Below are 571,166 nucleotides of genomic sequence, written 5' to 3'. Positions count from 1 at the left end.
GTATAGATCTGTTGTGCAGGCTGCCGTCACACTCTCAGTATTTGATCAGTATTTCAAATCAGTATTGGTATGCCAAAACCTGGAGAGGAACTATGTGAGGGAAAGTATTCAAAGAACACGTACCCCACTGCTGCATCTATCAATCAATCAAGGTTTCGGATTACAAATACTGATGGGAAATAATGACCAGCAACAAATTGCATTATACACCATTTTTTTTTTCTTTTTTAACCAATATACTTACGTTCTTCGTGCAAGGACTGGTCTCAAAAACGCAAGGATGCGGTGGTACTTGTATTTGCGTATCCTTGCTGCAGAACCACTTGGAAGCCGGCTCTCTTGGCGCAGGTCCTTGTTGAAGCGGTCCTTCATCGATCTCCAACGTGTTTTCACTTTTGACACTGTTGGCAAAACAAAACATAATAGTTAGGACAATGGTCTTTTGACCATGGTCACACAACTGTATGTGCTGTGAAAAAGTAATGACTTTCTGACATCATACACAGTTGTGTGAGCATGGCCAAGGTATTGACTACATCACACTGCATTGCGATACTTACCAAATGCAGAACGGACCCGAGCCGGGGCATTGGCCCAGCCATCCCACAACGCTGCGGCCACCTCATTCCAAAGCCTCCGGATCGTCACATTGTTGGCGTGCAGTGGATCCCGGGTGTCCCACAATGCGACTCGCTCGTGAACCAGGGAGATGAGGTGTTCATTCTCAATTAGGTCCTCATCCTCCTCTGGAACCTAACAACAAAAAGTACATTAATATAGGAGGCGTTCACATACGGAAGACAGAAAACAGAATCAGAGGAATGGCATGAATATTGAAGTAAAAAAAAACACTGGTGCTGAAGCAAAAGGGAAAGAAAGAGAGAAGTAGAAAGAAATGAAGATTCAAGAATTAGAAAGTGAGGATACAATACACATTCAGCCAGCTATACTTACACGATGCCGCCGTCTTGCCCGGCCATGACTACGCTGCTCCTGCCCAGTCTCCTGCCCAGTCTCTTCCGCTGTAGAAGAAGTGGTCTGAAAAAGGGAAAATATACATTGTCATATGTGTAGATGTGACAGTGAATACAATCTGAGGAGGTGAATACTCACTTCGCTGACATGTTCCCCTTGTGCAGGCCCAGGCGTTTCCTCATCAGAAGAAGAAGACATTCTGATGTGTGCAGAAAGAAAGGAATGACAGAAATTAGGGCACATAGACACAGATTATAGAAAAGAAATGCATTGGATAGGATATACTCACATAGTTCTGAGGCTTGTTTGCTGATCCAAGGGGCTGTGGGGCGTCTCGTCTGCAAGGCAGTCTGCTGACTAGTGACCTGCAAATGTCCACTACCTCCCTTTATCACCTTGTATGTGGGGGGTGGCTTATCAGTGTCTAGACATGTTTTTCTCAATTGAGACGCATGCGTCGGTAAACGCAAGCAAACGCATGTACTGAAAAACGCATGCGTTTACATAGACTACAATGCGTTTTTTGGGCGCAAACCTTGCGCAATCAGCCGCATACGTTTCCAGGCGGCAAATTGACGCCTCTAAAAATTACTACATGTTGCATTTCCGCGCCAAGACGCAGACGGCTAGACGACGCATGCGTCGTCAAACGCGGCAAAACGCGAACATAGAAAAACGCATGCGTCGTTAATGTTAAAGATAGGAATACACAACGCATGCAGATATTTGCGGAAGAAACGCTGCGGACACAACCGCAAATGTGAAAGCGGCCTAATAGTGGTGTGAGATCAGTGGCCAAGGTCATTTAACCCCTTAAAATTCAGTTACTTATTCAAATCATTAAAATCAATGCCAACTTTGATGCCAATTCTCACGGCCAGAACCCATTTGGGAAAAGCTAAAGTGACATGAATTTCATGCAGGGCATCAAAATGCATGTAATAATGGTGTCAGATCAGTGGCCCAAAGTCATTTAACCTCTTAAAAAATCACTTACTTATTCAAATATGTGAAAATGGGCTGTTTGCCCACTTTGATGCCAGTTCTGATGCCCAGTACCCATTTGGGCCAGGCTAAAGGGACCTGAGTTTGATGCAGGGCATCACTATCTGTGAATTGTAATCGTCAGATCAGTGGCCCAAAGTCATTTAACCCCTTGAAAACACCAGTTGCTTATTCAAATCTGTGAAAATGGGCTGTTTGCCGACTTTGATGCCAATTCTGGTGCCCAAAACCCATTTGGGCCATGCTGAAGGGACCTGGGTTTGATGCAGGGCATCACTTTCTGTGTATCTTAAGTGTCAGATCAGGGGCCTAAAGGCATTTAACCCCTTAAAAACATCAGTTACTTATTCAAATCTGCGAGAATGGGCTGTTTGCCCACTTTGATGCCAATTCTGGTGCCCAGAACGCATTTGGGCCAGGCTGGAGGAACCTTGGTTTGATGCAGGGCATCACTGTCTGTGTATTTTAAGTGTTGTATCAGTGGCCCAAAGGCATTTAACCCCTTAAAAACACCAGTTACTTATTCAAATCCGTGAAAATGGGCTGTTTACCCACTTTGATGCCAGTTCTGATGCCCAGAACCCATTTGGGCCAGGCTGAAGAGACCTGTTTTTGATGTGGGGCTCCCTGTTTTATATGTATGCACTGTGGTATCAGTGGCCCAAAGGCATTTAACCCCTTAAAAACATCAGTTACTTATTCAAATCTGCGAAAATGGGCTGTTTGCCTAAATTGATGCCAGTTCTGATGCCCAGAAAACATTTGGGCCAGGCTGAAGGGACCTGGGATTGATGCAGGGCATCACTTTCTGTGTATTTTAAGTGTCAGATCAGTGGCCCAAAGGCAATTAACCCCTTAAAAACATCAGTTACTTATTCAAATCTGTGAAAATGGGAGATTTGCCCACTTTGATGCCAGTTTTGATGCCCAGAACCCATTTGTGCCAGGCTGGAGTGACATGGATTTCATGTGGGGCATCAGTAAATATGTAAATCAGGTGTTAAATCAGTGGCACAAAGGCATTTAACCCCTTAAAAATAGCTGTTACTTTTTCAAATCTGTGAAAATGTGCAATTTGCCCACTTTGATGCCAGTTTTGATGCCCAGAACCCATTTGTGCCAGGCTGGAGTGACATGGATTTCATGTGGGGCATCAGTAGGTATGTAAATCAGGTGTTATATCAGTGGCACAAAGGCATTTAACCCCTCAAAAATAGCTGTTACTTATTCAAATCTATGAAAATTGGTGATTTGAGTACTTTGATGCCAGTTTTGATGCCCAGAACCCATTTGTGCCAGGCTGTATTGACATGCATTTCATGTGGGGCATCATTAGGTATGTTAATCAGGTGTTAAATCAGTGGCACAAAGGCATTTAACCTCTTAAAATAGCTGTTACTTATTCAAATCTGTGAAAATGGGTGATTTGTCCATTTTGATGCCAGTTTTGATGCCCAGAACCCATTTGTGCCAGGCTGGAGTGACATGGATTTCATGTGGGGCATCAGTAGGTATGTAAATCACGTGTTAGATCAGTGGCACAAAGGCATTTAACCCCTTAAAAATAGCTGTTACTTATTCAAATCTGTGAAAATGTGCAATTTGCCCACTTTGATGCCAGTTCTGATGCCCAGAACCCATTTGTGCCAGGCTGGAGTGACATGGATTTCATGTGGGGCATCAGTAGGTATGTAAATAAGATGTTATATCAGTGGCACAAAGGCATTTAACCCCTTAAAAATAGCTGTTACTTATTCAAATCTGTGAAAATGGGCGATTTGCCCAATTTGATGCCAGTTTTGATGCCCAGAACCCAATTGTGCCAGGCTTGAGTGACATGGATTTCATGTGGGGCATCAGTAGGTATGTAAATCAGGTGTTAGATCAGTGGCACAAAGGCATTTAACCCCTTAAAAATAGCTGTTACTTATTCAAATCTGTGAAAATGTGCAATTTGCCCACTTTGATGCCAGTTCTGATGCCCAGAACCCATTTGTGCCAGGCTGGAGTGACTTGGATTTCATGTGGGGTACCAGTAGGTATGTAAATCAGGTGTTAGATTAGTGGCACAAAGGCATTTAACCCCTTAAAAATAGCTGTTACTTATTCAAATCTGTGAAAATGGGTGATTTGCCCACTTTGATGCCAGTTCTGATGCCCAGAACCCATTTGTGCCAGGCTGCAGTGACTTGGATTTCATGTGGGGCATCAGTAGGTATGTAAATCAGGTGTTAGATTAGTGGCACAAAGGCATTTAACCCCTTAAAAATAGCTGTTACTTATTCAAATCTGTGAAAATGTGCAATTTACCCACTTTGATGCCAGTTCTGATGCCCAGAACCCATTTGTGCCAGGCTGAAGTGACATGGATTTCATGTGGGGCATCACTAGGTATGTTAATCAGGTGTTAGATTAGTGGCACAAAGGCATTTAACCCCTCAAAAATAGCTGTTACTTATTCAAATCTATGAAAATTGGTGATTTGCTCACTTTGATGCCAGTTCTGATGCCCAGAACCCATTTGTGCCAGGCTGGAGTGACATGGATTTCATGTGGGGCATCAGTAAATATGTAAATCAGGTGTGGGGCATCACTAGGTATGTAAATCAGGTGTTAGATTAGTGGCACAAAGGCATTTAACCCCTCAAAAATAGCTGTTACTTATTCAAATCTGTGAAAATGGGTGATTTGCCCACTTTGATGCCAGTTCTGATGCCCAGAACCCATTTGTGCCAGACTGGAGTGACATGGATTTCATGTGGGGCATCAGTAGGTATGTAAATAAGGTGTTAGATTAGTGGCACAAAGGCATTTAACACCTTAAAAATAGCTGTTAATTATTCAAATCTGTGAAAATGTGCAATGTTCCCACTTTGATGCCAGTTCTGATGCCCAGAACCCATTTGTGCCAGGCTGCAGTGACATGGATTTCATGTGGGGTACCAGTAGGTATGTAAATCAGGTGTTAGATTAGTGGCACAAAGGCCTTTAACCCCTTAAAAGTAGCTGTTACTTATTCAAATCTGTGAAAATGGGTGATTTGCCCACTTTGATGCCAGTTCTGATGCCCAGAACCCATTTGTGCCAGGCTGGAGTGACATGGATTCCATGTGGGGCATCAGTAGGTATGTAAATCAGGTGTTAGATTAGTGGCACAAAGGCCTTTAACCCCTTAAAAGTAGCTGTTACTTATTCAAATCTATGAAAATTGGTGATTTGCTCACTTTGATGCCAATTTTGATGCCCAGAACCCATTTGTGCCAGGCTGGAGTGACATGGATTTCATGTGGGGCATCAGTAAATATGTAAATCAGGTGTTAAATCAGTGGCACAAAGGCATTTAACCCCTTCAATACCATACCTCAGTGCACACTTTGATGCCCATTTTTGTGCCAGCCTTCTAAATGTTGTATCTGTTTTTAAGTGTATTCACAAGAGGGCACATGACCGTATAATATTATATACTTAGAATGGTTTATTTTTATACAAAAACCTGAAAAAAACAGAAAATAAAAAATAGCCGAATAAGAAACTGAACGAATAAGAAACCAACTTCAGCATCGTGTGTGAGGAGAGGACCGTGGAGCTGCAGCATGGAGCCAGTGTGAGGAGAGGACTGAGGGGCTGCAGCATGGAGCCGTGTGAGGAGAGGACCGAGGGGCTGCAGCATGGAGCCGTGTGAGGAGAGGACCGAGGGGCTGCAGCATGGAGCCAGTGTGAGGAGAGGACCGAGGAGCTGCAGCATGGAGCCGTGTGAGGAGAGGACCGAGGAGCCGCAGCATGGAGCCGTGTGAGGAGAGGACCGAGGAGCTGCACCGTGGTGCCGTGTGAGGAGAGGACCGAGGGGCTGCACCGTGGAGCCGTGTGAGGAGAGGACCGAGGGGCTGTAGCATGGAGCCGTGTGAGGAGAGGACCGAGGAGCCGCACCATGGAGCCAGTGTGAGGAGAGGACTGAGGGGCCGCACCGTGGTGCCGTGGGAGGAGAGGACCGAGGGGCTGCAGCATGGAGCCGTGTGAGGAGAGGACTGAGGGGCTGTAGCATGGAGCCAGTGTGAGGAGAGGACTGAGGGGCTGTAGCATGGAGCCGTGTGAGGAGAGGACCGAGGAGCCGCAGCATGGAGCCAGTGTCAGGAGAGGACCGAGGGGCCGCAGCATGGAGCAGTGTGAGGAGAGGACCGAGGAGCCGCAGCATGGAGCCAGTGTGAGGAGAGGACCGAGGAGCTGCAGCATGGAGCCGTGTGAGGAGAGGACCGAGGAGCCGCAGCATGGAGCCAGTGTGAGGAGAGGACCGAGGGGCTGCAGCATGGAGCCAGTGTGAGGAGAGGACCGAGGGGCCGCAGCATGGAGCAGTGTGAGGAGAGGACCGAGGAGCCGCACCATGGAGCCAGTGTGAGGAGAGGACTGAGGGGCCGCACCGTGGTGCCGTGTGAGGAGAGGACCGAGGGGCTGCAGCATGGAGCCGTGTGAGGAAAGGACCGAGGGGCTGCAGCATGGAGCCAGTGTGAGGAGAGGACTGAGGGGCTGTAGCATGGAGCCGTGTGAGGAGAGGACCGAGGAGCCGCAGCATGGAGCCAGTGTGAGGAGAGGACCGAGGGGCCGCAGCATGGAGCAGTGTGAGGAGAGGACCGAGGAGCCGCAGCATGGAGCCAGTGTGAGGAGAGGACCGAGGAGCTGCAGCATGGAGCCGTGTGAGGAGAGGACCGAGGAGCCGCAGCATGGAGCCAATGTGAGGAGAGGACCGAGGAGCTGCACCGTGGTGCCGTGTGAGGAGAGGACCGAGGGGCTGCAGCATGGAGCCAGTGTGAGGAGAGGACCGAGGAGCTGCACCGTGGAGCCGTGTGAGGAGAGGACCGAGGGGCTGTAGCATGGAGCCGTGTGAGGAGAGGACCGAGGAGCCGCAGCATGGAGCCGTGTGAGGAGAGGACAGAGTGGCTGCACCGTGGAGCCAGTGTGAGGAGAGGACTGAGGGGCCGCACCATGGAGCCAGTTTGAGGAGAGGACCGAGGGGCTGCAGCATGGAGCCAGTGTGAGGAGAGGACCGAGGGGCCGCAGCATGGAGCAGTGTGAGGAGAGGACCGAGGAGCCGCACCATGGAGCCAGTGTGAGGAGAGGACTGAGGGGCCGCACCGTGGTGCCAGTGTGAGGAGAGGACCGAGGGGCTGCAGCATGGAGCCCTGTGAGGAGAGGACCGAGGGGCTGCAGCATGGAGCCAGTGTGAGGAGAGGACTGAGGGGCTGTAGCATGAAGCCGTGTGAGGAGAGGACCGAGGGGCCGCAGCATGGAGCAGTGTGAGGAGAGGACCGAGGAGCCGCAGCATGGAGACAGTGTGAGGAGAGGACCGAGGGGCCGCAGCATGGAGCAGTGTGAGGAGAGGACCGAGGAGCCGCAGCATGGAGCCAGTGTGAGGAGCGGACCGAGGAGCTGCACCGTGGTGCCGTGTGAGGAGAGGACCGAGGAGCTGCACCGTGGAGCCGTGTGAGGAGAGGACCGAGGGGCTGTAGCATGGAGCCGTGTGAGGAGAGGACCGAGGAGCCGCAGCATGGAGCTGTGTGAGGAGAGGACAGAGGGGCTGCACCGTGGAGCCAGTGTGAGGAGAGGACTGAGGGGCCGTGCCGTGTGAGGAGAGGACCGAGGGGCTGCAGCATGGAGCCGTGTGAGGAGAGGACCGAGGGGCTGCACCGTGGAGCCGTGTGAGGAGAGGACCGAGGGGCTGCACCGTGGAGCCAGTGTGAGGAGAGGACTGAGGGGCCGCACCATGGAGCCAGTGTGAGGAGAGGACTGAGGGGCCGCACCGTGGTGTCGTGTGAGGAGAGGACCGAGGGGCTGCAGCATGGAGCTGTGTGAGGAGAGGACCGAGGGGCTGTAGCATGGAGCCGTGTGAGGAGAGGACCGAGGGGCTGTAGCATGGAGCCGTGTGAGGAGAGGACCAAGAAGCCGCAGAATGGAGCCGTATGAGGAGAGGACCGAGGGGCTGCAGCATGGAGCCAGTGTGAGGAGAGGACCGAGGGGCTGTAGCATGGAGCCGTGTGAGGAGAGGACCGAGGGGCTGCACCGTGGAGCCAGTGCGAGGAGAGGACTGAGGGGCCGCACCATGGAGCTGTGTGAGGAGAGGACAGAGGGGCTGTAGCATGGAGCCGTGTGAGGAGAGGACCGAGGGGCTGCACCATGGAGCCGTGTGAGGAGAGGACCGAGGGGCTGTAGCATGGAGCCGTGTGAGGAGAGGACCGAGGAGCCGCAGCATGGAGCCAGTGTGAGGAGAGGACCGAGGGGCTGTAGCATGGAGCCGTGTGAGGAGAGGACCGAGGAGCCGCAGCATGGAGCCAGTGTGAGGAGAGGACCGAGGGGCTGCAGCATGGAGCCAGTGTGAGGAGAGGACCGAGGGGCTGTAGCATGGAGCCGTGTGAGGAGAGGACCGAGGAGCTGCAGCATGGAGCCAGTGTGAGGAGAGGACCGAGGGGCTGCAGCATGGAGCCAGTGTGAGGAGAGGACCGAGGGGCTGTAGCATGGAGCCGTGTGAGGAGAGGACCGAGGAGCCGCAGCATGGAGCCGTGTGAGGAGAGGACCGAGGAGATGTAGCATGGAGCCGTGTGAGGAGAGGACCGAGGAGCTGCAGCATGGAGCCGTGTGAGGAGATGACCGAGGAGCCGCAGCATGGAGCCGTGTGAGGAGAGGACCGAGGGGCTGCAGCATGGAGCCGTGTGAGGAGAGGACCGAGGGGCTGTAGCATGGAGCCGTGTGAGGAGAGGACCGAGGGGCTGTAGCATGGAGCCGTGTGAGGAGAGGACCAAGGAGCCGCAGCATGGAGCCGTATGAGGAGAGGACCGAGGGGCTGCAGCATGGAGCCAGTGTGAGGAGAGGACCGAGGGGCTGTAGCATGGAGCCGTGTGAGGAGAGGACCGAGGGGCTGCACCGTGGAGCCAGTGTGAGGAGAGGACTGAGGGGCCGCACCATGGAGCTGTGTGAGGAGAGGACAGAGGGGCTGTAGCATGGAGCCGTGTGAGGAGAGGACCGAGGAGCCGCAGCATGGAGCCGTGTGAGGAGAGGACCGAGGAGCCGCAGCATGGAGCCGTGTGTGGAGAGGACCGAGGGGCTGCAGCATGGAGCCGTGTGAGGAGAGGACCGAGGTGCTGTTGCATGGAGCCGTGTGAGGAGAGGACCGAGGAGCCGCAGCATGGAGCCGTGTGAGGAGAGGACCGAGGAGATGTAGCATGGAGCCGTGTGAGGAGAGGACAGAGGGGCTGCACCGTGGAGCCAGTGTGAGGAGAGGACTGAGGGGCCGTGCTGTGTGAGGAGAGGACCGAGGGGCTGCAGCATGGAGCCGTGTGAGGAGAGGACCGAGGGGCTGCACCGTGGAGCCGTGTGAGGAGAGGACCGAGGGGCTGCACCGTGGAGCCAGTGTGAGGAGAGGACTGAGGGGCTGCACCATGGAGCCAGTGTGAGGAGAGGACTGAGGGGCCGCACCGTGGTGTCGTGTGAGGAGAGGACCGAGGGGCTGCAGCATGGAGCCGTGTGAGGAGAGGACCGAGGGGCTGTAGCATGGAGCCGTGTGAGGAGAGGACCTAGGGGCTGTAGCATGGAGCCATGTGAGGAGAGGACCAAGGAGCCGCAGCATGGAGCCGTATGAGGAGAGGACCGAGGGGCTGCAGCATGGAGCCAGTGTGAGGAGAGGACCGAGGGGCTGTAGCATGGAGCCGTGTGAGGAGAGGACCGAGGGGCTGCACCGTGGAGCCAGTGTGAGGAGAGGACTGAGGGGCCGCACCATGGAGCTGTGTGAGGAGAGGACAGAGGGGCTGTAGCATGGAGCCGTGTGAGGAGAGGACCGAGGGGCTGCACCATGGAGCCGTGTGAGGAGAGGACCGAGGGGCTGTAGCATGGAGCCGTGTGAGGAGAGGACCGAGGAGCCGCAGCATGGAGCCAGTGTGAGGAGAGGACCGAGGGGCTGTAGTATGGAGCCGTGTGAGGAGAAGACCGAGGAGCCGCAGCATGGAGCCAGTGTGAGGAGAGGACCGAGGGGCTGCAGCATGGAGCCAGTGTGAGGAGAGGACCGAGGGGCTGTAGCATGGAGCCGTGTGAGGAGAGGACCGAGGAGCTGCAGCATGGAGCCAGTGTGAGGAGAGGACCGAGGGGCTGCAGCATGGAGCCAGTGTGAGGAGAGGACCGAGGGGCTGTAGCATGGAGCCGTGTGAGGAGAGGACCGAGGAGCCGCAGCATGGAGCCGTGTGAGGAGAGGACCGAGGAGCTGTAGCATGGAGCCGTGTGAGGAGAGGACCGAGGAGCTGCAGCATGGAGCCGTGTGAGGAGAGGACCGAGGAGCCGCAGCATGGAGCCGTGTGAGGAGAGGACCGAGGGGCTGCAGCATGGAGCCGTGTGAGGAGAGGACCGAGGGGCTGTAGCATGGAGCCGTGTGAGGAGAGGACCGAGGGGCTGTAGCATGGAGCCGTGTGAGGAGAGGACCAAGGAGCCGCAGCATGGAGCCGTATGAGGAGAGGACCGAGGGGCTGCAGCATGGAGCCAGTGTGAGGAGAGGACCGAGGGGCTGTAGCATGGAGCCGTGTGAGGAGAGGACCGAGGGGCTGCACCGTGGAGCCAGTGTGAGGAGAGGACTGAGGGGCCGCACCATGGAGCTGTGTGAGGAGAGGACCGAGGGGCTGTAGCATGGAGCCGTGTGAGGAGAGGACCGAGGGGCTGTAGCATGGAGCCGTGTGAGGAGAGGACCAAGGAGCCGCAGCATGGAGCCGTGTGAGGAGAGGACCGAGGAGCCGCAGCATGGAGCCGTGTGAGGAGAGGACCGAGGAGCTGCAGCATGGAGCCAGTGTGAGGAGAGGACCGAGGGGCTGCAGCATGGAGCCAGTGTGAGGAGAGGACTGAGGGGCCGTACCATGGAGCTAGTGTGAGGAGAGGACCGAGGAGCTGCAGCATGGAGCCAGTGTGAGGAGAGGACTGAGGGGCTACAGCATGGAGCTAGTGTGAGGAGAGGACCGAGGAGCTGCAGCATGGAGCCAGTGTGAGAAGAGGACCTAGGGGCTGCAGCATGGAGCCAGTATGAAGAGAGGACCGAGGGGCTGCAGCATGGAGCCGTGTGAGGAGAGGACCAAGGGGCTGCAGCATGGAGCCGTGTAAGGAGAGGAACGAGGAGCTGCAGCATGGAGCCGTGTGAGGAGAGGACCGGGGGGGCTGCAGCATGGAGCCGTGTGAGGAGAGGACCAAGGAGCTGTAGCATGGAGCCGTGTGAGGAGAGGACCGAGGGGCTGCAGCATGGAGCCGTGTGAGGAGAGGACCGAGGAGCTGTACAAGGGAATGAGGACACAGGGCTCAGTGTGACTGCTCTGAGGTTGTAATTTGCTGTGAGAGGACATGGGGTATGTAGCGGGGCATCCAGGGTGCCTTGTGTCTGTTGTGAGGTGGCATGGGGTATGTAGCGGGGCATCCAGGGTGCCTTGTGACTGTTGTGAGGAGGCATGGAGTATGTACAGGGTCATCCAGGGTGCCTTGTGGCTGTTGTGAGGAGGCATGGGGTATGTAGAGGGGCATCCAGGGTGCCTTGTGTCTGCTGTGAGGAGGCATGGGGTATGTAGAGGGGCATCCAGGGGGCTGTGTTTCATAGTGTGAGGGGGCTGGTGTGAGGGGGGCATCCACGGTGCATTGTGGCTGTTGTGAGGAGGCATGGGGTATGTAGCGGGGCATCCAGGGTGCCTTTTGGCTGTTGTGAGGAGGAATGGGGTATGTAGCGGGGCATCCAGGGTGCCTTGTGACTGTTGTGAGGTGGCATGGGGTATGTAGCGGGGCATCCAGGGTGCTTTGTGGCTGTTGTGAGGAGGCATGGGGTATGTAGCGGGGCATCCAGGGTGCCTTGTGGCTGTTGTGAAGAGGCATTGGGTATGTAGCGGGGTATCCAGGGTGCCTTGTGACTGTTGTGAGGAGGCATGGGGTATGTAGCGGGGCATCCAGGGTGCTTTGTGGCTGTTGTGAAGAGGCATTGGGTATGTAGCGGGGTATCCAGGGTGCCTTGTGGCTGTTGTGAGTAGGCATGGGGTATGTAGCGGGGCATCCAGGGTGCATTGTGGCTGTTGTGAGGAGGCATGGGGTATGTAGTGGGGCATCCAGGGTGCCTTGTGTCTGTTGTGAGGAGGCATGGAGTATGTACAGGGTCATCCAGGGTGCCTTGTGGCTGTTGTGAGGAGGCATGGGGTATGTAGAGGGGCATCCAGGGTGCCTTGTGTCTGTTGTGAGGAGGCATGGGGTATGTAGCGGAGCATCCAGGGTGCCTTGTGGCTGTTGTGAGGAGGCAATGGGGTATGTAGCGGGGCATCCAGGGTGCCTTGTGACTGTTGTTAGGAGGCATGAGGTATGTAGCGTGGCATCCAGGGTGCCTTGTGGCTGTTGTGAGGAGGCATTGGGTATGTAGCGTTCATCCAGGGTGTTGTGTGGATGGTGTGAGGGGGTATGTAGCGGAGCATCCAGGGTGCTTTGTGGCTGTTGTGAGGAGGCATGGGATATGTAGAGGGGCATCCAGGGTGCCTTGTGGCTGTTGTGAGGAGGCATGGGGTATGTAGCGGGGCATCCAGGGTGCCTTGTGACTGTTGTGAGGTGGCATGGGGTATGTAGCGGGGTATCCAGGGTGCCTTGTGACTGTTGTGAGGAGGCATGGGGTATGTAGCCGGGCATCCAAGGTGCCTTGTGTCTGTTGTGAGGAGGCATGGGGTATGTAGCGGGCATCCAGGGTGCTGTGTGGATGGTGTGAGGTGGCATGGGGTATGTAGCGGAGCATCCAGGGTGCATTGTGGCTGTTGTGAGGAGGCATGGGGTATGTAGTGGGGCATCCAGGGTGCCTTGTGTCTGTTGTGAGGAGGCATGGGGTATGTAGCGGGGCATCCAGGGTGCCTTGTGAATATTGTGAGGAGGCATGGGGTATGTAGCAGGGCATCCAGGGTGCCTTGTGGATGTTGTGAGGAGGCATGGGGTATGTAGCCGGGCATCCAGGGTGCCTTGTGACTGTTGTGAGGAGGCATGGGGTATGTAGCCGGACATCCAGGGTGCCTTGTGTCTGTTGTGAGGAGGCATGGGGTATGTAGCGGGGCATCCAGGGTGCCTTGTGGCTGTTGTGAAGAGGCATGGGGTATGTAGCCGGGCATCCAGGGTGCCTTGTGTCTGTTTTGAGGAGGCATGGGGTATGTTGCGGGGCATCCAGGGTGCCATGTGGCTGTTGTGAGGAGGCATGGGGTATGTAGCGGGGCATCCAGGGTGCTTTGTGGCTGTTGTGAAGAGGCATTGGGTATGTAGCGGGGTATCCAGGGTGCCTTGTGGCTGTTGTGAGTAGGCATGGGGTATGTAGCGGGGCATCCAGGGTGCATTGTGGCTGTTGTGAGGAGGCATGGGGTATGTAGTGGGGCATCCAGGGTGCCTTGTGTCTGTTGTGAGGAGGCATGGAGTATGTACAGGGTCATCCAGGGTGCCTTGTGGCTGTTGTGAGGAGGCATGGGGTATGTAGAGGGGCATCCAGGGTGCCTTGTGTCTGTTGTGAGGAGGCATGGGGTATGTAGCGGAGCATCCAGGGTGCCTTGTGGCTGTTGTGAGGAGGCAATGGGGTATGTAGCGGGGCATCCAGGGTGCCTTGTGACTGTTGTTAGGAGGCATGAGGTATGTAGCGTGGCATCCAGGGTGCCTTGTGGCTGTTGTGAGGAGGCATTGGGTATGTAGCGTTCATCCAGGGTGTTGTGTGGATGGTGTGAGGGGGTATGTAGCGGAGCATCCAGGGTGCTTTGTGGCTGTTGTGAGGAGGCATGGGATATGTAGAGGGGCATCCAGGGTGCCTTGTGGCTGTTGTGAGGAGGCATGGGGTATGTAGCGGGGCATCCAGGGTGCCTTGTGACTGTTGTGAGGTGGCATGGGGTATGTAGCGGGGTATCCAGGGTGCCTTGTGACTGTTGTGAGGAGGCATGGGGTATGTAGCCGGGCATCCAAGGTGCCTTGTGTCTGTTGTGAGGAGGCATGGGGTATGTAGCGGGCATCCAGGGTGCTGTGTGGATGGTGTGAGGTGGCATGGGGTATGTAGCGGAGCATCCAGGGTGCATTGTGGCTGTTGTGAGGAGGCATGGGGTATGTAGTGGGGCATCCAGGGTGCCTTGTGTCTGTTGTGAGGAGGCATGGGGTATGTAGCGGGGCATCCAGGGTGCCTTGTGAATATTGTGAGGAGGCATGGGGTATGTAGCAGGGCATCCAGGGTGCCTTGTGGATGTTGTGAGGAGGCATGGGGTATGTAGCCGGGCATCCAGGGTGCCTTGTGACTGTTGTGAGGAGGCATGGGGTATGTAGCCGGACATCCAGGGTGCCTTGTGTCTGTTGTGAGGAGGCATGGGGTATGTAGCGGGGCATCCAGGGTGCCTTGTGGCTGTTGTGAAGAGGCATGGGGTATGTAGCCGGGCATCCAGGGTGCCTTGTGTCTGTTTTGAGGAGGCATGGGGTATGTTGCGGGGCATCCAGGGTGCCATGTGGCTGTTGTGAGGAGGCATGGGGTATGTAGCCGGACATACAGGGTGCCTTGTAGCTGTTGTGAGGAGGCATGGGGTATGTAGCGGGGCATCCATGGTGCCTTGTGACTATTGTGAGGAGGCATGGGGTATGTAGCAGGGCATCCAGGGTGCCTTGTGGCTGTTGTGAGGAGGCATGGGGTATGTAGCGGGGCATCCAGGGTGCCTTGTGACTATTGTGAGGAGGCATGGGGTATGTAGCAGGGCATCCAGGGTGCCTTGTGGCTGTTGTGAGGAGGCATGGGGTATGTAGCCGGGCATCCAGGGTGCCTTGTGTCTTGTCAGGAGGCATGGGGTATGTAGCGGGGCATCCAGGGTGCCTTGTGACTGTTGTGAGGAGGCATGGGGTATGTAGCCGGGCATCCAGGGTGCCTTGTGGCTGCTGTGAGGAGGCATGGGGTATGTAGCGGGGCATCCAGGGTGCCTTGTGGCTGTTGTGAAGAGGCATGGGGTATGTAGAGGGGCATCCAGGGTGCCTTGTGTCTGTTGTGAGGAGGCATGGGGTATGTAGAGGGGCATCCAGGGGGCTGTGTTTCATAGTGTGAGGGGGCTGGTGTGAGGGGGGCATCCACGGTGCATTGTGGCTGTTGTGAGGAGGCATGGGGTATGTAGCGGGGCATCCAGGGTGCCTTTTGGCTGTTGTGAGGAGGAATGGGGTATGTAGTGGGGCATCCAGGGTGCCATGTGACTGTTGTGAGGTGGCATGGGGTATGTATCGGGGCATCCAGGGTGCTTTGAGGCTGTTGTGAGGAGTCATGGGGTATGTAGCGGGGCATCCAGGGTGCCTTGTGGCTGTTGTGAAGAGGCATTGGGTATGTAGCGGGGTATCCAGGGTGCCTTGTGACTGTTGTGAGGAGGCATGGGGTATGTAGCGGGGCATCCAGGGTGCTTTGTGGCTGTTGTGAAGAGGCATTGGGTATGTAGCGGGGTATCCAGGGTGCCTTGTGGCTGTTGTGAGTAGGCATGGGGTATGTAGCGGGGCATCCAGGGTGCTTTGTGTCTGTTGTGAGGAGGCATGGGGTATGTAGTGGGGCATCCAGGGTGCCTTGTGTCTGTTGTGAGGAGGCATGGAGTATGTACAGGGTCATCCAGGGTGCCTTGTGTCTGTTGTGAGGAGGCATGGGTTATGTAGCGGAGCATCCAGGGTGCCTTGTGGCTGTTGTGAGGAGGCAATGGGGTATGTAGCGGGGCATCCAGGGTGCCTTGTGACTGTTGTTAGGAGGCATGGGGTATGTAGCGTGGCATCCAGGGTGCCTTGTGGCTGTTGTGAGGAGGCATTGGGTATGTAGCGTTCATCCAGGGTGCTGTGTGGATGGTGTGAGGGGGTATGTAGCGGAGCATCCAGGGTGCTTTGTGGCTGTTGTGAGGTGGCATGGGGTATGTAGCGGGGTATCCAGGGTGCCTTGTGACTGTTGTGAGGAGGCATGGGGTATGTAGCCGGGCATCCAGGGTGCCTTGTGTCTGTTGTGAGGAGGCATGGGGTATGTAGCGGGCATCCAGGGTGCTGTGTGGATGGTGTGAGGTGGCATGGGGTATGTAGCGGAGCATCCAGGGTGCATTGTGGCTGTTGTGAGGAGGCATGGGGTATGTAGTGGGGCATCCAGGGTGCCTTGTGTCTGTTGTGAGGAGGCATGGGGTATGTAGCGGGGCATCCAGGGTGCCTTGTGAATATTGTGAGGAGGCATGGGGTATGTAGCAGGGCATCCAGGGTGCCTTGTGGATGTTGTGAGGAGGCATGGGGTATGTAGCCGGGCATCCTGGGTGCCTTGTGACTGTTGTGAGGAGGCATGGGGTATGTAGCCGGATATCCAGGGTGCCTTGTGTCTGTTGTGAGGAGGCATGGGGTATGTAGCGGGGCATCCAGGGTGCCTTGTGGCTGTTGTGAAGAGGCATGGGGTATGTAGCCGGGCATCCAGGGTGCCTTGTGTCTGTTTTGAGGAGGCATGGGGTATGTTGCGGGACATCCAGGGTGCCATGTGGCTGTTGTGAGGAGGCATGGGGTATGTTGCCGGACATACAGGGTGCCTTGTAGCTGTTGTGAGGAGGCATGGGGTATGTAGCGGGGCATCCAGGGTGCCTTTTGACTATTGTGAGGAGGCATGGGGTATGTAGCAGGGCATCCAGGGTGCCTTGTGGCTGTTGTGAGGAGGCATGGGGTATGTAGCGGGGCATCCAGGGTGCCTTGTGACTATTGTGAGGAGGCATGGGGTATGTAGCAGGGCATCCAGGGTGCCTTGTGGCTGTTGTGAGGAGGCATGGGGTATGTAGCGGGGCATCCAGGGTGCCTTGTGTCTTGTCAGGAGGCATGGGGTATGTAGCGGGGCATCCAGGGTGCCTTGTGACTGTTGTGAGGAGGCATGGGGTATGTAGCCGGGCATCCAGGGTGCCTTGTGGCTGTTGTGAGGAGGCATGGGGTATGTAGCGGGGTATCCAGGGTGCCTTGTGGCTGTTGTGAGGAGGCATGGGGTATGCAGCGGGGCATCCACGGTGCCTTGTGACTGTTGTTAGGTGGCATAGGGTATGTAGCGGGGCATCCAGGGTGCCTTGTGACTGTTGTGAGGCATGGAGTATGTACAGGGTCATCCACGGTGCCTTGTGGCTGTTGTGAGGAGGCATGGGGTATGTAGAGGGGCATCCAGGGTGCCTTGTGTCTGTTGTGAGAAGGCATGGGGTATGTTGCGGAGCATCCAGGGTGCCTTGTGGCTGTTGTGAGGAGGCATGGGGTATGTAGCCGGGCATCCAGGGTGCCTTGTGTCTTGTCAGGAGGCATGGGGTATGTAGCGGGGCATCCAGGGTGCCTTGTGACTGTTGTGAGGAGGCATGGGGTATGTAGCCGGGCATCCAGGGTGCCTTGTGGCTGTTGTGAGGAGGCATGGGGTATGTAGCGGGGCATCCAGGGTGCCTTGTGACTGTTGTTAGGAGGCATGGGGTATGTAGCGGGGCATCCAGGGTGCCTTGTGGCTGTTGTGAGGAGGCATGGGGTATGTAGCGGGGCATCCAGGGTGCCTTGTGACTGTTGTGAGGTGGCATGGGGTATGTAGCGGGGCATCCAGGGTGCCTTGTGACTGTTGTGAGGTGGCATGGGGTATGTAGCGGGGCATCCAGGGTGCCTTGTGACTGTTGTGAGGTGGCATGGGGTATGTAGCGGTGCATCCAGGGTGCTTTGTGGCTGTTGTGAGGAGGCATGGGGTATGTAGAGGGGGCATGGGGCATCCAGGGGGCTGGTGTGAGGGGGTATGTAGATGGGCATCCAGGGGACTGTGTTGCATAGTGTGAGGGGGGCAGGGGGTATGTAGAGGGCATCCAGGGGGCTGGTGTGAGGGGGCATGCATCACAGCTCCACCACTGCAACCCCCTCAGTAAGTTTTTTTTTATTTTAAAGGTTCAGATTATAAGATGCACCCTGTTTTCGCACCAATTTGGGGGGGGAAGTTTGCGTTAGGGTATGTGCACACACGTTGCAGATATGCTTGTGGAATTTTCTGTGCTGATTCTGCATCTCTTGACAGAAAAATCCGTGCAGATTTGATGCTGATTTTCATGCGGCTTTGTGTGCGTTTTTATAAGCTAAATAAAGATCTATTATTTAGCCAAATAAAAAGATTTGTGATGTCATTTCTTGCTCAACCTTCTCTTTTATATACTCCATTGAAGAATAATGTTTACAGACACATAGATTATAGATAGATATATAGATAATACCAAGCCCGATGTTTAGTAATGAACATAATAAAATGGTACATAGAGAGTTAATCTGACCTGTGATGCCTATGTGGCGTCATCGCAGGATCGCGTTCCTGCAGATCGGGTGAAAGGGTTAACTGAAAATTGGTGAAATATTACAATCCAGCCATGGCCGATGCTGCAATATCATCGGCCACGGCTGGAGACCCCGATCTGCCCCCTCCACCGACTGACAGCGGTGATCTGCCGCCATCAGTCTTCTCTCCACCCGCTGCCTATCGCAGCTGACATCCGGCACTATGTGCCAGGAGCGGTCACGGACCGCCTCCGGCACATTAACCCCCGGCACACCGCGATCAAACATGATCGCGGTGTGCCGGCGGTACAGGGAAGCATCGCGCAGGGAGGGGGCTCCCTGCGGGCCTCCCTGAGACCCCCGGAGCAACGCGATGTGATCGCGTTGCTGCGAGGGTCTCCTACCTCCTATTCCTTCAGGCCCCGGATCCAAAATGGCCGCAGGGCTCCATCCGGGTCCTGCAGGGATTACTTCCGGGTGCCGTGCAGGCTGCAGATGAAAGCTGCAGCCTGCACGGCTGTAAGTGAGATCGGTGATCTGACAGAGTGCTATGCACACTGTCAGATCACCGATCTGTAATGTCCCCCCCTGGGACAAAGTAAAAAAGTTTAAAAAAAAATTCCCACATGTGTAAAAAGAAAAAAAAAATCCTAAAATAAAGAAAAAAAAAAATTATTCCCATAAATACATTCCTTTATCTAAATAAAAAAAAATCAAACAATAAAAGTACACATATTTAGTATCGCCGCGTCCATAACGACCCCACCTATAAAACTATATCACTAGTTAACCCCTTCAGTGAACACCGTAAAAAAAACAAAACGAGGCTAAAAACAACGCTTTATTCTCATACCGCCAAACAAAAAGTAGAATAACACGCGATCAAAAAGACAGATATAAATAAACATGGTACCGCTGCAAACGTCATCTTGTCCCGCAAAAAACGAGCTGCCATATAGCATCATCAGCGAAAAAATAAAAAAGTTATAGTCCTCAGAATAAAGCGATGCCAAAATAATTATTTTTTCTATAAAATAGTTTTTATCGTATAAAAGCGCCAAAACATAAAAAAATGATAGAAATGAGGTGTCGCTGTAATCATACTGACCCGAAGAATAAAACTGCTTTATCAATTTTACCAAACGCGGAACAGTATAAACGCCTCCCCCAAAAGAAATTCATGAATAGCTGGTTTTTGGTCATTCTGCCTCACAAAAATCGGAATAAAAAGCGATCAAAAAATATCCCGTGCCCGAGCATGTCACCAATAAAAACGACAACTCGTTCCGCAAAAAACAAGACCTCACATGACTCTGTGGACTCAAATATGGAAAAATTATAGCTCTCAAAATGTGGTAACGAAAAAAATATTTTTTGCAATAAAAAGCTTCTTTCAGTGTGTGACAGCTGCCAATCATAAAAATCCGCTAAAAAACCCGCTATAAAGGTGAATCAAACCCCCCTTCATCACCCCCTTAGTTAGGGAAAAATAAAAAAAAATAAAAAATGTATTTATTTCCATTTTACCATTAGGGTTAGGGTTGGGGTTAGGGTTAAGGCTACAGTTAGGCTTGGGGCTAAAGTTAGGGTTAGGGTTTGGATTACATCTACGGTTGGGATTAGGGTTAGGGGTGTGTCTGGGTTAGAGGTGTGGTTAGGGTTACCGTTGGGATTAGGGTTAGGGGTGTGTTTGGATTAGGGTTTCAGTTATAATTTGGGGGTTTCCACTGTTTAGGCACATCAGGGGCTCTCCAAACACGACATGGCGTCCGATCTCAATTTCAGCCAATTCTGCTTTGAAAAAGTAAAACAGTGCTCCTTCCCTTCCGAGCTCTCCCGTGCGCCCAAACAGGGGTTTACCCCAACATATGGGGTATCAGCGTACTCGGAACACATTGGAGAACAACTTCTGGGGTCCAATTTCTCCTGTTACCCTTGGGAAAATACAAAACTGGGGGCTAAAAAATAATTTTTGTCGAAAAAAAAATATTTTTTATTTGCATGGCTCTGCGTTATAAACTGTAGTGAAACAATTGGGGGTTCAAAGCTCTCACAACACATCTAGATGAGTTCCATAGGGGGTCTACTTTCCAAAATGGTGTCACTTGTGGCGGGTTTCTACTGTTTAGGTACATTAGGGCCTCTGCAAACGCAATGTGACGCCTGCAGACCATTCCATCTAAGTCTGCATTCCAAATGGCGCTCCTTCCCTTCCGAGCCCTCCCATGCGCCCAAACGGTGGTTCCCCTCCACATATGGGGTATCAGCGTACTCAGGACAAATTGGACAACAACTTTTGGGGTCCAATTTCTCCTGTTACCCTCGGGAAAATACAAAATTGGGGGCTAAAAAATAATTTTTGTGGGAAAAAAATGTTTGTTTTATTTTTACGGCTCTGCATTATAAACTTCTGTGAAGCAGTTGGTGGGTCAAAGTGCTCACTACACCTCTAGATAAGTTCCTTAGGGGGTCTACTTTCCAAAATAGTGTCACTTGAGGGGGAGTTTCAATGTTTAGGCACATCAGTGGCTCTCCAAACGCAACATGGGGTCCCATCTCAATTCCTGTCAATTTTGCAGTGAAAAGTCAAACGGCGCTCCTTCCCTTCCGAGCTCTCCCATGCGCCCAAACAGTGGTTTACCCCCACATATGGAGTATCAGCGTACTCAGGACAAATTGTACAACAACTTTTGGGGTCCAATTTCTTCTCTTACCCTTGGGAAAATAAAAAGTTGGGGGTGAAAAGAATTGTGAAAAAATATGATTTTTTATTTTCTGCATTATAAACTTCTGTGAAGCACTTGGTGGGTCAAAGTGCTCACCACACCTCTAGATAAGTTCCTTAGGGGGTCTACTTTCCAAAATGGTGTCACTTGTGGGGGGTTTCAATGTTTAGGCACATTAGTGGCTCTCCAAATGCAACAAGGCGTCCCACCTCAATTCCTGTCAATTTTGCATTGAAAAGTCAAACGGCGCTCCTTCCCTTCCGAGCTCTCCCATGAGCCCAAACAGTGGTTTACCCCCACATATGGGGTATCAGCGTACTCTGGACAAATTGTACAACAACTTTTGGGGTCCAATTTCTTCTCTTACCCTTGGGAAAATAAAAAATTGGGGCGAAAAGATCATTTTTGTGAAAAAATATGATTTTTTATTTTTACGGTTCTGCATTATAAACTTCTGTGAAGCACTTGGTGAGTCAAAGTGCTCACCACAACTCTAGATAAGCTCCTTAGGGGGTCTACTTTCCAAAATGTTGTCACTTGTGGGGGGTTTCAATGTTTAGGCATATCGGGGCTCTCCAAACGCAACATGGCGTCCCATCTCAATTCCAGTCAATTTTGCATTGAAAAGTCAAATGTCACTCCTTCCCTTCCGAGCTCTGTCATGCGCCCAAACAGTGGTTTACCCCCACATATGGGGTATCGGCGTACTCAGGACAAATTGTACAACATCTTTTGGGGTCCATTTTCTCCTGTTACCCTTGGTAAAATGAAACAAATTGGAGCTGAAGTAAATTTTGTGTGAAAAAAAAGTTAAATGCTCATTTTTATTTAAACATTCCAAAAATTCCTGTGAAACACCTTAAGGGTTAATAAACTTCTTGAATGTGGTTTTGAGCACCTTGAGGGGTGCAGTTTTTAGAATAGTGTCACACTTGGGTATTTTCTATCATATAGAACCCTCAAAATGACTTCAAATGGGATGTGGTCCCTAAAAAAAAATGGTGTTGTGAAAATGAGAAATTGCTGGTCAAATTTTAACCCTTATAACTCCCTAACAAAAAAAAATTTTGGTTCCAAAATTGTGCTGATGTAAAGTAGACATGTGGGAAATGTTACTTATTAAGTATTTTGTGTGACATATCACTGTGATTTAATTGCATAAAAATTCAAAGTTGGAAAATTGCAAAATTTTTAAAATTTTCGCCAAATTTCCGTTTTTTTTCACAAATAAACGCATGTAATATCAAAGAAATTTTACCACTATCATGAAGTACAATATGTCATGAGAAAACAGTGTCAGAATCCCCGGGATCCGTTGAAGCGTTCCAGAGTTATAACCTCATAAAGGGACAGTGGTCAGAATTGTAAAAATTGGCCCGGTCCATAACGTGCAAACCACCCTTGGGGGTGAAGGGGTTAATCAACGACCAGCGATATCACAGCAGGATCCTGATCGCTGCTGCGTGTCAAACACAACAATATCGCTAGCCAGGACGCTGCAACGTCACGGATCGCTAGCGATATCGTTTAGTGTGACGGTACCTTAAGGCGTTAATTAAACAGTTTGAGAAAAGCTTGTTGGGGCATTAATGACAGGTTACTGACTGTTTGATCTCTATCAAGGTGTGTAAATGTTTTCTTGCAAAATCTTTAAAAAAATCCAGAAGTAATTACACAAATAGGCACAATAATAGGTCTGCAATAATGTAGATCTTTTTCCTCCTACAGACTATTTTATTAGGTCACAGCTGTGTTTCTATGGAAATTTTGGGGCATCCTACATCATTCCCTATAGTCCAAACAGCTAATAAAGAATTTCTATTAACCCCTGCTCTTTCATATCCCAACAATAATGTTGATTACAGTAGCGCTATAATACCCCCAATGCTAAACAGCACAACGTTACCGATCATGGCCAGTAACCCACCCCTGGCTGCCGATTCAATTACCCCAACATACCCCATAGCCACAGCGGACGCAGGCATAGACACCACACGTCTTCCCAATCATTAATAATTCCCGCCAACATTTCTCCTACCCCTCTAAAAGTCATTCCTCCCTATACCACCACAGACGCAGCTCACATACGAGCCGTCGCAGATCTCGGCCTCTGGATGGCTCTCCACATTCTCTTCAGAAGGGTCCGACGCGTCGCAAAGTCCTGATAGGCAAAATCAGGCACACAACAAATGGCAAAAGTCGCATGCTCCTTCAGAGGTTATCAGCCGGTCTAGCTCCACCCACTCCAGAAATGTCGGAGCTGGGACTGGTTGGAATACAGTAAAAGTCAAATTCGGGCAAAACTGAACAATCAGTGCTGTGTGTAATTATTTTTTTTACAAAAAGTGACAATACATACATGCATACATTTATAATTCCTATGCCACTAGATTGGAATCTAGGAGGAGCTCCTGGAATTAACTCCATTCTGGAAGTTTCAGTCATGAGTAGTGTTGAGCGATACCGTCCGATACTTGAAAGTATCGGTATCGGAAAGTATCGGCCGATACCGGCAAAGTATCGGATCTAATCCGATACCGATACCCGATACCAATACAAGTCAATGGGACTCATGTATCGGACGGTATTCCTGATGGTTCCCAGGGTCTGAAGGAGATTTTTAAAATGCGCGCATCTCCTGCCTCCCGTGACGTCACGGCTTGTGATTGGTCGCGTCGCCCATGTGACCGCGACGCGACCAATCACAAAGCCGGAACGTAATTTTAAAATACTGAAGGACCTAAAATTACGTCACGGCTTGCTGTGATTGGTCGCGTTCCGGCCACATGGGCGGCGCGCGACCAATCACAAGCCGGTTCTTCACGTAAGGAAGTTAAAGCGCGAATTTTAAGCAAACAACGCTGCCGGTTCCCTCGGTAAGGTGCAGGCTGCGTCGGAGAGGTGAGTATAGCAATATTTTTTATTTTAATTCTTTCTTTTACACATTAATGTTGTTTCGATACCGATACCCGATACCACAAAAGTATCGGATCTCGGTATCGGAATTCCGATACCCGCAAGTATCGGCCGATACCCTATACTTGCGGTATCGGAATGCTCAACACTAGTCATGAGCCGTCTAGATTAGATTTGATTCTATGAGGACATCACTCCAGCAACTCCATTCTAGTCATGTCAGCAATGAACTGTACAGAATAGAGGCTACAAGGAAAAACTCCGCTCACTGTCTGAAAAACTCAATTACAGTCACCTCAGCACCAAACTACAGAAATAGAGGCCAGTCTAGACAGTTCATCATGTCCTATCCTGCTCCCACCTTCTAATGCTCTTTCTGCTACTCCTCGTTGCTGGCGACGTATCCCCAAATCCTGGCCCTCCTCAACATATCCCCACACTCATTTCGAACACCCTACCACAATCCTCTACATGTTTTCTCAAAGATAATAACCTCATACCCACTCATCCAGCCCCCGGTCCCCTTAGCTGGCGCTCTATGGAACGCATGCTCTGTCTGCAACAAACTGCCGTTTATCCATGATCTCTTTATCACCAACAAACTCTCCTTCCTTGACATCACTGAAACCTGGCTCACTACCTCTGACTCAGCCTCTCCAGCTGCACTTTCCTATGGCGGATTCCACCTCTCACACCCCTCGCCCCAGTAACAAACGCAGTGGAGGAGTTGGCTTGCTTTTGTCCGATACCTGCTCCTTTACCCTAATTCCTCTACCACCCTCCGCAACTCTTCCCTCGTTGGAGGTGCACTCCGTCCGCATCTACTCCCCCTCCAACCTCCAGCTGGCCTTCATCTGCTGTTATGAACTGGTGGTTTAGGAGCAACATGGGACGTGCTCTGGAGGAGGTGGTACCTGTACTGACCGCAGTTCCTGAGCTTAACACAACACTAGAAGTAGCCGTGGGATGTTCCTGTCACTCCCTAGACACCTCGTCACAGCCGGAGAACTAACTACCCCTAAAGATAGAAACAGGAAAGCTATCTTGCCTCAGAGAAAATTCCCAAAGGACAGACAGCCCCCCACAAATATTGACTGTGAGTGGAGAGGGAAATGACATACACAGAATGAAACTAGGATGTAGCAAAGGAGGCCAATCTAGCTAGATAGATAGAACAGGACAGAATACTGTGCGGTCAGTATTTAAAACTAGAAAAATCCACCATAGAGTTTACAAAAATCTCCACACCTGACTAAAGGTGCAGAGGGTAAATCTGCTTCCCAGAGCTTCCAGCTTAACTGAATAAATCCATACTGACAAGCTGGACTAGAAAAAACATAGAATGTGCTGAACGATTAAGTCCACAAAAAGTGGAAAGCAAAAGAACAAAGCAAGGACTTATCTTTGCTGAACTGGTCAGGATATCAGGGAAATCCAAGAGAGATGTGAATCCAAGCAGGAACCATTGACAACTGGCACTGGCTGAAGGATAGAGCCAGGATAAATAGCCGAGCCAGAATAGACGATCAGTGGAAGCAGCTGCTGACTGCTAAATCCAAGGAGCAGCAGTTCCACTTAAATCCACCGGAGGGAGCCCAAGAGCAGAACTCACAAAAGTACCACTTACAACCACCGGAGGGAGCCCAAGAGCGGAATTCACAACAATCTGCCACCCCACAGAACTAGCCATCTCCACCTTTCTCGACCACTTCACGACCTGGCTATTTCATTTCCTTTCTGCTGACATCCTCACTATCATCATGGTCTACTTCAACATCCCCATTGATGCTTCCACCCCAGCTGCCTCTAAACTTCTATCACTCACTGCCTCCTTTGTCCTCACTCAATGGTCCTCCGCGGCCACTCACAAAGATGCTGGACCTTATCTCCACCCGCATCTGTTCCCTTACTAATCTCACTAACCCCTCCCCCTGTCTGTCTACAACCTACTGACATTCTCTTCTCTCTCCTAGTTTGCAACCCCAACTCCAGAAACTCACTCACCCTCGCAGAAATCTAAAACCTCAATTTACAATCACTCTGAGTCCCTTCTCCCTCTAACAGACATAGCTTCCCTTCATGACAGATACTGCTGCCACTTTTTAGAACACCACAATGACAGCAACACTTGACTCGACTGCCCCCTCACGCATAGCAAAACTCGTACAATCAACAGGCAGCCCTGGCTGCCCAGCCTGACCACAGAACTGAGGCGGGCTTCCAGGGTCACTGAGCAGATATGGAAGCGATTCCACTCTGCCGAGCACTTCATCGCATACAAGCAGTCCCTTGCCAGCTTTAAGTCCACGCTCACGCAAACTTCATCTCATATTCTCCCTGTCCCACAACCCTAAACAGCTTTTCAACACTTTCAATTCTCTACTACGTCCCCCAGGACCTCCCCCCCTCTCCTCTCATTTCTGCTGAAGACTTTGCCTCTTTAAGCAGAAGATTGATACGATCAAGAGAAAGCTTTGGCCCGCAGCCCCCAATACCCCTCTTAGCTGCTCAACACTGTTCCTCCAAAACCAGCTTCTCCTCCATGACAGAAGATGTGCTCTCCACCCTCCTGTCAAGATCGCATCTCACCACTTGCACGCTTGACCCGCTCCCGTCCCACCTCATCCCTAACCTCGCCACAGTCGTCATCCCAATCCTAACACACCTCTTCAATCTCTCAATTAAATTCCCCTCATCCTTCAAGCATGCCTCAATCACACCCATCCTCAAAAAGCCCTCCCTTAACCCATCCTCTGTGTATAGATATCACCCAATATTTCTTCTCCCTTATGCTTCAAAACTACTTGAACTGCATGTCCATCTTGAACTGCCCTCCTTCCTCTCCTGCTCCCTCTTTGTCCGGTTACAATCTGGCTTCCGACCGCATCACTCATCTGATACTGCCCTAACTAAAGTCACCAATGACCTACTAACTGCCAAGAGCAAGCGACTCTGTGCTCCTGTGTTCTGCCTTCGATACTGTCGACCATTCCCTCCTGCTACAGATTCTTTCATCTCTTGGCATCACAGACTTGACTCTATCCTGGATCTCGTCATACTGTATCTAACAGACCGAACATTCAGTGTCTCCCTCTCCCACACCACCTCCTCACCTCACCCCCTGTCTGTCAGTGTTCCCCAAGGCTCAGTCCTAGGGCCCCTGCTCTTCTCCATCTACACCTTCGGCCTGGGACAGCTCATAGAATCCCACAGTTTGCAGTATCTCTACGCCGATGACACGCAGATCTACCGATCTGGACCCGACCTCACATCCTTAACAAAATCCTACAATGTCTATTTCTGCTTTCTTTTCTGCTTGCTTTCAAAAACTGAACATGGACAAAACAGAATTCATCATCTTTCCCCATCTCAATCTGCCGCTCCACGAGACCTATCTATCAATGTCAATGGCTGCTCACTTTCCCCAGTCCCGCATGCTCTGTGCCTCGGGGTGATCCTCGACTCTGCCCTCTCTTTCAAGCCTCATATCCAAGCCCTTGCCTCCTCCTTTTGACTTAATCTTAGTAATATTTCCTGGATCTGTGCATTCCTTGATCATGAAACCACAAAAACGCTAGTGCACACCCTTATAATCTCCCGCCTTGATTACTGCAACCTCCTACTCTCTGGCCTCCCCTCTAGGACTCTGGCACCTTTCCATATCCATCCTACACTCTGCTGCTGGACTAATCCAACTGTCTCCCCATTATTCCCCATTCTCTCCTGTCTGCCAAGCCCTTCACTGGCTTCCTATTGTCCAGAGGCTCCAGTTCAAAACCCTAACTATGACATACAAAGCCATCCACAACCTGTCTCCTCCATACATCTGTGACATGGTCTCCCGGTACTTACCCACACACAACCTTCGATCCTCTCAAGATCTCCTTCTCTACTCCCCTATTATCTCTTCTTCCCACAACTGCATACAAGACTTCTCCTATGCCTCCCCATACTCTGGAACTCTCTACCCCAACACATCAGACTCTCGCCTACCATGGAAACCTTCAAAAAGAACCTAAAGATCCACTTCTTCTGACGAGCCTACAACCTGCAGTGATCCTTAGTCTGCTGAACCGCCGCACGACCAGCTCTACCCTCTCCTACTGTATCCTCACTCATCCCCTGTGGACTGTGAGCCCTCGCGGGCAGGGTCCTCCTTCTGTACTTGTGTGTGCCTTGTTTTGCTCATGCTTATTGTGCTTGTCTATATCTGCCCCTTTCACATGTAAAGCACTGTGAAATAAATGGCGTTATAAAAATGTATTATAATCTACTATATAACTGTCTAAGGGTCACTTCCGTCTTTCTGTCACAGAAATCCCAAGTCGCTGATTGGTTGCAGCCAAACAGCAGCGAAATGGCCGCTCCTTACTCCCCTGCAGTCAGTGCCCCCTCCATACTCCCCTCCAGTCAGCGCTCACACAGGGTTAATGGGAGCGTTAACGGACCGCATTATGCCGCGGTGTAACGCATTCCGTTAACGCTGCTATTAACCCTGTGTGACCAACTTTTTACTATTGATGCTGCCTATGCACCATCAATAGTAAAAAGATCTAATGTTAAAAATAATTTAAAAAATAAACAATCATTATATTCTCACCTTCCAGGGCCTTTCCCGCGCCTCGCGATGCTCCGGTCCATGCATTGCGGTCTTGCGAGATGATGACATAGCGGTCTCGCGAGACCGCAATGCATTCTTGGGACCAGAGGGTCGCGAGGAGAATCGCTGAACGCCTGGGCTGTATCCGGGGGCCGTCGGAGGGTGAGTATATAATGATTTTTTATTTTAATTATTTTTTTTAACAGTGATATGGTGCCCACATTGCTATATACTACGTGGGCTGTGTTATATACTACGTCGGCTGTGCAATATACTGCGTGGCTGTGCAATATACTACGTGGGCTGTGCAATATACTACGTGGGCTGTGCAATATACTATGTGGGCTGTGCAATATACTACATGGCTGTGCAATATACTACGTGGCTGTGCAACATACTACGTGGCTGTGCAACAAACTGCGTGGCTGTGCAATATACTACGTGGCTGTGCAATATATTACGTGGCTGTGCAATATACTCCATGGACTGTGTTATATACGACGTGGGCTGTGCTATATACTACATGGGCTGTGTTATATGCTACGTGAGCTGTTAATTGCTACGTGGGCTGTTATATACTACGTGGCTGTGCTATATACTACGTCGCCGGCCGCAAACAATCAACGACAGGCGCAGTCCGGCTGCAAATTGGCATGGGTTTGAACCACGCTTTGCTAATTGGTCGCTCCCGGCCTGCCGAATCTAAATCAGCTAGAATTGAGTTGCTAAAAGGAGGTCCTCAAAAAATCCACTACGATCCAATGATGTAAATAACAAGGACTCTGTTGCTTCGCTCTGTTATGTTTCTTCCTGTGAAGCTCCGTTCACTCTTTGAGAAACTCGATTCCAGTCACCTCAGCACCAAACTGTCACGATTGTAGGCTACAGGGAGGTCCTCAAAAAATCCACTACGATCTAGACGGTTCACTAATGAATCAGCTAGAATGGAGTTGCTAAAATGAGGTCCTCAAAAAATCCACTCCGATCTAGACGGCTCAATGGTGAATCAGCTAGAATGGAGTTGCTAAAATGAGGTCCTCAAAAAATCCACTCCGATTTAGATGGCTCAATGGTGAATCAGCTAGAATGGAGTTGCTAAAATGAGGTCCTCAAAAATCCACTACGAAGTAATATTGTAAATTATGAGGACTCTGTTGCTATGCTATGTTATGTTTCTCCCTGCCAAGCTCCACTCACTCTTTGAAAAACTCGATTCCAGTCACCTCAGCACCAAACTGTCACGATTGTAGGCTCCAAGGAGGTCCTCAAAAAATCCACTCCGATCTACAGTCATGGACAAAAATTTTGAGAATGAGACAAATATTAATTTTTCCAAAGTCTACTGCTTCATTTTTTCTAATGGCAATTTGCATATACTCCTGAATGTCAGAGTGATCAGCTTAACAGCAATTACTGTACTTGCAAAGTCAATATTTGCCCAGAAAATGAACTTTAACCCCAAAACACATTTCAACATCATTGCAGTCCTGCCTTAAAAAGAGCAGCTAACATCGTTTTAGTGATTGATCCATTAACACAGGTGTGGGTGTTGATGAGGACCAGGCTGGCGATCAATCAGTCATGATTAAGTAAGAATGACATCACTGGACACTTTAAAAGGAGGCTGGTGCTTGGTATCATTGTTTCTCTTCAGTTAACCATGGTTAGAAACACGTGCAGCCATCATTGCACTGCACAAAAATGGCCTAACAGGGAAGAGTATCGCAGCTACAAAGATTGCACCTCAGTCAACAATCTCTCGCATCATCAAGAACTTCAAGGAGAGAGCTTCCATTGTTGTCAAAAAGGCTCCAGGGCGCCCAAGAAAGACCAGCAAGCGCCAGGACCATGTCTTAAAACTGTTTCAGCTGCGGGATCGGACTACCAGCAGTGCTAGCTTGCTCAGGAATGGCAGCAGGCTGGTGTGAGTGCTTCTGCACGCACTGTGAGGCGGAGACACTTTGAGCAAGGCCTGGTTTCAAGGAGGGCAGCAAAGAAGCCACTTCTCTCCAGAAAAAAACATCAGGGACCGACTGATATTCTGCAAAAGGTACAGGGAGTGGACTGCTGAGGACTGGGGCAAAGTCATTTTCTCTGATGAATCCCCTTTTCGATTGTTTGGGACATCTGGAAAACAGCTTATTCGGAGAAGAAGAGGTGAGCGCTACCACCAGTCTTGTCTCATGCCAACTGTAAAGCATCCTGAAACCATTCATGTGTGGGGTTGCTTCTCAGCCAAGGGAATCTGCTCACTCACAGTCTTGCCTAAAAACACAGCCATGAATAAAGAATGGTACCAGAATGTCCTCCAAGAGCAACTTCTCCCAACCGTCCAAGAGCAGTTTGGCGCCCAACAATGCCTTTTCCAGCATGATGGAGCACCTTGCCATAAAGCAAAGGTGATAACTAAATGGCTCATGGGACAAAACATAGAGATTTTGGGTCCATGGCCTGGAAACTCCCCAGATCTTAATCCCATTGAGAACTTGTGGTCAATCATCAAGAGACGGGTGGACAAACAAAACCCAACAAATTCTGGCAAAATGCAAGCATTGATTATGCAAGAATGGACCGCTATCAGTCAGGATTTGGTCCAGAAGTTGATTGAGAGCATGCCAGGGAGAATTGCAGAGGTCTTGAAGAAGAAGGGTCAACACTGCAAATATTGACTTGCTGCATTAACTCATTCTAACTGTCAATATAACCTATTGGTACTCATAATATGATTGCAATTATATTTCTGTATGTGATATAAACATCAGACAAACACTAATAAAAACCAGAGGGCAGCAGATCATGTGAAAATATAATTTTGGTGTCATTCTCAAAACTTTTGGCCATGACTGTAGTCACCTCACCAGTGAACCGGCTAGAGTGGAGTGGCTGGAATGAGGACCACAAAATATCCACTCCGATCTAGTCACCTCAGTAGTGAGCCGTCTAGAGTGGAGTTGATAAAATGAGGCCTCAAAAAATCAACTCCGATCTAGACGGCTCACTAGTGAATCAGCTAGAATGGAGTTGATTTTTTGAGGACCACAAAAAATCAACTCCGAACTAGACGCAACCGTCCCATCATGTATTGCAGAAAAAAAGGAAGCAGCGGAAACACATGGACAGCGGTAAGGTGCCTGACACTGGCAATGTAACTGTCACCAGGGCCCAACCACAGCAATGTCATCCATGATGTGCTGGGAGGAAGTATTGGCTGGAGAAATACAAGTGCTCGGACTATGCTGCCATAACTCTGCCGCTAGTAATGAGGACTCCAATTATCTCAACAATGTCACTAATGCCGGGAATATGAAGAACTGATCCCCTGCAGCTGTAGGAAGAGCCGTAAGTGAGGAGTTGGGGCGCTTTCAAATATAAACCTAAAATCCTGTGATGGAGGACTGGATCAGGCTGTGTATATGCAGGTGAGAGATCCCCCCCATGCCGCTGCCTGGATTATCGGTCACAGCCTGAGACTTGTCTCACTTCCGACACACACTGGGGCCCTGACTGCTCCCCTCTGATTTTTTATTTATAAAGAACCTTCCTGGCAGAGGAGGGGGCAGCAGAGCATAAGGAAGATGTCGCCGATGACAGTGGTTGCCATGGCAGTCGGGGGTCTAGGAAACTCCCCGTGTCCTCACTGTGTATTTGCTTGTTTTTTTTTATATCAGTGGAATTCATTTTTTTTCTCTACTTGATGAAAAATGCAGTAATTGTAAAAAAATGGAAACATAATTCCATATATAAAAGTACAATCACATAGACAGGCGGAACCAGGACAATACACGGATAGGGCGCAGACAGAACACGGCCTCTGGTGTCATCTGTTGCTTCTGCTTAAACAATGAAACCCACAGCACAGGGAAAAGCGCACCATAATGGGGTACACATCACTATATAGGGGTCATACATACGGCACAGTGCTTGTATCACCGACAAAGCCCCTTCTCAGAGCCGCCCACCCCGTCATTACATGAGCTGCTCCCCCGCTGCCTCCTGCGGATCCGTGTCCTCTCAGAGCGCTGGGTCCACATTATTGTTCTTCTGGTAAGCGGCGGACATGAGCTGTTAACTCTTTCGTTGCTCACTGACTTTTCCAGCCGTTCATCCTTGTGATCGGGGCTCTCTGCGTTTTGTCGCCGATTTTCCACCATTTTCTCCTTCAGAGCTCCTGTCGGATGTTCAGGAGACGGTTGGTTACAGTTCATTGTGCTGTATCGGAGCCTTCAAACATCAGCGAACACTAAAAGGGTCATCCTGAAGTGTTCCGGGTAGCGGATTTCTAGATTAATGATATGACGTTCCCACACGTCGCGCTGTTTTGTCTTCTCACAAAGCGGTGTCAGATCGAGCGATCTGCTAGTGTTCAGTGATCAGCGACCGATTTCCACCCCAACAGGGGTCTGATTCCCCGGAGCAGTATACTCTCTCTATAATATAATACAAGCTCCGGATATATTTAGTATACATATATATGTGAGTTATAAAAACAAAATCGGACAACAAATCTTCATAAAATAGAGACGGGTATAACGAGCAGTGACTGAAGGCAGCGGTCTGTGGAGGAAAGTTAATTAAAACTATCAGAAAGGAAGAGATCAAGCTGAAAATGCAGCAGAGCAATGAAAGCGTCAACAGCCTATCTGCCTCCAACAGCAGAACACAGGAATCAGGCGGCACTAGGACCCAGTGCGTGAGGGATGTGGCGGACAATCATCCATCAGTAGTTACACCAGTATACCCCGATATAGCGCTGCATACCGTCAGTGAATATTCTCCATAGCGCCGAATACACTTCGGACTTACATAGTAAACGTGACAGAGCCAGTGACCGAGAGCAGATTGAGGCTTCCGCATGTTCTGCTGCAAATCCAAAGTCCGATCACATTAATGCTTCTATTCCAGGAGCAGGTATTGGAGTCTTTCATGCAAGATGTGGGCGGCTTTGATAAGAGCCTTTGGGGTGTCGGGATAAAGAAGAGAACACAGTTAACCTCCGAAGCCGTAGAGAGTGCGGCCCTGGCGCTTGAGCGCGTACACCACGTCCATGGCGGTGACGGTCTTCCTCTTGGCGTGCTCGGTGTAGGTGACGGCGTCACGGATCACGTTTTCCAGGAAGACTTTCAGGACTCCCCGAGTCTCTTCATAGATGAGGCCGGAGATGCGCTTGACGCCTCCTCTGCGGGCGAGACGGCGGATGGCAGGCTTGGTGATGCCCTGGATGTTATCACGGAGCACCTTCCTGTGCCGCTTGGCGCCGCCCTTCCCGAGACCTTTCCCTCCTTTACCGCGACCAGACATCTTGCACGCAGTCAGCAGAAAACGATGACAGATCAGTACAGAGTCCTTCCTTTATGTAGAGAGTGAGCGGACCAGAGCGAGAACAGCAGAGAAGACGCACTTCCGGGGCGTGATTTCTAGTATTTAGCTCCTCCCTTTTGTCCCTGATTGGTTGAACACAGAACGGTTGCAGATTTTGAATTTCCCGCTTATTGTTCTGCTTTTTTTTTTTTCTGTCCCGCGTCTCTATTCTTCTACTCATCGGCGCCGCTGCTAGATCTGTTGCTATTTTGATTTTTCCTTTCATTGTAGTCTCCTGTTGGTATTTTTCAGCTTCTGCCAAATGTTTGAAAGTTGAATAAAATATATATTTTAGGGGCAATGATCTCCAGAAAACTCATCTGCTCCCGGGCAGTCACTCATCAGTACACGACTGGCGGCCATTACCGGTCACTACAGAGCAGTGAGCTGCATGTAGCCAGTCCCCGGGCGGCGCCAACCCAGAAGAACATGGGGATACTCAAATATACCATAATTACATAACGATCCACCCACCACAAATGTGATCTGTAGCACCACAGCAGCGCTCTGGGAGGGATCTGCTCCGATCAATGTCAGGCAGAATAGATTCACATAAGGCGCCATCAGTAGTGTTGAGCATTCCGATACCGCAAGTATCGGGTATCGGCCGATACTTAGCGGTATCGGAATTCCGATACCGAGATCCGATACTTGCCGCGTATCGGATACCGGAATCGGAAGTTCCCAGGATTCAAACTGCACAACTTTGTACGAAATCAGCCAATGAGACTGATTCCAAGTGTGGGCACATCCTGTTCAGCATGGAGGGCCTGAAACTACTGGCAAGGCTGTGATTGGCTGCTGAAATGATGTCATGATGCAGTTTAAAAGTCGCTGGCGCCATTTTGCGCTCACTCTGCTGTGAATTCAGTTAGTGACAGGACGCTGTTTGCTGACTGAGGGCCAGTTTAGAGATAGCGATTTGCTTCTTTGTGCTTTTCAAAGGCTAATTTAGCAACCGCTGTGTTCACCTACTAATCACCTTGCTTTTGCCTTGTAGCGCTGTTTTCACAGCGATCTGCAAGGTCTGTGTGTGTGTGTGTGTGTGAGTGCAGCCCACTCTCTAGTCTGAGTGCAGCCATAGGCCATCCATAGCTGGTTGTATTCAGTTCAGGGAGGGTGGTTCATTGCCTCATACTGTTCTTTTTTTTTCCAAGTAGTGTAGTCTGCTGCTAATTTTTTCCAAAAAATCCTATTAGTGTCTTTCCACCCGTCTCCAGCTAACTTGTGGAAAAACACTACATAGGAATAACGTAGAGAAGGGTTTTTGGGCCTTGCAGCGCCGTTTACGGCTGTCTGCACGGTCTCCGTGTGACTGCAGCTCGCCCTGTAGTCTGTGAGCAGCCATAGCCTGGTTGTCTCCAGCTCAGGGTTCTTCACTGCGTCATACCGTAAAATCAATTTTCCTTTTTTTTTAAGTAGTGCAGGCTGCTGCACATTTTTTTAAAAAATTCCTATTAGTGTCTTTCCACCCGTCTCCAGCTAACTTGTGAAAAAACACTACATAGGATAACGTAGAGGAGGGTTTTTGGGCCTTGCAGCGCCGTTTACGGCTGTGTGCACGGTCTCCGTGTGACTGCAGCTCTCTCTGTTGTCAGTTCAGCCCCCCAAAAAATAAATAAATAATAAAGTTCAACAAACACACCAGTGACACCACTTTACATTTGTGTAGGCCACATTAGCTCATATTAAAGTCTAGTCCACACTTTAGAAAATTAGTTTTTCTTATACCTGTTAGGAGTTGTTCAGGAATAAGCACACAAAGCCATTAGTACTTTTCTGCTTATCTTTATCAGTCAACCAAGATGAAGAAGGCAGTGAGTAAGGCACGTGGGCGTGGGCGCGGAGCAGGGAGAGGACGTGGGGATTCTGTGCCTGCTGCGGGCACCGGTGACTCATCAGCACCCACTTTCACCAGGGAACAGTCCTTCATGCGCAGCTTTGTCGCAGAGCGCCGTACACCGCTGCTGCGTGAAGACCAAATTGAAGCCGTTGTTGGATGGATGGCAGCTAATGCATCAACTTCAATTAGTGCAACATCCTCTCAGACAAAGAGCACTGGAGAGCAGCCATCTGTCTCTTCACCACCTGCCAAATTGCCCAGGACAGGAGCCATCTCTACTTCTGTTCTCTGAATCTCTTGGCTTGGAAACAGGGGGCCAGCCAAGCAGCATTGGAGAAATGGAAGAAGAGGCAGGGTGCAGTGATGCCCAACAGCTTTTTCTCTCTTCCTCTGAAGAGGCGGGTGGGCCAGTGCCTCCGGTCACCACATCGCAGGCCGCATCCGCTGATATGAGCAAGCTGGGTACTTATTCCAATAGAGGTAATATGATAAATAGCAATTGGATAAAACTTAACCTTTAATAGGTTTGTATAAAATACTCAAACATAAATCACACCACAATGACGAATGAAAAGAGAACCCTTGTGTTTAAGTGAACCCTACCAAAACACAGAATGAAAAAAAAGGACAATTTTAAAAACAAAAACAAACACATCTGACAGTACCAAGGAGTTCCTTTAGGCCATGCGTGTAGTGGAGACAATGGTTCCCTAAATCTCCTTCCTTCAGTGCTCCATACAGGATACACTCAAATATATAATGTATACTGGGCTATGTCCCAATTCTCCATAAAACAGGCCTATATGTATGAGGCTCTACTGGAGATATTTGTTAGGAACAGGTAGTGGATTTCAACCACGTTTGTCGCCAGTTATATCTTATTTAACAATCCACATTTGTGGCAACAAATCATGTGATCATGTATAGTGAACAAAAAACCAACTGTCACTTAATGTCACCTAAAATGAAACTGACATGTTCAGTCATGGACAAAAACAAAAGCCTCATATATTCCCATTATATGATAGGTACTGTCAGAAATTTGTAGCAGCATGAGAGAGGCTATGTAAACATTATGTGGCTAAAACACAAATCACTGTTTGGTCAATATTCAGGGACCATACTGCCCCATGTAAACTTAGCATAGGCGTCCCTATTAGTTACCACAGTGCAGCCACCATTCTTATGTTTCAGGCGCTATTAGCCCCGGGCATCAATATGTGTATATCTCACACCATAGAGCCCTGTATAAACTGTTAGATCTCACCCACTGTTGGAGAGAGTTAGCGTATCTCTCAAGAGGATGAGCTTGCCCCTCGTGTAATTAAAGCGTCTCCCTATTTTATACAAACCTACTAAAGGTTAAGTTTTATCCAATTGCTATTTATCGCATCCGCTGATGATGACACTCAGGTGCCACTTTCTGGTGCGTGCTCTGAGACTACCCAGGAGGAGCAGTTGGGGGCAGAGGGTAGTGTAGATGATGAGGTCCTTGACCCATCTTGGCGTGAGGGACAGGAGGTGGTGGGAGCAGCTCTGAGGAAGAGATTCCCCGTACGGCCCAAAGAGGGAGAGGGAGGGGGAAGACTGCGGATCCTGCAGCCTCCGCTTTGGCACCCGTTAGGAGCATGTCTCTTCCAAAAGCCAAAAAGGACACTCCCAAGACTTGCAGTGTCTGGCCCTTTTTTGACACAGTTGCAGATGACATTTGCTATGTCAAATGCAAGGTGTGTCATCACAAAGTCAAAAGAGGTCGAAATGTCAGCAACCTCAATACCTCCAACATGTGGAAACATGTGCGCACCAGGCACGCGGCGGAGTTAGAAAAACACACTGAAGAGCTAGGCCAACCAACAGCGGCAGCTACCACCTCTTCAGCTCGTGTTGCCTCTTCCTCCAGCTCACACGCAGCTGGTTCGGCTTCCTCCCAGGATCGCCGTGGAAGAACCTCTGGCCTTGTTGTCCAGAGACCCGCTGTAATTCCACCCGCAGCACCACTTTCCCAGTCATCCACACACTCCCAGCCCAGTCTACAGCCATCGGTAGTACAGGCATGGGAGAAAAGGCGGCCTTTCTCGTCAAACCACCCACGAGCACAGGCTCTGACTGCAGGCATTGCCAAACGTCTGTCACTGGAAATGCTGTCATTCAGGCTGGTGGAGACTGACAGCTTCCGTGACTTGATGTCATTGGCAGTCCCACAGTACAATGTGCCCAGCCGCTGTTACTTCAGCAGGCAAGCCATCCCTGCCCTGCACAAGCATGTGGAGGGACACATAAAACACGCGCTACTGAATGCCGTCAGTAGCAAGGTCCACCTCACCACCGATGCGTGGACCAGTCAACATGGACAGGGGCGACACCTCTCCCTCACTGCCCATTGGGTTAATGTCGTTGAGCCGGGTACAGACCGTGCGAGTGGCGCAGGACGTGTCCTGCCCACTCCAAGGATTGCAGGAATCCATTCTGTACGCATTGACTCCTCCTCTTACACCAGTTCCTCAGAATCATCGCTGCAGGAGCCGTCACAGTCCACCTCCACATGGACCCGTGATGAACGTTTACCTGTTACGACCGACATGAGCACAGCCGTGGCCAAACGTCAACAGGCCGTCTTGAAATTAATTTCTTTGGGGAATCGAAGCCACACAGCGCAGGAGCTCTGGAATGCCATCAAGCAGGAGAGCGATGTGTGGTTTGTGCCAGCGAATCTCCAGCCAGGCATGGTAGTGTGTGATAATGGCCGAAATCTGGTGGCAGCTCTGGGCCTCGGCAACCTCACTCACATCCCATGTCTGGCACATGTGCTCAATTTGGTCGTGCAGAGTTTTTTGAGGGACTATCCGGATCATGATGCACTGCTGCACAAGGTCCGCCTAGAGTGTGCTCACTTGCGGCGTTCCAGCACGGCAAAAGCGCGCATTGCGGCTCTGCAGCGCCGACACCACCTGCCGGAACATCGCGTCATATGTGACCTACCTACCAGGTGGAATTCCACGTTACATATGTTGGAGCGGTTGTGTGAGCAGCAGCAAGCTGTAATGGAGTACCAGCTGCATCAGGCGCAAAGAAGTCGCACTCCGCGCCGTTCAGACTTCACAACCACAGAGTGGGCCACTATGAAGGACGTCTGCCAGGTTTTGCGTCCCTTCGATTATTCCACCCGGATGGCGAGTGCAGATGATGCACTAGTCAGCATGACTGTCCCCCTTATCTGCCTGCTTGAAAAATCACTGCAAGCGCTAAGGGATGATGTTGTGGAAGAGGTGGAGGATGAGGATTCACCATTTCCATCATCTTCTGGACAGTCAGTGCCACGTGGTTCCTCACAAACGCATAGGCAGGGGACAGTTTGTGAGGAGGATGAGGAGGAGTCAATGGAGGAGGAAGACATCCGTCCAGAGGAGGGAGTTACACAATTGTCCAGTACTCAGTGTGTACAGCGAGGGTGGGGTGATGACGAGCGGGCAGATATCACGCCTCCAGCAGGGGACAGCGTTTCTTGGGCAGTTGGCAGTCTGCAGCACATGGTGGATTACATGCTGCAGTGTCTGAGAAACGACCGCCGCATCGCCCACATTCTCAACATGTCTGATTATTGGGTGTTCACCCTCCTCGATCCTCGCTACCGGGACAACGTAGAAAGCCTCATCACACCGTTGAACCGGGAGCGAAAAATGCGGGAGTACCAAGACACACTGGTGAATTCCATCATCTTCTCCATTCCAAGTGAGAGAAGTGCTGCTAGTGCATTACAAAGCAGCTCAGTGCGTCCAGGCAGTGGTGGAGGCTCTGCACAAAGAGGGAGCAGAAGCAGTGCCTCTGCCCAAGGCAAGACCAGTATGGCCCAACTGTGGCACAGTTTTCTGTGCCCGCCACAAATGTCTACACCATCACAGACGGCTCCAGTCAGCAGGAGGCAACGGTTCCGTCAGATGGTGACAGACTACATGTCTTGCCCTCTTGCTGTACTCCCAGACGGCTCTTCACCTTTCAAGTTTTGGGTCTCAAAGCTGGATACATGGCCAGAGCTAAGCCAGTATGCATTGGAGGTGCTGGCTTGCCCTGCGGCTAGTGTATTATCGGAACGTGTCTTTAGTGCTGCAGGTGGTGTACTAACTGACCGTCGCATGCGACTATCCTCCGATAACGTTGACCGGCTTACTTTCCTGAAAATGAACAAGGCCTGGATCTCGCAGGAATTTGCCACTCCTCTTCCTGATTAAATAATTAGGTCACTGTCTATGTTATCCAGGTCTCCTGTTGTGTTCATCTTTCTACCACCTGAAATTAATTTCCTGGGCTCCAACACCGCCAGTTGAGGCTCAGAAGTGCCGTCTGCACAGTCAAAACATATGACCCAGTGTTATTGGGTTTCAGTAACGTCAGCTGATCCCCAGCTGTGTAGCCGGCAATGTGTCCTGCGACCGCCACGCTGACACAACAACTGAAATGTAAGGGAACCTGTCCCCCCCCCCCAAGGCGTTTGTTACTGAAAGAGCCACCTTGTGCAGCAATAATGCTGCACAAGGAAAAGGTAGCTATTTTTGTTTAGCTCCTTGCACACGCAGAACTTAACACTTATAAAATGTGTCCACTGATACCGTAAAACCGTCCCGGAGGTGGGACTTTCCTTCGTAATATGACGCAGCACAGCCGTCATTCCTACCCCCTTGGCGCCGTGCCCCGGCTCCTCAGTGTTGTTTGATTCCGTCCCGGATCCTGCGCTGTTATGTTATCCCTTGGCCAGGCACACTTAGCGCTGCCCATCTTCTGACATCATTTGTGTCAGGCTGGCTGCGCCTGTGCGGCCCCGCTGGCCGAGAGCCCGCCTCGCAGTGTCTTCTGATTTAATCCCACTGGGGGCCTGAGATCCATGGACATGCGCAGTGCATATCTGAACCTCCACCTCTCACTCATCTCCCTACGGCTTCTTCAGACTGTGCGGTGTCAGCTGGTCCCTAATAGCATGCCGTGGCCGTGACACCGCACAGTCTGAAGAAGCCGTAGGGAGGGGAGTGAGAGGCGAGGATATGCACTGCGCATGGCCATGGATCCCAGGCCCGCGGTGGGATTACATTAGACAACACTGCGAGGCGGGCTCTCGGCCAGCGCGGCCGCACAGGCGTAGCCAGCCTGACACCAAATGATGTCAGAAGATGGGCAGCGCTAAGTGTGCCGGGCCAAGGGATAACATAACAGCGCAGGCTCCGGGAAGGAATCAAACAACGCTGAGGAGCCGGGGCACGGCGCCAAGGGGGTAGGAATGACGGCTGTGCTGCGTCATATTATGAAGGAAAGTCCCACCTCCGGGACGGTCTCACGGTATCAGGGGACACATTTTATAAGTGTTCAGTTCTGTGTTTGCAAGGAGCATAATGAAAAGAGACACCTTTTCCTTTTGCATACTTTGTGCTGCACAAGCTGGCTCTTTCAGCTACAAACGCCTTGGGGGGGGGTAAAGATTCCCTTTAGACTTTCTCCAATCAGGCTTCGGCCTACACTGTGTTCCTCTGCTCCTCCTGCTGTCCCTGGGCTCCAACACGGCTAGTTGTTGTCCAGAAGTGCTGTACGCACAGTCAACAGTCGCTCCTCTGTTATTGGGGTTCAGTAACGTCAGCTGTTCCCCAGCTGTGTGTGTGGCAATCCCTCCTATCTCCTCCACCTCCTCCTCCTCCTGTCCCTGGGCTCCAACACCGCTAGTTGTTGCCTGGTAGTGCTGTCCGCACAGTCCCAACAGTCCCTCCTCTGTTATTGGGGTTCAGTAACGTCAGCTGTTCCCCAGCTGTGTGTGTGGCAATCCCTCCTATCTCCTCCACCTCCTCCTCCTCCTGTCCCTGGGCTCCAACACGGCTAGTTGTTGTCCAGAAGTGCTGTACGCACAGTCAACAGTCGCTCCTCTGTTATTGGGGTTCAGTAACGTCAGCTGTTCCCCAGCTGTGTGTGTGGCAATCCCTCCTATCTCCTCCACCTCCTCCTCCTCCTGTCCCTGGGCTCCAACACGGCTAGTTGTTGTCCAGAAGTGCTGTACGCACAGTCAACAGTCGCTCCTCTGTTATTGGGGTTCAGTAACGTCAGCTGTTCCCCAGCTGTGTGTGTGGCAATCCCTCCTATCTCCTCCACCTCCTCCTCCTCCTGTCCCTGGGCTCCAACACCGCTAGTTGTTGCCTGGTAGTGCTGTCCGCACAGTCCCAACAGTCCCTCCTCTGTTATTGGGGTTCAGTAACGTCAGCTGTTCCCCAGCTGTGTGTGTGGCAATCCCTCCTATCTCCTCCACCTCCTCCTCCTCCTCCTGTCCCTGGGCTCCAACACCGCTAGTTGTTGTCCAGAAGTGCTGTACGCACAGTCAACAGTCGCTCCTCTGTTATTGGGGTTCAGTAATGTCAGCTGTTCCCCAGCTGTGTGTGTGGCAATCCCTCCTATCTCCTCCACCACCTCCTCCTCCTCCTGTCCCTGGGCTCCAACACCGCAAGTTGTTGCCTGGTAGTGCTGTACGCACAGTCCCAACAGTCCCTCCTCTGTTATTGGGGTTCAGTAACGTCAGCTGTTCCCCAGCTGTGTGTGTGGCAATCCCTCCTATCTCCTCCACCTCCTCCTCCTCCTGTCCCTGGGCTCCAACACCGCTAGTTGTTGTCCAGAAGTGCTGTATGCACAGTCAACAGTCGCTCCTCTGTTATTGGGGTTCAGTAACGTCAGCTGTTCCCCAGCTGTGTGTGTGGCAATCCCTCCTATCTCCTCCACCTCCTCCTCCTCCTCCTGTCCCTGGGCTCCAACACTGCTAGTTGTTGTCCAGAAGTGCTGTACGCACAGTCAACAGTCGCTCCTCTGTTATTGGGGTTCAGTAACGTCAGCTGTTCCCCAGCTGTGTGTGTGGCAATCCCTCCTATCTCCTCCACCACCTCCTCCTCCTCCTGTCCCTGGGCTCCAACACCGCTAGTTGTTGCCTGGTAGTGCTGTACGCACAGTCCCAACAGTCCCTCCTCTGTTATTGGGGTTCAGTAACGTCAGCTGTTCCCCAGCTGTGTGTGTGGCAATCCCTCCTATCTCCTCCACCACCTCCTCCTCCTCCTGTCCCTGGGCTCCAACACCGCTAGTTGCTGTGCAGAAGTGCTGTCCGCACAGAGCCAAACACCTCGCCAATGTGTCAGTGGGGTTCAGCACCGCCAGCTGTTCCCCTGCTGTGTATACGGCAACGTGTACTGCGACCGCCACGCAGACACAACAAGTTAAATTTAAGGGAACCTGCCCCCCCCCCCAGGCGTTTGTTACTGAAGGAGCCACCTTGTGCAGCAGTAATGATGCAAAGGGAAAAAGTGCCTCTTTTCGTGGTGCTCCTTGCACATGCTGAACCTAACACTTATGAAATGTGTCCCCTCCCACCGTGATACCGTCCGGTAGGTGGAACTTTCCTTTGTCATGTGGCGCAGCACAGCCGTCATTCTTACCCCCTTGGCGCCGTGCGCCGCCTCCTCAGCGTTGTTTGAATCAGTCCCGGAGCCTGCGCTGTTAGGTTAGCCCTTGGCCATGCACACATTTTGCGCTGCCCGTCTTCTGACATCATTTGGTGTCAGGCTGGCTGCGCCTGTGCGGCCGCGCTGCCCAAGATCCCGCCTCGCAGTGTCTTCTGATTTAATCCCACTGCGGACCTGTGATCTATGGACATGCGCAGTGCATATCTGAACCTCCAACTCTCACTCATCTCCCTACGGCTTCTTCAGACTGTGCGGTGTCAGCTGATCCCTAATAGCATGCCACGGCCGTGACACCGCACAGTCTGAAGAAGCCGTAGGGAGGGGAGTGAGAGGTGAGGATATGCACTGCGCATGGCCACGGATCCCAGGCCCGCGGTGGGATTACATTAGACGACACTGCGAGGCGGGATCTCGGCCAGCGCAGCCGCACAGGCGCAGCCAGTCTGATACCAAATGATGTCAGAAGACGGGCAGCGCAAAATGTGTGCATGGCCAAGGGCTAACCTAACAGCGCAGGCTCCGGGACTGATTCAAACAATGCTGAGGAGGCGGCGCACGGCGCCAAGGGGGTAAGAATGACAGATGTGCTGCGTCACATGACAAAGGAAAGTTCCACCAACCGGACGGTATCACGGTAGGAGGGGACACATTTCATAAGTGTTAGGTTCAGCATGTGCAAGGACCATAATTAAAAGAGCTAAGTTTACCTTTTCCAGCATTAGTGCTGTACACGATGGCTCTTTCAGCTACAAACACCTGGGGGGGGGGGGGGGTTAAAGGTTCCCTTTCAACTTGCTCCAGTGCAGGCTTCGGCCTACACTCTGCTCCCTCTCCTCCTCCTGCTGACCCTGGGCTCTAACAACGCCAGTTGGGGCCCAGATGTGCTGGCTGCACAGAGCAGTTAAAGGTTCCCTTTCAACTTTCCCTTTAAACTTGCTCCAGTGCAGGCTTCGGCCTACACTCTGCTCCCTCTCCTCCTCCTGCTGACCCTGGGCTCTAACAACGCCAGTTGGGGCCCAGATGTGCTGGCTGCACAGAGCCAAACACCTCGCCAATGTGTCAGTGGGGTTCAGCACCGCCAGCTGTTCCCCTGCTGTGTAGCCGGCAACGTGTCCTGCAACAGCCACGCAGACACAAAAACTGAAATTGAAGGAAACCTGTCCCCCCTCCCCCAGGTGTTTCTATGTTTTACAGCCACCTTGTACGGCAGTAATGCTGCATGTGTGCAAGGTGGCTCAAAAACTTATTCCCCTTGCCCATGTTGAACTGAACACGTCTAAAATGAGTCCTCTGCGACCATTAAAACGTCCCTCAGGTGTGATTTTCCTTTGTATTGACACGCAACAAGCTCCTTGGTAGCGCTGCCCGTCTTCTGGCATCATTGTTTGGCTGCCTGCGCCTCTGCGGCCGCCTTGACCCACACAACGCCCCTCGGTGTCTTATTTATTTGGACTGCGAGGGTGTGATTGACGGGCATGAACGGTGCATTTCTTCGCCTGTCCCTCATCTCCTTCCGCCTTCTTCGGACTGTGCGTCTTCATGGCCGTGGCATGCGATAAGGGATCAGCTGACGCCGCATAGTCTGAAGCGGGTGTAAGAACCCAAGCGAGAGGCGAACATATGTACTGCGCCAGGCCATGAATCCCAGCCCCGCAGTGTTTTAACAATGTTAAGACACTGCGAGGCTGGGATTCATGGTCATCGCAAACCGCACCGGCCGACATGAAATGATGTCAGAGGACGGGCAGCGCTAACAGCGCAAGGCCAAGGGATAACACGACAGCGCAGTCTCCTGTGCAACAAATAACGATGCTCAGGAGGCCTAGCAAAGCACCAAGGTGGCATTTTTGCCAGCTGTACTGCGTCTCTTTACGAAGGGAACTCACGCCTCAAAATCAGTTTGACTGTGTAAGGGCCTAAATGTTATACGTGTTCCTTTCAGCGTGTGCAAGGAGCAAAATTAAAAGAGCAACCTTTGACTTGTGCAGCATTACTGCTGCATAAGCTGTGGCTCTTCTAGTTTGTAACACCTGAGGGGGGGGTTAAAGGTTACCTTTGAAATTGGTTCAATTAGGCTTCAGCCTACACTCCGCTCCCTCTCCTCCTCCTGCTGACCCTGGGCTCTAACACCGCCAGTTGGGGCCCAGATCTGCTGGCTGCACAGAGCCAAACACCTCGCCAATGTGTCAGTGGGGTTCAGCACCGCCAGCTGTTCCACTGCTGTGTAGCCGGCAACGTGTCCTGCAACTGCCACGCAGACACAACAGACCCAAAGCTGCCGCCAGTGCAGGCTTCGGCCTACACTCCGCTCCCCCTGCTGACCCTTTGCTCCAACACTGCTAGTTGGGGCTCTAGGAAGACAAGCTTGAATAGGTCCCCATCCTGGTTCCAGCACCATCAGCTGGTTACGGGCAGAGCCTTTGGCTTAGGTGCCTCCTTCTGGGTATCCGAGTTCCACCAACGTCAGGTGGTCCTTGGTAGTGCTTTCAGGCACGGGTACCTCCTGCTTAGTAACCGGGTTCCAGTAACGTCAGCTGGTCCTCGGTAGTTCCATTGGCTCTTGGACCTTCGGCTACCCATCCGGGTTCCAGTACCGTCAGCTGGTTCTCGGCAGTGTCTTTTGCTCTTGTACCTTCTGCTCCCCATCCTGGTTCCAGTACCGTCAGCTGGTTCCGGGCAGAGCCTTTGGCTTAGGTGCCTCCCTCTGGGTATCTGAGTTCCACCAATGTCAGGTGGTCCTTGGTAGTGCTTTCAGGCACGGGTACCTCCTGCTTAGTAACCGGGTTCCAGTAACGTCAGCTGGTCCTCGGTAGTTCCATTGGCTCTTGGACCTTCAGCTACCCATCCGGGTTCCAGCACCGTCAGCTGGTTCTCGGCAGTGTCTTTTGCTCTTGTACCTTCTGCTCCCCATCCTGGTTCCAGTACCGTCAGCTGGTTCCGGGCAGAGCCTTTGGCTTAGGTGCCTCCCTCTGGGTATCCGAGTTCCACCAACGTCAGGTGGTCCTTGGTAGTGCTTTCAGGCACGGGTACCTCCTGCTTAGTAACCGGGTTCCAGTAACGTCAGCTGGTCCTCGGTAGTTCTATTGGCTCTTGGACCTTCGGGTAGCCATCCGAGTTCCAGTTCCATCAGCTGTTTCTCGGCATTTTCTCAGCCTTCTTGTACCTTCTGCTACATTTCCAAGTTCAAGACCCTAAAGACGATGACCCGGAAGACCACCCCTAAGATGATGACGACACCAGAGACGACAACCACCGAGATGACGACGACCCTGGAGACGATGACCCTGAAGACGACCCCGATGACGACGACCCCGGAGACGACGACCATGGAGACGACGACGACCTGGAAGACCGAGAAGCAGAAGAACAAGAGGCTGCAGAACAAAGAGCAGAAGAACATTAAGCATAAGACTAAATATCAGAGCAAAATATATTATCTAAATTATAAGCAGAAGAAGACTAAGCAGTGTATGGGGGTGAGTCCGTTCCTCCTCGTGGTGCCCCTGGATAAAGCCTGATGCTGCAGGCCAAACTGAACGCGGACAAATGTAACTCTTTTGTGACAGGCAGAACGGAAGGTGTAATCTTCAAACTTTTATAGATAACAACTACGGGAATGCCTGTCACAAATAAGAATATGATGAAGAATTTGAATACGAAGAAGATAATAGTTAAATAAAAAGAATATGAACAATGTAAGAAAAAAAATAATAGGTAGAAGATGAAGAAGAAGATGAATAAGGTGAAGAAGTTGATGTCAAAGAAGCTGATGATGAGGATAATGAAGAAGAAAGTGTGGGAGAAGTAAAAAAGAAGGTGAAGGGCGTGGAAGTAGTGAAACATCAATATCTGGCAAAATAAATAAAAAATTGACATAGTAAAAATCTTTCTAACGCCGAACGTCATAAAAAAATATAAAAATCCTGCTATTCTATTTGATTGGGCTAAACCTCTGTGCCTTTAATGTCTCCGCCACCTCCCCCAATACATCCTACATTACTCTTAGTTGTTTTCCTTCATGTAGAATTAACCTACAAGGAAAGAAAGGGTTTATTTTAATTCCGATATTTTCGTCCCATTGACTTGCATTGGGATCGGGTATCGGTATCGGATTAGATCCGATACTTTGACGGTATCGGCCGATACTTTCCGATACCGATACTTTCCGATATCGGAAGGTATCGCTCAACACTACTGGCTACTAAAATAGGGGGACACCCAAAAAAATGACGTGGGGTCCAGCTGCGGGCTGACATTCATAGCCTAGAGAGGGATATGCCCCCCCCCCCCCAGGCTACAAATACCAGTCCGCAGCAGCCCCGGAAATGTCACTTAGCTCCTCTCTTCCCACTCCCATGTAGCAGTGGGATATGGGGTAATAAGGGGTTAATGTCACCTTGCTATTGTAAGGTGACATTAAGCCGGGTTAATAACAGAGAGGCATCAATAAGACGCCTATCCATTATTAATCCAATACTAGTCAATTTTCATTTAACCACACTTACCATACTTCAGCGCATGCAAACAACATAAAATAATAAACCGCATACTACCTGTCCGCCGTAGTCCAATTAATAACGAGTTTCCCACGACGATCTCCCCTTTAGAACAGTGACATCGGGTGATGTCACTGCTCTATAGGACCCTCATTGACACACTGACAGGAGACAATGGTTCCTGCAGTGCATCACTGAATTATAGTAACCTCTGAGTCTCACTTTCTGGCAATTGCTGTGTGGGAAAACTTCTCACACAGCAATGGCATAAAGTGAGACTAGGGACTATTTTTTTTACAGCGGAGGAGAAATACAATGCGGAAGGATACCTTACTCCTGTCATTGTGTTCCTGGTGCCCCTGCAGAGCGGTCGCATCAGCTGATGCTGCCGTTCTCCACAGGAGATCGTCGTGGGACACTCGTGGATTTCTGCTTACAGGAAGTATATTGGTTGTTTGTTATTGTAATTTTTTTACAGATGACACTGGCTTCGGGGAACAAAGTGACAAGTAATGGTGAGTATGTAATCTATGTTTAAAAACCCCTTCATGACCTTGGGATTTTTCGTTTTTCCGTGTTCGTTTTTCACTCCACTTATTCCCAGAGCCATAACTTTTTTTATTTTTCCATCAATTTGGCCATGTGAGGGCTTATTTTTTGCGGGACGAGTTGTACTTTTGAACGACATCATTGGTTTTACCATGTCATGTACTAGAAAACGGGAAAAAAATTCCAAGTGCGGTGAAATTGCAAAAAAGTGCAATCCCACACTTGTTTTTGCTTGGCTTTTTTGTTAGGTTCACTAAATGCTAAAACTGACCAGTCACTATGATTCTCCAGGTCACTACGAGTACATAGACACCCAACATGACTAGGTTTGATTTTTTTTTATTGATTTATTTTGATTGGGGCGAAAGGGGGGTGATTTAAACTTTTATATTTTTTTTATTTTTTTCACATTTTTTTTAAACTTTTTTTTAAACTCTTGCCATGCTTCAATAGCCTCCTTGGGAGGCTAGAAGCAGGCACAGCACGTTCGTCTCTGCTACATAGCAGCAATCTGCTGTTCGCTGCTATGCAGCAGAAAATCAGGTGTGCTGTGAGCGCCGACCACAGCTGCCGGGGATCTGTAACCATAGAGGTCTCAAGGACCTCTATGGTTACAATGGAGAAGCATCGCCGACCTCCGATCATGTGACGGGGGTCGGCGATGCGCTCATATCCGGCCTCCCGGCCGGATGCGGTAGTTAAATGCCGCTGTCTGCATTTGATAGCGGCATTTAACTAGTTAATAGCGGCGGTAAATCACGATTTCACCGGCCGCTATTGCGGGCACATGCCAGCTGTTCAAAACAGCTGACATGTCCCGTCTTTGATGAGTGCTCACCGCGGAGCCCTGCATCAAAGTGTAAGGAGTTAAAAGTACAAGAAGAGTCTGGGGGCGGTTACCTTCTCGGCTTTGTGCCCGGAACCTTTGAGCTGTGCCGCAGGTTCCCTAGGGGAGAGACTTGTAGACTGGGACAGCAGGGAAGCAGCCAGAGAGCGGGAAAGGGACGCATGCAGGAGAGAGAGCAGCTTGCAGAGCAGCGTGCAGAGCCGGGTGCAGCTGCGCTCCAGAAGAGAGAGAGAAAGAGACTGCCCAGAAACACTGCATCTTGTAGAGACTGCCCAGAAAGACTGCATCTTGTAGAGACTGCCCAGAAAGACTGCATCCAGTGAGTACTTAAAGCGGACTCTGCTGTGACTTTGGGGGGGCGCTTTGAGACCCGTTGAGAGACTACTACACCCTGGCCCCTGACTCCTGGTACAGAGACTTAACAGTGCAGAGCCCCTGTTTTCCTGGTACAGAGACTTAACAGTGCAGAGCCCCTTGTTTTCCTGGTACAGAGACAACCATGCGGAGCCCTGATTTTCTGGCTGTGCTATAAGGGTATGTTTCCACGGTACGTAAACGCTGCTTGTTTGACGCTGCAGCGTCAAACAAGCAGCGTCCAGATGTTCCAGCATAGTGGAGGGGATTTTATGAAATCCCGTCTCCACTATGCGTGGAAACCCGCACGCGGCGGCCCTGCGACTCCGGACATGCTGCGCGTCTTTTCAGAACGCAGCATGTCAGTACACCTTGCGGGGACGCAGCGTCCCCGTAAGGCATATCACAGGGCCCTATGGCGAGGGGTGCGATGATCCCGGATGTGTACTGTACACATCCGGCATCATCGCGTCCCAGAAAGGGGGCGGGGCTTAGCGCCGAGCGGCTTCGCCGCTCCGGCGATACCGTCGGCTGCCCGCAACGTGGAAACATACCCTTGAAGTTAAAGACTCAGAGCCTGTGCATACCACATTAACTCCCGAAACCCCAGGCAGCGGGCTCTCAGAGACTACTCTGCTCACGGACCACAGAGGGACAAGTGCCGCTGATTCTCGGCGCCTACGTTGGAGAAGACGACCCTCCAAGCAAGTCCTCATGAGACTGATAAGTGTTCTTTTCTCAAGAAATCCTGCTTAATTCTGTTTTATTGTTTAACTCCCGTATTTTTGCATTGTTTTATTGCTAGTTATTTTCCATTGCTTCCTCCCTGCGAGGAGAACCTAATTCCTGTTATTAAACCCCTCAACTGTTGGTCTGTCTGTTCCGTGGTGACATACTCAGTACCTGCACGTTATTACAAAAGCAGGGGAGCTGACCTCAGACGTACTATCCCGTCCGAGGTCAGTAAGGGGTTAATGTACTGCATGTCTATGTGTAAGTATTGTATGTAAGGTATGAATGTATTGTATGTAGTATGTGCAGAGCCCCAGAGTCCTGGTCATTGCAGTAATGTCGTTCTTCCACCAGGGGAGTGATATTACATCTGATGGCAATAAAGGAGATCTTCCTACCAGGTATCACAAATAGTGTTGAGCATTCCGATACCGCAAGTATCGGGTATCGGCCGATACTTGCGGGTATCGGAATTCCGATACCGAGATCCAATACTTTTGTGGTATCGGGTATCGGTATCGAAACAACATTAATGTGTAAAATAAAGAATTAAAATAAAAAATATTGCTATACTCACCTCTCCGACGCAGCCTGGACCTCACCGAGGGAACCGGCAGCGTTCTTTGCTTAAAATGTGCGTGTTTACTTCCTTCCGTGACGTCACGGCTTGTGATTGGTCGCGTGCCGCCCATGTGGCCGCGACGCGACCAATCACAGCAAGCCGTGACGTAATTTTCAGGTCCTCAATGCCTAATTCTAGGCATTCAGGATTTTAAAATTATGTTCCGGCTTGTGATTGGTCGCGTCGCGGTCACATGGGCGATGCGACCAATCACAAGCCGTGACGTCACGGGAGGCAGGAAACGCGCGCATTTTAAAATTACGTCACGGCTTGTGATTGGTTGCGTGCAGCCCATGTGACCGCGGCGCGACCAATCACAGCAAGCCGTGACTAGTGTTGAGCATTCCGATACCGCAAGTATCGGGTATCGGCCGATACTTGCGGGTATCGGAATTCCGATACCGAGATCCGATACTTTTGTGGTATCGGGTATCGGTATCGAAACAACATTAATGTAAAAATGTGTAAAAGAGAGAATTAAAATAAAAAAATATTGCTATACTCACCTCTCCGACGCAGCCTGGACCTCAGCGAGGGAACCGGCAGCGTTGTTTGCTTAAAATTTGCGCTTTTCCTTCCTTACGTGAAGTCCCGGCTTGTGATTGGTCGCGTGCCGCCCATGTGGCCGCGACGCGACCAATCACAGCAAGCCGTGACGTAATTTTAGGTCCTTCAGGATTTTAAAATTACGTTCTGGCTTGTGATTGGTCGCGTCGCGGTCACATGGGCGACGCGACCAATCACAAGCCGGGACGTCACGGGAGGCTGGACACGCGCGCATTTTAAAATGCGCGCTTGTCCTGCCTCCCGTGACGTCACGGCTTGTGATTGGTCGCGTCGCCCATGTGGCCGCGACGCGACCAATCACAGCAAGCCGTGACGTAATTTTAGGTCCTTCAGGATTTTAAAATTACGTTCCGGCTTTGTGATTGGTCGCGTCGCGGTCACATGGGCGACGCGACCAATCACAAGCCGTGACGTCACGGGAGGCAGGACAAGCGCGCATTTTAAAATGCGCGCGTGTCCAGCCTCCCGTGATGTCACGGCTTGTGATTGGTCGCGTCGCCCATGTGACCGCGACGCGACCAATCACAAAGCCGGAATGTAATTTTAAAATCCTGAAGGACCTGAAATTACATCACGGCTTGCTGTGATTGGTCGCGTCGCGGCCACATGGGCGGCACGCGACCAATCACAAGCCGGGACTTCACGTAAGGAAGGAAACGCGGGAATTTTAAGCAAACAACGCTGCCGGTTCCCTCGGTAAGGTGCAGGCTGCGTCGGAGAGGTGAGTATAGCAATATTTTTTATTTTAATTCTTTCTTTTACACATTAATATGGATCCCAGGGCCTGAAGGAGAGTTTCCTCTCCTTCAGACCCTGGGAACCATCAGGGATACCGTCCGATACTTGAGTCCCATTGACCTGTATTGGTATCGGGTATTGGTATCGGGTATCGGTATCGGATTAAATCCGATACTTTGCCGGTATCGGCCGATACTTTCCGATACCGATACTTTCAAGTATCGGACGGTATCGCTCAACACTAATCACAAACCATACACCACACTTCACACTCTAGACCACCAGGGGGAGCCTTGCTCCTACCTACTAGGACACTCCTCACAGTTGGGTAAAACTGGTGGGCTGGATAGAAAGTTAGAGAGAAGCTGGCTGGGTTTTGCCCAGGCAACACCTGTCAGGCAGACAGGGGGAGGAGGAACATCAGAGCTGCAGACAGAGGGTCCCTAACAGGGGTGGGATCCTGTCAGGGGCCTAGATAGAAGGCTACGGAGCTGCGCCTGCCCCACGTGTGGCAGCATCCTAAGAAAGGACACGAAGAGAATTGTATTGTAGAGGGTGAGAAACGAAGTCATAGCACAAGGAGATAACACCAGAAAGAGTTCTGCCCTGTAATAGGCTGCCTCCTTCTGAGGCGCAGAAGCCGGTGGCCGGAACACCGAGGGAGCAACCGTCTCCAAGCCTTGCTCCAGAGACCAAGCAAAAAAGGCAGCACACTGCAGCGCTAACACATGCAAAAATGAAACACAGAAATTGAACTGCATTACTGCACTAAAAATATGAAAAATGAGAGCGTTTAGCGCATAAAAAAGGCCAATTTTATGTGTACCTGGTAGCCACTTTACGGCATCTCTCTTATACCAGGTCCTGCGCTATCCTTCCTCGCTGAGAATAAACGTCTCCATGTGAATGGGCACCTGTGAAAACCTCTCATGAGACTAACAATCTCTTTCTCTGTGGAGGGGTACTGGACCTGATGCAATTAAGACACTTGTGACTAGGAGGCGGAGTGCTCGGTCAGAAGGCTAGACAATACAGCGAGGAAGGATAGCGCAGGACCTGGTATAAGAGAGATGCCGTAAAGTGGCTACCAGGTACACATAAAATTGGCCTTTTGTATGCGCTAAACGCTCTCATTTTTCATATTTTTAGTGCAGTAATGCAGTTCAATTTCTGTGTTTCATTTTTGCATGTGTTAGCGCTGCAGTGTGCTGCCTTTTTTGCTTGACTGTATGGGAGTTGGTGACTCTAAGGTTTAGCACCTGTTCACACTTGATCTATGTTTGGATGTGACGGTCAGTTTTTTCAAATGTATTGTCTAGCCTTCTGACCGAGCACTCCGCCTCCTAGTCACAAGTGTCTTAATTGCATCAGGTCCAGTACCCCTCCACAGAGAAAGAGAATGTTAGTCTCATGAGTAGTGTTGAGCATTCCGATACCGCAAGTGTCGGGTATCGGCCGATACTTGTGGTATCGGAATTCCGATACCGGGATTCCGATACTTGCCGCGTATCGGATACCGGAATCGGAAGTTCCCAGATTCAAAATGCACAAATTCAGCCAATGAGAATGATTCCAAGTGTGGGCACATCCTGTTTAGCATGGAGGGCATGAAACTACTGGCAAGGCTGTGATTGGCTGCTGAAATGATGTCATGATGCAGTTTAAAAGTCGCTGGCGCCATTTTGCGATCACTCTGCTGTGAATTCAGTTAGTGACAGGACGCTGTTTGCTGACTGAGGGCCAGTTTAGAGATAGCGATTTGCTTCTTTGTGCTTTCCAAAGGCTAATTTAGCAACCGCTGTGTTCACCTACTATTCACCTTGCTTTTGCCTTGTAGCGCTGTTTTCACAGCGATCTGCAAGGTCTGTGTGTGTGTGTGTGTGTGTGTGTGTGTGAGTGCAGCCCACTCTCTAGTCTGAGTGCAGCCACATAGGCCATCCATAGCTGGTTGTATTCAGTTCAGGGAGGGTGGTTCATTGCCTCATACTGTTCTTTTTTTTTTTTTCCAAGTAGTGTAGTCTGCTGCTAATTTATTTAAAAAAATCCTATTAGTGTCTTTCCACCCGTCTCCAGCTAATTTGTGGAAAAACACTACATAGGATAACGTAGAGGAGGCTTTTTGGGCCTTGCAGCGCCGTTTACGGCTGTCTGCACGGTCTCCGTGTGACTGCAGCTCGCCCTGTAGTCTGTGAGCAGCCATAGCCTGGTTGTCTCCAGCTCAGGGTTGTTCACTGCGTCATACCGCCAAATCAATTTTCATTTTGTTTTAAGTAGTGCAGGCTGCTGCACATTTTTTCAAAAAATTCCTATTAGTGTCTTTCCACCCGTCTCCAGCTAACTTGTGGAAAAACACTACATAGGGTAACGTAGAGGAGGGTTTTTGGGCCTTGCAGCGCCGTTTACGGCTGTCTGCACGGTCTCCGTGTGACTGCAGCTCTATCTATTGTCAGTTCAGCCCCCAAAAAATAAATAAATAATAAAGTTCACCAAACACACCAGTTACACCACTTTAATATGAGCTAATGTGGCCTACACAAATGTAAAGTCTAGTCCACACTTTAGAAAATTAGTGTTTCTTATACCTGTTAGGAGGAGTTGTTCAGGAATAAGCACACAAAGCCGTTAGTACTTTTCTGCTTATCTTTATCAGTCAACCAAGATGAAGAAGGCAGTGAGTAAGGCACGTGGGCGTGGGCATGGGCGCGGAGCAGGGAGGGGACGTGGGGATTCTGTGCCTGCTGCGGGCACCGGTGACTCATCAGCACCCACTTTCACCAGGCAACAGTCATTCATGCGCAGCTTTGTGTCAGAGCGCCGTACACCGCTGCTGCGTGAAGAACAAATTGAAGCCGTTGTCGGATGGATGGCAGCTAATGCATCAACTTCAATTAGTGCCACATCCTCTCAGACACAGAGCACTGGAGAGCAGCCATATGTCTCTTCACCACCTGCCAAATTGCCCAGGCAGACAGAGAGCCCAGGACAGGAGCCGTCTCTACTTCTGTTCTCTGAATCTCTTGGCTTGGAAACAGGGGGCCAGCCAAGCAGCATTGGAGAAATGGAAGAAGAGGCAGGGTGCAGTGATGCCCAACAGCTTTTTCTCTCTTCCTCTGAAGAGGCGGGTGGGCCAGTGGCTCCGGTCACCACATCACAGGCCGCATCAGCTGATGATGACACTCAGGTGCCACTTACTGGTGCGTGCTCTGCTGCTGAGACTACCCAGGAGGAGCAGTTGGGGGCAGAGGGTAGTGTAGATGATGAGGTCCTTGACCCATCTTGGCGTGAGGGACAGGAAGGTGGTGGGAGCAGCTCTGAGGAAGAGATTCCCCGTACGGCCCAAAGAGGGAGAGGGAGGGGGAAGACTGCGGATCCTGCAGCCTCCGCTTTGGCACCCGTTAGGAGCATGTCTCTTCCAAAAGCCAAAAAGGGCGCTCCCAAGACTTGCAGTGCCTGGTCCTTTTTTGACACAGTTGCAGATGACATTTGCTATGTCAGATGCAAGGTGTGTCATCAAAAAGTCAAAAGAGGGAAAAATGTCAGCAACCTCAATACCTCCAACATGTGGAAACATGTGCGCACCAGGCACCCGGCGGAGTTAGAAAAACACACTGAAGAGCTAGGCCAACCAACAGCGGCAGCTACCACCTCTTCAGCTCGTGTTGCCTCTTCCTCCAGCTCACACGCAGCTGGTTCGGCTTCCTCCCAGGATCGCCGTGGAAGAACCTCTGGCCCTGTTGTCCAGAGACCCGCTGTAATTCCACCCGCAGCACCACTTTCCCAGTCATCCACACACTCCCAGCCCAGTCTACAGCCATCGGTAGTACAGGCATGGGAGAAAAGGCGGCCTTTCTCATCAAACTACCCACGAGCACAGGCTCTGACTGCAGGCATTGCCAAACTTCTGTCACTGGAAATGCTGTCATTCAGGCTGGTGGAGACTGACAGCTTCCGTGACTTGATGTCATTGGCAGTCCCACAGTACAATGTGCCCAGCCGCTTTTACTTCAGCAGGCAAGCCATCCCTGCCCTGCACAAGCATGTGGAGGAACACATAAAACACGTGCTACTGAACGCCGTCAGTAGCAAGGTCCACCTCACCACCGATGCGTGGACCAGTCAACATGGACAGGGGCAATACCTTTCCCTCACTGCCCATTGGGTTAATGTCGTTGAGCCAGGTACAGACTGTGCGAGTGGCGCAGGACGTGTCCTGCCCACTCCAAGGATTGCAGGAATCCATTCTGTACGCATTGACTCCTCCTCTTACACCAGTTCCTCAGAATCATCGCTGCAGGAGCCGTCACAGTCCACCTCCACATGGACCCGTGATGAACGTGTACCTGTTACGACCGACATGAGCACAGCCGTGGCCAAACGTCAACAGGCCGTCTTGAAATTAATTTTTTTGGGGAATCGTAGCCACACAGCGCAGGAGCTCTGGAATGCCATCAAGCAGGAGAGCGATGTGTGGTTTGTGCCAGCGAATCTCCAGCCAGGCATGGTAGTGTGTGATAATGGCCGAAATCTGGTGGCAGCTCTGGGCCTCGGCAACCTCACTCACATCCCATGTCTGGCACATGTGCTCAATTTGGTCGTGCAGAGCTTTTTGAGGGACTATCCGGATCTTGATGCACTGCTGCACAAGGTCCGCCTAGAGTGTGCTCACTTGCGGCGTTCCAGCACGGCAAAAGCGCGCATTGCGGCTCTGCAGCGCCGACACCGCCTGCCGGAACATCGCATCATATGTGACCTACCTACCAGGTGGAATTCCACGTTACATATGTTGGAGCGGTTGTGTGAGCAGCAGCAAGCTGTAATGGAGTACCAGCTGCTTCAGGCGCAAAGAAGTCGCAGTCAGCGCCGTACAGACTTCACAACCACAGAGTGGGCCACTATGAATGACATCTGCCAGGTTTTGCGTCCCTTTGATTATTCCACGTGGATGGCGAGTGCAGATGATGCACTAGTCAGCATGACTGTCCCCCTTATCTGCCTGCTTGAAAAATCACTGCAAGCGCTAAGGGATGATGTTGTGGAAGAGGTGGAGGATGAGGATTCACCATTTCTATCATCTTCTGGACAGTCAGCGCCACGTGGTTCCTCACAAACGCGTAGGCAGGGGACAGTTTGTGAGGAGGATGAGGAGGAGTCAATGGAGGAGGAAGACATCCGTCCAGAGGAGGGAGTTACACAATTGTCCAGTACTCAGTGTGTACAGCGAGGGTGGGGTGATGACGAGCGGGCAGAGATCACGCCTCCAGCAGGGGACAGCGTTTCTTGGGCAGTTGGCAGTCTGCAGCACATGGTGGATTACATGCTGCAGTGCCTGAGAAACGACCGCCGCATCGCCCACATTCTCAACATGTCTGATTATTGGGTGTTCACCCTCCTCGATCCTCGCTACCGGGACAACGTAGAAAGCCTCATCACACCGTTGAACCGGGAGCGAAAAATGCTTGAGTACCAAGACACACTGGTCAATTCCATCATCTTCTCCATTCCAACTGAGAGAAGTGCTGCTAGTGCATTCCAAAGCAGCTCAGTGCGTCCAGGCAGTGGTGGAGGCTCTGCACAAAGAGGGAGCAGAAGCAGTGCCTCTGCCCAAGGCAAGACCAGTATGGCCCAACTGTGGCACAGTTTTCTGTGCCCCCCACAAAAGTCTACACCATCACAGACGGCTCCAGTCAGCAGGAGGCAATGGTTCCGTCAGATGGTGACAGACTACATGTCTTGCCCTCTTGCTGTACTCCCAGACGGCTCTTCCCCTTTCAAGTTTTGGGTCTCAAAGCTGGATACATGGCCAGAGCTAAGGCAGTATGCATTGGAGGTGCTGTCTTGTCCTGCGGCCAGTGTATTATCGGAACGTGTCTTTAGTGCTGCAGGTGGTGTACTAACTGACCGTCGCATGCGACTATCCTCCGATAACGTTGACCGGCTTACTTTCCTGAAAATGAACAAGGCCTGGATCTCGCAGGAACTTGCCACTCCTCTTCCTGATTAAATAATTAGGTCACTGTATACGTTATCCAGGTCTCCTGTTGTGTTCATCTTTCTACCACCTGAACTTAAATTCCTGGCTCCAACACCGCCAGTTGAGGCTCAGAAGTGCCGTCTGCACAGTCAAAACATACGACCCAGTGTTATTGGGTTTCAGTAACGTCAGCTGATCCCCAGCTGTGTAGCCGGCAATGTGTCCTGCGACCGCCACGCTGACACAACAACAGAAATGTAAGGGAATCTGTCCCCCCCCCCAAGGCGTTTGTTACTGAAAGAGCCACCTTGTGCAGCAGTAATGCTGCACAAGGAAAAGGTAGCTATTTTTGTTTAGCTCCTTGCACACGCAGAACTTAACACTTATAAAATGTGTCCACTGATACCGTAAAACCGTCCCGGAGGTGGGACTTTCCTTCGTAATATGACGCAGCACAGCCGTCATTCCTACCCCCCCGGCGCCGTGCCCCTGCTCCTCAGCGTTGTTTGATTCCGTCCCGGAGCCTGCGCTGTTATGTTATTCCGTGGCCAGGCACACTTAGCGCTGCCCGTCTTCTTGCATCATTTGGTGTCAGGCTGGCTGCGCCTGTGCGGCCGCGCTGGCCGAGAGCCCGCCTCGCAGTGTCTTCTGATTTAATCCCACTGGGGGCCTGGGATCCATGGACATGCGCAGTGCATATCTGAACCTCCACCTCTCACTCATCTCCCTATGGCTTCTTCAGACTGTTCGGTGTCAGCTGGTCCCTAATAGCATGCCACGGCCGTGACACCACACAGTCTTAAGAAGCCGTAGGGAGGGGAGTGAGAGGCGAGGATATGCACTGCGCATGGCCATGGATCCCAGGCCCCCAGTGGGATTAAATCAGAAGACACTGCGAGGCGGGCTCTCGGCCAGCGCGGCCACACAGGCGCAGCCAGCCTGACACCAAATGATGTCAGAAGATGGGCAGCGCTAAGTGTGCCTGGCCACGGGATAACATAACAGCGCAGGCTCCGGGACGGAATCAAACAACGCTGAGGAGCCGGGGCACGGCGCCGGGGGGGTAGGAATGACGGCTGTGCTGCGTCATATTACGAAGGAAAGTCCCACCTCCGGGACGGTTTCACGGTTTCAGGGGACACATTTTATAAGTGTTTAGTTCTGTGTTTGCAAGGAGCATGATGAAAAGAGCCACCTTTTCCTTTTGCATCTTTTGTGCTGCACAAGCTGGCTCTTTCAGCTACAAATGCCTTGGGGGGGGTTAAAGGTTCCCTTTCGACTTTCTCAGGCTTCGGCCTACATTGTGTTCCTCTGCTTTTCCACCTGTCCCTGGGCTCCAACACCGCTAGTTGCCGTCCAGAAGTGCTGTCCGCACAGTCCCAACAGTCGCTCCTCTGTTATTGGGGTTCAGTAACGTCAGCTGTTCCCCAGCTGTGTGTGTGGCAATCCCTCCTACCTCCTCCACCTCCTCCTCCTCCACCTGTCCCTGAGCTCCAACACCGCTAGTTGCCGTCCAGTAGTGCTGTACGCACAGTCAACAGTCCCTCCTCTGTTATTGGGGTTCAGTAACATCAGCTGTTCCCCAGCTGTGTGTGTGGCAATCCCTCCTACCTCCTCCACCTCCTCCTCCTCCACCTGTCCCTGGGCTCCAACACCGCTAGTTGCCGTCCAGTAGTGCTGTACGCACAGTCAACAGTCCCTCCTCTGTTATTGGGGTTCAGTAACGTCAGCTGCTCCCCAGCTGTGTGTGTGGCAATCCCTCCTACCTCCTCCACCTCCTCCTCCTCCTCCACCTGTCCCTGGGCTCCAACACCGCCTGTTGCCGTCCAGAAGTGCTGTACGCACAGTCAACAGTCCCTCCTCTGTTATTGGGGTTCAGTAACGTCAGCTGTTCCCCTGCTGTGTGTGTGGCAATCCCTCCTACCTCCTCCACCTCCTCCTCCACCTGTCCCTGGGCTCCAACACCGCTAGTTGCCGTCCAGTAGTGCTGTACGCACAGTCAACAGTCCCTCCTCTGTTATTGGGGTTCAGTAACGTCAGCTGTTCCCCTGCTGTGTGTGTGGCAATCCCTCCTACCTCCTCCACCTCCTCCTCCTCCACCTGTCCCTGGGCTCCAACACCGCTAGTTGCCGTCCAGTAGTGCTGTACGCACAGTCAACAGTCCCTCCTCTGTTATTGGGGTTCAGTAACGTCAGCTGTTCCCCAGCTGTGTGTGTGGCAATCCCTCCTACCTCCTCCACCTCCTCCTCCTCCACCTGTCCCTGGGCTCCAACACCGCTAGTTGCCGTCCAGAAGTGCTGTACGCACAGTCAACAGTCCCTCCTCTGTTATTGGGGTTCAGTAACGTCAGCTGTTCCCCTGCTGTGTGTGTGGCAATCCCTCCTACCTCCTCCACCTCCTCCTCCACCTGTCCCTGGGCTCCAACACCGCTAGTTGCCGTCCAGAAGTGCTGTACGCACAGTCAACAGTCCCTCCTCTGTTATTGGGGTTCAGTAACGTCAGCTGTTCCCCAGCTGTGTGTGTGGCAATCCCTCCTACCTCCTCCACCTCCTCCTCCTCCACCTGTCCCTGGGCTCCAACACCGCTAGTTGCCGTCCAGAAGTGCTGTCCGCACAGTCCCAACAGTCGCTCCTCTGTTATTGGGGTTCAGTAACGTCAGCTGTTCCCCAGCTGTGTGTGTGGCAATCCCTCCTACCTCCTCCACCTCCTCCTCCTCCACCTGTCCCTGGGCTCCAACACCGCTAGTTGCCGTCCAGAAGTGCTGTATGCACAGAGCCAAACACCTCGCCAATGTGTTAGTGGGGTTCAGCACCGCCAGCTGTTCCCCTGCTGTGTATACGGCAACGTGTACTGCGACCGCCACGCAGGCACAACAAGTTAAATTTAAGGGAACCTGTCCCCCCCCCCCAGGCGTTTGTTACTGAAGGAGCCACCTTGTGCAGCAGTAATGATGCAAAGGGAAAAAGTGCCTCTTTTCGTGGTGCTCCTTGCACATGCTGAACCTAACACTTATGAAATGTGTCCCCACACACCGTTAAACCGTCCGGTAGGTGGAACTTTCCTTTGTCGTGTGACGCAGCACAGCCATCATTTTTACCCCCTTGGCGCCGTGCGCCGCCTCCTCAGCGTTGTTTGAATCTGTCCCGGAGCCTGCGCTGTTAGGTTAGCCCTTGGCCATGCACACATGTTGCGCTGCCCGTCTTCTGACATCATTTGGTGTCAGGCTGGCTGCGCCTGTGCGGGTGCGCTGGCCGAGATCCCGCCTCGCAGTGTCGTCTAATGTAATCCCACCGCGGGCCTGGGATCCGTGGCCATGCGCAGTGCATATCCTCGCCTCTCACTCCCCTCCCTACGGCTTCTTCAGACTGTGCGGTGTCAGCTGATCCCTAATAGCATGCCACGGCCGTGACACCGCACAGTCTGAAGAAGCCGTAGGGAGGGGAGTGAGAGGCGAGGATATGCACTGAGCATGGCCACGGATCCCAGGCCCGCGGTGGGATTACATTAGACGACACTGCGAGGCGGGATCTCGGCCAGCGCACCCGCACAGGCGCAGCCAGCCTGACACCAAATGATGTCAGAAGACGGGCAGCGCAACATGTGTGCATGGCCAAGGGCTAACCTAACAGCGGAGGCTCCGGGACAGATTCAAACAACGCTGAGGAGGCGGCGCACGGCGCCAAGGGGGTAAAAATGATGGCTGTGCTGCGTCACACGACAAAGGAAAGTTCCACCTACCGGACGGTTTAACGGTGTGTGGGGACACATTTCATAAGTGTTAGGTTCAGCATGTGCAAGGACCATAATTAAAAGAGCTAAGTTTACCTTTTCCAGCATTAGTGCTGTACACAATGGCTCTTTCAGCTACAAACGCCTGGGGGGGGGGGGGGGTTAAAGGTTTCCTTTCAACTTGCTCCAGTGCAGCCTTCGGCCTACACTCCGCTCCCCCTGCTCCTCCTGCTGACCCTGGGCTCTAACACCGCCAGTTTTGGCCCAGATGTGCTAGCTGCACAGAGAAAAACACCAGCCAATGTGTCAGTGGGGTTCAGCACCGCCAGCTGTTCCCCTGCTGTGTAGCCGGCAACGTGTCCTGCGACCGCCACGCAGACACAAGAACTGAAATTGAAGGGAACCTGTCCCCCCCTCCCCCAGGTGTTTCTATGTTTTACAGCCACCTTGTACAGCAGTAATGCTGCATGTGTGCAAGGTGGCTCAGAAACTTATTCTCCTTGCACTCGTGGAACTGAACACGTCTAAAATGTGTCCTCTGTGACCATTAAAACGTCCCTCAGGTGTGATTTTCCTTTGTATTGACACGCAACAAGCTCCTTGGTAACGCTGCCCGTCTTCTGGCATCATTGTTTGGCTGGGTGCGCCTCTGCGGCCGCCTTGCCCCACACGACGCCCCTTGGTGTCTTATTTATTTTGACTGCGAGGGTGTGATTGACGGGCATGAACGGTGCATTTCTTCGCCTGTCCCTCATCTCCTTCCGCCTTCTTCGGACTGTGCGGCTTCATGGCCGTGGCATGCGATAAGGGATCAGCTGACGCCGCATAGTCTGAAGCAGGTGTAAGGACCCGAGGGTGAGAGGCGAACATATGTGCTGCGCCAGGCCATGAATCCCAGCCCCGCAGTGTTTTAACAATGTTAAGACACTGCGGGGCTGGGATTCATGGTCATCGCGAACCGCACCGGCCGACATTAAATGATGTCAGAAGATGGGCAGCGCTAACAGCGCTAGGCCAGGGGATAACACAACAGCGCAGACTCCTGTACAGCAAATAACAACGCTCAGGAGGCTGCACCCAGCACCAAGGTGGGATTCTTGACATCTGTGCTGCGTCTCATTACAAAGGGAACTCGCGCCTCCAACACAGTTTGACTGTATAAAGGGCTAAATGTTATACGTGTTTCATTCAGCGTGTGCAAGGAGAAAAATTAAAAGAGCAACCTTTGACTTGTGCAGCACTACTGCTGCATAAGCTGTGGCTCTTCTACTTTGTAACCCCTGAGGGGGGGTTAAAGGTTACCTTTGAAATTGGTTCAATTAGGCTTCGGCCTACACTCTGCTCCCCCTGCAGAGCCCGGGCTCCAACACCGCCAGTTGGGGCCCGATACTGCTAGCTGCACAGAGAAAAACACCAGCCAATGTGTCAGTGGGGTTCAGCACCGCCAGCTGTTCCCCTGCTGTGCAGCCGGCAACGTGTCCTGCAACTGCCACGCAGGCACAACAGACCCAAAGCTGCCGCCAGTGCAGGCTTCGGCCTACACTCTGCTCCCTCTCCTCCTCCTGCTGACCCCGGGCTCTAACACCGCCAGTTGGGGCCCGGTACTGCTAGCTGCACAGAGAAAAACACCAGCCAATGTGTCAGTGGGGTTCAGCACCGCCAGCTGTTCCCCTGCTGTGCAGCCGGCATCGTGTCCTGCAAAAGCCACGCAGACACTTGCTCTTGTACCTTCTGCTCCCCATCCTGGTTCCAGTACCGTCAGCTGGTTCCGGGCAGAGCCTTTGGCTTAGGTGCCTCCCTCTAGGTATCCGAGTTCCACCAACGTCAGGTGGTCCTTGGTAGTGCTTTCAGGCACGGGTACCTCCTGCTTAGTAACCGGGTTCCAGTAACGTCAGCTGGTCCTCGGTAGTTCCATTGGCTCTTGGACCTTCGGCTACCCATCCGGGTTCCAGCACCGTCAGCTGGTTCTCGGCAGTGTCTTTTGCTGTTGTACCTTCTGCTCCCCATCCTGGTTCCAGTACCGTCAGCTGGTTCCGGGCAGAGCCTTTGGCTTAGGTGCCTCCCTCTGGGTATCCGAGTTCCACCAACGTCAGGTGGTCCTTGGTAGTGCTTTCAGGCACGGGTACCTCCTGCTTAGTAACCGGGTTCCAGTAACGTCAGCTGGTCCTCGGTAGTTCCATTGGCTCTTGGACCTTCGGGTAGCCATCCGAGTTCCAGTTCCATCAGCTGGTTCTCGGCATTTTCTCAGCCTTCTTGTACCTTCTGCTACATTTCCAAGTTCAAGAGACTAAACACGATGACCCGGAAGACCACCGCTAAGATGACGACGACACCAGAGACGACAACCACCGTGATGACGACGACCCTGGAGACGATGACCCTGAAGACCACCCCGATGACGACGACCCCGGAGACAACGACCCTGAAGACCACCCCGATGACGACGACCCCGGAGACGACGACCCTGGAGACGACGACGACCTGGAAGACCGAGAAGCAGAAGAACAAGAGGCTGCAGAACAAAGAGCAGAAGAACATTAAGCATAACACTAAATATCAGAGCAAAAAATATTATCTAAATTATAAGCAGAAGAAGACTAAGCAGTGTATGGGGGTGAGTCCGTTCCTCCTCGTGGTGCCCCTGGATAAAGCCTGATGCAGGCCAAACTGAACGCGGACAAATGTAACTGTTTTGTGACAGGCAGAACGGAAGGTGTAATCTTCAAACTTTTATAGATAACAACTACGGGAATGCCTGTCACAAATAAGAATATGATGAAGAAGTAGAATATGATGAAGATAATAGTAAAATAAAAAGAATATGAACAATGTAACCAAAAAAACAATAGGTAGAAGATGAAGAAGAAGATGAATAAGGTGAAGAAGTTGATGTCAAAGAAGCTGATGATGAGGATAATGAAGAAGAAAGTGTGGGAGAAGTAAAAAAGAAGGTGAAGGGCATGGAAGTAGTGAAACATCAATATCTGACAAAAAAAAAAAAAAATTAACATAGTCAAAATCTTTCTACCGCCGAACGTCATAAAAAAAAACAAAATCCTGCTATTCTATTACATTGGGCTAAACCTCTGTGCCTTTAATGTCTCCGCCACGTCCCACAATACATCCTACATCATTCTTAGTTGTTTTCCTTCATGTAGAATGAACCTACAAGTTTATAAAGGGTTTATTTTAATTCCGATATTTTCGTCCCATTGACTTGCATTGGGATCGGATATCGGTATCGGATTAGATCCGATATTTTGACGGTATCGGCCGATACTTTCCGATACCGATACTTTCCGATATCGGAAGGTATCGCTCAACACTACTCATGAGAGGTTTTCATAGGTGCCCATTCACATGGAGACGTTTATTCTCAGCGAGGAAGGATAGCGCAGGACCTGGTATAAGAGAGATGCCGTAAAGTGGCTACCAGGTACACATAAAATTGGCCTTTTTTATACGCTAAACGCTCTCATTTTTCATATTTTTAGTGCAGTAATGCAGTTCAATTTATGTGTTTCATTTTTGCATGTGTTAGCGCTGCAGTGTGCTGCCTTTTTTGCTTGACTGTATGGGAGTTGGTGACTCTAAGGTTCAGCACCTGTTCTGTTGTGAAATTGGATTCTGGGCTCCCCCGGTGGCCACTTGTGGAATTGTACTTGTGTGCATCATCCCCTCTGTTCACCTGCTCCTATCAGGATGTGGGAGTCGCTATATAACCTTGCTCCTCTGTCAGTTTCATGCCGGTCAACAATGTAATCAGAAGCCTTTCTGTGCATGTTCCTGCTACTAGACAACTCCCAGCTAAGTTGGACTTTTGTCCTTGTGTGTTTTTGCATTTTGTTCCTGTTCACAGCTGCTGTTTCGTTACTGTGTCTGGAAAGCTCTTGTGAGCGGAAATTGCCACTCTGGTGTTATGAGTTAATGCTAGAGTCTTAAAGTAATTTCTGGATGGTGTTTTGATAGGGTTTTCTGCTGACCATGAAAGTGCCCTTTCTGTCTTCTTTCTATCTAGTAAGCGGACCTCGATTTTTGCTAAACCTATTTTCATACTACGTTTGTCATTTCATCTAAAGTCACCGCCAATATATGTGGGGGCCTCTGTCTGCCTTTTGGGAAAATTTCTCTAGAGGTGAGCCAGGACTGTCTTTTCCTCTGCTAGGATTAGGTAGTTCTCCGGCTGGCGCTGGGCATCTAGGGATAAAAAAACGTAGGCATGCTACCCGGCCACTTCTAGTTGTGCGGCAGGTTTAGTTCATGGTCAGTATAGTTTCCATCTTCCAAGAGCTAGTTCTCATATATGCTGGGCTATGTTCTCTCGCCATTGAGAATCATGACAGTTTGACCGGCCCAAAAAAAAAGGGTTAAATTACTGGCTGAGAAAGGAGAGAAAAAAGAAGTCTGCTACAATTTTTTTTTTTTTTTTTTTTTTTTCCTCTAGTTCTGAGTGTGCTCTTAATTGAATCACTTGCTAGTCTGCCTATACTGCAGCCTTCCTCTCTTTCTCTCCTTCTTATCCTTGAATGGCTCTGTGTTCACCTGTTTCAAATGGATCTTCAGAGTGTAGCTACAGGTTTGAATAATCTCGCCACAAAGGTACAAAATTTGCAAGATTTCGTTGTTCATGCACCTATGTCTGAGCCTAGAATTCCTTTGCCTGAATTCTTCTCGGGGAATAGATCTCACTTTCAAAATTTTAAAAATAATTGCAAATTGTTTTTGTCCCTGAAGTCTCGCTCTGCCGGAGACCCTGCACAGCAGGTCAGGATTGTAATTTCCTTGCTCCGGGGCGACCCTCAAGACTGGGCTTTTGCATTGGCACCAGGGGATCCTGCGTTGCTCAATGTGGATGCGTTTTTTCTGGCCTTGGGGTTGCTTTATGAGGAACCTCATTTAGAGCTTCAGGCGGAAAAGGCCTTGATGTCCTTGTCTCAGGGGCAAGATGAAGCTGAAATATACTGCCAAAAATTCCGCAAATGGTCTGTGCTTACTCAGTGGAATGAGTGCGCCCTGGCGGCGATTTTCAGAGAAGGTCTCTCTGATGCCATTAAGGATGTTATGGTGGGGTTCCCTGTGCCTGCGAGTCTGAATGAGTCCATGACGATGGCTATTCAGATCGATAGGCGTCTGCGGGAGCGCAAACCTGTGCACCATTTGGCGGTGTCTACTGAGAAAACGCCAGAAAATATGCAATGTGATAGAATTCTGTCCAGAAGCGAGCGGCAGAATTTTAGACGAAAAAATGGGTTGTGCTTCTATTGTGGTGATTCAACTCATGTTATATCAGCATGCTTTAAGCGTACTAAGAAGCCTGACAAGTCTGTTTCAATTAGCACTTTACAGTCTAAGTTTATTCTATCTGTGACCCTGATTTGTTCTTTGTCATCTATTACCGCGGACGCCTATGTCGACTCTGGCGCTGCTTTGAGTCTTATGGATTGGTCCTTTGCCAAACGCTGTGGGTATGATTTGGAGCCATTGGAGGCTCCGATACCTCTGAAAGGGATTGACTCCACCCCATTGGCTAGTAATAAACCACAATACTGGACACAAGTGACTATGCGTGTTAATCCGGATCACCAGGAGGTTATTCGCTTTCTGGTGCTGTATAATCTACATGATGTTTTGGTGCTGGGATTGCCATGGCTGCAATCTCATAACCCAGTCCTCGACTGGAGAGCTATGTCTGTGTTAAGCTGGGGATGTAAAGGAACTCATGGGGACGTACCTTTGGTTTCCATTTCATCATCTATTCCCTCTGAGATTCCTGAATTCTTGTCTGACTTTCGTGACGTTTTTGAAGAACCCAAGGTTGGTTCACTACCTCCGCACCGGGAGTGCGATTGTGCCATAGACTTGATCCCGGGTAGTAAATACCCTAAGGGTCGTTTATTTAATCTGTCTGTGCCTGAACACGCGGCTATGCGAGAATATATAAAGGAGTCCTTGGAAAAGGGACATATTCGTCCTTCGTCATCTCCCTTAGGAGCCGTTTTTTTCTTTGTGTCTAAGAAAGACGGCTCTTTGAGGCCGTGTATTGATTATCGACTTTTGAATAAAATCACGGTTAAATATCAATATCCGTTACCACTGCTTACTGATTTGTTTGCTCGTATAAAGGGGGCCAAGTGGTTCTCTAAGATTGATCTCCGTGGGGCATATAATTTGGTGCGAATCAAGCAGGGGGATGAGTGGAAAACCGCATTTAATACGCCCGAGGGCCATTTTGAGTATTTGGTGATGCCTTTTGGTCTTTCAAATGCCCCTTCAGTCTTCCAGTCCTTTATGCATGACATTTTCCGCGATTATTTGGACAAATTTATGATTGTGTATCTGGATGATATTCTGATTTTTTCGGATGACTGGGACTCTCATGTCCAGCAGGTCAGGAGGGTTTTTCAGGTTTTGCGGTCTAATTCCTTGTGTGTGAAGGGTTCTAAGTGTGTTTTTGGGGTTCAAAAGATTTCCTTCTTGGGATACATTTTTTCCCCCTCTTCCATCGAGATGGATCCTGTCAAGGTTCAGGCTATTGGTGATTGGACGCAACCCTCTTCTCTTAAGAGTCTTCAGAAATTTTTGGGCTTTGCTAACTTTTATCGTCGATTTATTGCTGGTTTTTCTGATGTTGTAAAACCATTGACTGATTTGACTAAGAAGGGTGCTGATGTTGCTGATTGGTCCCCTGATGCTGTGGAGGCCTTTCGGGAGCTCAAGCGCCGCTTTTCTTCCGCCCCAGTGTTGCGTCAGCCTGATGTTGCTCTTCCTTTTCAGGTTGAGGTCGACGCTTCTGAAATCGGAGCTGGGGCGGTGTTGTCGCAGAGAAGTTCCGACTGCTCCGTGATGAGACCTTGTGCCTTTTTTTCCCGTAAATTTTCGCCCGCCGAGCGGAATTATGATATTGGGAATCGGGAGCTTTTGGCCATGAAGTGGGCTTTTGAGGAGTGGCGTCACTGGCTTGAGGGGGCCAGACATCAGGTGGTGGTATTGACTGACCACAAAAATTTAATTTACCTTGAGTCTGCCAGGCGCCTGAATCCTAGACAGGCGCGCTGGTCGTTGTTTTTCTCTCGGTTTAATTTTGTGGTGTCTTACCTACCGGGTTCTAAGAATGTTAAGGCGGATGCCCTTTCTAGGAGTTTTGAGCCTGACTCCCCTGGTAATTCTGAGCCCACAGGTATCCTTAAAGATGGAGTGATATTGTCTGCCGTTTCTCCAGACCTGCGGCGGGCCTTGCAGGAGTTTCAGGCGGATAGACCTGATCGTTGCCCACCTGGTAGACTGTTTGTTCCTGATGATTGGACCAGTAGAGTCATCTCTGAGGTTCATTCTTCTGCGTTGGCAGGTCATCCTGGAATCTTTGGTACCAGGGATTTGGTGGCAAGGTCCTTCTGGTGGCCTTCCCTGTCACGAGATGTGCGAGGCTTTGTGCAGTCTTGTGACGTTTGTGCTCGGGCCAAGCCTTGTTGTTCTCGGGCTAGTGGATTGTTGTTACCCTTGCCTATCCCGAAGAGGCCTTGGACGCACATCTCGATGGATTTTATTTCGGATCTGCCTGTTTCTCATAAGATGTCTGTCATCTGGGTGGTGTGTGACCGTTTCTCTAAGATGGTCCATCTGGTTCCCTTGCCTAAGTTGCCTTCTTCTTCCGAGTTGGTTCCTCTGTTTTTTCAAAATGTTGTTCGTTTGCATGGTATTCCGGAGAATATCGTTTCTGACAGAGGGACCCAATTCGTGTCTAGATTTTGGCGGGCATTCTGTGCTAGGATGGGCATAGATTTGTCTTTTTCGTCTGCTTTCCATCCTCAGACTAATGGCCAGACCGAGCGGACTAATCAGACCTTGGAGACATATTTGAGGTGTTTTGTGTCTGCGGATCAGGATGATTGGGTTGCTTTTTTGCCTTTGGCGGAGTTCGCCCTCAATAATCGGGCCAGCTCTGCCACCTTGGTGTCCCCGTTTTTCTGTAATTCGGGGTTTCATCCTCGATTTTCCTCCGGTCAAGTGGAATCTTCGGATTGTCCTGGAGTGGATGCTGTGGTGGAGAGGTTGCATCAGATTTGGGGGCAGGTGGTGGACAATTTGAAGTTGTCCCAGGAGAAGACTCAGCTTTTTGCCAACCGCCGTCGTCGTGTTGGTCCTCGGCTTTGTGTTGGGGACTTGGTGTGGTTGTCTTCTCGTTTTGTCCCTATGAGGGTTTCTTCTCCTAAGTTTAAGCCTCGGTTCATCGGCCCGTACAAGATATTGGAGATTCTTAACCCTGTGTCCTTCCGTTTGGACCTCCCTGCATCCTTTTCGATTCATAATGTTTTTCATCGGTCATTGTTGCGCAGGTATGAGGTACCGGCTGTGCCTTCCGTTGAGCCTCCTGCTCCGGTGTTGGTTGAGGGTGAGTTGGAGTACGTTGTGGAAAAGATCTTGGACTCTCGTGTTTCCAGACGGAAACTCCAGTATCTGGTCAAATGGAAGGGATACGGTCAGGAGGATAATTCTTGGGTCACTGCCTCTGATGTTCATGCCTCCGATCTTGTCCGTGCCTTTCATAGGGCTCATCCTGATCGCCCTGGTGGTTCTGGTGAGGGTTCGGTGCCCCCTCCTTGAGGGGGGGGTACTGTTGTGAAATTGGATTCTGGGCTCCCCCGGTGGCCACTTGTGGAATTGTACTTGTGTGCATCATCCCCTCTGTTCACCTGCTCCTATCAGGATGTGGGAGTCGCTATATAACCTTGCTCCTCTGTCAGTTTCATGCCGGTCAACAATGTAATCAGAAGCCTTTCTGTGCATGTTCCTGCTACTAGACAACTCCCAGCTAAGTTGGACTTTTGTCCTTGTGTGTTTTTGCATTTTGTTCCTGTTCACAGCTGCTGTTTCGTTACTGTGTCTGGAAAGCTCTTGTGAGCGGAAATTGCCACTCTGGTGTTATGAGTTAATGCTAGAGTCTTAAAGTAATTTCTGGATGGTGTTTTGATAGGGTTTTCTGCTGACCATGAAAGTGCCCTTTCTGTCTTCTTTCTATCTAGTAAGCGGACATCGATTTTTGCTAAACCTATTTTCATACTACGTTTGTCATTTCATCTAAAGTCACCGCCAATATATGTGGGGGCCTCTGTCTGCCTTTTGGGAAAATTTCTCTAGAGGTGAGCCAGGACTGTCTTTTCCTCTGCTAGGATTAGGTAGTTCTCCGGCTGGCGCTGGGCATCTAGGGATAAAAAAACGTAGGCATGCTACCCGGCCACTTCTAGTTGTGCGGCAGGTTTAGTTCATGGTCAGTATAGTTTCCATCTTCCAAGAGCTAGTTCTCATATATGCTGGGCTATGTTCTCTCGCCATTGAGAATCATGACACTGTTCACACTTGATCTATGTTTGGATGTGACGGTCAGTTTTTTCAAATGTATTGCTCCAGAGACCGTCAGGACAGTCAATTCCAAGTTGGCTGCCCGACCTTAACACCTAGGAGACACGGTGGCAACTTGTGGGGGTCGGGGCATCTCTAGGGTCCCTGTAAAAAGCCTCAGGCCATCAGTCATACGGGTTTGTCCTATCCATACCATCTGGGGGACAGAGAGGAAGAAATAACATCTAGAACATCTACAACAGTTGTGAGGACCTTACCGTGAAGCTCAGCAGGGAGGTACTACAACACACAGGCGCTAGTGGAAGGCTACTGATTTCCCCCTGGATAAGGGGACTCTGGATTTGCCTTTAGACCGGCTGGACTCTGCCTACCCTGTGGTCTGTACCCTGGACTGCGGATGCTGAAGCCTCCAGTAAACGTAAAGAGAGTGCAACCTTGTGTCCTCGTTCTTCACTGCGCCTTACATCATCTACGATCACCATCTACACTTCTGGGAAGCCCTGGGGTACACTTCACCTGTGGGAAGGTATACCATCTTGGTGCCATAACATCAACCCAGCGGACCTTTAAGCAGCGTCGGTCACCCTGACCGAATACCACAGGTGGCGTCATGAACTACCCCTTTAAAGACCTTTCCCAAAGCCATAAAAACTATTCCTTTTATTGGACGTCCCTTGTTGTGAATTCTGTTCTCAAACTCCCTCCTGTGGTCATGAATGGTACTTCGGCGAGTTCTGTCCATGGACTCCCTCTGGTAGCTGTGAGTGGAGCTGCTGGTTCTGAGGTTCCTTCCTCAGCTGACCTCGTTTAGTCCTAGGCTGGCTGTTCTATTTAACTCCACTCAGATCGTTACTTGATGCCAGCTGTCAATGTCCTAGTACTGGTTCAGATCTATCTTGGATCTTTCAGATGACCTGTCTACTCCAGCAGAAGCTAAGTCCCTGCTCGTTTATTTGTTTATCACTGTTTTCTTGTCCAGCTTGCTATCATGATTTTGCCTTGCTAGCTGGAAGCTCTGGGATGCAGAGTGGCACCTCCGCACCGTGAGTCGGTGCGGGGGTCTCTTTTGCACACTCTGCGTGGTTTTGAGTAGTTTTTTGTGCTGACCGCAAAGATACCTTTTCTATCCTCAGTCTGTTTAGTTAAGTCTGGCCTCCTTTGCTGAAACCTGTTTCATTCCTGTGTTTGTGACTTCCATCTTAACTCACAGTCAATATGTGTGGGGGCTGCCTTTCTCTTTTGGGAAATTTCTCTGAGGCAAGGTAGGCTTATTTTCTATCTTTATTGGTAGTTAGCTCTTAGGCTGTGAAGAGGCGTCTAGGCAGAGTCAGGTACGCTCCACGGCTATTTCTAGTGTGTTGTGATAGGATTAGGGGTTGCGGTCAGCAGAGCTCCCACTTCCCAGAGCTTGTCCTGTATTACTAGTTTGCTCATCCGGTCATTCCGGGTGCTCCTAACCACCAGGTCATCATAACAGTCCCTCAAAGGGCCACGGACCGGGTCGGGCCACCGTGACATCCCCCGAACCGAAGGACCCGGTGCCGAGTACCCCATTGCCTTAACGTGGGGGCGCTTCAAATCTTGGCGTCACGAACAGGATCTACTTAAGCCTGAAAATCGGCTCGTGTGCGCCTAAGAACTGTGCCTGAACTGTATTTGAACTGTGATTTGCTTAAAGACTGTGTGTTGCAATTTACCACCAAAATTCCCGCCAAAACTGCAGCCATTACAGCGCCATGAGGAGCGCAGGAGAATAAGAAGGGTGTGGAGTTGTGGGAGTGAACGAACTGAGAAGCGCGAAGAATAATGGCCGCCCAGTCTAAATATCTTTGTACCTCGAGGACGTGTTCGTCAGCAGCTAAGATCTGCCTCCTGATCCTCAATGGCGGGCGGAGACAACAAAAACGAAACCGCTCTCCATGAGAGGAAGGAATGGAGTTGGAGATCGGTGGGGACCCACAAAAGAGAATGGCCCCGCTCAGGCCCCCGTCACCGGAGGATTACACAGGCATGCCACCATTGGAGAGCGTGGATCCCTGGAAGCTGTTCACAGGGGCTCCACTGTCTGTACCATCGTTGGTCCTGGCACCTTCCCCGGAGGAGAGGAGTGGCACCGGAAGAACCACATTGCGTGCAGGTACTCAATGCCGCAGCATTCCAGGGGTCTGCCCTTCCCCCGAACTTGCTCCTTACACCGCCGTGGCTGCTGGAACCCCGGCGTCCCCGCCACCAGGCTCCAGACCATGAGGGCATGACCTTGGGCCCTTCCCCTGGGGAGAATACCGGCGGCATCTGATCGCGGAGTATAAGGGGGAAGTGGAACAGGAGGCCCGAGGTGAATCGCTGGACGACTCTCCACCGAAGTGGGGTGTTGTTGTGTTATTCCAACCCCAAAAGAACAAAGGCTTCATCCAGGAAATCGGGTTGCCGGTGAGGGTCCATGTTGCCCGGGATGAGGTGGAGTCCTGCCTCCACGGAGACAACGCGGATCCAGCCTTGAACCCCGGGGATGTCGTGACTTATCTTCGGTACCGGAAAGGAAACAGCTGATGGGCCCGGGATGTGCAGAGGTGCACAGCCCTCTTGGCGGTATCCAGAACCCAGGAGGATGAACTCACCGTCGATGCAGCTGTGGCGGTCCCCGCTGTAACCGGCGCTCACCATCAAGCCACTCAAACTTTTATTGCTGCGCACGACCTGACTGTGCATGAAAAATGGGCTAACGGTGTATACCAGGCAACATGAGTAATTTTGGACTTGACTTACCCTAGACTACAAAGGGCTACATGTCAGGTAAAGCCCTGGTGGAAACCGCCAGAATAAACCTCGAAACACTGGAATGTAAATAGTTAACTGTTTCTTTGCTGCTTGAACCCGTCCAGGGTTAACTCTTAAAGGGATCCCCTGTTAAAAGTGATCCTATGTTTTTGCACAAGTTTCCTTGCTGTTACTAAGAACTGCAGAATCATGGACGGTGCATGATCACAAACTGCTTGTACATAGTTTGCACCTTCTTAAAGGTGTTTTCTACTGGTTTTACATAGGAGGCTTTAACAGAGACTGCCTCTTAACAGAAACTGCTGTTAATTATGCTGTAAAAATAACTTTGCTTTCAGACCTGAAGAAAAACCAGTTGGTGTGGCAGAATTCCGGGTCAGGATTACACGTCTTGTAGCTCACCCAAGGCCAACGTTCGGGGGTTCGTAACGGGTCCCTCATATCATATCACGTCATATTGCTTTTACACAAACTTGGAACCTAATGATGTGATTACTTTGCACTACGTCTGAAAAGACTTGGGTTTCCTCTTAAAGGGAATGTTAGTTTGTTGCACTTTGCCCAAGAGTGATAATGTTGTCTTAGATAGATAGTAATAATGTTTATACATAGCTAGTGTTGAGCGATAGCTTCCGATATCGGAAAGTATCGGTATCGGAAAGTATCGGCCGATACTGGCAAAATATCGGATCTCGCCGATACCGATACCCGATACCAATGCAAGTCAATGGGACGAAAATATTGGAATTAAAATAAACCCTTTATTTCCTTGTAGGTTCATTCTACATGAAGGAAAACAGCTAAGAATAATGTAGGATGTATTGGGGGAGGTGGCGGAGACATTAAAGGCATAGAGGTTTAGCCCAATCACATAGAATAGCAGGATTTTTTTTTTTTTTTTTTAAGATGTTCGGAGTTACAAAGATATTGACTATGTTAAGATTTTTTTTATTTTGTCAGATATTGATGTTTCACTACTTCCACGCCCTTCACCTTTCTTTTTACTTCTCCCACACTTTCTTCTTCATCATCATCAGCATCTTTGACATCAACTTCTTCTTCACCTTATTCATCTTCTTCATCTTCTACCTATAATTTTTTTTTTGTTACATTCTTCATATTCTTTTTTTTCAACTATTATTCTTCTTCATATTCTACTTCTTCATCATATTCTTATTTGTGACAGACATTCCTGTAGTTGTTATCTATAAAAGTTTGAAGATTACACCTTACGTTCTGCCTGTCACAAAATAGTTACATTTGTCCGCTTTCAGTTTGGCCTGCCGCATCAGGCTTTATCCAGGGGCACCACGAGGAGGAATGGACTCACCCCCATACACTGCTTAGTCTTCTTCTGCTTATAATTTACATAATATCTTTTGCTCTGATATTTAGTATTATGCTTAATGTTCTTCTGCTCTTTGTTCTGCAGCCTCTTGTTCTTCTGCTTCTCGGTCTTCCATGTCGTCGTCTCCAGGGTCGTCGTCTCCGGGGTCGTCGTCGTCATCGGGGTGGTCTTCAGGGTCATCGTCTCCAGGGTTGTCGTCATCTCAGTGGTTGTCGTCTCTGGTGTCGTCGTCTTTAGGGTCTTGAACTTGGAAATGTAGCAGAAGGTACAAGAAGGCTGAGAAAATGGCGAGAACCAGCTGATGGAACTGGAACTCGGATGGCTACCCGAAGGTCCAAGAGCCAATGGAACTACTGAGGACCAGCAGACGTTACTGGAACCCGGTTACTAAGCAGGAGGTACCCGTGCCAGAAAGCACTACCAAGGACCACCTGATGTTGGTGGAACTCGGATACCCAGAAGGAGGCACCTATGCCATAGGCTCTACCCGGAACCAGCTGACAGTACTGGAACCAGGATGAGAACCTATTCAAGATTGTCTTCCTAGAGCCCCAACTAGCAGTGTTGGAGCAAAGGGTCAGCAGGGGGAGCAGAGTGTAGGCCGAAGCCTGCACCGGAGGCATTTGGAGGTCTGTTGTGTCTGCGTGGTGCTTGCAGGACACGATGTCGGCTACACAGCGGGGGAACAGCTGGCGTTGCTGAACCCCACTGACACATTGGTGGGTGTTTTTCTCTGTGCAGCCAGCACTTCTGGGCACCAACTGGCGTGTTAGAGCCCAGGGTCTGCAGGAGGAGCAGAGTGTAGGCCGAAGCCTAATTGAACCAATTTTAAAGGTAACCTTTAACCCCCCCTCAGGTGTTACAAACTAGAAGAGCCACCTTGCGCAGCAGTAATGCTGCACAAGTCAAAGGTTGCTCTTTTAATTTTGTTCCTTGCACACGCTGAATGAAACACGTATAAAATTTAGCCCCTTATACAGTCAAAACTGTCTTGGAGGCGTGAGTTCCCTTCTTAATGAGATGCAGCACAGCTGTCAAATAAACCACCTTGGTGCTTGGCGCGGCCTCCTCAGCTTCGCATTTTGCTGTACAGGAGTCTGTGCTGTTGTGTTATCCCTTGGCTTTGCACTGTTAGCGCTGCCCCTCTTCTGACATCATTTCATGTCGTCCGGTGCGGTTCGCAATGCCCATGAATCCCAGCCCCGCAGTGTCTTTTCATTAATTTACACTGCGGGGCTGGGATTCATGGCCTTGCGCAGTAAATATGTTGGCCTCTCACTCATGTCCTTACACCTGCTTCAGACTGTGCGACGTCAGCTGATCCCTTATCGCATGCCACGGCCATGAAGCCGCACACTCTGAAGAAGGTGGAAGGAGACAAGTGACAGGCGAACATATGCACTGCTCATGCCCATCAATCACACCCTCACAGTGAAAATAAATAAGACACCGAGGGGCGTTGTGTCGGGCAGGGCGGCCGCAGAGGCACAGCCAGCCAACCAATGATGTCAGAAGACGGGCAGCGCTACCATGGGAGTTGCTGTGTGTCATTACAAAGGAAAGTCCCACCTCAGGGACGGTTTAATGGTCTCAGGGGACACATTTTAGACGTGTTAAATTTGACGTGTGCAAGGAGAATAACTGAATGAGCCACCTTGTACAAATGCAGCATTACTGCTGTACAAGGTGGCTGTTATACATACAAACGCCTGGGGGGGGGGACAGGTTCCCTTCAATTTCAGTTGTTGTGTCTGCGTGGCGTTTGCAGGACACAATGCCGGCTACACAGCAGGGGAACAGCTGGCGTTGCTGAACCCCACTGACACATTGGCTGGTGTTTTTCTCTGTGCAGCCAGCAGTTCCGGGCACCAACTGGCGGTGTTAGAGCCCTGGGACAGCAGGAGGAGAGGGAGCAGAGTGTAGGCCGAAGCCTGCACTGGAGGCAGTTTTAGGTCTGTTGTGTCTGCGTGGCGTTTGCAGGACACGTTGCCGGCTACACAGCGGGGGAACAGCTGGCGTTGCTGAACTCCGCTGACACAGGGGCGAGTGTTTTTCTCTGTGCAGCTAGCACTTCCGGGCACCAACTGGCGGTGTTAGAGCCCAGGGACAGCAGGAGGAGCAGAGTGTAGGCCGAAGCCTGCACTGGAGCAAGTTGAAAGGGAACCTTTAACCCCCCCTCCAGGCGTTTGGTGCTGAAAGAGCCATCTTGTACAGCACTAATGCTGCAAAAGGAAAAGGTGGCTCTTTTAATTATGCTCCTTGCAAACGCTGAACTAGACACTTATGAAATGTGTCCCCTCACACCGTAAAACTGTCCCTGAGGTGGGACTTTCCTTCGAAATGGGACGCAGCACAGCCGTCATTCCTACCCCCTTGGTGCCGTGTGCCGCTTCCTCAGCGTTGTTTGATTCTGTCCTGGAGCCTGCGCTGTTATGTTATCCCTTGGCCAGGCGCACTTAGCGCTGCCCGTCTTCTGACATCATTTGCTGTCAGGCTGGCTGCGCCTGTTCAGATGCACTGCCCGAGATCCCGCCTAGCAGTGTCGTCTAATGTAATCCCACTGCGGGCCTGGGATCCATGGGCATGCACAGTGCACGTTCCGATAATACACTAGCCGCAGGGCAAGCCAGCACCTCCAATGCATACTGGCTTAGCTCTGGCCATGTATCCAGCTTAGAGACCCAAAACTTGAAAGGGGAAGAGCCGTCTGGGAGTACAGCAAGAGGGCAAGACATGTAGTCTGTCACCATCTGACGGAACCGTTGCCTCCTGCTGACTGGAGCCGCCTGTGATGGTGTAGACGTTTGTGGTGGGCACACAAAACTGTTCCACAGTTGGGCCATACTGGTCTTGCCTTGGGCAGAGGCACTGCTTCTGCTCCCTCTTTGTGCAGAGCCTCCTCCACTGCCTGGACGCACTGAGCTGCTTTGTAAAGCACTAGCAGCACTTCTATCAGTAGGACTGGAGAAGATGATGGAATTCACCAGCGTGTCTTGGTACTCCCGCATTTTACGCTCCCGGTTCAACGGTGTGATGAGGCTTTGTACGTTGTCCCGGTAGCGAGGATCGAGGAGGGTGTACACTCAATAATCAGCCATGTTGAGAATGTGGGCGATGTGGCGGTCGTTTCTCAGGCACTGCAGCATGAAATCAACCATGTGCTGCAGACTGCCAACTGTCCAAGAAACGCTGTCCCCTGCTTGAGGCGTGATCTCTGCCCGCGCGTCATCACCCCACCCTCGCTGTACACACTGACTACTGGACAATTGTGTAACTCCCTCCTCTGGACGGATGTCTTCCTCCTCCATTGACTCCTCATCATCCCCTACGCATTTGTGAGGAAGTAGAAGTAGAGACGGCTCCTGTCCTGGGCTCTCTGACTGCCTGGGCAATTTGGCAGGTGGTGAAGAGACAGATGGGTGCTCTCCAGTGCTCTGTGCCTGAGAGGATGTGGCACTAATTGAAGTCGATACGTTAGCTGCCATCCATCCGACAACGGCTTCAATTTGGTCTTCACGCAGCAGCGGTGTACGGCGCTCTCCGACAAAGCTGCGCATGAAGGACTGTTCCCTCCTGAAACTGGGTGATGATGAGTCACCGGTGCCCGCAGCAGGCACAGAATCCCCACGTCCTCTCCCTGCTCCACGCCCACGTGCCTTACTCCCTGCCTTCTTCATCTTGGTTGACTGATAAAGATAAGCAGAAAAGTACTAAGGGCTTAGTGTGCTTATTCCTGAACAGCTCCTAACAGGTATAAGAAACACTAATTTTCTAAAGTGTGGACTAGACTTTAATATGAGCTAATGTGGCCTACACAACTGTAAAGTGGTGTGTTTGGTGAACTTTATTATTTATTTTTATTTTTTTTGGCAGAACTGACTACAGGGCGAGCTGCACTCACACGGAGACCGTGCAGACAGCCGTAAACGGTGCCGCAAGGCCCAAAAAAACTCCTCTAGGTTATGCTATGTAGTGTTTTTCCACAATTTAGCTGGATACGGGTGGAAAGCCACTAATAGGAATTATTTGAAAAAATGTGCAGCAGCCTGCACTATTTGCAAAAAAGGACAATGTATTTTACGGTATGAGGCAGTGACGCACCCTGAGCTGGATATAACCGGCTGTGGCTGCACACAGACTACAGGGTGAGCTGCACTCACATGGAGACTGTGCAGACAGCCGTAAACGGCCCTGCAAGACCCAAAAAAACTCCTCTAGGTTATCCTATGTAGTGTTTTTCCACAATTTAGCTGGATATGGGTGGAAAGCCACTAATAGGAATTATTTGAAAAAATGGGCAGCAGCCTGCACTATTTGCAAAAAAGGACAATGTATTTTACTGTATGAGGCAGTGACGCACCCTGAGCTGGATACAACCGGCTGTGGCTGCACACAGACTACAGGGCGAGCTGCACTCACACGGAGACCGTGCAGACAGCCGTAAACGGCGCTGCAAGGCCCAAAAAACCTCCTCTACGTTATCCTATGTAGTGTTTTTCCACAATTTAGCTGGATACGGGTGGAAAGCCACTAATAGGAATTATTTGAAAAAATGTGCAGCAGCCTGCACTATTTGCAAAAAAGGAGAATGGATAGAACAGTATGAGGCAGTGAACCACCCTGAGCTGAATACAACCGGCTGTGGCTGCACACAGACTACAGAGTGGGCTGCACTCACACACACACACACACACACACACACACACACACACACACACACACACAGACCTTGCAGATCGCTGTGAAAGCAACGAACTACCAAAAAAATGGTGCAAGAGAATGTCCAAAATGTACAAAAATCTTTATTAAATACACATAAAAGATATAACAACAAGGAATGCAGAAATGGTGGATAAAAAGGGCAGATAGCATGTACCGTATGCCTGGAGACGAATAGCGCCTCACCACAAGTCCGCAGACAGGCAGAGCATAACATAATTTGCTTACTGCTACATATTTAGAATTCACTTAGTGTGCCATAAATGTGACACAGACATGTAAATCAACCAGTACATATCACATAGTGTAAATATATAATGTGAACTAAAACAGTCCTACCAGCTGCTGACCTGGGGAGAGCGCATCCACTCCAGACCCACCCCAACGCGCGTTTCGGCGATGTCCTTCCTCAGGGGACTGTTTTAGTCACACTAAGGACTAGGTGACCCGTAGAAGCGCAAAGCACAGCGCGAAACGGCCGTCGTCTCCTTCCTTCCCTGCTCACACGAGCTTCGGCTCCGACGTTCCCGGCCATGAATTTTATTCACATGTATTGCTAATAAAGACTGAATATGAAGACCGGTGAGTGCCCTCTATTTTTCTATTTTCTGGGTAAATATGTTCTTATTTGCAACGTTCAAGTGTTCTCACCTCCCATAAAAGGAAGCATTGTTATATTGTTTTATAGCATTTCAAAACTTTGCATGTCTTGTGTTAACCTGTAATTGTTGTTTTCTTTTCCCAGTCCGGGAGTACTGGATTTAACGGGGGGAGTGCAGCACCCCAGAGTCCTGGTCGTTGCAGTAATGTCGTTCTTCCACCAGGGGGAATGATATTACGTCTGATGGCAATAAATGAGATCTTCCTACCAGGTATCACAAACCATACACCACACTTCACATTCCAGACGACCATGGGGAGCCTTGCTCCTATCTACTAGGCCACTCCTCACAGTTGGGTAAAACTGGTGGGCTGGATAGAAAGCTAGAGAGATGCTGGCTGGGCTTTGCCCAGGCAACACCAGTCAGGCAGACAGGGGGAGGAGGAACATCGGAGCTGCAGACAGAGGGTCCCTGACAGGGGTGGGATCCTGTCAGAGGCCTAGATAGAAGGCTACGGAGCTGCGCCTGCCCCACTTGCGGCAGCATCCTAAGAAAGGACACAACAAGAATTGTATTGTAGAGGGTGAGAAATGAAGTCACAGCACAAGGAGATAACACCAGAAGGAATTATGCCTTGTAATAGGCTGCCTCCTTCTGAGGCGCAGAAGCCGGTGGCCGGAACACCGAGGGAGCAACCGTCTCCAAGCCTTGCTCCAGAGACCGGCAGGACAGTCAATTCCAAGTTGGCTGCCCGACCTTAACACCTAGGAGACACGGTGGCAACTTGTGGGGGTCAGGGCATCTCTAGGGTCCCTGAAAAAGCCTCAGGCCATCAGTCATATGGGTTTGTCCTATCCATACCATCTGGGGGACAGAGAGGAAGAAATAACATCTAGAACATCTACAACAGTTGTGAGGACCTTACCAAGAAGCTCAGCAGGGAGGTACTACAAAACACAGGCGCTAGTGGAAGGCTACTGATTTCCACCTGGATAAGGGGACTCTGGATTTGCCTTCAGACCGGCTGGACTCTGCCTACCCTGTGGTCTGTACCCTGGACTGTGGATGCTGAAGCCTCCAGTAAACGTAAAGAGACTGCAACCTTGTGTCCTCGTTCTTCACTGCGCCTTACATCATCTACCATCACCATCTACACTTCTGGGAAGCCGTGGGGTACACTTCACCTGTGGGAAGGTATATCATCTTGCTGCCAAAACATCACCCCAGCGGAACCCTAAGCAGCGTCGGTCACCCTGACCGAATACCACAGGTGGCGTCATGAACTACCCCTTTAAAGACCTTTCCCAAAACCATAAAAACGATTCCTTTCATTGGACGTCCCTCAAAGGGCCATGGACCGGGTCGGGCCATCGTGACATCCGCCGATCCGAAGGACCCGGTGCCGAGTACCCCATTGCCTTAACATGGGGGTGCTCCATATGTATGTAGTATGTATGTAGTATGTATGTAACGTATGTAGTATGTATGTGGTATGTATGTGGTATGTATGTAATATATGTAGTATGTAATGTATGTAGCATGTACATGGTATAAGTTGCATGGTACTGGTCAGATATAGCCTGGGTCAGATGTGTCATCATTTGAAGTGACATCTTTAAAGTGGCATCAGAAATATTGCAGAAAGATAACCCATGGTATATTCTCCTTCATGCTGTCATGCCCTGATCCATCTCCTTTCATTCACAGGTATGTGGGACCTGTCTCCTAATCTGAACTAGCCACTGCACCCTCTGAATCCCTTGTGCATCTATCCCTCTTCTAACTGCTGGTATGTGGGAACTGTCTCCTAATCTGATCTAGCCACTGCACCCTCTGAATCCCTTGTGCATCTATCCCTCTTCTAACTGCTGGTATGTGGGAACTGTCTCCTAATCTGAACTAGCCACTGCACCCTCTGAATCCCTTGTGCATCTATCCCTCTTCTAACTGCTGGTATGTTGCTGCTTTTTCCCTGACTTTAATTCCATGTTTCATACTTCAAGCTTGCTGAATGCATATTGATATGCACATGTTCCTCACACCTATCTCTATCCACCCATCTTATCCTATCCTTCACCAACCTTGATGCTAATCAAATGTACTATTAACTGCAATCTGTGAATTGCTCCCTGCTGTGACCTATCCCCCACCTCCTTTCTCCTCCCTCTTCCTCTCTTACCTGGCTTCATTTCATGGACTCTTCAAATGGTATAAGTTGCATGGTACTGGTCAGATATAGCCTGGGTCAGATGTGCCATCATTTGAAGTGACATCTTTAAAGTGGCATCAGAAATATTGCAGCAATAGTCCAGAAATCGGCCAGACGGTAAGACCAATCACTATCTTCTAAATTTACTTGACTTGCTTTTCCTTCCCTGCTCTTTAACCATGCTCACATTATCCCCACCATTTTTGCTCCACTAATCCTCATTTTCCTTCACCCACCTGTTTCCCTTCTCTCCGCTTATTCTCACTGCTGGTGACACATCCCCCAATCCTGCCCCCGCCTCATACATTACTACCCCTTACCCTATCCTTCTCACACTATGAGAAACCACCGCAACCCCTCACACTTAAAACCTGTGCAACTGCAACCCCTCACACTTAAAACCTGTGCAACTGACCCCCACCACACTGCTTCCCCTCTCTGGGGCACTTTGGAATGCCCGCTCTGTCTGCAACAAGCTCCACATGGTCCATGATCTCTTCACTTCTCGCAACCTTTTCTTCCTGGCCCTCACTGAGACTAGGCTGACGCCCCCTGACATGGCCTCGCCTGCAGCACTGAGTTACGGTGGCCTCCAATTTACCCACACTCCTCGCTCCGGCAACAGACATGGTGGAGGAGTGGGTATCCTTCTTTCTAAAAACTGCTTCAACCCTATCCAACCCCCACCCTCCCTTATCCTCCCTTCTTTCGAGGTTCACTCTGTCCGTATTTATGCTCCCACCAATCTCCAAATGGCTGTCATATACCGACCACCGGGCTCAGCCACTGCCTTCATCGACCAATTCTCCACCTGGATCCTTCACTTTCTCTCTGCCGACATCCCCACCATCATCATGGGTGACTTTAATATCCCTACTGACACCCAGCAGCCTCCAAACTACTGGCCCTTACTTCATCCTTTGGACTCACCCATTGGTCCTCCACAGCCACCCACACAGACGGACATACACTAGACCTCATCTTCACCCGCCTTTGTTCCTTATCTAATCTCACAAACTCTCCCTTCCCCCTATCTGACCACCATCTACTCACCTTCTCATCCTTGTCCTCCTCACCTGCCCCCCATGTCCAGCCATCACCACATCCTCGCAGAAACCTCGCACATCTAGACACTCACAGACTCTCAGACGCTCTCCTACCCCTGTCCTCCATATCTTCACTGCACGACACGGACAGCGCCACCGCTTTCTATAACTCGACCCTCACATCAGCCATAGACTCAGTCGCCCTTCTCACGCATGGCACAGTGCGACAAACCAATAGGCAACCTTGGCATAACAATATCACAAAAAAACTTCGACAAGCATCTAGGGTTGCGGAGCAACGTTGGAAGAAAAGACGCCTGCCAGACGACTTCACTGCCTTCAAACAAGCTACATTTGACTTCAAATCAGCCCTCACCTCAGCTAAACAGACCTATTTCACTAACCTTGTATCTTCACTATCCTACAACCCAAAACAACTGTTCAGCACATTTAACTCTCTCCTCCGCCCACCACTGCCACCTCCAACTCCCTTCATCTCTTCCGAGGACTTTGCCACCTACTTCAAAAACAAGATCGACCAAACAAGGCAAACCTTTACTTGTCCACCACCCCAACCACTCCATATACCAGACCTCTGCCCTTCCCTAATAACCTCCCTCTCCAACATCACTGAAGGAGAGCTTACTCGCCTCTTTTCAAAATCACACCTCACCACCTGTGCAGTTGACCCCATGCCTTCCCACCTGCTCCCCAACCTCACTAACACGCTTATTCCAGCCCTAACCCATCTCTTCAACCTATCGCTCTCTTCTGGTACCTTCCCCTCTGCCTTCAAACATGCCACCATCACACCCATCCTCAAAAAAACTAACCTTGACCCATCTGCTATGCCCAGCTATCGCCCCATATCACTGCTCCCGTTTGCTTCAAACCTCATTGAGCAGCATGTCCATGGTCAACTTTCCTCCCACATCTCATCTAACTCTCTCCTTGACAACCTCCAATCTGGCTTCCGCCCCCACCACTCCATCGAAACTGCCCTGACAAAAATTACTAATGACCTAGTCACAGCCAAAGCTAACAGACAGTTCTCCATCCTCCTCCTTCTTGACCTGTCCTCTGCTTTCGACAGTCGATCACTGCCTACTGCTACAGATTCTTTCTTCCCTTGGCATCAAAGACCTCGCCCTGTCCTGGATTGCCTCATACCTATCCAACCGCACATTTAGCGTTTCCCACTCCCACACTACCTCCTCATCCCGCCCTCTCTCTCTCTCTGTTGGAGTCCCTCAAGGCTCTGTCCTAGGGCCCCTACTTTTTTCCATCTATACCCTTGACCTAGGACAACTCATAAAGTCCCATGGCTTCCAGTACCACCTGTATGCAGACGACACTCAGATCTACCTCTCTGGCCCAGATGTCACCTCCCTGCTGTCCAGATTCCCGAAGTGTCTGTCAGCCATATCCTCCTTCACCTCTCGCTTCCTAACACTCAATGTAGACAAAACCGAATTCATCATCTTTCCCCCACCTCACGTATCCCCCCTACCCAATCTATCTATTATTGTGAACGGCATCACGCTCTCTCCAGCTCCTGAAATCCGCTGCCTCGGAGTAACTCTTGACTCTGCCCTGTCTTTCAAACCTCACGTCCAAGCTCTTGCCACCTCCTGTCGCCTCCAACTCAAAAATATTGCCAGAATCCGTTCCTTCCTCAGTCCACAATCTACCAAAACTCTTGTGCATGCTCTCATCATCTCCCGCCTCGATTACTGCAACACCCTCCTCTGTGGCCTCCCCGCTAACTCTCTTGCACCACTCCAGTCTGTCCTCAACTCTGCTGCCCGCCTAATCCACCTCTCTCCTCGCTACTCCCCTGCTTCTCCGCTCTGCAAATCCCTCCACTGGCTCCCAATCCCCCAACGAATCCAGTTCAAACTACTAACACTGATCTACAAAGCCATCCACAACCTTTCCCCTCCCTATATCTCTGAACTTTTCTCCCACTATCTTCCCTCACATAATCTTCGTTCATCCCAAGACCTCCTACTCTCCTCCACACTTATTCGTTCCTCACACAATCGCCTCCAAGATTTCTCCCGAATATCCCCCATCCTCTGGAATTCCATGCCTCAACACGTCTGATTATCCACCACCCTCGGATCCTTCAGACGGAACCTGAAAACCCATCTCTTCAGGAAAGCCTACAGCCTACAATAACCGAGCTGCCGCCTCACCACCGCCAGAGCCGCCGCCGCCTCACCCCTACCTTCTGTCTCTTCCCCACTATCCCATAGAATGTAAGTCCGCAAGGACAGGGTCCTCTCCCCTCTGTACCAGTGTGTCACTGTAAACCTGTTTACTGTAAATGATATCTATAGCTCTATAGATATCTATAACTCTATAAGCCCCGGCAGGCAGCACAGAGCCCTGGCAGGCCCGCACAGAGCCCCGGCAGGCCCACACAGATCCCCGGCAGCCCGCACATAGCCCCGGCAGGCAGCACAGAGCCCCGACAGGCCCGCAGAGCCCTGGCAGCCCGCACATAGCCCCGGCAGGCACGCACAGACCCCCGGAAGCCTGCACAGAGCCCCGACAGGCCCGCAGAGCCCTGGCAGCCCGCACATAGCCCCGACAGGCCCGCACAGACCCCACCCGCACACACAGACAAGCACAGTGTCCGCCCACACGCCATCCACACTCTTCCCCCTCCGGAACAGGATGTAGAAGCACAGAAAGGGCTTATTTACATTCCAATATTCGTGTCGCATTGACTTGCATAGGTATCGGGTGTCGGTATCGGCGATATCCCATATTTTTTGGATATTGACCGATCCAATCCAATACTGATACTTCTGGATATCGGAAGGTATCGCTCAACACTAGGGTTGAGCGAAACGGGTTGTTCATTTTCAAAAGTCGCCGACTTTTGGCAAAGTCGGGTTTCATGAAACCCGATCCGACCCCTGTGCGGGGTCGGCCATGCGGTACGCGACTTTCGCGCCAAAGTCGCATTTCAATGACGCGAAAAGCGCCATTTCTCAGCCAATGAAGGTGAACGCAGAGTGTGGGCAGCGTGATGACATAGGTCCTGGTCCCCACCATCTTAGAGAAGGGCATTGCAGTGATTGGCTTGCTGTCTGCGGCGTCACAGGGGCTATAAAGGGGCGTTCCCGCCGACCGCCATCTCACTGCTGCTGATCTGAGCTTAGGGAGAGGTTGCTGCCGCTTCGTCAGAAGCAGGGAGAGCGTTAGGCAGGGTCCATTAACCACCAAACCGCTTGTGCTGTAGCGATTTCCACTGTCCAACACCACCTTCGGTGTGCAGGGACAGTGGAAGCTACATTTTTTTTTTCTCTCAGCGCTGTAGCTCATTGGGCTGCCCTAGAAGGCTCCCTGATAGCTGTATTGCTGTGTGTACGCCACTGTGCAAACCAACTGCTTTTTTCAAAGCACAAATCCTCTTGTTCCTTCCTTTCTGCACAGCTATCTTTTTTGTTTGTCCACACTTTTTATTTAATTTGTGCATCAGTCCACTCCTTATTGCTGCTTGCCATACCTGGCTGAGATTACTGCAGGGAGATAGTAATTGTAGGACACTCCCTGTTTTTTTTTTTTTTGTGGGAGATTAAGATTGGCATTTCTGCTAGAGTGCCATCCCTGTGTGTGCCATCTCTCACTCAGTGGGCCATAGAAAGCCTATTTATTTTTTTGCTTGATTTGGGTTCTAAAATCTACCTTTAAAAAAATCACTACATCAATTAGTGGGAGAAAAATATTGGCCTCAGTCAGGGCTTGTGTGCCACTCCTGACTCCTGTGTGTGCCATCTCTCACTCAGTGGGCCATAGAAAGCCTTTTTTTATTATTATTATTATTTGGTTTCTAAATTGTCCCTGAAAAAATCATTTTATCTTATTTGGTTTCTAAAGTCTCCCTGAAAAAAAATAAAAAAATAAAAAAACAGTGGGAGATTAATATTGCCCTTTCTGCTTGTGTGCCAGTCTTGACTCCTGGGTGTGCCATCTCTCTCTCTCTCAAATTGTGGGCCATAGAAAGCCTATTTATTTTTTTGCTTGATTTGGGTTCTAAAATCTACCTTTAAAAAAATCACTACATCAATCAGTGGGAGAAAAATATTGGCCTCAGTCAGGGCTTGTGTGCCACTCCTGACTCCTGTGTGTGCCATCTCTCACTCAGTGGGCCATAGAAAGCCTATTTATTTTTTTGCTTGATTTGGGTTCTAAAATCTACCTGAAAAAAAAAATCACTACATCAATCAGTGGGAGAAAAATATTGGCCTCAGTCAGGGCTTGTGTGCCACTCCTGACTCCTGTGTGTGCCATCTCTCACTCAGTGGGCCATAGAAAGCCTATTTATTTTTTTGCTTGATTTGGGTTCTAAAATCTACCTGAAAAAAAATCACTACATCAATCAGTGGGAGAAAAATATTGGCCTCAGTCAGGGCTTGTGTGCCACTCCTGACTCCTGTGTGTGCCATCTCTCACTCAGTGGGCCATAGAAAGCCTATTTATTTTTTTGCTTGATTTGGGTTCTAAAATCTACCTGAAAAAAAATCACTACATCAATCAGTGGGAGAAAAATATTGGCCTCAGTCAGGGCTTGTGTGCCACTCCTGACTCCTGTGTGTGCCATCTCTCACTCAGTGGGCCATAGAAAGCCTATTTATTTTTTTGCTTGATTTGGGTTCTAAAATATACCTTTAAAAAAATCACTACATCAATCAGTGGGAGAAAAATATTGGCCTCAGTCAGGGCTTGTGTGCCACTCCTGACTCCTGTGTGTGCCATCTCTCACTCAGTGGGCCATAGAAAGCCTATTAATTTTTTTGCTTGATTTGGGTTCTAAAATCTACCTTTAAAAAAATCACTACATCAATCAGTGGGAGAAAAATATTGGCCTCAGTCAGGGCTTGTGTGCCACTCCTGACTCCTGTGTGTGCCATCTCTCACTCAGTGGGCCATAGAAAGCCTATTTATTTTTTTGCTTGATTTGGGTTCTAAAATCTACCTGAAAAAAAAATCACTACATCAATCAGTGGGAGAAAAATATTGGCCTCAGTCAGGGCTTGTGTGCCACTCCTGACTCCTGTGTGTGCCATCTCTCACTCAGTGGGCCATAGAAAGCCTATTTATTTTTTTGCTTGATTTGGGTTCTAAAATCTACCTTTAAAAAAATCACTACATCAATCAGTGGGAGAAAAATATTGGCCTCAGTCAGGGCTTGTGTGCCACTCCTGACTACTGTGTGTGCCATCTCTCACTCAGTGGGCCATAGAAAGCCTATTTATTTTTTTGCTTGATTTGGGTTCTAAAATCTACCTGAAAAAAAATCACTACATCAATCAGTGGGAGAAAAATATTGGCCTCAGTCAGGGCTTGTGTGCCACTCCTGACTCCTGTGTGTGCCATATCTCACTCAGTGGGCCATAGAAAGCCTATTTATTTTTTTGCTTGATTTGGGTTCTAAAATCTACCTGAAAAAAAATCACTACATCAATCAGTGGGAGAAAAATATTGGCCTCAGTCAGGGCTTGTGTGCCACTCCTGACTACTGTGTGTGCCATCTCTCACTCAGTGGGCCATAGAAAGCCTATTTATTTTTTTGCTTGATTTGGGTTCTAAAATCTACCTGAAAAAAAATCACTACATCAATCAGTGGGAGAAAAATATTGGCCTCAGTCAGGGCTTGTGTGCCACTCCTGACTCCTGTGTGTGCCATCTCTCACTCAGTGAGCCATAGAAAGCCTATTTATTTTTTTGCTTGATTTGGGTTCTAAAATCTACCTGAAAAAAAATCACTACATCAATCAGTGGGAGAAAAATATTGGCCTCAGTCAGGGCTTGTGTGCCACTCCTGACTCCTGTGTGTGCCATCTCTCACTCAGTGGGCCATAGCAAGCCTATTTATTTTTTTGCTTGATTTGGGTTCTAAAATCTACCTGAAAAAAAAATCACTACATCAATCAGTGGGAGAAAAATATTGGCCTCAGTCAGGGCTTGTGTGCCACTCCTGACTCCTGTGTGTGCCATCTCTCACTCAGTGGGCCATAGAAAGCCTATTTATTTTTTTGCTTGATTTGGGTTCTAAAATCTACCTGAAAAAAAATCACTACATCAATCAGTGGGAGAAAAATATTGGCCTCAGTCAGGGCTTGTGTGCCACTCCTGACTCCTGTGTGTGCCATTTCTCACTCAGTGGGCCATAGAAAGCCTATTTATTTTTTTTGCTTGATTTGGGTTCTAAAATCTACCTTTAAAAAAATCACTACATCAATCAGTGGGAGAAAAATATTGGCCTCAGTCAGGGCTTGTGTGCCACTCCTGACTCCTGTGTGTGCCATCTCTCACTCAGTGGGCCATAGAAAGCCTATTTATTTTTTTGCTTGATTTGGGTTCTAAAATATACCTTTAAAAAAATCACTACATCAATCAGTGGGAGAAAAATATTGGCCTCAGTCAGGGCTTGTGTGCCACTCCTGACTCCTGTGTGTGCCATCTCTCACTCAGTGGGCCATAGAAAGCCTATTTATTTTTTTGCTTGATTTGGGTTCTAAATTCTACCTGAAAAAAAATCACTACATCAATCAGTGGGAGAAAAATATTGGCCTCAGTCAGGGCTTGTGTGCCACTCCTGACTCCTGTGTGTGCCATCTCTCACTCAGTGGGCCATAGAAAGCCTATTAATTTTTTTGCTTGATTTGGGTTCTAAAATCTACCTTTAAAAAAATCACTACATCAATCAGTGGGAGAAAAATATTGGCCTCAGTCAGGGCTTGTGTGCCACTCCTGACTCCTGTGTGTGCCATCTCTCACTCAGTGGGCCATAGAAAGCCTATTTATTTTTTTGCTTGATTTGGGTTCTAAAATCTACCTGAAAAAAAATCACTACATCAATCAGTGGGAGAAAAATATTGGCCTCAGTCAGGGCTTGTGTGCCACTCCTGACTCCTGTGTGTGCCATCTCTCACTCAGTGGGCCATAGAAAGCCTATTTATTTTTTTGCTTGATTTGGGTTCTAAAATCTACCTTTAAAAAAATCACTACATCAATCAGTGGGAGAAAAATATTGGCCTCAGTCAGGGCTTGTGTGCCACTCCTGACTACTGTGTGTGCCATCTCTCACTCAGTGGGCCATAGAAAGCCTATTTATTTTTTTGCTTGATTTGGGTTCTAAAATCTACCTGAAAAAAAATCACTACATCAATCAGTGGGAGAAAAATATTGGCCTCAGTCAGGGCTTGTGTGCCACTCCTGACTCCTGTGTGTGCCATATCTCACTCAGTGGGCCATAGAAAGCCTATTTATTTTTTTGCTTGATTTGGGTTCTAAAATCTACCTGAAAAAAAATCACTACATCAATCAGTGGGAGAAAAATATTGGCCTCAGTCAGGGCTTGTGTGCCACTCCTGACTCCTGTGTGTGCCATCTCTCACTCAGTGAGCCATAGAAAGCCTATTTATTTTTTTGCTTGATTTGGGTTCTAAAATCTACCTGAAAAAAAATCACTACATCAATCAGTGGGAGAAAAATATTGGCCTCAGTCAGGGCTTGTGTGCCACTCCTGACTCCTGTGTGTGCCATCTCTCACTCAGTGGGCCATAGAAAGCCTATTTATTTTTTTGCTTGATTTGGGTTCTAAAATCTACCTGAAAAAAAAAATCACTACATCAATCAGTGGGAGAAAAATATTGGCCTCAGTCAGGGCTTGTGTGCCACTCCTGACTCCTGTGTGTGCCATCTCTCACTCAGTGGGCCATAGAAAGCCTATTTATTTTTTTGCTTGATTTGGGTTCTAAAATCTACCTGAAAAAAAATCACTACATCAATCAGTGGGAGAAAAATATTGGCCTCAGTCAGGGCTTGTGTGCCACTCCTGACTCCTGTGTGTGCCATTTCTCACTCAGTGGGCCATAGAAAGCCTATTTATTTTTTTTGCTTGATTTGGGTTCTAAAATCTACCTTTAAAAAAATCACTACATCAATCAGTGGGAGAAAAATATTGGCCTCAGTCAGGGCTTGTGTGCCACTCCTGACTCCTGTGTGTGCCATCTCTCACTCAGTGGGCCATAGAAAGCCTCTTTTTTTTTTTTTATTATTTGGTTTCTAAATTGTCCCTGAAAAAATCGTTTTATCTTATTTGGTTTCTAAAGTCTCCCTGAGAAAAAATAAATAAAAAAAATAGGTGGGAGATTAATATTGACATTTGTGCTTGAGTGACAGTCCTGCGTGTGTGGCATCTCTGTGATTTGGTGCCACAGAAAACAGAGTGTGTAACATTGTGCCTGATTTTCCTTGTGGTCTCACCAACCTGTTAAGGGATATTGAAATCATACTGAAGTTATAGCTCACCGTGTAAGTTGTTTGACAGCAACAAAAAGTTACTTTGGTTAAGTTTTTAAAACAATGAGGAAGTCTGGTGCAAGAGGTCGTGGCCGTGGGCGTTCATTGTCAGCTGGTAATGATGGTAGTGTGTTATGGTTCTCAATGGCAAGAGAACATAGCCTAGCATACATAGGAACTAGCTCTTGGAAGGATGGAAACTTAAACTGACCATGAACTAAACCTGCCGCACAACTAACAGTAGCCGGGTAGCGTAGCCTGTGTTTTATCCCTAGACGCCCAGCGCCGGCCGGAGGACTAACTAATCCTGGCAGAGGAAAATATAGTCCTGGCTCACCTCTAGAGAAATTTCCCCGAAAGGCAGACAGAGGCCCCCACATATATTGGCGGTGATTTAAGATGAAAATGACAAACGTAGTATGAAAATAGGTTTAGCAAAATCGAGGTCCGCTTACTAGATAGCAGGAAGACAGAAAGGGTACTTTCATGGTCAGCTGAAAACCCTATCAATACACCATCCTGAAATTACTTTAAGACTCTAGTATTAACTCATAACATCAGAGTGGCAATTTCAGATCACAAGAGCTTTCCAGACACAGAAACGAAACTGCAGCTGTGAACTGGAACAAAATGCAAAAAACAAACAAGGACAAAAGTCCGACTTAGCTGGAAGTTGTCTGGTAGCAGGAACATGCACAGAAAGGCTTCTGATTACAATGTTGACCGGCATGGAAGTGACAGAGGAGCAAGGTTAAATAGCGACTCCCACATCCTGATGGGAACAGGTGAACAGAGGGGATGATGCACACAAGTTCAATTCCACCAGTGGCCACCGGGGGAGCCCAAAATCCAATTTCACAACAGTACCCCCCCCTCAAGGAGGGGGCACCGAACCCTCACCAGAACCACCAGGGCGATCAGGATGAGCCCTATGAAAGGCACGGACCAGATCGGAGGCATGAACATCAGAGGCAGTCACCCAAGAATTATCCTCCTGACCGTATCCCTTCCATTTGACCAGATACTGGAGTTTCCGTCTGGAAACACGGGAGTCCAAGATTTTTTCCACAACGTACTCCAACTCGCCCTCAACCAACACCGGAGCAGGAGGCTCAACGGAAGGCACAACCGGTACCTCATACCTGCGCAACAATGACCGATGAAAAACATTATGAATAGAAAAAGATGCAGGGAGGTCCAAACGGAAGGACACAGGGTTAAGAATCTCCAATATCTTGTACGGGCCGATGAACCGAGGCTTAAACTAAGGAGAAGAAACCCTCATAGGGACAAAACGAGAAGACAACCACACCAAGTCCCCGACACAAAGCCGAGGACCAACCCGACGCCGGGGGTTGGCAAAAAGCTGAGTCTTCTCCTGGGACAACTTCAAATTGTCCACCACCTGCCCCCAAATCTGATGCAACCTCTCCACCACAGCATCCACTCCAGGACAATCCGAAGATTCCACCTGACCGGAGGAAAATCGAGGATGAAACCCCGAATTACAGAAAAAAGGAGACACCAAGGTGGCAGAGCTGGCCCGATTATTGAGGGCAAACTCCGCTAAAGGCAAAAAAGCAACCCAATCATCCTGATCTGCAGACACAAAACACCTCAAATATGTCTCCAAAGTCTGATTCGTCCGCTCGGTCTGGCCATTAGTCTGAGGATGGAAAGCAGACGAGAAAGACAAATCTATGCCCATCCTAGCACAGAATGCCCGCCAAAATCTAGACACGAATTGGGTTCCTCTGTCAGAAACGATATTCTCCGGAATACCATGCAAACGAACCACATTTTGAAAAAACAGAGGAACCAACTCGGAAGAAGAAGGCAACTTAGGCAGGGGAACCAAATGGACCATCTTAGAGAAACGGTCACACACCACCCAGATGACAGACATCTTCTGAGAAACAGGAAGATCCGAAATAAAATCCATCGAGATGTGCGTCCAAGGCCTCTTCGGGATAGGCAAGGGCAACAACAATCCACTAGCCCGAGAACAACAAGGCTTGGCCCGAGCACAAACGTCACAAGACTGCACAAAGCCTCGTACATCTCGTGACAGGGAAGGCCACCAGAAGGACCTTGCCACCAAATCCCTGGTACCAAAGATTCCAGGATGACCTGCCAACGCAGAAGAATGAACCTCAGAAATGACTTTACTGGTCCAATCATCAGGAACAAACAGTCTACCAGGTGGGCAACGATCAGGTCTATCCGCCTGAAAATCCTGCAAGGCCCGCCGCAGGTCTGGAGAAACGGCAGACAATATCACTCCATCCTTAAGGATACCTGTAGGTTCAGAATTACCAGGGGAGTCAGGCTCAAAACTCCTAGAAAGGGCATCCGCCTTAACATTCTTAGAACCCGGTAGGTATGACACCACAAAATGAAACCGAGAGAAAAACAACGACCAGCGCGCCTGTCTAGGATTCAGGCGTCTGGCGGACTCAAGATAAATTAAATTTTTGTGGTCGGTCAATACCACCACCTGATGTCTAGCCCCCTCAAGCCAATGACGCCACTCCTCAAAAGCCCACTTCATGGCCAAAAGCTCTCGATTCCCAATATCATAATTCCGCTCGGCGGGCGAAAAATTACGAGAAAAAAAAGCACAAGGTTTCATCACGGAGCAGTCGGAACTTCTTTGCGACAAAACCGCCCCAGCTCCGATTTCAGAAGCGTCGACCTCAACCTGAAAAGGAAGAGCAACATCAGGCTGACGCAACACAGGGGCGGAAGAAAAGCGGCGCTTAAGCTCCCGAAAGGCCTCCACAGCAGCAGGGGACCAATCAGCAACATCAGCACCCTTCTTAGTCAAATCAGTCAATGGTTTAACAACATCAGAAAAACCAGCAATAAATCGACGATAAAAGTTAGCAAAGCCCAAAAATTTCTGAAGACTCTTAAGAGAAGAGGGTTGCGTCCAATCACAAATAGCCCGAACCTTGACAGGATCCATCTCGATGGAAGAGGGGGAAAAAATGTATCCCAAGAAGGAAATCTTTTGAACCCCAAAAACGCACTTAGAACCCTTCACACACAAGGAATTAGACCGCAAAACCTGAAAAACCCTCCTGACCTGCTGGACATGAGAGTCCCAGTCATCCGAAAAAATCAGAATATCATCCAGATACACGATCATAAATTTATCCAAATAATCACGGAAAATGTCATGCATAAAGGACTGAAAGACTGAAGGGGCATTTGAAAGGCCAAAAGGCATCACCAAATACTCAAAGTGGCCCTCGGGCATATTAAATGCGGTTTTCCACTCATCCCCCTGCTTAATTCGCACCAAATTATACGCCCCACGGAGATCTATCTTAGAGAACCACTTGGCCCCCTTTATGCGAGCAAACAAATCAGTCAGCAGTGGCAACGGATATTGATATTTAACCGTGATTTTATTCAAAAGCCGATAATCAATACACGGCCTCAAAGAGCCATCTTTCTTAGACACAAAGAAAAAACCGGCTCCTAAGGGAGATGACGAAGGACGAATATGTCCCTTTTCCAAGGACTCCTTTATATATTCTCGCATAGCAGCATGTTCAGGCACAGACAGATTAAATAAACGACCCTTAGGGTATTTACTACCCGGAATCAAATCTATGGCACAATCGCACTCCCGGTGCGGAGGTAATGAACCAAGCTTAGGTTCTTCAAAAACGTCACGATAGTCAGACAAGAATTCAGGAATCTCAGAGGGAATAGATGACGAAATGGAAACCAAAGGTACGTCCCCATGCATCCCCTTACATCCCCAGCTTAACACAGACATAGCGTTCCAGTCGAGGACTGGGTTATGAGATTGCAGCCATGGCAATCCAAGCACCAACACATCATGTAGATTATACAGCACAAGAAAGCGAATAATCTCCTGATGATCCGGATTAATTCGCATAGTTACTTGTGTCCAGTATTGTGGTTTATTACTAGCCAATGGGGTGGAGTCAATCCCCTTCAGAGGTATAGGAGTTTCAAGAGGCTCTAAATCATACCCACAGCGTTTGGCAAAGGACCAATCCATAAGACTCAAAGCGGCGCCAGAGTCGACATAGGCATCCGCGGTAATAGATGATAAAGAACAAATCAGGGTCACAGATAGAATAAACTTAGACTGAAAAGTGCCAATTGAAACTGACTTATCAAGCTTCTTAGTACGCTTAGAGCATGCTGATATAACATGAGTTGAATCACCACAATAAAAGCACAACCCATTTTTTCGTCTAAAATTCTGCCGTTCGCTTCTGGACAGAATTCTATCACATTGCATATTCTCTGGCGTCTTCTCAGTAGACACCGCCAAATGGTGCACAGGTTTGCGCTCCCGCAGACGTCTATCGATCTGGATAGCCATTGTCATGGACTCATTCAGACCCGCAGGCACAGGGAACCCCACCATAACATCCTTAACGGCATCAGAGAGACCCTCTCTGAAATTCGCCGCCAGGGCGCACTCATTCCACTGAGTAAGCACAGACCATTTACGGAATTTTTGGCAGTATATTTCAACTTCATCTTGCCCCTGAGATAGGGACATCAAGGCTTTTTCCGCCTGAAGCTCTAAATGAGGTTCCTCATAAAGCAACCCCAAGGCCAGAAAAAACGCATCCACATTGAGCAACGCAGGATCCCCTGGAGCCAATGCAAAAGCCCAATCTTGAGGGTCGCCCCGGAGCAAGGAAATCACAATCCTGACCTGCTGAGCAGGATCTCCAGCAGAGCGAGATTTCAGGGACAAAAACAACTTGCAATTATTTTTGAAATTTTGAAAGCAAGATCTATTCCCCGAGAAAAATTCAGGCAAAGGAATTCTAGGTTCAGATATAGGAACATGAACAACAAAATCTTGTAAATTTTGAACTTTCGTGGTGAGATTATTCAAACCTGCAGCTAAACTCTGAATATCCATTTTAAACAGGTGAACACAGAGCCATTCCAGGATCAGAAGGAGAGAGAGAGAGGAAGGATGCAATATAGGCAGACTTGCAAGTGATTCAATTGAAAGCACACTCAGAACTGAAGAAAAAAAAAAAAACTTTTTTCTCTCCTTTCTCTGCCAATTAATTTAACCCTTTGTGGGCCGGTCAAACTGTTATGGTTCTCAATGGCAAGAGAACATAGCCCAGCATACATAGGAACTAGCTCTTGGAAGGATGGAAACTTAAACTGACCATGAACTAAACCTGCCGCACAACTAACAGTAGCCGGGTAGCGTAGCCTGCGTTTTATCCCTAGACGCCCAGCGCCGGCCGGAGGACTAACTAATCCTGGCAGAGGAAAATATAGTCCTGGCTCACCTCTAGAGAAATTTCCCCGAAAGGCAGACAGAGGCCCCCACATATATTGGCGGTGATTTAAGATGAAAATGACAAACGTAGTATGAAAATAGGTTTAGCAAAATCGAGGTCCGCTTACTAGATAGCAGGAAGACAGAAAGGGTACTTTCATGGTCAGCTGAAAACCCTATCAATACACCATCCTGAAATTACTTTAAGACTCTAGTATTAACTCATAACATCAGAGTGGCAATTTCAGATCACAAGAGCTTTCCAGACACAGAAACGAAACTGCAGCTGTGAACTGGAACAAAATGCAAAAAACAAACAAGGACAAAAGTCCGACTTAGCTGGAAGTTGTCTGGTAGCAGGAACATGCACAGAAAGGCTTCTGATTACAATGTTGACCGGCATGGAAGTGACAGAGGAGCAAGGTTAAATAGCGACTCCCACATCCTGATGGGAACAGGTGAACAGAGGGGATGATGCACACAAGTTCAATTCCACCAGTGGCCACCGGGGGAGCCCAAAATCCAATTTCACAACAGTAGTGGTAGTGGAGCATCAGGTGGTTGTGGGGATAAAAATATTCCACCTAAGTCTGGAGCTGTGGAGCCAGTTTCGTCATCTGGCTACACAAGGCCTCGAACGCTCTCTTTTCTGGGAGTAGGAAAACCGCTTTTAAAGCCGGAGCAGCAACAGCAAGTTTTGGCTTACATTGCAGACTCAGCCTCTAGCTCTTTTGCCTCCTCTTCTGAAACTGGTAAATGTAAAAGCAGCGCGTCGCTTGTGGATGTTCACGGTCAGGGACAAGTCGCTTCCTTGTCCTCTTCAGCAAAAACTACAACAAGAGAGAAGGATGCAGCAGGCGACACAACGGGTTACTCCATGGAGCTCTTTACACATACCGTCCCTGGCTTAGAAAGTGAAACAATTAACAGGCCATGCCCATTACAAGTAGATTCTGACATGGAGTGCACTGATGCACAGCCACAGCCAGAGTACTATGCTGCTCCTTTGACTCAGACCACAACATTGCCCTCTCAGGGTACTGATCCACAATCAGACCCTGATGAGACTATGTTGCCCCGCCACGAACGCTATACCACCGACCGACACAGTGACACAGACGAAGTTGCACACGAGCTCGAAGAGGAGGTAATAGATGACCCAGTTGTTGACCCCGATTGGCATCCATTGGGGGAACAGGGTGCAGGCGGCAGTAGTTCAGAAGCGGAGGTGGAGGAGGGGCCGCAGCAGGCATCAACATCGCAACAGGTTCCATCTGCCGGGCCCGTATCTGGCCCAAAACGCGTGTCAAAGCCAAAACCTGTTGGAGGACAGCGTGGCCATCCGGTTAAAGCTCAGTCTGCAATCCCTGAAAAGGGATCCGATGCTAGGAAGAGTGCAGTCTGGCATTTTTTTAAACAACATCCAATTGATCAGCGCAAAGTCATCTGTCAAAAATGTTCAACTAGCTTAAGCAGAGGTCAGAATCTGAAAAGTCTCAATACTAGTTGCATGCATAGACACTTAACCACCATGCATTTTCAAGCCTGGACTAACTACCAAACGTCCCTTAAGGTTGTAGCACCCTCGGCCAATGAAGCTAGTCAGCAACGCAACATCCCTTCCGGCACTGTAAGGCCACCATTTTCCGCACCACCGGCAGTATCTGTGCAGGTTTCTTTGCCAGCCAAAAGCAGTCAGGGTCAGGGAATCACCAGTTTTGTAGGAGGAAATATTGCATCTAGGGCACCGGCGGAAACAATACCGTCTCCAACCGTCTCTCAGTCTGCCATGTCCACCGGCACACCCGAAAGTTCCACGATCTCCAGCTCTCCAGTCCAGCTCACACTACATGAGACTCTGGTTAGAAAAAGGAAGTACTTATCCTCGCATCCGCGTAAACAGGGTTTTAACGCCCACATAGCTAGACTAATCTCGTTAGAGATGATGCCCTACCGGTTAGTTGAAAGCGAAGCTTTCAAAGCCCTGATGGAGTACGCTGAACCACGATACGAGCTACCCAGTCGACACTTTTTTTCCAGAAAAGCCATCCCAGCCCTGCACCAGCATGTTAAACAGCGCATCGTCCTTGCACTCAGGCAATCTGTGAGTACAAAGGTGCACCTGACTACAGATGCATGGACCAGTAGGCATGGCCAGGGACGTTATGTGTCCATCACGGCACACTGGGTGAATGTGGTGGATGCAGGGTCCACAGGGGACATCAATTTCGGGACAGTTGTGCCTAGCCCACGGTCTAGGAAACAGTTGGCTGTAGGCGTTCGCACCCCCTCCTCCTCCTCCTCCTCGTCCTCCTGCAGAAGCTACAGCTCTTCCACAGACTGCAGTCGGCCAACCACTCCATCGGCAGATGACACTGTTGCACACCAGTTGTCCCATTATGGGCCAGCTACTGGCAAGCGTCAGCAGGCTGTATTGGCTATGAAGTGTTTGGACGACAACAGACACACCGCGGAAGTTCTGTCCGAGTTCTTGCAACAAGAAACGCAGTCGTGGCTGGGCACAGTAGATCTTGAGGCAGGCAAGGTAGTGAGTGATAACGGAAGGAATTTCATGGCTGCCATCTCCCTTTCCCAACTGAAACACATTCCTTGCCTGGCTCACACCTTAAACCTGGTGGTGCAGTGCTTATTGAAAACTTATCCTTGGTTCTCCGACCTGCTCCTCAAAGTGCGTGGACTTTGCTCACATATCCGACGTTCGTCTGTGCACTCCAGCCGTATGCAGACCTATCAGCGGTCTTTGAACCTTCCCCAGCATCGCCTAATCATAGACGTTGCAACAAGGTGGAACTCAACACTGCACATGCTTCAGAGACTGTGCCAACAGAGGCGGGCTGTTATGTTTTTGTGGGAGGATACACATACACGGGCAGGCAGTAGGATGGCAGACATGGAGTTGTCAGGTGTGCAGTGGTCGAAGATACAAGACATGTGTCAAGTCCTTCAGTGTTTTGAGGAATGCACACGGCTGGTAAGTGCAGACAACGCCATAATAAGCATGAGCATCCCCCTAATGTGTCTGCTGATGCAAAGTTTGACGCACATAAAGGATCAGGCGTCTGCACCAGAGGAAGAGGAAAGCCTTGATGACAGTCAGCCATTGTCTGGTCAGGGCAGTGTACAGGACGAGGTAGCGGGCGAAGAGGAGGTGGAGGATGAGGAGGATGATGGGGATGAGTATAGTTTTAATGCGGAAGCTTTCCCGGGGGCACTGCAAATTGGTTGCGTGGCAAGGCCGGGTTCTGGTTTTTTGAGGGACACAAGTGACGTAGATTTGCCTGAAACTGCCCCTCAACCAATCACAACCGGAGATTTGACAACTGGAACTTTGGCCCACATGGGGAATTATGCCTTACGTATCCTAAAAAGGGACACACGCATTACGAAAATGATGAACGATGACGATTACTGGTTGGCCTGCCTCCTTGATCCACGCTATAAAGGCAAATTGCAAAATATTATGCCACATGAGAACTTGGAACTAATATTAGCAACCAAACAATCAACTCTTGTTGACCGTTTGCTTCAGGCATTCCCAGCACACAGCGCACGTGATCGTTCTCACACGAGCTCCAGGGGGCAGCAGACTAGGAGTGTTAGGGGTGCACACATCAGAAGTGGCGTTGGACAGAGGGGTTTTCTGACCAGGTTGTGGAGTGATTTTGCTATGACCGCAGACAGGACAGGTACTGCTGCATCAATTGAAAGTGACAGGAGACAACATTTGTCTAGTATGGTTACTAACTATTTTTCATCCCTTATCGATGTTCTCCCTCAACCGTCATTCCCATTTGATTACTGGGCATCAAAATTAGACACCTGGCCAGAATTGGCAGAATATGCATTGCAGGAGCTTGCTTGCCCGGCAGCAAGTGTCCTATCAGAAAGAGTATTCAGTGCTGCAGGTTCAATATTAACCGAAAAAAGGACTCGTCTGGCTACCCAAAATGTTGATGATCTAACATTCATTAAAATGAACCACAACTGGATTTCGAAATCTTTTGCCCCACCTTGCCCGGCCGACACCTAGCTTTCCTATGAAAAGCTCTTGCCTGTGGACTACTGTGAATTACTTTTCTGATGTCTAATTTGCTGCAGCTGATTGTCCAGCATACGACATGTTTACACCTCCCTAAATGGCCAAACTCCCCACACGGGGCCGTGGTATCGCGACTTGGCGCAAGCACCCGTGAGACTGCTGTTTGTCTGAAGAGCTGGGTGTGCTCGCTTTTGGTCGACGGCATTGCTACTGGGTCCCTCATAGCACAATAAAGTGTCTCTGGCAGTGGTGGTGCGCACCCAACGTCAGACACACTGTTGTAACATGAGGGGCCCTGGGCCTGTACCGCCGGCCACAAGAGAGTTCACCCACCCCCAGGTCAAACATTGCTCTACCACTTCCACAGTTATCTCTCACACTTCCATCAATGTTTAGTCTATGCGCTGACATCCTTCCATACCTGCCACTAACAATACCATTGTGTTGACATGTATGATGGTACTTAACATAGTCAGGGGCAGTGTCCTCTATTTACCTCAGTAAATACTTTGCGCTAAATTAGTAGGTCTGAAACAACGCAGAGGATCCCACCCCTGAACCTAATGATTGCACCCTTTAGTGTTTTTGTTTTGTTTTAATGCGAGACATTCACATTTATTTGTTGTTTTGGACTACTAACTGGCAGAAACTCATTACAATCGGCCTCCGTTGACCAGACCACTGCTGCCCGTGTACCCCTGGAACCTATGTTACAGTGCCTACAGCCAGCCCATTTTATTATGTTAGGCCTTCGAAGCCTGTCTGCGGTCCCTCCTTCCACTAGGCCTCCACTGACCAGACCACTGCTGCCCGTGTACCCCTGGAACCTATGTTACAGTGCCTACAGCCAGCCCATTTTATAATGTTAGGCTTTTGAATCCTGTCTGCGGTCCCTCCTTCCACTAGGCCTCCACTCACCTGACCACTGCTGCCCGTGTACCCCTGGAACCTATTTTACAGTGCCTACAGCCAGCCCATTTTATTATGTTAGGCCTTCGAAGCCTGTCTGCGGTCCCTCCTTCCACTAGGCCTCCACTCACCTGACCACTGCTGCCCGTGTACCCCTGGAACCTATGTTACAGTGCCTACAGCCAGCCCATTTTATTATGTTAGGCCTTCGAAGCCTGTCTGCGGTCCCTCCTTCCACTAGGCCTCCACTAACCTGACCACTGCTGCCCGTGTACCCCTGGAACCTATGTTACAGTGCCTACAGCCAGCCCATTTTATTATGTTAGGCCTTCGAAGCCTGTCTGCGGTCCCTCCTTCCACTAGGCCTCCACTGACCAGACCACTGCTGCCCGTGTACCCCTGGAACCTATTTTACAGTCCCTACAGCCAGCCCATTTTATTATGTTAGGCCTTCAAAGCCTGTCTGCGGTCCCTCCTTCCACTAGGCCTCCACTCACCTGACCACTGCTGCCCGTGTACCCCTGGAACCTATGTTACAGTGCCTACAGCCAGCCCATTTTATTATGTTAGGCCTTCGAAGCCTGTCTACGGTCCCTCCTTCCACTAGGCCTCCACTGACCAGACCACTGCTGCCCGTGTACCCCTGGAACCTATGTTACAGTGCCTACAGCCAGCCCATTTTATTATGTTAGGCCTTCGAAGCCTGTCTGCGGTCCCTCCTTCCACTAGGCCTCCACTGACCAGACCACTGCTGCCCGTGTACCCCTGGAACCTATGTTACAGTGCCTACAGCCAGCCCATTTTATTATGTTAGGCCTTCGAAGCCTGTCTGCGGTCCCTCCTTCCACTAGGCCTCCACTCACCTGACCACTGCTGCCTGTGTACCACTGGAACCTATGTTACAGTGCCTACAGCCAGCCCATTTTATTATGTTAGGCCTTCGAAGCCTGTCTGCGGTCCCTCCTTCCACTAGGCCTCCACTGACCAGACCACTGCTGCCCGTGTACCCCTGGAACCTATGTTACAGTGCCTACAGCCAGCCCATTTTATTATGTTAGGCCTTCGAAGCCTGTCTGCGGTCCCTCCTTCCACTAGGCCTCTACTGACCAGACCACTGCTGCCCGTGTACCCCTGGAACCTATGTTACAGTGCCTACAGCCAACCCATTTTATTATGTTAGGCCTTCGAAGCCTGTCTGCGGTCCCTCCTTCCACTAGGCCTCCACTCACCTGACCACTGCTGCCCGTGTACCCCTGGAACCTATGTTACAGTGCCTACAGCCAGCCCATTTTATTATGTTAGGCCTTCGAAGCCTGTCTGCGGTCCCTCCTTCCACTAGGCCTCCACTGACAAGACCACTGCTGCCCGTGTACCCCTAGAACCTATGTTACAGTGCCTACAGCCAGCCCATTTTATTATGTTAGGCCTTCGAAGCCTGTCTGCGGTCCCTCCTTCCACTAGGCCTCCACTGACCAGACCACTGCTGCCCGTGTACCCCTGGAACCTATGTTACAGTGCCTACAGCCAGCCCATTTTATGATGTTAGGCCTTCGAAGCCTGTCTGCGGTCCCTCCTTCCACTAGGCCTCCACTGACCAGACCACTGCTGCCCGTGTACCCCTGGAACCCATTTTACAGTGCATAGTGCCTATTTTTTTAGTTTATTTAATATTAATAAAGCCACGATGGACTACGCTGTACCACGCTATGAGCTACCCAGTTGACAATTCTTTTGCGAGAAAAGCCATCCCACCCCTCCACCAGCATGTTAAAGACCACATTGTCCTTTCATTCTGTCAATCTGTGAGTCCAAAGGTACACCTGACAACAGACACATGGAGCGGTAGGCATGGCCACGGAAGGTTACGTGTCCTTTGTGGCGCAATGGGTTAATGTATTGGATGCATGGTCCACACAGGGGACAGCCTGGTAAGTCTGTCTGCAGTCCCTAATTCAAGTTGTCCTCAACTGAATAAAGCTGAGCTTCTACCTTCTGGCTCTGATTAACTGCTGTTTTTTTAAAAATTGGTGGTTCCGGCCTACTAACGGTGTCTGCCCTTTCCTGGTGTTGTCCTCAACTGAATAAAGCTGATCTTCTACCTTCTGGCTCTGATTAACTGCTGTTTTTTTTTTAAATTGGTGGTTCCGGCCTACTAACAGTGTCTGCCCCTGCCTGGGGCACAGAGCCAAACACCTCACCAATGTGTCAGTGAGGTTCAGCACCGCCAGCTGTTCCCCTGCTGTGCAGCCGGCAACGTGTCCTGCAACTGCCACGCAGACACAACAGACCCAAAGCTGCCGCCAGTGCAGGCTTCGGCCTACACTCCGCTCCCTCTCCTCCTCCTGCTGACCCTGGGCTCTAACACCGCCAGTTGGGGCCCGGTACTGCTAGCTGCACAGAGAAAAACACCAGCCAATGTGTCAGTGGGGTTCAGCACCGCCAGCTGTTCCCCTGCTGTGCAGCCGGCAATGTGTCCTGCAACTGCCACGCAGACACAAAGCTGCCACCAGTGCAGGCTTCGGCCTACACTCTGCTCCCTCTCCTCCTCCTGCTGACCCTGGGCTCTAACACCGCCAGTTGGGGCGCGGTACTGCCAGCTGCACAGAGAAAAACACCAGCCAATGTGTCAGTGGGGTTCAGCACCGCCAGCTGTTCCCCTGCTGTGTAGCCGGCAACGTGTCCTGCAACAGCCATGCAGACACAAGAACTGAAATTGGAGGGAACCTGTCCCCCCTCCCCCAGGCGTTTGTATGTTTTACAGCCACCTTGTACGGCAGTAATGCTGCATGTGTGCAAGGTGGCTCAGAAACGTATTCTCCTCGCACATGTGGAACTGAAAACACGTCTGAAATGTGTCCTCTGTGTGACCATTTAACCGTCCCGGAGGTGTGACTTTCCTTTGTAATGACACGCTGCAACCCCCTTGGTAGCGCTGCCCGTCTTCTGGCATCATTGTTTGGCTGCCTGCGCCTCTGCGGCCGCCCTGACCCACACAACGCCCCTCGGTGTCTTATTTATTTGGACTACGAGGGTGTGATTGATGGGCATGAGCAGTGCATAAGTTCGCCTGTCCCTCATCTCCTTCCGCCTTCTTCAGACTGTGCGGCTTCATGGTCGTGGCATGCGATAAGGGATCAGCTGACGCCGCACAGTCTGAAGCGGGTGTAAGGACCCGAGTGTGAGAGGCGAACATATGTACTGCGCCAGGCCATGAATCCCAGCCCCGCAGTGTTTTAACAATGTTAAGACACTGCGGGGCTGGGATTCATGGTCATCGCGAACCGCACCGGCCGACATTAAATGATGTCAGAAGATGGTCAGTGCTAACAGCGCTAGGCCAAGGAATAACACGACAGCGCAGACTCCTGTACAGCAAATAACAACGCTCAGGAGGCTGAACCCAGCACCAAGGTGGGATTCTTGACATCTGTGCTGCATCTCATTACGAAGGGAACTCTCGCCTCCAACACAGTTTGACTGTATAAAGGGCTAAATGTTATACGTGTTTCATTTAGCGTGTGCAAGGAGAAAAATTGAAAGAGCAACCTTTGACTTGTGCAGCACTACTGCTGCATAAGTTGTGGCTATTCTACTTTGTAACACCTGAGGGGGGTTAAAGGTTACCTTTAAAATTGGTTCAATTAGGCTTCGGCCTACACTCTGCTCCCCCTGCAGAGCCTGGGCTCTAAGACCGCCAGTTGGGGCCCGGTACTGCTAGCTGCACAGAGAAAAACACCAGCCAATGTGTCAGTGGGGTTCAGCACCGCCAGCTGTTCCCCTGCTGTGCAGCCGGCAACGTGTCCTGCAATTGCCACGCAGACACAACAGACCCAAAGCTGCCGCCAGTGCAGGCTTCAGCCTACACTCTGCTCCCTCTCCTCCTCCTGCTGACCCTTTGCTCCAACACTGCTAATTGGGGCTATAGGAAGACAAGCTTGAATAGGTCCCCATCCTGGTTCCAGCACCGTCAGCTGGTTCCGGGCAGAGCCTTTGGCTTAGGTGCCTCCCTCTAGGTATCCGAGTTCCACCAACGTCAGGTGGTCCTTGGTAGTGCTTTCAGGCACGGGTACCTCCTGCTTAGTAACCGGGTTCCAGTAACGTCAGCTGGTCCTCGGTAGTTCAATTGGCTCTTGGACCTTCGGCTACCCATCCGGGTTCCAGCACCGTCAGCTGGTTCTCGGCAGTGTCTTTTGCTCTTGTACCTTCTGCTCCCCATCCTGGTTCCAGTACCGTCAGCTGGTTCCGGGCAGAGCCTTTGGCTTAGGTGCCTCCCTCTGGGTATCCGAGTTCCACCAACGTCAGGTGGTCCTTGGTAGTGCTTTCAGGCACGGGTACCTCCTGCTTAGTAACCGGGTTCCAGAAACGTCAGCTGGTCCTCGGTAGTTCCATTGGCTCTTGGACCTTTGGCTACCCATCCGGGTTCCAGCAACGTCAGCTAGTTCTCGGCAGTGTCTTTTGCTCTTGTACCTTCTGCTCCCCATCCTGGTTCCAGTACCGTCAGCTGGTTCCGGGCAGAGCCTTTGGCTTAGGTGCCTCCCTCTGGGTATCCGAGTTCCACCAACGTCAGGTGGTCCTTGGTAGTGCTTTCAGGCACGGGTACCTCCTGCTTAGTAACCGGGTTCCAGTAACGTCAGCTGGTCCTCGGTAGTTCCATTGGCTCTTGGACCTTCGGGTAGCCATCCGAGTTCCAGTTCCATCAGCTGGTTCTCGGCATTTTCTCAGCCTTCTTGTACCTTCTGCTACATTTCCAAGTTCAAGAGACTAAACACGATGACCCGGAAGACCACCCCTAAGATGACGACGACACCAGAGACGACAACCACCGTGATGACGACGACCCTGGAGACGATGACCCTGAAGACCACCCCGATGACGACGACCCCGGAGACGACGACCCTGAAGACCACCCCGATGACGACGACCCCGGAGACGACGACCCTGGAGACGACGACGACCTGGAAGACCGAGAAGCAGAAGAACAAGAGGCTGCAGAACAAAGAGCAGAAGAACATTAACCATAACTCTAAATATCAGAGCAAAAAATATTATCTAAATTATAAGCAGAAGAAGACTAAGCTGCAGGCCAAACTGAACGCGGACAAATGTAACTGTTTTGTGACAGGCAGAACGGAAGGTGTAATCTTCAAACTTTTATAGATAACAACTACGGGAATGCCTGTCACAAATAAGAATATGATGAAGAAGTAGAATATGAAGAAGATGATAGTAAAATAAAAAGAATATGAACAATGTATCAAAAAAAGTAATAGGTAGAAGATGAAGAAGAAGATGAATAAGGTGAAGAAGTTGATGCCAAAGAAGCTGATGATGAGGATAATGAAGAAGAAAGTGTGGGAGAAGTAAAAAAGAAGGTGAAGGGCGTGGAAGTAGTGAAACATCAATATCTGACAAAATAAAAAAATAAAAAATAACAGTCAAAATCTTTCTAACGCCGAACGTCATAAAAAAAAATAAAAATCCTGCTATTCTATTTGATTGGGCTAAACCTCTGTGCCTTTAATGTCTCCGCCACCTCCCCCAATACATCCTACATTATTCTTAGTTGTTTTCCTTCATGTAGAATTAACCTACAAGGAAAGAAAGGGTTTATTTTAATTCCGATATTTTCGTCCCATTGACTTGCATTGGGATCGGGTATCGGTATCGGATTAGATCCGATACTTTGACGGTATCGGCCGATACTTTCCGATACCGATACTTTCCGATATCGGAAGGTATCGCTCAACACTAGTTTTCATGCTTACCACCCTGGATTTACAATATGATATGATAGGACCCTCTCCCCGGCTACAGGACCAAGTCACAGAGTGTGTATCTGGGGAGAGAGAGAGAGAGGGAGATTTGAAAGCAGCACTAGCAAACAGTGGGTAATATCAGCTGCCAAACCCAAACATTCCAGGCATTTACCGCTCTTCAATGTAGCTGCAAAAAAATGAAAAAAAAAAGAATTTTGGTTCTCCTGGACAAAGGTTCTCAGTAGAACCGACATGTGGCTGAGCCCCAATGGGCTACTAAAACACTATTTTTTCATTTTGTCAATGGTGCGCTGCCTTATTTTTTTGCTACTATATATTTTTACATATGTATATATATATATATATATATATATATATATATATATATATATATATATATATATATATATTTATACATATGTAAAAAAAAAAAAAAAATATATATATATATATATATATATATATATATATATATATATATATATATATATATATATATATATATATATATATATATATATATATATATATATATATATATATATATACATATATATATATGCACATACAGTGTATATATACAGGGAAAGACACATTCTTGTTTGTGCTGGCCTGCAGCTGGGGTGACTTCTATCAGGGCAGTGCATGATAGTTACTATTTATGTCAGTGGCTCTATCTGAGGCATAATGAGATTTATGGCAGCTGATTTGCATTGGCAGAGTCACCTTCTGATATGTTTAACCCCTTAACGACCGCCGATACGCCTTTTAACGGCGGCCGCTAAGGGTACTTAAACCACAGCGCCGTTAATTAACAACGCTGTGGAAAAAGTGAATAGCGCCCCCCAGAGTCGGATTTTCTCTGGGGTCTCGGTTGCCGAGGGTAGCCGAGACCCCAGAGAACATGATTCGGGGGGTTTTTACCGACCCCCGAGTTGCGATCGCCGGTAATTAACCGTTTACCGGCGGTCGCAACAAAAAAAAAAAAAAAAAACGCGATTTGCCGTTTAATTTCTCTGTCCTCCGATGTGATCGCACATCGTAGGACAGAGAAATGTGGTCCCCGATGGCCCCCAATAGCCCCCCGATACTTACCTACCTCCCCCGGTGCTCCTCGTGGCTCCCGATGGGCGCCGCCATCTTTTTTCCGGGAAAAAATGGCGGGCACACGCGCAGTACGCCCGCCGTCCGGCACCCGGAAGATCTTTGGGGTCTCGGCTGCCGGGGGTAGCCGAGACCCCAAAGAACATGATCGGGGTCGGTTTGCATCGACCCCTGCTTTGCGATCGCCGGTAATTAACAGTTTACCGGCGACCGCAAAAAAAAAAAAAAAAAAAAGCGATCAGTTATTTCTCTGTCCTCTGATGTGATCGCACATCAGAGGACAGAGAAATAGGGGGATTCGGGGACCCTAACATACTCACCCGGTGTCCCTGGGTCCTCTTCTTTCTTCTCCTGCCAGCCGGCTTTTTCATCATGGCGGGCGCATGCGCAGTGCGCCCGCCATCTGCTGCCATCTGCCGGCCGGCAGGAGAAGACGAGTTGGGGCTAAAATTAGGGTTAGGGTTAGGGTTAGCGTTAGGGTTAGAGTTAGGGTTAGGGTTGGGGCTAAATTTAGGGTTAGGGTTAGGGCTAGGGTTAGGGTTAGGCTACTTTCACACTAGCGTTTTTTGGCTTCCGTCGCAATGCGTCGTTGGAGAAAAAACGCATCCTGCAAAAGTGCTTGCAGGATGCGTTTTTTCTCCATTGGCTTGCATTAGCGACGCATTGCAACGGATTGCCACATGTCGCATCCGTCGTGCGACGGATGCGTCGTGCTTTGGCGGACCGTCGACACAAAAAAAACTACATGTAACTTTTTTGTGCGACGTGTCCGCCATTTCCGACCGCGCATGCGTGGCCGGAACTCCGCCCCCGCCTCCCCACACCTCACAATGGGGCAGCGGATGCGTTGAAAAAACAGCATCCGCTGCACCCGTTGTGCGGCGCTTTCAACGCTAGCGTCGGTACGTCGGCCCGACACACTGTGATGGGCCAAGTACGACGCTAGTGTGAAAGTAGCCTTAGGCTTCTTTCACACTTGCGTTGGTACGGGGCGGTCGCAATGCGTCGGCCCGACGTACCGACGCACGTTGTGAAAATTGTGCACAACGTGGGCAGCGGATGCAGTTTTTCAACGCATCCGCTGCCCAGTCTATGTCCTGGGGAGGAGGGGGCAGAGTTACGGCCACGCATGCGCGGAAATGGCGGACGCGACGTACAAAAAAAAGGTTACATTGAACTTTTTTGTGACGACGGGGGCTAAAGTTATGGTTAGGGTTGGGGCTAAAGTTAGGGTTGGGGCTAAAGTTAGGGTTAGAGTTGGGATTAGTGTTATGTTTGGGATTAGGGTTGGGATTAGGGTTAGGGTTGGGATTAGGGTTAGGGGTGTGTTGGATTTAGGGTTTTGATTAGGGTTATGGTTAGGGTTGAGATTAGGGCTGTTTTGGGGTTAGGGTTGTGATTATCGTTAGGGTTGTGATTAGGATTATGGATCGGGTTGAGATTAGGGTTAGGGGTGTGTTGGAGTTATAATTTGGGGGTTTCCACTGTTTAGGTACATCAGGGGGTCTCCAAACACGACAGCCAATTTTGCGCTAAAAAAGTCAAATGGTACTCCCTCCCTTCTGAGCTCTGCCGTGCGCCCAAACAGTGGTTTACCCCACATATGGGGCATCAGCGTACTCGGGATAAATTGGACAACAACTTTTGGGGTCCAATTTCTCCTGTTACCCTTGTGAAAACAAAAACTTGGGGGCTAAAAATCTTTTTTGTTGGAAAAAAAAATATTTTTTTTATTTTCACTACTCTGCATTATAAACTTCTGTGAAGCACTTGAGCTTTCAAAGTTCTCACCACATATCTAGATAAGTTCCTTAGGGGGTCTAGTTTCCAAAATTTGGTCACTTGTGGGGGTTTCTACTGTTTAGGTACATCAGGGGCTCTGCAAACGCAACATAACACCCACAGACAATTCTATCAAAGTCTGAATTCCAAAATGGCGCTCCTTCCCTTCCGAGCTCTGCCGTGCGCCCAAACAGTGGTTTACCCCCACATATGGGGTACCAGCATACTCAGGACAAATTGGACAACAACTTTTGGGGTCCAATTTCTCTTGTTACCCTTGTGAAAATAAAAATTTGGGGGCTAAAAAAATCTTTTTTGTGGGAAAAAAATATTTTTTATATTCACTACTCTGCATTATAAACTTCTGTGAAGCACTTGGGCATTGAAAGTTCTCACCACATATCTAGATAAGTTCCTTGGGGGGTCTATTTTCCAAAATGGGGTCACTTGTTGGGGGTTTCTACTGTTTAGGTACATTAGGGGTCTGCAAACGCAACATAACGCCCGCAGACAATTCTATCAAAGTCTGCATTCCAAAATGGCGCTCCTTCAGTGGTTTACCCCCACATATGGGGTACCAGCATACTCAGGACAAATTAGACAACAACTTTTGGGGTCCATTTTCTCTTGTTACCCTTGTGAAAATAAAAACTTGGGGGCTAAAAAATCTTAATTGTTAAAAAATATATATTTTTTATTTTCACGACTCTGCATTATAAACTTCTGTGATGCACTTGGGCATTCAAAGTTCTCACTACACATCTAGATAAGTTCCATGGGGGGTCTAGTTTCCAAAATGGGGTCACTTTTGGGGGGTTTCTACTGTTTAGGCACATCAGGGGCTCTCCAAACGCGACATGGCGTCCGATCTCAATTCCAGTCAATTTTGCATTGAAAAGTCAAATGGCGCTCCTTTGCTTCCGAGTTCAGCCATGCGCCCAAACAGTGGTTTACCCCCACATATAGGGTGTCGGCGTACTCAAGACAAATTGTACAACAACTTCTGGGGTCCATTTTCTCCTGTTACCCTTGGTAAAATAAAAATTTGGAGGCAAAAAGATCATTTTTGTAGAAAAAATGTGTTTTTTTTATTTTCACGGCTCTACGTTATAAACTTCTGTGAAGCACCTGGGGGATTAAAGTGCTCACCACACATCTAGATAAGTTCCTTAAGGGGTCTAGTTTCTAAAATGGTGTCATATGTGGGGGGTCTATACTGTTTAGGCACATCAGCGGCTCTCCAAACGTGACATGGCGTCCGATCTCAATTCCAGCCAATTCTACATTGAAAAAGTAAAACGACACTCCTTCTCTTCCAAGCTCTGCGGTGCGCCCAAACAGTGGTTTACCCCCATATATGGGGCATCGACGTACTCAGGAGAAATTGCCCAACAACTTTTGTGGTCTAATTTCTCCTGTTACCCTTGTGAAAATAAAAATTTGGGGGCAAAAAGATCATTTTTGTAGAAAAAATGAGATTTTTTATTTTCACGGCTCTACGTTATAAACTTCTGTGAAGCACTTGGGGGTTCAAAGTGCTCACCACACATCTAGATAAGTTCCTTAAGGGGTCTAGTTTCCAAAATGGTATCACTTGTGGGGGGTTTCCACTGTTTAGGCACATCAGGGACTCTCCAAACGCGACATGGCATCCGATCTCAATTCCAGCCAATTCTGCATTGAAAAAGTCAAACGGTGCTCCTTCACTTCCAAGCTCTGCGGTGCGCCCAAACAGTGGTTTACCTCCACATATGGGGTATCGGAGTACTCAGGAAAAATTGCACAACAAAATTTGTGGTTAAATTTCTGTTTTTACACTTGTGAAAATTAAAAAAAATGGTTCTGAAGTAAAATGTTTGCAAAAAAAAGTTAAATGTTCATTTTTTTCTTCCACATTGTTTTAGTTCCTGTGAAGTACGTAAAGGGTTAATAAACTTCTTGAATGTGGTTTTGAGCAGCTTGAGGGGTGCAGTTTTTAGAATGGTGTCACACTTGGTTATTTTCTATCATATAGACCCCTCAAAATCACTTCAAAGGTGATGTGGTCCCTAAAAAAAACATGGTGTTGTAAAAATGAGAAATTGCTGGTCAACTTTTAACCCTTATAACTCCCTAACAAAAAAAAAAATTGTTTCCAAAATTGTGCTGATGTAAAGTAGACATGTGGGAAATGTTATTTATTAACTATTTTTTGTGACATATCTCTCTGATTTAAGGGCATAAAAATACAAAGTTTGAAAATTGCAAAATTTTCGCCATATTTCCATTTTTTCAGAAACAATTGCAAGTAATATCGAAGAAATGTTACCACTAACTTGAAGTACAACATGTCACGAAAAAACAATCTCAGAATCAGCGGGATCCGATAAAGCGTTCCAGAGTTATAACCTCTTAAAGTGACACTGGTCAGAATTGTAAAAATTGGCTCGGTCATTAAGTACCAAATTGGCTCTGTCACTAAGGGGTTAAAAGTTCAAGTAGACTAGCGCCATAAATCTACTGTGCCTCAGATACAACACCACAAATACAAGAAAATAAACAATCCAGGACTTGTAAGGAGGGGAGCAGCGTCCTGCCCCCTCCTCACTGCACAGACACAACCCCCCCCCCCCCCCCCCCCTGCACGAACCAGCCCAAGTTCTAAATACTCCCAGCACCACCTTGTCTTTGCTCCTCTCCAGCGGGAAGAAGAAGCCTCAAGCAAGTGCCGCGTGGTGACGTCTCTCCTGCAGTCTCTCCTGCAGACACACAGGGTGCAATGGGGGCGTGTGCTATAGAACGGACAGTATAGTGCAGGGAGATTATGTCTCCCCACACTACAGTGGAGAGAACTACATCGGCGTGCTGCGTACGCCAGCATAGTTAACAGTGGCAGTAACTCTGAGTGGGCCCCCTCAGGGCAAGGGGCCCGGGGCGACCGCACCCTCTGCCCCCCTGGTAGCTACGCTACTGGCGAGATCCGATATTTTGCCGATATCGGCCGATCCAATCCGATACCGATACTTTCCGATATCGGAAGGTATCGCTCAACACTAATAATGTTTGTATGATGGAATGCTTAAATGCCCGATGGCCAGTCCGGCCCTGAGTCCTGCTAATTAAAATCTGTGCCAAATGGGAGGAGTGCTGGTCCAAGAAAGAGACTAGAACATGCTTTGCACAAAAAGGAAAGCTGGAGAGCTGGAGGAAGGTGAGTTTCAGTGCTCCTTTTATTTTGGAGCTGGTGTGGTGGCCATTGTTTCCAAGGCTTTGTGCTGGTGGGGCGGCGCGGTCTGGAGTCATGGGGGCTCAGCCTTGTAGCATGGGTGCTGTGGGGCAGCAGACCATCTGCCCTGCTGGTGCATTGCCGCTGTGGCTGTGGTCGCCGCACGGCTCCGCTCGGGCAGTAGGACCCACTACGAGATTTGCCGTGACCTGGCAGTTGGCTTCATACAGTCTGATCAGAATGTTAAACTGAAAACCTCATGTTCAGTATATTAATTTTTGCCTAGCGGCATTAGATCAACGTATTATTTTTGGAGGTGCGGTTCATGCTCTTTTTTTTTTTTTTGTACGATGTCTCTATAGTGTAATGCACCCCCATAGGCAGCCTCTATAGTGTAATGCACCCCCATAGGCAGCCTCTACAGTGTAATGTTCCCCCATAGGCAGCCTCTATAGTGTAATGCTCCCCCATAGGCAGCCTCTATAGTGTAGTGCTCCCCTATAAGCAGCCTCTGTAGTGTAATGTAGCCCTATAAACTAAATACTCACCTCTCTACCTCTGGTTCATGTGGAGCGCCCCCACTGCCGCAGGGCCGAGGGGTACCCGGTACCGGGCCTCTGAGTCTCTGTTCTGGGGTTGTCACGGTGGCTAGACCCGGTCCGTGACCCTGCTGAGGGGCGTCCAGTGAAAGGTGGTGGTAAATGGTGGTGATATTGCGGTGCAGTGTAGGTTGTAGTAAATAACGAGGACACCAGGTTGCAGTCTCTTTACCTCTTTACTGAAGGTTTTAGAATCCTCAGTCCAGAGCGCTGTCAACAGGGCTGCTTGAGACCGGCCGGTCCAAAGGCACATCCGGAGTTCTCTTTACAGGTGGGAATCAGTGTCTACCTTCTAGCGCTGTGTGTTGTAGTCCTTCCCTGCTGAGCTCCCGGGATAGTCCTCACAACGGATTCTGTCTGTCTCTGATGTTCGTTCTCTCCGTCCCCCAGGTGATATGGTAGGACGCACCCGTATGACGGGGTAGGCCTGGAGTTCTTTCGGGACCCTAGAGTCGCCCCTCTCCCACAGCTGCCTCCGTTGTCTGCTTAGGTGATTTGTGTGAGACAGCCAACCTATAATTGGCTGTCCGGCCGTGGTTTGCAGTAGTACTTAGTGTCTCTTACTTGCTCGGCGTTCCGGCCACCGACTGTTTGCGCCTCAGAAGGATGTTGCCTCGGTCTAACAGCACGACTCCTTCTGGTCCTAATGCCTCTTTTCTGTATTCCCGTTGTTCACTGGTTAGTTCTGCTCTTAGGAGTCTGCCAGGATCCCATCCCTGACAGGTCCTCTCACTAGCTCTTCCCAGTTACTTCTCTCCCTGTCTTCCTGTCCAACCCCCAGTTTTACCAGAGTGTGAGGAGTGGCCTACTAGATAGAACCACCCCCCCTGGTGGCCGGAGTGTGAAGTGTAGTGTGAGTGTTACCTGGTCAGAGAAACTCCTTTAGTGCAATCAGACGTAACATCACTCCCCTTAGTGGCAGAGCGACATTACTGCAACGACCAGGACTCTGGGGCGCTGCACTCCCCCCCGGTTAAATCCAGTACTCCCGGACTGGGAAAACAAGAACAACAATACATGTTAACAGAAAACACACAACATTTTGAAATAGCATAAACAATTAAACATAACAGTGCTTCCCTTTATGGGAGGTGAGGACTCTTGAGCGTTGCAAAAGTTAGGTCATGCACAGTTTATGACTCTCAGTTCAATGGTTGAAACAGCGGGGACCCCGGGTAAACAAAGGGGTCCCCCTTTTGAAAGTTTTTGAGCAATTCACCGTCCATTACTCTATTGTCCATTTTAAAACCTGTAACAAAATATATGCACACAAACATTTTCAACTAAATAGCAGCCCTCGCTAATACCTCCAAGTTTTGTAGCGGAGGGGAGTTTGGTTCTGAGTGCTGCGTGTGGACCTTCGCAGCGCAGGGGTTGCTATTGGCCTAACAGGGCCCGCTATGCTTGCTACCGCTGGTGTAGTGCACTGTCTTCTAGCTACACTTCTAGTGAGTCTGGGTAGCACTGGCAGGTTGGGGCTCTCAGAGCTGCTGCTATCAACAGTGGGTACAGCAGATTCACCGATAGCAGAGGGAGGATTTGCCGGTTCAACGGTTGGCATGGCATCTTCAGGTAGGGCTTGTTGAGGTTGCGGGGACGGATGATCTGGTACCACCATCGCTTCTGGTGGGTCCGGCTGTTGAAACGTTAGAACAGGTACCACGATGGCCTGATTTATCTGAGTCCAGGACTGGGGAAAATCACCAAGGACGGTATGGATCATCTTCTCCTTTTCCACCGGCGGGGAGATTCTTGGGGCCGTGTCCCTCTCTCTCAACTTATCGGGGCAGACCTTAAGGTGATCCCTGGATACCGCTGTCGAGGTCTCCCCTCTGTCCTTGCTGATGAGACAGACCTTCGTGTTGTCGAATTCGGATGGCAGGATGGTATACGGTTCCGCTTCCCATTGGTCATCGAGCTTGTGTAGTCTCCTCTTTCGTTTAAGTACTTGCTCACCAGGTGACAGGGGAATCGCAGGAGCGTGCTGGTTGTAGTCCCTTTCTTGTTTTTGCCTAGCCTGGGCGAGACTTCTTTCCACGCACTCCTGTACTTTGCGGTACCTTCGCTGCCTTTCTGCATCCCAATCTGCATCCGGCGAGGTATCTTCGGGGACTAGGACCCCCATGTCCAGATCAACGGGTAACTGGCTAGGCCTTCCCCTCATTAGGTACGCTGGAGTACAGTTGGTCGAATTTACTGGGATGTGATTGTAGATATCCACCAAGTCAGGCAACTTTGTCGGCCACAGGTTCCGTTCCTCTACGGGCAAGGTCTTCAATAAGTCGATCACCACCTGGTTCATCTTTTCGCACATCCCATTGGTTTGAGGATGGTACGGCGTGGTTCGGATCTTCTTACACCCGTACAGTTGGCAGAACTCTTGGAACACTTCTGCTTCGAATGCTGGTCCCTGATCGGTCAGTACCTTCTCTGGGTAGCCATGGGGCCTACAAAAGTACTGCTGGAAGGCCTTGGCGGCAGTCCTGGCCGTTAGATCCTTGACAGGTACAACCACCAAAAATCTGGAGTAGTGATCTACGATGGTAAGAGTGTAGATATAGCCTGACCGGCTAGGTGTCAACTTCACATGATCCAGCGCGACTAGTTCGAGCGGCTGTTTGGTGATGATAGGCTGCAGGGGAGCCCGTTGGCTGCCACGGTCCTTCCTGCGTAGGCTACATGGACCGCACTCCCGACACCACTTCTCAATGGCTCTCTTCATGCCAATCCAATAGAACCTCCCTCGGAGTAGCCTCTCTAGCCTCCTCCATCCGAAGTGTCCGGCTCCATCGTGGTAGGCTCCCAGAACCATGGGCGCATCTCGCCTTGGCACCACTATCTGCCACACCAATTCATGAGTACGTGGGTCGATGCTCCTCCTGCACAGCTTGCCATCATGGATAAACAGTTTGCTTCTCCCCTTCCACAGCTGTTGGGTTTCCTGTGGATCATCTGGGCCGGGATGCAACCCTGCCTGCGTCAAGAGCTCTTTCACCCGACGGACCGCGGGGTCACCATCCTGGGTCTCCGCCCACCCGTGATGGGGCAGGGGATTCAGCGTGGCATCCGGTTGGTTCCTGTGCCTGTTCTTCACATGATGAGAGTTCTGAGTGGCTTTGGGGCGATGGAATGCAGGCAGCTCCACCTCTTCAAGTGCCTCCGGGTCTTCTCTCGTTTCTGGCAAATTGGGCATTCGGGACAAGGCATCGGCATTCTTGTGTCCCGCCCGGTACTTGATGGTGAAATCGTAGTTGGACAGCCGGGCCATCCACCGCTGTTCCAAGGCCCCGAGTTTGGCAGTATCCAGATGCGTTAGCGGATTGTTATCCGTGAAGACGGTGAATTTCGCGGAGGCCAGGTAGTGTTTGAACCTCTCTGTCACTGCCCAGACGATGGCAAGGAATTCCAGCTTAAAGGAACTGTAGTTGTCAGGGTTTCTTTCCGTGGGACGGAGTTTCCTGCTGGCGTAAGCGATCACCCTTTCTTTGCCTTTCTGGACCTGGGACAGCACTGCTCCTAATCCCACATTGCTGGCATCTGTGTACAGCACAAACGGTTGGTCGTATTCGGGGTAAGCCAGTACCTTTTCTCCCGTCAGTGCCGACTTCAAACAAGCGAAGGATCCCTCCAGCTCCTCGTTCCAATCAAAGGGGGTGTTCCTCCCCTTGGTCTTCTTTGGTTGGCCCACCAACAGGTTTTGCAAGGGTGCGGCCTTCTTGGTAAAGTCCTTAATGAACCTCCGGTAATAGCCTACCAGCCCGAGGAACTGCCGGACTTCGTGAAGGTCACTGGGCCTTGGCCAGTCCTTGATCACCGAGACCTTGTCGGGGTCTGGGGCCACTCCTTCAGTGCTCACCACATGGCCCAGGTACTGCACTTTAGGTTTCAGCAGATGACACTTGGACGGTTTCACCTTTAAGCCAAAGTTGGACAGGGCTTCAAACACCTCGGCCAGGTGCTTCAGATGGTCTTCATAGGTCTTAGAGAAGACAATGACATCATCCAAATACAGCAGCACGGTTTCGAAGTTCATGTGTCCCAGGCAGCACTCCATCATCCTCTGGAACGTCCCGGGAGCATTGCACAATCCGAAGGGCATGTAATTGAACTCGCAGAGACCCATTGGTGTCGTGAAGGCCGTCTTATCTTTGTCCGCCTCCGCTACAGGAACCTGCCAGTACCCACTGGTGAGATCTAAGGTAGAGAAGTAGTTAGCAGATTTTAAGGCAGCCAGAGACTCCTCTATCCTGGGCAGTGGGTATGCGTCCTTATGTGTAATGCGATTCAACTGCCTGTAATCAACACACATCCTCATTGTACCATCTTTCTTTTTAACAAGGACTAACGGAGCTGCCCAGGGGCTACAGCTGTCTCTCACCACCCCAGCCTCCTTCATTTCCCGCAACATGTCCTTGGCACACTGGTAATGAGCTGGGGGTACAGGGCAATATCTCTCTTTTATGGGTCGGTGATCTCCCGTGGGGATATGATGTTGGATCCCTTTCACCTGCCCAAAATCTAAGGGGTGTTTGCTGAATACCTGCTCGTACTCGTGTACCACCCTGTAGGCCCCCTGTTTTTGATGGGATGGGGTAGAGTCAGTGCCCACATGCAATTCCCGACACCAATCTTTCGAGTGCTCTGCAGAACCTTTGTCCTCCGCCACGTTTGACGGGACCAAGGGTTCAGGTGTCTGTATCACACTATTATTAACAGTGAATAATTTGGCGAGCGTGGCATACTTGGTGAGGTGAACCTCTTACTCCCCACAAATGAGGACACATACGGGCACTCTCCCCTGGCGAACGTCGACCACCCCCCGGGCTGTCAGAATAGTAGGCCTATTGTCTGAATATACGGGTTCTACCAAGGCCTGGTAGTCCTTTCCCCTGAGGCCTATGGCTGCCCGACACCATATTAACATTTCACTCCTGGGGGGTATCGCGATGGGGTTTGAATCACTCACAGTGACATGACCAATCTCACCACCAGTCAGCTCTACCTGCTGTCTCTGCATCAGAGCTCTGATTTCCTTCTGCAGGGCACGTTGCTCACTGTGGCCAGCGGTTTCTGCCACCTGTTGCAACAAAACAATAACTTCTGCAAGACAATTTTCTATAACATTAGTACCAAGAGTCATCATGGGATTACATTCTCGACGATCAATATCAACAATCACAATCCCTTGGGCTTTCAATTCCACCCGCCCCACCTTGATGGTGACCTCCTTATAACCCACTTGTGGCAACGGCTGACCATTACTGGCTATTATGGTGAAATCATCGTCAGGGCCACGAGTAATATCGGTGTCCTCCCAATACCGTTTATAAAACACGTAAGGTATAGTCGTCACCTGAGAACCGGTGTCGAGAACCGGTGTCCAGCAAAGCGTTCAAGGGGATTCCATCAACCACTACAGGGAGAACTGGTCGTCCTCCAATGTACTTGGTTCTCCAATGCTGCGGGCCTGACCGTCCTACTCCTGGGGGTTGGCCCTTTGCCCCAGGGGTTGCTCGTTTAAAGGACAGTACCTTGCAAGGTGGCCCACCTGGTGACAGCGGCGGCAGATGGGTCGTCCGTCCTGGTGGAAGCGATCGTCGTTCCGGCCTCTGGTCGGCGGAGTCCTCCTCTGTCGCATCCAAGGGACATCCTCTGGTCTGGAGGCCAACTGGATCTTCTCCTTGGGGGCCTCCTGTAGGGACTGCACCGTCCGGGCCAGGGCAGCAACGCTCTTGGTTAGCTCCTGCATCTGGAGACGAAGTCCTGCAGGGGAGTCGTCCTCTAGGCTCTGGGCATCGGCCTCGGCGGCGACTGGGGCATCCGACGCCACCTCCTGGTGGTAGGTGAGAGCGGGACGCCGGGGAGGTGCTGCACGGCTGGGCTGTCGCTCCTGCAATGCCTGGACAGCTTTATCTTTGAATTGCGCAAAAGTCAAGTCTGGATTTTGCATGGCCAGGAAGTGCAATTGGCCCCACTGGTGACTGCACAGGAGCCCCTCAATGAACTGCTCCTTCAGGATTTTATCCTCATCCTGCATGCTGCCGGGGTCACTCTGCTTAATGGCCCGCATCGCCTCCTGGAGATTAAGGGCATAGTCCCGTAAGCTATCCTGCGGTCTCTGTTTGCATCCATAGAAAGTCAGTTTAATTTCTGTAGCAGTGCGAGTATCGAAGGTAGCTTTAAGCTTTGCAAAAATCTGCTGTGCAGTTCCCTTATCCTCGGCGGGCCAGGACTTCAATTCTCTCAGAGCCGCCCCAAAGAGTTGGCCGGTTATCATATGAACCTTCTGCGGCTCTGTCAGAGGATAGAACTCGAGCAGGCTGCAGAGCCCTTCCTTAAAGTCAGTGAATGTATGCGACTCCCCAGAGTATCGTGGGAGCCAGGCCGCTCCGGGCAGGTACGGCATAGAGAAGGGCATTATGGCTTTTGTGTTAGCGGCATCGTCCGACTGGCTGAGGGGAACAGCGGGTTCTGCGGCAACCGGTGGTTGTATTAGGGCCGCGGCTTCGCCCGCTGCGGGTCCCGGAGGTGCCCCTGCGTCCCCGGCTGCGGCCTCTTCCTCCGCTCCTCCCGACTCGGACATGGCTGGCCCTTCCTCCACTAACCTGCTGGAGATCGGAGTTCCTCTTCCGGGATCGGCACGTTACCGTGCTTTCTCTTTCCGCGCTTCTTTTTGGCCGGTCCCGCCCACGAAGCTGAGGCTCCTCCCTCCGCACACTGCGATGGCGAATCGTGGCGGGAACTCCTGGCGGCAATTGTCAACGCACAGTCTTTGCAATAAGTTACAGTCCAAGCACAATAAATCACAGTTCCAAGGCACACATGACCTGATTCTTCAGGCTTAAGTAAATCCTGTTCGTGACGCCAAAATGGAGCGCCCCCACTGCCGCAGGGCCGAGGGGTACCCGGTACCAGGCCTCCGAGTCTCTGTTCTGGGGTTGTCACGGTGGCTAGACCCGGTCCGTGACCCTGCTGAGGGGCGTCCAGTGAAAGGTGGTGGTAAATGGTGGTGATATTGCGGTGCAGTGTAGGTCGTAGTAAATAACGAGGACACCAGGTTGCAGTCTCTTTACCTCTTTACTGAAGGTTTTAGAATCCTCAGTCCAGAGCGCTGTCAACAGGGCTGTTTGAGACCGGCCGGTCCAAAGGCACATCAGGAGTTCTCTTTACAGGTGGGAATCAGTGTCTACCTTCTAGCGCTGTGTGTTGTAGTCCTTCCCTGCTGAGCTCCCGGGATAGTCCTCACAACTGATTCTGTCTGTCTCTGATGTTCGTTCTCTCTGTCCCCCAGGTGATATGGTAGGACGCACCCATATGACGGGGTAGGCCTGGAGTTCTTCCGGGACCCTAGAGTCGCCCCTCTCCCACAGCTGCCTCCGTTGTCTGCTTAGGTGATTTGTGTGAGACAGCCAACCTATAATTGGCTGTCCGGCCGTGGTTTGCAGTAGTACTTAGTGTCTCTTACTTGCTCGGCGTTCCGGCCACCGACTGTTTGCGCCTCAGAAGGATGTTGCCTCGGTCTAACAGCACGACTCCTTCTGGTCCTAATGCCTCTTTTCTGTATTCCCGTTGTTCACTGGTTAGTTCTGCTCTTAGGAGTCTGCCAGGATCCCATCCCTGACAGGTCCTCTCACTAGCTCTTCCCAGTTACTTCTCTCCCTGTCTTCCTGTCCAACCCCCAGTTTTACTAGAGTGTGAGGAGTGGCCTACTAGATAGAACCACCCCCCCTGGTGGCCGGAGTGTGAAGTGTAGTGTGAGTGTTACCTGGTCAGAGAAACTCCTTTAGTGCAATCAGACGTAACATCACTCCCCTTAGTGGCAGAGCGACATTACTGCAACGACCAGGACTCTGGGGCGCTGCGCATGTGCTGTTCCCCCTCATCTCCGACTGCAGGCGCTGAGTACTGACATCATGGCGCCCGCTGTCAGTTACGCTGACAGGGGTTGATGGGAGCGTAAAGCTCACTCTCTCATCAATGTGGTCAGCTGTATTGGCTGGGTCGCCGCTATCATGGGGCAAGTTGAGCACTTTGCTTCAGGCGGCAGTCCTCACTGAAAGACAGGGGGCGGCGGTCAGAACACCTGGTGCTGACTCTCCATTATCCCTGACATTTGCTATCACTAGTGCGGTGCGCGCGCCGCTGCCCACAACCCACGGTGTGCAATATCAGCCGGTCATCCCTGCACCCGCAGAGCAGCACACCACATATTGGCTACTCTGTGCAAACAGGAGCTATGATGAGGTCACAGGAGGGGAGGAGTCAGGGGTCACATGATCAGGACCTCCATGGATTGAAGGACTCTGCTGTGCTGGTTGCCATGGTAAATGTGTGTATGAGGTGTATGGAGCGGAGCCATGTTGTATGAGGTGTACGGTGCGGAGCTGAATGTGTACGAGGTGTATGGAGCGGAGCCGTGTGTGTATGAGGTGTACGGAGTGGAGCCGTGTGTGTATGAGGTGTATGGAGAGGAGCTGAATGTGTACGAGGTGTACAGAGCTGAGCCACGCGTGTATGAGGTGTAGGGAGCGGAGCCGCGTGTGTATGAGGTGTACGGAGCGGAGCCGCGTGTGTATGAGGTGTACGGAGCGGAGCCACATGTGTATGAGGAGTACGGAATGGAGCCGTATGTGTATGAGGTGTACGGAGCGGAGCCAGGTGTGTATGAGGTGTACGGAGCAGAGCCGTGTGTGTATGAGGTGTACGGAGCAGGGCTGAGTGTGTATGAGGTGTACGGAGCGGAGCCGAGTGTGTATGAGGTGTATGGAGCAGAGCCGGGTGTATGCGAGGTATCTGCAGCGGAGTTGCCTGAATACGGAGTGGAGCCGTGTGTGCAAGGTGTACAGAGCGCAGCCGCGTGTGTAGGAGTAACTATGTGTGGCCATTATACAGTATGGAGCATAATGTGAGGCCATCATACAGTATGGAGCATCATGTGGGCCCATTATACAGTATGGAGCACTGTGTGACCATTATACAGTATGGAGCATCATGTGGGTCTCATTAAACTTTATGAAGCAATATATGGGGCATGTTATTCTGTATGGAGCAATATATAGGGCTCATTATTATGTATGGAGCACTGTGGTGCCCAGAATACAGTATGGATGACTATACTGTCTGATTTATGACCTATTGTAGAATTTTCAATAGTTATCACTCATGTAATGTATGGGGGGACTGTACATTAAATGGGAGTTCTATAGGGGGCTGTTCTGTACATGTTCACCTCAGGCAGCAGTGTGGCTAGGTTCACCCCTGTGTATTGGCATCCAGCCGATACAGCTGACCCTGCGATGATGGGCAGGGGGCCTACTGCTGGCACAGGGGCACCATAGCAGCCCGGCGGCAGTGCATGGAGATCAATTCTTCCTGCTCTGCTGCAGAATGCAACTGTATCAGAGTGCTGATACAGTTGCTGTAGTTTTGCTACCTCTCAGAGCGCGGGGCCCTGGGCAACCGCCCCCTCTGCGGCCCCCTAGCTTCACTACTGCACCTTTGTAGTGTTCGGTGACATAAAGCGCTACACACACTATGACACACTAGTAATGGAGTCTATAAGACACCTATCCGTTACTAATCTTATAGTTATATTGTAATAAACACAAACCCAGAATAGCCTCCTTTATTTGTAAAATGAACACACAGGACATATCACAGGATTTGGATAATGCAAATTAAGTTTCTGTATCCATGAAAGGAAACAGAAGCATGGCGGAGCCCCAGGTCTTGTATCACAGAATTTCGATACTGCTCCCCTAATCAGGAAATCTACAGGCTCCTGTATGGGCCAGAAACAACCAATAATCGCTTAACACAAGCAGATTTCCCGATATCGGTCCATCCTGAGACCACAAGTTATATGATGACAAAGAACAGGAAAAGCCACTGAGTGGGAACTGCCACCTTGTAACCAACATTAGCCCCTCCCCTGCCTCTGCTGATTGGCTGAGCACAGAACTGTTAGGGAGTTTGAATTTCCCGCTCATCGTCGTCTCCGCAGCTTCTAAATGTCAGTATGTAACTTCTTCCTCTGTAAAGAGAAGGATCCGGAATAGTCTGTAATCTCCACCGAGCACAAAGGTCTCAGGTTATTTGGAGAATCATGAACTAAACCGAATCATGTTTTACCAGATGACTGAGACCCCAGAATATCAGATCTGGGGAGCAAAGGGTTAAATAACAGACACTGATCACAGCAACTGGCTCAGAGCTGTAGAGGAGCTCAGCCCCGGATCTCACCATCACCCTCCTCAGCATTTAGCCTTCACCTCTATTGCGCCACCTGCTATTTATCCCGTCGCTAGTAGAGACCCGGGCTGTGCAGCCGCAGACACGGCGGGAAGACTGGAGAGGACACAGGTGCATGGACGTCGCTCGGTGTCGGGTCGGACGATCCCCCACTGGAGTCCCTGATTAGTGGCGCAGTATCCGCAGAAGCGGCGCTGGACATAGCGGGGAGCCGGTACACGGACTGATCGGTGGCCGCATCCTCCTCGCAGGTGATTTGGGGCTTCGGACATTCCCGCTCCGTTACTGACGGTTCTCACCAGTTGTTTCTAGCTGGGGAAATGTCGCAGCGATCAGTCCTGGGCTCTGAACAGACAATCTGGTCAGCTGAGAGAGATCCGGGAGAGGAGCACAGGGGAGAGGCCGAGATCCGATCACTGCTCCTCTGCTTCTTGCAATAGGTGGCGTCCTCCGATCACTTGCGACAGTGAGAACATCAGTGAGAGAATCGCACCGACCCGATAGCAATAAAGCAAATCCAAAAAGAAGTTAAACCGCACCCAATAAACAAACAGCCTCCATGTGCAAAATGGCGCACGTCATACACCAGGGGGTCCAACCCGGTTACAAGTCCATAGCAAAGATAGAAAAAAGACAGCGCCACAACGGACAGTGATAATAGTCTTACGTTTTAATCTGCCTCCTGCGGCGACGTTTCCGTCCAATGACCTTTATCAAGCACAGTGTACAAACTTTCCAACCACCATTATATACCTATAGTACCACCCCCTAATCAGTGAAACCACCAATAGGGATGTGGCACAATACTTAGAAAAAACATGTCCATATAAATACATATAAAACCACATTTAAAAAAATAGTAATCCTAACAGTGTCTAATCTAACAGAGATCTACTAACCCTGATCGCTCTAATAGCCAGAATCCAGTATACAGCAATATAATGAAACTCTTCACCGTGGAATTGTAAACAAACGGTGTCCTTCCAATGAATGTATAGCATACACGGTAACCAAGGCAATAACCCCCACCCCCGGAAGGTATCCATAGTAGCCGCAGTCCAATGACGCTCCCAGAAGTCCGTATCACGTGAGCGTATCTCTTCAGCACACAGCGCACATTCCTGCGCAAGTCCAGTCCACTCCTGTGTCACCCTGGGGATCATCTATACTGCGCAGGATCAAGATCTTGGATGGTATCCGCGGAGGTCCAAATTCAGAGCGGTAATGCGCAAACTCCAAATCCTCTTATATCGTCCACCCAGTAAGACATGCAAAGATGGCAATGCGCATGTCACGTATGTCCGCTCATTACAAACATTCCTGTCCCATCTGCGCATATCTCCCATGGATCGCAGATCAAATGAAGACATCCACAAATTTCTCCTACATATCCCCTTTATTCCAATTATCATGGGGGAATCCAGCAACATAAAAAATAAACCTGGGGACTTATGATAAAGAGAAACCAAGAGAGGATATTCATCAATTCATACATACATAAAATTTTTCCATTATTTAGAGATCAAATAATACAATATCCTAAATTTGAAGAATATGTCAGAAAATCACCAACAAATAAATGTAAATATACGTTCATACAGACATTGTAGCTAAAACGACCACACACTTATGTTACACTTGGTATCATATCGCACATATTTAAGCAAACTGCTCTTATTTATAAATATAGAAATTAGGGACTGAAACCAGATAATACATAATATGCAGCTAGAACACTACTAAAAATAACCGTATATCTGATGGACAACAGTTATTCAAAAAAAAGGGGGGAGGGAAGGAAAGGGGGTAACAGGGGAAGGGGGGTGGGGGGGTGGAAAGGGTTGGAAATATCCCATAACAGAAATTATCCCAACACTACACGTAGAACAAACCGTCCATCGCATACAATTCCTCAAAAATTGCTGGCTCAGCTAATATATGGGTTAGCGAACATCAATTCCACCAATTACAAAATATACAACTAAAAACAACCCCAGAAAAAAGGGGGGATACCTAAACAAAAGAAAAAAGTATATAACACAGTTAAAAACACCATACCGATAAAGAACCACAGAAACATTATCGGATGCTAAAGACAACAGCTCTGTTGGTATTCAATGTTCATTCCCCTAGGATAAAGGGTGTCAAGCTCAAATATCCATCTAAGTTCCTTTTTCTTCAAGAGGGCAACACGGTCTCCGCCCCGTCGCATAACTGGTACATCATCTATGACTCTATACCTCAATTGATTGACTAAATGTCCCTTTTCTTTGAAGTGTCTCGGTACAGGAAGCTCCAATAATTGTGTCCTGATTAGTGTTGAGCGATACTTTCCGATATCGGAAAGTATCGGTATCGGAAAGTATCGGCCGATACCGTCAAAATATCGGATCCAATCCGATACCGATACCCGATCCCAATGCAAGTCAATGGGACGAAAATATCGGAATTAAAATAAACCCTTTATACACTTGTAGGTTCATTCTACATGAAGGAAAACAACTAAGAATAATGTAGGATGTATTGGGGGACGTGGCGGAGACATTAAAGGCACAGAGGTTTAGCCCAATGTAATAGAATAGCAGGATTTTTTTTTTTTTTGATGACGTTCGGCGTTAGAAAGAATTTGACTATGTTAATTTTTTTTTTTTTTTTATGCCACATATTGATGTTTCACTACTTCAACGCCCTTCACCTTCTTTTTTTCTTCTCCCACGCTTTCTTCTTCATTATCCTCATCATCAGCTTCTTTGACATCAACTTCTTCACCTTATTCATCTTCTTCTTCATCTTCTACCTATTATTTTTTGGGTTACATTGTTCATATTCTTTTTATTTTACTATTATCTTCATCATATTCTACTTCTTCATCATATTCTTATTTGTGACAGGCATTCCTGTAGTTGTTATCTATAAAAGTTTGAAGATTACACCTTCCGTTCTGCCTGTCACAAAACAGTTACATTTGTCCGCGTTCAGTTTGGCCTGCAGCATCAGGCTTTATCCAGGGGCACCACGAGGAGGAACGGACTCACCCCCATACACTGCTTAGTCTTCTTCTGCTTATAATTTAGATAATATTTTTTGCTCTGATATTTAGTGTTATGCTTAATGTTCTTCTGCTCTTTGTTCTGCAGCCTCTTGTTCTTCTGCTTCTCGGTCTTCCAGGTCGTCGTCGTCTCCAGGGTCGTCGTCTCCAGGGTCGTCGTCTCCCGGGTCATCGTCATCGGGGTGGTCTTCAGGGTCGTCGTCTCCGGGGTCGTCGTCATCACGGTGGTCTTCAGGGTCATCGTCTCCAGGGTCGTCGTCATCACGGTGGTTGTCGTCTCTGGTGTCGTCGTCATCTTAGGGGTGTTCTTCCGGGTCATCGTGTTTAGTCTCTTGAACTTGGAAATGTAGCAGAAGGTACAAGAAGGCTCAGAAAATGCCGAGAACCAGCTGATGGAACTGGAACTCGGATGGCTACCCAAAGGTCCAAGAGCCAATGGAACTACCGAGGACCAGCTGACGTTACTGGAACCCGGTTACTAAGCAGGAGGTACCCGTGCCTGAAAGCACTACCAAGGACCACCTGACGTTGGTGGAACTCGGATACCCAGAGGGAGGCACCAAAGCCAAAGGCTCTGCCCGGAACCAGCTGACGGTACTGGAACCAGGATGGGGAGCAGAAGGTACAAGAGCAAAAGACAGTGCCGAGAACCAGCTGACGGTGCTGGAACCCGGATGGGTAGCCGAAGGTCCAAGAGCCAATGGAACTACCGAGGACCAGCTGACGTTACTGGAACCCGGTTACTAAGCAGGAGGTACCCGTGCCTGAAAGCACTACCAAGGACCACCTGACGTTGGTGGAACTCGGATACCCAGAGGGAGGCACCTAAGCCAAAGGCTCTGCCCGGAACCAGCTGACGGTACTGGAACCAGGATGGGGAGCAGAAGGTACAAGAGCAAGTGTCTGCGTGGCTTTTGCAGGACACGATGCCGGCTGCACAGCAGGGGAACAGCTGGCGGTGCTGAACCCCACTGACACATTGGCGAGGTGTTTTTCTCTGTGCAGCTAGCAGTACCGGGCCCCAACTGGCGGTGTTGGAGCCCGGGGTCAGCAGGAGGAGGAGAGGGAGCAGAGTGTAGGCCGAAGCCTGCACTGGCGGCAGCTTTGGGTCTGTTGTGCCTGCGTGGCTGTTGCAGGACACGTTGCCGGCTGCACAGCAGGGGAACAGCTGGCGGTGCTGAACCCCACTGACACATTGGCGAGGTGTTTTTCTCTGTGCAGCTAGCAGTACCGGGCCCCAACTGGCGGTGTTGGAGCCCGGGCTCTGCAGGGGGAGCAGAGTGTAGGCCGAAGCCTAATCGAACCAATTTCAAAGGTAACCTTTAACCCCCCCTCAGGGGTTACAAAGTAGAAGAGCCACAGCTTATGCAGCAGTAGTGGTGCACAAGTCAAAGGTTGCTCTTTTAATTTGGCTCCTTGCACACGCTGAATGGAACACGTATAACATTTAGCCCTTTATACAGTCAAACTGTGTTGGAGGCGCGAGTTCCCTTTGTAATGAGACGCAGCACAGATGTCAAGAATCCCACCTTGGTGCTGGGTGCAGCCTCCTGAGCGTTGTTATTTGCTGTACAGGAGTCTGCGCTGTCGTGTTATCCCCTGGCCTAGCGCTGTTAGCGCTGCCCATCTTCTGACCTCATTTAATGTTGGCTGGTGCGGTTCGCGATGCCCATGAATCACAGCCCCGCAGTGTATTGACATAGTTAAAACACTGCGGGGCTGGGATTCATGGCCTGGCGCAGTACATATGTTCGCCTCTCGCTTGGGTTCTTACACCTGCTTCAGACTATGTGGCGTCAGCTGATCCCTTATCGCATGCCACGGCCATGAAGCCACACAGTCTGAAGAAGGCGGAAGGAGATGAGGGACAGGCGAACTGATGCACTGCTCATGCCCATCAAACACACCCTCGCACTCCCAAGAAATAAGACACCGAGGGGCGTTGTGTGGGTCAGGGCGGCCGCAGAGGCGCAGGCAGCCAAACAATGATGCCAGAAGACGGGCAGCGCTACCAAGGGGGTTGCAGCGTGTCATTACAAAGGAAAGTCACACCACCGGGACGGTTAAATGGTCACACAGAGGACACATTTTAGACGTGTTTTCCGTTGCACATGTGCGAGGAGAATACGTTTATGAGCCACCTTGCACACATGCAGCATTACCGCTGTACAAGGTGGCCTTAAAAACGTACAAACGCCTGGGGGAGGGGGGACAGGTTCCCTTCAATTTCAGTTCTGGTGTCTGCGTGGCTTTTGCAGGACACGATGCCGGCTGCACAGCAGGGGAACAGCTGGCGGTGCTGAACCCCACTGACACATTGGCGAGGTGTTTTTCTCTGTGCAGCTAGCAGTACCGGGCCTCAACTGGCGGTGTTGGAGCCCGGGGTCAGCAGGAGGAGGAGAGGGAGCAGAGTGTAGGCCGAAGCCTGCACTGGCGGCAGCTTTGGGTCTGTTGTGCCTGCGTGGCTGTTGCAGGACACGTTGCCGGCTGCACAGCAGGGGAACAGCTGGCGGTGCTGAACCCCACTGACACATTGGCGAGGTGTTTTTCTCTGTGCAGCTAGCAGTACCGGGCCCCAACTGGCGGTGTTGGAGCCCGGGCTCTGCAGGGGGAGCAGAGTGTAGGCCGAAGCCTAATCAAACCAATTTCAAAGGTAACCTTTAACCCCCCCTCAGGGGTTACAAAGTAGAAGAGCCACAGCTTATGCAGCAGTAGTGGTGCACAAGTCAAAGGTTGCTCTTTTAATTTGGCTCCTTGCACACGCTGAATGGAACACGTATAACATTTAGCCCTTTATACAGTCAAACTGTGTTGGAGGCGCGAGTTCCCTTTGTAATGAGACGCAGCACAGATGTCAAGAATCCCACCTTGGTGCTGGGTGCAGCCTCCTGAGCGTTGTTATTTGCTGTACAGGAGTCTGCGCTGTCGTGTTATCCCCTGGCCTAGCGCTGTTAGCGCTGCCCATCTTCTGACCTCATTTAATGTTGGCTGGTGCGGTTCGCGATGCCCATGAATCACAGCCCCGCAGTGTATTGACATAGTTAAAACACTGCGGGGCTGGGATTCATGGCCTGGCGCAGTACATATGTTCGCCTCTCGCTTGGGTTCTTACACCTGCTTCAGACTATGTGGCGTCAGCTGATCCCTTATCGCATGCCACGGCCATGAAGCCGCACAGTCTGAAGAAGGCGGAAGGAGATGAGGGACAGGCGAACTGATGCACTGCTCATGCCCATCAAACACACCCTCGCACTCCCAAGAAATAAGACACCGAGGGGCGTTGTGTGGGTCAGGGCGGCCGCAGAGGCGCAGGCAGCCAAACAATGATGCCAGAAGACGGGCAGCGCTACCAAGGGGGTTGCAGCGTGTCATTACAAAGGAAAGTCACACCACCGGGACGGTTAAATGGTCACACAGAGGACACATTTTAGACGTGTTTTCCGTTCCACATGTGCGAGGAGAATACGTTTATGAGCCACCTTGCACACATGCAGCATTACCGCTGTACAAGGTGGCCTTAAAAACGTACAAACGCCTGGGGGAGGGGGGACAGGTTCCCTTCAATTTCAGTTCTGGTGTCTGTGTGGCTTTTGCAGGACACGATGCCGGCTGCACAGCAGGGGAACAGCTGGCGGTGCTGAACCCCACTGACACATAGGCGAGGTGTTTTTCTCTGTGCAGCTAGCAGTACCGGGCCCCAACTGGCGGTGTTGGAGCCCGGGGTCAGCAGGAGGAGGAGAGGGAGCAGAGTGTAGGCCGAAGCCTGCACTGGCGGCAGCTTTGGGTCTGTTGTGCCTGCGTGGCTGTTGCAGGACACGTTGCCGGCTGCACAGCAGGGGAACAGCTGGCGGTGCTGAACCCCACTGACACATTGGCGAGGTGTTTTTCTCTGTGCAGCTAGCAGTACCGGGCCCCAACTGGCGGTGTTGGAGCCCGGGCTCTGCAGGGGGAGCAGAGTGTAGGCCGAAGCCTAATCGAACCAATTTCAAAGGTAACCTTTAACCCCCCCTCAGGGGTTACAAAGTAGAAGAGCCACAGCTTATGCAGCAGTAGTGGTGCACAAGTCAAAGGTTGCTCTTTTAATTTGGCTCCTTGCACACGCTGAATGGAACACGTATAACATTTAGCCCTTTATACAGTCAAACTGTGTTGGAGGCGCGAGTTCCCTTTGTAATGAGACGCAGCACAGATGTCAAGAATCCCACCTTGGTGCTGGGTGCAGCCTCCTGAGCGTTGTTATTTGCTGTACAGGAGTCTGCGCTGTCGTGTTATCCCCTGGCCTAGCGCTGTTAGCGCTGCCCATCTTCTGACCTCATTTAATGTTGGCTGGTGCGGTTCGCGATGCCCATGAATCACAGCCCCGCAGTGTATTGACATAGTTAAAACACTGCGGGGCTGGGATTCATGGCCTGGCGCAGTACATATGTTCGCCTCTCGCTTGGGTTCTTACACCTGCTTCAGACTATGTGGCGTCAGCTGATCCCTTATCGCATGCCACGGCCATGAAGCCGCACAGTCTGAAGAAGGCGGAAGGAGATGAGGGACAGGCGAACTGATGCACTGCTCATGCCCATCAAACACACCCTCGCACTCCCAAGAAATAAGACACCGAGGGGCGTTGTGTGGGTCAGGGCGGCCGCAGAGGCGCAGGCAGCCAAACAATGATGCCAGAAGACGGGCAGCGCTACCAAGGGGGTTGCAGCGTGTCATTACAAAGGAAAGTCACACCACCGGGACGGTTAAATGGTCACACAGAGGACACATTTTAGACGTGTTTTCCGTTCCACATGTGCGAGGAGAATACGTTTATGAGCCACCTTGCACACATGCAGCATTACCGCTGTACAAGGTGGCCTTAAAAACGTACAAACGCCTGGGGGAGGGGGGACAGGTTCCCTTCAATTTCAGTTCTGGTGTCTGCGTGGCTTTTGCAGGACACGATGCCGGCTGCACAGCAGGGGAACAGCTGGCGGTGCTGAACCCCACTGACACATTGGCGAGGTGTTTTTCTCTGTGCAGCTAGCAGTACCGGGCCCCAACTGGCGGTGTTGGAGCCCGGGGTCAGCAGGAGGAGGAGAGGGAGCAGAGTGTAGGCCGAAGCCTGCACTGGCGGCAGCTTTGGGTCTGTTGTGCCTGCGTGGCTGTTGCAGGACACGTTGCCGGCTGCACAGCAGGGGAACAGCTGGCGGTGCTGAACCCCACTGACACATTGGCGAGGTGTTTTTCTCTGTGCAGCTAGCAGTACCGGGCCCCAACTGGCGGTGTTGGAGCCCGGGCTCTGCAGGGGGAGCAGAGTGTAGGCCGAAGCCTAATCGAACCAATTTCAAAGGTAACCTTTAACCCCCCCTCAGGGGTTACAAAGTAGAAGAGCCACAGCTTATGCAGCAGTAGTGGTGCACAAGTCAAAGGTTGCTCTTTTAATTTGGCTCCTTGCACACGCTGAATGGAACACGTATAACATTTAGCCCTTTATACAGTCAAACTGTGTTGGAGGCGCGAGTTCCCTTTGTAATGAGACGCAGCACAGATGTCAAGAATCCCACCTTGGTGCTGGGTGCAGCCTCCTGAGCGTTGTTATTTGCTGTACAGGAGTCTGCGCTGTCGTGTTATCCCCTGGCCTAGCGCTGTTAGCGCTGCCCATCTTCTGACCTCATTTAATGTTGGCTGGTGCGGTTCGCGATGCCCATGAATCACAGCCCCGCAGTGTATTGACATAGTTAAAACACTGCGGGGCTGGGATTCATGGCCTGGCGCAGTACATATGTTCGCCTCTCGCTTGGGTTCTTACACCTGCTTCAGACTATGTGGCGTCAGCTGATCCCTTATCGCATGCCACGGCCATGAAGCCGCACAGTCTGAAGAAGGCGGAAGGAGATGAGGGACAGGCGAACTGATGCACTGCTCATGCCCATCAAACACACCCTCGCACTCCCAAGAAATAAGACACCGAGGGGCGTTGTGTGGGTCAGGGCGGCCGCAGAGGCGCAGGCAGCCAAACAATGATGCCAGAAGACGGGCAGCGCTACCAAGGGGGTTGCAGCGTGTCATTACAAAGGAAAGTCACACCACCGGGACGGTTAAATGGTCACACAGAGGACACATTTTAGAAGTGTTTTCCGTTCCACATGTGCGAGGAGAATACGTTTATGAGCCACCTTGCACACATGCAGCATTACCGCTGTACAAGGTGGCCTTAAAAACGTACAAACGCCTGGGGGAGGGGGGACAGGTTCCCTTCAATTTCAGTTCTGGTGTCTGCGTGGCTTTTGCAGGACACGATGCCGGCTGCACAGCAGGGGAACAGCTGGCGGTGCTGAACCCCACTGACACATTGGCGAGGTGTTTTTCTCTGTGCAGCTAGCAGTACCGGGCCCCAACTGGCGGTGTTAGAGCCCAGGGTCAGCAGGAGGAGCAGGGGGAGCGGAGTGTAGGCCGAAGCCTGCACTGGAGCAAGTTGAAAGGAAACCTTTAACCCCCCCCCCCCCAGGCGTTTGTAGCTGGAAGAGCCATCGTGTACAGCACTAATGCTGGAAAAGGTAAACTTAGCTCTTTTAATTATGGTCCTTGCAGATGCTGAACCTAACACTTATGAAATGTGTCCCCTCACAGCGTTCAACCGTCCGGTAGGTGGAACTTTCCTTTGTCATGTGACGCAGCACAGCCGTCATTTTTACCCCCTTGTCGCCGTGCGCCGCCTCCTCAGCGTTGTTTGAATCTGTCCCGGAGCCTGCGCTGTTAGGTTACCCCTTGGCCATGCACACATTTTGCGCTGCCCGTCTTCTGACATCATTTGCTGTCAGGCTGGCTGCGCCTGTGCGGGTGCGCTGTCCGAGATTCAGCCTCGCGGTGTCGTCTAATGTAATCCCACCGCGGGCCTGGGATCCGTGTCCATGCGCAGTGCATATCCTCGCCTCTCACTCCCCTCCCTACGGCTTCTTAAGACTGTGCGGTGTCACGGCCGTGGCATGCTATTAGGGATCAGCTGACACCGAACAGTCTTTAGAAGCCGTAGGGAGGGGAGTGAGAGGCGAGGATATGCACTGCGCATGGACACGGATCCCAGGCCCGCGGTGGGATTACATTAGACGACACCGCGAGGCTGAATCTCGGACAGCGCACCCGCACAGGCGCAGCCAGCCTGACAGCAAATGATGTCAGAAGACGGGCAGCGCAAAATGTGTGCATGGCCAAGGGGTAACCTAACAGCGCAGGCTCCGGGACAGATTCAAACAACGCTGAGGAGGCGGCGCACGGCGACAAGGGGGTAAAAATGACGGCTGTGCTGCGTCACATGACAAAGGAAAGTTCCACCTACCGGACGGTTGAACGCTGTGAGGGGACACATTTCATAAGTGTTAGGTTCAGCATCTGCAAGGAGCACCACGAAAAGAGGCACTTTTTCCCTTTGCATCATTACTGCTGCACAAGGTGGCTCCTTCAGTAACAAACGCCTGGGGGGGGGGGGACAGGTTCCCTTAAATTTAACTTGTTGTGCCTGCGTGGCGGTCGCAGTACACGTTGCCGTATACACAGCAGGGGAACAGCTGGCGGTGCTGAACCCCACTAACACATTGGCGAGGTGTTTGGCTCTGTGCGTACAGCACTTCTGGACGGCAACTGGCGGTGTTGGAGCCCAGGGACAGGTGGAGGAGGAGGAGGTTGGAGGAGGTAGGAGGGATTGCCACACACACAGCAGGGGAACAGCTGACGTTACTGAACCCCAATAACAGAGGAGGGACTGTTGACTGTGCGTACAGCACTTCTGGACGGCAACTGGCGGTGTTGAAGCCCAGGGGCAGGTGGAGGAGGAGGAGGTTGGAGGAGGTAGGAGGGATTGCCACACACACAGCAGGGGAACAGCTGACGTTACTGAACCCCAATAACAGAGGAGGGACTGTTGACTGTGCGTACAGCACTTCTGGACGGCAACTGGCGGTGTTGAAGCCCAGGGGCAGGTGGAGGAGGAGGAGGTTGGAGGAGGTAGGAGGGATTGCCACACACACAGCAGGGGAACAGCTGACGTTACTGAACCCCAATAACAGAGGAGGGACTGTTGACTGTGCGTACAGCACTTCTGGACGGCAACTGGCGGTGTTGGAGCCCAGGGACAGGTGGAGGAGGAGGAGGTTGGAGGAGGTAGGAGGGATTGCCACACACACAGCAGGGGAACAGCTGACGTTACTGAACCCCAATAACAGAGGAGGGACTGTTGACTGTGCGTACAGCACTTCTGGACGGCAACTGGCGGTGTTGAAGCCCAGGGGCAGGTGGAGGAGGAGGAGGTTGGAGGAGGTAGGAGGGATTGCCACACACACAGCAGGGGAACAGCTGACGTTACTGAACCCCAATAACAGAGGAGGGACTGTTGACTGTGCGTACAGCACTTCTGGACGGCAACTGGCGGTGTTGAAGCCCAGGGGCAGGTGGAGGAGGAGGAGGTTGGAGGAGGTAGGAGGGATTGCCACACACACAGCAGGGGAACAGCTGACGTTACTGAACCCCAATAACAGAGGAGGGACTGTTGACTGTGCGTACAGCACTTCTGGACGGCAACTGGCGGTGTTGAAGCCCAGGGGCAGGTGGAGGAGGAGGAGGTTGGAGGAGGTAGGAGGGATTGCCACACACACAGCAGGGGAACAGCTGACGTTACTGAACCCCAATAACAGAGGAGGGACTGTTGACTGTGCGTACAGCACTTCTGGACGGCAACTGGCGGTGTTGAAGCCCAGGGGCAGGTGGAGGAGGAGGAGGTTGGAGGAGGTAGGAGGGATTGCCACACACACAGCAGGGGAACAGCTGACGTTACTGAACCCCAATAACAGAGGAGGGACTGTTGACTGTGCGTACAGCACTTCTGGACGGCAACTGGCGGTGTTGGAGCCCAGGGACAGGTGGAGGAGGAGGAGGTTGGAGGAGGTAGGAGGGATTGCCACACACACAGCAGGGGAACAGCTGACGTTACTGAACCCCAATAACAGAGGAGGGACTGTTGACTGTGCGTACAGCACTTCTGGACGGCAACTGGCGGTGTTGAAGCCCAGGGGCAGGTGGAGGAGGAGGAGGTTGGAGGAGGTAGGAGGGATTGCCACACACACAGCAGGGGAACAGCTGACGTTATTGAACCCCAATAACAGAGGAGGGACTGTTGACTGTGCGTACAGCACTTCTGGACGGCAACTGGCGGTGTTGGAGCCCAGGGACAGGTGGAGGAGGAGGAGGTTGGAGGAGGTAGGAGTGATTGCCACACACACAGCAGGGGAACAGCTGCCGTTACTGAACCCCAATAACAGAGGAGGGACTGTTGACTGTGCGTACAGCACTTCTGGACGGCAACTGGCGGTGTTGGAGCCCAGGGGCAGGTGGAGGAGGAGGAGGTTGGAGGAGGTAGGAGGGATTGCCACACACACAGCAGGGGAACAGCTGACGTTACTGAACCCCAATAACAGAGGAGGGACTGTTGACTGTGCGTACAGCACTTCTGGACGGCAACTGGCGGTGTTGGAGCCCAGGGACAGGTGGAGGAGGAGGAGGTTGGAGGAGGTAGGAGGGATTGCCACACACACAGCAGGGGAACAGCTGACGTTACTGAACCCCAATAACAGAGGAGGGACTGTTGACTGTGCGTACAGCACTTCTGGACGGCAACTGGCGGTGTTGGAGCCCAGGGACAGGTGGAGGAGGAGGAGGTTGGAGGAGGTAGGAGGGATTGCCACACACACAGCAGGGGAACAGCTGACGTTACTGAACCCCAATAACAGAGGAGGGACTGTTGACTGTGCGTACAGCACTTCTGGACGGCAACTGGCGGTGTTGAAGCCCAGGGGCAGGTGGAGGAGGAGGAGGTTGGAGGAGGTAGGAGGGATTGCCACACACACAGCAGGGGAACAGCTGACGTTACTGAACCCCAATAACAGAGGAGGGACTGTTGACTGTGCGTACAGCACTTCTGGACGGCAACTGGCGGTGTTGAAGCCCAGGGGCAGGTGGAGGAGGAGGAGGTTGGAGGAGGTAGGAGGGATTGCCACACACACAGCAGGGGAACAGCTGACGTTACTGAACCCCAATAACAGAGGAGGGACTGTTGACTGTGCGTACAGCACTTCTGGACGGCAACTGGCGGTGTTGGAGCCCAGGGACAGGTGGAGGAGGAGGAGGTTGGAGGAGGTAGGAGGGATTGCCACACACACAGCAGGGGAACAGCTGACGTTACTGAACCCCAATAACAGAGGAGGGACTGTTGACTGTGCGTACAGCACTTCTGGACGGCAACTGGCGGTGTTGAAGCCCAGGGGCAGGTGGAGGAGGAGGAGGTTGGAGGAGGTAGGAGGGATTGCCACACACACAGCAGGGGAACAGCTGACGTTACTGAACCCCAATAACAGAGGAGGGACTGTTGACTGTGCGTACCGCACTTCTGGACGGCAACTGGCGGTGTTGAAGCCCAGGGGCAGGTGGAGGAGGAGGAGGTTGGAGGAGGTAGGAGGGATTGCCACACACACAGCAGGGGAACAGCTGACGTTACTGAACCCCAATAACAGAGGAGGGACTGTTGACTGTGCGTACAGCACTTCTGGACGGCAACTGGCGGTGTTGGAGCCCAGGGACAGGTGGAGGAGGAGGAGGTTGGAGGAGGTAGGAGGGATTGCCACACACACAGCAGGGGAACAGCTGCCGTTACTGAACCCCAATAACAGAGGAGGGACTGTTGACTGTGCGTACAGCACTTCTGGACGGCAACTGGCGGTGTTGGAGCCCAGGGACAGGTGGAAAAGCAGAGGAACACAATGTAGGCCGAAGCCTGAGAAAGTCGAAAGGGAACCTTTAACCCCCCCCCAAGGCGTTTGTAGCTGAAAGAGCCAGCTTGTGCAGCACAAAAGATGCAAAAGGAAAAGGTGGCTCTTTTCATCATGCTCCTTGCAAACACAGAACTAAACACTTATAAAATGTGTCCCCTGCAACCGTAAAACCGTCCCGGAGGTGGGACTTTCCTTCGTAATGTGACGCAGCACAGCCGTCATTCCTACCCCCCCGGCGCCGCGCACCGGCTCCTCAGCGTTGTTTTATTCCGTCCCGGAGCCTGCGCTGTTATGTTATCCCGTGGCCAGGCACACTTAGCGCTGCCCGTCTTCTGGCATCATTTGGTGTCAGGATGGCTGCGCCTGTGCGGCCGCGCTGGCAGAGAGCCCGCCTCGCAGTGTCTTCTGATTTAATCCCACTGGGGGCCTGGGATCCATGGACATGCGCAGTGCATATCCTCGCCTCTCACTCCCCTCCCTACGGCTTCTTAAGACTGTGCGGTGTCACGGCCGTGGCATGCTATTAGGGACCAGCTGACACCGAACAGTCTGAAGAAGCCATAGGGAAATGAGTGAGAGGTGGAGGTTCAGATATGCACTGCGCATGTCCATGGATCCCAGGCCCCCAGTGGGATTAAATCAGAAGACACTGCGAGGCGGGCTCTCTGCCAGCACGGCCGCACAGGCGCAGCCATCCTGACACCAAATTGTCATGATCTCCATGGCTAGAGAACATAGCATAAGCCTATATAGGAACAAGCTCTTGGAAGATGGGAACTGTACTGACCATGAACTAAACCTACCGCACAACTAGAAGTAGCCAGGTAGCATGTCCTACTTTTTATCCCTATATGCCCAGCGCCGGCCGGAGAACTAAATAATGCTAGCAGAGGGAAATATAAGACCTGGCTCACCTCTAGAGAAATGCCCAAAAAGGAGACAGAGGCCCCCCACATATATTGGCGGTGATTTTAGAAGAAATAACAAACACAGCAGGAAAATAGTTTTAGCAAATTTGAGGTCCGCTTTCTAGATAGCAGAAGACAGAAAGAACACTTTCATGGTCAGCAGAAAACCCTAACAAAACACCATCCAGAAATTACTTTAGGACTCTGGCATTAACTCATAATACCAGAGTGGCAATTCCTGATCAACAAGAGCTTTCCAGACACAGTAACGAAACTGCAGCTGTGAACTGGAACCAAAAAGCAAAAACAAACATGGACGAAAGTCCAACTTATCTAGTAGATGTCTGGGAGCAGGAACAAGCACAGAGAGGCTTCTGATAACATTGTTGACCGGCAAGCAACTAACAGAGAAGCCAGGTTATATAGCGACACCCAGATCTGATGAGAACAGGTGAACAGGAAAGATGATGACACAAGTTCAATTCCACCAGTGGCCACCGGGGGAGCCCAAAATCCAAATTCACAACAGTACCCCCCCCTCAAGGAGGGGGCACCGAACCCTCACCAGAACCACCAGGGCGATCAGGATGGGCCCTATGAAAGGCACGAACCAGATCGGAGGCATGAACATCAGATGCAGTGACCCAAGAATTATCCTCCTGGCCGTATCCCTTCCACTTGACCAGATACTGGAGTCTCCGTCTGGAAACACGGGAGTCTAGGATTTTCTCCACAACGTACTCCAACTCACCCTCAACCAACACCGGAGCAGGAGGCTCAACGGAAGGCACAACAGGTACCTCATACCTGCGCAATAACGACCGATGAAAAACGTTATGAATGGAAAAGGATGCAGGGAGGTCTAAACGGAAGGAAACAGGGTTAAGAATCTCCAATATTTTATACGGACCGATGAACCGAGGCTTAAACTTAGGAGAAGAGACCCTCATAGGGACAAAACGAGAAGACAACCACACCAAATCTCCAACACAAAGCCGAGGACCAACACGACGGTAACGGTTGGCAAAAAGCTGAGTCTTCTCCTGGGACAACTTCAAATTGTCCATCACCTGCCCCCAAATATGATGCAATCTCTCCACCACCGCATCCACTCCAGGACAATCCGAGGACTCCACCTGACCGGAGGAAAATCGAGGATGGAACCCCGAATTACAGAAAAACGGGGACACCAAGGTGGCAGAGCTGGCCCGATTATTGAGGGCGAACTCCGCCAATGGCAAAAAAGCAACCCAATCATCCTGGTCAGCAGACACAAAACACCTCAGATATGTCTCCAGGGTCTGATTAGTCCGCTCGGTCTGGCCATTAGTCTGAGGGTGAAAAGCAGACGAAAAAGACAAATCTATGCCCATCCTAGCACAGAATGCCCGCCAAAATCTAGACACAAATTGGGTTCCCCTGTCAGAAACGATATTCTCAGGAATACCATGCAAACGAACAACATTTTGAAAAAACAGGGGAACCAACTCGGAAGAAGAAGGCAATTTGGGCAGGGGAACCAAATGGACCATCTTAGAAAAACGGTCACACACCACCCAGATGACAGACATTTTCTGGGAAACAGGCAGATCTGAAATAAAATCCATCGAGATGTGCGTCCAAGGCCTCTTAGGAATAGGCAAGGGCAACAATAATCCACTAGCCCGAGAACAACAAGGCTTGGCCCGAGCACAAACGTCACAAGACTGCACAAAGCCTCGCACATCTCGTGACAGGGAAGGCCACCAGAAGGATCTTGCCACCAAATCCCTGGTACCGAAAATTCCAGGATGACCTGCCAATGCAGAAGAATGCACCTCAGAGATGACTCTACTGGTCCAATCATCAGGAACAAACAGCCTATCAGGCGGACAACGATCCGGTCTATCCGCCTGAAACTCCTGCAAGGCCCGCCGCAGGTCTGGAGAAACGGCTGACAAAATAACTCCATCCTTAAGGATACCTGTGGGCTCAGAGTTGCCGGGTGAATCAGGCTCAAAACTCCTAGAAAGGGCATCCGCCTTAACATTCTTAGAACCCGGTAGGTATGACACCACAAAATTAAACCGAGAAAAAAATAATGACCAGCGCGCCTGTCTAGGATTCAGGCGCCTGGCGGTCTCAAGATAAATCAAATTTTTGTGGTCAGTCAATACCACCACCTGATGTCTGGACCCCTCAAGCCAATGGCGCCACTCCTCAAACGCCCACTTCATGGCCAAAAGCTCCCGATTCCCAACATCATAATTCCGCTCAGCGGGCGAAAATTTACGGGAAAAGAAGGCACAAGGCCTCATCACGGAGCAGTCAGAACTTTTCTGCGACAACACTGCCCCAGCTCCGATCTCAGAAGCGTCGACCTCAACCTGAAAAGGAAGAGCCACATCAGGCTGACGCAACACAGGGGCAGAAGAAAAACGGCGCTTAAGCTCCTGAAAAGCCTCCACAGCATCAGGGGACCAATTAGCAACATCAGCACCCTGTCTAGTCAAATCGGTCAATGGCTTAACGACATCCGAAAAACCAGCAATAAATCGACGATAAAAGTTGGCAAAGCCCAAAAATTTCTGAAGACTTTTAAGAGAAGAGGGCTGCGTCCAATCACAAATAGCTTGAACCTTGACAGGATCCATCTCAATGGAAGAGGGAGAAAAAATATATCCCAAAAAGGAAATTCTCTGAACCCCAAAAACGCACTTAGAACCCTTGACACACAGAGAATTAGACCGCAAAACCTGAAAAACCCTCTTGACTTGCTGGACATGAGAGTCCCAGTCATCCGAAAAAATCAGAATATCATCCAGATACACTATCATAAATTTATCCAAAAAATCGCGGAAAATATCATGCATAAAGGACTGGAAGACTGAAGGGGCATTAGAAAGACCAAAAGGCATCACCAAATACTCAAAGTGGCCCTCGGGCGTATTAAATGCGGTTTTCCACTCATCCCCCTGCCTGATCCGCACCAAATTATACGCCCCACGGAGATCAATCTTAGAGAACCACTTGGCCCCCTTTATGCGAGCAAACAAATCAGTCAGCAACGGCAATGGGTATTGATATTTAACCGTGATTTTATTCAAAAGCCGATAATCAATACATGGTCTCAAAGAGCCGTCTTTCTTTGACACAAAGAAAAAGCCGGCTCCTAAGGGAGATGACGATGGACGAATATGTCCCTTTTCCAAGGACTCCTTTATATATTCTCGCATAGCAGCATGTTCAGGCACAGACAGATTAAATAAACGACCCTTTGGGTATTTACTACCCGGAATTAAATCTATAGCACAATCGCACTCACGGTGCGGAGGTAGTGAACCCAGCTTGGGTTCTTCAAAGACGTCACGATAATCAGACAGGAACTCAGGGATTTCAGAGGGAATAGATGATGAAATGGAAACCAAAGGTACGTCCCCATGAGTCCCCTTACATCCCCAGCTCAACACAGACATAGCTCTCCAGTCAAGGACTGGGTTGTGAGACTGCAGCCATGGCAATCCTAGCACCAAATCATCATGTAGATTATACAGCACCAGAAAACGAATAATCTCCTGGTGATCCGGATTAATACGCATAGTTACTTGTGTCCAGTATTGTGGTTTATTATTAGCCAATGGGGTGGAGTCAATCCCCTTCAGAGGAATAAGAGTCTCCAAAGGCTCTAAATCATACCCACAACGATTGGCAAAGGACCAATCCATAAGACTCAAAGCGGCGCCAGAGTCGATATAGGCGTCCGTGGTAATAGATGACAAAGAGCAAATCAGGGTCACAGACAAAATAAACTTAGACTGTAAAGTGCCAATGGAAACAGACTTATCAAGCTTTTTAGTACGCTTAGAGCATGCTGATATAACATGAGTAGAATCCCCACAATAGAAACACAACCCATTTTTCCGTCTAAAATTCTGCCGCTCGCTTCTGGACAGAATTCTATCACACTGCATACTTTCTGGCGTCTTCTCAGTGGACACCGCCAGATGGTGCACTGGTTTGCGCTCCCGCAGACGCCTATCGATCTGAATAGCCATTGTCATGGACTCATTCAGACCCGCAGGCACAGGGAACCCCACCATAACATCCTTAATGGCATCAGAGAGACCCTCTCTGAAAGTAGCCGCCAAGGCACACTCATTCCACTGAGTAAGCACAGACCATTTACGGAATCTCTGGCAGTAAATTTCAGCTTCATCTTGCCCCTGAGATAGGGACATCAAAGTTTTTTCTGCCTGAAGTTCCAAATGAGGTTCGTCATAAAGCAACCCCAAGGCCAGAAAAAACGCATCTACATTGCGCAACGCAGGATCCCCTGGTGCCAATGAAAAAGCCCAGTCTTGAGGGTCGCCACGGAGCAGAGAAATCACAATCCGAACCTGCTGTGCAGGGTCCCCGGCAGAACGAGATTTCAGGGACAAAAATAACTTGCAATTATTTCTAAAATTCTGAAAACCAGATCTATTCCCCGAGAAAAATTCCGGCAGAGGAATTCTCGGTTCAGATACCGGAGCATGAACAACAAAATCTTGCAAATTTTGTACTTTCGTGGTGAGATTATTCAAACCTGCAGTTACACTCTGAAGATCCATAATAAACAGGTGAACACAGAGCCATTCAAAGATTAGAAGGAGAGAGAAAAAAAAGAAAGACTGCAGCATAGACAGACTAGCAAATGATCCAATTAAGAGCACAAAAAAAAAAAAACTCTCAGCAGACTTCTTATTTCACTCCTTTCTAGCCAAGGAATTAACCCTTTAGTGGGCCGGTCAAACTGTCATGATCTCCATGGCTAGAGAACATAGCATAAGCCTATATAGGAACAAGCTCTTGGAAGATGGGAACTGTACTGACCATGAACTAAACCTACCGCACAACTAGAAGTAGCCAGGTAGCATGTCCTACTTTTTATCCCTATATGCCCAGCGCCGGCCGGAGAACTAAATAATGCTAGCAGAGGGAAATATAAGACCTGGCTCACCTCTAGAGAAATGCCCAAAAAGGAGACAGAGGCCCCCCACATATATTGGCGGTGATTTTAGAAGAAATAACAAACACAGCAGGAAAATAGTTTTAGCAAATTTGAGGTCCGCTTTCTAGATAGCAGAAGACAGAAAGAACACTTTCATGGTCAGCAGAAAACCCTAACAAAACACCATCCAGAAATTACTTTAGGACTCTGGCATTAACTCATAATACCAGAGTGGCAATTCCTGATCAACAAGAGCTTTCCAGACACAGTAACGAAACTGCAGCTGTGAACTGGAACCAAAAAGCAAAAACAAACATGGACGAAAGTCCAACTTATCTAGTAGATGTCTGGGAGCAGGAACAAGCACAGAGAGGCTTCTGATAACATTGTTGACCGGCAAGCAACTAACAGAGAAGCCAGGTTATATAGCGACACCCAGATCTGATGAGAACAGGTGAACAGGAAAGATGATGACACAAGTTCAATTCCACCAGTGGCCACCGGGGGAGCCCAAAATCCAAATTCACAACACCAAATGATGCCAGAAGACGGGCAGCGCTAAGTGTGCCTGGCCACGGGATAACATAACAGCGCAGGCTCCGGGACGGAATAAAACAACGCTGAGGAGCCGGTGCGCGGCGCCGGGGGGGTAGGAATGACGGCTGTGCTGCGTCACATTACGAAGGAAAGTCCCACCTCCGGGACGGTTTTACGGTATCAGTGGACACATTTTATAAGTGTTAAGTTCTGCGTGTGCAAGGAGCTAAACAAAAATAGCTACCTTTTCCTTGTGCAGCATTACTGCTGCACAAGGTGGCTCTTTCAGTAACAAACGCCTTGGGGGGGGGGGGACAGATTCCCTTACATTTCAGTTGTGTCAGCGTGGCGGTCGCATGACACATTGCCGGCTACACAGCTGGGGATCAGCTGACGTTACTGAAACCCAATAACACTGGGTCGTATGTTTTGACTGTGCAGACGGCACTTCTGAGCCTCAACTGGCGGTGTTGGAGCACAGGAATTTAAGTTCAGGTGGTAGAAAGATGAACACAACAGGAGACCTGGATAACGTATACAGTGACCTAATTATTTAATCAGGAGGAGGAGTGGCAAATTCCTGCGAGATCCAGGCCTTGTTCATTTTCAGGAAAGTAAGCCGGTCAACGTTATCGGAGGATAGTCGCATGCGACGGTCAGTTAGTACACCACCTGCAGCACTAAAGACACGTTCCGATAATACACTGGCCGCAGGGCAAGACAGCACCTCCAATGCATACTGGCTTAGCTCTGGCCATGTATCCAGCTTTGAGACCCAAAACTTGAAAGGGGAAGAGCCGTCTGGGAGTACAGCAAGAGGGCAAGACATGTAGTCTGTCACCATCTGACGGAACCGTTGCCTCCTGCTGACTGGAGCCGTCTGTGATGGTGTAGACTTTTGTGGGGGGCACAGAAAACTGTGCCACAGTTGGGCCATACTGGTCTTGCCTTGGGCAGAGGCACTGCTTCTGCTCCCTCTTTGTGCAGAGCCTCCTCCACTGCCTGGACGCACTGAGCTGCTTTGTAATGCACTAGCAGCACTTCTCTCAGTTGGAATGGAGAAGATGATGGAATTGACCAGTGTGTCTTGGTACTCCCGCATTTTTCGCTCCCGGTTCAACGGTGTGATGAGGCTTTCTACGTTGTCCCGGTAGCGAGGATCGAGGAGGGTGAACACCCAATAATCAGACATGTTGAGAATGTGGGCGATGCGGCGGTCGTTTCTCAGGCACTGCAGCATGTAATCCACCATGTGCTGCAGACTGCCAACTGCCCAAGAAACGCTGTCCCCTGCTGGAGGCGTGATCTCTGCCTGCTCGTCATCACCCCACCCTCGCTGTACACACTGAGTACTGGACAATTCGGTAACTCCCTCCTCTGGACGGACGTCTTCCTCCTCCATTGACTCCTCCTCATCCTCCTCACAAACTGTCCCCTGCCTACGCGTTTGTGAGGAACCACGTGGCGCTGACTGTCCAGAAGATGATGGAAATGGTGAATCCTCATCCTCCACCTCTTCCACAACATCATCCCTTAGCGCTTGCAGTGATTTTTCAAGCAGGCAGATAAGGGGGACAGTCATGCTGACTAGTGCATCATCTGCACTCGCCATCCGCGTGGAATAATCAAAGGGACGCAAAACCTGGCAGACGTCATTCATAGTGGCCCACTCTGTGGTTGTGAAGTCTGTACGGCGCTGACTGCGACTTCTTTGCGCCTGAAGCAGCTGGTACTCCATTACAGCTTGCTGCTGCTCACACAACCGCTCCAACATATGTAACGTGGAATTCCACCTGGTAGGTAGGTCACATATGATGCGATGTTCCGGCAGGCGGTGTCGGCGCTGCAGAGCCGCAATGCGCGCTTTTGCCGTGCTGGAACGCCGCAAGTGAGCACACTCTAGGCGGACCTTGTGCAGCAGTGCATCAAGATCCGGATAGTCCCTCAAAAAGCTCTGCACGACCAAATTGAGCACATGTGCCAGACATGGGATGTGAGTGAGGTTGCCGAGGCCCAGAGCTGCCACCAGATTTCGACCATTATCACACACTACCATGCCTGGCTGGAGATTCGCTGGCACAAACCACACATCGCTCTCCTGCTTGATGGCATTCCAGAGCTCCTGCGCTGTGTGGCTACGATTCCCCAAAAAAAATAATTTCAAGACGGCCTGTTGACGTTTGGCCACGGCTGTGCTCATGTCGGTCGTAACAGGTACACGTTCATCACGGGTCCATGTGGAGGTGGACTGTGACGGCTCCTGCAGCGATGATTCTGAGGAACTGGTGTAAGAGGAGGAGTCAATGCGTACAGAATGGATTCCTGCAATCCTTGGAGTGGGCAGGACACGTCCTGCGCCACTCGCACGGTCTGTACCTGGCTCAACAACATTAACCCAATGGGCAGTGAGGGAAAGGTATCGCCCCTGTCCATGTTGACTGGTCCACGCATCGGTGGTGAGGTGGACCTTGCTACTGACGGCGTTCAGTAGCGCGTGTTTTATGTGTCCCTCCACATGCTTGTGCAGGGCAGGGACGGCTTGCCTGCTGAAGTAAAAGCGGCTGGGCACATTGTACTGTGGGACTGCCAATGACATCAAGTCACGGAAGCTGTCAGTCTCCACCAGCCTGAATGACAGCATTTCCAGTGACAGAAGTTTGGCAATGCCTGCAGTCAGAGCCTGTGCTCGTGGGTGGTTTGACGAGAAAGGCCGCCTTTTCTCCCATGCCTGTACTACCGATGGCTGTAGACTGGGCTGGGAGTGTGTGGATGACTGGGAAAGTGGCGCTGCGGGTGGAATTACAGCGGGTCTCTGGACAACAGGGCCAGAGGTTCTTCCACGGCGATCCTGGGAGGAAGCCGAACCAGCTGCGTGTGAGCTAGAGGAAGAGGCAACACGAGCTGAAGAGGTGGTAGCTGCCGCTGTTGGTTGGCCTACCTCTTCAGTGTGTTTTTCTAACTCCGCCGGGTGCCTGTTGCGCACATGTTTCCACATGTTGGAGGTATTGAGGTTGCTGACATTTTTCCCTCTTTTGACTTTTTGATGACACACGTTGCATCTGACATAGCAAATGTCATCTGCAACTGTGTCAAAAAAGGACCAGGCACTGCAAGTCTTGGGAGCGCCCTTTTTGGCTTTTGGAAGAGACATGCTCCTAACGGGTGCCAAAGCGGAGGCTGCAGGATCCGCAGTCTTCCCCCTCCCTCTCCCTCTTTGGGCCGTACGGGGAATCTCTTCCTCAGAGCTGCTCCCACCACCTTCCTGTCCCTCACGCCAAGATGGGTCGAGGACCTCATCATCTACACTACCCTCTGCCCCCAACTGCTCCTCCTGGGTAGTCTCAGCAGCAGAGCACGCACCAGTAAGTGGCACCTGAGTGTCATCATCAGCTGATGCGGCCTGCGATGTGGTGACCGGAGCCACTGGCCCACCCGCCTCTTCAGAGGAAGACAGAAAAAGCTGTTGGGCATCACTGCACCCTGCCTCTTCTTCCATTTCTCCAATGCTGCTTGGCTGGCCCCCTGTTTCCAAGCCAAGAGATTCAGAGAACAGAAGTAGAGACGGCTCCTGTCCTGGGCTCTCTGTCTGCCTGGGCAATTTGGCAGGTGGTGAAGAGACAGATGGCTGCTCTCCAGTGCTCTGTGTCTGAGAGGATGTGGCACTAATGGAAGTTGATGCATTAGCTGCCATCCATCCGACAACAGCTTCAATTTGGTCTTGACGCAGCAGCGGTGTACGGCGCTCTGACACAAAGCTGCGCATGAACGACTGTTGCCTGGTGAAAGTGGGTGCTGATGAGTCACCGGTGCCCGCAGCAGGCACAGAATCCCCACGTCCCCTCCCTGCTCCGCGCCCACGCCCACGCCCACGTGCCTTACTCACTGCCTTCTTCATCTTGGTTGACTGATAAAGATAAGCAGAAAAGTACTAACGGATTTGTGTGCTTATTCCTGAGCAACTCCTCCTAACAGGTATAAGAAACACTAATTTTCTAAAGTGTGGACTAGACTTTAATATGAGCTAATGTGGCCTACAGAAATGTAAAGTGGTGTAACTGGTGTGTTTGGTGAACTTTATTATTTATTTCTTTTTTGGGGGCTGAACTGACAACAGATAGAGCTGCAGTCACACAGAGACCGTGCAGACAGACGTAAACGGCGCTGCAAGGCCCAAAAACCCTCCTCTACGTTATCCTATGTAGTGTTTTTCCACAAATTAGCTGGAGACGGGTGGAAAGACACTAATAGGATTTTTTAAAATTAATTAGCAGCAGACTACACTACTTGAAAAAAAATTAAAATTGATTTGGCGGTATGACGCAGTGAACAACCCTGAGCTGGAGACAACCAGGCTACGGCTGCTCACAGACTACAGGGCGAGCTGCAGTCACACGGAGACCGTGCAGACAGCCGTAAACGGCGCTGCAAGGCCCAAAAACCCTCCTCTACTTTATCCTATGTAGTGTTTTTCCACAAATTAGCTGGAGACGGGTGGAAAGACACTAATAGGATTTTTTTAAATTAATTAGCAGCAGACTACACTACTTGAAAAAAAATTAAAATTGATTTGGCGGTATGACGCAGTGAACAACCCTGAGCTGGAGACAACCAGGCTACGGCTGCTCACAGACTACAGGGCGAGCTGCAGTCACACGGAGACCGTGCAGACAGCCGTAAACGGCGCTGCAAGGCCCAAAAACCCTCCTCTACTTTATCCTATGTAGTGTTTTTCCACAAATTAGCTGGAGACGGGTGGAAAGACACTAATAGGATTTTTTTAAATTAATTAGCAGCAGACTACACTACTTGAAAAAAAATTAAAATTGATTTGGCGGTATGACGCAGTGAACAACCCTGAGCTGGAGACAACCAGGCTACGGCTGCTCACAGACTACAGGGCGAGCTGCAGTCACACGGAGACCGTGCAGACAGCCGTAAACGGCGCTGCAAGGCCCAAAAACCCTCCTCTACTTTATCCTATGTAGTGTTTTTCCACAAATTAGCTGGAGACGGGTGGAAAGACACTAATAGGATTTTTTTAAATTAATTAGCAGCAGACTACACTACTTGAAAAAAAATTAAAATTGATTTGGCGGTATGACGCAGTGAACAACCCTGAGCTGGAGACAACCAGGCTACGGCTGCTCACAGACTACAGGGCGAGCTGCAGTCACACGGAGACCGTGCAGACAGCCGTAAACGGCGCTGCAAGGCCCAAAAACCCTCCTCTACTTTATCCTATGTAGTGTTTTTCCACAAATTAGCTGGAGACGGGTGGAAAGACACTAATAGGATTTTTTTGAATAAATTAGCAGCAGACTACACTACTTGAAAAAAAAAAAAAAAAAAGAACAGTATGAGGCAATGAACCACCCTCCCTGAACTGAATACAACCAGCTATGGATGGCCTATGTGGCTGCACTCAGACTAGAGAGTGGGCTGCACTCACACACACACACACACAGACCTTGCAGATCGCTGTGAAAACAGCGCTACAAGGCAAAAGCAAGGTGAATAGTAGGTGAACACAGCGGTTGCTAAATTAGCCTTTGGAAAGCACAAAGAAGCAAATCGCTATCTCTAAACTGTCCCTCAGTCAGCAAACAGCGTCCTGTCACTAACTGAATTCACAGCAGAGTGATCGCAAAATGGCGCCAGCGACTTTTAAACTGCATCATGACATCATTTCAGCAGCCAATCACAGCCTTGCCAGTAGTTTCATGCCCTCCATGCTAAACAGGATGTGCCCACACTTGGAATCATTCTCATTGGCTGAATTTCGGAATTTTGAATCTGGGAACTTCCGATTCCGGTATCCGATACGCGGCAAGTATCGGAATCCCGGTATCGGAATTCCGATACCGCAAGTATCGGCCGATACCCGATACTTGCGGTATCGGAATGCTCAACACTAGTCCTGATCGTACTTTTGTGCTTGCTGATCCTTGCCCTGATCTCCATCGTGGTCTCTCCCACATAGAAGAGACCACAAGGGCAGCTCAGGACATAAACCACAAAGCTGCTTCTACATGTATATCGTCTCAGGATCTCATATTTTTTACCAGTGTAAGGATGACAAAAAGAAGATCCCTTAATCATATTGTTGCAGCATGCACACCCCAAGCACGGAAAATTACCAAGACTCGGGCGGCTCAATGTAGTCTGTAGATATTTTTTAAAACTACCAATATCAGATGTACAACATGCACCAAATATGGACCTAGTCAGTGGAAAGAATAGCAGAGAAATGTTATTGATATATATATATTTTATTCAATGGTAAGAGTAGAGGTACAATATAAAAACAGTATAAAAAGTGTGAAGAAATCATATATATATATATGTATACTTTTTTAATTTTTTTCTTTTTCACGGGCACATATCAAAAAAAGGATGTTGCTTTTATAAATACATATTTTGTGTATAATACAATATATCATTGCTTAAGGGCTGGTTTATAAATATATACTGGATATCCCTATCATAAAAATAAATAGATAAATAGAGTAGGGATCACATGCACCATAAAAAGATATGTAAAAAGTTATAAAAAGTGAGAATATATAAAAAGATAATTTAAAAAAAAATATATATATAAGCAACCATGTGCTTGTAGCATATAAGGAAAAAACGGTGCAAAAGTGCAAATAGTGTCGACTAGTGCAATTACAATGTGCAAAGGCAAAATATTTCACAGAAAGGGTGCTAAATGAGCATATGATCCAATACTACTTACATATGAAGCTAGGGAATTATCTCCAGAACCGCCACAAAATTTGATAATGTGCTCCCCGACACGTGCTTCGGACCCAACAAGTTCCTTCGTCAGGGGGTGTACTATGATGTGACCGATGTGTTTATATATACTAAGGCTAATTTCCAATGTCGGCGTCCATAGAATGTACGGCGCAGGCGCCGCTCAGGTAACCCGGAAGTCCAGGAGCCGGCATCACGTGACCGGACGCACATGCTAGTTCATGGCGTTACCAAGGACACTGTGACGCCGTGCTCCCGACAACAGAGCGCTGGGCACGCCTGCGCACTTCCATAAACCCGACATGGGTAAGTGAAGCTAGGGATGTGGTATGAAGTCCGCCATGTGTCCGAAGCCATAACTATGGCAACGGAACACTGGCCTCAGGGAAAATAAGGTGCGCTTGTGCATGAATAATCTAAAGTTGCGAAAAGCGCTTCCGCACTCTGATTGAATAGAGAGGATGGAATCTCTATATAAATTCCACATGCATGATCTTATGGTGCCCAGGGCACAGTGCCATGCCGTAAAGACGACAGAACGCTGAACCCGAAGCCACTCAGAGCTCAAAGTGTATAATTATAGGGAACAACATCTGAGTGCCCAAAGGGGGAGGTACATATACAAAAAGATTTTTTTTTTGATAAATAAATAAATAAAGAAAATAATATAATACAAATTAATAAACAAAGTGCACTGCGCTATATGACATATAAGTTTCGGTAAACCATATGACAATTAAAAGCTTCAAATGCATGAAGCGCCAAATACGTCAGGGACATCACATGGCCGTAAAACAAGCCCATCCGATGTCTCCACGGACAGATATCGGGCGCGCATACATAACCAAAACGCATGAGCTATTATAAAAGGTACAAGAGTATATTATAAGATACAAAGATAAAAAACTTTAGGACAATTGCTATATATAAGAAACAATAAAACAGCAGCATTATTTCTATATAACCATATATATATATATATATATATCATATAGGTTTTTGATCCCCTGGAGCAGAGGCCCACAAGATGGGGAAGAACCCCCACAACAGAGCACCAGAGCTCCACCGAAAGTCAACACCAAGCGAGCATCCACAGGGTAAGTAGTACAATTGCCTAAACTGAAAGAAAAGATAAAATAAATAAAACGTACCAATATCGATCAATAAAATAGGAAATATACATATATATAACTATACTAAAAATATAATTATAAATATAACAATATATATAATAGGTGGAAAAATATACACTAGCATATATATATATACATATATGTATACACATATATACCTACACACATGCTATAGGAATGGAGCGAAACTCAAATTTTCGTTTAGACCATTTGGGGTAACTGTATTTAGTAGCCATATCCATTTTGTTTCAAGTTGTGCTAGGGGTATGCTGATTTTTCCCCTTCTCTCATTGGGTTCAATTTTATCAATCCCAGTTACTTTTAGGAGGGAAGCATCACAGTTGTGGTGTAGCTTAAAATGCTTGGGTATAGTTTTCAGCATTGTTATGTCCTCAGTCTCTTTTGCTGCCTGTATTCCTCGTATATGTTCACGTGTACGAACCTTTAATTGGCGGGTTGTCATTCCCACGTATATAAGAGAACAAGGACATACAGCATAATAAATCACGGCACTGGATGTGCACGTAATTGAATGTTTAATCTTATATGTCCTTGTTCCCTTGGCATCTTTAAAGGACTGAGATCTTACAATATTGGGACAGGCCACACATCTCCCACATGGTTTGCAACCCATCTGAGGTTTTATCTTTGTTAGAAAAGTGGAAGGGGTTGTCAAATTACTTGTATAATGACTCTTTACAAGGCAATCACCCAGGTTACGTGATCGCCTAAATGTAATTTCTGGGCGATTACCAATATATTTGGACAATATTGGGTCGCTTTGGAGAATTGGCCAAGATTTTGACAGGTATCAGATGTAACCAATTTGTCTTTTAAGTTCTTATTTCTCCTATACAAAAATAATGGGGGCATTTGAAATTCAACAATATTGGCATGGCCCTTGTTTAACAAAGGCCAGTGCCTCCGTATAATATCTGAAACTCTTGTACTCATACCATTATATGTCGTTACAAATGGTATTCTTTTATTCGACTCCACCCTCTTCTTAGGTACCAAAAGGTCAACACGTCTCTCAGCCAAGGCCCGCCTTTTGAATTTATCCAGGTCGATCTTGGGATAACCCCTTAACAAAAATTTTTTGCACATCTCATCTAATCTGACATCAATGAGGGTTTCACATGAAACAATCCTTCTCACCCTCAACAGTTGGCTCCATGGTAAGGACTCTACCATCCTACGAGGATGTTCACTGGAGAAATACAAAAGATTGTTTCTATCTGTTTCCTTAACAAATAGGTCCGTATGTAGAGACCCCCCCATTTTGTAAACACGAGTGTCAAGAAATTGGATCTTGTCTTGAGAACAGTCCATGGTAAATCCAAGACCAGGATAGATATTATTTAAATGATGGAAAAAAAGTTCAAGCTCATCCCTGTCACCATCCCATACCAGGAAAATGTTGTCGATGTAACGCCGCCAGCACCTAACATGGCTCCAAAAACTGGATCTGTACACGTGCTCGTCCTCCAGGACAGCCATGTAGATGTTAGCATAAGTAGGGGCCACATTGGACCCCATGGCTGTCCCGCGGCGCTGCAGGAAGTAGTCATCACCGAAGAGAAATAAATTTCTCCCCAGGATGAACTCCAGCAGCGCCAGGACGAACCGTGCACAGTCCGGAGCCATGTCGGAGCCAGCAAGCGTCACACCGACAGCGGACAATCCCCTGGTATGCTCAATGGAGGTGTACAGAGATGTCACGTCAAAAGAAACTAACCATGTGGATTCAACCACACATATATCCTCAAGGGATTTGACGAAGTCACTCGTATCCCTCACATAAGAGGGAACAGACATAGCATATTCCCTCAAAAGACGATCCAAAAAGATGGCCACTTTACTACATAAAGACCCCCTGCCCGATACAATTGGGCGGCCAGGGGGTCTCCGTAGATCCTTATGGATCTTAGGGAGGGTATATATTACAGGGACAACCGGATGTTCGACCTTCAAAAATTTAGCTAGTTTCACATCTATTAGACCACTCCCCAAGGCCCCATCAATCAATGTCTCCAGTTCCAGTTTAAACCTCTGGGTGGGGTTCACACATAACTTCTCATAAACATCAGCATCTGAGAGCTGCGACCTTATCTCACCAATGTATTGTGAGGTATCCATCACCACCAACGCTCCGCCTTTGTCGGCCGGCTTGATGGTGATGGATTTATCCTTCTTAAGCATATCAACCTCCTTACGCTCAGCAAAAGTTAAATTGGATTTACCAAATCTTACTTTATTTTGTCTTAACCTGGCTATATCAGCCTTCACAAATTTTGAAAATGTCTCTACAACCGGATCATGCTCAGGAGGAACAAAATCACTCTTGTTATAGAGACCCAATTTGCTGAGCGAAAGGCCTTCTGTTGTCCATCAGATATACGGTTATTTTTAGTAGTGTTCTAGCTGCATATTATGTATTATCTGGTTTCAGTCCCTAAATTCTATATTTATAAATAAGAGCAGTTTGCTTAAATATGTGCGATATGATACCAAGTGTAACATAAGTGTGTGGTCGTTTTAGCTACAATGTCTGTATGAACGCATATTTACATTTATTTGTTGGTGATTTTCTGACATATTCTTCAAATTTAGGATATTGTATTATTTGATCTCTAAATAATGGAAAAATTTTATGTATGTATGAATTGATGAATATCCTCTCTTGGTTTCTCTTTATTATGAGTCCCCAGGTTTATTTTTTATGTTGCTGGATTCCCCCATGATAATTGGAATAAAGGGGATATGTAGGAGAAATTTGTGGATGTCTTCATTTGATCTGCGATCCATGGGAGATATGCGCAGATGGGACAGGAATTTTTGTAATGAGCGGACATACGTGACATGCGCATTGCCATCTTTGCATGTCTTACTGGGTGGACGATATAAGAGGATTTGGAGTTTGCGCATTACCGCTCTGAATTTGGACCTCCGCGGATACCATCCAAGATCTTGATCCTGCGCAGTATAGATGATCCCCAGGGTGACACAGGAGTGGACTGGACTTGCGCAGGAATGTGCGCTGTGTGCTGAAGAGATACGCTCACGTGATACGGACTTCTGGGAGCGTCATTGGACTGCGGCTACTATGGATACCTTCCGGGGGTGGGGGTTATTGCCTTGGTTACCGTGTATGCTATACATTCATTGGAAGGACACCGTTTGTTTACAATTCCACGGTGACGAGTTTCATTATATTGCTGTATACTGGATTCTGGCTATTAGAGCGATCAGGGTTAGTAGATCTCTGTTAGATTAGACACTGTTAGGATTACTATTTTTGTAAATGTGGTTTTATATGTATTTATATGGACATGTTTTTTCTAAGTATTGTGCCACATCCCTATTGGTGCTTTCACTGATTAGGGGGTGGTACTATAGGTATATAATGGTGGTTGGAAAGTTTGTACACTGTGCTTGATAAAGGTCATTGGACGGAAACGTCGCCGCAGGAGGCAGATTAAAACGTAAGACTATTATCACTGTCCGTTGTGGCGCTGTCTTTTTTCTATCTTTCCGATAGCAATAAAGTCACAACCGGCAGCAAAGTTATCAGGTTGATCACAGGATTTACCGAGGTAAAAGCTCCGCGGAGTCCTCTGTGAGTTCTGGAAATGCGGTAAATGTGGAATATGCAGCACTATAGGGGGTAAAAACGATACGTGGGGGTTTCCAGCGTTATATGGAGGGTATGAAGTACAACATGGTGTTTAGAAAAATATTTAGAATTGAGAATCTACTGGCTGACACGGTACCAAGATATATTTCTTTCCTGTATCAACATGGTGTTTGTAGCAGTATAAGTGGAGAATAGCACATATGGGCGTAGATTTTACAGTGCTATATAGGATACATAGCATTATGTGTAAGGTGTACAGCACTATTTGAAGGTATAAACCACCATCTGGAGTTTATACAGTGCAATATGGAGTTGTAAAGCACTATATCAGGGTACACATTAGTATATGGAGCTGCACAGCACTATATGAGGGTATACATTGCTATATTGACATACACCGCACTGTTCGGGGGTACACCGCAGTAGATGGAGATTTACAGCACAGTCTGGGGGCGTGGCCCATGGGGAGGAGGTGTGTTACTGGAATAACCAATGAACTGCAGAGGGCGGAGCTTCTGTTGTCGATAATGATCACCTGATTTTCTCACCCAGCGATCTGATATCAGTGCTCATTTGCATGGGCCGGCTATAAATTCCGCTGCTCTGGGAGAGTCAGAATCATTTTCATTCTCACTTGTGACAAGAACTATTTGCGTTTATTATGGCTGATCCCAAGTCTGCTCCAGCCCCCAAGAAGGGCTCCAAGAAAGCCGTGACTAAGACCCAGAAGAAGGACGGCAAGAAGAGGAGGAAGAGCAGGAAGGAGAGCTACGCCATCTACGTGTACAAGGTGCTGAAGCAGGTCCACCCCGACACCGGCATCTCCTCCAAGGCCATGGGCATCATGAACTCCTTCGTCAACGACATCTTCGAGCGCATCGCAGGGGAAGCCTCCCGCCTGGCTCACTACAACAAGCGCTCCACCATCACCTCCCGGGAGATCCAGACCGCCGTGCGCCTGCTGCTGCCCGGAGAGCTGGCCAAGCACGCCGTGTCCGAGGGCACCAAGGCCGTCACCAAGTACACCAGCGCCAAGTGATCTGCTCCTCCCCCTGCTCCGCCATCACCCTAAAGGCTCTTCTAAGAGCCACCACCCCGCCTACATGAGAGCTGTGACTGCTGATGTGTCCCTTCTCCCCGAGGTGTCTGATCGCACCGCCCGGGGCTCTGAGTCGTGTGATGGGAAACAGCAGGTGAAGTAACAGAAGTGATTAAATGGTGGATGGAGGAGAGAGAAAACCTTGTCAGTATTAGTAATACTCTGGTTATTTCTCTGTAAGTTGCTCTGTTCAGTCGCTTCTTGTCAGATGATTTGGTTTAGTTAATGATTCTCTTCTCAAATAACAGGAGACATTTGTGGTCTGTGGAGTTGATATAGAGATTTTTCCGGATCCTTCTCTGTATAGAGGAAGTGACGTCATTACATTTAGAAGCAGCGGGAAATTCAAACCCCCTAAACCCCCTAAACCTTTATGTATTCAGCCAATCAGGAGCGGGAGGGAGGAGCTAATGTTGTCATTGGTAACACGTTCTTAGTTCCCGCTCAGTGGCTGATGCCTTGTGCTGCGGCTCCCCTCCTTTGACCGGGAACCCACAGCTTTGCTATCCAGTGAATATTGCTTCCTTATCTGGAAACCATAGGTACATTTGAGGCACTCTAGAACAAGCCATCATTGCATTTCACAGATTAGGGTAGTAGCATTATCTTTCTGAAAAAGGCCCGGGGATCATGGACTCGGTTCCATAAATAAGCGATGTAAAACATATTTTTTTAACAATTACTGCATTTTTCATCAAGTAGAGGAAAAAAAATGAATTCCACTGAAATAAAAAACAAGCAAATACACAGTGGGGACACGGGTAGTTTCCTAGACCCCCGACTGCCATGGCAATCACTGTCATCGGCGACATCTTCCTTATGCTCTGCTGCCCCCTCCTCTGCCAGGAAGGTCCTTTATAAATAAGAAATCAGGGTCTGGAGAGGACAGATGGGTCTGAGAAAGGAGGTCGTAGAGTAGGTCAGAGGCTTTTTGGGAAGAAAAGGATGGAGAGTCTAGAGGAGTAAAATATTAAGAGATCTCGTTTATTTTTTATTTTTTTTTCCGTCAGAACATTGCATCTCAATCAGCGTTATAGGCATGCGATATACTGGCCAGGGACTCGTCCTATAAGTGACATTCAGCCCGATCCCGCACTCTCCTCGATTTTCTCCCCCAGTCCCCGGCTGCTTCCGGCAGGAGGATTGTCGGATTACTGAGAGCGCAGTACCCCCGGTAACACAACTCCTCGGCAGCCGCCAGAATGTCTCCCAATATCCTATCTGCAGGGAGGTTGTAGAACAGGAAGAGTCCTGGGAAGAGCAGACAGGTGATCAGGGTAGTAGTGATGTGTAGACATGACGCTGGACATAAGGAAATAGCGATAACCTATAACAATAAATAATAATAATAATAATAACCTCCTCGTCACAGAAACTGTGCACATTTGTATAAATTCCTGCTCAGGTGCCATCATTGTTCTGAAAAGCAAAGGGTTAATATAATGGCATAAAATCACTGCGAAGTGCAGAGAGCTCCGGTCATAGATCTGACTAAGAAGATGAAGTCTCCCCGGGGACCAGTGGCCTCCGTGTTCTCAGTGGTTGGTACTGCCCGAGATGTGCCCCGTGTGTCTGACCCGGAGACGGCTGCGTTACATTTCCCGGCACTTTAGTACAATCAGTATTGTGGGCGATATACTGACAGGGAAACGTCCTAGAAGCGACATTTCGGGGCAGACTGATTCATCTACTTTACTAGTTTATTCCTGCAATCTAGGTAGAGATCACTTCCACAGCTACAGGCAGGAGGTCTGTGATAGAACATGATCCTACATTACCTCAGTAATACCCGGGCCACAAAGAAGCTGCCGCCTCCTGAGGAGCCAATGTCCGGCTGTGTGCAGGGATGTGACCGGCTTTATCCATCAGCAGCCCGGGTGTAGGGGATTGCTGAGAGGATAGTACTGCTGAGCCGGCAAGAGATAGTGAGAGTAATAGTGCGGTGAGCTGACGACCCTGGGCATTGGTGATTAGTCTGCTTCCAATCTGGGGGAACAGAGGCAGGTAATAATCCGACATCCATCTAACAGCGACTGAGCGGGAGAATCATAGCGAACAACCAATCCTTCAACTGCAAATGACCGAGAATCATCGGCCCAAAGCGCCAATCAATGCCCAATAAGTGTTTCCTCCTCCATTTAACACCTTAGTGCCCGTGTTTGTGCAGATTCCCGCTCCACATGTACACGCTTTCCCCAGCGCTGCACAGAAGCGGTGACGTCCCCCACCCCAGGATCCTATGGAATATATGAGGCTTGTCTGAGTCTGGTCGGATCGGAGCGGTTACAGCAGGGAGTCAGTATAGGATATGACGTGAGTGAGGAGCCTCCTGCACGTGCAGATGGGTTGAAGGATGCATCACTAGATGGAGTTATATATGGAAGGGACAGAGCAGTATGTGGGGAACAAAGCATTACAGGGGGACACAACACAATCCGGGCATGTACAGCGCTATATAGGGGGACATAGAGATTTACATGAAATGAACTGTTATTAGCTCCGCCCCCTGTAGCTCATTGGTGGCTCCTCAATTCTCTTCTCTATTGGCAGATTCAGATCCGTCCATTGACAGGATAGGAAGGCGGGGCATCAGCCTATAGAAACCAGCGAACACGGTCTTGTCTCCACACAATTTTCTGACATTATCGTCTCCATGTCTGGACGCGGCAAACAAGGAGGAAAGGTCCGCGCTAAGGCCAAGACCCGCTCATCCCGGGCAGGACTGCAGTTCCCAGTCGGCCGTGTGCACAGGCTTCTCCGCAAGGGCAACTACGCCGAGAGGGTGGGCGCCGGCGCTCCGGTCTATCTGGCCGCTGTGCTGGAGTATCTGACCGCTGAGATCCTGGAATTGGCCGGCAATGCTGCCCGGGACAACAAGAAGACCCGCATCATCCCCCGACACCTGCAGCTGGCGGTGCGCAATGACGAGGAGCTGAACAGGCTGCTGGGTGGGGTGACCATCGCCCAGGGGGGCGTCCTGCCCAACATCCAGGCCGTGCTGCTGCCCAAGAAGACCGAGAGCAGCAAGGCGAGCAAGAGCAAGTGAGCGCTGCTGCCCATCTCCTCTGTCCACACACCCAAAGGCTCTTCTAAGAGCCACCCACATCTTCTCACAAGAGCTGATATCGGCCGATGGTCTGCACTAGTGTCCGCTAACACATGTGCCCCCGCGGTATATAGATACAACTATACACGATCCGTGCTCCTGTACTGCGGTCACCACAGGGCAGAGGCCTAATGTTCTTCCTGCCACATGTTACTCCGGGTGACATCGCAGCAGTTGCGATTTCCACAGTATTCTATAACATATGCTGCAGAGTGTGCGGCTTACACAGGAGATGGCGGGGAACGAGGCAGCGAGCTCTTACCAGCATTAGTGGGGAAGCCGGTTTATCATATTAGTAGCCTCACTAAGGGTTCTGACCAACGAGTCTGAAGTTGTTTTGTTGTTTTCTTACTCGGCAATGTTTTTTTTTATAGGTTTAACAACAAATAAGCATCACAATAATAACATGCAATGCAGGGAGGTGCGCTGATGTGAATACACTAAAAATTGCTACAAAAAAAAGAAAGAAAAAAAAATGGCACAAATATGGGCACCAAAGAGAGTTGAAGAACCTCTTATTTTGGCGCTGGGTTCTCCTCCGAGTAGTGGATAATGGATGTCGGGGGTCGCTGTCAGCGCAGTGTAGGCATCTTCCGCAATGATCTGCATGTGTAGATTCAGCAGTGTAGGAAGCACCAGGAGGCTCCTCATTCACCCACTAAATAAATTAGATCAGCCGACATGTGCCCGAGGACACGACCTGTTATGTATACTTGTACATGGGATCTATGATTTTATCTTTAGAGGCAGCCATCCATACCAGAGTTTAGTGCCCAGGACGCGGTCATTTAGGAGTCTACATGCCGAGTCCATTTATCAATCCAACCACATTCCCTTTCACTATTCGCAGCCTTCCTACAACTCACAAATCTGAGCAGGAAAATATAAATATCAGAATCTCCTTTACTTCACATCAGGACTTGGATGTCTGCTCTGTAGTATCAGCAGCATAATAGAGGTTTCTGCACAGTCATACCCTATGTACGGCCCAGTGCGGATACATCCCCGAACACTCCGGGTAGATTTCTGTTCTCGATTAGAATGAGAACAGCATCAACTAAGTCCAGAAAACAGATTGAGCGTCTTAATACCCCAATGTACAGCGTGTGAAGCCTGCAGTGGCAGTCACACAAGCACAGTGCCCATTTGCACACAGCAGGACAATGCAGCCTTTCATGCAAAATGTGGGCGGCTCTGATAAGAGCCTTTGGGGTGTCGGGATAAAGAAGAGAACACAATTAACCTCCGAAGCCGTAGAGAGTGCGGCCCTGACGCTTCAGCGCGTACACCACGTCCATGGCGGTGACGGTCTTCCTCTTGGCGTGCTCGGTGTAGGTGACGGCGTCACGGATCACGTTCTCCAGGAAGACTTTCAGGACACCGCGAGTCTCTTCATAGATGAGGCCGGAGATGCGCTTGACGCCTCCTCTGCGGGCGAGACGGCGGATGGCAGGCTTGGTGATGCCCTGGATGTTATCACGGAGCACCTTCCTGTGCCGCTTGGCGCCGCCCTTCCCGAGTCCTTTTCCTCATTTACCGCGACCAGACATCTTGCACGCAATCAACAGAACAAGATGACTGAGCAGTGCTGCGTACTTCCTTTATATAGAGGGCGAGCAGACCGAAGTGAGAACCGCAGAGATGACGCGTTCCGGTGGAGATTTGGTTATCTGAATTTCCATTATCAGCTCCACCCCTTACTCTCTAATTGGTTGAACGCGGAACAATTGATGATTTGAATTTACCGCTCAATCAGCATTCATTTTCCCGCGTCTCTTTATTATGCTAAAAAAAAGTTAAAAAAAAAAAAAGAACTCCTCATTTCGGCGCCTCTGCTTCTTGGAGGAAGGAGACATTTTGGTCTCCATTAATGACAATGTGAGATTCATGTCTGGAAATATGTCAATCTCTATTAGTTCTTGGCACAGTGAGTACAATCCTCTATTAGTTCTTGGCACAGTGGGTACAACCCTCTATAAATGCTTGGCACAGTGAGTATAATCCTCTATTGGTCTTTGCACAGTGCGTGAAATCTATTAGTTCTTCACATAGTGGGTGCAATTGTCTATTAGTTCTTGGCAGAGTGGCTATATTCCTCTATTAGTTCTTGGCACAGTGCTTGTAATTAATTATTAGTCCTCTGCACAGTGGGTATAATCCTCTTTTACTTTTTGGCACAGTGGGTACACTTCTCTATTAGTGCTTGGCACAGTGGTTAAAATAATCTTCGTTCTTGGCACAGTGGGTATAATCCTCCATTAGTGCTTGGCACAGTGCGTGTAATTCTCTATGTGTTCCTGGCACAGTGGTTACAATCCTCTATTAATGCTTGGCATTGTGGGTATAATCCTCTTTTAGTTATTGCCACAGTGGGTGCACAACAAAGGCCACATATGCTGCATACTCCCCATTTACTCCTGAATACTTGTGTAATGCTGCATGTCTTCCACATAAACCTGTATAATCTATAAATAAGGTTGAACACCCTCAGCACCTTATACCTCCGATTAGTGATGTGTATCCTCTATATAGTCATATATATTTCCATAAATTGCAGTAAACGCTATACAGCCTCGGTATAGTGATGAATCCAACATAGTGCTGATACTTACATATACTGCTGTATACCTCCATATAGTGCTGTCTACTCTCCAGAAAGTGATGTGGGCACTCCATATAGTGCTGTAAAATCGCCCTATATTACTGTAAATGTTGTATATTTCCAAATACTCAATATTCAGCATAGCGCTGCATACAGCCAATTACCGTTCCATACACCCATTTTTTGGTGTATGCCAATCAAGTAGTACTGTACACCACTATATAGCGCTAATAACCCTCAATATAGTCTTGTATTCCTGAATATACTGCAGCATCTCCTGTATCCAGATAGTGCTCCATACCACCATACAGAGCTGTATAATCCTGATATAGTGATGTGCGCGCTCCCTAATTGCTGTATATCTCCATATAGTACTGGGTATCTCCATATACTGCACTGCACCCTCCATATGGTGATCTATACATCCCATCTAGCTATGTGGATGGCCAAAAAGTGCTATATAATCTCCACCCGGCGCCATGTAACCCTCTCTATGGCTGCATCTGCCCTCTACACTGCTGTACACGCTCAATTCAAATACTGTTGTATTTTTCGCACAAAATGTTGTATTCTGCCATAAAACACTGTATACACCCATGTAATGCTGTATACCACGCTTATAGCGCCACATACCCCCATACTGTGCTGTATCCGCCAAGATGATGCTGTGAATATCGCACAAGGCTGAATACACACCAGATACTGCAGCAAACCCGACCTCTATATAGTGCTGTATTCTGCCATATAGCTCTGATTACTCGGCAAACCCGTTTCATGCTCCATATGCTGCAGTATATAGAAAATAGCGATGTAAACACGCTGGGATTGCTGGCCGGTCTGTAATGTCCTAGCTTCAGAATGAAAGGTTCTGTTTTCTCTGTTTCCCCCATACACTGCACACACTGGATATAACAGGGCGGGAGCCGCCTCCTGGCTTCTCAGCTGCTCCAGGACTATGGGGAGATCCCGGGCCTCCTCCTGGCTCCTTTCTGCCTCCTCCGCCAGTGACAGCTATAGACATGTAGGGGAGATTTCAGGAGGAGGGGATACGGAGACAGCGCGCCCTGCTGGCCGGTAATGGGCTCTGATCCCGGGCAGGGAAACACAAAGGGAGAGCGGAGCTTCTCTTGGCTCAGACAGGAGAGGGCGGGGTCAGCGTCCAATATCATCCAATAAAAGCTCAGGGCGATGCAGCTCGTCAGCCAATCAGTGCGCAGTGTGACTGTACATATATGAGGCGCCGCCAGCTCTGGACTCAGTGATTTTTTCCTTCCAGGAGATAGTTGTGTTTCCCCCATTACTTACTACAAGATGGCCGAGACCGCGCCAGCCGCCGCTCCTCCTCCCGCAGAACCGGCCGCCAAGTCCAAGAAGCAGCCGAAGAAATCCGCCGCAGGGGGCGCCAAGCAGAGCAAGAAGCCCTCCGGTCCCAGCGTTTCCGAGCTGATCGTGAAAGCCGTGTCCGCCTCTAAGGAGCGCAGCGGGGTTTCTCTGGCCGCCCTAAAGAAGGCTCTGTCTGCCGGTGGGTACGATGTGGAGAAGAACAACAGCCGCCTGAAGCTGGCCGTCAGGGGTCTGGTCACCAAGGGCGCCCTCCTCCAGGTGAAGGGCAGCGGCGCCTCCGGGTCCTTCAAGCTGAACAAGAAGCAGCAGGAGACCAAGGAGAAGGCGGCCAAGAAGAAGCCGGCGGCTGCGGCCAAGCCCAAGAAACCAGCAGCCAAGAAAGCGGCCAAATCCCCGAAGAAGCCCAAGAAGGCCCCGACTGCGGCCAAGAAGAGCCCTAAGAAGGCAAAGAAGCCCGCAGCAGCCGCGGCCAAAAAGGCAGCCAAGAGCCCCAAGAAGCCGAAAGCAGCTCCGAAACCCAAGAAGGTGACGAAGAGTCCGGCTAAGAAGGCGGCCAAACCCAAAGCTGCCAAGAGTCCGGCTAAGAAGGCGGCTAAAGCCAAGAAGCCCGCGGCTAAGAAATAAGCTGCAGCCACTGTTATGTAACACACAAAGGCTCTTTTCAGAGCCACCAAATCCTCCCTCAAGACGAGCTCATTCCTCTCATCTGCCCAGTGATCACTTGTGCTCGGTAACATCTGGTGTCTGTACTCTGCTGCCAATGATACTGACCAGTTAGCGCCCTTATGCCAATCGGAGATCTCTGCCCTCCCGCAGTGATTTAATCACAAGTTTATTAACCCTATGATTCGCAGACTAGCGGTGGCCCCGTAACTTGTATGGACTCGATAGTTCCCTCTGTTATACAGCGAGCAATTCCCGCTTCCCCTCTTCATTCTGCGCTTGTTACATATAACAAGGAATGTGCCAAGGGCCCCTGACAGCGGAGCGGCTTGGGAAAGATCTGGCACCACATACAGCAGCAGCAGCCAGGACTCTCCTCCCTGCAGCTCCTGTACAAAAACAGCCATTCAAAACGCACAGAGGGAGGCAGGCCATTCCCACTGACACTGACTTTCATAATGACACTGGCTCTGCACAACGAGAGAAAGGGTCATCACTCATCAGCTGTCACGGTGTGTCCGGGGATGATCTGCAGCTCCTTATTGCGGGAAGCTCCGCATCACTTACCAGGCACATTCAAGTTTAGTGAATATTAACGAACCGCCGAGTACAGTCATCAGTGGGGACCACATTAATAATAAAACTGATCACTTGTCCCCACTGGGATTTTCTATTCATCAGAATTTACGATTCCGCTCTTTTCCTCCGCAGAGCTGTATGATCAGGGCCCGTATTTCTGCTGGCGCTTCTAGATGACCGTGTGGACAGGGAGCTGTTCCAGTGCGACAATGAATACGCTTCTCCCGCAATCCGCAGAGAGCTGCGCTCCGATCACACCGGTCGAGCTGACAGATGAGTGTAATTAACAGAGGGAAGGGGCCGATGTCCTACAGAAATCTAATTCTTGCCTCCTCCTAATCATTCATCAGCGCATGTAAACCGTCTGTTTAGTGAATGAGGAGGGGTGCGGTTATTACTGCGATGTGAGAATCGGAGCCTCCTGATAGAGGAGCCACGGTACAGCTCCGGGTATTGGGAATATAGAAACACAGATCTGCGGCTCCTGCTGTAGAAGACGCATGTAGACACGGTGTGACGCTGCCTGTATTCGCAGTCGGAAAAAGTGAAGAGAGATCCCCGTCCACTCTTTAAGAAGGAGGGATTACAGGGAATCAGGGTGAGTATCTTCTGAACAATGATTGGTCAATGACATCCCAGTTATTGGCTGCTCACGTTCTTCAAAATACCAATGGTGCGCAGGGGGCGTGTCCACATGGAGCGTGAATAGGAGCAGAGGAGTATAAATACCCTGCTCCCGCCGCTCCCCTCATCACTTCTGTTCTCTTCTATACAGAGCTATGGCCAGAACCAAGCAGACCGCCCGTAAATCCACCGGAGGGAAAGCTCCCCGCAAGCAGCTGGCCACTAAGGCTGCCAGGAAGAGCGCTCCCGCCACTGGCGGCGTGAAGAAGCCGCACAGATACCGGCCAGGAACAGTCGCTCTCCGTGAGATCCGCCGCTATCAGAAATCTACCGAGCTGCTGATCCGTAAGCTTCCCTTCCAGCGCCTGGTGAGAGAGATCGCCCAGGACTTCAAGACCGATCTGCGCTTCCAGAGCTCGGCCGTCATGGCCCTGCAGGAGGCCAGTGAGGCTTATCTGGTGGGGCTGTTCGAGGACACGAACCTGTGCGCTATCCACGCGAAGAGGGTCACCATCATGCCCAAAGACATCCAGCTGGCCCGCCGGATCCGTGGGGAGAGAGCTTAGATCTGTCCTCCACACCTGACTGTACCACAAAGGCTCTTTTCAGAGCCACCAAATCCTCCCTCAAGACGAGCTCATTCCTAACATCTTACTCTGCCAATTATAGGTCACTTGTCCTTACTAATGTCCGGGGCACTGGGTCCTCTGCTGTCAATGATCCTGTCAGTAATGAGTGGACGGAGAGGGGCTCCTCACCTGTCAGTGCCTTGATGCCGAAGTGCTGAGTGATCTCGTTATCTGCCACACCATGAATTGCTAAGAACGAGCAGCTTTTCCTCAGATCCGCGGTGCCAACTCCAAGAGTTAAAGAGGAGGGAGCAGCCAGGGCCCCAGTGTGTGTGGGAAGTAAGACAAGTCTCAGGCTATGATGACCGATAATCCAGGCAGCGGCATAGTGGACCTCGTACCTGCATATACACAGCCTGATCCAGTCCTCCATCACAGGATTTTAGGTTTACATTTGAAAGCGCCCCAACTCCTCACTCACGGCTCTTCCTATAGCTGCAGAGGATCAGTTCTTCATATTCCCGGCATTAGTGACATTGTTACGATAATTGGAGTCATCATTACTAGCGGCAGAGTTATGGCAGCATAGTCGTGTATTTCTCCAGCCAATACTTCCTTCCAGCACATCATGGATGACATTGCTGTGGTTGGGCCCTGGTGACAGTTACATTGCCAGTGTCAGGCACCTTACCGCTGTCCATATGTTTCCGCTGCTTCCTCTCTTTTCTGCAATACATGGTGGAACATTTCCTATCTCGGACCTCCTGCCTGTAGCTGTAGAAGTGGTCGTACTGATCATACAGCTCTGCGGAGAAAAGATGCTGGCACTGATCATGCCGCTCCGAAGTGACAATGTGATGGCCCTGATCATACACCTCTGAGGGGACAAGTACACCCATGAGGGATAAGTACAGTTTATACAGGGGACAAAGCTCCTGAAGGAAGCCGACTCCTCATAGAACACTGGGTGCGGCTACTATCGAGACATCTCACTGAGTGCACAGCTTCCAAGCTGCAGGGTTTACAGTCCTGATGGCGCCTTATGTGAATCTGCCTGACATTGATCGGAGCAGATCCCTCCCAGTGCGCTGCTGTGGTGCTACAGATCACATTTGTGGTGGGTGGATCGTTATGTAATTATAGTATATTTGAGTACCCCCATGTTCTCCAGGGTTGGCGCCGCCCGGGGACTGGCTACATGCAGCTCACTGCTCTGTAGTGACCGGTAATGGCCGCCAGTCGGGTACTGATGAGTGACTGCCCGGGAGCAGATGAGTTTTCTGGAGATCATTGCCCCTAAAATATATTTTTATTCAACTTTCAAACATGTGGCAGAAGCTGAAAAGTAGCAACAGGAAACTACAATGAAAGTAAAAATCAAAATAGCCAACAGATCTAGCAGCGGCGCAGATGAGGAGAAGAATAGAGAAGCGCGGAAAAAAAAAACAGAACAATAAGCGGGAAATTCAAAATCTGCAACCGTTCTGTGTTCAACCAATCGGGAACAAAAGGGAGGAGCTAACTACTAGAAATCACGCCCCGGAAGCGCGTCATCTCTGCTGTTCTCGCTCCGGTCCGCTCACTCTCTACATAAAGGAAGGACTCTGCACTGATCAGTCATCGTTTTCTGTTGACTGCGTGCAAGATGTCCGGTCGCGGTAAAGGAGGGAAAGGTCTCGGGAAGGGCGGCGCCAAGCGGCACAGGAAGGTGCTCCGTGATAACATCCAGGGCATCACCAAGCCTGCCATCCGCCGTCTCGCCCGCAGAGGAGGCGTCAAGCGCATCTCCGGCCTCATCTATGAAGAGACTCGCGGTGTCCTGAAAGTCTTCCTGGAGAACGTGATCCGTGACGCCGTCACCTACACCGAGCACGCCAAGAGGAAGACCGTCACCGCCATGGACGTGGTGTACGCGCTGAAGCGCCAGGGCCGCACTCTCTACGGCTTCGGAGGTTAAGTGTGTTCTCTTGTTTATCCCAACTCCCCAAAGGCTCTTATCAGAGCCGCCCACATCTTACATGAAAGGCTGCATTGTCCTGCTGTGTGCTAATGGGCACTGTGCTTGTGTGACTGCCACTGCAGGCTTCACACGCTGTACATTGGGGTATCAAGACGTTCAATCTCTGTTTTCTGGACTTAGTTGATGCTGTTCTCATTCTAATCGAGAACAGAAATCTACCCGGAGTGTTCGGGGATGTATCCGCACTGGGCCGTACATAGAGGTTTCTGCACAGTCATACCCTATTATGCTGCTGATACTACAGAGCAGACATCCAAGTCCTGATGTGAAGTAAAGGAGATTCTGATATTTATATTTTCCTGCTCAGATTCGTGAGTTGTAGGAAGGCTGCGAATAGTGAAAGGGAATGTGGTTGGATTGATAAATGGACTCGGCCTGTAGACTCCTAAATGACCGCGTCCTGGGCACTAAACTCTGGTATGGATGGCGGCCTCTAAAGATAAAATCATAGATCCCATATACAAGTATACATAACAGGTCGTGTCCGCGTGTTTTCGGGCACATGTCGGCTGATCTAATTAATTTAGTGGGTGAATGAGGAGCCTCCTGCACTGCTGAATGTACACATGCAGATCATTGCGGAAGATGCCTACACTGCGCTGACAGCGACCCCCGACATCCATTATCCACTACTCGGAGAACCCAGTGCCAAAATAAGAGGTTCTTCAACTCTCTTTGGTGCCCATATTTGTGCCAATTTTTTTTCTTTTTTTTGTAGCATTTTTTTAGTGTATTCACATCAGCGCACCTCCCTGCATTGCATGTTATTATTGTGATGCTTATTTGTTGTTAAACCTATAAAAAAAAACAAAAAAAATTGCCGCGTAAGAAAACAACAAAACATCTTCAGACTCGTTGGTCATAACCCTTAGTGAGGCTACTAATCTGATAGACCGGCTTCCCCACTAATGCTGGTAAGAGCTCGCTGCCTCGTTCCCCGCCATCTCCTGTGTAAGCCGCACACTCTGCAGCATATGTTATAGAATACTGTGGACATAGCAACCGCTGCGATGTCACCCGGAGTAACATGTGGCAGGAAGAACATTAGGCCTCTGCCCTGTGGTGACCGCAGTACAGATCGTGTATAGTTGTATCTATATACCGCGGGGGCACATGTGTTAGCGGACACTAGTGCAGACCATCGGCCGATATCAGCTCTTATGAGAACATGTGGGTGGCTCTTAGAAGAGCCTTTGGGTGTGTGGACAGGGGAGATCGGCAGCAGCGCTCACTTGCTCTTGCTCGCCTTGCTGCTCTCGGTCTTCTTGGGCAGCAGTACGGCCTGGATGTTGGGCAGGACGCCCCCCTGGGCGATGGTCACCCCACCCAGCAGCCTGTTCAGCTCCTCGTCATTGCGCACCGCCAGCTGCAGGTGTCGGGGGATGATGCGGGTCTTCTTGTTGTCCCGGGCAGCATTGCCGGCCAATTCCAGGATCTCAGCGGTCAGATACTCCAGCACAGCGGCCAGATAGACCGGAGCGCCGGCGCCCACCCTCTCGGCGTAGTTGCCCTTGCGGAGAAGCCTGTGCACACGGCCGACTGGGAACTGCAGTCCTGCCCGGGATGAGCGGGTCTTGGCCTTAGCGCGGACCTTTCCTCCTTGTTTACCGCGTCCGGACATGATGAAGATTATGAGTCAGAGAATTGTGTGGAGACAAGACCGTGTTCGCTGGTTTCTATAGGCTGATGCCCCGCCTTCCTATCCTGTCAATGGACGGATCTGAATCTGCCAATAGCGAAGAGAATTGAGGAGCCACCAATGAGCTACAGGGGGCGGAGCTAATAACAGTTCATTTCATGTAAATCTCTATGTTCCACTATATAGCGCTGTACATGCCCGGATTGTGTTGTGTCCCCCTGTAATGCTTTGTTCCCCACATACTGCTCTGTCCCTTCCATATAGAACTCCATGTAGTGATGCATCCTTCAAAATAGAGCTTTGATCACACAGCTCTGCCGGACAATGGGTGATGGCTCTAACAAGAGCCTTTGTGGTAATACAACAACCCATCTGCACGTGCAGGAGGCTCCTCACTCACGTAATATCCTATACTGACTTCCTGCTGTAACCGCTCCGATCCGACCAGACTCAGACAAGCCTCATATATTTCATAGGATCCTGGGGTGGGGGACGTCACCGCTTCTGTGCAGCGCTGGGGAAAGCGTGTACATGTGGAGCGGGAATCTGCACAAACACGGGCACTAAGGTGTTAAATGGAGGAGGAAACACTTATTGGGCATTGATTGGCGCTTTGGGCCGATGATTCTCGGTCATTTGCAGTTGAAGGATCGGTTGTTCGCTATGATTCTCCCGCTCAGTCGCTGTTAGATGGATGTCGGATTATTACCTGCCTCTGTTCCCCCAGATTGGAAGCAGACTAATCACCAATGCCCAGGGTCGTCAGCTCACTGCACTATTACTCTCACCATCCCTTGCCGGCTCAGCAGTACAACCCTCTCAGCAATCCCCTACACCCGGGCTGCTGATGGATAAAGCCGCTCACATCCCTGCACACAGCCGGACATTGGCTCCTCAGGAGGCGGCAGCTTCTTTATGGCCCGGGTATTACTGAGGTAATGTAGGATCATGTTTTCACAGACCTCCTGCCTTTAGTTGTGGAGCTCATCTTTACCTAGATTGCAGGAATAAAGTAGTACAGTAGATGAATCAGTCTGCCCCGAAATGTCGCTTCTAGGACGTTTCCCTGTCAGTATATCGCCCACAATACTGATTGTAATAAAGTGCCGGGAAATGTAATGCAGCCGTCTCCGGGTCAGACACACGGGGCACATCTCGGGCAGTACCAACCACTGAGAACACGGAGGCCACTGGTCCCCGGGGAGACTTCATCTTCTTAGTCAGATCTATGACCGGAGCTCTCTGCACTTCGCAGTGATTTTATGCCATTATATTAACCCTTTGCTTTTCAGAACAGTGATGGCACCTGAGCAGGAATTTATACAGATGTGCACAGTTTCTGTGACGAGGAGGTTATCGCTAGTTCCTTATGTCCAGCGTCATGTCTACACATCACTACTACCCTGATCACCTGTCTGCTCTTCCCAGGACTCTTCCTGTTCTACAACCTCCCTGCAGATAGGATATTGGGAGACATTCTGGCGGCTGCCGAGGAGTTGTGTTACCGGGAGTACTGCGCTCTCAGCAATCCGACAATCCTCCTGCCGGAAGCAGCCGGGGACTGGGGGAGAAGATCGAGGAGAGTGCGGGATCGGGCTAAATGTCACTTACAGGACGAGTCCCTGGCCAGTATATCGCATGCCTATAACGCTGATTGAGATGCAATGTTCTGACGGAAAAAATAAATAAAAAATAAACGAGATTTCTTAATATTTTACTCCTCTAGACTCTCCATCCTTTTCTTCCCAAAAAGCCTCTGACCTACTCTACGACCTCCTTTCTCAGACCCATCTGTCCTCTCCAGACCCTGATTTCTTATTTATAAAGGACCTTCCTGGCAGAGGAGGGGGCAGCAGAGCATAAGGAAGATGTCGCCGATGACAGTGATTGCCATGGCAGTCGGGGGTCTAGGAAACTACCCGTGTCCCCACTGTGTATTTGCTTGTTTTTTATTTCAGTGGAATTCATTTTTTTTCCTCTACTTGATGAAAAATGCAGTAATTGTTAAAAAAATATGTTTTACATCGCTTATTTATGGAACCGAGTCCATGATCCCCGGGCCTTTTTCAGAAAGATAATGCTACTACCCTAATCTGTGAAATGCAATGATGGCTTGTTCTAGAGTGCCTCAAATGTACCTATGGTTTCCAGATAAGGAAGCAATATTCACTGGATAGCAAAGCTGTGGGTTCCCGGTCAAAGGAGGGGAGCCGCAGCACAAGGCATCAGCCACTGAGCGGGAACTAAGAACGTGTTACCAATGACAACATTAGCTCCTCCCTCCCGCTCCTGATTGGCTGAATACATAAAGGTTAGGGGGTTTGAATTTCCCGCTGCTTCTAACTGTAATGACGTCACTTCCTCTATACAGAGAAGGATCCGGAAAATCTCTAGATCAACTCCACAGACCACAAATGTCTCCTGTTATTTGAGAAGAGAATCATTAACTAAACCAAATCATCTGACAAGAAGCGACTGAACAGAGCAACTTACAGAGAAATAACCAGAGTATTACTAATACTGACAAGGTTTTCTCTCTCCTCCCTCCACCATTTAATCACTTCTGTTACTTCACCTGCTCTTTCCCGTCACAAGACTCAGAGCCCCGGGCGGTGCGATCAGACACCTCGGGGAGACAGGACACATCTATCAGCAGTCACAGCTCTCATGTAGGCGGGGTGGTGGCTCTTAGAAGAGCCTTTGGGGTGATGGCGGAGCAGGGGGAGGAGCAGATCACTTGGCGCTGGTGTACTTGGTGACGGCCTTGGTGCCCTCGGACACGGCGTGCTTGGCCAGCTCTCCGGGCAGCAGCAGGCGCACGGCGGTCTGGATCTCCCGGGAGGTGATGGTGGAGCGCTTGTTGTAGTGAGCCAGGCGGGAGGCTTCCCCTGCGATGCGCTCGAAGATGTCGTTGACGAAGGAGTTCATGATGCCCATGGCCTTGGAGGAGATGCCGGTGTCGGGGTGGACCTGCTTCAGCACCTTGTACACGTAGATGGCGTAGCTCTCCTTCCTGCTCTTCCTCCGCTTCTTGCCGTCCTTCTTCTGGGTCTTGGTCACGGCTTTCTTGGAGCCCTTCTTGGGGGCTGGAGCAGACTTGGGATCAGCCATAATAAACGCAAATAGTTCTTGTCACAAGTGAGAATGAAAATGATTCTGACTCTCCCAGAGCAGCGGAATTTATAGCCGGCCCATGCAAATGAGCACTGATGTCAGATCGCTGTGCTATTGGGTGAGAAAAATCAGGTGACTAATATCAACAGCAGAAGCTCCGCCCTCTGCAGTTCATTGGTTACTCCATAAATAAATCTTCTCTCCATGGCCGCGCCCCCAGATTGTGTTGTTGTTAATCCCCATATACTGCGCTGTGTGTTAATATAGCAATGTATACCCTCATATAGTGCTGTACAGCTCCGTATTTCGCTGTATAAACTCCACATGGTGCTTTATATCCTCAAATAGTGCTGTATACCTTACACGTAATGTTGTGTATATAGCACTGTAAACCCTCCGTCCATATCTGCTATATACTCCTCTTATAGAGCTACAAACACCATGTTGTACTACATACCCTCAATAGAGCGCTGGAACCCCCCATGTATCGTTTTTACCCATGCATAGTGATGTATACCCCCCTATAGTGCTGCATTCTTTCATATAGGAGCTTTTACCTTGGTCGGTCGTGACTTTATTGCTACCCCCCCTGAAGAAGCCAGGGCGAAACGTACGTTGGGGAGAGGAGGATCTCTGTGGCAGTTTTTGGCATCCACGTTGACATTGTCATCCTTGCGCAGCGTCCTGACAGGTACTATAATGGTGATTTTGTGCTATTGAGCAGGGACTGTGTGGCATTATCGCTGTGGTTGATGGTTTGTCTAGGCTCATTGGAGTTCATGAGATATTTAGATACACAGCCTTCACCTGTACTGGTGATAATGGTATGCTGGTCTTGAATTACATATGCCAGCGTGGGATTTTCCAGCTCCAGGCTGTTCTTTTATAGGTGTAATTGTTCTATATGTTACCCCATAGAATGGATATATACTATATTACGGGGTTCCTATTTATTGCTATGGTGGAGCTGTATACTTACCATCTTTGATTAAGCATATTGCCATACTGTCTGGAGCCCCTTCTGTTGAATGTCCTTATAATTATGTTTTTTGTCGATTATCTTTAAAAAAATATTTAATAAATATTGATGATTTTAATTCATTATTTATCATTTAATTAATGATTTTAATTATATAGTTCGATTCTGTAGGTCTTTTTTGTGAGTATGTATTATTGAAGTGCCAGTGTGGTGATATACAGGGACTCATTTGGTTGCCTTTATTGCTATCAGGTCGGTGCGATTCTCTCACTGATGTTCTCACTGTCACAAGTGATCAGAGGACGCCACCTATTGCAAGAAGCAGAGGAGCAGTGATCGGATCTCGGCCTCTCCCCTGTGCTCCTCACCCGGATCTCTCTCTCAGCTGACCAGATTTTCTGTTCAGAGCCCAGGACTGATCGCTGCGACATTTCCCCAACTAGAAATAACGGGTGAGAACCGTAAGTAACTGAGCGGGAATTTCCGAAGCAACAAATCACCTGCGAGGAGGATGCGGCAACCGATCAGTCCAGCGCCGCTTCTGCGGATACTGCGCCAGTAATCAGGGACTCCAGTGGGGGATCACCATACAAGAGCGGATCGTCCGACCCGACACCGGGCGTCGTCCATGCATCTGTGTCCTCTCCAGTCTTCCCGCGGTGTCTCTACGCCTAACGACGGGATAAATAGCAGGTGGCGCAATAGAGGTGAAGGCTAAATGCTGAGGAGGGTGATGGTGAGATCCGGGGCTGAGCTCCTCTACAGCTCTGAGCCAGTTGCTGTGATCAGTGTCTGTTATTTAACCCTTTGCTCCCCAGATCTGATATTTTGGGGTCTCAGTCATCTGGTAAAACATGATTGGGTTTAATTCATGATTCTCCAAATAACCTGAGACCTTTGTGCTCGGTGGAGATTACAGACTATTCCGGATCCTTCTCTTTACAGAGGAAGAAGTTACATAATGACATTTAGAAGCTGCGGAGACGACGACGAGCGGGAAATTCAAACTCCCTAACAGTTCTGTGCTCAGCCAATCAGCAGAGGCAGGGGAGGGGCTAATGTTGGTTACAAGTTGGCAGTTCCCGCTCAGTGGCTTTTTCTGTTCTTTGTCTTCACATAACGCGTGGTCCCAGGACGGACCGATATCGGGAAATCTGCTTGTGTTGAGCGATTATTGGTAGTTTCTGGCCCATACAGGAGCCTGTATATTTCCTGATTAGGGGAGCAGTATCGGAATTCTGTGATACAAGACCTGGGGCTCAGCCATGCTTCTGTTTCCTTTCATGGATACAGAGACTTAATTTGCATTATCCAAATCCTGTGATCTGTCCGGTGTGTTCATAACCTGAGACCTTTGTGGTCGGTGGAGATTACAGACTTTTCCGGATCCTTCTCTTTACAGAGGAAGAAGTAATGGATACATAAGTATCCATTACTAATCCTATAGATATATGGTAAATAAAGACATAGTCCGTTTCCTTCATTCTCCAGACCACCTGTTCTGCAGTCACAGCTATTTTACTCCCCTAGACTCGCCATCCCTTTCTTCCCAAAAAAAGACTCTGTCCTACTCTACGACCTCCTTTTTCAGACCCCTCTGTCCTCTCCAGACCCTGATTTCTTATTTATAAAGGACCTTCCTGGCAGAGGAGGGGGCAGCAGAGCATAAGGAAGATGTCGCCGATGACAGTGGTTGCCATGGCAGTCGGGGGTCTAGGAAACTCCTCGTGTCCTCACTGTATTTGCTTGTTTTTTTTATATCAGTGGAATTCATTTTTTTTTTCTCTACTTAATGAAAAATGCAGTAATTGTAAAAAAATGGAAACATAATTCCATATATAAAAGTACTATCACATACACTGCAATTTATCGACAGGCAGACCCAGGACAAAACACGGATAGGGCGCGGACAGAACACGGCCTCTGGTGTCATCTTTTGCCTTTGCTCAGAGGCTCAACTAATGAAACCCACAGCACAGGAAAAAGCGCACCATAATGGGGTACACATCACTATATAGGGGGCTTAAGGCACAGTGCTTGTATGACCGACAAAGCCTCTTCTCAGAGCCGCCCACCCGTCATTACATGAGCTGCTCCCCCGCTGCCTCCTGCGGATCCGTGTCCTCTCAGAGCGCTGGGTCCTTGCGCCGCTTCCACATTATTGTTCTTCTGGTAAGCGGCGGACATGAGCTGTTAACTCTTTCGTTGCTCACTGACTTTTCCAGCCGTTCATCCTTGTGATCGGAGGCTCTCTGCGTTTTGTCGCCGATTTTCCTCTGATGTTCAACCATTTTCTCCTTCAGAGCTGCTGTCGGATGTTCAGGAGACGGTTGGTTACAGTTCATTGTGCTGTATCGGAGCCTTCAAACATCAGCGAACACTAAAAGGGTCATCCTGCAGTGCTCCGGTGACTCCCGGCGAGTTTTAGGGCGGATTTCTAGATTAATGATATGACGTTCCCACACGTCGCGCTGTTTTGTCTTCTCACAAAGCGGTGTCAGATCGAGCGATCTGCTAGTGTTCAGTGATCAGCGACCGATTTCCACCCCAACAGGGGTCTGATTCCCCGGAGCAGTATCCGCTCTCTATAATATAACACAAGCTCTGGATAGATTTAGAAAATATATATATATATATATATATATATATATATATATATATATATATATATATATATATATATATATATATATATATAGGTTATAAAGACAAAATCGGACAACAGATCATAATAGAGACGGGTATAACGAGCAGTGACTGACGGCAGCGGTCTGTGGAGGAAAGAGTTAATTAAAAATACTATCCGAAAGGAAGAGATCAAGCTGAAAATGCAGCAGAGCAATGAAAGCGTTAACAGCCTGCCTCCAACAGCAGAACACAGGAATCAGGCGGCACTAGGACCCAGTGCGTGAGGGATGCGGCGGACAATCATCCATCAGTAGTTACACCAGTATACCCCGATATAGCGCTGCATACCGTCAGTGAATATCCTCCATAGCGCCGAATACACTTCGGACTTACATAGTAAACGTGACAGAACCAGTGACCGAGAGCAGATTGAGGCTTCCGCATGTTCTGCTGCAAATCTACAGTCCGATCACATTAATGCTTCTATTCCAGGAGCAGGTATTGTAGGCTTTCATGGAAGATGTGGGCGGCTCTGATAAGAGCCTTTGGGGTGTCGGGATAAAGAAGAGAACACACTTAACCTCCGAAGCCGTAGAGAGTGCGGCCCTGGCGCTTCAGCGCGTACACCACGTCCATGGCGGTGACGGTCTTCCTCTTGGCGTGCTCGGTGTAGGTGACGGCGTCACGGATCACGTTCTCCAGGAAGACTTTCAGGACACCGCGAGTCTCTTCTAGTGATGGGTAGTTCGTGAGTGAGTAGTTCAAAATGAACTAATCTTCAGAGTGAACTAGTTCATCTAGTTCACCATCCTGACAGAGATTAGTTCATTATGAACTAAACAGCAAGTGGGAGGAGACAGAGAGTGATCCCTCATACAGCTCCTCACACTGAAGATCCCTGCTCTCACACTTGCTCTTTATAGCTCCTGATGCTGGAAAAGAAGGTAGTAAAACACTATACCACACATCAAATACAAATATAATAGTAATAATAAAAACTGAAATTGTACAGTAGACAGACACAGCTCATGTGTGTATGAGAGAGTGATTCTGTGGTGTGGTTCATGCCCCTCACCAGTCTTTGTGATAAGATCAGCCTCCTGTAGAGGATCAGCCTCCTGTACAGGATCAGCCTTGCTACAATCTTTACCACTGGCTCCTGTTCTGTTCTCAGGATGCTGAACGGCTTCTCAGCTCTCTCATACACAATCATATTAGTCAGTACTCTACACTAATACAGGCAGGGGAACTGCTGCTGGGCTCAGTGAGATGCTGAACTAGGCTGTCCTGAGTCATTCTCAACAGAACATCTAGTTCAGCAGTTCATTTAGTTCACATAGTTCATTTAGTTCACAGGTCACATGACATGATGCATTTCCTATCAGCTCCTCACAGGAGCTAGGGTGGAGAATTATCAGGCTGTCTAATAGGAAGATTTTCTTTGCCCCATAGCAACCAATCACAGGTCAGCTTTCTGATACTGCAGTAGTGCAGTGCTCTGGCAAGTGAAATCTGAGCTGTGATTGGTTGCTATGGGCAGCAAAAGATCCATTTACTGTAAGGGTATGTGCACACATCAGGATTTCTGGCAGAAATTTTCCTGACAAAAAACGGACATTTCTGCCAGAAATCTGCATGCGGTTTTACCGCGATTTTGACGCGTTTTTGTGCGTTTTTTCCCAATGCATAGAATACCTGGAAAAACGCATAAAAAACGCAAAATTAATGAACATGCTGCTTTTTTTACCGCGATGCGGTTTTTCCGCGGAAAAAACGCACCATGTGCACAAAACACGCAGAATGCATTCTAAATGATAGGATGCATAATGTATGCGTTTTTAATGAGTTTTTATAGCGTTTTTATTGCGAAAAAACACGAAAAAAACGCGAAAAAACCTGAACATGTGCACATACCCTAAGGCAGCTTGGTAAATCTGTAGTTCTGTGTAGTTTCACCACATCTCTTCCTTTTGTAACCTATTGCAGTGGTGTGAAATGAATCCTGTCTGCCTGCTCAGTGCTCAATACCAGAGACACTGCAAGTGACCATAATGTGTGCACATAATACACTGCGCACTGGGAGGTTTGAATATTTCACAAAGAAAAAAAAGAAATTACTAACTTGAATAATTAACTTTAGAATTTTTTTTCTCCAGACTGAGTACCCCTTTAACAAGAGTTTTTTATGTAATGATCAGATGTATTAACTATTTCTGATCATTTTAACAAAACTATAACTCATCCTTGGAGCCACAGCTTCTGTGTAACGAACTAGAACTGATCCATCTCTTCTCAGCAGAATCCAGAGCAATACTGAACTAAATGAACTAAATGAACTAATCTTTTCAGTGAACTAGTTCATGGTGAACTAATCACCAAAATGAACTAGATTTCCCATCACTAGTCTCTTCATAGATGAGGCCGGAGATGCGCTTGACGCCTCCTCTGCGGGCGAGACGGCGGATGGCAGGCTTGGTGATGCCCTGGATGTTATCACGGAGCACCTTCCTGTGCCGCTTGGCGCCGCCCTTCCCGAGACCTTTCCCTCCTTTGCCGCGACCAGACATCTTCTACTCAGTTAGCAGAAAGTGATGACTGATCAGCACCGACTCCTCCTTTATATAGGGGATGGTGGACACGCGAGAGGACAGCGGATATGACGTTACCCAGGGCGGGGCTTATATAATCTACATTAGCTCCTCCCTCCTCTGCTGATTAGCTGAAACCAGAACTGATAGTGAGTTTGAATTTTCCGCTCATTGTTCAGTTTCCGCTTTTCTTTCCAGCTTGTAATATAATGTAACTTCTTCCCCCGTAATGAGAATTATCCCAGATACAGTCTATAGATAAAAGGGCAGCACAAAGAGAGGGGAGCAGACAGGGCCCCCGTGTATGGCAGGAGGATATAACGGACACGGCCCAGGCTGTGACCACTGCTGACATTACAGGCAGCCGCACAGGGGCTCTCACAGCGGCATATACACAGCCTGGTACCAGCCCCCTCCTCAGGAATCGCAGGATCTTCGGTTTTCATAGATAATATTACATTAACCCCACTACCCAGGACTAATCCCACTTTCTCCTTATTCTCGGCTCTTCTGAAGCTGCTGGAGATCAGTCTTTATATTCCCGGCATTAGTGACATTTGTGCCATGATGGGAGCCACCATTACTTGGGGCAGAGTTGTGGTAAACCGTAATGTAGTCCTAATATTTGTGTTTACTTCGTCTCCAGGCAATGATTCCTTTTCCCCACACATCGTAGCAGACGTTGCTGTAGAGTTGGGACCTTCTGTGAGGAGAATATCATGGTCGATATTTTCTTTACCCCAACATCCATTGTCTGCTCTTCCCTGGAGTCTTCCTTCTCTACAATCTACAGGTAGATCCCGCTTATCAGGAGACATTCTGGCGGCCGCCGATGACCGATCTGTAGGATCCTGACATCAGAGTATTATGTGCGGCCCGGAGTCCTGCGCTCAGCAATCTCCTTCATGATCGCACAATTTCTATCGCAATCCACCTGTAGCTGTAAAACTGGTCGTTAAGGAGAATTCTAGAATAAGCTGCTGGGGAGAAGATCGGGGAGTTATTGTGGGATCTGCCCAATATGTCACCTATATGAGGAGGCTCTGGCCAGTATATCCTATATACAATGTTCTGACATAAATGGAGCCGATAGTCTCCAGATTAGACACAAGGTGGAAATCACTGCAGTTGAATAACGCTGATTAGTTTTACATCACTTATTTATGAAACCGAGTCCATGATCCCCGGGCCTTTTTCAGAAAGATAATACTACTATCCTAATCTGTGAAATGCAATGATGGCTTGTTCTAGATTGCCTCAAATGTATCTATGGTTTCCAGATAAGGAAGCAATATTCACTGGATAGCAAAGCTGTGGGTTCCCGGTCAAAGTAGGGGAGTCGCATTATCCAGACTCTGGGACTAGGGTTTTTTTTTTTTTTTTTTATCAATATCTTGTCCTAAATATTCTAACCTGGTTTTCCCAATCAGATCCCACTATAGCTCTAATAAGGGGGAAAGTCCAGACGTTTTCAAAATCTATGTTAAGATGTTGCCTAGAAACCTAAGATCCTGCTCTTATTGGGGGCTGATTAGTATCGGGCTCAGCGTCTCTGCAGGGTACAATATCCCCTGTACAGATGATGCCTGTAGTATCGGCTACAGCCTGGGACGTGTCTTTTATACTCTCCCCTCTTTCCATACTGGAGCCGGCACCGCGGACTTCGGGTGATGCGGTCTCTTCTCATTGATCTCTAACAAAGTAAACAGATCTCTGGGGGGGTATATCTGCACTGTGCCCCCCAGAGACCCCACAGTACATACCCTGGTGTGATGTGGTTACTAACTACAAAGCAGAAATCCAAGTCCTGCCGTGAGATGAATGTTCTGATTCTGCTACATATTAAACTGATCAGATTCGTGTGGATTTTAGGGGGCAGCGAATATTCACAGGGAATGTGGCCGTATGAGGCAGCTGGATAGAGGGACGCCCTGTGTACCGGGTACGTAGACTCCTATGTGATGACCACGTCCTGGACACTAATGGTTGGGATGGATGGCGCCTCTGAAGATTATTATAACCTCACCAGAATAATAATGACGACCGATCCAAGTGTTTGGGGGCAGACAGCTGGGAGGACAGGACCCGGTGTTATCAGCGGGGTAGTAGAGCTGCCCCCACCAGTATACACAGCGATCGCCGCTACAGCAGAGGGGCAGGTAATAATCTGACGGACAAAGAACAGAGATTGAGAGGGAAATTCAAAACCACCAACGGATCTGTAATCAGCCAATGAGGGAGAGACATCCGCAGGCGCCGACCAATACCAGATACAGGAATATCCGCCACCATTTAACTCCTTAGTGGCCGTGTGTGCGCTGATCCCCACTACACACTTGCTTTACAGAAACGGCAACTTCCCCCACCCGAGACCCGGCAGCGTCACATCAGGCTCCTGGCAGAACGTAGGAGACTTGTCTTAGTCGGGCTGTGATAGGATCAGCGCGGACACCACAGGGAATCTGCATAGGATAATAATCGGGTGAGTGAGGAGCCTCCTCCTGTGTAGATGGAGCGGAGGAGAAGCTCTGGCAGGGATTAACCCCTCCCCCGCCAGCCTGTAATTGCAGATTGAGGGTCGCTCCTAGAACTCAGCATCAGAAGAATAATCTGCAGATGGCTGGAAATGAGCCCTTATTGGGGGAGGACTTTGTGCAGTGATTGGGACATATAATGGCTATTTCCCCATAGATCCAGGAAGCGGCTAGTCAGCTGTGCCAGGACTGTAAACCCTGCAGCTTGGAAGGCTGTGCATTCAGTGAGATGTCTCGGTAGTAGCCGCACTGGCGTAGCTAGAGCTTTTGCCGCCCGGGGCTGTTTCCGAGTTTGGCGCCCCCCCCCCCCCCCCCCCATTGCCGTCACTCAACGCCGGGCACCGCCCCCACAGCACTGTTTACCCATGAAATCCAGTGCCTGCGCTGTGTATCGGTGTTTGGTGCAGGCGCAGAGAGCTCTAGCCGTCTGACTTCACAGCCAGGCTTGCAGACTGCGCCTGTGCGGCCACCCACCTTGGTAATCCCAGCCCCGCAGTGTGTTATGCATTATGCAGAGTGCGGGGCTGGGATTCACAAGCAGGGCGGCCGCACAGGCGCAGTGTCCAGCATGTTGCCCCCAGTCTGTCTCCAGCATGTTGCCCCCAGTCTGTCTCCAGCATGTTGCCCCCAGTCTGTCTCCAGCATGTTGCCCCCAGTCTGTCTCCAGCAATCTGCCCCCAGTCTGTCTCCAGCAATCTGCCCCCAGTCTGTCTCCAGCATGTTGCCCCAAGTCTGTCTGAGTCAGACATAAAGGAAAAAAAAAAAAAAAAAAAAAAAAAAAAAGTAAAATCCTCACCTCTCCCGTTCCCAGCACAGGTCCCGTGCACTCAGCGTCTCTCCGGCTCTGCAACGCTCAGAACAGAGAGGCTGAGCGCGCAGTGATGACGTCATCGCACCCTCTGCCCTGAGACGTCGCAGAGTCAGAGGGCGCCGAAGACGCTGCAGCTGCCGCAGGAACCAGGAGAGGTGAGTATTAGAAGGGGGGGGCCCAATGCCAACGCTCAGAGGCGTAGCTAGGGTTTCAGCTTAGGGGGGCAAAAAATCTGAGTGGGCCCCTAACCAGGTACCCCTGACTACAGCGACGTGGTGCACCCTAATTGTGAGCCTGGGGGAACATCAGCAGATGACCGCACTGTGACTGAAAATAAATCTATATACAAAACCGAACAATGATATTACTATATGAGGACCATATATTGGTAGATACCAGTCGTGCAGACCATATAACAGATCGCAGCACAGTTATAGACAATAATTTACAGAGGACATTCTTTCTGATGGAGTCATTCATTTTTCTCATCTTTTCCATCTGGCCCAGACCGACATGACATCTTCTCCACCCAGGACTCGTCTGCAGATATTATGAGGACACATTAGACTTCTCACATTTCCAGCCCCGTCCCCATCTATCCCCAACCTGCACAAACTCCTCATTCTGCTGATACCCCAATACTGAGCCGCTGCTTCCATATGTGTCCTACAGCACCTGCAGTATGGTACAATAATGGTGCCGCCCCACATAGTAATGCCACCACTGTGTCCCTTACATAGTAATAATGACTCCTTTGTGCTCTCTAGATGATAAAATTCACCCCTAGAAAACATTAATGCCCTGTGCTAGTGCCCTTCACATTTTGTCCCTAAAAAGTAATAATACCACATATGAAATTTTGATGGTCTCAGTACTCTGAGTGCCCCTATAGCAATGTTTAAGTGCCCACTTAACATTTAATTATGTCCCCTAAGTAGCCTCCATGAACAGCTTGACTATACACAGTATGGTGGGCCCACAGCTTTCCTATACACAGTACAATGCCCCCACAGCTCCCCAATACACAATATGATGATCCCACAGCTCCCCTATACACAGTATGATGTCCCCACTGCTCCCCTATACACAGTATGATGTCCCCACTGCTCCCCTATACACAGTATGATGTCCCCACTGCTCCCCTATACACAGTATGATGTCCCCACTGCTCCCCTATACACAGTATGATGTCCCCACTGCTCCCCTATACACAGTATGTTGTCCCCACTGCTCCCCTATACACAGTATGATGTCCCCACTGCTCCCCTATACACAGTATGATGTCCCCACTGCTCCCCTATACACAGTATGATGTCCCCACTGCTCCCCTATACACAGTATGATGTCCCCACTGCTCCCCTATACACAGTATGATGTCCCCACTGCTCCCCTATACACAGTATGATGTCCCCACTGCTCCCCTATACACAGTATGATGTCCCCACTGCTCCCCTATACACAGTATGATGTCCCCACTGCTCCCCTATACACAGTATGATGTCCCCACTGCTCCCCTATACACAGTATGATGTCCCCACTGCTCCCCTATACACAGTATGATATCAGCACTGCCCCCTATACACAGTATGATGAACCCACGGCTCCCTTATACACAGTATGATTGGCCCACAGCTCCCGTACATACAGTATGATGTCCAATAGAGCTCCCTTATACATAGAATGATGTTCCCATTGGTCCCTCAAAACACAGTATAATAGTTAATAGTGTCCTGACACTGTCGCCTGCACTGAAAGTCACACTGCCAGGAGGAAATTAACTTTATTCCTCACTGCAGCCAGGGGGGCGGCGCCGGCATGGTTTCAGTCACCGCTCTGTGTATAGAGCGCAGCAGCTGTAACTGCACCTCTTAGGCTATGTGCACACGTTGTGGATTCCATTGTGGATTTTTCCATGCAGATCCTGCAAGATCCGCAGGTAAAATGCCCTGCGTTTTACCTGCGGATTTACTGCGGATTTTGTGCAGTTTTTGTACGGATTTCACCTGTGGTTTTACACCTGCGGATTCCTATTAAGGAATAGGTGTAAAACATTGTGGAATCCGCACAGAGAATTGACATGCTGCGGAAAATATAACGCAGCATTTCCACGTGGAATTTTCCGCAGCATGTGCACTGCGGATTTGGTTTTCCATAGGTTTACATGGTACTGTACAACACATGGAAAACTGCTGCAGATCCGCAGCCAAATCCGCAATGCGTGCACATACCCTTACTTCGACTGACAGCCAGCTCAGCAGCCTCTACCACCCAGTAGTTGCGCACTGATGCCCCTATAAATAATAATGCTTCTTAAGTGCCCACTTGACATTTAATAATGTCCCCTGAGTCCCCCCATGTACAGTGATAGTGGCCCCAGCATCACAGAGGTTAGCAGGCGGTCAAGTGATGACTTTTTCGGCTTCTCTCAATTCTCTTCTATTGAAAGAAACCAAACCTTTCTAGTCGACACAAGCACATAGTAAACATGTGGTCGCATGACCGCCTGATGACGCCAGTGATATTGGGGCTCATGGCAGCAGGAGCTCCGTGTCATGATTTGGCAGTCTGCTTATTATTAAATTATTAAAGCACCACTCTATCAGGGTTTTTTTTTCACTGCTGGAGGTGCTTTAAGCACAAGTCCCCTGCCCCGGCCATATACTCATCTTCCGCCATATTGACCGCTTTTTGGCATCGCTCCAGTCCCGCAGCTCCATCTTGTAAGCACAGCTTCTGATTGGCCAGAAGTTAGAAGCTGCATCACAAGCGCTCAATGTAAGTCTATGAGGGCCAGGAAGAGGCAAGAAAGAGGCCAGAACGAGGCTCTCATAGACTCACATTGATACCGTACCGCTCCATGAAACGCTAGGGCAGAGGACAGGTCACAAACTGCAGGAGACGAACCCAAACGGTGCGGTGGCGAAAACTGATAAAAACGCCGGAAGGTGAGTATCAGACAGTTGGTCTTAGATTGAGACTATGTGCCCACGTTGCGGATTTGTGTGAGGATTTTTCCACGCAGATTTTGAAAAATCCGCATGTAAAACGCACTGCGTTTTACAAGCGGATTTCCAGCATTTTTTGTGCGGATTTCCCCTGCGGTGTTACACCTACGGATTCCTATTAAGTAACAGGTGTAAAACGCTGCGGAATCCGCACAAAGAACTGACATGCTGCGGAAAATACAGTGCAACGTTTCCGTGTGGTATTTTCCACAGCATGTGCACTGTGAATTTTGTTTTCTATAGGTTTACATGGTAGAGTCAAATCCGCAACGTGTGCATACCCTTAAAGTGCCACTCCAGAGGTGAAATTAAAAAAATGCTGGAATGATGCTTTAAGGGTATGTGCACACGCTGTGGATTTCGCTGCGGAACTGCAACGCTTCCGCAGCTGCGGGTCTGCAGCGGTTTCCCATAAGTTTACAGTACAATGTAAACCTATGGGAAACGAAATCCGCAGTGCACATGCTGCGGAAAAAAACACGCGGAAACACAGCGGTTTATATTCCACAGCATGTCAATTCTTTGTGCGGATTCCGCTGCGGGTTTACACCTGCTCCAATAGAAAACTGCAGGTGTAAACCCGCAGCAGAAACCGCGATAAATCCGCAGTAAAAACCGCAGCGTGTGCACATGCCCTAAATGTGATGCAGCTCATGGCTTACCCAGCTGGTAAGTATAATAAGCCCCCTACCTCCCCATCCCAGAGAACAACTATTACATGTGATGGAGTGCATAAAATCTCATAACAAAACCGCCCGGGGGGGGGGGGTGGGGGGCGGCCCGCCCCCCCCCCCCCCCCGCACCCCCCTTCCTACGCCACTGAGTAGCCGCACCAGTAGCGTAGCTAGCAGGGGGGCAGAGGGTGCGGTCGCCCCGGGCCCACTGCTCGCAGGGGCCCACCTGGAGCTACTGCCAATGCTAACTATATCGGCGTGCACAGCACGCCGATATAGGTAAAGCTCCACTGTAGTGCAGAGAGACATGATCTCCCTGCAGTACAGCTGTCTGTGTTTCTGTTCTATAGACCAGGGACGCTGAATGCCGGCCCGGAACTGTACCTCTGCTGCAGGGGTCAAACTGCAGACACGCCCACATTGCACGCTGTGTCTGCAGGGCACCAGCTTCTTCCTGCTGAGAGGAGCAGGAGAAAGGACAGACTGTGGAGCTGTAAGTAGGAGCTCAGGCTGCTGCCCGCATCCGGGGGCTCGGAGGTGTCTGTGCAGTGAGGAGGTGCCAGGAAGCTGATCACCTCCTGACAAGTCCTGGATGATTTCTTATCTTGTGTTTGGGGTCTTAAATCGCTGGAGCATCACCATATGTGTTAAAGACTTTAATGCAGCCGCCATAAATCTTTGTGCCCCAGATAGAGGGACTGACATGAGTAGTCAATATCATTCCCTGCACTCACTGACAGACGTGACCCCTGCTGCAGCACCGCAGAGATTACAATATGTCCCTTTCCCTATATATATATATATATATATATATATATATATATATATATATATATATATATATATATATATATATATATATAATATACATATACATACTGTATATAGATAACTGTAAAGATGTATAGTTGCAAAAAAATGAAAACAGAACACCATTGACAAAATGAAAAAAAAAAAAAAAGTGTTTTAATAGCCTATTGGGGCTCAGCGACATTTTGGTTCTTTTTCCAGGAGAACCAAAACACTATTTTTTCATTTTGTCTAAATTGTGTGCTGCCTTCATTTTTTTGCTACTATATTGAGGATAAGTAAATGCCTGGAAGGTTTGGCAGCCGTATAATACACAGTTTGCTAGTGCTGCTTTCACATCTCTTTGCTGTATGTATATATTATATATATAGTATATGTACATGTACAAAATATACACATCATGTGACGTAGTCCTGTAGTTGGGGACAGGCTCCTATAATCTCATATTGTAAATCCAGGGTGGCGAGCATGAAAACCCAATTATTTTTATTAAAATAAATCCAATAAAGTTGAGGATGAATATATATATATATATATATATATATATATATATATATATATATATATATATATATATATATATATATATATATATATATATATATTAAAGAGCCAAATAGAAGAAAATACGAACAGCCAGTAGGTGCGTATAAATATTCACATATAGGTGTAGACCCCCGAACTTATATTCAGTCTGGACAAGACACCCAAAGGCAGAAAAAGGAAAAAAGAGATGTACCAGGGGTGCACTTTCTTCTTTACATGAGTAACATTCTACCTCCCCCTCTTCAAATTCCCTCATTTCCGTTTCCCTCTTTGGGTTCTTGTCCAGACAAGGTTACCTGGATACATTCAGGGAGCTGTACCCATATCCTGGACTCTGAATGCACCTACTGTCTGTTTCTATTTTCTTCTATTTATCTCTTTGTCATATATATCAGGCCTGTGCAAGTTGTGGCACACAGACAGACCAGAATCAAAGGCGTGGGAGCTACTGCGGGGTCCATTACACAGTGTGAGAGCTAATACAGGGGCCAGTATACAACGTGATAGCTATTGCAGGGGCAATTATACAGTGTTAGAACTAATTCAGGGACCGTTATACAGCGAATGAGCAAATGTGGGGGTCACTATACAGTATGGGGGCTAATGCGGGGGCCAGTATACTGAATGATAGCTATGGCGGGGGCCATTATACAGTACAGTTTAAAGGCTACTGTGGGGGTCGTCATCAAAGTATCGGGGCCTATATAAAGTGAGGGAGTTACTGTGGGGGCTGTCATAAACTGGGGTCTATATACAGTGTGGGAGCTACTGTGAGGGCACAAAAGAGACATTCTACTATGTATAGGGCACAGTGGTAGCATTAGTATGAGGCAGAAAGAGGATCTCAGCGCTTGTATCACACAGCAGGTGCAGTAATAGGGTCACATACGGCAGCAGTGGCTCAGTATTGGGGTATCAGGGGCAGTAATAGGGACACATACGGCAACAGCGGCTCAGTATTGGGGTATCAGGGGCAGTAATAGGGACACATACGGCAGCAGTGGCTCAGTATTGGGGTATCAGGGGCAGTAATAGGGACACATACAGCAGCAGCGGCTCAGTATTGGGGTATCAGGGGCAGTAATAGGGACACATACGGCAGCAGTGGCTCAGTATTGGGGTATCAGGGGCAGTAATAGGGACACATACAGCAGCAGCGGCTCAGTATTGGGGTATCAGGGGCAGTAATAGGGACACATACGGCAACAGCGGCTCAGTATTGGGGTATCAGGGGCAGTAATAGGGACACATACGGCAGCAGTGGCTCAGTATTGTGGTATCAGGGGCAGTAATAGGGACACATACGGCAGCAGTGGCTCAGTATTGGGGTATCAGGTGCAGTAATAGGGACACATACGGCAGCAGCAGCTCAGTATTGGGGTATCAGGGGCAGTAATAGGGACACATACGGCAGCAGCGGCTCAGTATTGGGGTATCAGGTGTAGTAATAGGGACACATACGGCAGCAGAGGCTCAGTATTGGGGTATCAGGTGCAGTAATAAGGACACATACGGCAGAGGCTCAGTATTGGGGTATCAGGTGTAGTAATAGGGACACATACGACAGCAGAGGCTCAGTATTGGGGTATCAGGTGCAGTAATAAGGACACATACGGCAGAGGCTCAGTATTGGGGTATCAGGGGCAGTAATAGGGACACATACGGCAGCAGCGGCTCAGTATTGGGGTGACAGCACGTTGAGGCATTTGTACATGTTGGGAATAGATGGAGATGGTGCTGGAAATGTTAGTCAGATGTGTCTGTTGTAATCTGTGCATACAAGTACTGGCTGGAGAAGTTGTCATGTCGGTCTGAGTAAGATGTCAAAAGTGAACGACTATCAAAAAACTTAACCTGTAAGTTATTATGTGTAACTCTATTGTAAACTCTTGTATATTCTGCAGCACTGGTATCTACCAGTATATGGTCACCATGTGGTGGTAATATCAGTCTTGGCCATTGTATAGAGATTTTTGTCAGTTATAGCTCTGTCATTTGCTGATATTCCCCAATACCCACGACTAGAGTGCACCACCTGAGTTGTAATCAGGGTTACCTGTTAGGGGCCCACTCAGATTTTTCGCCCCCCCTGAGCTGAACCCTTAGCTACGCCTCTGAGCTGCACCCAGTGTTCTATGAAGAGCCGGCTTCCCTCAGGAGCTTTGTCCCCTGTATAAACTGCACTTATCCCTCGTGTGTGTGTGATCTCAGTAACATGGAAGCCGGATCATTCACTTCACGCCACGAATCTCTGCTCTGTGGTGACCGCAGTACAGGAGCACAGATCGTGTAGTTACCTCTATATACCGCCTGGCGCTGTGTAAGCAGACACTAGTGTGAACGTCCCTAGATCAGCGGTGCGGCTCTTCGGAGGAGAATGTGGGTGGCTCTTAGAAGAGCCTTTGGGTGTGTGGACAGGGGAGATCGGCAGCAGCGCTCACTTGCTCTTGCTCGCCTTGCTGCTCTCGGTCTTCTTGGGCAGCAGCACGGCCTGGATGTTGGGCAGGACGCCCCCCTGGGCGATGGTCACCCCACCCAGCAGCCTGTTCAGCTCCTCGTCATTGCGCACCGCCAGCTGCAGGTGTCGGGGGGATGATGCGGGTCTTCTTGTTGTCCCGGGCAGCATTGCCGGCCAATTCCAGGATCTCAGCGGTCAGATACTCCAGCACAGCGGCCAGATAGACCGGAGCGCCGGCGCCCACCCTCTCGGCGTAGTTGCCCTTGCGGAGAAGCCTGTGCACACGGCCGACTGGGAACTGCAGTCCTGCCCGGGATGAGCGGGTCTTGGCCTTAGCGCGGACCTTTCCTCCTTGTTTGCCACGTCCAGACATGGCTGTGATCTTCTACAAGTAGCGAAACGCTCAAAAAGAACAGAGTTCTTGAGTGATGCCGGTTCTGTCTCCTCATACGCATTTTATCAGCTGCTGCCCCGCCCTCCTACCTTCTCATTGGATGGATCTGAAGCCGCCAATGGAGAGCAGACTTGTGGAAACACCAATAAGGCGCAGCTGACAAATGTCTCTATACCCAGTAGGAGAGGAGCAGACAGCGCTGCGCATGTGCGGCTATAAATACCGCTGCGGTGGTGATATTGCCATCAATAGTTTCATCACCTGCCTAGACAAGGTGGTGGCAGTAGGGTTGAGCGACTTTCATTTTTTTAAGATCGAGTAGGGTTTTGTGAAACCCGATTTTGTCCAGAGTCGAGTCGAGTGCAGTCGGCCGATTATCGCTAAAAGTCGGGGATCGACCGAAACACGAAACCCAATGCAAGTCAATGGGGAAGCATAGTCGGCAGTGAGTGGAGGCCAGGAAAACACCAGGGAGGGGCAGACACCTTTAGTAGGCCGGAAAAGCCTATTGCATTTTTTAAAATGGTAATTTGGAGCAGAAGGTTGAAGCTCAGCTTTATTTAGTTGAGGACAACACCAGGCAGGGGCACACAGACAGACACCTTTAGTAGGCCGGAAAAGCCTATTGCATTTTTTAAAATGGTAATTTGGAGCAGAAGGTTGAAGCTCAGCTTTATTTAGTTGAGGGCAACACCAGGGAGGGGCAGAAGCCGTTAGTAGGCCCTAACCACCATTTTGTTTTTTAAAAACCACTTAATGAGAGCCGGAAGGTTGAAGCTCAGCTTTATTCAGTTGAGGACAACACCAGGCAGGGGCACACAGACAGACACCTTTAGTAGGCCGGAAAAGCCTATTGCATTTTTAAAAATGGTAATTTGGAGCAGAAGGTTGAAGCTCAGCTTTATTTAGTTGAGGGCAACACCAGGGAGGGGCAGAAGCCGTTAGTAGGCCCTAACCACCATTTTGTTTTTTAAAAACCACTTAATGAGAGCCGGAAGGTTGAAGCTCAGCTTTATTCAGTTGAGGACAACACCAGGCAGGGGCACACAGACAGACACCTTTAGTAGGCCGGAAAAGCCTATTGCATTTTTTAAAATGGTAATTTGGAGCAGAAGGTTGAAGCTCAGCTTTATTTAGTTGAGGGCAACACCAGGGAGGGGCAGAAGCCGTTAGTAGGCCCTAACCACCATTTTGTTTTTTAAAAACCACTTAATGAGAGCCGGAAGGTTGAAGCTCAGCTTTATTCAGTTGAGGACAACACCAGGCAGGGGCACACAGACAGACACCTTTAGTAGGCCGGAAAAGCCTATTGCATTTTTTAAAATGGTAATTTGGAGCAGAAGGTTGAAGCTCAGCTTTATTTAGTTGAGGGCAACACCAGGGAGGGGCAGAAGCCGTTAGTAGGCCCTAACCACCATTTTGTTTTTTAAAAACCACTTAATGAGAGCCGGAAGGTTGAAGCTCAGCTTTATTCAGTTGAGGACAACACCAGGCAGGGGCACACAGACAGACACCTTTAGTAGGCCGGAAAAGCCTATTGCATTTTTTAAAATGGTAATTTGGAGCAGAAGGTTGAAGCTCAGCTTTATTTAGTTGAGGACAACACCAGGCAGGGGCACACAGACAGACACCTTTAGTAGGCCGGAAAAGCCTATTGCATTTTTTAAAATGGTAATTTGGAGCAGAAGGTTGAAGCTCAGCTTTATTTAGTTGAGGGCAACACCAGGCAGGGGCACACAGACAGACACCTTTAGTAGGCCGGAAAAGCCTATTGCATTTTTTAAAATGGTAATTTGGAGCAGAAGGTTGAAGCTCAGCTTTATTTAGTTGAGGACAACACCAGGCAGGGGCACACAGACAGACACCTTTAGTAGGCCGGAAAAGCCTATTGCATTTTTTAAAATGGTAATTTGGAGCAGAAGGTTGAAGCTCAGCTTTATTTAGTTGAGGGCAACACCAGGCAGGGGCACACAGACAGACACCTTTAGTAGGCCGGAAAAGCCTATTGCATTTTTTAAAATGGTAATTTGGAGCAGAAGGTTGAAGCTCAGCTTTATTTAGTTGAGGACAACACCAGGCAGGGGCACACAGACAGACACCTTTAGGAGGCCGGAAAAGCCTATTGCATTTTTTAAAATGGTAATTTGGAGCAGAAGGTTGAAGCTCAGCTTTATTTAGTTGAGGGCAACACCAGGGAGGGGCAGAAGCCGTTAGTAGGCCCTAACCAAAGTTGAAGGCCAAATGCAGTTTAATTTCTGATACTATAGGCCGAAAGCCAGAAGGTGGAAGCTCCGATTTAGACAGTGGAGGACAATTTGAATTAGGGACTGCAGACAGACTTAGTAGGCTGTCCCCTGTGGACCATGCATCCAACACATTAACCCATTGCGCCGTAATGGACACGTAATCTTCCGTGGCCATGCCTACAGGTCCATGCGTCTGTTGTCAGGTGCACCTTTGTACTCACAGATTGCCAGAGTGCATGGACAATGCGGTCTTCTACATGCTGGTGGAGGGTTGGGATGGCTTTTCTCGCAAAAGAAGTGTCGACTGGTTAGCTTGTAGTGTGGTACAGCGTAGTCCATCATGGCCTTATTAATAGTAAATAAAATATATAACTAGGCTCTATGACCTTTTAAATAGGTTCCAGGGGTACACGGGCAGCATTGGTGTGGTCAGTGGAGGAGTATTGCAAGTAGGGGCTGCAGACAGGCTATCAAAGGCCTAAAATACCAAACAGTAGGCACTCATGGCAGTTTTACATCGGTTACATGGATACACAGGCAGGCACTCCAGGCAGCATTGTGGTCAGTGGAGGAGTATTGCAAGTAGGGGCCGCAGACAGGCTATCAAAGGCCTAAAATAACAAACAGTAGGCAGTCATGGCAGTTTTACATCGGTTACATGGATACACAGGCAGGCAATCCAGGCAGCATTGTGGTCAGTGGAGGAGTATTGCAAGTAGGGGCCGCAGACAGGCTATCAATGGCCTAAAATAACAAACAGTAGGCAGTCATGGCAGTTTTACATCGGTTACGTGGATACACAGGCAGGCACTCCAGGCAGCATTGTGGTCAGTGGAGGAGTATTGCAAGTAGGGGCCGCAGACAGGCTATCAAAGGCCTAAAATAACAAACAATAGGCTCATTGCAGTTTTACAGCGGTTACATGGATAGACGGGCAGGCAGCTTGGTGGTGAGTGGAGGAGTATTTAAAGTAGGGACCGCAGACAGGCTTCAAAGGCCTAACATAAGAAAATGGGCTGGCTGTAGGCACTTTATAATTGGTTCCAGGGGTACACGGGCAGCAGTGGTCTGGCCAGTGGAGGACTAGTGGAAGGAGGGACCGCAGACAGGCTTCAAAGGCCTAACATAAAAAAATGGGCTGGCTGTAGGCACTTTATAATTGGTTCCAGGGGTACACGGGCAGCAGTGGTCTGGTCAGTGGAGGACTAGTGGAAGGAGGGACCGCAGACAGGCTTCAAAGGCCTAACATAAAAAAATGGGCTGGCTGTAGGCACTTTATAATTGGTTCCAGGGGTACACGGGCAGCAGTGGTCTGGCCAGTGGAGGACTAGTGGAAGGAGGGACCGCAGACAGGCTTCAAAGGCCTAACATAAAAAAATGGGCTGGCTGTAGGCACTTAATAATTGGTTCCAGGGGTACACGGGCAGCAGTGGTCTGGCCAGTGGAGGACTAGTGGAAGGAGGGACCGCAGACAGGCTTCAAAGGCCTAACATAAAAAAATGGGCTGGCTGTAGGCACTTTATAATTGGTTCCAGGGGTACACGGGCAGCAGTGGTCTGGCCAGTGGAGGACTAGTGGAAGGAGGGACCGCAGACAGGCTTCAAAGGCCTAACATAAAAAAATGGGCTGGCTGTAGGCACTTTATAATTGGTTCCAGGGGTACACGGGCAGCAGTGGTCTGGTCAGTGGAGGACTAGTGGAAGGAGGGACCGCAGACAGGCTTCAAAGGCCTAACATAAAAAAATGGGCTGGCTGTAGGCACTTTATAATTGGTTCCAGGGGTACACGGGCAGCAGTGGTCTGGCCAGTGGAGGACTAGTGGAAGGAGGGACCGCAGACAGGCTTCAAAGGCCTAACATAAAAAAATGGGCTGGCTGTAGGCACTTTATAATTGGTTCCAGGGGTACACGGGCAGCAGTGGTCTGGCCAGTGGAGGACTAGTGGAAGGAGGGACCGCAGACAGGCTTCAAAGGCCTAACATAAAAAAATGGGCTGGCTGTAGGCACTTTATAATTGGTTCCAGGGGTACACGGGCAGCAGTGGTCTGGCCAGTGGAGGACTAGTGGAAGGAGGGACCGCAGACAGGCTTCAAAGGCCTAACATAAAAAAATGGGCTGGCTGTAGGCACTTTATAATTGGTTCCAGGGGTACACGGGCAGCAGTGGTCTGGTCAGTGGAGGACTAGTGGAAGGAGGGACCGCAGACAGGCTTCAAAGGCCTAACATAAAAAAATGGGCTGGCTGTAGGCACTTTATAATTGGTTCCAGGGGTACACGGGCAGCAGTGGTCTGGTCAGTGGAGGACTAGTGGAAGGAGGGACCGCAGACAGGCTTCAAAGGCCTAACATAAAAAAATGGGCTGGCTGTAGGCACTTTATAATTGGTTCCAGGGGTACACGGGCAGCAGTGGTCTGGTCAGTGGAGGACTAGTGGAAGGAGGGACCGCAGACAGGCTTCAAAGGCCTAACATAAAAAAATGGGCTGGCTGTAGGCACTTTATAATTGGTTCCAGGGGTACACGGGCAGCAGTGGTCTGGTCAGTGGAGGACTAGTGGAAGGAGGGACCGCAGACAGGCTTCAAAGGCCTAACATAAAAAAATGGGCTGGCTGTAGGCACTTTATAATTGGTTCCAGGGGTACACGGGCAGCAGTGGTCTGGTCAGTGGAGGACTAGTGGAAGGAGGGACCGCAGACAGGCTTCAAAGGCCTAACATAAAAAAATGGGCTGGCTGTAGGCACTTTATAATTGGTTCCAGGGGTACACGGGCAGCAGTGGTCTGGTCAGTGGAGGACTAGTGGAAGGAGGGACCGCAGACAGGCTTCAAAGGCCTAACATAAAAAAATGGGCTGGCTGTAGGCACTTTATAATTGGTTCCAGGGGTACACGGGCAGCAGTGGTCTGGTCAGTGGAGGACTAGTGGAAGGAGGGACCGCAGACAGGCTTCAAAGGCCTAAAATAACAAACAATAGGCTCATGGCAGTTTTACAGCGGTTACATGGATACACGGGCAGCTTGGTGGTGAGTGGAGGAGTAGTGCAAGGAGTGTCTGTCCCAGTACTCCCAAAATATAAATAGATGTTAATGTCTCGCAAAACAACCAAAACAAAAAAAAAGGTGGCATACTTAGGTACAGGGGTGGGCTCATCTGCTGAGTTTCTGACATAGTAATTTGGCAGTAACTATTTAATGGTGCCAATATAGGACACAGACACAGACTACTTTAAGTTGCATCATAGATGTCTACAAATGTGTATTGTCAGTGCCAGACATTGAATGATGTCAGCGAATAGACTAAAGATTGGTGGAGCTGTGCGACATAATTTTGCATGTGGTAGAGCACATTTTGAGCTGGGGTAGGGGGGAACTCTCTAGAGGCCGGCGGGACCGCCCCAGGGCCCCTCATGTTACAACGGTGTGTCTGACGTTGGGTGCGCACCACCACCGCCAGAGACACTACATTGTACTATGAGGGACCCAGTAGCAATGCCGTCAACCAAAAGCGAGCACACCCACCTCTTCAGACAAACAGCAGTCTCACGGGTGCTTGCGCCAAGTCGCGATACCACGGCCCCGTGTGGGGAGTTTGGCCATTTAGGGAGGTGTAAACATGTCGTATGCTGTACAATCAGCTGCAGCAAATTAGACATTAGAAAAGTAATTCACAGGCAAGAGCCTTTCATAGGAAAGCTAGGTGTCGGCCGGGCAAGGTGGGGCAAAAGATTTCGAAATCCAGTTGTGGTTCATTTTAATGAATGTTAGATCGTCAACATTTTGGGTAGCCAGACGAGTCCTTTTTTCGGTTAATATTGAACCTGCAGCACTGAATACTCTTTCTGATAGGACACTTGCTGCCGGGCAAGCAAGCTCCTGCAATGCATATTCTGCCAATTCTGGCCAGGTGTCTAATTTGGAGGCCCAGTAATCAAATGGGAATGACGGTTGAGGGAGAACATCGATAAGGGATGAAAAATAGTTAGTAACCATACTGGACAAATGTTGTCTCCTGTCACTTTCAATTGATGCAGCAGTACCTGTCCTGTCTGCGGTCATAGCAAAATCACTCCACAACCTGGTCAGAAAACCCCTCTGTCCAACGCCACTTCTGATGTGTGCACCCCTAACACTCCTAGTCTGCTGCCCCCTGGAGCTCGTGTGAGAACGATCACGTGCGCTGTGTGCTGGGAATGCCTGAAGCAAACGGTCAACAAGAGTTGATTGTTTGGTTGCTAATATTAGTTCCAAGTTCTCATGTGGCATAATATTTTGCAATTTGCCTTTATAGCGTGGATCAAGGAGGCAGGCCAACCAGTAATCGTCATCGTTCATCATTTTCGTAATGCGTGTGTCCCTTTTTAGGATACGTAAGGCATAATCCGCCATGTGGGCCAAAGTTCCAGTTGTCAAATCTCCGGTTGTGATTGGTTGAGGGGCAGTTGCAGGCAAATCTACGTCACTTGTGTCCCTCAAAAAACCAGAACCCGGCCGTGACACGCAACCAATTTCCTGTGCCCCCGGGAAAGGTTAGGCATTAAAAATATACTCATCCCCATCATCCTCCTCGTCCTCCACCTCCTCTTCGCCCGCTACCTCGTCCTGTACACTGCCCTGACCAGACAATGGCTGACTGTCATCAAGGCTTTCCTCTTCCTCTGGTGCAGACGCCTGCTCCTTTATGTGCGTCAAACTTTGCATCAGCAGACGCATTAGGGGGATGCTCATGCTTATTACGGCGTTGTCTGCACTAACCAGCCGTGTGCATTCCTCAAAACACTGAAGGACTTGACACATGTCTTGTATCTTAGACCACTGCACACCTGACAACTCCATGTCTGCCATCCTACTGCCTGCCCGTGTATCCTCCCACAAATAAATAACAGCACGCCTCTGTTCGCACAGTCTCTGAAGCATGTGCAGTGTTGAGTTCCACCTTGTTGCAACGTCTATGATTAGGCGATGCTGGGGAAGGTTCAAAGACCGCTGATAGGTCTGCATACGGCTGGCGTGTACAGGCGAATGTCGGATATGTGAGCAAAGTGCACGCACTTTGAGGAGCAGGTCGGAGAACCCAGGATAAGTTTTCAATAAGCACTGCACCACCAGGTTTAAGGTGTGAGCCAGACAAGGAATGTGTTTCAGTTGGGAAAGGGAGATGGCAGCCATGAAATTCCTTCCGTTATCACTCACTACTTTGCCTGCCTCAAGATCTACTGTGCCCAGCCACGACTGCGTTTCTTGTTGCAAGAACTCGGACAGAACTTCCGCGGTGTGTCTGTTGTCGCCCAAGCACTTCATAGCCAATACAGCCTGCTGACGCTTGGCAGTAGCTGGCCCATAATGGGACAACTGGTGTGCAACAGTGTCATCTGCCGATGGAGTGGTTGGCAGACTGCGTTCTGTGGAAGAGCTGTAGCTTCTGCAGGAGGACGAGGAGGAGGAGGGGGTGCGAACGCCTACAGCCAACTGTTTCCTAGACCGTGGGCTAGGCACAACTGTCCCTAAATTGATGTCGCCTGTGGACCCTGCATCCACCACATTCACCCAGTGTGCCGTGATGGACACATAACGTCCCTGGCCATGCCTACTGGTCCATGCATCTGTAGTCAGGTGCACCGTTGTACTCACAGATTGCCTGAGTGCATGGACGATGCGCTGTTTAACATGCTGGTGCAGGGCTGGGATGGCTTTTCTGGAAAAAAAGTGTCGACTGGGTAGCTCGTATCGTGGTTCAGCGTACTCCATCAGGGCTTTGAAAGCTTTGCTTTCAACTAACCGGTAGGGCATCATCTCTAACGAGATTAGTCTAGCTATGTGGGCGTTAAAACCCTGTGTACGCGGATGCGAGGATAAGTACTTCCTTTTTCTAACCAGAGTCTCATGTAGGGTGAGCTGGACTGGAGAGCTGGAGATCGTGGAACTTTCGGGTGTGCCGGTGTACATGGCAGACTGAGAGACGGTTGGAGACGGTATTGTTTCCGCCGGTGCCCTAGATGCAATATTTCCTCCTACAAAACTGGTGGTTCCCTGACCCTGACTGCTTTTGGCTGGCAAAGAAACCTGCACAGATACTGCCGGTGGTGCAGAAAATGGTGGCCTTACAGTGACGGAAGGGATGTTGCGTTGCTGACTAGCTTCATTGGCCGAGGGTGCTACAACCTTGAGGGACGTTTGGTAGTTAGTCCAGGCTTGAAAATGCATGGTGGTTAAGTGTCTATGCATGCAACTAGTATTTAGACTTTTCAGATTCTGACCTCTGCTTAAGCTAGTTGAACATTTTTGACAAATGACTTTGCGCTGATCTGTTGGATGTTGTTTAAAAAAATGCCAGACTGCACTCTTCCTAGACTCGGATCCCTTTTCAGGGATTGCAGACTGAGCTTTAACCGGATGGCAACGCTGTGCTCCAACAGGTTTTGGCTTTGACACGCGTTTTGGGCCAGATACGGGCCCGGCAGATGGAACCTGTTGCGATGTTGATGCCTGCTGCGGCCCCTCCTCCACCTCCGCTTCTGAACTACTGCCGCCTGCACCCTGTTCCCCCAATGGCTGCCAATCGGGGTCAATAACTGGGTCATCTATTACCTCCTCTTCGAGCTCGTGTGCAACTTCGTCTGTGTCACTGTGTCGGTCGGTGGTATAGCGTTCGTGGCGGGGCAACATAGTCTCATCAGGGTCTGATTGTGGATCTGTACCCTGAGAGGGCAATGTGGTGGTCTGAGTCAAAGGAGCAGCATAGTACTCTGGCTGTGGCTGTGCATCAGTGCACTCCATGTCAGAATATACTTGTAATGGGCATGGCCTGTTAAATGTTTCACTTTCTAAGCCAGGGACGGTATGTGTAAAGAGCTCCATGGAGTGACCCGTTGTGTCGCCTGCTGCATCCTTCTCTCTTGTTGTAGTTTTTGCTGAGGAGGACAAGGAAGCGACTTGTCCCTGACCGTGAACATCCACAAGCGACACGCTGCTTTTACATTTACCAGTTTCGGAAGAGGAGGCAAAAGAGCTAGAGGCTGAGTCTGCAATGTAAGCCAAAACTTGCTGTTGCTGCTCCGCCTTTAAAAGCGGTTTTCCTACTCCCAGAAAAGAGAGCGTTCGAGGCCTTGTGTAGCCTGACGACGAAACTGGCTCCACAGCTCCAGACTTAGGTGGAATATTTTTATCCCCACGACCACCTGATGCTCCACTACCACTACCATCATTACCAGCTGACAATGAACGCCCACGACGACCTCTTGCACCAGACTTCCTCATTGTTTTAAAATCTTAACCAAAGTAACTTTATTTGTTGCTGTCAAACAACTTACACGGTGAGCTATAACTTCAGTATGATTTCAATATCCCTTAACAGGTTGGTGAGACCACAAGGAAAATCAGGCACAATGTTACACACTCTGTTTTCTGTGGCACAAAATCACAGAGATGACACACACGCAGGACTGTCACTCAAGCACTAATGTCAATATTAATCTCCCACCTAATTTTTTTTTTTTTTTTTCTCAGGGGGACTTTAGAAACCAAATAATAAAAAAAAAAAAAAAAAAAAAAAAAAAAGGCTTTCTATGGCCCACAATTAGAGAGAGAGAGGTGGCACACCCAGGAGTCAAGACTGGCGCACAAGCTGAAAGGGCAATATTACTCTCCCACTGTTTTTTTATGTTTTTTTTGTTTTTTTCAGGGAGACTTTAGAAACCAAATAATATTAAAAAAACAAAAAAAAAAAAATAGCCTTTCTATGGCCCACTGAATGAGAGAGAGAGGTGGCACACCCAGGAGTCAAGACTGGCACACAAGCTGAAAGGGCAATATTACTCTCCCACTGTTTTTTTTATGTATTTTTTTTTTTTTAAGGGAGACTTTAGAAACCCAATAATATTTTTTTAAAAAAATAAATAGGCTTTCTATGGCCCACTGAATGAGAGGGAGAGAGGTGGCACACCCAGGAGTCAAGACTGGCACACAAGCTGAAAGGGCAATATTACTCTCCCACTGTTTTTTTATGTATTTTTTGTTTTTTAAGGGAGACTTTAGAAACCCAATAATATTTTAAAAAAAAAATAAATAGGCTTTCTATGGCCCACTGAATGAGAGGGAGAGAGGTGGCACACCCAGGAGTCAAGACTGGCACACAAGCTGAAAGGGCAATATTACTCTCCCACTGTTTTTTTATGTTTTTTTTTTTTTTTTCAGGGAGACTTTAGAAACCAAATAATATTAAAAAAAACAAAAAAAAAAATAGCCTTTCTATGGCCCACTGAATGAGAGAGAGAGGTGGCACACCCAGGAGTCAAGACTGGCACACAAGCTGAAAGGGCAATATTACTCTCCCACTGTTTTTTTAGGTATTTTTTTTTTTCAGGGAGACTTTAGAAACCAAATAATATTAAAAAAAAAAATAAAATAAATAGGCTTGCTATAGCCCACTGAATGAGAGATAGCACACACAGTAGTGACACACAAGCCCTGACTGAGGCCAATATTTTTCTCCCACTGATTGATGTAGTGTTTTTGTGTTGAGGTAGAATTTAGAACACAAATCACGGAAAAAATAAATAGGCTTTCTATGGCCCACTCAGTGAGAGATGGCACACACAGGGATGGCACTGTAGCAGAAATGCCAATCTTAATCTCCCACAAAAAAAACAAAAAAAAAACAGGGACTGTCCTACAATTACTATCTCCCTGCAGTAATCTAAGCCAGGTATGGCAGGCAGCAATAGGAGTGGGCTGATGCACAAATTAAATAAAAAGTGTGGACAAACAAAAAAGATAGCTGTGCAGAAAGGAAGGAACAAGAGGATATGTGCTTTGAAAAAAGCAGTTGGTTTGCACAGTGGCGTACACACAGCAATACAGCTATCACGGAGCCTTCTAGGGCAGCCCAATGAGCTACAGCGCTGAGGGAAGAAAAAAAAAAAATAGCTTCCACAGTCCCTGCACACCGAAGGTGGTGTTGGACAGTGCAAATCGCTACAGCACAAGCGGTTTGGTGGTTAGTGGACCCTGCCTAACGCTCTCCCTGCTTCTGACGAAGCGGCAGCAACCTCTCCCTAAGCTCAGATCAGCAGCAGTAAGATGGCGGTCGGCGGGAACGCCCCTTTATAGCCCCTGTGACGCCGCAGACAGCAAGCCAATCACTGCAATGCCCTTCTCTAAGATGGTGGGGACCAGGATCTATGTCATCACGCTGCCCACACTCTGCGTTCACCTTCATTGGCTGAGAAATGGCGCTTTTCGCGTCATTGAAACGCGACTTTGGCGCGAAAGTCGCGTACCGCATGGCCGACAAGCACAGGGGTCGGATCGGGTTTCATGAGACGCCGACTTAGCCAAAAGTCGGCGACTTTTGAAAATGATCGACCCGTTTCGCTCAACCCTAGGTGGCAGTAAGCATGCAGCTCTGTAGGGTCAAGGTGGTGGCACTGATTTTACAGCTCTGCGGGGGTAAGTTGGTAGAACTGATCATACAGCTCTGCGTGTACAAGGTGGTTACACTGATACTAATCTGCTGGGACAAGTTGGTTATAGTGATAATATATCTCTGCGTGGACAGGGTGGCAGCACTGATCATATAGCTCTGAAGGGAAAAGGTGGTGGCACTGATTTTACAGCTCTGCGGGGATAAGGTGGTGTCTCTGATCGTACAGCTCTGGGGGAAAAGGTGGTGATATTGATGATAGAGCTCTACAGGGCCAATGTGTTGGCTTTGGTCATACAGCTCTGATGGGACAAGGTGGCCGCACTGATCATGCCGCTCCGAAGTGACAGTGTGAAGGCCCTGATCATACACCTCTGAGGGGGGACAAGTACACACAAGAGGGATAAGTACAGTTTATACAGGGGACAAAGCTCCTGAGGGAAGCCGGCTCTTCATAGAACACTGGGTGCGGCTACTACCGAGACATCTCATTGAATTCACAGCCTTCCGAGCTGCAGGGTTTACAGTCCTGGCACAGCTGACTAGCCGCTTCCTGGATCTATGGGGAAATAGCCATTATCTGTCCCAGTCTCTGCACAAAGTCCTCCCCCAATAAGGGCTCATTTCCAGCCATCTGCAGATTATTCTTCTGACGCTGAGTTCTGAGAGTGACCCTCAATCTGCAATTACAGGCTGGCGGGGGAGGGGTTAATCCCTGCCAGAGCTTCTCCTCCGCTCCATGTACACAGGAGGAGGCTCCTCACTCACCCGCTTATTATCCTATGCAGATTCCCCGTGGTGTCCGCGCTGATCCTATCACAGCCCGACTAAAACAAGTCTCCTACGTTCTGCCAGGAGCCTGATGTGACGCTGCCGGGTCTCGGGAGGGGGAAGTCGCCGCTTCTGTAAAGCAAGTGTGTAGTGGGGATCAGCGCACACACGGCCACTAAGGAGTTAAATGGAGGCGGATATTCCTGTATCTGGTATTACCGGCCCCTCTGCTGTAGCGGCGATCGCTGTGTATACCGGTGGGGGCAGCTCTACCCAGGCTCAGACTGGCCCATAGGGTAACAGGGGAATTCCCCGGTGGGCCCCTGTGCATGGCCCGACGGATCCGGGGGGAGAGAGCTTAGATGCACCCCATCACCTACCACAACACAAAGGCTCTTTTCGGAGCCACCAAATCCTTCCACAAACGAGCTGAGTCCTGAACGGTCCGGTTTCTGCACGTATTCTCCGTATACGGAGCGCGGCCATAGGTAATAGACGGTGGTTGCTGTGTCCCATATTGTAGGTGATTAACGATATTCCCGTGATCGCTTAGCGCATTCTCTATTCTCACCCAGTTCTAAAACGTGCGACAGCTATTACATACCTGACGTTTTATAAGGAAGGGGCAAAGTGTGTACAGTGCCCAGCCCGGGTCTGTGGTGGTGGAGGCGCGGTTTCTGTACAGGGCAGACGTAAATGAGGGGATCTGCAGGAGCACGGTCACTAAGGAGTTAATAAAGTAAAAATAATTGGTGATTGGTCGGTTCCTGAGCTCGGTTCTTTATGCTGATGTTTCGTGGTCATTTACCCATCCGTTGGTGGATTTCAATTCCCCGCTCATTCGCTGCTCGCGCTCCGAGGGATCATCATAACCGATCCCAATCAGCTGCCGCACGCGCTGGGTCCTAGTGCCGCCTCTCCAGCCTTGCAGCTTGTTCTGATCGGAGATCTCTGTGCTTAGTTTCTTTACCTCACTTGTCCCCCAGATCGGTGATGGCGCCTTATGTGAATCTATTCTGCCTGACATTGATCGGAGCAGATCCCTCCCAGTGCGCTGCTGTGGTGCTACAGATCACATTTGTGGTGGGTGGATCGTTATGTAATTATAGTATATTTGAGTATCCCCATGTTCTCCAGGGTTGGCGCCGCCCGGGGACTGGCTACATGCAGCTCACTGCTCTGTAGTGACCGGTAATGGCCGCCAGTCGTGTACTGATGAGTGACTGCCCGGGAGCAGATGAGTTTTCTGGAGATCATTGCCCCTAAAATATATTTTTATTCAACTTTCAAACATGTGGCAGAAGCTGAAAAGTAGCAACAGGAAACTACAATGAAAGTAAAAATCAAAATAGCCAACAGATCTAGCAGCGGCGCCGATGAGGAGAAGAATAGAGAAGCGCGGAAAAAAAAACAGAACAATAAGCGGGAAATTCAAAATCTGCAACCGTTCTGTGTTCAACCAATCGGGAACAAAAGGGAGGAGCTAACTACTAGAAATCACGCCCCGGGAGTGCGTCTTCTCTGCTGTTCTCGCTCTGGTCCGCTCACTCTCTACATAAAGGAAGGACTCTGTACTGCTCAGTCATCGTTTTCTGCTGACTACGTGGAAGATGTCAGGTCGCGGTAAAGGAGGGAAAGGTCTCGGGAAGGGCGGCGCCAAGCGGCACAGGAAGGTGCTCCGTGATAACATCCAGGGCATCACCAAGCCTGCCATCCGCCGTCTCGCCCGCAGAGGAGGCGTCAAGCGCATCTCCGGCCTCATCTATGAAGAGACTCGCGGTGTCCTGAAAGTCTTCCTGGAGAACGTGATCCGTGACGCCGTCACCTACACCGAGCACGCCAAGAGGAAGACCGTCACCGCCATGGACGTGGTGTACGCGCTGAAGCGCCAGGGCCGCACTCTCTACGGCTTCGGAGGTTAAGTGTGTTCTCTTGTTTATCCCAACTCCCCAAAGGCTCTTATCAGAGCCGCCCACATCTTACATGAAAGGCTGCATTGTCCTGCTGTGTGCTAATGGGCACTGTGCTTGTGTGACTGCCACTGCAGGCTTCACACGCTGTACATTGGGGTATCAAGACGTTCAATCTCTGTTTTCTGGACTTAGTTGATGCTGTTCTCATTCTAATCGAGAACAGAAATCTACCCGGAGTGTTCGGGGATGTATCCGCACTGGGCCGTACATAGAGGTTTCTGCACAGTCATACCCTATTATGCTGCTGATACTACAGAGCAGGTTAAGTGTGTTCTCTTCTTTATCCCAACTCCCCAAAGGCTCTTATCAGAGCCGCCCACATTTTGCATGAAAGACTACAATACCTGTTCCTGGAATAGAAGCATTAATGTGATCGGACTGTAGATTTGCAGCAGAACATGCGGAAGCCTCAATCTGCTCTCGGTCACTGGTTCTGTCACGTTTACTATGTAAGTCCGAAGTGTATTCGGCGCTATGGAGGATATTCACTGACGGTATGCAGCGCTATATCGGGGTATACTGGTGTAACTACTGATGGATGATTGTCCGCCACATCCCTCACGCACTGGGTCCTAGTGCCGCCTGATTCCTGTGTTCTGCTGTTGGAGGCAGATAGGCTGTTACGCTTTCATTGCTCTGCTGCATTTTCAGCTTGATCTCTTTCGGATATTATTTTTAATTAACTCTTTCCTCCACAGACCGCTGCCGTCAACTGCTCGCTATACCCGTCTCTATTAAGATCTGTTGTCTGATTTTGTTTTTTATAACCCACATATATATGTGATAGAAATATATATATCATGTAGATCTCACTTGCATGTATACTCCTCTATAATCAAATATATACTTATATGCTCACAGCTAATATATATATTATAATCAATGGTTTAAAATGGCTGACAAACTGATATAAGCCAGACAGATTATATGGGGTTTTCCACCCCTAAAAGCAGAAGAGAGTCAGATGTTTGGTGACTGCTGGTCAGGTGTCTCCACTTTGTCCTAGACAGAGAACTCGAGTTTAGTTGCTTGATCAGCAGTCATATGAGCATTAATCACAATATTCCATATATGTTTAGATAACCAATGACAGAGGAGCTAGACAATATGATAATTAACTAACCACCCCTGACAACCCCTAACCACTCCTTTCTATGTGAAAATATAAAACTATGTATGTACAATAAAGTATCAGTATTGATGGAATGTTGTTCTGTCACAGTTGTGTACAGTCCATTCTTGATGAGCGCTCAAAATACTCAGTCTAATTGGGAGCGGCCACAGCACACACAGGGATATATTTATCCAACCCTAATATTTCCATAACAGAATGGCGCCCAACGGCTCGGATGAAACGCACGGGATCCTTCTAACCGGAGATACGGAAGCTGTAGCGTGGCCTGGCACAGGGGCAGGAGACTGCGCAGCTCCATAAGTAAGGTAAGAAAATGTTATCATCTTACCTGAAAGTCCCCTGTGCCCAGTCCTTGTCTATGCCTCTTGCCGGTAAGATGTGGTCACAAATTCCCAGGTAGTGTAAAAAATCCGTAGCCACGAATCCACCCTGGGAGGTGTCTGCTGTGGACCGTGTATATGTTTTGTGTAAAATCCGAGAGAGGAAGGAAAAGTGACTTTTGTTTGTGGTTGCTGAGAAACAGACCGCAGGAGGCCAAATCGCTCGATAAGTTATTGCAGGATTCCCGTGCATAGGAGGAACACGCAGAGTTCCGGGGCAGGTAGTCCCATGTTCCAGGCACGGGTAGTGATAACTTAAGAGGGCTACTGCAGATTCCCGTAGTGCCGGCGATCCAGTCAGGACGTCCGGACCGGGGTGGTAGATTTCCCGCTTGTTGTGCTTCTCAAGCACTCAGGTGGCCCGGGCGCAGGTGCGTCCAGTGCGATTGGCAGTAGTCTGTTCCCAGCGCAGCCTGCATGTGTCACAGAATTTAAAAGGGCATCTCTCGGATTGTCTATCTGTCTGTTTGTGTCATGTACTATTGCCGCTTTAAGAAGCAGAAATAGTTCTCTTGTCCGAACTTCCTCTTTCTCCGTGCTGTTTAGCAGAGAGATATGCATTGTAAATCAATTTTTATTTTTTTTTCTCTGACTGTTTTCAGCTGCAATGCTGGGTATGTGTAGTTTTTTTTGTGAAGAAGTGAAATTTAAATTGTATCTATCATTTTTTGATGTGACCTAAAGAGATTCTAAAGGAAAAAAAAAAAAAAAGAGAAAAGCCGTTTTCATTTTTAATCTTTTTTACTCTCTTAAAGGGTCTTTCTTTTTGCGGCATTTTAAAGTTTTTAATTAAGTTTTCCTCAATCTTCAATCTCTTTACCTTTTTATTTTTTTATTTATTTTATTTTTGAAAAAAAAAATTTTTTCCTCTTGTATCAAAGTTTTGAGTTTTTGGTTGTGAACTAAGTTTTTGACGGTTTTTCTTATCGTTTTGGGTTTTTCTTAGAGTTTTATATACTCATTTTTAGAAGTTTTTTTAGTACTGTTTTCTTTTTTTCATTTTTATGTGTTTTTCATTTTCATTTTTTGCTTTTGCCATGGGGAACAAAGTGGCCGAGCAACAGGAAAGTCTTTTTACTTCCTGATGAGAAAACAGCCCCTAGATAGTGACAGAATACGAAGGTGTTAAGTATGTGAAGATTTTTGGAAGGTATAAAGTACGTGAAATTCATTAGAATGGCAGACTTCAAGCTGCAGAGTGGCATGACGTAGAAAGGAAAATAAGGGAAGTTAGCTGATGTTAGATTGCTGAATGCCAATACATGGTATGAAGTAGCAGCAGAGCTTACATCGTTTAGATGGTACAGAAAGTTATGTGAGCAAATCAGGAAGTGATTTTTGTGGGTATGAGACAGGAGAATCTGCGCAGTCTGCTTTTAGCAGAATCCATGGTGTAGGTAGTTATTTTTGCACAGTATGTGGTGCGCCCCGTCTCTCCCTACAGGGAGAAGGCATAATTGCTCCTCTCTATTATTCTTGTTGTTCTAATCTATCCTCTTTTTCCTCTGTCAGTCTTTTCTCTCCGCACTCTCTCTCTCTCTCTCTCTCTCTCCTTTCCTCTTCCTCCACATTTTTTCTCTTCTCTCTCTTCCCCTCTTTCTCCACTCCTCTCTTCTCCTCCCTCTCTCCTCCCTCCACCCTCCATCTTCTCCTCCCTCCTTATCCACTCCCCCACCACACCTTTCTTCTCTCTCTCTCCACATTCTCTCTCCCCTCCTACTATTCCTTTGTCTCACTCCTCAACCCCTCCTCCTTCTTCTTCCTCTTTTTTCCTCCGTGTTGCCGGCTGGGCCAACGCCCAATTCAAACAATATGGTGCTTACAGCACAAGGTGTCCCTGGCACAGTCCAGCCATTGCCAGTTGTGATATCGGGGAAAGAAGGTGAAAGCCCCCCCTACAGTGGGCAGCCCCAGACATATCAGGCAGCAGTCAGCTCAGCCCTGGGTGCAGAGGGGGGAGGAATGATATCAGAACGAGCTCACTGACAGATCCTCCGTTACCTCATTTCACAGTCAACAATATTGTAACCCTTAAGGTTTTACGTGAACTTTGATATCACCATGTATTGATAATGTACAGCTTCAGCACCGGTCAGAGCTGCCTACATCCACATTCACACCAACATGAAATTATAAGCCTAATCCATCATAGCTTCAGCAAGGGGGGAGACATCCTCACATAAAAAAGCAACTTCTAAGTTCAAAATCAGTCAGTGTACGACCCCGGTACAAGCCATCACAACTATTCCTCTGATGAAGATGAAGAGGGAACATCATACATGCTGTCTAGTACTAGAAAAGAAACCCACAGGCACCAAGAATGCAGGGGCAGATAGAGGCACCGCCATTACACTATGTGCACTGCACTTCAAGTCAGGTGACAATTTTCCAGACCCAGGGATGCATCCCATGCCATTTTACCGAAGAATGTAGCAGAAGCAGCAAACATATGCAGCCACCTGGAATGATCTCTGGGCCATGAATGAAAATAGAAGCAGGTGACGCACTCTGGCCAATCATGAAGGAACAACTCAAACTTCCAGCAGAATCAGATGTACACGCTTGGGAGTCAGGGCCACAGCTAATTGAACAACTCAGAGAAGTGGGCCAAAGGCAGATTGGCAGGAGAAGCCATGACATGAGCCAAGATAAGACAGAGTCTGTAAAGAAGTTTCATTGCAGAGTAATGCAAGTATCCCAAGACTTGGGCTTTACCATTCATGACCAGATACACAGGCCTTTGGGCATGGACTGAGACAGCCAATCAGGAAACCACTGATAGTGGCTAAGCCTAGGAACAGGTCAATAGCAGTGGACTGACCCAGAAAAAAAAAAAAAAAAATGTTTTATGTGCGCCTAGGAGACTGTTTATTGCCGATTGTCACCAAAACTGCCGCCATTATAGCACCACAAAGAGCGCGAAGAAGGAAACGGGTGCCATGCTGCTGAGAACGCTGGAAGGGGAGCCAGAGGTGAAGACGCTACAAAGTGCCGATCGACACACCAGAAGAACCGCTGCAGACTCCAGAGAGGAGACACCAACCTCAATAAGGTTAGCAAAGGGGAGAAGCTATGTCAGACCAGGGGTAAGAAGTGACGGCAGATGCAGCCGCAGCCCCTGTAATGCCCCAAGACCTTGGGTTGGATGCAGCCGCCAGCCTCATGGCACCCCCGGGCCTCGCCACGAATGCACCTGCAGGCCCCGTCTTACCACCGCAGCTTCAATCAGCAGGCCGGACCCCGCTGCAGCTACAGTACCCATCATGCCGTTGTCCACAGTAGCCAAAAGGATTAAGTCTCAACCAGGGGTGCAGAAGACAGCCCCTCTCATGGTGACCACTAACCTGGAAGTGCAACCACCCTACAAAGACAGAAGAAGTGTCAAGTGTTACATCTGTGGCAAGTTTGGCCATTTCCAGAACCAGTGCAAAGCACTCACGCCCCCGAAGAGACTGGACTCATGCAACCCAAGAGTTGGTCCAGAGAAACAGGTCAAGGAGGAAGTGCAGAAAGCAGTGAAGTACCCCGTCCATATGACAAAGGCAAGCAAGCCAGGCCCGCAAGACACTATGCTCCTGACATGTAAAACTTCATCTGCAAGACCAATACCTCAAATTACCCTTAAAGTGGATGGCGTTGTCAGATCCAAAGTGGTGCAGCCAGAAGTGTGATGACACATGTGGAACTCACTGATCCCACCTGCCTATCAGAATCCTCTGTGTCTCGCATGGGCATTGATGGTCAAGTCAGACATTCTCAGCTTACAAAGCCACTGAGCGTGTGCACTCAGCCAGGACACTCTATCCTGTCCCAGTTTGTGGTGTAAAGGACCTGCCACTCAACGTACTGGGAGCGAACCTACTGCAGAAGCTGAAGGCAACCACAGTGTTCCAGGGAGATGGGACAGTGACACTTTCTTCATCCCTGACCCAAGAAGAGTCATGCTGGCGGCCCTACAAGAACATTAAGCAACCAATGAGGCCTACTCAAGGAGGTACTGGACGTAGTACCAGAAAGTCTATGGTCTAAGGGACCCCAGCACGTGAGAAAACCTCAAGTTGCCCCAGTACGGGTGTCACTCAAGCCATGTACCCCGTACCCTCGTAAGGCCCAGGCCAGGCCTAGAGTCAAGCTGCCTCTGACCAACTGAAGGTCTGCCTGGAAATAGGAATCATTGTTCCTCGCACATCGCCTTGCAATACCCCGCTTTTCCCCGTCAAGAAAAAGACTGTAAAAGGAGAGCCAGCCAAGTTCAGAATGGTATATGACCTGAGAGCTGTGAATGACGCCACAGTGTTTGAAACTGCATTTATGCCGAATCCGCACACTCTGCTCTCAAATGTGCCTGCCACAGCAAAAGTGTTCACAGTGAACAACCTGGCTAACGTTTTCTCCAGTGTTCCAGTTCATCCGGAAGACCAGTTCCTGTTTGCCTTAATGCACCAGGGGGGACACCACACATGGACAGTGATGCCACAGTGGGCCCAGAACAGCCCTTCACAGTTCACCAAAGCAATGTCCACAGTTCTCACCAACTGAGTCACAGAACAAGCAGAAGTAACCCTGCTACAATACATGGACAATCTACTCCTTTGTGCAGTTGACTTTGACACGTTTAAAGCCCATTCCTTGTATCTCCTACTCTACCTGGCGGAGCAGCACTGCAAGATCTCAAAGAACAAAGTCCAGTGGTGTCTGAAGCAAGTTACGTTCCAGAGACACTGTATTGCTCACCAGGTGAAATACCTGACAGATGACCGGAAGACCACAGTAGAGAAGATGGTCCCTCCGACAACTCCAAAGGTGCTACAGGCCTTCCTTGGTCTAGTTTCATATTGCAGAGCCTGGATCCCTGATGCTTCCGTCCTAATGCAGCCTCAGTGTGAATACGTCAGTGTGACCCCGTTCCTCCAGACAGATGTGGCCTTCAGTTCGTTCAAGAAGTTAAAAGGCTCTGTAGTCTCAGCGCCAGCACTAGGCCTATCCGACTACAAGAAGCCATTCCATCTCTACTTGATGAGAAAAGAAGGCCTTGCTACTGGAGTCCTGACACAGCTTCAGGGGGGAAAGCAGAGACTTTCGGACTACTTTTCAGCTTGCCTGGATCCAGTTGCAAGGGAAGCCTCTTCCTCCCGCATGAAGGCAGCAGTTGCAGCACACGCCCTCCTGGACAGGACTACTGACATCAGTGGAAAAACCATTGGAAATCCTGGCTCTGCATGACATCTCAGCAATCCTCAACCAAACCAAGCCAAAACATCTCTCCACCGCCAGGCATCTTCGCCTCCAGTGCTCTCTACTCCTGCCCCACAATGTCACCATCTCCAAATGCACAGTCCTCAATCCGCCCACTCTACTCCCACTCCCAAGGGGGGATACAGATACGGATCCTCAGATAAAAAGTCTGATCAAAATCTGCATGATACCTTCTGCAGGGATCTAAATTTGCTCCGGACGGATGACCATGATTGCTTCAGCATCATGCAACAGGAAACAGCAGGACTACCCAAGGTGGCAGAAGAGCCACTGACCAACCCAGAGTTGATCCTCTATGTGGATGGCTCCAGATTTGCAGATGATGAAGGAAGATTCCACACGGGAGGTGCAGCGACCAGCAATCAAGAGATCCTGTGGTCCAGAAGTCTGCCGCCCAGTCTGTCAGCCCAGGAAGCAGAACTGATAGCGCTGATGAAGGCCTACCAGATGGCAGAAGACAAGACTGAGAAAATGTTTACCGATTCAAGGTACTTGCATGGCATAGCACACGACTTCGGACCCATCTGGGCTGCAAGGGACTTCCTCACAGCAAGCGGAGCAACCGTGAAGCATCAATGGAGCCATTAAGGACCTGCTGAACACACTTCAACTTCCAAAAGTGGTGACAATGCTAAAAGTCAAGGCGCATGGAAAACTGAACACAGTAGGGGCACGAGGCAACAACATGGCGGATATGACAGCCAAAGAAACAGTCAAGGGAAGACAATATGGACAAGTGGAAGAGGTCGTAGAGCCGGACGGCTACTACAGGACGGCTGAAGACAGGAAACCTGACAAGATGACATCCTGGGATCTGCTCAAAAAAGTTGCAAGAGCAAGCCCCAAAGGACAAGAAGGAATGCTGGATGCAGAAGTGAGCAACACATGAAAAAGGAAGGGTATACTAAATGGACTACAAACCCAGTTTACCCCGAAGCATGTACCCTATGGTGGTCCAGTGGGCACATGGGCCCACACACAGATTAAAGACACAGATGAATGATCCGATTGGTGCTTACTGGTTCACTCCAGAAATCTCCACCCTAACAGCCAAGTTCATAAACAGCTGTCTGACCTGTGGCAAATGCAACCCTGGAAGAATGAAGAAAGTTCCCACACATCAACTTGCCAGACCACTGTACCCCCTTCCAGAGGATCCAGATAGACCACATCCAGATGCCGCCAAGTGGAGAATTCGAATATGCCCTTGTGGCCGTGGACATGTTCTCAAGATGACAGCCAGAAGCTTTCCCAGTGAAGAACCAGTCAGCAAAGACTACTGCAAAGAAGCTACTCTCAGAGACGAGATATGCAGCTATGGGGTCCCAGAAGTGATAGAGAGTGACCAGGGACCCGCATTCACAGCAAATCTCACACGAGAGATCTAGTCAGCAGTAGGATCAGACTTAGGCCTACACACTCCCAATCACACTACTCAGTGTTAGGCACACTCCCAGAGGCCCAGGAAAGCTGTTACCATATGAAATTTTGTTTGTGTCTAGTCCCAGGTTAGGGGTATCCTTTCCCTTAGCAGCTGATTATGCAATATGATACTTTGTCTGCTTATGTAATTGAAATCACCAAGAAACTTGCTAACATCCATTCTCGAGTTTTTTTCTTCATTGCCAGATCCAGATTCAGTGTCCGGTATGCACTCCTAGAAGCCAGGAGACTGGGTGTTGGTGAAAAAGCTTGTAAGGAGAACACCACTCGATCCCAGATTTGATGGTCCTGCTCAAGTGCTGCTGATGACACCAAACTCTGTGAAACTGGAGGGAAGACTCGCTTGGATCCACTCATCGCATGGCAAGAAAGCTCCCCTACCAGAAGATGACACCCAAGCCAGAATGATGTCGTGGATGCCCTGCCTGACCGAACAGATGACCTACCTGATAAAGACTGCACATCGCTCACTACACCTGCTATTGACTAAGAGACTGATTGCAACGAACCCCCGTTAGGGACAGATCTCCTGACCGCCCATTTGCGAAAAGTCTGTATGGAGTGGGGCACAGGCGTTAGGCTTGTGTCAGTTCGCCAACAGCACAAAAGAGTTGCAGCGCTTTGGGACAGGAGGCTAGGATTAGGGCAAGTGATATCTAAGGGGGGCTTGTGATAGAAATATATATATCATGTAGATCTCACTTGCATGTATACTCCTCTATAATCAAATATATACTTATATGCTCACAGCTAATATATATTATAATCAATGGTTTAAAATGGCTGACAAACTGATATAAGCCAGACAGATTATATGGGGTTTTCCACCCCTAAAAGCAGAAGAGAGTCAGATGTTTGGTGACTGCTGGTCAGGTGTCTCCACTTTGTCCTAGACAGAGAACTCGAGTTTAGTTGCTTGATCAGCAGTCATATGAGCATTAATCACAATATTCCATATATGTCTAGATGACCAATGACAGAGGAGCTAGACAATATGATAATTAACTAACCACCCCTGACAACCCCTAACCACTCCTTTCTATGTGAAAATATAAAACTATGTATGTACAATAAAGTATCAGTATTGATGGAATGTTGTTCTGTCACAGTTGTGTACAGTCCATTCTTGATGAGCGCTCAAAATACTCAGTCTAATTGGGAGCGGCCACAGCACACACAGGGATATATTTATCCAACCCTAATATTTCCATAACAATATGTATACTAAATATATCCGGAGCTTGTGTTATATTAGAGAACGGATACTGCTCCGGGGATTCAGACCCCTGTTGGGTGGAAATCGTTCGTTGATCACTGAACACTAGCAGATCGCTCGATCTGACACAGCTTTGTGAGAAGACAAAACAGCGCGACGTGTGGGAACGTCATATCATTAATCTAGAAATCCGCCCTAAAACTCGCCGGGAGTCATCGGAGCACTTCAGGATGACCCTTTTAGTGTTCGCTGATGTTTGAAGGCTCCGATACAGCACAATGAGCTGTAACCAACCGTCTCCTGAACATTCAACAGCAGCTCTGAAGGAGAAAATGGTGGAACATCAGATGAAAGTCGGCGACAAAACGCAGAGAGCTCCGATCAGGGCTTGTTTCCACATGCGAGAATCACGTCCGTGTCTCGCATGTAGAAACCAAGCTCTGGTGTCTGCACTCCGGAGCAGAGCGTGCGGCCGCATAGGAACACATGGAGCCGCACAGCTCCGCTCCTGAGTGCCGGCGCCAGAGCTTGGTTTCTACATGCGAGACACGGACGTGATTCTCGCATGTGGAAACAAGCCCTTACAAGGAGGAACGGCTGGAAAAGTCAGTGAGCAACGAGAGAGTTAACAGCTCATGTCCGCCGCTTAGCAGAAGAATGTGGAAGAGGCGCAAGGACCCAGCGCTCTGAGAGGACACGGATCCGCAGGAGGCAGCGGAGGAGCAGCTCATGTAATGACGGGGTGGGCGGCTTTGTCAGTGGGGAGATTGATACAAGCACTGTGCCGTATGCCCCCTATATAGTGATGTGTACCCCGTTATGCTGCGCTTTTCCGTGTGCTGTGGGTTTTATTACTTGAGCCACTGAGCAAAGGCAACAAATGACACCAGAGGCCGTGTTCTGTCCGCGCCCTATCCGTGTATTGTCCTGGCTCTGCCTGTCGATAAATTGCAGTGTGTATGTGATAGTACTTTTATATATGGAGTTTTGATTCCATTTTTTTACATTTACTGCATTTTTCATCAAGTAGAGAAATAAAAAACAAGCAAATACATAGTGGGGACACGGGTAGTGTCCTAGACCTCCGACTGCCATGGCAACCACTGTCATCGGCGACATCTTCCTTATGCTCTGCTGCCCCCTCCTCTGCCAGGAAGGTCCTTTATAAATAAGAAATCAGGGTCTGTAGGAGAGGACAGTGGGGTCTGTCCCTGAATAGCGGCGCTGGACATAGCGGGGAGCCGGCACACTGACTGATCGGTGGCCGCATTCTCCTCGCAGGTGATTTGTTGCTTCGGACATTCAGTTATTGACGGTTCTCACCAGTTGTTTCTAGTTGGGGAAATGTCGCAGCGATCAGTCCTGGGCTCTGAACAGACAATCTGGTCAGCTGAGAGAGAGATCCGGGTGAGGAGCACAGGGGAGAGGCCGAGATCCGATCACTGCTCCTCTGCTCCTTGCAATAGGTGGCGTCCTCCGATCACTTGCGACAGTGAGAACATCAGTGAGAGGATCGCACCGACCCGATAGCAATAAAGGCAACTAAATGAGTCCCTGTATATCACCACACTGGCACTTCAATAATACATACTCACAAAAAAGACCTACTAATACGTAGTCAAACAGTAGCGAACCATATAATTAAAATCATCAATATTTTTTAAAAGATAATCGACAAAAAACAATCATAAAGACATTCAACAGAAGGGGCTCCAGACGGTATGGCAATATGCTTAACCAAAGATGGTAAGTATACAGCTCCACCATAGCAATAAATAGGAACCCCGTAATATAGTATATATCCATTCTATGGGGTAACATATAGAACAATTACACCTATAAAAGAATAGCCTGGAGCTGGAAAATCCCACGCTGGCATATGTCATTCAAGACCAGCATACCATTATCACCAGTACAGGTGAAGGCTGTGAATCTAAATATCTCATGAACTCCAATGAGCCTAGACAAACCATCAACCACAGCGATAATGCCACACAGTCCCTGCTCAATAGCACAAAATCACCATTATAGTACCTGTCAGGACGCTGCGCAAGGATGGCAATGTCAACGTGGATGCCAAAAACTGCCACAGAGATCCTCCTCACCCCAAGGTACGTTTCGACCTGGCTTCTTCAGGGGGTAGTAATAAAGTCACGACCGACCAAGGTAAAAGCTCCTATATAAAGAATGCAGCACTATAGGGGGGTATACATCACTATGCATGGGTAAAACCGATACATGGGGGTTCCCAGCGCTCTATTGAGGGTATGTAGTACAACATGGTGTTTGTAGCTCTATAAGAGGAGTATATAGCACATATGGACGGAGGGTTTACAGTGCTATATACACAACATTACGTGTAAGGTATACAGCACTATTTGAGGATATAAAGCACCATCTGGAGTTTATACAGCGAAATATGGAGCTGTACAGCACTATATGAGGGTATACCTTGCTATATGGACAAACACCGCAGTATACGGGGGTACGCAACAGTATATGGGGATTTACATCACAGTCTGGGGGCGCGGCCCATGGAGGGGAGATTTATTTATGGAATAACCAATGAACTGCAGAGGGCGGAGCTTCTGATGTTGATCACCTGATTTTCTCACCCAATGGCACAGCGATCTGACATCAGTGCTCATTTGCATGGGCCGGCTATAAATTCCGCTGCTCTGGGAGAGTCAGGATCATTTTTTTACTCTCACTTGTGACAAGAACTATTTGCGTTCATTATGGCTGATCCCAAGTCTGCTCCAGCCCCCAAGAAGGGCTCCAAGAAAGCCGTAACCAAGACCCAGAAGAAGGACGGCAAGAAGCGGAGGAAGAGCAGGAAGGAGAGCTACGCCATCTACGTGTACAAGGTGCTAAAGCAGGTCCACCCCGACACCGGCATCTCCTCCAAGGCCATGGGCATCATGAACTCCTTCGTCAACGACATCTTCGAGCGCATCGCAGGGGAAGCCTCCCGCCTGGCTCACTACAACAAGCGCTCCACCATCACCTCCCGGGAGATCCAGACCGCCGTGCGCCTGCTGCTGCCCGGAGAGCTGGCCAAGCACGCCGTGTCCGAGGGCACCAAGGCCGTCACCAAGTACACCAGCGCCAAGTGATCTGCTCCTCCCCCTGCTCCGCCATCACCCTAAAGGCTCTTCTAAGAGCCACCACCCCGCCTACATGAGAGCTGTGACTGCTGATGTGTCCCTTCTCCCCGAGGTGTCTGATCGCACCGCCTGGGGCTCTGCGTCTAGTGACAGGAAAGAGCAGGTGAAGTAATAGAAGTAATAGAAGTGATTAACTGGGGGAGAGAAAACCTTGTCCGTATTAGTAATACTGTGGTTATTTCTCTGTAAGTTGCTCTGTGCAGTCGCTTCTAGTCAGATAATTCAGTTTTGTTAATGATTCTCTTGTTTCTTAGATAACAGGAGACATTTGTGGTCGGTGGAGTTGATATAGAGACTTTCTGGATTCTTCTCTTTATAGAGGAAGAATTGACGTCATTACATTTAGAAGCAGCGGGAAATTCAAACCCCCTAACCGTTCTGTAATCGGCCAATCAGGAGCGGGAGGGAGGAGCTAATGTTGCCACTGGTAACACGTTCGCAGCTCCCGCTCAGTGGCTGATGCCTTGTGCTGTTCTTTGTCTCCATATAACACGTGGTCACGGGACGGACCGATATCGGGAAATCTGGTTGTGTAGAGCGATCATTGGTCGCTTACTTCCCATACAGGAGTCTGCAGATTTTCCAGGTTGGGGGCGCAACATCCGCTTCGGTTCTCGTTCATGGCTATAGAGAATGAATCCGCGTTATCCTAATGCTGTGATGTGCCCGTGTCTGACCTGGAGACAATCAGTATCGTGGAGGACGACATACTGGCCAGAGACATTACAGGAAAGACCGATGTTGCGTATTCCTGCAGATCTCACCCTGTCTCCTCATTTCCGGATCAGTTCTACAGCTACGGGCAGGAGGTCTGTGATAGGAAGTGTCCCATCATGTATTGCAGAAAAGAGAGGAAGCAGCGGAAGCATATGGACAGCGGTAAGGTGCCTGACACTGGCAATGTAACTGTCACCAGGGCCCAACCACAGCAATGTCATCCATGATGTGCTGGGAGGAAGTATTGACTGGAGAAATACAAGTGCTCGGACTGTGCTGCCATAACTCTGCCGCTACTAATGAGGACTCCTGTTATCGCAATGTCACTAATGCCGGGAATATCAAGACCTGATCCCCTGCAGCTGTAGGAAGAGCCGTGAGTGAGGAGTTGGGGCGCTTTCAATTGTAAACCTAAAATCCTGTGATGGAGGACTGGATCAGGCTGTGTATATGCAGGTGAGAGATCCCCCTATGCCGCTGCCTGGATTATCGGTCACAGCCTGAGACTTGTCTTACTTCCGACACACACTGGGGCCCTGACTGCTCCACCTCTATTTGTGCTGCTCCCTCCTCTTTAGCTTTTGGAGTTGGCACCGCTGATTTGGTGAGAAGCTGCTCGTTCTTAGCAATTCATGGTGTGGCAGATAACGAGATCACTTAGCACGTCTTCGGCATCAAGGCACTGACAGGTGATGAGCCCCTCTCCATCCACTCATTACTGACAGGATCATTGGCATCAGAGGACCCACAGCCCCGGATATTAGTAAGGACTGCTCGCCCCTCACTATTCATGACCAACATGTCCTGCTGGGTCTGTGGGAAGTCCTACAATAATAAGGAACTTCTAACAGACTGCCTCTTATGTTGGCGCTGGGTTCTCCGAGTAATGGATGTCGGGGACAAGGCTGAAGTTGTTTTCTTATTCCTTGTTCGGATCTGAAGTTGGTGTCTTATTCGGCATTTTTTTTTTTTTCTGTTATCGGTTTAATAAAAACAAATAAGCGTCACAAGAATAACATGCAATGCACGGAGGTTCGCTGATTTGAATACACTTAAAAACAGCTACAAAAAAACCCCCCAATAAAACTAGCACATATATGGGCACCAAAGAGCGTTGAAGAAAGGGTTAAATGACTTTTAGGCCACTGATGTCACACTGCAGACATATGGAACAGGGAGCCCCACATCAAAACCAGGCACCTCCAGCCTGGCCCAAATGGGTTCTGGCCGCCAGAACTGGCATCAAAGTGGGCAAACAGCTGATTGTCACATATTTGAATAAGTAGCTGATGTTTTTAAGGGGTTATATGTAGTGTTGAGCATTCCGATACCACAAGTATCGGGTATCGGCCGATACTTGCGGTATCGGCATTCCGATACCGGGATTCCGATACTTGCCGCGTATCTGATACCGGAATCGGAAGTTCCCAGATTCAAAATTCCGAAATTCAGCCAATGAGAATGATTCCAAGTGTGGGCACATCCTGTTTAGCATGGAGGGCATGAAACTACTGGCAAGGCTGTGATTGGCTGCTGAAATGATGTCATGATGCAGTTTAAAAGTCGCTGGCGCCATTTTGCGATCACTCTGCTGTGAATTCAGTTAGTGACAGGACGCTGTTTGCTGACTGAGGGACAGTTTAGAGATAGCGATTTGCTTCTTTGTGCTTTCCAAAGGCTAATTTAGCAACCGCTGTGTTCACCTACTATTCACCTTGCTTTTGCCTTGTAGCGCTGTTTTCACAGCGATCTGCAAGGTCTGTGTGTGTGTGTGTGTGTGTGTGAGTGCAGCCCACTCTCTAGTCTGAGTGCAGCCACATAGGCCATCCATAGCTGGTTGTATTCAGTTCAGGGAGGGTGGTTCATTGCCTCATACTGTTCTTTTTTTTTTTTTTTTTTTTTCCAAGTAGTGTAGTCTGCTGCTAATTTATTTAAAAAAATCCTATTAGTGTCTTTCCACCCGTCTCCAGCTAATTTGTGGAAAAACACTACATAGGATAAAGTAGAGGAGGGTTTTTGGGCCTTGCAGCGCCGTTTACGGCTGTCTGCACGGTCTCCGTGTGACTGCAGCTCGCCCTGTAGTCTGTGAGCAGCCGTAGCCTGGTTGTCTCCAGCTCAGGGTTGTTCACTGCGTCATACCGCCAAATCAATTTTAATTTTTTTTCAAGTAGTGTAGTCTGCTGCTAATTAATTTAAAAAAATCCTATTAGTGTCTTTCCACCCGTCTCCAGCTAATTTGTGGAAAAACACTACATAGGATAAAGTAGAGGAGGGTTTTTGGGCCTTGCAGCGCCGTTTACGGCTGTCTGCACGGTCTCCGTGTGACTGCAGCTCTATCTGTTGTCAGTTCAGCCCCCAAAAAAGAAATAAATAATAAAGTTCACCAAACACACCAGTTACACCACTTTACATTTCTGTAGGCCACATTAGCTCATATTAAAGTCTAGTCCACACTTTAGAAAATTAGTGTTTCTTATACCTGTTAGGAGGAGTTGCTCAGGAATAAGCACACAAATCCGTTAGTACTTTTCTGCTTATCTTTATCAGTCAACCAAGATGAAGAAGGCAGTGAGTAAGGCACGTGGGCGTGGGCGCGGAGCAGGGAGGGGACGTGGGGATTCTGTGCCTGCTGCGGGCACCGGTGACTCATCAGCACCCACTTTCACCAGGCAACAGTCGTTCATGCGCAGCTTTGTGTCAGAGCGCCGTACACCGCTGCTGCGTCAAGACCAAATTGAAGCTGTTGTCGGATGGATGGCAGCTAATGCATCAACTTCCATTAGTGCCACATCCTCTCAGACACAGAGCACTGGAGAGCAGCCATCTGTCTCTTCACCACCTGCCAAATTGCCCAGGCAGACAGAGAGCCCAGGACAGGAGCCGTCTCTACTTCTGTTCTCTGAATCTCTTGGCTTGGAAACAGGGGGCCAGCCAAGCAGCATTGGAGAAATGGAAGAAGAGGCAGGGTGCAGTGATGCCCAACAGCTTTTTCTGTCTTCCTCTGAAGAGGCGGGTGGGCCAGTGGCTCCGGTCACCACATCGCAGGCCGCATCAGCTGATGATGACACTCAGGTGCCACTTACTGGTGCGTGCTCTGCTGCTGAGACTACCCAGGAGGAGCAGTTGGGGGCAGAGGGTAGTGTAGATGATGAGGTCCTCGACCCATCTTGGCGTGAGGGACAGGAAGGTGGTGGGAGCAGCTCTGAGGAAGAGATTCCCCGTACGGCCCAAAGAGGGAGAGGGAGGGGGAAGACTGCGGATCTTGCAGCCTCCGCTTTGGCACCCGTTAGGAGCATGTCTCTTCCAAAAGCCAAAAAGGGCGCTCCCAAGACTTGCAGTGCCTGGTCCTTTTTTGACACAGTTGCAGATGACATTTGCTATGTCAGATGCAACGTGTGTCATCAAAAAGTCAAAAGAGGGAAAAATGTCAGCAACCTCAATACCTCCAACATGTGGAAACATGTGCGCAACAGGCACCCGGCGGAGTTAGAAAAACACACTGAAGAGGTAGGCCAACCAACAGCGGCAGCTACCACCTCTTCAGCTCGTGTTGCCTCTACCTCTAGCTCACACGCAGCTGGTTCGGCTTCCTCCCAGGATCGCCGTGGAAGAACCTCTGGCCCTGTTGTCCAGAGACCCGCTGTAATTCCACCCGCAGCACCACTTTCCCAGTCATCCACACACTCCCAGCCCAGTCTACAGCCATCGGTAGTACAGGCATGGGAGAAAAGGCGGCCTTTCTCGTCAAACCACCCACGAGCACAGGCTCTGACTGCAGGCATTGCCAAACTGCTGTCACTGGAAATGCTGTCATTCAGGCTGGTGGAGACTGACAGCTTCCGTGACTTGATGTCATTGGCAGTCCCACAGTACAATGTGCCCAGCCGCTTTTACTTCAGCAGGCAAGCCGTCCCTGCCCTGCACAAGCATGTGGAGGGACACATAAAACACGCGCTTCTGAACGCCGTCAGTAGCAAGGTCCACCTCACCACCGATGCGTGGACCAGTCAACATGGACAGGGGCGATACCTTTCCCTCACTGCCCATTGGGTTAATGTCGTTGAGCCAGGTACAGACCGTGCGAGTGGCGCAGGACGTGTCCTGCCCACTCCAAGGATTGCAGGAATCCATTCTGTACGCATTGACTCCTCCTCTTACACCAGTTCCTCAGAATCATCGCTGCAGGAGCCGTCACAGTCCACCTCCACATGGACCCGTGATGAACGTGTACCTGTTACGACCGACATGAGCACAGCCGTGGCCAAACGTCAACAGGCCGTGTTGAAATTAATTTTTTTGGGGAATCGTAGCCACACAGCGCAGGAGCTCTGGAATGCCATCAAGCAGGAGAGCGATGTGTGGTTTGTGCCAGCGAATCTCCAGCCAGGCATGGTAGTGTGTGATAATGGCCGAAATCTGGTGGCAGCTCTGGGCCTCGGCAACCTCACTCACATCCCATGTCTGGCACATGTGCTCAATTTGGTCGTGCAGAGCTTTTTGAGGGACTATCCGGATCTTGATGCACTGCTGCACAAGGTCCGCCTAGAGTGTGCTCACTTGCGGCGTTCCAGCACGGCAAAAGCGCGCATTGCGGCTCTGCAGCGCCGACACCGCCTGCCGGAACATCGCATCATATGTGACCTACCTACCAGGTGGAATTCCACGTTACATATGTTGGAGCGGTTGTGTGAGCAGCAGCAAGCTGTAATGGAGTACCAGCTGCTTCAGGCGCAAAAAAGTCGCAGTCAGCGCCGTACAGACTTCACAACCACAGAGTGGGCCACTATGAATGACGTCTGCCAGGTTTTGCGTCCCTTTGATTATTCCACGCGGATGGCGAGTGCAGATGATGCACTAGTCAGCATGACTGTCCCCCTTATCTGCCTGCTTGAAAAATCACTGCAAGCGCTAAGGGATGATGTTGTGGAAGAGGTGGAGGATGAGGATTCACCATTTCCATCATCTTCTGGACAGTCAGCGCCACGTGGTTCCTCACAAACGCGTAGGCAGGGGACAGTTTGTGAGGAGGATGAGGAGGAGTCAATGGAGGAGGAAGACGTCCGTCCAGAGGAGGGAGTTACCGAATTGTCCAGTACTCAGTGTGTACAGCGAGGGTGGGGTGATGACAAGCAGGCAGAGATCACGCCTCCAGCAGGGGACAGCGTTTCTTGGGCAGTTGGCAGTCTGCAGCACATGGTGGATTGCATGCTGCAGTGCCTGAGAAACGACCGCCGCATCGCCCACATTCTCAACATGTCTGATTATTGGGTGTTCACCCTCCTCGATCCTCGCTACCGGGACAACGTAGAAAGCCTCATCACACCGTTGAACCGGGAGCGAAAAATGCGGGAGTACCAAGACACACTGGTCAATTTCATCATCTTCTCCATTCCAACTGAGAGAAGTGCTGCTAGTGCATTACAAAGCAGCTCAGTGCGTCCAGGCAGTGGAGGAGGCTCTGCACAAAGAGGGAGCAGAAGCAGTGCCTCTGCCCAAGGCAAGACCAGTATGGCCCAACTGTGGCACAGTTTTCTGTGCCCCCCACAAAAGTCTACACCATCACAGACGGCTCCAGTCAGCAGGAGGCAACGGTTCCGTCAGATGGTGACAGACTACATGTCTTGCCCTCTTGCTGTACTCCCAGACGGCTCTTCCCCTTTCAAGTTTTGGGTCTCAAAGCTGGATACATGGCCAGAGCTAAGCCAGTATGCATTGGAGGTGCTGTCTTGCCCTGCGGCCAGTGTATTATCGGAACGTGTCTTTAGTGCTGCAGGTGGTGTACTAACTGACCGTCGCATGCGACTATCCTCCGATAACGTTGACCGGCTTACTTTCCTGAAAATGAACAAGGCCTGGATCTCGCAGGAATTTGCCACTCCTCCTCCTGATTAAATAATTAGGTCACTGTATACGTTATCCAGGTCTCCTGTTGTGTTCATCTTTCTACCACCTGAACTTAAATTCCTGTGCTCCAACACCGCCAGTTGAGGCTCAGAAGTGCCGTCTGCACAGTCAAAACATACGACCCAGTGTTATTGGGTTTCAGTAACGTCAGCTGATCCCCAGCTGTGTAGCCGGCAATGTGTCATGCGACCGCCACGCTGACACAACAACTGAAATGTAAGGGAATCTGTCCCCCCCCCCCCAAGGCGTTTGTTACTGAAAGAGCCACCTTGTGCAGCAGTAATGCTGCACAAGGAAAAGGTAGCTATTTTTGTTTAGCTCCTTGCACACGCAGAACTTAACACTTATAAAATGTGTCCACTGATACCGTAAAACCGTCCCGGAGGTGGGACTTTCCTTCGTAATGTGACGCAGCCCAGCCGTCATTCCTACCCCCACGGCGCCGCGCACCGGCTCCTCAGCGTTGTTTTATTCCGTCCTGGAGCCTGCGCTGTTATGTTATCCCGTGGCCAGGCACACTTAGCGCTGCCCGTCTTCTGGCATCATTTGGTGTCAGGATGGCTGCGCCTGTGCGGCCGTGCTGGCAGAGAGCCCGCCTCGCAGTGTCTTCTGATTTAATCCCACTGGGGGCCTGGGATCCATGGACATGCGCAGTGCATATCTGAACCTCCACCTCTCACTCATTTCCCTATGGCTTCTTCAGACTGTTCGGTGTCAGCTGGTCCCTAATAGCATGCCACGGCCGTGACACCGCACAGTCTTAAGAAGCCGTAGGGAGGGGAGTGAGAGGCGAGGATATGCACTGCGCATGTCCATGGATCCCAGGCCCCCAGTGGGATTAAATCAGAAGACACTGCGAGGCGGGCTCTCTGCCAGCGCGGCCGCACAGGCGCAGCCATCCTGACACCAAATGATGCCAGAAGACGGGCAGCGCTAAGTGTGCCTGGCCACGGGATAACATAACAGCGCAGGCTCCGGGACGGAATAAAACAACGCTGAGGAGCCGGTGCGCGGCGCCGGGGGGGTAGGAATGACGGCTGTGCTGCGTCACATTACGAAGGAAAGTCCCACCTCCGGGACGGTTTTACGGTTGCAGGGGACACATTTTATAAGTGTTTAGTTCTGTGTTTGCAAGGAGCATGATGAAAAGAGCCACCTTTTCCTTTTGCATCTTTTGTGCTGCACAAGCTGGCTCTTTCAGCTACAAACGCCTTGGGGGGGGGTTAAAGGTTCCCTTTCGACTTTCTCAGGCTTCGGCCTACATTGTGTTCCTCTGCTTTTCCACCTGTCCCTGGGCTCCAACACCGCCAGTTGCCGTCCAGAAGTGCTGTACGCACAGTCAACAGTCCCTCCTCTGTTATTGGGGTTCAGTAATGTCAGCTGTTCCCCTGCTGTGTGTGTGGCAATCCCTCCTACCTCCTCCAACCTCCTCCTCCTCCACCTGTCCCTGGGCTCCAACACCGCCAGTTGCCGTCCAGAAGTGCTGTACGCACAGTCAACAGTCCCTCCTCTGTTATTGGGGTTCAGTAACGTCAGCTGTTCCCCTGCTGTGTGTGTGGCAATCCCTCCTACCTCCTCCAACCTCCTCCTCCTCCACCTGCCCCTGGGCTTCAACACCGCCAGTTGCCGTCCAGAAGTGCTGTACGCACAGTCAACAGTCCCTCCTCTGTTATTGGGGTTCAGTAACATCAGCTGTTCCCCTGCTGTGTGTGTGGCAATCCCTCCTACCTCCTCCAACCTCCTCCTCCTCCACCTGTCCCTGGGCTCCAACACCGCCAGTTGCCGTCCAGAAGTGCTGTACGCACAGTCAACAGTCCCTCCTCTGTTATTGGGGTTCAGTAACGTCAGCTGTTCCCCTGCTGTGTGTGTGGCAATCCCTCCTACCTCCTCCAACCTCCTCCTCCTCCACCTGTCCCTGGGCTCCAACACCGCCAGTTGCCGTCCAGAAGTGCTGTACGCACAGTCAACAGTCCCTCCTCTGTTATTGGGGTTCAGTAACGTCAGCTGTTCCCCTGCTGTGTGTGTGGCAATCCCTCCTACCTCCTCCAACCTCCTCCTCCTCCACCTGTCCCTGGGCTCCAACACTGCCAGTTGCCGTCCAGAAGTGCTGTACGCACAGTCAACAGTCCCTCCTCTGTTATTGGGGTTCAGTAACGTCAGCTGTTCCCCTGCTGTGTGTGTGGCAATCCCTCCTACCTCCTCCAACCTCCTCCTCCTCCACCTGTCCCTGGGCTCCAACACCGCCAGTTGCCGTCCAGAAGTGCTGTACGCACAGTCAACAGTCCCTCCTCTGTTATTGGGGTTCAGTAACGTCAGCTGTTCCCCTGCTGTGTGTGTGGCAATCCCTCCTACCTCCTCCAACCTCCTCCTCCTCCACCTGTCCCTGGGCTCCAACACCGCCAGTTGCCGTCCAGAAGTGCTGTACGCACAGTCAACAGTCCCTCCTCTGTTATTGGGGTTCAGTAACGTCAGCTGTTCCCCTGCTGTGTGTGTGGCAATCCCTCCTACCTCCTCCAACCTCCTCCTCCTCCACCTGTCCCTGGGCTCCAACACCGCCAGTTGCCGTCGAGAAGTGCTGTACGCACAGTCAACAGTCCCTCCTCTGTTATTGGGGTTCAGTAACGTCAGCTGTTCCCCTGCTGTGTGTGTGGCAATCCCTCCTACCTCCTCCAACCTCCTCCTCCTCCACCTGCCCCTGGGCTTCAACACCGCCAGTTGCCGTCCAGAAGTGCTGTACACACAGTCAACAGTCCCTCCTCTGTTATTGGGGTTCAGTAACGTCAGCTGTTCCCCTGCTGTGTGTGTGGCAATCCCTCCTACCTCCTCCAACCTCCTCCTCCTCCACCTGCCCCTGGGCTTCAACACCGCCAGTTGCCGTCCAGAAGTGCTGTACGCACAGTCAACAGTCCCTCCTCTGTTATTGGGGTTCAGTAACGTCAGCTGTTCCCCTGCTGTGTGTGTGGCAATCCCTCCTACCTCCTCCAACCTCCTCCTCCTCCACCTGTCCCTGGGCTCCAACACCGCCAGTTGCCGTCCAGAAGTGCTGTACGCACAGTCAACAGTCCCTCCTCTGTTATTGGGGTTCAGTAACGTCAGCTGTTCCCCTGCTGTGTGTGTGGCAATCCCTCCTACCTCCTCCAACCTCCTCCTCCTCCACCTGCCCCTGGGCTTCAACACCGCCAGTTGCCGTCCAGAAGTGCTGTACGCACAGTCAACAGTCCCTCCTCTGTTATTGGGGTTCAGTAACGTCAGCTGTTCCCCTGCTGTGTGTGTGGCAATCCCTCCTACCTCCTCCAACCTCCTCCTCCTCCACCTGCCCCTGGGCTTCAACACCGCCAGTTGCCGTCCAGAAGTGCTGTACGCACAGTCAACAGTCCCTCCTCTGTTATTGGGGTTCAGTAACGTCAGCTGTTCCCCTGCTGTGTGTGTGGCAATCCCTCCTACCTCCTCCAACCTCCTCCTCCTCCACCTGTCCCTGGGCTCCAACACCGCCAGTTGCCGTCCAGAAGTGCTGTACGCACAGTCAACAGTCCCTCCTCTGTTATTGGGGTTCAGTAACGTCAGCTGTTCCCCTGCTGTGTGTGTGGCAATCCCTCCTACCTCCTCCAACCTCCTCCTCCTCCTCCACCTGCCCCTGGGCTTCAACACCGCCAGTTGCCGTCCAGAAGTGCTGTACGCACAGTCAACAGTCCCTCCTCTGTTATTGGGGTTCAGTAACGTCAGCTGTTCCCCTGCTGTGTGTGTGGCAATCCCTCCTACCTCCTCCAACCTCCTCCTCCTCCACCTGCCCCTGGGCTTCAACACCGCCAGTTGCCGTCCAGAAGTGCTGTACGCACAGTCAACAGTCCCTCCTCTGTTATTGGGGTTCAGTAACGTCAGCTGTTCCCCTGCTGTGTGTGTGGCAATCCCTCCTACCTCCTCCAACCTCCTCCTCCTCCACCTGTCCCTGGGCTCCAACACCGCCAGTTGCCGTCCAGAAGTGCTGTACGCACAGTCAACAGTCCCTCCTCTGTTATTGGGGTTCAGTAACGTCAGCTGTTCCCCTGTTGTGTGTGTGGCAATCCCTCCTACCTCCTCCAACCTCCTCCTCCTCCACCTGCCCCTGGGCTTCAACACCGCCAGTTGCCGTCCAGAAGTGCTGTACGCACAGTCAACAGTCCCTCCTCTGTTATTGGGGTTCAGTAACGTCAGCTGTTCCCCTGCTGTGTGTGTGGCAATCCCTCCTACCTCCTCCAACCTCCTCCTCCTCCACCTGCCCCTGGGCTTCAACACCGCCAGTTGCCGTCCAGAAGTGCTGTACGCACAGTCAACAGTCCCTCCTCTGTTATTGGGGTTCAGTAACGTCAGCTGTTCCCCTGCTGTGTGTGTGGCAATCCCTCCTACCTCCTCCAACCTCCTCCTCCTCCACCTGTCCCTGGGCTCCAACACCGCCAGTTGCCGTCCAGAAGTGCTGTACGCACAGAGCCAAACACCTCGCCAATGTGTTAGTGGGGTTCAGCACCGCCAGCTGTTCCCCTGCTGTGTATACGGCAACGTGTACTGCGACCGCCACGCAGGCACAACAAGTTAAATTTAAGGGAACCTGTTCCCCCCCCCCCAGGCGTTTGTTACTGAAGGAGCCACCTTGTGCAGCAGTAATGATGCAAAGGGAAAAAGTGCCTCTTTTCGTGGTGCTCCTTGCAGATGCTGAACCTAACACTTATGAAATGTGTCCCCTCACAGCGTTCAACCGTCCGGTAGGTGGAACTTTCCTTTGTCATGTGACGCAGCACAGCCGTCATTTTTACCCCCTTGTCGCCGTGCGCCGCCTCCTCAGCGTTGTTTGAATCTGTCCCGGAGCCTGCGCTGTTAGGTTACCCCTTGGCCATGCACACATTTTGCGCTGCCCGTCTTCTGACATCATTTGCTGTCAGGCTGGCTGCGCCTGTGCGGGTGCGCTGTCCGAGATTCAGCCTCGCGGTGTCGTCTAATGTAATCCCACCGCGGGCCTGGGATCCGTGTCCATGCGCAGTGCATATCCTCGCCTCTCACTCCCCTCCCTACGGCTTCTAAAGACTGTTCGGTGTCAGCTGATCCCTAATAGCATGCCACGGCCGTGACACCGCACAGTCTTAAGAAGCCGTAGGGAGGGGAGTGAGAGGCGAGGATATGCACTGCGCATGGACACGGATCCCAGGCACACATTTCATAAGTGTTAGGTTCAGCATCTGCAAGGACCATAATTAAAAGAGCTAAGTTTACCTTTTCCAGCATTAGTGCTGTACACGATGGCTCTTCCAGCTACAAACGCCTGGGGGGGGGGGGGGGGGGGGTTAAAGGTTTCCTTTCAACTTGCTCCAGTGCAGGCTTCGGCCTACACTCCGCTCCCCCTGCTCCTCCTGCTGACCCTGGGCTCTAACACCGCCAGTTGGGGCCCAGATGTGCTAGCTGCACAGAGAAAAACACCTCGCCAATGTGTCAGTGGGGTTCAGCACCGCCAGCTGTTCCCCTGCTGTGCAGCCGGCATCGTGTCCTGCAAAAGCCACGCAGACACCAGAACTGAAATTGAAGGGAACCTGTCCCCCCTCCCCCAGGCGTTTGTACGTTTTTAAGGCCACCTTGTACAGCGGTAATGCTGCATGTGTGCAAGGTGGCTCATAAACGTATTCTCCTCGCACATGTGGAACGGAAAACACGTCTAAAATGTGTCCTCTGTGTGACCATTTAACCGTCCCGGTGGTGTGACTTTCCTTTGTAATGACACGCTGCAACCCCCTTGGTAGCGCTGCCCGTCTTCTGGCATCATTGTTTGGCTGCCTGCGCCTCTGCGGCCGCCCTGACCCACACAACGCCCCTCGGTGTCTTATTTCTTGGGAGTGCGAGGGTGTGTTTGATGGGCATGAGCAGTGCATCAGTTCGCCTGTCCCTCATCTCCTTCCGCCTTCTTCAGACTGTGCGGCTTCATGGCCGTGGCATGCGATAAGGGATCAGCTGACGCCACATAGTCTGAAGCAGGTGTAAGAACCCAAGCGAGAGGCGAACATATGTACTGCGCCAAGCCATGAATCCCAGCCCCGCAGTGTTTTAACTATGTCAATACACTGCGGGGCTGTGATTCATGGGCATCGCGAACCGCACCAGCCAACATTAAATGAGGTCAGAAGATGGGCAGCGCTAACAGCGCTAGGCCAGGGGATAACACGACAGCGCAGACTCCTGTACAGCAAATAACAACGCTCAGGAGGCTGCACCCAGCACCAAGGTGGGATTCTTGACATCTGTGCTGCGTCTCATTACAAAGGGAACTCGCGCCTCCAACACAGTTTGACTGTATAAAGGGCTAAATGTTATACGTGTTCCATTCAGCGTGTGCAAGGAGCCAAATTAAAAGAGCAACCTTTGACTTGTGCACCACTACTGCTGCATAAGCTGTGGCTCTTCTACTTTGTAACCCCTGAGGGGGGGTTAAAGGTTACCTTTGAAATTGGTTCGATTAGGCTTCGGCCTACACTCTGCTCCCCCTGCAGAGCCCGGGCTCCAACACCGCCAGTTGGGGCCCGGTACTGCTAGCTGCACAGAGAAAAACACCTCGCCAATGTGTCAGTGGGGTTCAGCACCGCCAGCTGTTCCCCTGCTGTGCAGCCGGCAACGTGTCCTGCAACAGCCACGCAGGCACAACAGACCCAAAGCTGCCGCCAGTGCAGGCTTCGGCCTACACTCTGCTCCCTCTCCTCCTCCTGCTGACCCCGGGCTCCAACACCGCCAGTTGGGGCCCGGTACTGCTAGCTGCACAGAGAAAAACACCTCGCCAATGTGTCAGTGGGGTTCAGCACCGCCAGCTGTTCCCCTGCTGTGCAGCCGGCATCGTGTCCTGCAAAAGCCACGCAGACACCAGAACTGAAATTGAAGGGAACCTGTCCCCCCTCCCCCAGGCGTTTGTACGTTTTTAAGGCCACCTTGTACAGCGGTAATGCTGCATGTGTGCAAGGTGGCTCATAAACGTATTCTCCTCGCACATGTGGAACGGAAAACACGTCTAAAATGTGTCCTCTGTGTGACCATTTAACCGTCCCGGTGGTGTGACTTTCCTTTGTAATGACACGCTGCAACCCCCTTGGTAGCGCTGCCCGTCTTCTGGCATCATTGTTTGGCTGCCTGCGCCTCTGCGGCCGCCCTGACCCACACAACGCCCCTCGGTGTCTTATTTCTTGGGAGTGCGAGGGTGTGTTTGATGGGCATGAGCAGTGCATCAGTTCGCCTGTCCCTCATCTCCTTCCGCCTTCTTCAGACTGTGCGGCTTCATGGCCGTGGCATGCGATAAGGGATCAGCTGACGCCACATAGTCTGAAGCAGGTGTAAGAACCCAAGCGAGAGGCGAACATATGTACTGCGCCAGGCCATGAATCCCAGCCCCGCAGTGTTTTAACTATGTCAATACACTGCGGGGCTGTGATTCATGGGCATCGCGAACCGCACCAGCCAACATTAAATGAGGTCAGAAGATGGGCAGCGCTAACAGCGCTAGGCCAGGGGATAACACGACAGCGCAGACTCCTGTACAGCAAATAACAACGCTCAGGAGGCTGCACCCAGCACCAAGGTGGGATTCTTGACATCTGTGCTGCGTCTCATTACAAAGGGAACTCGCGCCTCCAACACAGTTTGACTGTATAAAGGGCTAAATGTTATACGTGTTCCATTCAGCGTGTGCAAGGAGCCAAATTAAAAGAGCAACCTTTGACTTGTGCACCACTACTGCTGCATAAGCTGTGGCTCTTCTACTTTGTAACCCCTGAGGGGGGGTTAAAGGTTACCTTTGAAATTGGTTCGATTAGGCTTCGGCCTACACTCTGCTCCCCCTGCAGAGCCCGGGCTCCAACACCGCCAGTTGGGGCCCGGTACTGCTAGCTGCACAGAGAAAAACACCTCGCCAATGTGTCAGTGGGGTTCAGCACCGCCAGCTGTTCCCCTGCTGTGCAGCCGGCAATGTGTCCTGCAACAGCCACGCAGGCACAACAGACCCAAAGCTGCCGCCAGTGCAGGCTTCGGCCTACACTCTGCTCCCTCTCCTCCTCCTGCTGACCCCGGGCTCCAACACCGCCAGTTGGGGCCCGGTACTGCTAGCTGCACAGAGAAAAACACCTCGCCAATGTGTCAGTGGGGTTCAGCACCACCAGCTGTTCCCCTGCTGTGCAGCCGGCATCGTGTCCTGCAAAAGCCACGCAGACACTTGCTCTTGTACCTTCTGCTCCCCATCCTGGTTCCAGTACCGTCAGCTGGTTCCGGGCAGAGCCTTTGGCTTAGGTGCCTCCCTCTGGGTATCCGAGTTCCACCAACGTCAGGTGGTCCTTGGTAGTGCTTTCAGGCACGGGTACCTCCTGCTTAGTAACCGGGTTCCAGTAACGTCAGCTGGTCCTCGGTAGTTCCATTGGCTCTTGGACCTTTGGGTAGCCATCCGAGTTCCAGTTCCATCAGCTGGTTCTCGGCATTTTCTCAGCCTTCTTGTACCTTCTGCTACATTTCCAAGTTCAAGAGACTAAACACGATGACCCGGAAGAACACCCCTAAGATGACAACGACACCAGAGACAACAACCACCGTGATGACGACGACCCTGGAGACGATGACCCTGAAGACCACCGTGATGACGACGACCCCGGAGACGACGACCCTGAAGACCACCCCGATGACGACGACCCGGGAGACGACGACCCTGGAGACGACGACCCTGGAGACGACGACGACCTGGAAGACCGAGAAGCAGAAGAACAAGAGGCTGCAGAACAAAGAGCAGAAGAACATTAAGCATAACACTAAATATCAGAGCAAAAAATATTATCTAAATTATAAGCAGAAGAAGACTAAGCAGTGTATGGGGGTGAGTCCGTTCCTCCTCGTGGTGCCCCTGGATAAAGCCTGATGCTGCAGGCCAAACTGAACGCGGACAAATGTAACTGTTTTGTGACAGGCAGAACGGAAGGTGTAATCTTCAAACTTTTATAGATAACAACTACAGGAATGCCTGTCACAAATAAGAATATGATGAAGAAGTAGAATATGATGAAGATAATAGTAAAATAAAAAGAATATGAACAATGTAACCCAAAAAATAATAGGTAGAAGATGAAGAAGAAGATGAATAAGGTGAAGAAGTTGATGTCAAAGAAGCTGATGATGAGGATAATGAAGAAGAAAGCGTGGGAGAAGAAAAAAAGAAGGTGAAGGGCGTTGAAGTAGTGAAACATCAATATGTGGCATAAAAAAAAAAAAAAATTAACATAGTCAAATTCTTTCTAACGCCGAACGTCATCCAAAAAAAAAAAAATCCTGCTATTCTATTACATTGGGCTAAACCTCTGTGCCTTTAATGTCTCCGCCACGTCCCCCAATACATCCTACATTATTCTTAGTTGTTTTCCTTCATGTAGAATGAACCTACAAGTGTATAAAGGGTTTATTTTAATTCCGATATTTTCGTCCCATTGACTTGCATTGGGATCGGGTATCGGTATCGGATTGGATCCGATATTTTGACGGTATCGGCCGATACTTTCCGATACCGATACTTTCCGATATCGGAAAGTATCGCTCAACACTAGTTATATGACTTTGGGCCGCTGATCTCACACTTAGAATCCATAGATAGTGATGCCCTGCATCTAACAAAGGTCCTGTTAGCCTGGCCCAAATGGGTTTTGGGCATCGGCACTGGCATCAAAGTGGGCAAACAGCCCATTTTCAAAGATTTGAATAAGTCCTGCCTCTTATTTTGGCGCTGGGTTCTCCGAGTAATGGATAATGGATGTCGGGCGTCACTGTCAGCGCAGTGTAGGCATCTTCCGCAATGATCTGCATGTGTAGATTCAACAGTGAAGGAAGCATCAGGAGGCTCCTAAGAGGATGAAGTCTCCCCGGGGATCAGTGGCCTCCGTGCTGTCAGTGGTTGTTACTGCCGGAGATGGGGAGATGTGCCCCGTGTGTCTGACCCGGAGACGGCTGCATTACATTTTCCGGCACTTTATCACAATCAGTATTGTGGGCGATATACTGACAGGGAAACGTCCTAGAAGCGACATTTCGGGGCAGACTGATTCATCTACTTTACTAGTTTATTCCTGCAATCTAGGTAGAGATCACAGCTACAGGCAAGAGGTCTGTGATAGAACATGATGGTACAATACCTCAGTAATACCCGGGCCACAAAGAAGCTACCACCTCCTGAGGAGCCAATGTCCGGCTGTGTGCAGGGATGTGACCGGCTTTATCCATCAGCAGCCCGGGTGTGGGGGATTGCTGAGAGGATAGTACTGCTGAGCCGGCAAGAGATAGTGAGAGTAGTAGTGCGGTGAGCTGACGACCCTGGGCATTGGTGATTAGTCTGCTTCCAATCTGGGGGAACAGAGGCAGGTAATAATCCGACATCAATCTAGCAGCGATTGAGCGGGAGAATAATGGCGAATATCCGATCCTTCAACTGCAAATGACAGAGAATCATCGGCCCAAAGCGCCAATCAATACCCAATAAGTGTTTCCTCCTCCATTTAACACCTAAGTGCCCGTGTTTGTGCAGATTCCCGCTACACTTCCCCCACCCCAGGCCGCAGCGCTCACACCAGGCTCCTATGAAATATATGAGGCTTGTCTGAGTCTGGTTGGATCGGAGCAGTTACAGCGGGGAGTCAGTATAGGATATTACGTGAGTGAGGAGCCTCCTGCACGTGCAGATGGGTTGTTGTATTATCACAAAGGCTCTTGTTAGAGCCATCACCTATTGTCCGGCAGAGCTGTGTGATCAAAGCTCTATTTTGTAGGATGCATCACTACATGGAGTTCTATATGGAAGGTACGTGGGGAATAACGCATTACAGGGGTACACAACACAATCCGGGCATGTACAGCGCTATGTAGGGGAACATAGAGATTTACATGAAATGAACTGTTATTAGCTCCGCCCCCTGTAGCTCATTGGTAGCTCCTCAATTCTCTTCGCTATTGGCAGATTCAGATCCGTCCAATGACAGGGTAGGAAGGCGGGGCATCAGCCTATAGAAACCAGCGAACACGGTCTTGTCTCCACACAATTTTTTGACATTATCGTCTCCATGTCTGGACGCGGCAAACAAGGAGGAAAGGTCCGCGCTAAGGCCAAGACCCGCTCATCCCGGGCAGGACTGCAGTTCCCAGTCGGCCGTGTGCACAGGCTTCTCCGTAAGGGCAACTACGCCGAGAGGGTGGGCGCCGGCGCTCCGGTCTATCTGGCCGCTGTGCTGGAGTATCTGACCGCTGAGATCCTGGAATTGGCCGGCAATGCTGCCCGGGACAACAAGAAGACCCGCATCATCCCCCGACACCTGCAGCTGGCGGTGCGCAATGACGAGGAGCTGAACAGGCTGCTGGGTGGGGTGACCATCGCCCAGGGGGGCGTCCTGCCCAACATCCAGGCCGTGCTGCTGCCCAAGAAGACCGAGAGCACCAAGGCGAGCAAGAGCAAGTGAGCGCTGCTGCCGATCTCCCCTGTCCACACACCCAAAGGCTCTTCTAAGAGCCACCCAGATCCTCCTCCGAAGAGCCGCACCGCTGATCTAGGGAAGGGTTCACACTAGTGTCCAATAACTAGTGATGGGACTTCGGGGTTTTTTGGGGGAATCGGCTCTTTCGGCTCTTCAGTAATCTCACCAAAATAATGACACAAAACCTTTTAGTTAACATTAACAGATTAACATCGTTTATATTATTTTTCATTATAAGAACATCAAACAAATGCAAAAAATGTGCAACGGGGTATAGGAACGGAGACACGGACATCATACCTCATGTGAGTTTATCCTTAGCTTGCCCTGTCCACTCTGTAATTGTAATCTTTATCGGTACAATTTGATAGAGGTAGTGAGCGCTAATATACATGCTGTGTGGCAGTAATTAACTAATTAAAGCTCTATTTATTCCACCACCGATGCTCATTGAGCTCTGTGCACCACGGTCACATTTTCTGACAGGTTGCAGCTCATTAAAAGACAGGTCCTTTTGTATGGGCATTTTTTGCTATTGATTCCTCAGTTTTTTTTTATTGATGTTATGTGGATATATATATGCTCCATTTACATTTGGAGTTTTTTTGCTGGTAAAAATTGTTGTTTTTTTTTAATTATTAATAAACATTACTGCATTTAATATTATTGAACATTGTGGTTTGAGTCTTGTTGCGTGTTTTTCATGGCAATTCTAGACTTATTTTTGGATTTGAGTACTTTCAGCAGCAGCTTTCCTCTCTCCCCCTCCAGCACACAGTCTCTCCTGGCTCCTCTCCTCCCCCTCCACCACCAGGCTGATGTCAGCAGCACAATGAAGGGAGGAGAGCAGAGAGCCACTAGATAACAAGCGGCTCACTGATAGGTGCCGGCTCATATCGTTCACAGTGAAGAGCCGGCTCGTTCATGAACGTCACATCACTACCGCTAACACAGCGCCAGGCGGTATATAGAAGTATCTATACACGTTCCGTGCTCCACTGTACTGCGGTCACCACAGAGCAGAGATTCATGGCGTGATGTGAATGATCCGGCGTCATGTTACTGAGATCACACACAAGAGGGATAAGTACAGTTTATACAGGGGACAAAGCTGAGGGAAGCCGGCTCTTCATAGAACACTGGGTGCTGCTACTACCGAGACATCTCACTGAGTGCACAGCCTTCCGAGCTGCAGGGTTTACAGTCCTGGCACAGCTGACTAGCCGCTTCCTGGATTTATGGGGAAATAGCCATTATCCGTCCCAATCACTGCACAAAGTCCTCCCCCAATAAGGGCTCATTTTCAGCCATCTGCAGATTATTCTTCTGACGCTGAGTTCTGCGAGCGACCCTCAATCTGCTCTTCCCGTGGTGTCCGCGCTGATCCTATCACAGCCCGACTAAGACTAGTCTCCTACGTTCGGCCAGGAGCCTGATGTGACGCTGCCGGGTCTCGGGTGGGGGAAGTCGCCGCTTCTGTAAAGCAAGTGTGTAGTGGGGATCAGCGCACACACGGCCACTAAGGAGTTACATAGAGGCGGATATTCCTGTATCTGGTATTGGTCGGCGCCTGCGGATGTCTCTCCCTCATTGGCTGATTACAGATCCGTTGGTGATTTTGAATTTCCCGCTCAATCTCTGTTCTTTGTCCGTCAGATTATTACCGGCCCCTCTGTTGTAGCGGCAATCGCTGGTATTCCGGTAGGGGCAGCTATACTACCCCGCTGATAACACCGGGTCCTGTCCTCCCAGCTGACACGTCCCAGGCTGTGACCGATACTACAGGCAGCTGTACAGGGGATATTGTACCCTGCAGAGACGCTGAGCCCGATACTAATCAGCGCCAAATAATAGCACGATCTTAGGTTTCTAGACATCTTAACAGATTTACAAAACGCCTGGACTTGCCCCCTTATTAGAGCTGTAGAGGGATCTGCTTGGAAAACCAGGTTAGTCTTTTTAGGTCAAGATATCGGAAAAAAAAACCTAGTCCCAGATCACACGCATATCCCAGAGTCTGAATAATGCGGCTTCCCCCTCCTTTGACCGGGAACCCACAGCTTTACCGAACTCCATCTTTGCTATCCAGTGAATATTGCTTCCTTATCTGGAAAACCACAGATACATTTGAGGCACTCTAGAACAAGCCATCATTGCACGCAAACATCGCCCTATAGCCGCCAGTCCTGACACCAAGAGCGGCAGGAAGAAGCTGAAGCCACAAAGCGGGGATTTCAAAACCAAAAGTTGTAACAGAACCATCCGCCCATACACAGCACCAGAGGACTTTACCCGGAACCGCAGACCAGTGTTATCCGTTATTGTCATCCGACATTCTGCACATTTGTCTGTCTTGCTCATCGATGAAAATAACACAAGAGCGTTCTAATAGAGAAGTCACCAGCGCAAAGGAGACATAAGATCACAGCACAGGAAACTAAGAGTAACCCTGCACGTAGATGTTGGTGGCTCAGAAACGGTTTCTAAACAAATATATTAACTTAAAAAAAAATAAAAAAAACAACAATCTGTCCTGACAACCCAAAGGCTCTTTTCAGAGCCGCAGCCGCCCACATCTTCTAAGTGAGAGGCTACAATTTCCTATTCCTGCGCTCTGGTTCCGGGAGTTTTTATATGTTGAGCGGCACGGTGGCTCAGTGGTTAACACTGCAGCCTTTAAACGCTGGAGCCCGTTCTTTGTCTTTCTGTAACACGTAGCTTCAGGACGGACAGATATCGGAAATGTTTGTGTCCTGCGATCACTGGCCACTTACGTTCCATACAGGAGTCTAATAGATAATAGAAATATCCAGGCATCCCATAAAATCGTATCAGGACATAATAAAAAATAAAGAAAAACACCCTCACAAACTGCATAACGAGTCAAGAGCTACACAAGGCAGACGCGGTTCTTAAACATTGACTATGCGGTTTGTGATTCCATCATAACCGAGTGCCGGGAATATTAGGAAACTAGGTACAGCAGTTTAAAGAGAACTTACAATGGGGGGGTGAAAAGTCGCTAAGATGCTGATTGACATTATCTAGGCAAAACCACTAGAAAACTGCTGCAAACTCCAGCAGAAAAATGGACAACTTGGTCCGGATGATGCATTCAGGATCAGATCTGTGTGGCGGAGGTTAGGAATCAGCTCGTCTTGAGGGAGGATTTGGTGGCTCAGAAAAGAGCCTTTGTGGTACAGTCAGGTGTGGAGGACAGATCTAAGCTCTCTCCCCACGGATCCGGCGGGCCAGCTGGATGTCTTTGGGCATGATGGTGACCCTCTTAGCGTGGATCGCGCACAGGTTGGTGTCCTCGAACAGCCCCACCAGATAAGCCTCGCTGGCCTCCTGCAGGGCCATGACGGCCGAGCTCTGGAAGCGCAGATCGGTCTTGAAGTCCTGGGCGATTTCTCTCACCAGGCGCTGGAAGGGAAGCTTACGGATCAGCAGCTCTGTGGACTTCTGGTAACGGCGGATCTCACGGAGAGCGACTGTCCCTGGCCGGTATCTGTGCGGCTTCTTCACGCCGCCAGTGGCGGGAGCGCTCTTCCTGGCGGCCTTAGTGGCCAGCTGCTTGCGGGGAGCTTTCCCTCCGGTGGATTTACGGGCGGTCTGCTTAGTTCTGGCCATAGCTCTGTATAGAAGAGAACAGGAGTGATGAGGGGAGCGGAGTGAGCAGGGCATTTATGCTCCTCTGCTCCTATTCACGATTCATGTGGACACGCCCCCTGCACACCATTGGTTATTTGGTAGAAAGCGAGCAGCCAATAACGTGTGATGTCCGCGACCAATCACTTCACAGAGAAGGCTCAGCTTAATTCACACTTCAGATATTCCCCACTGCTCAGAAACACACAGGATCACATCAAATCTCCAGGCGGCTTCTACAGCAGAAGCTCCGGTTCTAGATTCCCAGTGCCCGGAGCTGTACAGTGGCTCCTCTGTAATCAGTCACTGAGGCTCCAACACTCACATCGGAGGAATCACCTCACACCCCTATTACTGAGATGCGGGTTACAAGTGGTGACAATTGATTAGGATGATGTCAGTGTTGTGATTTCTGCTGCACATCGGCCCCTTCCGTCCATTAATTGCACAGAATTGTCACCTGTAGGAACTGATCATACAGCTCTGGGAAGGACAGGGTGGTGGCACGCATCATACAGCTCTGCGGGGATAGGGTGGTGGCACGGATCATACAGCTCTGCGGGGATAGGGTGGTGGCACGGATCATACAGCTCTGCCGAGGATAGGGTGGTGGCACAAATCATGCAGTCAGCGGGGACAGGATGATGGAACTGATCATACAGCTCTGACTGTGACTTTCGGACTTTTCTTGGCCGCGGTTGGAGCCTTCTTGGGCTTCTTCGGAGATTTGGCGGCTTTCTTGGCAGCAGCGGGTTTCTTGGGCTTGGCCACAGCTGCTGACTTCTTCTTAGCCACTTTGTCCTTAGGCTCCTGCTTTTTGTTCAGCTTGAAGGACCCGGAGGCGCCGCTGCCCTTCACCTGGAGGAGGGCGCCCTTGGTGACCAGAGACTTGACGGTCAGCTTCAGGCGGCTGTTGTTCTTCTCTACATCGTACCCTCCGGCAGACAGAGCTTTCTTCAGGGCGGCCAGAGACACCCCGCTGCGCTCCTTAGAGGCGGACACGGCTTTCACGATCAGCTCGGAGACGCTGGGGCCAGAGGGTTTATTGCTTTTCTTGGCGGCGGATTTCTTCGGCTGCTTCTTGGATTTGGCGGCCAGCTCTGCGGGAGGGGGAGCGGCGGCTGGCGCGGTCTCTGCCATCATGTGCTGCGGAACTAGAACACAAATATCTCCTGTTAGGAAAACACTGAGGCCGGAGCAAAAGGCGCCTGTTATATGTACAGGCTTACTGCGCACTGATTGGCTGCTGAGCTGCATCGTCCTGAGCTTCTATTGGCTGACACTAGACACAGGCCCCGCCTCCTCCTAGCTGAGTCCGAGTGAAGCTCCGCTGTCCCCTTGTGCTTCCCTACCCGAGATAAAAGCCCTTTACCGGCCAACACCGGACAACAGAGCGCGTTTCCTCCGTTTATTCTCCTTCTCCAACATCTCCAACGGCCGTTTGTAGCCGTCACTACCAGAGATGCCGGGAAAGAGCAGAGAGGAAATACCGGCATCATCGCCGTCGTCCTCCCGATCTGCACATCACTGTGTATCCGGGGAGATAAATCTGCTGCGGGAGCTCGTTCCTCCTATTCCCGGCTCTTGTCACCATCACAGGGATCTTTACTCCAATGTCTATCGTGCAGGAAGCTGATTGCACGATGTGGGGACGAGCTGGAGCTGCTGAGAGCCCAGAAGGGTAACACAGACGACGGCCTCCGCTGACTGCCACCTCCCTGACCTGTGATATCACTGTACCCCGTATGTGCAGAGTATTGGGGGACACCTGATCCACATCGGGGGCTGATTGCAATCACCTGCCTAATATCGTGTCTCACCCAGTGTGAAGCTGTGACCGCTGCAGCCTGTAATGGTGGGAAGAGCTCTGATAAGGCGACAGCTTCACCATGCGACTCCCCAACCAAACACATGAACAGCTCCGGGGAGAAACTGTGAAGTATTAATGGATTTATGTGACCCCCACCATTGTGCAAAAGGGGTATATTGGGAGAAAAGCGGAGACGCAAAATCCAGCGTCTGCACAGAGCACAGCTGTATTATATAGCATATATGGTGCAAAACATCAAATCTGCACAGCCCAGGTCAGCAGTGTAATGAGTGTCACTGATAATAGAGGAGAGTGTACAGTATATAGAGCAGTGTACAATATAGAGCGGTGTGTACAGTACATAGACCAAAGTGTACAGTACATAGACCAAAGTGTACAGTATATAGAGCAGTGTACAGTATAGAGCGGTGTGTACAGTATATAGAGTAGAGAATACAGTATATACAACAGTGTACAGTTTATAGAGCAGTGTGTACATATATAGACCAAAGTGTACAACCCATCTGCACGTGCAGGAGGCTCCTCACTCACGTCATATCCTATACTGACTCTCTGCGGTGTCTGCTGCGACTCAGACAATCCTCATATGTTCCATAGGAGCCTGGTGTGAGCGCTGCGGCCTGGGGTGGGGGAAGTGGAGCGGGAATCTGCACAAGCACGGGCACTAAGGTGTTAATTGGAGGAGGAAACACTTATTGGGTATTGGTTGGCGCTTTGGGCCGATGATTCTCAGTTATTTGCAGTTGAAGGATCGGATATTCGCCATTATTCTCCCGCTCAGTCGCTGTTAGATTGATATAAATACCACTAATGCATATCAAACTAAACCCTAGAACAGGGATATGCCCTAAAAATGGACATATGTTACAGGGAAAACTCCACTAGTCAATATTTCCTACAGCTGAACGGAGTATAAACAACCCAAAACCAATTTGTAAAAAAGTAGTAGCAAATTGTATTATACATATAACAACACAAATAGAAATACTCTATAAGGACAAGATACACGTAGAGCACATATACTTAGGACAAAAAACATTGGAAGTAACACCATGGGGGGATACATCAGACATGGGCATATCAGACATGGGCTATCGCCTCTAACTGTGAATCAGGTAAGACTAATCTGTCATATGAAAGTGCATAGTGCTTAGTGCCAAAAGAGTACTTATCTCTTCAAAATATCCCACCTAGATTCAAAAATGACCAGTCTGCCATGTAGCTAGCTGGACACACACTGGCACCGACTTATGGGTAAGATATACATGGCAGACTGGTAATTTTTGAATCTACACCTCGGGGAGACAGGACACATCAGCAGTCACAGCTCTCATGTAGGCGGGGTGGTGGCTCTTAGAAGAGCCTTTAGGGTGATGGCGGAGCAGGGGGAGGAGCAGATCACTTGGCGCTGGTGTACTTGGTGACGGCCTTGGTGCCCTCGGACACGGCGTGCTTGGCCAGCTCTCCGGGCAGCAGCAGGCGCACGGCGGTCTGGATCTCCCGGGAGGTGATGGTGGAGCGCTTGTTGTAGTGAGCTAGGCGGGAGGCTTCCCCTGCGATGCGCTCGAAAATGTCGTTGACGAAGGAGTTCATGATGCCCATGGCCTTGGAGGAGATGCCGGTGTCGGGGTGGACCTGCTTCAGCACCTTGTACACGTAGATGACGTAGCTCTCCTTCCTGCTCTTCCTACGCTTCTTGCCGTCCTTCTTCTGGGTCTTGGTCACGGCTTTCTTGGAGCCCTTCTTGGGGGCTGGAGCAGCCTTGGGATCAGCCATAATGAACGCAAACAGTTCTTGTCACAAGTGAGAGTAAAAAATGGTCCTGACTCTCTCAGAGCAGCTGAATTTAGAGCCGGCCCATGCAAATGAGCACTGATGTCAGATCGCTGTGCTATTGGGTGAGTAAAATCAGGTGATCAAAATCAGAAGCTCCGCCCTCTGCAGTTCATTGGATATTCCATAAATAAAGCTCCTCTCCATGGGCCGCGCCCCTAGATTGTGCTGTAAATCCCCATATACTGCTGCGCACCCCCGTATACTGCGGTGTATGCCCATATAGCAATGTATACCCTCATATAGTGCTTTACAACGCCATATTACACTGTATAAACTCCAGATGGTGCTGTATACCTTACACATAATGTTGTGTATCGCATATAGCACTGTAAGCCCTCCGTCCATATGTGCTACATACTCCCCTTATAGTGCTACAAACACCATGTTGTACTGCATACCCTCAATAGAGGGCTGGAGACCTCCATGTATCGTTTTTACCCATGCATAGTGATGTATACCCCCCTATAGTGCGGAATTCCTCCATATAGTGCTGAATATTCCACATTTACCGGATTTCCAGAACTCAGAGCGGACTCCGCGGAGCTTTTACCTCGGTAAATCCTGTGATCAACCTGATAACTTTGCTGCCGGTTGTGAATTATTTATTGCTATCGGGTCGGTGCGATTCTCTCACTGATGTTCTCACTGTCTCAAGTGATCGAAGGACGCCACCTATTGCAGGAAGCAGAGGAGCAGTGATCGGATCTCGGCCTCTCCCCTGTGCTCCTCACCCGGATCTCTCTCAGCTGACCAGATTGTCTGTTCAGAGCCCAGGACTGATCGCTGCGACATTTCCCCAACTAGAAACAACTGGTGAGAACCGTCAGTAACGGAGCTGGAATGTCAGAAGCAACAAATCACCTGCGAGGAGGATGCGGCCACCGATCAGCCCGTGTACCGGCTCCCCGCTATGTCCAGCGCCGCTTCTGCGGATACTGCGCCACTAATCAGGGACTCCAGTGGGGGATCGTCCGACCCGACACCGGGCGTCGTCCATGCTCCTGTGTCCTCTCCAGTCTTCTACGCCTAGCGACGGGATAAATAGCAGGTGGCGCAATAGAGTTGAAGACTAAATGCTGAGGAGGGTGATGGTGAGATCCGGGGCTGAGCTCCTCTACAGCTCTGAGCTTTCACTGCTGATCGTGTCAGTTCTGACCGAGTTGCTGTGTTCAGTGTCTGTTATTTAACCCTTTGCTTCCCAGATCTGATATTCTGGGGTCTCAGTCATCTGCTATAACATGATTCGGTTTAGTTCATGATTCTCCAAATAACCTGAGACCTGTGTGCTTGGTGGAGATTACAGACTATTCCGGAATGTAATATGGGAATATAAGACACCAGTCTGTTAAACCTGTAATGTGGAAATATCAGACACTGCAGTCTGCTCCACCTGTAAGGTGGGAATAAAATACTCTGCAGTCTTCTCCACCTGTAATGTGTAAATATAAGACAAAGCAGTCTGCTCCACCAGTAATGTGTAAATATAAGAGACCACAGTCTGCTCCACCTGTAATGTGGGTTAAACTAAAGCAAATACAGAACATATGAATGCCACCAAAAAGCTTACAGGCTAAAATAGGGTTTAAATGTGTAAATATAAGACACTGCAGTCTGCTCCAGCTGTAATGTGGAAATATAAGACACCACAGTCTGCTCCACCTGAAAAATGGGAATATAAGACACCGCAGTCTGCTCCACCTGTAATGTGGGAATATAGACACAACAGTCTGCTCCACCAGTAATGTGGGAATATAGACACTGCAGTCTGCTCCACCTGCTGCATGTGTTCTTGTAGTTCTTTTTATCCTTCTGTATACCCTTGTATAGTGCTATGATTCAGCTGTACAGTGCAGAGTACCCCCGTATACCGCTGCGTGTGGCACATCATGCAGGGAGTTACAGTACAGCACCGGACATATTACACTCCATATAGTGCAGTAATGTCTTCAGATGGTGCTGGAAACCCCCCGTAACACAGATCGGATGATACAGTCCGCACTTGTTCTACCAGGAGGAGCCGATAAGCTGAGCGCTGCCGGGAGCTGGGGAGAACACATGTAAAGTGAGGAGGCTCAGGGGCATTAAAGAGTTAAACAGAGGAGGAAACACGCTGATTGGTCGTTCCCTGTGGGCGGGGCTTCAGTCCGATATTTTGCGGTCGATCACAAAACCGAATGATGATTTGAATCTCCCGCTCAGTCGTGTGTTCTCTACAACTGCCCTCACCCAGAAACCCACCGGCTACTGGCCCGCATCATTTCCAGTCCTCTCTCTGGTCCGCCGTGATCACCTGTCTGGTGCTCGGATGACGGCGCTGTACATTCCGGGTGTGGATTTCTCCGCCGTTCTCTCTTCAGGCTCCGGTCACTGGCAATTAGGAATTTACTGATACTGGTGAACTGCGGAAAGAAATATCAGACACTGAACGGTTAACATAAATGTCCGCCTTGGATGAGGTAACCCGCCAACAGGATCGTCGCTAGTGATGATTGGCTGATAACAGATTTTGAAATTCCCGCTCAATCCCAATCTGCCTTCATCCTTGTGAAGCGCAGTGTCCGATCGGACTCTCTGCTCGCGTTGTGATTGGCGGCCGCTTTCATCCCGCACTAGAGTCGGCAGATTCTCCGGTTTAGTGGAGCAGTATCCGCTCTGTAACACGAGCTCCGGGATTCAGCGATGCTCCGGTTCTAGGATATAAACGATGAAGTCGCTTTAGCCAGATGTGATACAAATCCGGAGACCAAACAACCTCCCCCGTCAGGAGGGAACCGAGCCGCTAATGTTCGGCTGCGGGATGTGATCGGCTTCATCCATCAGACCGAGCACAGGAGATCGCTGCCGGCTGTAGCTCCGGCCGCACATTGCACGTTATAAGGAGCGGCCATAAAGTCACAATCACTATCCACATGTAGATAATAAATGGTGGCGGCCGTAATTAATGCAGACATGGCGCTGGGCAGATAGGGGAGCCGCCATCATAAGGGAGACCCGAAACCATCAGTGCAGGACGTGACCGCTCCTCCCTGTATTTATACTAATTCCAGAGGTTTCACCCGATTCCCATCACCTCATTACTGTAATCATCTGATCTCAGGAATTGTAGCTTCTCCATAATAAATGTGGGCGGCTCTGATAAGAGCCTTTGGGGAGTGAGGATGGAGGAAGAAGCATTAACCGAAGCCGTAGAGAGTGCGGCCCTGGCGCTTGAGCGCGTACACCACGTCCATAGCGGTGACGGTCTTCCTCTTGGCGTACTCGGTGTAGGTGACGGCGTCACGGATCACGTTCTCCAGGAAGACGGCGGATGGCAGGCTTGGTGATGCCCTGGATGTTATCACGGAGCACCTTCCTGTGCCGCTTGGCGCCGCCCTTCCCGAGACCTTTTCCTCCTTTACCGCGACCAGACATTTTCTGCAGTGAGCAAAAAGTGATGACTGAGACGCACGGACAGCGGCGGCGGCGTGCTTTGAGATCAGAGAGGAAGGACTGGAGGAAGGTTCCCTTCCGCCACTGTATACCTTCACCGCTGTAAAAAAAAATAGTCCCTAGTCTCACTTTTGGAATTGCTGTGTGAGAAATTTTCCCACGCAGCAAATGAAATAAAGTGAGCCTTTGAACTATAGCAACATCAGTGAATCAATGCAGGAGCCATTGTCTCCTGTCAGTGTGTCACTGAGGGTCCTATAGAGCAGTGACATCACCCGATGTCACTGTTCTATAGAGGAGAAAATCACTGGAAACTCGTTATTAATTGGACTACGGCGGACAGGTAGTATACGGTTTATTATTTTACGGTTAATGCAGGCGCTGAAGTTTAGTAGGTATGGTTAAATGAAGAATATTAAAATACTTTTTTCCTAATGTGTGTGTGTTTTATTAACCCTTTATTACTATTGGATTAATAATGGATAGGCGTCTTATTGACGCCTCTCCATTATTAACCCGGCTTAATGTCACCTTACAATAGCAAGGTGACATTAACCACTTATCACCCCATATCCCACCGCTACACGGGAGTGGGAAGATAGAGGCTAAGTTCCGGAATTGGCGCATCTTACAGATGCAGCTGCAGACTGTTTTTTGTAGCCAGGGGGGCCAATATCCATGGCCCCTCTCTAGGCTATGAATATCAGTCCGCAGCTGTCTACGTAGCCTTTCTGGCTATAAATTATAGAGGGACCCCACGTCATTTCATTTTTTGGGGGGTCCCTGTTATGAACTGGTGGCCTAGGAGCAGCATGGACGAGCTCTGGAGTTAGGTGGCCTCTATACTGACCGCCGACCCTGAACTTAACACATCAACTAGAAGTAGCCGTGGGATGTTCTTGTCACTCCCTAGACACCTTGTCACGGCCGGAGGACTAATTACTAGTGTTGAGCATTCCGATACCGCAAGTATCGGGTATCGGCCAATATTTGCTGTATCGGAATTCCGATACCGAGATCCGATACTTTTGTGGTGGAAGTGACAGTTTTGTGTGGAAGTTCCCAGTGTATGGTTCCCAGGGTCTGAAGGAGAGGAAACTCTCCTTCAGTCCCTGGGATCCATATCCATGTAAAAAATAAAGAATTAAAATAAAAAATAGGGATATACTCACCCTCTGACGCGCCCTGGTAGTAACCGGCAGCCTTCTTTGCTTAAAATGAGCGCGTTCAGTACCTTCCATGACGTCACGGCTTCTGATTGGTCGCGTGCCGCTCATGTGACCGCCACGCGACCAATCACAAGCCGCGACGTCATCGCTCAGGTCCTAAATTCCCTTCTAGGAATTTAGGACTTGAGGGATGACGTCACAGCTTCTGATTGGTCGCGTGGCGGTCACATGAGCGGCACGCGACCAATCAGAAGCCGTGACGTCATGGAAGGTACTGAACGCGCTCATTTTAAGCAAAGAAGGCTTGCCGGTTCACAGCGGTAAGGTCCAGGCTGCGTCGGAGAGGTGAGGATATCAATATTTTTTATTTCAATTCTTTATTTTACACATTCATATGGATCCCAGGGCCTGAAGGAGAGTTTCCTCTCCTTCAGACCCTGGGAACCATCAGGGATACCTTCCAATACTTGAGTCCCATTGACTTGTATTGGTATCGGGTATCGGCGAGATCCGATACTTTGCCGGCATCGGCCGATACTTTCTGATACCGATACTTTCAAGTATCGGACGGTATCGCTCAACACTACTAATTACCCCTAAAGAAAGAAACAGGAAAACTATCTTGCCTCAGAGAAAATTCCCAAAGGAAAGGCAGCCACCCACAAATATTGACTGTGAGAGGAGAGGGAAATTACAAACGCAGACTGAAAACAGAATTTAGCAAAGGAGGCCACGCTACCTAGAAAGAAAAGACAGGACAGAGTACTGTGCGGTCAGTATAAAAAATACTACAAAATCCACCACAGAGAATACAAAAATCTCCACACCTAACTAAAGGCATGGAGGGTAACTCTGTGACTCCAGAGCTTCCAACTTGGCTGAATAAATCTTTACACAGACAAAGCTGGACAAGAAAAAACATAGCAATTCACAGAACTATTAAGTCCACCGCATGTGGACTGCAAAAACAGAGCCAGGACTTATCTTTGATGATTTGGACAATCCAGAAGGAGAAACCAAGCAGAGATGTGGATCCCTAGAAAACAATGGACAACTGGCACTCACTAAAGGAAGGAGCCAGACTAAATAGCCCCGTCCAAAGTGGAAGCAGCTGATGACTGTTGTGAAGGACAAACAGCAGCACTACCACTTATAACCACCGGAGGGAGCCCAAGAGCAGAACCCACAACAGAATTCACAACAGGTCCCACAAATTTTAATAGTCAGTATGGGCTACGCAGACAGCTGCGGGCTGATATTCATAGCAGGCTACAAATATTGGCTCCCGGCCGTCGGCTTTCCCCCTCTGGTGCAGAAAATTGTGTGGGAGCCCACGCCGTGTTTTTCCGCTTTTTTTTTTTTTTTTTTTTAATTAAACGCTCATTAAGGCCTCTTTCATACTTGCGTCGGTGTGGGTCCGTCGCTATGTGTTGGGCCGACGTACCGACGCATGTTGTGTAATTTGTGCACACCGTGGGCAGCGGATGCAGTTTTTCAACTCATCCGCTGTCCATTCTAAAGTCTGGGGAGGAGGGAGCGGAGTTTCGGCCGCGCGTGCACGGTAGAAAATGGCGGATGCGACGGACAAAAAAATGTTCACTTGAATGTTTTTTTTGTGCCGACGGTCCGCCAAAACACGAAGGATCCGTTGCACGATGGATGCAACGTGTGGCCATCCGTCGCGATACGTTGTACATAAGGGAGCTGTGGGCCCATCATTCTGTGTATAAGGAGCTGCGGGCCCATCATACTATGTATAAGGGAGCTGCGGGCCCATCATACTGTGTATAAGGGAGCTGTGGGCCCATCATACTGTGTACAAGGGAGCTGCGGGCCCATCATACTGTGTATAAGGGGGCTGTGGGCCCATCATACTGTGTATAAGGGAGCTGCAAGCCCATCATACTGTGTATAAGGAAGCTGTGCACACATCATACTGTGTATAAAGGAGCTGTGGGCCCATCATACTGTGTATAAGGAAGCTGTGGGCCCATCATACTGTGTACAGGGGAACTGTGAGGGACATCATACTGTTTGACGGTAGCTGCAGGCCCATCATACTGTGTATAGGGAACTGTGAAGGCATATTGTGCATATGGGAGCTGTTGGCCCATTACACTGTATATAGGGGAGCATTATACTTTCTATAGTGGAGTCCTGTCAGCATTATACTGTGTATAGGGGAGCATTGGGCTCATACTATCTATAGGGGAGCAGTGGGATCATACTGTGTATAGGGGAGCAGTGGGAACATCATGTGGTGTACAGGGGAGTTATAGAATCATCATACTGTGTATAGGCGAGCTGTGGGGGCCTTATACTGTGTATAGCGAAGCTTTGAGCTCACCATATGGTGTATAATGGAGCAGTACATGGGGCAACTTAGGGGACATTATTAAATGTTAAGTGGGCACTTAAGCATTATTGTTATAGGGGCACTCAGAGTATTGTGACCATCAAAGTTGCATATGGTCACTATATGGCGGTAAAGTCAATGTTCGTTTTTGTATATAGATTTATTTTCAATAACAGTAGGGTCATATTCTGAGGTTCCCCTATATTCACAATTAGAGCGTGCAACCATAGCTGTAATCAGGGTTAGCTAGTTAGGGGCCCACTCAGATGTTTCGCCCCTCCCCCCCCCCCCCCCCAAGTTGAAACCCTAGCTACGCCGCTGAGCCGCACCAAGTGCTCTATGAAGAGCCGGCTTCCCTCAGGAGCTTTGTCCCCTGTATAAACTGTACTTATCCCTCGTGTGTGATCTCAGTAACATGACGCCGGATCATTCACTTCACGCCACAAATCTCTGCTCTGTGGTGACCGCAGTACAGTGTAGCACGGATAGTGTATAGTTAACTCTAAATACCGCCTGGCGCTGTGTTAGCAGACACTAGTGTGAACCGTCCCTAGATCAGCGGTGCGGCTCTTCGGAGGAGAATGTGGGTGGCTCTTAGAAGAGCCTTTGGTTGTGTGGACAGAGGAGATCGGCAGCAGCGCTCACTTGCTCTTGCTCGCCTTGCTGCTCTCGGTCTTCTTGGGCGATGGTCACCCCACCCAGCAGCCTGTTCAGCTCCTCGTCATTGCGCACCGTCAGCTGCAGGTGTCGGGGGATGAGCGAGTCTTGGCCTTAGCGCGGACCTTTCCTCCTTGTTTGCCGCGTCCAGACATGATGAAAATAATTTCAGAGAATTGTGTGAAGACAAGACCGCGTTCGCTGGTTTCTATAGGCTGATGCCCCATCTTCATATCCTGTCATTGGACGGATCTGAATCTGCCAATAGAGAAGAGACTTGAGGAGCCACCAATAAGCTACAGGGGGTGGAACTTATATCAGTTAATTTCATTTAAATATCTATGTTCCTCCCTATTTGTTTGAAAAAACTGACCATCACATCAAAACATAGATCAAGTGTGAACAGGTACTAAACCTAGAGTAACCAATTCCTATACAGCCAAACAAATAAGGTAGCACACTGCAGCGCTAAAGCATGCAAACATGAAATATGAAAACTAAACCACATTACTGCACTAGAAATATGAAAAATGAGAGCATTTAGCGCATAAAAAAGGCCAATTTTATGTGTACCTGGTACCACTTTATGGCATCTCTCTTATACCAGGTCCTACGCTTGCCTTCCTTGCTGAGAATAAACGTCTCCATGTGAATGGGTACCTGTGAAAACCTCTTTCTAGACTCACATTCTCTATCTCTGTGGAGGGGTACTGGACCTGTTGCAATTAAAACACCTGTGACTAGGAGGCGGAGTGCTCGGTCAGAAGGCTAAATAATACATTTGAAAAAACTGACCTTCACATCCAAACATAGATCAAGTGTGAACAGGTAGTAAACCTAGAGTAACCAACTCCTATACAGCCAAACAAATAAGGTAGCACACTGCAACGCTAAAGCATGCAAACATGAAATATGAAAACTAAACCACATTACTGCACTAGAAATATGAAAACTGAGAGTGTTTAGCGCATAAAAAAGGCCAATTTTATGTGTACCTGGTAGCCACTTTACGGCATCTCTCTTATACCAGGTCCTATGCTTGCCTTCCTCGCTGAGAATAAATGTCTCCATGTGAATGGGTACCTATTAGTGTTGAGCGATACCTTCCGATATCGGAAAGTATCGGTATCGGATTGGATCGGCCGATACCGGCAAAATATCGGATCTTGCCGATACCGATACCCGATACCAATGCAAGTCAATGGGACGAAAATATCGGAATTAAAATAAACCCTTTCTTTCCTTGTAGGTTCATTCTATATGAAGGAAAACAAATAAGAATAATGTAGGATGTATTGGGGGAGGTGGCGGAGACATTAAAGGCATAGAGGTTTAGCCCAATCAAATAGAATAGCAGGAATTTTTTTTTTTTTTTTTTTAAGACGTTCGGAGTTACAAAGATATTGACTATGTTAAGATTTTTTTTATTTTGTCAGATATTGATGTTTCACTACTTCCACACCCTTCACCCTCTTTTTTACTTCTCCCACACTTTTTTCTTCATCATCCTCAGCAGCAGCATCTTTGACATCAACTTTTTCTTCACCTTATTCATCTTCTACCTATTATTTTTTTTTTGTTACATAGTTCATATTCTTTTTATTTAACTATTATTCTTCTTCATATTAAACTTCTTCATCATATTCTTATTTGTGACAGGCATTACCGTAGTTGTTATCTATAAAAGTTTGAAGATTACACCTTCCGTTCTGCCTGTCACAAAAGAGTTACATTTGCAGGGGCGTAACTACCGCGGTCGAAGCGGTCGCAGCTGCGACGGGGCCCAGACTACTTAGGGGCCCCATGGACGGAGTGAAGGAGAATGAAATGACCCATGATTGATGATGATCCACCATTTGTGAGTGACCCGCAGCGGCAGCAGGGAGCCGTCACTGCTCTCTAATTATACTTACCTACTCCCGGCACGGTCCCTGGACGTCCCTGCTTCTTCCAGCGCTGCAGATTCTTCCTGCACTGAGCGGTCACATGGTCCCGCTCATTACAGAAATGAATATGCGGCTCCACCTCCCATAGGGGTGGAGCCACATATTCATTTCTGTATTGAACGGTAACTGTGACCGCTCAATACAGGAAGAATCTGCAGCGATGGAAGAAGCAGGGACGTCCAGGGACCGTGCCGGGAGTAGGTGAGTATACAGCGCTGCGCAGCGCTGCGCGATATTTACGGTAGCGTCTAGATTGGAGTTGATTTCTTGAGGGGGAGGAGTGATTCCATGAAATCATGATGTCACCGGAAGGGGCGGGGCCTCCTTTAGTCCAATGACGAGCCGATAGCTGGAAGTTGCGTTTTTGCTGAGGCTGCTACTGGAGAAGAGACGCGGGAAATAAAATGGAGCCGTGTGAGGAGAGGACCGAGGGGCTGCAGCATGGAGCCTTGTGAGGAGAGGACCGAGGAGCTGCAGCATGGAGCCGTGTGAGGAGAGGACCGAGGAGCTGCAGCATGGAGCCGTGTGAGGAGAGGACCGAGGAGCTGCAGCATGGAGCCGTGTGAGGAGAGGACTGAGGAGCTGCAGCATGGAGCCGTGTGAGGAGAAGACCGAGGGGCTGCAGCATGGAGCCATGTGAGGAGAAGACCGAGGGGCTGTAGCATGGAGCCGTGTGAGGAGAAGACCGAGGGGCTGCAGCATGGAGCCGTGTGAGGAGAGGACCAAGGGGCTGCAGCATGGAGCCGTGTGAGGAGAAGACCGAGGGGCTGCAGCATGGAGCCATGTGAGGAGATGACCGAGGGGCTGCAGCATGGAGCCGTGTGAGGAGAGGACCGAGGAGCTGCAGCATGGAGCCGTGTGAGGAGAAGACCGAGGGGCTGCAGCATGGAGCCGTGTGAGGAGAGGACCGAGGAGCTGCAGCATGGAGCCGTGTGAGGAGAGGACCGAGGAGCTGCAGCATGGAGCCAGTGAGAAGAGGACCGAAGGGCTGCAGCATGGAGCCAGTGAGGAGAGGACCGAGGGGCTGCAGCAAGGAGCCGTGTGAGGAGAGGACCGAGGGGCTGCAGCATGGAGCCAGTGAGGAGAGGACCGAGGGGCTGCAGCATGGAGCCGTGTGAGGAGAAGACTGAGGGGATGCAGCATGGAGCCGTGTGAGGAGAGGACCCAGGAGCTGCAGCATGGAGCCAGTGAGAAGAGGACCGAAGGGCTGCAGCATGGAGCCAGTGAGGAGAGGACCGAGGGGCTGCAGCATGGAGCCAGTGAGAAGAGGACCGAGGGGCTGCAGCAAGGAGCCGTGTGAGGAGAGGACCGAGGGGCTGCAGCATGGAGCCAGTGAGGAGAGGACCGAGGGGCTGCAGCATGGAGCCTTGTGAGGAGAAGACCGAGGGGCTGCAGCATGGAGCCGTGTGAGGAGAGGACCGAGGGGCTGCAGCATGGAGCCATGTGAGGATAGGACCGAGGGGCTGCAGCATGGAGCCGTGTGAGGAGAGTACCGAGGGGCTGCAGCATGGAGCCGTGTGAGGAGAAGACCGAGGGGCTGCAGCATGGAGCCAAAGAGAAGAGGACCCAGGGGCTGCAGCAAGGAGCCGTGTGAGGAGAGGACCGAGGGGCTGCAGCATGGAGCCGTGTGAGGAGAGGACCGAGGGGCTGCAGCATGGAGCCGTGTGAGGAGAAGACCGAGGGGCTGCAGCATGGAGCCGTGTGAGGAGAGGACCCAGGAGCTGCAGCATGGAGCCGTGTGAGGAGAGGACCGAGGGGCTGCAGCATGGAGCCGTGTGAGGAGAGGACCCAGGAGCTGCAGCATGGAGCCGTGTGAGGAGAGGACCGAGGGGCTGCAGCATGGAGCCGTGTGAGGAGAAGACCGAGGGGCTGCAGCATGGAGCCGTGTGAGGAGAGGACCCAGGGGCTGCAGCATGGAGCCAGTGAGGAGAGGACCCAGGGGCTGCAGCATGGAGCCAGTGAGGAAAGGTCCGAGGAGCTGCAGCATGGAGCCGTGTGAGGAGAGGACCCAGGAGCTGCAGCATGGAGCCAGTGAGAAGAGGACCGAAGGGCTGCAGCATGGAGCCAGTGAGGAGAGGACCGAGGGGCTGCAGCATGGAGCCAGTGAGGAGAGGTCCGAGGAGCTGCAGCATGGAGGCATGTGAGGAGAGGACCCAGGAGCTGCAGCATGGAGCCAGTGAGAAGAGGACCGAAGGGCTGCAGCATGGAGCCAGTGAGGAGAGGACCGAGGGGCTGCAGCATGGAGCCAGTGAGAAGAGGACCGAGGGGCTGCAGCATGGAGCCAGTGAGAAGAGGACCGAGGGGCTGCAGCAAGGAGCCGTGTGAGGAGAGGACCGAGGGGCTGCAGCATGGAGCCAGTGAGGAGAGGACCGAGGGGCTGCAGCATGGAGCCTTGTGAGGAGAAGACCGAGGGGCTGCAGCATGGAGCCGTGTGAGGAGAGGACCGAGGGGCTGCAGCATGGAGCCATGTGAGGATAGGACCGAGGGGCTGCAGTATGGAGCCGTGTGAGGAGAGGACCGAGGGGCTGCAGCAAGGAGCCGTGTGAGGAGAGGACCGAGGGGCTGCAGCATGGAGCCAGTGAGAAGAGGACCGAGGGGCTGCAGCAAGGAGCCGTGTGAGGAGAGGACCGAGGGGCTGCAGCATGGAGCCAGTGAGGAGAAGACCGAGGAGCTGCAGCATGGAGCCAGTGAGAAGAGGACCGAGGGGCTGCAGCAAGGATCCGTGTGAGAAGAGGACCGAGGGGCTGCAGCAGGGAGCCAGTGAGGAGAGGACCGAGGACCTGCAGCATGGAGCCAGTGAGGAGAGGACCGAGGACCTGCAGCATGGAGCCAGTGAGGAGAGGACCGAGGGGCTGCAGCATGGAGCCAGTGAGGAGAGGACCGAAGAGCTGCAGCATGGAGCCAGTGAGGAGAGGACCGAGGAGCTGCAGCATGGAGCCAGTGAGGAGAGGACCGAGGGGCTGCAGCATGGAGCCAGTGAGAAGAGGACCGAGGGGCTGTACAAGGGAATGAGGACACAGGACTCAGTATGAGTGCTCTGAGGTTGTAATTTGCTGTGAGGAGGCATGGGGTATGTAGTGGGACATCCAGGGTGCCTTGTGTCTGTTGTGAGGGGGGGTATGTAGAGGGGCATCCGAGGTGCCTCGTGTCTGTTGTGAGGGGGGTATGTAGAGGGGCATCCAGGGTGCCTCGTGTCTGTTGTGAGGAGGCATGGGGTATGTAGAGGGTCATCCAGGGTGCCTTGTGTCTGTTGTGAGGAGGCATGGGGTATGTAGAGGGTCATCCAGGGTGCCTTGTGTCTGTTGTGAGGAGGCATGGGGTATGTAGTGGGACATCCAGGGTGCCTTGCGTCTGTTGTGAGGGGGGTATGTAGAGGGCCATCCAGGGTGCCTCGTGTCTGTTGTGAGGAGGCATGGGGTATGTAGAGGGGGCATCCAGGGTGCCTTGTGTCTGTTGTGAGGAGGCATGGGGTATGTAGAGGGGCATCCAGGGTGCCTTGTGTCTGTTGTGAGGAAGCATGGGGTATGTAGCGGACATCCAGGGTGAGTTGTGTCTGTTGTGAGGAGGCATGGGGTATGTAGAGGGGCATCCAGGGTGCCTTGTGTCTGTTGTGAGGAGGCATGGAGTATGTAGCGGGGGCATCGAGGGTGCCTCGTGTCTGTTGTGAGGAGGCATGGGGTAGGTAGTGGGGCATCCAGGGTGCCTTGTCTGTTGTGAGGAGGCATGGGGTATGTAGAGGGGCATCCAGGGTGCCTTGTGTCTGTTGTGAGGAGGCATGGGGTATGTAGCGGGGCATCCAGGGGGCTGGTGTGAGGGGGCATGGGGTATGTAGAGGGGCATCCAGAGGGCTTATGTGAGGGGGTATGTAGAGGGGGCATGGGGCATCCAGAGTGCTGTGTGGATGGTGTGAGAGGGCATAGGGTATGTAGAGGGGCATCCAGGGGGCTGGTGTGAGGGGGCATGGAGTATGTAGAGGAGCATCCAGGGTGCCTTTTGTCAGGTGTGAGGAGGCATGGGGTATGTAGAGGGGCATCCAGGGGGCCTTGTGGCTGTTGAGGGTATGTAGAGGGGCATCCAAGGGGCTGTTGTGAGGGGGCATGGGGCATCCAGAATGCTGTGTGGATGGTGTGAGGGGGCATGAGGTATGTAGAGGGGCATCCAGGGGGCTGGTGTGAGGGGGCATGGGGTATGTAGAGGGGCATTCAGAGGGCTGTTGCATAGTGCGAGGGGACATGGGGCATCCAGGGAGCCTTGTGGCTGTTGAGGGGGCATGGAGTTTGTAGGTGAGGGGTCATCCAGGGGCTGTGTTTCATAGTGTCAGGGGGCTGGTGTGAGGGGGGGCATCCAGGGGGCCTTGTGGCTGTTGTGAGGGGGCATGGGGTATGTAGAGGGGCATAGGGGGGGCTCTCTTGCATAGTGTGAGGGGGTATGTAGAGGGGCATTCAGGGGGCTGGTGTGAGGGGGGAAGTGGTATGTAGGGGGGCATGGGGCATCCAGGGGGCTGTTGCATAGTGTAAGGGGGCATGGGGTATGTAGGTGAGGGGGCATGGGGCATCTTGGGGGCCTCGTGGCTGTTGAGGGGGCATGGGACATCCAGGGGCTTGTGACTGTTGTGAGGAGGCATGGGGTATGTAGAGGGGCATCCAGGGGGCTGGTGTGAGGGGGCATGGGGTATGTAGAGGAGCATCCAGGGTGCCTTTTGTCTGGTGTGAGGAGGCATGGGGTATGTAGAGGGGCATCCAGGGGGCCTTGCGTCTGGTGTGAGGAGGCATGGGGTATGTAGATGGGCATCCAGGGGGCCTTGTGTCTGTTGTGAGGAGGCATGGGGTATGTAGCTGGCATCCAGCGTGCCTTGTGTCTGTTGTGAGGAGGCATGGGGTATGTAGCTGGCATCCAGGGTGCCTTGTGTCTTTTGTGAGGAGGCATGGGGTATGTAGCAGGGCATCCAGGCTGCCTTGTGTCTGTTGTGAGGAGGCATGGGGTATGTAGCTGGCATCCAGGGTGCCTTGTGTCTTTTGTGAGGAGGCATGGGGTATGTAGCAGGGCATTCAGGGTGCCTTGTGTCTGTTGTGAGGAGGCATGGGGTATGTAGCTGGCATCCAGGGTGCCTTGTGTCTGTTGTGAGGAGGCATGGGGTATGTAGAGGGGCATCCAGGGTGCCTCGTGTCTGTTGTGAGGAGGCATGGGGTATGTAGAGGGACATCCAGGGTGCCTTGTGTCTGTTGTGAGGAGGCATGGGGTATGTAGCGGGCATCCAGGGTGCCTTGTGTCTGTTGTGAGGAGGCGTGGGGTATTTAGCGGGACATCCAGGCTGCCTTGTCTGTTGTGAGGAGGCATGGGGTATGTAGAGGGGCATCCAGGGTGCCTCGTGTCTGTTGTGAGGAGGCATGGGGTATGTAGAGGGGCATCCAGGGTAACATGTGTCTGTTGTGAGGAGGCATGGGGTATGTAGCTGGCATCCAGCGTGCCTTGTGTCTTTTGTGAGGAGGCATGGGGTATGTAGCAGGGCATCCAGGCTGCCTTGTGTCTGTTGTGAGGAGGCATGGGGTATGTAGCTGGCATCCAGGGTGCCTTGTGTCTTTTGTGAGGAGGCATGGGGTATGTAGCAGGGCATCCAGGCTGCCTTGTGTCTGTTGTGAGGAGGCATGGGGTATGTAGCTGGCATCCAGGGTGCCTTGTGTCTTTTGTGAGGAGGCATGGGGTATGTAGCAGGGCATTCAGGGTGCCTTGTGTCTGTTGTGAGGAGGCATGGGGTATGTAGCAGGGCATTCAGGGTGCCTTGTGTCTGTTGTGAGGAGGCATGGGGTATGTAGCTGGCATCCAGCGTGCCTTGTGTCTTTTGTGAGGAGGCATGGGGTATGTAGCAGGGCATCCAGGCTGCCTTGTGTCTGTTGTGAGGAGGCATGGGGTATGTAGCTGGCATCCAGGGTGCCTTGTGTCTTTTGTGAGGAGGCATGGGGTATGTAGCAGGGCATTCAGGGTGCCTTGTGTCTGTTGTGAGGAGGCATGGGGTATGTAGCTGGCATCCAGGGTGCCTTGTGTCTGTTGTGAGGAGGCATGGGGTATGTAGAGGGGCATCCAGGGTGCCTCGTGTCTGTTGTGAGGAGGCATGGGGTATGTAGAGGGACATCCAAGGTGCCTTGTGTCTGTTGTGAGGAGGCATGGGGTATGTAGCGGGCATCCAGGGTGCCTTGTGTCTGTTGTGAGGAGGCGTGGGGTATTTAGCGGGACATCCAGGCTGCCTTGTCTGTTGTGAGGAGGCATGGGGTATGTAGAGGGGCATCCAGGGTGCCTCGTGTCTGTTGTGAGGAGGCATGGGGTATGTAGAGGGGCATCCAGGGTGACATGTGTCTGTTGTGAGGAGGCGTGGGGTATATAGCGGGACATCCAGGCTGCCTTTTCTGTTGTGAGGAGGCATGGGGTATGTAGAGGGACATCCAGGGTGACTTGTGTCTGTTGTTAGGAGGCATGGGGTATGTAGCGGACATCCAGGGTGCCTTGTGTCTGTTGTGAGGAGGCATGGGGTATGTAGCTGGCATCCAGGGTGCCTTGTGTCTGTTGTGAGGAGGCGTGGGGTATGTAGCGGGCATCCAGGGTGCCTTGTGTCTGTTGTGAGGAGGCATGGAGTATGTAGCGGGGGCATCGAGGGTGCCATGTGTCTGTTGTGAGGAGGCATGGGGTATGTAGCGGGACATCCAGGGTGCCTTGTGTCTGTTGTGAGGAGGCATGGGGTATGTAGCGGGCATCCAGGGTGCCTTGTGTCTGTTGTGAGGAGGCGTGGGGTATATAGCGGGACATCCAGGCTGCCTTTTCTGTTGTGAGGAGGCATGGGGTATGTAGAGGGACATCCAGGGTGCCTTGTGTCTGTTGTGAGGAGGCATGGGGTATGTAGCAGGGCATCCAGGGTGCCTTGTATCTGTTGTAAGGAGGCATGGGGTATGTAGCGGGGCATCCAGGGTGCCTTGTCTGTTGTGAGGAGGTATGGGGTATGTAGAGGGGCATCCAGGGTGCCTTGTGTCTGTTGTGAGGAGGCATGGTGTATGTAGCGGGGGCATCGAGGGTGCCATGTGTCTGTTGTGAGGAGGCATTTGGTATGTAGCGGACATCCAGGGTGCCTTGTGTCTGTTGTGAGGAGGCATGGGGTAGGTAGTGGGGCATCCAGGGTGCCTTGTGTCTGTTGTGAGGAGGCATGGGGTATGTAGCAGGGCATCCAGGGTGCCTTGTGTCTGTTGTGAGGAAGCATGGAGTATGTAGCGGGGGCATCGAGGGTGCCTTGTGTCTGTTGTGAGGAGGCATGGAGTATGTAGAGGGGCATCCAGGGTGCCATGTGTCTGTTGTGAGGAGGCATGGTGTATGTAGCGGACATCCAGGGTGCCTTGTGTCTGTTGTGAGGAGGCATGGGGTAGGTAGTGGGGCATCCAGGGTGCCTTGTGTCTGTTGTGAGGAGGCATGGGGTATGTAGCGGGGCATCCAGGGTGCCTTGTCTGTTGTGAGGAGATATGGGGTATGTAGAGGGGCATCCAGGGTGCCTTGTGTCTGTTGTGAGGAGGCATGGGGTATGTAGCAGGGCATCCAGGGTGCCTTGTGTCTGTTGTGAGGAGGCATGGGGTATGTAGCGGGGCATCCAGGGGGCTGGTGTGAGGGGGCATGGGGTATGTAGAGGAGCATCCAGGGTGCCTTGTGTCTGTTGTGAGGAGGCTTGTGGTATGTAGCGGGCATCCAGGGTGCCTTGTGTCTGTTGTGAGGAGGCATGGGGTATGTAGAGGGGCATCCAGGGTGCCTTGTGTCTGTTGTGAGGAGGCATGGAGTATGTAGCGGGGGCATCGAGGGTGCCTCGTGTCTGTTGTGAGGAGGCATGGGGTAGGTAGGGGGGCATCCAGGGTGCCTTGTATGTTGTGAGGAGGCATGGGGTATGTAGAGGGGCATCCAGGGAGCTTAAGTGAGGGGGGTATGTAGAGGGGGCATGGGGCATCCAGAGTGCTGTGTGGATGGTGTGAGAGGGCATAGGGTATGTAGAGGGGCATCCAGGGGGCTGGTGTGAGGGGGCATGGAGTATGTAGAGGAGCATCCAGGGTGCCTTTTGTCTGGTGTCAGGAGGCATGGGGTATGTAGAGGGGCATCCAGGGGGCCTTGTGGCTGTTGAGGGTATGTAGAGGGGCATCCAAGGGGCTGTTGTGAGGGGGCATGGGGTATGTAGAGGGAGCATGGGGCATCCAGAATGCTGTGTGGATGGTGTGAGGGGGCATGAGGTATGTAGAGGGGCATCCAGGGGGCTGGTGTGAGGGGGCATGGGGTATGTAGAGGGGCATTCAGGGGGCTGTTGCATAGTGCGAGGGGACATGGGGCATCCAGGGGGCCTTGTGGCTGTTGTGAGGGGGCATGGGGTATGTAGAGGGGCATAGGGGGGGGCTCTCTTGCATAGTGTGAGGGGGTATGTAGAGGGGCATTCAGGGGGCTGGTGTGAGGGGGAAAGGGGTATGTAGGGGGGCATGGGGCATCCAGGGGGCTGTTGCATAGTGTAAGGGGGCATGGGGTATGTAGGTGAGGGGGCATGGGGCATCCAGGGGGCCTCGTGGCTGTTGAAGGGGCATGGGACATCCAGGGGCTTGTGACTGTTGTGAGGAGGCATGGGGTATGTAGAGTGGCATCCAGGGGGCTGGTGTGAGGGGGCATGGGGTATGTAGAGGAGCATCCAGGGTGCCTTTTGTCTGGTGTGAGGAGGCATGGGGTATGTAGAGGGGCATCCAGGGGGCCTTGCGTCTGGTGTGAGGAGGCATGGGGTATGTAGATGGGCATCCAGGGGGCCTTGTGTCTGTTGTGAGGAGGCATGGGGTATGTAGCTGGCATCCAGGGTGCCTTGTGTCTGTTGTGAGGAGGCATGGGGTATGTAGAGGGGCATCCAGGGTGCCTTGTGTCTGTTGTGAGGAGGCATGGGGTATGTAGAGGGACATCCAGGGTGCCTTGTGTCTGTTGTGAGGAGGCATGGGGTATGTAGCGGGCATCCAGGGTGCCTTGTGTCTGTTGTGAGGAGGCGTGGGGTATTTAGCGGGACATCCAGGCTGCCTTGTCTGTTGTGAGGAGGCATGGGGTATGTAGAGGGGCATCCAGGGTGCCTCGTGTCTGTTGTGAGGAGGCATGGGGTATGTAGAGGGGCATCCAGGGTGCCTTGTGTCTGTTGTGAGGAGGCATGGGGTATGTAGCAGGGCATCCAGGGTGCCTTGTGTCTGTTGTGAGGAAGCATGGAGTATGTAGCGGGGGCATCGAGGGTGCCTTGTGTCTGTTGTGAGGAGGCATGGAGTATGTAGAGGGGCATCCAGGGTGCCATGTGTCTGTTGTGAGGAGGCATGGTGTATGTAGCGGACATCCAGGGTGCCTTGTGTCTGTTGTGAGGAGGCATGGGGTAGGTAGTGGGGCATCCAGGGTGCCTTGTGTCTGTTGTGAGGAGGCATGGGGTATGTAGCGGGGCATCCAGGGTGCCTTGTCTGTTGTGAGGAGATATGGGGTATGTAGAGGGGCATCCAGGGTGCCTTGTGTCTGTTGTGAGGAGGCATGGGGTATGTAGCAGGGCATCCAGGGTGCCTTGTGTCTGTTGTGAGGAGGCATGGGGTATGTAGCGGGGCATCCAGGGGGCTGGTGTGAGGGGGCATGGGGTATGTAGAGGAGCATCCAGGGTGCCTTGTGTCTGTTGTGAGGAGGCTTGTGGTATGTAGCGGGCATCCAGGGTGCCTTGTGTCTGTTGTGAGGAGGCATGGGGTATGTAGAGGGGCATCCAGGGTGCCTTGTGTCTGTTGTGAGGAGGCATGGAGTATGTAGCGGGGGCATCGAGGGTGCCTCGTGTCTGTTGTGAGGAGGCATGGGGTAGGTAGGGGGGCATCCAGGGTGCCTTGTATGTTGTGAGGAGGCATGGGGTATGTAGAGGGGCATCCAGGGAGCTTAAGTGAGGGGGGTATGTAGAGGGGGCATGGGGCATCCAGAGTGCTGTGTGGATGGTGTGAGAGGGCATAGGGTATGTAGAGGGGCATCCAGGGGGCTGGTGTGAGGGGGCATGGAGTATGTAGAGGAGCATCCAGGGTGCCTTTTGTCTGGTGTCAGGAGGCATGGGGTATGTAGAGGGGCATCCAGGGGGCCTTGTGGCTGTTGATGGTATGTAGAGGGGCATCCAAGGGGCTGTTGTGAGGGGGCATGGGGTATGTAGAGGGAGCATGGGGCATCCAGAATGCTGTGTGGATGGTGTGAGGGGGCATGAGGTATGTAGAGGGGCATCCAGGGGGCTGGTGTGAGGGGGCATGGGGTATGTAGAGGGGCATTCAGGGGGCTGTTGCATAGTGCGAGGGGACATGGGGCATCCAGGGGGCCTTGTGGCTGTTGTGAGGGGGCATGGGGTATGTAGAGGGGCATAGGGGGGGGGCTCTCTTGCATAGTGTGAGGGGGTATGTAGAGGGGCATTCAGGGGGCTGGTGTGAGGGGGAAAGGGGTATGTAGGGGGGCATGGGGCATCCAGGGGGCTGTTGCATAGTGTAAGGGGGCATGGGGTATGTAGGTGAGGGGGCATGGGGCATCCAGGGGGCCTCGTGGCTGTTGAAGGGGCATGGGACATCCAGGGGCTTGTGACTGTTGTGAGGAGGCATGGGGTATGTAGAGTGGCATCCAGGGGGCTGGTGTGAGGGGGCATGGGGTATGTAGAGGAGCATCCAGGGTGCCTTTTGTCTGGTGTGAGGAGGCATGGGGTATGTAGAGGGGCATCCAGGGGGCCTTGCGTCTGGTGTGAGGAGGCATGGGGTATGTAGATGGGCATCCAGGGGGCCTTGTGTCTGTTGTGAGGAGGCATGGGGTATGTAGCTGGCATCCAGGGTGCCTTGTGTCTTTTGTGAGGAGGCATGGGGTATGTAGCAGGGCATCCAGGGTGCCTTGTGTCTGTTGTGAGGAGGCATGGGGTATGTAGCTGACATCCAGGGAGCCTTGTGTCTGTTGTGAGGAGGCATGGGGTATGTAGAGGGGCATCCAGGGTGCCTTGTGTCTGTTGTGAGGAGGCATGGGGTATGTAGAGGGACATCCATGGTGCCTTGTGTCTGTTGTGAGGAGGCATGGGGTATGTAGCGGGCATCCAGGGTGCCTTGTGTCTGTTGTGAGGAGGCGTGGGGTATTTAGCGGGACATCCAGGCTGCCTTGTCTGTTGTGAGGAGGCATGGGGTATGTAGAGGGGCATCCAGGGTGCCTCGTGTCTGTTGTGAGGAGGCATGGGGTATGTAGAGGGGCATCCAGGGTGCCATGTGTCTGTTGTGAGGAGGCATGGGGTATGTAGCGGACATCCAGGGTGCCTTGTGTCTGTTGTGAGGAGGCATGGGGTATGTAGCTGGCATCCAGGGTGCCTTGTGTCTGTTGTAAGGAGGCGTGGGGTATGTAGCGGGCATCCAGGGTGCCTTGTGTCTGTTGTGAGGAGGCATGGAGTATGTAGCGGGGGCATCGAGGGTGCCATGTGTCTGTTGTGAGGAGGCATGGGGTATGTAGCGGGACATCCAGAGTGCCTTGTGTCTGTTGTGAGGAGGCATGGGGTATGTAGAGGGGCATCCAGGGTGCCTTGTGTCTGTTGTGAGGAGGCATGGAGTATGTAGCGGGGGCATCGAGGGTGCCATGTGTCTGTTGTGAGGAGGCATGGGGTATGTAGCGGACATCCAGGGTGCCTTGTGTCTGTTGTGAGGAGGCATGGGGTAGGTAGTGGGGCATCCAGGGTGCCTTGTGTCTGTTGTGAGGAGGCATGGGGTATGTAGCAGGGCATCCAGGGTGCCTTGTGTCTGTTGTGAGGAAGCATGGAGTATGTAGCGGGGGCATCGAGGGTGCCTCGTGTCTGTTGTGAGGAGGCATGGAGTATGTAGAGGGGCATCCAGGGTGCCATGTGTCTGTTGTGAGGAGGCATGGTGTATGTAGCGGACATCCAGGGTGCCTTGTGTCTGTTGTGAGGAGGCATGGGGTAGGTAGTGGGGCATCCAGGGTGCCTTGTGTCTGTTGTGAGGAGGCATGGGGTATGTAGCGGGGCATCCAGGGTGCCTTGTCTGTTGTGAGGAGGTATGGGGTATGTAGAGGGGCATCCAGGGTGCCTTGTGTCTGTTGTGAGGAGGCATGGTGTATGTAGCAGGGCATCCAGGGTGCCTTGTGTCTGTTGTGAGGAGGCATGGTGTATGTAGCGGGGCATCCAGGGGGATGGTGTGAGGGGGCATGGGGTATGTAGAGGAGCATCCAGGGTGCCTTGTGTCTGTTGTGAGGAGGCTTGGGGTATGTAGCGGGCATCCAGGGTGCCTTGTGTCTGTTGTGAGGAGGCATGGGGTATGTAGAGGGGCATCCAGGGTGCCTTGTGTCTGTTGTGAGGAGGCATGGAGTATGTAGCGGGGGCATCGAGGGTGCCTCGTGTCTGTTGTGAGGAGGCATGGGGTAGGTAGTGGGGCATCCAGGGTGCCTTGTATGTTGTGAGGAGGCATGGGGTATGTAGAGGGGCATCCAGGGAGCTTAAGTGAGGGGGGTATGTAGAGGGGGCATGGGGCATCCAGAGTGCTGTGTGGATGGTGTGAGAGGGCATAGGGTATGTAGAGGGGCATCTAGGGGGCTGGTGTGAGGGGGCATGGAGTATGTAGAGGAGCATCCAGGGTGCCTTTTGTCTGGTGTGTGTTTGGGCCTTGTGGCTGTTGAGGGTATGTAGAGGGGCATCCAAGGGGCTGTTGTGAGGGGGCATGGGGTATGTAGAGGGGGCATGGGGCATCCAGAATGCTGTGTGGATGGTGTGAGGGGGCATGAGGTATGTAGAGGGGCATCCAGGGGGCTGGTGTGAGGGGGCATGGGGTATGTAGAGTGGCATTCAGGGGGCTGTTGCATAGTGTGAGGGGACATGGGGCATCCAGGGAGCCTTGTGGCTGTTGAGGGGGCATGGGGTTTGTAGGTGAGGGGGCATCCAGGGGCTGTGTTTCATAGTGTCAGGGGGCTGGTGTGAGGGGGGGCATCCAGGGGGCCTAGTGGCTGTTGTGAGGGGGCATGGGGTATGTAGAGGGGCATCGGGGGGGGCTCTCTTGCATAGTGTGAGGGGGTATGTAGAGGGGCATTCAGGGGGCTGGTGTGAGGGGGAAAGGGGTATGTAGGGGGGCATGGGGCATCCAGGGGGCTGTTGCATAGTGTAAGGGGGCATGGGGTATGTAGGTGAGGGGGCATGGGGCATCCAGGGGGCCTCGTGGCTGTTGAGGGGGCATGGGACATCCAGGGGCTTGTGACTGTTGTGAGGAGGCATGGGGTATGTAGAGGGGCATCCAGGGGGCTGGTGTGAGGGGGCATGGGGTATGTAGAGGAGCATCCAGGGGGCCTTGCGTCTGTTGTGAGGAGGCATGGGGTATGTAGAGGGGCATCCAGGGTGCCTTGTGTTTGTTGTGAGGAGGCATGGGGTATGTAGAGGGGCATCCAGGGTGCCTTGTGTTTGTTGTGAGGAGGCATGGGGTATGTAGAGGGGCATCCAGGGGGCTGGTGTGAGGGGGCATGGGGTATGTAGAGGAGCATCCAGGGGGCTGTTGTGAGGGGGGCATGGGGTATGTAGAGGGCATGTGGCATCCAGAGTTCTGTGTGGATGGTGTGAGGGGGCATGAGGTATGTAGAGGGGCATCCAGGGGGCTGATGTGAGGGGGGTATGTAGAGGGGGCATGGGGCATCCAGAGTGCTGTGTGGATGGTGTGAGGGGGCATAGGGTATGTGGAGGGGCATCCAGGGGGCTGTTGTGAGGGGGGCATGGGGTATGTAGAGGGCATGTGGCATTCAGAGTTCTGTGTGGATGGTGTGAGGGGGCATGAGGTATGTAGAGGGGCATCCAGGGGGCTGATGTGAGGGGGGTATGTAGAGGGGGCATGGGGCATCCAGAGTGCTGTATGGATGGTGTGAGGGGGCATAGGGTATGTAGAGGGGCATACAGGGGGCTGATGTGATGGGTCATGTAGAGGGGCATCCAAGGGGCTGGTGTGAGGGGGCATGGGGTATGTAGAGGGGCATTCAGGGGGCTGTGTTGCATAGTGTGAGGGGGATGGGGGGTGTAGGTGAGGGGGCATGGGGCATCCAGGGAGCCTTGTGGCTGTTGAGGGGGCATAGGGTTTGTAGGTGAGGGGGCATCCAGGGGCTGTGATTCATAGTGTCAGGGGGCTGGTGTGAGTGGGGGCATCCAGGGGGCCTTGTGGCTGTTGTGAGGGGGCATGGGGTATGTAGAGGGGCATCCGGGGGGGGGGGCTGTGTAGCATAGTGTGAGGGGCTGGTTTGAGGGGGTATGGAGAGGGGCATTCAGGGGGCTGGTGTGAGGGGGGAAAGGGGTATGTAGGGGGGGCACGGGGCATCCAGGGGGCTGTTGCATGGGGTATGTAGGTGAGGGGGCATGGGGCATCCAGGGGGCTTGTGACTGTTGTGAGGGGGCATGGGGTATGTAGAGGGGCATCCAGGGGGCTGGTGTGAGGGGGCATGGGGTATGTAGACGGGCATCCAGGGGGCTGGCGTGAGGGGGCATGGGGTATGTAGAAGGGCATCCAGGGGGCTGGCGTGAGGGGGTATGTAGAGATGCTTCCAAGGGGCTGGTGTGAGGGGCATGGGGTATATAGAGGGGGCTGGTGTGAGGGGGTATGTAGATGGGCATCCAGGGGGCTGTGTTGCGTAGTGTGAGGGGAGCATGGGGTATGTAGAGGGGCATCCAGGGGGCTGGTGTGAGGGGGCATGCATCACGGCTCCACCACCGCAACCCCCCTCAGAAAGTTTTTTTTTTTGTTTGTTTTTATGGTTCAGATTATAAGATGCACCCTGTTTTTGCACAATTTTTTTGGGGGGGCAAATGTGCGTTAGGGTATGTGCACACGTTGCAGATCTGCCTGTGGAATTTTCTGTGCAGATTCTGCATCTCTTGGCAGAAAAATCCGTGCAGATTTGATGCTGATTTTCATGCGGCTTTGTGTGTGTTTTTGTACGCTAATTAAAGATCTATTATTTAACCCCCCAAAAAAATTGTGATGTAATTTCTTGTTCAACCTTTTCCTTTATATACTCCATTGGAGAATAATGTTTACACACACATAGATAATAGATGAATCTATAGATAGATATATAGATAATACCAAGCCCGATGTTTAGTAATGAATAGAAAACTAAAGAAAAAACAGGTGCAAAAAAGTCCAAAAGAAGTAACAAAATCTTTATTAAATGTATATAAATATAACAATACAAGGAACCAAAGGGAATAGTGGGTTAAAATCTTCAAGCATATTGCATGGAACACATGGAGACGGGGGAATGCTCCCCACATCAACCGTCAGGCAGAGCCAAATGGGAAGTACCAAGGGCAAAAGTCCGCAAATATTAGTAACCAAATAATCAAAAAAAATAATATTAATGTAAATATAATCCCTAGAGCGCTGACATGTCAGCTGGCGACGAGGGAAGCGTGTCCGCTCCAAGTAAGTGGAGAAGGACAACACATCCCACATCAGCAGCCCGGCATGGCACGCTGGGAAGCATATAGCAGACAATGGCCACTGCACGTTGTATACAGAGGATAGATTATCGTAGTGGATAAAGACCAAAGCCCATAAATAGAAGTAGCAAGGCAATGAAGGACTGGTCTAATTACCCAAGAAGCTCTTATGCCAGCTGACGATGGGGGAAGCACGTCCGTTCCAGACCCACCCCGACGTGCGTTTCGGAGATGTTACTTCTTTTGGACTTTTTTGCACCTGTTTTTTCTTTAGTTTTCTGCTTAGCAATATTGGATGTGTTCTACACTGTTCCATAGACAGGCATTTGTCTCCTCTTATTCACATTTCTTTGTGATACCATGTGGAGAGGATATATACAGCTTTGCTTGTTATGTTTTCCATGCTTTTACTTTGGTAATGAATAGAGTTGAGCGACTTTTACTTTTTTCGGATCGAGTCGGGTTTCACGGGTTTGACTTTGTCAAAAGTCGGGTCGGGTGAAATCGGCCGATTATTGCGAAAAGTCGGGGGCCGACTGAAACACGAAACCCAATGCAAGTCAATGGGGAATCAAAGTAGGCAGTGAGTGGAGGACAGGAAAACACCAACGGTACCCATTTTAATGCCAAAAACATCAATTCTTATTACTGAAGCTTGTCAATCTTAATATACTTTATAATAATAGTTAGGCATTGAAAACTGGGGGTCATTTGGCTAAAGTTGGGGGGTAGGCCTGGCTCAAGATTTTCGTGGGCCCAGGAAACCCGGAATACGTCACGGCGGTGGAGCAGGGAGAGGTAAGTATTTCAACTTTGCAAGTGCTGTGATCCTGAGCAAGCAGTGGGGGCCCACTCATTGGCACTGGAACAGGGCCCCTCATAGTATGGCGGTGTGTTTGACGGCAGGTGGCGCCTCCCACCGGCAGAGACACTTTTGCGTACTATGAAGGGCCCTGTGCCAGTGACGTTGCCGAGTATGCCTCCCCCCCCCACCTGATGAAGGAACCTGCACTTTCATCTGCACCTTCCTCTTTGTCCCCGTGTAAGGTGGTATAGTATGCGGGAAGGGGAACCTGACTTTCAGCAGGGTCAGATTTTGGCTGTGTAGAGTGCAAGGGGAATGTAGTGGTCTGGGTCAATGTACCAGCAGACTCATCTAGCAGTGGCTGGGCAATGGGCAGGATGAGGAGGAAACAGATATAGGCCCAAATAATTATGTAGGCTAAATGCAGTTCAAAATTGGTAACAGGACTAAGCAGGCGGCATTGCTTTGTTCAGTGGACGACAACTGTAATGAGTGACTGACACAGCTAGTAGGCCCAAATAATTAAGTAGGCTAAATGTCTGCCAAAAAATTGTTCATAAATAAACAGGTGGCATAGCTAGGTACAGGGGTGGGCTCCTCTGCTGGGTAGCAGACCGTGATAGTAGGCGCAAAGTATTAACTGGTCTTAATGGAGGCCAGGGCCCCTGTATATTTTAACTTTTACCCTTCGCCACGACAGCACCCCACATGAGAGAGAGGGATCCGCCCCATAGGAACAGGAAACCTACAGAATAAAAGGAGGCGGTCCCCTCTCCTCCTCAGTTTAGGTTTCCTGTTCCTACAGGGACCCAGCTTACCTACAGATGAAGAGGATCCCTGGGCCATGCACCCGCCTGCGTCGGTCTCTGTGGGAACGGCAGGGGCTGCGGTTCCAGAAGCAGCGGCGGGGGAGCCCCTGCTTGCAGCCTCCCCCCTCGTCTGGCCAAACATCCACGGTCCGGGTCCGGTCACCGTGGGTCCGCCCGGCACCGTGAGGACGCGCGCGCTGCTGCGGCCGGCTTAATATCCCCAGCCGCCGCATGGTGAGTGAGAGCGGCGCGTCTAACCCGGAAGTCGCTGGAGCACTTCCGGGTTGGTCCGGGGAGGCAGGAGAATGGGCGGCAAATTTAAAAAGGCAGCGCTAGCGTCGGGCCGGTGTGTGTAAGATGGCTTCACCGGCCGACGATGCGCACTTGCCCGCAGTGCAACAGCGTTCTCCCAGCAAGGAGAGAAGCGCTAGGAGCAGCACAAAGAGTTGTGGTCGACCTCCAGAGAAGGGTTCTACCACCAAACGAAATCCGCCTCCAGAACCGGTACCTGTCAGCTTCACTGGGTGAGTTTTTGAAAGAGTCTCTACCTATATGCTGATATATGTTCCTCCTGTATCTTTCCTAGACTAAGAAAAGGACACACAAATCCAAGCACAAGGAATGTGCTTTATGTACGCAGCCCCTCCCGGATGATTATGTTAAAAAACTGTGTTCGGAGTGTATCATGCAAACCTTACGGCAGGAAAACATAATGACTCCATCAGATGTCAGAGCTATAATCCGGGAAGAAATGCAGGGGTTGGCGCAGACTAGTACCACCAGTACCCGTCAGCTTAGTAGGTCCAAATCTCCGGTTAGTTCACAGTCAGAGGACGTATGTATATCCTCAGGCGAAGCGGAATCCCAGCCGAGCTCATCCGAGACTGAAGGGGGACTTTGTCTTCCCAACAGCAGTGTGGACAATTTAATAAAATCCGTCAGAAGCACGATGGGGTGCTCAGATGAGAAAGAAAGTAAATCGGCTCAGGACATCATGTTCGCGGGGTTAGGACAGAGGAAACGTAGGTCCTTCCCCGTCATAAAAGCTATTAAAGAAATAGTAAAAAAAGAGTGGGATAAGCAAAATAGAGGTTTTCTACCATCATCCTCTAAAAGACGCTATCCCTTCAGCGACGAGGAGTTAAATACCTGGTCGAAGGTGCCGAAAGTGGATGCCGCTGTAGCCTCCACAACCAAGCAGTCGGTCCTACCGGTGGAGGATTCAGGAGTCCTGACAGACCCGCTGGACCGTAAAGCGGAAGCTTTACTAAAAAGGTCATGGGAAGCCAACACGGGGGCGTTCAGGCCCGCCATATCTAGCACCTGCACTGCGAGGTCACTACTAGTGTGGATGGAGCAACTGGAGGAACAGATTAGAGGTAGAACTTCGAGAGAGTCAATCCTGCCGAAATTCCCTCTAATCAAGGAAGCAGTAGCATTCCTGGCTGATGCCTCTGTGGATTCGCTACGCCTAGCAGCCAGGTCAGCCGGCCTAGTGAACACAGCCCGGCGAGCACTCTGGCTAAAGAACTGGAAAGGGGACGCACAGGCCAAAGCAAAACTTTGTGCGATCCCCTGCCAGGGTGAGTTTCTTTTCGGAAAAACGCTGGATGAGCTCCTGAGTAAAGCAGGAGAAAGGAAAAAAGGCTTCCCTAACCAGTATCTTCCATCCTACAGGAGAGCCTTCAAAAGACGTCCCTTTACCAGGAACAAGCCGTTCGAACAAAGGGAGCGATGGGAGTCGAAGGACCCGAAGCAAAAAGGTGCCTTTTTTAGCGGGTCCCATAACCCGAAACGTAAATACCGCTAACCAGGAGGTAGGCGGCAGATTAAAATTCTTACTCCCCAGATGGGAACAAATAACATCCAGCCAGTGGATTCTGGACATTGTACAATACGGCCTAAAATTGGATTTTGACCGAATCCCTTGGGATTCCTTTATAGTAACATCTCCAAAAGGTCAAGACCAACAAAGGGCTCTGGAATCAGAGATCCTATCTCTTCTGTCTAAAAAAGTCCTGATAGAAGTTCCCCAGGATCAAGAAGGGAAGGGGTTCTATTCCCCTTTATTCTTGATCAATAAGCCTGATGGTTCATTTAGAACCATCATAAACCTCAAGAGATTAAACGCCTTCCTGCGTAATCATACCTTCAAAATGGAATCCATTAGTTCAACCATAAAACTCTTGTTTCCTAGGTGTGTCATGGCCGGAATAGACTTAAAGGATGCCTATTATCATCTTCCCATACATGCCGAACATCAAAAGTATCTAAGGGTAGCAATCATCCTGGAAGGACAGGTTCGTCACTTTCAGTATGTTGCAATGCCATTTGGGCTTTCTATGGCTCCCTGCGTCTTCACTAAGGTGATATTAGAAGTGATGGCTCATCTACGTCAACGAGATACCTTGATAATACCCTACCTAGATGACTTTCTAGTGGTGGGAAACTCTATGCTCCAGTGTAAAACCCGTCTATCTAATACGATCTCGTCCCTACAGGAGTTAGGTTGGATCGTCAACTTCGAGAAATCCCGGCTGGATCCAGAAACCGTCCAGACATTTCTAGGAATCCAGCTAGACTCCGTAAGTCAGAGATGCTTCCTCCCCCAGGCAAAGAAACTGACTATACAATCAAGGGTATCAGACGCAATACGCAACCCCTACATGACACTAAGGAAGGGCATGTCTTTGCTGGGGTCATTATCATCATGTATCCCTGCTGTACCATGGGCACAATTTCATACTCGTCAATTACAGTATGAGGTATTGTCGGCTCAGGGAAAAGACGGACATCTAGAAAGCAGAATATCTCTTTCCAAAGATGTCTTAGAATCACTATCCTGGTGGCTAGACATGGACCACCTCTCAGAGGGTGTGCCATGGATAATAGACCCGTCTAAAATAATTACCACCGACGCCAGCCCTATTGGGTGGGGAGCACATATGAAAGACAGTCTGGCCCAAGATACTTGGGACCAGGCAGAATTGTCATGTTCCTCCAATTGGAAGGAGCTAAAAGCGGTAGAATATGCCTTAAATCACTTTCTTCCGCAGATTCAAGGAGCAAATGTAAGAATTTACTCGGACAATTCCACCACAGTGGCATATGTGAACCGTCAAGGTGGTACAAGGTCAGGAAGTCTAATGACCATAGCTGCAGACATCTTCCAGCTGGCAGAGACTCATCTAACATCCCTAACAGCCCTGCACATCAGAGGTGTAGAGAACATCAGGGCAGACTACCTCAGCCGAAACGAGTTACGTCAAGGGGAATGGACCTTAAACAGATCCATATTCAGTATGATAACAGAATCATGGGGGATACCACAAATCGACCTATTTGCCACAAGAGACAACCGGCAAGTAAGAAGGTTCGCTTCCCTGAACGCCATGGATCACCCAGATATGTTGGACTCTCTCCACCATCCTTGGAGGTTCCAGCTGGCATACGCCTTTCCTCCGATGTCTCTGATTCCACTAGTGATCAGAAAAATCAGGAGGGAACAAGCAAGAGTGATCCTCATTGCACCATTCTGGCTGAAAAGACCATGGTTCTCTTGTCTCCAGACCATGTGCCTATGCGATCCATGGATTCTCCCATCAGACAAGAAACTGCTGTCCCAAGGCCCCTTTTTCCACCCGCAAGTGAAAGGTCTTCACTTGACAGCGTGGAATTTGAGAGGCAACTACTAAGATCAAGAGGGTTCTCAGCAGAACTAGTAAACACCCTCTTATTGAGCAGGAAAAGATCTACCACCCTGATATATAGTAGGGTATGGAATAAATTCTTAGACTTTTACACGGTACCGTTCACTAAGCAAGTTCCAGTCACACCTATTCTAGAGTTCTTGCAAAAAGGCCGAGAGTTGGGGTTATCTGTAAATACCTTAAGAGTTCAGGTCTCGGCATTGGGAGCCCTATATGGATGCAATATAGCAGCTAATAGGTGGATCTCCAGATTCATAAAATCTTGTGAACGTAGTAAACCGGTCCATATTCCCCGTCTACCTCCGTGGGATTTAAATCTAGTGCTAGAAGCCTTAACCAGCTCCCCATTTGAACCACTAGATTCAATACCTTTAAAAGTCCTGACATATAAAGTAGCCCTCTTGGTAGCCCTAACCTCAGCTAGACGGGTTAGCGACATCCAGGCCCTATCAGTAGACCCACCTTTCTTACTGATATTCCATGATCGGATAGTCCTAAAACCAGACCCCTCATACCTCCCTAAGGTAGCGTCCACCTACCACAGGTCCCAAGAGATATTTCTCCCTTCCTTTTTTGATTCACCTGTAACTCCAGAACAGCATAAATTCCACACCTTAGATGTCAGAAGAGCCATCCTGACCTATATAGAAAGGTGTCAGACATGGAGGGAGAGTAGGGCTCTGTTTATCTCCTTTCAGGGCCACAAGAAAGGACATGGGGTCACGAGAGCTACCATATCTCGATGGATCAGAGATGCTATCTGCTTGGCCTATACGTCAAAAGGCGAGATTCCTCCAGTGGGTATTAAAGCGCATTCAACACGAGCCATGGCTTCCTCCTGGGCGGAACAAGCGGATGTACCGATCCATTTAATATGTAAGGCCGCAACTTGGTCTACACCTTCTACCTTTTACAACCATTATAGACTTGATCTATCTGCATCTTCTGATCTGACCTTTGGGAGAGCTGTTCTTAATACAGTAATCCCACCCAAATAATGAATCTCTGAAAATCTCTCATGTGGGGTGCTGTCGTGGCGAAGGGTAAAAAGCCGGATTACTCACCGGTAATGCTCTTTTAATGAGTCCACGACAGCACCCATTTACTACCCTCCCTAAGTTATGCACAGCTCTTCCTTTTAAATTCACAAATAATGGTTGTATAGAGTTTAAGATATTTTGCTGAATAAGAATTAATACTAAAGCTTTTGCGGTTCCCTTTTTGTACTCTGTAAACTAAACCGAGGAGGAGAGGGGACCGCCTCCTTTTATTCTGTAGGTTTCCTGTTCCTATGGGGCGGATCACTCTCTCTCATGTGGGGTGCTGTCGTGGACTCATTAAAAGAGCATTACCGGTGAGTAATCCGGCTTATCATCTATCATTTCAACAAATTTGTATTGGCAGTGCCATTGAAGGATTTATCAGCACAGCCTACACGGTGGAGCAGGGAGAGGTAAGTATTGCAAGTGGTAGAGCACTGTTCGAGCTGGGGGGGAACACTCGTGGGCGGCGCTACTGGCACAGGGCCCCTCATATTAAGATTGTGTGTCTGACGGTTGTGCACCACCACTGTCAGAGACACTTCATTGTACTACGAGGGACCCTGTGCCAGTGCCGTCGCCCAAGAGTGGGCACACCCACCTGTCCAGGCAAACGGCACTCGCACGGGTGCTTGCGCCAGGTGGTGACCACGGCCCTGTGGGGGTAGTCAGCCCATTTAGAGAGGTATAAAAATGGCCTATGGTGGACATTCAGCAGCTGCAAATGGAGGAATTGGAGCAGTCAGTAAGAAGAGGCCAAAAGCAAGACATTTTTCAGGCAAGCTACGTGTCAGCAGGGGAAGGTGGGGCCAAATAATTTTAAATCCATGATTGGTTCATTTTAATGAAGGTTAGATTATCGACATTTTGGGTAGCCAGACGAGTCCTTTTTTCGGTCAATATTGAACCAGCAGCACTGAAGACTTTCGGATAGCACATTAGCAGCAGGGCAAGCGAGCTCCTGTAATGCATAGTCTGCCAATTCAGGCCAGGTGTTTATTTTAGATGCCCAGTAATCAAAGGGGAATGACCTGTGAGGGAGAACATCGATAAGGGAGGAAAAGTAGCATAATAATCTAGCTGTGGCTATGCATCAGTGCACTCCATGTCCGCTTCATCTTGTAATGGGCAGTTAACAATTGCCCTTTCTAACCGAGGCACGGTATGTGTAAAGAGCTCCATGGAGTAAACTGTAGTGTTGCCTGACGCATCCTTCACTTTTGGTTTGGGTGAAGGACACAAGGAAGCGACTTGTTCCTGACCCGGAGCATCCACTGACGACTCGCTGCTTTTATATTTGGAACTTTCTGAAGAGGAGGCGAAAGAGCTAGAGGCTGTCAGCAAGGAAAGCCAAAACTTTTTCATTCTGCTCCGGCTTTAAAAGCTGTTTTCCTACTCCCAGATGAAGGAGCCTTCGAGGCCTTGTGTAGCCAGACGATGACGCTGGCTCAACACCTCCAGCCTTAGGTGCTATTTTGCTTTTCCCATTACCACCAGATGCACCACCATCAGTACCAGCTGGCAACGACCGCCCATGGCCTCTTCCACCGGACTTCCTCATTTTTGGGAAAATCTAACCAAAATAACAACCCTTATATGGTACTGTAAAACAGGGTAGAAGGTGTATATAAACTTGTTGAGAATTTAAATCTCCCTTTTTTTTGGGGGGGGAGACTGCACCAAAACTCAGGCCCAGTGTATAAAACAACACAATGTAAGTGGCAGAAAGTGGCTGGCTGATACACGACAAACTAACAGGACTGAAGTACATCCACTTTGTGACAATTTGAATCTCCCTTTTTTTGGGAGGAGACTGCACCAAAACTCAGGCCCAGTGTATAACACAACACAATGTAAGTGGCAGAAAGTGGCTGGAAGATATATGAAAAAATACAAGGACTGTAGTACAATTTCAATCTCCCTACAATGATCTCAGGACAATTATGGCAGCAATAAAAAGGACTGCTGCACACAAAAGTGTGGATAAATAAACAAGATAACTGTGCAGAAAGGAGCAACAGGATTTTTGCTTTTAAAAAAGCAGTTGGTTTGCACAGCAGCGTGCAAACAGCAATGCAGCTGTCAGGGAGCCTTATAAGGCAGCCTAATAAGCTACAGAGCTGATGCACAAAAATATAGCCTCCACTGTCCCTGCAAACAAAAGGTGGTGTTGGACAGTGGAAATCGCTACAGCACAAGCGGTTTGGGAGTTAATCTTCCCTCCCTAACTATATCCCTGCTTCTGATGAAGCTGCAGCAACCTCTCCCTATGCTAAGATCGGCAGAAGTAAGATGGCGTTCGGCATGCACGCTCCTTTATAGCCCCTGTGACGCCGCAGAAAGCAAGCCAATAACTGTCATGCCCTTCTCTAAGATGGTGGGGACCGAGACCTATGTCATTACGCTGCCCACACTCTGCGTCCTCCTTCATTGGCTGAAAAATGGCGCTGAACGCGTCATATGAAACGCGACTTTGGCGCGAAGATCGCCGACCTCATGGCTGATCCCACACTAGGGTCGGGTTTCATGAAACCTGACTTTGCCGAAAGTCGGAGATTTTTGAATTTGTCCGATCCGTTTCGCTCAACCCTAGTAATGAACATAATAAAATGGTACATAGAGAGTTAATCCGACCTTTGCCATTCCGACCTGTGACGCCTATGTGGCGTCATGGCAGGATCACATTCCTGTAGATCGGGTGAAAGGGTTAACTGAGAATTGGTGAAATATTACAATCCAGCCATGGCCGATGCTGCAATATCATCAGCCATGGTTGGAGACCCCGATCTGCCCCCTCCACTGACTGACAGCGGCGATCCGCCGCCATCAGTCTTCTCTCCGCCCGCGCCCCTCCGCTTTCCGATCCCACCCCCCCATACTTACCAAGTCCGGGTGTCCGTCCGTCTTCTCCATGGGCGCCACCATTTTCCAAAATGGCGGGCACATGCACAGTGCGCCCGCCGAATCGGCCCGCAGATTAATTCCAGGTACATTTTGATCACCGTGATACAACCTATCACAGTGATCAAAATAAAAAAATAGTAAATACCCCCTCCCCTTTATCACCCCCATAGGTAGGCAAAATAATAAAATATATATATTTCTTTCCATTAGGGGTAGGGTTGCAATTAGGGTTAGGGTTGCAATTAGGGTTAGAATTAGGGTTGGGGTTAAAATTAGGCTCTGTGCACACGGTGTGGATTGGCCGCTGCGGATTTGTAGCAGTTTTCCATCACGTTTACAGTACCATGTAAATCTATGGAAAACCAAATCTGCTGTGTCCATGGTGCGGAAAATACCGCGCGGAAACACCGCGTTGTATTTTCCGCAGCATGTCAATTCTTTGTGCGGATTCCGCAGCGTTTTACACCTGTTCCTCAATAGGAATCTGCAGGTGAAGTCCGCACAGAAAACATTGTAAATCCGCAAGTAAAATGCAGTGCGTTTTGCCTGCGGATTTTAAAAAAACTGAAAAAATCCGCAATGTGGGCACTTAGGGTCAGGGTTGGAACTAGAGTTAGGGTTAGGCTTGTGGATAGGGTTAGGGGTGTGTTGGGGTTCGGCTTAGGCTTGTGGTTAGGGTTATGGTTGGTATTAGGGTTAGGGGTGTGTTGGGGTTAGTGTTGGAGTTAGAATTGAGGGGTCTCCACTGTTTAGGCATATCAGGGGCTCTCCAAACGCGACATGGCGCCACCATTGATTCCAGCCAATCTTGCATTCAAAAAGTCAAATGGTGTTCCCCTTCCTTCCGAGCCCCGATGTGCGCCCAAACAGTGGTTTACCCAAACATGGGGCATAAGTGTACTCAGGAACAATTGCACAACCACTTCGGGGGTCTAATTTCTCCTGTTACCCTTGGGAAAATAAAAAAATGTTGACTAAAATTATTTTTGTGGGGAAAAAATGATTTTGTATTTTCACGGCTCTGCGTTATAAACTGTAGTGAAACACTTTGGGCTTCATAGTGCTCTCCACACATCTAGATAAGCTCTTTGGGGGGTCTAGTTTCCAAAATGGGGTCACTTGTGAGGGGTTTTTACTGTTTAGGTACATCAGGAGCTCTGCAATTCTGCATTGAAAAAGTCAAACGGCGCTCCTTCTCTTCCAAGCTCTGCCGTGCGCCCAAACAGCGGTTTATCCCCACATATAGGGTATCAACGTACTCAGGAGAAATTGTACAACAACTTTTGTGGTCTAGTTTCTCCTGCTACCCTTGTGAAAATAAGAATTTGAGGGCGAAAAAATCATTTTTGTGTAAAAACGATTTTTTATTTTCACGCCTCTACATTATAAACTTCTGTGAAGCACTTGGGGGCTCAAAGTGCTCACCACACATCAAGATAAGTTCCATAGGGGGTCTAGTTTCCAAAATGGTGTCACTTGTGGCGGTTTCCACTGTTTAGGCACACCAGGGGCTCTCCAAACGCGACATGGCGTCCGATCTCAATTCCAGACAATTCTACATTGAAAAAGTCAAACGGTGCTCCTTCTCTTCCATGCCCTGCTGTGCGCCCAAACAGTTGTTTACCCCCACATATGGGGTATCGGCGTATTCAGGAGAAATTGCACAACAAATTTTGTGGTTCATTTTCTCTTTTTACATTTGTCAAAATAAAAAAATTGGTTCTGAAGTAAAATATTTGCAAAAAAAAAAAAAGGTAAATGTTCATTTTTTCCTTCCACATTGTTTCAGTTCCTGTCAAGCACGTTATGGGTTAATGAACGTCTTGAATGTGGTTTTGAGCACCTTGAGGGGTGTAGTTTTTAGAAGGGTGTTAAGTTTGGGTATTTTCTGTCATGCACACACCTCAAAGTGACTTTAAATGTGAGATGGTCCCTAAAAATGTATTTATTAACTTTTTTGTGTGACGTATCTTTCTGATTTAAGGGCATACAAATTCAAAGTTTGAAAATTGCGAAATTTTAAAAATTTTAGCCATATTTCCGTTTTTTCATTAATAATCGCAAGTAATATCGAATAAATGTTACCAGTAACATGAAGTAGAATATGTCACCAAAAAACAATCTCAGAATCAGCGGGATCCCTTAAAGCGTTCCAGAGTTATAACCTCATAAAGGGACAGTGGTCAGAATTGTAAAAATTGGCTCGGTCATTAAGTACCAAATTGGCTCTGTCACTAAGGGGTTAATTAAACAGTTTGAGAAAAGCTTGTTGGGGCATTAATGACAGGTTACTGACTGTTTGATCTCTATCAAGCTATGTAAACGTGTTTTCTTGCAAAATCTTTAAAAAAAAATCCAGAAATATTTACACAAATAGCCACAATAATAGGTCTGCAATAATGTAGATCTTTTTCCTCCTACAGACTATTTTATTAGGTCACAGCTGTGTTTCTATGGCAATTTTGGGACATCCTACATCATTCCCTATAGCCCAAATAGCTAATAAAGAATTTCTATTAACCCCCGCTCTTTCATATCCCAACAATAATGTTGATTGCAGTAGCACTATAACACTCCCAATGCTAAACAGCACAACGTTACCCATTTATGGCCAGTAACCCACCCCTGGCTGCCCATTCAATTACCCCAACATACCCCATAGCCACAGCTGACGCAAGCGTAGATGCCACACGTCTTCCCAATCATCTAATAATTCCCGCCAACATTTATCCTATCCCTCTAAAAGTCATTCCTCCCTATACCACCACAGACACAGCTCACATACGAGCCGCCGCAGATCTCGGCCTCTGGATGGCTCTCCACATTCTCTTCAGAAGGGTCCGACGCGTCGCAAAGTCCTGATAGGCAAAATCAGGCACACAACAAATGGCAAAAGTCGCATGCTCCTTCAGAGGTTATCAGCCGGTCTAGCTCCACCCACTCCAGGAATGTCGGAGCTGGGACTGGTTGGAATACAGTAAAAGTCAAATTCGGCCAAAACTGAACAATCAATGCTGTGTGTAATTATTTTTTTTTTTTACAAAAAGTGACAATACATACATGCATACATTTATAATTCCTATGCCACTAGATTGGAATCTAGGAGGAGCTCCTGGAATTAACTCCATTCTGGAAATTTCAGTCATGAGCCGTCTAGATTAGATTTGATCCTATGAGGACATCACTCCAGCAACTCCATTCTAGTCATGTCAGCAATGAACTGTACAGAATAGAGGCTACAAGGAAAAACTCCGCTTACTGTTTGAAAAACTCAATTCCAGTCACCTCAGCACCAAACTACAGAATAGAGGCCAGTCTAGACAGTTCATCATGTCCTATCCTGCTCCCACCTTCTAATGATCTTTCTGCTACTCCTCGTTGCTGGCGACGTATCCCCAAATCATGGCCCTCCTCAACACATCTCCACACTCATTTCGAACACCCTACCACGATCCTCTACATGTTTTCTCAATGATGATAACCTCATACCCACTCATCCGGTCCCCTTAGCTGGCGCTCTTTGGAACGCACGCTCTGTCTGCAACAAACTGCCGTTTATCCATGACCTCTTTATCACCAACAAACTCTCCTTCCTTGCCATCACTGAAACCTGGCTCACTACCTCTGACTCAGCCTCTCCAGCTGCACTTTCCTATGGCAGATTCCACCTCTCACACCCCTCGCCCTAGCAACAAACGTGGTGGAGGAGTTGGCTTGCTTTTGTCCGATACCTGCTCCTTTACCCCAATTCCACTACTACCCTCAGCTACTCTTCCCTCGTTTGAGGTGCACTCCGTCCGCATCTACTCCCCCTCCAACCTCCAGCTGGCCTTCATCTGCCACCCCCCAGAACTAGCCATCTCCACCTTTCTCGACCACTTCATCACCTGGCTATTTCATTTCCTTTCTGCTGACATCCTCACTATCATCATGGTCTACTTCAAAATCCCCATTGATGCTTCCACCCCAGCTGCCTCTAAACTTCTATCACTCACTGCCTCCTTTGTCCTCACTCAATGGTCCTCTTTGTCACAAAGATGCTGGACCTTATCTCCACCCGCCTCTGTTCCCTTACTAATCTCACTAACTAACCCCTCCCCTGTCTGTCCACAACCTACTGACATTCTCCTCTCTCCTCTCGTAGTGTGCAACCCCTACTCCACAAACTCACTCACCCTCGCAGAAATCTAACACCTCAATTTACAATCACTGAGTCCCTTCTCCCTATAACAGACATAGCTTCCCTTCATGACACAGATACTGCTGCCACTTTTTATATCACAGCACAATGACAGCAACACTTGATTCCGCTGCCCCCACATTCATAGCAAAACTCGTACAATCAACAGGCAGCCCTGGCTGACCAGCCTGACCACAGAACTGAGGTGGGCTTCCAGGGTCACTGAGCAGAGATAGAAGTGATCCCGCTCTGCCGAGCACTTCATCGCATACAAGCAGTCCCTTGCCAGCTTTAAGTCAAGGCTCACGCAAACTTCTCATCTCTCATATTCTCCCTGTCCCACAACCCTAAACAGTTTTTCAACACATTCAATTCTCTTCTACATCCCCCAGCACCTCCCCCTCTCCTCTCATTTCTGCTGAAGACTTTGCCTCTTTAAGCAGAAGATTGTTATGATCAGAGAAAGCTTTGGCCCACCGCCCCCAATACCCTTCTTAGCTGCTCAACACTGTTCCCCCCAAACCAGCTTCTGCATGACAGAAGATGTTGTGAAGAAACCAGATTGTATCTTAATTTCCCAGACAACCATGTTTTTGCAAAACCAAAAGAACTGGCTTTTTAGCTGTATATTGGCTTGTGAATTTAAGTGTTTATGTCTGGTGGGTCAAGAAGACAGACTTGCCAACTGATATACTATCTAACATACTGAGAGTGTTAAGCTTTGTTTATTGATGTGTGCTTATATGCTAATAGTGCTACTTAAACCCATCACCATTGTTTACCTTATCTTGATGTTGGACTGAAAGACCCTGGGTAATTCTAAAAATAGCTTGCATGCCTTGGGTATAAAAAGACTCAGAGAACACATCCTGGGGGACGGAAGTAACACAGAGCTACCAGCCAGACATTCTGCAAACCACCCAACAGACAAGAGAAAGGACTGCAGCCAATTCATCATGGCACCATCACGAGGGACACTGATCTATGATTCTATAGGAAACAACCTAGGGGTTTTCGGCTCCGGTTGGAAGGACACAGATCTGATCCAGTGACCATCTCTGGACCATTGATAGGTTTGGAGAAAGCCAGGTTTGGGACCCGCTGGTCGCCTGGTTCCATGGAGATGGTCAGATAAGCCAGATGGTGACTCTCGTGTCAACTGGCTTTGGACCTTGTATGGACTCTATGGACAGTTCTTGGTCATCTCCCTATGCTTGTCGTTATCCCTTCTCTGTGCGTGCATCCACAGATGGAGTAGCGACCCTGGGAGCTCTGACTTAACATCTACCATTGTCTCGGCGAGTCAGCGGAAGGGTGAGGCCCTGTAATGTGCACCATCTTGGGGTAATTGGTGGGAGTGTTCTGTTGACTATTGTGTGTTGTGGTTCAATAAAGTATTGCCACACTGTTTTACCTTAACCCTGTGTTGTCTGTGTAGTGTATTGCCCACTGGGAGATAGAGCGGGCATTCAGTGGTATGAGCTGTGGTCCATGTAGTCTTGCTAAAGACAGCCGGGCCAGCGGACGAGAGCACCCACTGACCCAGTATCTCCACCCTCCTGTCAAGATCGCATCTCACCACTTGCACACTTGACCCGCTCCCGTCCCACCTCATCCCTAACCTCGCCACAGTCTTCATCCCAATCCTAACACACCTTCAATCTCTCACTCAAATTCCCCTCATCCTTCAAGCATGCCTCGATCACATCCATCCTCAAAAAGACCTCCCCTGACCCATCCTCTGTGTTTAGCTATCACCCAATATCTCTTCTCCCTTATGCCTCAAAACTACTTGAACTGCATGTCCATCTTGAACTGTCCTCCTTCCTCTTCTGCTCCCTCTTTGTCCGGTTACAATATGGCTTTTGACCGCATCACTCATCTGATACAGCCCTAACTATAGTCACCAACAACTTTCTAACTGCCAAGAGCAAGCGACACTACTCTGTCCTCCTTCTCCTGGACCTATTTTCTGCCTTCGATACTGTCGACCATTCCATCCTGCTACAGATTCTTTCATCTCTTGGCATCACAGACTTGGCTCTATCCTGGATCTCGTCATATCTAACAGACCGAACATTCAATGTCTCCCTCTCCCACACCACGTCCTCACCTCGCCCCCTGTCTGTCAGTGTTCCCCAAGGCTCAGTCCTAGGGCCCCTGCTCTTCTCCATATACACCTTCGTCCTGGGACAGCTCATAGAATCGCACAGTTTGCAGTATCATCTCTACGCCTATGACACGCAGAGCTACCAATCTGGACCCAACCTCAAATCCTTACCAAAATCCAACAATGTCTGCTATTTCTGCTTTCTTTTCTGCTTGCTTTCAAAAACTGAACATGGACAAAACAGAATTCATCATCTTTCCCCATCTCAATCTGCCCCTCCATGAGACCTATCCATCAATGTCAATGGCTGCTCGCTTTCCCCAGTCCCGCATGCTCGATGCCTCGGGGTGATCCTCGACTCTGCCCTCTCTTTCAAGCCTCATATCCAAGCCCATGCCTCCTCCTTTTGACTTAAACTCAGTAATATTTCCTGGATCCGTGCATTCAATGACGATGAAACCACAAAAACGCTAGTGCACGCCCTTATCATCTACCGCCTTGATTACTGCAACCTCCTACTCTCTGGCCTCCCCTCTAGGACCTGGCACCTTTCCAATCCATCCTACACTCTGCTGCCTGACTAATCCACCTGTCTCCCCGTTATTCCCCAGCCTCTCCCCTTCACTGGCTTCCTATTGTCTAGAGGCTCCAGTTCAAAACCCTAACTATGACATACAAAGCCATCCACAACCTGTCTCCTGCATACATCTGTGACATGGTCTCCCGGTACTTACTCACACACAACCTTCGAAGCTCTCAAGATCTCCTTCTCTACTCCCCTATTATCTCTTCTTCCCACAACTGCATACAAGACTTATCCTATGCCTCCCCATACTCTGGAACTCTCTACCCCAACACATCAGACTCTCACCTACCACGGAAACCTTCAAAAAGAACCTGAAGATCCACCTCTTCTGACAAGCCTACAACCTGCAGTGATCCTTAGTCTGCTGAACCGCTGCATAACCAGCTCTACCGTCTCCTACTGTATCCTCACTCATCCCCTGTGGACTGTGAGCCCTCGCGGGGAGGGTCCTCCTTCTGTACTTGTGTGTGCCTTGTTTTGCTAATGCTTATTGTGCTTGCCTATATCTGCCCCTTTCACATGTAAAGCACCGTGGAATAAATGGCGTTATAAAAATGTATTATAATCTACTATATAACTGTCTAAGGGTCACTTCCTTCTTTCTGTCTGTCTGTCATGGAAATCCCAAGTCGCTGATTGGTCGCGGCCAAACGGCCATGACCAATCAGTGACTGGCACAGTCCGGCAGCGAAATGGCCGCTCCTTACGCTCCCCTGCAGTCAGTGCCCCCTCCATACTCCCCTCCAGTCAGCGCTCACACTGGGTTATTGGCAGCGTTAACGGACCGCGTTATGCCATGTGTCATGATTCTCAATGGCGAGAGAACATAGCCCAGCATATATGAGAACTAGCTCTTGGAAGATGGAAACTATACTGACCATGAACTAAACCTGCCGCACAACTTGAAGTGGCCGGGTAGCATGCCTACGTTTTTTTATCCCTAGATGCCCAGCGCCAGCCGGAGAACTACCTAATCCTAGCAGAGGAAAAGACAGTCCTGGCTCACCTCTAGAGAAATTTTCCCAAAAGGCAGACAGAGGCCCCCACATATATTGGCGGTGATTTTAGATGAAATGACAAACGTAGTATGAAAATAGGTTTAGCAAAAATCGAGGTCCGCTTACTAGATAGAAAGAAGACAGAAAGGGCACTTTCATGGTCAGCAGAAAACCCTATCAAAACACCATCCAGAAATTACTTTAAGACTCTAGCATTAACTCATAACACCAGAGTGGCAATTTCCGCTCACAAGAGCTTTCCAGACACAGTAACGAAACAGCAGCTGTGAACAGGAACAAAATGCAAAAACACACAAGGACAAAAGTCCAACTTAGCTGGGAGTTGTCTAGTAGCAGGAACATGCACAGAAAGGCTTCTGATTACATTGTTGACCGGCATGAAACTGACAGAGGAGCAAGGTTATATAGCGACTCCCACATCCTGATAGGAGCAGGTGAACAGAGGGGATGATGCACACAAGTACAATTCCACAAGTGGCCACCGGGGGAGCCCAGAATCCAATTTCACAACAGTACCCCCCCCTCAAGGAGGGGGCACCGAACCCTCACCAGAACCACCAGGGCGATCAGGATGAGCCCTATGAAAGGCACGGACAAGATCGGAGGCATGAACATCAGAGGCAGTGACCCAAGAATTATCCTCCTGACCGTATCCCTTCCATTTGACCAGATACTGGAGTTTCCGTCTGGAAACACGAGAGTCCAAGATCTTTTCCACAACGTACTCCAACTCACCCTCAACCAACACCGGAGCAGGAGGCTCAACGGAAGGCACAGCCGGTACCTCATACCTGCGCAACAATGACCGATGAAAAACATTATGAATCGAAAAGGATGCAGGGAGGTCCAAACGGAAGGACACAGGGTTAAGAATCTCCAATATCTTGTACGGGCCGATGAACCGAGGCTTAAACTTAGGAGAAGAAACCCTCATAGGGACAAAACGAGAAGACAACCACACCAAGTCCCCAACACAAAGCCGAGGACCAACACGACGACGGCGGTTGGCAAAAAGCTGAGTCTTCTCCTGGGACAACTTCAAATTGTCCACCACCTGCCCCCAAATCTGATGCAACCTCTCCACCACAGCATCCACTCCAGGACAATCCGAAGATTCCACTTGACCGGAGGAAAATCGAGGATGAAACCCCGAATTACAGAAAAACGGGGACACCAAGGTGGCAGAGCTGGCCCGATTATTGAGGGCGAACTCCGCCAAAGGCAAAAAAGCAACCCAATCATCCTGATCCGCAGACACAAAACACCTCAAATATGTCTCCAAGGTCTGATTAGTCCGCTCGGTCTGGCCATTAGTCTGAGGATGGAAAGCAGACGAAAAAGACAAATCTATGCCCATCCTAGCACAGAATGCCCGCCAAAATCTAGACACGAATTGGGTCCCTCTGTCAGAAACGATATTCTCCGGAATACCATGCAAACGAACAACATTTTGAAAAAACAGAGGAACCAACTCGGAAGAAGAAGGCAACTTAGGCAAGGGAACCAGATGGACCATCTTAGAGAAACGGTCACACACCACCCAGATGACAGACATCTTATGAGAAACAGGCAGATCCGAAATAAAATCCATCGAGATGTGCGTCCAAGGCCTCTTCGGGATAGGCAAGGGTAACAACAATCCACTAGCCCGAGAACAACAAGGCTTGGCCCGAGCACAAACGTCACAAGACTGCACAAAGCCTCGCACATCTCGTGACAGGGAAGGCCACCAGAAGGACCTTGCCACCAAATCCCTGGTACCAAAGATTCCAGGATGACCTGCCAACGCAGAAGAATGAACCTCAGAGATGACTCTACTGGTCCAATCATCAGGAACAAACAGTCTACCAGGTGGGCAACGATCAGGTCTATCCGCCTGAAACTCCTGCAAGGCCCGCCGCAGGTCTGGAGAAACGGCAGACAATATCACTCCATCTTTAAGGATACCTGTGGGCTCAGAATTACCAGGGGAGTCAGGCTCAAAACTCCTAGAAAGGGCATCCGCCTTAACATTCTTAGAACCCGGTAGGTAAGACACCACAAAATTAAACCGAGAGAAAAACAACGACCAGCGCGCCTGTCTAGGATTCAGGCGCCTGGCAGACTCAAGGTAAATTAAATTTTTGTGGTCAGTCAATACCACCACCTGATGTCTGGCCCCCTCAAGCCAGTGACGCCACTCCTCAAAAGCCCACTTCATGGCCAAAAGCTCCCGATTCCCAATATCATAATTCCGCTCGGCGGGCGAAAATTTACGGGAAAAAAAAGCACAAGGTCTCATCACGGAGCAGTCGGAACTTCTCTGCGACAACACCGCCCCAGCTCCGATTTCAGAATCGTCGACCTCAACCTGAAAAGGAAGAGCAACATCAGGCTGACGCAACACTGGGGCGGAAGAAAAGCGGCGCTTGAGCTCCCGAAAGGCCTCCACAGCATCAGGGGACCAATCAGCAACATCAGCACCCTTCTTAGTCAAATCAGTCAATGGTTTTACAACATCAGAAAAACCAGCAATAAATCGACGATAAAAGTTAGCAAAGCCCAAAAATTTCTGAAGACTCTTAAGAGAAGAGGGTTGCGTCCAATCACCAATAGCCTGAACCTTGACAGGATCCATCTCGATGGAAGAGGGGGAAAAAAATGTATCCCAAGAAGGAAATCTTTTGAACCCCAAAAACACACTTAGAACCCTTCACACACAAGGAATTAGACCGCAAAACCTGAAAAACCCTCCTGACCTGCTGGACATGAGAGTCCCAGTCATCCGAAAAAAATCAGAATATCATCCAGATACACAATCATAAATTTGTCCAAATAATCGCGGAAAATGTCATGCATAAAGGACTGGAAGACTGAAGGGGCATTTGAAAGACCAAAAGGCATCACCAAATACTCAAAATGGCCCTCGGGCGTATTAAATGCGGTTTTCCACTCATCCCCCTGCTTGATTCGCACCAAATTATACGCCCCACGGAGATCAATCTTAGAGAACCACTTGGCCCCCTTTATACGAGCAAACAAATCAGTAAGCAGTGGTAACGGATATTGATATTTAACCGTGATTTTATTCAAAAGTCGATAATCAATACACGGCCTCAAAGAGCCGTCTTTCTTAGACACAAAGAAAAAACCGGCTCCTAAGGGAGATGACGAAGGACGAATATGTCCCTTTTCCAAGGACTCCTTTATATATTCTCGCATAGCCGCGTGTTCAGGCACAGACAGATTAAATAAACGACCCTTAGGGTATTTACTACCCGGGATCAAGTCTATGGCACAATCGCACTCCCGGTGCGGAGGTAGTGAACCAACCTTGGGTTCTTCAAAAACGTCACGAAAGTCAGACAAGAATTCAGGAATCTCAGAGGGAATAGATGATGAAATGGAAACCAAAGGTACGTCCCCATGAGTTCCTTTACATCCCCAGCTTAACACAGACATAGCTCTCCAGTCGAGGACTGGGTTATGAGATTGCAGCCATGGCAATCCCAGCACCAAAACATCATGTAGATTATACAGCACCAGAAAGCGAATAACCTCCTGGTGATCCGGATTAACACGCATAGTCACTTGTGTCCAGTATTGTGGTTTATTACTAGCCAATGGGGTGGAGTCAATCCCTTTCAGAGGTATCGGAGCCTCCAATGGCTCCAAATCATACCCACAGCGTTTGGCAAAGGACCAATCCATAAGACTCAAAGCAGCGCCAGAGTCGACATAGGCGTCCGCGGTAATAGATGACAAAGAACAAATCAGGGTCACAGATAGAATAAACTTAGACTGTAAAGTGCTAATTGAAACAGACTTGTCAGGCTTCTTAGTACGCTTAAAGCATGCTGATATAACATGAGTTGAATCACCACAATAGAAGCACAACCCATTTTTTCGTCTAAAATTCTGCCGCTCGCTTCTGGACAGAATTCTATCACATTGCATATTTTCTGGCGTTTTCTCAGTAGACACCGCCAAATGGTGCACAGGTTTGCGCTCCCGCAGACGCCTATCGATCTGAATAGCCATCGTCATGGACTCATTCAGACTCGCAGGCACAGGGAACCCCACCATAACATCCTTAATGGCATCAGAGAGACCTTCTCTGAAAATCGCCGCCAGGGCGCACTCATTCCACTGAGTAAGCACAGACCATTTGCGGAATTTTTGGCAGTATATTTCAGCTTCATCTTGCCCCTGAGACAAGGACATCAAGGCCTTTTCCGCCTGAAGCTCTAAATGAGGTTCCTCATAAAGCAACCCCAAGGCCAGAAAAAACGCATCCACATTGAGCAACGCAGGATCCCCTGGTGCCAATGCAAAAGCCCAGTCTTGAGGGTCGCCCCGGAGCAAGGAAATTACAATCCTGACCTGCTGTGCAGGGTCTCCGGCAGAGCGAGACTTCAGGGACAAAAACAATTTGCAATTATTTTTAAAATTTTGAAAGTGAGATCTATTCCCCGAGAAGAATTCAGGCAAAGGAATTCTAGGCTCAGACATAGGTGCATGAACAACGAAATCTTGCAAATTTTGTACCTTTGTGGCGAGATTATTCAAACCTGTAGCTACACTCTGAAGATCCATTTGAAACAGGTGAACACAGAGCCATTCAAGGATAAGAAGGAGAGAAAGAGAGGAAGGCTGCAGTATAGGCAGACTAGCAAGTGATTCAATTAAGAGCACACTCAGAACTAGAGGGAAAAAAAAAAAAAAAAAAAAAAATTGTAGCAGACTTCTTTTTTCTCTCCTTTCTCAGCCAGTAATGTAACCCTTTTTTTTGGGCCGGTCAAACTGTCATGATTCTCAATGGCGAGAGAACATAGCCCAGCATATATGAGAACTAGCTCTTGGAAGATAGAAACTATACTGACCATGAACTAAACCTGCCGCACAACTTGAAGTGGCCGGGTAGCATGCCTACGTTTTTTTATCCCTAGATGCCCAGCGCCAGCCGGAGAACTACCTAATCCTAGCAGAGGAAAAGACAGTCCTGGCTCACCTCTAGAGAAATTTTCCCAAAAGGCAGACAGAGGCCCCCACATATATTGGCGGTGATTTTAGATGAAATGACAAACGTAGTATGAAAATAGGTTTAGCAAAAATCGAGGTCCGCTTACTAGATAGAAAGAAGACAGAAAGGGCACTTTCATGGTCAGCAGAAAACCCTATCAAAACACCATCCAGAAATTACTTTAAGACTCTAGCATTAACTCATAACACCAGAGTGGCAATTTCCGCTCACAAGAGCTTTCCAGACACAGTAACGAAACAGCAGCTGTGAACAGGAACAAAATGCAAAAACACACAAGGACAAAAGTCCAACTTAGCTGGGAGTTGTCTAGTAGCAGGAACATGCACAGAAAGGCTTCTGATTACATTGTTGACCGGCATGAAACTGACAGAGGAGCAAGGTTATATAGCGACTCCCACATCCTGATAGGAGCAGGTGAACAGAGGGGATGATGCACACAAGTACAATTCCACAAGTGGCCACCGGGGGAGCCCAGAATCCAATTTCACAACAGCCATGGTGTAACGCACTCAGTTAACGCTGCTATTAACCCTGTGTGACCAACTTTTTACTATTGATGCTGCCTATGCAGCATCAATAGTAAAAAGATCTAATGTTAAAAATAATAAAAAAAAAATAAAGAATCATTATATTCTCACCTTCCGGCGCCTTTCCCGCTCCTCGCAACGCTCCAGTCCATGCATTGTGGTTTTGCGAGATGATGAAGTAGCAGTCTCGCGAGACCGTTACGTCATCATCTCGCGAGACCGCAATGCATTCTTGGGACCGGAGTGTCGCGAGGAGCATTGCTGAATGCCTGGGCTGTATTCGGGGGCCGTTGGAGGGTGAGTATATAATGATTTTTTATTTTAATTATTTTTTTAACAGTGATATGGTGCCCACATTGCTATATACTACGTTGGCTGTGTTATATACTACGTGGGCTGTGCAAATATACTACGTGGGCTGTGCAATATACTGCGTTGCTGTGCAAAATACTACGTGAGCTGTGCAATATACTACGTGGCTGTGCAATATACTACGTGGCTGTGCAACATACTACGTGGCTGTGCAATATACTACGTGGCTATGCAATATACTACGTGGCTGTGCAACATACTACGTGGCTGTGCAACATACTACGTGGCTGTGCAATATACTACGTGGCTGTGCAATATACTACGCGGGCTGTTATATACTACGTGGCTGTGCAATATACTACGTGTCTGCGCTATATAGTTACATAGTTACATAGTTACATAGTTATTAAGGTTGAAGGAAGACTGTAAGTCCATCTAGTTCAACCCATAGCCTAACCTGACATGCCCTAACATGTTGATCCAGGGGAAGGCAAAAAAAACCCATGTGGCAAAGAGTAACTCCACCATGGGGAAAAAAATTCCTTCCCGACTCCACATACGGCAATCAGACTAGTTCCCTGGATCAACGCCTTATCAAGGAATCTAGTGTATATACCCTGTAACATTATACTTTTCCAGAAAGGTATCCAGTCCCCTCTTAAATTTAATTAATGAATCACTCATTACAACATCATACGGCAGAGAGTTCCATAGTCTCACTGCTCTTACAGTAAAGAATCTGCGTCTGTTATTATGCTTAAACCTTCTTTCCTCCAGACGTAGAGGATGCCCCCTTGTCCCTGTCTCAGGTCTATGATTAAAAAGATCATCAGAAAGGTCTTTGTACTGTCCCCTCATATATTTATACATTAAAATAAGATCACCCCTTAGTCTTCGTTTTTCCAAACTAAATAGCCCCAAGTGTAATAACCTATCTTGGTATTGCAGACCCCCCAGTCCTCTAATAACCTTGGCCGCTCTTCTCTGCACCCGCTCCAGTTCAGCTATGTCTTTCTTATACACCGGAGACCAGAACTGTGCACAGTATTCTAAGTGTGGTCGAACTAGTGACTTGTATAGAGGTAAAATTATGTTCTCCTCATGAGCATCTATGCCTCTTTTAATACATCCCATTATTTTATTTGCCTTTGTAGCAGCTGCCTGACACTGGCCACTGAATATGAGTTTGTCATCCACCCATACACCCAGGTCTTTTTCATTGACGGTTTTGCCCAGAGTTTTAGAATTAAGCACATAGTTATACATCTTATTACTTCTACCCAAGTGCATGACCTTACATTTATCCCCATTAAAGCTCATTTGCCATTTATCAGCCCAAGCTTCTAGTTTACATAAATCATCCTGTAATATGAAATTGTCCTCCCCTGTATTGATTACCCTGCAGAGTTTAGTGTCATCTGCAAATATTGAAATTCTACTCTGAATGCCCCCTACAAGGTCATTAATAAATATGTTAAAAAGAAGAGGGCCCAATACTGACCCCTGTGGTACCCCACTGCTAACCGTGACCCAGTCTGAGTGTGCTCCATTAATAACCACCCTTTGTTTCCTATCCCTGAGCCAGCTCTCAACCCACTTACACATATTTTCCCCTATCCCCATTACTCTCATTTTATGTAACAACCTTTTGTGTGGCACCGTATCAAAAGCTTTGGAAAAGTCCATATATACTACGTCCACTGGGTTCCCTTGGTCCAGTCCGGAACTTACCTCTTCATAGAAGCTGATCAAATTAGTCTGACATGAACGGTCCCTAGTAAACCCGTGCTGATACTGGGTCATGAGGTTATTCCTCTTCAGATACTCCAGCATAGCATCCCTTAGAATGCCCTCCAGGATTTTACCCACAGTAGAGGTTAAGCTTACTGGCCTATAATTACCGAGTTCAGTTTTTGCCCCTTTTTTGAATATTGGCACCACATTTGCTATACGCCAGTCCTGTGGTACAGACCCTGTTATTATGGAGTCTTTAAAGATTTAAAATAATGGTCTATTAATGACTGTACTTAGTTCCTGCAGTACTCGGGGGTGTATCCCATCCGGGCCCGGAGATTTGTCAATTTTAGTTATTTTTAGCCGCCGCTGTACTTCCTGCTGGGTTAAGCAGGTGACATTTAATTGGGAATTTTTATCACTAGTCATATTGGCTGCCATGGGATTTTCTTTTGTAAATACTGATGAAAAAAAGTCATTTAGCATATTGGCTTTTTCCTCATCCTCATCCACCATTTCACCCAGACTATTTTTAAGGGGGCCAACACTGTCATTTTTTAGTTTCTTACTATTTATATAGTTAAAGAATATTTTGGGATTATTTTTACTCTCTCTGGCATCGAGTCTCTCTGTCTCAATCTTTGCTGCCTTGATTTGCTTTTTACAGAATTTATTTAATTTTCTGTATTTATTTAATGCCTCCTCACTACCTACTTCTTTTATTTCTCTAAATGCTTTCTTTTTGTCCCTTATTGCGCCCCTTACAGCTCTATTTAGCCATATTGGTTTCCTCCTATTTCTAGTATGTTTATTCTCATACGGTATATACTGTGCACAGGTCCTATCCAGGATGCTAATAAATGTCTCCCATTTTCTTTGTGTATTTTTGTGTCTCAGGATATCGTCCCAGTTAATTGCACCAAGATCCTCTCTCATCCGTTGGAAATTTGCCCTCCTGAAGTTTAGTGTCCTTGTCACCCCCCTACTACCTATCTTATTAAAGGTTACATGAAAACTTATTATTTTGTGATCACTATTCCCCAAGTGACCCCCAACCCTTATATTTGATATGCGGTCTGGCCTGTTGGTTAATATTAGGTCTAGCAGTGCCCCCCTCCATGTTGGGTCCGGAACCAGTTGTGAAAGGTAATTGTCTCTCATAGTTGTCAAAAACCGATTACCTTTGCTGGAACTGCAGGTTTCTGTTCCCCAATCTATTTCAGGGTAGTTGAAGTCCCCCATAATAATGACTTCTCCTTGAGTCGCAGCTTCATCTATTTGCTTTACGAGGATATTCTCCATTGCTTCCATTAGTTTTGGAGATTTATAACAAACCCCTATCAGTAGTGTTGAGCATTCCGATACTGCAAGTATCGGGTATCGGCCGATACTTGCTGTATCGGAATTCCGATACCGAGATCCGATACTTTTGTGGTATCGGGTATCGGGTATCGAAACAACATTAATGTAATAATGTGTAAAAGAGAGAATTAAAATAAAAAATATTGCTATACTCACCTCTCCGACGCAGCCCGGACCTCAGCGAGGGAACCGGCAGCGTTGTTTGTTTAAAATTTGCGCGTTTACTTGGTTACGTGAAGTCCCGGCTTGTGATTGGTCGCGGCGGCCATGTTGCCGGGACGCGGACCAATCACAGCAAGCCGTGACGTAATTTCAGGTCCTTGCAGGATTTTAAAATTACGTTCCGGCGTTGTGATTGGGCGCGTCGTGGTCACATGGGCGACGTAACCAATCACAAGCCGGGACGTCACGGGAGGCTGGACACGCGCACATTTTAAAATGCGCGCGTGTCCAGCCTCCCGTGACGTCCCGGCTTGTGATTGGTCGCGGCGGCCATGTTGCCGGGACGCGGACCAATCACAACGCCGGAACGTAATTTTAAAATCCTGCAGGACCTGAAATTACGTCACGGCTTGCTGTGATTGGTCCGCGTCCCGGCAACATGGCCGCCGCAACCAATCACAAGCCGTGACGTCACGGGAGGCTGGACACGCGCACATTTTAAAATGCGCGCGTCCAGCCTCCCGGCTTGTGATTGGTTGACCGCGATGCAACCAATCACAAGCCGGGACGTCACGGGAGGCTGGACACGCGCGCATTTTAAAATGGGCGCGTGTCCAGCCTCCCGTGACGTCCCGACTTGTGATTGGTTGCGGCGCGGTCAACCAATCACAAGCCGGGAGGCTGGACACGCGCGCATTTTAAAATGGGCGCGTGTCCAGCCTCCCATGACGTCACGGCTTGTGATTGGTTAATGGCGGCCATGTTGCCGGGACGCGGACCAATCACAGCAAGCCGTGACGTAATTTCGTCACGGCTTGCTGTGATTGGTCCGCGTCCCGGCAACATGGCCGCCCTGACCAATCACAAGCCGGGACTTCACGTAACCAAGTAAAAGCGCAAATTTTAAACAAACAACGCTGCCGGTTCCCTCGCTGAGGTCCAGGCTGCGTCGGACAGGTGAGTATAGCAATATTTTTTATTTTAATTCTTTATTTTACACATTTACATGGATCCCAGGGTCTGAAGGAGAGTTTCCTCTCCTTCAGACCCTGGGAACCATCAGGAATACCGTCCGATACTTGAGTCCCATTGACTTGTATTGGTATCGGGTATCGGTATCGGATTGGATCCGATACTTTGCCGGTATCGGCCGATACTTTCCGATACCGATACTTTCAAGTATCGGACGGTATCGCTCAACACTACCTATCAGTAATTTATTATTTTTTCCCCCTCCCCTTATCTCCACCCACAGAGACTCTACATTTTCATTAAATTCACCTATATTATCACGCAGGATGAGTTTTAAGGAAGATTTTACATATAGACACACCCCTCCCCCTCGCTTATCTGTACGGTCATTTCTGAACAGGCTATAGCCCTGCAAGTTAACAGCCCAGTCATGGCTCTCATCCAGCCACGTCTCAGATATCCCCACCATGTCATAATTATGCTCCAACAACATTAGTTCTAATTTGTCCATTTTGTTGGCGAGGCTTCTGGCATTAGTATACATGCACTTGATGTTACTCTCTGTACCTCTATTCTTTCTTAAATTATTAACTGTTCTAACCCCACCCCCCATGCCACCGCCACCCCCAACTTCCTTATTTGTGCCCAGCTCTCTATCTGCACTATCTTCCCCTCCTATAAAATGAATACCCTCCCCCCCAATCCCTAGTTTAAACACTCCTCCAACCTTCTAACCATTTTCTCCCCCAGCACAGCTGCACCTTCCCCATTGAGGTGCAGCCCGTCCCTAGCGTAGAGCCTGTAGCCAACTGAGAAGTCGGCCCAGTTCTGCAGGAACCCAAACCCCTCTTTCCTACACCAATTCTTGAGCCACTTATTAACCTCCCTAATCTCCCGTTGCCTCTCTGGCGTGGCACGTGGTACCGGCAGTATTTCGGAAAATACCACGTTGGAGGTCCTTGCTTTCAGCTTGCAGCCTAATTCCCTGAAATCATCTTTAAGGACCTTCCACCTACCTCTAACTTTGTCATTTGTGCCAATGTGCACCATGACCGCTGGGTCCTCACCAGCCCCTCCCAGTAATCTGTCCACCCTATCAGCGATGTGTCGGACTCGAGCGCCAGGTAGGCAGCACACCGTCCGACGATCCCTGTCTTTGTGACAGATTGCCCTATCTGTTCCCCTAATAATTGAGTCCCCCACTACCAGCACCTGTCTGGCCTGCCCTGCTCTCCTTTTTCCCTCCTTACTGGAGCAGTCACTCCTCCGGCTTTCAGAGGACATGCCTGGCTGCAGCAGTGCTACCCCTGTACTGGCACCCCCCTCATCTGCCAACTTAGCAAACTTATTGGGGTGTGCCAGATCAGGACTAGCCTCCCTGGCACTCTTCCCTCTACCCCGCCTTCTATCTGTCACCCAGCTAACTGCCACACTGTCCTGCAGCTCCATCCTACCATCCCCCTCCTCATCTATCCCATTGAGCGTCTGCTCTGTGAGCAGAAGACTCCTCTCCATATTGTCTATGGATCTCAGTGTTGCCAGCTGCACATTTAGGTCCAGTATCTGGGTTTCCAAATGCACAATGTGCTCACATCTCGCACAGCAGTATGCACCCTCGACCGGCTGGTCAAGGACTGCATACATGTGGCAAGATGTACACTGGATGGCATTAACAATTGTGGAGCACATTTCCTAATGGGGATTGCACCACACAGAAACGTTAATTAAAAATAAATACAAAGTATTAATTAAACCAAAAAAAAAAAAACAGAAGCAATTCCTCCCTTGGAAACTCCCTGATTCCAAAGTCACTGAATCACAAGTCACACACTTACCGCCGTTCACACTTACGCTCAGGTCACACTCAGCTCGTTCACACTCGCTGTACTGAAGATTTATAGATTTTTTTTTTTCTCTCTATCTCCCCTCAACAGCAATCCACCTTGCTGTTCAGATGCACTTCCAAAAAGAAGTGGGCTGTGTTATAGACTACGTGGGCTGTGTTATACACTAAGTGGGCTGTGTTATATACTGCGTGGGCTGTTATATACTACGTGAGCTGTGTTATATGCTATGTGGGCTGTTTTATACTGCGTGGCTGTGTCATATGCTATGTGGGCTGTGCTATATACTCCGTGGGCTGTTATATACTACGTGGGCTGTGCTATATACGTGGCTGTGCTATATACTACGTGGGCTGTGTTATATGCTATGTGAGCTGTTATATGCTACGTGGGCTGTTATATACTACGTGGCTGTGCTATATACTACGTCGTCGGCAGCGAACAATCAGCGACACGCGCAGTCTGGCCGCAAATTGGCGTAGGATTTGAACCACGCTTCGCTAATTGGTCACGCTCAGCCAGCCAAATCCTGTGCATTCATTGTATTATTCTAAAATCTTCATAAATAAACTAGATACTTATTCTAGAATACCCGATGCGTTAGAATTGGGCCACCATCTAGTAATAAATAATTAGTAAATCAGCTAGAATGGAGCTGCTAAAAGGAGGTCCTCAAAAAATCCACTACGATCCAGTGTTGTAAATTACAAGGACTCTGTTTCTTCACTCTGTAATGTTTCTCCCTGTGAAGCTCCGTTCACTCTTTGAAAAACTCAATTACAGTCACCTCAGCACCAAACTGTCACGATTGTAGGCTACAGGGAGGTCCTCAAAAAAATCCACTCCGATCTAGACGGTTCACTAATGAATCAGCTAGAATGGAGTTGCTAAAATGAGGTCCTCAAAAAATCCACTCCGATCTAGACAGTTCACTAATGAATCAGCTAGAATGGAGTTGCTAAAATGAGGTCCTCAAAAAATCCACTCCGATCTAGACGGCTCAATGGTGAATCAGCTAGAATGGAGTTGCTAAAATGAGGTCCTCAAAAAATCCACTACGATCCAATGTTGTAAATTACAAGGACTCTGTTGCTTCGCTGTTATGTTTCTCCCTGTGAAGCTCCGGTCACTCTTTGAAAATCTCGATTACAGTCACCTCAGCACCAAACTGTCACGATTGTAGGCTACAGGGAGGTCCTCAAAAAATCCACTCTGATCTAGACGGTTCACTAATGAATCAGCTAGAATGGAGTTGCTAAAATTAGGTCCTCAAAAAATCCACTCCGATCTAGATGGCTCAGTGGTGAATCAGCTAGAATGGATTTGCTAAAATGAGGTCCTCAAAAAATCCACTACGATCCAATGTTGAAAAATTACAAGGACTCTGTTACTTCGCTCTGTTATTTTTCTCCCTGTGAAGCTCCGTTCACTCTTTGAAAAACTCGATTCCAGTCACCTCAGCACCAAACTGTCATGATTATAGGCTACAGGGAGGTCCTCAAAAAATCCACTCCGATCTAGACGGTTCACTAATGAATCAGCTAGAATGGAGTTGCTAAACTGAGGTCCTAAAAAAATCCACTCCGATCTAGACGGTTCACTAATGAATCAGCTAGAATGGAGTTTCTAAAATGAGGTCCTCAAAAAATCCACTCCGATCTAGACGGCTCAATGGTGAATCAGCTAGAATGGAGTTGCTAAAAGGAGGTCCTCAAAAAATCCACTACGATCCAGTGTTGTAAAATACAAGGACTCTGTTTCTTCGCTCTGTTATGTTTCTCCCTGTGAAGCTCAGTTCACTCTTTGAAAAACTTGATTCCGGTCACTTCAGCACCAAACTGTCACGATTGTAGGCTACAGGGAGGTCCTCAAAAATTCCACTCCGATCTAGACGGTTCACTAATGAATCAGCTAGAATGGAGTTGCTAAAATGAGGTCCTCAAAAAATCCACTAGGATCCAATATTGTAAATTATGAGGACTCTGTTGCTGTGCTATGTTATGTTTCTCCCTGCAAAGCTCCACTCACTCTTTGAAAAACTAGATTCCAGTCACCTCAGCACCAAACTGTACAGATTGGAGGCTACAGGGAGATCCTCAAAAAATCCACTCCGATCTAGACGGTTCACTAATGAATCAGCTAGAATGGAGTTGCTAAAATGAGGTCCTTAAAAAACCCACTCCGATCTAGACGGCTCAATGGTGAATCAGCTAGAATGGAGTTGCTAAAATGAGGTCCTCAAAAAATCCACTCCGATCCAATGTTAATTATGAGGACTCTGTTGATGCGCTATGTTACTTTTTTCCCCGTGAGGCTCCGTCCACTCTTCCAATGTCCGTGCTGCGGCCAGGACTGGTAATACAGCAAAAGTAAAATTCAGGCAAAAATCAACAAATCGCGCTATGTGTAATTATTTATATTATAAAAAGCAATAACAAAATGCAAGTTTGATTAATCATGAAAAAAAAAAATTGGCCCTTTGGAAATACATAACAAATATAACAGTTTAAGCAAGTATCTAAAAAATAAAAGTATTATATCATTACAATTATAAAGCTGATATAATATATACACACACACACACACACACACACACACACACACACACACACACACACACACACACACACACACACACACACACAATGTGTGTGTATACATTCCAATTCCACTACATTGCAGTCTATGAGGCTCCTGGAATCAGCTCCATTCTGATCATTGGAGCTGATTTTTTGAGGGATGTCACTGTAGTAACTGAACTGTCTAGAATGGAGAAGCTGCAGAGAGATCATCAAAAAATCAACTCCGATCTAGTCACCTCACCAGTGAATTGTCTAGAGTGGAGTGGCTAAAATGAGGTCATCAAAGGCATGTGACTGCAGTGAGGCCTCAAAAATTCAACTCCAATCTAGTCACCTCACCAGTGAACCGGCTAGAGTGGAGTGGCTGGAATGAGGACCACAAAATATCCACTCCGATCTAGTCACCTCAGTAGTGAGCCGTCTAGAGTGGAGTTGATAAAATGAGGCCTCAAAAAATCAACTCCGATCTAGACGGCTCACTAGTGAATCAGCTAGAATGGAGTTGATTTTTTGAGGACCACAAAAAATCAACTCCAAACTATACGCAACCGATATTTACCGCTCCTCGTTCCGGTGCGGCTCTGTCATCAGCATCCTCTGGCAGTGACGCTCAGGTCAGAGGGCGTGGTGACGTAGTCAGTGCGCGCCCTCTGCTGAACGTCAGTGCCGAAGACGGAGCCGCACGAGGAGCAGCCAGGTAAATATTGAAAGTGCAGGGGGACCTGAGCAAAGAGAGAGAGGTGAGGTGAGTATGTGATTTTTTTTTTTTTTTTTATGGCAGCAAAAGCATAAGGGGCAAGTGACTGTACGGAGCATTTTATGGGGCCATAACGCTTGTGCAGCGCCAGCACTATAAGGGGCACTGACTGTGCGGAGCATCTTATGGGGCCATAACAATTGTGCAGCACTATAAGGGCCAGTGGCTGTGTGGAGCATCTTATGGGGCCATAACAATTGTGCAGCACTATAAGGGGCAAGTGGCTGTGCGGAGCATCTTATGGGGCCATAATGAACGGTGCAGAGCATTATATATGGCACAGCTTTATATGGAGCATCTATGGGGCAATAATGAACGGTGCAGAGCATTATATATGGCACAGCTTTCTATGGAGCATCTATGGGGCCATAATGAATGGTGCAGAGCATTATATATGGCACAGCTTTCTATGGAGTATCTATGGGGCCATAATGAACGGTGCAGAGCATTATATATGGGGCAGCTTTATATGGAGCATCTATGGGGCAATAATCAACGGTATGGAGCACTATGAGGGGGGCTGCGTTGTATTCTATGGGGGTTACCTTGAGTTGTATGGCAGGGCTGCGGGGGGGGGGGGGGGTGCCCATTTGGAAGTTCGCACCGGGGCCCATAACTTTGTAGTTACGCCACTGTACATTTGTCCGCATTCAGTTTGGCCTGCAGCATCAGGCTTTATCCAGGGGCACCACGAGGAGGAACGGACTCACCCCCATACACTGCTTAGTCTTCTGCTTATAATTTAGATAATATCTTTTGCTCTCTTGATTTTGTGTTATGCTTAATGTTCTTCTGCTCTTTGTTCTGCAGCCTCTTGTTCTTCTGCTTCTCGGTCTTCCATGTCGTCGTCTCCATGGTCGTCGTCTCCGGGGTCGTCGTCGCCGTCGTCATCGGGCTGGTCTTCAGGGTCATCGTCTCCAGGGTTGTCGTCATCTCAGTGGTTTTCATCTCTGGTGTTGTCGTCATCTTAGGGGTGGTCTTCCGGGTCATTGTCTTTAAGGTCTTGAACTTGGAAATGTAGCAGAAGGTACAAGAAGGCTGAGAAAATGCCGAGAACCAGCTGATGGAACTGGAACTCGGATGGCTACCCGAAGGTCCAAGAGCCAATTGAACTACCAGCTGATGTTACTGGAACCGGGTTACTAAGCAGGAGGTACCCGTGCCTGAAAGCACTACCAAGGACCACCTGACGTTGGTGGAACTCGGATACCCCGAAGGAGGCACCTAAGCCAAAGGCTCTGCCCGGAACCAGCTGACGGTAATGGAACCAGGATGGGGAGCAGAAGGTACAAGAGCAAAAGACACTGCCGAGAACCAGCTGACGATACTGGAACCCAGATGGGTAGCCGAAGGTCCAAGAGCCAATGAAACTACCGAGGACCAGCTGACGTTACTGGAACCCGGTTACTAAGCAGGAGGTACCCGTGCCTGAAAGCACTACCAAGGACCACCTGACGTTGGTGGAACTTGGATACCCCGAAGGAGGCACCTAAGCCAAAGGCTATACCCGGAACCAGCTGACGGTACTGGAACCAGGATGGGGACCTATTCAAGATTGTCTTCCTAGAGCCCCAACTAGCGGTGTTGCAGCAAAGGGTCAGCAGGGGGAGCAGAGTGTAGGCCGAAGCCTGCACTGGCGGCAGCTTTGTGTCTGCGTGGCGTTTGCAGGACACAATGCCGGTTACACAGCAGAGGAACAGCTGGCGTTGCTGAACTCCACTGACACATTGGCGGGTGTTTTTCTCTGTGCAGCTAGCACTTCCGGGCGCCAACTGGCGGTGTTAGAGCCCAGGGTAAGCAGGAGGAGCAGAGGGAGAAGAGTGTAGGCCGAAGCCTGCACTGGCAGGAGCCTTGTGTCTGCGTGGCGTTTGCAGGACACAATGCCGGCTACACAGCAGGGGAACAGCTGGTGTTGCTAAACCCCACTGACACAGTGGCACATGTTTTTCTCTGTGCAGCCAGCACTTCCGGGCGCCAACTGGCGGTGTTAGAGCCCAGGGTCAGCAGGAGGAGCAGAGGGAGCAGAGTGTAGGCCGAAGCCTGCACTGGCGGCAGCCTTGTGTCTGCGTGGCGTTTGCAGGACACGTTTCCGGCTACACAGCAGGGGAACAGCTGGCGTTGCTGAACCCCACTGACACATTGGCGGGTGTTTTTCTCTGTGCAGCCAGCACTTCCGGGCACCAACTGGCGGTGTTAGAGCCCAGGGTCTGCAGGAGGAGCAGAGTGTAGTCCGAAGCCTAATTGAACCAATTTTAAAGGTAACCTTTAACCCCCTCTCAGGTGTTACAAACTAGAAGAGCCACACCTTGTGCAGCAGTAGTGCTGCGCAAGTCAAAGGTTGCTCTTTTAATTTTGTTCCTTGCACACTCTGAATGAAACACGTATAAAATTTAGCCCCTTAAACAGTCAAACTGTCTTGGAGGCATGACTTTCCTTCTTAATGAGATGCAGCACAGCTGTCAAAAATCTCACCTTGGTGCTGGGCGCAGCCTCCTGATCGTTGCATTTTGCTGTACAGGAGTCTGCGCTGTCGTGTTATCCCTTGGCCCTGCACTGTTAGTGCTGCCCGTCTTCTGACATCATGTCATTTCGGCCAGAGAGGTTTGCGATGCCCATGAATCCCAGCCCCACAGTGTCTTTTCATTAATTCACACTGCGGGGCTGGGATTCATGGCCTTGCACAGTCAATATGTGCGCCTCTCACTCGTGTCCTTACACCTGCATCAGACTGTGCGGCGTCAGCTGATCCCTTATCGCATGCCACGGCCATAAAGCCGTACAGTCCGAAGAAGGCGGAAGGAGATGAGTGACAGGCGAAGATATGCACTGCTCATGCCAATCAATCACACCCTCGCAGTCAAAATAAATAAGACACCGAGGGGTGTTGTGTCGGGCAGGGCGGCCACAGAAGCACAGCCAGCCAACCAATGATGTCAGAAGATGGGCAGCACAACCAAGGGGGTTGCTGTTGTGAATTCTGTTGTGGGTTCTGCTCTTGGGCTCCCTCCGGTAGTTATAAGTGGTAGTGCTGCTGTTTGTCCTTCACAGCAGTCATCAGGTGCGTCCACTTTGGACGGGGCTATTTAGTCTGGCTTCACCCTTTAGTGAGTGCCAGTTGTTCATTGTTTCTGGAGGATTCACATCCCTTCCTGGTCGCTCCTGCTTGCAGTTCATTTCTACAAGATAAGTTCCGCTTGTTTTCTGCCCACATGTTGTGGGCCTCATTGTTCAGTGTATTGCATGTTTTTTTTGTCCAGCTTTATCTGTGTAAGGATTTATGCAGCCAAGCTGGAATCTCTGGAGAGGCAGATTTACCCTCCATATCTTTAGTTAGATGTGGAGTTTTTGTATTATCTGTGGTGGACATTTCATAGTATTTTAATACTACCGCATAGTTATCTGTCCTATCGTTCCTATTTTAGCTAGATTGGCCTCCTTTGCTAAATTCTGTTTTCAGCCTGTGTATGTTTTTTCCTCTCCTCTCACAGTCAATATTTGTGGGGGTCTGCCTATCCTTTGGGAATTTTCTCTGAGGCAAGATAGTTTTCCCTTTTCTATCTATAGGGTTAATTAGTCCTCCGGCTGTGTCGAGGTGTCTAGGATTGGTATGTACATCCCACGGCTACTTCCAGTTGCGGTGTTAAGTCCAGGGTCTGCGGTCAGTACAGTTACCACATTCTCCAGAGTATGTCTCATGCCGCTCCTAGGCACCAGATCATAACAGGTTGCTGCATGTCATTACAAAGGAAAGTCACACCTCAGGAACGGTTTAATGGTCTCAGGGGACTCATTTTATACGTGTTGAGTTCGACGTGTGCAAGGACAATAACTGAATGAGCCACCTTGTACAAATGCAGCATTACTGCTGTACAAGGTGGCTGTTATACATACAAACGCCTGGGGGGACAGGTTCCCTTCAATTTCAGTTGTGTCTGCGTGGCGTTTGCAGGACACGATGCTGTTATGACCTGGTGGGTACGGAGCGGTACTGAGATGACCTGGTGGGCAAAACCAATCATGGACTCACTACGGAGCAGCACTGAAATGACCTGGTGGGTAAAACAAAAATAGGACTAGCTCTGAGGAGGTGGTAACTTTACTGACCGCAATCCCTACTCCTAACACCAACACTAGAAATAGCCGTGGAGCGTACCTAACTCTGCCTAGACGCCTCTGCACAGCCTATGAACTAGCTACCCCTAAAGATGGAAACGGAAAGCTATCTCGCCTCAGATAAACCCCCAAAGGAAGATAGCCCCCCCCCCACAAATATTGACGGTGAGTGGAGAGGGAAATGACAAACTCAGAAATGAAACTAGATTTTTTAGCAAAGGAGGCCAATACTATCTAAATAGACAGAGATAGGATAGGTTGCTGTCCGATCAGTATAAAAACTAAAAGTCCACGCAGAGTTTACAAAAATAACCACCACACCGACTCACGGTGTGGAGGGGCAAATCTGCGACCCCAGAGCTTCCAACTAGCCAGAATATTTCATAATGACAAGCTGGACAAAGAGACATAAATTGAACTGAACAGAAGGTCATAAGCAGGGAAACACCCAAAAATTAGCAGACTTATCTTAAGCTGAAAATGGACTGGCCAACAGAGAACTTCCAGGAAAGGACTGAATCCACAGGAAATACATTGACAGCTGGCATCCACTAAAGCCAAAAGCCCAGTTAAATAACAAGGCCAGGAAACCGATTAGTGAACGCAGCTGCTAAGTCCCACTTGGAACTACCAGAGGGAGCCCAAGAGCAGAACTCCCAAAAATACCATTTGCAACCACAGGATGGAGCCCAAGAACGGAATTCACAACACGATGCCGGCTACACAGCAGGGGAATAGCTGGCGTTGCTGAACTCCACTGACACATTGGCGGGTGTTTTTATCTGTGGAGCCAGCACTTCCGGGCGCCAACTGGCGTTGCTAGAGCCCAGGGTCAGCAGGAGGAGCAGAGGGTGCAGAGTGTAGGCCGAAGCCTGCACTGGCGGCAGCTTTGTGTCTGCGTGGCGTTTGCAGGGCACGATGCCGGCTACACAGCAGGGGAAAGGCTGGCGTTGCTGAACCCCACTGACACATTGGCGGGTGTTTTTCTCTGTGCAGCCAGCACTTCCGGGCACCAACTGGCGGTGATAGAGCCCAGGGTCAGCAGGAGGAGCAGAGGGAGCAGAGTGTAGGCCGATGCCTGCACTGGCGGCAGCTTTGTGTCTGCATGGCGTTTGCAGGACACGTTGCCGGCTACACAGCAGGGGAACAGCTGGCGTTGCTGAACCCCACTGACACATTGGTGGGTGTTTTTCTCTGTGCAGCCAACACTTCCGGGCACCAACTGGCGGTGTTAGAGCCCAGGGTCTGCAGGAGGAGCAGAGTGTAGGCCGAAGCCTTATTGAACCAATTTTAAAGGTAACCTTTAACCCCCCTCAGGTGTTACAAACTAGAACAGCCACACTTTGTGCAGCAGTAATGCTGTACAAGTCAAAGGTTGCTCTTTTAATTTTGTTCCTTGCACACGCTGAATGAAACATGTATAAAACTTAGCCCCTTATACAATCAAACTGTCTTGGAGGCGTGACATTCCTTCTTAATCAGACGCAGCACAGCTGTCAAAAATCCCACCTTGGTGCTGGGCGCAGCCTCCTGAGCATCGTTATTTGCTAGACAGGAGTCTGTGATGTTGTGTTATCCCTTGGCCATGCGCTGTTAGCGCTGCCCGTCTTCTGACATCAATTCATGTCGGCCGGTGCGGTTCGCGATGCCCATTAATCCCAGCCCCGCAGTGTCTTTTCATTAATTCACACTGCGGGGCTGGGATTCATGGCCTTGCGCAGTCAATATATTCGTCTCTCATTCGTGTCCTTACACCTGTTTCAGACTGTGCGGCGTCAGCTGATCCCTTATCGCATGTCACGGCCATGAAGCCGCACAGTCTGAAGAAGGCGGAAGGAGATGAGTGACAGGCGAAGATATGCACTGCTCATGCCCGTCAACCACACCCTCGCAGTAAAAAAAAATAAGACACCGAGGGGCGTTGAGTCGGACAGGGCGGCCGCACAGGCGCAGCCAGCCAACCAATGATGTCAGAAGACGGGCAGCGTTACCTAGGGGGTTGATGTGTATCATTACAAAGGAAAGTCACACCTCAGGGATGGTTTAATGGTCTCAGGGGACACATTGTATGTGTGTTGAGTTCGACGTGTGCAAGGACAATAACTGAATGAGCCACCTTGTACAAATGCAGCATTACTGCTGTACAAGGTGGCTGTTATACATACAAACGCCTGGGGGGGACAGGTTCCCTTCAATTTCAGTTATTGTGTCTGCGTGGTGTTTGCAGGACACAATGCCGGCTACACAGCAGGGGAACTGCTGGCATTGCTGAACCCCACTGACACTTTGGCGGGTATTTTTCTCTGTGCGGTCAGCACTTCCGGGCGCCAACTGGCAGTGTTAGAGCCCAGGGTCAGCAGGAGGAGCAGAGGGAGCAGAGTGTAGGCCGAAACCTGCACTGGCGGCAGCTTTGTGTATGCGTGGCGTTTGCAGGACACGATGCCGGCTACACAGCAGGGGAGCAGCTGGCGTTACTGAACCCCAATAACAGAGGAGGGACTGTTGACTGTGCAGACAGCATTTCCGGGCAGCAACAGGAACAGAGTGTAGGCCGAAGCCTGATTGGAGCAAGTTGAAAGGGAACCTTTACCCCCCCCCCCCCTCCCCAAGGTGTTTGTAGCTGAAAGAGCCATCTTGTGCAGCACTAAGGATGCAAAAGGAAAAGGTGGCTCTTTTAATTATGCTCCTTGCAAACGCTGAACTAGACACTTATGAAATGTGTCCCCTCACACCGTAAAACCGTCCCGGAGGTGGGACTTTCCTTTGTAATGTGACGCAGCACAGCCGTCATTCCTACCCCCTTGGTGCCGCCTCCTCAGCGTTGTTTGATTAAGTCCCGGAGCCTGAGCTGTTATGTTATCCGTTGGCCATGCGCACTTAGCGCTGCCCGTCTTCTGACATCATTTGGTGTCAGGCTGGCTGCGCCTGTGCGGCAGCTCTGCCCGAGATCCCGCCTCGCAGTGTCGTCTAATGTAATCCCACTGCGGGCCTGGGATCCATGGGCATGTGCAGTGCATATCCTCGCCTCTCACTCCCCTCCCTCCGGCTTCTTCAGACTGTGTGGCGTCACGGCCGTGGCATGCTATTAGGGATCAGCTGACTGCGCACAGTCTGAAGAAGGCGGAGGGAGATGAGTGAGAGCCTGAGGTGAAGATATGCACTGCGCATGCCCATGGATCCAAGGCCCGCAGTGTGATTAAATCAGAAGACACTGCGAGGCGGGATCTCGGGCAGCGCGGCCGCACAGGTGCAGCCAGCCTGGCACCAAATAATGTCAGAAGATGGGCAGCGCTAAGTGTGCATGGCCAAGGGATAACATAACAGCACAGGCTCCGTGACAGAATCAAACGCTGAGGAGTCGGCGCACAGCGCCAAGGGGGTAAGAATGACGTCTGTGCTGAGTTACATTACAAAGGAAAGTCCCACCTCTGGGACAGTTTAACGGTGTGAGGAGAAACATTTCATAAGTATTAGGTTCAGCGTGTGCAAGGAGCACAACAAAAATAGGCACCTTTCCTTGTGCAGCATTACTGCTGCACAAGGTGGCTCTTTCAGTAACAAACGCCTGGGGGGGGAGGTTCCCTTAAATTTTAGTTGTGCCAGCGTGGCGGTCGCATAACACGTTGCCGAATACACAGCAGGGGAGCAGCAGGCGTTACTGAACCCCACTAACACAATAGCGAGGCGTTTGGCTCTGTGCAAACAGCACTTCTGGGCAGCAACCAGCAGTGTTGGAGCCCAGGGACAGCAGGAGGAGCAGAGTGTAGGCCGAAGCCTGCACTGGAGGCATGTAAATGTCTGTTAGTGTGCCAGTGTGGCGGTCGCATGACACGTTGCCGGATACACAGCAGGGGAGCAGCTGATGTTACTGAACCCCAATAACACGGCAGCAAGTGTTAACTGTGCAGCCAGCACTTCCAGGCACCAACTGGCGGTGTTAGAGCCCAGGGACAGCAGGAGGATCAGATTGGAGGTATTGCCGCACACACAGCTGGGGAACAGCTGACATTACTGAACCCCAATAACAGAGGAACGACTGTTGACTGTGCGGACAGCACTTCCAGGCACCAACTGGCGGTGTTAGAGCCCAGGGACAGCAGGAGGAGCAGAGGAACACCGTGTAGGCCGAAGTCTGATTGGAGCAAGTCAAAAGGGAACCTTTAACCCCCCCAAGGCGTTTGTAGCTGAAAGAGCCAGCTTGTGCAGCACAAAGGATGCAAAAGGAAAAGTTGGCTCTTTTCATTATGCTCCTTGCAAACGCAGAACTAAACACTTGTAAAATGTGCCCGTCTTATGACATCATTTGGTGTCAGGCTGGCTGCACCTGTGCGGCCGTGCTGCCCAAGATCCCGCCTCGCAGTGTCGTCTAATGTAATCCCACCGCGGGCCTTGGATCCGTGGCCATGTGCAGTGCATATCCTCGCCTCTCACTCCCCTCCCTCCGGCTTCTTCAGATTGTGCGGCGTCACGGCCGTGGCATGCTATTAGGGATCAGCTGACGGCACACAGTTTGAAGAAGGCGGAGGGAGATGAGTGACAGCCTGAGGTGAAGACATGCACTGCGCATGCCCATGGATCCCAGGCCCGCAGTGTGATTAAATCAGAAGACACTGCGAGGCGGGATCTCGGGCAGCGCGGCCGCACAGGCGCAGTCAGCCTGACACCAAATGATGTCAGAAGAGGGGCAGCGCTAACTGTGCCTAGCCAAGGGATAACATAACAGCGCAGGCTTCGAGACAGAATCAAACAACGCTGAGGAGCCGGCGCACGGCGCCGGGGGGTAAGAATGACGGCTGTGCTGCGTCACATTACGAAGGAAAGTCCCACCTCCGGGACGGTTTTAAGGTATCAGTGAACACATTTTATAAGTGTTAAGTTCTGCGTGTGCAAGGAGCTAAACAAAAATAGCTACCTTTTCCTTGTGCAGCATTACTGTTGCAGAAGGTGGCTCTTTCAGTAACAAACGCCTTGGGGGGGGGGGACAGGTTCCCTTACATTTCAGTTGTTGTGTCAGCGTGGCGGACGCAGGACACATTGCCGGCTACACAGCTGGGGATCAGCTGACGTTACTGACACCCAATAACACTGGGTCGTATGTTTTTACTGTGCAGATGGCACTTCTGAGCCTCAACTGGCGGTGTTGGAGCCCAGGAATTAAATTTCAGGTGGTAGAAAGATGAACACAACTGGAGACCTGGATACTGTAGACACCCAATTATTTAATCAGGAAGAGGAGTGGCAAATTCCTGGGAGATCCAGGCCCGGTTCATTTTCAGAAAAGTAAGCAGGTCAACGTTATCGGAGGATAGTCGCATGCAACGGTCTGTTAGTACACCACCTGCAGCACTAAAGACGTGTTCCGATAATACACTAGCCGCAGGGCAAGCCAGCTCCTCCAATGCATACTGGCTTAGCTCTGGCCATGTATCCAGCTTAGAGACCCAAAACTTGAAAGGGGAAGAGCGGTCTGGGAGTACAGTAAGAGGGCAAGACATGTAGTCTGTCACCATCTGACGGAACCGTTGCCTCCTGCTGACTGGAGCCGCCTGTGATGGGGTAGACATTTGTGGCGGGCACACAAAACTGTGCCACAGTTGGGCCATACTGGTCTTGCCTTGGGCAGAGGCACTGCTTCTGCTCCCTCTTTGCGCAGAGCCTCCTACACTGCCTCGACGCACTGAGCTGCTTTGTAAAGCACTAGCAGCACTGCTCTCAGTTGGACTGGAGAAGATGATGGAATTCACCAGTGTGTCTTGGTACTCCCGCATTTTATGCTCCCGGTTCAACGGTGTGATGAGGCTTTGTACGTTGTCCCGGTAGCGAGGATAGAGGAGGGTGTACACCCAATAATCAGCCATGTTGAGAATGTGGGCGATGCGGCGGTCGTTTCTCAGGCACTGCAGCATGTAATCAACCATGTGCTGCAGAATGCCAACTGGCCAAGAAACGTTGTCCCCTGATTGAGGCGTGATCTCTGCCCGCTCTTCATCACCCCACGCTCGCTGTACACACTGACTACTGGACAATTGTGTAACGCCCTCCTCTGGACGGATGTCTTCCTCCTCTATTGACTCCTCCTCATCCTCCTCACAAAGTGTCCCCTGCCTACGCCTTTGTGAGGAACCACGTGACGCTGACTGTCCAGAAGCTGACGGAAATGGTGACTCCTCATCCTCCACCTCTTCCACAACATCATCCCTTAGCGCTTGCAGTGTTTGTTGAAGCTGGCAGATAAGGGGGACAGTCATGCTGACTAGTGCATCATCTGCACTCGCCATCCGCGTGGAATAATCGAAGGGACGCAAAACCTGGCAGACATCCTTCATAGTCGCCCACTCTGTGGTTGTGAAGTCTGAACGGCGCGGAGTGCGACTTCTTTGCGCCTGATGCAGCTGGTACTCCATTACTGATTGCTGCTGCTCACACAACTGCTCCAACATATGTAACGTGGAATTCCACCTGGTAGGTAGGTCACATATGATGTGATGTCCTGGAAGGCAGAATCGGCGCTGCAGAGCTGAAATGCGCGATCTTGCCGTGCTGGAACGCCGCAAGTGAGCACACTCTAGGTGGACCTTGTGCAGCAGTGCATCAAGATCCGGATAGTCCCTCAAAAAACTCTGCACGACCAAGTTGAGCACATGTGCCAGACATGGGATGTGAGTGAGGTTGCCGAGGCCCAGAGCTGCCACCAGATTTTGGCCATTGTCACACACTACCATGCCTGGCTGGAGATTCGCTGGCACAAACCACACGTCACTCTCCTGCTTGATGGCATTCCAGAGCTCCTGCGCTGTGTGGCTTCGATTCCCCAAAGCAATTAATTTCAAGACGGCCTGTTGACGTTTGGCCACGGCTGTGCTCATGTCGGTCGTAACAGGTAAACGTTCACGGGTCCATGTGGAGGTGGACTGTGACGGCTCCTGCAGCGATGATTCTGAGGAACTTGTGTATGAGGAGGAGTCAATGCATACAGACTGGATTCCTGCAATCCTTGGAGTGGGCAGGACACGTCCTGCGCCACTCGCACGATCTGTACCCGGTTCAACAACTTTAACCCAATGGGCAGTGAGGGAAAGGTATCACCCCTGTCCATGGTGACTGGTCCAAGCATCGGTGGTGAGGTGGACCTTGCTACTGACGGCGTTCAGTAGCACGTCTTTTATGTGTCCCTCCACATGCTTGTGCAGGGCAGGGACGTCTTGCCTGCTGAAATTAAAGTGGCTGGGCACATTGTACTGTGGGACTGCCAAGCCATCAAGTCACGGAAGCTGTCAGTCAGGCAAAAGAGCTAGAGGCTGAGTCTGCAATGTAAGCCAAAACTTGCTGTTGCTGCTCCGCCTTTAAAAGCGGTTTTCGTACTCCCAGAAAAGAGAGCGTTTGAGGCCTTGTGTAGCCAGACGACGAAACTGGCTCCACAGCTCCAGACTCAGGTGGAATATTTTTATCCCCACGACCACCTGATGCTCCACTACCACTACCATCATTACCAGCTGACAATGAACGCCCACGGCCACGACGACCTCTTGCACCAGACTTCCTCATTGTTTTAAAAACTTAACCAAAGTAACTTTATTTGTTGCTGTCAAACAACTTACACGGTGAGCTATAACTTCAGTATGATTTCAATATCCCTTAACAGGTTGGTGAGACCACAAGGAAAATCAGGCACAATGTTACACACTCTGTTTTCTGTGGCACCAAATCACAGAGATGCCACACACGCAGGACTGTCACTCAAGCACAAATGTCAATATTAATCTCCCACTGTTTTTTTTTTTTTTTTTCTTTTTCAGGGAGACTTTAGAAACCAAATAATAAAAAATAAATAGGCTTTCTATGGCCCACTGAGTGAGAGATGGCACACACAGGAGTCAGGAGTGGCACACAAGCAGAAAGGGCAATATTAATCTCCCACTGTTTTATTTTTTTTTTATTTTTCAGGGAGACTTTAGAAACCAAATAATAAAAAAATAATAGGCTTTCTATGGCCCACTGAGTGAGAGATGGCACACACAGGAGTGGCACACAAGCAGAAAGGGCAATATTAATCTCCCACTGTTTTCTTTTTTTTTTCTTTTTCAGGGAGACTTTAGAAACCAAATAATAAAAAATAAATAGGCTTTCTATGGCCCACTGAGTGAGAGATGGCACACACAGGAGTCAGGAGTGGCACACAAGCAGAAAGGGCAATATTAATCTCCTACTGTTTCATTTTTTTTTTCTTTTTCAGGGAGACTTTAGAAACCAAATAATAAAAAATAAATAGGCTTTCTATGGCCCACTGAGTGAGAGATGGCACACACAGGAGTCAGGAGTGGCACACAAGCAGAAAGGGCAATATTAATCTCCCACTGATTGATGTAGTGATTTTTTTTCAGGTAGATTTTAGAACCCAAATCAAGCAAAAAAAATAATAGGCTTTCTATGGCCCACTGAGTGAGAGATGGCACACACAGGGATGGCACTCTAGCAGAAATGCCAATCTTAATCTCCCACAAAAAAAAAAAAAAAGAAACTGTCCTACAATTACTATCTCCCTGCAGTAATCTCAGCCAGGTATGGCAGGCAGCAATAAGGAGTGGACTGATGCACAAATTAAATAAAAAGTGTGGACAAACAAAAAAGATAGCTGTGCAGAAAGGAAGGAACAAGAGGATATGTGCTTTGAAAAAAGCAGTTGGTTTCCACAGTGGCGTACACACAGCAACACAGCTATCAGGGAGCCTTCTAGGGCAGCCCAATGAGCTACAGCGCTGAGAGAAAAAAAAAAAATGTAGCTTCCAGTGTCCCTGCACACCGAAGGTGGTGTTGGACAGTGGAAATCGCTACAGCACAAGCGGTTTGGTGGTTAATGGACCCTGCCTAACGCTCTCCCTGCTTCTAATGAAGCAGCAGCAACCTCTCCCTAAGCTCAGAGCAGCAGCAGTGAGATGGCGGTCGGCGGGAACGCCCCTTTATAGCCCCTGTGACGCCGCAGACAGCAAGCCAATCACTGCAATGCCCTTCTCTAAGATGGTGGGGACCAGGACCTATGTCATCACGCTGCCCACACTCTGCGTTCACCTTCATTGGCTGAGAAATTGCGCTTTTCGCGTCATTGAAACGCGACTTTGGCGCGAAAGTCGCGTACCGCATGGCCAATGCAACGCTGGGATCGGCTCGGTTTCATGAGACGCCGACTTTGCCAAAAGTCGGCGACTTTTGAAAATGAACGACCCGTTTCGCTCAACCCTACTGACAAGGTTTTCCCTCCTCCCTCCACCATTTAATCACTTCTGTTGCTTCACCTGCTCTTTCCCGTCACTAGATGCAGAGCCCCAGGCGGTGCGATCAGACACCTCGGGGAGACAGGACACATCAGCAGTCACAGCTCTCATGTAGGCGGGGTGGTGGCTCTTAGAAGAGCCTTTGGGGTGATGGCGGAGCAGGGGGAGGAGCACATCACTTGGCGCTGGTGTACTTGGTGACGGCCTTGGTGCCCTCTGACACGGCGTGCTTGGCCAGCTCTCCGGGCAGCAGCAGGCGCACGGCGGTCTGGATCTCCCGGGAGGTGATGGTGGAGCGCTTGTTGTAGTGAGCCAGGCGGGAGGCTTCCCCTGCGATGCGCTCAAAGATGTCGTTGACGAAGGAGTTCATGATGCCCATGGCCTTGGAGGAGATGCCGGTGTCGGGGTGGACCTGCTTCAGCACCTTGTACACGTAGATGGCGTAGCTCTCCTTCCTGCTCTTCCTCCGCTTCTTGCCGTCCTTCTTCTGGGTCTTGGTCACGGCTTTCTTGGAGCCCTTCTTGGGGGCTGGAGCAGCCTTGGGATCAGCCGTAATGAACGCAAACAGTTCTTGTCACAAGTGAGAGTAAAAAATGGTCCTGACTCTCTCAGAGCAGCTGAATTTAGAGCCGGCCCATGCAAATGAGCACTGATGTCAGATCGCTGTGCTATTGGGTGAGAAAAATCAGGTGACTAATATCAACAGCAGAAGCTCCGCCCTCTGCAGTTCATTGGTTATTCCATAAATAAATCTCCTCTCCATGGCCGCGCCCCCAGATTGTGCTGTTGTTAATCCCCATATACTGCGCTGTATGTTAATATAGCAATGTATACCCTCATATAGTGCTGTACAGCTCTGTATTTCGCTGTATAAACTCCACATGGTGCTTTATATCCTCAAATAGTGTTGTATACCTTACACGTAATGTTGTGTATCGCAGATATAGCACTGTAAACCCTTCGTCCATATGTGCTATATACTCCTCTTATAGAGCTACAAACACCATGTTGTACTACATACCCTCAATAGAGCGCTGGAACCCCCCATGTATCGTTTTTACCCATGCATAGTGATGTATACCCCCCTATAGTGCTGCATTCTTTCATATAGGAGCTTTTACCTTGGTCGGTCGTGACTTTATTGCTACCCCCCCTGAAGAAGCCAGGGCGAAACGTACGTTGGGGAGAGGAGGATCTCTCTGGCAGTTTTTGGCATCCACGTTGACATTGTCATCCTTGCGCAGCGTCCTGACAGGTACTATAATGGTGATTTTGTGCTATTGAGCAGGGACTGTGTGGCATTATCGCTGTGGTTGATGGTTTGTCTAGGCTCATTGGAGTTCATGAGATATTTAGATACACAGCCTTCACCTGTACTGGTGATAATGGTATGCTGGTCTTGAATTACATATGCCAGCGTGGGATTTTCCAGCTCCAGGCTATTCTTTTATAGGTGTAATTGTTCTATATGTTACCCCATAGAATGGATATATACTATATTACGGGGTTCCTATTTATTGCTATGGTGGAGCTGTATACTTACCATCTTTGATTAAGCATATTGCCATACTGTCTGGAGCCCCTTCTGTTGAATGTCCTTATAATTATGTTTTTTGACGATTATCTTTTAAAAAATCTTTAATAAATATTGATGATTTTAATTATATGGTTCGCTTCTGTTTGACTACTTATTAGTAGGTCTTTATTTGTGAGTATGTATTATTGAAGTGCCAGTGTGGTGATATACAGGGACTCATTTGGTTGCCTTTATTGCTATCGGGTCGGTGCGATTCTCTCACTGATGTTCTCACTGTCGCAAGTGATCGGAGGACGCCACCTATTGCAAGAAGCAGAGGAGCAGTGATCGGATCTCGGCCTCTCCCCTGTGCTCCTCACCCGGATCTCTCTCTCAGCTGACCAGATTGTCTGTTCAGAGCCCAGGACTGATCGCTGCGACATTTCCCCAACTAGAAACAACTGGTGAGAACCGTAAGTAACGGAGCGGGAATTTCCGAAGCAACAAATCACCTGCGAGGAGGATGCGGCCACCGATCAGTCTGTGCACCGGCTACCCGCTATGTCCAGCGCCGCTTCTGCAGATACTGCGCCACTAATCAGGGACTCCAGTGGGGGATCATCATACAGGAGCGGATCGTCCGACCCGACACCGGGCGTTGTCAATGCATCTGTATCCTCTCCAGTCTTCCCGCCGTGTCTGCGGCTGCACAGCCCGGGTCTCTACTAGCGACGGGATAAATAGCAGGTGGCGCAATAGAGGTGAGGGCTAAATGCTGAGGAGGGTGATGGTGAGATCCGGGGCTGAGCTCCTCTACAGCTCTGAGCCTTCACTACTGATCTTGTCAGTTCTGAGCGAGTTGCTGTGATCAGTGGCGTCTGTTATTTAACCCTTTGCTCCCCAGATCTGATATTTTGGGGACTCAGTCATCTGGTAAAACATGATTGGGTTTAATTCATGATTCTCCAAATAACCTGAGACCTTTGTGCTCGGTGGAGATTACAGACTATTCCGGATCCTTCTCTTTACAGAGGAAGAAGTTACATAATGACATTTAGAAGCTGCGGAGACGACGACGAGCGGGAAATTCAAACTCCCTAACAGTTCTGTGCTCAGCCAATCAGCAGAGGAAGGGGCGGGGCTAATGTTGGTTACAAGGTGGCAGTTCCCGCTCAGTGGCTTTTTCTGTCTTCACATAACGCGTGGTCCCAGGATGGACCATATCGGGAAATCTGCTTGTGTTGAGCGATTATTGGTTGTTTCTGGCCCATACAGGAGCCTGTAGATTTCCTGATTAGGGGAGCAGTATCGGAATTCTGTGATACAAGACCTGGGGCTCAGCCATGCTTCTGTTTCGTTTCATGGATACAGAGACTTAATTTGCATTATCCAAATCCTGTGATCTGTCCGGTGTGTTCATAACCTGAGACCTTTGTGGTCGGTGGAGATTACAGACTTTTCCGGATCCTTCTCTTTACAGAGGAAGAAGTAATGGATACATAAGTATCCATTACTAATCCTATAGATATATGGTAAATAAAGACATAGTCCGTTTCCTTCATTCTCCAGACCACCTGTTCTGCAGTCACAGCTATTTTACTCCCCATCCCTTTCTTCCCAAAAATGCCTCTGTCCTACTCTACGACCTCCTTTTCCAGACCCCTCTGTCCTCTCCTACAGACCCCCTTTCTCAGACCCCGATTTCTTATTTATAAAGGACCTTCCTGCCAGAGGAGGGGGCAGCAGAGCATAAGGAAGATGTCGCCGATGACAGTGGTTGCCATGGCAGTCGGGGGTCTAGGAAACTCCCCGTGTCCTCACTGTGTATTTGCTTGTTTTTTTTATATCAGTGGAATTCATTTTTTTTCTCTACTTGATAAAAAATGCAGTAATTGTAAAAAAATGGAACCATCATTCCATATATAAAGGTACAATCACATAGACAGGCGGAACCAGGACAATACACGGATAGGGCGCAGACAGAACACGGCCTCTGGTGTCATCTGTTGCTTCTGCTCAAACAATGAAACCCACAGCACAGGGAAAAGCGCACCATAATGGGGTACACATCACTATATAGGGGTCATACGGCACAGTGCTTTTGTGCTTTAGTAGAAGCCGCAGCCAGTGTTCTATGAGGAGTCGGCTTCCCTCAGGAGCTTTGTCCCCTGTATAATCTGTGGTGTATGATCAAAGCCATCACATTGTCACTTCGGAGCGGCATGATCAGTGCCACCACCCTGTCCCCGCAGAGCTTTATGATCACTATAACCAACTTGTCCCAGCAGATTAGTATAATAATAATAATAATAATAATAATAATCTTTATTTTTGTATAGCGCTAACATATTCCGCAGCGCTTTACAGTTTGCACACATTATCATCGCTGTCCCCGATGGGGGCTCACAATCTAAATTCCCTATCAGTATGTCTTTGGATTTATCAGTGCAACCACCTTGTACACGCAGAGCTGTATGATCAGTTCTACCAACTTACCCCCGCAGAGCTGTAAAATCAGTGCCACCACCTTGACCCTACAGAGCTGCATGATTAATGCCACCACCTTGTCTAGGCAGGTGAGGATGAAACTATTGATGACAATATCACCAGCGCAGCGGTATTGATAGCCGCACATGCGCAGCGCTGTCTGCTCCTCTCCTACTGGGTATAGAGACATTTGTCAGCTACAGGCAGGAGGTCCGAGATAGGAAATGTTCCACCATGTATTGCAGAAAAGAGGAAGCAGCGGAAGCATATGGACAGCGGTAAGGTGCCTGACACTGGCAATGTAACTGTCACCAGGGCGCAACTACAGCAATGTCACCCATGATGTGCTGGGAGGAAGTATTGGCTGGAGAACTACAAGTGCTCGGACTATGCTGCCATAACTCTGCCGCTAGTAATGATGACTCCAATTATCGTAACAATGTCACTAATGCCGGGAATATGAAGAACTGATCCTCTGCAGCTATAGGAAGAGCCGTGAGTGAGGAGTTGGGGCGCTTTCAAATGTAACCCTAAAATCCTGTGATGGAGGACTGGATCAGGCTGTGTATATGCAGGTGAGAGATCCCCCCCATGCCGCTGCCTGGATTATCGGTTCTTGTCACAGCCTGAGACTTGTCTTAAATTCCGACGCACACTGGGGCCCTGACTGCTCCCTCCTCTTTAACGCTTGGAGTTGGCACCGCTGATTTCGGGAGAAGCTGCTCGTTCTTAGCAATTCATGGTGTGGCAGATAACGAGATCACTCAGCACTTCGGCATCAAGGCACTGACAGGTGATGAGCCCCTCTCCATCCACTCATTACTGACAGGATCATTCGCAGCAGAGGACCCAGTGCCCCGGATATTAGTAAGGACAAGTGACCTATAATTGGCAGAATAAGATGGTAGGAATGAGCTCGTCTTGAGGGAGGATTTGGTGGCTCTGAAAAGAGCCTTTGTGGTACAGTCAGGTGTGGAGGACAGATCTAAGCTCTCTCCCCACGGATCCGGCGGGCCAGCTGGATGTCTTTGGGCATGATGGTGACCCTCTTAGCGTGGATGGCGCACAGGTTGGTGTCCTCGAACAGCCCCACCAGATAAGCCTCGCTGGCCTCCTGCAGGGCCATGACGGCCGAGCTCTGGAAGCGCAGATCGGTCTTGAAGTCCTGGGCGATCTCTCTCACCAGGCGCTGGAAGGGAAGCTTACGGATCAGCAGTAGTGATGGGTAGTTCGTGAGTGAGTAGTTCAAAATGAACTAATCTTCAGAGTGAACTAGTTCATCTAGTTCACCATCCTGACAGAGATTAGTTCATTATGAACTAAACAGCAAGTGGGAGGAGACAGAGAGTGATCCCTCATACAGCTCCTCACACTGAAGATCCCTGCTCTCACACTTGCTCTTTATAGCTCCTGATGCTGGAAAAGAAGGTAGTAAAACACTATACCACACATCAAATACAAATATAATAGTAATAATAAAAACTGAAATTGTACAGTAGACAGACACAGCTCATGTGTGTATGAGAGAGTGATTCTGTGGTGTGGTTCATGCCCCTCACCAGTCTTTGTGATAAGATCAGCCTCCTGTAGAGGATCAGCCTCCTGTACAGGATCAGCCTTGCTACAATCTTTACCACTGGCTCCTGTTCTGTTCTCAGGATGCTGAACGGCTTCTCAGCTCTCTCATACACAATCATATTAGTCAGTACTCTACACTAATACAGGCAGGGGAACTGCTGCTGGGCTCAGTGAGATGCTGAACTAGGCTGTCCTGAGTCATTCTCAACAGAACATCTAGTTCAGCAGTTCATTTAGTTCACATAGTTCATTTAGTTCACAGGTCACATGACATGATGCATTTCCTATCAGCTCCTCACAGGAGCTAGGGTGGAGAATTATCAGGCTGTCTAATAGGAAGATTTTCTTTGCCCCATAGCAACCAATCACAGGTCAGCTTTCTGATACTGCAGTAGTGCAGTGCGCTGGCAAGTGAAATCTGAGCTGTGATTGGTTGCTATGGGCAGCAAAAGATCCATTTACTGTAAGGGTATGTGCACACATCAGGATTTCTGGCAGAAATTTTCCTGACAAAAAACGGACATTTCTGCCAGAAATCTGCATGCGGTTTTACCGCGATTTTGACGCGTTTTTGTGCGTTTTTTCCCAATGCATAGAATACCTGGAAAAACGCATAAAAAACGCAAAATTAATGAACATGCTGCTTTTTTTACCGCGATGCGGTTTTTCCGCGGAAAAAACGCACCATGTGCACAAAACACGCAGAATGCATTCTAAATGATAGGATGCATAATGTATGCGTTTTTAATGAGTTTTTATAGCGTTTTTATTGCGAAAAAACACGAAAAAAACGCGAAAAAACCTGAACATGTGCACATACCCTAAGGCATCTTGGTAAATCTGTAGTTCTGTGTAGTTTCACCACATCGCTTCCTTTTGTAACCTATTGCAGTGGTGTGAAATGAATACTGTCTGCCTGCTCAGTGCTGAATACCAGAGACACTGCAAGTGACCATAATGTGTGCACATAATACACTGCGCACTGGGAGGTTTGAATATTTCACAAAGAAAAAAAAGAAATTACTAACTTGAATAATTAACTTTAGAATTTTTTTTCTCCAGACTGAGTACCCCTTTAACAAGAGTTTTTTATGTAATGATCAGATGTATTAACTATTTCTGATCATTTTAACAAAACTATAACTCATCCTTGGAGCCACAGCTTCTGTGTAACGAACTAGAACTGATCCATCTCTTCTCAGCAGAATCCAGAGCAATACTGAACTAAATGAACTAAATGAACTAATCTTTTGAACTAATCTTTTCAGTGAACTAGTTCATGGTGAACTAATCACCAAAATGAACTAGATTTCCCATCACTAATCAGCAGCTCGGTGGACTTCTGGTAACGGCGGATCTCACGGAGAGCGACTGTTCCTGGCCGGTATCTGTGCGGCTTCTTCACTCCACCAGTGGCAGGAGCGCTCTTCCTGGCGGCCTTAGTGGCCAGCTGCTTGCGGGGAGCTTTCCCTCCGGTGGATTTACGGGCGGTCTGCTTAGTTCTGGCCATAGCTCTGTATAGAAGAGAACAGGAGTGTTGAGGGGAGCGGCGGGAGCAGGGTATTTATACTCCTCTGCTCCTATTCACGCTTCATGTGGACACGCCCCCTGCACACCATTGGTTATTTGGTAGAAAGTGAGCAGCCAATAACGTGTGATGTCCGCGACCAATCACTGCACAGAAGGCTCAGCTTGATTCACACTTCAGATATGCCCCACTGCTCGAAACACACAGGATCACATCAAATCTCCAGGCGGCTACTACAGCAGAAGCTCTGGTTCTAGATTCCCAGTGCCCGGAGCTGTACAGTGGCTCCTCTGTAATCAGTCACTGAGGCTCCAACACTCACATCGGAGGAATCACCTCACACCCCTATTACTGAGATGCGGGTTACAAATGGTGACAATTGATTAGGATGATGTCAGTGTTGTGATTTCTGCTGCACATCGCCCCCTTCCGTCCATTAATTACACAGAATTGTCACCTGTAGGCACTGATCATACAGCTGTGCGGCGACAGAGTGGTGGCACTGATCATACAACTCTGCGGTGGTGGCACTGATCATACAGCTCTGCGGGAACAGGGTGGTGGCACTTATCATACTGCTCTGCTGAGAACAAGGTGGTGGCACTGATCATACAGCTGTGCGGCGACAGAGTGGTGGCACTGATCATACAACTCTGCGGTGGTGGCACTGATCATACAGCTCTGCGGGAACAGGGTGGTGGCACTTATCATACTGCTCTGCTGAGAACAAGGTGGTGGCAATGATCATACAGCTCTGCGGGGACAGGGTGGTGGTTCTGATCATACAATTCTGCTGAGGACAAGGTGGTGGCTCTGATCATACAGCTCTGTTGAGGACAGGGTGGTGGCTCTGATCATACAGCTCTGCTGAGGACAGGGTGGTGGCTCTGATCATACAGCTCTGCTGAGGACAGGGTGGTGGCTCTGATCATACAGCTCTGCTGAGGACAGGGTGGTGGCTCTGAAAAGAGCCTTTGTGGTAACATAACAGTGGCTGCAGCTTATTTCTTAGCCGCGGGCTTCTTGGCTTTCGCAGCCTCCTTAGCCGGACTCTTCGTCACCTTCTTGGGCTTGGGAGCGGTTTTCGGCTTCTTGGGGCTCTTGGCCGCTTTCTTGCCAGCTGCGGGCTTCTTGGCTTTTTTCGGACTCTTCTTGGCCGCGGTTGGAGCCTTCTTGGGCTTCTTCGGGGATTTGGCGGCTTTCTTGGCAGCAGCTGGTTTCTTGGGCTTGGCCGCAGCTGCTGACTTCTTCTTGGCCACTTTGTCCTTAGTCTCCTGCTTTTTGTTCAGCTTGAAGGACCCGGAGGCGCCGCTGCCCTTCACCTGGAGGAGGGCGCCCTTGGTGACCAGAGACTTGACGGCCAGCTTCAGGCGGCTGTTGTTCTTCTCCACATCGTACCCTCCGGCAGACAGAGCTTTCTTCAGGGCGGCCAGAGACACCCCGCTGCGCTCCTTAGAGGCGGACACGGCTGTGACGATCAGCTCGGAGACGCTGGGGCCAGAGGGTTTATTGCTTTTCTTGGCGGCGGATTTCTTCGGCTGCTTCTTGGATTTGGCGGCCAGCTCTGCGGGAGGGGGAGCGGCGGCTGGCGCGGTCTCTGCCATCATGTGCTGCGGAACTAGAACACAAATATCTCCTGTTAGGAAAACGCTGAGACAGGAGCTGGAGGCGCCTGTTATATGTACAGGCTTACTGCGCACTGATTGGCTGCTGAGCTGCACCGTCCTGAGCATCTATTGGCTGACACTAGACACAGGCCCCGCCTCCTCCTAGCTGAGTCCGAGTGAAGCTCCGCTGTCCCCTTGTGCTTCCCTACCCGAGATAAAAGCCCTTTACCGGCCAACACCGGACAACAGAGCGCGTTTCCTCCGTTTATTCTCCTTCTCCAACATCTCCAACGGCCGATTGTAGCCGTCACTACCAGAGATGCCGGGAAAGAGGAGAGAGGAAATGCCGGCATCATCGCCGTCGTCCTCCCGATCTGCACATCACTGTGAATCCGGGGAGATAAATCTGCTGCGGGAGCTCGTTCCTCCTATTCCCGGCTCTTGTCACCATCACAGGGATCTTTACTCCAATGTCTATCATGCAGGAAGCTGATTGCACGATGTGGGGACGAGCTGGAGCTGCTGAGAGCCCAGAAGGGTAACACAGACGGCGGCCTCCGCTGACTGCCACCTCCCTGACCTGTGATATCACTGTACCCCCTATGTGCAGAGTATTGGGGGACACCTGTTCCACATCGGTAGATGATCCACATCGGGGGCTGATTGCAATCACCTGACTAATATCGTGTCTCACCCAGTGTGAAGCTGTGACCGCTGCAGCCTGTAATGGTGGGAAGAGCTCTGATAAGGTGACAGCTTCACAATGTGACTCCCCAACCAAACACATGAACATCTCCGGGGAGAAACTGTGAAGTATTAATGGATTTATGTGACCCCCACCATTGTGCAAAAGGGGTATATTGGGAGAAAAGCGGAGACGCAAAATCCAGCGTCTGCACAGAGCACAGCTGTATTATATAGCATATATGGTGCAAAACATCAAATCTGCACAGCCCAGGTCAGCAGTGTAATGAGTGTCACTGATAATAGAGGAGAGTGTACAGTATATAGAGCAGTGTACAATATAGAGCGGTGTGTACAGTACATAGACCAAAGTGTACAGTACATAGACCAAAGTGTACAGTATATAGAGCAGTGTACAGTATATAGAGCAGTGTACAATATAGAGCGGTGTGTACAGTATATAGAGTAGAGAATACAGTATATACAACAGTGTACAGTTTATAGAGCAGTGTGTACATATATAGACCAAAGTGTACAACCCATCTGCACGTGCAGGAGGCTCCTCACTCACGTCATATCCTATACTGACTCTCTGCGGTGTCTGCTGCGACTCAGACAATCCTCATATGTTCCATAGGAGCCTGGTGTGAGCGCTGCGGCCTGGGGGAAGTGGAGCGGGAATCTGCACAAGCACGGGCACTAATAGTCCATGAGCCGGGCCAGATATCGGTACCACCCGGAGTGACTAATTTTCTTTGGTATTTTTAGGTAGATGCATGTCTGTAGTTTATTTTTTGATATGATAGCCCTTACATATACGTAGCTTATTAACCCCTTCAGCCCTAGGCCTATTTGTACCCAAGTGCCTAAGCCAATCTGACCTGTGCCACTTCATGGGCTAATAACTTTGGAACGCTTTCACCTATCCAAGCCATTCTGAGATTGTTTTCTCGTGACATATTGTACTTCACGTCAGTGCTAAATGGGAGTCAATATATTTTACCTTTCTATATAAAAAAATGCTAAATATTCGGAAATTTTGGAAAAATCGGCAATTTTTTAACTTTGAAATTCTCTGCTTTTTACAAAAATACTGATACCCCCCATAATAGTTATTAATTTACACTCCCCACATGTTTACTTCATATTGGCATCATTTTGAAAATGAAACCTTATTGTTTTACGACGTAATAGGGCTTATAGTTTTATGCGCAATTTTTCACATTTACAGCAAAACCCACTTTTCAAAGGACCAAGTCACTTCTGAAGTCACTTTAAGGGGCTTACATAACAGAAACCACCCATAAATTACCCCATTTTGCAAACTACACCCCTCAAGCTGTTCAAAACTCATTTTTAAAAACTGTTAACCCTTTAGGTGTTCCACAGGAATTTTAGCATGAGCCAAGAACCAAATATGACGATATCGGTACCACCCGGAGTGACTAGATGTAGTATTTGTAACAAAATTTAATCCAAGTTATGTAAATACACACTGAACATGTCATGTGCATATATATATATATATATATATATATATATATATATATATATATATATATATATATATATATATGTTACTCCATAATATCTTCAACATCGGACTCTGAATCTGACTGTTGTTCTACTGGCTCGTCTTCAGTACCCTTGTTCTGGCATGTCTGTAATCTGCACATGTCTGTGCACTTCAGGCCATTGCTGAGGCAAGTACACTGAGGAAGTTCACATGACCGCACACACTTGCAGGACAGTAGCTGTATAATAGCTTCTGGTGCTGGTGCCCCTTGCATCCACTTGACAACAAGCTTTCCGTCGTTATCTATCATCCAACCGCAGTCTGTTGGGTTTGCAACCCATGGCTGGCTCTGCAGACTTCTCCTCCAGATCGCAGCCTGGTAGTTTGCACGCAGTGCATGCATGAAAAGGCAGTCCTGGCAAGGAGGGAGTTGACTTGACTCTACCACTCCACGTCTGGCACAGAACAGCTGATAACGGAGCCTGTTTACCTCAGTTGTTTGGGTAGTTGGCAGGTACATGTGGCAGGTGATTTCCTGTAACTTCTCAAAAAGTTCGGTAGACACTTCCCATGAACGACCAACTTCCTGAAAGGCATCCTGGTATGTCTTGTTCATCTTCAACTGCTTGAGTGTCGTCATCTTCCCACGGCCAGCGAATGCACTGACGGTGTCACAGCCTGTAAATGCATGCATACCAATCAATGAATCACATACGCTGCCTCCCAATGTTCGGCTCAGAGTGGTGATATCCAGGAATCTTGTCCGGTTCTGTGTACCGCATTTCTGGAACAGGTGGGATGGGATTTTGTGGCACATGCCCAGACACAGGACCATGACATCAGTATCCTCCGAAGTGATGATGACCGACTTGTAACCAGATTCTGCTGCATGAAGAGCATGGAGAAGGAGGCGTGTGTCTGCTTCTTCTTGATTTGACTTAAGGTCAGCAGCCTCTTCCCACTGTTCTTTGGTGATCTTAAAGCAGAGCTGCTCACATGTGACATACAGCTCCTTCTCCTCAAGCTTCTCCCTGTGGTGTTTCGCCTTCCATTCTTCTACCAGAAACTTTATGAGACTTGCCTTGTTGGAGGAACTACTTAGAAGCTTTTTCCACTGCTGGATGTTGTGCCCATGTTGAATGTTCTTGAAATGGATCCCTGTGCCTTCATATCTGTTGACTCTTTCTGTATCTTTGATGGATGTCTCCTTGTAGACGTCAAAGACAATATCAATGCGCTTGCTCTTAGCACCCTCATGGATAGCGCGACTCATTGCTGTGCCTGCTAGCTGGCCAAATGTTGCATTGTTTCCCTTCAGTTTCTGAACCAGGCTCATCCCATCAATGATGGTTGCAGAGGGCTCGGGGATCACTTCTGCAGGACGAGCATTCCTCTCCAACTCCCTTGCGAGGGCAGCCTTGTTGGTCTTGCGGATAGACCCTAAAATGACACCTTCATGTAAAAAATGCACTTTTTCCATTTTCTCAACCAAGTGTTTCCAACTACTGTGAAACACTGGTTGGGTCAAAGTGGTCACTATACCCCCTAAAAGATTCCTTGGGGGTGTAGTTTCCAAAATAGGGTCACTTTTTGGGGTTTCCACTGTGGGGGTACCTCAGGCAGCCTTCAAATGTGACATGGCCCCCTAGATTTCTTCCAGTGAATCCGCCACCCAAAAACCACATAGCGCTCCTTCCGTGTTGAGCTGTGCTGTGTGCCCATACTTTAGTTTACGAGTACATGTGGGGTGTTTCTATAAACTGCAGAATTAGGGTAACCAAGTTTGGGTTTGCCGTTAACCCTTGCTAGGTTGCAGGTAAAATTGGATTACAATGTAATATCTGGAAAAAAAATGAAATTTTGAAATTTCGCCTTCATTCTGCTAAAATTCCTGTGGAACACCTAAAGGGTTAACAGTTTTTAAAAATGAGTTTTGAACAGCTTGAGGGGTGTAGTTTGCAAAATGGGGTAATTTATGGGTGGTTTCTGTTATGTAAGCCCCTTAAAGTGACTTCAGAAGTGACTTGGTCCTTTGAAAAGTGGGTTTTGCTGTAAATGTGAAAAATTGCGCATAAAACTATAAGCCCTATTACGTCGTAAAACAATAAGGTTTCATTTTCAAAATGATGCCAATATGAAGTAAACATGTGGGGAGTGTAAATTAATAACTATTATGGGGGGTATCAGTATTTTTGTAAAAAGCAGAGAATTTCAAAGTTAAAAAATTGCCGATTTTTCCAAAATTTCCGAATATTTAGCATTTTTTTATATAGAAAGGTAAAATATATTGACTCCCATTTAGCACTGACGTGAAGTACAATATGTCACGAGAAAACAATCTCAGAATGGCTTGGATAGGTGAAAGCGTTCCAAAGTTATTAGCCCATGAAGTGGCACAGGTCAGATTGGCTTAGGCACTTGGGTACAAATAGGCCTAGGGCTGAAGGGGTTAATAAGCTACGTATATGTAAGGGCTATCATATCAAAAAATAAACTACAGACATGCATCTACCTAAAAATACCAAAGAGAATTAGTCACTCCGCTTGGTACCGATATCGTCAAATTTGGTTCTTGGCTCATGGACTATAAGGTGTTAAATGGAGGAGGAAACACTTATTGGGTATTGATTGGCGCTTTGGGCCGATGATTCTCAGTTATTTGCAGTTGAAGGATCGGATATTCGCCATTATTCTCCCGCTCAGTCGCTGTTAGATTGATGTCGGATTATTACCTGCCTCTGTTCCCCCAGATTGGAAGCAGACTAATCACCAATGCCCAGGGTCGTCAGCTCACCGCACTACTACTCTCAATATCCGTTGCCGGCTCAGCAGTACTACCCTCTCAGCAATCCCCCACACCCGGGCTGCTGATGGATAAAGCCGGTCACATCCCTGCACACAGCCGGACATTGGCTCCTCGGGACGCGGCAGCTTCTTTGTGGCCCGGGTATTACTGAGGTATTGTACCATCATGTTCTTTCACAGACCTCCTGCCTGTAGCTGTGGAACTGATCTCTACCTAGATTGCAGGAATAAACTAGTAAAGTAAATGAATCAGTCTGCCCCGAAATGTCGCTTCTAGGACGTTTCCCTGTCAGTATATCGCCCACAATACTGATTGTGATTCAGTGCCGGAAAATGTAATGCAGCCGTCTCCGGGTCAGACACACGGGACACATCTCCCCATCTCCGGCAGTAACAACCACTGACAGCACGGAGGCCACGGATCCCCGGGGAGACTTCATCCTCTTAGGAGCCTCGTCCTGATGCTTCCTTCACTGTTGAATCTAAACATGCAGATCATTGCGGAAGATGCCTACACTGCGCTGACAATGACGCCCGACATCCATTATCCATTACTCGGAGAACCCAGCGCCAAAATAAGAGGCAGGACTTATTCAAATCTTTGAAAATGGGCTGTTTGCCCACTTTGATGCCAGTGCTGATGCCCAAAACCCATTTGGGCCAGGGTAACAGGACCTTTGTTTGATGCAGGGCATCACTATCTATGGATTCTAAGTGTGAGATCAGCGGCCCAAAGTCATATAACCCCTTAAAAACATCAGCTACTTATTCAAATATGTGACAATCAGCTGTTTGCCCACTTTGACGCCAGTTCTGGCGGCCAGAACCCATTTGGGCAAGGCTGGAGGTGCCTGGTTTTGATGTGGGGTTCCATATGTCTGCAGTGTGACATCAGTGGCCTACAGTCATTTAACCCTTTCTTCAACGCTCTTTGGTGCCCATATTTGTGCTAGTTTTATTGTTTTTTTGTAGCTGTTTTTAAGTGTATACACATCAGCGAACCTCCGTGCATTGCATGCTATTATTGTGACGCTTATTTGTTGTTGCTAAACCTATAAAAACAGAAAATAAAAATTTGCCGAATAAGAAACCAACTTCAGATCCGAATAAGGAATAAGAAAACAACTTCAGCCTTGTCCCCGACATCCATCACTCGGAGAACCCAGCGCCAACATAAGAGGCAGTCTGTTAGAAGTTCCTTATCATTGTAGGACTTCCCACAGACCCAGCAGGACATGTTGGTCATAAATAGTGATGGACGAGCAGTCCTTACTAATATCCGGGGCAGTGGGTCCTCTGCTGCCAATGATCCTGTCAGTAGTGTTGAGCGATACCTTCCGATTGGATTGGATCGGATCGGATTGGATCGGACGATATTCGAAAAATATCTGATATGGCCGATACCCGATACCAATGCAAGTCAATGGGAGCAAAATATCGGAATTAAAATAAACCCTTTATTTCCTTGTAGGTTCATTTTACAAGAAGGAAAACAACTAAGAATAATGTAGAATGTATTGGGGGAGGTGGAGGAGACATTAAAGGCATAGAGGTTTAGCCCAATCAAATAGAATAGCAGGAATTTTATTTTTTTAAGACGTTCGGAGTTACAAAGATATTGACTATGTTAAGATTTTCGTTATTTTGTCAGATATTGATGTTTCACTACTTCCATGCCCTTCACCTTCTTTTTTACTTCTCCCACACTTTCTTCATCATCCTCAGCAGCAGCATCTTTGACATCAAGTTCTTCTTCACCTTATTCATCTTCTTCTTCATCTTCTACCTATTATTTTTTTTTGTTACATTCTTCATATTCTTTTTATTAAACTATTAATCTGGTCCGCGGTTCCGGGTAAAGTCCTCTGGTGCTGTGTGTATGGGCGGATGGTTCTGTTACAACTTTTGGTTTTGAAATCCCCGCTTTGTGGCTTCAGCGTCTTCCTGCCGCTCTTGGTGTCAGGACTGGCGGCTATAGGGCGATGTTTGTGTGCAATGATGGCTTGTTCTAGAGTGCCTCAAATGTATCTGTGGTTTTCCAGATAAGGAAGCAATATTCACTGGATAGCAAATATGTAGTTCGGCAAAGCTGTGGGTTCCCGGTCAAAGGAGGGGGGAGCCGCATTATTCAGACTCTGGGATATGCGTGTGATCTGGGACTAGGGTTTTTTTTGTTTGTTTTTTTTTTCAGATATCTTGACCTAAAAAGACTAACCTGTTTTTCCAAGCAGATCCCTCTGCAGCTCTAATAAGGGGGCAAGTCCAGGCGTTTTGTAAATCTGTTAAAATGTCTAGAAACCTAAGATCGTGCTATTATTTGGCGCTGATTAGTATCAGGCTCTGCGTCTCTGCAGGGTACAATATCCCCTGTACAGCTGCCTGTAGTATCGGTCACAGCCTGGGACGTGTCTTCTATACTATCCCCGATCCACCTGTTTGGGGAAAGACAGCTGGAAGGACAGGACCCGGTGTTATCAGCGGGGTAGTAGAGCTGCCCCTACCGGAATACCAGCGATCGCCGCTACAGCATAATAATCTGACGGGCAAAGAACAGAAATTGAGCGGGAAATTCAAAATCACCAACGGATCTGTAATCAATCAGCCAACGAGCGAGAGACATCCGTGTGCTGATCCCCACTACACACTTGCTTTACAGAAGCGGCGACTTCCCCCACCTGAGTCCCGGCAGCGTCACATCAGGCTCCTGCCAGAACGTAGGAGACTTGTCTTAGTCGGGCTGTGATAGGATCAGCGCGGACACCACAGGGAATCTGCATAGGATAATAAGCGGGTGAGTGAGGAGCCTCCTCCTGTGTAGATGGAGCGGAGGAGAAGCTCTGGCAGGGATTAACCCCTCCCCCGCCAGCCTGTAATTGCCGATTTAGGCTATGTGCACACGTCAGGATTTTGTCAGGATTTTTCATCAGGATTTGTAGCCAAAACCAGGAGTGGAACAATTAGAGGAAAAGTATAGTAGAAACATATGCTCCACTTCTGCATTTATCACCAACTCCTGGTTTTGGCTACAAAACCTGATGAAAAATCCTGACAAAATCCTGACGTGTGCACATACCCTTAGGGTCGCTCGCAGAACTCAGCGTCAGAAGAATGATCTGCAGATGGCTGGAAATGAGCCCTTATTGGGGGAGGACTTTGTGCAGTGATTGGGACAGATAATGGCTATTTCCCCATAGATCCAGGAAGCGGCTAGTCAGCTGTGCCAGGACTGTAAACCCTGCAGCTTGGAAGGCTGTGCATTCGGTGAGATGTTTTGTAATAGCCGCACCCAGTGTTCAATGAGGAGCCGGCTTCCCTCAGGAGCTTTGTCCCCTGTATAAACTGTACTTATCCCTCATGTGTGTACTTGTCCCCTCAGAGGTGTATGATCAGGGCCATCACATTGTCACTTCGGAGCGGCATGATCAGTGCCACCATTTTGTCCCCACAGAGCTGTATGATCAGTGCTGCTAAGTGATCTCGTTATCTGCCACACCTTGAATCGCTAAGAACGAGCAGCTTCTCCCCAAATCAGCGGTGCCAACTCCAAAAGCTAAAGAGGAGGGAGCAGTCAGGGCCCCAGTGTGTGTCGCAAGTAAGACAAGTCTCAGGCTGTGACAAGTACCGATAATCCAGGCAGCGGCATAGGGGGATCTCGTACCCTGCATATACACAAGCTCATCCTCCATCCATCTACTGATGTGGAACACGTGCCCCCCAATACTCTGCACATACGGGGTACAGTGTCTCCTGTCTCAGCGTTTTCCTAACAGGAGATATTTGTGTTCTAGTTCCGCAGCACATGATGGCAGAGACCGCGCCAGCCGCCGCTCCTCTTCCCGCAGATCCGGCCGCCAAATCCAAGAAGCAGCCGAAGAAATCCGCCGCCAAGAAAAGCAATAAACCCTCTGGCCCCAGCGTCTCCGAGCTGATCGTCAAAGCCGTGTCCGCCTCTAAGGAGCGCAGCGGGGTGTCTCTGGCCGCCCTGAAGAAAGCTCTGTCTGCCGGAGGGTACGATGTAGAGAAGAACAACAGCCGCCTGAAGCTGGCCGTCAAGTCTCTGGTCACCAAGGGCGCCCTCCTCCAGGTGAAGGGCAGCGGCGCCTCCGGGTCCTTCAAGCTGAACAAAAAGCAGGAGACTAAGGACAAAGTGGCCAAGAAGAAGTCAGCAGCTGCGGCCAAGCCCAAGAAACCAGCTGCTGCCAAGAAAGCCGCCAAATCCCCGAAGAAGCCCAAGAAGGCTCCGACCGCGGCCAAGAAGAGTCCGAAAAAGGCCAAGAAGCCCGCAGCTGCCAAGAAAGCGGCCAAGAGCCCCAAGAAGCCGAAAACCGCTCCCAAGCCCAAGAAGGTGACGAAGAGTCCGGCTAAAAAGGCGGCCAAACCCAAAGCTGCCAAGAGTCCGGCTAAGAAGGCTGCGAAAGCCAAGAAGCCGGCGGCTAAGAAATAAGCTGCAGCCACTGTTCTGTTACCACAAAGGCTCTTTTCAGAGCCACCACCCTCTCCTCAGCAGAGCTGTATGATCAGTGCCACCACCCTGTCCTCAGCAGAGCTGTATGATCAGAGCCACCACCCTGTCCCCGCAGAGTTGTATGAACATTACCACCACCTTGTCCTCAGCAGAGCAGTATGATCAGTGCCACCACCCTGTCCCCGCAGAGCTGTATGATCAGAGCCACCACCTTGTCCTCAGCAGAGCAGTATGATAAGTGCCACCACCCTGTCCCCGCAGAGCTGTATGATCAGTGCCACCACCCTGTCCTCAGCAGAGCTGTATGATCAGTGCCACCACCCTGTCCTCAGCAGAGCAGTATGATAAGTGCCACCACCTTGTCCTCAGCAGAGCAGTATGATCAGTGCCACCACCCTGTCCCCGCAGAGCTGTATGATCAGAGCCACCACCTTGTCCTCAGCAGAGCTGTATGATCAGTGCCACCACCCTGTCCCCGCAGAGCTGTATGATCAGTGCCACCACCCTGTCCTCAGCAGAGCTGTATGATCAGTGCCACCACCGCAGAGTTATATGATCAGTGCCACCACCCTGTCGCCGCACAGCTGTATGATCAGTGCCTACAGGTGACAATTCTGTGTAATTAATGGACGGAAGGGGGCGATGTGCAGCAGAAATCACAACACTGACATCATCCTAATAAATTGTCACCACTTGTAACCCGCATCTTAGTAATAGGGGTGTGAGGTGATTCCTCCGATGTGAGTGTTGGAGCCTCAGTGACTGATTACAGAGGAGCCACTGTACAGCTCCGGGCACTGGGAATCTAGAGCCGGAGCTTCTGCTGTAGAAGCCGCCTGGAGATTTGATGTGATCCTGTGTGTTTCGAGCAGTGGGGAATATCTGAAGTGTGAATCAAGCTGAGCCTTCTGTGCAGGGATTGGTCGCGGACATCACTCGTTATTGGCTGCTCACTTTCTACCAAATAACCAATGGTGTGCAGGGGGCGTGTCCACATGAAGCGTGAATAGGAGCAGAGGAGTATAAATACCCTGCTCCCGCCGCTCCCCTCATCACTCCTGTTCTCTTCTATACAGAGCTATGGCCAGAACTAAGCAGACCGCCCGTAAATCCACCGGAGGGAAAGCTCCCCGCAAGCAGCTGGCCACTAAGGCCGCCAGAAAGAGCGCTCCCGCCACTGGTGGAGTGAAGAAGCCGCACAGATACCGGCCAGGAACAGTCGCTCTCCGTGAGATCCGCCGTTACCAGAAGTCCACCGAGCTGCTGATCCGTAAGCTTCCCTTCCAGCGCCTGGTGAGAGAGATCGCCCAGGACTTCAAGACCGACCTGCGCTTCCAGAGCTCGGCCGTCATGGCCCTTCAGGAGGCCAGCGAGGCTTATCTGGTGGGGCTGTTCGAGGACACAAATCTGTGCGCGATCCACGCTAAGAGGGTCACCATCATGCCCAAAGACATCCAGCTGGCCCGCCGGATCCGTGGGGAGAGAGCTTAGATCTGTCCTCCACACCTGACTGTACCACAAAGGCTCTTTTCAGAGCCACTAAATCCTCCCTCAAGACGAGCTCATTCCTAACATCTTATTCTGCCAATTATAGGTCACTTGTCCTTACTAATATCCAGGGCACTGGGTCCTCTGCTGCCAATGATCCTGTCAGTAATGAGTGGATGGAGAGGGGCTCCTCACCTGTCAGTGCCTTGATGCCGAAGTGCTGAGTGATCTCGTTATCTGCCACACCATGAATCAATAAGAACGAGCAGCTTCTCCCGAAATCAGCGGTGCCAACTCCAAGAGTTAAAGAGGAGGGAACAGTCAGGGCCCCGGTGTCTGTCGGGAGTAAGACAAGTCTCAGGCTGTGACAAGAACCGATAATCCAGGCAGCGGCATGGGGGGATCTCTCACCTGCATATACACAGCCTGATCCAGTCCTCCATCACAGGATTTTAGGGTTACATTTGAAAGCGCCCCAACTCCTCACTCACGGCTCTTCCTACAGCTGCAGGGGATCAGTTCTTCATGTTCCCGGCATTAGTGACATTGTTGAGATAATTGGAGTCATCATTACTAGCGGCAGAGTTATGGCAGCATAGTCCTGTATTTCTCCAGCCAATACTTCCTCCCAGCACATCATGGGTGACATTGCTGTGGTTGGGCCCTGGTGACAGTTACATTGCCAGTGTCAGGCACCTTACCGCTGTCCATATGCTTCCGCTGCTTCCTCTTTTCTGCAATACATGGTGGAACATTTCCTATCTCGGACCTCCTGCCTGTAGCTGACAAATGTCTCTATACCCAGTAGGAGAGGAGCAGACAGCACTGCGCATGTGCGGCTATAAATACCGCTGCGCTGGTGATATTGCCATCAATAGTTTCATCCTCACCTGCCTAGACAAGGTGGTGGCATTAATCATGCAGCTCTGTAGGGTCAAGGTGGTGGCACTGATTTTACAGCTCTGCGGGGGTAAGTTGGTAGAACTGATCATACAGCTCTGCGTGTACAAGGTGGTTGCACTGATAAATAATCCAAATACATACTGATAGGGAATTTAGATTGTGAGCCCCCATCGGGGACAGCGATGATAATGTGTGCAAACTGTAAAGCGCTGCGGAAAATGTTAGCGCTATATAAAAATAAACATTATTATTATTATTATTATTATTATTATAATACTAATCTGCTGGGACAAGTTGGTTATAGTGATCATATAGCTCTGCATGGACAGGGTGGTGACACTGATCATGCCGCTCCGAAGTGACAATGTGATGGCCCTGATCATACACCTCTGAGGGGACAAGTACACACATGAGGGATAAGTACAGTTTATACAGGGGACAAAGCTACTGAGACAAGCCGACTCCTCACAGAATACTGGGTGCGGCTTCTACTAAACATCTCATTGAATTCACAGCATTCCAAGCTGCAGGGTTTACAGTCCTGGGCCAGCTGACTAGCCGCTTCCTGGATCTATGGGGAAATAGCCATTATCTGTCCCAATCACTGCACAAAGTCATCCCCCAATAAGGGCTCATTTCCAGCCATCTGCAGATTATTCTTCTGACGCTGAGTTCTGTGAGCGACCCTAAATCTGCAATTACAGGCTGGCGGGGGAGGGGTTAATCCCTGCCAGAGCTTCTCCTCCGCTCCATCTACACAGGAGGAGGCTCCTCACTCACCCGATTATTGTCCTATGCAGATTCCCTGTGGTGGCGCTGATCCTATCACAGCCCGACTAAGACCTACGTTCTGCCAGGAGCCTGATGTGACGCTGCCGGGTCTCGGGAGGGGGAAGTCGCCGCTTCTGTAAAGCCAGTGTGTAGTGGGGATCAGCGCACACACGGCCACTAAGGAGTTAAATGGAGGCGGATATTCCTGTATGTGGTAGTGGTCTGCTCCTGCGGATGTCTCTCGCTGGTTGCCTGACTACAGATTCCTTCCACAAACGAGCTGAGTCCTGAACGGTCCGGTTTCTGCACGTATTCTCCGTATACGGATCGCGGCCATAGGTAACAGACGGTGGTTGCTGTGTCCCATATTGTAGGTGATTAACGATATTCCCGTGACCGCTTAGCGCATTCTCTATTCTCACCCAGTTCTAAAATGTGCGACAGCTATTACATAACTGACGTTTTATAAGGAAGGGGTAAAGTGTGTACAGTGCCCAGCCCGGGTCTGTGGTGGTGGAGGCGCGGTTTCTGTACAGGGCAGACGTAAATGAGGGGATCTGTAGGAGCACGGTCACTAAGGAGTTAATAAAGTAACAATAAGTGGTGATTGGTCGGTTCCTGAGCTCGGTTCTTTATGCTGATGTTTCGTGGTCATTTGCCTATCCGTTGGTGGATTTCAATTCCCCGCTCAGTCGCTGCTCGCTCTCCGAGGGATCATAACCGATCACAATCAGCTGCCGCACGCGCTGGGTCCTAGTGCCGCCTATTCCAGCCTTGCGGCTTGTTCTGATCGGAGATCTCTGTGCTTAGTTTCTTTACCTCACTTGTCCCCCAGATCGCTGATGGCGCGTTATGTGAATCTATTCTGCCTGACATTGATCGGAGCAGATCCCTCCCAGAGCGCTGCTGTGGTGCTACAGATCACAATTGTGGTGGGTGGATCGTTATGTAATTATAGTATATTTGAGTATCCCCATGTTCTTCTGGGTTGGCGCCGCCCGGGGACTGGCTACATGCAGCTCACTGCTCTGTAGTGACCGGTAATGGCCGCCATTCGTGTACTGATGAGTGACTGCCCGGAAGCAGATGAGTTTTCTGGAGATCATTGCCCCTAAAATATATATATATTTTATTCAACTTTCAAACATTTGGCAGAAGCTGAAAAATACCAACAGGAGACTACAATGAAAGGAAAAATCAAAATAGCCAACAGATCTAGCAGCGGCGCCGATGAGTAGAAGAATAGAGACGCGGGACAGAAAAAAAAAGGCAGAACAATAAGCGGGAAATTCAAAATCTGCAACCGTTCTGTGTTCAACCAATCAGGGACAAAAGGGAGGAGCTAAATACTAGAAATCACGCCCCGGGAGTGCGTCTTCTCTGCTGTTCTCGCTCTGGTCCGCTCACTCTCTACATAAAGGAAGGACTCTGCACTGATCAGTCATCGTTTTCTGCTGACTGCGTGCAAGATGTCTGGTCGCGGTAAAGGAGGGAAAGGTCTCGGGAAGGGCGGCGCCAAGCGGCACAGGAAGGTGCTCCGTGATAACATCCAGGGCATCACCAAGCCTGCCATCCGCCGTCTCGCCCGCAGAGGAGGCGTCAAGCGCATCTCCGGCCTCATCTATGAAGAGACTCGCGGAGTCCTGAAAGTCTTTCTGGAGAACGTGATCCGTGACGCCGTCACCTACACCGAGCACGCCAAGAGGAAGACCGTCACCGCTATGGACGTGGTGTACGCGCTCAAGCGCCAGGGCCGCACTCTCTACGGCTTCGGAGGTTAAGTGTGTTCTCTTCTTTATCCCGACACCCCAAAGGCTCTTATCAGAGCCGCCCACATCTTGCATGAAAGACTACAATACCTGCTCCTGGAATAGAAGCATTAATGTGATCGGACTTTGGATTTGCAGCAGAACATGCGGAAGCCTCAATCTGCTCTCGGTCACTGGCTCTGTCACGTTTACTATGTAAGTCCGAAGTGTATTCGGCGCTATGGAGGATATTCACTGACGGTATGCAGCGCTATATCGGGGTATACTGGTGTAACTACTGATGGATGATTGGCCGCCACATCCCTCACGCACTGGGTCCTAGTGCCGCCTGATTCCTGTGTTCTGCTGTTGGAGGCAGATAGGCTGTTGACGCTTTCATTGCTCTGCTGCATTTTCAGCTTGATCTCTTCCTTTCTGATAGTTTTAATTAACTCTTTCCTCCACAGACCGCTTGCCGTCAGTCACTGCTCGTTATACCCGTCTCTATTTTATGAAGATTTGTTGTCCGATTTTGTTTTTATAACCCACATATATATGTATACTAAATATATCCGGAGCTTGTGTTATATTATAGAGAGCGGATACTGCTCCGGGGAATCAGACCCCTGTTGGGGTGGAAATCGGTCGTTGATCACTGAACACTAGCAGATCGCTCGATCTGACACCGCTTTGTGAGAAGACAAAACAGCGCGACGTGTGGGAACGTCATATCAATAATCTAGAAATCCGCCCTAAAACTCGCCGGGAGTCACCGGAACACTTCAGGATGACCCTTTTAGTGTTCGCTGATGTTTGAAGGCTCCGATACAGCACAATGAACTGTAACCAACCGTCTCCTGAACATCCGACAGGAGCTCTGAAGGAGAAAATGGTGGAAAATCGGCGACAAAACGCAGAGAGCTCCGATCACAAGGATGAACGGCTGGAAAAGTCAGTGAGCAACGAAAGCGTTAACAGCTCATGTCCGCCGCTTACCAGAAGAACAATAATGTGGAAGGGGCGCTAGGACCCAGCGCTCTGAGAGGACACGGATCCGCAGGAGGCAGCGGAGGAGCAGCTCATGTAATGACGGGGTGGGCGGCTTTGAGAAGGGGCTTTGTCAGTGGTGATTGATACAAGCACTGTGCCGTATGACCCCTATATAGTGATGTGTACCCCATTATGGTGCGCTTTTCCCTGTGCTGTGGGTTTCATTGTTTAAGCAGAAGCAACAGATGACACCAGAGGCCGTGTTCTGTCTGCGCCCTATCCGTGTATTGTCCTGGTTCCGCCTGTCTATGTGATTGTACTTTTATATATGGAATTATGTTTCCATTTTTTTTACAATTACTGCATTTTTCATCAAGTAGAGAAAAAAAATGAATTCCACTGATATAAAAAAAACAAGCAAAGACACGGGGAGTTTCCTAGACCCCCGACTGCCATGGCAACCACTGTCATCGGCGACATCTTCCTTATGCTCTGCTGCCCCCTCCTCTGGCAGGAAGGTCCTTTATAAATAAGAAATCAGGGTCTGGAGAGGACAGAGGGGTCTGAGAAAGGGGGTCTGTAGGAGAGGACAGAGGGGTCTGGAAAAGGAGGTAGAGTAGGACAGAGGCTTTTTTGGGAAGAAAGGGATGGAGAGTCTAGGGGAGTAAAATAGCTGTGACTGCAGAACAGGAGGTCTGGAGAATGAAGGAAACGGACTATGTCTTTATTTACCATATATCTATAGGATTAGTAATGGATACTTATGTATCCATTACTTCTTCCTCTGTAAAGAGAAGGATCCGGAAAAGTCTGTAATCTCCACCGACCACAAAGGTCTCAGGTTATGAACACACCGGACAGATCACAGGATTTGGATAATGCAAATTAAGTCTCTGTATCCATGAAACGAAACAGAAGCATGGCTGAGCCCCAGGTCTTGTATCACAGAATTCCGATACTGCTCCCCTAATCAAGAAATCTACAGGCTCCTGTATGGGCCAGAAACTACCAATAATCGCTCAACACAAGCAGATTTCCCGATATGGTCCATCCTGGGACCACGCGTTATGTGAAGACAGAAAAAGCCACTGAGCGGGAACTGCCAACTTGTAACCAACATTAGCCCCTCCCCTGCCTCTGCTGATTGGCTGAGCACAGAACTGTTAGGGAGTTTGAATTTCCCGCTCGTCGTCGTCTCCGCAGCTTCTAAATGTCATTATGTAACTTCTTCCTCTGTAAAGAGAAGGATCCGGAATAGTCTGTAATCTCCACCGAGCACAAAGGTCTCAGGTTATTTGGAGAATCATGAATTAAACCCAATCATGTTTTACCAGATGACTGAGTCCCCAAAATATCAGATCTGGGGAGCAAAGGGTTAAATAACAGACGCCACTGATCACAGCAACTCGCTCAGAGCTGTAGAGGAGCTCAGCCCCGGATCTCACCATCACCCTCCTCAGCATTTAGCCCTCACCTCTATTGCGCAAACTGCTATTTATCCCGTCGCTAGTAGAGACCCGGGCTGTGCAGCCGCAGACACGGCGGGAAGACTGGAGAGGACAGATGCACTGACAACGCCCGGTGTCGGGTCGGACGATCCGCTCCTGTATGATGATCCCCCACTGGAGTCTTTGATTAGTGGCGCAGTATCTGCAGAAGCGGCGCTGGACACAGCGGGGAGCCGGTACACGGACTGATCGGTGGCCGCATCCTCCTCGCAGGTGATTTGTTGCTTCGGAAATTCCCGCTCCGTTACTTACGGTTCTCACCAGTTGGGGAAATGTCGCAGCGATCAGTCCTGGGCTCTGAACAGACAATCTGGTCAGCTGAGAGAGAGATCCGGGTGAGGAGCACAGGGGAGAGGCCGAGATCCGATCACTGCTCCTCTGCTTCTTGCAATAGGTGGCGTCCTCCGATCACTTGCGACAGTGAGAACATCAGTGAGAGAATCGCACCGACCCGATAGCAATAAAGGCAACCAAATGAGTCCCTGTATATCACCACACTAGCAATAAAGTCACAAACGACCAAGGTAAAAGCTCCTATATGGAAGAATGCAGCACTAAACGGGGGTATACAACACTATGCATGGGTAAAAACGATACATGGGGGGTTCCAGCGCTCTATTGAGGGTATGTAGTACAACATGGTGTTTGTAGCTCTATAAGAGGAGTATATAGCACATATGGACGGAGGGTTTACAGTGCAATATGCGATACACAATATTACGTGTAAGGTATACAGCACTATTTGAGGATATAAAGCACCATGTGGAGTTTATACAGCGAAATACAGAGCTGTACAGCACTATATGAGGGTATACATTGCTATATTAACATACAGCGCAGTATATGGGGATTAACAACAGCACAATCTGGGGGCGCGGCCATGGAGAGGAGATTTATTTATGGAATAACCAATGAACTGCAGAGGGCGGAGCTTCTGTTGTTGATATTGGTCACCTGATTTTTCTCACCCAATAGCACAGCGATCTGATATCAGTGCTCATTTGCATGGGCCGGCTATAAATTCCGCTGCTCTGTGAGAGTCAGAATCATTTTCATTCTCACTTGTGACAAGAACTATTTGCGTTTATTATGGCTGATCCCAAGTCTGCTCCAGCCCCCAAGAAGGGCTCCAAGAAAGCCGTGACCAAGACCCAGAAGAAGGACGGCAAGAAGCGGAGGAAGAGCAGGAAGGAGAGCTACGCCATCTACGTGTACAAGGTGCTGAAGCAGGTCCACCCCGACACCGGCATCTCCTCCAAAGCCATGGGCATCATGAACTCCTTCGTCAACGACATTTTCGAGCGCATCGCAGGGGAAGCCTCCCGCCTGGCTCACTACAACAAGCGCTCCACCATCACCTCCCGGGAGATCCAGACCGCCGTGCGCCTGCTGCTGCCCGGAGAGCTGGCCAAGCACGCCGTGTCCGAGGGCACCAAGGCCGTCACCAAGTACACCAGCGCCAAGTGATCTGCTCCTCCCCCTGCTCCGCCATCACCCCAAAGGCTCTTCTAAGAGCCACCACCCCGCCTACATGAGAGCTGTGACTGCTGATGTGTCCTGTCTCCCCGAGGTGTCTGATCGCACCGCCCGGGGCTCTGCGTCTAGTGACGGGAAAGAGCAGGTGAAGCAACAGATGTGATTAAATGGTGGAGGGAGGAGGGAAAACCTTGTCAGTATGAGCAATACTCTGGTTATTTCTCTGTAAGTTGCTCTGTGCAGTCGCTTCTAGTCAGATAATTCAGTTTTGTTATTGATTCTCTTGTTTCTCAATAACAGGAGACCTTTGTGGTCGGTGGAGTTGATATAGAGACTTTCTCTATTCTTCTCTTTATAGAGGAAGATTTGACGTCATTACATTTAGAAGCAGCGGGAAATACAAACCCTCTAACCGTTCTGTATTCAGCCAATCAGAAGCGGGAGGGAGGAGCTAATGTTGCCACTGGTAACACGTTCGCTGCTCCCGCTCAGTGGCTGATGCCTTGTGCTGTTCTTTGTCTCCATATAACACGTGGTCACGGGACGGACCGATATCGGGAAATCTGGTTGTGTAGAGCGATCATTGGTCGCTTACTTCCCATACAGGAGTCTGCAGATTTTCCAGATTAGGGGCGCCACATCCGCTTCGGTTCTCGTTCATAGCTATAGAGAATGAATCCGCGTTATCCTAATGCTGTGATGTGCCCGTGTCTGACCTGGAGACCATCAGTATCGTGGAGGACGACATGCTGGCCAGAGACGATTCAGGAAAGACCGACGTTGCGTATTCCTGCAGATCTCACCCTGTCTCCTCATTTCCGGATCCGTTCTACAGCTACGGGCAGGAGGTCTGTGATAGGAAATGTCCCATCATGTATTGCAGAAAAGAGAGGAAGCAGCGGAAGCATATGTACCTGTGCTATGATCTTATGTCTCCTGTGCCTTGGTGACTTTTCTATTAGAACGCTCTTGTGTTATTTTCATCGATGAACAAGACAAACAAATGTGCAGAACGACGGATGATAACACCTAACACTAACTCATAACCCTGGTCCGCGGTGCTGGGTGACGTCCTCTGATGCTGTGTATGGGCGGATGGTTCTGTTGCAGCTTTTGGTTACTGAATTCCAGGTTTGTGTTTTCAGTTTCTTCCTGCAGCTCGTGGTGTCAGGAGTCCTAGTGGCTATATCTGATATATGATCTGGGACTAGGGTTTTTTTTCCGATATCTTGACCTAGAACGACTTTCTTGGGTTTCTCAAGCAGATCTCTCTACATCTCTTATAAGGGGGCAAGTCCAGGCGTTTAAAAAATCTATGTTAAGATGTCATCTAGACACCGAAGAACCTGCTCTTATTGGGGGCTGATTAGTATCGGGATCAGCGTCTCTGCAGGGTACAATATCGCCTGTACAGCTGCCTGTAATATCGGTCCCAGCCTGGGACGTGTCTTCTAGACTCTCCCCTCTGATTTTCCTCCCCCTCTTTCCATACTGGAGCCCGCACCGCGGACTTCGGGTGATGCGGTCTGTTCTCATTGATCTATAACAAAGTAAACCGATCTCTGGGGGGTATATCCGCACTGTGCCCCCAAAAGACCCCTCCACGCACACAGTACACACCCTGGTGTGCTGTGGTTACTACAAAGCAGAAATCCAAGTCCTGCCGTGAGATGAATGTTCTGCTACATATTTTTAAACTGATCAGATTCGTGTGGATTTCAGGGGGCAGATAATATTCACAGGGAATGTGGCGGTATGAGGCAGTTGGACGCCCTGTGTACCGGGTGCGTAGACTCCTATGTGATGACCACGTCCTGGACACTAATGTTTCGGATGGATGGCGCCTCTGAAGGTTATTATAACTTCACCGGAATAATGGCGACAGATCCCCGTGTTTGGGGGTAGACAGCTGGAAGGACAGGACCCGGTGTTATCAGCGGGGTAGTAGAGCTGCCCCCACCTGTATACACAGCGATCACCGCTACAGCAGAGGGACCGGTAATAATCTGACGACAAAGAACAGAGATTGAGCGGGAAATTCAAAACCACCAACGGACCTGTAATCAGCCAATGAGGGAGAGACATCCGCAGGCGCCGACCATTACCAGATACAGGAATATCCGCCTCCATTTAACTCCTTGGGACAGATGATTGCTATTTCCCAATGTTTCCAGGAAGCGGCTAGTCAGCTGTGCCAGGACTGTAAACCCTGCAGCTTGGAAGGCTGTGAATTCAGTGAGATGTCTCGATAGTAGCCGCACCCAGTGTTCTATGAAGAGCCGGCTTCGGCTCAGGAGCTTTGTCCCCTGTATAAACTGCACTTATCCCTCGTGTGTGACCTCAGTAACATGACGCCGGATCATTCACATCACGCCATGAATCTCTGCTCTGTGGTGACCGCAGTAATGTGGAGCACGGATAGTGTATAGTTAACTCTAAATACCGCCTGGCGCCGCTGTGTTAGCAGACACTAGTGTGAACGGTCCCTAGATCAGCGGTGCGGCTCTTCGGAGGAGAATGTGGGTGGCTCTTAGAAGAGCCTTTGTGTGTGTGGACAGAGGAGATCGGCAGCAGCGCTCACTTGCTTAGTAGTGCGGTGAGCTGACAACCCTGGGCATTGGTGATTAGTCTGCTTCCAATCTGGGGGAACAGAGGCAGGTAATAATCCGACATCCATCTAACAGCGACTGAGCGGGAGAGTCATAGCGAATAACCGATCCTTCAACTGCAAATGACCGAGAATCATCGGCCCAAAGCGCCAACCAATACCCAATAAGTGTTTCCTCCTCCATTTAACACCTTAGTGCCCGTGTTTGTGCAGATTCCCGCTCCACTTTCCCTACCCCAGGCCGCAGCGCTCACACCAGGCTCCTATGGAATATATGAGGCTTGTCGGAGTCTGGTCGGATCGGAGCGGTTACAGCGGGGAGTCAGTATAGGATATTAGGTGATATTAGGTGAGTGAGGAGCCTTCTGCAGGTGCAGATGGGTTGTTGTATTATCACAAAGGCTCATCACCTATTGTCCGGCAGAGCTGTGTGATCAAAGCTCTATTTTGAAGGATGCATCACAACATGGAGTTCTATATGGAAGGCACGTGGGGAATAACGCATTACAGGGAGACACAACACAATCCGGGCATGTACAGCGCTATATAGGGGACCATAGAGATTTACATGAAATGAACTGTTATTAGCTCCGCCCCCCGCTGTCTATATGCCGGTGTGAGATCCCCTGTGCGGCTGCCTGTAATATCAGCAGTGGTCACAGCCTGGGCCGTGTCCGTTATAGCCTCCTGCCATATACGGGGGCCCTGTCTGCTCCCCTCTCTTTGTGCTGCCCTTTTATCTATAGACTGTATCTGGGATAATTCTCATCACGGGGGAAGAAGTTACATTATATTACAAGCTGGAAACTGAACAATGAGCGGGAAATTCAAGCTCACTAACAGTTCTGATTTGAGCCAATCAGCAGGGGAGGGAGGAGCTAATGTAGACTCTATAAGCCCCGCCCTGGGTAACGTCATATCCGCTGTCCTCTCACGTGTCCACCATCCCCTATATAAAGGAGGAGTCGGTGCTGATCAGTCATTACTTTCTGCTAACTGAGTAGAAGATGTCTGGTCGCGGCAAAGGAGGGAAAGGTCTCGGGAAGGGCGGCGCCAAGCGGCACAGGAAGGTGCTCCGTGATAACATCCAGGGCATCACCAAGCCTGCCATCCGCCGTCTCGCCCGCAGAGGAGGCGTCAAGCGCATCTCCGGCCTCATCTATGAAGAGACTCGCGGAGTCCTGAAAGTCTTCCTGGAGAATGTGATCCGTGACGCCGTCACCTACACCGAGCACGCCAAGAGGAAGACCGTCACCGCCATGGACGTGGTGTACGCGCTCAAGCGCCAGGGCCGCACTCTCTACGGCTTCGGAGGTTAACTGTGATCTCTTCTATCCTGACAACCCAAAGGCTCTTTTCAGAGCCGCCCACATCTTCTAAGTGAGAGGCTAGTTTCCTATTCCTGCGCTCTGGTTCCGGGGTTTTTATGTATTGTTGAGCGGCACGGTGGCTCGGGGGTTAACACTGCAGCCTTTCAGCGCTGGAGTCTGTTCTTTGTCTTTCTGTAACACGTACTTTCAGGACGGATAGATATCGGAAATGTGTTTGCGTCCTGCGATCAATGGTCCTTACGTTCCATACAGGAGTCTAATAGACAATAGACATATCCAGGTCCGGGCACCCCATAAGATCGTATCAGGAAACTTAAAAAAAAAAAAAAAAAAAAACAACCTCAAAAACTGCATAACGAGTCAAGAGCCCCGAAGGGGTTTTATGGCAGAATACAGCACTATATAGAGGTCGGGTTTACTGCAATATCTTGTGCGATATTCACAGCATCATCTTGGCGGATACAGCACAATATGGGGGTATGTGGCGCTATAAGCGTGGTATACAGCATTACATGGGTGTATACAGTGTTTTATGGCAGAATACAACATTTTGTGGGAAAAATACAACAGTATTTGAATTGAGCGTGTACAGCAGTGTAGAGGGCAGATGCAGCCATACAGAGGGTTACATGGCGCCAGGTGGAGATTATATAGCACTTTTTGGCCATCCACATAGCTAGATGGGATGTATAGATCACCATATGGAGGGTGCCGTGCAGTATATGGAGATACCCGGTACTATATGGAGATATACAGCAATTAGGGAGCGCACACAGCACTATATCAGGATTATACAGCTCTGTATGGTGGTATGGAGCACTATCTGGATACAAGAGATGTTGCAGTATATTCAGGAATACCAGACTATATTGTGGGTAATTAGCGCTATATAGAGGTATACAGTACTACTTGATTGGCATAAAAAAAATGGGTGTATGGAACGGTAATTGGCTATATGCAGCGCTATGTTGAATATGGAGTATTTGGAAATATACAGCATTTACAGCAATATATGGAGTGCCCACATCCCTTTCTGGAGAGTAGACAGCACTATATGGAGGTATACAGCAGTATATGTACGCATCAGCACTATGTTGGATTCATCACTGTACCGAGGCTGTATAGCGTTTACTGCAATGTATGGAAATATATATGACTATATAGAGGATACACATCACTAATCGGAGGTATAAGGTGCTGTGGGTGTTCAACCTTATTTATAGATTATACAGGTTTATGTGGAAGACACGCAGCATTACACAAGTATTCAGGAGTAAATGGGGAGTATGCAGCATATGTGGTCTTTGTTGTGCACCCACTGTGCCAATAACTAAAAGAGGATTATACCCACAATGCCAAGCATTAATAGAGGATTGTTACCACTGTGCCAGGAACACATAGAGAATTACACGCACTGTGCCAAGCACTAATGGAGGATTATACCCACTGTGCCAAGAACGATGATTTTAACCACTGTGCCAAGCACTGATAGAGGATTGTACCCACTGTGTCAAAAACTAAAAGAGGATTATACCCACTGTGCGGAGTACTAATAATGGATTACACGCACTGTGCCAAGAACTAATAGAGGATTATACTCACTGTGCCAAGCATTTATAGAGGATTGTACCCACTGTGCTAAGAACTAATAGAGGATTGTACCCACTGTGCCAAGAACTAATAGAGAGTGACATATTTCCAGACATGAATCTCACGTTGTTATTAATGGAGAACAAAATGTCTCCTTCCTCCACGAAGCAGAGGCGCCGAAATGAGGTTTTTTTTTTTTTTTTTAAACTTCTTTTTAGCATAATAAAGAGAGGCGGGAAAAAAACACAGATTGAGCGGTAAATTCAAATCATCAATTGTTCCGCGTTCAACCAATTAGAGAGTAAGGGGCACTGTGCTTGTGTGACTGCCACTGCAGGCTTCACACGCTGTACATTGAGGTATTAAGACGTTCAATCTGTTTTCTGGACTTAGTTGATGCTGTTCTCATTCTAAAATCGAGAACAGAAATCTACCCGGAGTGTAAGGGGATGTATCCGCACTGGGCCGTACATAGAGGTTTCTTCATAGTCACCCTGTTTTGCTGCTGATACTACAGAGCAGAAATCCAAGTCCTGATGTGAAGTAAAGGAGATTTTGATATTTATATTTTCCTGCACAGATTCGTGTGGGTTGTAGGAAGGCTGCGAATAGTGAAAGGGAATGTGGTTGGATTGATAAATGGACTCGGCATGTAGACTCCTAAATGACCGCGTCCTGGGCACTAAACTCTGGTATGGATGGCTGCCTCTAATAAAATCATCGATCCCATATACAAGTATACATAACAGGTCGTGTCCGCGAACTATAAGCGGCTCCGGTGTCGAGTCCGCGTGTTTTCGGGCACATGTCGGCTGATCTAATTTATTTAGTGGGTGAATTAGGAGCCTCCTGGTGCTTCCTACACTGCTGAATCTACACATGCAGATCATTGCGGAAGATGCCTACACTGCGCTGACAGCGACCCCCGACATCCATTATCCGCCACTCGGAGGAGAACCCAGTGCCAAAATAAGAGGTTCTTCAACTCTCTTTGGTGCCCATATTTGTGCCACTTTTTATTTTTTCTCTTTTTTTTTTTTTTTTTTTTGTAGCAGTTTTAAGTGTATTCACATCAGCGCACCTCCCTGCATTGCATGTTATTATTGTGATGCTTATTTGTTGTTAAACCTATAAAAAAAACATTGCCGAGTAAGAAAACAACAAAACAACTTCAGACTCGTTGGTCAGAACCCTTAGTGAGGCTACTAATCTGATAAACCGGCTTCCCCACTAATGCTGGTAAGAGCTCGCTGCCTCGTTCCCCGCCATCTCCTGTGTAAGCCGCACACTCTGCAGCGTATGTTATAGAATACTGTGGAAATCGCAAACTGCTGCGATGTCACCCGGAGTAACATGTGGCAGGAAGAACATTACGCCTCTGCCCTGTGGTGACCGCAGTACAGATCGTGTATAGTTGTATCTATATACCGCGGGGGCACATGTGTTAGCGGACACTAGTGCAGACCATCGGCCGATATCAGCTCTTATGAGAACATGTGGGTGGCTCTTAGAAGAGCCTTTGGGTGTGTGGACAGGGAAGATCGGCAGCAGCGCTCACTTGCTCTTGCTCGCCTTGCTGCTCTCGGTCTTCTTGGGCAGCAGCACGGCCTGGATGTTGGGCAGGACGCCCCCCTGGGCGATGGTCACCCCACCCAGCAGCCTGTTCAGCTCCTCGTCATTGCGCACCGCCAGCTGCAGGTGTCGGGGGATGATGCGGGTCTTCTTGTTGTCCCGGGCAGCATTGCCGGCCAATTCCAGGATCTCAGCGGTCAGATACTCCAGCACAGCGGCCAGATAGACCGGAGCGCCGGCGCCCACCCTCTCGGCGTAGTTGCCCTTGCGGAGAAGCCTGTGCACACGGCCGACTGGGAACTGCAGTCCTGCCCGGGATGAGCGGGTCTTGGCCTTAGCGCGGACCTTTCCTCCTTGTTTGCCGCGTCCAGACATGGAGACGATAATGTCAGAAAATTGTGTGGAGACAAGACCGTGTTCGCTGGTTTCTATAGGCTGATGCCCCGCCTTCCTACCCTGTCATAGGACGGATCTGAATCTGCCAATAGAGAAGAGAATTGAGGAGCCACCAATGAGCTACAGAGGGCGGAGCTAATAGTTCATTTCATGTAAATCTCTATGTCCCACTATATAGCGCTGTACATGCCCGGATTGTGTTGTGTCCCCCTGTAATGCTTTGTTCCCCACATACTGCTCTGTCCCTTCCATATAGAACTCCATGTAGTGATGCATCTTCAAAATAAAGCTTTGATCACACAGCTCTGCCGGACAATAGGTGATGGCTCTAACAAGAGCCTTTGTGATAATACAACAACCCATCTGCACGTGCAGGAGGCTCCTCACTCACTTAATATCCTATACTGACTCCCTGCAGTGTCTGCTCCGATCCGACCAGACTCAGACAAGCCTCATATATTCCATAGGATCCTGGGGTGGGGGACGTCACCGCTTCTGTGCAGCGCTGAGGAAACCGTGTACATGTGGAGCGGGAATCTGCACAAACACGGGCACTGAGGTGTTAAATGGAGGAGGAAACACTTATTGGGCATTGATTGGCGCTTTGGGCCGATGATTCTCGGTCATTTGCAGTTGAAGGATCGGTTGTTCGCTATGATTCTCCCGCTCAGTCGCTGTTAGATGGATGTCGGGTTATTACCTGCCTCTGTTCCCCCAGATTGGAAGCAGACTAATCACCAATGCCCAGGGTCGTCAGCTCACCGCACTATTACTCTCACCATCCCTTGCCGGCTCAGCAGTACAACCCTCTCAGCAATCCCCTACACCCGGGCTGCTGATGGATAAAGCCGGTCACATCCCTGCACACAGCCGGACATTGGCTCCTCAGGAGGCGGCAGCTTCTTTATGGCCCGGGTATTACTGAGGTAATGTAGGATCATGTTTTCACAGACCTCCTGCCTTTAGTTGTGGAGCTCATCTCTACCTAGATTGCAGGAATAAAGTAGTAAAGTAGATGAATCAGTCTGCCCCGAAATGTCGCTTCTAGGACGTTTCCCTGTCAGTATATCGCCCACAATACTGATTGTAATAAAGTGCCGGGAAATGTAATGCAGCCGTCTCCGGGTCAGACACACGGGGCACATCTCGGGCAGTACCAACCACTGAGAACACGGAGGCCACTGGTCCCCGGGGAGACTTCATCTTCTTAGTCAGATCTATGACCGGAGCTCTCTGCACTTCGCAGTGATTTTATGCCATTATATTAACCCTTTGCTTTTCAGAACAGTGATGGCACCTGAGCAGGAATTTATACAGATGTGCACAGTTTCTGTGACGAGGAGGTTATCGCTAGTTCCTTATGTCCAGCGTCATGTCTACACATCACTACTACCCTGATCACCTGTCTGCTCTTCCCAGGACTCTTCCTGTTCTACAACCTCCCTGCAGATAGGATATTGGGAGACATTCTGGCGGCTGCCGAGGAGTTGTGTTACCGGGAGTACTGCGCTCTCAGCAATCCGACAATCCTCCTGCCGGAAGCAGCCGGGGACTGGGGGAGAAGATCGAGGAGAGTGCGTGATCGGGCTAAATGTCACTTACAGGACGAGTCCCTGGCCAGTATATCGCATGCCTATAACGCTGATTGAGATGCAATGTTCTGACGGAAAAAATAAATAAAAAATAAACGAGATTTCTTAATATTTTACTCCTCTAGACTCTCCATCCTTTTCTTCCCAAAAAGCCTCTGACCTACTCTACGACCTCCTTTCTCAGACCCATCTGTCCTCTCCAGACCCTGATTTCTTATTTATAAAGGACCTTCCTGGCAGAGGAGGGGGCAGCAGAGCATAAGGAAGATGTCGCCGATGACAGTGATTGCCATGGCAGTCGGGGGTCTAGGAAACTACCCGTGTCCCCACTGTGTATTTGCTTGTTTTTTTTATATCAGTGGAGTTCATTTTTTTTTTCCTCTACTTGATGAAAAATGCAGTAATTGTAAAAAAAAATGTTTTACATCGCTTATTTATGAAACCGAGTCCATGATCCCCGGGCCTTTTTCAGAAAGATAATGCTACTACCCTAATCTGTGAAATGCAATGATGGCTTGTTCTAGAGTGCCTCAAATGTACCTATGGTTTCCAGATAAGGAAGCAATATTCACTGGATAGCAAAGCTGTGGGTTCCCGGTCAAAGGAGGGGAGCCGCAGCACAAGTCATCAGCCACTGAGCGGGAACGTGTTACCAATGACAACATTAGCTCCTCCCTCCCGCTCCTGATTGGCTGAATACATAAAGGTTAGAGGGTTTGAATTTCCCGCTGCTTCTAACTGTAATGACGTCACTTCCTCTATACAGAGAAGGATCCGGAAAATCTCTAGATCAACTCCACAGACCACAAATGTCTCCTGTTATTTGAGAAGAGAATCATTAACTAAACCAAATCATCTGACAAGAAGCGACTGAACAGAGCAACTTACAGAGAAATAACCAGAGTATTACTAATACTGACAAGGTTTTCTCTCTCCTCCCTCCACCATTTAATCACTTCTGTTACTTCACCTGCTCTTTCCCGTCACAAGACTCAGAGCCCCGGGCGGTGCGATCAGACACCTCGGGGAGACAGGACACATCAGCAGTCACAGCTCTCATGTAGGCGGGGTGGTGGCTCTTAGAAGAGCCTTTGGGGTGATGGCGGAGCAGGGGGAGGAGCAGATCACTTGGCGCTGGTGTACTTGGTGACGGCCTTGGTGCCCTCGGACACGGCGTGCTTGGCCAGCTCTCCGGGCAGCAGCAGGCGCACGGCGGTCTGGATCTCCCGGGAGGTGATGGTGGAGCGCTTGTTGTAGTGAGCCAGGCGGGAGGCTTCCCCTGCGATGCGCTCGAAGATGTCGTTGACGAAGGAGTTCATGATGCCCATGGCCTTGGAGGAGATGCCGGTGTCGGGGTGGACCTGCTTCAGCACCTTGTACACGTAGATGGCGTAGCTCTCCTTCCTGCTCTTCCTCCGCTTCTTGCCGTCCTTCTTCTGGGTCTTGGTCACGGCTTTCTTGGAGCCCTTCTTGGGGGCTGGAGCAGACTTGGGATCAGCCATAATAAACGCAAATAGTTCTTGTCACAAGTGAGAGTAAAAATGATTCTGACTCTCACAGAGCAGCGGAATTTATAGCCGGCCCATGCAAATGAGCACTGATGTCAGATCGCTGTGCTATTGGGTGAGAAAAATCAGGTGACTAATATCAACAGCAGAAGCTCCGCCCTCTGCAGTTCATTGGTTACTCCATAAATAAATCTTCTCTCCATGGCCGCGCCCCCAGATTGTGTTGTTGTTAATCCCCATATACTGCGCTATATGTTAATATAGCAATGTATACCCTCATATAGTGCTGTACAGCTCCGTATTTCGCTGTATAAACTCCACATGGTGCTTTATATCCTCAAATAGTGCTGTATACCTTACAGGTAATGTTGTGTATATAGCACTGTAAACCCTCCGTCCATATCTGCTATATACTCCTCTTATAGAGCTACAAACACCATGTTGTACTACATACCCTCAATAGAGCGCTGGAACCCCCCATGTATCGTTTTTACCCATGCATAGTGATGTATACCCCCCTATAGTGCTGCATTCTTTCATATAGGAGCTTTAACCTTGGTCGGTCGTGACTTTATTGCTACCCCCCCTGAAGAAGCCAGGGCGAAACGTACATTGGGGAGAGGAGGATCTCTGTGGCAGTTTTTGGCATCCACGTTGACATTGTCATCCTTGCGCAGCGTCCTGACAGGTACTATAATGGTGATTTTGTGCTATTGAGCAGGGACTGTGTGGCATTATCGCTGTGGTTGATGGTTTGTCTAGGCTCATTGGAGTTCATGAGATATTTAGATACACAGCCTTCACCTGTACTGGTGATAATGGTATGCTGGTCTTGAATTACATATGCCAGCGTGGGATTTTCCAGCTCCAGGCTATTCTTTTATAGGTGTAATTGTTCTATATGTTACCCCATAGAATGGATATATACTATATTACGGGGTTCCTATTTATTGCTATGGTGGAGCTGTATACTTACCATCTTTGATTAAGCATATTGCCATACTGTCTGGAGCCCCTTCTGTTGAATGTCCTTATAATTATGTTTTTTGTCGATTATCTTTAAAAAAATATTTAATAAATATTGATGATTTTAATTCATTATTTATCATTTAATTAATGATTTTAATTATATAGTTCGATTCTGTAGGTCTTTTTTGTGAGTATGTATTATTGAAGTGCCAGTGTGGTGATATACAGGGACTCATTTGGTTGCCTTTATTGCTATCAGGTCGGTGCGATTCTCTCACTGATGTTCTCACTGTCACAAGTGATCAGAGGACGCCACCTATTGCAAGAAGCAGAGGAGCAGTGATCGGATCTCGGCCTCTCCCCTGTGCTCCTCACCCGGATCTCTCTCTCAGCTGACCAGATTTTCTGTTCAGAGCCCAGGACTGATCGCTGCGACATTTCCCCAACTAGAAATAACGGGTGAGAACCGTAAGTAACTGAGCGGGAATTTCCGAAGCAACAAATCACCTGCGAGGAGGATGCGGCAACCGATCAGTCCAGCGCCGCTTCTGCGGATACTGCGCCACTAATCAGGGACTCCAGTGGGGGATCACCATACAAGAGCGGATCGTCCGACCCGACACCGGGCGTCGTCCATGCATCTGTGTCCTCTCCAGTCTTCCCGCGGTGTCTCTACGCCTAACGACGGGATAAATAGCAGGTGGCGCAATAGAGGTGAAGGCTAAATGCTGAGGAGGGTGATGGTGAGATCCGGGGCTGAGCTCCTCTACAGCTCTGAGCCAGTTGCTGTGATCAGTGTCTGTTATTTAACCCTTTGCTCCCCAGATCTGATATTTTGGGGTCTCAGTCATCTGGTAAAACATGATTGGGTTTAATTCATGATTCTCCAAATAACCTGAGACCTTTGTGCTCGGTGGAGATTACAGACTATTCCGGATCCTTCTCTTTACAGAGGAAGAAGTTACATAATGACATTTAGAAGCTGCGGAGACGACGACGAGCGGGAAATTCAAACTCCCTAACAGTTCTGTGCTCAGCCAATCAGCAGAGGCAGGGGAGGGGCTAATGTTGGTTACAAGTTGGCAGTTCCCGCTCAGTGGCTTTTTCTGTTCTTTGTCTTCACATAACGCGTGGTCCCAGGACGGACCGATCGATATTGGGAAATCTGCTTGTGTTGAGCGATTATTGGTTGTTTCTGGCCCATACAGGAGCCTGTATATTTCCTGATTAGGGGAGCAGTATCGGAATTCTGTGATACAAGACCTGGGGCTCAGCCATGCTTCTGTTTCCTTTCATGGATACAGAGACTTAATTTGCATTATCCAAATCCTGTGATCTGTCCGGTGTGTTCATAACCTGAGACCTTTGTGGTCGGTGGAGATTACAGACTTTTCCGGATCCTTCTCTTTACAGAGGAAGAAGTAATGGATACATAAGTATCCATTACTAATCCTATAGAAATATGGTAAATAAAGACATAGTCCGTTTCCTTCATTCTCCAGACCACCTGTTCTGCAGTCACAGCTATTTTACTCCCCTAGATTCTCCATCCCTTTCTTCCCAAAAAAGCCTCTGTCCTACTCTACGACCTCCTTTTTCAGACCCCTCTGTCCTCTCCAGACCCTGATTTCTTATTTATAAAGGACCTTCCTGGCAGAGGAGGGGGCAGCAGAGCATAAGGAAGATGTCGCCGATGACAGTGGTTGCCATGGCAGTCGGGGGTCTAGGAAACTCCTCGTGTCCTCACTGTATTTGCTTGTTTTTTTTATATCAGTGGAATTCATTTTTTTTTTCTCTACTTGATGAAAAATGCAGTAATTGTAAAAAAATGGAAACATAATTCCATATATAAAAGTACTATCACATACACTGCAATTTATCGACAGGCAGACCCAGGACAAAACACGGATAGGGCGCGGACAGAACACGGCCTCTGGTGTCATATTTTGCCTTTGCTCAGAGGCTCAACTAATGAAACCCACAGCACAGGAAAAAGCGCACCATAATGGGGTACACATTATCACTATATAGGGGGCTTAAGGCACAGTGCTTGTATGACCGACAAAGCCTCTTCTCAGAGCCGCCCACCCGTCATTAAATGAGCTGCTCCCCCGCGGATCCGTGTCCTCTCAGAGCGCTGGGTCCTTGCGCCGCTTCCACATTATTGTTCTTCTGGTAAGCGGCGGACATGAGCTGTTAACTCTTTCGTTGCTCACTGACTTTTCCAGCCGTTCATCCTTGTGATCGGAGGCTCTCTGCGTTTTGTCGCCGATTTTCCTCTGATGTTCAACCATTTTCTCCTTCAGAGCTCCTGTCGGATGTTCAGGAGACGGTTGGTTACAGTTCATTGTGCTGTATCGGAGCCTTCAAACATCAGCGAACACTAAAAGGGTCATCCTGAAGTGTTCCGGTGACTCCCGGCGAGTTTTAGGGCGGATTTCTAGATTATTGATATGACGTTCCCACACGTCGCGCTGTTTTGTCTTCTCACAAAGCGGTGTCAGATCGAGCGATCTGCTAGTGTTCAGTGATCAACGACCGATTTCCACCCCAACAGGGGTCTGATTCCCCGGAGCAGTATCCGCTCTCTATAATATAACACAAGCTCCGGATATATTTAGTATACATATATATGTGGGTTATAAAAACAAAATCGGACAACAAATCTTCATAAAATAGAGACGGGTATAACGAGCAGTGACTGACGGCAGCGGTCTGTGGAGGAAAGAGTTAATTAAAACTATCAGAAAGGAAGAGATCAAGCTGAAAATGCAGCAGAGCAATGAAAGCGTCAACAGCCTGCCTCCAACAGCAGAACACAGGAATCAGGCGGCACTAGGACCCAGTGCGTGAGGGATGCGGCGGACAATCATCCATCAGTAGTTACACCAGTATACCCCGATATAGCGCTGCATACCGTCAGTGAATATCCTCCATAGCGCCGAATACACTTCGGACTTACATAGTAAACGTGACAGAACCAATGACCGAGAGCAGATTGAGGCTTCCGCATGTTCTGCTGCAAATCTACAGTCCGATCACATTAATGCTTCTATTCCAGGAGCAGGTATTGTAGTCTTTCATGGAAAATGTGGGCGGCTCTGATAAGAGCCTTTGGGGTGTCGGGATAAAGAAGAGAACACACTTAACCTCCGAAGCCGTAGAGAGTGCGGCCCTGGCGCTTCAGCGCGTACACCACGTCCATAGCGGTGACGGTCTTCCTCTTGGCGTGCTCGGTGTAGGTGACGGCGTCACGGATCACGTTCTCCAGGAAGACTTTCAGGACTCCCCGAGTCTCTTCATAGATGAGGCCGGAGATGCGCTTGACGCCTCCTCTGCGGGCGAGACGGCGGATGGCAGGCTTGGTGATGCCCTGGATGTTATCACGGAGCACCTTCCTGTGCCGCTTGGCGCCGCAATATCATGGTCGATATTTTCTTTACCCCCAACATCCATTGTCTGCTCTTCCCTGGAGTCTTCCTTCTCTACAATCTACAGGTAGATCCCGCTTATCAGGAGACATTCTGGCGGCCGCCGATGACCGATCTGTAGGATCCTGACATCAGAGTATTATGTGCGGCCCGGAGTCCTGCGCTCAGCAATCTCCTTCATGATCGCACAATTTCTATCGCAATCCACCTGTAGCTGTAAAACTGGTCGTTAAGGAGAATTCTAGAATAAGCTGCTGGGGAGAAGATCGGGGAGTTATTGTGGGATCTGCCCAATATGTCACCTATATGAGGAGGCTCTGGCCAGTATATCCTATATACAATGTTCTGACATAAATGGAGCCGATAGTCTCCAGATTAGACACAAGGTGGAAATCACTGCAGTTGAATAACGCTGATTAGTTTTACATCACTTATTTATGAAACCGAGTCCATGATCCCCGGGCCTTTTTCAGAAAGATAATACTACTATCCTAATCTGTGAAATGCAATGATGGCTTGTTCTAGATTGCCTCAAATGTTTCTATGGTTTCCAGATAAGGAAGCAATATTCACTGGATAGCAAAGCTGTGGGTTCCCGGTCAAAGTAGGGGAGCCGCATTATCCAGACTCTGGGACTAGGGTTTTTTTTTTTGTTTTTTTTTTATCACTATCTTGTCCTAAACATTCTAACCTGGTTTTCCCAATCAGATCCCACTATAGCTCTAATAAGGGGGAAAGTCCAGACGTTTTCAAAATCTATGTTAAGATGTTGCCTAGAAACCTAAGATCCTGCTCTTATTGGGGGCTGATTAGTATCGGGCTCAGCGTCTCTGCAGGGTACAATATCCCCTGTACAGATGATGCCTGTAGTATCGGCTACAGCCTGGGACGTGTCTTTTATACTCTCCCCTCTTTCCATACTGGAGCCGGCACCGCGGACTTCGGGTGATGCGGTCTCTTCTCATTGATCTCTAACAAAGTAAACAGATCTCTGGGGGGTATATCTGCACTGTGCCCCCCAGAGACCCCACAGTACATACCCTGGTGTGATGTGGTTACTAACTACAAAGCAGAAATCCAAGTCCTGCCGTGAGATGAATGTTCTGATTCTGCTACATATTAAACTGATCAGATTCGTGTGGATTTTAGGGGGCAGCGAATATTCACAGGGAATGTGGCCGTATGAGGCAGCTGGATAGAGGGACGCCCTGTGTACCGGGTACGTAGACTCCTATGTGATGACCACGTCCTGGACACTAATGGTTGGGATGGATGGCGCCTCTGAAGATTATTATAACCTCACCAGAATAATAATGACGACCGATCCAAGTGTTTGGGGGCAGACAGCTGGGAGGACAGGACCCGGTGTTATCAGCGGGGTAGTAGAGCTGCCCCCACCAGTATACACAGCGATCGCCGCTACAGCAGAGGGGCAGGTAATAATCTGACGGACAAAGAACAGAGATTGAGAGGGAAATTCAAAACCACCAACGGATCTGTAATCAGCCAATGAGGGAGAGACATCCGCAGGCGCAGACCAATACCAGATACAGGAATATCCGCCACCATTTAACTCCTTAGTGGCCGTGTGTGCGCTGATCCCCACTACACACTTGCTTTACAGAAACGGCAACTTCCCCCACCCGAGACCCGGCAGCGTCACATCAGGCTCCTGGCAGAACGTAGGAGACTTGTCTTAGTCGGGCTGTGATAGGATCAGCGCGGACACCACAGGGAATCTGCATAGGATAATAATCGGGTGAGTGAGGAGCCTCCTCCTGTGTAGATGGAGCGGAGGAGAAGCTCTGGCAGGGATTAACCCCTCCCCCGCCAGCCTGTAATTGCAGATTGAGGGTCACTCTCAGAACTCAGCGTCAGAAGAATAATCTGCAGATGGCTGGAAATGAGCCCTTATTGGGGGAGGACTTTGTGCAGAGACTGGGACAGATAATGGCTATTTCCCCATAGATCCAGGAAGCGGCTAGTCAGCTGGCCCAGGCTGCTGGGTGGGGTGACCATCGCCCAGGGGGGCGTCCTGCCCAACATACAGGCCGTGCTGCTGCCCAAGAAGACCGAGACTAAAACAAGTCTCCTACCTTCTGCCAGGAGCCTGATGTGACGCTGCCGGGTCTCGGGAGGGGGAAGTCGCCGCTTCTGTAAAGCAAGTGTGTAGTGGGGATCAGCACACACACGGCCACTAAGGAGTTAAATGGAGGCGGATATTCCTGTATCTGGTATTACCGGCCCCTCTGCTGTAGCGGCGATCGCTGTGTATACCGGTGGGGGCAGCTCTACCCAGGCTCAGACTGGCCCATAGGGTAACAGGGGAATTCCCCGGTGGGCCCCTGTGCATGGCCCGACGGATCCGGGGGGAGAGAGCTTAGATGCACCCCATCACCTACCACAACACAAAGGCTCTTTTCGGAGCCACCAAATCCTTCCACAAACGAGCTGAGTCCTGAACGGTCCGGTTTCTGCACGTATTCTCCGTATACGGATCGCGGCCATAGGTAATAGACGGTGGTTGCTGTGTCCCATATTGTAGGTGATTAACGATATTCCCGTGACCGCTTAGCGCATTCTCTATTCTCACCCAGTTCTTAAACGTGCGACAGCTATTACATACCTGACGTTTTATAAGGAAGGGGCAAAGTGTGTACAGTGCCCAGCCCGGGTCTGTGGTGGTGGAGGCGCGGTTTCTGTACAGGGCAGACGTAAATGAGGGGATCTGCAGGAGCACGGTCACTAAGGAGTTAATAAAGTAAAAATAATTGGTGATTGGTCGGTTCCTGAGCTCGGTTCTTTATGCTGATGTTTCGTGGTCATTTACCCATCCGTTGGTGGATTTCAATTCCCCGCTCATTCGCTGCTCGCGCTCCGAGGGATCATCATAACCGATCCCAATCAGCTGCCGCACGCGCTGGGTCCTAGTGCCGCCTCTCCAGCCTTGCAGCTTGTTCTGATCGGAGATCTCTGTGCTTAGTTTCTTTACCTCATTTGTCCCCCAGATCGGTGATGGCGCCTTATGTGAATCTATTCTGCCGCACTCTCTACGGCTTCGGAGGCTAATTGTGTTCTCTTCTTTATCCCAACTCCCCAAAGGCTCTTATCAGAGCCGCCCACATTTTGCATGAAAGACTACAATACCTGCTCCTGGAATAGAAGCATTAATGTGATCGGACTGTAGATTTGCAGCAGAACATGCGGAAGCCTCAATCTGCTCTCGGTCACTGGTTCTGTCACGTTTACTATGTAAGTCCGAAGTGTATTCGGCGCTATGGAGGATATTCACTGACGGTATGCAGCGCTATATCGGGGTATACTGGTGTAACTACTGATGGATGATTGTCCGCCACATCCCTCACGCACTGGGTCCTAGTGCCGCCTGATTCCTGTGTTCTGCTGTTGGAGGCAGATGGGCTGTTACGCTTTCATTGCTCTGCTGCATTTTCAGCTTGATCTCTTTCGGATATTATTTTTAATTAACTCTTTCCTCCACAGACCGCTGCCGTCAACTGCTCGTTATACCCGTCTCTATTATGATCTGTTGTCTGATTTTGTTTTTTATAACCCACATATATATGTATACTAAATATATCCGGAGCTTGTGTTATATTAGAGAACGGATACTGCTCCGGGGATTCAGACCCCTGTTGGGTGGAAATCGGTCGTTGATCACTGAACACTAGCAGATCGCTCGATCTGACACAGCTTTGTGAGAAGACACAACAGCGCGACGTGTGGGAACGTCATATCATTATTCTAGAAATCCGCCCTAAAACTCGCCGGGAGTCACCGGAGCACTTCAGGATGACCCTTTTAGTGTTCGCTGATGTTTGAAGGCTCCGATACAGCACAATGAGCTGTAACCAACCGTCTCCTGAACATTCAACAGCAGCTCTGAAGGAGAAAATGGTGGAACATCAGCGGAAAGTCGGCGACAAAACGCAGAGAGCTCCGATCACAAGGAGGAACGGCTGGAAAAGTCAGTGAGCAACGAGAGAGTTAACAGCTCATGTCCGCCGCTTAGCAGAAGAATGTGGAAGAGGCGCAAGGACCCAGCGCTCTGAGAGGACACGGATCCGCAGGAGGCAGCGGAGGAGCAGCTCATGTAATGACGGGGTGGGCGGCTTTGTCAGTGGGGAGATTGATACAAGCACTGTGCCGTATGCCCCCTATATAGTGATGTGTACCCCGTTATGCTGCGCTTTTCCGTGTGCTGTGGGTTTTATTACTTGAGCCACTGAGCAAAGGCAACAAATGACACCAGAGGCCGTGTTCTGTCCGCGCCCTATCCGTGTATTGTCCTGGCTCTGCCTGTCGATAAATTGCAGTGTGTATGTGATAGTACTTTTATATATGGAGTTATGATTCCATTTTTTTACAATTACTGCATTTTTCATCAAGTAGAGAAATAAAAAACAAGCAAATACATAGTGGGGACACGGGTAGTGTCCTAGACCTCCGACTGCCATGGCAACCACTGTCATCGGCGACATCTTCCTTATGCTCTGCTGCCCCTTCCTCTGCCAGGAAGGTCCTTTATAAATAAGAAATCAGGGTCTGTAGGAGAGGACAGTGGGGTCTGTCCCTGAATAGCGGCGCTGGACATAGCGGGGAGCCGGTACACTGACTGATCGGTGGCCGCATTCTCCTCGCAGGTGATTTGTTGCTTCGGACATTGTTACTGACGGTTCTCACCAGTTGTTTCTAGTTGGGGAAATGTCGCAGCGATCAGTCCTGGGCTCTGAATAGACAATCTGGTCAGCTGAGAGAGAGATCCGGGTGAGGAGCACAGGGGAGAGGCCGAGATCCGATCACTGCTCCTCGCAATAGGTGGCTTCCTCCGATCACTTGCGACAGTGAGAACATCAGTGAGAGGATCGCACCGACCCGATAGCAATAAAGGCAACCAAATGAGTCCCTGTATATCACCACACTGGCACTTCAATAATACATACTCACAAAAAAGACCTACTAATACGTAGTCAAACAGTAGCGAACCATATAATTAAAATCATCAATATTTTTTAAAAGATAATCGACAAAAAACAATCATAAAGACATTCAACAGAAGGGGCTCCAGACGGTATGGCAATATGCTTAACCAAAGATGGTAAGTATACAGCTCCACCATAGCAATAAATAGGAACCCCGTAATATAGTATATATCCATTATATGGGGTAACATATAGAACAATTTCACCTATAAAAGAAGAGCCTGGAGCTGGAAAATCCCACGCTGGCATATGTCATTCAAGACCAGCATACCATTATCAACAGTACAGGTGAAGGCTGTGAATCTAAATATCTCATGAACTCCAATGAGCCTAGACAAACCATCAACCACAGCGATAATGCCACACAGTCCCTGCTCAATAGCACAAAATCACCATTATAGTACCTGTCAGGACGCTGCGCAAGGATGACAATGTCAACGTGGATGCCAAAAACTGCCACAGAGATCCTCCTCACCCCAAGGTACGTTTCGCCCTGGCTTCTTCAGGGGGGTAGTAATAAAGTCACGACCGACCAAGGTAAAAGCTCCTATATAAAGAATGCAGCACTATAGGGGGGTATACATCACTATGCATGGGTAAAACCGATACATGGGGGTTTCCAGCGCTCTATTGAGGGTATGTAGTACAACATGGTGTTTGTAGCTCTATAAGAGGAGTATATAGCACATATGGACGGAGGGTTTACAGTGCTATATACACAACATTACGTGTAAGGTATACAGCACTATTTGAGGATATAAAGGACCATCTGGAGTTTATACAGCACTTTATGAGGGTATACCTTGCTATATGGACAAACACCGCAGTATACGGGGGTACGCAACAGTATATGGGGATTTACATCACAGTCTGGGGGCGCGGCCCATGGAGGGGAGATTTATTTATGGAATAACCAATGAACTGCAGAGGGCGGAGCTTCTGATGTTGATCACCTGATTTTGTCACCCAATAGCACAGCGGTCTGACATCAGTGCTCATTTGCATGGGCCGGCTATAAATTCCGCTGCTCTGGGAGAGTCAGGATCATTTTTTACTCTCACTTGTGACAAGAACTATTTGCGTTCATTATGGCTGATCCCAAGTCTGCTCCAGCCCCCAAGAAGGGCTCCAAGAAAGCCGTGACCAAGACCCAGAAGAAGGACGGCAAGAAGCGGAGGAAGAGCAGGAAGGAGAGCTACGCCATCTACGTGTACAAGGTCCTGAAGCAGGTCCACCCCGACACCGGCATTTCCTCCAAGGCCATGGGCATCATGAACTCCTTCGTCAACGACATCTTCGAGCGCATCGCAGGGGAAGCCTCCCGCCTGGCTCACTACAACAAGCGCTCCACCATCACCTCCCGGGAGATCCAGACCGCCGTGCGCCTGCTGCTGCCCGGAGAGCTGGCCAAGCACGCCGTGTCCGAGGGCACCAAGGCCGTCACCAAGTACACCAGCGCCAAGTGATCTGCTCCTCCCCCTGCTCCGCCATCACCCCAAAGGCTCTTCTAAGAGCCACCACACCGCCTACATGAGAGCTGTGACTGCTGATGTGTCCTGTCTCCCCGAGGTGTCTGATCGCACCGCCCGGGGCTCTGCGTCTAGTGACGGGAAACAGCAGGTGAAGTAATAGAAGTGATTAACTGGGAGAGAGAAAACCTTGTCAGTATTAGTAATACTGTGGTTATTTCTCTGTAAGTTGCTCTGTGCAGTCGCTTCTAGTCAGATAATTCAGTTTTGTTAATGATTCTCTTGTTTCTTAGATAACAGGAGACATTTGTGGTCGGTGGAGTTGATATAGAGACTTTCTGGATTCTTCTCTTTATAGAGGAAGAATTGACGTCATTACATTTAGAAGCAGCGGGAAATTCAAACCCCCTAACCGTTCTGTAATCGGCCAATCAGGAGCGGGAGGGAGGAGCTAATGTTGCCACTGGTAACACGTTCGCAGCTCCCGCTCAGTGGCTGATGCCTTGTGCTGTTCTTTGTCTCCATATAACACGTGGTCACGGGACGGACCGATATCGGGAAATCTGGTTGTGTAGATCGAGCATTGGTCGCTTACTTCCCATAACAGGAGTCTGCAGATTTTCCAGGTTGGGGGCGCAACATCCGCTTCGGTTCTCGTTCATGGCTATAGAGAATGAATCCGCGTTATCCTAATGCTGTGATGTGCCCGTGTCTGACCTGGAGACAATCAGTATCGTGGAGGACGACATACTGGCCAGAGACGTTACAGGAAAGACCGATGTTGCGTATTCCTGCAGATCTCACCCTGTCTCCTCATTTCCGGATCAGTTCTACAGCTACAGGCAGGAGGTCTGTGATAGGAAGTGTCCCATCATGTATTGCAGAAAAGAGAGGAAGCAGCGGAAGCATATGGACAGCGGTAAGGTGCCTGACACTGGCAATGTAACTGTCACCAGGGCCCAACCACAGCAATGTCATCCATGATGTGCTGGGAGGAAGTATTGACTGGAGAAATACAAGTGCTCGGACTGTGCTGCCATAACTCTGCCGCTAGTAATGAGGACTCCAGTTATCGCAATGTCACTAATGCCGGGAATATCAAGACCTGATCCCCTGCAGCTGTAGGAAGAGCCGTGAGTGAGGAGTTGGGGCGCTTTCAATTGTAAACCTAAAATCCTGTGATGGAGGACTGGATCAGGCTGTGTATATGCAGGTGAGAGATCCCCCTATGCCGCTGCCTGGATTATCGGTCACAGCCTGAGACTTGTCTTACTTCCGACACACACTGGGGCCCTGACTGCTCCACCTCTATTTGTGCTGCTCCCTCCTCTTTAGCTTTTGGAGTTGGCACCGCTGATTTGGTGAGAAGCTGCTCGTTCTTAGCAATTCATGGTGTGGCAGATAACGAGATCACTTAGCACGTCTTCGGCATCAAGGCACTGACAGGTGATGAGCCCCTCTCCATCCACTCATTACTGACAGGATCATTGGCATCAGAGGACCCACTGCCCCGGATATTAGTAAGGACTGCTCGCCCCTCACTATTCATGACCAACATGTCCTGCTGTGTCTGTGGGAAGTCCTACAATAATAAGGAACTTCTAACAGACTGCCTCTTATGTTGGCGCTGGGTTCTCCGAGTAATGGATGTCGGGGACAAGGCTGAAGTTGTTTTCTTATTCCTTATTCGGATCTGAAGTTGGTGTCTTATTCGGCAATTTTTTTTATTTTCTGTTATCGGTTTAATAAAAACAAATAAGCGTCACAAGAATAACATGCAATGCACGGAGGTTCGCTGATTTGAATACACTTAAAAACAGCTACAAAACCCCCCCCAATAAAACTAGCACATATATGGGCACCAAAGAGCGTTGAAGAAAGGGTTAAATGACTTTTAGGCCACTGATGTCACACTGCAGACATATGGAACAGGGAGCCCCACATCAAAACCAGGCACCTCCAGCCTGGCCCAAATGGGTTCTGGCCGCCAGAACTGGCATCAAAGTGGGCAAACAGCTGATTGTCACATATTTGAATAAGTAGCTGATGTTTTTAAGGGGTTATATGACTTTGGGCCGCTGATCTCACACTTAGAATCCATAGATAGTGATGCCCTGCATCTAACAAAGGTCCTGTTAGCCTGGCCCAAATGGGTTTTAGGCATCAGCACTGGCATCAAAGTGGGCAAACAGCCCATTTTCAAAGATTTGAATAAGTCCTGCCTCTTATTTTGGCGCTGGGTTCTCCGAGTAATGGATAATGGATGTCGGGCGTCACTGTCAGCGCAGTGTAGGCATCTTCCGCAATGATCTGCATGTGTAGATTCAACAGTGAAGGAAGCATCAGGAGGCTCCTAAGAGGATGAAGTCTCCCCGGGGACCAGTGGCCTCCGTGCTGTCAGTGGTTGTTACTGCCGGAGATGGGGAGATGTGTCCCGTGTGTCTGACCCGGAGACGGCTGCATTACATTTTCCGGCACTTTATCACAATCAGTATTGTGGGCGATATACTGACAGGGAAACGTCCTAGAAGCGACATTTCGGGGCAGACTGATTCATCTACTTTACTAGTTTATTCCTGCAATCTAGGTAGAGATCACAGCTACAGGCAAGAGGTCTGTGATAGAACATGATGGTACAATACCTCAGTAATACCCGGGCCACAAAGAAGCTACCACCTCCTGAGGAGCCAATGTCCGGCTGTGTGCAGGGATGTGACCGGCTTTATCCATCAGCAGCCCGGGTGTGGGGGATTGCTGAGAGGATAGTACTGCTGAGCCGGCAAGAGATAGTGAGAGTAGTAGTGCGGTGAGCTGACGACCCTGGGCATTGGTGATTAGCCTGCTTCCAATCTGGGGGAACAGAGGCAGGTAATAATCCGACATCAATCTAGCAGCGATTGAGCGGGAGAATAATGGCGAATAACCGATCCTTCAACTGCAAATGACAGAGAATCATCGGCCCAAAGCGCCAATCAATACCCAATAAGTGTTTCCTCCTCCATTTAACACCTTAGTGCCCGTGTTTGTGCAGATTCCCGCTACACTTCCCCCACCCCAGGCCGCAGCGCTCACACCAGGCTCCTATGAAATATATGAGGCTTGTCTGAGTCTGGTTGGATCGGAGCAGTTACAGCGGGGAGTCAGTATAGGATATTACGTGAGTGAGGAGCCTCCTGCACGTGCAGATGGGTTGTTGTATTATCACAAAGGCTCTTGTTAGAGCCATCACCTATTGTCCGGCAGAGCTGTGTGATCAAAGCTCTATTTTGTAGGATGCATCACTACATGGAGTTCTATATGGAAGGTACGTGGGGAATAACGCATTACAGGGGTACACAACACAATCCGGGCATGTACAGCGCTATGTAGGGGAACATAGAGATTTACATGAAATGAACTGTTATTAGCTCCGCCCCCTGTAGCTCATTGGTAGCTCCTCAATTCTCTTCGCTATTGGCAGATTCAGATCCGTCCAATGACAGGGTAGGAAGGCGGGGCATCAGCCTATAGAAAGCAGCGAACACGGTCTTGTCTCCACACAATTCTCTGACGTTATTGTTACCATGTCTGGACGCGGCAAACAAGGAGGAAAGGTCCGCGCTAAGGCCAAGACCCGCTCATCCCGGGCAGGACTGCAGTTCCCAGTCGGCCGTGTGCACAGGCTTCTCCGCAAGGGCAACTACGCCGAGAGGGTGGGCGCCGGCGCTCCGGTCTATCTGGCCGCTGTGCTGGAGTATCTGACCGCTGAGATCCTGGAATTGGCAGGCAATGCTGCCCGGGACAACAAGAAGACCCGCATCATCCCCCGACACCTGCAGCTGGCGGTGCGCAATGACGAGGAGCTGAACAGGCTGCTGGGTGGGGTGACCATCGCCCAGGGGGGCGTCCTGCCCAACATCCAGGCCGTGCTGCTGCCCAAGAAGACCGAGAGCAGCAAGGCGAGCAAGAGCAAGTGAGCGCTGCTGCCGATCTCCCCTGTCCACACACCCAAAGGCTCTTCTAAGAGCCACCCAGATCCTCCTCCGAAGAGCCGCACCGCTGATCTAGGGAAGGGTTCACACTAGTGTCCGATAACTAGTGATGGGACTTCGGGGTTTTTTTTGGGAATCGGCTCTTTCGGCTCTTGAATCTGCTCTTCAGTAATCTCACCAAAATAATGACACAAAACCTTTTAGTTAACATTAACAGATTAACATTGTTTATATTATTTTTCATTATAAGAACATCAAACAAATGCAAAAAATGTGCAACGGGGTATAGGAACGGAGACACGGACATCATACCTCATGTGAGTTTATCCTTAGCTTGCCCTGTCCACTCTGTAATTGTAATCTTTATCGGTACAATTTGATAGAGGTAGTGAGCGCTAATATACATGCTGTGTGGCAGTAATTAACTAATTAAAGCTCTATTTATTCCACCACCGATGCTCATTGAGCTCTGTGCACCACGGTCACATTTTCTGACAGGTTGCAGCTCATTAAAAGACAGGTCCTTTTGTATAGGCATTTTTTGCTATTGATTCCTCAGTTGTTGTTTTTTATTGATGTTATGTGGATATATACGCTCCATTTACATTTGGAGGTTTTTTGCTGGTAAAAATTGTTTTTTTGTAATTATTAATAAACATTACTGCATTTAATATTATTGAACATTGTGGTTTGAGTCTTGTTGCGTGTTTTTCATGGCAATTCTAGACTTATTTTTGGATTTGAGTACTTTCAGCAGCAGCTTTCCTCTCTCCCCCTCCAGCACACAGTCTCTCCTGGCTCCTCCCCTCCACCACCAGGCTGATGGCAGCAGCACAATGAAGGGAGGAGAGCAGAGAGCCACTAGATTACAAGCGGCTCACTGATAGGTGCCGGCTCATATCGTTCACAGTGAAGAGCCGGCTCGTTCATGAACGTCACATCACTAACTACCGCTAACACAGCGCCAGGCGGTATATAGAAGTATCTATACACGTTCCGTGCTCCACTGTACTGCGGTCACCACAGAGCAGAGATTCATGGCGTGATGTGAATGATCCGGCGTCATGTTACTGAGATCACACACAAGAGGGATAAGTACAGTTTATACAGGGGACAAAGCTGAGGGAAGCCGGCTCTTCATAGAACACTGGGTGCGGCTACTACCGAGACATCTCACTGAGTGCACAGCCTTCCGAGCTACAGGGTTTACAGTCCTGGCACAGCTGACTAGCCGCTTCCTGGATTTATGGGGAAATAGTCATTATCCGTCCCAATCACTGCACAAAGTCCTCCCCCAATAAGGGCTCATTTTCAGCCATCTGCAGATTATTCTTCTGACGCTGAGTTCTGCGAGCGACCCTCAATCTGCTCTTCCCGTGGTGTCCGCGCTGATCCTATCACAGCCCGACTAAGACTAGTCTCCTACGTTCGGCCAGGAGCCTGATGTGACGCTGCCGGGTCTCGGGTGGGGGAAGTCGCCGCTTCTGTAAAGCAAGTGTGTAGTGGGGATCAGCGCACACACGGCCACTAAGGAGTTACATAGAGGCGGATACTCCTGCATCTGGTATTGGTCGGCGACTGCGGATGTCTCTCCCTCATTGGCTGATTACAGATCCGTTGGTGATTTTGAATTTCCCGCTCAATCTCTGTTCTTTGTCCGTCAGATTATTACCGGCCCCTCTGTTGTAGCGGCAATCGCTGGTATTCCGATAGGGGCAGCTATACTACCCCGCTGATAACACCGGGTCCTGTCCTCCCAGCTGACACGTCCCAGGCTGTGACCGATACTACAGGCAGCTGTACAGGGGATATTGTACCCTGCAGAGACGCTGAGCCCGATACTAATCAGCGCCAAATAATAGCACGATCTTAGGTTTCTAGACATCTTAACAGATTTACAAAACGCCTGGACTTGCCCCCTTATTAGAGCTGTAGAGGGATCTGCTTGGAAAACCAGGTTAGTCTTTTTAGGTCAAGATATCGGAAAAAAAAAACCTAGTCCCAGATCACACGCATATCCCAGAGTCTGAATAATGCGGCTTCCCCCTCCTTTGACCGGGAACCCACAGCTTTACCGAACTCCATCTTTGCTATCCAGTGAATATTGCTTCCTTATCTGGAAAACCACAGATACATTTGAGGCACTCTAGAACAAGCCATCATTGCACGCAAACATCGCCCTATAGCCGCCAGTCCTGACACCAAGAGCGGCAGGAAGAAGCTGAAGCCACAAAGCGGGGATTTCAAAACCAAAAGTCGTAACAGAACCATCCGCCCATACACAGCACCAGAGGACTTTACCCGGAACCGCAGACCAGTGTTATCCGTTATTGTCATCCGACATTCTGCACATTTGTCTGTCTTGCTCATCGATGAAAATAACACAAGAGCGTTCTAATAGAGAAGTCACCAGCGCAAAGGAGACATAAGATCACAGCACAGGAAACTAAGAGTAACCCTGCACGTAGATGTTGGTGGCTCAGAAACGGTTTCTAAACAAATATATTAACTTAAAAAAAAATAAAAAAAACAACAATCTGTCCTGACAACCCAAAGGCTCTTTTCAGAGCCGCAGCCGCCCACATCTTCTAAGTGAGAGGCTACAATTTCCTATTCCTGCGCTCTGGTTCCGGGAGTTTTTATATGTTGAGCGGCACGGTGGCTCAGTGGTTAACACTGCAGCCTTTAAACGCTGGAGCCCGTTCTTTGTCTTTCTGTAACACGTAGCTTCAGGACGGACAGATATCGGAAATGTTTGTGTCCTGCGATCACTGGCCACTTACGTTCCATACAGGAGTCTAATAGATAATAGAAATATCCAGGCATCCCATAAAATCTCTCTATGGCTGCATCTGCCCTCTACACTGCTGTACACGCTCAATTCAAATACTGTTGTATTTTTCCCACAAAATGTTGTATTCTGCCATAAAACACTGTATACACCCATGTAATGCTGTATACCACGCTTATAGCGCCACATACCCCCATATTGTGCTGTATCCGCCAAGATGATGCTGTGAATATCGCACAAGGCTGAATACACACCAGATACTGCAGCAAACCCGACCTCTATATAGTGCTGTATTCTGCCATATAGCTCTGATTACTCGGCAAACCCGTTTCATGCTCCATATGCTGCAGTATATAGAAAATAGCGATGTAAACACGCTGGGATTGCTGGCCGGTCTGTAATGTCCTAGCTTCAGAATGAAAGGTTCTGTTTTCTCTGTTTCCCCCATACACTGCACACACTGGATATAACAGGGCGGGAGCCGCCTCCTGTGTCACCTCCTGGCTTCTCAGCTGCTCCAGGACTATGGGGAGATCCCGGGCCTCCTCCCGGCTCCTTTCTGCCTCCTCCGCCAGTGACAGCTATAGACATGTAGGGGAGATTTCAGGAGGAGGGGATACGGAGACAGCGCGCCCTGCTGGCCGGTAATGGGCTCTGATCCCGGGCAGGGAAACACAAAGGGAGAGCGGAGCTTCTCTTGGCTCAGACAAGAGAGGGCGGGGTCAGCGTCCAATATCATCCAATAAAAGCTCAGGGCGATGCAGCTCGTCAGCCAATCAGTGCGCAGTGTGACTGTACATATATGAGGCGCCGCCAGCTCTGGACTCAGTGATTTTTTCCTTCCAGGAGATAGTTGTGTTTCCCCCATTAGTTACTACAAGATGGCAGAGACCGCGCCAGCCGCCGCTTCTCCTCCCGCAGAACCGGCCGCCAAGTCCAAGAAGCAGCCGAAGAAATCCGCCGCAGGGGGCGCCAAGCAGAGCAAGAAGCCCTCCGGTCCCAGCGTTTCCGAGCTGATCGTGAAAGCCGTGTCCGCCTCTAAGGAGCGCAGCGGGGTTTCTCTGGCCGCCCTAAAGAAGGCTCTGTCTGCCGGTGGGTACGATGTGGAGAAGAACAACAGCCGCCTGAAGCTGGCCGTCAGGGGTCTGGTCACCAAGGGCGCCCTCCTCCAGGTGAAGGGCAGCGGCGCCTCCGGGTCCTTCAAGCTGAACAAGAAGCAGCAGGAGACCAAGGAGAAGGCGGCCAAGAAGAAGCCGGCGGCTGCGGCCAAGCCCAAGAAACCAGCAGCCAAGAAAGCGGCCAAATCCCCGAAGAAGCCCAAGAAGGCCCCGACTGCGGCCAAGAAGAGCCCTAAGAAGGCAAAGAAGCCCGCAGCAGCCGCGGCCAAAAAGGCAGCCAAGAGCCCCAAGAAGCCGAAAGCAGCTCCGAAACCCAAGAAGGTGACGAAGAGTCCGGCTAAGAAGGCGGCCAAACCCAAAGCTGCCAAGAGTCCGGCTAAGAAGGCGGCTAAAGCCAAGAAGCCCGCGGCTAAGAAATAAGCTGCAGCCATTGTTATGTAACACACAAAGGCTCTTTTCAGAGCCACCAAATCCTCCCTCAAGACGAGCTCATTCCTCTCATCTGCCCAGTGATCACTTGTGCTCGGTAACATCTGGTGTCTGTACTCTGCTGCCAATGATACTGACCAGTTAGCGCCCTTATGCCGATCGGAGATCTCTGCCCTCCCGCAGTGATTTAATCACAAGTTTATTAACCCTATGATTCGCAGACTAGCGGTGGCCCCGTAACTTGTATGGACTCGATAGTTCCCTCTGTTATACAGCGAGCAATTCCCGTTTCCCCTCTTCATTCTGCGCTTGTTACATATAACAAGGAATGTGCCAAGGGCCCCTGACAGCGGAGCGGCTTGGGAAAGATCTGGCACCACATACAGCAGCAGCAGCCAGGACTCTCCTCCCTACAGCTCCTGTACAAAAACAGCCATTGAAAACGCACAGAGGGAGGCAGGCCATTCCCACTGACACTGACTTTGATAATGACACTGGCTCTGCACAACGAGAGAAAGGGTCATCACTCATCAGCTGTCACGGTGTGTCCGGGGATGATCTGTAGCTCTGCAGCTCCTTATTGCGGGAATCTCCGCATCACTTACCAGGCACATTCAAGTTTAGTGAATATTAACGAACCGCCGAGTAGAGTCATCAGTGGGGACCACATTAATAATAAAACTGATCACTTGTCCCCACTGGGATTTTCTATTCATCAGAATTTACGATTCCGCTCTTTTCCTCCGCAGAGCTGTATGATCAGGGCCCGTATTTCTGCTGGCGCTTCTAGATGACCGTGTGGACAGGGAGCTGTTCCAGTGCGACAATGAATACGCTTCTCCCGCAATCCGCAGAGAGCTGCGCTCCGATCACACCGGTCGAGCTGACAGATGAGTGTAATTAACAGAGGGAAGGGGCCGATGTCCTACAGAAATCTAATTCTTGCCTCCTCCTAATCATTCATCAGCGCATGTAAACCGTCTGTTTAGTGAATGAGGAGGGGTGCGGTTATTACTGCGATGTGAGAATCGGAGCCTCCTGATAGAGGAGCCACGGTACAGCTCCGGGTATTGGGAATATAGAAACACAGATCTGCGGCTCCTGCTGTAGAAGACGCATGTAGACACGGTGTGACGCTGCCTGTATTCGCAGTCGGAAAAAGTGAAGAGAGATCCCCGTCCACTCTTTAAGAAGGAGGGATTTACAGGGAATCAGGGTGAGTATCTTCTGAACAATGATTGGTCAGTGACATCCCAGTTATTGGCTGCTCACGTTCTTCAAAATAACCAATGGTGCGCAGGGGGCGTGTCCACATGGAGCGTGAATAGGAGCAGAGGAGTATAAATACCCTGCTCCCGCCGATCCCCTCATCACTCCTGTTCTCTTCTATACAGAGCTATGGCCAGAACCAAGCAGACCGCCCGTAAATCCACCGGAGGGAAAGCTCCCCGCAAGCAGCTGGCCACTAAGGCTGCCAGGAAGAGCGCTCCCGCCACTGGTGGAGTGAAGAAGCCGCACAGATATCGGCCAGGAACAGTCGCTCTCCGTGAGATCCGCCGCTATCAGAAATCTACCGAGCTGCTGATCCGTAAGCTTCCCTTCCAGCGCCTGGTGAGAGAGATCGCCCAGGACTTCAAGACCGATCTGCGCTTCCAGAGCTCGGCCGTCATGGCCCTGCAGGAGGCCAGTGAGGCTTATCTGGTGGGGCTGTTCGAGGACACCAACCTGTGCGCCATCCACGCGAAGAGGGTCACCATCATGCCCAAAGACATCCAGCTGGCCCGCCGGATCCGTGGGGAGAGAGCTTAGATCTGTCCTCCACACCTGACTGTACCACAAAGGCTCTTTTCAGAGCCACCAAATCCTCCCTCAAGACGAGCTCATTCCTAACATCTTACTCTGCCAATTATAGGTCACTTGTCCTTACTAATGTCCGGGGCACTGGGTCCTCTGCTGTCAATGATCCTGTCAGTAATGAGTGGACGGAGAGGGGCTCCTCACCTGTCAGTGCCTTGATGCCGAAGTGCTGAGTGATCTCGTTATCTGCCACACCATGAATTGCTAAGAACGAGCAGCTTTTCCTCAGATCCGCGGTGCCAACTCCAAGAGTTAAAGAGGAGGGAGCAGCCAGGGGGGCCCCAGTGTGTGTGGGAAGTAAGACAAGTCTCAGGCTATGATGACCGATAATCCAGGCAGCGGCATAGTGGACCTCGTACCTGCATATACACAGCCTGATCCAGTCCTCCATCACAGGATTTTAGGTTTACATTTGAAAGCGCCCCAACTCCTCACTCACGGCTCTTCCTATAGCTGCAGAGGATCAGTTCTTCATATTCCCGGCATTAGTGACATTGTTACGATAATTGGAGTCATCATTACTAGCGGCAGAGTTATGGCAGCATAGTCCTGTATTTCTCCAGCCAATACTTCCTTCCAGCACATCATGGATGACATTGCTGTGGTTGGGCCCTGGTGACAGTTACATTGCCAGTGTCAGGCACCTTACCGCTGTCCATATGTTTCCGCTGCTTCCTCTCTTTTCTGCAATACATGGTGGAACATTTCCTATCTCGGACCTCCTGCCTGTAGCTGTAGAAGTGGTCGTACTGATCATACAGCTCTGCGGAGAAAAGATGCTGGCACTGATCATGCCGCTCCGAAGTGACAATGTGATGGCCCTGATCATACACCTCTGAGGGGACAAGTACACCCATGAGGGATAAGTACAGTTTATACAGGGGACAAAGCTCCTGAAGGAAGCCGACTCCTCATAGAACACTGGGTGCGGCTACTATCGAGACATCTCACTGAGTGCACAGCTTCCAAGCTGCAGGGTTTACAGTCCTGATGGCGCCTTATGTGAATCTGCCTGACATTGATCGGAGCAGATCCCTCCCAGTGCGCTGCTGTGGTGCTACAGATCACATTTGTGGTGGGTGGATCGTTATGTAATTATAGTATATTTGAGTATCCCCATGTTCTCCAGGGTTGGCGCCGCCCGGGGACTGGCTACATGCAGCTCACTGCTCTGTAGTGACCGGTAATGGCCGCCAGTCGTGTACTGATGAGTGACTGCCCGGGAGCAGATGAGTTTTCTGGAGATCATTGCCCCTAAAATATATTTTTATTCAACTTTCAAACATGTGGCAGAAGCTGAAAAGTAGCAACAGGAAACTACAATGAAAGTAAAAATCAAAATAGCCAACAGATCTAGCAGCGGCGCAGATGAGGAGAAGAATAGAGAAGCGCGGAAAAAAAAAAACAGAACAATAAGCGGGAAATTCAAAATCTGCAACCGTTCTGTGTTCAACCAATCGGGAACAAAAGGGAGGAGCTAACTACTAGAAATCACGCCCCGGAAGCGCGTCATCTCTGCTGTTCTCGCTCCGGTCCGCTCACTCTCTACATAAAGGAAGGACTCTGCACTGATCAGTCATCGTTTTCTGTTGACTGCGTGCAAGATGTCCGGTCGCGGTAAAGGAGGGAAAGGTCTCGGGAAGGGCGGAGCCAAGCGGCACAGGAAGGTGCTCCGTGATAACATCCAGGGCATCACCAAGCCTGCCATCCGCCGTCTCGCCCGCAGAGGAGGCGTCAAGCGCATCTCCGGCCTCATCTATGAAGAGACTCGCGGTGTCCTGAAAGTCTTCCTGGAGAACGTGATCCGTGACGCCGTCACCTACACCGAGCACGCCAAGAGGAAGACCGTCACCGCCATGGACGTGGTGTACGCGCTGAAGCGCCAGGGCCGCACTCTCTACGGCTTCGGAGGTTAAGTGTGTTCTCTTGTTTATCCCAACTCCCCAAAGGCTCTTATCAGAGCCGCCCACATCTTACATGAAAGGCTGCATTGTCCTGCTGTGTGCTAATGGGCACTGTGCTTGTGTGACTGCCACTGCAGGCTTCACACGCTGTACATTGGGGTATCAAGACGTTCAATCTCTGTTTTCTGGACTTAGTTGATGCTGTTCTCATTCTAATCGAGAACAGAAATCTACCCGGAGTGTTCGGGGATGTATCCGCACTGGGCCGTACATAGAGGTTTCTGCACAGTCATACCCTATTATGCTGCTGATACTACAGAGCAGACATCCAAGTCTTGATGTGAAGTAAAGGAGATTCTGATATTTATATTTTCCTGCTCAGATTCGTGAGTTGTAGGAAGACTGCGAATAGTGAAAGGGAATGTGGTTGGATTGATGAATGGACTCGGCCTGTAGACTCCTAAATGACCGCGTCCTGGGCACTAAACTCTGGTATGGATGGCGGCCTCTAATAAAATCATAGATCCCATATACAAGTATACATAACAGGTCGTGTCCGCGTGTTTTCGGGCACATGTCGGCTGATCTAATTAATTTAGTGGGTGAATGAGGAGCTTCCTGCACTGCTGAATGTACACATGCAGATCATTGCGGAAGATGCCTACACTGCGCTGACAGCGACCCCCGACATCCATTATCCACTACTCGGAGAATCCAGTGCCAAAATAAGAGGTTCTTCAACTCTCTTTGGTGCCCATATTTGTGCCAATTTTTTTTCTTTTTTTTGTAGCATTTTTTAGTGTATTCACATCAGCGCACCTCCCTGCATTGCATGTTATTATTGTGATGCTTATTTGTTGTTAAACCTATAAAAAAAACAAAAAAAATTGCCGCGTAAGAAAACAACAAAACATCTTCAGACTCGTTGGTCATAACCCTTAGTGAGGCTACTAATCTGATAGACCGGCTTCCCCACTAATGCTGGTAAGAGCTCGCTGCCTCGTTCCCCGCCATCTCCTGTGTAAGCCGCACACTCTGCAGCATATGTTATAGAATACTGTGGAAATAGCAACCGCTGCGATGTCACCCGGAGTAACATGTGGCAGGAAGAACATTAGGCCTCTGCCCTGTGGTGACCGCAGTACAGGAGCACGGATCGTGTATAGTTGTATCTATATACCGCGGGGGCACATGTGTTAGCGGGTACTAGTGCAGACCATCGGCCGATATCAACTCTTGTGAGAAGATGTGGGTGGCTCTTAGAAGAGCCTTTGGTTGTGTGGACAGAGGAGATGGGCAGCAGCGCTCACTTGCTCTTGCTCGCCTTGCTGCTCTCGGTCTTCTTGGGCAGCAGCACGGCCTGGATGTTGGGCAGGACGCCCCCCTGGGCGATGGTCACCCCACCCAGCAGCCTGTTCAGCTCCTCGTCATTGCGCACCGCCAGCTGCAGGTGTCGGGGGATGATGCGGGTCTTCTTGTTGTCCCGGGCAGCATTGCCGGCCAATTCCAGGATCTCAGCGGTCAGATACTCCAGCACAGCGGCCAGATAGACCGGAGCGCCGGCGCCCACCCTCTCGGCGTAGTTGCCCTTGCGGAGAAGCCTGTGCACACGGCCGACTGGGAACTGCAGTCCTGCCCGGGATGAGCGGGTCTTGGCCTTAGCGCGGACCTTTCCTCCTTGTTTACCGCGTCCGGACATGATGAAGATAATGTCAGAGAATTGTGTGGAGACAAGACCGTGTTCGCTGGTTTCTATAGGCTGATGCCCCGCCTTCCTATCCTGTCAATGGACGGATCTGAATCTGCCAATAGGGAAGAGAATTGAGGAGCCACCAATGAGCTACAGGGGGCGGAGCTAATAACAGTTCATTTCATGTAAATCTCTATGTTCCACTATATAGCGCTGTACGTGTCCGGATTGTGTTGTGTCCCCCTGTAATGCTTTGTTCCCCACATACTGCTCTGTCCCTTCCATATAGAACTCCATGTAGTGATGCATCTTCAAAATAAAGCTTTGATCACACAGCTCTGCCGGACAATAGGTGATGGCTCTAACAAGAGCCTTTGTGATAATACAACAACCCATCTGCACGTGCAGGAGGCTCCTCACTCACTTAATATCCTATACTGACTCCCTGCAGTGTCTGCTCCGATCCGACCAGACTCAGACAAGCCTCATATATTCCATAGGATCCTGGGGTGGGGGACGTCACCGCTTCTGTGCAGCGCTGAGGAAACCGTGTACATGTGGAGCGGGAATCTGCACAAACACGGGCACTGAGGTGTTAAATGGAGGAGGAAACACTTATTGGGCATTGATTGGCGCTTTGGGCCGATGATTCTCGGTCATTTGCAGTTGAAGGATCGGTTGTTCGCTATGATTCTCCCGCTCAGTCGCTGTTAGATGGATGTCGGGTTATTACCTGCCTCTGTTCCCCCAGATTGGAAGCAGACTAATCACCAATGCCCAGGGTCGTCAGCTCACCGCACTATTACTCTCACCATCCCTTGCCGGCTCAGCAGTACAACCCTCTCAGCAATCCCCTACACCCGGGCTGCTGATGGATAAAGCCGGTCACATCCCTGCACACAGCCGGACATTGGCTCCTCAGGAGGCGGCAGCTTCTTTATGGCCCGGGTATTACTGAGGTAATGTAGGATCATGTTTTCACAGACCTCCTGCCTTTAGTTGTGGAGCTCATCTCTACCTAGATTGCAGGAATAAAGTAGTAAAGTAGATGAATCAGTCTGCCCCGAAATGTCGCTTCTAGGACGTTTCCCTGTCAGTATATCGCCCACAATACTGATTGTAATAAAGTGCCGGGAAATGTAATGCAGCCGTCTCCGGGTCAGACACACGGGGCACATCTCGGGCAGTACCAACCACTGAGAACACGGAGGCCACTGGTCCCCGGGGAGACTTCATCTTCTTAGTCAGATCTATGACCGGAGCTCTCTGCACTTCGCAGTGATTTTATGCCATTATATTAACCCTTTGCTTTTCAGAACAGTGATGGCACCTGAGCAGGAATTTATACAGATGTGCACAGTTTCTGTGACGAGGAGGTTATCGCTAGTTCCTTATGTCCAGCGTCATGTCTACACATCACTACTACCCTGATCACCTGTCTGCTCTTCCCAGGACTCTTCCTGTTCTACAACCTCCCTGCAGATAGGATATTGGGAGACATTCTGGCGGCTGCCGAGGAGTTGTGTTACCGGGAGTACTGCGCTCTCAGCAATCCGACAATCCTCCTGCCGGAAGCAGCCGGGGACTGGGGGAGAAGATCGAGGAGAGTGCGTGATCGGGCTAAATGTCACTTACAGGACGAGTCCCTGGCCAGTATATCGCATGCCTATAACGCTGATTGAGATGCAATGTTCTGACGGAAAAAATAAATAAAAAATAAACGAGATTTCTTAATATTTTACTCCTCTAGACTCTCCATCCTTTTCTTCCCAAAAAGCCTCTGACCTACTCTACGACCTCCTTTCTCAGACCCATCTGTCCTCTCCAGACCCTGATTTCTTATTTATAAAGGACCTTCCTGGCAGAGGAGGGGGCAGCAGAGCATACGGAAGATGTCGCCGATGACAGTGATTGCCATGGCAGTCGGGGGTCTAGGAAACTACCCGTGTCCCCACTGTGTATTTGCTTGTTTTTTTTATATCAGTGGAGTTCATTTTTTTTTTCCTCTACTTGATGAAAAATGCAGTAATTGTAAAAAAAAATGTTTTACATCGCTTATTTATGAAACCGAGTCCATGATCCCCGGGCCTTTTTCAGAAAGATAATGCTACTACCCTAATCTGTGAAATGCAATGATGGCTTGTTCTAGAGTGCCTCAAATGTACCTATGGTTTCCAGATAAGGAAGCAATATTCACTGGATAGCAAAGCTGTGGGTTCCCGGTCAAAGGAGGGGAGCCGCAGCACAAGTCATCAGCCACTGAGCGGGAACGTGTTACCAATGACAACATTAGCTCCTCCCTCCCGCTCCTGATTGGCTGAATACATAAAGGTTAGAGGGTTTGAATTTCCCGCTGCTTCTAACTGTAATGACGTCACTTCCTCTATACAGAGAAGGATCCGGAAAATCTCTAGATCAACTCCACAGACCACAAATGTCTCCTGTTATTTGAGAAGAGAATCATTAACTAAACCAAATCATCTGACAAGAAGCGACTGAACAGAGCAACTTACAGAGAAATAACCAGAGTATTACTAATACTGACAAGGTTTTCTCTCTCCTCCCTCCACCATTTAATCACTTCTGTTACTTCACCTGCTCTTTCCCGTCACAAGACTCAGAGCCCCGGGCGGTGCGATCAGACACCTCGGGGAGACAGGACACATCAGCAGTCACAGCTCTCATGTAGGCGGGGTGGTGGCTCTTAGAAGAGCCTTTGGGGTGATGGCGGAGCAGGGGGAGGAGCAGATCACTTGGCGCTGGTGTACTTGGTGACGGCCTTGGTGCCCTCGGACACGGCGTGCTTGGCCAGCTCTCCGGGCAGCAGCAGGCGCACGGCGGTCTGGATCTCCCGGGAGGTGATGGTGGAGCGCTTGTTGTAGTGAGCCAGGCGGGAGGCTTCCCCTGCGATGCGCTCGAAGATGTCGTTGACGAAGGAGTTCATGATGCCCATGGCCTTGGAGGAGATGCCGGTGTCGGGGTGGACCTGCTTCAGCACCTTGTACACGTAGATGGCGTAGCTCTCCTTCCTGCTCTTCCTCCGCTTCTTGCCGTCCTTCTTCTGGGTCTTGGTCACGGCTTTCTTGGAGCCCTTCTTGGGGGCTGGAGCAGACTTGGGATCAGCCATAATAAACGCAAATAGTTCTTGTCACAAGTGAGAGTAAAAATGATTCTGACTCTCACAGAGCAGCGGAATTTATAGCCGGCCCATGCAAATGAGCACTGATGTCAGATCGCTGTGCTATTGGGTGAGAAAAATCAGGTGACTAATATCAACAGCAGAAGCTCCGCCCTCTGCAGTTCATTGGTTACTCCATAAATAAATCTTCTCTCCATGGCCGCGCCCCCAGATTGTGTTGTTGTTAATCCCCATATACTGCGCTATATGTTAATATAGCAATGTATACCCTCATATAGTGCTGTACAGCTCCGTATTTCGCTGTATAAACTCCACATGGTGCTTTATATCCTCAAATAGTGCTGTATACCTTACAGGTAATGTTGTGTATATAGCACTGTAAACCCTCCGTCCATATCTGCTATATACTCCTCTTATAGAGCTACAAACACCATGTTGTACTACATACCCTCAATAGAGCGCTGGAACCCCCCATGTATCGTTTTTACCCATGCATAGTGATGTATACCCCCCTATAGTGCTGCATTCTTTCATATAGGAGCTTTAACCTTGGTCGGTCGTGACTTTATTGCTACCCCCCCTGAAGAAGCCAGGGCGAAACGTACATTGGGGAGAGGAGGATCTCTGTGGCAGTTTTTGGCATCCACGTTGACATTGTCATCCTTGCGCAGCGTCCTGACAGGTACTATAATGGTGATTTTGTGCTATTGAGCAGGGACTGTGTGGCATTATCGCTGTGGTTGATGGTTTGTCTAGGCTCATTGGAGTTCATGAGATATTTAGATACACAGCCTTCACCTGTACTGGTGATAATGGTATGCTGGTCTTGAATTACATATGCCAGCGTGGGATTTTCCAGCTCCAGGCTATTCTTTTATAGGTGTAATTGTTCTATATGTTACCCCATAGAATGGATATATACTATATTACGGGGTTCCTATTTATTGCTATGGTGGAGCTGTATACTTACCATCTTTGATTAAGCATATTGCCATACTGTCTGGAGCCCCTTCTGTTGAATGTCCTTATAATTATGTTTTTTGTCGATTATCTTTAAAAAAATATTTAATAAATATTGATGATTTTAATTCATTATTTATCATTTAATTAATGATTTTAATTATATAGTTCGATTCTGTAGGTCTTTTTTGTGAGTATGTATTATTGAAGTGCCAGTGTGGTGATATACAGGGACTCATTTGGTTGCCTTTATTGCTATCAGGTCGGTGCGATTCTCTCACTGATGTTCTCACTGTCACAAGTGATCAGAGGACGCCACCTATTGCAAGAAGCAGAGGAGCAGTGATCGGATCTCGGCCTCTCCCCTGTGCTCCTCACCCGGATCTCTCTCTCAGCTGACCAGATTTTCTGTTCAGAGCCCAGGACTGATCGCTGCGACATTTCCCCAACTAGAAATAACGGGTGAGAACCGTAAGTAACTGAGCGGGAATTTCCGAAGCAACAAATCACCTGCGAGGAGGATGCGGCAACCGATCAGTCCAGCGCCGCTTCTGCGGATACTGCGCCACTAATCAGGGACTCCAGTGGGGGATCACCATACAAGAGCGGATCGTCCGACCCGACACCGGGCGTCGTCCATGCATCTGTGTCCTCTCCAGTCTTCCCGCGGTGTCTCTACGCCTAACGACGGGATAAATAGCAGGTGGCGCAATAGAGGTGAAGGCTAAATGCTGAGGAGGGTGATGGTGAGATCCGGGGCTGAGCTCCTCTACAGCTCTGAGCCAGTTGCTGTGATCAGTGTCTGTTATTTAACCCTTTGCTCCCCAGATCTGATATTTTGGGGTCTCAGTCATCTGGTAAAACATGATTGGGTTTAATTCATGATTCTCCAAATAACCTGAGACCTTTGTGCTCGGTGGAGATTACAGACTATTCCGGATCCTTCTCTTTACAGAGGAAGAAGTTACATAATGACATTTAGAAGCTGCGGAGACGACGACGAGCGGGAAATTCAAACTCCCTAACAGTTCTGTGCTCAGCCAATCAGCAGAGGCAGGGGAGGGGCTAATGTTGGTTACAAGTTGGCAGTTCCCGCTCAGTGGCTTTTTCTGTTCTTTGTCTTCACATAACGCGTGGTCCCAGGACGGACCGATCGATATTGGGAAATCTGCTTGTGTTGAGCGATTATTGGTTGTTTCTGGCCCATACAGGAGCCTGTATATTTCCTGATTAGGGGAGCAGTATCGGAATTCTGTGATACAAGACCTGGGGCTCAGCCATGCTTCTGTTTCCTTTCATGGATACAGAGACTTAATTTGCATTATCCAAATCCTGTGATCTGTCCGGTGTGTTCATAACCTGAGACCTTTGTGGTCGGTGGAGATTACAGACTTTTCCGGATCCTTCTCTTTACAGAGGAAGAAGTAATGGATACATAAGTATCCATTACTAATCCTATAGAAATATGGTAAATAAAGACATAGTCCGTTTCCTTCATTCTCCAGACCACCTGTTCTGCAGTCACAGCTATTTTACTCCCCTAGATTCTCCATCCCTTTCTTCCCAAAAAAGCCTCTGTCCTACTCTACGACCTCCTTTTTCAGACCCCTCTGTCCTCTCCAGACCCTGATTTCTTATTTATAAAGGACCTTCCTGGCAGAGGAGGGGGCAGCAGAGCATAAGGAAGATGTCGCCGATGACAGTGGTTGCCATGGCAGTCGGGGGTCTAGGAAACTCCTCGTGTCCTCACTGTATTTGCTTGTTTTTTTTATATCAGTGGAATTCATTTTTTTTTTCTCTACTTGATGAAAAATGCAGTAATTGTAAAAAAATGGAAACATAATTCCATATATAAAAGTACTATCACATACACTGCAATTTATCGACAGGCAGACCCAGGACAAAACACGGATAGGGCGCGGACAGAACACGGCCTCTGGTGTCATATTTTGCCTTTGCTCAGAGGCTCAACTAATGAAACCCACAGCACAGGAAAAAGCGCACCATAATGGGGTACACATTATCACTATATAGGGGGCTTAAGGCACAGTGCTTGTATGACCGACAAAGCCTCTTCTCAGAGCCGCCCACCCGTCATTAAATGAGCTGCTCCCCCGCGGATCCGTGTCCTCTCAGAGCGCTGGGTCCTTGCGCCGCTTCCACATTATTGTTCTTCTGGTAAGCGGCGGACATGAGCTGTTAACTCTTTCGTTGCTCACTGACTTTTCCAGCCGTTCATCCTTGTGATCGGAGGCTCTCTGCGTTTTGTCGCCGATTTTCCTCTGATGTTCAACCATTTTCTCCTTCAGAGCTCCTGTCGGATGTTCAGGAGACGGTTGGTTACAGTTCATTGTGCTGTATCGGAGCCTTCAAACATCAGCGAACACTAAAAGGGTCATCCTGAAGTGTTCCGGTGACTCCCGGCGAGTTTTAGGGCGGATTTCTAGATTATTGATATGACGTTCCCACACGTCGCGCTGTTTTGTCTTCTCACAAAGCGGTGTCAGATCGAGCGATCTGCTAGTGTTCAGTGATCAACGACCGATTTCCACCCCAACAGGGGTCTGATTCCCCGGAGCAGTATCCGCTCTCTATAATATAACACAAGCTCCGGATATATTTAGTATACATATATATGTGGGTTATAAAAACAAAATCGGACAACAAATCTTCATAAAATAGAGACGGGTATAACGAGCAGTGACTGACGGCAGCGGTCTGTGGAGGAAAGAGTTAATTAAAACTATCAGAAAGGAAGAGATCAAGCTGAAAATGCAGCAGAGCAATGAAAGCGTCAACAGCCTGCCTCCAACAGCAGAACACAGGAATCAGGCGGCACTAGGACCCAGTGCGTGAGGGATGCGGCGGACAATCATCCATCAGTAGTTACACCAGTATACCCCGATATAGCGCTGCATACCGTCAGTGAATATCCTCCATAGCGCCGAATACACTTCGGACTTACATAGTAAACGTGACAGAACCAATGACCGAGAGCAGATTGAGGCTTCCGCATGTTCTGCTGCAAATCTACAGTCCGATCACATTAATGCTTCTATTCCAGGAGCAGGTATTGTAGTCTTTCATGGAAAATGTGGGCGGCTCTGATAAGAGCCTTTGGGGTGTCGGGATAAAGAAGAGAACACACTTAACCTCCGAAGCCGTAGAGAGTGCGGCCCTGGCGCTTCAGCGCGTACACCACGTCCATAGCGGTGACGGTCTTCCTCTTGGCGTGCTCGGTGTAGGTGACGGCGTCACGGATCACGTTCTCCAGGAAGACTTTCAGGACTCCCCGAGTCTCTTCATAGATGAGGCCGGAGATGCGCTTGACGCCTCCTCTGCGGGCGAGACGGCGGATGGCAGGCTTGGTGATGCCCTGGATGTTATCACGGAGCACCTTCCTGTGCCGCTTGGCGCCGCAATATCATGGTCGATATTTTCTTTACCCCCAACATCCATTGTCTGCTCTTCCCTGGAGTCTTCCTTCTCTACAATCTACAGGTAGATCCCGCTTATCAGGAGACATTCTGGCGGCCGCCGATGACCGATCTGTAGGATCCTGACATCAGAGTATTATGTGCGGCCCGGAGTCCTGCGCTCAGCAATCTCCTTCATGATCGCACAATTTCTATCGCAATCCACCTGTAGCTGTAAAACTGGTCGTTAAGGAGAATTCTAGAATAAGCTGCTGGGGAGAAGATCGGGGAGTTATTGTGGGATCTGCCCAATATGTCACCTATATGAGGAGGCTCTGGCCAGTATATCCTATATACAATGTTCTGACATAAATGGAGCCGATAGTCTCCAGATTAGACACAAGGTGGAAATCACTGCAGTTGAATAACGCTGATTAGTTTTACATCACTTATTTATGAAACCGAGTCCATGATCCCCGGGCCTTTTTCAGAAAGATAATACTACTATCCTAATCTGTGAAATGCAATGATGGCTTGTTCTAGATTGCCTCAAATGTTTCTATGGTTTCCAGATAAGGAAGCAATATTCACTGGATAGCAAAGCTGTGGGTTCCCGGTCAAAGTAGGGGAGCCGCATTATCCAGACTCTGGGACTAGGGTTTTTTTTTTTTTTTTTTTTTTTATCACTATCTTGTCCTAAACATTCTAACCTGGTTTTCCCAATCAGATCCCACTATAGCTCTAATAAGGGGGAAAGTCCAGACGTTTTCAAAATCTATGTTAAGATGTTGCCTAGAAACCTAAGATCCTGCTCTTATTGGGGGCTGATTAGTATCGGGCTCAGCGTCTCTGCAGGGTACAATATCCCCTGTACAGATGATGCCTGTAGTATCGGCTACAGCCTGGGACGTGTCTTTTATACTCTCCCCTCTTATTTTCCTTCCCCTCTTTCCATACTGGAGCCGGCACCGCGGACTTCGGGTGATGCGGTCTCTTCTCATTGATCTCTAACAAAGTAAACAGATCTCTGGGGGGTATATCTGCACTGTGCCCCCCAGAGACCCCACAGTACATACCCTGGTGTGATGTGGTTACTAACTACAAAGCAGAAATCCAAGTCCTGCCGTGAGATGAATGTTCTGATTCTGCTACATATTAAACTGATCAGATTCGTGTGGATTTTAGGGGGCAGCGAATATTCACAGGGAATGTGGCCGTATGAGGCAGCTGGATAGAGGGACGCCCTGTGTACCGGGTACGTAGACTCCTATGTGATGACCACGTCCTGGACACTAATGGTTGGGATGGATGGCGCCTCTGAAGATTATTATAACCTCACCAGAATAATAATGACGACCGATCCAAGTGTTTGGGGGCAGACAGCTGGGAGGACAGGACCCGGTGTTATCAGCGGGGTAGTAGAGCTGCCCCCACCAGTATACACAGCGATCGCCGCTACAGCAGAGGGGCAGGTAATAATCTGACGGACAAAGAACAGAGATTGAGAGGGAAATTCAAAACCACCAACGGATCTGTAATCAGCCAATGAGGGAGAGACATCCGCAGGCGCAGACCAATACCAGATACAGGAATATCCGCCACCATTTAACTCCTTAGTGGCCGTGTGTGCGCTGATCCCCACTACACACTTGCTTTACAGAAACGGCAACTTCCCCCACCCGAGACCCGGCAGCGTCACATCAGGCTCCTGGCAGAACGTAGGAGACTTGTCTTAGTCGGGCTGTGATAGGATCAGCGCGGACACCACAGGGAATCTGCATAGGATAATAATCGGGTGAGTGAGGAGCCTCCTCCTGTGTAGATGGAGCGGAGGAGAAGCTCTGGCAGGGATTAACCCCTCCCCCGCCAGCCTGTAATTGCAGATTGAGGGTCGCTCCTAGAACTCAGCATCAGAAGAATAATCTGCAGATGGCTGGAAATGAGCCCTTATTGGGGGAGGACTTTGTGCAGTGATTGGGACATATAATGGCTATTTCCCCATAGATCCAGGAAGCGGCTAGTCAGCTGGCCCAGGACTGTAAACCCTGCAGCTTGGAAGGCTGTGCATTCAGTGAGATGTCTCGGTAGTAGCCGCACCCAGTGTTCTATGAAGAGCCGGCTTCCCTCAGGAGCTTTGTCCCCTGTATAAACTGCACTTATCCCTCGTGTGTGTGATCTCAGTAACATGGAAGCCGGATCATTCACTTCACGCCACGAATCTCTGCTCTGTGGTGACCGCAGTACAGGAGCACAGATCGTGTAGTTACCTCTATATACCGCCTGGCGCTGTGTAAGCAGACACTAGTGTGAACGTCCCTAGATCAGCGGTGCGGCTCTTCGGAGGAGAATGTGGGTGGCTCTTAGAAGAGCCTTTGGGTGTGTGGACAGGGGAGATCGGCAGCAGCGCTCACTTGCTCTTGCTCGCCTTGCTGCTCTCGGTCTTCTTGGGCAGCAGCACGGCCTGTATGTTGGGCAGGACGCCCCCCTGGGCGATGGTCACCCCACCCAGCAGCCTGTTCAGCTCCTCGTCATTGCGCACCGCCAGCTGCAGGTGTCGGGGGATGATGCGGGTCTTCTTGTTGTCCCGGGCAGCATTGCCGGCCAATTCCAGGATCTCAGCGGTCAGATACTCCAGCACAGCGGCCAGATAGACCGGAGCGCCGGCGCCCACCCTCTCGGCGTAGTTGCCCTTGCGGAGAAGCCTGTGCACACGGCCGACTGGGAACTGCAGTCCTGCCCGGGATGAGCGGGTCTTGGCCTTAGCGCGGACCTTTCCTCCTTGTTTGCCACGTCCAGACATGGCTGTGATCTTCTACAAGTAGCGAAACGCTCAAAAAGAACAGAGTTCTCGAGTGATGCCGGTTCTGTCTCCTCATACGCATTTTATCAGCTGCTGCCCCGCCCTCCTACCTTCTCATTGGATGGATCTGAAGCCGCCAATGGAGAGCAGACTTGTGGAAACACCAATAAGGCGCAGCTGACAAATGTCTCTATACCCAGTAGGAGAGGAGCAGACAGCGCTGCGCATGTGCGGCTATAAATACCGCTGCGGTGGTGATATTGCCATCAATAGTTTCATCACCTGCCTAGACAAGGTGGTGGCAGTAAGCATGCAGCTCTGTAGGGTCAAGGTGGTGGCACTGATTTTACAGCTCTGCGGGGGTAAGTTGGTAGAACTGATCATACAGCTCTGCGTGTACAAGGTGGTTACACTGATAATACTAATCTGCTGGGACAAGTTGGTTATAGTGATAATATATCTCTGCGTGGACAGGGTGGCAGCACTGATCATATAGCTCTGAAGGGAAAAGGTGGTGGCACTGATTTTACAGCTCTGCGGGGATAAGGTGGTGTCTCTGATCGTACAGCTCTGGGGGAAAAGGTGGTGATATTGATGATAGAGCTCTACAGGGCCAATGTGTTGGCTTTGGTCATACAGCTCTGATGGGACAAGGTGGCCGCACTGATCATGCCGCTCCGAAGTGACAGTGTGAAGGCCCTGATCATACACCTCTGAGGGGGGACAAGTACACACAAGAGGGATAAGTACAGTTTATACAGGGGACAAAGCTCCTGAGGGAAGCCGGCTCTTCATAGAACACTGGGTGCGGCTACTACCGAGACATCTCATTGAATTCACAGCCTTCCGAGCTGCAGGGTTTACAGTCCTGGCACAGCTGACTAGCCGCTTCCTGGATCTATGGGGAAATAGCCATTATCTGTCCCAGTCTCTGCACAAAGTCCTCCCCCAATAAGGGCTCATTTCCAGCCATCTGCAGATTATTCTTCTGACGCTGAGTTCTGAGAGTGACCCTCAATCTGCAATTACAGGCTGGCGGGGGAGGGGTTAATCCCTGCCAGAGCTGCTCCTCCGCTCCATGTACACAGGAGGAGGCTCTTCACTCACCCGCTTATTATCCTATGCAGATTCCCCGTGGTGTCCGCGCTGATCCTATCACAGCCCGACTAAAACAAGTCTCCTACGTTCTGCCAGGAGCCTGATGTGACGCTGCCGGGTCTCGGGAGGGGGAAGTCGCCGCTTCTGTAAAGCAAGTGTGTAGTGGGGATCAGCACACACACGGCCACTAAGGAGTTAAATGGAGGCGGATATTCCTGTATCTGGTATTACCGGCCCCTCTGCTGTAGCGGCGATCGCTGTGTATACCGGTGGGGGCAGCTCTACCCAGGCTCAGACTGGCCCATAGGGTAACAGGGGAATTCCCCGGTGGGCCCCTGTACATGGCCCGACGGATCCGGGGGGAGAGAGCTTAGATGCACCCCATCACCTACCACAACACAAAGGCTCTTTTCGGAGCCACCAAATCCTTCCACAAACGAGCTGAGTCCTGAACGGTCCGGTTTCTGCACGTATTCTCCGTATACGGATCGCGGCCATAGGTAATAGACGGTGGTTGCTGTGTCCCATATTGTAGGTGATTAACGATATTCCCGTGATCGCTTAGCGCATTCTCTATTCTCACCCAGTTCTTAAACGTGCGACAGCTATTACATACCTGACGTTTTATAAGGAAGGGGCAAAGTGTGTACAGTGCCCAGCCCGGGTCTGTGGTGGTGGAGGCGCGGTTTCTGTACAGGGCAGACGTAAATGAGGGGATCTGCAGGAGCACGGTCACTAAGGAGTTAATAAAGTAAAAATAATTGGTGATTGGTCGGTTCCTGAGCTCGGTTCTTTATGCTGATGTTTCGTGGTCATTTACCCATCCGTTGGTGGATTTCAATTCCCCGCTCATTCGCTGCTCGCGCTCCGAGGGATCATCATAACCGATCCCAATCAGCTGCCGCACGCGCTGGGTCCTAGTGCCGCCTCTCCAGCCTTGCAGCTTGTTCTGATCGGAGATCTCTGTGCTTAGTTTCTTTACCTCATTTGTCCCCCAGATCGGTGATGGCGCCTTATGTGAATCTATTCTGCCGCACTCTCTACGGCTTCGGAGGCTAATTGTGTTCTCTTCTTTATCCCAACTCCCCAAAGGCTCTTATCAGAGCCGCCCACATTTTGCATGAAAGACTACAATACCTGCTCCTGGAATAGAAGCATTAATGTGATCGGACTGTAGATTTGCAGCAGAACATGCGGAAGCCTCAATCTGCTCTCGGTCACTGGTTCTGTCACGTTTACTATGTAAGTCCGAAGTGTATTCGGCGCTATGGAGGATATTCACTGACGGTATGCAGCGCTATATCGGGGTATACTGGTGTAACTACTGATGGATGATTGTCCGCCACATCCCTCACGCACTGGGTCCTAGTGCCGCCTGATTCCTGTGTTCTGCTGTTGGAGGCAGATGGGCTGTTACGCTTTCATTGCTCTGCTGCATTTTCAGCTTGATCTCTTTCGGATATTATTTTTAATTAACTCTTTCCTCCACAGACCGCTGCCGTCAACTGCTCGTTATACCCGTCTCTATTATGATCTGTTGTCTGATTTTGTTTTTTATAACCCACATATATATGTATACTAAATATATCCGGAGCTTGTGTTATATTAGAGAACGGATACTGCTCCGGGGATTCAGACCCCTGTTGGGTGGAAATCGGTCGTTGATCACTGAACACTAGCAGATCGCTCGATCTGACACAGCTTTGTGAGAAGACACAACAGCGCGACGTGTGGGAACGTCATATCATTATTCTAGAAATCCGCCCTAAAACTCGCCGGGAGTCACCGGAGCACTTCAGGATGACCCTTTTAGTGTTCGCTGATGTTTGAAGGCTCCGATACAGCACAATGAGCTGTAACCAACCGTCTCCTGAACATTCAACAGCAGCTCTGAAGGAGAAAATGGTGGAACATCAGCGGAAAGTCGGCGACAAAACGCAGAGAGCTCCGATCACAAGGAGGAACGGCTGGAAAAGTCAGTGAGCAACGAGAGAGTTAACAGCTCATGTCCGCCGCTTAGCAGAAGAATGTGGAAGAGGCGCAAGGACCCAGCGCTCTGAGAGGACACGGATCCGCAGGAGGCAGCGGAGGAGCAGCTCATGTAATGACGGGGTGGGCGGCTTTGTCAGTGGGGAGATTGATACAAGCACTGTGCCGTATGCCCCCTATATAGTGATGTGTACCCCGTTATGCTGCGCTTTTCCGTGTGCTGTGGGTTTTATTACTTGAGCCACTGAGCAAAGGCAACAAATGACACCAGAGGCCGTGTTCTGTCCGCGCCCTATCCGTGTATTGTCCTGGCTCTGCCTGTCGATAAATTGCAGTGTGTATGTGATAGTACTTTTATATATGGAGTTATGATTCCATTTTTTTACAATTACTGCATTTTTCATCAAGTAGAGAAATAAAAAACAAGCAAATACATAGTGGGGACACGGGTAGTGTCCTAGACCTCCGACTGCCATGGCAACCACTGTCATCGGCGACATCTTCCTTATGCTCTGCTGCCCCTTCCTCTGCCAGGAAGGTCCTTTATAAATAAGAAATCAGGGTCTGTAGGAGAGGACAGTGGGGTCTGTCCCTGAATAGCGGCGCTGGACATAGCGGGGAGCCGGTACACTGACTGATCGGTGGCCGCATTCTCCTCGCAGGTGATTTGTTGCTTCGGACATTGTTACTGACGGTTCTCACCAGTTGTTTCTAGTTGGGGAAATGTCGCAGCGATCAGTCCTGGGCTCTGAATAGACAATCTGGTCAGCTGAGAGAGAGATCCGGGTGAGGAGCACAGGGGAGAGGCCGAGATCCGATCACTGCTCCTCGCAATAGGTGGCTTCCTCCGATCACTTGCGACAGTGAGAATATCAGTGAGAGGATCGCACCGACCCGATAGCAATAAAGGCAACCAAATGAGTCCCTGTATATCACCACACTGGCACTTCAATAATACATACTCACAAAAAAGACCTACTAATACGTAGTCAAACAGTAGCGAACCATATAATTAAAATCATCAATATTTTTTAAAAGATAATCGACAAAAAACAATCATAAAGACATTCAACAGAAGGGGCTCCAGACGGTATGGCAATATGCTTAACCAAAGATGGTAAGTATACAGCTCCACCATAGCAATAAATAGGAACCCCGTAATATAGTATATATCCATTATATGGGGTAACATATAGAACAATTTCACCTATAAAAGAAGAGCCTGGAGCTGGAAAATCCCACGCTGGCATATGTCATTCAAGACCAGCATACCATTATCAACAGTACAGGTGAAGGCTGTGAATCTAAATATCTCATGAACTCCAATGAGCCTAGACAAACCATCAACCACAGCGATAATGCCACACAGTCCCTGCTCAATAGCACAAAATCACCATTATAGTACCTGTCAGGACGCTGCGCAAGGATGACAATGTCAACGTGGATGCCAAAAACTGCCACAGAGATCCTCCTCACCCCAAGGTACGTTTCGCCCTGGCTTCTTCAGGGGGGTAGTAATAAAGTCACGACCGACCAAGGTAAAAGCTCCTATATAAAGAATGCAGCACTATAGGGGGGTATACATCACTATGCATGGGTAAAACCGATACATGGGGGTTTCCAGCGCTCTATTGAGGGTATGTAGTACAACATGGTGTTTGTAGCTCTATAAGAGGAGTATATAGCACATATGGACGGAGGGTTTACAGTGCTATATACACAACATTACGTGTAAGGTATACAGCACTATTTGAGGATATAAAGGACCATCTGGAGTTTATACAGCACTTTATGAGGGTATACCTTGCTATATGGACAAACACCGCAGTATACGGGGGTACGCAACAGTATATGGGGATTTACATCACAGTCTGGGGGCGCGGCCCATGGAGGGGAGATTTATTTATGGAATAACCAATGAACTGCAGAGGGCGGAGCTTCTGATGTTGATCACCTGATTTTGTCACCCAATAGCACAGCGGTCTGACATCAGTGCTCATTTGCATGGGCCGGCTATAAATTCCGCTGCTCTGGGAGAGTCAGGATCATTTTTTACTCTCACTTGTGACAAGAACTATTTGCGTTCATTATGGCTGATCCCAAGTCTGCTCCAGCCCCCAAGAAGGGCTCCAAGAAAGCCGTGACCAAGACCCAGAAGAAGGACGGCAAGAAGCGGAGGAAGAGCAGGAAGGAGAGCTACGCCATCTACGTGTACAAGGTCCTGAAGCAGGTCCACCCCGACACCGGCATTTCCTCCAAGGCCATGGGCATCATGAACTCCTTCGTCAACGACATCTTCGAGCGCATCGCAGGGGAAGCCTCCCGCCTGGCTCACTACAACAAGCGCTCCACCATCACCTCCCGGGAGATCCAGACCGCCGTGCGCCTGCTGCTGCCCGGAGAGCTGGCCAAGCACGCCGTGTCCGAGGGCACCAAGGCCGTCACCAAGTACACCAGCGCCAAGTGATCTGCTCCTCCCCCTGCTCCGCCATCACCCCAAAGGCTCTTCTAAGAGCCACCACACCGCCTACATGAGAGCTGTGACTGCTGATGTGTCCTGTCTCCCCGAGGTGTCTGATCGCACCGCCCGGGGCTCTGCGTCTAGTGACGGGAAACAGCAGGTGAAGTAATAGAAGTGATTAACTGGGAGAGAGAAAACCTTGTCAGTATTAGTAATACTGTGGTTATTTCTCTGTAAGTTGCTCTGTGCAGTCGCTTCTAGTCAGATAATTCAGTTTTGTTAATGATTCTCTTGTTTCTTAGATAACAGGAGACATTTGTGGTCGGTGGAGTTGATATAGAGACTTTCTGGATTCTTCTCTTTATAGAGGAAGAATTGACGTCATTACATTTAGAAGCAGCGGGAAATTCAAACCCCCTAACCGTTCTGTAATCGGCCAATCAGGAGCGGGAGGGAGGAGCTAATGTTGCCACTGGTAACACGTTCGCAGCTCCCGCTCAGTGGCTGATGCCTTGTGCTGTTCTTTGTCTCCATATAACACGTGGTCACGGGACGGACCGATATCGGGAAATCTGGTTGTGTAGATCGAGCATTGGTCGCTTACTTCCCATAACAGGAGTCTGCAGATTTTCCAGGTTGGGGGCGCAACATCCGCTTCGGTTCTCGTTCATGGCTATAGAGAATGAATCCGCGTTATCCTAATGCTGTGATGTGCCCGTGTCTGACCTGGAGACAATCAGTATCGTGGAGGACGACATACTGGCCAGAGACGTTACAGGAAAGACCGATGTTGCGTATTCCTGCAGATCTCACCCTGTCTCCTCATTTCCGGATCAGTTCTACAGCTACAGGCAGGAGGTCTGTGATAGGAAGTGTCCCATCATGTATTGCAGAAAAGAGAGGAAGCAGCGGAAGCATATGGACAGCGGTAAGGTGCCTGACACTGGCAATGTAACTGTCACCAGGGCCCAACCACAGCAATGTCATCCATGATGTGCTGGGAGGAAGTATTGACTGGAGAAATACAAGTGCTCGGACTGTGCTGCCATAACTCTGCCGCTAGTAATGAGGACTCCAGTTATCGCAATGTCACTAATGCCGGGAATATCAAGACCTGATCCCCTGCAGCTGTAGGAAGAGCCGTGAGTGAGGAGTTGGGGCGCTTTCAATTGTAAACCTAAAATCCTGTGATGGAGGACTGGATCAGGCTGTGTATATGCAGGTGAGAGATCCCCCTATGCCGCTGCCTGGATTATCGGTCACAGCCTGAGACTTGTCTTACTTCCGACACACACTGGGGCCCTGACTGCTCCACCTCTATTTGTGCTGCTCCCTCCTCTTTAGCTTTTGGAGTTGGCACCGCTGATTTGGTGAGAAGCTGCTCGTTCTTAGCAATTCATGGTGTGGCAGATAACGAGATCACTTAGCACGTCTTCGGCATCAAGGCACTGACAGGTGATGAGCCCCTCTCCATCCACTCATTACTGACAGGATCATTGGCATCAGAGGACCCACTGCCCCGGATATTAGTAAGGACTGCTCGCCCCTCACTATTCATGACCAACATGTCCTGCTGTGTCTGTGGGAAGTCCTACAATAATAAGGAACTTCTAACAGACTGCCTCTTATGTTGGCGCTGGGTTCTCCGAGTAATGGATGTCGGGGACAAGGCTGAAGTTGTTTTCTTATTCCTTATTCGGATCTGAAGTTGGTGTCTTATTCGGCAATTTTTTTTATTTTCTGTTATCGGTTTAATAAAAACAAATAAGCGTCACAAGAATAACATGCAATGCACGGAGGTTCGCTGATTTGAATACACTTAAAAACAGCTACAAACCCCCCCCCAATAAAACTAGCACATATATGGGCACCAAAGAGCGTTGAAGAAAGGGTTAAATGACTTTTAGGCCACTGATGTCACACTGCAGACATATGGAACAGGGAGCCCCACATCAAAACCAGGCACCTCCAGCCTGGCCCAAATGGGTTCTGGCCGCCAGAACTGGCATCAAAGTGGGCAAACAGCTGATTGTCACATATTTGAATAAGTAGCTGATGTTTTTAAGGGGTTATATGACTTTGGGCCGCTGATCTCACACTTAGAATCCATAGATAGTGATGCCCTGCATCTAACAAAGGTCCTGTTAGCCTGGCCCAAATGGGTTTTAGGCATCAGCACTGGCATCAAAGTGGGCAAACAGCCCATTTTCAAAGATTTGAATAAGTCCTGCCTCTTATTTTGGCGCTGGGTTCTCCGAGTAATGGATAATGGATGTCGGGCGTCACTGTCAGCGCAGTGTAGGCATCTTCCGCAATGATCTGCATGTGTAGATTCAACAGTGAAGGAAGCATCAGGAGGCTCCTAAGAGGATGAAGTCTCCCCGGGGACCAGTGGCCTCCGTGCTGTCAGTGGTTGTTACTGCCGGAGATGGGGAGATGTGTCCCGTGTGTCTGACCCGGAGACGGCTGCATTACATTTTCCGGCACTTTATCACAATCAGTATTGTGGGCGATATACTGACAGGGAAACGTCCTAGAAGCGACATTTCGGGGCAGACTGATTCATCTACTTTACTAGTTTATTCCTGCAATCTAGGTAGAGATCACAGCTACAGGCAAGAGGTCTGTGATAGAACATGATGGTACAATACCTCAGTAATACCCGGGCCACAAAGAAGCTACCACCTCCTGAGGAGCCAATGTCCGGCTGTGTGCAGGGATGTGACCGGCTTTATCCATCAGCAGCCCGGGTGTGGGGGATTGCTGAGAGGATAGTACTGCTGAGCCGGCAAGAGATAGTGAGAGTAGTAGTGCGGTGAGCTGACGACCCTGGGCATTGGTGATTAGCCTGCTTCCAATCTGGGGGAACAGAGGCAGGTAATAATCCGACATCAATCTAGCAGCGATTGAGCGGGAGAATAATGGCGAATAACCGATCCTTCAACTGCAAATGACAGAGAATCATCGGCCCAAAGCGCCAATCAATACCCAATAAGTGTTTCCTCCTCCATTTAACACCTTAGTGCCCGTGTTTGTGCAGATTCCCGCTACACTTCCCCCACCCCAGGCCGCAGCGCTCACACCAGGCTCCTATGAAATATATGAGGCTTGTCTGAGTCTGGTTGGATCGGAGCAGTTACAGCGGGGAGTCAGTATAGGATATTACGTGAGTGAGGAGCCTCCTGCACGTGCAGATGGGTTGTTGTATTATCACAAAGGCTCTTGTTAGAGCCATCACCTATTGTCCGGCAGAGCTGTGTGATCAAAGCTCTATTTTGTAGGATGCATCACTACATGGAGTTCTATATGGAAGGTACGTGGGGAATAACGCATTACAGGGGTACACAACACAATCCGGGCATGTACAGCGCTATGTAGGGGAACATAGAGATTTACATGAAATGAACTGTTATTAGCTCCGCCCCCTGTAGCTCATTGGTAGCTCCTCAATTCTCTTCGCTATTGGCAGATTCAGATCCGTCCAATGACAGGGTAGGAAGGCGGGGCATCAGCCTATAGAAAGCAGCGAACACGGTCTTGTCTCCACACAATTCTCTGACGTTATTGTTACCATGTCTGGACGCGGCAAACAAGGAGGAAAGGTCCGCGCTAAGGCCAAGACCCGCTCATCCCGGGCAGGACTGCAGTTCCCAGTCGGCCGTGTGCACAGGCTTCTCCGCAAGGGCAACTACGCCGAGAGGGTGGGCGCCGGCGCTCCGGTCTATCTGGCCGCTGTGCTGGAGTATCTGGCCGCTGAGATCCTGGAATTGGCAGGCAATGCTGCCCGGGACAACAAGAAGACCCGCATCATCCCCCGACACCTGCAGCTGGCGGTGCGCAATGACGAGGAGCTGAACAGGCTGCTGGGTGGGGTGACCATCGCCCAGGGGGGCGTCCTGCCCAACATCCAGGCCGTGCTGCTGCCCAAGAAGACCGAGAGCAGCAAGGCGAGCAAGAGCAAGTGAGCGCTGCTGCCGATCTCCCCTGTCCACACACCCAAAGGCTCTTCTAAGAGCCACCCAGATCCTCCTCCGAAGAGCCGCACCGCTGATCTAGGGAAGGGTTCACACTAGTGTCCGATAACTAGTGATGGGACTTCGGGGTTTTTTTTGGGAATCGGCTCTTTCGGCTCTTGAATCTGCTCTTCAGTAATCTCACCAAAATAATGACACAAAACCTTTTAGTTAACATTAACAGATTAACATTGTTTATATTATTTTTCATTATAAGAACATCAAACAAATGCAAAAAATGTGCAACGGGGTATAGGAACGGAGACACGGACATCATACCTCATGTGAGTTTATCCTTAGCTTGCCCTGTCCACTCTGTAATTGTAATCTTTATCGGTACAATTTGATAGAGGTAGTGAGCGCTAATATACATGCTGTGTGGCAGTAATTAACTAATTAAAGCTCTATTTATTCCACCACCGATGCTCATTGAGCTCTGTGCACCACGGTCACATTTTCTGACAGGTTGCAGCTCATTAAAAGACAGGTCCTTTTGTATAGGCATTTTTTGCTATTGATTCCTCAGTTGTTTTTTTTTATTGATGTTATGTGGATATATACGCTCCATTTACATTTGGAGGTTTTTTGCTGGTAAAAATTGTTTTTTTGTAATTATTAATAAACATTACTGCATTTAATATTATTGAACATTGTGGTTTGAGTCTTGTTGCGTGTTTTTCATGGCAATTCTAGACTTATTTTTGGATTTGAGTACTTTCAGCAGCAGCTTTCCTCTCTCCCCCTCCAGCACACAGTCTCTCCTGGCTCCTCCCCTCCACCACCAGGCTGATGGCAGCAGCACAATGAAGGGAGGAGAGCAGAGAGCCACTAGATTACAAGCGGCTCACTGATAGGTGCCGGCTCATATCGTTCACAGTGAAGAGCCGGCTCGTTCATGAACGTCACATCACTAACTACCGCTAACACAGCGCCAGGCGGTATATAGAAGTATCTATACACGTTCCGTGCTCCACTGTACTGCGGTCACCACAGAGCAGAGATTCATGGCGTGATGTGAATGATCCGGCGTCATGTTACTGAGATCACACACAAGAGGGATAAGTACAGTTTATACAGGGGACAAAGCTGAGGGAAGCCGGCTCTTCATAGAACACTGGGTGCGGCTACTACCGAGACATCTCACTGAGTGCACAGCCTTCCGAGCTACAGGGTTTACAGTCCTGGCACAGCTGACTAGCCGCTTCCTGGATTTATGGGGAAATAGTCATTATCCGTCCCAATCACTGCACAAAGTCCTCCCCCAATAAGGGCTCATTTTCAGCCATCTGCAGATTATTCTTCTGACGCTGAGTTCTGCGAGCGACCCTCAATCTGCTCTTCCCGTGGTGTCCGCGCTGATCCTATCACAGCCCGACTAAGACTAGTCTCCTACGTTCGGCCAGGAGCCTGATGTGACGCTGCCGGGTCTCGGGTGGGGGAAGTCGCCGCTTCTGTAAAGCAAGTGTGTAGTGGGGATCAGCGCACACACGGCCACTAAGGAGTTACATAGAGGCGGATACTCCTGCATCTGGTATTGGTCGGCGACTGCGGATGTCTCTCCCTCATTGGCTGATTACAGATCCGTTGGTGATTTTGAATTTCCCGCTCAATCTCTGTTCTTTGTCCGTCAGATTATTACCGGCCCCTCTGTTGTAGCGGCAATCGCTGGTATTCCGATAGGGGCAGCTATACTACCCCGCTGATAACACCGGGTCCTGTCCTCCCAGCTGACACGTCCCAGGCTGTGACCGATACTACAGGCAGCTGTACAGGGGATATTGTACCCTGCAGAGACGCTGAGCCCGATACTAGGGTTGAGCGAAACGGGTCGATCATTTTCAAAAGTCGCCGACTTTTGGCTAAGTCGGCGTCTCATGAAACCCGATCCGACCCCTGTGCTTGTCGGCCATGCGGTACGCGACTTTCGCGCCAAAGTCGCGTTTCAATGACGCGAAAAGCGCCATTTCTCAGCCAATGAAGGTGAACGCAGAGTGTGGGCAGCGTGATGACATAGATCCTGGTCCCCACCATCTTAGAGAAGGGCATTGCAGTGATTGGCTTGCTGTCTGCGGCGTCACAGGGGCTATAAAGGGGCGTTCCCGCCGACCGCCATCTTACTGCTGCTGATCTGAGCTTAGGGAGAGGTTGCTGCCGCTTCGTCAGAAGCAGGGAGAGCGTTAGGCAGGGTCCACTAACCACCAAACCGCTTGTGCTGCAGCGATTTCCACTGTCCAACACCACCTTCGGTGTGCAGGGACTGTGGAAGCTATTTTTTTTTTTTTTTCCCCTCAGCGCTGTAGCTCATTGGGCTGCCCTAGAAGGCTCCGTGATAGCTGTATTGCTGTGTGTACGCCACTGTGGAAACCAACTGCTTTTTTCAAAGCACATATCCTCTTGTTCCTTCCTTTCTGCACAGCTATCTTTTTTGTTTGTCCACACTTTTTATTTAATTTGTGCATCAGTCCACTCCTATTGCTGCCTGCCATACCTGGCTTACATTACTGCAGGGAGATAGTAATTGTAGGACAGTTTTTTTTTTTTTTTTTTTTTTTTTTTTTTTGTGGGAGATTAAGATTGGCATTTCTGCTACAGTGCCATCCCTGTGTGTGCCATCTCTCACTGAGTGGGCCATAGAAAGCCTATTTATTTTTTCCGTGATTTGTGTTCTAAAATCTACCTCAACACAAAAACACTACATCAATCAGTGGGAGAAAAATATTGGCCTCAGTCAGGGCTTGTGTGCCACTGCTGTGTGTGCTATCTCTCATTCAGTGGGCTATAGCAAGCCTATTTTTTTTTTTTTTTTTTAATATTATTTGGTTTCTAAAGTCTCCCTGAAAAAAAAAAAAAACCTAAAAAAACAGTGGGAGAGTAATATTGCCCTTTCAGCTTGTGTGCCAGTCTTGACTCCTGGGTGTGCCACCTCTCTCCCTCTCATTCAGTGGGCCATAGAAAGCCTATTTATTTTTTTAAAAAAATATTATTGGGTTTCTAAAGTCTCCCTGAAAAAACAAAAAATACATAAAAAAACAGTGGGAGAGTAATATTGCCCTTTCAGCTTGTGTGCCAGTCTTGACTCCTGGGTGTGCCACCTCTCTCCCTTTCATTCAGTGGGCCATAGAAAGCCTATTTATTTTTTCCGTGATTTGTGTTCTAAATTCTACCTCAACACAAAAACACTACATCAATCAGTGGGAGAAAAATATTGGCCTCAGTCAGGGCTTGTGTGCCACTGCTGTGTGTGCTATCTCTCATTCAGTGGGCTATAGCAAGCCTATTTTTTTTTTTTTTTTTTTTTTTTTTTAATATTATTTGGTTTCTAAAGTCTCCCTGAAAAAAAAAAAAAAACCTAAAAAAACAGTGGGAGAGTAATATTGCCCTTTCAGCTTGTGTGCCAGTCTTGACTCCTGGGTGTGCCACCTCTCTCCCTCTCATTCAGTGGGCCATAGAAAGCCTATTTATTTTTTTAAAAAAATATTATTGGGTTTCTAAAGTCTCCCTGAAAAAACAAAAAATACATAAAAAAACAGTGGGAGAGTAATATTGCCCTTTCAGCTTGTGTGCCAGTCTTGACTCCTGGGTGTGCCACCTCTCTCCCTTTCATTCAGTGGGCCATAGAAAGCCTATTTATTTTTTCCGTGATTTGTGTTCTAAATTCTACCTCAACACAAAAACACTACATCAATCAGTGGGAGAAAAATATTGGCCTCAGTCAGGGCTTGTGTGCCACTGCTGTGTGTGCTATCTCTCATTCAGTGGGCTATAGCAAGCCTATTTTTTTTTTTTTTTTTTTTTTTTTTTAATATTATTTGGTTTCTAAAGTCTCCCTGAAAAAAAAAAAAAAACCTAAAAAAACAGTGGGAGAGTAATATTGCCCTTTCAGCTTGTGTGCCAGTCTTGACTCCTGGGTGTGCCACCTCTCTCCCTCTCATTCAGTGGGCCATAGAAAGCCTATTTATTTTTTTTTTTTAATATTATTTGGTTTCTAATTCTCCCTGAAAAAAAAAAAAAAACCTAAAAAAACAGTGGGAGAATAATATTGCCCTTTCAGCTTGTGTGCCAGTCTTGACTCCTGGGTGTGCCACCTCTCTCCCTCTCATTCAGCGGGCCATAGAAAGCCTATTTATTTTTTTTAAAAAATATTATTGGGTTTCTAAAGTCTCCCTGAAAAAACAAAAAATACATAAAAAAACAGTGGGAGAGTAATATTGCCCTTTCAGCTTGTGTGCCAGTCTTGACTCCTGGGTGTGCCACCTCTCTCCCTTTCATTCAGTGGGCCATAGAAAGCCTATTTATTTTTTTTTTTAAATATTATTGGGTTTCTAAAGTCTCCCTGACAAAAAAAAAAAAACCTAAAAAAACAGTGGGAGAGTAATATTGCCCTTTCAGCTTGTGTGCCAGTCTTGACTCCTGGGTGTGCCACCTCTCTCCCTCTCATTCAGTGGGCCATAGAAAGCCTATTTATTTTTTTTTTTAAATATTATTGGGTTTCTAAAGTCTCCCTGAAAAAACAAAAAATACATAAAAAAACAGTGGGAGAGTAATATTGCCCTTTCAGCTTGTGTGCCAGTCTTGACTCCTGGGTGTGCCACCTCTCTCCCTTTCATTCAGTGGGCCATAGAAAGCCTATTTATTTTTTTTTTAAAATATTATTGGGTTTCTAAAGTCTCCCTGAAAAAAAAAAAAAAACCTAAAAAAACAGTGGGAGAGTAATATTGCCCTTTCAGCTTGTGTGCCAGTCTTGACTCCTGGGTGTGCCACCTCTCTCCCTCTCATTCAGTGGGCCATAGAAAGCCTATTTATTTTTTTTTAAAAATATTATTGGGTTTCTAAAGTCTCCCTGAAAAAACAAAAAATACATAAAAAAACAGTGGGAGAGTAATATTGCCCTCTCAGCTTGTGTGCCAGTCTTGACTCCTGGGTGTGCCACCTCTCTCTCTCTAATTGTGGGCCATAGAAAGCCTTTTTTTTTTTTTTTTTTAATATTATTTGGTTTCTAAAGTCTCCCTGAGAAAAAAAAAAAAATAAATTAGGTGGGAGATTAATATTGACATTAGTGCTTGAGTGACAGTCCTGCGTGTGTGTCATCTCTGTGATTTTGTGCCACAGAAAACAGAGTGTGTAACATTGTGCCTGATTTTCCTTGTGGTCTCACCAACCTGTTAAGGGATATTGAAATCATACTGAAGTTATAGCTCACCGTGTAAGTTGTTTGACAGCAACAAATAAAGTTACTTTGGTTAAGATTTTAAAACAATGAGGAAGTCTGGTGCAAGAGGTCGTCGTGGGCGTTCATTGTCAGCTGGTAATGATGGTAGTGGTAGAGGAGCATCAGGTGGTCGTGGGGATAAAAATATTCCACCTAAGTCTGGAGCTGTGGAGCCAGTTTCGTCGTCAGGCTACACAAGGCCTCGAACGCTCTCTTTTCTGGGAGTAGGAAAACCGCTTTTAAAGGCGGAGCAGCAACAGCAAGTTTTGGCTTACATTGCAGACTCAGCCTCTAGCTCTTTTGCCTCCTCTTCCGAAACTGGTAAATGTAAAAGCAGCGCGTCGCTTGTGGATGTTCACGGTCAGGGACAAGTCGCTTCCTTGTCCTCCTCAGCAAAAACTACAACAAGAGAGAAGGATGCAGCAGGCGACACAACGGGTCACTCCATGGAGCTCTTTACACATACCGTCCCTGGCTTAGAAAGTGAAACATTTAACAGGCCATGCCCATTACAAGTATATTCTGACATGGAGTGCACTGATGCACAGCCACAGCCAGAGTACTATGCTGCTCCTTTGACTCAGACCACCACATTGCCCTCTCAGGGTACAGATCCACAATCAGACCCTGATGAGACTATGTTGCCCCGCCACGAACGCTATACCACCGACCGACACAGTGACACAGACGAAGTTGCACACGAGCTCGAAGAGGAGGTAATAGATGACCCAGTTATTGACCCCGATTGGCAGCCATTGGGGGAACAGGGTGCAGGCGGCAGTAGTTCAGAAGCGGAGGTGGAGGAGGGGCCGCAGCAGGCATCAACATCGCAACAGGTTACATCTGCCGGGCCCGTATCTGGCCCAAAACGCGTGTCAAAGCCAAAACCTGTTGGAGCACAGCGTTGCCATCCGGTTAAAGCTCAGTCTGCAATCCCTGAAAAGGGATCCGAGTCTAGGAAGAGTGCAGTCTGGCATTTTTTTAAACAACATCCAACTGATCAGCGCAAAGTCATCTGTCAAAAATGTTCAACTAGCTTAAGCAGAGGTCAGAATCTGAAAAGTCTAAATACTAGTTGCATGCATAGACACTTAACCACCATGCATTTTCAAGCCTGGACTAACTACCAAACGTCCCTCAAGGTTGTAGCACCCTCGGCCAATGAAGCTAGTCAGCAACGCAACATCCCTTCCGTCACTGTAAGGCCACCATTTTCCGCACCACAGGCAGTATCTGTGCAGGTTTCTTTGCCAGCCAAAAGCAGTCAGGGTCAGGGAATCACCAGTTTTGTAGGAGGAAATATTGCATCTAGGGCACCGGCGGAAACAATACCGTCTCCAACCGTCTCTCAGTCTGCCATGTACACCGGCACACCCGAAAGTTCCACGATCTCCAGCTCTCCAGTCCAGCTCACCCTACATGAGACTCTGGTTAGAAAAAGGAAGTACTTATCCTCGCATCCGCGTACACAGGGTTTTAACGCCCACATAGCTAGACTAATCTCGTTAGAGATGATGCCCTACCGGTTAGTTGAAAGCGAAGCTTTCAAAGCCCTGATGGAGTACGCTGAACCACGATACGAGCTACCCAGTCGACACTTTTTTTCCAGAAAAGCCATCCCAGCCCTGCACCAGCATGTTAAACAGCGCATCGTCCATGCACTCAGGCAATCTGTGAGTACAAAGGTGCACCTGACTACAGATGCATGGACCAGTAGGCATGGCCAGGGACGTTATGTGTCCATCACGGCACACTGGGTGAATGTGGTGGATGCAGGGTCCACAGGCGACATCAATTTAGGGACAGTTGTGCCTAGCCCACGGTCTAGGAAACAGTTGGCTGTAGGCGTTCGCACCCCCTCCTCCTCCTCCTCCTCGTCCTCCTGCAGAAGCTACAGCTCTTCCACAGAACGCAGTCTGCCAACCACTCCATCGGCAGATGACACTGTTGCACACCAGTTGTCCCATTATGGGCCAGCTACTGCCAAGCGTCAGCAGGCTGTATTGGCTATGAAGTGCTTGGGCGACAATAGACACACCGCGGAAGTTCTGTCCGAGTTCTTGCAACAAGAAACGCAGTCGTGGCTGGGCACAGTAGATCTTGAGGCAGGCAAGGTAGTGAGTGATAACGGAAGGAATTTCATGGCTGCCATCTCCCTTTCCCAACTGAAACACATTCCTTGCCTGGCTCACACCTTAAACCTGGTGGTGCAGTGCTTATTGAAAACTTATCCTGGGTTCTCCGACCTGCTCCTCAAAGTGCGTGCACTTTGCTCACATATCCGACGTTCGCCTGTACACGCCAGCCGTATGCAGACCTATCAGCGGTCTTTGAACCTTCCCCAGCATCGCCTAATCATAGACGTTGCAACAAGGTGGAACTCAACACTGCACATGCTTCAGAGACTGTGCGAACAGAGGCGTGCTGTTATTTATTTGTGGGAGGATACACGGGCAGGCAGTAGGATGGCAGACATGGAGTTGTCAGGTGTGCAGTGGTCTAAGATACAAGACATGTGTCAAGTCCTTCAGTGCTTTGAGGAATGCACACGGCTGGTTAGTGCAGACAACGCCGTAATAAGCATGAGCATCCCCCTAATGCGTCTGCTGATGCAAAGTTTGACGCACATAAAGGAGCAGGCGTCTGCACCAGAGGAAGAGGAAAGCCTTGATGACAGTCAGCCATTGTCTGGTCAGGGCAGTGTACAGGACGAGGTAGCGGGCGAAGAGGAGGTGGAGGACGAGGAGGATGATGGGGATGAGTATATTTTTAATGCCGAACCTTTCCCGGGGGCACAGGAATTTGGTTGCGTGTCACGGCCGGGTTCTGGTTTTTTGAGGGACACAAGTGACGTAGATTTGCCTGCAACTGCCCCTCAACCAATCACAACCGGAGATTTGACAACTGGAACTTTGGCCCACATGGCGGATTATGCCTTACGTATCCTAAAAAGGGACACACGCATTACGAAAATGATGAACGATGACGATTACTGGTTGGCCTGCCTCCTTGATCCACGCTATAAAGGCAAATTGCAAAATATTATGCCACATGAGAACTTGGAACTAATATTAGCAACCAAACAATCAACTCTTGTTGACCGTTTGCTTCAGGCATTCCCAGCACACAGCGCACGTGATCGTTCTCACACGAGCTCCAGGGGGCAGCAGACTAGGAGTGTTAGGGGTGCACACATCAGAAGTGGCATTGGACAGAGGGGTTTTCTGACCAGGTTGTGGAGTGATTTTGCTATGACCGCAGACAGGACAGGTACTGCTGCATCAATTGAAAGTGACAGGAGACAACATTTGTCCAGTATGGTTACTAACTATTTTTCATCCCTTATCGATGTTCTCCCTCAACCGTCATTCCCATTTGATTACTGGGCCTCCAAATTAGACACCTGGCCAGAATTGGCAGAATATGCATTGCAGGAGCTTGCTTGCCCGGCAGCAAGTGTCCTATCAGAAAGAGTATTCAGTGCTGCAGGTTCAATATTAACCGAAAAAAGGACTCGTCTGGCTACCCAAAATGTTGACGATCTAACATTCATTAAAATGAACCACAACTGGATTTCGAAATCTTTTGCCCCACCTTGCCCGGCCGACACCTAGCTTTCCTATGAAAAGCTCTTGCCTGTGAATTACTTTTCTAATGTCTAATTTGCTGCAGCTGATTGTACAGCATACGACATGTTTACACCTCCCTAAATGGCAAAACTCCCCACACGGGGCCGTGGTATCGCGACTTGGCGCAAGCACCCGTGAGACTGCTGTTTGTCTGAAGAGGTGGGTGTGCTCGCTTTTGGTTGACGGCATTGCTACTGGGTCCCTCATAGTACAATGTAGTGTCTCTGGCGGTGGTGGTGCGCACCCAACGTCAGACACACCGTTGTAACATGAGGGGCCCTGGGGCGGTCCCGCCGGCCTCAAGAGAGTTCCCCCCTACCCCAGCTCAAAATGTGCTCTACCACGTGCAAAATTATGTCGCACAGCTCCACCAATCTTTAGTCTATTCGCTGACATCATTCAATGTCTGGCACTGACAATACAAATTTGTAGACATCTATGATGCAACTTAAAGTAGTCTGTGTCTGTGTCCTATATTGGCACCATTAAATAGTTACTGCCAAATTACTATGTCAGAAACTCAGTAGATGAGCCCACCCCTGTACCTAAGTATGCCACCTTTTTTTTTTGTTTTGGTTGTTTTGCGAGACATTAACATCTATTTATATTTTGGGAGTACTGGGACAGACACTCCTTGCACTACTCCTCCACTCACCACCAAGCTGCCTGTGTATCCATGTAACCGCTGTAAAACTGCCATGAGCCTATTGTTTGTTATTTTAGGCCTTTGATAGCCTGTCTGCGGCCCCTACTTGCAATACTCCTCCACTGACCACCAAGCTGCCTGCCCGTGTATCCATGTAACCGCTGTGAAACTGCCATGAGCCTATTGTTTGTTATTTTAGGCCTTTGATAGCCTGTCTGCGGTCCCTACTTTAAATACTCCTCCACTGACCAGACCACTGCTGCCCGTGTACCCCTGGAACCAATTATAAAGTGCCTACAGCCAGCCCATTTTTTTATGTTAGGCCTTTGAAGCCTGTCTGCGGTCCCTACTTGCAATACTCCTCCACTGACCACAATGCTGCCTGGAGTGCCTGCCTGTGTATCCATGTAACCGATGTAAAACTGCCATGACTGCCTACTGTTTGTTATTTTAGGCCTTTGATAGCCTGTCTGCAGCCCCTACTTGCAATACTCCTCCACTGACCACCAAGCTGCCTGCCCGTGTATCCATGTAACCGCTGTGAAACTGCCATGAGCCTATTGTTTGTTATGTTAGGCCTTTGATAGCCTGTCTGCGGTCCCTACTTTAAATACTCCTCCACTGACCAGACCACTGCTGCCCGTGTACCCCTGGAACCAATTATAAAGTGCCTACAGCCAGCCCATTTTCTTATGTTAGGCCTTTGAAGCCTGTCTGCGGTCCCTACTTTAAATACTCCTCCACTGACCACCAAGCTGCCTGCCCGTGTATCCATGTAACCGCTGTAAAACTGCCATGAGCCTATTGTTTGTTATTTTAGGCCTTTGATAGCCTGTCTGCGGCCCCTACTTGCAATACTCCTCCACTGACCACAATGCTGCCTGGAGTGCCTGCCTGTGTATCCATGTAACCGATGTAAAACTGCCATGACTGCCTACTGTTTGTTATTTTAGGCCTTTGATAGCCTGTCTGCAGCCCCTACTTGCAATACTCCTCCACTGACCACCAAGCTGCCTGCCCGTGTATCCATGTAACCGCTGTGAAACTGCCATGAGCCTATTGTTTGTTATGTTAGGCCTTTGATAGCCTGTCTGCGGTCCCTACTTTAAATACTCCTCCACTGACCAGACCACTGCTGCCCGTGTACCCCTGGAACCAATTATAAAGTGCCTACAGCCAGCCCATTTTCTTATGTTAGGCCTTTGAAGCCTGTCTGCGGTCCCTACTTTAAATACTCCTCCACTGACCACCAAGCTGCCTGCCCGTGTATCCATGTAACCGCTGTAAAACTGCCATGAGCCTATTGTTTGTTATTTTAGGCCTTTGATAGCCTGTCTGCGGCCCCTACTTGCAATACTCCTCCACTGACCACAATGCTGCCTGGAGTGCCTGCCTGTGTATCCATGTAACCGATGTAAAACTGCCATGACTGCCTACTGTTTGTTATTTTAGGCCTTTGATAGCCTGTCTGCAGCCCCTACTTGCAATACTCCTCCACTGACCACCAAGCTGCCTGCCCGTGTATCCATGTAACCGCTGTGAAACTGCCATGAGCCTATTGTTTGTTATGTTAGGCCTTTGATAGCCTGTCTGCGGTCCCTACTTTAAATACTCCTCCACTGACCAGACCACTGCTGCCCGTGTACCCCTGGAACCAATTATAAAGTGCCTACAGCCAGCCCATTTTCTTATGTTAGGCCTTTGAAGCCTGTCTGCGGTCCCTACTTTAAATACTCCTCCACTGACCACCAAGCTGCCTGCCCGTGTATCCATGTAACCGCTGTAAAACTGCCATGAGCCTATTGTTTGTTATTTTAGGCCTTTGATAGCCTGTCTGCGGCCCCTACTTGCAATACTCCTCCACTGACCACAATGCTGCCTGGAGTGCCTGCCTGTGTATCCATGTAACCGATGTAAAACTGCCATGACTGCCTACTGTTTGTTATTTTAGGCCTTTGATAGCCTGTCTGCAGCCCCTACTTGCAATACTCCTCCACTGACCACACCAATGCTGCCCGTGTACCCCTGGAACCTATTTAAAAGTTCATAGAGCCTAGTTATATATTTTATTTACTATTAATAAGGCCATGATGGACTACGCTGTACCACGCTACAAGCTAACCAGTCGACACTTCTTTTGCGAGAAAAGCCATCCCAACCCTCCACCAGCATGTAGAAGACCGCATTGTCCATGCACTCTGGCAATCTGTGAGTACAAAGGTGCACCTGACAACAGACGCATGGACCTGTAGGCATGGCCACGGAAGATTACGTGTCCATTACGGCGCAATGGGTTAATGTGGTGGATGCATGGTCCACAGGGGACAGCCTACTAAGTCTGTCTGCAGTCCCTAATTCAAATTGTCCTCCACTGTCTAAATCGGAACTTCCACCTTCTGGCTTTCGGCCTATAGTATCAGAAATTAAACTGCATTTGGCCTTCAACTTTGGTTAGGGCCTACTAACGGCTTCTGCCCCTCCCTGGTGTTGCCCTCAACTAAATAAAGCTGAGCTTCAACCTTCCGGCTCTCATTATGTGGTTTAAAAAAAAAAAATGGTGGTTAGGGCCTACTAACGGCTTCTGCCCCTCCCTGGTGTTGCCCTCAACTAAATAAAGCTGAGCTTCAACCTTCCGGCTCTCATTATGTGGTTTAAAAAAAAAAAATGGTGGTTAGGGCCTACTAACGGCTTCTGCCCCTCCCTGGTGTTGCCCTCAACTAAATAAAGCTGAGCTTCAACCTTCTGCTCCAAATTACCATTTTAAAAAATGCAATAGGCTTTTCAGGCCTACTAAAGGTGTCTGTCTGTGTGCCCCTCCCTGGTGTTGTCCTCAACTAAATAAAGCTGAGCTTCAACCTTCCGGCTCTCATTATGTGGTTTTAAAAAAAAAAATGGTGGTTAGGGCCTACTAACGGCTTCTGCCCCTCCCTGGTGTTGTCCTCAACTAAATAAAGCTGAGCTTCAACCTTCCGGCTCTCATTATGTGGTTTTAAAAAAAAAAATGGTGGTTAGGGCCTACTAACGGCTTCTGCCCCTCCCTGGTGTTGTCCTCAACTAAATAAAGCTGAGCTTCAACCTTCCGGCTCTCATTATGTGGTTTTAAAAAAAAAATGGTGGTTAGGGCCTACTAACGGCTTCTGCCCCTCCCTGGTGTTGCCCTCAACTAAATAAAGCTGAGCTTCAACCTTCTGCTCCAAATTACCATTTTGAAAAATGCAATAGGCTTTTCAGGCCTACAAAAGGTGTCTGTCTGTGTGCCCCTCCCTGGTGTTGTCCTCAACTAAATAAAGCTGAGCTTCAACCTTCCGGCTCTCATTATGTGGTTTTAAAAAAAAAAATGGTGGTTAGGGCCTACTAACGGCTTCTGCCCCTCCCTGGTGTTGTCCTCAACTAAATAAAGCTGAGCTTCAACCTTCCGGCTCTCATTATGTGGTTTTAAAAAAAAAATGGTGGTTAGGGCCTACTAACGGCTTCTGCCCCTCCCTGGTGTTGTCCTCAACTAAATAAAGCTGAGCTTCAACCTTCCGGCTCTCATTATGTGGTTTTAAAAAAAAAAATTGTGGTTAGGGCCTACTAACGGCTTCTGCCCCTCCCTGGTGTTGTCCTCAACTAAATAAAGCTGAGCTTCAACCTTCCGGCTCTCATTATGTGGTTTTAAAAAAAAAAATGGTGGTTAGGGCCTACTAACGGCTTCTGCCCCTCCCTGGTGTTGTCCTCAACTAAATAAAGCTGAGCTTCAACCTTCCGGCTCTCATTATGTGGTTTTAAAAAAAAAAATGGTGGTTAGGGCCTACTAACGGCTTCTGCCCCTCCCTGGTGTTGTCCTCAACTAAATAAAGCTGAGCTTCAACCTTCCGGCTTTCATTATGTGGTTTTAAAAAAAAAATGGTGGTTAGGGCCTACTAACGGCTTCTGCCCCTCCCTGGTGTTGCCCTCAACTAAATAAAGCTGAGCTTCAACCTTCTGCTCCAAATTACCATTTTGAAAAATGCAATAGGCTTTTCAGGCCTACTAAAGGTGTCTGTCTGTGTGCCCCTCCCTGGTGTTGTCCTCAACTAAATAAAGCTGAGCTTCAACCTTCCGGCTCTCATTATGTGGTTTAAAAAAAAAAAATGGTGGTTAGGGCCTACTAACGGCTTCTGCCCCTCCCTGGTGTTGTCCTCAACTAAATAAAGCTGAGCTTCAACCTTCCGGCTCTCATTATGTGGTTTTAAAAAAAAAATGGTGGTTAGGGCCTACTAACGGCTTCTGCCCCTCCCTGGTGTTGCCCTCAACTAAATAAAGCTGAGCTTCAACCTTCTGCTCCAAATTACCATTTTGAAAAATGCAATAGGCTTTTCAGGCCTACTAAAGGTGTCTGTCTGTGTGCCCCTCCCTGGTGTTGTCCTCAACTAAATAAAGCTGAGCTTCAACCTTCCGGCTCTCATTATGTGGTTTAAAAAAAAAAAATGGTGGTTAGGGCCTACTAACGGCTTCTGCCCCTCCCTGGTGTTGCCCTCAAGTAAATAAAGCTGAGCTTCAACCTTCTGCTCCAAATTACCATTTTAAAAAATGCAATAGGCTTTTCCGGCCTACTAAAGGTGTCTGCCCCTCCCTGGTGTTGTCCTCAACTGAACAAAGCTGAGCTTCCACATTCTGGCTTTCGCCCTATACTATCAGATATTAAACTGCATTTGGCCTACTAGTGTGGTTAGGCCCTTGAAACAGTGTCTGCTGCTCTTGGGTTTGCTACTCCACTGAACAAAGCAATGCCGCCTGTTTAGTCCTGTTACCAATTTTGAACTGCATGTAGCCTACTTTATTCTTTGGCCCTATATCTGTTTCCTCCTCATCCTGCCCATTGCCCAGCCACTGCTAAATGAGTCTGCTGGTACATTGACCTAGACCACTACATTCCCCTTGTACTCTACACAGCCAGAATCTGTCCCTGCTGAAAGTAAGGTTCCCCTTCCCGCATGTTATACCACCTTACACAGGGACAAAGAGGAAGGTGCAGATGAAAGTGCAGGTTCCTTCATCAGGTGGGGGGGCATACTCGTTGGCGACGTCACTGGCACAGGGCCCCTCAGAGTACGCAAAAGTGTCGCTGCTGGTGGGAGGCGCCCCCGCCATGCAAACACACCGCCGTACTTTGAGGGGCCCTGTGCCAGTGGCAATGCGAACGAGTGGGCCCCCCCCCTGCTTGCTCAGGATCACAGCACTTGCAACTTTTAAATACTTACCTTTCCCTGCAACACCGCCGTGACGTAGTCCGCATTTCCTGGGCCCACGAAAAACTTGAGCCAGCCCTACTCCCCCCACAACTTTCACCCAATTCCCTATGCCCAACTATTATTATACAGTTAATTAAGATTGGCAAGCTTCAGAAACAAGAATGGATGTTTTTGGCATTAAAATGGGCACTGTAGGTGTTTTCCTGGCCTCCACTCACTGCCGACTATGCTTCCCCATTGACTTGCATTGGGTTTCGTGTTTCGGTCGATCCCCGACTTTTAGCGATAATCGGCCGACTGCACTCGACTCGACTCTGGACAAAATCGGGTTTCCCAAAACCCTACTCGATCTTAAAAAAATGAAAGTCGCTCAACCCTACCCGATACTAATCAGCGCCAAATAATAGCACGATCTTAGGTTTCTAGACATCTTAACAGATTTACAAAACGCCTGGACTTGCCCCCTTATTAGAGCTGTAGAGGGATCTGCTTGGAAAACCAGGTTAGTCTTTTTAGGTCAAGATATCGGAAAAAAAAAACCTAGTCCCAGATCACACGCATATCCCAGAGTCTGAATAATGCGGCTTCCCCCTCCTTTGACCGGGAACCCACAGCTTTACCGAACTCCATCTTTGCTATCCAGTGAATATTGCTTCCTTATCTGGAAAACCACAGATACATTTGAGGCACTCTAGAACAAGCCATCATTGCACGCAAACATCGCCCTATAGCCGCCAGTCCTGACACCAAGAGCGGCAGGAAGAAGCTGAAGCCACAAAGCGGGGATTTCAAAACCAAAAGTCGTAACAGAACCATCCGCCCATACACAGCACCAGAGGACTTTACCCGGAACCGCAGACCAGTGTTATCCGTTATTGTCATCCGACATTCTGCACATTTGTCTGTCTTGCTCATCGATGAAAATAACACAAGAGCGTTCTAATAGAGAAGTCACCAGCGCAAAGGAGACATAAGATCACAGCACAGGAAACTAAGAGTAACCCTGCACGTAGATGTTGGTGGCTCAGAAACGGTTTCTAAACAAATATATTAACTTAAAAAAAAATAAAAAAAACAACAATCTGTCCTGACAACCCAAAGGCTCTTTTCAGAGCCGCAGCCGCCCACATCTTCTAAGTGAGAGGCTACAATTTCCTATTCCTGCGCTCTGGTTCCGGGAGTTTTTATATGTTGAGCGGCACGGTGGCTCAGTGGTTAACACTGCAGCCTTTAAACGCTGGAGCCCGTTCTTTGTCTTTCTGTAACACGTAGCTTCAGGACGGACAGATATCGGAAATGTTTGTGTCCTGCGATCACTGGCCACTTACGTTCCATACAGGAGTCTAATAGATAATAGAAATATCCAGGCATCCCATAAAATCTCTCTATGGCTGCATCTGCCCTCTACACTGCTGTACACGCTCAATTCAAATACTGTTGTATTTTTCCCACAAAATGTTGTATTCTGCCATAAAACACTGTATACACCCATGTAATGCTGTATACCACGCTTATAGCGCCACATACCCCCATATTGTGCTGTATCCGCCAAGATGATGCTGTGAATATCGCACAAGGCTGAATACACACCAGATACTGCAGCAAACCCGACCTCTATATAGTGCTGTATTCTGCCATATAGCTCTGATTACTCGGCAAACCCGTTTCATGCTCCATATGCTGCAGTATATAGAAAATAGCGATGTAAACACGCTGGGATTGCTGGCCGGTCTGTAATGTCCTAGCTTCAGAATGAAAGGTTCTGTTTTCTCTGTTTCCCCCATACACTGCACACACTGGATATAACAGGGCGGGAGCCGCCTCCTGTGTCACCTCCTGGCTTCTCAGCTGCTCCAGGACTATGGGGAGATCCCGGGCCTCCTCCCGGCTCCTTTCTGCCTCCTCCGCCAGTGACAGCTATAGACATGTAGGGGAGATTTCAGGAGGAGGGGATACGGAGACAGCGCGCCCTGCTGGCCGGTAATGGGCTCTGATCCCGGGCAGGGAAACACAAAGGGAGAGCGGAGCTTCTCTTGGCTCAGACAAGAGAGGGCGGGGTCAGCGTCCAATATCATCCAATAAAAGCTCAGGGCGATGCAGCTCGTCAGCCAATCAGTGCGCAGTGTGACTGTACATATATGAGGCGCCGCCAGCTCTGGACTCAGTGATTTTTTCCTTCCAGGAGATAGTTGTGTTTCCCCCATTAGTTACTACAAGATGGCAGAGACCGCGCCAGCCGCCGCTTCTCCTCCCGCAGAACCGGCCGCCAAGTCCAAGAAGCAGCCGAAGAAATCCGCCGCAGGGGGCGCCAAGCAGAGCAAGAAGCCCTCCGGTCCCAGCGTTTCCGAGCTGATCGTGAAAGCCGTGTCCGCCTCTAAGGAGCGCAGCGGGGTTTCTCTGGCCGCCCTAAAGAAGGCTCTGTCTGCCGGTGGGTACGATGTGGAGAAGAACAACAGCCGCCTGAAGCTGGCCGTCAGGGGTCTGGTCACCAAGGGCGCCCTCCTCCAGGTGAAGGGCAGCGGCGCCTCCGGGTCCTTCAAGCTGAACAAGAAGCAGCAGGAGACCAAGGAGAAGGCGGCCAAGAAGAAGCCGGCGGCTGCGGCCAAGCCCAAGAAACCAGCAGCCAAGAAAGCGGCCAAATCCCCGAAGAAGCCCAAGAAGGCCCCGACTGCGGCCAAGAAGAGCCCTAAGAAGGCAAAGAAGCCCGCAGCAGCCGCGGCCAAAAAGGCAGCCAAGAGCCCCAAGAAGCCGAAAGCAGCTCCGAAACCCAAGAAGGTGACGAAGAGTCCGGCTAAGAAGGCGGCCAAACCCAAAGCTGCCAAGAGTCCGGCTAAGAAGGCGGCTAAAGCCAAGAAGCCCGCGGCTAAGAAATAAGCTGCAGCCATTGTTATGTAACACACAAAGGCTCTTTTCAGAGCCACCAAATCCTCCCTCAAGACGAGCTCATTCCTCTCATCTGCCCAGTGATCACTTGTGCTCGGTAACATCTGGTGTCTGTACTCTGCTGCCAATGATACTGACCAGTTAGCGCCCTTATGCCGATCGGAGATCTCTGCCCTCCCGCAGTGATTTAATCACAAGTTTATTAACCCTATGATTCGCAGACTAGCGGTGGCCCCGTAACTTGTATGGACTCGATAGTTCCCTCTGTTATACAGCGAGCAATTCCCGTTTCCCCTCTTCATTCTGCGCTTGTTACATATAACAAGGAATGTGCCAAGGGCCCCTGACAGCGGAGCGGCTTGGGAAAGATCTGGCACCACATACAGCAGCAGCAGCCAGGACTCTCCTCCCTACAGCTCCTGTACAAAAACAGCCATTGAAAACGCACAGAGGGAGGCAGGCCATTCCCACTGACACTGACTTTGATAATGACACTGGCTCTGCACAACGAGAGAAAGGGTCATCACTCATCAGCTGTCACGGTGTGTCCGGGGATGATCTGTAGCTCTGCAGCTCCTTATTGCGGGAATCTCCGCATCACTTACCAGGCACATTCAAGTTTAGTGAATATTAACGAACCGCCGAGTAGAGTCATCAGTGGGGACCACATTAATAATAAAACTGATCACTTGTCCCCACTGGGATTTTCTATTCATCAGAATTTACGATTCCGCTCTTTTCCTCCGCAGAGCTGTATGATCAGGGCCCGTATTTCTGCTGGCGCTTCTAGATGACCGTGTGGACAGGGAGCTGTTCCAGTGCGACAATGAATACGCTTCTCCCGCAATCCGCAGAGAGCTGCGCTCCGATCACACCGGTCGAGCTGACAGATGAGTGTAATTAACAGAGGGAAGGGGCCGATGTCCTACAGAAATCTAATTCTTGCCTCCTCCTAATCATTCATCAGCGCATGTAAACCGTCTGTTTAGTGAATGAGGAGGGGTGCGGTTATTACTGCGATGTGAGAATCGGAGCCTCCTGATAGAGGAGCCACGGTACAGCTCCGGGTATTGGGAATATAGAAACACAGATCTGCGGCTCCTGCTGTAGAAGACGCATGTAGACACGGTGTGACGCTGCCTGTATTCGCAGTCGGAAAAAGTGAAGAGAGATCCCCGTCCACTCTTTAAGAAGGAGGGATTTACAGGGAATCAGGGTGAGTATCTTCTGAACAATGATTGGTCAGTGACATCCCAGTTATTGGCTGCTCACGTTCTTCAAAATAACCAATGGTGCGCAGGGGGCGTGTCCACATGGAGCGTGAATAGGAGCAGAGGAGTATAAATACCCTGCTCCCGCCGATCCCCTCATCACTCCTGTTCTCTTCTATACAGAGCTATGGCCAGAACCAAGCAGACCGCCCGTAAATCCACCGGAGGGAAAGCTCCCCGCAAGCAGCTGGCCACTAAGGCTGCCAGGAAGAGCGCTCCCGCCACTGGCGGCGTGAAGAAGCCGCACAGATATCGGCCAGGAACAGTCGCTCTCCGTGAGATCCGCCGCTATCAGAAATCTACCGAGCTGCTGATCCGTAAGCTTCCCTTCCAGCGCCTGGTGAGAGAGATCGCCCAGGACTTCAAGACCGATCTGCGCTTCCAGAGCTCGGCCGTCATGGCCCTGCAGGAGGCCAGTGAGGCTTATCTGGTGGGGCTGTTCGAGGACACCAACCTGTGCGCCATCCACGCGAAGAGGGTCACCATCATGCCCAAAGACATCCAGCTGGCCCGCCGGATCCGTGGGGAGAGAGCTTAGATCTGTCCTCCACACCTGACTGTACCACAAAGGCTCTTTTCAGAGCCACCAAATCCTCCCTCAAGACGAGCTCATTCCTAACATCTTACTCTGCCAATTATAGGTCACTTGTCCTTACTAATGTCCGGGGCACTGGGTCCTCTGCTGTCAATGATCCTGTCAGTAATGAGTGGACGGAGAGGGGCTCCTCACCTGTCAGTGCCTTGATGCCGAAGTGCTGAGTGATCTCGTTATCTGCCACACCATGAATTGCTAAGAACGAGCAGCTTTTCCTCAGATCCGCGGTGCCAACTCCAAGAGTTAAAGAGGAGGGAGCAGCCAGGGGGGCCCCAGTGTGTGTGGGAAGTAAGACAAGTCTCAGGCTATGATGACCGATAATCCAGGCAGCGGCATAGTGGACCTCGTACCTGCATATACACAGCCTGATCCAGTCCTCCATCACAGGATTTTAGGTTTACATTTGAAAGCGCCCCAACTCCTCACTCACGGCTCTTCCTATAGCTGCAGAGGATCAGTTCTTCATATTCCCGGCATTAGTGACATTGTTACGATAATTGGAGTCATCATTACTAGCGGCAGAGTTATGGCAGCATAGTCCTGTATTTCTCCAGCCAATACTTCCTTCCAGCACATCATGGATGACATTGCTGTGGTTGGGCCCTGGTGACAGTTACATTGCCAGTGTCAGGCACCTTACCGCTGTCCATATGTTTCCGCTGCTTCCTCTCTTTTCTGCAATACATGGTGGAACATTTCCTATCTCGGACCTCCTGCCTGTAGCTGTAGAAGTGGTCGTACTGATCATACAGCTCTGCGGAGAAAAGATGCTGGCACTGATCATGCCGCTCCGAAGTGACAATGTGATGGCCCTGATCATACACCTCTGAGGGGACAAGTACACCCATGAGGGATAAGTACAGTTTATACAGGGGACAAAGCTCCTGAAGGAAGCCGACTCCTCATAGAACACTGGGTGCGGCTACTATCGAGACATCTCACTGAGTGCACAGCTTCCAAGCTGCAGGGTTTACAGTCCTGATGGCGCCTTATGTGAATCTGCCTGACATTGATCGGAGCAGATCCCTCCCAGTGCGCTGCTGTGGTGCTACAGATCACATTTGTGGTGGGTGGATCGTTATGTAATTATAGTATATTTGAGTATCCCCATGTTCTCCAGGGTTGGCGCCGCCCGGGGACTGGCTACATGCAGCTCACTGCTCTGTAGTGACCGGTAATGGCCGCCAGTCGTGTACTGATGAGTGACTGCCCGGGAGCAGATGAGTTTTCTGGAGATCATTGCCCCTAAAATATATTTTTATTCAACTTTCAAACATGTGGCAGAAGCTGAAAAGTAGCAACAGGAAACTACAATGAAAGTAAAAATCAAAATAGCCAACAGATCTAGCAGCGGCGCAGATGAGGAGAAGAATAGAGAAGCGCGGAAAAAAAAAAACAGAACAATAAGCGGGAAATTCAAAATCTGCAACCGTTCTGTGTTCAACCAATCGGGAACAAAAGGGAGGAGCTAACTACTAGAAATCACGCCCCGGAAGCGCGTCATCTCTGCTGTTCTCGCTCCGGTCCGCTCACTCTCTACATAAAGGAAGGACTCTGCACTGATCAGTCATCGTTTTCTGTTGACTGCGTGCAAGATGTCCGGTCGCGGTAAAGGAGGGAAAGGTCTCGGGAAGGGCGGCGCCAAGCGGCACAGGAAGGTGCTCCGTGATAACATCCAGGGCATCACCAAGCCTGCCATCCGCCGTCTCGCCCGCAGAGGAGGCGTCAAGCGCATCTCCGGCCTCATCTATGAAGAGACTCGCGGTGTCCTGAAAGTCTTCCTGGAGAACGTGATCCGTGACGCCGTCACCTACACCGAGCACGCCAAGAGGAAGACCGTCACCGCCATGGACGTGGTGTACGCGCTGAAGCGCCAGGGCCGCACTCTCTACGGCTTCGGAGGTTAAGTGTGTTCTCTTGTTTATCTCAACTCCCCAAAGGCTCTTATCAGAGCCGCCCACATCTTACATGAAAGGCTGCATTGTCCTGCTGTGTGCTAATGGGCACTGTGCTTGTGTGACTGCCACTGCAGGCTTCACACGCTGTACATTGGGGTATCAAGACGTTCAATCTCTGTTTCTGGACTTAGTTGATGCTGTTCTCATTCTAATCGAGAACAGAAATCTACCCGGAGTGTTCGGGGATGTATCCGCACTGGGCCGTACATAGAGGTTTCTGCACAGTCATACCCTATTATGCTGCTGATACTACAGAGCAGACATCCAAGTCTTGATGTGAAGTAAAGGAGATTCTGATATTTATATTTTCCTGCTCAGATTCGTGAGTTGTAGGAAGACTGCGAATAGTGAAAGGGAATGTGGTTGGATTGATGAATGGACTCGGCCTGTAGACTCCTAAATGACCGCGTCCTGGGCACTAAACTCTGGTATGGATGGCGGCCTCTAATAAAATCATAGATCCCATATACAAGTATACATAACAGGTCGTGTCCGCGTGTTTTCGGGCACATGTCGGCTGATCTAATTAATTTAGTGGGTGAATGAGGAGCTTCCTGCACTGCTGAATGTACACATGCAGATCATTGCGGAAGATGCCTACACTGCGCTGACAGCGACCCCCGACATCCATTATCCACTACTCGGAGAATCCAGTGCCAAAATAAGAGGTTCTTCAACTCTCTTTGGTGCCCATATTTGTGCCAATTTTTTTTCTTTTTTTTGTAGCATTTTTTAGTGTATTCACATCAGCGCACCTCCCTGCATTGCATGTTATTATTGTGATGCTTATTTGTTGTTAAACCTATAAAAAAAACAAAAAAAATTGCCGCGTAAGAAAACAACAAAACATCTTCAGACTCGTTGGTCATAACCCTTAGTGAGGCTACTAATCTGATAGACCGGCTTCCCCACTAATGCTGGTAAGAGCTCGCTGCCTCGTTCCCCGCCATCTCCTGTGTAAGCCGCACACTCTGCAGCATATGTTATAGAATACTGTGGAAATAGCAACCGCTGCGATGTCACCCGGAGTAACATGTGGCAGGAAGAACATTAGGCCTCTGCCCTGTGGTGACCGCAGTACAGGAGCACGGATCGTGTATAGTTGTATCTATATACCGCGGGGGCACATGTGTTAGCGGGTACTAGTGCAGACCATCGGCCGATATCAACTCTTGTGAGAAGATGTGGGTGGCTCTTAGAAGAGCCTTTGGTTGTGTGGACAGAGGAGATGGGCAGCAGCGCTCACTTGCTCTTGCTCGCCTTGCTGCTCTCGGTCTTCTTGGGCAGCAGCACGGCCTGGATGTTGGGCAGGACGCCCCCCTGGGCGATGGTCACCCCACCCAGCAGCCTGTTCAGCTCCTCGTCATTGCGCACCGCCAGCTGCAGGTGTCGGGGGATGATGCGGGTCTTCTTGTTGTCCCGGGCAGCATTGCCGGCCAATTCCAGGATCTCAGCGGTCAGATACTCCAGCACAGCGGCCAGATAGACCGGAGCGCCGGCGCCCACCCTCTCGGCGTAGTTGCCCTTGCGGAGAAGCCTGTGCACACGGCCGACTGGGAACTGCAGTCCTGCCCGGGATGAGCGGGTCTTGGCCTTAGCGCGGACCTTTCCTCCTTGTTTACCGCGTCCGGACATGATGAAGATAATGTCAGAGAATTGTGTGGAGACAAGACCGTGTTCGCTGGTTTCTATAGGCTGATGCCCCGCCTTCCTATCCTGTCAATGGACGGATCTGAATCTGCCAATAGGGAAGAGAATTGAGGAGCCACCAATGAGCTACAGGGGGCGGAGCTAATAACAGTTCATTTCATGTAAATCTCTATGTTCCACTATATAGCGCTGTACGTGTCCGGATTGTGTTGTGTCCCCCTGTAATGCTTTGTTCCCCACATACTGCTCTGTCCCTTCCATATAGAACTCCATGTAGTGATGCATCCTTCAAAATAAAGCTTTGATCACACAGCTCTGCCGGACAATGGGTGATGGCTCTAACAAGAGCCTTTGTGATAATACAACAACCCATCTGCACGTGCAGGAGGCTCCTCACTCACGTAATATCCTATACTGACTCCCCGCTGTAACCGCTCCGATCCGACCAGACTCAGACAAGCCTCATATATTCCATAGGATCCTGGGGTGGGGGACGTCACCGCTTCTGTGCAGCGCTGGGGAAAGCGTGTACATGTGGAGCGGGAATCTGCACAAACACGGGCACTAAGGTGTTAAATGGAGGAGGAAACACTTATTGGGCATTGATTGGCGCTTTGGGCCGATGATTCTCGGTCATTTGCAGTTGAAGGATCGGTTGTTCGCTATGATTCTCCCGCTCAGTCGCTGTTAGATGGATGTCGGATTATTACCTGCCTCTGTTCCCCCAGATTGGAAGCAGACTAATCACCAATGCCCAGGGTCGTCATCTCACCGCACTATTACTCTCACCATCCCTTGCCGGCTCAGCAGTACAACCCTCTCAGCAATCCCCTACACCCGGGCTGCTGATGGATAAAGCCGCTCACATCCCTGCACACAGCCGGACATTGGCTCCTCAGGAGGCGGCAGCTTCTTTATGGCCCGGGTATTACTGAGGTAATGTAGGATCATGTTTTCACAGACCTCCTGCCTTTAGTTGTGGAGCTCATCTCTACCTAGATTGCAGGAATAAAGTAGTACAGTAGATGAATCAGTCTGCCCCGAAATGTCGCTTCTAGGACGTTTCCCTGTCAGTATATCGCCCACAATACTGATTGTAATAAAGTGCCGGGAAATGTAATGCAGCCGTCTCCGGGTCAGACACACGGGGCACATCTCGGGCAGTACCAACCACTGAGAACACGGAGGCCACTGGTCCCCGGGGAGACTTCATCTTCTTAGTCAGATCTATGACCGGAGCTCTCTGCACTTCGCAGTGATTTTATGCCATTATATTAACCCTTTGCTTTTCAGAACAGTGATGGCACCTGAGCAGGAATTTATACAGATGTGCACAGTTTCTGCGACGAGGAGGTTATCGCTAGTTCCTTATGTCCAGCGTCATGTCTACACATCACTACTACCCTGATCACCTGTCTGCTCTTCCCAGGACTCTTCCTGTTCTACAACCTCCCTGCAGATAGGATATTGGGAGACATTCTGGCGGCTGCCGAGGAGTTGTGTTACCGGGGGTACTGCGCTCTCAGCAATCCGACAATCCTCCTGCCGGAAGCAGCCGGGGACTGGGGGAGAAGATCGAGGAGAGTGCGGGATCGGGCTAATTGTCACTTACAGGACGAGTCCCTGGCCAGTATATCGCATGCCTATAACGCTGATTGAGATGCAATGTTCTGACGGAAAAAATAAATAAAAAATAAACGAGATTTCTTAATATTTTACTCCTCTAGACTCTCCATCCTTTTCTTCCCAAAAAGCCTCTGACCTACTCTACGACCTCCTTTCTCAGACCCATCTGTCCTCTCCAGACCCTGATTTCTTATTTATAAAGGACCTTCCTGGCAGAGGAGGGGGCAGCAGAGCATAAGGAAGATGTCGCCGATGACAGTGATTGCCATGGCAGTCGGGGGTCTAGGAAACTACCCGTGTCCCCACTGTGTATTTGCTTGTTTTTTTTATATCAGTGGAATTCATTTTTTTTTCCTCTACTTGATGAAAAATGCAGTAATTGTAAAAAAAATGTTTTACATCGCTTATTTATGAAACCGAGTCCATGATCCCAGGGCCTTTTTCAGAAAGATAATGCTACTACCCTAATCTGTGAAATGCAATGATGGCTTGTTCTAGAGTGCCTCAAATGTACCTATGGTTTCCAGATAAGGAAGCAATATTCACTGGATAGCAAAGCTGTGGGTTCCCGGTCAAAGGAGGGGAGCCGCAGCACAAGGCATCAGCCACTGAGCGGGAACGTGTTACCAATGACAACATTAGCTCCTCCCTCCCGCTCCTGATTGGCTGAATACATAAAGTTAGAGGGTTTGAATTTCCCGCTGCTTCTAACTGTAATGACGTCACTTCCTCTATACAGAGAAGGATCCGGAAAATCTCTAGATCAACTCCACAGACCACAAATGTCTCCTGTTATTTGAGAAGAGAATCATTAATTAAACCAAATCATCTGACAAGAAGCGACTGAACAGAGCAACTTACAGAGAAATAACCAGAGTATTACTAATACTGACAAGGTTTTCTCTCTCCTCCATCCACCATTTAATCACTTCTATTACTTCACCTGCTCTTTCCTGTCACTAGATGCAGAGCCCCGGGCGGTGCGATCAGACACCTCGGGGAGACAGGACACATCAGCAGTCACAGCTCTCATGTAGGCGGGGTGGTGGCTCTTAGAAGAGCCTTTGGGGTGATGGCGGAGCAGGGGGAGGAGCAGATCACTTGGCGCTGGTGTACTTGGTGACGGCCTTGGTGCCCTCGGACACGGCGTGCTTGGCCAGCTCTCCGGGCAGCAGCAGGCGCACGGCGGTCTGGATCTCCCGGGAGGTGATGGTGGAGCGCTTGTTGTAGTGAGCCAGGCGGGAGGCTTCCCCTGCGATGCGCTCGAAGATGTCGTTGACGAAGGAGTTCATGATGCCCATGGCCTTGGAGGAGATGCCGGTGTCGGGGTGGACCTGCTTCAGCACCTTGTACACATAGATGGCGTAGCTCTCCTTCCTGCTCTTCCTCCGCTTCTTGCCGTCCTTCTTCTGGGTCTTAGTCACGGCTTTCTTGGAGCCCTTCTTGGGGGCTGGAGCAGACTTGGGATCAGCCATAATAAACGCAAATAGTTCTTGTCACAAGTGAGAGTAAAAATGATTCTGACTCTCACAGAGAAGCGGAATTTATAGCCGGCCCATGCAAATGAGCACTGATGTCAGATCGCTGTGCTATTGGGTGAGAAAAATCAGGTGACTAATATCAACAGCAGAAGCTCCGCCCTCTGCAGTTCATTGGTTACTCCATAAATAAATCTTCTCTCCATGGCCGCGCCCCCAGATTGTGCTGTTGTTAATCCCCATATACTGCGCTTTATGTTAATATAGCAATGTATACCCTCATATAGTGCTGTACAGCTCCGTATTTCGCTGTATAAACTCCACATGGTGCTTTATATCCTCAAATAGTGCTGTATACCTTACACGTAATGTTGTGTATATAGCACTGTAAACCCTCCGTCCATATGTGCTATATACTCCTCTTATAGAGCTACAAACACCATGTTGTACTACATACCCTCAATAGAGCGCTGGAACCCCCCATGTATCGTTTTTACCCATGCATAGTGATGTATACCCCCCTATAGTGCTGCATTCTTTCATATAGGAGCTTTTACCTTGGTCGGTCGTGACTTTATTGCTACCCCCCCTGAAGAAGCCAGGGCGAAACATACGTTGGGGAGAGGAGGATCTCTGTGGCAGTTTTTGGCATCCACGTTGACATTGTCATCCTTGCGCAGCGTCCTGACAGGTACTATAATGGTGATTTTGTGCTATTGAGCAGGGACTGTGTGGCATTATCGCTGTGGTTGATGGTTTGTCTAGGCTCATTGGAGTTCATGAGATATTTAGATACACAGCCTTCACCTGTACTGGTGATAATGGTATGCTGGTCTTGAATTACATATGCCAGCGTGGGATTTTCCAGCTCCAGGCTATTCTTTTATAGGTGTAATTGTTCTATATGTTACCCCATAGAATGGATATATACTATATTACGGGGTTCCTATTTATTGCTATGGTGGAGCTGTATACTTACCATCTTTGATTAAGCATATTGCCATACTGTCTGGAGCCCCTTCTGTTGAATGTCCTTATAATTATGTTTTTTTGTCGATTATCTTTTAAAAAATATTTAATAAATATTGATGATTTTAATTCATTATTTATCATTTAATTAATGATTTTAATTATATAGTTCGATTCTGTAGGTCTTTTTTGTGAGTATGTATTATTGAAGTGCCAGTGTGGTGATATACAGGGACTCATTTGGTTGCCTTTATTGCTATCAGGTCGGTGCGATTCTCTCACTGATGTTCTCACTGTCGCAAGTAATCGGAGGACGCCACCTATTGCAAGAAGCAGAGGAGCAGTGATCGGATCTCGGCCTCTCCCCTGTGCTCCTCACCCGGATCTCTCTCTCAGCTGACCAGATTTTCTGTTCAGAGCCCAGGACTGATCGCTGCGACATTTCCCCAACTAGAAACAACGGGTGAGAACCGTAAGTAACTGAGCGGGAATTTCCGAAGCAACAAATCACCTGCGAGGAGGATGCGGCAACCGATCAGTCCAGCGCCGCTTCTGCGGATACTGCGCCACTAATCAGGGACTCCAGTGGGGGATCACCATACAAGAGCGGATCGTCCGACCCGACACCGGGCGTCGTCCATGCATCTGTGTCCTCTCCAGTCTTCCCGCGGTGTCTCTACGCCTAACGACGGGATAAATAGCAGGTGGCGCAATAGAGGTGAAGGCTAAATGCTGAGGAGGGTGATGGTGAGATCCGGGGCTGAGCTCCTCTACAGCTCTGAGCCAGTTGCTGTGATCAGTGTCTGTTATTTAACCCTTTGCTCCCCAGATCTGATATTTTGGGGTCTCAGTCATCTGGTAAAACATGATTGGGTTTAATTCATGATTCTCCAAATAACCTGAGACCTTTGTGCTCGGTGGAGATTACAGACTATTCCGGATCCTTCTCTTTACAGAGGAAGAAGTTACATAATGACATTTAGAAGCTGCGGAGACGACGACGAGCGGGAAATTCAAACTCCCTAACAGTTCTGTGCTCAGCCAATCAGCAGAGGCAGGGGAGGGGCTAATGTTGGTTACAAGTTGGCAGTTCCCGCTCAGTGGCTTTTTCTGTTCTTTGTCTTCACATAACGCGTGGTCCCAGGACGGACCGATATCGGGAAATCTGCTTGTGTTGAGCGATTATTGGTAGTTTCTGGCCCATACAGGAGCCTGTATATTTCCTGATTAGGGGAGCAGTATCGGAATTCTGTGATACAAGACCTGGGGCTCAGCCATGCTTCTGTTTCCTTTCATGGATACAGAGACTTAATTTGCATTATCCAAATCCTGTGATCTGTCCGGTGTGTTCATAACCTGAGACCTTTGTGGTCGGTGGAGATTACAGACTTTTCCGGATCCTTCTCTTTACAGAGGAAGTAATGGATACATAAGTATCCATTACTAATCCTATAGATATATGGTAAATAAAGACATAGTCCGTTTCCTTCATTCTCCAGACCACCTGTTCTGCAGTCACAGCTATTTTACTCCCCTAGACTCGCCATCCCTTTCTTCCCAAAAAAGACTCTGTCCTACTCTACGACCTCCTTTTTCAGACCCCTCTGTCCTCTCCAGACCCTGATTTCTTATTTATAAAGGACCTTCCTGGCAGAGGAGGGGGCAGCAGAGCATAAGGAAGATGTCGCCGATGACAGTGGTTGCCATGGCAGTCGGGGGTCTAGGAAACTCCTCGTGTCCTCACTGTATTTGCTTGTTTTTTTTATATCAGTGGAATTCATTTTTTTTTCTCTACTTGATGAAAAATGCAGTAATTGTAAAAAAATGGAAACATAATTCCATATATAAAAGTACTATCACATACACTGCAATTTATCGACAGGCAGACCCAGGACAAAACACGGATAGGGCGCGGACAGAACACGGCCTCTGGTGTCATCTTTTGCCTTTGCTCAGAGGCTCAACTAATGAAACCCACAGCACAGGAAAAAGCGCACCATAATGGGGTACACATCACTATATAGGGGGCATAAGGCACAGTGCTTGTATGACCGACAAAGCCTCTTCTCAGAGCCGCCCACCCGTCATTAAATGAGCTGCTCCCCCGCTGCCTCCTGCGGATCCGTGTCCTCTCAGAGCGCTGGGTCCTTGCGCCGCTTCCACATTATTGTTCTTCTGGTAAGCGGCGGACATGAGCTGTTAACGCTTTCGTTGCTCACTGACTTTTCCAGCCGTTCATCCTTGTGATCGGAGGCTCTCTGCGTTTTGTCGCCGATTTTCCTCTGATGTTCAACCATTTTCTCCTTCAGAGCTGCTGTCGGATGTTCAGGAGACGGTTGGATACAGTTCATTGTGCTGTATCGGAGCCTTCAAACATCAGCGAACACTAAAAGGGTCATCCTGCAGTGCTCCGGTGACTCCCGGCGAGTTTTAGGGCGGATTTCTAGATTAATGATATGACGATCCCACACGTCGCGCTGTTTTGTCTTCTCACAAAGCGGTGTCAGATCGAGCGATCTGCTAGTGTTCAGCGACCGATTTCCACCCCAACAGGGGTCTGATTCCCCGGAGCAGTATACTCTCTCTATAATATAACACAAGCTCTGGATATATTTAGAAAATTTTATATATATATATATATATATATATATATATATATATATATATATATATATATATATATATAGGTTATAAAAACAAAATCGGACAACAGATCATAATAGAGACGGGTATAACGAGCAGTGACTGACGGCAGCGGTCTGTGGAGGAAAGAGTTAATTAAAAATACTATCCGAAAGGAAGAGATCAAGCTGAAAATGCAGCAGAGCAATGAAAGCGTTAACAGCCTATCTGCCTCCAACAGCAGAACACAGGAATCAGGCGGCACTAGGACCCAGTGCGTGAGGGATGCGGCGGACAATCATCCATCAGTAGTTACACCAGTATACCCCGATATAGCGCTGCATACCGTCAGTGAATATCCTCCATAGCGCCGAATACACTTCGGACTTACATAGTAAACGTGACAGAGCCAGTGACCGAGAGCAGATTGAGGCTTCCGCATGTTCTGCTGCAAATCTACAGTCCGATCACATTAATGCTTCTATTCCAGGAACAGGTATTGTAGTCTTTCATGCAAGATGTGGGCGGCTCTGATAAGAGCCTTTGGGGTGTCGGGATAAAGAAGAGAACACACTTAACCTCCGAAGCCGTAGAGAGTGCGGCCCTGGCGCTTCAGCGCGTACACCACGTCCATAGCGGTGACGGTCTTCCTCTTGGCGTGCTCGGTGTAGGTGACGGCGTCACGGATCACGTTCTCCAGGAAGACTTTCAGGACTCCCCGAGTCTCTTCATAGATGAGGCCGGAGATGCGCTTGACGCCTCCTCTGCGGGCGAGACGGCGGATGGCAGGCTTGGTGATGCCCTGGATGTTATCACGGAGCACCTTCCTGTGCCGCTTGGCGCCGCCCTTCCCGAGACCTTTCCCTCCTTTGCCGCGACCAGACATCTTCTACTCAGTTAGCAGAAAGTGATGACTGATCAGCACCGACTCCTCCTTTATATAGGGGATGGTGGACACGCGAGAGGACAGCAGATATGACGTGTATCCAGGGCGGGGCTTATATAATCTACATTAGCTCCTCCCTCCTCTGCTGATTAGCTGAAACCAGAACTGATAGTGAGTTTGAATTTTCCGCTCATTGTTCAGTTTCCGCTTTTCTTTCCAGCTTGTAATATAATGTAACTTCTTCCCCCGTAATGAGAATTATCCCAGATACAGTCTATAGATAAAAGGGCAGCACAAAGAGAGGGGAGCAGACAGGGCCCCCGTGTATGGCAGGAGGATATAACGGACACGGCCCAGGCTGTGACCACTGCTGACATTACAGGCAGTCGCACAGGGGCTCTCACAGCGGCATATACACAGCCTGGTACCAGCCCCGTCCTCAGGAATCGCAGGATCTTCGGTTTTCATAGATAATATTACATTAACCCCACTACCCAGGACTAATCCCACTTTCTCCTTATTCTCGGCTCTTCTGCAGCTGCTGGAGATCAGTCTTTATATTCCCGGCATTAGTGACATTTGTGCCATGATGGGAGCCACCATTACTTGGGGCAGAGTTGTGGTAAACCGTAATGTAGTCCTAATATTTGTGTTTACTTCGTCTCCAGGCAATGATTCCTTTTCCCCACACATCGTAGCAGACGTTGCTGTAGAGTTGGGACCTTCTGTGAGGAGAATATCATGGTCGATATTTTCTTTACCCCCAACATCCATTGTCTGCTCTTCCATGGAGTCTTCCTTCTCTACAATCTACAGGTAGATCCCGCTTATCAGGAGACATTCTGGCGGCCGCCGATGACCGATCTGTAGGATCCTGACATCAGAGTATTATGTGCGGCCCGGAGTCCTGCGCTCAGCAATCTCCTTCATGATCGCACAATTTCTATCGCAATCCACCTGTAGCTGTAAAACTGGTCGTTAAGGAGAATTCTAGAATAAGCTGCTGGGGAGAAGATCGGGGAGTTATTGTGGGATCTGCCCAATATGTCACCTATATGAGGAGGCTCTGGCCAGTATATCCTATATACAATGTTCTGACATAAATGGAGCCGATAGTCTCCAGATTAGACACAAGGTGGAAATCACTGCAGTTGAATAACGCTGATTAGTTTTACATCACTTATTTATGAAACCGAGTCCATGATCCCCGGGCCTTTTTCAGAAAGATAATACTACTATCCTAATCTGTGAAATGCAATGATGGCTTGTTCTAGATTGCCTCAAATGTATCTATGGTTTCCAGATAAGGAAGCAATATTCACTGGATAGCAAAGCTGTGGGTTCCCGGTCAAAGTAGGGGAGCCGCATTATCCAGACTCTGGGACTAGGGTTTTTTTTTTTTTTTTTTTATCAATATCTTGTCCTAAATATTCTAACCTGGTTTTCCCAATCAGATCCCACTATAGCTCTAATAAGGGGGAAAGTCCAGACGTTTTCAAAATCTATGTTAAGATGTTGCCTAGAAACCTAAGATCCTGCTCTTATTGGGGGGCTGATTAGTATCGGGCTCAGCGTCTCTGCAGGGTACAATATCCCCTGTACAGATGATGCCTGTAGTATCGGCTACAGCCTGGGACGTGTCTTTTATACTCTCCCCTCTTATTTTCCTTCCCCTCTTTCCATACTGGAGCCGGCACCGCGGACTTCGGGTGATGCGGTCTCTTCTCATTGATCTCTAACAAAGTAAACAGATCTCTGGGGGGTATATCTGCACTGTGCCCCCCAGAGACCCCACAGTACATACCCTGGTGTGATGTGGTTACTAACTACAAAGCAGAAATCCAAGTCCTGCCGTGAGATGAATGTTCTGATTCTGCTACATATTAAACTGATCAGATTCGTGTGGATTTTAGGGGGCAGCGAATATTCACAGGGAATGTGGCCGTATGAGGCAGCTGGATAGAGGGACGCCCTGTGTACCGGGTACGTAGACTCCTATGTGATGACCACGTCCTGGACACTAATGGTTGGGATGGATGGCGCCTCTGAAGATTATTATAACCTCACCAGAATAATAATGACGACCGATCCAAGTGTTTGGGGGCAGACAGCTGGGAGGACAGGACCCGGTGTTATCAGCGGGGTAGTAGAGCTGCCCCCACCAGTATACACAGCGATCGCCGCTACAGCAGAGGGGCAGGTAATAATCTGACGGACAAAGAACAGAGATTGAGAGGGAAATTCAAAACCACCAACGGATCTGTAATCAGCCAATGAGGGAGAGACATCCGCAGGCGCCGACCAATACCAGATACAGGAATATCCGCCACCATTTAACTCCTTAGTGGCCGTGTGTGCGCTGATCCCCACTACACACTTGCTTTACAGAAGCGGCTACTTCCCCCACCCGAGACCCGGCAGCGTCACATCAGGCTCCTGGCAGAACGTAGGAGACTTGTCTTAGTCGGGCTGTGATAGGATGGTTGTTGCTGTGTCCCATATTGTAGGTGATTAACGATATTCCCGTGACCGCTTAGCGCATTCTCTATTCTCACCCAGTTCTTAAACGTGCGACAGCTATTACATACCTGACGTTTTATAAGGAAGGGGCAAAGTGTGTACAGTGCCCAGCCCGGGTCTGTGGTGGTGGAGGCGCGGTTTCTGTACAGGGCAGACGTAAATGAGGGGATCTGCAGGAGCACGGTCACTAAGGAGTTAATAAAGTAAAAATAATTGGTGATTGGTCGGTTCCTGAGCTCGGTTCTTTATGCTGATGTTTCGTGGTCATTTACCCATCCGTTGGTGGATTTCAATTCCCCGCTCATTCGCTGCTCGCGCTCCGAGGGATCATCATAACCGATCCCAATCAGCTGCCGCACGCGCTGGGTCCTAGTGCCGCCTCTCCAGCCTTGCAGCTTGTTCTGATCGGAGATCTCTGTGCTTAGTTTCTTTACCTCATTTGTCCCCCAGATCGGTGATGGCGCCTTATGTGAATCTATTCTGCCGCACTCTCTACGGCTTCGGAGGCTAATTGTGTTCTCTTCTTTATCCCAACTCCCCAAAGGCTCTTATCAGAGCCGCCCACATTTTGCATGAAAGACTACAATACCTGCTCCTGGAATAGAAGCATTAATGTGATCGGACTGTAGATTTGCAGCAGAACATGCGGAAGCCTCAATCTGCTCTCGGTCACTGGTTCTGTCACGTTTACTATGTAAGTCCGAAGTGTATTCGGCGCTATGGAGGATATTCACTGACGGTATGCAGCGCTATATCGGGGTATACTGGTGTAACTACTGATGGATGATTGTCCGCCACATCCCTCACGCACTGGGTCCTAGTGCCGCCTGATTCCTTTGTTCTGCTGTTGGAGGCAGATGGGCTGTTACGCTTTCATTGCTCTGCTGCATTTTCAGCTTGATCTCTTTCGGATATTATTTTTAATTAACTCTTTCCTCCACAGACCGCTGCCGTCAACTGCTCGTTATACCCGTCTCTATTATGATCTGTTGTCTGATTTTGTTTTTTATAACCCACATATATATGTATACTAAATATATCCGGAGCTTGTGTTATATTAGAGAACGGATACTGCTCCGGGGATTCAGACCCCTGTTGGGTGGAAATCGGTCGTTGATCACTGAACACTAGCAGATCGCTCGATCTGACACAGCTTTGTGAGAAGACACAACAGCGCGACGTGTGGGAACGTCATATCATTATTCTAGAAATCCGCCCTAAAACTCGCCGGGAGTCACCGGAGCACTTCAGGATGACCCTTTTAGTGTTCGCTGATGTTTGAAGGCTCCGATACAGCACAATGAGCTGTAACCAACCGTCTCCTGAACATTCAACAGCAGCTCTGAAGGAGAAAATGGTGGAACATCAGCGGAAAGTCGGCGACAAAACGCAGAGAGCTCCGATCACAAGGAGGAACGGCTGGAAAAGTCAGTGAGCAACGAGAGAGTTAACAGCTCATGTCCGCCGCTTAGCAGAAGAATGTGGAAGAGGCGCAAGGACCCAGCGCTCTGAGAGGACACGGATCCGCAGGAGGCAGCGGAGGAGCAGCTCATGTAATGACGGGGTGGGCGGCTTTGTCAGTGGGGAGATTGATACAAGCACTGTGCCGTATGCCCCCTATATAGTGATGTGTACCCCGTTATGCTGCGCTTTTCCGTGTGCTGTGGGTTTTATTACTTGAGCCACTGAGCAAAGGCAACAAATGACACCAGAGGCCGTGTTCTGTCCGCGCCCTATCCGTGTATTGTCCTGGCTCTGCCTGTCGATAAATTGCAGTGTGTATGTGATAGTACTTTTATATATGGAGTTATGATTCCATTTTTTTACAATTACTGCATTTTTCATCAAGTAGAGAAATAAAAAACAAGCAAATACATAGTGGGGACACGGGTAGTGTCCTAGACCTCCGACTGCCATGGCAACCACTGTCATCGGCGACATCTTCCTTATGCTCTGCTGCCCCTTCCTCTGCCAGGAAGGTCCTTTATAAATAAGAAATCAGGGTCTGTAGGAGAGGACAGTGGGGTCTGTCCCTGAATAGCGGCGCTGGACATAGCGGGGAGCCGGTACACTGACTGATCGGTGGCCGCATTCTCCTCGCAGGTGATTTGTTGCTTCGGACATTGTTACTGACGGTTCTCACCAGTTGTTTCTAGTTGGGGAAATGTCGCAGCGATCAGTCCTGGGCTCTGAATAGACAATCTGGTCAGCTGAGAGAGAGATCCGGGTGAGGAGCACAGGGGAGAGGCCGAGATCCGATCACTGCTCCTCGCAATAGGTGGCTTCCTCCGATCACTTGCGACAGTGAGAACATCAGTGAGAGGATCGCACCGACCCGATAGCAATAAAGGCAACCAAATGAGTCCCTGTATATCACCACACTGGCACTTCAATAATACATACTCACAAAAAAGACCTACTAATACGTAGTCAAACAGTAGCGAACCATATAATTAAAATCATCAATATTTTTTAAAAGATAATCGACAAAAAACAATCATAAAGACATTCAACAGAAGGGGCTCCAGACGGTATGGCAATATGCTTAACCAAAGATGGTAAGTATACAGCTCCACCATAGCAATAAATAGGAACCCCGTAATATAGTATATATCCATTATATGGGGTAACATATAGAACAATTTCACCTATAAAAGAAGAGCCTGGAGCTGGAAAATCCCACGCTGGCATATGTCATTCAAGACCAGCATACCATTATCAACAGTACAGGTGAAGGCTGTGAATCTAAATATCTCATGAACTCCAATGAGCCTAGACAAACCATCAACCACAGCGATAATGCCACACAGTCCCTGCTCAATAGCACCAAATCACCATTATAGTACCTGTCAGGACGCTGCGCAAGGATGACAATGTCAACGTGGATGCCAAAAACTGCCACAGAGATCCTCCTCACCCCAAGGTACGTTTCGCCCTGGCTTCTTCAGGGGGGTAGTAATAAAGTCACGACCGACCAAGGTAAAAGCTCCTATATAAAGAATGCAGCACTATAGGGGGGTATACATCACTATGCATGGGTAAAACCGATACATGGGGGTTTCCAGCGCTCTATTGAGGGTATGTAGTACAACATGGTGTTTGTAGCTCTATAAGAGGAGTATATAGCACATATGGACGGAGGGTTTACAGTGCTATATACACAACATTACGTGTAAGGTATACAGCACTATTTGAGGATATAAAGGACCATCTGGAGTTTATACAGCACTTTATGAGGGTATACCTTGCTATATGGACAAACACCGCAGTATACGGGGGTACGCAACAGTATATGGGGATTTACATCACAGTCTGGGGGCGCGGCCCATGGAGGGGAGATTTATTTATGGAATAACCAATGAACTGCAGAGGGCGGAGCTTCTGATGTTGATCACCTGATTTTGTCACCCAATAGCACAGCGGTCTGACATCAGTGCTCATTTGCATGGGCCGGCTATAAATTCCGCTGCTCTGGGAGAGTCAGGATCATTTTTTACTCTCACTTGTGACAAGAACTATTTGCGTTCATTATGGCTGATCCCAAGTCTGCTCCAGCCCCCAAGAAGGGCTCCAAGAAAGCCGTGACCAAGACCCAGAAGAAGGACGGCAAGAAGCGGAGGAAGAGCAGGAAGGAGAGCTACGCCATCTACGTGTACAAGGTCCTGAAGCAGGTCCACCCCGACACCGGCATTTCCTCCAAGGCCATGGGCATCATGAACTCCTTCGTCAACGACATCTTCGAGCGCATCGCAGGGGAAGCCTCCCGCCTGGCTCACTACAACAAGCGCTCCACCATCACCTCCCGGGAGATCCAGACCGCCGTGCGCCTGCTGCTGCCCGGAGAGCTGGCCAAGCACGCCGTGTCCGAGGGCACCAAGGCCGTCACCAAGTACACCAGCGCCAAGTGATCTGCTCCTCCCCCTGCTCCGCCATCACCCCAAAGGCTCTTCTAAGAGCCACCACACCGCCTACATGAGAGCTGTGACTGCTGATGTGTCCTGTCTCCCCGAGGTGTCTGATCGCACCGCCCGGGGCTCTGCGTCTAGTGACGGGAAACAGCAGGTGAAGTAATAGAAGTGATTAACTGGGAGAGAGAAAACCTTGTCCGTATTAGTAATACTGTGGTTATTTCTCTGTAAGTTGCTCTGTGCAGTCGCTTCTAGTCAGATAATTCAGTTTTGTTAATGATTCTCTTGTTTCTTAGATAACAGGAGACATTTGTGGTCGGTGGAGTTGATATAGAGACTTTCTGGATTCTTCTCTTTATAGAGGAAGAATTGACGTCATTACATTTAGAAGCAGCGGGAAATTCAAACCCCCTAACCGTTCTGTAATCGGCCAATCAGGAGCGGGAGGGAGGAGCTAATGTTGCCACTGGTAACACGTTCGCAGCTCCCGCTCAGTGGCTGATGCCTTGTGCTGTTCTTTGTCTCCATATAACACGTGGTCACGGGACGGACCGATATCGGGAAATCTGGTTGTGTAGATCGAGCATTGGTCGCTTACTTCCCATAACAGGAGTCTGCAGATTTTCCAGGTTGGGGGCGCAACATCAGCTTCGGTTCTCGTTCATGGCTATAGAGAATGAATCCGCGTTATCCTAATGCTGTGATGTGCCCGTGTCTGACCTGGAGACAATCAGTATCGTGGAGGACGACATACTGGCCAGAGACGTTACAGGAAAGACCGATGTTGCGTATTCCTGCAGATCTCACCCTGTCTCCTCATTTCCGGATCAGTTCTACAGCTACAGGCAGGAGGTCTGTGATAGGAAGTGTCCCATCATGTATTGCAGAAAAGAGAGGAAGCAGCGGAAGCATATGGACAGCGGTAAGGTGCCTGACACTGGCAATGCAACTGTCACCAGGGCCCAACCACAGCAATGTCATCCATGATGTGCTGGGAGGAAGTATTGACTGGAGAAATACAAGTGCTCGGACTGTGCTGCCATAACTCTGCCGCTAGTAATGAGGACTCCAGTTATCGCAATGTCACTAATGCCGGGAATATCAAGACCTGATCCCCTGCAGCTGTAGGAAGAGCCGTGAGTGAGGAGTTGGGGCGCTTTCAATTGTAAACCTAAAATCCTGTGATGGAGGACTGGATCAGGCTGTGTATATGCAGGTGAGAGATCCCCCTATGCCGCTGCCTGGATTATCGGTCACAGCCTGAGACTTGTCTTACTTCCGACACACACTGGGGCCCTGACTGCTCCACCTCTATTTGTGCTGCTCCCTCCTCTTTAGCTTTTGGAGTTGGCACCGCTGATTTGGTGAGAAGCTGCTCGTTCTTAGCAATTCATGGTGTGGCAGATAACGAGATCACTTAGCACGTCTTCGGCATCAAGGCACTGACAGGTGATGAGCCCCTCTCCATCCACTCATTACTGACAGGATCATTGGCAGCAGAGGACCCACTGCCCCGGATATTAGTAAGGACTGCTCGCCCCTCTCTATTCATGACCAACATGTCCTGCTGGGTCTGTGGGAAGTCCTACAATAATAAGGAACTTCTAACAGACTGCCTCTTATGTTGGCGCTGGGTTCTCCGAGTAATGGATGTCGGGGACAAGGCTGAAGTTGTTTTCTTATTCCTTATTCGGATCTGAAGTTGGTGTCTTATTCGGCAATTTTTTTTATTTTCTGTTATCGGGGTTTAATAAAAACAAATAAGCGTCACAAGAATAACATGCAATGCACGGAGGTTCGCTGATTTGAATACACTTAAAAACAGCTACAAAAACCCCCCCAATAAAACTAGCACATATATGGGCACCAAAGAGCGTTGAAGAAAGGGTTAAATGACTTTTAGGCCACTGATGTCACACTGCAGACATATGGAACAGGGAGCCCCACATCAAAACCAGGCACCTCCAGCCTGGCCCAAATGGGTTCTGGCCGCCAGAACTGGCATCAAAGTGGGCAAACAGCTGATTGTCACATATTTGAATAAGTAGCTGATGTTTTTAAGGGGTTATATGACTTTGGGCCGCTGATCTCACACTTAGAATCCATAGATAGTGATGCCCTGCATCTAACAAAGGTCCTGTTAGCCTGGCCCAAATGGGTTTTAGGCATCAGCACTGGCATCAAAGTGGGCAAACAGCCCATTTTCAAAGATTTGAATAAGTCCTGCCTCTTATTTTGGCGCTGGGTTCTCCGAGTAATGGATAATGGATGTCGGGCGTCACTGTCAGCGCAGTGTAGGCATCTTCCGCAATGATCTGCATGTGTAGATTCAACAGTGAAGGAAGCATCAGGAGGCTCCTAAGAGGATGAAGTCTCCCCGGGGACCAGTGGCCTCCGTGCTGTCAGTGGTTGTTACTGCCGGAGATGGGGAGATGTGTCCCGTGTGTCTGACCCGGAGACGGCTGCATTACATTTTCCGGCACTTTATCACAATCAGTATTGTGGGCGATATACTGACAGGGAAACGTCCTAGAAGCGACATTTCGGGGCAGACTGATTCATCTACTTTACTAGTTTATTCCTGCAATCTAGGTAGAGATCACAGCTACAGGCAAGAGGTCTGTGATAGAACATGATGGTACAATACCTCAGTAATACCCGGGCCACAAAGAAGCTACCACCTCCTGAGGAGCCAATGTCCGGCTGTGTGCAGGGATGTGACCGGCTTTATCCATCAGCAGCCCGGGTGTGGGGGATTGCTGAGAGGATAGTACTGCTGAGCCGGCAAGAGATAGTGAGAGTAGTAGTGCGGTGAGCTGACGACCCTGGGCATTGGTGATTAGCCTGCTTCCAATCTGGGGGAACAGAGGCAGGTACTAATCCGACATCAATCTAGCAGCGATTGAGCGGGAGAATAATGGCGAATAACCGATCCTTCAACTGCAAATGACAGAGAATCATCGGCCCAAAGCGCCAATCAATACCCAATAAGTGTTTCCTCCTCCATTTAACACCTTAGTGCCCGTGTTTGTGCAGATTCCCGCTACACTTCCCCCACCCCAGGCCGCAGCGCTCACACCAGGCTCCTATGAAATATATGAGGCTTGTCTGAGTCTGGTTGGATCGGAGCAGTTACAGCGGGGAGTCAGTATAGGATATTACGTGAGTGAGGAGCCTCCTGCACGTGCAGATGGGTTGTTGTATTATCACAAAGGCTCTTGTTAGAGCCATCACCTATTGTCCGGCAGAGCTGTGTGATCAAAGCTCTATTTTGTAGGATGCATCACTACATGGAGTTCTATATGGAAGGTACGTGGGGAATAACGCATTACAGGGGTACACAACACAATCCGGGCATGTACAGCGCTATGTAGGGGAACATAGAGATTTACATGAAATGAACTGTTATTAGCTCCGCCCCCTGTAGCTCATTGGTAGCTCCTCAATTCTCTTCGCTATTGGCAGATTCAGATCCGTCCAATGACAGGGTAGGAAGGCGGGGCATCAGCCTATAGAAAGCAGCGAACACGGTCTTGTCTCCACACAATTCTCTGACGTTATTGTTACCATGTCTGGACGCGGCAAACAAGGAGGAAAGGTCCGCGCTAAGGCCAAGACCCGCTCATCCCGGGCAGGACTACAGTTCCCAGTCGGCCGTGTGCACAGGCTTCTCCGCAAGGGCAACTACGCCGAGAGGGTGGGCGCCGGCGCTCCGGTCTATCTGGCCGCTGTGCTGGAGTATCTGACCGCTGAGATCCTGGAATTGGCAGGCAATGCTGCCCGGGACAACAAGAAGACCCGCATCATCCCCCGACACCTGCAGCTGGCGGTGCGCAATGACGAGGAGCTGAACAGGCTGCTGGGTGGGGTGACCATCGCCCAGGGGGGCGTCCTGCCCAACATCCAGGCCGTGCTGCTGCCCAAGAAGACCGAGAGCAGCAAGGCGAGCAAGAGCAAGTGAGCGCTGCTGCCGATCTCCCCTGTCCACACACCCAAAGGCTCTTCTAAGAGCCACCCAGATCCTCCTCCGAAGAGCCGCACCGCTGATCTAGGGAAGGGTTCACACTAGTGTCCGATAACTAGTGATGGGACTTCGGGGGTTTTTTTGGGAATCGGCTCTTTCGGCTCTTGAATCGGCTCTTCAGTAATCTCACCAAAATAATGACACAAAACCTTTTAGTTAACATTAACAGATTAACATTGTTTATATTATTTTTCATTATAAGAACATCAAACAAATGCAAAAAATGTGCAACGGGGTATAGGAACGGAGACACGGACATCATACCTCATGTGAGTTTATCCTTAGCTTGCCCTGTCCACTCTGTAATTGTAATCTTTATCGGTACAATTTGATAGAGGTAGTGAGCGCTAATATACATGCTGTGTGGCAGTAATTAACTAATTAAAGCTCTATTTATTCCACCACCGATGCTCATTGAGCTCTGTGCACCACGGTCACATTTTCTGACAGGTTGCAGCTCATTAAAAGACAGGTCCTTTTGTATAGGCATTTTTTGCTATTGATTCCTCAGTTGTTTTTTTTTATTGATGTTATGTGGATATATACGCTCCATTTACATTTGGAGGTTTTTTGCTGGTAAAAATTGTTTTTTTGTAATTATTAATAAACATTACTGCATTTAATATTATTGAACATTGTGGTTTGAGTCTTGTTGCGTGTTTTTCATGGCAATTCTAGACTTATTTTTGGATTTGAGTACTTTCAGCAGCAGCTTTCCTCTCTCCCCCTCCAGCACACAGTCTCTCCTGGCTCCTCCCCTCCACCACCAGGCTGATGGCAGCAGCACAATGAAGGGAGGAGAGCAGAGAGCCACTAGATTACAAGCGGCTCACTGATAGGTGCCAGCTCATATCGTTCACAGTGAAGAGCCGGCTCGTTCATGAACGTCACATCACTAACTACCGCTAACACAGCGCCAGGCGGTATATAGAAGTATCTATACACGTTCCGTGCTCCACTGTACTGCGGTCACCACAGAGCAGAGATTCATGGCGTGATGTGAATGATCCGGCGTCATGTTACTGAGATCACACACAAGAGGGATAAGTACAGTTTATACAGGGGACAAAGCTGAGGGAAGCCGGCTCTTCATAGAACACTGGGTGCGGCTAGGGTTGAGCGACTTTAATTTTTTTAAGATCGAGTAGGGTTTTGGGAAACCCGATTTTGTCCAGAGTCGAGTCGAGTGCAGTCGGCCGATTATCGCTAAAAGTCGGGGATCGACCGAAACACGAAACCCAATGCAAGTCAATGGGGAAGCATAGTCGGCAGTGAGTGGAGGCCAGGAAAACACCTACAGTGCCCATTTTAATGCCAAAAACATCCATTCTTGTTTCTGAAGCTTGTCAATCTTAATTAACTTTATAATAATAGTTGGGCATAGGGAATTGGGGGTCATTTGGCAAAAGTTGTGGGGGGAGTAGGGCCGGCTCAAGTTTTTCGTGGGCCCAGGAAATGCGGACTACGTCACGGCGGTGTTGCAGGGAAAGGTAATTATTTAAAAGTTGCAAGTGCTGTGATCCTGAGCAAGCAGGGGGGGGGCCCACTCGTTCGCATTGCCACTGGCACAGGGCCCCTCAAAGTACGGCGGTGTGTTTGCATGGCGGGGGCGCCTCCCACCAGCAGCGACACTTTTGCGTACTCTGAGGGGCCCTGTGCCAGTGACGTCGCCAACGAGTATGCCCCCCCACCTGATGAAGGAACCTGCACTTTCATCTGCACCTTCCTCTTTGTCCCTGTGTAAGGTGGTATAACATGCGGGAAGGGGAACCTTACTTTCAGCAGGGACAGATTCTGGCTGTGTAGAGTACAAGGGGAATGTAGTGGTCTCGGTCAATGTACCAGCAGACTCATTTAGCAGTGGCTGGGCAATGGGCAGGATGAGGAGGAAACAGATATAGGGCCAAAGAATAAAGTAGGCTACATGCAGTTCAAAATTGGTAACAGGACTAAACAGGCGGCATTGCTTTGTTCAGTGGAGTAGCAAACCCAAGAGCAGCAGACACTGTTTCAAGGGCCTAACCACACTAGTAGGCCAAATGCAGTTTAATATCTGATAGTATAGGGCGAAAGCCAGAATGTGGAAGCTCAGCTTTGTTCAGTTGAGGACAACACCAGGGAGGGGCAGACACCTTTAGTAGGCCGGAAAAGCCTATTGCATTTTTTAAAATGGTAATTTGGAGCAGAAGGTTGAAGCTCAGCTTTATTTAGTTGAGGGCAACACCAGGGAGGGGCAGAAGCCGTTAGTAGGCCCTAACCACCATTTTTTTTTTAAAACCACTTAATGAGAGCCGGAAGGTTGAAGCTCAGCTTTATTTAGTTGAGGACAACACCAGGGAGGGGCAGAAGCCGTTAGTAGGCCCTAACCACCATTTTTTTTTTTTAAAACCACATAATGAGAGCCGGAAGGTTGAAGCTCAGCTTTATTTAGTTGAGGACAACACCAGGGAGGGGCAGAAGCCGTTAGTAGGCCCTAACCACCTTTTTTTTTTTAAAACCACATAATGAGAGCCGGAAGGTTGAAGCTCAGCTTTATTTAGTTGAGGACAACACCAGGGAGGGGCAGAAGCCGTTAGTAGGCCCTAACCACCTTTTTTTTTTTTAAAACCACATAATGAGAGCCGGAAGGTTGAAGCTCAGCTTTATTTAGTTGAGGACAACACCAGGGAGGGGCAGAAGCCGTTAGTAGGCCCTAACCACCATTTTTTTTTTTAAAACCACATAATGAGAGCCGGAAGGTTGAAGCTCAGCTTTATTTAGTTGAGGACAACACCAGGGAGGGGCAGAAGCCGTTAGTAGGCCCTAACCACCTTTTTTTTTTTTAAAACCACATAATGAGAGCCGGAAGGTTGAAGCTCAGCTTTATTTAGTTGAGGACAACACCAGGGAGGGGCAGAAGCCGTTAGTAGGCCCTAACCACCTTTTTTTTTTTTAAAACCACATAATGAGAGCCGGAAGGTTGAAGCTCAGCTTTATTTAGTTGAGGACAACACCAGGGAGGGGCAGAAGCCGTTAGTAGGCCCTAACCACCATTTTTTTTTTTAAAACCACATAATGAGAGCCGGAAGGTTGAAGCTCAGCTTTATTTAGTTGAGGACAACACCAGGGAGGGGCAGAAGCCGTTAGTAGGCCCTAACCACCTTTTTTTTTTTTAAAACCACATAATGAGAGCCGGAAGGTTGAAGCTCAGCTTTATTTAGTTGAGGACAACACCAGGGAGGGGCAGAAGCCGTTAGTAGGCCCTAACCACCTTTTTTTTTTTAAAAACCACATAATGAGAGCCGGAAGGTTGAAGCTCAGCTTTATTTAGTTGAGGACAACACCAGGGAGGGGCAGAAGCCGTTAGTAGGCCCTAACCACCTTTTTTTTTTTTAAAACCACATAATGAGAGCCGGAAGGTTGAAGCTCAGCTTTATTTAGTTGAGGACAACACCAGGGAGGGGCAGAAGCCGTTAGTAGGCCCTAACCACCTTTTTTTTTTTTAAAACCACATAATGAGAGCCGGAAGGTTGAAGCTCAGCTTTATTTAGTTGAGGACAACACCAGGGAGGGGCAGAAGCCGTTAGTAGGCCCTAACCACCTTTTTTTTTTTTAAAACCACATAATGAGAGCCGGAAGGTTGAAGCTCAGCTTTATTTAGTTGAGGACAACACCAGGGAGGGGCAGAAGCCGTTAGTAGGCCCTAACCACCATTTTTTTTTTTAAAACCACATAATGAGAGCCGGAAGGTTGAAGCTCAGCTTTATTTAGTTGAGGACAACACCAGGGAGGGGCAGAAGCCGTTAGTAGGCCCTAACCACCTTTTTTTTTTTTAAAACCACATAATGAGAGCCGGAAGGTTGAAGCTCAGCTTTATTTAGTTGAGGACAACACCAGGGAGGGGCACACAGACAGACTCCTTTAGTAGGCCTGAAAAGCCTATTGCATTTTTCAAAATGGTAATTTGGAGCAGAAGGTTGAAGCTCAGCTTTATTTAGTTGAGGGCAACACCAGGGAGGGGCAGAAGCCGTTAGTAGGCCCTAACCAAAGTTGAAGGCCAAATGCAGTTTAATTTCTGATACTATAGGCCGAAAGCCAGAAGGTGGAAGTTCCGATTTAGACAGTGGAGCACAATTTGAATTAGGGACTGCAGACAGACTTAGTAGGCTGTCCCCTGTGGACCATGCATCCACCACATTAACCCATTGCGCCGTAATGGACACGTAATCTTCCGTGGCCATGCCTACAGGTCCATGCGTCTGTTGTCAGGTGCACCTTTGTACTCACAGATTGCCAGAGTGCATGGACAATGCGGTCTTCTACATGCTGGTGGAGGGTTGGGATGGCTTTTCTCGCAAAAGAAGTGTCGACTGGTTAGCTTGTAGCGTGGTACAGCGTAGTCCATCATGGCCTTATTAATAGTAAATAAAATATATAACTAGGCTCTATGAACTTTTAAATAGGTTCCAGGGGTACACGGGCAGCATTGGTGTGGTCAGTGGAGGAGTATTGCAAGTAGGGGCTGCAGACAGGCTATCAAAGGCCTAAAATAACAAACAGTAGGCAGTCATGGCAGTTTTACATCGGTTACATGGATACACAGGCAGGCACTCCAGGCAGCATTGTGGTCAGTGGAGGAGTATTGCAAGTAGGGGCCGCAGACAGGCTATCAAAGGCCTAAAATAACAAACAATAGGCTCATTGCAGTTTTACAGCGGTTACATGGATAGACGGGCAGGCAGCTTGGTGGTGGTGAGTGGAGGAGTATTTAAAGTAGGGACCGCAGACAGGCTTCAAAGGCCTAACATAAGAAAATGGGCTGGCTGTAGGCACTTTATAATTGGTTCCAGGGGTACACGGGCAGCAGTGGTCTGGTCAGTGGAGGAGTATTTAAAGTAGGGACCGCAGACAGGCTTCAAAGGCCTAACATAAGAAAATGGGCTGGCTGTAGGCACTTTATAATTGGTTCCAGGGGTACACGGGCAGCAGTGGTCTGGTCAGTGGAGGAGTATTTAAAGTAGGGACCGCAGACAGGCTATCAAAGGCCTAACATAACAAACAATAGGCTCATGATGGCAGTTTCACAGCGGTTACATGGATACACGGGCAGGCAGCTTGGTGGTGAGTGGAGGAGTATTTAAAGTAGGGACCGCAGACAGGCTATCAAAGGCCTAACATAAGAAAATGGGCTGGCTGTAGGCACTTTATAATTGGTTCCAGGGGTACACGGGCAGCAGTGGTCTGGTCAGTGGAGGAGTATTTAAAGTAGGGACCGCAGACAGGCTATCAAAGGCCTAACATAACAAACAATAGGCTCATGATGGCAGTTTCACAGCGGTTACATGGATACACGGGCAGGCAGCTTGGTGGTGAGTGGAGGAGTATTTAAAGTAGGGACCGCAGACAGGCTATCAAAGGCCTAAAATAACAAACAATAGGCTCATGGCAGTTTCACAGCGGTTACATGGATACACGGGCAGGCAGCTTGGTGGTGGTGAGTGGAGGAGTATTTAAAGTAGGGACCGCAGACAGGCTTCAAAGGCCTAACATAAGAAAATGGGCTGGCTGTAGGCACTTTATAATTGGTTCCAGGGGTACACGGGCAGCAGTGGTCTGGTCAGTGGAGGAGTATTTAAAGTAGGGACCGCAGACAGGCTATCAAAGGCCTAAAATAACAAACAATAGGCTCATGGCAGTTTTACAGCGGTTACATGGATACACAGGCAGCTTGGTGGTGAGTGGAGGAGTATTTAAAGTAGGGACCGCAGACAGGCTATCAAAGGCCTAAAATAACAAACAATAGGCTCATGGCAGTTTCACAGCGGTTACATGGATACACGGGCAGGCAGCTTGGTGGTGGTGAGTGGAGGAGTATTTAAAGTAGGGACCGCAGAAAGGCTTCAAAGGCCTAACATAAGAAAATGGGCTGGCTGTAGGCACTTTATAATTGGTTCCAGGGGTACACGGGCAGCAGTGGTCTGGTCAGTGGAGGAGTATTTAAAGTAGGGACCGCAGACAGGCTTCAAAGGCCTAACATAAGAAAATGGGCTGGCTGTAGGCACTTTATAATTGGTTCCAGGGGTACACGGGCAGCAGTGGTCTGGTCAGTGGAGGAGTATTTAAAGTAGGGACCGCAGACAGGCTATCAAAGGCCTAACATAACAAACAATAGGCTCATGGCAGTTTCACAGCGGTTACATGGATACACGGGCAGGCAGCTTGGTGGTCAGTGGAGGAGTATTTAAAGTAGGGACCGCAGACAGGCTATCAAAGGCCTAAAATAACAAACAATAGGCTCATGGCAGTTTTACAGCGGTTACATGGATACACAGGCAGCTTGGTGGTGAGTGGAGGAGTAGTGCAAGGAGTGTCTGTCCCAGTACTCCCAAAATATAAATAGATGTTAATGTCTCGCAAAACAACCAAAACAAAAAAAAAAGGTGGCATACTTAGGTACAGGGGTGGGCTCATCTACTGAGTTTCTGACATTGTAATTTGGCAGTAACTATTTAATGGTGCCAATATAGGACACAGACACAGACTACTTTAAGTTGCATCATAGATGTCTACAAATTTGTATTGTCAGTGCCAGACATTGAATGATGTCAGCGAATAGACTAAAGATTGGTGGAGCTGTGCGACATAATTTTGCACGTGGTAGAGCACATTTTGAGCTGGGGTAGGGGGGAACTCTCTTGAGGCCGGCGGGACCGCCCCAGGGCCCCTCATGTTACAACGGTGTGTCTGACGTTGGGTGCGCACCACCACCGCCAGAGACACTACATTGTACTATGAGGGACCCAGTAGCAATGCCGTCAACCAAAAGCGAGCACACCCACCTCTTCAGACAAACAGCAGTCTCACGGGTGCTTGCGCCAAGTCGCGATACCACGGCCCCGTGTGGGGAGTTTTGCCATTTAGGGAGGTGTAAACATGTCGTATGCTGTACAATCAGCTGCAGCAAATTAGACATTAGAAAAGTAATTCACAGGCAAGAGCTTTTCATAGGAAAGCTAGGTGTCGGCCGGGCAAGGTGGGGCAAAAGATTTCGAAATCCAGTTGTGGTTCATTTTAATGAATGTTAGATCGTCAACATTTTGGGTAGCCAGACGAGTCCTTTTTTCGGTTAATATTGAACCTGCAGCACTGAATACTCTTTCTGATAGGACACTTGCTGCCGGGCAAGCAAGCTCCTGCAATGCATATTCTGCCAATTCTGGCCAGGTGTCTAATTTGGAGGCCCAGTAATCAAATGGGAATGACGGTTGAGGGAGAACATCGATAAGGGATGAAAAATAGTTAGTAACCATACTGGACAAATGTTGTCTCCTGTCACTTTCAATTGATGCAGCAGTACCTGTCCTGTCTGCGGTCATAGCAAAATCACTCCACAACCTGGTCAGAAAACCCCTCTGTCCAACGCCACTTCTGATGTGTGCACCCCTAACACTCCTAGTCTGCTGCCCCCTGGAGCTTGTGTGAGAACGATCACGTGCGCTGTGTGCTGGGAATGCCTGAAGCAAACGGTCAACAAGAGTTGATTGTTTGGTTGCTAATATTAGTTCCAAGTTCTCATGTGGCATAATATTTTGCAATTTGCCTTTATAGCGTGGATCAAGGAGGCAGGCCAACCAGTAATCGTCATCGTTCATCATTTTCGTAATGCGTGTGTCCCTTTTTAGGATACGTAAGGCATAATCCGCCATGTGGGCCAAAGTTCCAGTTGTCAAATCTCCGGTTGTGATTGGTTGAGGGGCAGTTGCAGGCAAATCTACGTCACTTGTGTCCCTCAAAAAACCAGAACCCGGCCGTGACACGCAACCAATTTCCTGTGCCCCCGTGAAAGTTTCCGCATTAAAAATATACTCATCCCCATCATCCTCCTCGTCCTCCACCTCCTCTTCGCCCGCTACCTCGTCCTGTACACTGCCCTGACCAGACAATGGCTGACTGTCATCAAGGCTTCCCTCTTCCTCTGGTGCAGACGCCTGCTCCTTTATGTGCGTCAAACTTTGCATCAGCAGACGCATTAGGGGGATGCTCATGCTTATTACGGCGTTGTCTGCACTAACCAGCCGTGTGCATTCCTCAAAACACTGAAGGACTTGACACATGTCTTGTATCTTCGACCACTGCACACCTGACAACTCCATGTCTGCCATCCTACTGCCTGCCCGTGTATCCTCCCACAAATAAATAACAGCACGCCTCTGTTCGCACAGTCTCTGAAGCATGTGCAGTGTTGAGTTCCACCTTGTTGCAACGTCTATGATTAGGCGATGCTGGGGAAGGTTCAAAGACCGCTGATAGGTCTGCATACGGCTGGCGTGTACAGGCGAACGTCGGATATGTGAGCAAAGTGCACGCACTTTGAGGAGCAGGTCGGAGAACCCAGGATAAGTTTTCAATAAGCACTGCACCACCAGGTTTAAGGTGTGAGCCAGGCAAGGAATGTGTTTCAGTTGGGAAAGGGAGATGGCAGCCATGAAATTCCTTCCGTTATCACTCACTACCTTGCCTGCCTCAAGATCTACTGTGCCCAGCCACGACTGCGTTTCTTGTTGCAAGAACTCGGACAGAACTTCCGCGGTGTGTCTGTTGTCGCCCAAACACTTCATAGCCAATACAGCCTGCTGACGCTTGGCAGTAGCTGGCCCATAATGGGACAACTGGTGTGCAACAGTGTCATCTGCCGATGGAGTGGTTGGCCGACTGCGTTCTGTGGAAGAGCTGTAGCTTCTGCAGGAGGACGAGGAGGAGGAGGAGGGGGTGCGAACGCCTACAGCCAACTGTTTCCTAGACCGTGGGCTAGGCACAACTGTCCCTAAATTGATGTCGCCTGTGGACCCTGCATCCACCACATTCACCCAGTGTGCCGTGATGGACACATAACGTCCCTGGCCATGCCTACTGGTCCATGCATCTGTAGTCAGGTGCACCTTTGTACTCACAGATTGCCTAAGTGCATGGACGATGCGCTGTTTAACATGCTGGTGCAGGGCTGGGATGGCTTTTCTGGAAAAAAAGTGTCGACTAGGTAGCTCGTATCGTGGTTCAGCGTACTCCATCAGGGCTTTAAAAGCTTCGCTTTCAACTAAACGGTAGGGCATCATCTCTAACGAGATTAGTCTAGCTATGTGGGCGTTAAAACCCTGTGTACGCGGATGCGAGGATAAGTACTTCCTTTTTCTAACCAGAGTCTCATGTAGGGTGAGCTGGACTGGAGAGCAGGAGATCGTGGAACTTTCGGGTGTGCCGGTGTACATGGCAGACTGAGAGACGGTTGGAGACGGTATTGTTTCCGCCGGTGCCCTAGATGCAATATTTCCTCCTACTAAACTGGTGATTCCCTGACCCTGACTGCTTTTGGCTGGCAAAGAAACCTGCACAGATACTGCCGGTGGTGCGGAAAATGGTGGCCTTACAGTGACGGAAGGGATGTTGCGTTGCTGACTAGCTTCATTGGCCGAGGGTGCTACAACCTTAAGGGACGTTTGGTAGTTAGTCCAGGCTTGAAAATGCATGGTGGTTAAGTGTCTATGCATGCAACTAGTATTTAGACTTTTCAGATTCTGACCTCTGCTTAAGCTAGTTGAACATTTTTGACAGATGACTTTGCGCTGATCAGTTGGATGTTGTTTAAAAAAATGCCAGACTGCACTCTTCCTAGACTCGGATCCCTTTTCAGGGATTGCAGACTGAGCTTTAACCGGATGGCCACGCTGTCCTCCAACAGGTTTTGGCTTTGACACGCGTTTTGGGCCAGATACGGGCCCGGCAGATGGAACCTGTTGCGATGTTGATGCCTGCTGCGGCCCCTCCTCCACCTCCGCTTCTGAACTACTGCCGCCTGCACCCTGTTCCCCCAATGGCTGCCAATCGGGGTCAATAACTGGGTCATCTATTACCTCCTCTTCGAGCTCGTGTGCAACTTCGTCTGTGTCACTGTGTCGGTCGGTGGTATAGCGTTCGTGGCGGGGCAACATAGTCTCATCAGGGTCTGATTGTGGATCTGTACCCTGAGAGGGCAATGTGGTGGTCTGAGTCAAAGGAGCAGCATAGTACTCTGGCTGTGGCTGTGCATCAGTGCACTCCATGTCAGAATCTACTTGTAATGGGCATGGCCTGTTAAATGTTTCACTTTCTAAGCCAGGGACGGTATGTGTAAAGAGCTCCATGGAGTGACCCGTTGTGTCGCCTGCTGCATCCTTCTCTCTTGTTGTAGTTTTTGCTGAGGAGGACAAGGAAGCGACTTGTCCCTGACCGTGAACATCCACAAGCGACGCGCTGCTTTTACATTTACCAGTTTCGGAAGAGGAGGCAAAAGAGCTAGAGGCTGAGTCTGCAATGTAAGCCAAAACTTGCTGTTGCTGCTCAGCCTTTAAAAGCGGTTTTCCTACTCCCAGAAAAGAGAGCGTTCGAGGCCTTGTGTGGCCTGACGACGAAACTGGCTCCACAGCTCCAGACTTAGGTGGAATATTTTTATCCCCACGACCACCTGATGCTCCACTACCACTACCATCATTACCAGCTGACAATGAACGCCCACGACGACCTCTTGCACCAGACTTCCTCATTGTTTAAAAATCGTAACCAAACTAACTTTATTTGTTGCTGTCAAACAACTTACACGGTGAGCTATAACTTCAGTATGATTTCAATATCCCTTAACAGGTTGGTGAGACCACAAGGAAAATCAGGCACAATGTTACACACTCTGTTTTCTGTGACACCAAATCACAGAGATGACACACACGCAGGACTGTCACTCAAGCACTAATGTCAATATTAATCTCCCACCTAATTTATTTATTTTTTTTTTCTCTGTGAGACTTTAGAAACCAAATAATATTTAAAAAAAAAACAAAAAAACAAGGCTTTCTATGGCCCACTGAATGAGAGATGGCACGCACAGGAGTGGCACACAAGCCCTGACTGAGGCCAATATTTTTCTCCCACTGATTGATGTAGTGTTTTTGTGTTGAGGTTGATTTTAAAACACAAATGAAGGAAAAAAATAAAAAGGCTTTCTATGGCCCACAATTAGAGAGAGAGGTGGCACACCCAGGAGTCAAGACTGGCACACAAGCTGAAATGGCAATATTACTCTCCCACTGTTTTTTTATGTATTTTTTTTTTATTTTCAGGGAGACTTTAGAAACCAAATAATATTTAAAAAAAAAAAAAAAAACAAGGCTTTCTATGGCCCACTGAATGAGAGGGACAGAGGTGGCACACCCAGGAGTCAAGACTGGCACACAAGCTGAAATGGCAATATTACTCTCCCACTGTTTTTTTATGTATTTTTTTTTTTTATTTTCAGGGAGACTTTAGAAACCAAATAATATTAAAAAAACCAAAAAATAAATAGGCTTTCTATGGCCCACTGAATGAAAGGGAGAGAGGTGGCACACCCAGGAGTCAAGACTGGCACACAAGCTGAAAGGGCAATATTACTCTCCCACTGTTTTTTTATGTATTTTTTTTTTTTATTTTCAGGGAGACTTTAGAAACCAAATAATATTAAAAAAACCAAAAAATAAATAGGCTTTCTATGGCCCACAATTAGAGAGAGAGGTGGCACACCCAGGAGTCAAGACTGGCACACAAGCTGAAATGGCAATATTACTCTCCCACTGTTTTTTTATGTTTTTTTTTTTTATTTTCAGGGAGACTTTAGAAACCAAATAATATTAAAAAAAAAACAAAAAAACAAGGCTTTCTATGGCCCACTGAATGAGAGGGAGAGAGGTGGCACACCCAGGAGTCAAGACTGGCACACAAGCTGAAATGGCAATATTACTCTCCCACTGTTTTTTTATGTATTTTTTTTTTTTATTTTCAGGGAGACTTTAGAAACCAAATAATATTAAAAAAACCAAAAAATAAATAGGCTTTCTATGGCCCACTGAATGAAAGGGAGAGAGGTGGCACACCCAGGAGTCAAGACTGGCACACAAGCTGAAAGGGCAATATTACTCTCCCACTGTTTTTTTATGTATTTTTTTTTATTATTTTCAGGGAGACTTTAGAAACCAAATAATATTAAAAAAAACAAAAAATAAATAGGCTTTCTATGGCCCACTGAATGAAAGGGAGAGAGGTGGCACACCCAGGAGTCAAGACTGGCACACAAGCTGAAATGGCAATATTACTCTCCCACTGTTTTTTTATGTTTTTTTTTTTTATTTTCAGGGAGACTTTAGAAACCAAATAATATTAAAAAAAAAACAAAAAAACAAGGCTTTCTATGGCCCACTGAATGAGAGGGAGAGAGGTGGCACACCCAGGAGTCAAGACTGGCACACAAGCTGAAATGGCAATATTACTCTCCCACTGTTTTTTTATGTATTTTTTTTTTTTATTTTCAGGGAGACTTTAGAAACCAAATAATATTAAAAAAACCAAAAAATAAATAGGCTTTCTATGGCCCACTGAATGAAAGGGAGAGAGGTGGCACACCCAGGAGTCAAGACTGGCACACAAGCTGAAAGGGCAATATTACTCTCCCACTGTTTTTTTATGTATTTTTTTTTTTTATTTTCAGGGAGACTTTAGAAACCAAATAATATTAAAAAAACCAAAAAATAAATAGGCTTTCTATGGCCCACAATTAGAGAGAGAGGTGGCACACCCAGGAGTCAAGACTGGCACACAAGCTGAAATGGCAATATTACTCTCCCACTGTTTTTTTATGTTTTTTTTTTTTATTTTCAGGGAGACTTTAGAAACCAAATAATATTAAAAAAAAAACAAAAAAACAAGGCTTTCTATGGCCCACTGAATGAGAGGGAGAGAGGTGGCACACCCAGGAGTCAAGACTGGCACACAAGCTGAAATGGCAATATTACTCTCCCACTGTTTTTTTATGTATTTTTTTTTTTTATTTTCAGGGAGACTTTAGAAACCAAATAATATTAAAAAAACCAAAAAATAAATAGGCTTTCTATGGCCCACTGAATGAAAGGGAGAGAGGTGGCACACCCAGGAGTCAAGACTGGCACACAAGCTGAAAGGGCAATATTACTCTCCCACTGTTTTTTTATGTTTTTTTTTTTTTTCAGGGAGACTTTAGAAACCAAATAATATTAAAAAAAAAAAAAAAAAAAAAAATAGGCTTGCTATAGCCCACTGAATGAGAGATAGCACACACAGCAGTGGCACACAAGCCCTGACTGAGGCCAATATTTTTCTCCCACTGATTGATGTAGTGTTTTTGTGTTGAGGTAGATTTTAGAACACAAATCACGGAAAAAATAAATAGGCTTTCTATGGCCCACTGAATGAAAGGGAGAGAGGTGGCACACCCAGGAGTCAAGACTGGCACACAAGCTGAAAGGGCAATATTACTCTCCCACTGTTTTTTTATGTATTTTTTGTTTTTTCAGGGAGACTTTAGAAACCCAATAATATTTAAAAAAAAAAAATAAATAGGCTTTCTATGGCCCACTGAATGAGAGGGAGAGAGGTGGCACACCCAGGAGTCAAGACTGGCACACAAGCTGAAAGGGCAATATTATTCTCCCACTGTTTTTTTAGGTTTTTTTTTTTTTTTTCAGGGAGAATTAGAAACCAAATAATATTAAAAAAAAAAAAAAAAAAATAGGCTTGCTATAGCCCACTGAATGAGAGATAGCACACACAGCAGTGGCACACAAGCCCTGACTGAGGCCAATATTTTTCTCCCACTGATTGATGTACTGTTTTTGTGTTGAGGTAGATTTTAGAACACAAATCACGGAAAAAATAAATAGGCTTTCTATGGCCCACTCAGTGAGAGATGGCACACACAGGGATGGCACTGTAGCAGAAATGCCAATCTTAATCTCCCACAAAAAAAACAAACAAAAAAAAAAAAAAAACTGTCCTACAATTACTATCTCCCTGCAGTAATGTAAGCCAGGTATGGCAGGCAGCAATAGGAGTGGACTGATGCACAAATTAAATAAAAAGTGTGGAAAAACAGAAAAGATAGCTGTGCAGAAAGGAAGGAACAAGAGGATATGTGCTTTGAAAAAAGCAGTTGGTTTCCACAGTGGCGTACACACAGCAATACAGCTATCACGGAGCCTTCTAGGGCAGCCCAATGAGCTACAGCGCTGAGGGGAAAAAAAAAAAAAAATAGCTTCCACAGTCCCTGCACACCGAAGGTGGTGTTGGACAGTGGAAATCGCTGCAGCACAAGCGGTTTGGTGGTTAGTGGACCCTGCCTAACGCTCTCCCTGCTTCTGATGAAGCGGCAGCAACCTGTCCCTAAGCTCAGATCAGCAGCAGTAAGATGGCGGTCGGCGGGAACGCCCCTTTATAGCCCCTGTGACGCCGCAGACAGCAAGCCAATCACTGCAATGCCCTTCTCTAAGATGGTGGGGACCAGGATCTATGTCATCACGCTGCCCACACTCTGCGTTCACCTTCATTGGCTGAGAAATGGCGCTTTTCGCGTCATTGAAACGCGACTTTGGCGCGAAAGTCGCGTACCGCATGGCCGACAAGCACAGGGGTCGGATCGGGTTTCATGAGACGCCGACTTAGCCAAAAGTCGGCGACTTTTGAAAATGATCGACCCGTTTCGCTCAACCCTAGGTGCGGCTACTACCGAGACATCTCACTGAGTGCACAGCCTTCCGAGCTACAGGGTTTACAGTCCTGGCACAGCTGACTAGCCGCTTCCTGGATTTATGGGGAAATAGTCATTATCCGTCCCAATCACTGCACAAAGTCCTCCCCCAATAAGGGCTCATTTTCAGCCATCTGCAGATTATTCTTCTGACGCTGAGTTCTGCGAGCGACCCTCAATCTGCTCTTCCCGTGGTGTCCGCGCTGATCCTATCACAGCCCGACTAAGACTAGTCTCCTACGTTCGGCCAGGAGCCTGATGTGACGCTGCCGGGTCTCGGGTGGGGGAAGTCGCCGCTTCTGTAAAGCAAGTGTGTAGTGGGGATCAGCGCACACACGGCCACTAAGGAGTTACATAGAGGCGGATATTCCTGTATCTGGTATTGGTCGGCGCCTGCGGATGTCTCTCCCTCATTGGCTGATTACAGATCCGTTGGTGATTTTGAATTTCCCGCTCAATCTCTGTTCTTTGTCCGTCAGATTATTACCGGCCCCTCTGTTGTAGCGGCAATCGCTGGTATTCCGATAGGGGCAGCTATACTACCCCGCTGATAACACCGGGTCCTGTCCTCCCAGCTGACACGTCCCAGGCTGTGACCGATACTACAGGCAGCTGTACAGGGGATATTGTACCCTGCAGAGACGCTGAGCCCGATACTAATCAGCGCCAAATAATAGCACGATCTTAGGTTTCTAGACATCTTAACAGATTTACAAAACGCCTGGACTTGCCCCCTTATTAGAGCTGTAGAGGGATCTGCTTGGAAAACCAGGTTAGTCTTTTTAGGTCAAGATATCGGAAAAAAAAAACCTAGTCCCAGATCACACGCATATCCCAGAGTCTGAATAATGCGGCTTCCCCCTCCTTTGACCGGGAACCCACAGCTTTACCGAACTCCATCTTTGCTATCCAGTGAATATTGCTTCCTTATCTGGAAAACCACAGATACATTTGAGGCACTCTAGAACAAGCCATCATTGCACGCAAACATCGCCCTATAGCCGCCAGTCCTGACACCAAGAGCGGCAGGAAGAAGCTGAAGCCACAAAGCGGGGATTTCAAAACCAAAAGTTGTAACAGCACCATCCGCCCATACACAGCACCAGAGGACTTTACCCGGAACCGCAGACCAGTGTTATCCGTTATTGTCATCCGACATTCTGCACATTTGTCTGTCTTGCTCATCGATGAAAATAACACAAGAGCGTTCTAATAGAGAAGTCACCAGCGCAAAGGAGACATAAGATCACAGCACAGGAAACTAAGAGTAACCCTGCACGTAGATGTTGGTGGCTCAGAAACGGTTTCTAAACAAATATATTAACTTAAAAAAAAATAAAAAAAACAACAATCTGTCCTGACAACCCAAAGGCTCTTTTCAGAGCCGCAGCCGCCCACATCTTCTAAGTGAGAGGCTACAATTTCCTATTCCTGCGCTCTGGTTCCGGGAGTTTTTATATGTTGAGCGGCACGGTGGCTCAGTGGTTAACACTGCAGCCTTTAAACGCTGGAGCCCGTTCTTTGTCTTTCTGTAACACGTAGCTTCAGGACGGACAGATATCGGAAATGTTTGTGTCCTGCGATCACTGGCCACTTACGTTCCATACAGGAGTCTAATAGATAATAGAAATATCCAGGCATCCCATAAAATCTCTCTATGGCTGCATCTGCCCTCTACACTGCTGTACACGCTCAATTCAAATACTGTTGTATTTTTCCCACAAAATGTTGTATTCTGCCATAAAACACTGTATACACCCATGTAATGCTGTATACCACGCTTATAGCGCCACATACCCCCATATTGTGCTGTATCCGCCAAGATGATGCTGTGAATATCGCACAAGGCTGAATACACACCAGATACTGCAGCAAACCCGACCTCTATATAGTGCTGTATTCTGCCATATAGCTCTGATTACTCGGCAAACCCGTTTCATGCTCCATATGCTGCAGTATATAGAAAATAGCGATGTAAACACGCTGGGATTGCTGGCCGGTCTGTAATGTCCTAGCTTCAGAATGAAAGGTTCTGTTTTCTCTGTTTCCCCCATACACTGCACACACTGGATATAACAGGGCGGGAGCCGCCTCCTGTGTCACCTCCTGGCTTCTCAGCTGCTCCAGGACTATGGGGAGATCCCGGGCCTCCTCCCGGCTCCTTTCTGCCTCCTCCGCCAGTGACAGCTATAGACATGTAGGGGAGATTTCAGGAGGAGGGGATACGGAGACAGCGCGCCCTGCTGGCCGGTAATGGGCTCTGATCCCGGGCAGGGAAACACAAAGGGAGAGCGGAGCTTCTCTTGGCTCAGACAAGAGAGGGCGGGGTCAGCGTCCAATATCATCCAATAAAAGCTCAGGGCGATGCAGCTCGTCAGCCAATCAGTGCGCAGTGTGACTGTACATATATGAGGCGCCGCCAGCTCTGGACTCAGTGATTTTTTCCTTCCAGGAGATAGTTGTGTTTCCCCCATTAGTTACTACAAGATGGCAGAGACCGCGCCAGCCGCCGCTTCTCCTCCCGCAGAACCGGCCGCCAAGTCCAAGAAGCAGCCGAAGAAATCCGCCGCAGGGGGCGCCAAGCAGAGCAAGAAGCCCTCCGGTCCCAGCGTTTCCGAGCTGATCGTGAAAGCCGTGTCCGCCTCTAAGGAGCGCAGCGGGGTTTCTCTGGCCGCCCTAAAGAAGGCTCTGTCTGCCGGTGGGTACGATGTGGAGAAGAACAACAGCCGCCTGAAGCTGGCCGTCAGGGGTCTGGTCACCAAGGGCGCCCTCCTCCAGGTGAAGGGCAGCGGCGCCTCCGGGTCCTTCAAGCTGAACAAGAAGCAGCAGGAGACCAAGGAGAAGGCGGCCAAGAAGAAGCCGGCGGCTGCGGCCAAGCCCAAGAAACCAGCAGCCAAGAAAGCGGCCAAATCCCCGAAGAAGCCCAAGAAGGCCCCGACTGCGGCCAAGAAGAGCCCTAAGAAGGCAAAGAAGCCCGCAGCAGCCGCGGCCAAAAAGGCAGCCAAGAGCCCCAAGAAGCCGAAAGCAGCTCCGAAACCCAAGAAGGTGACGAAGAGTCCGGCTAAGAAGGCGGCCAAACCCAAAGCTGCCAAGAGTCCGGCTAAGAAGGCGGCTAAAGCCAAGAAGCCCGCGGCTAAGAAATAAGCTGCAGCCATTGTTATGTAACACACAAAGGCTCTTTTCAGAGCCACCAAATCCTCCCTCAAGACGAGCTCATTCCTCTCATCTGCCCAGTGATCACTTGTGCTCGGTAACATCTGGTGTCTGTACTCTGCTGCCAATGATACTGACCAGTTAGCGCCCTTATGCCGATCGGAGATCTCTGCCCTCCCGCAGTGATTTAATCACAAGTTTATTAACCCTATGATTCGCAGACTAGCGGTGGCCCCGTAACTTGTATGGACTCGATAGTTCCCTCTGTTATACAGCGAGCAATTCCCGTTTCCCCTCTTCATTCTGCGCTTGTTACATATAACAAGGAATGTGCCAAGGGCCCCTGACAGCGGAGCGGCTTGGGAAAGATCTGGCACCACATACAGCAGCAGCAGCCAGGACTCTCCTCCCTACAGCTCCTGTACAAAAACAGCCATTGAAAACGCACAGAGGGAGGCAGGCCATTCCCACTGACACTGACTTTGATAATGACACTGGCTCTGCACAACGAGAGAAAGGGTCATCACTCATCAGCTGTCACGGTGTGTCCGGGGATGATCTGTAGCTCTGCAGCTCCTTATTGCGGGAATCTCCGCATCACTTACCAGGCACATTCAAGTTTAGTGAATATTAACGAACCGCCGAGTAGAGTCATCAGTGGGGACCACATTAATAATAAAACTGATCAGTGATCACTTGTCCCCACTGGGATTTTCTATTCATCAGAATTTACGATTCCGCTCTTTTCCTCCGCAGAGCTGTATGATCAGGGCCCGTATTTCTGCTGGCGCTTCTAGATGACCGTGTGGACAGGGAGCTGTTCCAGTGCGACAATGAATACGCTTCTCCCGCAATCCGCAGAGAGCTGCGCTCCGATCACACCGGTCGAGCTGACAGATGAGTGTAATTAACAGAGGGAAGGGGCCGATGTCCTACAGAAATCTAATTCTTGCCGCCTCCTAATCATTCATCAGCGCATGTAAACCGTCTGTTTAGTGAATGAGGAGGGGTGCGGTTATTACTGCGATGTGAGAATCGGAGCCTCCTGATAGAGGAGCCACGGTACAGCTCCGGGTATTGGGAATATAGAAACACAGATCTGCGGCTCCTGCTGTAGAAGACGCATGTAGACACGGTGTGACGCTGCCTGTATTCGCAGTCGGAAAAAGTGAAGAGAGATCCCCGTCCACTCTTTAAGAAGGAGGGATTTACAGGGAATCAGGGTGAGTATCTTCTGAACAATGATTGGTCAGTGACATCCCAGTTATTGGCTGCTCACGTTCTTCAAAATAACCAATGGTGCGCAGGGGGCGTGTCCACATGGAGCGTGAATAGGAGCAGAGGAGTATAAATACCCTGCTCCCGCCGCTCCCCTCATCACTCCTGTTCTCTTCTATACAGAGCTATGGCCAGAACCAAGCAGACCGCCCGTAAATCCACCGGAGGGAAAGCTCCCCGCAAGCAGCTGGCCACTAAGGCTGCCAGGAAGAGCGCTCCCGCCACTGGCGGCGTGAAGAAGCCGCACAGATACCGGCCAGGAACAGTCGCTCTCCGTGAGATCCGCCGCTATCAGAAATCTACCGAGCTGCTGATCCGTAAGCTTCCCTTCCAGCGCCTGGTGAGAGAGATCGCCCAGGACTTCAAGACCGATCTGCGCTTCCAGAGCTCGGCCGTCATGGCCCTGCAGGAGGCCAGTGAGGCTTATCTGGTGGGGCTGTTCGAGGACACCAACCTGTGCGCCATCCACGCGAAGAGGGTCACCATCATGCCCAAAGACATCCAGCTGGCCCGCCGGATCCGTGGGGAGAGAGCTTAGATCTGTCCTCCACACCTGACTGTACCACAAAGGCTCTTTTCAGAGCCACCAAATCCTCCCTCAAGACGAGCTCATTCCTAACATCTTACTCTGCCAATTATAGGTCACTTGTCCTTACTAATGTCCGGGGCACTGGGTCCTCTGCTGTCAATGATCCTGTCAGTAATGAGTGGACGGAGAGGGGCTCCTCACCTGTCAGTGCCTTGATGCCGAAGTGCTGAGTGATCTCGTTATCTGCCACACCATGAATTGCTAAGAACGAGCAGCTTTTCCTCAGATCCGCGGTGCCAACTCCAAGAGTTAAAGAGGAGGGAGCAGCCAGGGGGGCCCCAGTGTGTGTGGGAAGTAAGACAAGTCTCAGGCTATGATGACCGATAATCCAGGCAGCGGCATAGTGGACCTCGTACCTGCATATACACAGCCTGATCCAGTCCTCCATCACAGGATTTTAGGTTTACATTTGAAAGCGCCCCAACTCCTCACTCACGGCTCTTCCTATAGCTGCAGAGGATCAGTTCTTCATATTCCCGGCATTAGTGACATTGTTACGATAATTGGAGTCATCATTAGGGTTGAGCGACTTTCATTTTTTTAAGATCGAGTAGGGTTTTGGGAAACCCGATTTTGTCCAGAGTCGAGTCGAGTGCAGTCGGCCGATTATCGCTAAAAGTCGGGGATCGACCGAAACACGAAACCCAATGCAAGTCAATGGGGAAGCATAGTCGGCAGTGAGTGGAGGCCAGGAAAACACCTACAGTGCCCATTTTAATGCCAAAAACATCCATTCTTGTTTCTGAAGCTTGCCAATCTTAATTAACTGTATAATAATAGTTGGGCATAGGGAATTGGGGGAAAGTTGTGGGGGGAGTAGGGCTGGCTCAAGTTTTTCGTGGGCCCAGGAAATGCGGACTACGTCACGGCGGTGTTGCAGGGAAAGGTAAGTATTTAAAAGTTGCAAGTGCTGTGATCCTGAGCAAGCAGGGGGGGCCCACTCGTTCGCATTGCCACTGGCACAGGGCCCCTCAAAGTACGGCGGTGTGTTTGCATGGCGGGGGCGCCTCCCACCAGCAGCGACACTTTTGCGTACTCTGAGGGGCCCTGTGCCAGTGACGTCGCCAACGAGTATGCCCCCCCACCTGATGAAGGAACCTGCACTTTCATCTGCACCTTCCTCTTTGTCCCTGTGTAAGGTGGTATAACATGCGGGAAGGGGAACCTTACTTTCAGCAGGGACAGATTCTGGCTGTGTAGAGTACAAGGGGAATGTAGTGGTCTAGGTCAATGTACCAGCAGACTCATTTAGCAGTGGCTGGGCAATGGGCAGGATGAGGAGGAAACAGATATAGGGCCAAAGAATAAAGTAGGCTACATGCAGTTCAAAATTGGTAACAGGACTAAACAGGCGGCATTGCTTTGTTCAGTGGAGTAGCAAACCCAAGAGCAGCAGACACTGTTTCAAGGGCCTAACCACACTAGTAGGCCAAATGCAGTTTAATATCTGATAGTATAGGGCGAAAGCCAGAATGTGGAAGCTCAGCTTTGTTCAGTTGAGGACAACACCAGGGAGGGGCAGACACCTTTAGTAGGCCGGAAAAGCCTATTGCATTTTTTAAAATGGTAATTTGGAGCAGAAGGTTGAAGCTCAGCTTTATTTAGTTGAGGGCAACACCAGGGAGGGGCAGAAGCCGTTAGTAGGCCCTAACCACCATTTTTTTTTTTTTTAAAACCACTTAATGAGAGCCGGAAGGTTGAAGCTCAGCTTTATTTAGTTGAGGACAACACCAGGGAGGGGCAGAAGCCGTTAGTAGGCCCTAACCACCATTTTTTTTTTAAAACCACATAATGAGAGCCGGAAGGTTGAAGCTCAGCTTTATTTAGTTGAGGGCAACACCAGGGAGGGGCAGAAGCCGTTAGTAGGCCCTAACCAAAGTTGAAGGCCAAATGCAGTTTAATTTCTGATACTATAGGCCGAAAGCCAGAAGGTGGAAGTTCCGATTTAGACAGTGGAGGACAATTTGAATTAGGGACTGCAGACAGACTTAGTAGGCTGTCCCCTGTGGACCATGCATCCACCACATTAACCCATTGCGCCGTAATGGACACGTAATCTTCCGTGGCCATGCCTACAGGTCCATGCGTCTGTTGTCAGGTGCACCTTTGTACTCACAGATTGCCAGAGTGCATGGACAATGCGGTCTTCTACATGCTGGTGGAGGGTTGGGATGGCTTTTCTCGCAAAAGAAGTGTCGACTGGTTAGCTTGTAGCGTGGTACAGCGTAGTCCATCATGGCCTTATTAATAGTAAATAAAATATATAACTAGGCTCTATGAACTTTTAAATAGGTTCCAGGGGTACACGGGCAGCATTGGTGTGGTCAGTGGAGGAGTATTGCAAGTAGGGGCTGCAGACAGGCTATCAAAGGCCTAAAATAACAAACAGTAGGCAGTCATGGCAGTTTTACATCGGTTACATGGATACACAGGCAGGCACTCCAGGCAGCATTGTGCTCAGTGGAGGAGTATTGCAAGTAGGGGCCGCAGACAGGCTATCAAAGGCCTAAAATAACAAACAGTAGGCAGTCATGGCAGTTTTACATCGGTTACATGGATACACAGGCAGGCACTCCAGGCAGCATTGTGGTCAGTGGAGGAGTATTGCAAGTAGGGGCCGCAGACAGGCTATCAAAGGCCTAAAATAACAAACAGTAGGCAGTCATGGCAGTTTTACATCGGTTACATGGATACACAGGCAGCTAGGTGGTGAGTGGAGGAGTATTTAAAGTAAGGACCGCAGACAGGCTATCAAAGGCCTAACATAACAAACAATAGGCTCATGGCAGTTTTACAGCGGTTACATGGATACACGGGCAGGCAGCTTGGTGGTGAGTGGAGGAGTATTTAAAGTATGGACCGCAGACAGGCTTCGAAGGCCTAACACAATAAAATGGGCTGGCTGTAGGCACTTTAAAATTGGTTCCAGGGGTACACGGGCAGCAGTGGTCTGGTCAGTGGAGGCCTAGTGGAAGTATGGACCGCAGACAGGCTTCGAAGGCCTAACACAATAAAATGGGCTGGCTGTAGGCACTTTAAAATTGGTTCCAGGGGTACACGGGCAGCAGTGGTCTGGTCAGTGGAGGCCTAGTGGAAGTATGGACCGCAGACAGGCTTCGAAGGCCTAACACAATAAAATGGGCTGGCTGTAGGCACTTTAAAATTGGTTCCAGGGGTACACGGGCAGCAGTGGTCTGGTCAGTGGAGGACTAGTGGAAGTATGGACCGCAGACAGGCTTCGAAGGCCTAACACAATAAAATGGGCTGGCTGTAGGCACTTTAAAATTGGTTCCAGGGGTACACGGGCAGCAGTGGTCTGGTCAGTGGAGGCCTAGTGGAAGTATGGACCGCAGACAGGCTTCGAAGGCCTAACACAATAAAATGGGCTGACTGTAGGCACTTTAAAATTGGTTCCAGGGGTACACGGGCAGCAGTGGTCTGGTCAGTGGAGGACTAGTGGAAGTATGGACCGCAGACAGGCTTCGAAGGCCTAACACAATAAAATGGGCTGGCTGTAGGCACTTTAAAATTGGTTCCAGGGGTACACGGGCAGCAGTGGTCTGGTCAGTGGAGGCCTAGTGGAAGGAGGGACCGCAGACAGGCTTCGAAGGCCTAACACAATAAAATGGGCTGGCTGTAGGCACTTTAAAATTGGTTCCAGGGGTACACGGGCAGCAGTGGTCTGGTCAGTGGAGGCCTAGTGGAAGTATGGACCGCAGACAGGCTTCGAAGGCCTAACACAATAAAATGGGCTGGCTGTAGGCACTTTAAAATTGGTTCCAGGGGTACACGGGCAGCAGTGGTCTGGTCAGTGGAGGACTAGTGGAAGGAGGGAGCGCAGAAAGGCTTCAAAGGCCTAAAATAACAAACAATAGGCTCATGGCAGTTTTACAGCGGTTACATGGATACACGGGCAGGCAGCTTGGTGGTCAGTGGAGGAGTAGGGACCGCAGACAGGCTATCAAAGGCCTAAAATAACAAACAATAGGCTCATGGCAGTTTTACAGCGGTTACATGGATACACGGGCAGGCAGCTTGGTGCTGAGTGGAGGAGTAGTGCAAGGAGTGTCTGTCCCAGTACTCCCAAAATATAAATAGATGTTAATGTCTCGCAAAACAACCAAAACAAAAAAAAAGATGGCATACTTAGGTACAGGGGTGGGCTCATCTGCTGTGTTTCTGACATAGTAATTTGGCAGTAACTATTTAATGGTGCCAATATAGGACACAGACACAGACTACTTTAAGTTGCATCATAGATGTCTACAAATTTGTATTGTCAGTGCCAGACATTGAATGATGTCAGCGAATAGACTAAAGATTGGTGGAGCTGTGCGACATAATTTTGCACGTAGTAGAGCCCAGTTTGAGCTGGGGTAGGGGGGAACTCTCTTGAGGCCGGCGGGACCGCCCCAGGGCCACTCATGTTACAACGGTGTGTCTGACGTTGGGTGCGCACCACCACCGCCAGAGACACTACATTGTACTATGAGGGACCCAGTAGCAATGCCGTCAACCAAAAGCGAGCACACCCACCTCTTCAGACAAACAGCAGTCTCACGGGTGCTTGCGCCAAGTCGCGATACCACGGCCCCGTGTGGGGAGTTTGGCCATTTAGGGAGGTGTAAACATGTCGTATGCTGTACAATCTGCAGCAGCAAATTAGACATTAGAAAAGTAATTCACAGGCAAGAGCTTTTCATAGGAAAGCTAGGTGTCGGCCGGGCAAGGTGGGGCAAAAGATTTTGAAATCCAGTTGTGGTTCATTTTAATGAATGTTAGATCGTCAACATTTTGGGTAGCCAGACGAGTCCTTTTTTCGGTTAATATTGACCCTGCAGCACTGAATACTCTTTCTGATAGGACACTTGCTGCCGGGCAAGCAAGCTCCTGCAATGCATATTCTGCCAATTCTGGCCAGGTGTCTAATTTGGAGGCCCAGTAATCAAATGGGAATGACGGTTGAGGGAGAACATCGATAAGGGATGAAAAATAGTTAGTAACCATACTGGACAAATGTTGTCTCCTGTCACTTTCAATTGATGCAGCAGTACCTGTCCTGTCTGCGGTCATAGCAAAATCACTCCACAACCTGGTCAGAAAACCCCTCTGTCCAACGCCACTTCTGATGTGTGCACCCCTAACACTCCTAGTCTGCTGCCCCCTGGAGCTCGTGTGAGAACGATCACGTGCGCTGTGTGCTGGGAATGCCTGAAGCAAACGGTCAACAAGAGTTGATTGTTTGGTTGCTAATATTAGTTCCAAGTTCTCATGTGGCATAATATTTTGCAATTTGCCTTTATAGCGTGGATCAAGGAGGCAGGCCAACCAGTAATCGTCATCGTTCATCATTTTCGTAATGCGTGTGTCCCTTTGTAGGATACGTAAGGCATAATCCGCCATGTGGGCCAAAGTTCCACTTGTCAAATCTCCGGTTGTGATTGGTTGAGGGGCAGTTGCAGGCAAATCTACGTCACTTGTGTCCCTCAAAAAACCAGAACCCGGCCGTGACACGCAACCAATTTCCTGTGCCCCCGTGAAAGTTTCCGCATTAAAAATATACTCATCCCCATCATCCTCCTCGTCCTCCACCTCCTCTTCGCCCGCTACCTCGTCCTGTACACTGCCCTGACCAGACAATGGCTGACTGTCATCAAGGCTTCCCTCTTCCTCTGGTGCAGACGCCTGCTCCTTTATGTGCGTCAAACTTTGCATCAGCAGACGCATTAGGGGGATGCTCATGCTTATTACGGCGTTGTCTGCACTAACCAGCCGTGTGCATTCCTCAAAACACTGAAGGACTTGACACATGTCTTGTATCTTCGACCACTGCACACCTGACAACTCCATGTCTGCCATCCTACTGCCTGCCCGTGTATCCTCCCACAAATAAATAACAGCACGCCTCTGTTCGCACAGTCTCTGAAGCATGTGCAGTGTTGAGTTCCACCTTGTTGCAACGTCTATGATTAGGCGATGCTGGGGAAGGTTCAAAGACCGCTGATAGGTCTGCATACGGCTGGCGTGTACAGGCGAACGTCGGATATGTGAGCAAAGTGCACGCACTTTGAGGAGCAGGTCGGAGAACCCAGGATAAGTTTTCAATAAGCACTGCACCACCAGGTTTAAGGTGTGAGCCAGGCAAGGAATGTGTTTCAGTTGGGAAAGGGAGATGGCAGCCATGAAATTCCTTCCGTTATCACTCACTACCTTGCCTGCCTCAAGATCTACTGTGCCCAGCCACGACTGCGTTTCTTGTTGCAAGAACTCGGACAGAACTTCCGCGGTGTGTCTGTTGTCGCCCAAACACTTCATAGCCAATACAGCCTGCTGACGCTTGGCAGTAGCTGGCCCATAATGGGACAACTGGTGTGCAACAGTGTCATCTGCCGATGGAGTGGTTGGCCGACTGCGTTCTGTGGAAGAGCTGTAGCTTCTGCAGGAGGACGAGGAGGAGGAGGAGGGGGTGCGAACGCCTACAGCCAACTGTTTCCTAGACCGTGGGCTAGGCACAACTGTCCCTAAATTGATGTCGCCTGTGGACCCTGCATCCACCACATTCACCCAGTGTGCCGTGATGGACACATAACGTCCCTGGCCATGCCTACTGGTCCATGCATCTGTAGTCAGGTGCACCTTTGTACTCACAGATTGCCTGAGTGCATGGACGATGCGCTGTTTAACATGCTGGTGCAGGGCTGGGATGGCTTTTCTGGAAAAAAAGTGTCGACTGGGTAGCTCGTATCGTGGTTCAGCGTACTCCATCAGGGCTTTGAAAGCTTCGCTTTCAACTAACCGGTAGGGCATCATCTCTAACGAGATTAGTCTAGCTATGTGGGCGTTAAAACCCTGTGTACGCGGATGCGAGGATAAGTACTTCCTTTTTCTAACCAGAGTCTCATGTAGGGTGAGCTGGACTGGAGAGCTGTAGATCGTGGAACTTTCGGGTGTGCCGGTGGACATGGCAGACTGAGAGACGGTTGGAGACGGTATTGTTTCCGCCGGTGCCCTACATGCAATATTTCCTCCTACAAAACTGGTGATTCCCTGACCCTGACTGCTTTTGGCTGGCAAAGAAACCTGCACAGATACTGCCGGTGGTGCGGAAAATGGTGGCCTTACAGTGACGGAAGGGATGTTGCGTTGCTGACTAGCTTCATTGGCCGAGGGTGCTACAACCTTGAGGGACGTTTGGTAGTTAGTCCAGGCTTGAGAATGCATGGTGGTTAAGTGTCTATGCATGCAACTAGTATTTAGACTTTTCAGATTCTGACCTCTGCTTAAGCTAGTTGAACATTTTTGACAGATGACTTTGCGCTGATCAGTTGGATGTTGTTTAAAAAAATGCCAGACTGCACTCTTCCTAGACTCTGATCCCTTTTCAGGGATTGCAGACTGAGCTTTAACCGGATGGCAACGCTGTGCTCCAACAGGTTTTGGCTTTGACACGCGTTTTGGTCCAGATACGGGCCCGGCAGATGGAACCTGTTGCGATGTTGATGCCTGCTGCGGCCCCTCCTCCACCTCCGCTTCTGAACTACTGCCGCCTGCACCCTGTTCCCCCAATGGCTGCCAATCGGGGTCAATAACTGGGTCATCTATTACCTCCTCTTCGAGCTCGTGTGCAACTTCGTCTGTGTCACTGTGTCGGTCGGTGGTATAGCGTTCGTGGCGGGGCAACATAGTCTCATCAGGGTCTGATTGTGGATCTGTACCCTGAGAGGGCAATGTGGTGGTCTGAGTCAAAGGAGCAGCATAGTACTCTGGCTGTGGCTGTGCATCAGTGCACTCCATGTCAGAATCTACTTGTAATGGGCATGGCCTGTTAAATGTTTCACTTTCTAAGCCAGGGACGGTATGTGTAAAGAGCTCCATGGAGTGACCCGTTGTGTCGCCTGCTGCATCCTTCTCTCTTGTTGTAGTTTTTGCTGAGGAGGACAAGGAAGCGACTTGTCCCTGACCGTGAACATCCACAAGCGACGCGCTGCTTTTACATTTACCAGTTTCGGAAGAGGAGGCAAAAGAGCTAGAGGCTGAGTCTGCAATGTAAGCCAAAACTTGCTGTTGCTGCTCCGCCTTTAAAAGCGGTTTTCCTACTCCCAGAAAAGAGAGCGTTCGAGGCCTTGTGTAGCCTGACGACGAAACTGGCTCCACAGCTCCAGACTTAGGTGGAATATTTTTATCCCCACGACCACCTGATGCTCCACTACCACTACCATCATTACCAGCTGACAATGAACGCCCACGACGACCTCTTGCACCAGACTTCCTCATTGTTTTAAAATCTTAACCAAAGTAACTTTATTTGTTGCTATCAAACAACTTACACGGTGAGCTATAACTTCAGTATGATTTCAATATCCCTTAACAGGTTGGTGAGACCACAAGGAAAATCAGGCACAATGTTACACACTCTGTTTTCTGTGGCACAAAATCACAGAGATGACACACACGCAGGACTGTCACTCAAGCACTAATGTCAATATTAATCTCCCACCTAATTTATTTATTTTTTTTTCTCAGGGAGACTTTAGAAACCAAATAATATTAAAAAAAAAAAAAAAAAAAGGCTTTCTATGGCCCACAATTAGAGAGAGAGAGGTGGCACAACCAGGAGTCAAGACTGGCGCACAAGCTGAAAGGGCAATATTACTCTCCCACTGTTTTTTATGTTTTTTTTGTTTTTTTCAGGGAGACTTTAGAAACCAAATAATATTAAAAAAACCAAAAAAAAAAAAGGCTTTCTATGGCCCACTGAATGAGAGGGAGAGAGGTGGCACACCCAGGAGTCAAGACTGGCACACAAGCTGAAAGGGCAATATTACTCTCCCACTGTTTTTTTATGTATTTTTTGTTTTTTCAGGGAGACTTTAGAAACCCAATAATATTTAAAAAAAAAAATAAATAGGCTTTCTATGGCCCACTGAATGAGAGGGAGAGAGGTGACACACCCAGGAGTCAAGACTGGCACACAAGCTGAAAGGGCAATATTACTCTCCCACTGTTTTTTTAGGTTTTTTTTTTTTTTTCAGGGAGAATTAGAAACCAAATAATATTAAAAAAAAAAAAAAAATAGGCTTTCTATGGCCCACTGAATGAAAGGGAGAGAGGTGGCACACCCAGGAGTCAAGACTGGCACACAAGCTGAAAGGGCAATATTACTCTCCCACTGTTTTTTTATGTATTTTTTGTTTTTTCAGGGAGACTTTAGAAACCCAATAATATTTAAAAAAATAAATAAATAGGCTTTCTATGGCCCACTGAATGAGAGGGAGAGAGGTGGCACACCCAGGAGTCAAGACTGGCACACAAGCTGAAAGGGCAATATTACTCTCCCACTGTTTTTTTAGGTTTTTTTTTTTTTTCAGGGAGACTTTTGAAACCAAATAATATTAAAAAAAAAAAAAAAAAAAAAATATAGGCTTGCTATAGCCCACTGAATGAGAGATAGCGCACACACAGCAGTGGCACACAAGCCCTGACTGAGGCCAATATTTTTCTCCCACTGATTGATGTAGTGTTTCTGTGTTGAGGTAGATTTTAGAACACAAATCACGGAAAAAATAAATAGGCTTTCTATGGCCCACTCAGTGAGAGATGGCACACACAGGGATGGCACTGTAGCAGAAATGCCAATCTTAATCTCCCACAAAAAAAAAACAAAAAAAAAAAAAAACTGTCCTACAATTACTATCTCCCTGCAGTAATGTAAGCCAGGTATGGCAGGCAGCAATAGGAGTGGACTGATGCACAAATTAAATAAAAAGTGTGGACAAACAAAAAAGATAGCTGTGCAGAAAGGAAGGAACAAGAGGATATGTGCTTTGAAAAAAGCAGTTGGTTTCCACAGTGGCGTACACACAGCAATACAGCTATCACGGAGCCTTCTAGGGCAGCCCAATGAGCTACAGCGCTGAGGGGAAAAAAAAAAAAAAAATAGCTTCCACTGTTCCTGCACACCGAAGGTGGTGTTGGACAGTGGAAATCGCTGCAGCACAAGCGGTTTGGTGGTTAGTGGACCCTGCCTAACGCTCTCCCTGCTTCTGATGAAGCGGCAGCAACCTGTCCCTAAGCTCAGATCAGCAGCAGTAAGATGGCGGTCGGCGGGAACGCCCCTTTATAGCCCCTGTGACGCCGCAGACAGCAAGCCAATCACTGCAATGCCCTTCTCTAAGATGGTGGGGACCAGGATCTATGTCATCACGCTGCCCACACTCTGCGTTCACCTTCATTGGCTGAGAAATGGCGCTTTTCGCGTCATTGAAACGCGACTTTGGCGCGAAAGTCGCGTACCGCATGGCCGACAAGCACAGGGGTCGGATCGGGTTTCATGAGACGCCGACTTAGCCAAAAGTCGGCGACTTTTGAAAATGATCGACCCGTTTCGCTCAACCCTAGTCATCATTACTAGCGGCAGAGTTATGGCAGCATAGTCCTGTATTTCTCCAGCCAATACTTCCTTCCAGCACATCATGGATGACATTGCTGTGGTTGGGCCCTGGTGACAGTTACATTGCCAGTGTCAGGCACCTTACCGCTGTCCATATGTTTCCGCTGCTTCCTCTCTTTTCTGCAATACATGGTGGAACATTTCCTATCTCGGACCTCCTGCCTGTAGCTGTAGAAGTGGTCGTACTGATCATACAGCTCTGCGGAGAAAAGATGCTGGCACTGATCATGCCGCTCCGAAGTGACAATGTGATGGCCCTGATCATACACCTCTGAGGGGACAAGTACACCCATGAGGGATAAGTACAGTTTATACAGGGGACAAAGCTCCTGAAGGAAGCCGACTCCTCATAGAACACTGGGTGCGGCTACTATCGAGACATCTCACTGAGTGCACAGCTTCCAAGCTGCAGGGTTTACAGTCCTGATGGCGCCTTATGTGAATCTGCCTGACATTGATCGGAGCAGATCCCTCCCAGTGCGCTGCTGTGGTGCTACAGATCACATTTGTGGTGGGTGGATCGTTATGTAATTATAGTATATTTGAGTATCCCCATGTTCTCCAGGGTTGGCGCTGCCCGGGGACTGGCTACATGCAGCTCACTGCTCTGTAGTGACCGGTAATGGCCGCCAGTCGTGTACTGATGAGTGACTGCCCGGGAGCAGATGAGTTTTCTGGAGATCATTGCCCCTAAAATATATTTTTATTCAACTTTCAAACATGTGGCAGAAGCTGAAAAGTAGCAACAGGAAACTACAATGAAAGTAAAAATCAAAATAGCCAACAGATCTAGCAGCGGCGCAGATGAGGAGAAGAATAGAGAAGCGCGGAAAAAAAAAAACAGAACAATAAGCGGGAAATTCAAAATCTGCAACCGTTCTGTGTTCAACCAATCGGGAACAAAAGGGAGGAGCTAACTACTAGAAATCACGCCCCGGAAGCGCGTCATCTCTGCTGTTCTCGCTCCGGTCCGCTCACTCTCTACATAAAGGAAGGACTCTGCACTGATCAGTCATCGTTTTCTGTTGACTGCGTGCAAGATGTCCGGTCGCGGTAAAGGAGGGAAAGGTCTCGGGAAGGGCGGCACAGGAAGGTGCTCCGTGATAACATCCAGGGCATCACCAAGCCTGCCATCCGCCGTCTCGCCCGCAGAGGAGGCGTCAAGCGCATCTCCGGCCTCATCTATGAAGAGACTCGCGGTGTCCTGAAAGTCTTCCTGGAGAACGTGATCCGTGACGCCGTCACCTACACCGAGCACGCCAAGAGGAAGACCGTCACCGCCATGGACGTGGTGTACGCGCTGAAGCGCCAGGGCCGCACTCTCTACGGCTTCGGAGGTTAAGTGTGTTCTCTTGTTTATCCCAACTCCCCAAAGGCTCTTATCAGAGCCGCCCACATCTTACATGAAAGGCTGCATTGTCCTGCTGTGTGCTAATGGGCACTGTGCTTGTGTGACTGCCACTGCAGGCTTCGCACGCTGTACATTGGGGTATCAAGACGTTCAATCTCTGTTTTCTGGACTTAGTTGACGCTGTTCTCATTCTAATCGAGAACAGAAATCTACCCGGAGTGTTCGGGGATGTATCCGCACTGGGCCGTACATAGAGGTTTCTGCACAGTCATACCCTATTATGCTGCTGATACTACAGAGCAGACATCCAAGTCCTGATGTGAAGTAAAGGAGATTCTGATATTTATATTTTCCTGCTCAGATTCGTGAGTTGTAGGAAGGCTGCGAATAGTGAAAGGGAATGTGGTTGGATTGATGAATGGACTCGGCCTGTAGACTCCTAAATGACCGCGTCCTGGGCACTAAACTCTGGTATGGATGGCGGCCTCTAATAAAATCATAGATCCCATATACAAGTATACATAACAGGTCGTGTCCGCGTGTTTTCGGGCACATGTCGGCTGATCTAATTAATTTAGTGGGTGAATGAGGAGCTTCCTGCACTGCTGAATGTACACATGCAGATCATTGCGGAAGATGCCTACACTGCGCTGACAGCGACCCCCGACATCCATTATCCACTACTCGGAGAATCCAGTGCCAAAATAAGAGGTTCTTCAACTCTCTTTGGTGCCCATATTTGTGCCAATTTTTTTTCTTTTTTTTGTAGCATTTTTTAGTGTATTCACATCAGCGCACCTCCCTGCATTGCATGTTATTATTGTGATGCTTATTTGTTGTTAAACCTATAAAAAAAACAAAAAAAATTGCCGCGTAAGAAAACAACAAAACATCTTCAGACTCGTTGGTCATAACCCTTAGTGAGGCTACTAATCTGATAGACCGGCTTCCCCACTAATGCTGGTAAGAGCTCGCTGCCTCGTTCCCCGCCATCTCCTGTGTAAGCCGCACACTCTGCAGCGTATGTTATAGAATACTGTGGACATAGCAACCGCTGCGATGTCACCCGGAGTAACATGTGGCAGGAAGAACATTAGGCCTCTGCCCTGTGGTGACCGCAGTACAGGAGCACGGATCGTGTATAGTTGTATCTATATACCGCGGGGGCACATGTGTTAGCGGACACTAGTGCAGACCATCGGCCGATATCAGCTCTTATGAGAACATGTGGGTGGCTCTTAGAAGAGCCTTTGGGTGTGTGGACAGAGGAGATGGGCAGCAGCGCTCACTTGCTCTTGCTCGCCTTGCTGCTCTCGGTCTTCTTGGGCAGCAGCACGGCCTGGATGTTGGGCAGGACGCCCCCCTGGGCGATGGTCACCCCACCCAGCAGCCTGTTCAGCTCCTCGTCATTGCGCACCGCCAGCTGCAGGTGTCGGGGGATGATGCGGGTCTTCTTGTTGTCCCGGGCAGCATTGCCGGCCAATTCCAGGATCTCAGCGGTCAGATACTCCAGCACAGCGGCCAGATAGACCGGAGCGCCGGCGCCCACCCTCTCGGCGTAGTTGCCCTTGCGGAGAAGCCTGTGCACACGGCCGACTGGGAACTGCAGTCCTGCCCGGGATGAGCGGGTCTTGGCCTTAGCGCGGACCTTTCCTCCTTGTTTACCGCGTCCGGACATGATGAAGATAATGTCAGAGAATTGTGTGGAGACAAGACCGTGTTCGCTGGTTTCTATAGGCTGATGCCCCGCCTTCCTATCCTGTCAATGGACGGATCTGAATCTGCCAATAGCGAAGAGAATTGAGGAGCCACCAATGAGCTACAGGGGGCGGAGCTAATAACAGTTCATTTCATGTAAATCTCTATGTCCCACTATATAGCGCTGTACGTGTCCGGATTGTGTTGTGTCCCCCTGTAATGCTTTGTTCCCCACATACTGCTCTGTCCCTTCCATATAGAACTCCATGTAGTGATGCATCCTTCAAAATAAAGCTTTGATCACACAGCTCTGCCGGACAATGGGTGATGGATGGCTCTAACAAGAGCCTTTGTGATAATACTACAAACCCATCTGCACCTGCAGAAGGCTCCTCACTCACGTAATATCCTATACTGACTCCCCGCTGTAACCGCTCCGATCCGACCAGACTCAGACAAGCCTCATATATTCCATAGGATCCTGGGGTGGGGGACGTCACCGCTTCTGTGCAGCGCTGGGGAAAGCGTGTACATGTGGAGCGGGAATCTGCACAAACACGGGCACTAAGGTGTTAAATGGAGGAGGAAACACTTATTGGGCATTGATTGGCGCTTTGGGCCGATGATTCTCGGTCATTTCCAGTTGAAGGATCGGTTGTTCGCTATGATTCTCCCGCTCAGTCGCTGTTAGATGGATGTCGGATTATTACCTGCCTCTGTTCCCCCAGATTGGAAGCAGACTAATCACCAATGCCCAGGGTCGTCAGCTCACCGCACTATTACTCTCACCATCCCTTGCCGGCTCAGCAGTACAACCCTCTCAGCAATCCCCTACACCCGGGCTGCTGATGGATAAAGCCGCTCACATCCCTGCACACAGCCGGACATTGGCTCCTCAGGAGGCGGCAGCTTCTTTATGGCCCGGGTATTGCTGAGGTAATGTAGGATCATGTTTTCACAGACCTCCTGCCTTTAGTTGTGGAGCTCATCTCTACCTAGATTGCAGGAATAAAGTAGTACAGTAGATGAATCAGTCTGCCCCGAAATGTCGCTTCTAGGACGTTTCCCTGTCAGTATATCGCCCACAATACTGATTGTAATAAAGTGCCGGGAAATGTAATGCAGCCGTCTCCGGGTCAGACACACGGGGCACATCTCGGGCAGTACCAACCACTGAGAACACGGAGGCCACTGGTCCCCGGGGAGACTTCATCTTCTTAGTCAGATCTATGACCGGAGCTCTCTGCACTTCGCAGTGATTTTATGCCATTATATTAACCCTTTGCTTTTCAGAACAGTGATGGCACCTGAGCAGGAATTTATACAGATGTGCACAGTTTCTGTGACGAGGAGGTTATCGCTAGTTCCTTATGTCCAGCGTCATGTCTACACATCACTACTACCCTGATCACCTGTCTGCTCTTCCCAGGACTCTTCCTGTTCTACAACCTCCCTGCAGATAGGATATTGGGAGACATTCTGGCGGCTGCCGAGGAGTTGTGTTACCGGGAGTACTGCGCTCTCAGCAATCCGACAATCCTCCTGCCGGAAGCAGCCGGGGACTGGGGGAGAAGATCGAGGAGAGTGCGGGATCGGGCTAAATGTCACTTACAGGACGAGTCCCTGGCCAGTATATCGCATGCCTATAACGCTGATTGAGATGCAATGTTCTGACGGAAAAAATAAATAAAAAATAAACGAGATTTCTTAATATTTTACTCCTCTAGACTCTCCATCCTTTTCTTCCCAAAAAGCCTCTGACCTACTCTACGACCTCCTTTCTCAGACCCATCTGTCCTCTCCAGACCCTGATTTCTTATTTATAAAGAACCTTCCTGGCAGAGGAGGGGGCAGCAGAGCATAAGGAAGATGTCGCCGATGACAGTGATTGCCATGGCAGTCGGGGGTCTAGGAAACTACCCGTGTCCCCACTGTGTATTTGCTTGTTTTTTTTATATCAGTGGAATTCATTTTTTTTTCCTCTACTTGATGAAAAATGCAGTAATTGTAAAAAAAATGTTTTACATCGCTTATTTATGAAACCGAGTCCATGATCCCCGGGCCTTTTTCAGAAAGATAATGCTACTACCCTAATCTGTGAAATGCAATGATGGCTTGTTCTAGAGTGCCTCAAATGTACCTATGGTTTCCAGATAAGGAAGCAATATTCACTGGATAGCAAAGCTGTGGGTTCCCGGTCAAAGGAGGGGAGCCGCAGCACAAGGCATCAGCCACTGAGCGGGAACGTGTTACCAATGACAACATTAGCTCCTCCCTCCCGCTCCTGATTGGCTGAATACATAAAGGTTAGGGGGTTTGAATTTCCCGCTGCTTCTAACTGTAATGACGTCACTTCCTCTATACAGAGAAGGATCCGGAAAATCTCTAGATCAACTCCACAGACCACAAATGTCTCCTGTTTTTTGAGAAGAGAATCATTAACTAAACCAAATCATCTGACAAGAAGCGACTGAACAGAGCAACTTACAGAGAAATAACCAGAGTATTACTAATACTGACAAGGTTTTCTCTCTCCTCCATCCACCAGTTAATCACTTCTATTACTTCACCTGCTCTTTCCTGTCACTAGATGCAGAGCCCCGGGCGGTGCGATCAGACACCTCGGGGAGACAGGACACATCAGCAGTCACAGCTCTCATGTAGGCGGGGTGGTGGCTCTTAGAAGAGCCTTTGGGGTGATGGCGGAGCAGGGGGAGGAGCAGATCACTTGGCGCTGGTGTACTTGGTGACGGCCTTGGTGCCCTCGGACACGGCGTGCTTGGCCAGCTCTCCGGGCAGCAGCAGGCGCACGGCGGTCTGGATCTCCCGGGAGGTGATGGTGGAGCGCTTGTTGTAGTGAGCCAGGCGGGAGGCTTCCCCTGCGATGCGCTCGAAGATGTCGTTGACGAAGGAGTTCATGATGCCCATGGCCTTGGAGGAGATGCCGGTGTCGGGGTGGACCTGCTTCAGCACCTTGTACACGTAGATGGCGTAGCTCTCCTTCCTGCTCTTCCTCCGCTTCTTGCCGTCCTTCTTCTGGGTCTTGGTCACGGCTTTCTTGGAGCCCTTCTTGGGGGCTGGAGCAGCCTTGGGATCAGCCATAATGAACGCAAACAGTTCTATCTTGTCACAAGTGAGAGTAAAAAATGGTCCTGACTCTCCCAGAGCAGCTGAATTTAGAGCCGGCCCATGCAAATGAGCACTGATGTCAGATCGCTGTGCTATTGGGTGAGAAAAATCAGGTGATCAAAATCAGAAGCTCCGCCCTCTGCAGTTCATTGGATATTCCATAAATAAAGCTCCTCTCCATGGGCCGCGCCCCTAGATTGTGCTGTAAATCCCCATATACTGCTGCGCACCCCCGTATACTGCGGTGTATGCCCATATAGCAATGTATACCCTCATATAGTGCTTTACAACGCCATATTACACTGTATAAACTCCAGATGGTGCTGTATACCTTACACATAATGTTGTGTATCGCATATAGCACTGTAAGCCCTCCGTCCATATGTGCTACATACTCCCCTTATAGTGCTACAAACACCATGTTGTACTGCATACCCTCAATAGAGGGCTGGAGACCTCCATGTATCGTTTTTACCCATGCATAGTGATGTATACCCCCCTATAGTGCGGAATTCCTCCATATAGTGCTGAATATTCCACATTTACCGGATTTCCAGAACTCAGAGCGGACTCCGCGGAGCTTTTACCTCGGTAAATCCTGTGATCAACCTGATAACTTTGCTGCCGGTTGTGAATTTATTGCTATCGGGTCGGTGCGATTCTCTCACTGATGTTCTCACTGTCTCAAGTGATCGAAGGACGCCACCTATTGCAGGAAGCAGAGGAGCAGTGATCGGATCTCGGCCTCTCCCCTGTGCTCCTCACCCGGATCTCTCTCTCTCTCTCAGCTGACCAGATTGTCTGTTCAGGCCCAGGACTGATCGCTGCGACATTTCCCCAACTAGAAACAACTGGTGAGAACCGTCAGTAACGGAGCTGGAATGTCAGAAGCAACAAATCACCTGCGAGGAGGATGCGGCCACCGATCAGCCCGTGTACCGGCTCCCCGCTATGTCCAGCGCCGCTTCTGCGGATACTGCGCCACTAATCAGGGACTCCAGTGGGGGATCGTCCGACCCGACACCGGGCGTCGTCCATGCTCTTGTGTCCTCTCCAGTCTTCTACGCCTAGCGACGGGATAAATAGCAGGTGGCGCAATAGAGTTGAAGACTAAATGCTGAGGAAGGTGATGGTGAGATCCGGGGCTGAGCTCCTCTACAGCTCTGAGCTTTCACTGCTGATCGTGTCAGTTCTGACCGAGTTGCTGTGTTCAGTGTCTGTTATTTAACCCTTTGCTTCCCAGATCTGATATTCTGGGGTCTCAGTCATCTGCTATAACATGATTCGGTTTAGTTCATGATTCTCCAAATAACCTGAGACCTGTGTGCTTGGTGGAGATTACAGACTATTCCGGAATGTAATATGGGAATATAAGACACCAGTCTGTTAAACCTGTAATGTGGAAATATCAGACACTGCAGTCTGCTCCACCTGTAAGGTGGGAATAAAATACTCTGCAGTCTTCTCCACCTGTAATGTGTAAATATAAGAGACCACAGTCTGCTCCACCTGTAATGTGGGTTAAACTAAAGCAAATACAGAACATATGAATGCCACCAAAAAGCTTACAGGCTAAAATAGGGTTTAAATGTGTAAATATAAGACACTGCAGTCTGCTCCAGCTGTAATGTGGAAATATAAGACACCACAGTCTGCTCCACCTGAAAAATGGGAATATAAGACACCGCAGTCTGCTCCACCTGTAATATGGGAATATAGACACAACAGTCTGCTCCACCAGTAATGTGGGAATATAGACACTGCAGTCTGCTCCACCTGCTGCATGTGTTCTTGTAGTTCTTTTTATCCTTCTGTATACCCTTGTATAGTGCTATGATTCAGCTGTACAGTGCAGAGTACCCCCGTATACCGCTGCGTGTGGCACATCATGCAGGGAGTTACAGTACAGCACCGGACATATTACACTCCATATAGTGCAGTAATGTCTTCAGATGGTGCTGGAAACCCCCCGTAACACAGATCGGATGATACAGTCCGCACTTGTTCTACCAGGAGGAGCTGATAAGCTGAGCGCTGCCGGGAGCTGGGGAGAACACATGTAAAGTGAGGAGGCTCAGGGGCATTAAAGAGTTAAACAGAGGAGGAAACACGCTGATTGGTCGTTCCCTGTGGGCGGGGCTTCAGTCCGATATTTTGCGGTCGATCACAAAACCGAATGATGATTTGAATCTCCCGCTCAGTCGTGTGTTCTCTACAACTGCCCTCACCCAGAAACCCACCGGCTACTGGCCCGCATCATTTCCAGTCCTCTCTCTGGTCCGCCGTGATCACCTGTCTGGTGCTCGGATGACGGCGCTGTACATTCCGGGTGTGGATTTCTCCGCCGTTCTCTCTTCAGGCTCCGGTCACTGGCAATTAGGAATTTACTGATACTGGAGAACTGCGGAAAGAAATATCAGACACTGAACGGTTAACATAAATGTCCGCCTTGGATGAGGTAACCCGCCAACAGGATCGTCGCTAGTGATGATTGGCTGATAACAGATTTTGAAATCCCCGCTCAATCCCAATCTGCCTTCATCCTTGTGAAGCGCAGTGTCCGATCGGACTCTCTGCTCGCGTTGTGATTGGCGGCCGCTTTCATCCCGCACTAGAGTCGGCAGATTCTCCGGTTTAGTGGAGCAGTATCCGCTCTGTAACACGAGCTCCGGGATTCAGCGATGCTCCGGTTCTAGGATATAAACGATGAAGTCGCTTTAGCCAGATGTGATACAAATCCGGAGACCAAACAACCTCCCCCGTCAGGAGGGAACCGAGCCGCTAATGTTCGGCTGCGGGATGTGATCGGCTTCATCCATCAGACCGAGCACAGGAGATCGCTGCCGGCTGTAGCTCCGGCCGCACATTGCACGTTATAAGGAGCGGCCAGAAAGTCACAATCACTATCCACATGTAGATAATAAATGGTGGCGGCCGTAATTAATGCAGACATGGCGCTGGGCAGATAGGGGAGCCGCCATCATAAGGGAGACCCGAAACCATCAGTGCAGGACGTGACCGCTCCTCCCTGGATTTATACTAATTCCAGAGGTTTCACCCGATTCCCATCACCTCATTACTGTAATCATCTGATCTCAGGAATTGTAGCTTCTCCATAATAAATGTGGGCGGCTCTGATAAGAGCCTTTGGGGAGTGAGGATGGAGGAAGAAGCATTAACCTCCGAAGCCGTAGAGAGTGCGGCCCTGGCGCTTGAGCGCGTACACCACGTCCATAGCGGTGACGGTCTTCCTCTTGGCGTACTCGGTGTAGGTGACGGCGTCACGGATCACGTTCTCCAGGAAGACGGCGGATGGCAGGCTTGGTGATGCCCTGGATGTTATCACGGAGCACCTTCCTGTGCCGCTTGGCGCCGCCCTTCCCGAGACCTTTTCCTCCTTTTCCGCGACCAGACATTTTCTGCAGTGAGCAAAAAGTGATGACTGAGACGCACGGACAGCGGCGGCGGCGTGCTTTGAGATCAGAGAGGATGGACTGGAGGAAGGTTCCCTTCCGCCACTGTATACCTTCACCGCTGTAAAAAAAAATAGTCCCTAGTCTCACTTTTGGAATTGCTGTGTGAGAAATTTTCCCACGCAGCAAATGAAATAAAGTGAGCCTTTGAACTATAGCAACATCAGTGAATCAATGCAGGAGCCATTGTCTCCTGTCAGTGTGTCACTGAGGGTCCTATAGAGCAGTGACATCACCCGATGTCACTGTTCTATAGAGGAGAAAATCACTGGAAACTCCTTATTAATTGGACTACGGCGGACAGGTAGTATACGGTTTATTATTTTACGGTTAATGCAGGCGCTGAAGTTTAGTAGGTATGGTTAAATGAAGAATATTAAAATACTTTTTTCCTAATGTGTGTGTGTTTTATTAACCCTTTATTACTATTGGATTAATAATGGATAGGCGTCTTATTGATGCCTCTCCATTATTAACCCGGCTTAATGTCACCTTACAATAGCAAGGTGACATTAACCACTTATCACCCCATATCCCACCGCTACACGGGAGTGGGAAGATAGAGGCTAAGTTCCGGAATTGGCGCATCTTACAGATGCAGCTGCAGACTGTTTTTTGTAGCCAGGGGGGCCAATATCCATGGCCCCTCTCTAGGCTATGAATATCAGTCCGCAGCTGTCTACGTAGCCTTTCTGGCTATAAATTATAGAGGGACCCCACGTCATTTCATTTTTTGGGGGGTCCCTGTTATGAACTGGTGGCCTAGGAGCAGCATGGACGAGCTCTGGAGTTAGGTGGCCTCTATACTGACCGCCGACCCTGAACTTAACACATCAACTAGAAGTAGCCGTGGGATGTTCTTGTCACTCCCTAGACACCTTGTCACGGCCGGAGGACTAATTACTAGTGTTGAGCATTCCGATACCGCAAGTATCGGGTATCGGCCAATATTTGCTGTATCGGAATTCCGATACCGAGATCCGATACTTTTGTGGTGGAAGTGACAGTTTTGTGTGGAAGTTCCCAGTGTATGGTTCCCAGGGTCTGAAGGAGAGGAAACTCTCCTTCAGTCCCTGGGATCCATATCCATGTAAAAAATAAAGAATTAAAATAAAAAATAGGGATATACTCACCCTCTGACGCGCCCTGGTAGTAACCGGCAGCCTGCTTTGCTTAAAATGAGCGCGTTCAGCACCTTCCATGACGTCACGGCTTCTGATTGGTCGCGTGCCGCTCATGTGACCGCCACGCGACCAATCACAAGCCGTGACGTCATCGCTCAGGTCCTAAATTCCCATCTAGGAATTTAGGACTTGAGGGATGACGTCACAGCTTCTGATTGGTCGCGTGGCGGTCACATGAGCGGCACGCGACCAATCAGAAGCCGTGACGTCATGGAAGGTACTGAACGCGCTCATTTTAAGCAAAGAAGGCTTGCCGGTTCACAGCGGTAAGGTCCAGGCTGCGTCGGAGAGGTGAGGATATCAATATTTTTTATTTCAATTCTTTATTTTACACATTCATATGGATCCCAGGGCCTGAAGGAGAGTTTCCTCTCCTTCAGACCCTGGGAACCATCAGGGATACCTTCCAATACTTGAGTCCCATTGACTTGTATTGGTATCGGGTATCGGCGAGATCCAATACTTTGCCGGCATCGGCCGATACTTTCCGATACCGATACTTTCAAGTATCGGACGGTATCGCTCAACACTACTAATTACCCCTAAAGAAAGAAACAGGAAAACTATCTTGCCTCAGAGAAAATTCTCAAAGGAAAGGCAGCCACCCACAAATATTGACTGTGAGAGGAGAGGGAAATTACAAACGCAGACTGAAAACAGAATTTAGCAAAGGAGGCCACGCTACCTAGAAAGAAAAGACAGGACAGAGTACTGTGCGGTCAGTATAAAAAATACTACAAAATCCACCACAGAGAATACAAAAATCTCCACACCTAACTAAAGGCATGGAGGGTAACTCTGTGACTCCAGAGCTTCTAACTTGGCTGAATAAATCTTTACACAGACAAAGCTGGACAAGAAAAAACATAGCAATTCACAGAACTATTAAGTCCACCGCATGTGGACTGCAAAAACAGAGCCAGGACTTATCTTTGATGATTTGGACAATCCAGAAGGAGAAACCAAGCAGAGATGTGGATCCCTAGAAAACAATGGACAACTGGCACTCACTAAAGGAAGGAGCCAGACTAAATAGCCCCGTCCAAAGTAGAAGCAGCTGATGACTGTTGTGAAAGACAAACAGCAGCACTACCACTTATAACCACCGGAGGGAGCCCAAGAGCAGAACCCACAACAGAATTCACAACAGGTCCCACAAATTTTAATAGTCAGTATGGGCTACGCAGACAGCTGCGGGCTGATATTCATAGCAGGCTACAAATATTGGCTCCCGGCCGTCGGCTTTCCCCCTCTGGTGCAGAAAATTGTGTGGGAGCCCACGCCGTGTTTTTCCGCTTTTTTTTTTTTTTTAATTAAACGCTCATTAAGGCCTCTTTCATACTTGCGTCGGTGTGGGTCCGTCGCTATGTGTTGGGCCGACGTACCGACGCATGTTGTGTAATTTGTGCACACCGTGGGCAGCGGATGCAGTTTTTCAACTCATCCGCTGTCCATTCTAAAGTCTGGGGAGGAGGGAGCGGAGTTTCGGCCGCGCGTGCACGGTAGAAAATGGCGGATGCGACGGACAAAAAAATGTTCACTTGAATGTTTTTTTTGTGCCGACGGTCCGCCAAAACACGAAGGATCCGTTGCACGATGGATGCAACGTGTGGCCATCCGTCGCGATACGTTGTACATAAGGGAGCTGTGGGCCCATCATTCTGTGTATAAGGAGCTGCGGGCCCATCATACTATGTATAAGGGAGCTGCGGGCCCATCATACTGTGTATAAGGGAGCTGTGGGCCCATCATACTGTGTACAAGGGAGCTGCGGGCCCATCATACTGTGTATAAGGGGGCTGTGGGCCCATCATACTGTGTATAAGGGAGCTGCAAGCCCATCATACTGTGTATAAGGAAGCTGTGCACACATCATACTGTGTATAAAGGAGCTGTGGGCCCATCATACTGTGTATAAGGAAGCTGTGGGCCCATCATACTGTGTACAGGGGAACTGTGAGGGACATCATACTGTTTGACGGTAGCTGCAGGCCCATCATACTGTGTATAGGGAACTGTGAAGGCATATTGTGCATATGGGAGCTGTTGGCCCATTACACTGTATATAGGGGAGCATTATACTTTCTATAGTGGAGTCCTGTCAGCATTATACTGTGTATAGGGGAGCATTGGGCTCATACTATCTATAGGGGAGCAGTGGGATCATACTGTGTATAGGGGAGCAGTGGGAACATCATGTGGTGTACAGGGGAGTTATAGAATCATCATACTGTGTATAGGCGAGCTGTGGGGGCCTTATACTGTGTATAGCGAAGCTTTGAGCTCACCATATGGTGTATAATGGAGCAGTACATGGGGCAACTTAGGGGACATTATTAAATGTTAAGTGGGCACTTAAGCATTATTGTTATAGGGGCACTCAGAGTATTGTGACCATCAAAGTTGCATATGGTCACTATATGGCGGTAAAGTCAATGTTCGTTTTTGTATATAGATTTATTTTCAATAACAGTAGGGTCATATTCTGAGGTTCCCCTATATTCACAATTAGAGCGTGCAACCGTAGCTGTAATCAGGGTTAGCTAGTTAGGGGCCCACTCAGATGTTTCGCCCCTCCCCCCCCCCCCAAGTTGAAACCCTAGCTACGCCGCTGAGCCGCACCAAGTGCTCTATGAAGAGCCGGCTTCCCTCAGGAGCTTTGTCCCCTGTATAAACTGTACTTATCCCTCGTGTGTGATCTCAGTAACATGACGCCGGATCATTCACTTCACGCCACAAATCTCTGCTCTGTGGTGACCGCAGTACAGTGGAGCACGGATAGTGTATAGTTAACTCTAAATACCGCCTGGCGCTGTGTTAGCAGACACTAGTGTGAACCGTCCCTAGATCAGCGGTGCGGCTCTTCGGAGGAGAATGTGGGTGGCTCTTAGAAGAGCCTTTGGTTGTGTGGACAGAGGAGATCGGCAGCAGCGCTCACTTGCTCTTGCTCGCCTTGCTGCTCTCGGTCTTCTTGGGCGATGGTCACCCCACCCAGCAGCCTGTTCAGCTCCTCGTCATTGCGCACCGCCAGCTGCAGGTGTCGGGGGATGAGCGAGTCTTGGCCTTAGCGCGGACCTTTCCTCCTTGTTTGCCGCGTCCAGACATGATGAAAATAATTTCAGAGAATTGTGTGAAGACAAGACCGCGTTCGCTGGTTTCTATAGGCTGATGCCCCATCTTCATATCCTGTCATTGGACGGATCTGAATCTGCCAATAGAGAAGAGACTTGAGGAGCCACCAATAAGCTACAGGGGGTGGAACTTATATCAGTTAATTTCATTTAAATATCTATGTTCCTCCCTATTTGTTTGAAAAAACTGACCATCACATCAAAACATAGATCAAGTGTGAACAGGTACTAAACCTAGAGTAACCAACTCCTATACAGCCAAACAAATAAGGTAGCACACTGCAGCGCTAAAGCATGCAAACATGAAATATGAAAACTAAACCACATTACTGCACTAGAAATATGAAAAATGAGAGCATTTAGCGCATAAAAAAGGCCAATTTTATGTGTGCCTGGTACCACTTTATGGCATCTCTCTTATACCAGGTCCTACGCTTGCCTTCCTTGCTGAGAATAAACGTCTCCATGTGAATGGGTACCTGTGAAAACCTCTTCCTAGACTCACATTCTCTATCTCTGTGGAGGGGTACTGGACCTGTTGCAATTAAAACACCTGTGACTAGGAGGCGGAGTGCTCGGTCAGAAGGCTAAATAATACATTTGAAAAAACTGACCTTCACATCCAAACATAGATCAAGTGTGAACAGGTAGTAAACCTAGAGTAACCAACTCCTATACAGCCAAACAAATAAGGTAGCACACTGCAACGCTAAAGCATGCAAACATGAAATATGAAAACTAAACCACATTACTGCACTAGAAATATGAAAAATGAGAGTGTTTAGCGCATAAAAAAGGCCAATTTTATGTGTACCTGGTAGCCACTTTACGGCATCTCTCTTATACCAGGTCCTATGCTTGCCTTCCTCGCTGAGAATAAATGTCTCCATGTGAATGGGTACCTATTAGTGTTGAGCGATACCTTCCGATATCGGAAAGTATCGGTATCGGATTGGATCGGCCGATACCGGCAAAATATTGGATCTTGCCGATACCGATACCCGATACCAATGCAAGTCAATGGGACGAAAATATCGGAATTAAAATAAACCCTTTCTTTCCTTGTAGGTTCATTCTATATGAAGGAAAACAAATAAGAATAATGTAGGATGTATTGGGGGAGGTGGCGGAGACATTAAAGGCATAGAGGTTTAGCCCAATCAAATAGAATAGCAGGATTTTTTTTTTTTTTTTTTAAGACGTTCGGAGTTACAAAGATATTGACTATGTTAAGATTTTTTTTATTTTGTCAGATATCGATGTTTCACTACTTCCACACCCTTCACCCTCTTTTTTACTTCTCCCACACTTTTTTCTTCATCATCCTCAGCAGCAGCATCTTTGACATCAACTTTTTCTTCACCTTATTCATCTTCTACCTATTATTTTTTTTTTGTTACATAGTTCATATTCTTTTTATTTAACTATTATTCTTCTTCATATTAAACTTCTTCATCATATTCTTATTTGTGACAGGCATTACCGTAGTTGTTATCTATAAAAGTTTGAAGATTACACCTTCCGTTCTGCCTGTCACAAAAGAGTTACATTTGCAGGGGCGTAACTACCGCGGTCGAAGCGGTCGCAGCTGCGACGGGGCCCAGACTACTTAGGGGCCCCAAGGACGGAGTGAAGGAGAATGAAATGACCCATGATTGATGATGATCCACCATTTGTGAGTGACCCGCAGCGGCAGCAGGGAGCCGTCACTGCTCTCTAATTATACTTACCTACTCCCGGCACGGTCCCTGGACGTCCCTGCTTCTTCCAGCGCTGCAGATTCTTCCTGCACTGAGCGGTCACATGGTCCCGCTCATTACAGAAATGAATATGCGGCTCCACCTCCCATAGGGGTGGAGCCACATATTCATTTCTGTATTGAACGGTAACTGTGACCGCTCAATACAGGAAGAATCTGCAGCGATGGAAGAAGCAGGGACGTCCAGGGACCGTGCCGGGAGTAGGTGAGTATACAGCGCTGTGCAGTGCTGCGCGATATTTACGGTAGCGTCTAGATTGGAGTTGATTTCTTGAGGGGGAGGAGTGATTCCATGAAATCATGATGTCACCGGAAGGGGCGGGGCCTCCTTTAGTCCAATGACGAGCCGATAGCTGGAAGTTGCGTTTTTGCTGAGGCTGCTACTGGAGAAGAGACGCGGGAAATAAAATGGAGCCGTGTGAGGAGAGGACCGAGGGGCTGCAGCATGGAGCCTTGTGAGGAGAGGACCGAGGGGCTGCAGCATGGAGCCGTGTGAGGAGAGGACCGAGGAGCTGCAGCATGGAGCCGTGTGAGGAGAGGACCGAGGAGCTGCAGCATGGAGCCGTGTGAGGAGAAGACCGAGGGGCTGCAGCATGGAGCCATGTGAGGAGAAGACCGAGGGGCTGTAGCATGGAGCCGTGTGAGGAGAAGACCGAGGGGCTGCAGCATGGAGCCGTGTGAGGAGAGGACCAAGGGGCTGCAGCATGGAGCCGTGTGAGGAGAAGACCGAGGGGCTGCAGCATGGAGCCGTGTGAGGAGATGACCGAGGGGCTGCAGCATGGAGCCGTGTGAGGAGAGGACCGAGGAGCTGCAGCATGGAGCCGTGTGAGGAGAAGACAGAGGGGCTGCAGCATGGAGCCGTGTGAGGAGAGGACCGAGGAGCTGCAGCATGGAGCCGTGTGAGGAGAGGACCGAGGAGCTGCAGCATGGAGCCAGTGAGAAGAGGACCGAAGGGCTGCAGCATGGAGCCAGTGAGGAGAGGACCGAGGGGCTGCAGCAAGGAGCCGTGTAAGGAGAGGACCGAGGGGCTGCAGCATGGAGCCAGTGAGGAGAGGACCGAGGGGCTGCAGCATGGAGCCTTGTGAGGAGAGGACCGAGGAGCTGCAGCATGGAGCCGTGTGAGGAGAGGACCGAGGAGCTGCAGCATGGAGCCGTGTGAGGAGAGGACCGAGGAGCTGCAGCATGGAGCCGTGTGAGGAGAAGACCGAGGGGCTGCAGCATGGAGCCATGTGAGGAGAAGACCGAGGGGCTGTAGCATGGAGCCGTGTGAGGAGAAGACCGAGGGGCTGCAGCATGGAGCCGTGTGAGGAGAGGACCAAGGGGCTGCAGCATGGAGCCGTGTGAGGAGAAGACCGAGGGGCTGCAGCATGGAGCCGTGTGAGGAGATGACCGAGGGGCTGCAGCATGGAGCCGTGTGAGGAGAGGACCGAGGAGCTGCAGCATGGAGCCGTGTGAGGAGAAGACCGAGGGGCTGCAGCATGGAGCCGTGTGAGGAGAGGACCGAGGAGCTGCAGCATGGAGCCGTGTGAGGAGAGGACCGAGGAGCTGCAGCATGGAGCCAGTGAGAAGAGGACCGAAGGGCTGCAGCATGGAGCCAGTGAGGAGAGGACCGAGGGGCTGCAGCAAGGAGCCGTGTAAGGAGAGGACCGAGGGGCTGCAGCATGGAGCCAGTGAGGAGAGGACCGAGGGGCTGCAGCATGGAGCCGTGTGAGGAGAAGACTGAGGGGATGCAGCATGGAGCCGTGTGAGGAGAGAACCCAGGAGCTGCAGCATGGAGCCAGTGAGAAGAGGACCGAAGGGCTGCAGCATGGAGCCAGTGAGGAGAGGACCGAGGAGCTGCAGCATGGAGCCAGTGAGAAGAGGACCGAGGGGCTGCAGCATGGAGCCAGTGAGAAGAGGACCGAGGGGCTGCAGCAAGGAGCCGTGTGAGGAGAGGACCGAGGGGCTGCAGCATGGAGCCAGTGAGGAGAGGACCGAGGGGCTGCAGCATGGAGCCTTGTGAGGAGAAGACCGAGGGGCTGCAGCATGGAGCCGTGTGAGGAGAGGACCGAGGGGCTGCAGCATGGAGCCATGTGAGGATAGGACCGAGGGGCTGCAGCATGGAGCCGTGTGAGGAGAGTAACGAGGGGCTGCAGCATGGAGCCGTGTGAGGAGAAGACCGAGGGGCTGCAGCATGGAGCCAGAGAGAAGAGGACCCAGGGGCTGCAGCAAGGAGCCGTGTGAGGAGAGGACCGAGGGGCTGCAGCATGGAGCCGTGTGAGGAGAGGACCGAGGGGCTGCAGCATGGAGCCGTGTGAGGAGAAGACCGAGGGGCTGCAGCATGGAGCCGTGTGAGGAGAGGACCCAGGAGCTGCAGCATGGAGCCGTGTGAGGAGAGGACCGAGGGGCTGCAGCATGGAGCCGTGTGAGGAGAGGACCCAGGAGCTGCAGCATGGAGCCGTGTGAGGAGAGGACCGAGGGGCTGCAGCATGGAGCCGTGTGAGGAGAAGACCGAGGGGCTGCAGCATGGAGCCGTGTGAGGAGAGGACCCAGGGGCTGCAGCATGGAGCCAGTGAGGAGAGGACCCAGGGGCTGCAGCATGGAGCCAGTGAGGAGAGGTCCGAGGAGCTGCAGCATGGAGCCGTGTGAGGAGAGGACCCAGGAGCTGCAGCATGGAGCCAGTGAGAAGAGGACCGAAGGGCTGCAGCATGGAGCCAGTGAGGAGAGGACCGAGGGGCTGCAGCATGGAGCCAGTGAGGAGAGGTCCGAGGAGCTGCAGCATGGAGGCATGTGAGGAGAGGACCCAGGAGCTGCAGCATGGAGCCAGTGAGAAGAGGACCGAAGGGCTGCAGCATGGAGCCAGTGAGGAGAGGACCGAGGGGCTGCAGCATGGAGCCAGTGAGAAGAGGACCGAGGGGCTGCAGCATGGAGCCAGTGAGAAGAGGACCGAGGGGCTGCAGCAAGGAGCCGTGTGAGGAGAGGACCGAGGGGCTGCAGCATGGAGCCAGTGAGGAGAGGACCGAGGGGCTGCAGCATGGAGCCTTGTGAGGAGAAGACCGAGGGGCTGCAGCATGGAGCCGTGTGAGGAGAGGACCGAGGGGCTGCAGCATGGAGCCATGTGAGGATAGGACCGAGGGGCTGCAGCATGGAGCCGTGTGAGGAGAGGACCGAGGGGCTGCAGCAAGGAGCCATGTGAGGAGAGGACCGAGGGGCTGCAGCATGGAGCCAGTGAGAAGAGGACCGAGGGGCTGCAGCAAGGAGCCGTGTGAGGAGAGGACCGAGGGGCTGCAGCATGGAGCCAGTGAGGAGAAGACCGAGGAGCTGCAGCATGGAGCCAGTGAGAAGAGGACCGAGGGGCTGCAGCAAGGATCCGTGTGAGAAGAGGACCGAGGGGCTGCAGCAGGGAGCCAGTGAGGAGAGGACCGAGGACCTGCAGCATGGAGCCAGTGAGGAGAGGACCGAGGACCTGCAGCACGGAGCCAGTGAGGAGAGGACCGAGGGGCTGCAGCATGGAGCCAGTGAGGAGAGGACCGAAGAGCTGCAGCATGGAGCCAGTGAGGAGAGGACCGAGGAGCTGCAGCATGGAGCCAGTGAGGAGAGGACCGAGGGGCTGCAGCATGGAGCCAGTGAGAAGAGGACCGAGGGGCTGTACAAGGGAATGAGGACACAGGACTCAGTATGAGTGCTCTGAGGTTGTAATTTGCTGTGAGGAGGCATGGGGTATGTAGTGGGACATCCAGGGTGCCTTGTGTCTGTTGTGAGGGGGGGTATGTAGAGGGGCATCCAAGGTGCCTCGTGTCTGTTGTGAGGGGGGTATGTAGAGGGGCATCCAGGGTGCCTCGTGTCTGTTGTGAGGAGGCATGGGGTATGTAGAGGGTCATCCAGGGTGCCTTGTGTCTGTTGTGAGGAGGCATGGGGTATGTAGAGGGTCATCCAGGGTGCCTTGTGTCTGTTGTGAGGAGGCATGGGGTATGTAGTGGGACATCCAGGGTGCCTTGCGTCTGTTGTGAGGGGGGTATGTAGAGGGGCATCCAGGGTGCCTCGTGTCTGTTGTGAGGAGGCATGGGGTATGTAGAGGGGGCATCCAGGGTGCCTTGTGTCTGTTGTGAGGAGGCATGGGGTATGTAGAGGGGCATCCAGGGTGCCTTGTGTCTGTTGTGAGGAAGCATGGGGTATGTAGCGGACATCCAGGGTGGCTTGTGTCTGTTGTGAGGAGGCATGGGGTATGTAGAGGGGCATCCAGGGTGCCTTGTGTCTGTTGTGAGGAGGCATGGAGTATGTAGCGGGGGCATCGAGGGTGCCTCGTGTCTGTTGTGAGGAGGCATGGGGTTGGTAGTGGGGCATCCAGGGTGCCTTGTCTGTTGTGAGGAGGCATGGGGTATGTAGAGGGGCATCCAGGGTGCCTTGTGTCTGTTGTGAGGAGGCATGGAGTATGTAGCGGGGGCATCGAGGGTGCCTTGTGTCTGTTGTGAGGAGGCATGGGGTAGGTAGTGGGGCATCCAGGGTGCCTTGTCTGTTGTGAGGAGGCATGGGGTATGTAGAGGGGCATCCAGGGTGCCTTGTGTCTGTTGTGAGGAGGCATGGGGTATGTAGCGGGGCATCCAGGGGGCTGGTGTGAGGGGGCATGGGGTATGTAGAGGGGCATCCAGAGGGCTTATGTGAGGGGGTATGTAGAGGGGGCATGGGGCATCCAGAGTGCTGTGTGGATGGTGTGAGAGGGCATAGGGTATGTAGAGGGGCATCCAGGGGGCTGGTGTGAGGGGGCATGGAGTATGTAGAGGAGCATCCAGGGTGCCTTTTGTCAGGTGTGAGGAGGCATGGGGTATGTAGAGGGGCATCCAGGGGGCCTTGTGGCTGTTGAGGGTATGTAGAGGGGCATCCAAGGGGCTGTTGTGAGGGGGCATGGGGTATGTAGAGGGGGCATGGGGCATCCAGAATGCTGTGTGGATGGTGTGAGGGGGCATGAGGTATGTAGAGGGGCATCCAGGGGGCTGGTGTGAGGGGGCATGGGGTATGTAGAGGGGCATTCAGAGGGCTGTTGCATAGTGCGAGGGGACATGGGGCATCCAGGGAGCCTTGTGGCTGTTGAGGGGGCATGGAGTTTGTAGGTGAGGGGTCATCCAGGGGCTGTGTTTCATAGTGTCAGTGGGCTGGTGTGAGGGGGGGCATCCAGGGGGCCTTGTGGCTGTTGTGAGGGGGCATGGGGTATGTAGAGGGGCATAGGGGGGCTCTCTTGCATAGTGTGAGGGGGTATGTAGAGGGGCATTCAGGGGGCTGGTGTGAGGGGGAAAGTGGTATGTAGGGGGGCATGGGGCATCCAGGGGGCTGTTGCATAGTGTAAGGGGGCATGGGGTATGTAGGTGAGGGGGCATGGGGCATCTTGGGGGCCTCGTGGCTGTTGAGGGGGCATGGGACATCCAGGGGCTTGTGACTGTTGTGAGGAGGCATGGGGTATGTAGAGGGGCATCCAGGGGGCTGGTGTGAGGGGGCATGGGGTATGTAGAGGAGCATCCAGGGTGCCTTTTGTCTGGTGTGAGGAGGCATGGGGTATGTAGAGGGGCATCCAGGGGGCCTTGCGTCTGGTGTGAGGAGGCATGGGGTATGTAGATGGGCATCCAGGGGGCCTTGTGTCTGTTGTGAGGAGGCATGGGGTATGTAGAGGGGCATCCAGGCTGCCTTGTGTCTGTTGTGAGGAGGCATGGGGTATGTAGCTGGCATCCAGCGTGCCTTGTGTCTTTTGTGAGGAGGCATGGGGTATGTAGCAGGGCATCCAGGCTGCCTTGTGTCTGTTGTGAGGAGGCATGGGGTATGTAGCTGGCATCCAGGGTGCCTTGTGTCTTTTGTGAGGAGGCATGGGGTATGTAGCAGGGCATTCAGGGTGCCTTGTGTCTGTTGTGAGGAGGCATGGGGTATGTAGCTGGCATCCAGGGTGCCTTGTGTCTGTTGTGAGGAGGCATGGGGTATGTAGAGGGACATCCAGGGTGCCTTGTGTCTGTTGTGAGGAGGCATGGGGTATGTAGCGGGCATCCAGGGTGCCTTGTGTCTGTTGTGAGGAGGCGTGGGGTATTTAGCGGGACATCCAGGCTGCCTTGTCTGTTGTGAGGAGGCATGGGGTATGTAGAGGGGCATCCAGGGTGCCTCGTGTCTGTTGTGAGGAGGCATGGGGTATGTAGAGGGGCATCCAGGGTGACATGTGTCTGTTGTGAGGAGGCGTGGGGTATGTAGCGGGACATCCAGGCTGCCTTTTCTGTTGTGAGGAGGCATGGGGTATGTAGAGGGACATCCAGGGTGACTTGTGTCTGTTGTTAGGAGGCATGGGGTATGTAGCGGACATCCAGGGTGCCTTGTGTCTGTTGTGAGGAGGCATGGGGTATGTAGCTGGCATCCAGGGTGCCTTGTGTCTGTTGTGAGGAGGCGTGGGGTATGTAGCGGGCATCCAGGGTGCCTTGTGTCTGTTGTGAGGAGGCATGGAGTATGTAGCGGGGGCATCGAGGGTGCCATGTGTCTGTTGTGAGGAGGCATGGGGTATGTAGCGGGACATCCAGGGTGCCTTGTGTCTGTTGTGAGGAGGCATGGGGTATGTAGCGGGCATCCAGGGTGCCTTGTGTCTGTTGTGAGGAGGCGTGGGGTATATAGCGGGACATCCAGGCTGCCTTTTCTGTTGTGAGGAGGCATGGGGTATGTAGAGGGACATCCAGGGTGCCTTGTGTCTGTTGTGAGGAGGCATGGGGTATGTAGCAGGGCATCCAGGGTGCCTTGTATCTGTTGTAAGGAGGCATGGGGTATGTAGCGGGGCATCCAGGGTGCCTTGTCTGTTGTGAGGAGGTATGGGGTATGTAGAGGGGCATCCAGGGTGCCTTGTGTCTGTTGTGAGGAGGCATGGGGTATGTAGAGGGGCATCCAGGGTGCCTTTTGTCTGTTGTGAGGAGGCATGGAGTATGTAGCGGGGGCATCGAGGGTGCCATGTGTCTGTTGTGAGGAGGCATGGGGTATGTAGAGGGGCATCCAGGGTGCCATGTGTCTGTTGTGAGGAGGCATGGTGTATGTAGCGGACATCCAGGGTGCCTTGTGTCTGTTGTGAGGAGGCATGGGGTAGGTAGTGGGGCATCCAGGGTGCCTTGTGTCTGTTGTGAGGAGGCATGGAGTATGTAGAGGGTCATCCAGGGTGCCATGTGTCTGTTGTGAGGAGGCATGGTGTATGTAGCGGACATCCAGGGTGCCTTGTGTCTGTTGTGAGGAGGCATGGGGTAGGTAGTGGGGCATCCAGGGTGCCTTGTGTCTGTTGTGAGGAGGCATGGGGTATGTAGCGGGGCATCCAGGGTGCCTTGTCTGTTGTGAGGAGATATGGGGTATGTAGAGGGGCATCCAGGGTGCCTTGTGTCTGTTGTGAGGAGGCATGGGGTATGTAGCAGGGCATCCAGGGTGCCTTGTGTCTGTTGTGAGGAGGCATGGGGTATGTAGAGGGGGCATCCAGGGTGCCTTGTGTCTGTTGTGAGGAGGCATGGGGTATGTAGAGGGGCATCCAGGGTGCCTTGTGTCTGTTGTGAGGAAGCATGGGGTATGTAGCGGACATCCAGGGTGGCTTGTGTCTGTTGTGAGGAGGCATGGGGTATGTAGAGGGGCATCCAGGGTGCCTTGTGTCTGTTGTGAGGAGGCATGGAGTATGTAGCGGGGGCATCGAGGGTGCCTCGTGTCTGTTGTGAGGAGGCATGGGGTAGGTAGTGGGGCATCCAGGGTGCCTTGTCTGTTGTGAGGAGGCATGGGGTATGTAGAGGGGCATCCAGGGTGCCTTGTGTCTGTTGTGAGGAGGCATGGGGTATGTAGCGGGGCATCCAGGGGGCTGGTGTGAGGGGGCATGGGGTATGTAGAGGGGCATCCAGAGGGCTTATGTGAGGGGGTATGTAGAGGGGGCATGGGGCATCCAGAGTGCTGTGTGGATGGTGTGAGAGGGCATAGGGTATGTAGAGGGGTATCCAGGGGGCTGGTGTGAGGGGGCATGGAGTATGTAGAGGAGCATCCAGGGTGCCTTTTGTCAGGTGTGAGGAGGCATGGGGTATGTAGAGGGGCATCCAGGGGGCCTTGTGGCTGTTGAGGGTATGTAGAGGGGCATCCAAGGGGCTGTTGTGAGGGGGCATGGGGTATGTAGAGGGGGCATGGGGCATCCAGAATGCTGTGTGGATGGTGTGAGGGGGCATGAGGTATGTAGAGGGGCATCCAGGGGGCTGGTGTGAGGAGGCATGGGGTATGTAGAGGGGCATTCAGAGGGCTGTTGCATAGTGCGAGGGGACATGGGGCATCCAGGGAGCCTTGTGGCTGTTGAGGGGGCATGGAGTTTGTAGGTGAGGGGTCATCCAGGGGCTGTGTTTCATAGTGTCAGGGGGCTAGTGTGAGGGGGGGCATCCAGGGGGCCTTGTGGCTGTTGTGAGGGGGCATGGGGTATGTAGAGGGGCATAGGGGGGGCTCTCTTGCATAGTGTGAGGGGGTATGTAGAGGGGCATTCAGGGGGCTGGTGTGAGGGGGAAAGTGGTATGTAGGGGGCATGGGGCATCCAGGGGGCTGTTGCATAGTGTAAGGGGGCATGGGGTATGTAGGTGAGGGGGCATGGGGCATCTTGGGGGCCTCGTGGCTGTTGAGGGGGCATGGGACATCCAGGGGCTTGTGACTGTTGTGAGGAGGCATGGGGTTTGTAGAGGGGCATCCAGGGGGCTGGTGTGAGGGGGCATGGGGTATGTAGAGGAGCATCCAGGGTGCCTTTTGTCTGGTGTGAGGAGGCATGGGGTATGTAGAGGGGCATCCAGGGGGCCTTGCGTCTGGTGTGAGGAGGCATGGGGTATGTAGATGGGCATCCAGGGGGCCTTGTGTCTGTTGTGAGGAGGCATGGGGTATGTAGAGGGGCATCCAGGCTGCCTTGTGTCTGTTGTGAGGAGGCATGGGGTATGTAGCTGGCATCCAGCGTGCCTTGTGTCTTTTGTGAGGAGGCATGGGGTATGTAGTAGGGCATTCAGGGTGCCTTGTGTCTGTTGTGAGGAGGCATGGGGTATGTAGCTGGCATCCAGGGTGCCTTGTGTCTGTTGTGAGGAGGCATGGGGTATGTAGAGGGGCATCCAGGGTGCCTCGTGTCTGTTGTGAGGAGGCATGGGGTATGTAGAGGGACATCCAGGGTGCCTTGTGTCTGTTGTGAGGAGGCATGGGGTATGTAGCGGGCATCCAGGGTGCCTTGTGTCTGTTGTGAGGAGGCGTGGGGTATTTAGCGGGACATCCAGGCTGCCTTGTCTGTTGTGAGGAGGCATGGGGTATGTAGAGGGGCATCCAGGGTGCCTCGTGTCTGTTGTGAGGAGGCATGGGGTATGTAGAGGGGCATCCAGGGTGCCTTGTGTCTGTTGTGAGGAGGCATGGGGTATATAGCGGGACATCCAGGCTGCCTTTTCTGTTGTGAGGAGGCATGGGGTATGTAGAGGGACATCCAGGGTGACATGTGTCTGTTGTGAGGAGGCATGGGGTATGTAGCGGACATCCAGGGTGCCTTGAGTCTGTTGTGAGGAGGCATGGGGTATGTAGCTGGCATCCAGGGTGCCTTGTGTCTGTTGTGAGGAGGCGTGGGGTATATAGCGGGACATCCAGGCTGCCTTTTCTGTTGTGAGGAGGCATGGGGTATGTAGAGGGACATCCAGGGTGACTTGTGTCTGTTGTGAGGAGGCATGGGGTATGTAGCGGACATCCAGGGTGCCTTGTGTCTGTTGTGAGGAGGCATGGGGTATGTAGCTGGCATCCAGGGTGCCTTGTGTCTGTTGTGAGGAGGCATGGAGTATGTAGCGGGGGCATCGAGGGTGCCATGTGTCTGTTGTGAGGAGGCATGGGGTATGTAGCGGGACATCCAGGGTGCCTTGTGTCTGTTGTGAGGAGGCATGGGGTATGTAGCGGGCATCCAGGGTGCCTTGTGTCTGTTGTGAGGAGGCGTGGGGTATATAGCGGGACATCCAGGCTGCCTTTTCTGTTGTGAGGAGGCATGGGGTATGTAGAGGGACATCCAGGGTGCCTTGTGTCTGTTGTGAGGAGGCATGGGGTATGTAGCAGGGCATCCAGGGTGCCTTGTATCTGTTGTAAGGAGGCATGGGGTATGTAGCGGGGCATCCAGGGTGCCTTGTCTGTTGTGAGGAGGTATGGGGTATGTAGAGGGGCATCCAGGGTGCCTTGTGTCTGTTGTGAGGAGGCATGGGGTATGTAGAGGGGCATCCAGGGTGCCTTGTGTCTGTTGTGAGGAGGCATGGAGTATGTAGCGGGGGCATCGAGGGTGCCATGTGTCTGTTGTGAGGAGGCATGGGGTATGTAGCGGACATCCAGGGTGCCTTGTGTCTGTTGTGAGGAGGCATGGGGTAGGTAGTGGGGAATCCAGGGTGCCTTGTGTCTGTTGTGAGGAGGCATGGGGTATGTAGCAGGGCATCCAGGGTGCCTTGTGTCTGTTGTGAGGAAGCATGGAGTATGTAGCGGGGGCATCGAGGGTGCCTTGTGTCTGTTGTGAGGAGGCATGGAGTATGTAGAGGGGCATCCAGGGTGCCATGTGTCTGTTGTGAGGAGGCATGGTGTATGTAGCGGACATCCAGGGTGCCTTGTGTCTGTTGTGAGGAGGCATGGGGTAGGTAGTGGGGCATCCAGGGTGCCTTGTGTCTGTTGTGAGGAGGCATGGGGTATGTAGCGGGGCATCCAGGGTGCCTTGTCTGTTGTGAGGAGATATGGGGTATGTAGAGGGGCATCCAGGGTGCCTTGTGTCTGTTGTGAGGAGGCATGGGGTATGTAGCAGGGCATCCAGGGTGCCTTGTGTCTGTTGTGAGGAGGCATGGGGTATGTAGCGGGGCATCCAGGGGGCTGGTGTGAGGGGGCATGGGGTATGTAGAGGAGCATCCAGGGTGCCTTGTGTCTGTTGTGAGGAGGCTTGTGGAATGTAGCGGGCATCCAGGGTGCCTTGTGTCTGTTGTGAGGAGGCATGGGGTATGTAGAGGGGCATCCAGGGTGCCTTGTGTCTGTTGTGAGGAGGCATGGAGTATGTAGCGGGGGCATCGAGGGTGCCTCGTGTCTGTTGTGAGGAGGCATGGGGTAGGTAGGGGGGCATCCAGGGTGCCTTGTATGTTGTGAGGAGGCATGGGGTATGTAGAGGGGCATCCAGGGAGCTTAAGTGAGGGGGGTATGTAGAGGGGGCATGGGGCATCCAGAGTGCTGTGTGGATGGTGTGAGAGGGCATAGGGTATGTAGAGGGGCATCCAGGGGGCTGGTGTGAGGGGGCATGGAGTATGTAGAGGAGCATCCAGGGTGCCTTTTGTCTGGTGTCAGGAGGCATGGGGTATGTAGAGGGGCATCCAGGGGGCCTTGTGGCTGTTGAGGGTATGTAGAGGGGCATCCAAGGGGCTGTTGTGAGGGGGCATGGGGTATGTAGAGGGAGCATGGGGCATCCAGAATGCTGTGTGGATGGTGTGAGGGGGCATGAGGTATGTAGAGGGGCATCCAGGGGGCTGGTGTGAGGGGGCATGGGGTATGTAGAGTGGCATAGGGGGGGGGCTCTCTTGCATAGTGTGAGGGGGTATGTAGAGGGGCATTCAGGGGGCTGTTGCATAGTGCGAGGGGACATGGGGCATCCAGGGGGCCTTGTGGCTGTTGTGAGGGGGCATGGGGTATGTAGAGGGGCATAGGGGGGGGCTCTCTTGCATAGTGTGAGGGGGTATGTAGAGGGGCATTCAGGGGGCTGGTGTGAGGGGGAAAGGGGTATGTAGGGGGGCATGGGGCATCCAGGGGGCTGTTGCATAGTGTAAGGGGGCATGGGGTATGTAGGTGAGGGGGCATGGGGCATCCAGGGGGCCTCGTGGCTGTTGAAGGGGCATGGGACATCCAGGGGCTTGTGACTGTTGTGAGGAGGCATGGGGTATGTAGAGTGGCATCCAGGGGGCTGGTGTGAGGGGGCATGGGGTATGTAGAGGAGCATCCAGGGTGCCTCTTGTCTGGTGTGAGGAGGCATGGGGTATGTAGAGGGGCATCCAGGGGGCCTTGCGTCTGGTGTGAGGAGGCATGGGGTATGTAGATGGGCATCCAGGGGGCCTTGTGTCTGTTGTGAGGAGGCATGGGGTATGTAGCTGGCATCCAGGGTGTCTTGTGTCTTTTGTGAGGAGGCATGGGGTATGTAGCAGGGCATCCAGGGTGCCTTGTGTCTGTTGTGAGGAGGCATGGGGTATGTAGCTGACATCCAGGGAGCCTTGTGTCTGTTGTGAGGAGGCATGGGGTATGTAGAGGGACATCCAGGGTGCCTTGTGTCTGTTGTGAGGAGGCATGGGGTATGTAGCGGGCATCCAGGGTGCCTTGTGTCTGTTGTGAGGAGGCGTGGGGTATTTAGCGGGACATCCAGGCTGCCTTGTCTGTTGTGAGGAGGCATGGGGTATGTAGAGGGGCATCCAGGGTGCCTCGTGTCTGTTGTGAGGAGGCATGGGGTATGTAGAGGGGCATCCAGGGTGCCTTGTGTCTGTTGTGAGGAGGCATGGAGTATGTAGCGGGGGCATCGAGGGTGCCTCGTGTCTGTTGTGAGGAGGCATGGGGTAGGTAGTGGGGCATCCAGGGTGCCTTGTATGTTGTGAGGAGGCATGGGGTATGTAGAGGGGCATCCAGGGAGCTTAAGTGAGGGGGGTATGTAGAGGGGGCATGGGGCATCCAGAGTGCTGTGTGGATGGTGTGAGAGGGCATAGGGTATGTAGAGGGGCATCCAGGGGGCTGGTGTGAGGGGGCATGGAGTATGTAGAGGAGCATCCAGGGTGCCTTTTGTCTGGTGTGTGTTTGGGCCTTGTGGCTGTTGAGGGTATGTAGAGGGGCATCCAAGGGGCTGTTGTGAGGGGGCATGGGGTATGTAGAGGGGGCATGGGGCATCCAGAATGCTGTGTGGATGGTGTGAGGGGGCATGAGGTATGTAGAGGGGCATCCAGGGGGCTGGTGTGAGGGGGCATGGGGTATGTAGAGTGGCATTCAGGGGGCTGTTGCATAGTGTGAGGGGACATGGGGCATCCAGGGAGCCTTGTGGCTGTTGAGGGGGCATGGGGTTTGTAGGTGAGGGGGCATCCAGGGGCTGTGTTTCATAGTGTCAGGGGGCTGGTGTGAGGGGGGGCATCCAGGGGGCCTAGTGGCTGTTGTGAGGGGGCATGGGGTATGTAGAGGGGCATCGGGGGGGCTCTCTTGCATAGTGTGAGGGGGTATGTAGAGGGGCATTCAGGGGGCTGGTGTGAGGGGGAAAGGGGTATGTAGGGGGGCATGGGGCATCCAGGGGGCTGTTGCATAGTGTAAGGGGGCATGGGGTATGTAGGTGAGGGGGCATGGGGCATCCAGGGGGCCTCGTGGCTGTTGAGGGGGCATGGGACATCCAGGGGCTTGTGACTGTTGTGAGGAGGCATGGGGTATGTAGAGGGGCATCCAGGGGGCTGGTGTGAGGGGGCATGGGGTATGTAGAGGAGCATCCAGGGTGCCTTTTGTCTGGTGTGAGGAGGCATGGGGTATGTAGAGGGGCATCCAGGGGGCCTTGCGTCTGGTGTGAGGAGGCATGGGGTATGTAGAGGGGCATCCAGGGTGCCTTGTGTTTGTTGTGAGGAGGCATGGGGTATGTAGAGGGGCATCCAGGGGGCTGGTGTGAGGGGGCATGGGGTATGTAGAGGAGCATCCAGGGGGCTGTTGTGAGGGGGGCATGGGGTATGTAGAGGGCATGTGGCATCCAGAGTTCTGTGTGGATGGTGTGAGGGGGCATGAGGTATGTAGAGGGGCATCCAGGGGGCTGATGTGAGGGGGGTATGTAGAGGGGGCATGGGGCATCCAGAGTGCTGTGTGGATGGTGTGAGGGGGCATAGGGTATGTGGAGGGGCATCCAGGGGGCTGTTGTGAGGGGGGCATGGGGTATGTAGAGGGCATGTGGCATCCAGAGTTCTGTGTGGATGGTGTGAGGGGGCATGAGGTATGTAGAGGGGCATCCAGGGGGCTGATGTGAGGGGGGTATGTAGAGGGGGCATGGGGCATCCAGAGTGCTGTATGGATGGTGTGAGGGGGCATAGGGTATGTAGAGGGGCATACAGGGGGCTGGTGTGATGGGTCATGTAGAGGGGCATCCAAGGGGCTGGTGTGAGGGGGCATGGGGTATGTAGAGGGGCATTCAGGGGGCTGTGTTGCATAGTGTGAGGGGGATGGGGGGTGTAGGTGAGGGGGCATGGGGCATCCAGGGAGCCTTGTGGCTGTTGAGGGGGCATAGGGTTTGTAGGTGAGGGGGCATCCAGGGGCTGTGATTCATAGTGTCAGGGGGCTGGAGTGAGTGGGGGCATCCAGGGGGCCTTGTGGCTGTTGTGAGGGGGCATGGGGTATGTAGAGGGGCATCCGGGGGGGGGGGGGCTGTGTAGCATAGTGTGAGGGGCTGGTTTGAGGGGGTATGGAGAGGGGCATTCAGGGGGCTGGTGTGAGGGGGGAAAGGGGTATGTAGGGGGGGCATGGGGCATCCAGGGGGCTGTTGCATGGGGTATGTAGGTGAGGGGGCATGGGGCATCCAGGGGGCTTGTGACTGTTGTGAGGTGGCATGGGGTATGTAGAGGGGCATCCAGGGGGCTGGTGTGAGGGGGCATGGGGTATGTAGACTGGCATCCAGGGGGCTGGCGTGAGGGGGCATGGGGTATGTAGAAGGGCATCCAGGGGGCTGGCGTGAGGGGGTATGTAGAGATGCTTCCAAGGGGCTGGTGTGAGGGGCATGGGGTATATAGAGGGGGCTGGTGTGAGGGGGTATGTAGATGGGCATCCAGGGGGCTGTGTTGCGTAGTGTGAGGGGAGCATGGGGTATGTAGAGGGGCATCCAGGGGGCTGGTGTGAGGGGGCATGCATCACGGCTCCACCACCGCAACCCCCCTCAGAAAGTTTTTTTGTTTGTTTGTTTTTATGGTTCAGATTATAAGATGCACCCTGTTTTTGCACAATTTTTTGGGGGGGGCAAATGTGCGTTAGGGTATGTGCACACGTTGCAGATCTGCCTGTGGAATTTTCTGTGCAGATTCTGCATCTCTTGGCAGAAAAATCCGTGCAGATTTGATGCTGATTTTCATGCGGCTTTGTGTGTGTTTTTGTAAGCTAATTAAAGATCTATTATTTAACCCCCCCAAAAAATTGTGATGTAATTTCTTGTTCAACCTTTTCCTTTATATACTCCATTGGAGAATAATGTTTACACACACATAGATAATAGATGAATCTATAGATAGATATATAGATAATACCAAGCCCGATGTTTAGTAATGAATAGAAAACTAAAGAAAAAACAGGTGCAAAAAAGTCCAAAAGAAGTAACAAAATCTTTATTAAATGTATATAAATATAACAATACAAGGAACCAAAGGGAATAGTGGGTTAAAATCTTCAAGCATATTGCATGGAACACATGGAGACGGGGGAATGCTCCCCACATCAACCGTCAGGCAGAGCCAAATGGGAAGTACCAAGGGCAAAAGTCCGCAAATATTAGTAACCAAATAATCAAAAAAAATAATATTAATGTAAATATAATCCCTAGAGCGCTGACATGTCAGCTGGCGACGAGGGAAGCGTGTCCGCTCCAAGTAAGTGGAGAAGGACAACACATCCCACATCAGCAGCCCGGCATGGCACGCTGGGAAGCATATAGCAGACAATGGCCACTGCACGTTGTATACAGAGGATAGATTATCGTAGTGGATAAAGACCAAAGCCCATAAATAGAAGTAGCAAGGCAATGAAGGACTGGTCTAATTACCCAAGAAGCTCTTATGCCAGCTGACGATGGGGGAAGCACGTCCGTTCCAGACCCACCCCGACGTGCGTTTCGGAGATGTTACTTCTTTTGGACTTTTTTGCACCTGTTTTTTCTTTAGTTTTCTGCTTAGCAATATTGGATGTGTTCTACACTGTTCCATAGACAGGCATTTGTCTCCTCTTATTCACATTTCTTTGTGATACCATGTGGAGAGGATATATACAGCTTTGCTTGTTATGTTTTCCATGCTTTTACTTTAGTAATGAATAGAGTTGAGCGACTTTTACTTTTTTCGGATCGAGTCGGGTTTCACGGGTTTGACTTTGTCAAAAGTCGGGTCGGGTGAAATCGGCCGATTATTGCGAAAAGTCGGGGGCCGACTGAAACACGAAACCCAATGCAAGTCAATGGGGAATCAAAGTAGGCAGTGAGTGGAGGACAGGAAAACACCAACGGTACCCATTTTAATGCCAAAAACATCAATTCTTATTACTGAAGCTTGTCAATCTTAATATACTTTATAATAATAGTTAGGCATTGAAAACTGGGGGTCATTTGGCTAAAGTTGGGGGGTAGGCCTGGCTCAAGATTTTCGTGGGCCCAGGAAACCCGGAATACGTCACGGCGGTGGAGCAGGGAGAGGTAAGTATTTCAACTTTGCAAGTGCTGTGATCCTGAGCAAGCAGTGGGGGCCCACTCATTGGCACTGGAACAGGGCCCCTCATAGTACGGCGGTGTGTTTGACGGCAGGTGGCGCCTCCCACCGGCAGAGACACTTTTGCGTACTATGAAGGGCCCTGTGCCAGTGACGTTGCCGAGTATGCCTCCCCCCCCACCTGATGAAGGAACCTGCACTTTCATCTGCACCTTCCTCTTTGTCCCCGTGTAAGGTGGTATAGTATGCGGGAAGGGGAACCTGACTTTCAGCAGGGTCAGATTTTGGCTGCGTAGAGTGCAAGGGGAATTTAGTGGTCTGGGTCAATGTACCAGCAGACTCATCTAGCAGTGGCTGGGCAATGGGCAGGATGAGGAGGAAACACAGATATAGGCCCAAATAATTATGTAGGCTAAATGCAGTTCAAAATTGGTAACAGGACTAAGCAGGCGGCATTGCTTTGTTCAGTGGACGACAACTGTAATGAGTGACTGACACAGCTAGTAGGCCCAAATAATTAAGTAGGCTAAATGTCTGCCAAAAAATTGTTCATAAATAAACAGGTGGCATAGCTAGGTACAGGGGTGGGCTCCTCTGCTGGGTAGCAGACCGTGATAGTAGGCGCAAAGTATTAACTGGTCTTAATGGAGGCCAGGGCCCCTGTATATTTTAACTTTTACCCTTCGCCACGACAGCACCCCACATGAGAGAGAGGGATCCGCCCCATAGGAACAGGAAACCTACAGAATAAAAGGAGGTGGTCCCCTCTCCTCCTCAGTTTAGGTTTCCTGTTCCTACAGGGACCCAGCTTACCTACAGATGAAGAGGATCCCTGGGCCATGCACCCGCCTGCGTCGGTCTCTGTGGGAACGGCAGGGGCTGCGGTTCCAGAAGCAGCGGCGGGGGAGCCCCTGCTTGCAGCCTCCCCCCTCGTCTGGCCAAACATCCACGGTCCGGGTCCGGTCACCGTGGGTCCGCCCGGCACCGTGAGGACGCGCGCGCTGCTGCGGCCGGCTTAATATCCCCAGCCGCCGCATGGTGAGTGAGAGCGGCGCGTCTAACCCGGAAGTCGCTGGAGCACTTCCGGGTTGGTCCGGGGAGGCAGGAGAATGGGCGGCAAATTTAAAAAGGCAGCGCTAGCGTCGGGCCGGTGTGTGTAAGATGGCTTCACCGGCCGACGATGCGCACTTGCCCGCAGTGCAACAGCGTTCTCCCAGCAAGGAGAGAAGCGCTAGGAGCAGCACAAAGAGTTGTGGTCGACCTCCAGAGAAGGGTTCTACCACCAAACGAAATCCGCCTCCAGAACCGGTACCTGTCAGCTTCACTGGGTGAGTTTTTGAAAGAGTCTCTACCTATATGCTGATATATGTTCCTCCTGTAACTTTCCTAGACTAAGAAAAGGACACACAAATCCAAGCACAAGGAATGTGCTTTATGTACGCAGCCCCTCCCGGATGATTATGTTAAAAAACTGTGTTCGGAGTGTATCATGCAAACCTTACGGCAGGAAAACATAATGACTCCATCAGATGTCAGAGCTATAATCCGGGAAGAAATGCAGGGGTTGGCGCAGACTAGTACCACCAGTACCCGTCAGCTTAGTAGGTCCAAATCTCCGGTTAGTTCACAGTCAGAGGACGTATGTATATCCTCAGGCGAAGCGGAATCCCAGCCGAGCTCATCCGAGACTGAAGGGGGACTTTGTCTTCCCAACAGCAGTGTGGACAATTTAATAAAATCCGTCAGAAGCACGATGGGGTGCTCAGATGAGAAAGAAAGTAAATCGGCTCAGGACATCATGTTCGCGGGGTTAGGACAGAGGAAACGTAGGTCCTTCCCCGTCATAAAAGCTATTAAAGAAATAGTAAAAAAAGAGTGGGATAAGCAAAATAGAGGTTTTCTACCATCATCCTCTAAAAGACGCTATCCCTTCAGCGACGAGGAGTTAAATACCTGGTCGAAGGTGCCGAAAGTGGATGCCGCTGTAGCCTCCACAACCAAGCAGTCGGTCCTACCGGTGGAGGATTCAGGAGTCCTGACAGACCCGCTGGACCGTAAAGCGGAAGCTTTACTAAAAAGGTCATGGGAAGCCAACACGGGGGCGTTCAGGCCCGCCATATCTAGCACCTGCACTGCGAGGTCACTACTAGTGTGGATGGAGCAACTGGAGGAACAGATTAGAGGTAGAACTTCGAGAGAGTCAATCCTGCCGAAATTCCCTCTAATCAAGGAAGCAGTAGCATTCCTGGCTGATGCCTCTGTGGATTCGCTACGCCTAGCAGCCAGGTCAGCCGGCCTAGTGAACACAGCCCGGCGAGCACTCTGGCTAAAGAACTGGAAAGGGGACGCACAGGCCAAAGCAAAACTTTGTGCGATCCCCTGCCAGGGTGAGTTTCTTTTCGGAAAAACGCTGGATGAGCTCCTGAGTAAAGCAGGAGAAAGGAAAAAAGGCTTCCCTAACCAGTATCTTCCATCCTACAGGAGAGCCTTCAAAAGACGTCCCTTTACCAGGAACAAGCCGTTCGAACAAAGGGAGCGATGGGAGTCGAAGGACCCGAAGCAAAAAGGTGCCTTTTTTAGCGGGTCCCATAACCCGAAACGTAAATACCGCTAACCAGGAGGTAGGCGGCAGATTAAAATTCTTCCTCCCCAGATGGGAACAAATAACATCCAGCCAGTGGATTCTGGACATTGTACAATACGGCCTAAAATTGGATTTTGACCGAATCCCTTGGGATTCCTTTATAGTAACATCTCCAAAAGGTCAAGACCAACAAAGGGCTCTGGAATCAGAGATCCTATCTCTTCTGTCTAAAAAAGTCCTGATAGAAGTTCCCCAGGATCAAGAAGGGAAGGGGTTCTATTCCCCTTTATTCTTGATCAATAAGCCTGATGGTTCATTTAGAACCATCATAAACCTCAAGAGATTAAACGCCTTCCTGCGTAATCATACCTTCAAAATGGAATCCATTAGTTCAACCATAAAACTCTTGTTTCCTAGGTGTGTCATGGCCGGAATAGACTTAAAGGATGCCTATTATCATCTTCCCATACATGCCGAACATCAAAAGTATCTAAGGGTAGCAATCATCCTGGAAGGACAGGTTCGTCACTTTCAGTATGTTGCAATGCCATTTGGGCTTTCTATGGCTCCCCGCGTCTTCACTAAGGTGATATTAGAAGTGATGGCTCATCTACGTCAACGAGATACCTTGATAATACCCTACCTAGATGACTTTCTAGTGGTGGGAAACTCTATGCTCCAGTGTAAAACCCGTCTATCTAATACGATCTCGTCCCTACAGGAGTTAGGTTGGATCGTCAACTTCGAGAAATCCCGGCTGGATCCAGAAACCGTCCAGACATTTCTAGGAATCCAGCTAGACTCCGTAAGTCAGAGATGCTTCCTCCCCCAGGCAAAGAAACTGACTATACAATCAAGGGTATCAGACGCAATACGCAACCCCTACATGACACTAAGGAAGGGCATGTCTTTGCTGGGGTCATTATCATCATGTATCCCTGCTGTACCATGGGCACAATTTCATACTCGTCAATTACAGTATGAGGTATTGTCGGCTCAGGGAAAAGACGGACATCTAGAAAGCAGAATATCTCTTTCCAAAGATGTCTTAGAATCACTATCCTGGTGGCTAGACATGGACCACCTCTCAGAGGGTGTGCCATGGATAATAGACCCGTCTAAAATAATTACCACCGACGCCAGCCCTATTGGGTGGGGAGCATATATGAAAGACAGTCTGGCCCAAGATACTTGGGACCAGGCAGAATTGTCATGTTCCTCCAATTGGAAGGAGCTAAAAGCGGTAGAATATGCCTTAAATCACTTTCTTCCGCAGATTCAAGGAGCAAATGTAAGAATTTACTCGGACAATTCCACCACAGTGGCATATGTGAACCGTCAAGGTGGTACAAGGTCAGGAAGTCTAATGACCATAGCTGCAGACATCTTCCAGCTGGCAGAGACTCATCTAACATCCCTAACAGCCCTGCACATCAGAGGTGTAGAGAACATCAGGGCAGACTACCTCAGCCGAAACGAGTTACGTCAAGGGGAATGGACCTTAAACAGATCCATATTCAGTATGATAACAGAATCATGGGGGATACCACAAATCGACCTATTTGCCACAAGAGACAACCGGCAAGTAAGAAGGTTCGCTTCCCTGAACGCCATGGATCACCCAGATATGTTGGACTCTCTCCACCATCCTTGGAGGTTCCAGCTGGCATACGCCTTTCCTCCGATGTCTCTGATTCCACTAGTGATCAGAAAAATCAGGAGGGAACAAGCAAGAGTGATCCTCATTGCACCATTCTGGCCGAAAAGACCATGGTTCTCTTGTCTCCAGACCATGTGCCTATGCGATCCATGGATTCTCCCATCAGACAAGAAACTGCTGTCCCAAGGCCCCTTTTTCCACCCGCAAGTGAAAGGTCTTCACTTGACGGCGTGGAATTTGAGAGGCAACTACTAAGATCAAGAGGGTTCTCAGCAGAACTAGTAAACACCCTCTTATTGAGCAGGAAAAGATCTACCACCCTGATATATAGTAGGGTATGGAATAAATTCTTAGACTTTTACACGGTACCGTTCACTAAGCAAGTTCCAGTCACACCTATTCTAGAGTTCTTGCAAAAAGGCCGAGAGTTGGGGTTATCTGTAAATACCTTAAGAGTTCAGGTCTCGGCATTGGGAGCCCTATATGGATGCAATATAGCAGCTAATAGGTGGATCTCCAGATTCATAAAATCTTGTGAACGTAGTAAACCGGTCCATATTCCCCGTCTACCTCCGTGGGATTTAAATCTAGTGCTAGAAGCCTTAACCAGCTCCCCATTTGAACCACTAGATTCAATACCTTTAAAAGTCCTGACATATAAAGTAGCCCTCTTGGTAGCCCTAACCTCAGCTAGACGGGTTAGCGACATCCAGGCCCTATCAGTAGACCCACCTTTCTTACTGATATTCCATGATCGGATAGTCCTAAAACCAGACCCCTCATACCTCCCTAAGGTAGCGTCCACCTACCACAGGTCCCAAGAGATATTTCTCCCTTCCTTTTTTGATTCACCTGTAACTCCAGAACAGCATAAATTCCACACCTTAGATGTCAGAAGAGCCATCCTGACCTATATAGAAAGGTGTCAGACATGGAGGGAGAGTAGGGCTCTGTTTATCTCCTTTCAGGGCCACAAGAAAGGACATGGGGTCACGAGAGCTACCATATCTCGATGGATCAGAGATGCTATCTGCTTGGCCTATACGTCAAAAGGCGAGATTCCTCCAGTGGGTATTAAAGCGCATTCAACACGAGCCATGGCTTCCTCCTGGGCGGAACAAGCGGATGTACCGATCCATTTAATATGTAAGGCCGCAACTTGGTCTACACCTTCTACCTTTTACAACCATTATAGACTTGATCTATCTGCATCTTCTGATCTGACCTTTGGGAGAGCTGTTCTTAATACAGTAATCCCACCCAAATAATGAATCTCTGAAAATCTCTCATGTGGGGTGCTGTCGTGGCGAAGGGTAAAAAGCCGGATTACTCACCGGTAATGCTCTTTTAATGAGTCCACGACAGCACCCATTTACTACCCTCCCTAAGTTATGCACAGCTCTTCCTTTTAAATTCACAAATAATGGTTGTATAGAGTTTAAGATATTTTGCTGAATAAGAATTAATACTAAAGCTTTTGCGGTTCCCTTTTTGTACTCTGTAAACTAAACTGAGGAGGAGAGGGGACCGCCTCCTTTTATTCTGTAGGTTTCCTGTTCCTATGGGGCGGATCCCTCTCTCTCATGTGGGGTGCTGTCGTGGACTCATTAAAAGAGCATTACCGGTGAGTAATCCGGCTTATCATCTATCATTTCAACAAATTTGTATTGGCAGTGCCATTGAAGGATTTATCAGCACAGCCTACACGGTGGAGCAGGGAGAGGTAAGTATTGCAAGTGGTAGAGCACTGTTCGAGCTGGGGGGGAACACTCGTGGGCGGCGCTACTGGCACAGGGCCCCTCATATTAAGATTGTGTGTCTGACGGTTGTGCACCACCACTGTCAGAGACACTTCATTGTACTACGAGGGACCCTGTGCCAGTGCCGTCGCCCAAGAGTGGGCACACCCACCTGTCCAGGCAAACGGCACTCGCACGGGTGCTTGCGCCAGGTGGTGACCACGGCCCTGTGGGGGTAGTCAGCCCATTTAGAGAGGTATAAAAATGGCCTATGGTGGACATTCAGCAGCTGCAAATGGAGGAATTGGAGCAGTCAGTAAGAGGAGGCCAAAAGCAAGACATTTTTCAGGCAAGCTACGTGTCAGCAGGGGAAGGTGGGGCCAAATAATTTTAAATCCATGATTGGTTCATTTTAATGAAGGTTAGATTATCGACATTTTGGGTAGCCAGACGAGTCCTTTTTTCGGTCGGTATTGAACCAGCAGCACTGAAGACTTTCGGATAGCACATTAGCAGCAGGGCAAGCGAGCTCCTGTAATGCATAGTCTGCCAATTCAGGCCAGGTGTTTATTTTAGATGCCCAGTAATCAAAGGGGAATGACCTGTGAGGGAGAACATCGATAAGGGAGGAAAAGTAGCATAATAATCTAGCTGTGGCTATGCATCAGTGCACTCCATGTCCGCTTCATCTTGTAATGGGCAGTTAACAATTGCCCTTTCTAACCCAGGCACGGTATGTGTAAAGAGCTCCATGGAGTAAACTGTAGTGTTGCCTGACGCATCCTTCACTTTTGGTTTGGGTGAAGGACACAAGGAAGCGACTTGTTCCTGACCCGGAGCATCCACTGACGACTCGCTGCTTTTATATTTGGAACTTTCTGAAGAGGAGGCGAAAGAGCTAGAGGCTGTCAGCAAGGAAAGCCAAAACTTTTTCATTCTGCTCCGGCTTTAAAAGCTGTTTTCCTACTCCCAGATGAAGGAGCCTTCGAGGCCTTGTGTAGCCAGACGATGACGCTGGCTCAACACCTCCAGCCTTAGGTGCTATTTTGCTTTTCCCATTACCACCAGATGCACCACCATCAGTACCAGCTGGCAACGACCGCCCATGGCCTCTTCCACCGGACTTCCTCATTTTTGGGAAAATCTAACCAAAATAACAACCCTTATATGGTACTGTAAAACAGGGTAGAAGGTGTATATAAACTTGTTGAGAATTTAAATCTCCCTTTTTTTTTTGGGGGGGGAGACTGCACCAAAACTCAGGCCCAGTGTATAAAACAACACAATGTAAGTGGCAGAAAGTGGCTGGCTGATACACGACAAACTAACAGGACTGAAGTACATCCACTTTGTGACAATTTGAATCTCCCTTTTTTTGGGAGGAGACTGCACCAAAACTCAGGCCCAGTGTATAACACAACACAATGTAAGTGGCAGAAAGTGGCTGGAAGATATATGAAAAAATACAAGGACTGTAGTACAATTTCAATCTCCCTACAATGATCTCAGGACAATTATGGCAGCAATAAAAAGGACTGCTGCACACAAAAGTGTGGATAAATAAACAAGATAACTGTGCAGAAAGGAGCAACAGGATTTTTGTTTTTAAAAAAGCAGTTGGTTTGCACAGCAGCGTGCAAACAGCAATGCAGCTGTCAGGGAGCCTTATAAGGCAGCCTAATAAGCTACAGAGCTGATGCACAAAAATATAGCCTCCACTGTCCCTGCAAACAAAAGGTGGTGTTGGACAGTGGAAATCGCTACAGCACAAGCGGTTTGGGAGTTAATCTTCCCTCCCTAACTATATCCCTGCTTCTGATGAAGCTGCAGCAACCTCTCCCTATGCTAAGATCGGCAGAAGTAAGATGGCATTCGGCATGCACGCTCCTTTATAGCCCCTGTGACGCCGCAGAAAGCAAGCCAATAACTGTCATGCCCTTCTCTAAGATGGTGGGGACCGAGACCTATGTCATTACGCTGCCCACACTCTGCGTCCTCCTTCATTGGCTGAAAAATGGCGCTGAACGCGTCATATGAAACGCGACTTTGGCGCGAAGATCGCCGACCTCATGGCTGATCCCACACTAGGGTCGGGTTTCATGAAACCTGACTTTGCCGAAAGTCGGAGATTTTTGAATTTGTCCGATCCGTTTCGCTCAACCCTAGTAATGAACATAATAAAATGGTACATAGAGAGTTAATCCGACCTTTGCCAATCCGACCTGTGACGCCTATGTGGCGTCATGGCAGGATCACATTCCTGTAGATCGGGTGAAAGGGTTAACTGAGAATTGGTGAAATATTACAATCCAGCCATGGCCGATGCTGCAATATCATCAGCCATGGTTGGAGACCCCGATCTGCCCCCTCCACTGACTGACAGCGGCGATCCGCCGCCATCAGTCTTCTCTCCGCCCGCGCCCCTCCGCTTTCCGATCCCACCCCCCCATACTTACCAAGTCCGGGTGTCCGTCCGTCTTCTCCATGGGCGCCACCATTTTCCAAAATGGCGGGCACATGCACAGTGCGCCCGCCGAATCGGCCCGCAGATTAATTCCAGGTACATTTTGATCACCGTGATACAACCTATCACAGTGATCAAAATAAAAAAATAGTAAATACCCCCTCCCCTTTATCACCCCCATAGGTAGGCAAAATAATAAAATATATATATTTCTTTCCATTAGGGGTAGGGTTGCAATTAGGGTTAGGGTTGCAATTAGGGTTAGAATTAGGGTTGGGGTTAAAATTAGGCTCTGTGCACACGGTGTGGATTGGCCGCTGCGGATTTGTAGCAGTTTTCCATCACGTTTACAGTACCATGTAAATCTATGGAAAACCAAATCTGCTGTGTCCATGGTGCGGAAAATACCGCGCGGAAACACCGCGTTGTATTTTCCGCAGCATGTCAATTCTTTGTGCGGATTCCGCAGCGTTTTACACCTGTTCCTCAATAGGAATCCGCAGGTGAAGTCCGCGCAGAAAACATTGTAAATCCGCAAGTAAAATGCAGTGCGTTTTGCCTGCGGATTTTAAAAAAACTGAAAAAATCCGCAATGTGGGCACTTAGGGTCAGGGTTGGAACTAGAGTTAGGGTTAGGCTTGTGGATAGGGTTAGGGGTGTGTTGGGGTTCGGCTTAGGCTTGTGGTTAGGGTTATGGTTGGTATTAGGGTTAGGGGTGTGTTGGGGTTAGTGTTGGAGTTAGAATTGAGGGGTCTCCACTGTTTAGGCATATCAGGGGCTCTCCAAACGCGACATGGCGCCACCATTGATTCCAGCCAATCTTGCATTCAAAAAGTCAAATGGTGTTCCCCTTCCTTCCGAGCCCCGATGTGCGCCCAAACAGTGGTTTACCCAAACATGGGGCATAAGTGTACTCAGGAACAATTGCACAACCACTTCGGGGGTCTAATTTCTCCTGTTACCCTTGGGAAAATAAAAAAATGTTGACTAAAATTATTTTTGTGGGGAAAAAATGATTTTGTATTTTCACGGCTCTGCGTTATAAACTGTAGTGAAACACTTTGGGCTTCATAGTGCTCTCCACACATCTAGATAAGCTCTTTGGGGGGTCTAGTTTCCAAAATGGGGTCACTTGTGAGGGGTTTTTACTGTTTAGGTACATCAGGAGCTCTGCAATTCTGCATTGAAAAAGTCAAACGGCGCTCCTTCTCTTCCAAGCTCTGCCGTGCGCCCAAACAGCGGTTTATCCCCACATATAGGGTATCAACGTACTCAGGAGAAATTGTACAACAACTTTCGTGGTCTAGTTTCTCCTGCTACCCTTGTGAAAATAAGAATTTGAGGGCGAAAAAATCATTTTTGTGTAAAAACGATTTTTTATTTTCACGCCTCTACGTTATAAACTTCTGTGAAGCACTTGGGGGCTCAAAGTGCTCACCACACATCAAGATAAGTTCCATAGGGGGTCTAGTTTCCAAAATGGTGTCACTTGTGGCGGTTTCCACTGTTTAGGCACACCAGGGGCTCTCCAAACGCGACATGGCGTCCGATCTCAATTCCAGCCAATTCTACATTGAAAAAGTCAAACGGTGCTCCTTCTCTTCCATGCCCTGCTGTGCGCCCAAACAGTTGTTTACCCCCACATATGGGGTATCGGCGTATTCAGGAGAAATTGCACAACAAATTTTGTGGTTCATTTTCTCTTTTTACATTTGTCAAAATAAAAAAATTGGTTCTGAAGTAAAATATTTGCAAAAAAAAAAAAGGTAAATGTTCTTTTTTTCCTTCCACATTGTTTCAGTTCCTGTCAAGCACGTTATGGGTTAATGAACGTCTTGAATGTGGTTTTGAGCACCTTGAGGGGTGTAGTTTTTAGAAGGGTGTTAAGTTTGGGTATTTTCTGTCATGCACACACCTCAAAGTGACTTTAAATGTGAGATGGTCCCTAAAAATGTATTTATTAACTTTTTTGTGTGACGTATCTTTCTGATTTAAGGGCATACAAATTCAAAGTTTGAAAATTGTGAAATTTTAAAAATTTTAGCCATATTTCCGTTTTTTCATTAATAATCGCAAGTAATATCGAATAAATGTTACCAGTAACATGAAGTAGAATATGTCACCAAAAAACAATCTCAGAATCAGCGGGATCCCTTAAAGCGTTCCAGAGTTATAACCTCATAAAGGGACAGTGGTCAGAATTGTAAAAATTGGCTCGGTCATTAAGTACCAAATTGGCTCTGTCACTAAGGGGTTAATTAAACAGTTTGAGAAAAGCTTGTTGGGGCATTAATGACAGGTTACTGACTGTTTGATCTCTATCAAGCTATGTAAACGTGTTTTCTTGCAAAACCTTTAAAAAAAAAATCCAGAAATATTTACACAAATAGCCACAATAATAGGTCTGCAATAATGTAGATCTTTTTCCTCCTACAGACTATTTTATTAGGTCACAGCTGTGTTTCTATGGCAATTTTGGGGCATCCTACATCATTCCCTATAGCCCAAATAGCTAATAAAGAATTTCTATTAACCCCCGCTCTTTCATATCCCAACAATAATGTTGATTGCAGTAGCACTATAACACTCCCAATGCTAAACAGCACAACGTTACCCATTTATGGCCAGTAACCCACCCCTGGCTGCCCATTCAATTACCCCAACATACCCCATAGCCACAGCGGACGCAAGCGTAGATGCCACACGTCTTCCCAATCATCTAATAATTCCCGCCAACATTTATCCTATCCCTCTAAAAGTCATTCCTCCCTATACCACCACAGACACAGCTCACATACGAGCCGCCGCAGATCTCGGCCTCTGGATGGCTCTCCACATCTTCATCAGAAGGGTCCGACGCGTCGCAAAGTCCCGATAGGCAAAATCAGGCACACAACAAATGGCAAAAGTCGCATGCTCCTTCAGAGGTTATCAGCCGGTCTAGCTCCACCCACTCCAGGAATGTCGGAGCTGGGACTGGTCAATGCTGTGTATAATTATTTTTTTTTTACAAAAAGTGACAATACATACATGCATACATTTATAATTCCTATGCCACTAGATTGGAATCTAGGAGGAGCTCCTGGAATTAACTCCATTCTGGAAATTTCAGTCATGAGCCGTCTAGATTAGATTTGATCCTATGAGGACATCACTCCAGCAACTCCATTCTAGTCATGTCAGCAATGAACTGTACAGAATAGAGGCTACAAGGAAAAACTCCGCTTACTGTTTGAAAAACTCAATTCCAGTCACCTCAGCACCAAACTACAGAATAGAGGCCAGTCTAGACAGTTCATCATGTCCTATCCTGCTCCCACCTTCTAATGATCTTTCTGCTACTCCTCGTTGCTGGCGACGTATCCCCAAATCATGGCCCTCCTCAACACATCTCCACACTCATTTCGAACACCCTACCACGATCCTCTACATGTTTTCTCAATGATGATAACCTCATACCCACTCATCCGGTCCCCTTAGCTGGCGCTCTTTGGAACGCACGCTCTGTCTGCAACAAACTGCCGTTTATCCATGACCTCTTTATCACCAACAAACTCTCCTTCCTTGCCATCACTGAAACCTGGCTCACTACCTCTGACTCAGCCTCTCCAGCTGCACTTTCCTATGGCTGATTCCACCTCTCACACCCCTCGCCCTAGCAACAAACGTGGTGGAGGAGTTGGCTTGCTTTTGTCCGATACCTGCTCCTTTACCCCAATTCCACTACTACCCTCAGCTACTCTTCCCTCGTTTGAGGTGCACTCCGTCCGCATCTACTCCCCCTCCAACCTCCAGCTGGCCTTCATCTGCCACCCCCCAGAACTAGCCATCTCCACCTTTCTCGACCACTTCATCACCTGGCTATTTCATTTCCTTTCTGCTGACATCCTCACTATCATCATGGTCTACTTCAAAATCCCCATTGATGCTTCCACCCCAGCTGCCTCTAAACTTCTATCACTCACTGCCTCCTTTGTCCTCACTCAATGGTCCTCTTTGTCACAAAGATGCTGGACCTTATCTCCACCCGCCTCTGTTCCCTTACTAATCTCACTAACTAACCCCTCCCCTGTCTGTCCACAACCTACTGACATTCTCCTCTCTCCTCTCGTAGTGTGCAACCCCTACTCCACAAACTCACTCACCCTCGCAGAAATCTAACACCTCAATTTACAATCACTGAGTCCCTTCTCCCTATAACAGACATAGCTTCCCTTCATGACACAGATACTGCTGCCACTTTTTATATCACAGCACAATGACAGCAACACTTGATTCCGCTGCCCCCACATTCATAGCAAAACTCGTACAATCAACAGGCAGCCCTGGCTGACCAGCCTGACCACAGAACTGAGGTGGGCTTCCAGGGTCACTGAGCAGAGATAGAAGTGATCCCGCTCTGCCGAGCACTTCATCGCATACAAGCAGTCCCTTGCCAGCTTTAAGTCAAGGCTCACGCAAACTTCTCATCTCTCATATTCTCCCTGTCCCACAACCCTAAACAGTTTTTCAACACTTTCAATTCTCTACTACATCCCCCAGCACCTCCCCCTCTCCTCTCATTTCTGCTGAAGACTTTGCCTCTTTAAGCAGAAGATTGTTATGATCAGAGAAAGCTTTGGCCCACCGCCCCCAATACCCTTCTTAGCTGCTCAACACTGTTCCCCCCAAACCAGCTTCTGCATGACAGAAGATGTTGTGAAGAAACCAGATTGTATCTTAATTTCCCAGACAACCATGTTTTTGCAAAACCAAAAGAACTGGCTTTTTAGCTGTATATTGGCTTGTGAATTTAAGTGTTTATGTCTGGTGGGTCAAGAAGACAGACTTGCCAACTGATATACTATCTAACATACTGAGAGTGTTAAGCTTTGTTTATTGATGTGTGCTTATATGCTAATAGTGCTACTTAAACCCATCACCATTGTTTACCTTATCTTGATGTTGGACTGAAAGACCCTGGGTAATTCTAAAAATAGCTTGCATGCCTTGGGTATAAAAAGACTCAGAGAACACATCCTGGGGGACGGAAGTAACACAGAGCTACCAGCCAGACATTCTGCAAACCACCCAACAGACAAGAGAAAGGACTGCAGCCAATTCATCATGGCACCATCACGAGGGACACTGATCTATGATTCTATAGGAAACAACCTAGGGGTTTTCGGCTCCGGTTGGAAGGACACAGATCTGATCCAGTGACCATCTCTGGACCATTGATAGGTTTGGAGAAAGCCAGGTTTGGGACCCGCTGGTCGCCTGGTTCCATGGAGATGGTCAGATAAGCCAGATGGTGACTCTCGTGTCAACTGGCTTTGGACCTTGTATGGACTCTATGGACAGTTCTTGGTCATCTCCCTATGCTTGTCGTTATCCCTTCTCTGTGCGTGCATCCACAGATGGAGTAGCGACCCTGGGAGCTCTGACTTAACATCTACCATTGTCTCGGCGAGTCAGCGGAAGGGTGAGGCCCTGTAATGTGCACCATCTTGGGGTAATTGGTGGGAGTGTTCTGTTGACTATTGTGTGTTGTGGTTCAATAAAGTATTGCCACACTGTTTTACCTTAACCCTGTGTTGTCTGTGTAGTGTATTGCCCACTGGGAGATAGAGCGGGCATTCAGTGGTATGAGCTGTGGTCCATGTAGTCTTGCTAAAGACAGCCGGGCCAGCGGACGAGAGCACCCACTGACCCAGTATCTCCACCCTCCTGTCAAGATCGCATCTCACCACTTGCACACTTGACCCGCTCCCTTCCCACCTCATCCCTAACCTCGCCACAGTCTTCATCCCAATCCTAACACACCTTCAATCTCTCACTCAAATTCCCCTCATCCTTCAAGCATGCCTCGATCACATCCATCCTCAAAAAGACCTCCCCTGACCCATCCTCTGTGTTTAGCTATCACCCAATATCTCTTCTCCCTTATGCCTCAAAACTACTTGAACTGCATGTCCATCTTGAACTGTCCTCCTTCCTCTTCTGCTCCCTCTTTGTCCGGTTACAATATGGCTTTTGACCGCATCACTCATCTGATACAGCCCTAACTATAGTCACCAACAACTTTCTAACTGCCAAGAGCAAGCAACACTACTCTGTCCTCCTTCTCCTGGACCTATGTTCTGCCTTCGATACTGTCGACCATTCCATCCTGCTACAGATTCTTTCATCTCTTGGCATCACAGACTTGGCTCTATCCTGGATCTCGTCATATCTAACAGACCGAACATTCAATGTCTCCCTCTCCCACACCACGTCCTCACCTCGCCCCCTGTCTGTCAGTGTTCCCCAAGGCTCAGTCCTAGGGCCCCTGCTCTTCTCCATATACACCTTCGTCCTGGGACAGCTCATAGAATCCCACAGTTTGCAGTATCATCTCTACGCCTATGACACGCAGAGCTACCAATCTGGACCCAACCTCAAATCCTTACCAAAATCCAACAATGTCTGCTATTTCTGCTTTCTTTTCTGCTTGCTTTCAAAAACTGAACATGGACAAAACAGAATTCATCATCTTTCCCCATCTCAATCTGCCCCTCCATGAGACCTATCCATCAATGTCAATGGCTGCTCGCTTTCCCCAGTCCCGCATGCTCGATGCCTCGGGGTGATCCTCGACTCTGCCCTCTCTTTCAAGCCTCATATCCAAGCCCATGCCTCCTCCTTTTGACTTAAACTCAGTAATATTTCCTGGATCCGTGCATTCAATGACGATGAAACCACAAAAACGCTAGTGCACGCCCTTATCATCTACTGCCTTGATTACTGCAACCTCCTACTCTCTGGCCTCCCCTCTAGGACCTGGCACCTTTCCAATCCATCCTACACTCTGCTGCCTGACTAATCCACCTGTCTCCCCGTTATTCCCCAGCCTCTCCCCTTCACTGGCTTCCTATTGTCTAGAGGCTCCAGTTCAAAACCCTAACTATGACATACAAAGCCATCCACAACCTGTCTCCTGCATACATCTGTGACATGGTCTCCCGGTACTTACTCACACACAACCTTCGAAGCTCTCAAGATCTCCTTCTCTACTCCCCTATTATCTCTTCTTCCCACAACTGCATACAAGACTTATCCTATGCCTCCCCATACTCTGGAACTCTCTACCCCAACACATCAGACTCTCACCTACCACGGAAACCTTCAAAAAGAACCTGAAGATCCACCTCTTCTGACAAGCCTACAACCTGCAGTGATCCTTAGTCTGCTGAACCGCTGCATAACCAGCTCTACCGTCTCCTACTGTATCCTCACTCATCCCCTGTGGACTGTGAGCCCTCGCGGGGAGGGTCCTCCTTCTGTACTTGTGTGTGCCTTGTTTTGCTAATGCTTATTGTGCTTGCCTATATCTGCCCCTTTCACATGTAAAGCACCGTGGAACAAATGGCGTTATAAAAATGTATTATAATCTACTATATAACTGTCTAAGGGTCACTTCCTTCTTTCTGTCTGTCTGTCATGGAAATCCCAAGTCGCTGATTGGTCGCGGCCAAACGGCCATGACCAATCAGTGACTGGCACAGTCCGGCAGCGAAATGGCCGCTCCTTACGCTCCCCTGCAGTCAGTGCCCCCTCCATACTCCCCTCCAGTCAGCGCTCACACTGGGTTATTGGCAGCGTTAACGGACCGCGTTATGCCATGGTGTAACGCACTCAGTTAACGCTGCTATTAACCCTGTGTGACCAACTTTTTACTATTGATGCTGCCTATGCAGCATCAATAGTAAAAAGATCTAATGTTAAAAATAATAAAAAAAAATAAAGAATCATTATATTCTCACCTTCCGGCGCCTTTCCCGCTCCTCGCAACGCTCCAGTCCATGCATTGTGGTTTTGCGAGATGATGAAGTAGCGGTCTCGCGAGACCGTTACGTCATCATCTCGCGAGACCGCAATGCATTCTTGGGACCGGAGTGTCGCGAGGAGCATTGCTGAATGCCTGGGCTGTATTCGGGGGCCGTTGGAGGGTGAGTATATAATGATTTTTTATTTTAATTATTTTTTTAACAGTGATATGGTGCCCACATTGCTATATACTACGTTGGCTGTGTTATATACTACGTGGGCTGTGCAAATATACTACGTGGGCTGTGCAATATACTGCGTTGCTGTGCAAAATACTACGTGAGCTGTGCAATATACTACGTGGCTGTGCAATATACTACGTGGCTGTGCAACATACTACGTGGCTGTGCAACATACTACGTGGCTGTGCAATATACTACGTGGCTATGCAATATACTACGTGGCTGTGCAACATACTACGTGGCTGTGCAACATACTACGTGGCTGTGCAATATACTACGCGGGCTGTTATATACTACGTGGCTGTGCAATATACTACGTGTCTGCGCTATATAGTTACATAGTTACATAGTTACATAGTTATTAAGGTTGAAGGAAGACTGTAAGTCCATCTAGTTCAACCCATAGCCTAACCTGACATGCCCTAACATGTTGATCCAGGGGAAGGCAAAAAAAACCCATGTGGCAAAGAGTAACTCCACCATGGGGAAAAAAATTCCTTCCCGACTCCACATACGGCAATCAGACTAGTTCCCTGGATCAACGCCTTATCAAGGAATCTAGTGTATATACCCTGTAACATTATACTTTTCCAGAAAGGTATCCAGTCCCCTCTTAAATTTAATTAATGAATCACTCATTACAACATCATACGGCAGAGAGTTCCATAGTCTCACTGCTCTTACAGTAAAGAATCTGCGTCTGTTATTATGCTTAAACCTTCTTTCCTCCAGACGTAGAGGATGCCCCCTTGTCCCTGTCTCAGGTCTATGATTAAAAAGATCATCAGAAAGGTCTTTGTACTGTCCCCTCATATATTTATACATTAAAATAAGATCACCCCTTAGTCTTCGTTTTTCCAAACTAAATAGCCCCAAGTGTAATAACCTATCTTGGTATTGCAGACCCCCCAGTCCTCTAATAACCTTGGCCGCTCTTCTCTGCACCCGCTCCAGTTCAGCTATGTCTTTCTTATACACCGGAGACCAGAACTGTGCACAGTATTCTAAGTGTGGTCGAACTAGTGACTTGTATAGAGGTAAAATTATGTTCTCCTCATGAGCATCTATGCCTCTTTTAATACATCCCATTATTTTATTTGCCTTTGTAGCAGCTGCCTGACACTGGCCACTGAATATGAGTTTGTCATCCACCCATACACCCAGGTCTTTTTCATTGACGGTTTTGCCCAGAGTTTTAGAATTAAGCACATAGTTATACATCTTATTACTTCTACCCAAGTGCATGACCTTACATTTATCCCCATTAAAGCTCATTTGCCATTTATCAGCCCAAGCTTCTAGTTTACATAAATCATCCTGTAATATGAAATTGTCCTCCCCTGTATTGATTACCCTGCAGAGTTTAGTGTCATCTGCAAATATTGAAATTCTACTCTGAATGCCCCCTACAAGGTCATTAATAAATATGTTAAAAAGAAGAGGGCCCAATACTGACCCCTGTGGTACCCCACTGCTAACCGTGACCCAGTCTGAGTGTGCTCCATTAATAACCACCCTTTGTTTCCTATCCCTGAGCCAGCTCTCAACCCACTTACACATATTTTCCCCTATCCCCATTACTCTCATTTTATGTAACAACCTTTTGTGTGGCACCGTATCAAAAGCTTTGGAAAAGTCCATATATACTACGTCCACTGGGTTCCCTTGGTCCAGTCCGGAACTTACCTCTTCATAGAAGCTGATCAAATTAGTCTGACATGAACGGTCCCTAGTAAACCCGTGCTGATACTGGGTCATGAGGTTATTCCTCTTCAGATACTCCAGCATAGCATCCCTTAGAATGCCCTCCAGGATTTTACCCACAGTAGAGGTTAAGCTTACTGGCCTATAATTACCGAGTTCAGTTTTTGCCCCTTTTTTGAATATTGGCACCACATTTGCTATACGCCAGTCCTGTGGTACAGACCCTGTTATTATGGAGTCTTTAAAGATTAAAAATAATGGTCTATTAATGACTGTACTTAGTTCCTGCAGTACTCGGGGGTGTATCCCATCCGGGCCCGGAGATTTGTCAATTTTAGTTATTTTTAGCCGCCGCTGTACTTCCTGCTGGGTTAAGCAGGTGACATTTAATTGGGAATTTTTATCACTAGTCATATTGGCTGCCATGGGATTTTCTTTTGTAAATACTGATGAAAAAAAGTCATTTAGCATATTGGCTTTTTCCTCATCCTCATCCACCATTTCACCCAGACTATTTTTAAGGGGGCCAACACTGTCATTTTTTAGTTTCTTACTATTTATATAGTTAAAGAATATTTTGGGACTATTTTTACTCTCTCTGGCATCAAGTCTCTCTGTCTCAATCTTTGCTGCCTTGATTTGCTTTTTACAGAATTTATTTAATTTTCTGTATTTATTTAATGCCTCCTCACTACCTACTTCTTTTATTTCTCTAAATGCTTTCTTTTTGTTCCTTATTGCGCCCCTTACAGCTCTATTTAGCCATATTGGTTTCCTCCTATTTCTAGTATGTTTATTCCCATACGGTATATACTGTGCACAGGTCCTATCCAGGATGCTAATAAATGTCTCCCATTTTCTTTGTGTATTTTTGTGTCTCAGGATATCGTCCCAGTTAATTGCACCAAGATCCTCTCTCATCCGTTGGAAATTTGCCCTCCTGAAGTTTAGTGTCCTTGTCACCCCCCTACTACCCATCTTATTAAAGGTTACATGAAAACTTATTATTTTGTGATCACTATTCCCCAAGTGACCCCCAACCCTTATATTTGATATGCGGTCTGGCCTGTTGGTTAATATTAGGTCTAGCAGTGCCCCCCTCCTTGTTGGGTCCGGAACCAGTTGTGAAAGGTAATTGTCTCTCATAGTTGTCAAAAACCGATTACCTTTGCTGGAACTGCAGGTTTCTGTTCCCCAATCTATTTCAGGGTAGTTGAAGTCCCCCATAATAATGACTTCTCCTTGAGTCGCAGCTTCATCTATTTGCTTTACGAGGATATTCTCCATTGCTTCCATTAGTTTTGGAGATTTATAACAAACCCCTATCAGTAGTGTTGAGCATTCCGATACTGCAAGTATCGGGTATCGGCCGATACTTGCTGTATCGGAATTCCGATACCGAGATCCGATACTTTTGTGGTATCGGGTATCGGGTATCGAAACAACATTAATGTAATAATGTGTAAAAGAGAGAATTAAAATAAAAAATATTGCTATACTCACCTCTCCGACGCAGCCCGGACCTCAGCGAGGGAACCGGCAGCGTTGTTTGTTTAAAATTTGCGCGTTTACTTGGTTACGTGAAGTCCCGGCTTGTGATTGGTCGCGGCGGCCATGTTGCCGGGACGCGGACCAATCACAGCAAGCCGTGACGTAATTTCAGGTCCTTGCAGGATTTTAAAATTACGTTCCGGCGTTGTGATTGGGCGCGTCGTGGTCACATGGGCGACGTAACCAATCACAAGCCGGGACGTCACGGGAGGCTGGACACGCGCACATTTTAAAATGCGCGCGTGTCCAGCCTCCCGTGACGTCCCGGCTTGTGATTGGTCGCGGCGGCCATGTTGCCGGGACGCGGACCAATCACAACGCCGGAACGTAATTTTAAAATCCTGCAGGACCTGAAATTACGTCATGGCTTGCTGTGATTGGTCCGCGTCCCGGCAACATGGCCGCCGCGACCAATCACAAGCCGTGACGTCACGGGAGGCTGGACACGCGCACATTTTAAAATGCGCGCGTCCAGCCTCCCGGCTTGTGATTGGTTGACCGCGATGCAACCAATCACAAGCCGGGACGTCACGGGAGGCTGGACACGCGCGCATTTTAAAATGGGCGCGTGTCCAGCCTCCCGTGACGTCCCGGCTTGTGATTGGTTGCGGCGCGGTCAACCAATCACAAGCCGGGAGGCTGGACACGCGCGCATTTTAAAATGGGCGCGTGTCCAGCCTCCCATGACGTCACGGCTTGTGATTGGTTAATGGCGGCCATGTTGCCGGGACGCGGACCAATCACAGCAAGCCGTGACGTAATTTTGTCACGGCTTGCTGTGATTGGTCCGCGTCCCGGCAACATGGCCGCCCTGACCAATCACAAGCCGGGACTTCACGTAACCAAGTAAAAGCGCAAATTTTAAACAAACAACGCTGCCGGTTCCCTCGCTGAGGTCCAGGCTGCGTCGGACAGGTGAGTATAGCAATATTTTTTATTTTAATTCTTTATTTTACACATTTATATGGATCCCAGGGTCTGAAGGAGAGTTTCCTCTCCTTCAGACCCTGGGAACCATCAGGAATACCGTCCGATACTTGAGTCCCATTGACTTGTATTGGTATCGGGTATCGGTATCGGATTGGATCCGATACTTTGCCGGTATCGGCCGATACTTTCCGATACCGATACTTTCAAGTATCGGACGGTATCGCTCAACACTACCTATCAGTAATTTATTATTTTTTCCCCCTCCCCTTATCTCCACCCACAGGGACTCTACATTTTCATTAAATTCACCTATATTATCACGCAGGATGAGTTTTAAGGAAGATTTTACATATAGACACACCCCTCCCCCTCGCTTATCTGTACGGTCATTTCTGAACAGGCTATAGCCCTGCAAGTTAACAGCCCAGTCATGGCTCTCATCCAGCCACGTCTCAGATATCCCCACCATGTCATAATTATGCTCCAACAACATTAGTTCTAATTTGTCCATTTTGTTGGCGAGGCTTCTGGCATTAGTATACATGCACTTGATGTTACTCTCTGTACCTCTATTCTTTCTTAAATTATTAACTGTTCTAACCCCACCCCCCATGCCACCGCCACCCCCAACTTCCTTATTTGTGCCCAGCTCTCTATCTGCACTATCTTCCCCTCCTATAAAATGAATACCCTCCCCCCCAATCCCTAGTTTAAACACTCCTCCAACCTTCTAACCATTTTCTCCCCCAGCACAGCTGCACCTTCCCCATTGAGGTGCAGCCCGTCCCTAGCGTAGAGCCTGTAGCCAACTGAGAAGTCGGCCCAGTTCTGCAGGAACCCAAACCCCTCTTTCCTACACCAATTCTTGAGCCACTTATTAACCTCCCTAATCTCCCGTTGCCTCTCTGGCGTGGCACGTGGTACCGGCAGTATTTCGGAAAATACCACGTTGGAGGTCCTTGCTTTCAGCTTGCAGCCTAATTCCCTGAAATCATCTTTAAGGACCTTCCACCTACCTCTAACTTTGTCATTTGTGCCAATGTGCACCATGACCGCTGGGTCCTCACCAGCCCCTCCCAGTAATCTGTCCACCCTATCAGCGATGTGTCGGACTCGAGCGCCAGGTAGGCAGCACACCGTCCGACGATCCCTGTCTTTGTGACAGATTGCCCTATCTGTTCCCCTAATAATTGAGTCCCCCACTACCAGCACCTGTCTGGCCTGCCCTGCTCTCCTTTTTCCCTCCTTACTGGAGCAGTCACTCCTCCGGCTTTCAGAGGACATGCCTGGCTGCAGCAGTGCTACCCCTGTACTGGCACCCCCCTCATCTGCCAACTTAGCAAACTTATTGGGGTGTGCCAGATCAGGACTAGCCTCCCTGGCACTCTTCCCTCTACCCCGCCTTCTATCTGTCACCCAGCTAACTGCCACACTGTCCTGCTGCTCCATCCTACCATCCCCCTCCTCATCTATCCCATTGAGCGTCTGCTCTGTGAGCAGAAGACTCCTCTCCATATTGTCTATGGATCTCAGTGTTGCCAGCTGCACATTTAGATCCAGTATCTGGGTTTCCAAATGCACAATGTGCTCACATCTCGCACAGCAGTATGCACCCTCGACCGGCTGGTCAAGGACTGCATACATGTGGCAAGATGTACACTGGATGGCATTAACAATTGTGGAGCACATTTCCTAATGGGGATTGCACCACACAGAAACGTTAATTAAAAATAAATACAAAGTATTAATTAAACCAAAAAAAAAAAAACAGAAGCAATTCCTCCCTTGGAAACTCCCTGATTCCAAAGTCACTGAATCACAAGTCACACACTTACCGCCGTTCACACTTACGCTCAGGTCACACTCAGCTCATTCACACTCGCTGTGCTGAAGATTTATAGATTTTTTTTTTTCTCTCTATCTCCCCTCAACAGCAATCCACCTTGCTGTTCAGATGCACTTCCAAAAAGAAGTGGGCTGTGTTATAGACTACGTGGGCTGTGTTATACACTAAGTGGGCTGTGTTATATACTGCGTGGGCTGTTATATACTACGTGAGCTGTGTTATATGCTATGTGGGCTGTTTTATACTACGTGGCTGTGTCATATGCTATGTGGGCTGTGCTATATACTCCGTGGGCTGTTATATACTACGTGGGCTGTGCTATATACGTGGCTGTGCTATATACTACGTGGGCTGTGTTATATGCTATGTGAGCTGTTATATGCTACGTGGGCTGTTATATACTACGTGGCTGTGCTATATACTACGTCGTCGGCAGCGAACAATCAGCGACACGCGCAGTCTGGCCGCAAATTGGCGTAGGATTTGAACCACGCTTCGCTAATTGGTCACGCTCAGCCAGCCAAATCCTGTGCATTCATTGTATTATTCTAAAATCTTCATAAATAAACTAGATACTTATTCTAGAATACCCGATGCGTTAGAATTGGGCCACCATCTAGTAATAAATAATTAGTAAATCAGCTAGAATGGAGCTGCTAAAAGGAGGTCCTCAAAAAATCCACTACGATCCAGTGTTGTAAATTACAAGGACTCTGTTTCTTCACTCTGTAATGTTTCTCCCTGTGAAGCTCCGTTCACTCTTTGAAAAACTCAATTACAGTCACCTCAGCACCAAACTGTCACGATTGTAGGCTACAGGGAGGTCCTCAAAAAAATCCACTCCGATCTAGACGGTTCACTAATGAATCAGCTAGAATGGAGTTGCTAAAATGAGGTCCTCAAAAAATCCACTCCGATCTAGACAGTTCACTAATGAATCAGCTAGAATGGAGTTGCTAAAATGAGGTCCTCAAAAAATCCACTCCGATCTAGATGGCTCAATGGTGAATCAGCTAGAATGGAGTTGCTAAAATGAGGTCCTCAAAAAATCCACTACGATCCAATGTTGTAAATTACAAGGACTCTGTTGCTTCGCTGTTATGTTTCTCCCTGTGAAGCTCCGGTCACTCTTTGAAAATCTCGATTACAGTCACCTCAGCACCAAACTGTCACGATTGTAGGCTACAGGGAGGTCCTCAAAAAATCCACTCTGATCTAGACGGTTCACTAATGAATCAGCTAGAATGGAGTTGCTAAAATTAGGTCCTCAAAAAATCCACTCCGATCTAGATGGCTCAGTGGTGAATCAGCTAGAATGGATTTGCTAAAATGAGGTCCTCAAAAAATCCACTACGATCCAATGTTGTAAATTACAAGGACTCTGTTGCTTCGCTCTGTTATTTTTCTCCCTGTGAAGCTCCGTTCACTCTTTGAAAAAATCGATTCCAGTCACCTCAGCCCCAAACTGTCACAATTATAGGCTACAGGGAGGTCCTCAAAAAATCCACTCCGATCTGGACGGTTCACTAATGAATCAGCTAGAATGGAGTTGCTAAAATGAGGTCCTCAAAAAATCCACTCCGATCTAGACGGTTCACTAATGAATCAGCTAGAATGGAGTTTCTAAAATGAGGTCCTCAAAAAATCCACTCCGATCTAGACGGCTCAATGGTGAATCAGCTAGAATGGAGTTGCTAAAAGGAGGTCCTCAAAAAATCCACTACGATCCAGTGTTGTAAAATACAAGGACTCTGTTTCTTCGCTCTGTTATGTTTCTCCCTGTGAAGCTCAGTTCACTCTTTGAAAAACTTGATTCCGGTCACTTCAGCACCAAACTGTCATGATTGTAGGCTACAGGGAGGTCCTCAAAAATTCCACTCCGATCTAGACGGTTCACTAATGAATCAGCTAGAATGGAGTTGCTAAAATGAGGTCCTCAAAAAATCCACTAGGATCCAATATTGTAAATTATGAGGACTCTGTTGCTGTGCTATGTTATGTTTCTCCCTGCAAAGCTCCACTCACTCTTTGAAAAACTAGATTCCAGTCACCTAAGCACTAGTGTTGAGCGATACCGTCCGATACTTGAAAGTATCGGTATCGGAAAGTATCGGCCGATACCGGCAAAGTATCGGATCCAATCCGATACCGATACCCGATACCAATACAAGTCAATGGGACTCAAGTATCGGACGGTATTCCTGATGGTTTCCAGGGTCTGAAGGAGAGGAAACTCTCCTTCAGGCCCTGGGAACCATATTAATGTGTAAAAGAAAGAATTAAAATAAAAAATATTGCTATACTCACCTGTCCGACGCAGCCGGGACCTCAGCGAGGGAACCGGCAGCGTTGTGTGTTTAAAATTCGCGCTTTTACTTGGTTACGTGAGGTCCCGGCTTGTGATTGGTCAGGGCGGCCATGTTGCCTGGACGCGGACCAATCACAGCAAGCCGTGACGAAATTACGTCACGGCTTGCTGTGATTGGTCCGCGTCCCGGCAACATGGCCGCCATTAACCAATCACAAGCCGTGACGTCACGGGAGGCTGGACATGCGCGTATTTTGAAAAGCGCGCGTGTCCAGCCTCCAGTGACGTCCCGGCTTATGATTGGTCACGGCGCCATGTTGCCGGGACGCGGACCAATCACAGCAAGCCGTGACAAAATTACGTCACGGCTTGCTGTGATTGGTCCGCGTCCCGGCAACATGGCCGCCATTAACCAATCACAAGCCGTGACGTCACGGGAGGCTGGACACGCGCGTATTTTAAAAAGCGCGCGTGTCCAGCCTCCAGTGACGTCCCGGCTTGTGATTGGTTAATGGCGGCCATGTTGCCGGGACGTCACTGGAGGCTGGACACGCGCGCTTTTCAAAATACGCGCATGTCCAGCCTCCCGTGACGTCACGGCTTGTGATTGGTTAATGGCGGCCATGTTGCCGGGACGTCACTGGAGGCTGGACACGCGCGCTTTTCAAAATACGCGCATTTCCAGCCTCCCGTGACGTCCCGGCTTGTGATTGGTTAATGGCGGCCATGTTGCCGGGACGTCACTGGAGGCTGGACACGCGCGCTTTTCAAAATACGCGCATGTCCAGCCTCCCGTGACGTCACGGCTTGTGATTGGTTAATGGCGGCCATGTTGCCGGGACGTCACTGGAGGCTGGACACGCGCGCTTTTCAAAATACGCGCATGTCCAGCCTCCGTGACGTCCCGGCTTGTGATTGGTTAATGGCGGCCATGTTGCCGGGACGTCACTGGAGGCTGGACACGCGCGCTTTTCAAAATACGCGCATGTCCAGCCTCCCGTGACGTCCCGGCTTGTGATTGGTTAATGGCGGCCATGTTGCCGGGACGTCACTGGAGGCTGGACACGCGCGCTTTTCAAAATACGCGCATGTCCAGCCTCCCGTGACGTCACGGCTTGTGATTGGTTAATGGCGGCCATGTTGCCGGGACGCGGACCAATCACAGCAAGCCGTGACGTAATTTTGTCACGGCTTGCTGTGATTGGTCCGCGTCCCGGCAACATGGCCGCCCTGACCAATCACAAGCCGGGACTTCACGTAACCAAGTAAAAGCGCGAAATTTAAACAAACAACGCTGCCGGTTCCCTCGCTGAGGTCCAGGCTGCGTCGGACAGGTGAGTATAGCGATATTTTTTATTTTAATTCTCTTTTTTACACATTATTACATTAATGTTGTTGCGATACCCGATACCACAAAAGTATCGGATCTCGGTATCGGAAATTCCGATACAGCAAGTATCGGCCGATACCCGATACTTGCAGTATCGGAATGCTCAACACTACTCAGCACCAAACTGTACAGATTGGAGGCTACAGGGAGATCCTCAAAAAATCCACTCCGATCTAGACGGTTCACTAATGAATCAGCTAGAATGGAGTTGCTAAAATGAGGTCCTTAAAAAACCCACTCCGATCTAGAAGGCTCAATGGTGAATCAGCTAGAATGGAGTTGCTAAAATGAGGTCCTCAAAAAATCCACTCCGATCCAATGTTAATTATGAGGACTCTGTTGATGCGCTATGTTACTTTTTTCCCCGTGAGGCTCCGTCCACTCTTCCAATGTCCGTGCTGCGGCCAGGACTGGTAATACAGCAAAAGTAAAATTCAGGCAAAAATCAACAAATCGCACTATGTGTAATTATTTATATTATAAAAAGCAATAATAAAATGCAAGTTTGATTAATCATGAAAAAAAAAAATTGGCCCTTTGGAAATACATAACAAATATAACAGTTTAAGCAAGTATCTAAAAAAATAAAAGTATTATATCATTACAATTATAAAGCTGATATAATATATATATATACACACACACACACACACACACACACACACACACACACACACACACACACACACACACACACACACACACACACACACACACACAATGTGTGTGTATACATTCCAATTCCACTACATTGCAGTCTATGAGGCTCCTGGAATCAGCTCCATTCTGATCATTGGAGCTGATTTTTTGAGGGACGTCACTGTAGTAACTGAACTGTCTAGAATGGAGAAGCTGCAGAGAGATCATCAAAAAATCAACTCCGATCTAGTCACCTCACCAGTGAATTGTCTAGAGTGGAGTGGCTAAAATGAGGTCATCAAAGGCATGTGACTGCAGTGAGGCCTCAAAAATTCAACTCCAATCTAGTCACCTCACCAGTGAACCGGCTAGAGTGGAGTGGCTGGAATGAGGACCACAAAATATCCACTCCGATCTAGTCACCTCAGTAGTGAGCCGTCTAGAGTGGAGTTGATAAAATGAGGCCTCAAAAAATCAACTCCGATCTAGACGGCTCACTAGTGAATCAGCTAGAATGGAGTTGATTTTTTGAGGACCACAAAAAATCAACTCCAAACTATACGCAACCGATATTTACCGCTCCTCGTTCCGGTGCGGCTCTGTCATCAGCATCCTCTGGCAGTGACGCTCAGGTCAGAGGGCGTGGTGACGTAGTCAGTGCGCGCCCTCTGCTGAACGTCAGTGCCGAAGACGGAGCCGCACGAGGAGCAGCCAGGTAAATATTGAAAGTGCAGGGGGTCCTGAGCAAAGAGAGAGAGGTGAGGTGAGTATGTGATTTTTTTTTTTATGGCAGCAAAAGCATAAGGGGCAAGTGACTGTACGGAGCATTTTATGGGGCCATAACGCTTGTGCAGCGCCAGCACTATAAGGAGCAGTGACTGTGCGGAGCATCTTATGGGGCCATAACAATTGTGCAGCACTATAAGGGCCAGTGGCTGTGTGGAGCATCTTATGGGGCCATAACAATTGTGCAGCACTATAAGGGGCAAGTGGCTGTGCGGAGCATCTTATGGGGCCATAATGAACGGTGCAGAGCATTATATATGGCACAGCTTTATATGGAGCATCTATGGGGCAATAATGAACGGTGCAGAGCATTATATATGGCACAGCTTTCTATGGAGCATCTATGGGGCCATAATGAATGGTGCAGAGCATTATATATGGCACAGCTTTCTATGGAGTATCTATGGGGCCATAATGAACGGTGCAGAGCATTATATATGGGGCAGCTTTATATGGAGCATCTATGGGGCAATAATCAACGGTATGGAACGGTATGGAGCACTATGAGGGGGGCTGCGTTGTATTCTATGGGGGTTACCTTGAGTTGTATGGCAGGGCTGCGGGGGGGGGGGGGGGGGGTGCCCATTTGGAAGTTCGCACCGGGGCCCATAACTTTGTAGTTACGCCACTGTACATTTGTCCGCATTCAGTTTGGCCTGCAGCATCAGGCTTTATCCAGGGGCACCACGAGGAGGAACGGACTCACCCCCATACACTGCTTAGTCTTTTGCTTATAATTTAGATAATATCTTTTGCTCTCTTGATATTTTGTGTTATGCTTAATGTTCTTCTGCTCTTTGTTCTGCAGCCTCTTGTTCTTCTGCTTCTCGGTCTTCCATGTCGTCGTCTCCATGGTCGTCGTCTCCGGGGTCGTCGTCGCCGTCGTCATCGGGCTGGTCTTCAGGGTCATCGTCTCCAGGGTTGTCGTCATCTCAGTGGTTTTCATCTCTGGTGTCGTCGTCATCTTAGGGGTGGTCTTCCGGGTCATTGTCTTTAAGGTCTTGAACTTGGAAATGTAGCAGAAGGTACAAGAAGGCTGAGAAAATGCCGAGAACCAGCTGATGGAACTGGAACTCGGATGGCTACCCGAAGGTCCAAGAGCCAATTGAACTACCAGCTGATGTTACTGGAACCGGGTTACTAAGCAGGAGGTACCCGTGCCTGAAAGCACTACCAAGGACCACCTGACGTTGGTGGAACTCGGATACCCCGAAGGAGGCACCTAAGCCAAAGGCTCTGCCCGGAACCAGCTGACGGTAATGGAACCAGGATGGGGAGCAGAAGGTACAAGAGCAAAAGACACTGCCGAGAACCAGCTGACGGTACTGGAACCCAGATGGGTAGCCGAAGGTCCAAGAGCCAATGAAACTACCGAGGACCAGCTGACGTTACTGGAACCCGGTTACTAAGCAGGAGGTACCCGTGCCTGAAAGCACTACCAAGGACCACCTGACGTTGGTGGAACTTGGATACCCCGAAGGAGGCACCTAAGCCAAAGGCTATACCCGGAACCAGCTGACGGTACTGGAACCAGGATGGGGACCTATTCAAGATTGTCTTCCTAGAGCCCCAACTAGCGGTGTTGCAGCAAAGGGTCAGCAGGGGGAGCAGAGTGTAGGCCGAAGCCTGCACTGGCGGCAGCTTTGTGTCTGCGTGGCGTTTGCAGGACACAATGCCGGTTACACAGCAGAGGAACAGCTGGCGTTGCTGAACTCCACTGACACATTGGCGGGTGTTTTTCTCTGTGCAGCTAGCACTTCCGGGCGCCAACTGGCGGTGTTAGAGCCCAGGGTAAGCAGGAGGAGCAGAGGGAGAAGAGTGTAGGCCGAAGCCTGCACTGGCAGCAGCCTTGTGTCTGCGTGGCGTTTGCAGGACACAATGCCGGCTACACAGCAGGGGAACAGCTGGTGTTGCTAAACCCCACTGACACAGTGGCACGTGTTTTTCTCTGTGCAGCCAGCACTTCCGGGCGCCAACTGGCGGTGTTAGAGCCCAGGGTCAGCAGGAGGAGCAGAGGGAGCAGAGTGTAGGCCGAAGCCTGCACTGGCGGCAGCCTTGTGTCTGCGTGGCGTTTGCAGGACACGTTTCCGGCTACACAGCAGGGGAACAGCTGGCATTGCTGAACCCCACTGACACATTGGCGGGTGTTTTTCTCTGTGCAGCCAGCACTTCCGGGCACCAACTGGCGGTGTTAGAGCCCAGGGTCTGCAGGAGGAGCAGAGTGTAGTCCGAAGCCTAATTGAACCAATTTTAAAGGTAACCTTTAACCCCCCCCTCAGGTGTTACAAACTAGAAGAGCCACACCTTGTGCAGCAGTAGTGCTGCACAAGTCAAAGGTTGCTCTTTTAATTTTGTTCCTTGCACACTCTGAATGAAACACGTATAAAATTTAGCCCCTTAAACAGTCAAACTGTCTTGGAGGCATGACTTTCCTTCTTAATGAGATGCAGCACAGCTGTCAAAAATCTCACCTTGGTGCTGGGCGCAGCCTCCTGATCGTTGCATTTTGCTGTACAGGAGTCTGCGCTGTCGTGTTATCCCTTGGCCCTGCACTGTTAGTGCTGCCCGTCTTCTGACATCATGTCATTTCGGCCAGAGAGGTTTGCGATGCCCATGAATCCCAGCCCCACAGTGTCTTTTCATTAATTCACACTGCGGGGCTGGGATTCATGGCCTTGCACAGTCAATATGTGCGCCTCTCACTCGTGTCCTTACACCTGCATCAGACTGTGCGGCGTCAGCTGATCCCTTATCGCATGCCACGGCCATAAAGCCGTACAGTCCGAAGAAGGCGGAAGGAGATGAGTGACAGGCGAAGATATGCACTGCTCATGCCAATCAATCACACCCTCGCAGTCAAAATAAATAAGACACCGAGGGGTGTTGTGTCGGGCAGGGCGGCCACAGAAGCACAGCCAGCCAACCAATGATGTCAGAAGATGGGCAGCACAACCAAGGGGGTTGCTGTTGTGAATTCTGTTGTGGGTTCTGCTCTTGGGCTCCCTCCGGTAGTTATAAGTGGTAGTGCTGCTGTTTGTCCTTCACAGCAGTCATCAGGTGCGTCCACTTTGGACGGGGCTATTTAGTCTGGCTTCACCCTTTAGTGAGTGCCAGTTGTTCATTGTTTCTGGAGGATTCACATCCCTTCCTGGTCGCTCCTGCTTGCAGTTCATTTCTACAAGATAAGTTCCGCTTGTTTTCTGCCCACATGTTGTGGGCCTCATTGTTCAGTGTATTGCATGTTTTTTTTTGTCCAGCTTTATCTGTGTAAGGATTTATGCAGCCAAGCTGGAATCTCTGGAGAGGCAGATTTACCCTCCATATCTTTAGTTAGATGTGGAGTTTTTGTATTATCTGTGGTGGACATTTCATAGTATTTTAATACTACCGCATAGTTATCTGTCCTATCGTTCCTATTTTAGCTAGATTGGCCTCCTTTGCTAAATTCTGTTTTCAGCCTGTGTATGTTTTTTCCTCTCCTCTCACAGTCAATATTTGTGGGGGTCTGCCTATCCTTTGGGAATTTTCTCTGAGGCAAGATAGTTTTCCCTTTTCTATCTATAGGGTTAATTAGTCCTCCGGCTGTGTCGAGGTGTCTAGGATTGGTATGTACATCCCACGGCTACTTCCAGTTGCGGTGTTAAGTCCAGGGTCTGCGGTCAGTACAGTTACCACATTCTCCAGAGTATGTCTCATGCCGCTCCTAGGCACCAGATCATAACAGGTTGCTGCATGTCATTACAAAGGAAAGTCACACCTCAGGAACGGTTTAATGGTCTCAGGGGACTCATTTTATACGTGTTGAGTTCGACGTGTGCAAGGACAATAACTGAATGTGCCACCTTGTACAAATGCAGCATTACTGCTGTACAAGGTGGCTGTTATACATACAAACGCCTGGGGGGACAGGTTCCCTTCAATTTCAGTTGTGTCTGCGTGGCGTTTGCAGGACACGATGCTGTTATGACCTGGTGGGTACGGAGCGGTACTGAGATGACCTGGTGGGCAAAACCAATCATGGACTCACTACGGAGCAGCACTGAAATGACCTGGTGGGTAAAACAAAAATAGGACTAGCTCTGAGGAGGTGGTAACTTTACTGACCGCAATCCCTACTCCTAACACCAACACTAGAAATAGCCGTGGAGCGTACCTAACTCTGCCTAGACGCCTCTGCACAGCCTATGAACTAGCTACCCCTAAAGATGGAAACGGAAAGTTATCTCGCCTCAGATAAACCCCCAAAGGAAGATAGCCCCCCCCACAAATATTGACGGTGAGTGGAGAGGGAAATGACAAACTCAGAAATGAAACTAGATTTTTTAGCAAAGGAGGCCAATACTATCTAAATAGACAGAGATAGGATAGGTTGCTGTCCGATCAGTATAAAAACTAAAAGTCCACGCAGAGTTTACAAAAATAACCACCACACCGACTCACGGTGTGGAGGGGCAAATCTGCGACCCCAGAGCTTCCAACTAGCCAGAATATTTCATAATGACAAGCTGGACAAAGAGACATAAATTGAACTGAACAGAAGGTCATAAGCAGGGAAACACCCAAAAATTAGCAGACTTATCTTAAGCTGAAAATGGACTGGCCAACAGAGAACTTCCAGGAAAGGACTGAATCCACAGGAAATACATTGACAGCTGGCATCCACTAAAGCCAAAAGCCCAGTTAAATAACAAGGCCAGGAAACCGATTAGTGAACGCAGCTGCTAAGTTCCACTTGGAACTACCAGAGGGAGCCCAAGAGCAGAACTCCCAAAAATACCATTTGCAACCACAGGATGGAGCCCAAGTACGGAATTCACAACACGATGCCGGCTACACAGCAGGGGAACAGCTGGCGTTGCTGAACTCCACTGACACATTGGCGGGTGTTTTTCTCTGTGGAGCCAGCACTTCCGGGCGCCAACTGGCGTTGCTAGAGCCCAGGGTCAGCAGGAGGAGCAGAGGGTGCAGAGTGTAGGCCGAAGCCTGCACTGGCGGCAGCTTTGTGTCTGCGTGGCGTTTACAGGACACGATGCCGGCTACACAGCAGGGGAAAGGCTGGCGTTGCTGAACCCCACTGACACATTGGCGGGTGTTTTTCTCTGTGCAGCCAGCACTTCCGGGCACCAACTGGCGGTGATAGAGCTCAGGGTCAGCAGGAGGAGCAGAGGGAGCAGAGTGTAGGCCGATGCCTGCACTGGCGGCAGCTTTGTGTCTGCATGGCGTTTGCAGGACACGTTGCCGGCTACACAGCAGGGGAACAGCTGGCGTTGCTGAACCCCACTGACACATTGAGCCCAGGGTCTGCAGGAGGAGCAGAGTGTAGGCCGAAGCCTTATTGAACCAATTTTAAAGGTAACCTTTAACCCCCCTCAGGTGTTACAAACTAGAACAGCCACACTTTGTGCAGCAGTAATGCTGTACAAGTCAAAGGTTGCTCTTTTAATTTTGTTCCTTGCACACGCTGAATGAAACATGTATAAAACTTAGCCCCTTATACAATCAAACTGTCTTGGAGGCGTGACATTCCTTCTTAATCAGACGCAGCACAGCTGTCAAAAATCCCACCTTGGTGCTGGGCGCAGCCTCCTGAGCATCGTTATTTGCTAGACAGGAGTCTGTGATGTTGTGTTATCCCTTGGCCATGCGCTGTTAGCGCTGCCCGTCTTCTGACATCAATTCATGTCGGCCGGTGCGGTTCGCGATGCCCATTAATCCCAGCCCCGCAGTGTCTTTTCATTAATTCACACTGCGGGGCTGGGATTCATGGCCTTGCGCAGTCAATATATTCGTCTCTCATTCGTGTCCTTACACCTGTTTCAGACTGTGCGGCGTCAGCTGATCCCTTATCGCATGTCACGGCCATGAAGCCGCACAGTCTGAAGAAGGCGGAAGGAGATGAGTGACAGGCGAAGATATGCACTGCTCATGCCCGTCAACCACACCCTCGCAGTCAAAAAAAATAAGACACCGAGGGGCGTTGAGTCGGACAGGGCGGCCGCACAGGCGCAGCCAGCCAACCAATGATGTCAGAAGACGGGCAGCGTTACCTAGGGGGTTGATGTGTATCATTACAAAGGAAAGTCACACCTCAGGGATGGTTTAATGGTCTCAGGGGACACATTGTATGTGTGTTGAGTTCGACGTGTGCAAGGACAATAACTGAATGAGCCACCTTGTACAAATGCAGCATTACTGCTGTACAAGGTGGCTGTTATACATACAAACGCCTGGGGGGGACAGGTTCCCTTCAATTTCAGTTATTGTGTCTGCGTGGTGTTTGCAGGACACAATGCCGGCTACACAGCAGGGGAACTGCTGGCATTGCTGAACCCCACTGACACTTTGGTGGGTATTTTTCTCTGTGCGGTCAGCACTTCCGGGCGCCAACTGGCAGTGTTAGAGCCCAGGGTCAGCAGGAGGAGCAGAGGGAGCAGAGTGTAGGCCGAAACCTGCACTGGCGGCAGCTTTGTGTATGCGTGGCGTTTGCAGGACACGATGCCGGCTACACAGCAGGGGAGCAGCTGGCGTTACTGAACCCCAATAACAGAGGAGGGACTGTTGACTGTGCAGACAGCATTTCCGGGCAGCAACAGGGACAGAGTGTAGGCCGAAGCCTGATTGGAGCAAGTTGAAAGGGAACCTTTACCCCCCCCCCCCTCCCCAAGGTGTTTGTAGCTGAAAGAGCCATCTTGTGCAGCACTAATGTTAAACACACAGTTATACCACCAATATAGGGAATAAAATATATATCCTCTCAATATTCAAAATCACCTATTCCTGGTATACTGTGTAAGTGAGTGACTGCCGCCACCTAGTGGAGACTACAAACTCAGACACCTTAGTATGGATCACCAAAGAGCACCAAGACAAGAAAGTGAATAAAAAGTTAATACTTTATTTAATATACATCATAATAACTCAATACATATTCTATAATATTTAAAATCAATTAAAATCTATAAAACACAGGACAAAAGGATAATATCATATAATATGCCGGCCACTTTTACATATATAGTCCCAAAACCTCACAATATATGTGAAAAAACTCTAATAAATAAGAGTGCAAAAGTAATGTGAATAATAAAAAACCAATGCAATAACAATGAATAATAGAAGACCCTACTTTATGCCTTAGTATTTCAGCAGTGTAGAGCTCAAAGTGCAAATGTGCAAAAGGATTAGGTGAAAAACGCTTACAAAAGTGCAAAGTGCTGCGGCATTACATTCAGCCGACTAAATACAGCACACAGTGTAAGGATTGTAAGGAGGGAGATCCTCAGAGATTTGCAGGTAAATACCTATATGTGGCCGGGTCCTGTGTGTACGTACCCCTACACACGTTTCGGACTCTTTCCTTCGTCAGGGGGTCCATGGATGCAAAAGGAAAAGGTGGCTCTTTTAATTATGCTCCTTGCAAACGCTGAACTAGACACTTATGAAATGTGTCCCCTCACACCGTAAAACCGTCCCGGAGGTGGGACTTTCCTTTGTAATGTGACGCAGCACAGCCGTCATTCCTACCCCCTTGGTGCCGCCTCCTCAGCGTTGTTTGATTAAGTCCCGGAGCCTGAGCTGTTATGTTATCCGTTGGCCATGCGCACTTAGCGCTGCCCGTCTTCTGACATCATTTGGTGTGAGGCTGGCTGCGCCTGTGCGGCAGCTCTGCCCGAGATCCCGCCTCGCAGTGTCGTCTAATGTAATCCCACTGCGGGCCTGGGATCCATGGGCATGCGCAGTGCATATCCTCGCCTCTCACTCCCCTCCCTCCGGCTTCTTCAGACTGTGTGGCGTCACGGCCGTGGCATGCTATTAGGGATCAGCTGACTGCGCACAGTCTGAAGAAGGCGTAGGGAGATGAGTGAGAGCCTGAGGTGAAGATATGCACTGCGCATGCCCATGGATCCAAGGCCCGCAGTGTGATTAAATCAGAAGACACTGCGAGGCGGGATCTCGGGCAGCGCGGCCGCACAGGTGCAGCCAGCCTGGCACCAAATAATGTCAGAAGATGGGCAGCGCTAAGTGTGCATGGCCAAGGGATAACATAACAGCACAGGCTCCGTGACAGAATCAAACGCTGAGGAGTCGGCGCACGGCGCCAAGGGGGTAAGAATGACGTCTGTGCTGAGTTACATTACAAAGGAAAGTCCCACCTCTGGGACAGTTTAACGGTGTGAGGAGAAATATTTCATAAGTATTAGGTTCAGTGTGTGCAAGGAGCACAACAAAATAGGCACCTTTCCTTGTGCAGCATTACTGCTGCACAAGGTGGCTCTTTCAGTAACAAACGCCTGGGGGGGGAGGTTCCCTTAAATTTTAGTTGTGCCAGCGTGGCGGTCGCATAACACGTTGCCGAATACACAGCAGGGGAGCAGCAGGCGTTACTGAACCCCACTAACACAATAGCGAGGCGTTTGGCTCTGTGCAAACAGCACTTCTGGGCAGCAACCAGCAGTGTTGGAGCCCAGGGACAGCAGGAGGAGCAGAGTGTAGGCCGAAGCCTGCACTGGAGGCATGTAAATGTCTGTTAGTGTGCCAGTGTGGCGGTCGCATGACACGTTGCCGGATACACAGCAGGGGAGCAGCTGATGTTACTGAACCCCATTAACACGGCAGCAAGTGTTAACTGTGCAGCCAGCACTTCCAGGCACCAACTGGCGGTGTTAGAGCCCAGGGACAGCAGGAGGATCAGATTGGAGGTATTGCCGCACACACAGCTGGGGAACAGCTGACATTACTGAACCCCAATAACAGAGGAACGACTGTTGACTGTGCGGACAGCACTTCCAGGCACCAACTGGCGGTGTTAGAGCCCAGGGACAGCAGGAGGAGCAGAGGAACACCATGTAGGCCGAAGCCTGATTGGAGCAAGTCAAAAGGGAACCTTTAACCCCCCCAAGGCGTTTGTAGCTGAAAGAGCCAGCTTGTGCAGCACAAAGGATGCAAAAGGAAAAGTTGGCTCTTTTCATTATGCTCCTTGCAAACGCAGAACTAAACACTTATAAAATGTGCCCGTCTTATGACATCATTTGGTGTCAGGCTGGCTGCACCTGTGCGGCCGTGCTGCCCAAGATCCCGCCTCGCAGTGTCGTCTAATGTAATCCCACCGCGGGCCTTGGATCCGTGGCCATGTGCAGTGCATATCCTCGCCTCTCACTCCCCTCCCTCCGGCTTCTTCAGATTGTGCGGCGTCACGGCCGTGGCATGCTATTAGGGATCAGCTGACGGCACACAGTTTGAAGAAGGCGGAGGGAGATGAGTGACAGCCTGAGGTGAAGACATGCACTGCGCATGCCCATGGATCCCAGGCCCGCAGTGTGATTAAATCAGAAGACACTGCGAGGCGGGATCTCGGGCAGCGCGGCCGCACAGGCGCAGTCAGCCTGACACCAAATGATGTCAGAAGAGGGGCAGCGCTAACTGTGCCTAGCCAAGGGATAACATAACAGCGCAGGCTTCGAGACAGAATCAAACAACGCTGAGGAGCCGGCGCACGGCGCCGGGGGGTAAGAATGACGGCTGTGCTGCGTCACATTACGAAGGAAAGTCCCACCTCCGGGACGGTTTTACGGTATCAGTGAACACATTTTATAAGTGTTAAGTTCTGCGTGTGCAAGGAGCTAAACAAAAATAGCTACCTTTTCCTTGTGCAGCATTACTGTTGCAGAAGGTGGCTCTTTCAGTAACAAACGCCTTGGGGGGGGGGGACAGGTTCCCTTACATTTCAGTTGTTGTGTCAGCGTGGCGGACGCAGGACACATTGCCGGCTACACAGCTGGGGATCAGCTGACGTTACTGACACCCAATAACACTGGGTCGTATGTTTTTACTGTGCAGACGGCACTTCTGAGCCTCAACTGGCGGTGTTGGAGCCCAGGAATTAAAGTTCAGGTGGTAGAAAGATGAACACAACTGGAGACCTGGATACTGTAGACACCCAATTATTTAATCAGGAAGAGGAGTGGAAAATTCCTGGGAGATCCAGGCCCGGTTCATTTTCAGAAAAGTAAGCAGGTCAACGTTATCGGAGGATAGTCGCATGCAACGGTCTGTTAGTACACCACCTGCAGCACTAAAGACGTGTTCCGATAATACACTAGCCGCAGGGCAAGCCAGCTCCTCCAATGCATACTGGCTTAGCTCTGGCCATGTATCCAGCTTAGAGACCCAAAACTTGAAAGGGGAAGAGCGGTCTGGGAGTACAGTAAGAGGGCAAGACATGTAGTCTGTCACCATCTGACGGAACCGTTGCCTCCTGCTGACTGGAGCCGCCTGTCATGGGGTAGACATTTGTGGCGGGCACACAAAACTGTGCCACAGTTGGGCCATACTGGTCTTGCCTTGGGCAGAGGCACTGCTTCTGCTCCCTCTTTGCGCAGAGCCTCCTACACTGCCTCAACGCACTGAGCTGCTTTGTAAAGCACTAGCAGCACTGCTCTCAGTTGGACTGGAGAAGATGATGGAATTCACCAGTGTGTCTTGGTACTCCCGCATTTTATGCTCCCGGTTCAACGGTGTGATGAGGCTTTGTACGTTGTCCCGGTAGCGAGGATAGAGGAGGGTGTACACCCAATAATCAGCCATGTTGAGAATGTGGGCGATGCGGCGGTCGTTTCTCAGGCACTGCAGCATGTAATCAACCATGTGCTGCAGAATGCCAACTGGCCAAGAAACGTTGTCCCCTGATTGAGGCGTGATCTCTGCCCGCTCTTCATCACCCCACGCTCGCTGTACACACTGACTACTGGACAATTGTGTAACGCCCTCCTCTGGACGGATGTCTTCCTCCTCTATTGACTCCTCCTCATCCTCCTCACAAAGTGTCCCCTGCCTACGCCTTTGTGAGGAACCACGTGACGCTGACTGTCCAGAAGCTGACGGAAATGGTGACTCCTCATCCTCCACCTCTTCCACAACATCATCCCTTAGCGCTTGCAGTGTTTGTTGAAGCTGGCAGATAAGGGGGACAGTCATGCTGACTAGTGCATCATCTGCACTCGCCATCCGCGTGGAATAATCGAAGGGACGCAAAACCTGGCAGACATCCTTCATAGTCGCCCACTCTGTGGTTGTGAAGTCTGAACGGCGCGGAGTGCGACTTCTTTGCGCCTGATGCAGCTGGTACTCCATTACTGATTGCTGCTGCTCACACAACTGCTTCAACTTATGTAACGTGGAATTCCACCTGGTAGGTAGGTCACATATGATGTGATGTCCTGGAAGGCAGAATCGGCGCTGCAGAGCTGAAATGCGCGATCTTGCCGTGCTGGAACGCCGCAAGTGAGCACACTCTAGGTGGACCTTGTGCAGCAGTGCATCAAGATCCGGATAGTCCCTCAAAAAACTCTGCACGACCAAGTTGAGCACATGTGCCAGACATGGGATGTGAGTGAGGTTGCCGAGGCCCAGAGCTGCCACCAGATTTTGGCCATTGTCACACACTACCATGCCTGGCTGGAGATTCGCTGGCACAAACCACACGTCACTCTCCTGCTTGATGGCATTCCAGAGCTCCTGCGCTGTGTGGCTTCGATTCCCCAAAGCAATTAATTTCAAGACGGCCTGTTGACGTTTGGCCACGGCTGTGCTCATGTCGGTCGTAACAGGTAAACGTTCACGGGTCCATGTGGAGGTGGACTGTGACGGCTCCTGCAGCGATGATTCTGAGGAACTTGTGTATGAGGAGGAGTCAATGCATACAGACTGGATTCCTGCAATCCTTGGAGTGGGCAGGACACGTCCTGCGCCACTCGCACGATCTGTACCCGGTTCAACAACATTAACCCAATGGGCAGTGAGGGAAAGGTATCACCCCTGTCCATGGTGACTGGTCCAAGCATCGGTGGTGAGGTGGACCTTGCTACTGACGGCGTTCAGTAGCACGTCTTTTATGTGTCCCTCCACATGCTTGTGCAGGGCAGGGACGTCTTGCCTGCTGAAATTAAAGTGGCTGGGCACATTGTACTGTGGGAAAGCCAATGCCATCAAGTCACGGAAGCTGTCAGTCAGGCAAAAGAGCTAGAGGCTGAGTCTGCAATGTAAGCCAAAACTTGCTGTTGCTGCTCCGCCTTTAAAAGCGGTTTTCGTACTCCCAGAAAAGAGAGCGTTCGAGGCCTTGTGTAGCCAGACGACGAAACTGGCTCCACAGCTCCAGACTTAGGTGGAATATTTTTATCCCCACGACCACTTGATGCTCCACTACCACTACCATCATTACCAGCTGACAATGAACGCCCACGGCCACGACGACCTCTTGCACCAGACTTCCTCATTGTTTTAAAAACTTAACCAAAGTAACTTTATTTGTTGCTGTCAAACAACTTACACGGTGAGCTATAACTTCAGTATGATTTCAATATCCCTTAACAGGTTGGTGAGACCACAAGGAAAATCAGGCACAATGTTACACACTCTGTTTTCTGTGGCACCAAATCACAGAGATGCCACACACACAGGACTGTCACTCAAGCACAAATGTCAATATTAATCTCCCACTGTTTTTTTTTTTTTTTCTTTTTCAGGGAGACTTTAGAAACCAAATAATAAAAAATAAATAGGTAGTCTAAAAGCGAGAGAAAATAACGCACACTATGGCGCTCGCCACCAGGGAGACAGGAGGAGTGGGCAGTGGAGTGGAATAGAATGAAAAGACCCCCCTAGCTGCTGGAACCACACAGGATCTGTGCCTATCCTGGGATTGAAATGTAGGTACTAAATAATCGCAATGCGAATACAGTGGCCCGCGCTCAGGGGTGTGTGTATTATAGTAAAAGATTGTAGGCGGCTAACACAAGTATACAATGAATGATACCTGGATCGCTACAATGGTATACAATATATGGTGCTTAAATCACTAATTAAATGCTTAGACCTGCTGTAGAAAGCATATGAGTCAATATGTCATAAATGTATTTATGCCCGTATCGGCTATGTAGAAGTTGCTTACTGTGATTGCTGCGCTGTTCCAGTGTCCTGAGTAGACCCCGGCCTGGAGTCCGCTGTGAGATAAGATGCGGCGTCTGTGCAGGGCGGGGGGGGGGGGGGGTTTGGTGGAGAAGGAATCGGCAGCTGTAGCGGTACCTGGGAGCCCCGGCCGAGGCGTCCCTGGTAACCGCGAGGAGAAAAAATGGCCGCTAGCGCCGGCTCGCTGGTGCCTGCAGAGTGATGTCACTATGGTACGGAGCGGCGCTGGAGCCAAAAAGGTGGCGACAAACCAACGCGTTTCGAAGGTGCTCGGCCTTCTTCGTCAGGGTTACCGCAAGTCGATCCCTAGGCTCCTTTTATGCGCTGCAGATAAGAAAGAACCCCGCCCTCGGTCCGCCTCCTCATAAAAATATCTCTGACAGCTAGAGTGTGTTCATAGAATAATGCTCAGGACAACTAAAGTGTGTACCCGGGATGATGCGAAGGGCAAGGCTCGGTGTATATATGTATACCTATATATGCCTGTGCATATTTATTTGTATTTAATGCATCTGGGGTATGGCTGGTACAGAACCATATTAAAACTTTTGCAACCACCTCGATAAGTGGGTACTATTAAAAAACTACTTTATTAGAAATACATACTAAAAACGAATAACTCCTTTTGCAAAAACATGACGCTCGGGTACTTGTAAAAACTCGCTGTTAAAACTAGCTTTTTAAAACAAGAAGAAGCAGCTTGCTCAAAGTAAAATATATATACCTATATAGATATGTAAGGGAGGATACTGCTGTGGCTATGCGAGGGCAACTGCGACTGGGGTATATCCCTATTATAGGGCTGGGATGAGGTGATGACTCGTAAATATAATGTATATCCTTAATACAGGGATGAATGGGGATGAACCACGTGAATACCCTCGCACTTATAAGTGAAGAAAAGAGGGGGGGGGGGGGGGGTTTATTAAGGAGGGGATTAAAAGCAAAAAGGATAAAAAACTGGTGTAGGGGTAGGTGAACCGCTGTAAGGGGATAATTCCCCTGAGCTAGAATTTATAAAAATTAATTAAAAACATCAATTAATCATCCCTGTATTAAGGATATACATTATATTTACGAGTCATCACCTCATCCCAGCCCTATAATAGGGATATACCCCAGTCGCAGTTGCCCTCGCATAGCCACAGCAGTACCCTCCCTTACATATCTATATAGGTATATATATTTTACTTTGAGCAAGCTGCTTCTTCTTGTTTTAAAAAGCTAGTTTTAACAGCGAGTTTTTACAAGTACCCGAGCGTCATGTTTTTGCAAAAGGAGTTATTCGTTTTTAGTATGTATTTCTAATAAAGTAGTTTTTTAATAGTACCCACTTATCGAGGTGGTTGCAAAAGTTTTAATATGGTTCTGTACCAGCCATACCCCAGATGCATTAAATACAAATAAATATGCACAGGCATATATAGGTATACATATATACACCGAGCCTTGCCCTTCGCATCATCCCGGGTACACACTTTAGTTGTCCTGAGCATTATTCTATGAACACACTCTAGCTGTCAGAGATATTTTTATGAGGAGGCGGACCGAGGGCGGGGTTCTTTCTTATCTGCAGCGCATAAAAGGAGCCTAGGGATCGACTTGCGGTAACCCTGACGAAGAAGGCCGAGCACCTTCGAAACGCGTTGGTTTGTCGCCACCTTTTTGGCTCCAGCGCCGCTCCGTACCATAGTGACGTCACTCTGCAGGCACCAGCGAGCCGGCGCTAGCGGCCATTTTTTCTCCTCGCGGTTACCAGGGACGCCTCGGCCGGGGCTCCCAGGTACCGCTACAGCTGCCGATTCCTTCTCCACCAAACCCCCCCCCCCCCGCCCTGCACAGACGCCGCATCTTATCTCACAGCGGACTCCAGGCCGGGGTCTACTCAGGACACTGGAACAGCGCAGCAATCACAGTAAGCAACTTCTACATAGCCGATACGGGCATAAATACATTTATGACATATTGACTCATATGCTTTCTACAGCAGGTCTAAGCATTTAATTAGTGATTTAAGCACCATATATTGTATACCATTGTAGCGATCCAGGTATCATTCATTGTATACTTGTGTTAGCCGCCTACAATCTTTTACTATAATACACACACCCCTGAGCGCGGGCCACTGTATTCGCATTGCGATTATTTAGTACCTACAAAAAATAAATAGGCTTTCTATGGCCCACTGAGTGAGAGATGGCACACACAGGAGTCAGGAGTGGCACACAAGCAGAAAGGGCAATATTAATCTCCCACTGTTTTATTTTTTTTTTATTTTTCAGGAAGACTTTAGAAACCAAATAATAAAAAAATAATAGGCTTTCTATGGCCCACTGAGTGAGAGATGGCACACACAGGAGTCAGGAGTGGCACACAAGCAGAAAGGGCAATATTAATCTCCCACTGTTTTTTTTTTTTTTTTTTTTCAGGGAGACTTTAGAAACCAAATAATAAAAAAAATTATAGGCTTTCTATGGCCCACTGAGTGAGAGATGGCACACACAGGAGTGGCACACAAGCAGAAAGGGCAATATTAATCTCCCACTGTTTTCTTTTTTTTTTCTTTTTCAGGGAGACTTTAGAAACCAAATAATAAAAAATAAATAGGCTTTCTATGGCCCACTGAGTGAGAGATGGCACACACAGGAGTCAGGAGTGGCACACAAGCAGAAAGGGCAATATTAATCTCCCACTGATTGATGTAGTGATTTTTTTTCAGGTAGATTTTAGAACCCAAATCAAGCAAAAAAAAAAATAGGCTTTCTATGGCCCACTGAGTGAGAGATGGCACACACAGGGATGGCACTCTAGCAGAAATGCCAATCTTAATCTCCCACAAAAAAAAAAAAAGAAACTGTCCTACAATTACTATCTCCCTGCAGTAATCTCAGCCAGGTATGGCAGGCAGCAATAAGGAGTGGACTGATGCACAAATTAAATAAAAAGTGTGGACAAACAAAAAAGATAGCTGTGCAGAAAGGAAGGAACAAGAGGATATGTGCTTTGAAAAAAGCAGTTGGTTTGCACTGCGGCGTACACACACAGCAACACAGCTATCAGGGAGCCTTCTAGGGCAGCCCAATGAGCTACAGCGCTGAGAGAAAAAAAAAAAAAAAAAATGTAGCTTCCAGTGTCCCTGCACACCGAAGGTGGTGTTGGACAGTGGAAATCGCTACAGCACAAGCGGCTTGGTGGTTAATGGACCCTGCCTAACGCTCTCCCTGCTTCTAATGAAGCAGCAGCAACCTCTCCCTAAGCTCAGAGCAGCAGCAGTGAGATGGCGGTCGGCGGGAACGCCCCTTTATAGCCCTGTGACGCCGCAGACAGCAAGCCAATCACTGCAATGCCCTTCTCTAAGATGGTGGGGACCAGGACCTATGTCATCACGCTGCCCACACTCTGCGTTCACCTTCATTGGCTGAGAAATTGCGCTTTTCGCGTCATTGAAACGCGACTTTGGCGCGAAAGTCGCGTACCGCATGGCCGATGCAACGCTGGGATCGGCTCGGTTTCATGAGACGCCGACTTTGCCAAAAGTCGGCGACTTTTGAAAATGAACGACCCGTTTCGCTCAACCCTACTGACAAGGTTTTCCCTCCTCCGTCCACCATTTAATCACTTCTGTTGCTTCACCTGCTCTTTCCCGTCACTAGATGCAGAGCCCCAGGCGGTGCGATCAGACACCTCGGGGAGACAGGACACATCAGCAGTCACAGCTCTCATGTAGGCGGGGTGGTGGCTCTTAGAAGAGCCTTTGGGGTGATGGCGGAGCAGGGGGAGGAGCACATCACTTGGCGCTGGTGTACTTGGTGACGGCCTTGGTGCCCTCTGACACGGCGTGCTTGGCCAGCTCTCCGGGCAGCAGCAGGCGCACGGCGGTCTGGATCTCTCGGGAGGTGATGGTGGAGCGCTTGTTGTAGTGAGCCAGGCGGGAGGCTTCCCCTGCGATGCGCTCAAAGATGTCGTTGACGAAGGAGTTCATGATGCCCATGGCCTTGGAGGAGATGCCGGTGTCGGGGTGGACCTGCTTCAGCACCTTGTACACGTAGATGGCGTAGCTCTCCTTCCTGCTCTTCCTCCGCTTCTTGCCGTCCTTCTTCTGGGTCTTGGTCACGGCTTTCTTGGAGCCCTTCTTGGGGGCTGGAGCAGACTTGGGATCAGCCATAATGACCGCAAATAGTTCGTGTCACAAGTGAGAATGAAAATGATTCTGACGCTCACAGAGCAGCGGAATTTATAGCCGGCCCATGCAAATGAGCACTGATGTCAGATCGCTGTGCTATTGGGTGAGAAAAATCAGGTGACTAATATCAACAGCAGAAGCTCCGCCCTCTGCAGTTCATTGGTTATTCCATAAATAAATCTCCTCTCCATGGCCGCGCCCCCAGATTGTGCTGTTGTTAATCCCCATATACTGCGCTGTATGTTAATATAGCAATGTATACCCTCATATAGTGCTGTACAGCTCTGTATTTCGCTGTATAAACTCCACATGGTGCTTTATATCCTCAAATAGTGTTGTATACCTTACACGTAATGTTGTGTATCACATATAGCACTGTAAACCCTTCCTCCATATGTGCTATATACTCCTCTTATAGAGCTACAAACACCATGTTGTACTACATACCCTCAATAGAGCGCTGGAACCCCCCATGTATCGTTTTTACCCATGCATAGTGATGTATACCCCCCTATAGTGCTGCATTCTTTCATATAGGAGCTTTTACCTTGGTCGGTCGTGACTTTATTGCTACCCCCCCTGAAGAAGCCAGGGCGAAACGTACGTTGGGGAGAGGAGGATCTCTGTGGCAGTTTTTGGCATCCACGTTGACATTGTCATCCTTGCGCAGCGTCCTGACAGGTACTATAATGGTGATTTTGTGCTATTGAGCAGGGACTGTGTGGCATTATCGCTGTGGTTGATGGTTTGTCTAGGCTCATTGGAGTTCATGAGATATTTAGATACACAGCCTTCACCTGTACTGGTGATAATGGTATGCTGGTCTTGAATTACATATGTCAGCGTGGGATTTTCCAGCTCCAGGCTATTCTTTTATAGGTGTAATTGTTCTATATGTTACCCCATAGAATGGATATATACTATATTACGGGGTTCATATTTATTGCTATGGTGGAGCTGTATACTTACCATCTTTGATTAACCCCTTCCCGACATGTGACGTAATAGTACGTCACATGTCGGGACCCCCGCTTTGATGTGCGCTCCGGCGGTGAGCGCACATCAAAGTCGCGACATGTCAGCTGTTTTTTACAGCTGACATGTGCGCGCAATAGCGGCGGGTGAAATCGCGATCACCCGCCGCTATTAACTAGTTAAATGCCGCTGTCAAACTCAGACAGCGGCATTTAACTACCGCATCCGGCCGTGCGGCCGGATATGAGCGCATCGCCGACCCCTGTCACATGATCGGGGGTCGGCGATGCTTGTGCATTGTAACCATAGAGGTCCTGGAGACCTCTATGGTTACTGATTGCCGGTGGCTGTGAGCGCCCCCCTGTGGTCGGCGCTCACAGCACACCTGCATTTTAGCTACATAACAGCGATCTGATGATCGCTGTTATGTAGCAGAGCCGATCGGGCTGTGCCTGCTTCTAGCCTCCCATGGAGGCTATAGAAGCATGGTAAAAGTTAAAAAAAAAAAGTAAAAAAAAATGTGAAAAAAATAAAAAAAATATAAAAGTTTAAATCACCCCCCTTTCGCCCCAATCAAAATAAATCAATAAAAAAAAAGCCCAACCTACACATATTTGGTATCGCCGTGTTCAGAATCGCCCGATCTATCAATAAAAAAAAAGCATTAACCTGATCGCTAAACGGCGTAATGAAAAAAAAAATCGAAACGCCAGATTTACGTTTTTTTGGTCGCCACGACATTGCATTAAAATGCAATAACGGGCGATCAAAAGAACGTATCTGCACCGAAATGCTATCATTAAAAATGCCAGCTCGGCACGCAAAAAATAAGCCCTCACCCGACCCCAGATCACGAAAAATGGAGACGCTACGGGTATCGGAAAATGGCGCAATTTTATTTATTTATTTTTTTGCAAAGTTTGGAATTTTTTTTCACCACTTAGGTAAAAAAGAACCTAGTCATGTTTGGTGTCTATGAACTCGTACTGACCTGGAGAATCATAATGGCAGGTCAGTTTTAGCATTTAGTGAACCTAGCAAAATAGGCAAGCAAAAAACAAGTGTGGGATTGCACTTTTTTTGCAATTTCACTGCACTTGGAATTTTTTTCCCGTTTTCTAGTACACGACATGGTAAAACCAATGATGTCGTTCAAAAGTACAACTCGTCCCGCAAAAAATGAGCCCTCACATGGCCAAATTGACATAAAAATAAAAAAGTTATGGCTCTGGGAAGGAGGGGAGCGAAAAACGAAAACGGAAAAACGGAAAAAGCTCCGGGGGTGAAGGGGTTAAGCATATTGCCATACTGTCTGGAGCCCCTTCTGTTGAATGTCCTTATAATTATGTTTTTTGTCGATTATCTTTTAAAAAATCTTTAATAAATATTGATGATTTTAATTATATGGTTCGCTTCTGTTTGACTACTTATTAGTAGGTCTTTATTTGTGAGTATGTATTATTGAAGTGCCAGTGTGGTGATATACAGGGACTCATTTGGTTGCCTTTATTGCTATCGGGTCGGTGCGATTCTCTCACTGTCGCAAGTGATCGGAGGACGCCACCTATTGCAAGAAGCAGAGGAGCAGTGATCGGATCTCGGCCTCTCCCCTGTGCTCCTCACCCGGATCTCTCTCTCAGCTGACCAGATTGTCTGTTCAGAGCCCAGGACTGATCGCTGCGACATTTCCCCAACTGGTGAGAACCGTAAGTAACGGAGCGGGAATTTCCGAAGCAACAAATCACCTGCGAGGAGGATGCGGCCACCGATCAGTCTGTGCACCGGCTCCCCGCTATGTCCAGCGCCGCTTCTGCAGATACTGCGCCACTAATCAGGGACTCCAGTGGGGGATCATCATACAGGAGCGGATCGTCCGACCCGACACCGGGCGTTGTCAATGCATCTGTGTCCTCTCCAGTCTTCCCGCCGTGTCTGCGGCTGCACAGCCCGGGTCTCTACTAGCGACGGGATAAATCGCAGGTGGCGCAATAGAGGTGAGGGCTAAATGCTGAGGAGGGTGATGGTGGGATCCGGGGCTGAGCTCCTCTACAGCTCTGAGCCTTCACTACTGATCTTGTCAGTTCTGAGCGAGTTGCTGTGATCAGTGGCGTCTGTTATTTAACCCTTTGCTCCCCAGATCTGATATTTTGGGGACTCAGTCATCTGGTAAAACATGATTGGGTTTAATTCATGATTCTCCAAATAACCTGAGACCTTTGTGCTCGGTGGAGATTACAGACTATTTCGGATCCTTCTCTTTACAGAGGAAGAAGTTACATAATGACATTTAGAAGCTGCGGAGACGACGACGAGCGGGAAATTCAAACTCCCTAACAGTTCTGTGCTCAGCCAATCAGCAGAGGAAGGGGAGGGGCTAATGTTGGTTACAAGTTGGCAGTTCCCGCTCAGTGGCTTTTTCTGTTCTTTGTCTTCACATAACGCGTGGTCCCAGGATGGACCATATCGGGAAATCTGCTTGTGTTGAGCGATTATTGGTAGTTTCTGGCCCATACAGGAGCCTGTAGATTTCCTGATTAGGGGAGCAGTATCGGAATTCTGTGATACAAGACCTGGGGCTCAGCCATGCTTCTGTTTCGTTTCATGGATACAGAGACTTAATTTGCATTATCCAAATCCTGTGATCTGTCCGGTGTGTTCATAACCTGAGACCTTTGTGGTCGGTGGAGATTACAGACTTTTCCGGATCCTTCTCTTTACAGAGGAAGAAGTAATGGATACATAAGTATCCATTACTAATCCTATAGATATATGGTAAATAAAGACATAGTCCGTTTCCTTCATTCTCCAGACCACCTGTTCTGCAGTCACAGCTATTTTACTCCCCATCCCTTTCTTCCCAAAAATGCCTCTGTCCTACTCTACGACCTCCTTTTCCAGACCCCTCTGTCCTCTCCTACAGACCCCCTTTCTCAGACCCCGATTTCTTATTTATAAAGGACCTTCCTGCCAGAGGAGGGGGCAGCAGAGCATAAGGAAGATGTCGCCGATGACAGTGGTTGCCATGGCAGTCGGGGGTCTAGGAAACTCCCCGTGTCCTCACTGTGTATTTGCTTGTTTTTTTTTATATCAGTGGAATTCATTTTTTTTCTCTACTTGATAAAAAATGCAGTAATTGTAAAAAAATGGAAACATAATTCCATATATAAAGGTACAATCACTTAGACAGGCGGAACCAGGACAATACACGGATAGGGCGCAGACAGAACACGGCCTCTGGTGTCATCTGTTGCTTCTGCTCAAACAATGAAACCCACAGCACAGGGAAAAGCGCACCATAATGGGGTACACATCACTATATAGGGGTCATACGGCACAGTGCTTTTGTGCTTTAGTAGAAGCCGCAGCCAGTGTTCTATGAGGAGTCGGCTTCCCTCAGGAGCTTTGTCCCCTGTATAATCTGTACTTATCCCTCGTGTGTGTACTTGTCCCCTCAGAGGTGTATGATCAAAGCCATCACATTGTCACTTCGGAGCGGCATGATCAGTGCCACCACCCTGTCCCCGCAGAGCTTTATGATCACTATAACCAACTTGTCCCAGCAGATTAGTATAATAATAATAATAATAATAATAATAATAATCTTTATTTTTATATAGCGCTAACATATTCCGCAGCGCTTTACAGTTTGCACACATTATCATCGCTGTCCCCGATGGGGGCTCACAATCTAAATTCCCTATCAGTATGTCTTTGGATTATTTATCAGTGCAACCACCTTGTACACGCAGAGCTGTATGATCAGTTCTACCAACTTACCCCCGCAGAGCTGTAAAATCAGTGCCACCACCTTGACCCTACAGAGCTGCATGCTTACTGCCACCACCTTGTCTAGGCAGGTGATGATGAAACTATTGATGACAATATCACCAGCGCAGAGGTATTTATAGCCGCACATGCGCAGCGCTGTCTGCTCCTCTCCTACTGGGTATAGAGACATTTGTCAGCTACAGGCAGGAGGTCCGAGATAGGAAATGTTCCACCATGTATTGCAGAAAAGAGGAAGCAGCGGAAGCATATGGACAGCGGTAAGGTGCCTGCCTGACACTGGCAATGTAACTGTCACCAGGGCGCAACTACAGCAATGTCATCCATGATGTGCTGGGAGGAAGTATTGGCTGGAGAACTACAAGTGCTCGGACTGTGCTGCCATAACTCTGCCGCTAGTAATCAGGACTCCAATTATCTCAACAATGTCACTAATGCCGGGAATATGAAGAACTGATCCCCTGCAGCTGTAGGAAGAGCCGTGAGTGAGGAGTTGGGGCGCTTTCAAATGTAAACCTAAAATCCTGTGATAGAGGACTGGATCAGGCTGTGTATATGCAGGTACGAGATCCCCCTATGCCGCTGCCTGGATTATCGGTCACAGCCTGAGACTTGTCTTACTTCCGACACACACTGGGCCCCCCCCCTCACTGCTCCCTCCTCTTTAGCTTTTGCAGTTGGCACCGCTGATTTGGGGAGAAGCTGCTCGTTCTTAGCGATTCATGGTGTGGCAGATAACGAGATCACTTAGCACGTCTTCGGCATCAAGGCACTGACAGGTGAGGAGCCCCTCTCCATCCACTCATTACTGACAGGATCATTGGCATCAGAGGACCCAGTGCCCCGGAAATTAGTAAGGACTGCTCGCCCATCACTATTTATGACCAACATGTCCTGCTGGGTCTCTGGGAAGTCCTACAATAATAATAATAATAATAATAATAATAATAATAATAATATTAATAATTATAATTTATTACTGTATTGTTAACATTGTTACCTATGACTGTTGTGTTTGAAACTGTAAGCGCTGCGGAATATGTTGGCGCTATATAAATAAAGATTATTATTATTATTATTATTATTATTATTATGGAACTTATAACAGACTGCCTCTTATGTTGGCGCTGGGTTCTCCGAGTAATGGATGTCGGGGACAAGGCTGAAGTTGTTTTCTTCGGCAAATTTTTATTTTCTGTTTTTATAGGTTTAACAACAACAAATGAGCATCACAATAATAGCATGCGATGCACGGAGGTTCGCTGATGTGAATACACTTAAAAACAGCTACAAAAACAATAAAACTAGCACAAATATGGGCAACAAAGAGCGTTGAAGAAAGGGTTAAATGACTGTAGGCCTAAGGCCACTGATGTCACACTGCAGACATATGGAACAGGGAGCCCCTCATCAAAACCAGGCACCTCCAGCCTGGCCCAAATGGGTTCTGGCCGCCAGAACTGGCATCAAAGTGGGCAAACAGCTGATTGTCACATATTTGAATAAGTAGCTAATGTTTTTAAGGGGTTAGATGACTTTGGGCCGCTGATCTCACACTTAGAATCCATAGATAGTGATACCCTGCATCAAACAAAGGTCCTGTTACCCTGTCCCAAATGGGTTTTGGGCATCAGCACTGGCATCAAAGAGGGCAAACAGCCCATTTTCAAAGATTTGAATAAGTCCTGCCTCTTATTTTGGCGCTGGGTTCTCCGAGTAATAGATAATTGATGTCGGGCGTCACTGTCAGCGCAGTGTAGGCATCTTCCGCAATGATCTGCATGTGTAGATTCAACAGTGAAGGAAGCATCAGGAGGCTCCTAAGAAGATGAAGTCTCCCCGGGGACCAGTGGCCTCCGTGCTGTCAGTGGTTGTTACTGCCGGAGATGGGGAGATGTGTCCCGTGTGTCTGACCCGGAGACGGCTGCATTACATTTTCCGGCACTGAATCACAATCAGTATTGTGGGCGATATACTGACAGGGAAACGTCCTAAAAGCGACATTTCGGGGCAGATTGATTCCTCTACTTTACTAGTTTATTCCTGCAATCTAGGTAGAGATCAGTTACACAGCTACAGGCAGGAGGTCTGTGAAAGAACATGATGGTACAATACCTCAGTAATACCCGGGCCACAAAGAAGCCGCCGCGTCGCAATTCCCAATAAGTGTTTCTTCCTCCATTTAACACCTTAGTGCCCGTGTTTGTGCAGATTCCTGCTCCACTTCCCCCACCCCAGGCCGTAGCGCTCACACCAGGCTCCTATGGAATATATGAGGCTTGTCTGAGTCGGAGCAGACACCGCAGAGAGTCAGTATAGGATATGACGTGAGTGAGGAGCCTCCTGCACGTGCAGATGGGTTGTACAGTTTGGTCTATATATGTACACACTGCTCTATATTGTACACTACGTTATATACTGCACACTGTTGTATATACTGTACACTTTCCTCTCAGTGACACTCATTACACTGCTGACCTGGGCTGTGCAGATGTGATGTTTTGCACCATGCTCTGTGCAGACGCTGGATTTAGCGTCTCCGCTTTTCTCCCAATATACCCCTTTTGCACAATGGTGGGGGTCACATAAATCCATTAATACTTCACAGTTTCTCCCCGCAGTTGTTCATGTGTTTGGTTGGGGAGTCGCACTGTGAAGCTGTCGCCTTATTATCAGAGCTCTTCCCACCATTACAGGCTGCAGCGGTCACAGCTTCACACTGGGTGAGACACGATATTAGTCAGGTGATTGCAATCAGCACCCGAAGTGGATAATCTACTGATGTGGAACACGTGCCCCCCAATACTCTGCACATACGGGGTACAGTGATATCACAGGTCAGGGAGATGGCAGTCAGCGGAGGCCATCGCCTGTGTTACCCTTCTGGGCTCTCAGCAGCTCCAGCTCGTCCCCACATCTTACAATCAGCTTCCTGCACGATAGACATTGGAGTAAAGATCCCTGTCATGGTGACAAGAGCCGGGAATAGGAGGAACGAGCTCCCGCAGCAGATTTATCTCCCCGGATACACAGTGATGTGCAGATCAGGAGGATGACGGCGATGATGCCGGTATTTCCTCTCCGCTCTTTCCCGGCAGCTCTGGTAGTGACGGCTACAAACGGCCGGTGGAGATGTTGGAGAAGGAGAAGAAACGGAGGAAACGCGCTCTGTTGTCCGGTGTTGGCCGGTAAAGGGCTTTTATCCCGGGCAGGGAAGCACAAGGGGAGAGCGGAGCTTCACTCGGACTCAGCTAGGAGGAGGCGGGGCCTGTGTCTAGTGTCAGCCAATAGATGCTCAGGACGGTGCAGCTCAGCAGCCAATCAGTGCGCAGTAAGCCTGTACATATAACAGGCGCCTCCAGCTCCGGCCTCAGTGTTTTCCTAACAGGAGATATTTGTGTTCTAGTTCCGCAGCACATGATGGCAGAGACCGCGCCAGCCGCCGCTCCTCTTCCCGCAGATCCGGCCGCCAAATCCAAGAAGCAGCCGAAGAAATCCGCCGCCAAGAAAAGCAATAAACCCTCTGGCCCCAGCGTCTCCGAGCTGATCGTCAAAGCCGTGTCCGCCTCTAAGGAGCGCAGCGGGGTGTCTCTGGCCGCCCTGAAGAAAGCTCTGTCTGCCGGAGGGTACGATGTGGAGAAGAACAACAGCCGCCTGAAGCTGGCCGTCAAGTCTCTGGTCACCAAGGGCGCCCTCCTCCAGGTGAAGGGCAGCGGCGCCTCCGGGTCCTTCAAGCTGAACAAAAAGCAGGAGACTAAGGACAAAGTGGCCAAGAAGAAGTCAGCAGCCGCGGCCAAGCCCAAGAAACCAGCTGCTGCCAAGAAAGCCGCCAAATCCCCGAAGAAGCCCAAGAAGGCTCCGACCGCGGCCAAGAAGAGTCCGAAAAAGGCCAAGAAGCCCGCAGCTGCCAAGAAAGCGGCCAAGAGCCCCAAGAAGCCGAAAACCGCTCCCAAGCCCAAGAAGGTGACGAAGAGTCCGGCTAAAAAGGCGGCCAAACCCAAAGCTGCCAAGAGTCCGGCTAAGAAGGCTGCGAAAGCCAAGAAGCCCGCGGCTAAGAAATAAGCTGCAGCCACTGTTCTGTTACCACAAAGGCTCTTTTCAGAGCCACCACCCTCTCCTCAGCAGAGTTGTATGATCATTACCACCACCTTGTCCTCAGCAGAGCTGTATGATCAGAGCCACCACCTTGTCCTCAGCAGAGCAGTATGATAAGTGCCACCACCCTGTCCCCGCAGAGCTGTATGATCAGAGCCACCACCTTGTCCTCAGCAGAGCAGTATGATAAGTGCCACCACCCTGTCCCCGCAGAGCTGTATGATCAGTGCCACCACCCTGTCCTCAGCAGAGCTGTATGATCAGTGCCACCACCCTGTCCTCAGCAGAGCAGTATGATAAGTGCCACCACCTTGTCCTCAGCAGAGCAGTATGATAAGTGCCACCACCCTGTCCCCGCAGAGCTGTATGATCAGTGCCACCACCCTGTCCTCAGCAGAGCTGTATGATCAGTGCCACCACCCTGTCCCCGCAGAGCTGTATGATCAGTGCCACCACCCTGTCCTCAGCAGAGCTGTATGATCAGTGCCACCACCGCAGAGTTGTATGATCAGTGCCACCACCCTGTCGCCGCACAGCTGTATGATCAGTGCCTACAGGTGACAATTCTGTGTAATTAATGGACGGAAGGGGGCGATGTGCAGCAGAAATCACAACACTGACATCATCCTAATCAATTGTCACCACTTGTAACCCGCATCTTAGTAATAGGGGTGTGAGGTGATTCCTCCGATGTGAGTGTTGGAGCCTCAGTGACTGATTACAGAGGAGCCACTGTACAGCTCCGGGCACTGGGAATCTAGAACCGGAGCTTCTGCTGTAGAAGCCGCCTGGAGATTTGATGTGATCCTGTGTGTTTCGAGCAGTGGGGAATATCTGAAGTGTGAATCAAGCTGAGCCTTCTGTGCAGGGATTGGTCGCGGACATCACTCGTTATTGGCTGCTCACTTTCTACCAAATAACCAATGGTGTGCAGGGGGCGTGTCCACATGAAGCGTGAATAGGAGCAGAGGAGTATAAATACCCTGCTCTCGCCGCTCCCCTCATCACTCCTGTTCTCTTCTAGTGATGGGAAATCTAGTTCATTTTGGTGATTAGTTCACCATGAACTAGTTCACTGAAAAGATTAGTTCATTTAGTTCAGTATTGCTCTGGATTCTGCTGAGAAGAGATGGCTCAGTTCTAGTTCGTTACACAGAAGCTGTGGCTCCTAGGATGAGTTATAGTTTTGTTAAAATGATCAGAAATAGTTAATACATCTGATCATTACATAAAAAACTCTTGTTAGAGGGGTACTCAGTCTGGAGAAAAAAAATTCTAAAGTTATTTATTCAAGTTAGTAATTTCTTTTTTTTCTTTGTGAAATATTCAAACCTCCCAGTGCGCAGTGTATTATCTGCACACATTATGGTCACTTGCAGTGTCTCTGGTATTGAGCACTGAGCAGGCAGACAGTATTCATTTCACACCACTGCAATAGGTTACAAAAGGAAGAGATGTGGTGAAACTACACAGAACTACAGATTTACCAAGCTGCCTTAGGGTATGTGCACACGTTCAGGTTTTTTCGCGTTTTTTTTCGCAATAAAAACGCTATAAAAACTCATTAAAAACGCATACATTATGCATCCTATCATTTAGAATGCATTCTGCGTGTTTTGTGCACATGGTGCGTTTTTTTCCGCGGAAAAAACGCATCGCGGTAAAAAAAGCAGCATGTTCATTAATTTTGCGGTTTTTTTGCGTTTTTCCAGCTATTCTATGCATTGGGAAAAAACGCACAAAAAACGTGTCAAAATCGCGGTAAAAACGCATGCAGATTTCTGGCAGAAATGTCCGGTTTTTGTCAGGAAAATTTCTGCCAGAAATCCTGATGTGTGCACATACCCTTACAGTAAATGGATCTTTTGCTGCCCATAGCAACCAATCACAGCTCAGATTTCACTTGCCAGAGCACTGCACTACTGCAGGATCAGAAAGCTGACCTGTGATTGGTTGCTATGGGGCAAAGAAAATCTTCCTATTAGACAGCCTGATAATTCTCCACCCTAGCTCCTGTGAGGAGCTGATAGGAAATGCATCATGTCATGTGACCTGTGAACTAAATGAACTGCTGAACTAGATGTTCTGTTGAGAATGACTCAGGACAGCCTAGTTCAACGTGATGCATCTCCCTGAGCCCAGCAGCAGTTCCCCCTGTATTAGTGTAGAGTACTGACTAATAATGATTGTGTATGAGGGAGCTGAGAAGCCGTTCAGCATCCTGAGAACAGAACAGGAGCCAGTGGTAAAGATTGTAGCAAGACTGATCTTCTACAGGAGGCTGATCTTATCATAAAGACTGGTGAGGGGCATGAATCACACCACAGAAACACTCTCTCTCATACACACATGAGCTGTGTCTGTCTACTGTACAATTTTCAGTTTTTATTATTACTATTATATTTGTATTTGATGTGTGGTATAGTGTTTTACTACCACCTTTTCCAGCATCAGGAGCTATAAAGAGCAAGTGTGAGAGCAGGGATCTTCAGTGTGAGGAGCTGTATGAGGGATCACTCTCTGTCTCCTCCCACTTGCTGTTTAGTTCATAATGAACTAATCTCTGTCAGGATGGTGAACTAGATGAACTAGTTCACTCTGAAGATTACTTCATTTTGAACTACTCACTCACGAACTACCCATCACTATTCTCTTCCATACAGAGCTATGGCCAGAACTAAGCAGACCGCCCGTAAATCCACCGGAGGGAAAGCTCCCCGCAAGCAGCTGGCCACTAAGGCCGCCAGGAAGAGCGCTCCCGCCACTGGTGGAGTGAAGAAGCCGCACAGATACCGGCCAGGAACAGTCGCTCTCCGTGAGATCCGCCGTTACCAGAAGTCCACCGAGCTGCTGATCCGTAAGCTTCCCTTCCAGCGCCTGGTGAGAGAGATCGCCCAGGACTTCAAGACCGACCTGCGCTTCCAGAGCTCGGCCGTCATGGCCCTTCAGGAGGCCAGCGAGGCTTATCTGGTGGGGCTGTTCGAGGACACAAATCTGTGCGCGATCCACGCTAAGAGAGTCACCATCATGCCCAAAGACATCCAGCTGGCCCGCCGGATCCGTGGGGAGAGAGCTTAGATCTGTCCTCCACACCTGACTGTGCCACAAAGGCTCTTTTCAGAGCCACCAAATCCTCCCTCAAGACGAGCTCATTCCTAACATCTTATTCTGCCAATTATAGGTCACTTGTCCTTACTAATATCCGGGGCACTGGGTCCTCTGCTGCCAATGATCCTGTCAGTAATGAGTGGATGGAGAGGGGCTCCTCACCTGTCAGTGCCTTGATGCCGAAGTGCTGAGTGATCTCGTTATCTGCCACACCATGAATCAATAAGAACGAGCAGCTTCTCCCGAAATCAGCGGTGCCAACTCCAAGAGTTAAAGAGGAGGGAACAGTCAGGGCCCCGGTGTCTGTCGGGAGTAAGACAAGTCTCAGGCTGTGACAAGAACCGATAATCCAGGCAGCGGCATGGGGGGGATCTCTCACCTGCATATACACAGCCTGATCCAGTCCTCCATCACAGGATTTTAGGGTTACATTTGAAAGCGCCCCAACTCCTCACTCACGGCTCTTCCTATAGCTGCAGGGGATCAGTTCTTCATGTTCCCGGCATTAGTGACATTGTTGAGATAATTGGAGTCATCATTACTAGCGGCAGAGTTATGGCAGCATAGTCCTGTATTTCTCCAGCCAATACTTCCTCCCAGCACATCATGGGTGACATTGCTGTAGTTGCGCCCTGGTGACAGTTACATTGCCAGTGTCAGGCACCTTACCGCTGTCCATATGTTTCCGCTGCTTCCTCTTTTCTGCAATACATGGTGGAACATTTCCTATCTCGGACCTCCTGCCTGTAGCTGACAAATGTCTCTATACCCAGTAGGAGAGGAGCAGACAGCGCTGCGCATGTGCGGCTATAAATACCGCTGCGCTGGTGATATTGCCATCAATAGTTTCATCCTCACCTGCCTAGACAAGGTGGTGGCATTAATCATGCAGCTCTGTAGGGTCAAGGTGGTGGCACTGATTTTACAGCTCTGCGGGGGTAAGTTGGTAGAACTGATCATACAGCTCTGCGTGTACAAGGTGGTTGCACTGATAAATAATCCAAAGACATACTGATAGGGAATTTAGATTGTGAGCCCCCATCGGGGACAGCGATGATAATGTGTGCAAACTGCAAAGCGCTGCGGAAAATGTTAGCGCTATATAAAAATAAAGATTATTATTATTATAATAATACTAATCTGCTGGGACAAGTTGGTTATAGTGATCATATAGCTCTGCATGGACAGGGTGGTGACACTGATCATGCCGTTCCGAAGTGACAATGTGATGGCCCTGATCATACTCCTCTGAGGGGACAAGTACACACATGAGGGATAAGTACAGTTTATACAGGGGACAAAGCTACTGAGACAAGCCGACTCCTCACAGAATACTGGGTGCGGCTTCTACTAAACATCTCATTGAATTCACAGCATTCCAAGCTGCAGGGTTTACAGTCCTGGCACAGCTGACTAAGCTCTTCCTGGATCTATGGGGAAATAGCCATTATCTGTCCCAATCACTGCACAAAGTCATCCCCCAATAAGGGCTCATTTCCAGCCATCTGCAGATTATTCTTCTGACGCTGAGTTCTGTGAGCGACCCTAAATCTGCAATTACAGGCTGGCGGGGGAGGGGTTAATCCCTGCCAGAGCTTCTCCTCCGCTCCATCTACACAGGAGGAGGCTCCTCACTCACCCGATTATTGTCCTATGCAGATTCCCTGTGGTGTCCGCGCTGATCCTATCACAGCCCGACTAAGACCTACGTTCTGCCAGGAGCCTGATGTGACGCTGCCGGGTCTCGGGAGGGGGAAGTCGCCGCTTCTGTAAAGCCAGTGTGTAATGGGGATCAGCGCACACACGGCCACTAAGGAGTTAAATGGAGGCGGATATTCCTGTATGTGGTAGTGGTCTGCTCCTGCGGATGTCTCTCGCTGGTTGCCTGACTACAGATTCCTTCCACAAACGAGCTGAGTCCTGAACGGTCCGGTTTCTGCACGTATTCTCCGTATACGGATCGCGGCCATAGGTAACAGACGGTGGTTGCTGTGTCCCATATTGTAGGTGATTAACGATATTCCCGTGATCGCTTAGCGCATTCTCTATTCTCACCCAGTTCTAAAATGTGCGACAGCTATTACATAACTGACGTTTTATAAGGAAGGGGTAAAGTGTGTACAGTGCCCAGCCCGGGTCTGTGGTGGTGGAGGCGCGGTTTCTGTACAGGGCAGACGTAAATGAGGGGATCTGCAGGAGCACGGTCACTAAGGAGTTAATAAAGTAACAATAAGTGGTGATTGGTCGGTTCCTGAGCTCGGTTCTTTATGCTGATGTTTCGTGGTCATTTGCCTATCCGTTGGTGGATTTCAATTCCCCGCTCAGTCGCTGCTCGCTCTCCGAGGGATCATAAGTTTTAACCGATCCCAATCAGCTGCCGCACGCGCTGGGTCCTAGTGCCGCCTGTCCAGCCTTGCGGCTTGTTCTGATCGGAGATCTCTGTGCTTAGTTTCTTTACCTCACTTGTCCCCCAGATCGCTGATGGCGCCTTATGTGAATCTATTCTGCCTGACATTGATCGGAGCAGATCCCTCCCAGTGCGCTGCTGTGGTGCTACAGATCACAATTGTGGTGGGTGGATCGTTATGTAATTATGGTATATTTGAGTATCCCCATGTTCTCCAGGGTTGGCGCCGCCCGGGGACTGGCTACATGCAGCTCACTGCTCTGTAGTGACCGGTAATGGCCGCCATTCGTGTACTGATGAGTGACTGCCCGGGAGCAGATTAGTTTTCTGGAGATCATTGCCCCTAAAATATATATATATTTTATCTCATCATTGCCCCTAAAATATATATATATTTTATTCAACTTTCAAACATTTGGCAGAAGCTGAAAAATACCAACAGGAGACTACAATGAAAGGAAAAATCAAAATAGCCAACAGATCTAGCAGCGGCGCCGATGAGTAGAAGAATAGAGACGCGGGACAGAAAAAAAAAGGCAGAACAATAAGCGGGAAATTCAAAATCTGCAACCGTTCTGTGTTCAACCAATCAGGGACAAAAGGGAGGAGCTAAATACTAGAAATCACGCCCCGGAAGTGCGTCTTCTCTGCTGTTCTCGCTCTGGTCCGCTCACTCTCTACATAAAGGAAGGACTCTGTACTGATCTGTCATCGTTTTCTGCTGACTGCGTGCAAGATGTCTGGTCGCGGTAAAGGAGGGAAAGGTCTTGGGAAGGGCGGCGCCAAGCGGCACAGGAAGGTGCTCCGTGATAACATCCAGGGCATCACCAAGCCTGCCATCCGCCGTCTCGCCCGCAGAGGAGGCGTCAAGCGCATCTCCGGCCTCATCTATGAAGAGACTCGCGGAGTTCTGAAAGTTTTCCTGGAGAACGTGACGCCGTCACCTACACCGAGCACGCCAAGAGGAAGACCGTCACCGCCATGGACGTGGTGTACGCGCTCAAGCGCCAGGGCCGCACTCTCTACGGCTTCGGAGGTTAACTGTGATCTCTTCTATCCTGACAACCCAAAGGCTCTTTTCAGAGCCGCCCACATCTTCTAAGTGAGAGGCTACAGTTTCCTATTCCTGCGCTCTGGTTCCAGGAGTTTTTATGTATTGTTGAGCGGCACGGTGGCTCGGGGGTTAACACTGCAGCCTTTCAGCGCTGGAGTCTGTTCTTTGTCTTTCTGTAACACGTACTTTCAGGACGGATAGATATCGGAAATGTGTTTGCGTCCTGCGATCAATGGTCCTTAGGTTCCATACAGGAGTCTAATAGACAATAGACATATCCAGGTCCGGGCATCCCATAAGATCGTATCAGGAAACTTTAAAAAAAAAAAAAAAAAACCTCACAAACTGCATAACGAGTCAAGAGCCCCGAAGGGGTTCTATGGCAGAATACAGCACTATATAGAGGTCGGGTTTACTGCAATATCTTGTGCGATATTCACAGCATCATCTTGGCGGATACAGCACAATATGGGGGTATGTGGCGCTATAAGCGTGGTATACAGCATTACATGGGTGTATACAGTGTTTTATGGCAGAATACAACATTTTGTGGGAAAAATACAACAGTATTTGAATTGAGCGTGTACAGCAGTGTAGAGGGCAGATGCAGCCATACAGAGGGTTACATGGCGCCAGGTGGAGATTATATAGCACTTTTTGGCCATCCACATAGCTAGATGGGATGTATAGATCACCATATGGAGGGTGCCGTGCAGTATATGGAGATACCCAGTACTATATGGAGATATACAGCAATTAGGGAGCGCACACAGCACTATATCAGGATTATACAGCTCTGTACGGTGGTATGGAGCACTATCTGGATACAAGAGATGCTGCAGTATATTCAGGAATACCAGACTATATTGTGGGTTATTAGCGCTATATAGAGGTATACAGTACTACTTGATTGGCATAAAAAAAATGGGTGTATGGAACGGTAATTGGCTATATGCAGCGCTATGTTGAATATGGAGTATTTGGAAATATACAGCATTTACAGCAATATATGGAGTGCCCACATCCCTTTCTGGAGAGTAGACAGCACTATATGGAGGTATACAGCAGTATATGTACGCATCAGCACTATGTTGGATTCATCACTATACCGAGGCTGTATAGCGTTTACTGCAATTTATGGAAATATATATGACTATATAGAGGATACACATCACTAATCGGAGGTATAAGGTGCTGTGGGTGTTCAACCTTATTTATAGATTATACAGGTTTATGTGGAAGACACGCAGCATTACACAAGTATTCAGGAGTAAATGGGGAGTATGCAGCATATGTGGTCTTTGTTGTGCACCCACTGTGCCAATAACTAAAAGAGGACTATACCCACAATGCCAAGCATTAATAGAGGATTGTTACCACTGTGCCAGGAACACATAGAGAATTACACGCACTTTGCCAAGCACTAATGGAGGATTATACCCACTGTGCCAAGAACGATGATTTTAACCACTGTGCCAAGCACTGATAGAGGATTGTACCCACTGTGTCAAAAACTAAAAGAGGATTATACCCACTGTGCGGAGTACTAATAATGGATTACACGCACTGTGCCAAGAACTAATAGAGGATTATAGTCACTGTGCCAAGCATTTATAGAGGATTGTACCCACTGTGCTAAGAACTAATAGAGGATTGTACCCACTGTGCCAAGAACTAATAGAGAGTGACATATTTCCAGACATGAATCTCACGTTGTCATTAATGGAGAACAAAAGGTCTCCTTCCTCCACGAAGCAGAGGCGCCGAAATGAGGTTTTTTTTTTTTTTTAACTTCTTTTTAGCATAATAAAGAGAGGCGGGAAAAAAACACAGATTGAGCGGTAAATTCAAATCATCAATTGTTCCGCGTTCAACCAATTAGAGAGTAAGGGGCACTGTGCTTGTGTGACTGCCACTGCAGGCTTCACACGCTGTACATTGAGGTATTAAGACGTTCAATCTGTTTTCTGGACTTAGTTGATGCTGTTCTCATTCTAAAATCGAGAACAGAAATCTACCCGGAGTGTAAGGGGATGTATCCGCACTGGGCCGTACATAGAGGTTTCTTCATAGTCACCCTGTTATGCTGCTGATACTACAGAGCAGAAATCCAAGTCCTGATGTGAAGTAAAGGAGATTTTGATATTTATATTTTCCTGCACAGATTCGTGTGGGTTGTAGGAAGGCTGCGAATAGTGAAAGGGAATGTGGTTGGATTGATAAATGGACTCGGCCTGTAGACTCCTAAATGACCGCGTCCTGGGCACTAAACTCTGGTATGGATGGCTGCCTCTAATAAAATCATCGATCCCATATACAAGTATACATAACAGGTCGTGTCCGCGAACTATAAGCGGCTCCGGTGTCGAGTCCGCGTGTTTTCGGGCACATGTCGGCTGATCTAATTTATTTAGTGGGTGAATGAGGAGCCTCCTGGTGCTTCCTACACTGCTGAATCTACACATGCAGATCATTGCGGAAGATGCCTACACTGCGCTGACAGCGACCCCCGACATCCATTATCCGCCACTCGGAGGAGAACCCAGCGCCAAAATAAGAGGTTCTTCAACTCTCTTTGGTGCCCATATTTGTGCCACTTTTTATTTTTATTTTTTTTTTTGTAGCAGTTTTAAGTGTATTCACATCAGCGCACCTCCCTGCATTGCATGTTATTATTGTGATGCTGATTTGTTGTTAAACCTATAAAAAAAAACATTGCCGAGTAAGAAAACAACAAAACAACTTCAGACTCGTTGGTCAGAACCCTTAGTGAGGCTACTAATCTGATAAACCGGCTTCCCCACTAATGCTGGTAAGAGCTCGCTGCCTCGTTCCCCGCCATCTCCTGTGTAAGCCGCACACTCTGCAGCGTATGTTATAGAATACTGTGGAAATCGCAACCGCTGCGATGTCACCCGGAGTAACATGTGGCAGGAAGAACATTACGCCTCTGCCCTGTGGTGACCGCAGTACAGATCGTGTATAGTTGTATCTATATACCGCGGGGGCACATGTGTTAGCGGACACTAGTGCAGACCATCGGCCGATATCAGCTCTTATGAGAACATGTGGGTGGCTCTTAGAAGAGCCTTTGGGTGTGTGGACAGGGAAGATCGGCAGCAGCGCTCACTTGCTCTTGCTCGCCTTGCTGCTCTCGGTCTTCTTGGGCAGCAGCACGGCCTGGATGTTGGGCAGGACGCCCCCCTGGGCGATGGTCACCCCACCCAGCAGCCTGTTCAGCTCCTCGTCATTGCGCACCGCCAGCTGCAGGTGTCGGGGGATGATGCGGGTCTTCTTGTTGTCCCGGGCAGCATTGCCGGCCAATTCCAGGATCTCAGCGGTCAGATACTCCAGCACAGCGGCCAGATAGACCGGAGCGCCGGCGCCCACCCTCTCGGCGTAGTTGCCCTTGCGGAGAAGCCTGTGCACACGGCCGACTGGGAACTGCAGTCCTGCCCGGGATGAGCGGGTCTTGGCCTTAGCGCGGACCTTTCCTCCTTGTTTGCCGCGTCCAGACATGGAGACGATAATGTCAGAAAATTGTGTGGAGACAAGACCGTGTTCGCTGGTTTCTATAGGCTCATGCCCCGCCTTCCTACCTGTCATTGGACGGATCTGAATCTGCCAATAGCGAAGAGAATTGAGGAGCCACCAATGAGCTACAGAGGGCGGAGCTAATAACAGTTCATTTCATGTAAATCTCTATGTTCCCCTATATAGCGCTGTACGTGTCCGGATTGTGTTGTGTACCCCTGTAATGCGATATTCCCCACGTGCCTTCCATATAGAACTCCATGTAGTAATGCGTCCTTCAAAATAGAGCTTTGATCACACAGCTCTGCCGGACAATAGGTGATGGCTCTAACAAGAGCCTTTGTGATAATACAACAACCCATCTGCACGTGCAGGAGGCTCCTCACTCACGTAATATCCTATACTGACTCCCCGCTGTAACCGCTCTGATCCGACCAGAGTCAGGCAAGCCTCATATATTCCATAGGAGCCTGGTGTGAGCGCTGCGGCCTGGGGTGGGGGAAGTGTAGCGGGAATCTGCACAAACACGGGCACTAAGGTGTTAAATGGAGGAGGAAACACTTATTGGGTATTGGTTGGCGCTTTGGGCCGATGATTCTCTGTCTTTTGCAGTTGAAGGATCGGTTATTCGCTATTATTCTCCTGCTCAATCGCTGATAGATTGATGTCGGATTATTACCTGCCTCTGTTCCCCCTGATTGGAAGCAGACTAATCACCAATGCCCAGGGTCGTCAGCTCACTGCACTATTACTCTCACCATCCCTTGCCGGCTCAGCAGTACTACCCTCTGAGCAATCCCCCACACCCGGGCTGCTGATGGATAAAGCCGGTCACATCCCTGCACGCAGCCGGACATTGGCTCCTCAGGAGGCGGCAGCTTCTTTGTGGCCCGGGTATTACTGAGGTATTGTACCATCATGTTCTATCACAGACCTCTTGCCTGTAGCTGTGGAACTGATCTCTACCTAGATTGCAGGAATAAACTAGTAAAGTAGATGAATCAGTCTGCCCCGAAATGTCGCTTCTAGGACGTTTCCCTGTCAGTATATCGCCCACAATACTGATTGTACTAAAGTGCCGGAAAATGTAATGCAGCCGTCTCCGGGTCAGACACACGGGACACATCTCCCCGTCTCCGGCAGTAACAACCACTGACAGCACGGAGGCCACTGATCCCCGGGGAGACTTCATCCTCTTAGGAGCCTCCTGATGCTTCCTTCACTGTTGAATCTACACATGCAGATCATTGCGGAAGATGCCTACACTGCGCTGACAGTGACGCCCGACATCCATTATCCATTACTCGGAGAACCCAGCGCCAAAATAAGAGGCAGGACTTATTCAAATCTTTGAAAATGGGCTGTTTGCCCACTTTGATGCCAGTGCTGATGCCTAAAACCCATTTGGGCCAGGCTAACAGGACCTTTGTTAGATGCAGGGCATCACTATCTATGGATTCTAAGTGTGAGATCAGCGGCTCAAAGTCATATAACCCCTTAAAAACATCAGCTACTTATTCAAATATGTGACAATCAGCTGTTTGCCCACTTTGATGCCAGTTCTGGTGGCCAGAACCCATTTGGGCCAGACTGGAGGTGCCTGGTTTTGATGTGGGGCTCCCTGTTCCATATGTCTGCAGTGTGACATCAGTGGCCTACAGTCATTTAACCCTTTCTTCAACGCTCTTTGGTGCCCATGTTTGTGCTAGTTGTATTGTTTTTTTGTAGCGGTTTTTAAGTGTATACACATCAGCGAACCTCCGTGCATTGCATGTTATTATTGTGGCTGAATACTAGATATTATTGTGACGCTTATTTGTTGTTGTTAAACCTATAAAAACAGAAAAAAAAAATTGGCCGAATAAGAAACCAACTTCAGATCCGAATAAGGAATAAGAAAACAACTTCAGCCTTGTCCCCGACATCCATTACTCGGAGAACCCAGCGCCAACATAAGAAGTAGTCTGTTAGAAGTTCCTTATTATATCTTATATCTTCCCTCACGTAATCTCCGGTCCTCCCAAGACCTCCTCATCTCCCCCACGCTTATTCGCTCCTCACCCAATCGCATCCAAGACTTCTCCCGAATATCACCCATCCTCTGGAATTCAGTGCCCCAACACATCCGGTTATCCACTACTTTTGGATCCTTCAAAAGAAACCTGAAAACCCATCTCTTCAAAGAAGCTTACAGCCTGTAAAGACTACACGGCCACCTCAACACCACTGGAGCTACTGCAACCCTTGACCTACTGTCTCCTTCAACACAATCCTGTAGATTGTAAGCCCGCAAGGGCAGGGTCCTCTTCCCGCTGTACCAGTCTGTCATTGTTAGTTTTGTTTACTGTAAGTGATATTTGTATTTTGATGTAACCCCTTCTCATGTACAGCACCATGGAATTAATGGTGCTATATAAATAAACAATAATAATAATAATTATTGTAGGACTTCCCACAGACCCAGCAGGACATGTTGGTCATGAATAGTGATGGGCGAGCAGTCCTTACTAATATCCGGGGCATTGGGTCCTCTGATGCCAATGATCCTGTCAGTAATGAGTGGATGGAGAGGGGCTCCTCACCTGTCAGTGCCTTGATGCCGAAGACGTGCTAAGTGATCTCCTTATCTGCCACACCATGAATTCCTAAGAACGAGCAGCTTCTCCCCAAATCAGCGGTGCCAACTCCAAAAGCTAAAGAGGAGGGAGCAGTCAGGGCCCCAGTGTGTGTCGGAAGTAAGACAAGTCTCAGGCTGTTTATAGAAAAAACGTGTGCACTACTGTGTGTGTGGTGCTAAGGTAGGTTCCCACACCTTAATATAATCAAGAAAAAACCTAGCACTCAACTTTGATGCGTTTTGTGACAATTTATTGTAGTACCCAGCAAACGTTTCGGTCCCTCATACGGACCTTCATCAGTAACTACCAGTGACAAAAAAAACAAAATAACAATATAACAAATAATGTCAATAACAAAAGTATATACAAAACTTTGTAAGTAGAACATAGTACAGCATCCATGTGATCACGGGTCGCATGAGGGAACATATAGACATGCTGAAGAGAAACAAACGACTATTGTGGCACTTATCAATCCATGAGACAATAGAAGATGAAGATGTGAAACACATACCGTACTTAGCTGTGGCTTGGGCATAAAGAGACAAAAGGAGTCTCAGGGCACATGTACATGCTGCGCCTATGGGTCACATAAGGTGGATTAGGAACGTGACTTAAGGTGCTGGGGTGTGAGGTATAACCGGAGTAAGTATCTTACCAAAGCGCTGGGCTGGTGTGAATACTGTAGACAAAAAGGAGAGCATACATGGGGTGAGCGCTAAGGAAAAGGAGCTGTATAGGAATGGTATGACATTGCTCAAAAGTTAATTACCTGTTGGAGACCTGGCTACATGTGCAGTGATCAGACGCGGTGTCCGCCGCTGGTCTGATGTGGGGGTGTACTGACCGCTGTTAAATAAGCCCGGGGAATGTCTTAATTGTGCTCTGCTCCAATACAAACAGCGCTCGTAAAACCGGAAGTGACCTCATAATGAGGAAGTGTCCATCAAAGCCAGTGCGTGGCTGTGCAGCCTGTTGTGCCTGCATGTTAAGAGACAGCGGAAGTGACGTGCCGCTGTGTTCCTGTGCAAGGGAACATGCTGCGGTCAAAATAGGTTCCGCTGATGGAGACGGCCGATAGTACCGACGTGGTTGGAGAGAGGGGGCGGTGCCCAAACGGAGATCCAGTCAGTGGAGACAGGACTCCGCTGTACATGCCATATTCAGTGCCGGATACAGCCATACATGTGCTAGAGGTGGTGAAAGAGCTTGATCCGGTGCAGTCATAGAGTGGTAGCAGTGACTTCAATACAGACGGCTCTAATAATAGACAGAGATATGGATTAAGGATAAAGTACATATAGTGCTTAAATGCAAGTATAAAACAGTACAAATATTACCTGTGAGAGAACTAACAGGGTAATCCGGGATAATAGTACACATGATAAATACTGTCCAACTTGTAATATGTACGGGGTAAAGTCATAGAGAGCAGTCACTGGGAGCAAATTAATACATCAAATAAATATATCAAATAAATATGGTCACCAATCTCTATCATTGAGATCACTAATGTCCGTTCAATTATGGATAAATGATGTTATACAAAACATTGAGCTAATTATCAGATAAATGAGGCCAGATCGTACTCCCTATTGAGACCCAAGGGGTGAAGGGTCTCTAAAGTATGGATCCAGAAGGCCTCTCTGCGCTTCAAACGAGCCACCCGATCTCCACCCCGTCTCATAGATTGACTTCGTTGGATTGCAGGCCGGACTGAGTAAGGAGTTTGTGTACTGAGTTAATACCCTCTATGTGCGGAATGGACGTATATAAATCCTTAACATCCATGGTAACCAGTATAGATTGTGAAGGGATGCGTCCTAGCTCTTTTAAGACATTCAAAAAGGTACCCGTATCCAGAAGGTATGATTTAGATGTACGAATCAATGGAGTTAAAATTTTTTCAAGATAAACTGCCAAGGGAGAGAGAACGGAGTCAGTGGAGGCTACAATCGGCCTCCCTGGTGGTTTCTCCAAACTCTTGTGGATCTTGGGGATAGTATAGAAGACGGGGATCACGGGGTGTGGGTTTGTGAGAAACTCACACGTCTTACTATCGAGGATTCCTAGTTCTGTATATTTTAGAAGGGTTTTAGAAATGGCTTGTTGAGTGGTGGTTGTGGGATCACGTGGTAGTTTCATGTAGACAGTAGTATTGTCCAGCTGGCGTCTAATCTCATTCAGATAGTCTGACTTGTTCATAATTACCAAGGCACCCCCTTTGTCTGCCGGTTTGATGACCAGGCTCTTATCGTTTTGTAGGCCATGTAAGGCCTGACGCTCAGTAGTAGAGAGATTAGGGGGGTAAGATAATTTACCCCTACTGATGTCATCACGTAGTGTTCTAAAAGAATTTTGTATGAACCCTATAAAGGTCTCCATGGCATGTGAGCCATGGGGGGGCCTAAAATGGCTTTTTGCATAGAGCCCTAAACTACGTGAGGAAAGGGTGTGGCATGGATTATCTATTTGGGAATGCATTGGTGCTGGGTCCGGTGAATTGGCGAAGAAAGCCTTCAATCTAAGGGAGCGGAAAAAACGATGGAGATCCATCTCTAGATCGAACGTGTGGCATTGATATGAGGGGCAAAATGAAAGACCCTTTTGCAGTACCTTATATTCGGCCACCCCCAGAGATCTATCTGAAATGTTTATTACCAACGGATTGGTACCTGTGATCTCGTTACCCTCGCATGGTCCGAGTCTCTTCCTGTGTCCGTGGCCGCGCCTCGTTGTCTTCTTCGCGGATACCGCTGTCGCTGTCCTAAAAAACGGGGAGGGATGGTTATAGAGGTACCACGTTCTTGTTCCGAGCCTGATGTGGAGTAGTCGATGGAGGGTCGAGGAACGTGACGAGATGAACTTGGTCGAGTAAAGAAGGTGTCCTGCCATCGGTACACCTGTTGCCGTTCGTAGTCCTCCGTGTCTCTATTGAATTTGATGCGTTTACGTTCTTCCGTCTCTCGTCGATGCTTTTCGATATTCCTGGAAATCTGTTCCCTGAGGGCTGAAAGTTCTTCCGGTGGACCAGATGCAGATAGCTGTGCCTCGATGGATTTGATGGACTCGGTGCTTGTGGTAATCGCCTTCTGCAGGTGCTCGATTGTTAGGGTGATAATATCAAAAGAACATTTGTTAAGTATCTGTTCATATTTAATACAATAATCGGAAGAGTCCCGAAAGAGTGTGGGACGTAGTGGTACGCGCAGGCCTCTAGGTATCCGCTGTGCTCGGAGATATTCAGTGAGAGTGGCACAGTGGAGTTCGATATTCGTGAAATGGCGAAGTTCTCGTTCCAGGTCCCTTCCCCTAATTTCTCTCGGTGGAATCTTTAAAAAATCACTATTGTAAGTGGAGCGTGCCAAAATACTCGAGGTCTCTTCTGCATTGTAAGAGAAAGTCGTCATGACCCGACAGTGTGCACCACGTAGGGGAAAACTGGTTATAGAAAAAACGTGTGCACTACTGTGTGTGTGGTGCTAAGGTAGGTTAGGACTGATGAAGGTCCGTATGAGGGACCGAAACGTTTGCTGGGTACTACAATAAATTGTCACAAAACGCATCAAAGTTGAGTGCTAGGTTTTTTCTTGAAGTCTCAGGCTGTGACCGATAATCCAGGCAGCGGCATAGGGGGATCTCGTACCTGCATATACACAGCCTGATCCAGTCCTCCATCACAGGATTTTAGGTTTACATTTGAAAGCGCCCCAACTCCTCACTCACGGCTCTTCCTACAGCTGCAGGGGATCAGGTCTTGATATTCCCGGCATTAGTGACATTGCGATAACTGGAGTCCTCATTACTAGCGGCAGAGTTATGGCAGCACAGTCCGAGCACTTATATTTATCCAGTCAATACTTCCTCCCAGCACATCATGGATGACATTGCTGTGGTTGGGCCCTGGTGACAGTTACATTGCCAGTGTCAGGCACCTTACCGCTGTCCATATGCTTCCGCTGCTTCCTCTCTTTTCTGCAATACATGATGGGACATTTCCTATCACAGACCTCCTGCCCGTAGCTGTAGAACGGATCCGGAAATCAGGAGACAGGGTGAGATCTGCAGGAATACGCAACATCGGTCTTTTCTGAAACGTCTCTGACCAGTATGTCGTCCTCCACGATACTGATGGTCTCCAGGTCAGACACGGGCACATCACAGCATTAGGATAACGCGGATTCATTCTCTACAGCCATGAACGAAAACCGAAGCGGATGTTACACCCCCAACCTGGAAAATCTGCAGACTCCTGTTATGGGAAGTAAGCGACCAATGATCGCTCTACACAACCAGATTTCCCGATATCGGTCCGTCCCGTGACCACGTGTTATATGGAGACAAAGAACAGCACAAGGCATCAGCCA

General features: G+C 49.5%; 49 protein-coding genes and 1 pseudogene across 51 annotated transcripts; 31 read left to right on the top strand and 19 right to left on the bottom strand.

The window, feature by feature from the left end:
- Positions 1 to 33,490: 33,490 nt before the first annotated feature.
- Positions 33,491 to 33,848, bottom strand: LOC143773950 (histone H4). Its single transcript, XM_077261253.1, has one exon. It carries the CDS (start codon positions 33,805 to 33,807, stop codon positions 33,496 to 33,498), a length of 312 nt encoding a protein of 103 aa, XP_077117368.1. The 5' UTR covers positions 33,808 to 33,848; the 3' UTR covers positions 33,491 to 33,495.
- A 91,104-nt stretch (positions 33,849 to 124,952) lies between these two features.
- LOC143773949 (histone H1.01-like) lies at positions 124,953 to 333,148 on the top strand. The gene is made up of 2 exons (XM_077261252.1): positions 124,953 to 125,387; positions 332,493 to 333,148. Exon 2 carries the CDS (start codon positions 332,504 to 332,506, stop codon positions 333,146 to 333,148), a length of 645 nt encoding a protein of 214 aa, XP_077117367.1. The 5' UTR covers positions 124,953 to 125,387; positions 332,493 to 332,503.
- LOC143773948 (histone H2B 1.1-like) lies at positions 157,583 to 157,965 on the top strand. Its single transcript, XM_077261250.1, has one exon. It carries the CDS (start codon positions 157,583 to 157,585, stop codon positions 157,958 to 157,960), a length of 378 nt encoding a protein of 125 aa, XP_077117365.1. The 3' UTR covers positions 157,961 to 157,965.
- Positions 164,993 to 165,797, top strand: LOC143773946 (histone H1A-like). Its single transcript, XM_077261248.1, has one exon. The coding sequence runs from the start codon at positions 165,040 to 165,042 to the stop codon at positions 165,694 to 165,696; it is 657 nt and encodes a 218-aa protein (XP_077117363.1). The 5' UTR covers positions 164,993 to 165,039; the 3' UTR covers positions 165,697 to 165,797.
- LOC143775135 (histone H3) lies at positions 167,094 to 167,504 on the top strand. Its single transcript, XM_077262979.1, has one exon. The coding sequence runs from the start codon at positions 167,094 to 167,096 to the stop codon at positions 167,502 to 167,504; it is 411 nt and encodes a 136-aa protein (XP_077119094.1).
- On the top strand, positions 169,149 to 172,970 carry LOC143773944 (histone H4-like). 3 transcript variants are annotated; one of them, XM_077261246.1, is made up of 2 exons: positions 169,149 to 169,459; positions 172,595 to 172,970. In XM_077261246.1, exons 1-2 carry the CDS (start codon positions 169,153 to 169,155, stop codon positions 172,822 to 172,824), a joined length of 537 nt encoding a protein of 178 aa, XP_077117361.1. In that variant the 5' UTR covers positions 169,149 to 169,152; the 3' UTR covers positions 172,825 to 172,970. The 3 variants fall into 3 exon arrangements, 2 of the variants coding, with proteins under 2 accessions (XP_077117361.1, XP_077117362.1); XM_077261247.1 differs by having other exon boundaries at positions 172,459 to 172,722; XR_013215438.1 differs by lacking the exon at positions 169,149 to 169,459 and adding an exon at positions 171,994 to 172,101 and having other exon boundaries at positions 172,595 to 172,723.
- LOC143773947 (histone H2B 1.1-like) lies at positions 173,846 to 174,470 on the bottom strand. The gene has a single exon (XM_077261249.1). The coding sequence runs from the start codon at positions 174,275 to 174,277 to the stop codon at positions 173,900 to 173,902; it is 378 nt and encodes a 125-aa protein (XP_077117364.1). The 5' UTR covers positions 174,278 to 174,470; the 3' UTR covers positions 173,846 to 173,899.
- LOC143773943 (histone H2A type 1-like) lies at positions 191,209 to 191,720 on the bottom strand. Its single transcript, XM_077261245.1, is given in 2 exon segments — positions 191,209 to 191,445; positions 191,447 to 191,720. Coding segments are annotated over 2 exon segments (393 nt in total). The 5' UTR covers positions 191,687 to 191,720; the 3' UTR covers positions 191,209 to 191,292.
- LOC143773942 (histone H4) lies at positions 205,747 to 206,223 on the top strand. The gene has a single exon (XM_077261244.1). The coding sequence runs from the start codon at positions 205,747 to 205,749 to the stop codon at positions 206,056 to 206,058; it is 312 nt and encodes a 103-aa protein (XP_077117359.1). The 3' UTR covers positions 206,059 to 206,223.
- Positions 218,269 to 218,655, top strand: LOC143773941 (histone H2B 1.1-like). Its single transcript, XM_077261243.1, has one exon. It carries the CDS (start codon positions 218,278 to 218,280, stop codon positions 218,653 to 218,655), a length of 378 nt encoding a protein of 125 aa, XP_077117358.1. The 5' UTR covers positions 218,269 to 218,277.
- LOC143773940 (histone H2A type 1-like) lies at positions 236,409 to 236,942 on the top strand. Its single transcript, XM_077261242.1, has one exon. It carries the CDS (start codon positions 236,409 to 236,411, stop codon positions 236,799 to 236,801), a length of 393 nt encoding a protein of 130 aa, XP_077117357.1. The 3' UTR covers positions 236,802 to 236,942.
- Positions 239,992 to 240,477, bottom strand: LOC143773939 (histone H3). Its single transcript, XM_077261241.1, has one exon. It carries the CDS (start codon positions 240,447 to 240,449, stop codon positions 240,039 to 240,041), a length of 411 nt encoding a protein of 136 aa, XP_077117356.1. The 5' UTR covers positions 240,450 to 240,477; the 3' UTR covers positions 239,992 to 240,038.
- LOC143773938 (histone H2B 1.1-like) lies at positions 243,536 to 244,074 on the bottom strand. Its single transcript, XM_077261239.1, has one exon. It carries the CDS (start codon positions 244,072 to 244,074, stop codon positions 243,697 to 243,699), a length of 378 nt encoding a protein of 125 aa, XP_077117354.1. The 3' UTR covers positions 243,536 to 243,696.
- Positions 270,784 to 274,851, top strand: LOC143776644 (uncharacterized). Its single transcript, XM_077266265.1, has 2 exons — positions 270,784 to 272,360; positions 272,455 to 274,851. Exons 1-2 carry the CDS (start codon positions 271,463 to 271,465, stop codon positions 274,470 to 274,472), a joined length of 2,916 nt encoding a protein of 971 aa, XP_077122380.1. The 5' UTR covers positions 270,784 to 271,462; the 3' UTR covers positions 274,473 to 274,851.
- Positions 314,992 to 320,683, bottom strand: LOC143775134 (histone H2B 1.1-like). The gene is made up of 3 exons (XM_077262978.1): positions 320,546 to 320,683; positions 319,989 to 320,175; positions 314,992 to 315,553 (listed from the first exon to the last, which is right to left on the bottom strand). The coding sequence occupies exons 1-3, from the start codon at positions 320,681 to 320,683 to the stop codon at positions 315,159 to 315,161; spliced, it is 720 nt and encodes a 239-aa protein (XP_077119093.1). The 3' UTR covers positions 314,992 to 315,158.
- LOC143775133 (histone H1.4-like) lies at positions 323,094 to 323,723 on the bottom strand. The gene has a single exon (XM_077262977.1). It carries the CDS (start codon positions 323,697 to 323,699, stop codon positions 323,094 to 323,096), a length of 606 nt encoding a protein of 201 aa, XP_077119092.1. The 5' UTR covers positions 323,700 to 323,723.
- Positions 333,149 to 334,249: 1,101 nt separating the features above from the next.
- On the top strand, positions 334,250 to 334,660 carry LOC143775132 (histone H3). Its single transcript, XM_077262976.1, has one exon. It carries the CDS (start codon positions 334,250 to 334,252, stop codon positions 334,658 to 334,660), a length of 411 nt encoding a protein of 136 aa, XP_077119091.1.
- Positions 334,661 to 337,799: 3,139 nt separating this feature from the next.
- Positions 337,800 to 338,143, top strand: LOC143773937 (histone H4). The gene has a single exon (XM_077261238.1). The coding sequence runs from the start codon at positions 337,801 to 337,803 to the stop codon at positions 338,110 to 338,112; it is 312 nt and encodes a 103-aa protein (XP_077117353.1). The 5' UTR covers position 337,800; the 3' UTR covers positions 338,113 to 338,143.
- Positions 338,144 to 340,658: 2,515 nt separating this feature from the next.
- On the top strand, positions 340,659 to 554,093 carry LOC143773936 (histone H1.01-like). The gene is made up of 2 exons (XM_077261237.1): positions 340,659 to 340,790; positions 553,390 to 554,093. Exon 2 carries the CDS (start codon positions 553,401 to 553,403, stop codon positions 554,043 to 554,045), a length of 645 nt encoding a protein of 214 aa, XP_077117352.1. The 5' UTR covers positions 340,659 to 340,790; positions 553,390 to 553,400; the 3' UTR covers positions 554,046 to 554,093.
- On the top strand, positions 341,652 to 342,098 carry LOC143773934 (histone H2B 1.1-like). Its single transcript, XM_077261236.1, has one exon. It carries the CDS (start codon positions 341,667 to 341,669, stop codon positions 342,042 to 342,044), a length of 378 nt encoding a protein of 125 aa, XP_077117351.1. The 5' UTR covers positions 341,652 to 341,666; the 3' UTR covers positions 342,045 to 342,098.
- Positions 345,130 to 346,029, top strand: LOC143773933 (histone H4). Its single transcript, XM_077261235.1, has one exon. The coding sequence runs from the start codon at positions 345,669 to 345,671 to the stop codon at positions 345,978 to 345,980; it is 312 nt and encodes a 103-aa protein (XP_077117350.1). The 5' UTR covers positions 345,130 to 345,668; the 3' UTR covers positions 345,981 to 346,029.
- On the bottom strand, positions 349,083 to 349,590 carry LOC143773932 (histone H2A type 1). The gene has a single exon (XM_077261234.1). The coding sequence runs from the start codon at positions 349,527 to 349,529 to the stop codon at positions 349,137 to 349,139; it is 393 nt and encodes a 130-aa protein (XP_077117349.1). The 5' UTR covers positions 349,530 to 349,590; the 3' UTR covers positions 349,083 to 349,136.
- LOC143773931 (histone H2B 1.1-like) lies at positions 352,213 to 352,837 on the bottom strand. Its single transcript, XM_077261233.1, has one exon. The coding sequence runs from the start codon at positions 352,642 to 352,644 to the stop codon at positions 352,267 to 352,269; it is 378 nt and encodes a 125-aa protein (XP_077117348.1). The 5' UTR covers positions 352,645 to 352,837; the 3' UTR covers positions 352,213 to 352,266.
- LOC143773930 (histone H2B 1.1-like) lies at positions 363,076 to 363,570 on the top strand. The gene has a single exon (XM_077261232.1). The coding sequence runs from the start codon at positions 363,139 to 363,141 to the stop codon at positions 363,514 to 363,516; it is 378 nt and encodes a 125-aa protein (XP_077117347.1). The 5' UTR covers positions 363,076 to 363,138; the 3' UTR covers positions 363,517 to 363,570.
- LOC143773929 (histone H2A type 1) lies at positions 367,041 to 368,264 on the top strand. The gene has a single exon (XM_077261231.1). It carries the CDS (start codon positions 367,083 to 367,085, stop codon positions 367,473 to 367,475), a length of 393 nt encoding a protein of 130 aa, XP_077117346.1. The 5' UTR covers positions 367,041 to 367,082; the 3' UTR covers positions 367,476 to 368,264.
- On the top strand, positions 371,115 to 372,978 carry LOC143776642 (histone H1A-like). The gene has a single exon (XM_077266262.1). It carries the CDS (start codon positions 371,163 to 371,165, stop codon positions 371,817 to 371,819), a length of 657 nt encoding a protein of 218 aa, XP_077122377.1. The 5' UTR covers positions 371,115 to 371,162; the 3' UTR covers positions 371,820 to 372,978.
- Positions 373,218 to 374,669, top strand: LOC143776643 (histone H3). Its single transcript, XM_077266263.1, has one exon. It carries the CDS (start codon positions 373,227 to 373,229, stop codon positions 373,635 to 373,637), a length of 411 nt encoding a protein of 136 aa, XP_077122378.1. The 5' UTR covers positions 373,218 to 373,226; the 3' UTR covers positions 373,638 to 374,669.
- On the top strand, positions 375,290 to 375,664 carry LOC143773928 (histone H4). The gene has a single exon (XM_077261230.1). It carries the CDS (start codon positions 375,290 to 375,292, stop codon positions 375,599 to 375,601), a length of 312 nt encoding a protein of 103 aa, XP_077117345.1. The 3' UTR covers positions 375,602 to 375,664.
- LOC143773926 (histone H2A type 1) lies at positions 376,847 to 377,385 on the bottom strand. The gene has a single exon (XM_077261227.1). It carries the CDS (start codon positions 377,286 to 377,288, stop codon positions 376,896 to 376,898), a length of 393 nt encoding a protein of 130 aa, XP_077117342.1. The 5' UTR covers positions 377,289 to 377,385; the 3' UTR covers positions 376,847 to 376,895.
- Positions 379,975 to 380,599, bottom strand: LOC143773927 (histone H2B 1.1-like). The gene has a single exon (XM_077261228.1). It carries the CDS (start codon positions 380,404 to 380,406, stop codon positions 380,029 to 380,031), a length of 378 nt encoding a protein of 125 aa, XP_077117343.1. The 5' UTR covers positions 380,407 to 380,599; the 3' UTR covers positions 379,975 to 380,028.
- Positions 387,049 to 387,626, bottom strand: LOC143773925 (histone H2A type 1). The gene has a single exon (XM_077261226.1). The coding sequence runs from the start codon at positions 387,592 to 387,594 to the stop codon at positions 387,202 to 387,204; it is 393 nt and encodes a 130-aa protein (XP_077117341.1). The 5' UTR covers positions 387,595 to 387,626; the 3' UTR covers positions 387,049 to 387,201.
- On the top strand, positions 392,708 to 393,202 carry LOC143773923 (histone H2B 1.1-like). The gene has a single exon (XM_077261225.1). The coding sequence runs from the start codon at positions 392,771 to 392,773 to the stop codon at positions 393,146 to 393,148; it is 378 nt and encodes a 125-aa protein (XP_077117340.1). The 5' UTR covers positions 392,708 to 392,770; the 3' UTR covers positions 393,149 to 393,202.
- LOC143775131 (histone H2A type 1-like) lies at positions 396,715 to 397,107 on the top strand. Its single transcript, XM_077262975.1, has one exon. It carries the CDS (start codon positions 396,715 to 396,717, stop codon positions 397,105 to 397,107), a length of 393 nt encoding a protein of 130 aa, XP_077119090.1.
- On the top strand, positions 414,022 to 415,885 carry LOC143776640 (histone H1A-like). Its single transcript, XM_077266260.1, has one exon. It carries the CDS (start codon positions 414,070 to 414,072, stop codon positions 414,724 to 414,726), a length of 657 nt encoding a protein of 218 aa, XP_077122375.1. The 5' UTR covers positions 414,022 to 414,069; the 3' UTR covers positions 414,727 to 415,885.
- On the top strand, positions 416,115 to 417,331 carry LOC143776641 (histone H3). The gene has a single exon (XM_077266261.1). It carries the CDS (start codon positions 416,134 to 416,136, stop codon positions 416,542 to 416,544), a length of 411 nt encoding a protein of 136 aa, XP_077122376.1. The 5' UTR covers positions 416,115 to 416,133; the 3' UTR covers positions 416,545 to 417,331.
- On the top strand, positions 418,197 to 418,518 carry LOC143773922 (histone H4). The gene has a single exon (XM_077261224.1). The coding sequence runs from the start codon at positions 418,197 to 418,199 to the stop codon at positions 418,506 to 418,508; it is 312 nt and encodes a 103-aa protein (XP_077117339.1). The 3' UTR covers positions 418,509 to 418,518.
- On the bottom strand, positions 419,753 to 420,908 carry LOC143773920 (histone H2A type 1). Its single transcript, XM_077261222.1, has one exon. It carries the CDS (start codon positions 420,192 to 420,194, stop codon positions 419,802 to 419,804), a length of 393 nt encoding a protein of 130 aa, XP_077117337.1. The 5' UTR covers positions 420,195 to 420,908; the 3' UTR covers positions 419,753 to 419,801.
- Positions 422,879 to 423,332, bottom strand: LOC143773921 (histone H2B 1.1-like). The gene has a single exon (XM_077261223.1). It carries the CDS (start codon positions 423,308 to 423,310, stop codon positions 422,933 to 422,935), a length of 378 nt encoding a protein of 125 aa, XP_077117338.1. The 5' UTR covers positions 423,311 to 423,332; the 3' UTR covers positions 422,879 to 422,932.
- Positions 427,428 to 427,846, bottom strand: LOC143773919 (histone H4). The gene has a single exon (XM_077261221.1). The coding sequence runs from the start codon at positions 427,788 to 427,790 to the stop codon at positions 427,479 to 427,481; it is 312 nt and encodes a 103-aa protein (XP_077117336.1). The 5' UTR covers positions 427,791 to 427,846; the 3' UTR covers positions 427,428 to 427,478.
- On the top strand, positions 433,778 to 434,272 carry LOC143773918 (histone H2B 1.1-like). Its single transcript, XM_077261220.1, has one exon. The coding sequence runs from the start codon at positions 433,841 to 433,843 to the stop codon at positions 434,216 to 434,218; it is 378 nt and encodes a 125-aa protein (XP_077117335.1). The 5' UTR covers positions 433,778 to 433,840; the 3' UTR covers positions 434,219 to 434,272.
- On the top strand, positions 437,787 to 438,870 carry LOC143773917 (histone H2A type 1). The gene has a single exon (XM_077261219.1). It carries the CDS (start codon positions 437,787 to 437,789, stop codon positions 438,177 to 438,179), a length of 393 nt encoding a protein of 130 aa, XP_077117334.1. The 3' UTR covers positions 438,180 to 438,870.
- LOC143773916 (histone H1A-like) lies at positions 455,301 to 456,435 on the top strand. The gene has a single exon (XM_077261217.1). The coding sequence runs from the start codon at positions 455,326 to 455,328 to the stop codon at positions 455,980 to 455,982; it is 657 nt and encodes a 218-aa protein (XP_077117332.1). The 5' UTR covers positions 455,301 to 455,325; the 3' UTR covers positions 455,983 to 456,435.
- LOC143773915 (histone H3) lies at positions 457,366 to 458,361 on the top strand. Its single transcript, XM_077261216.1, has one exon. It carries the CDS (start codon positions 457,397 to 457,399, stop codon positions 457,805 to 457,807), a length of 411 nt encoding a protein of 136 aa, XP_077117331.1. The 5' UTR covers positions 457,366 to 457,396; the 3' UTR covers positions 457,808 to 458,361.
- LOC143773914 (histone H2A type 1) lies at positions 470,929 to 471,341 on the bottom strand. The gene has a single exon (XM_077261215.1). The coding sequence runs from the start codon at positions 471,335 to 471,337 to the stop codon at positions 470,945 to 470,947; it is 393 nt and encodes a 130-aa protein (XP_077117330.1). The 5' UTR covers positions 471,338 to 471,341; the 3' UTR covers positions 470,929 to 470,944.
- Positions 474,028 to 474,465, bottom strand: LOC143773913 (histone H2B 1.1-like). Its single transcript, XM_077261214.1, has one exon. It carries the CDS (start codon positions 474,457 to 474,459, stop codon positions 474,082 to 474,084), a length of 378 nt encoding a protein of 125 aa, XP_077117329.1. The 5' UTR covers positions 474,460 to 474,465; the 3' UTR covers positions 474,028 to 474,081.
- LOC143776639 (uncharacterized) lies at positions 501,833 to 505,319 on the top strand. The gene is made up of 2 exons (XM_077266259.1): positions 501,833 to 502,832; positions 502,927 to 505,319. Exons 1-2 carry the CDS (start codon positions 501,935 to 501,937, stop codon positions 504,942 to 504,944), a joined length of 2,916 nt encoding a protein of 971 aa, XP_077122374.1. The 5' UTR covers positions 501,833 to 501,934; the 3' UTR covers positions 504,945 to 505,319.
- Positions 544,726 to 545,626, bottom strand: LOC143773912 (histone H2B 1.1-like). Its single transcript, XM_077261213.1, has one exon. It carries the CDS (start codon positions 545,202 to 545,204, stop codon positions 544,827 to 544,829), a length of 378 nt encoding a protein of 125 aa, XP_077117328.1. The 5' UTR covers positions 545,205 to 545,626; the 3' UTR covers positions 544,726 to 544,826.
- Positions 554,094 to 556,745: 2,652 nt separating the features above from the next.
- LOC143775130 (histone H3) lies at positions 556,746 to 557,156 on the top strand. The gene has a single exon (XM_077262974.1). The coding sequence runs from the start codon at positions 556,746 to 556,748 to the stop codon at positions 557,154 to 557,156; it is 411 nt and encodes a 136-aa protein (XP_077119089.1).
- A 3,168-nt stretch (positions 557,157 to 560,324) lies between these two features.
- Positions 560,325 to 560,682, top strand: LOC143773911 (histone H4-like; annotated as a pseudogene).
- Positions 560,683 to 563,719: 3,037 nt separating this feature from the next.
- Positions 563,720 to 564,198, bottom strand: LOC143773910 (histone H2A type 1). Its single transcript, XM_077261212.1, has one exon. The coding sequence runs from the start codon at positions 564,164 to 564,166 to the stop codon at positions 563,774 to 563,776; it is 393 nt and encodes a 130-aa protein (XP_077117327.1). The 5' UTR covers positions 564,167 to 564,198; the 3' UTR covers positions 563,720 to 563,773.
- Between the last annotated feature and the right edge of the window lie 6,968 nt (positions 564,199 to 571,166).

Source organism: Ranitomeya variabilis, chromosome 5, assembly GCF_051348905.1.
Source record: "Ranitomeya variabilis isolate aRanVar5 chromosome 5, aRanVar5.hap1, whole genome shotgun sequence".
Lineage (NCBI taxonomy): Eukaryota > Metazoa > Chordata > Amphibia > Anura > Dendrobatidae > Ranitomeya > Ranitomeya variabilis.
This window is presented reverse-complemented; position numbering and strand designations above follow the sequence as displayed.

Bases quoted from the DNA above. Each gene is read 5' to 3' on its own strand.
- LOC143773920 (XM_077261222.1), bottom strand. From the start codon at position 420,194: ATGTCCGGACGCGGTAAACAAGGAGGAAAGGTCCGCGCTAAGGCCAAG.
- LOC143773948 (XM_077261250.1), top strand. From the start codon at position 157,583: ATGGCTGATCCCAAGTCTGCTCCAGCCCCCAAGAAGGGCTCCAAGAAA.
- LOC143773915 (XM_077261216.1), top strand. From the start codon at position 457,397: ATGGCCAGAACCAAGCAGACCGCCCGTAAATCCACCGGAGGGAAAGCT.
- LOC143773934 (XM_077261236.1), top strand. From the start codon at position 341,667: ATGGCTGATCCCAAGTCTGCTCCAGCCCCCAAGAAGGGCTCCAAGAAA.
- LOC143773937 (XM_077261238.1), top strand. From the start codon at position 337,801: ATGTCTGGTCGCGGTAAAGGAGGGAAAGGTCTCGGGAAGGGCGGCGCC.
- LOC143775133 (XM_077262977.1), bottom strand. From the start codon at position 323,699: ATGATGGCAGAGACCGCGCCAGCCGCCGCTCCCCCTCCCGCAGAGCTG.
- LOC143773942 (XM_077261244.1), top strand. From the start codon at position 205,747: ATGTCAGGTCGCGGTAAAGGAGGGAAAGGTCTCGGGAAGGGCGGCGCC.
- LOC143773925 (XM_077261226.1), bottom strand. From the start codon at position 387,594: ATGTCTGGACGTGGCAAACAAGGAGGAAAGGTCCGCGCTAAGGCCAAG.
- LOC143773933 (XM_077261235.1), top strand. From the start codon at position 345,669: ATGTCTGGTCGCGGCAAAGGAGGGAAAGGTCTCGGGAAGGGCGGCGCC.
- LOC143773912 (XM_077261213.1), bottom strand. From the start codon at position 545,204: ATGGCTGATCCCAAGTCTGCTCCAGCCCCCAAGAAGGGCTCCAAGAAA.
- LOC143773918 (XM_077261220.1), top strand. From the start codon at position 433,841: ATGGCTGATCCCAAGTCTGCTCCAGCCCCCAAGAAGGGCTCCAAGAAA.
- LOC143773949 (XM_077261252.1), top strand. From the start codon at position 332,504: ATGATGGCAGAGACCGCGCCAGCCGCCGCTCCTCTTCCCGCAGATCCG.
- LOC143773931 (XM_077261233.1), bottom strand. From the start codon at position 352,644: ATGGCTGATCCCAAGTCTGCTCCAGCCCCCAAGAAGGGCTCCAAGAAA.
- LOC143773914 (XM_077261215.1), bottom strand. From the start codon at position 471,337: ATGTCCGGACGCGGTAAACAAGGAGGAAAGGTCCGCGCTAAGGCCAAG.
- LOC143773939 (XM_077261241.1), bottom strand. From the start codon at position 240,449: ATGGCCAGAACTAAGCAGACCGCCCGTAAATCCACCGGAGGGAAAGCT.
- LOC143773930 (XM_077261232.1), top strand. From the start codon at position 363,139: ATGGCTGATCCCAAGTCTGCTCCAGCCCCCAAGAAGGGCTCCAAGAAA.
- LOC143773922 (XM_077261224.1), top strand. From the start codon at position 418,197: ATGTCCGGTCGCGGTAAAGGAGGGAAAGGTCTCGGGAAGGGCGGCGCC.
- LOC143773936 (XM_077261237.1), top strand. From the start codon at position 553,401: ATGATGGCAGAGACCGCGCCAGCCGCCGCTCCTCTTCCCGCAGATCCG.
- LOC143773944 (XM_077261246.1), top strand. From the start codon at position 169,153: ATGTCCGGTCGCGGTAAAGGAGGGAAAGGTCTCGGGAAGGGCGGCGCC. The intron at 169,460-172,594 runs GTTAAGTGTGTT...TGCTCTTCCCAG, and splicing joins CACTCTCTACGGCTTCGGAG to GACTCTTCCTGTTCTACAAC.
- LOC143776639 (XM_077266259.1), top strand. From the start codon at position 501,935: ATGCAAACCTTACGGCAGGAAAACATAATGACTCCATCAGATGTCAGA. The intron at 502,833-502,926 runs GTGAGTTTCTTT...TCCATCCTACAG, and splicing joins TTGTGCGATCCCCTGCCAGG to GAGAGCCTTCAAAAGACGTC.
- LOC143775132 (XM_077262976.1), top strand. From the start codon at position 334,250: ATGGCCAGAACTAAGCAGACCGCCCGTAAATCCACCGGAGGGAAAGCT.
- LOC143773950 (XM_077261253.1), bottom strand. From the start codon at position 33,807: ATGTCTGGTCGCGGTAAAGGAGGGAAAGGTCTCGGGAAGGGCGGCGCC.
- LOC143776643 (XM_077266263.1), top strand. From the start codon at position 373,227: ATGGCCAGAACCAAGCAGACCGCCCGTAAATCCACCGGAGGGAAAGCT.
- LOC143776641 (XM_077266261.1), top strand. From the start codon at position 416,134: ATGGCCAGAACCAAGCAGACCGCCCGTAAATCCACCGGAGGGAAAGCT.
- LOC143773927 (XM_077261228.1), bottom strand. From the start codon at position 380,406: ATGGCTGATCCCAAGTCTGCTCCAGCCCCCAAGAAGGGCTCCAAGAAA.
- LOC143776640 (XM_077266260.1), top strand. From the start codon at position 414,070: ATGGCAGAGACCGCGCCAGCCGCCGCTTCTCCTCCCGCAGAACCGGCC.
- LOC143773928 (XM_077261230.1), top strand. From the start codon at position 375,290: ATGTCCGGTCGCGGTAAAGGAGGGAAAGGTCTCGGGAAGGGCGGAGCC.
- LOC143775131 (XM_077262975.1), top strand. From the start codon at position 396,715: ATGTCTGGACGCGGCAAACAAGGAGGAAAGGTCCGCGCTAAGGCCAAG.
- LOC143773919 (XM_077261221.1), bottom strand. From the start codon at position 427,790: ATGTCTGGTCGCGGCAAAGGAGGGAAAGGTCTCGGGAAGGGCGGCGCC.
- LOC143773929 (XM_077261231.1), top strand. From the start codon at position 367,083: ATGTCTGGACGCGGCAAACAAGGAGGAAAGGTCCGCGCTAAGGCCAAG.
- LOC143775130 (XM_077262974.1), top strand. From the start codon at position 556,746: ATGGCCAGAACTAAGCAGACCGCCCGTAAATCCACCGGAGGGAAAGCT.
- LOC143776644 (XM_077266265.1), top strand. From the start codon at position 271,463: ATGCAAACCTTACGGCAGGAAAACATAATGACTCCATCAGATGTCAGA. The intron at 272,361-272,454 runs GTGAGTTTCTTT...TCCATCCTACAG, and splicing joins TTGTGCGATCCCCTGCCAGG to GAGAGCCTTCAAAAGACGTC.
- LOC143776642 (XM_077266262.1), top strand. From the start codon at position 371,163: ATGGCAGAGACCGCGCCAGCCGCCGCTTCTCCTCCCGCAGAACCGGCC.
- LOC143773941 (XM_077261243.1), top strand. From the start codon at position 218,278: ATGGCTGATCCCAAGTCTGCTCCAGCCCCCAAGAAGGGCTCCAAGAAA.
- LOC143773940 (XM_077261242.1), top strand. From the start codon at position 236,409: ATGTCTGGACGCGGCAAACAAGGAGGAAAGGTCCGCGCTAAGGCCAAG.
- LOC143773923 (XM_077261225.1), top strand. From the start codon at position 392,771: ATGGCTGATCCCAAGTCTGCTCCAGCCCCCAAGAAGGGCTCCAAGAAA.
- LOC143773946 (XM_077261248.1), top strand. From the start codon at position 165,040: ATGGCCGAGACCGCGCCAGCCGCCGCTCCTCCTCCCGCAGAACCGGCC.
- LOC143773932 (XM_077261234.1), bottom strand. From the start codon at position 349,529: ATGTCTGGACGCGGCAAACAAGGAGGAAAGGTCCGCGCTAAGGCCAAG.
- LOC143775134 (XM_077262978.1), bottom strand. From the start codon at position 320,683: ATGATTGTGTATGAGAGAGCTGAGAAGCCGTTCAGCATCCTGAGAACA. The intron at 320,176-320,545 runs GTGAGGGGCATG...CTTCCCTTCCAG, and splicing joins TGATCTTATCACAAAGACTG to CGCCTGGTGAGAGAGATCGC. The intron at 315,554-319,988 runs GTGGGGAGAGAG...ACTTGTGACAAG, and splicing joins CCAGCTGGCCCGCCGGATCC to AACTGTTTGCGTTCATTACG.
- LOC143775135 (XM_077262979.1), top strand. From the start codon at position 167,094: ATGGCCAGAACCAAGCAGACCGCCCGTAAATCCACCGGAGGGAAAGCT.
- LOC143773916 (XM_077261217.1), top strand. From the start codon at position 455,326: ATGGCAGAGACCGCGCCAGCCGCCGCTTCTCCTCCCGCAGAACCGGCC.
- LOC143773938 (XM_077261239.1), bottom strand. From the start codon at position 244,074: ATGGCTGATCCCAAGGCTGCTCCAGCCCCCAAGAAGGGCTCCAAGAAA.
- LOC143773917 (XM_077261219.1), top strand. From the start codon at position 437,787: ATGTCTGGACGCGGCAAACAAGGAGGAAAGGTCCGCGCTAAGGCCAAG.
- LOC143773921 (XM_077261223.1), bottom strand. From the start codon at position 423,310: ATGGCTGATCCCAAGTCTGCTCCAGCCCCCAAGAAGGGCTCCAAGAAA.
- LOC143773913 (XM_077261214.1), bottom strand. From the start codon at position 474,459: ATGGCTGATCCCAAGGCTGCTCCAGCCCCCAAGAAGGGCTCCAAGAAA.
- LOC143773910 (XM_077261212.1), bottom strand. From the start codon at position 564,166: ATGTCTGGACGCGGCAAACAAGGAGGAAAGGTCCGCGCTAAGGCCAAG.
- LOC143773926 (XM_077261227.1), bottom strand. From the start codon at position 377,288: ATGTCCGGACGCGGTAAACAAGGAGGAAAGGTCCGCGCTAAGGCCAAG.
- LOC143773947 (XM_077261249.1), bottom strand. From the start codon at position 174,277: ATGGCTGATCCCAAGTCTGCTCCAGCCCCCAAGAAGGGCTCCAAGAAA.